Source organism: Microtus pennsylvanicus, chromosome 1 (assembly GCF_037038515.1).
Source record: "Microtus pennsylvanicus isolate mMicPen1 chromosome 1, mMicPen1.hap1, whole genome shotgun sequence".
NCBI lineage: Eukaryota > Metazoa > Chordata > Mammalia > Rodentia > Cricetidae > Microtus > Microtus pennsylvanicus.
Window position 1 is genome coordinate 38,362,845 of NC_134579.1, and position 490,807 is coordinate 38,853,651.

Below are 490,807 nucleotides of genomic sequence, written 5' to 3' on the forward strand. Positions count from 1 at the left end.
CATCTCAATGAAGCACTCATTATAGCAGGCTAGGTCCCTCTTCTCCTCTTCAGCCCCTAAATTCTTGCTTATTACTAACATTATAAAAGGAGAAACTTTTACTTTATTAGTAAACCCACTCACAATGGTTTCATCTTTTAAAATTATGACCCCTCATTTCAATTTCCAGACCACCAAAAATGCCCATATTAAGAACTAAAAAGGATGTCTCAAATACTCACTCTTTACTATTTTTAGACATATGCCTATATTTTGTTTTCCATTCATAGAATAAAGAACACCACATTCCAGAATTTTTTTAAATGTGTACCGTGCAGAGGTTCAAAAGGAAACAAGTCACCAAATATGTATTATTACTGTTGATGTTGTGCCAATGTTTTGACTTCCACAGTTTCTGGGTTTCAAGGAGTTTGTGTTCTCCGTAACTGTGCCAGTTAGGAATGTTATCGTCTTTAAAAGAAAGAAAAGGAAAAATATACAAATTAAGACAAAACTGGTATTCAGTTATGCAAAGATATCATCAGAAGTGTCCCCACAAATAAGAATATTCCTGGTCTAGTCACAGAGATAGTAGGGAGTGGAGGGTCTCCTCTCTTCCTGAACAGTGTTCTAACTGACCAGACGAAATCCCAGTACCCACCTGAAACTCTGCAACAAGTCCAGCACAGACAATCAAATAAAAATGAAATTCTGACAGGATGTACAAATAAAAGGCCAATTAAATTAAAAACTCAATAAACTAATAAAATATAATGCAGAGGTAAATGAATTTTTTTTAAAAAAAGATGAAACCAAAAGAAAGTAACTCCAACTCCTTTTGTAAAATCTAATAGAAGCAAAACTAGGGTTTCATGGTATCTACCTTTTTTCCACAACCATTGGATTAATTAATTGATATAGTGCGTGCGCACACACACACACAAACTAAAATTATTCATTAAGGAAAGTCTAGGCTATAATTAAAATAATTCTCATATTTTAAGTAGAGTCCAAGACAGCACATAGCAAAACAGAGCTCTATGCCCTTTTTGCGTGGAAGATTCTGACCTTTTCGCTTTTGATGAACAGCAGCAGCAGCATCCCTGACCTACACTGCTGTACCCCCAGTGCACTGCCCCACAGGAGAATTCCCATGCAGAAAGTTATTGAAGAATCAGAAAAGGTCGTAAGTACTTCAGAAGACACTTGTTACAGAGAAGGTAAGATCTAGAGAAAGGTTCCAAGGCCTTAATAAAATTCTAGTAGTTTATTATGCTGTAATTTAGTCCGAAGTAAAAATGGCAGTCAGGATTAGGGTTGTAGCCCAGTGGTAGACAGCTTGCATAACATGTGCGGGGTCTTGGTTTTAACTCTAATTATCACAAAAGGGGGAGCAATACAATTTTCTTAATCAAATTAATAAACAGTACAGCACTTGGACGAGGGAAGAATTTACAGTGAGATTAGAATAGTTTCCTAAGTCATAAGGCAGATTGATCTGGCTCTCAAGTACGTCTGGCACAGTGGGGAGACTTTTCAGAGCACAGGCATCTATAGGGTGCCATTATAGTTCCTCAGCTGAAGAAGTACCATGTGACTCCAAGAAAAAGAGTTAAAAAACTAACGGTTTTGTCTGGGAGACTTCTGCCAAGCTGTGAAATTCAGAAAGGCGGTGCTCTTTGTTATGTGATGGTGGCATAGCCTCACCTTTGAGGATTCTGAGCCTTGAATACAGATGAAGTTTACTGCTTGGATGCATCCCCTTGTAGTGAACCTTAGGATGGTGGATTATAAACCTGTGCCAATGCCTAAAATCCAACCTGTGTGTCATTGAATGTTGCTTGACATCATAGGCAAGCGGTTTGCAGGGTATCCACAGACCAGATGTACGAAGTGTGCATGCATATCAATCACGACAGAAACCTTAAAGGGTGTGTGGCTAAGCATCTTCATATTATACTAATGGAAACTACTTTCAAACATGGTTAAAACTCTACTACCACATTCTCATGACCAAGGCAAGACCTGAGCCGCAGATTTTCTATCTTGTTATCGGGGGTTGTTTAAAGCCGGTGGGATCTTGAGGAGGTCATCTGTGGGATCTCCCATGTCAGTCAGCTCTCTTGTCTGAGCCAACAAGAAAATAGTGACTCATAAAATCCAGCAGCCTTGAGGAATAAATGAGAAGTGTGCTTTTCTTCTGTGCAGTAAATGCATTTCTGATCTTTGCAAATAAAAGCCTATCTTAAATACCTAGGAAAGCTGAAAGTTTAAGGGCCTTACTGACCAGATTCACATTTGTCAGTGCTTAGCACAGACATGATTGATAGAAAGCAAATTTCTGTACTTCAAATAGACAGACTTGTTTCCAGTAAAAAACACCTGTCTGCGATCCTAGCTTATACCAAAAATCTGCATTTTAAGCACTTAGGAGTGACAGGAGTTGTCGGAGTTTGAAATTCACCAAGGGAAATCTATGCACATAACTGAAAGTCAGCTATGTGAAAATACGGGCGTGGATATGCAGCTTTTACAGCTGCATTCCGTTGTTTTCCAACCAGAAATCCTGGAAAAGTAAAGGAGCTCATACATGTTGGAGGATGACTTAGCCGGGCTCCTCTGGCCCATGGAGTAGACACCCTTGCATTAAGCTTATGTAAGCACCATGTCCTGGTTGTGGCCCAGAGCAGTCTCACCTTTCCGCCTCCTTCTTGCAACTACACAGGGCACAATAATAGAGCTGGAGCAACCACTGTTTCCGCCACCTTGCTCAAGGCTCCATAGCTACAAAACACAGGTATGTTGTTTTCTCTCTAAGTGTGCAGTGTCTCAGGACACATGGCTACACATAGGTATATATTCGTCTGTAAAGTTACAGTAAATAACCAGTATTCAAGAAAAATAAAACCCTAGCAACTCTTCAAAAAGTCTTCAGTGACTCTGTATGGTCTACAAAGCAGATTAAACAAATGATGTAACATTTAAGGCCTTCCACCCACTGATCTCATCACCGCTTTACACTACTTAACCTCCTTGTTCTAGTACACAGCCCTGCTCCAAAATCCTGATAGCTAGTTCACTGTGTTCTGAATATGTATGCCTTTTTCAGATCGGAAGACACCACACACACACACACACACACAGACACACACACACACACTTGTATGGAAAGCAATACTATTCAATGCCTTCTATCCATGCTACTTGCTAAGGCTCAGCTAAATGCTGCCCTGTCCTTGCAGTCTCTACTACTCCGTTGCCAGGACTGCATGCTTTTACCTCTCTCTGTGACAACAAATCCACACTCCCATTTTCTTTTGCTTTAAATACCTCACACTCCCAGATATCCATCCCTAAGGTGTGTTTGTATGTATGTATATGATTAATCATAAATTATCCTCACACACAACACGTTGGAAAAGATTTACATTCACCAAGGACTTGCAGATATGGTAATCATGTGTAGCTGTTGGTACGTCCACACACAATAGCCTGTTGCTGTTAGATCCTTTTTCTTTCACCAAGGGTCCCATTTCAAGCCTCAGTCCCTTTGGAGAGATTCTAGGAAAAGCACTCTGTGAGTCTGCCCCGAAATCCATTCCTGGATTCACAACTTGTTGTCCGCATCTGCTACTGAATCAGATTCGGGCAAGTGCGAACTGGAGAAATGAACTAATGGTTGGCACCATCCAAACAAAATGAAAAGAGCGCCTCTGCTCTGTTGGCTGGATATTCAGGTTCAACATAATGGGGTAACGGCAGAAAGGGGGGAAGGAAACTCCAGTCTGCAGCTGTATAGCACCTTATGTGCTCCTCTTGTGGTCCCCCCACCACCTTCCTTCTCACAACTACGCGATGGAACTGGAATGTGTGAGGGGCATTAAAGGATTATTTTCTATAATCCTCTGAGAATATTTGCTAACTCATTTTACCACCCAGACCCTCTTCTAGTCCTTTTCTTGCTTTGCTTTGTTTTGTTTTCTCAGAATACATTTTCTTACGATGTTAAAGACTCTTAAGAAGTGACGCCATGCCTCTAAAATCATATTTGGTTTCATGGCTCAGCCCCCAGAACAGATAATATCGTCTCAATCCCAGTTCTGGTAACAAAGGTTATTTGCTTCATAGACTTTACTAAAAAGATTTGAACACAGCCTTAAAAGATACAAAATTTATGGAGAAAAACTGAATTAAAAAAAGTAAAAAGAGGTAACAAACACCAAACGCACAAACGAGTTTGTGTGAAAGTTTTAGCTTTTTCATTCTTCATTAATTCATCAAATGCACAACTACTGGTCATTGTCCTTACAGCCGTGCTCATTAGAATAATTTATTCAGTTAATCCGGGTGACATTTATCGAGCATTTATGTTTTGCCATCTAGTAAACCAGTAAGTATAGCTTGTTGCACCCAAAGAGTTTTCTGAATAAAACTGAATAGAAAGTCCAGGAACAAAAAAAAATCATAAATTTTGAGGCAAGGAAGCAGTACGACAAACTTGATGAATATATCTGATTAAATATCTGATTCGATGTCAAATTTGCATCTTGATGAGAATTAAATGTGTTTCCATTTCGTGTATCCTTGATCGTCCTCTTTCTCTGAATCACATCAGATTCTAGTTGTTGACTTCCAAGTGTAACCAGTTGGGTTGAGCTTGGAATTCTTACCAAGGGAATCATCTGTTGAGGCTTTGAGCTCTCCAGGCAGACAGATGGGAGTACTGTTAAAAAAAAAAAAAAAAAAAAAACTAAGTCCAGTGTAAACTTAGCACACGTGGCGGCAGGTAATATTATTATCCCAATGGCACGCACCGGTTTTTTCTTAATAGATTCTTTGAAAATTCTTTCTTACACTATGGACCTTAGCTAGGCCGGTGGCTCTTAATGGAAAGACGATTTTTGCCCCCACAGAATCATATGGTTAAGTCCTAAGGCATTTTTATTTTGTTTTGTTTACACACCTGGGGGAAGGAGACTGCAGGCCAGGTGAGCGGTCCAGCAGCTTCCTGTGAGAAGAGGCTGAGGGAACTTAGTGCCCAACACTCTGTAATTTGCTGGAAAGGTCCCCAGGACCACAAGTCCTAAGCTCCCCGCGCTGCGCGTTGAGGAGCGCAGGAGTTTGTAAACACCATAGCTGGGGCTCGACCTGTTGCTAGCTTAAGCTCACTAGACAGTGAGAGAGAAAACAGCACCGCAAGGAACAGACCCTTCCCCTGGAAATCCGGGTGAACACTGGTCTCATATATGTGTGCGGGTTCTCCCAGGCTATCCATCTGAGTACTCATATCAACATCTCTAAGTCTAAAGTTCTTATTTAAGACGCTTTGATTCCTTTCGTGGCAAAAAAAAAAAAAAAAAAAAAAAAAAAAAAAAAAAAAATCGAACTTGGGCTGGGAAGTGAGTCACCGCTCAGCAGCGAAAGGACCTTGTTTTTCTTTCTCTGAATATATTTCTTAATAACTTCAGCATGACCCTTCGCACTTGCTGGTTAAATCCTCTTAATGCTTACAACAAGCGGAGAAACAGCTATGACACCGTTTTTCAATGGCTAGCTACGGAGAGTTTTTTAAATACTGAAAATAACCAGAGGACAGCAAGCCCTGGCATCTATGTTACATAAGCAGATGTTGAAGAAACGGGCTGGTGCGGAGCTGTCTCTGCAGATGGACCTCACAGCTGCGCCAGTCTCGGGAGCGGCCTGGATGCAGCACACTTAGAAGAACTTTCTGTGGAAGGAGCCTGGCAGGAGTGAGGAGGGGTGGGCCGGGCTGCAGCAGCCAGCTCCCAGGAGCAGGGCGCCTGGGGCTCCCGGGGCCCATCCCCTCCCACCGCTGTCTGGGCGCAGCCTGCACGTCGAGTCCTCACCACCACCACCCCCATCTTCGTCGCTCTGCCTCGCTTTGGAAGGAACCCTTCAGTTCTCCTTGGCCCGTTACTTGGCTTTTCGATCACAGGGAAAACACCTTAATTAGTGACAGTCGCTCACGGTTTCCCTCCCTGCCAAAAATATCACGCAAAACTGGAAAACAATCTAGTACCTGTCCCATCTTTCAGAATCAGATCCCCATCTCTCTTCTCCTCTACCGCTACTTGGCTCCCAGTTCCCAAAATCCATTCATTTCCTCCCCAACCTTCTGTAGTCTCTGCCTTTCTTTACTTTTTTTTTCCCACCTCTGTTTCCACTCCTGTCTCCGCCCTCCCACGTCCCTGACTCTCCCCACTCCGGCAAGCTCCGGTCTCTACCCTCTCTGCCCCTCCCCAGACAAGTGTCCGACTCCACGGGGGCAGCCGGCCCGCCGCCGGCCGCCGGGCTCAATCTCTGCCCACCTACTGTGAGGAGCAGCTCCGCCCACCTGTCCATAAAAGCCAAGTGCAAGTTACCCGCAGAGCGCAGAGGATCAGAGCCCTTCCTCGGTCCTCTCCGTGGGAGCCCGAATCCCTGTCTCCCAGATCTTAGGAGCTCAAGGTAAGATAACCTTTCTAGGAGCAGCTGACCTACAGGAGGTTGCTGCCCGGAGTGAGTCGCTTCTGGTCAACAGGCTGAGAGCTGATTCATAAGGATGCTGGGATGAACAGTGAGTTTCTTAACTAGTAACTGGTTTGAAAACAAACTTCTGTTTGAACAGTAAAATGAAAATTCCTTTTTGGCAGAAACAACAGCCTTTCTATTACAAAAATCTTTTCTTTTTTTAAGTCACCCTCCCCTGCCTCCCTGGTCTGTCTGACTGTTGCTGAGGTTAAATGTATCTCTGTAAGGTGTTATGCTTGTGGTTTTGATGGCAAATATTTCACATATCAGTAGAGGCAGGGAAAACCGTCCCGTTGTCAAAAACGCACTTTAAAGGAGCACAATTAGTTTTCTAAAAATAGCACAGCCAAAAGGTCTGCTGACGATTTTGCGGGGTTTTCCAAACCCCCAAGACAGCTTCCGTGGGTCCTTTAAGAAGTATCTTTTCAGGTTTAACTGCTTGGAAAAAATGATGTGAACCGGTGCCCTTTGCCTGGGGACAGTAATCAGGTGGCTGGTAGATAGGAAAGAACAAATCCCAGTTTACAAGCTGGGGCAGGAGGAGCCAATGCAGGGCTACCTTTCCAGAACATCCCCAAAGGAGACATGCGTGGAGACGAAGGAAGCACAGGAGAGAACTCCGTGACAGCTATACACACCTAAAACATAAAGTGTTTCAATATGCTTCTCAGAGAAGCATGCAAGCCAGATTACACCGTTCTTCCTGGGCAACAGACTGATGTATAGAGGGACCCGCCAGGAAGACGTCAGATGGAGCTTTTCATCCTTCCCATTCCCTCTGCTCTCCTGTAGCAAATGAAAATCTGCCTGGTTAGTGACTGACTCCCCCAGAGCTCTCCAGCAGGGAGAAGACCTTGGGTGTATGGGTGGGTGGGTGGCAGAGGTGATGGGTGGGTGGGTGGGGATTGATCTGTTCTTCTTCCAGAGTGCCCTGCACCTGTGAGAGGAAAAAAGAAACGAGACAGTGACTTCTGTAAGAACTTGGGCCATGAAGTTTGCCACCATACTCTGTGGGTTTTGTGGGATGAAATACTGTCACGTGGAGAAAAGCCCTCTTCAAGGGTTCCATCTGGGGAACTGCCGAAGGCTGCACTTGGAGGAGACAAGCCTGGGCTGCCAGTCAGGAAACCAACCCACTATTTCAGCCCTTAAGGTTCTTAAAGGGAGAGAACTGTTTACACTTTCATGCCTGTTCGTTGTATGTTGTTTCACATGGAAAGGAAATTTCAGTACATATGTAAAACACCTCCCTATTAAAGAAACACAAGACTTGGGGTCTTTCTAAACATTCTCCTTAGCTTTCAGATATCAAAGGAAATAACAAAAATGATTTAAAAACTGTTTCAGATAGAAGGGCGTCAATACCACTCTTCCAGTGAAGTAGTTACATGTGGAGCATTCTGTCATGTTACAGGGTTTTTTTTTTCCAAGTGGAAAAATACTGCAGAGTGTATCCTTTAAGATAATGATATAAAATTACTCTTGGCCAAGATAATATGTGACCTGTGCATATTAAAATACCTTTATCTCTAGCCACAGTGCAATACACTTGCTTTATATCTAACATGAGCAATCAACCATGTCAAGACAAAGGTATGAGACAAAGCCAAACCAAGTATTTGGTACACTCAAGTTAATTCCTCCTTTAGGGTGCCCAGCACCATCAGGGTAAAAAGATATTCCTTTACTCCACTGCTCTCCCTCATCAAAGTTAACTGCTCTAAGGGGCAAACCCTTGGATGACAGACCTCTGTTAAAGCTGTATTTGAGGGCTTTAATTATTCTCTGAAGGTTTGCTTCTGCTCTCCCCTGACAGTCTGGGCAGACCAGTTAAGAACAAAAAAAAAAAAAAAAAAAAAAAAAAAAAAAAAACAGTTCAACAGTAACTGCCTTCCCTGTGTGCTGTGAGGTTTGACCCCCTTAACTAAGTAGTAAGAGCATCTTGGACTGTTCATGCTGTAAACCTCCCAGGGGGCATCAACAGTCAAAAGGAGTCTTTCCATAGGGTACGTACTGAGTACAACGGCACATTACCTATTATGACTTTAGAAAAATCAGTGGCGAGATATTATTTAGCTATCCTAATATCACCCCTTCTGCACAGAAAGTCAAAGGACAACCCAAGCCTCTTCTTCCTGTGTGTGGTCATACCCAGCCCACGTCACTGCAGCAGGCTACTGATAACTCCCTAAAAGTAAACAAGAGGGGGTGTTCATCCATCAGAGACACCCAAAGTGTGCCCTTCAGATTCTGAATGCCTGCCCCACTTGGAGAAATGCACGTTTTAGATTTCTTTTCCTATTTATGAATAAATAAAGTAGCTGCATGATCAGAAGGCATATGTTACTTTATTTTTATTTATAAAGAAAAGAATAAAGGTCGGGAAAGTAAAATCAACCAAAACTGAGAGGGAAGCTGCGAGAATCATTAGACATTCACTAAGAGAAGAGAATGGTCCCCATCTGCTTTCAAACACGACCTCTTATTTATGCAGAATTATGGAGGCTGAAGAAGAGCAGAAGCGTCTGCTCTTGAGCTTCTCTTTGAATTTCTTTCCTAGTCGGTAAGAGCACTGCCACTCAGAATGTAAGAAGATCTCTACTACCTTCCTCCTGAGTCTTCCTTCTCCTCCAGAAGACAGCAGCGTGGCTCTAAAACCTGAAGTGACTTCAGGTGTACCCACTTCAGACTCACAGGGATTTTGCCAGTTCTATTTTTTTCAAGCTGTATTGTGCATATGAAACACCACGTTTTCATCTTATGTTGGGGGCACCTTCAAAACCTGAAGGCGACAGTGTTAAGTGAATGTTTTCAAGTTAGGGGTATCAATTACTCCTCTTTAGTACGGCAGCTTAAAGAATGACGAAGACTTCCAGTCTCTGCTTCTCCAAGTGACTCTGGAGAAACATATCTTAGTATGTCCTTCCACGTCCCCTTGTGTACATAATTTAAAGAAAGTACAGACCGATCCTGAGGTTTGGGAGCAGCCTTACAAAATGAACTGTTCTGTTGAGTAGAGTAGAAGATGGGAAGAGTTAAGAGGACAGTGAATGTCTCTGGAATGTAGAGAATCTTCCTCTTAGCATTGTGCTAATGGGTATCTTTTGATACGTAAGGCGTCTAGTTGCGGGGGGCTCGTGGTGGGGGGGTAGGGAGGCTGCTCACAGGTCGTTATCAAATACTAAGGACATAATCATATTCATCATCATAATGAAATTAATAAACTATCTTAAGATTTTCGAATTAACTGCAGTTTGCACCCCACAGTCCTAAAGCAGAGCTTTGCTGGTCCCCTTCCCTTTGTGGAGAGATGAAGATGACTGAAAGGTAGGGGAGTTAGCCACACTTCAGTACCAAGAGGGAACCTTTGGGTCAGAGGCTGCAGCGTGGCTTCAGTAACTCTGTCGTCTAAGGGCGGAGGCCCTGTATGAAAAATGAAAGGGGTCCCTGGAGTCTGGAATATCTCCAGTCTGGAAGCCCTGTGTACCCCAGTCCAGGAAGCCGTTGATGCTGCATCAGATCAAACTGAAGTAAGTAAAACAAACCCACTCCCCCAAACTAATCACAGTGTCATCACCTAAAATACTATCCAATACCGCTAGCTCAATTGGCAGGAGCCCCCCCACCCCTGTGAAGCCACTTGAGGAGCTTTTATAAGACACTTGCTTCCCCTGTTCTTCCTGGAAAACGCAGCCAGCCTCCTGCTGCAGCTATAGTCAACCATCCCTGGCTGCCACTGGCATTGCTTCTCCCATAGAAGGGGTGTCCTGCACCGTTACAGAGGATGGCATTCATTCTTGGGGTTTTTCTCATTGCTGCAAGTCTCCTCATACTTCTTTTAAACAGACTATAAATGTTGACTCCATCAAGTCAGAAAGTTTTATAGTTTTCTAAACTTTAACTTATATGCATGGATGAAAAGTCATCAAGAATTACTTTGGGCCTCCAGCAAATTACTTGAGGTGAGTTTTGGGGAACTTTTATTTTTCCAGTAAGTTCAAACTTCTGGAAGGTTAGTAAAGAACTCAGACAATACAAATAAAATTCCTGGAAGGGACTTTGAGCCTAATTTCAACTAAAAGTTCATGTTAGAGATGGAAAAGGTCAGAAACATTGATGTCATTCACAAGGACACCAGATGAGTATAGCAAGCTGGGGCACAAAGGGACAAAACTCCCTAGCCAGTTCTATATCTTGAATAACTGGTGCTTCTTCCCGCTCAACGGGAATCTGGGGTGTCCCTAACTGTTCTGAGTAGCCTGTAAGAACTTAGCATGGGGCTCTCAGTTGGGGGGAAGTTTAGGATACAGCTATAGCTCTACTAAAGAATGTGTCTAAGAGATATGAAATGACCCGCACAAACATCTTTGAGATTACTGATTATTAACATCACAGGAAACTTCATTGCCATTTTCCATGGCAGAATCTGAAATATACTAGCTGGTTGGTAATTCTGTGTTGAGTTTGGGAGTAAGTGAATAGGGGAAAAAAGTTAAACAGAAAATATTCATTACTTTCAGCTCCTATGAAAGACCCGTATGTAGTCTTAGGGACATAGAAGTACTCAAATTCCGAATGTATCAAGCTTAGGGTTTCCTCTTATCTTATGGAATGTATGATCTCATAACCTCATAACCTCATGGATGGCTGGTAAATCACCTTGTCTGAAGAACTGGGTAATTTTTCCTACTTTTACCTGTGCTCTAGAATTATATTTCTGTAACATGCTTAAAAGTTAGTTTCAATATTTACATGGAAAAAGAACACTGAGTAATTATTTGCAATAATACTTATTTGAAATAATATTCTTTATACTGTTCCCTCCCAAAAGACAATGTGTTATCCGTTGATTCTGTCCTTCCCCAGTTCTTTAAGGAGAGGAAAGGCAAATGCACACAACAACCAATCAGAGAAACGGTGGATCCACAGTGACAGGAGGGTACAGGCCTGAGGTGTGTGGAGACAGAAGGAAGAAATCCAGGAGCCAAGAGTGTAGTGAGAGAAAGGCACAGCCCCAAGCGTTCACACTTGTGGTGTGGAAGAGGGGGAAGCTCCAGAGCAGTTTGGAGAACTGAACTACAGATATCTGTGGCTGTCTGTCCAGTCCCTCTGGAGATGAACTGTCTATACTAGTATTCTTTAGGTATAGTGTCATTTGAGGTCTGGGCACACAGAGAAGACTTAGAAGCCTTTAAACTCTTGCTTACCTTTTCCTTCAACTGGGGAAAGAGCCTGGTTTGACCTCACTTTAGACTTAACACTGACCCAGGGTAGTAACTTAATGGGTGTCAAGGCATCAAAATTTTCTCTGCTGAGATAATACAATTATTAGTAACGCATAAAGTTACCCCACCAAACAATACTATGAAGATAGAAAAGAACATTCTTATGTCACTTACTAGAAACACTTCACACTGAATCAGTGGACAGATATTACTCCACTTGCCTCTTCAGTTAACTCTGAGCATGCCTGCCAACTGTTTGCCTGCCTTTGACACAGCAATTATCTTCTGAAACTGATTTATTGTATGTTAAAAAATCTACGCGGTCAAAGTTTAAACATTGTACAAACATTCCTTTAAGTCTTTTCTGAAGAGTGCCTCTCCTGCGCACCCCATTGATGTGTTGGCACAGGGTATTTAGGCATTGGGTCATTGAAGTGCAGAGACTACGATTAATCATGTCGTGGGCTCTAACTAAATAGGCCTGGGTGTGGGTGTCCGCTTTTGGCTTCTCCAGGCAATAGCATGTATCCAATTTGTTGAGGAGCTTCTCCGGTCCCTTCTGTTAATTAGATAAAACAGCTGTTTTTTGTGAAAATGTGTGTCAGTGAATAATTGAGCTAATTATTGCTGGTTTATGCGGAGCTTTTCCTCCCTGACCACAGAGGGGTTAAGTCTCACTGCCTTCGGTTCTCTGAGATGACCTCAAATCTTCAAGAACTAAGCAAAGAACATGTGGATGGGATAGCTGAAACACATTTGCCAGCCACTATCCCTTTAATTTTCTATTCCTCCCATTAGCTTATACCCTCTAATAGTAAATCTAAATTTGCTTCATAAATTCAAAATGTCAACTGTACATTGCTATATTTTTATATACATAGCTATTTTGTGTTTGCCCAATCTTAAAGTCTAGAGTCATAATGCTAACAATATCAACCCAAATGTGTGGTTGCCTTTGGTTTTGGGGTTTTGGTTTGTGTTTGTTTGTTTGACCAGACATAAAATAAGGCCAAGAAGTTAAGAAAGAGGGACACTAGTGGAGCTAAGAATTTGTGACCAAAATTGTTGAGGTTGAAAGAGTGAGACAAGAAAATGGGTCTTCAGCAAAATACACTATTGTATCCTCAGCCCCTACTTTAAAAATGACAGACCCAGGGTCCTAGTTCCCTTTATTATAACCCTTCATGGCCCTATGAGTAGATGGGGGAGTTGCTTACCAGTAGGGGGAGCCAGTTTGCTGATTGTCTGGAAAAGACATCAGCGACCCGAGGGGATCTTAAGAGTTAAGATTTTTCTGAGCAGAGTTAAGAATCTGTTGTAACCAGTGGCTAGAATGTCCTTTGCATTGTTAGTTTTCTTTTCTCTCTCTCTTTTTTTTGAACCTAATTTAAGCCTCTAAGAATAAATCATTCACTTCTCAGCAATGCCAGAAATGTCCAGGCTTGCAGAAGTTTATTTGAAAGAAAACCAACACAGTCTTAGAAAATGTTCTTTCCAAGGCCACCACCAGCCAAGACTAAATCTAAATGCTCAATTCAGTAATAAACAAACGCCAGCAGCTGATGATCAATGAGAAACTGGCCGAGAGGGTAGGAAAGGTGCCATGACGAGGCCTACCCCTGCTGCAAGGGAGCTGGAAGAGAAAAGACAAAAAATAGGCTAGCCAAGCGTCTCCAACCAAGATAGCCCAGAAGCACTCCCCTCCTTCTGGATCTCCCCAGGGAGCAGCCAAGGTCTTGCCTAGACTGAAGTGAATGCCTTGTTGAACATTTCCACTGCACAGCTGTGGGGAGATGACTTGTTAAGACTTGAGATGCTTGCGTAATTCATAACCCTTTGGGGGATAGAGATCAATTAGGATGGGGGGGGGGGGGAATCCTTGGCACGCCAGGTAAAGGGTACTTGCTTTGTAAAACTTATGACATTTGCAGGAAAGCAAAATAATCCTCTCGCTAAGTGTGATGTCACCAGAGTTGAAGCTATGACAGTGGTATGTGTGTGACTCGAGAATTCACCTTCCCAGATAGTCTTCAGTATTTTAATCCCTAAACCACCTTGACTCCCTGGGGCCCAATGCAAACCACTTAACCATCTATGTGCTCTGGTTTATTTATCTTCATCTTACAATGTATTGTAAGTAGCAATGCTGCCAGACCATGGGTTGCCAGAGCTATTTATTCAGAATGCTGACTGGATGGCACACATAGCTCCTGGGAATGGCTTGTGACATTTATGGAGAGCCAGTCAACATAAGATAGACTTTCAAGTAGGTGTGTCTTCTTCCAAGATAGAGCAAGAGTATTTTTCTTTCTTAGAATGCAGAGGGAATTAGCAACTGTAACAGGAAGGCAGACAAGGCCAAGGGTAAGTGAAAAGAGAAAAATAATGACTAAGTTATAGTTTAAAGAGTTTTGAAAATTCTATATATTTACCAAGTGATGTTTAATCACCTGCCAAAGGGGACTTTCACAAGAACTGATTTTTAAAAATTGCATTTCTTTAGCCAGCGGTGGTGGTAATCACCTTTAATCCCAGAACTCTGGAAGCAGAAGCAGATAGATCCCTGTGAGTTTGAGGCCAGCCTAGTCTACAAGAGCTAGTTCCAGGACAGACTTGAAAACTACACAGAGAAACCCTGTCTCAAAAAAAAAAATAAAAATGATACTTTTTATGGGTGGGAATTAATAACTGTTGAAACAGAGAGACGGCTCAGAGAGTAAAAGCCCCTGGCACCATGCCCAAGTACCTGAGTTCAGTCTCCAAGACCCACATGGTGGAAAGAGAAAATGAACTTCCACAAATTGTCCTCTGACCTTTACATGCAGCCTATGACACACACACACACACACACACACACACACACACACACACACACACGACACAAAAGGAATTAAAATAAAATAAAAAATAACTAACATGTTATATAAAATTTGTATCTCTTCTTGTCCACACTTGCTAAAGTGAATTTTAAATAATTGCTACAAGGGACATAAAAGGGCATTTAATTAGTATTTGATCTTGAGTCTCTTCTACTTTAAAATAACTCTGGGGTTTTAGTATTCTATAGAAGAGTTTGACGACAGTTTGGCAATCACTTCCCACTTCATTATTTTAAGATCTGCTGCAATAAGGTGTTAGCAGTATTGCTTGTTATTGTGTAATATACGCTGAGTGGGTATTGCTTTAACAAGCCATGAGTAAGGAACCATGCCAGGATGCTAAATCTCTAGGGAAACAACACGATGAGATGCCTTGGTCTGGACATCAGTTCTTCATAGTAAAATAATCCCAACAGCAGAAATGGTACAGTTACCCATGCTCTCGGTTCTTCATAATAGAGCAATCTCAACAGCAGAAATGGTACAGTTACCCATGTTCTCAGTTCTTCATAATAGAGCAATCACAACAGCAGAAATGGTACAGTTATCAATGCTCTCGGTTCTTCATAATAGAGCAATCCCAACAGCAGAAAAGCTACAGTTATCCATGCTCTCGGTTCTTCATAATAGAGCAATCACAACAGCAGAAATGGTACAGTTACCCATGCTCTCAGTTCTTCATAATAGAGCAATCACAACAGCAGAAATGCTACCAGTTATCCATGCTCTCGGTTCTTCTATTAGAGCAATCCCAACAGCAGAAATGCTACAGTTATCCATGCTCTCGGTTCTTCATAATAGAGCAATCCCAACAGCAGAAATGCTACAGTTATCCATGCTCTCAGTTCTTCATAATAGAGCAATCACAACAACAGAAATGCTACCAGTTATCCATGCTCTCGGTTCTTCTATTAGAGCAATCCCAACAGCAGAAATGCTACAGTTATCCATGCTCTCGGTTCTTCATAATAGAGCAATCCCAACAGCAGAAATGGTACAGTTATCCATGCTCTCGGTTCTTCTATTAGAGCAATCCCAACAGCAGAAATGCTACAGTTATCCAATGCTCTCGGTTCTTCTATTAGAGCAATCCCAACAGCAGAAATGCTACAGTTATCCATGCTCTCGGTTCTTCTATTAGAGCAATCCCAACAGCAGAAATGGTACAGTTACCCATGCTCTCGGTTCTTCTATTAGAGCAATCCCAACAGCAGAAATGGTACAGTTACCCATGCTCTCGGTTCTTCTATTAGAGCAATCCCAACAGCAGAAATGCTACAGTTATCCATGCTCTCGGTTCTTCATAATAGAGCAATCACAACAGCAGAAATGCTACAGTTATCCATGCTCTCGGTTCTTCTATTAGAGCAATCCCAACAGCAGAAATGCTACAGTTATCCATGCTCTCGGTTCTTCATAATAGAGCAATCCCAACAGCAGAAATGCTACAGTTATCCATGCTCTCGGTTCTTCATAATAGAGCAATCACAACAGCAGAAATGCTACAGTTATCCATGCTCTCGGTTCTTCTATTAGAGCAATCCCAACAGCAGAAATGGTACAGTTACCCATGCTCTCGGTTCTTCTATTAGAGCAATCCCAACAGCAGAAATGGTACAGTTATCCATGCTCTCGGTTCTTCTATTAGAGCAATCCCAACAGCAGAAATGCTACAGTTATCCAATGCTCTCGGTTCTTCTATTAGAGCAATCCCAACAGCAGAAATGCTACAGTTATCCATGCTCTCGGTTCTTCTATTAGAGCAATCCCAACAGCAGAAATGGTACAGTTACCCATGCTCTCGGTTCTTCTATTAGAGCAATCCCAACAGCAGAAATGGTACAGTTACCCATGCTCTCGGTTCTTCTATTAGAGCAATCCCAACAGCAGAAATGCTACAGTTATCCATGCTCTCGGTTCTTCATAATAGAGCAATCACAACAGCAGAAATGCTACAGTTATCCATGCTCTCGGTTCTTCTATTAGAGCAATCACAACAGCAGAAATGCTACAGTTATCCATGCTCTCGGTTCTTCATAATAGAGCAATCCCAACAGCAGAAATGGTACAGTTATCCATGCTCTCGGTTCTTCATAATAGAGCAATCCCAACAGCAGAAATGCTACAGTTATTCACACTCTCGGGCTCTTGCACTCTTTTCCCCTCTCTGTCTCTCCCTCTTTTCCTTCCACCATCCCTCCCTCCTTCTCTAGTTCCCTGTATTGCTTTTATTCCTATCAAAACTAAAGTCCTGAATATATTGAAATTGTCTTTTCCTTCTCTTTGAATTTTCATGTCTCAGTATTTTGTTTCAGAGGCCTGGCCAATGGTGAGTGATGAACTTTATAACCAAGGCACTTAGATATTTTAGTTCATCAGTTTCTGAGCTGACAGTCTGTCTCATCTTTATCATCACTAGTCGTCTGAGATTAGGCAGATTTACTCTCATCATTTGCATTCATACTATCAATAGGGAACCAATTTCAACAATTCAAAGATACATGTTGATGTTCAAGTACAACTTACTATCTCTGGGACTACTGAGTTTATGTAAGACACTCGGACTTGCCACCTTGTAAACTTCTCTATTTCTCTTAGAGCGTTAGGAATTCCCTTGGCCCTCACAAAGTTAGCATATAGAGGCCAGTATACCCAAACATGGCAATTAAGCACCCTTTCATCAAGCAAATAAGTAACTCACAGTCATCCAAGAGAAAAGAAAGAGCAATCCCATCATTCACAGTTACCCGATTAGATGCTTTAAGGCCAGGTGTGGCAGTGCACACCTGAGTGTCCCAGCACTCAGGGGACAGAGGGTGGTGGATCTCTGAGTTCAAGGCCAGCCTGGTCTACAAAGCAAGTTCTAGATAGCTAGGGCTACACACACACACACAAAAAAACTCATCTCACAAAAAGGAAAAAGGAAGAAAGGAAAGAAGGAAGGAAGAAAGCAAGGAAGAAAGGAAAGAAGGAAGGAAGGAAAGAGAAAGGAAGGAAGGAAAAGAAAGAAAGAAAGAAAATAAGAAAATAAGAAAGAAAGAAAGAAAGAAAGAAAGAAAGAAAGAAAGAAAGAAAGAAAGAAAGAAAGAAAGAAACCCATGCTCTAAGTTATCTAGCAAAGGAGGCACTGGTCCTGTTACCTCTCTGTTCCTCATATCCCAACTTAATCAAGAAGAAAACAGAGCATCCACTCAATTAAGCAAAGCAATTTGCCTAGTGCCACACAGCTTGGAAACAGCAGAGTCAGTATGACCTTGTAGGTCCCACTGCAAAGCCTGTCCCTGAACTGTTTCTCCTTGTTGTTTCTAAAAATGTCCGATCCTCAAAGGGAGAGACAATCTCCTGCACCCTGGGACAGTGCCTCTGACTCATAAAGTGAGAGGATTCCAGTGGCCCTGTTCCTAGACACTGCTGACTGGCTCTGTTTCTTGTACAACACTGGGATTTTAATTTATTTTTCTTTTTTGTATTTTTTCTTCTCTAAAAACATGTTGCAATTCCAGAGCCAAAACGTAAGGGTTTTGTAATTAGAAAGGAAAAAGAGGAGGGGGGAGGAACTTATCATTTCTCCCTGGGGTAACTTTGGAGAGTTAAATTTTCTCCAGCAGTTCCCTCCATGTGATTGACTTCAGGTCATCTGTAGCCGTCATTCAGCACAGGAGAGTCTAACATGCCATTTCTAAGGCAATAGAAATTCATGAGATTATATGAGAAACAGACTGCAACAAAAGCACTTTCACATGTTCTGCCAACTTGAGTGTGTCCCCAGATCATTTTCCCTGGAGTTGCTTTTACTACAATCTGTAACCAGACGGTGCGAGTCAAGAGCATATAGATGACTCTCCATGCCGTTTGAGTCATCTAGAGAAGCAGCCACGATCGCTGGTCCTGCTGTTCAGCCTGTAGTTAGAGTGACACAGACAACAGGGTGCACCAAGCCTTCCTTTGTGATTCACAAGAGAAACATAGGGAGACATCCAGCATCTTAGATCTTTTCCAGGCCGCATTCTGATATACTGACCTTGTTTTTGTCTTTCACTCTCACTCTGGGATTGAAGTATTCTTTCACTTTATTGATTAGATTTATTTATACTGCCCTTCCAAGATTCAAGTCATGTCTTCACTCTGCAGACCAGACACGTCTGCATTCAGTCTACTCAGGTTGACCTATGTAGCTCCCCATGCTCTTTGGTACGTTGAGTGCAGCTTGGCACCAGGCTCATTATCACACGATAATGCTGATCCCCATTTATGCGTCTACCTCCTTGCAGAAGGATTCATGTCTAATTAATCTCTGCACCCTCTGTGCATTCCATGTGAGAGAACTTAGTAAATATAAGGGAAATAAAGAAACCAGAAAGGGGTAATAAAGTAAGCTGCACAGTAGATGACAAGACTCTAAGTGCACATTTTTCTACCCTTACAAATTCTTCTAAAAAGATGCAATTAGTATGAGTCTTTGAAACCATGATATAATCAATATAGGCAAGATTATTTGATATAATCACTATAGGCACGATGGAAACGGCTTCCATCCCACAAAGTCCTTGACAGTCAAGTCTGTCATCCTGTCCTTCCACCCAGTCCCTCACAAGTTTCTAGCAAGAATTTGAACTGAACCAGATGGTCTGAGTTTTTTTTAATATTTCTTTTAGTTTCCTTCGCTAAAAATGTAAAGCTCTCATTTTTTTTTTACCTGTCAACACAGTCATATGTCTTCATCTTATTAATTAAAGACTTTCTACATTTTTTGCTTACATTCATCTTTTCTGGTTCTAAACTGACGGTTACTGCAAATGTCAGTAACATGTTTCCCCAGCACAGTTTTGGCAGGGGCGTTTGACAGAATTTCCACAATGTTAGAAATCTGCATCTGAGCTGTCCAGTGTAATAGACACCACTCAGGTATGGAGAGCTACTACACAGTTGAAGTGAACCTAACATAATAGATGTGTTGAATTATTTTCTTTTATTCTTTACTTTGGTTAAGTTTTTGTCAACCTGACACAAACTAGAATTATCTGAGAAGAGGGATATCAGTTGAAAAAGCACTTCCATGGTATTAGCCTGCAGGAATGTCTGGAGGGCATTTTCTTGATTAGTGATTGAAGTAGGAGGGTCCAGACCACTGTGGGTGGTGTCACCCTTGGGCAGGTGGTCCTACAATATATAAATAGCAAACTGAGAAAACCAGGGGAAGTAAGCCAGTAAACGGTTTCTCCAGGGTCTCTGTTTCAGTTCCTGACCCCAGGTTCCTGTCCTGCTGCAATTCCAAGTTTGCCTTCCCTTGATGAATGATGACGGGGAATAGGTAAGCCAAATAAATGTTTTCCTTTTTTCCCAAGTTGCTTTTGGTCAGGGCGATTACCACAGCAAAAAAAGAGCAAATTAGAACAATGTCTCTAATTGTAAACTTAGTAGCCACTTGTGACTAGTGACTCCTGTGTGAAACAGCACAGAATAGTTCACTTCTCATGCCTTATGCCACGCAGTCTTTTGTAAGAATGAACACTATGGAAATAAAAGCTAAATAAGACATGCTTTTCTTCATTCCCAATGAATAATTGTGACGGCAGTAATCTTTATCAAATATGACTTGATTCCTGGGTGTGTCTATAACTCTCATCAAAAATTTCACCTCTGTAGTTTATCAAGGTTGTGTCTTGAACAAACAAAATGAGATGTGGAGTAATTTAAACTGAATGAAGACACACAATAACCCCTCCTAGCTTCATCTCCTTTTCCTTCATGGGAAAGGGTGGTTTTAATACCTACTGAGGTACTCAACTACTTCAGTCTTCAACATGACCCTTTCTGCAGAGAACAACTGATCCTGGGTGTCTGAAAGAAGGATAGCTAGCAGCGTCTTGCATTTCTTCACTCTCTGAGACCTCACTTTCTGAAGGAAAGTAGTTCTTTTTCATGGATTTTCCCAGAGCCAGCAGGGCAGAGGAGGTAGTGTGTCCATGGAATTTGGCAATGATGTGGCCCTGGCACTAACTGGCTCACTGAGGGCCCTTCAGGAATCCCTCGTGCCAACACACCAACCATGCAATACAAAGTCTGTGTTGGGCAAAGCCAAGAACAAACTGATCACGCTGTCTGGCTGCAGAAAAGAGTCTGACTTGTTAATGAGCCTTTCAGAAAATACCTCTAAATGAATCTCTAGTAGCAACAGTGTATAGAGGTGTTTAATGATATCAGATGCCAGCCACACTATATGTGACTCAGCAAAGATCAGGCAGGGACAAAAGAGCCACTGGATAAACCAAGCAATCAGCTGTATCTTCTCTAGTCAGAGCTCAGTTTATTTGGAGTGATTATAAAAACCTTCAATGAAAACTTTTCTAAAATAATAAAAGAAAAGAATTTATCCTGTTATTGTTAACCATCTGACATCACAAAATAATTATGGGTGTGCACTTTCCCCTGCCTTGCAAAATATTTATAAATTGTAGCATAAGCAAACTTTAGAGGCAATGTTAAAGATAGAAATAACATTTAACTTATAAACTTTTAATATCTAGCTATAAAATACTCACCATGTGCTTAATTCACATTTGAATACATATCAATAAAATTCTCATCTGCAAACAGGGGCCAGTGGCTAAAGAAAAGAATCTTTGATTTATTTGCTTCAGAACAAATGTGTTAGAGCTATTTTGTGTTTTACACTTATGAAATTAAATTTATTGCCAGTACATCAGCAAGAGTGTTAGTCAGGCCCTTAACCTGGGAACATTTAGATGTGAAGAAAATCAACAAATAGAAATGACAGTAATAGTTGGTCTTTGTAGAGAAACAATCGATGGCATGTGTTTTGTATCTAATTCTTCATTAGATTTGAGTGGAGAAGCATTTGCCTATTACACACGCTAGATAGAAGACCCTTAGAGAGATAAATCACTCCCCACCATTAGGGGAGTGTTGGAACTCAAGTAGTAGCCTCGCTCACCTCATCTCCAAAGTCTTCTTTCTACTGACCTGAACTGAGTCTTGACTATTTTATCTATGCTGCAGAGCACCCTAGAAGCACAGAAGACCAGCTGCAGTACAGGGAGGACCAGCTGCAGTGCAAGAAGGTCCAGCCGCAGTGCAGGGAAGATGAGCTGCTCTGCAGGGAGTGCCAACCACAGTGCAGGGAAGCAGAAAGTTCTTCAGGGGCTCTTTAAGGGTCAAAATTTCACAATCGCAAAAGTTTTTCCGAAAGCATGGATTTCTGGGTATAAAAGGGCAGACCTCTGATCCTAGCACTAAGGGGCCTAAGGTTAGAGAATCTCCAGCTAGAGATCATCCTAGGCTGCATAATGAAAATGTGGGGAGAGAAGAGATAAACAAGTAATGGCTCTGGAAGCTGTGAACCTCTCTACAATATTAACGCTTCCCATGCATAAACATGGGCAGCCTTTTCATTTTTATCTTCTTCATCAGTTTCTTTCAGAAAATGCTGTGGCATTTTTATTGCAGAAGACTCTCACTTCCTTATTTAATTCTAAGTATTTGGGGAAGTAGGTGCTTTTGTGAATGGGATTGTTTTTACTTTTTTTTTCTCAGCAAATTTGTTAATGTACTAAAGAAACTTATTGTTGGTTGTGGGAAGTTGAGGAAGTCCTGAGTGAATGTATATTGTTGACATGGGCACAGACACATCAAGGACCCAATGCCTCAGACCCATGGGAACAGCAAAGCCTTCTCCCTACAAGTTAGGCTAAGAATTAGCAAACCCTTCCTCTCACGTTGTGCAAACATTGTTAGTATGTGCAAGAAACTGCAGCTTTTTCCTCCCAAACATTTACAATGATTTACATATATGCAACCTGAGACTATTCCCCTACACAGACTTTCTTGCCAACTCCTCTTCCTGTGCTGTCTGTAATAAATTAACAGAAGTTTCTAGGTTGTTACCTAATAGAAGCCACTCCATCAGAAAATGCACAGGCACAGCCCACCTGATCCCAGCTCTTCCGTATCTTCATTCCTTTTATTCTCTTGCAGCCCTTCTAAGGTTTTCAGAACCCACACAGAAGAGGAAGCTACGATTGATATATAGAAAGTATATAGACTTTATTGTTGTTCTTGTATGTTGAATTTTAAATCTATTGTTTTAGTGAATTTGTTTAGTTGCAATAGTCCTCTGGTGAAGTCAGTATACGAAAGAGATATCTGCACATGCATCCCATTATCACAACACTACTCATAACAACTGAGATAGAAGATAAGCATGCCATAGGTATCTTGGTCCCTGTATTTATACACTTATATGGTAACATGCTTTTCCAAATCATATGCATAGTCATTACAGCATTAAATGTAAACTCCTATTTTGCTTGAATTTCATTTTTCTGCAGAAAAGTTTCTAACCTCTTTAGCACCATATATTGATTATCAAGAAATCATTTAATTCAGGCTCCCTCAAGAGAACCACACTAAGAACTCATTGCCTCAATAGGAAATTTGTAAGCTAAAATTAAATGTGTTTTAATTCCCAAAGAAAGTGGAAGGAGAGCTTTAAGAATTTCAAAAACTGCTCCTCAAGTTTGAACCCTCTGCTTGATTGACTAGGACTCCAATCTCAACATCATTTATTCCTTCAACGAATAGCTGTTGGGTACCTGTCACATGCTGAACCCATGCAGACACCATCAAAGTTTGATTTACCTGCACCCATTGCTTATAGCTGCGAGGGACAAGAGCTAATAAAATGCCACTTGGCAAATGAATGCACAAGGAATGTGAGAATGACTCTTAATTCTACAGTATATATTTAATAATAAAAAAATATCAAAATGCTCAGAAAACACAAGACAGTGGTCATTAGTATTTCTATTCATAATCAATCCCAGTAAGTCCTCACTAAGCCTATTCACCTTTCCTTGACCAATAATTCTAACAAGCATGCTTTACTGAGCTCAAAGACCAGAGTGGATCTGAAGAGCATTGGAAGAGGAAGAGGGCTGCAATGCAGATGAGCTGACAAAAAGACAGAACTGTGGAAGCCTAGTCATAAATCAATAGGGGGAAGAAGGGCTAGTGTAGTAATATGGAGCGGCGGCGGGGCTGCATCCCCAACACCCCAGCCGCCTGCTCGGCTAGCTTATGCCCCAAAATAATTACACGGACACTGTATTCTTTTAATCACTGCTTGGCTCATTTCTATCTAGCCTCTTCTCGGCTAACTCTCACACCTGGACTAGCCCATTTCTAATATTCTATGTAGCACATCTAGGTGCGCTTACCAGGAAGATTCTAGCCTATGTCCATCCTGGGTCAGAGCTTCATCGCATGTGTCTGCCTGGGAGCGGGGCATGGCGTCTCTCTTCTGAGGCGTCTGCTCCCGAGAGAAGAGCTGTGGAGTCTGACCTCACTTCCTCTTCCTCCCGGCATTCTGTTCTGTTTACTCCACCTACCTATGTCCTAACCAATAACATGGGCCAAGGCAGTTCCTTTATTAGCCAATGACCTTCCTCCATCAGGCTAGGGTAAGAAGTTCAAAAGCATAGTGGGATTCACTGTGGGGACAATTGTTTGTCTGACTCTAGGAAAACATCACTAATCACAGCTTGTATGAATTCGTTAATTCATTTTAAAATGAGGAAACTATGTATTTTAAATGCATAAAACAAGCATTTTGCATTCTTAAACATGTTAGCTATTAAGAAAATTTTAATTAGGCAAAATGTCTCATTTCCTAAAGAGTCTGGAAACTTGAAGCAACTCTATTGACTTCCCATAAACAAGTATGCGTAAAAATGACGTGAAATAGAACTTGTCTTACGCCACCAAATTTCACCTCCCTGGATTGTAGCATAAGAGATTATTAACTTTGTGTTTGTCCGTTTCCAGTAAAAGCATGATCAAAGGCTTTACCTGGAATTCAAAACCTTGAGTTCATGCTTCTTTTCATAAAATGCAGCTGAGACCATAGAAATTACCTCACTGTGGAGTGTCTCAACGTATCTGTTTGTATAATGAGAAAAACAAAAGCTGGTCTCACAGGAATCCCATGGACTTGGTTCCTATTTCAGAATTTGGAAATGCTTAGCATAAACTCCAATAATGGCCTAGTTTGGGGTTATTATTTTTTTAAGCAAACAGCCCTCAAGAAAAAGATGTAAAGGGAGTCTTTCTTTCCTTTGTTCCTTACAATCTTTCTTTTCCAAAAAACACAACAAAGAAACAAAGAGCCAAATACATTGACTCATGTCTTTTTCTAATAGTGTTGTGGTCAATTTGCTCCTGCATAAAGAAAGTACTTATAAAGCTTTGAACTCTGAGTTCTGGAAGGCCATGAGTGGAAAATGTCTTTAGCAAAGTCAGCCCAATGTGCATTCGAGAGTAAAGCCCACTTGGGCATCCTGGCCCTGCCGAAGTCCTTTTCTGTTGTCTGAGTTTTCTTGAGGAGGGGGAGTTTGAACTTTGCCTTTTAATGGAATTTTGAGTTGGTTTTCCTATATTTTTTTAAAAAGTCTTTACTCATTTAAAGTCATAAGATGGTCTCTCAGCTTGAACTTGCTTTTAGGACATATAGGGAAACCTGATAGGCTCTGTGCCTATAAATAACTGACTCCTTTTAGAGCTCAAGATACATGAGGTTCATTCATAAACTTGAATAGGAACTGAGAGTTTTCACTAGGAGATTTACAATCCTAAAATTAGGTAACAGGCCCAAGGTTAATAGGATGTGTTGTGGCTTTTGTAGAATGTTTCTTCTACAGAGTCTGTCACCACTTAGCATAGTGCATGTTGATATATCTAAGAGATACCAGACTTATCAAGGCTTTATTGTAGTTTCTTGGGTTTCACTTTAATGCTGAAAGCTATTGTCATTCTGAAAAAGGATAGTGTTAGTACATTCCCAAATATTTAGTATCATTCCTGATAAGACTATGTAGCTGTCTCGCCTTATGTTAAGGAATTTGTGTCAGTACTAAAATCTCATCACTGAAAGGTCTGAAAGAGATCTCAAGATGTCTTCTTCTCTCCCACAGAGGAAGAAGCACGCCAGTGCATTATTGCTGGACACACATCCAATCTGCAGTCCTTTCTGCCCTTCATTCTTTCCCTCCTGTTGCAGTGGCGCAGATTTCTCTTCCTAAGGTTTTGCTCTGATCAACTCTGACCCCTCACTAGCATCACCTTTTGAGACTTACTGATCCATAGGCCACATGCAGTGTACTTTCCCAGTATGGATCAGACTGTGATTCACTCTTGTTTCAGTGCTCTCTGAGACAGCTCACAATGCTAAGAATCTAAACTCTGTCTCTGGATATACAAGGCTTTCCACTGACAGCACCTGGTTGTCTTTTCAGCCCTATTCTTTCCCACACTACCTACTGTTACTAACCTAAATATTAGCGACAGTACTTTTTGTTTAGGTTTGTTTATTTACGTGTATGGGTGTTTTGTCTGCATAGATGTGTAAGTAGAGACTGATCGTTCATTCCTGGCCAGACTTGAAATAACCTCACAGAAACTGTATTAATTAAATCACTGCTTGGCCTATTAGCTCTAGCTTCTTATTGGCTAGCTCTTACATCTTAAATTAACCCATTTTTATTATTTTATAATTATACTACAAGGCTGGTGGCCTACCAACAAGGTTTTGACTGGCAGCTCTCCTCTTTCTCCTCTGGCGACTACATGGCGTCTCCCTGACTCTGCTTTCTTTCTCTCTCTATCTATTTGTGTGTATATATATATATATATATATATATATATATATTCTTTTTCAGCATGGCTATGTTCTGTTAAGCAGCTTCTTTATTAACCAATGGTATAGTGGGAAATCCCATATCACCTCTGCTTTTTTGTCTAAATAAAAAGGAAGGTTTTAACTTTAACATAGTAAAATTACATATAATAAAACAGGTTTCAAGCAAGAATTACAGTTACAATATTTATACTTTATCTTTTATTGTAAGTAAGGAAAACTATATTATTACTATCTATTCTTCACCTCCAGCAAAGACTCCAGAGGATATATTATTGCCTAAGTAAACAGGAAGTACATTGTAAGCAACTTCCAAAACTCTAGAATTGACAGAGACATCTCACTGCCTGGACAGTTGCCCAAAGTTCTTCTGTAATGTTGGGGCATCCATCTTCAACATACAGGCCCATAATATCTAGCAGACTTTCCCATGAAGCAGGAAATTTCAAAAACAGTTCTGCCTATATTGTCTGGCAGATTCTTTCATGAAGTAGGAACCCTGAAGGACCATCTTACTTTTAGGCAAGTTCAGTAGTCATTTTTCTATGAGTCCTGCATATCCAGTTCATATATCATACCATCAAGTAGCTCAGGCAAGAGCAGTTTCTTGCCCAAATGGTTAGCAAACTCCATAAGGAGCCTCTTCTATGCCCATCTTCCTCTTGAAAGAATTGGTGCTACCAGGAGATGTGTCTCATTGTCATGAAAAGTCCTAAGTTCTTAAACAACTTAAATACCATATTCTGTTAGTCTTTGAAAGGTTTGAAGATTATCTATCTAACTGAAATATGTCTTATATATCTATAAAACCTAACTAACTTGATTACAAGCTTGACTATCATAGATGACTATCTATTAACCTGTACTTCTTAATTATACATTACATTTTTAAATGAGCTGCACAAACACAATACCTTAATCAAGAGCAGAAATATACATAGAACAAAATTGACCTTAAATTTGTATCAATAAACCAAGATCTATACCAATGCAAATCTCTATATTATATCCCCCTTTAAATGTAAACAAACTTTTATAAGCAATCATTTAGGGAATTTAGACATAGTTCTCTTCATACTTCTCCCTGCTTTTCATTGGTAGAAGTTTTTTGGGGGGCATTTTTCACAGAGACCTTTCAAGGGGTCTTGGTACATCAAACAACACTACTCTAGAAGAAATGCACAGGTTCTCATCCTCTGTGGAAACAAAAGAATCTCTTTTCCAAAGCAACATATCCTTAGACCCAAATTTTGAAGTCAAGATACTTTTAACATATATATCTTGGTTTAGCCTAGCAGCCCATTCAATTAAATGTCTCTCTGTACTTAGTTTCTTCACAGTAAAAAAAATTGAATAAAAGTGCAATAATATACATAATCCAGAGTCTCTGTGAATTTTCTATATTTACATGGCTTATTTTTTAACTTCTTTAATCTATGATTGTCTGTGCTCTGTCTCCTTAAAGACTTTCTTTTATTTTCTAAAACCACTTACTTCCTTTTATATATCTATATTCTTTTTCCCCTCTCTTCCAAGCCTACGTATATTTTTAAATACACTATGTCTCATTTAGAGGTCTGAATCTGTCCTATTGCATATCTGAAATCCTTTTCTGACCAGGACCACTTCTTAAAATGTTAAGCAGTATGGCTAGGACCAAGGCTGCTTTTCCTTTTGTATCTGCCTAGTCCAATATGACAGAGGTCCATTCAGTGCTCGCTAATGTGAGTCAGGCTCACAGCCCCATTTCCATGCACACAGAAGGTTTATGTTGCCATTAAGCAAATTGTATCACTCTGTTCACAAACCCCATTTAAATGCTCTGCAGCCAGACCTCCCAAAAGAGTCAGAGCCATTTGTGTTGGCAAACCAGAAAGCCAGCTCCTAAAGAAGCTGCTCAGCCTTCCTTGCCACTGCTGAGTCAGGAAGACCTCTCTTAAAGGAGTCATGGAGCTCCTGCTCTCTGCCAGCATATAAAGCCCATCCCCCCCCCCCAAATACAAGCTACCAAGAAGCCATGATTAACTCTGGTCTTTTATGTCTAGAATTCCTTTCTGAACTTTCTCAGATTTTATGTGGATATAGTTAGTCCCACATTGGGTGCCAATTTGTAGGCGGAGACTGCTTGTTCGTTCCCAGCCACCAAGACTCAAAACCACACAGAAACTGTATTAATTAAATCACTTCTTGGCTTATTATCTCTTGCTTCTTATTGGCTAACCCTTACATCTTAAATTAACCCATTTTTATTATTTTATATTTTATCACAAGATTCATGGTGTACCAGTAAAGTTCTCAGGCATATGTCCCTTCAGTGGCTACATAGCATCTCCCTCACTCCACCTACTCTCTTTATATTTGTTTTCCGGCCTGGCTGTATTCTGTTAAGTCATTGGCCAAAAGCAGTTTCTTTATTAACCAATGGTATACAAAGGGGAATCCCACATCATGTATGTTTGTACAACGTGTACATATGTGGTGCCCTTGAACATCCTAGAACTACAGTTAAAGTCATAAGCAGCTGTGTGAATGATGGAAATTGAACCATGTCCTCTTGAAAAGCAGGCACTGCTCTTAACCACTTAGCCATCTCTCTAGACCCAATAGTTACAGTTCTTTTTGCAAGTGTCATAACTCATATTACTTAAGACATATATTCATGCTTTCTCTGTTATTTCTACCTAGAATATCCTACTTTCTCCTTGCCTCCCAGCTCTCAACAGCTTTGGCCCTTTACATAGAATTGGATGACTCTGCTGGGTACTCTTACATTGTCCACATTCCTTGTAACATCTGACACTGCCAGTGTTTCTGCCTGTTTGTCTACCCTCCTGGCCCATAGACTCCACTAGTTGAGTCCTGAAACCATGTATAGGTAAGGTGTACATGTGACTAAATAAAAGACTAAAAGAATGATACACAAACAAAATCAGAGAAAAATACAATAAAATAGCAGAAATAAAATAGAATCAGCAATCAACTAGGCATGTAGAAAAAGTGATTACTTGAAAGTGTGATAAACTGTATACATATATGAAAGCTGGGAACCTCAAAAAAAGAAAAAGGGGGCCCAGCACCATACCCCAACACTGATGAGGCAGAGACAGGAAGATCCCTGTAGCTTGCTGGCTGACAGTGGCACCAACTTGGTAAGCTTCAGTTTCCATGAGAGACCCTGCCTCAAATAATAAAGAAGATAGCAATTGAGAAAGATACCCAGTATCGACCTCTTCTTTCCTTAAATGGCATCCTGTCAGGCAAGAGCAATGAGAAAGGCAGCTAACACACTAGCACTACAGCAGTTTATGGTTGTTGGAAACTTGATTTCTGACTTTTTCTTAAGTTTGATTTTTAAGGTGTGTGTGTGTGTGTGTGTGTGTGTGTGTGTGTGTGTGTGTGTGTGTGTGATATGCAGCACATTCGTATATATGTAGGACAGAGGGGGTCCTGCTTTAGGGAGTTTTAAACAAATCAGACCAAGGAAGGATGGTAGTGGAAGCACGAGGCTACTAACTCACATCGTGTCTGATAAGGAAGCAGGAAGATAAAGGATTGTTTGCTTTCTCCTTTTTTCTTTTACTTTCTTTTTTAATGCAATCCCTAGTCCCAACCCATAATGAAAATAAACCTGATAGTCACAATCCTTAGCCAGCTTCTCTCATCCTCATCCTGGGGAGTTCCCTTAAAGTGTTTGAAATTTGGTCCAAGAACGAACTGCACCATGATTCTGTCCTTGAATTGATTGAACCTCAACCTTACAGTGGTTTGGTGGCCAGAAATCTATATTTTTTTAACAAGCATTCTCTGTAATTCTAGATGTTTTAAGTTCTAAGCCAGAAGTGAAACAAAATAGTCATTGATGAGGAAACAAGAATAAGGAGTAACTGATGGCAGTTAGTTAAACACAGTGAGACCATAGTCACTTATATGTGTATTTGGATACTCTATTAGGCTACTTTTCCCTGCTTCATCTGTGATGAGCTAATGACTAGCTGACTCATGGTTGACCTCTAGATGTTCCAACAAGAGTTGTGTATGAAGGGCCCAGCGCAGGGGTTCATGGAACTTTAGTCTCCCACTTACTCTCTCATTGTTGCCTTCCTCTTCCTGTTTGAGGCATGGCCCAATATAATTCATCTGTATGTTTTGTCTGGACAGATGAACACTCAATAAAACAATCCCTTGCCCAGGACCTGGACAAAGTGCTAATAATAATAACTATTAATTCACTGTAAATGATTACTCCTCTGAGAAAGACAAACATATTCCATTTAGTCCCATTGAGACTGTGGTTTTAAAGCCCCTTCCAATTTTACATTGTTGTCAGAGAAAAATAACTAGATATGGCTTACTGGCCAAAAAAATATCTAGAAAGTTCTATATGAGGAAGAGTGGTTCACTTCAAACCAATGTTTCCTGTTTTGATTATATGCCCCAAATAGTCTCATTTTTTCCTTTGGGTTTTACATATATTTTTGTCATTTATGGTCATGCCCACATTCTGTCATGCTTATAGTGAATCCAGAATAAACACTGAATTTCTGTGGCTCTCCTTATTTATAGCTTAAGATTATCCTTCACCTTCTTCCGAAGACCCTGCTCCATCACTGACCATTTGACGTCAGTACATTGCACCTTAAGTTCCTGATAAAATAGAACGTATGTGATGTGGGCAAGAAAAACAATACATCTTGACTTCCCCAAAGTAGTCCGCATCAAATTTTTTACATGTAATTGAAAACATATTTTTACAAGCAAATAGAGCCAATAAACTAAGAAAGCCATATGGAAGCAGCAAGTCCAACTTCTCTGGTTTTTAATAAACTGCAGCAGAGGACTGTAGAAACAGTAAGGCATTACGTTCCAACCCAGACTCAGGACAAGTCAGCGTGATGCCTTACAAGTGTACAGAGTTTCCAGCAAGGGAAAGAAGAGGAAATTCATGCATGCAGCGTGGTTTTGTATCCCTTTGCTATTATTGGTGTGAGAACCATGGCTGTTTGTACATAGGTGGTAGGGCTGAAAAAGGAAAAAAAAAATTACCCTTTCCTATTCTCATGTCAACATCTAAAACCATAATTGTCATCTGTAAATATTCTTCTTGGCAAAATCTTGATCTCAATTACAGCATCATTGTCTCCCAGAATTATTTGTCTCATCTATATAGTCACACAGCCTTTCTGGTCCCTGAACTTGGAAGTGTATGGTATCACAGTGATGTTCACAACGGGAATCATTCTAAACCCTGTGGTTGGATCCTTGACATATATTAAATTATTAATACTTACTGGCTTTTTTTATAACCTTGTTAGGTACAAACTAGAACTGACTTATTTATTTGATTTATAAAACTGCACAATTCATTAAAATAAACCACTTTATATAAAATGTTAGTTATAAAGCCATTAACAGAAATTAAATAATGGATTTTAACCCCAGGGATAAGAGTAGTATCAAATTACAAGTTATATGTTTTTTATCAAATGAACCCTTTTAAATTCTTAAAAAATATGAATTGACTGAAATTTATGTAATAGCTATATTAAACAAGCTCAGACTGTTTGGACACAGTGGCGATGCATGCAAATATTCTTTTTCAATTTCCATGTTAATTTTTAAAGTAGATCTCATTTATATGTTGATAAGAAAGTAAAGAGGGGGGAACAACCCTTGAGGTTTTAACTAACCAATGCAGAACCATTTAATGTACCTAATGGTATATGTGTCAGGGTAGATATAGGGCTACCTTGAAAACAATGAGGGCCACAATAGAGTGTTCCAGTTTTTTCCCAATACTTTCAGGCTATATTCTAAGCAGTAATATTTTATATTTTCCTCTAAATTAGAAAGTGTAACTTAATATAAGAGAGTAATTAGTACTGAACTTAAGTCCTGCAAGCCAGATGTGATTTTGTTCCTGGAAATGGCTCTGTGACTTAACCACACGAGCATCTGCATTTTTATCTCTAAATATTTCTTCAAATTTTAGGGATGTAATCTCTTGGTCTATGTTTATTCACATCTGGCTCTTATATGAATGTTGTATATCACAACAAACTTTGAGGCTAAAAATAAATGCAGATGCAGATCGTTGCTGTGATCTTTGTACTTGAAACCAGCACACCAATATTAACTGATTAGGTAACCAGGCCCCTTCTACTCAGTCTCTGCAAGGTGTTCATGGCACCCTCCACAAAGTCTGTGGAAAGGACAACTCTCCACTGCAAGCAGATATCCAAAGACTAATTTGAACCACAGAGGGTTAAGTTGTTTCTCTGGATCTTTGTCAATCATGAAAAAAATTATTAATACCCACTATGAGCTAAGATTGCTTCTCAGTTACATATATTTACCCCTCTTCTCTCAATGAGGTTTAGATTTTGCATAAGATGGATTAAAAAATATTTTAAAAATATGAGACATTTTGATAAAGACGTATAATTTCCATGGGTTCAGAGAAGTTAGCTCTCTGTATTAGAAGTTGTAATTCAGACTTTTAAGTAATAGCTTCACTATTTTTAAGATAGGTAATTCTGCCCTCTGGTTTTCCAAAATGCCTATTTTCAACTGTGTCTATAGCTGTCAGAATCAGGAAAGGAATAACCAAGCTCCCAAAGTTCACTAACACAAATGAAACAATGCCATTTCAGACTTGGATGTCTTCATACTCTAGGGAAGTGAATCTATCCACCAAGTGTAAACGAATACCAGATAAGAAAAATAAGGAACAAGACTGGTACTCTATCAGAGTTAACATCTACATTTGCCTGTCTGTCACATAGCCTTACCCACTTAAAGCCCCGGAAGCATGTGCTTGCTTTCTTCAGACACAGTGACAGCCTCTCCTGCCTTTGATGTTTGCCCTTAGTCTCCTCATAATTAGTACTTCCTGTACTGTCTCTCTTAACACTGGGCTACAAAGTTCAAGAAAGTAGAGCACTGTTTGTATTTTCTGGTAAGTTTTCTTTTTTCTTTTTTAAGGAACATTGCTCATTGTGGTGGCTACAATGTTTTGGATTTGTCATTCATTGCAATAAACTATAAATTTACCACATCCCTAACCAAAGCAAGCTAATGTCACTCTGACTTTTAAGTTATTTCCAAACAATATCCATTATCATTTTCCCCTCTAGCCGACTTCTGAAATTAAAAAGTTGAATTGTTAAGAAAGTATTGAAGATGCTAAATATAAATTTCCCACAAGAAATATAGACCAAGATCCCATTATTGAAACCAGGTTTTGGTTGTGAGTAGGGTTTGGAATTTTTTATGTAGACTGTTTTGTGAATTCTGCTCATGCATCTAAAAAATGAGTTTGCTTGCTGTTTCATGCCATCTTTGAGTCTATGACTTTCAGTTCTGTCTTGCTCCAGTGGTATCAATTCCTCTTCCACAATTTTCAGCAAATGGTGGGCACTCTACCAGAGTTCATTGATTTGGAAATGACAGGACACTAAACTCTGTTACTGTGCACATACTCACTATGCATAGCAACAACCTCAGGCCGGGGTCTGAGAAGAATTCTGCTGGGACCTGAGTGGAGTTTAAACCCACTGAATACAGTTTACAAATGGATTTTCCCACCACAAAAAAAGCAATACGATCAGATGGACTCCGGCATGCAACTGTCCTGTATTTTGTTGTTCATTGTTGACCTTTCCCCCTTTTGGTGTAAGCTCTCAGAAACAGATTTTGTTTTAGTTCCCTGCTTGCTGTATCCCTGGAATTTCTGACAATGCTAGGAGCAATGCAGTCCTTCCACTCTGATGCATTGGGCAAATGAATGTAACAAGATGTTCTTCTTCAATTACAGCTTTCACAATAGCTCTGTGGAATCATCTTTGACTGTCTTTTAATGGCATCTTGAGTAGATTCTATATTTTTCCGGTCACTTGCAGTGATCAGTTTAAAACTGAACCTCAGATGAACATCAAATCTCTCTCTCTTCACCTCAAGGTTGGATCTGTGCTCTGTTCCTTTGCCCCTTCTCTTATCTCTCGTGGATGCTGTACATAGCCCAGCTCTGTTTCTCAACCTCTTCTTTGTGGTCACCGAACTCCTTGAGTTTTATTAGGGAGGAAGAGGGAGTATTGCCTTGCTTAATCTGCTGTTCTTGAGTTGCTTTCACATTAACTGATGCATCTTATTTAGGAAATACCATCTGGCTATCAATATTCTGTATATGCCATTCCAGGTTCAATCTTCCCCTCTCATGGGACACATAACAAACTTTCATGAATTGTGTTGGGAGCGAGGATTGAAAGGGATCATCTCCATTGTCTGGCACACACTTTCTTAAAACAGAAACAGCATCCACCTGAGCTTTTCTCAGTTGCCATGTTCACTGCAGATCTTGTCCCCTCCTCGGAAGTCCACCACAGCCACCTTCTTTCAGGCCCATCTCATTCTCAAGAGAATTCATTCAGCCCCACACTACCTCGGAAATAAATAGGACTCTGATCTCCACACTCTTTTGTCTTCTAGGTATGGCCATTTTTCAGACTTTCAAGCCAAGGAGCAGGTGCAGGCTCTCCTTCTTGTAGGCAGTCTCAACATTTACCAGAGGAATTCTTGGAACTCTGATCTCTAGCTCCCAGACTCTCACTTGGCATTGGGAGGGAGTGTACCCACAATCTCACTTGTGAAGGAAGAGCATCTCACTATAATATCTGACTTCTCCTCAGGTGAAGGATATCAGTCCCCAAATCTCCCTCATTTTGTTGCCCTCTGCCAAGTATGTGTAGTAAGGAAAACACATGTTGGGCTTAGTTAAACAGCCTATTCTTTTAGGCCCTTTTAGTAGTCTGAATTAGCGTATGAAAGCAATCAGTAAGCCTCTTCAGATCTGCCACCTTTCTGTTCTCAGACTTCCTGGACTGTATCCACGTTGTGAAAGAAAATATCTCATCACTATTCTGCTGCTTGCACTTTCTCTCAAGGGCTAACAAAGAACCTTGTTCTGCAGACAGCGATGGGGACATTGAGTACTAGTGAGTCAAACTCTTGACACAGGATTAGTTACTACAGATGTTGGTCAGAAGTTCAGACTGCAATCTGAAAGACAGTAGAAGACGCTTGTGGCATCATGTTCTGACTTCTGAAGAGATCATTGAGATACAGACCCCTGTGCATTTTGACTCCTTCTGCATCCTTATGGGGTTGGTGCTGGCTAGTTTCCCAGGTGCTACAGCCATCAGAACTATCTATTCCTTCAAGTAGATACTCTATAAATTTCTTTAGAAGAGTATGTATTGCTTTCTATTAGCAGGAAGGACCTCTCTCTTCCACTCTCGTATTTTATCTTACAGTTACTTAATACTATGTAATGGATTTGACCTTGATCATTTCCCATTTCTTCCTCATAATGAGAAATAATAAGACAAAACATGCTTAAGAAGAAATACATAAATAGTCTATTGCAATACCACACGAAATCATTAATTCCCTTTCCAACTGCTGTTCTAGTGATTGTCTGTTTACATAGATTAAAATAGAAAGAAAGAAGAGTCAAGAGAGGGGCAGATGAGGGGCTCAAGATGATGCATTTTATTATGGCCTCTTCTTTTAAATAGCAAGCAGTGTCATCTGTGCTTGTTTCCTCTCCTCTTGGAGAAATAACACATGAGCAAGAGGGTGGGGAGGAAGGAAAGGTAGCTCCAACTCAGGAATACAATGATTTCATCAAGAATTATCTAATGCACTTAAGGAGATCTCTCCACTCCAAATGTGCTGGCCCGGAGAGGGAAGCATCTTGACCGCTGGTCTTTGAGACTGTGAATCATGACTTTTCAATCAGCTAGAAACGTTAGAAAAGATAACACAGAAAATTAAAAAAAAAAGATAGAAATGAATGAGAATGTGTAGACTTTCCCCCCCTACTTTGGCAAAGCTATTATAAATAGCATTTTTCAAAACTGTCTGGCTAAACCAAAACAAATGTTTCCTGTCAGCATGGAAAAAGAACTTCCTGCCTAAAACTGTGTTATCTGTATCTTAGTTCACTTAATTAAAAAGCTGTAAAATGTCGTGCTACATGTCATCAAATGCCCTTTTAAAACTGATTTCAGTACTTTATACATTCATTCCAACTTCTGTGTTCTTGCTGTTTAATCCTTCGGGGATATTTTTTTAAAGTACAGTCATTGTTTCTAAAATTCCTAACTCTTTTGCCCATCAGAATGAAAAGCTATGACAACATGGAAGTAATCTATTGTAGATCAAGCCATCTGCTGAATCACAGCGCGATCTTACACATGTCATTAATACCTACTCTGAAGGAGAAAAACTAGATAAAGAAACTTCTGGAGCCAAGTTAAACTAGATTGTGTCTAACCCTTTAGTTTTTCCCATAAACAAAAGCTCCTGAGACTCCGAACTTGAAGGAAATGATGAACACAGAATTGGTTGCAGCTGATTTCCATTCCATGCACCTAGTGGTCTTGCTTTGCTATCAGCTCATTCACAAACATTGATGAAGCCACTACCATACGCCAGACAGCGTCAGTTTCTGGGGATACAAAATCAAAGAGGGCAGGGCGTCAAGTCCAGGGAGGTTATCATCTGAAGTAAAGTGAAAAAAGAGATGTTAACAAACAAATTTCTGCATAACCAATGACTTAAAACAATACATATTTGTTATCAGGATTTAGTTCCCTGTGAACTCCAAGAATGAGGCCAGCAGGTTGTGCTTTGAGTTAACTGAAGGTCACCCTCACTTCCTTGCCACCTGGACCACTTCAACACTGCCTCTTTTATCCAATTGTGCAAGCTAATAAGGCAACCAAGTGAGTGTGCTAGCACGGGGGAGGCAGGGATAATTTAGGGCTGTATTAGAATTTCGTTAGTACAAAGTTTCATAAAACATGGTAAATGCTATAAAAACAGAAAGGTATAGGGAAGGGGGAGTTTAGGGGAACAAAGTAAGCAAAACTGAGAAGACTAGGGTACCATTTCAGCTTAATTTTAAGGTTGCAGATTTATCAAGTCAGTGATGGAGACAGAAGTTCATCCCAGGTAAGAGCAGGATCCATAATTGCATAGAAGCATTAAAAAGCACAGCATTGTTCATGTCTTTGTAGTTAAGGTAGAATGGTGCAACATCAGAAAATAGGTGAAAGATATATAGATTCGATATGGATATAAATATACACACACATGCAAACTGAAGGAAACAGTACTGTTTATTTTCAACAAATTTTCATTTTGAAGATTTTAAATGGGAAAAACTAGGACACAGAAGCAGTAAGATGTTTATAAGAAACATATAAGCACATGATAGATATTCAATAAGTGACTAACAAAAAAACTTTAAAGTAATAAAAATGAAATCCCACATCCATATTTCACACTAGAAACACAAGTTGTCTCTTCAATAACAAAAGAAGGGATTGTAAGTGTGAAAAGGCATTCACAGAGATGCTTTACAGCAAGAGCTTTCAAGACAGACCTGGTGGGAAAGAAATAGGCTGTTTACACACTATTTAAGTTTTTGCTGTGATTCCTTCTTTGAGGGGAATATTGGTGGGGAGAGGGGTGACAGACACACAGAGCAATCACCAGTATTTTAATTTAATTCTTTCTCTTCATTCTGGGGAAAACATGGGTTCTGAACTTGAACTCACCAAAGTCCTGTTCTAAGGCAGGAAACATAAAGTTCTTGAGTAGGCTTATGATTTTTTTTGTAATTGGCGAGGTAAAAATATATACATACACACATTCATGATAAATTACCTCTGGAATGAATAGACCATGATGTTTTTAACATAAATTATTAATGTATTTAGCATGGTTTGTAGCAAGAACACCCAAAAATCTACTTTTAGCCACATCCAGGTCATTGTATGAGCTCTAGTTTTTATTCACAGTAGCCACTTTGCACTTGGGTTTCCTGACTGAACTTTTGTGCACTTCAACGTCCCCTCTCAACACATCTAGCCTTGACCTGGTCCTGTCTCGCGCCCTCCCTTCTCATGCACGCTTCTTTGTCACAGTCCACATGATAGCAACACTGAAGATATGCACGGGAAACCTTGTTCACCGTTGGTGAGAAGGTCCATAAATCCCACTGTGATGGAAAACAGGATGGAGAATCATCAAAAAATGAAAAGTGTGATCTAGAGCCTATACGGAGGGAATTAAATAGATAGACGCCTGCACCCCAATATTCAGCTCAGCACGAGTCACAATGGCCAAGAGTCATACATTCAATCTTGAGAAAAAGAGCTAATTATCCAGATTACATCAAAGCTGCAAAAGGGAGGCAAAACAAAACACAGTGTTGTTGATTTTTAGCTATTCAATTTGATTCTCTTCTAAGGAACACAGGGACCTGGTAATTCTGAGGCACCAAGCTTAAAACCTATGAGAGCAAACACAATTAATCCAGACCTCTGAACCCTAACAGGCTCCCCATTGGCAAACAACACTAACTCACAGGGACTCTCTACAGTTTAGATACAGCTGAGCAATTAGCATCACCTGTGTTTTCAGACCAGCTACCTGGAAGACAGGTTAGAAAACCTGGCCTTGGTGTCATTATTCAAATGTTTTGTCTTTGGTTACATGGCAAATGCTTTTCTTATGCCTTATGTCTTGAGGTTTTTTTTTTTTCCTTTTTAGGGAATATATTTCTTAAATTCATATTTAATTCTGTTTCTTTAAAAGCTGTTTTTTTCAGTTTTCCCATTTTTCTTTTATTCTTTCTGTAGTCAGTGATGACTAAATATGCATAGTTTTAAATGTATTTTAGATAATTATACTATCAATAGTTTGCCTAATAAAATCATTCCTGTTCATATCAACTAACTCTCAAAGCAGTAGGTTTCTGCTCATGCTTTGTACTTAGGGTTGATGGTCTCATCTTGAAAGAGGATAGTTTCCATCTCTGTCCTTCTACTCCGTGATCCTCATCTCTAGCTTACTACTCCCTGATCCCCATCTGTATGTTTAATACTTCCTCATGTGTAGACATTCCTACAATATTGGTTTTCCATTTTCCTTTCCTGCAAAGCTACAAGACTTAATGGTTCTAGAAAGAAACTTCACTTTGAACCTGTATTTGAAGATTGCTTGGTTATGCAAATTCAGGTCACCCAAGTATCCAAGATTTGATGTTCTAATTTTTACAAGAGACCTTTGACCTTTAGCTCAAGGGATACTAGCTGTTTCACAGTACATTTCCAAGATGTATCTTAAGACTGCCTCTCACGTAGTCTGTTCCAGCGTCCTTCATGAATGACATAGACTATTTCCCAGTACATCTTGCTATGATGCAGAGCTCATGACATTCGCTTCTAAAACATGTATCCACGACAATACCCTTAGCCTGCTTGGCAGCAGTCACTGTACTCTAAAATCACTTCAGTTGTATTCCCTCTCTTAGTGATTTCCTTTTCTGGCTTCTCAACTCAGCTTTGTAGCTTGAACGAAAAATCATATTGTAGCTCTAAGTATTACTTAATCTGAGTTAGAAAGAATGCCTACCCCATCTGCTCAGTCAGCCAGTTCTTTCATAAATCATTTTAGAGCGAAGACACAATAACCTGATTATTCTACAGTTAGATGGTGTATTGAAAGAGTACCTTAGAAGTAAGAAATAGACTCACTTCTTAAGGCTATTAAAGTCAGTTTGTAAAGTGCTTACAGTACAAAGAGAGGGACCCGAGTTTAATCTCTAAAATCCGCATTCAATGACAATTTAAAAGATTGAATTTGGTAGTTCACACTTGTAATCCCAGCACCTAGGAGGGAGTAACAGACGGATCTCCTGGGGCTTGCTCGCCAGACAGTCTCAACTACTTTTTAAGTTACAGACCAGTGAAAGATCCTGTTTAAAAAACAACAACAAAAAATTAAGTGGACAGCCCCTGAGGCCACTCAGACTCTTGGCCCTCTGGCCTACACACACACACACACACACACATACACACACACACACACATACACACACACACACACGGAGGAAGGTGGGGACAGTGTGTAGTAGACTCAGTTCTTAAATTGTTAGTCATTCATTCTGGTGATGCTTCCAGTTTTGTGAACTAACACTTAAGAAACACTTCATAATGAGCAAAAGATTATAGACATAGGCATGGCAGTACTTCAGAGACAGACCAAAACCCTGTCCAAAAACATTAAAAAGTCAAAATCATAAATCTATCGATTATGACACCTGACTAATGAACAGGCAATGCAATTCAGTATTACCTATCTTAGCATCAAAATGAGAAAGTCTTGACTGTTCTTTTTTATTACAAGTCCTTGAATTTTTCCAGTCAAATAATGTTCTGAGTTATATTTCAGACTAAGATATTAAGGACATCATGCTCAAAATATATTGTAAGACTATCATCCATAAATTTTTAAATCATTATATTTGCCTTTATATTTTAAAATAATTTATTGCCTTTAGTGTCAATAAAATGAAACAGTAATACTGTTTACTATGCTAAGCAGTATTAGATCTTACCATTAATATGAAAGTAAAGTTTGAAGCAAATATTTTTAAGGGGAAAATTTTTGGGTTTTTTTACTCTTATTTTACTCTTCTGGCTTCCATTTACTCTGATTCTGAGCCAATTGTTGGTTTGGGGCTATTTCTTTTAAAACATCAGTTTATGTGCAATTATTTTTAAGAAGTAGCAGGGACTTTTATTAAGGTTTCAGACTCTGGAATTGGGATGTCTGGATTGGAGTCCAGCCTCTGTTACTGAATGTGTGACCATGGAAAAGCTTTTGAACTCCCATGGGCCTCAGTTTCCACATCTGGCCAGTAAGTCCTGCACTGTTGGTCACATCTTTTCCACAGAAGACTATGATACAAACTGAGTAAAACAATACAGAAAATACCTAAAATAGACCTCAATACGTTTTAGAAGCCACAGTTCATATTCCTATTCTGCTAGCCACAGATTTCTGTAGAACTTAGCCTAACGCCTTCACGGTTTTGTGGAAAACTCTGAAGTAACAGTTTTTCAAAGCAAAGAAAAGGAAGCATAACCTGACATAGTCATCTTCCATGACGGCTTGAATTTTGACTGAATGTATGATTTGAAGATAATGAACACACATAACTTTTTTCTTTTTCAATCAAGTATCTTTTGAGACTGTTCATAGATCCTAGGAATGGAGGAAATTGAGGCAAATTAAGAGCCCTTCAACTTTGTGGCCAGAGAAGGCTCTCACCTCCCTACCAGTCTTGTGGGCCAAGATCAACATGCTTGGCAAGGAATGTCTTGCTTACCCCACCCTATCAACTAGGAGGTAAAGGGTTTAGACTCTGGAATTGCTACTCCACCCAGCTTCTGTTCCATTTTTAATATACCTTTGTGATAAAGTGCATTGTATCCTTAAAAAAAAATTCTTGAAGGTGTGGCTGACAAGAACAATATCCTGCACCGCCTGAATGGAAGGCCCTCCAGTCCCAGGCTGTGACCCACCCTCTCTAACCTAACCCTTCAGCTCAGTCTCTACATTTTATTCAGAAAAAGCAACAACATCCACAAAACACACCACCTGGGAAAATGCCAGAAATTGTCCCTGGCAGACACCCAGGTATGTGAATGAGTTCACAATAGCCAGTCACAGAAAAAAAAATCAGAATATCTAACTAACAAACATGTTGCTGAAATTCTCCATCAAAAGCAATATTTGTGAGTTAGTTTACTTTATAAGTGCACTGGAAATTTGCTAGTTCGTGAATGTTGCCAAGAGTAGTTTACAAACAACTAAAATCATGTGTAAAGTAACTAAGACTTTTTAGCTTATCTGTGTTTCAGTTTAGAATTTAGGGGCCTGGCTTTCCTTAAAGGAAAATCCCCCTTTGTTGTCTAATAGTTATTGTTCAGTTTTCTTTCAGAGAATATTAAAGCTCTGTAGTGATTTCTACAGTCCCATCTAGCTCAAAACTCACTGGTCTGTCAAAGGCAGCCTACCAGTAGGCATGCTGTCTAGTTTAGCTGCCTCTACTCACTTGATAGTCTGTGTGAGCAGGTGCTTTTGTTCTTAGCATCTCCCGTGGCTCCAGTTGATGCTGCACAATGGAGTTGGTCCGACTTCTATAGGAGACATGACATAAAGAGCCACAATCATAGAAAAGGAGTATTTTGAAGTTTCCTTTGAGATAGTTTTTCCTATGGTCAATTTTTTCCTAATTTACTTTTGGTCATGTGAAAAATCTTTTAAAAGGTCAGGGATGCTTCTGAGAAGTTCATAGATTCAGACCAACTTCCTAGATGTTCCCCGGAATATAAAGCATTGACTATGATGTCTGTTCTCTGCTGTGAGAAGCACTGAGGCCATAAAATAACATAGTATGAACTGCACCTCATCTTCTACAGAAAGATGCCACAGGACTGGAGATGTATCTTAAGCTCTAAAGCACTCCCTAACATGTTGGTGGAAGGCATTTGTTTGTTTCCTGACGGCTCTGACTCGAAATAATCTCCCAGAAACTATATTATTTGCAATACTGTTTGGCCAACAGCTTAAGCATATTCCTGGCTAACTCTTTATATCCTAAACTAATCCATCTCCGTTAATTTGTGTATCGCCAAGTAGCTGTGGCTTAAGGGGTAAAATTCCATTGGGCTGTCTCCTGTGGAGCTTTTCCCTGACTCCGCCTACTCACTCCTCCTCTATCTGCTTAGAACTCCTGCCTTGCCCTATTCTGCTAAGCCACTGGCCAAAACAGATTTGGTCATTAACCAATAAAAGCAACACATAGACAGAAGGACTTCCCACACCACTAACATGCATGGATTCCATCTCCAGTACACCTGAACCAGACATGATGGAGCAAGTGAGGAAAGAGAGGTAGAAGTTAAAGATCATTTTTTTTTTTTGTTTGTTTGTTTTTTGGTTTTTTTTTTTTCGAGACAGGGTTTCTCTGTAGCTTTTGGTGCCTGTCCCGGAACTAGCTCTTGTAGACCAGGCTGGCCTCGAACTCCCAGAGATCTGCCTGCCTCTGCCTCCCGAGTGCTGGGATTAAAGGCGTGTGCCACCACTGCCTGGCCAAGATCATTCTTGATTACATAGTGAGTACAAGCCAAGCTCAGGATACCCAAAACCCTATTTAAAAGTTAATTAATTAATCAATTAATTACTTAAAACACAAGTGACTTCAAAAATTTTTTTTGATTATCTTGGTTTCCTGCCAGTGTCATTCAGCAGATTTGGAATGAGAGCAAAGATGCTCAATTTTATGGTAGAATTACTAGACCATACTGCTTAAAGTTGAGATGCCTGGATCCAGAGAAATCTAAGTTGGTAACATTCCTATCATCCCTACTGAACATCACACTCCTCACCTAAGGAGTACATATACCCACGAATTCATTCTGGAAATTTTTCTATACTTAAGGCAGCTTAAAGGTGACATTTCAAACATTAAAATAGTCATTGTGGGTCTCCACTCACCAAATTACAAACTAGAAATACAATTATCAATAGTATTTTGACCCCATCTGTGACTGAATACATACCTGCATGTTACTGCAAGCATGTGAAGTCAGTGAGACATAAAAAAGCCATGATTCATACAATAGGATTTCATGCTGTCATGAATGAATGAAGCAGACCATTTGCAATGTCTTAGAAAGACTCAAAGAACTGTTCGTAATAAGCATTATTATCCATTGTGGGACTTGTGACATTATAAAATGTCAGCTAACATTAAAAAATCATCACAGTATAAAAGAGTTTATGCCAATAAAAATACTTGATGCGACATGAGTATCAAACTGACACAGACAGAAAGAGAAACGCGTGAGTACTTTATATTAGTAAAGAAATTAGACCTATTTTTGTAAACTTTCCTGCAAAGAGAATTCTATATCCAGATAGCCGTATTAATAAAGTACTGAAGATTTTAAAAATACCAATATTATGCAAATGTTCAAGAGAATAGAAATAAGAGACAGAAACCCCTTCCCTAGAGCTTATCAACTCCGCCTAATCACAATGTCAAAATTTAGCAAGGCTATTACAAAAGTTACAGTAAAGTTTCTAGTCAGAAAAGACAAGAATGAAAATGGTTTAAGAATCACAAAGGAGGGGCTAGAGAGATGTATTTGTGCTTAAGAGGACTGGCTGCTCTTGCAGGGGCCCTCAGTTCAGTTCCTAGCACCCATATCAGTGGACTCACAGCCACCTACAACTCCAGATCCAGAGGACCCACCTCCCTCTTCCAGCATCCGTAGCTCTCTGTGTGCACATATCCACACCTAGAAACCCGTATACACATAAATAAACAAAACCTTTATTTTATTCACATCCTGTAAGCTCAATACTTACAACTCTGAGGCAGGAGGATCACCAGAACTTTCAGACCAGCCAGGGCTATGTAAAAAGACCCTGGCAAAAATAAATAAATAAAAAGGAAGGAAGAAAAAAGGAAGGAAGGACTATTTCAAAAATTATGAAGATTAAATAGGACTAAGCTTTAAATAGATACAGATCTAAGCAAATATAATTCACTTTTTCTTAAAGGTAGGATCTCACTATTGTTTGGATGGCCCAGAACTGGCTATGTAGATCAAGGTGGGCTGCCTTTACCTCCTGAGTGCTAGGATTAAACACTCATTCACAGCCCGTACTCGCTTTTAACAATTGTGTTCTTTAAAATGTATCCAAGTCTTCCTTCTTCATCATATGAGTAATGGCAAAATATTACAGCCATTTGAAAAGTTGACAGCAATACTCTGCTAACATTGACTAGGAAAGGACTTCAGGAAACTTTCCTTGGAAACCTTTGAGTTTCTGTCTTAGACGGCAAGTATAAAATGAGAATAAATTAACATATGATAATTTCAAGGCCTCTTATATAATCTTTCATGAAACCAAGATAGCTTCATTACACAGAGTATCTTGTAGTATGTCAAATAAAATTTTACAAGGTGCTTAGGAAAGCAATTTCAGAGAAACCATAAACTTCTGAATACCATCTTAGGCAAGGGTTAGAGTTCTCAAATACTGTCTTAGGTTGTGATGAATACGCTCGACCCCAAGGCCAACTGCAAATCTCTCTTGATTCCTCCAGACTTTCCATACAGCTCTGCACTCAGAACAGTTCCAGATTTCTATGGGAAGGCTCCACAAGACAAAAGGGCTAGGATTTGGCCATGTACACGCAGACCACAAATGAATTACCCAGAGTATGTTGGCAGAAGGACTTGAGCACAAGGACATGGGAAAATCTCCACAAGTTGCCAATGGTTTGTGAGAAAAGAGAAGTTAAAAAAATCTTCCTAGCATAATTCACATAGACAACATGTGCACATTCCAGTCAATCCACTGCACAGACATGATCTCATTGGTCTCCCCAACATCCCTACAAGGAAATGAGGGGGACAAGTAGTACTCCACCCTTCAGGACAAAGCCCCATCCTTCACTCCCACATGTGGCTCTGAGTGGGTGGAAGACATTTAAACAGGGGAACAAATTACCATATCCCTTGCTTCTGACCCCTCAGTATGTGGGTGAGCAAGTTTGCTTTTCTCTGCTTGAGGTTGCCACACAATCCCCAAAACAAGTTGTCTGAAATGTTGGGGGCTGAATCACTGGCCAGTGATAATTCTTTAACAACAGCTGGTTTGTTTCTCAGCCATGACCTGGCCAAGGACTTGGATACATTACAGCATGTCATGAAAGTGTCTGGAATGATATATTCCTCCCTGGTGTAGGGTAGACGTAGAAAGGAAAGGCAGTTGTGAGTATGGAAGTGGAGGCATCTGCACCTTTTCCTTCGACTAAAGGGAAAGTCCAAGACTAGTCAGGCAGCTCATTGGCCATGCAGAGGTTCTACCAAAGGGTAAAAGCAGGTATCAACTTGTCTGGTTTTATTTTGTTTTATAAAGCAGCATTGCTTCCTAAGGCATGTTTTATTTCTTTCTAATGTGTACTATTTCTCTCTCTCTCTCTCTCTCTCTCTCTCTCTCTCTCTCTCTCTCTCATCACTTTGTTTGGTTTGTTCTTTTTCAAGACAGAGGTTCTCTGTGTAGCTATCACTATCCTGGAACTTGCTTTGAAGACCAGGTTGGCCTTGAACTCATGGAGATCCACCTGCCTCTGCCTCCAGAATGCTGGTATTGCAGATAGACACCACGTTGTATGAGGCTACTTGTTTGTTTCTGGGCTGCCCAGACTCCAAAAATAACCACACAGAAACGGTATTAATTAAATCACTGCTTGGCCCATTAGCTCTAGCTTCTTAATGGCTAACTCGTACACATTAATTTAACCTATCTCCATTATCTGTGTATCGCCACATGACTGTGGCTTACCCAGTAAAGTTTGGGAGTCTGTCTTTGGCAGGGCAACATGGCTTCTCACTGACTTTGCCTTCTTTCTCCCAGCATTCAATTTAGTTTTTCCTACTTACTGAAGTTCTGCCTGTGCAGGCCTGAGACAGTTTCTTTATTAACCAATGGTGTTCACAACATACAGAGGGCAATCCCACATCACCTCCCTTTTTTCTTTAAATAAAAAGAAAGGTTTTAACTTTAACATAGTAAAATTACATATAACAGTTATCAAAAATTACAGTTACAATATTTATATCTATTTTATCTTTTGTCATAACTAAAGAAAACTATATTTATATATTCTTCAACTCCATCAAAAACTCCAGAAAGACATAATATTACCTAAGTAAACAGGAAGTGCATTGTAAGCAACTTCTAAAAGTCTAGAATTGACAGAGACATCTCACTGTCTGGACAGTCACCCAGAGTTCCCTACTAATGAGGCATCCATCTTCAGCCTGCAGGCCCATAGTTTCTTGCCCAAATGGCTATCAAACTCCATAAGGAGCCTCTTCAATGCCCATCCTCCTCCTCATGTAGATAGGTGCACCAGGAACATATGTGTCTTGTGTTATGAAAAGTCCTAAGTTATTAAAAACATTTTAAATCCATATTCTGTAGTCTTTGAAAGGTTTGAAGAGTGCCTATCCATCTGAAATACATCTCTGTACATCTAGAAAACCTAACATGACTATAAGCTTAACTATTATAGATGATTATCTATTAACTTATATTTCTTAATTATACATTACATTTCTAAATTAGCTAGACAAACACAATACCTTAATCAAGATCAGAAATACATATATACAGTATAGCAAAATTGACCTTAAGTTTGTATCAATAAACCAAGATCCATACCAATGCAAATCTCCATAGCACACTACCACCAACAAGTTTAATGTGTACTATTTTAAAAAGAAATCTGAGCTAGGTATGATGGTACATGCCTGGAATCCCAGCACTTTGGAGGTGAAGACAGTTCAAGATCATCTTCAGCTACAATTAGTCTGAGACTAGTGTTGGGGGAATTCATTCAGCTTTTATGGGTACCAGACCATTAGGGTATGGTCTGAGGTACTACATATGGGCTGATAAGCACAGACAGGAAGTGAACTCACTCTCTTGAGTGGTGGTAGGCATTCTGTTCGCAGCTTCCACTATCCACAGAGCAGAGGACCACAGCTCTCTCTTCTTGTTGTGAGTTTTTCCCCAAATAAATATTTGTTATTCTTTATTCCAGGCTCTCGTGAACTTCCTTAATTATGCCTATAGGCTAGCCTGGGCAATATAGGACCCTGTTGCAAAATAATAAAATAAATAAGAAGTAAGTCTGGGGCAGAACAGATAGTTCAAATTATCTATCAAAACAGTATCTAGACTATTAAGGAAAGGTTATGAGAAAGGAGAGCAGTATAATCAGAATGAATTAAATAGGAATTTCCTTTCGGAGGCACAAGACAATTTATTCAAACACAATCTCTTTAGGACTTACTTGATTACCTTATACTTCAAAATATGGTGGTGAATACCTTTAATCCTAGCACTCAGGAGGCAGAGGCCAGAGGATCTCTGTGAGTTCAAGGCCATCCTGGTCTGGTCTACAGAGCTAGTTCCAAGACAGCTAGAGCTATTACACAGAGAAACCCTGTCTCAAAAAATCTTTCTCCTGTTAGAATTAAAAGTGTATGATATAAGAAGGGACAAAAATATTATTGTCCATATAAATGTTGACACACATCCTCACATTCCCGTGCGGCTACCCACTGTGGACAGAGCCCCAGCGCCTTCTGGGACAGTCATCTGACATCACCATCATGTACGCGCTAATAATACATTATTTCACTAAGGTTTCCAGAGGCTGAGAAAAAATAGAAGAATAGGATTATTTCTTTTTGAGCCAAACTTGCAATTTTCTAAATCCAGTATGTGCCTGAAGACAGTCATTTGATAATTGTCAGAACCCTGGAAGGTCAATTTATGAATATGAAACAATATTTTCCCCTGACTGTTCTTTACTGTGTTTAATCCAGGTGGTAGTTGCACACAGGAGAAATGGCATTTATATAAAGTCACGAAAAGGGCAAGCAGAGAACAGCAACCTGCCTACGACTGTCTTGTTGCTATTTGCTCTCTATAATCCCCAGGAAATGGAAGACTTCTCTCTGTCCAGTAAGTGTGGAAAGTATCCTAGGACAGTCTGTCACTGCTGAGTGCACACACCAGACTCCAAGCTGCTGTGATCAGCAACAGGAAAGACAACTCTCCAGAGTAACTAATGCCTTTGAAATGGGGGTCAGGGCACTCACTCTTCCATGGGCTTTGTGTAGGACCTTACATAAGTCACCCTCAACCTTTTCTATCAAGTGTAAGAAAGAAGGTATTTCCACTGCTCTTTCCAGAATATTCTTCTCTGTTTGCAAATTAGTTTGTAATGGTATGAAAGTGTTTGATCTGTCTCTCACAAGGTACTGGTGAAGTCAGAGTCTCGATTTAGAATAAAGCAAAATGGCAAAACATCTACAAGATTTATTACTGTGGCGAAATGATACATGAATATGGTTTGTGATGTATTTTGAATGTCAACAGGATTTTCCATTCCTGGATGACTTCATTAGCAATTCTTACCTCACCCATCCCTTGTTGAAATATTCCAGTACCTCTAGAATTGTAGGCCCTAATTTTTTTCACCCATGAAAAAAAATCTCTTATATTTGCCCTCTGTGAAATTTCACACCAGTAGTAGCCAAGTTCCCTAGAATCCTTGGTCTCGGATGGAAGTAGCCAAGGGAGAAAATTAAAAATAAAAATAAAAGATTTGTGCGAAAGAAAACAAAGTTTAGAGGAGGTAAGAAGACTTGCCGACAGGACAGCGTATTTAGTCTAGAAACCCAAACTTTGAAGTGTGGCTTTAATAAAAGTCCTCAGGAATATGAAACACCAGCTGTTCTTTATTTCCTCCAAAGATGAAAACTCAGAGGAAACCGTCCTCAATTAAAACAGCAGGTGGCAATTTGGTTTCAACCCAAAAATGAATTTTCTGGTTGAGTCCCAAGGCACCATGGAAGACGCTCACTACCTCCATACCCAAGGGTACAGAAGGCTTGCAGCAGCTATGGGGCCAGCATCTGATCATGTTTATGAAAGGCTCATATTCAGGCCTGTCTTCTGCATATTACATTCATATCTCTTCTCATCTTTGCAGCAACTCTGTGAGGGACGTGTTACTATTATTCTCATTTTAGATGATATTAATAAGGTGAAAAGAATGACAAAAGCCAGGTGAGCTCGGTTCTACAACCAGCTCCCCCACCACCACCACCACACACTGCTTTCCTGTATTAGTTAGTTCTAGTTGCTGATGTAGAAGGGAAACTTTGGATTTGACCTTCAAGTGTAAGATTTTTATTCAAAGAGATACAATCGAAGGTTGTCCATCTTCACCAACTCTGAAATTACTGAAAACAGCTTCAGTGACTTTGAGATGGAAGTAGAGCGCAGATTGTGGAAGAGTGTGCTCTAAGTGGCCTTGGGCTGCCCACTCAGCCTCTCGGATATTACCTGTTCAGAAGTATTCTTGGAATATTTACTTATATCAGAGTTTGAATGGTAAATGAAACCTGGAAAACAAAAAAATTAATAGCTTCCTCCCGGAATTTCTGTGCTTAGCACTCATTGACCATGAGTTTTCTTGCCACTTTTCCATGTGTACAGGACTTTTGGGTGCAGAAGAAAGGCTCTGCTTCAAGACTTATGGTCCTAGGAAGAAGAGAGAATTGCTATCTTCTATGCAAATAGCGTTTTTTTCTAAAAGCCCAGAGAGAGAAATCACAAGGGTCATCATGTGTCTTCTTTTTCTTACACTCGAAATTTTTCCATACCTCAGCTATGTGCTTATCATGCTTCAGTTGTTCTTTCTTCTCTATCAGACATGAAATATCAGAAGACACTGTCTATCCTTTGCTCCTTTCTGCTCTTACTAAAGCTGCCCCGTACTAGGGCCTGACATGCAGGACCCTTTGATAATATATTTGAAGAATGAATGAATGAAATTTCTTTATTGGAAAAAAAGAATAAAATCACACAATTTACTGTGGAACTTATTTCAGATATTAAGACTGAAATTTCACTGTGTTCTGTATGCCTTCAAGCCTGTCATGAAGCAGACCAGTGTGCCATTAGACTGTATTTACAGCATTAATTTATACTGCATTCAATCACTATATAGCAAGTATATTCTGGGGGTCTGGGACAGTACTAGATACTTCTTATATATTTTCTATAGCACTAAAACATAATCTGAAGAAGACAATGGTTATAATTCTCAGTCTAAATATGTAGACCTGGGATCTGGCTACCAAAATCATCAGCATTTAGGATAAAATATATCGTCCTGTTGGTCTCTCTGAAGTTGGGTGCTAGAATGCTATTGAGTTGTTTAAAATGTGTAAGCCTGAAAGCTGTGGGTAGACAGACCAGAGGGATAAGGCATCTCTGAATCAGCGGTCACTATTCACCAACCTCTGCTTATCACTTGCTGCAGGCTAGCTGTACGTCTTTGTCCTACTGAAATGGGACAGGAGCCTACTTTTCCCAGCATCTTTTGGAAATTGTCAGTCTTTATTTTAATGATAGAATCCCCTCTTGAGGTAGGATTTCATGTTTTCTTTTTACTGTCTGAATTTGGCACCTCGCGGACTCATTTTCTGAACGGAATAGTGCTTCCATTACCTAACTGCAAAACCTTGCCAAGTTGTAAGAAGGCGCTGGTAGGGGAGGCAGTGCAAGAACTCCAGGAGACCTCAGAGTCTTACTCTTTGGAGAAATGGAAAGATTTTTGGACTGGATTAGTATAGCTGTATTGTCATTCTACTTGCTGGTGAAAATGCAGCCGAATGGAGAGAATAAAGGGCATTTGCTTTGCTGCCCACGCCCTCCAGTAATAACTATACCACTCACAAAGAAAGCCTTTCTCAGAATTTTGCAAAGCTTGCATTTATAATATTCTTAGTGTACCACTTTAGTGAGTCACTAAATAAATGATGTGTCCCAAAGAATATTTTATAGACCAAAAATTCAAGGAGATGCTGTTGAGGTTAAAAGGAGTTTCTAATTTTAAGAAAAATTTCGATATTCTCTCATGTCTTATAAATCTTAAAGAGGAAATATATATACATATATATATCAATAAGTCTGCCCTAATTACATTTATTTAGTTTTATTTTAAAATATTTATCAGATAGGGGAGATGGCTTAGGAGTTAGAAACGCTAGCTGCTCTTCCAGAGAACCCAGGTTTGATTCACAGCTGTCTGTAACCCCGGTTCCAAGGGATCTACTGTCTTCCTCTGGCCTCTACAGACACAAGGGACACATGTGCACAGACAAGCACACAAAAATCCGTTCAGAGTACACACCCAGCTATTAACGCCCCCCCCCCCCATATACACACGCATATACACATCGATCTTGGATTTTTTTTAAAAAATGTAGCTGGACATGGTTTGTTTGTTTTTTGTTTTTAAAGAGTATTTTGTGGCACTAGTTCCTTAAAATACATGTGCTGGGGAGACAGGTCTGTCTAGATTACAGAAAATTTTAGGTTTTCAAATGTTTACTACTAGCTTTGTTAAGCACCTGGAGTCATTTGGTTAATCACTTCCTTGGACCCCTGATGGACTAAAACGATATCAGATAGGGGTGAAAACTAGCATAAAAGACAAGATAGAAATTCTCTCAGCTGGCTGCAATGTGGTTTGCCTCGGCTTTCACTTCGCTTTGGGAAGTCATTAACTTTTCACTTTAACTCATAATGCCCAGCAGAATGTGAACCTGGATAAAAAAAAAAAAAACAATCTTTCCCAAGACTGCTAATACTTGAAGAACACAAATGGACAGCTCCTTCAAATCTGTGGTGTCGGCAAACAGGCTATTTCTCCTAGAGAACGCTTCCTTTCTATCCAATACATAATAATCCTTCAAGGGGATTCTACGTGGAGAGGAAGACCATGAGTTGAAAATTAGCTAATTTGTCAAATTTAATTTAAAAGAAATTACTACTTACGGTTAAAGATGAAATTGGGCAGATGAATTAGTATGATTAAAATGCTAGGCCTAGAATCCTTGCTAAGACAGATGAAGACACACACACACACACACACAATTATGGAAGAGAGTTTTCACATTCAAAAGAAGGAAAGATTTTGTAGGTGACCTTACCATTGAAGAGTTAGTCATAATGGGAAGAATGCCCCTAGAGAGTACATTACTCAATTATGTGAGCTTTGGGAAAATAATTTCATCCTTCTTGGCTACAATCTCATTTGCCATGGAAAGGCTAAAGGTAATAACATCTAGCAGCTTGCTAGGCAAGTGGGCCATTTACCAACAATGGCGTCAGTCCTGCCTGGGATCGCATTGCTCAACTGAGACCTCCTCTCTATCTTTGTGTAATTCTCCACCGAGCTAGAACATCAATTCTAACCACGTTCCCAGCACCTCAAGTCACTGACCTACATCTGTTACCACCAGCCAATCTTTGGTACCTTATTCTAAGGGTACAAAGAGCATTAAGAAATTTTAATTTAAAAAATTAACTTTTGATAAGGAATCTGTGGCCCAGAAAAATAAGGTGAGTTCTTTAAAGCCTCATAGCTAAGTAGGAACAGGACCCAGATGTCATTGTTAGTTTTCTTGAGTGTTTGATTTCAAACTAATGTTACCAAAGTTGTGGAATAAGTTTGCCAAGTATTAATGTTACAACAAATAAATAACAATGCTTTTCTTTTCATAGAAAAGAAAACTCTTTTTCTAAGTTTAAAAATGCCTAATACAATATAATATAAAATGTGTAATATAACATAATAATGAAATTATCTTGTTCCTGGAGGTGTTTAGAGAAGAGTTGTGTTACCTAATGTCTCATTCCTCTTGTAGGCAATAGGAAAGCCTCTGCACACAGACCCAAGGCTTGCTGCCCTCTCCACTACCTCTCAGCAGGACCCCCAACCGTGTCCTCTAGGGTGGCTTTAATAAAAATGGCCTCCAGGGACTCGGGGAGTAGCATGATTGGCAGCATGGCCTTATTGCAGGAAGTTTAACACAGGGAATGGGCTTTGAGGTATCTCAATCTCTACCTGCTGCCTGCTGATCCAGACATAGAACTCTCAGCTATTCCTCCACCACCATGTCTGCTGTATACCATCATGCTTTTTGCCATGACAATCATGGACTAAACCTCTGAACTTTCAGCCAGCCCCAATCACATGTTTCCTTATAAAGGTTGCTGAAGTCATGGTGTCTCTTCACAGCAACAGAAATCCTAAGTAAGACACCCTCCCCTATACACAAAGCACGACCACAGTATATGTAATCCAATTATAAATAAACAAAAACCACATGAGGACAAAAAACCCATGGCACTACCATGCTACATTTTAATTCACAGCCCTGCTAGAAACCTCTGTGACTGAACGAAAAAAAAAAATAGAACAGTGAATGATTAGGGAAATAATATCATGACCACATTTAAACCTCCTACATTCACAATATTGTCTGTTTTCCAGGTATCTCTTTTTATGGCAATCTTTCCTTTTCCATTTTGTTCTTATTCCTCTTTAGAATTTTGTCATATAACCCAATCAAAAGAAACTATTACCAGAGTTAGAAAGCGCAGCACAACCATTCCCACCAACGACTGAGCGTAATGGACTTTGCTTAGCAAGACACATGAATATTTCGATTTTTTCATCGCTATTTACATTTTGCCTAGAAAAAAGTCAGAGTGCTTTACTTAAAAAAAACCAATAGTGTCATGATACCCCATTGATTCTTTAAAAATAATATTCACCTCTCTTGTAGTATTTAATGTGATTAGCATCAGGGATCTGCTAAATGTAGTGTGCTTAATCATAATGAGATTCTATTACAGTGCTATTTAGTAGAAACTCAGGGCCACGTGTATACACTATACACTTTCTGGTAAAAAGTAGCATATAAAATTAATTTTACTAATACATTTTATTTAACCTAATATGTTGAAAATATTATTTAATAGGCATCCAAAAGAAATTTTTCTGAGATATTTTATATTAGTTACAGTAATCTTCACAAGACATTTTAATCTTAAGACATTAGCAAGGAAACTGGTTAGGATTTAGAGAAGTACTACACGTTTTTTATACTATTATAAAAGCCATTGTCTGTTATGAAACTTATATGAGTCTTAAGATAATTGAATTTCCATGGTCTCTTGTTTTTGTATGAATAAATCTCAATAGAAAACCAAAATAATTTTCTCATCAGTAATTACTCATTCTGTGACTAAGATTTGCATTCAGTGGTAGAGGTCAAGTATCTCTGTAAAATATTAAGATAATTAAAAATGAAAAGACCCACAAAATGTTCTTGCCCTCTGTCTCTTTCCTCACTGTCCCCTACCAGAATTTGTTTCTGTCACAGGATCACCCGAATTCATAATTATTGATATCTTTGTTGGTTTCTTTTCCTGTGTATTCTACAGAATATAAACCAGAGCCAAAGGTTCTTTCCTCTATATCCAAAATTTCTACAACCTTACCCAACACTCAGAAATCACTGAATATTTGTAGAAAACAATATCAGACAAGGTAGGAATCCAGGGAATGTACCATTATAACAGAGACTAAAAGCAGAATCATTCAGGATTCTGACTTCTAGATCTCAAAGTCATGGCCAAAGTGTCAAAACTGGGAGTAGTATCATGGAATTCATCTGATACATTGAGCATAACAGATGAGATCTGTTTTGTAAGACTTTACCAGTCTCTCTTCCAGACACATTTTTTTTCTGGAGATTTTACAATGGAAAAAAGTATAATATGCAATAATTAATGTATTTATTAAATTCAAGATCCTATAAAACTACACAAAAATTTAAAATAACACCCAAAATATCCAAGTGTCTTTCTGAACTATGAAATATTTCCTGCTGGCTATGTAAGACATTAAAGGGGCAGTGTATGAAGAAATATTTGGCACAATTACTGCTATTAAACTATGGATTTATGATTCAGAGTTAAATTAGTCATATTAGAAAGTTGAAAGATAAATTACTAAATTTATTTCAAATCCTGGCATTCCCCTAAGAAGCAGGAAACTGAGATAAAAACATGTTTATGTAATTACCCGGATGTGCTTTAGCAATGGAGAAAAGGTTTGAGGATCTTCCAGCACCTAGGGGAATCCCTAGCTTGAGAAGTACAGAATTCCAAAACTGAGAATTATAAATTCTCACTGATGAAGCATAATGAAAATCTTTAGATACATAAGATTGCTTACATCTGAAAGCAATTCTATCTGCGAAGGATTGTATATGCATGTGTGGGCACTTCATCCCTCATTAGTATGCCTCTTCACACAAAACTGGTTCTTTCCTTGCTGATAGCAAGTACTTTCTTTATAAACTACAACTGCAAACATTCTTGTAAAAGAAATAGCAAAACTGATATCAGAAAAAAGAGCTAGAATAAGCAATCAAGTCACGGTTCAAAAATAAATTTAGTAAGCTTGTCACTAGGCCACTTGGTTACGAAGAAAGATAAAAGGGCAGGAAGCTGCCACTCCACACTGGCAGAGCTTACAACCTAGTTGGAGGAAGAAAATATATATAATTTCTTTTTTAAAAAGATACAATAAGAGCCTAGCATGTATCTCAGTAGTCCAATATTTGCCTACTATATATGAGGCCCCAAAATAGATCCATAGCACTGGAGAAAAAAACGTACACAAATGGCCCCTAATCTATGTTTCCATCTTATTTTCACTTTGCGTGTTTATTAAAGCACGTTTATTGACTATGATGATGTGCCTCTGCTACTAATGTACATTCATAGAAACAGATACAACTTTCTGTACACCCTTTCCTACTGGTTATATGCTATTGTGCTTCCAGCTCTTAAAAAACAAAGTAACAATAGAGTTACTTGACCCACAAAATTCAGTTTCACATAGAATCCCCAGGTAATTCTAACACAAAGCCAGGTTTTAGAACTGCAAGTTTATTTGTTCATTTAGTAAATTTATAGTTCCCCTGTTATGGGTTAAAGAGGCCTTAGAGGGACCAACTTTCATCATTTCTATAGGCAATCTGTGTTTTCCATTCACAACTGCTGATTTATGTCATTGGGAACTCTTCACAGTAGCAAATAAAGAATCCTTTGTATTATTTCTTTCTTTGGATTTTCATGTGCTTTCTCTTGAACTAAAGGGCAGCATCAGAGTTCTCAAGAAGAGCCTGCAAACCACTTGATTTTATTTATCCTGTCTTTCATTGTAGTTGAATTATTTGCACACACTTATATGAGAATCTTGGTTTTCAGGAATTCCAATTAAGCAAATTACAAATAGCAACATTCTTACCTTTTTCTTAAGTAGCTAGCAAATAAATCTATCATTGTCCTGGGGTGATGGTAAGATTTGAGAGGGAGGTTCATACTACAGCATTTTATTAAGACCTCAAGAGAGAAATCTATCACAGTACTGGTTGAGAGAAATACAATACAAGGAAGATCATTTGATACATATAAGTCTGCACAAGAAGAATGTGATATATGTTCCTAAAATGATAATATGTCCTAAGTTCATTTATTCATAATAAATAAGGAGACTTGATTCCTATGTGGGGAATCATAAACCCTGACCCCAATTATGATCCTTTGTGGAGGGACATAATGAACATAGTCAAGGTTGAATAAAACTTTCTTTATTCAATTCATTTAATTTTGTCATTTTGCCAATTTAGAAAAAATAAGATGATAAATAGTGCTTGTTTTGAAATGTCAAAAATCATCTGCTCAGCTTGCTTTGTATCTTTGTACCATCTTACATTCTACCTTCAGAAATACCTTGGGCATTTTCAGAAAACATCCAAATTGTCTCTAACCATAAATACATTGATCTAAGGACTATGTAAATAAATTACTGTTGACCTGGGAAAACGTGTAGTCTCTATATACACTTTGGAAAAAGAAAGAACAAAATAGGCTTGACCTCCCCATAACCCCACCTCACCCACCTCCAAAAATCTACACATTTGTGTCTGTCTGTACCTGCCCTCCTCGGCACTAGAAAATCAGTGACAGTGTGAACTCTTGACAGTTGGAAAGGTTCTTCATCTCCAGGTCAAGCCTTTTATTTTCCTAACATAATCTTACTCGGAAAAGCAGGGGGTGCTTCTCGATGAGAATTATTCTCCTTTGCAGGGTAGATTCTTTTTCCTCTTTGTCTCCTTAACTAGAATCCAACTAAGACAAACTGAAAGTCTAGAGTCATTTTCTGAAACAGGACATCCGTACCTGAGGAAAATGAGAGGAAAACTGCCCAATCCTGAGTAGCATTCCAGCCTTAGAATTACAGACTTTCAAATAAGTTTTCACTGATTGATGAGCATAGTGAACAATTCTGATTTCTTGGCTGGTTAGAACTTCTAGCATAGATTCCATAGCATAAAGAGGGGAATCCCACATCAGAAGACAGGCCACAGATAGGGCCTTTCCTTCCATGGCAAGCATGATCAATTATTCTCTCTCATTCTCCCCTTCCTTTCCTCCATCTCTTTCTTTCTTCCTCCCTCACTCTCTCATTGTTCTCTTTCTCTTAGTCTCACCTTCTCCCCTATCTCAAGCCCATTATTGGCACAAAGGGTATCTTCTGTACTCCAAAGAAAAGGGTGGTAACACAGCAATTGCTAGAGAGGATCGCCACGCCTTTACTCCTTGGATGGTGGATTTTAAGTCTGAAGAAACTACCTGCTCTATATTAATGTGGACACTGGAGAGCTTCAAGCCTATGCAAGCTGACCATGGTCACTTTGTCTTTGCCTGTAAGTCTCAATCATTCATTGAGGAGCACGCTGTCTTCCTGACAGGTGTGGCAGCTGTGCTCAGGAAGAGGCCACTGGGCTGTCCACTGCTTTAAATTTGGTTTCTAATCTATTGAAGAGGGGGTTAGACATGGAAAGGAATCTACATGATCAAGCCCAGGAATTACCCAACCTAGGGCATTTTCAGAGAAGTGACATAGTTAAAAGTCTTTATCTGCATGTAGATGATCAATAAAATAACAGTTAACATTAATTGTGTACTCACTGTATACGGCACTGCTCTAAGACTTGATGTTCCATATTTTTAAATCTTTTCAATAACTCTCAGATAGATATTTCTGTTTTATGTATGTGGTAACAGAAAAGTCAAATTACTACTGTCCAAATAACAAGGCTTATAAGCGGCAAAGTTGGGATTTAGACCCTAAAATTCCCACCCCAGAGTTCCTCACTCTACTGTGAGTACCAATACCCACTTGCTTTAGCCTTTACACTTCCACACCCCTCTCAGGCACCGCCATTTGTAACTTCCCTTTTCTTCCATTTGGCCTGACTTGTCTTCTAATAAAAAAAAAGGGAAAGTTAAAAAGAAAAATCTCCGAGGGTTATTTGTATGCCCCTACATCACTTATACTCTCTTCTCAAAGACATGCCATTTAATGTGGTGAGCAGACATCTGAGGATACACTGGGCAAGCCCAATCCTAGAACTGGAAACTGAAGAAGATGCCAGATGCTTCGAGACAGTCTGTGGTCAGAGTCATAGCTCAGGAAGAGTGTCTCTCCCCAATTCCCCATTTTGCCTTCATTACTGAGTCTCAATTCCCTTTTGCCCACATCAAAAGCCAAGATGCTCACTTCTCCACTTGGCCCATTGACTTGCCCTGCCAGAAAACACCAGCCTGAATTACTCTGATGATAAAACCTTCCGCCTGAGCCTAGAGCCCACTTCCTTAGCCCTTCTTTGATCTCTTTAGAATTTTTCTTTTTCGGAAAAACCATACTGGCAAGCACACGAAACTCTTTCTACATACTTGGGATTTTACAGTGGCTTTTTTGGAACTCTCTTGGATTTTACATGTCAGTCGATCTCGCCTGGACAAAACCCCACAAGGACCTGCTGACACCTCACGGCACAATTTCACAAAATGTTCTAGGAAAAGATAATTTTCTAATTATAACACCAAATTCTGCTTATGAAGGCATTTTCCGACCACTCCATCTCCAGCGGTGGAGTAGTCTGAGGGTGAAATTAGACCCAGGGCACATAGTTTCTTTTCCTTTCTCTCTGTCTAATTCGTTCTTTTCTTTCTTTTGGGGGGTATTAGAAATGTTGCCTAGAAAAATAAACTTTGCTGTACAAATGCCCATAGAGAGTGCACTCCCAAAGAAACGTTATTTTTCTCCCATTCACACCTAAAAGCAATGGTCCAGGCCCATCTTCTGCCTGTTGGATCAGGACCCCAAAGGAACACAACCTGCCGATTTTACCCCCTTGGTCCTTTCTACTCTTTCTGCCCCTCAGCCCTCAGATCTTAGTTGATAGTTACTTTCAGATTAGCTTTTCGTAAAATACTCTCAAATAGGGAACAAAATAGTGCTTATTAGAGCCAGGGAAATATGACAGGATATGCAGAAAGGATAGCTGATGGGTGTCTGAGTGTAGCTGGATAAGGGTGAATTCACAGAAACTTCGAAACAGCTAGTAGAGGTGATCTTGAGTATTCCTAACATAAAGAAATGATTTACTTCTCAGATGATAGCTATATTAGTCACCCTGATCTATTCACTATCCTCTGTTTACATAAATTGAAACATTACACTGTACCCCATAAATATGAACAATTAGTGTGTGCCAATTAGAATGTTATATATATATATATGTATATATATATATATATTGCATATTTGGTGTGTACATACATAATGTATGATAGTATTGTATGTCCCTTCTCTGATTCACTATATCAATGTTACCCAGCTGTGGCCTGTGGATTCTCAATATCCAGGAACCAGAGGTGAGAGTTTGAAGAAATACCTAGACGCTTCCTGTGTACAGAAAGTTTAAGCACCTGTGCTCGATAAAGAGTTCAATGTCGTATTCCACCCTCCTTTGGCTCTTCCCATCCTTTCATGACACTAATGATTCACCTGTTGAATGTCTACATAACTTCAGTCAGAACAAGGACATCACTCTCTAGCTTAAATAGGTACTAATAAGTATCTACTCACCCAAACAGAAGGAAATATTTAAGAGCCATTTTTTCTCTTAAGGAATCCTCAGTACAGGAATTAGTCTAATTTCACCTTTAAGAGAAAACCCGCAATAAAGCACATTTATATTAAGAATTTAACTTTTAAAATTATAGCCATAACTTGGGCTGGGGAGAAGACTCAGTGGTTAGAGAACTGACCACACAAGCATCAGGACAAGAGTTCAAATCCCCAGAATCCACGTAAGTCCTTGGGTGGCAACCTGCCTGCAGTTTCAGCCTCCAAGGGTGAAGAAAAGGCTCTCAAGAACAAACTGCCTAACAAAACCAGCCACTCTGATGAGCTCTTGGTTGATTTCGAGACCCTGCCTCAATGAATCAAGTACGAATGCAATGGAGAATGATTCCCAGCATCAGTCTTGGGCTTCCACTTCCACTTGCACACACATGCATGTGTACCTAGACAAGTGGTTCCTTCCTGATGCTATGACCTTTAATACAGTTCCTCATGTTGTAGTGACCCCAACCATAAAATTATTTTCATTGCTACTTTATAACTGTAATTTTGCTACTGTTATGAATCATAATGAAACATAACCTGTGTTTTTGATAGTCTTAGGTGACCCCTGTGAAAGAATTGTTCAACACCCCAAAGGGGTCATGTTCCAAGGTTGAGAACTGCTGACATACATACATGGCAACCACACATGTGTGTCAACATACATGAAAAACATCTATATAGGTACATGCCACCTTACATATCAAAATGGAAAAAGAAAGCTAAATACAGAGTTTCACTTTCTAAAAAGCTATATCTAAAAAAAGCTCATGTATCTGATCATATAGCTCTTATGGTCACTCCATCTGAGCTGCACTGTTACTAGTAATGTTCTGAACAGCAGAAGAAGCATTGCCAATGACTGAAGATAAGTTTTATTCTTGCTTCTTAAAGATTTTCTTTCTTAAAGAAGGTTTAAAGCACAAAAGACTTTTCATACAAAATCTAAAGAATAAGGAAATGTTTTTAAAAAAAAACACAAGAAAGTTCCATTTAACTCTACAGGCTGCTCCCTCTTCTGCAGTGTGAGGAGATGAGCAGGTCATATTTCAGGATAATATGTCTATTTTAAAGATGAGCATCTACTTGTTAAAATGTCATTTTGCTTTGTATTTTGCAATGAACGTGCATGTGTGTTTCTACGTGCACACATATTTAATTCACTGAAAAAAAAAGTTTTGAAACAAACACAAAACTCTGGGTTCTCTGCTAAACTAGAAGATGACTTGGGAATCCCTGAACTAGTGGTAACACTAAGGTTGTCATCAGTAGAACTGGGAGATTTCCCAGATTCCAGACTGGGCTTCTCACCAAATATTCTCTCTCCTCACTCCACCCACATGACAAGTGGCACATGAGGAGAAGCAGTGGGCAGGCTGTGACTGAGTGAAAGTCACAGCAAGTGAATGCACTAATTCTGTCCCCATTAGCCACCAATACAAGCATTAAAATGCAGAAATAATAAAAATATCTTCAAGTTAAAGATAGTTATGTCTGAATAAAAGGGACATTATTAAAATAAATTTCCAGTGTCCTGTAAACAAAATTCAAAGTAACACTGAATATACAGAAGCTAAGGAAATTCAAGCAGACCTTTACAAATGTAACCCTCTTGGGCAGTCACTGTCGGTAGACACGGTCAGTCTGATGATGCTGTGTGCAGGATTGCTAACGTTGGCCCAAAAGATGAGAGCCTGCTGCTTTTCTTATCATCATCAAGATTTTTACTCCTATCTTATGAGTGAGACAATAGATAGCTGTCAACATCCATACTAACTCTGAGATAAACTTAACATTGATAACCAGGCTATATATGAGTCCAGGACTTCTGCTTCTGCACTGACAGAAATCTGGTAACTCTTAAGTGTTGAGTCATAATTTCTTGATGAATTAGACAAATGTGAGGTAGAAGAAAAAAATCTTATTTTCATGATGTAATTGCTGGCCCCACTTCAGGGCATTACCTACAAAGGAGAAAGTTACCATCTTAACTTTCTGTAAATATCAACAGACAAGTCTGTCCTCAGACAGATAATTGCAAGGCTTTCGAGAATATTCTTCCATTTGCCAATCTAGCTGCCGGGTTGTTTGCTTGCTTTCCTTATTCTCTTACAAATGAAGTTATTTACTTTTTTGATTAAGAAGGAGACAGTTTGAAAGCCTAGGAAAGGAAATAACTCACCAGAGGGGGAAAATAGTAAGATAGTGATTTCCCAGTTAAGGAGAAAGAGAGACAGAGAGAGAGAGAGAGAGAGAGAGAGAGAGAGAGAGAGAGAGAGAGAGAGAGTTGTACTGTAGTCTAAACTGCAAAGCAAGTGGGTCACTTTGGTAGAAACAACTCCCAGATTCACCATATGATTAACTGTTTTGTTTTCAGCCTTCTAAAAACACTCCTCTCTTCTCTTCTCAGGGCCTTTTCCCTTCACCCTGACTCCCTTTCTATTTAAAAAAAAAAAAAAACTCCTGGGATTCTTTGCACATCTGCAAAATCAATGTCAGTTCCAGGTTGCTTATTCCTGTATTGAACCAGTCTGACCAGTCTGACATCCAGTCCCAGAAGAGAAAGCCAATCCTCACCAGACAAACAAATGGAGGTGACCTAATACCTAGGAGACTCTGGCAGAGAAATAGCAAAGGAAAAGGTTGCCAGCCTGTCTGGTCCTCAGACCATGAACAAATGCAACCACATAAGAGCTCAGTGATAAACTGATAGAATTGTGAAAAAAAAATCAGGTGAATTTAACTTTCAGAGTACCAGGAAACGCTCTAGGATAGAGAGAATCATAGGATAGAACTAAGTAGTAAGAGTCTTATTTTGCTAATTTTTTTGGAGGGGGGGTAGTCATCAAAGTTGGAATAATATTTTCCAGCTGTCCATTTCCCTAATTATGATTTATGTCTCCCAACCAGGGTTAGTGGGGAAAATGGCATTTTGATGTTATCAATAAATAGAAGCAATGCTTCTGGTCTGTGACTTTCTTTCCACTAGTAAAAATACTTGGGCCTTTCAGGGTTTTGTTGACCTCTATTAAATTCAGGTAAACTTGGAAGTGAACAAAGCAGAAAACCTGTTCTTGTTGGAAGCGGATAAAGTCATACTTTGGAATAAGATTTTTAAAGGTTAGGAGAAAATGCATTTAGAGCCATTTGTGTGGAAGAAACCACAATCAGATCTTACTGTCCCCACCAAGGCTATGAAGAATTGTTTGTGACTGTTAAAATAGTTTTTTTTCTTTGATGGAGAGAGAAAAAGTCCGAATAATTCCTGGAAACCCTACCTCCAAGATGGCATTCTTGCGAATTGAGGATAAAGGCATCAGCTACATATGGAGTACATTTCCCTGTTTAACATTGATTTGTTTAAAATTGAGGGGAAAACCACTTGGCAAAACACACTGGCCAAGGCAATGGCAGAAGTCATTCCAGTTTATCCTGATTCCTCCCCACGGTTCAGCCCTCAGCTGACTGGACCGGACATCCGGACCAAGACTGTGAGTCCTGAGTCCTGAATTGAAAACCAACCAGTCGGGGGTACCTAAAGAATGCCACTTTCTTTTGGCATGTGTACCCCAGCATTGGCTTTTGTCTCCTATCTTCAGAGAGGACCTAAGGAGAAACATTTAGCAGCTTCCTAGAAACAAGACAGATGTTTCTAAGCGCCTCATCAGCGGTTGGTTTTTGAAGGATCCCATAGCCTTCATGAGAGTTCACAGAAGGGAATCTAGGCATAGAGCTTTCCAAAAGTGACCCGCTCCTCTGGTTGGCTAGATTACCCTTGGCTTTAACTGCCAAAGATCCCAAGTCCCTGAATGGCCTCAGCTTGGTGCTAATAATGACAGTGATCACTCAGATAGGATCATATAGATGTAGCTGTTGCTCAAATGAAGAGAAAACAGAAACTGGGGGAAACTTGTCCTACCTGATGCAGAAGACACGAACAAGAACTCTGATAATAGCAGGTCACGCTGTGTAATTGTTGCTCTGGAATCTGAGGCCCTGCTCAGCCAGGGCTTCACATAGGCATTAGTTACACACATTGGAAACTACAATATCGAGCTGTAACAAGATAAGACAGGAAATACTGGCTTTGGCTCACAGTTTCAGAAGGTTTAACCCGTCATGGCAGGAAGATACGGTAAAGCAGTCCTTCCATCCCTGCAGCAGTGTGTAATGGAGGTTATTCACCCCATGGTGAGCCAGGAAGCAGAGACACCAGAACCGAAGGCCAGGCTATAACCTACAAAAGCTTACCTCTCTCTGTCAATGAGACACCACCTCCCTTAAGGCCCCAGTCTCCTGAAATAGTGTCACCGCAGAGAAGACAGGCATTCGAAGTCTGAGCCTGTGGATGTCACTGCCATATTCAAATCATAACAACAAACATGCCAGTTAATTCTGATTACAGTCCTGAAAGTTCCCTATTATTGTCCCCATTTCAGAGATGAGGAGAGTAAATAACAGAGAAGTTCAATGATATGCCCAAGTACATACAGGTGGTTATAACAGAGCTAGAATAAACATCAGGGAATTGATTGGACTTAAACAAGAACAACCCCGCCTCCATCCAGAACTAGTAAGGTGAGCATCCAAACTGCCTAGGCTCCCACAAAGCCAGTACGTGCAGTAAGATCAAAAACCCATTGCCATTGTTCTTGAGTTCTCAGTAGTCCTCATTGTCCACTATGTTCAGCAAGTCCAGTTTTATCCCAGGCTTTTTCAGATCCAGGCCAGCTGGCCTTGGTGAGTTCCCAATAGAACATCCCCATTGTCTCAGTGTGTGGGTGCACCCCTCGCGGTCCTGAGTTCCATGTTCGTGCTCTCTCTCCTTCTGCTCCTGATTTGGACCTTGAGATTTCTGTCCGGTGCTCCAATTTGGGTCTCTGTCTCCTTTCATCGCCTGATGAAGGTTAATATTCAGGAGGATGCCTATATGTTTTTCTTTGGGTTCTCCTTATTTAGCTTCTCTAGAATCACTAATTATAGGCCCAATGTCCTTTATTTATGGCTAGAAACCAAATATGAGTGAGTACATCCCATGTTCCTCTTTTTGGGTCTGGCTTACCTCACTCAGGATAGTGTTTTCTATTTCCATCCATTTGCAAGCAAAATTCAAGAAGTCCTTGTTTTTTACTGCCGAGTAGTACTCTAATATGTATATATTCCATACTTTCTTCATCCATTCTTCCATTGAAGGGCATCTAGGTTGCTTCCAGGTTCTGGCTATTACGAACAATGCTGCTATGAACATAGTTGAGCATATACTTTTGTTGTATGATAGGACATCTCTTGGGTATATTACCAAGAGTGGTATTGCTGGGTCCAGGAGTAGGTGGGTGGTCCTTGGACTTCCCACAGGGCATGGAACCCTGATTGCTCTTTGGACTGATGAGGGAGGGGGACTTGATGGGGGGTGGAATGGGAGGCGGTGGCGGGGAAGAGACAGAAATCTTTAATTAATAAATAAATAAATAAATAAATAAATAAATAAATAAATAAACAACCCCGCCTTCCTATTAAATACTTCTCACTCCCCATAGCTTCTTTAACTTTTAAGATGCAACTAGACTAGGGTATATTTCTTCTCTTCCTGCTGCTCCGGGACCTTACGAGATGCCAGGTGCTTCTTCAAGAAATAGACCAAGGAAGAGAGAAACCAGTAAAGCAAATGCTTGTTAAATGCCAATTGGTTTAGCACCTCCTAAAACAGGATCCATGAGCTTCTACGGAATAAAGTTATAAAGTCTTCTAGCAAGGTTACTTGAAACCTCCAGCAATAGGCTCCGCAGTGCTTTCAGCCATTGATCCTAGGCCACTGGGCAGCCTTTTGTGAGCTAAGCACCCTGCCAGATGGCTGCTATGAGCTCCGTTAAATCCCCTCTCAAGGACCACTGGTATTGTTTGAATAAAGTTGCCTCTGTTACTATTACTTTACTTACCATTTAAGAGTATTACAAACCCTGGGAAGAAAATACATTTTAAAAACATTTAGCAGTGTTCTATTAAATAAATATAATCATACAACATGTCCCAGACTGGCCACAAGGATTAATCTTATTAAGGAAAATTGTTCTTATGTAACCTGGTTTGCTATATAAAAAACAGAATCCTGGAAACTTGTGACTTTGATGAGAGGAGAGGTGCAGAAGAAGGCAGCCTGGTCCTATGTTCAGGGAAAAAGCTAAAATAGGCTAACCATAGATGTACTGAGACAACAAAGCCAGTCTTTCCCATTATAAACAGGGGCCTCTGATATCTTTCCCTAGGCATGTCTAAAACATATGTGTTTATGATCAATGTATCTGAGACTATCACCACACAATTGTGATTAGAAAACAGCTCTTTTCCTTCCATCTTTCTTTTCTTTCTGCTTTTTTTATCTACACCATCTGTTTTTGACTCAATACTCCTTTGACTTTCTAAACCTTGACCCACCTCGATTTCAATACACAGTATTCTATTTCCCCCAAGGGTGCCCTTTGCTATGGAAGGAAAGCAAAATCATTTGAACCAGGTGGCCAGGAGGAGGAAGACATTTCTAAAGTCCATCCCTTGAGGAAACGAATGACTCATTTAGGTGTCTAGTGTTTCCTAAAATTTCAACAGAAGTAATGAAGAAATAGGATAGGAGGAATGGACCTTTGCTTTGGAGCCTTACAGTAAGTTTAAACACATTCTGCACCTCCAAGCCACCTGTGAGTGACTCCTTTTGCATTCCTTTTGCATTCTTTGGCAATAATCCTAGAAATATGTTTCTAGCCACCTCTCCATCATTCAACTTTCCACCTATTCTTCATCCTACCCAAGACGGACTGTAAAGTTCAGCAAAGAAAAGAGCAGGCAAAGCCTTTTCTCTTAAGGAACTCGTGAGTCGCACGGGACAGAAATCTCAAGGTCCAAATCAGGAGCAGAAGGAGACGGAGCACGAGCAAGGAACCAAGGAACTCAGGACCGCGAGGGGTGCACCCACACACTGAGACAATGGGGATGTTCTATCGGGAACTCACCAAGGCCAGCTGGCCTGGGTCTGAAAAAGCATGGGATAAATCCGGACTGGCTGAATATAGAGGACAATGAGGAATACTGAGAACTCAAGAACAATCGCAGAGGGTTTTTGATCCTACTGCACGTACTGGCTTTGGGGGAGCCTAGGCAGTTTGGATGCTCACCTTAGGAGACCTGGATAGAGGTGGGCAGTCCTTGGGCTTCCCACAGGTCAGGGAACCCTGATTGCTCTTCGAGCAGATTAGGGAGGGTGACTTGATCGGGGGAGGGGGAGGGAAATGGGAGGCGGTTGCGGGGAGGAGGCAGAAATCCTTAATAAATAAATAAAAAATAAAAAATAAAAAATAAAAAAAAAAAAATAAAACCAAACCAGATGCTGAAAAAAAAAAAAAAAAAAAAAAAAAAAAAAAAAAAAAAAAAAAGGAACTCGTGAGTCTACCAGAAAATCGCATGATAAATAGGAAAACAGACTATAGCTTGGAGAGGAAGTAGCAGCCACTTTACATGGGGGAAGGCAGGGATGCTTTCTAAGGGAACAACAGCTTAGCTAACACCAGAAAAGGCTACATTTAAATGAATATGATTCCAAGCCTAAGAAATTGTAGATGGGAAGACCTTAGAGGCCTCAACTGGCATGATATGTCTCCAGATCAGCAAGAAGGCACTGTTTTTCTAGAACAAGCTCAGAGCAGTCAGGTGTCAGTTGGATATGGAGGTTCCCAGAGAACTTTCTAAACCAAGGGAATTAGTTTTATCTAAGTGCATTAGAAAACCATGGAAAGATTTGAGGGGAGAGGAGGGACATGATCTGACTCATAATTGCAATGAATCATGTGGCTTCTGGGGAGAGAACAAGAATGCAAACAGGAAAAATGCTTAAGAGACTGATGTGGTAAACAAATGAGAGTTGTGGTGACCGGCCCTAACCATGGAGTCCACCAGAGGTGCATTTATTAGTGAGATAATTGATAGAGTTGACAGACCTCGTGGTTGATTAAGTTATGAGGAATGGGTGAGGGTGCAACCTAGTCTGACTTCAGTAAGCAATACTGCCAATTCTTCAGAGTGGCTCTTTGTGGATGAGCCTAAACCAGATGAGCAGAGCGAGTGCTCTTTTTAGTCCATATTTTCTTGAAATATAAGGGAGTACTTATGCTTCTTTATTTGTCATCAGAGCTCAGCTTTTCAATGTACCTTTCTTGTGCATGTACCTCAGGACAAGCAAAACATCAGTTGGAGCCAGAGCTACATAAACTCATAGCAATGAGAAATAATTTTCCCTGGGATGTACAAAAATGAGACAAGAAGCAAAATCTTGCCTTTTTATTTTTCATTCCTCTCAATGAAATGAGAAATTTAATTGAGCCATTAGTACATGAGAACACAAAAAGCAGGATTAGAGCAGTGACCTGAAACGTCTCATCTTAAAATCAACCTCAAGGCTAGTGGACTCTTGAATATTTTATCTTTGGAAAGTCTGTTATAGTTTCATATTTTATGGAGTCTGTAATAGGCTTGGGTCTTATGCTTTAACTCTCAGACTACCGCCATTAGTATCATACGTATTATACTGATATGATTCTTTGCAGCTTACAGTGTAAGAATTTGCAGTCAGCAGACCACTTACTATGGCAACATCTATTGGCGTCCTAGTTAAAGCAGGTCATGCCACATCTCAGTTTATCATACTCTGTCACACACAGGTTGGTAAATATAGGTGCAAAACAACATAAAATGAAATGTATGCTTGATTGGTGCATGAACATAGAGACTTCTTGGGCATTATAATTTTACACTGGTGAAGAATCCTCTTCTATAGCTTGTGAAAACTCTTCTATGAGGAACATCTTGAACAAGATCCCAGAGAGTTACACTGGAAAACATCACTTCTAAAACAAAGTCTGTCTGAATGATTAGACGCAATTGGCAAACTAACTAACCATCTAAAGATAATACATGGTCTCATCTGCCCACCCTCACTAGAAATTTTACATGCATGCCCTAAACTCCTTTACAGAAAAGACCTTAATAAACGATTAGCATTTCAACAATAATGCTCTGTGCAATCACTGCTGAGTCAAGTAGACTCCAGACTGAAAATGTAGCAGGTGGCCTGTCTGTAGACCAGATGGCTTGCAATAGTCCCAGAAGGTCTATTAGTAAGTGGCAGAAGGTGCAACTGTAGTCAATCATTCGCATTTCTTTGCATGACATTTGAACCTAGGAAAAGATGTATTTTCCTAACCTCCTGGAGCTGAATGCTTGACCTCAGAGATCCCTGTGTGCTCCTTTTTTGTCTCAGGCCTCATGACTACAAATGCTATTATTAGTCATAAGACTACTCAGGGCCTTTTAAATTCCAGTCATGCTATTTGGCTCTCTGACCTAAGCCTAACAGGAAATTCAAAATCCTAATTATTTCCAACAGGTCTAATTCCTTAGCATTGACTTTGAGTTTTCCCACCTCTGTATGCAACCAGAAGCTATGGTACATGTTAATGAGGTTGTGCTGTAAAACTCTTCCCAAACAGGAGCGTTTTTCCCAGAGGAAAGTGCATAAGTTTGTGTACTGTCTACCTGGGAGCTGAATCGCAATTTGTCATTGGTAGACTAAGTGATCTTAGGGAAGCTATCACATCTGTTTAGTGTAATAAATAGAAAATGGTGCTTATGAACTAGAAAGGGACCCCAGTGACAAAAAATGGGCTGTAGGGAGAAAGACAATAAATAAAAATGGAAAGAGAGATAATGGGAAATGGGGGAAAAGGTGGAAGGCAGGGAGTTACGGGGAGAGGGAGAGAATCAACCAATGTGGAATATTCATGAAAACCCTATGGAAACTTGTTGTTTTTTTTTTCTCCTTTTCTCAATAAAAAAGAAAAGAAAAGAAAACCCTATGTGGAAATCTATTGCCTTGTAAGCTAATTCAAAAAGTAAGTCTTAATTAAAAAGGAAATATTTGTCCAAAACAGTGTACAAATGATACACTTCACAAATAAAATTCAGCACTTAGCAAGTGTCAAATATCTTTATAGACACCATTCATCTATATTCATCTCTATAAAAGGAGGAACTAACTAAACATCACTTGCCATTTCTAACTATGCTCACTGGGTCCTCCAAGTTGACACTTGCTTTAAGCTAGATCAGTGTTGGCACTCATTTGTGAATGTCTACATTGTTAATCTTCATTGTTAGAATGGTAATCATAATCATCTATTGTTCTCACAACTAGGCCTGTCTTTAACAGTTTTGGTAACACAGACATCTTACAGGTATACAAAGATCACTGAGAGGACCTCTGTAATAGAAGGACCTGGCCGCCTCCCACCCAGCTAGCTTAACCCCCCAAATAACCATACAGAAATTGTATTAATTTAAACTCTGCCTGGCCCATTATCTCTCGCCTCTTATTGGCTAACTCTCACATCTTGATTTAATCCATTTCCATTAATGTGTATCACCATTTGGCTGTGGCTTACTGTCATGAGTCTAACTAGTGTCTGTCTCAGGCAGGAGAATCATGGCGTCTCTCTGTCTCTGCTTTCTTCCTCCCAGAATTCTGTTCTGTCTTCCCCACCTACCTGAGTTCTGCACTATCAACTAGGCCAAGGCCATTTCTTTAATAACCAAAGAAAGCAACACAAATACAGAAGGGCCTCCTACACCAGACCTCCAGACCTCCAGTTAAGTCTGCTGAGTTATAGAATCTCTTTCATTTTTCTCTTACATTTATTTATCTATTTATTTTGTGTCTGGGTGGGGCACATGTCACAGTGTAGATGCCTTGGTGCATGTGTGGAAGTCAAGGGGCAACAAGTGGGAACCAGTTCTCACTTTCTACTTTGTGGATATTAAGGATGGGATTTAGCTGAAAGCCCCTTCACTCACTGAGCCATCTCATTGACCCTTTCCCATTTTCCAGACACCATATTATTACTAAACTAGCAGATACTTCTCTGCCAAAATCATAGCAAAGGAAGCAAGTGAATTGAGTGTAGTTTTACTGAGTTCTGAGTTCTAATACTCAATGACACATAGGAAATTTTCAGGAAGAGGAAGATACAAGAAAGGTATAGACTCTTAGGTTTTGTGTTTCACATGTTGGTTTTATTAGTTCCATACACTGTATTCTCATGAATAGTTTCCTTATATGACTCTCTGCTAACTTGAAAATTTCTTTAAAGTGATAAAGTTATGTAAGGAGTGTAATGACACATAGGTCTTCAATAGGAAGCTTGTATGATATACATATATCATACAAGCTGACATCACCAAGTTAGTGAGGCAACCTAAATTAAAGCAGTCTTTTCTACCTCTCTGAGCCATGGATGAATGAGCTGCTTCTTTGGTTAGTGAGAGAGCAGGAAAAACGAAAGAACTAGTCATGTGTCCAAAACCTAGGGTCTAGCACCAAACTGTCACTAAGAAGAGGCAATTGCGGTGTTTGGAATCAAAATAGATGGGAAAGAGGAACCTTTAGATCAAGAACTTTGAAGGACAGTAAAGCTTCTGACAAACAAAAACTAACAGAAGTTCTCTGTAAGGAATTACTTAGTCCCCAATCTCCCTTTTTTGGAACTTCTTGGTTTCTTGGTGATTATAGACTATGTATAAGAATAAGAAGAGCAGGTTAGTCTTCCTAGGAAAGAGTCACCATTGACTATCTAATACCAAATGGTACTGGCTAAACACATAGAAGCAACACTTAATGAACTCAACAGGTCGTATTAAGCTTGTGAGGTGTGTGTGTGTGTGTGTGTGTGTGTGTGTGTGTGTGTGCGTGTGTGTATGTGTGTGTGTAATAATAAGGAAAAAGAAGCCAGGAAGTTTGAAGAGGAGGGGAAAATAAGAAAGGGGTTGGAGTGAGGAGGGAGAAATGATGTAGCTGTATTTTAATTAAAATAAAGTTTAAAATACATAGTTTTTAAAAAGGAGAATGAGAAGAGAGCAAAAATAAGACTGAACAGAAGAGGACTCTTGAAGAAAAGAAAGGGCTTTAGGGATGAAAGGAATGGCAGAGAGCATTCCCGAGCCATTCAGAACATAGGGAGTCACACAGCGATAACACGAGCATGCCATCTCCCTTGCTCACCACCAGCTCCAGTACAGCTGGCTTAGTGCCACGTGGCATGGCTATTGGTCAAAAATTCTGAGCTGCTCAGATACATGGGAGTATGAGCTATGTAGCATAAGATAGAACAAACTGTCAGGACAGGGGTCAACCAGAGAGTCCGGAACACCTGCTTTGTGCTCAGGTCCCTCAGAGCCACCAAAGAAGTCTGAAGGTCAAGGCTGAGAGAGAGGAGGAGAAAGGCATGGAGATCCTTATAGGAAACAAACAGAAATGGCTTAAAACTGAGGTCATTTTGTTAAGGCAAAATAAATAGACTTCTGATAACCTTAGCACAGGTGAAAAGACACGTAACTCTGCAACCAACATTCATTCTGCTTTCTTATCTGGAGTACGACTGAATTCAGACTTCCATTACTTAATTAGCTATTAGGTTTGTAACATTTTCTTCAAGTCAAACAGAAGATAGCTTTAAGGAATGGTGTGTCTTCTAGAGAAAGGGCAGGACAGGCCACACTGCTAAGGGAAAGGTGTCCCTATCATACCCAGCTACCTTCACACAAAACCTCTAAGAATATTATAGCAGAAAGTTTTCTAGGAGGGAGTGATAAGCTTTAAAGGGGAAGGAGGAGAAAAATGACACTTACTGGATCATCACAGAAGAGCAAGATCAACCCTCCAAAAAACTCACATCCACTGACTGCTTTCAAAGCCCTACTTTTGACAATTGTTTTGGTGTTATATTTGTTTTAATTCTATAGTATTTAAGTTTGGGGAATAAAGGGAAATCTGGGTGTTAGCATAGTCTCAAAAGATTCATTTTTTTAAGTTCACTGGGCATGCAAGGGAAGAAATACAACCGTGTGGACAGAAGAGGTTCGTAGTTGCAGTTTTGCAGACTGCTTTCCTCCTTGCCTAAAAGCTACTTGATCTTAAAAGACAAAAGCAAAAACACCTCAGTGACTTTGCAAAAATATTCAGGCAATAATTTACTGGAAAAAAAATATGTAATATGTGGAAAAACCAATGATAAATATATGTATTGTATGACCAAAAGTACTGAGAGAAATTATATTAAAAGTATTTAAATATTCAATAGAGAAATTCAAGTTGTAATTCTGAGGTTGTTGCTAGAGAAATCAGTAATAAAATGACACCAAGAACAAAAATAATGACTATTAAGGGACAATAATTTCTCTTTGGACCAAAAGAACACTCGGACTATATCCATAGAACAGTTGAGTACTAAAGATGGTTATTACTATACAATTATTTGATCCATCATTTCATTTCAAAGGTAAAAAAAAATTTCATTCTCCCACCATGATGTTTAGAGATAAATTAAACAAACTGTTAAGAGCAAGTCAGTGGCCATCCAGGTCTTGAGGTCATCTTCCCAGGTTCGAGGAAACATAAATTCTGGAGCTCTTTAGTTTTCATATGACCTAATCAATTCAAACCTGGCAGGTATTAGAGAAATGGAATATACTGACATGCCAATGTTTGTAGAATAATCCTCACTAAATCAACAATGAAATGACAATTCTAAGAGCTCTTCAACAAGTTTCTAATAGAAATAAAAAAAATACAGAGAACAAAGTTGGGAAGAGAAAAGAAAGATTATAAATAGACGTGAAATAGAAGTCCTGTATGTCTGAGGACAGGCCCGGGTGTGTGTTTCAGTTGTCTGTAGGGAAATGACTAGGTAGGGGGTGGGAGCAATGCCTGGTGTCCTCTCTGATGAAGAAAAGAGAGGAAATTAATTTAAATTACAAATAAAGGAATTTAAGTGAGATGGAAAGATTTTTCCCTGGCACCAAAGGCTTTATAAACCTTGGAAAAGATTCCGGGGAGGTTTTCAAGTTCCTATCTGGATGTATTTACAATAAGAAAGATACCCATCAGCCTTGGGTGGCTGGAGCAGAGACGCAGGAATTTGCTCTCAGCTGAGCTTGGTAGGTGCAGTTCCATTTCTGTGAAGCCCAGTGCAGGCCCCAGAATGGCGAGTGGCATGGCTCCTGAGAACAACCCAAAGTAATCATTTCCTTGGAAAATCAATTGGCATCTGCTCGTTGGTTATAAGTGGAATGTACAATTATAATACATTCTGGTTTTTATTTTCTTTTTAGCCTGGTTTCCAGTGGAAAGAAAGGAGGCTTATAAAATCTCTCTGGCAGGCTGTACACTGCTTAATACATTTTCATTTTCCTTCTGCAGGCTGGTTACAACCAAATCTTTTAGAAAATAGTGGAGACCAAAGTAACAGTACATGAACCCTTCCAGTGCAGAGTGGGAAATACCCTTTTCCTCTTGCTCCAGAGGGAAGCTTCTTTCCTTCCTCATCAGTCTCTCCTTCCTTATCTTCAAAACAAACTACATGAAGTTTTTCACAGAGTGAGAATTTCACTTGCTTCAGTTGCAGCTGAGAACAGCACCGGTTCTAGCACTTTGTAGCAAATCCTCTAATTGATTCTGTTTCTCTGTTTACACAGCTGTCCCTCCGTTTGCCCATTGTTTTCACTCTATCAATTGTTTGGTTTTTATTGCGAGCTCCTAGAGGCAAGGTGTGGAGCCTGTTTCATTTACTTTATACAACACCGTGCACACATGTGCAGGTGGGACCGTTTGGCAACAATGGTGCCTGGTATGATTGAAAGTTAAAAAAAAAAATACTGAGCATTGATTGATCAAAGCAGTAAAGAATGGACTCAGAGAGAGGAGTCTTTGTAATCTCCTGATTCACCTATGTGTAGGAGAATAAACAAAGTATAATTGCTGTTGGGGATTGAATAGTGTGAGCAAGCAACTGAAAAGGCTAATAAATGGGGGTTGGAAATTGAAAATAACAAAACAAACAAGATAGTATTTATTTAGGCGTTTGCCCCCAAGCATAAACTTCCCATCTTTTGTGTGTAAGTCCCATCTTGTTGGGGTTCTCAGTTTAGAACACTGGTGGTCACTTGGGGCTCTTGCAACTAGTGCCCCCACAAAAGACTGTAAGTTCACAGCATCCTGGTTGCCTTATGTCGTTGGTTTTAACCCATGGAAAGCTCAAGTCATTTTTACTAGAATTAGTATTTCCACCTTCCCACCCATCCTTGTAAAAATACCCTTCAATCTTCCCTTTATCTCTCAGTGGTCCTCACTCACCCAGAAAGACAGGGGTGAGTCACTCCACTTTGCTTGTTGGGTTAAAAATTCCATTTTTCCTTAGGGATCTTCAAAGTTGTGTTTTTGAAAGAACAGAATGACTAACAGAAATCTATCCCCTCAGGGTAAGCATAAGAAATGACATTTCACTTAATCTAAGAAATATTTTCTAGGCACCAGCTAAGAGCCATTCACTGCGTTCTGGGGAGAATGAAAGGAATCTTAGCTTCTGTCTTTAAAATGTAGATGAGCAAGGGCTAGAGAGATAGTTCTTTGATGAAAAGTGCACCCTGTTCTTCCAGAGGACCAGAGTTCTGCCTCCAGCGTCCACTCTGGGGAACTCACAACCACCTATAAATTCAGGTGTAGGGAAAACTGATGCCTTGAACCTCCATGAATACCTGTGTTGATATGCATAACCCATATATAGACACACTCACACATACACTACATACTCATATAAGCACACACAGAGAGATACACAGATGTATATACATACATATTCATAATTAAAATACTAAAAGGTTAATCTTTAAAATGAGTGTGTATACATTATTTAAAGATTATATTAAGTGATAAAAATGTATAACTTAATAAAAACACTAAAAATAAAAGTGTTGCCATATTGTGGGAGTGTGATGAAGACTAAATCAAATATAAAGCATACCTAGTAGACAGAGCCTAGATATAAGACACCCTAATAAATAACAGCTCTCACTAGTATTGCTTGCTACAACTTCATTTATAACTACTTTGTAGAAAATATTTTTAAAAGCAAATTTTACCTTAGGTAATAGGCAATTTAATTTCATTGTTAGGGGATGAAGAATTATCACATTCAAATAATAATAATAATAAAATTATCATCTAGAACACTGAAGTCAGTATGACCACACCAAAATTGGACCTCAACCACGCTTTGATGTCTGGAGTCTGGTTCTCATCCTGTTCTTGCTGGGATATTTCAAAGTCTTGGTCCCTTCCCAAGATCATAGAAAATCTTTTTCTCTCTCCCTCCTCTCCCAATTCATGGTTATTTCACAGAACAGTAACAAAATAAATTTGAAGTTTTTCATGTGTTTTGAAGGTACAAAAGTCAATTAAACCGGAATATGCCAACCTTTAACTTTTGAAAACAAATTGCTTAATAGATTATTGTAGGTAAGATATTTACATTTAATTAATTGATTACCAAATCAGTCATTGTCTAGACATTGTTAACTGGTCATAATGGAAATAATGAGATGACTTAAAGCAAAAATGTTAAAATACAGCTAGCTTAAGCCTAAAAATTTATGTATTTTTATATTTTGGTTCAGCTTAAGATTTGTTATATATTGTCAAATATTTACATCCGTAAAAGAAGACTTTATATCTTATTCCCTTTAACTATTTACAATTAAAAAGACATAACCTTTGTTTACTTTACAGTGTTATTTGGATGGCTTCTCGCCAGCCTGAACCACCATTATATTCTTAACATTGTAGCCTATCTGAAGAGTTATTTCATTGTCTGCTTTTCTAAGAAAGTGTGTGCCTTTCTTATTTCCTAAGTAAAGATGGCATGCCCCCGGGAAATAACACATGTTGCAAAAAGTGATTGACAGACGCACCAACAGTAAAAATATCTCAGGGAGACTTTCTGTCAAATATCAACACTTGAATTATAGTGAAGGTCATTTCAGATTCCAACCATGGAAGTACCTCTCCTGTAGCCTTCCAAACTAAAGTCACCATTTCTCAAGTACATTTGCATTTTTAATAATTGATTCCACATTCCTATTGTCCCCATTTCAAAGTACTATAATCCAATCATGTCATATATACCTTAGAGATGCAAGTATTTTCCGTTTTTCCCAGATCAATCAGTGTTGGCCCCTTTGAACCTTATTACTGGAGTCATGAGACCATTGATGTGTTTTATAAGAAAGAGGAAATGAATGTCTCACTAATCATGCTTAAAAGAAAGCCAGCGATTTAGCAATCTAGATTCTTGGTAGTGGCTTAATATAACCCTAGAATGTCTTCCTTTCTTCTATTTATCAAGATTCAGTTGTTAATTAAGATTTGATCCTGTTCCAGTAGAAAGGAATTTCATAATATATAGCCTCGAGTTTCTGTTAATTAAAATGATAATGGGCTCTCTCCGCTTCTAAACTTTATATCAGTCATGGACTAAATCAATAGACTTTTCTATAGGAAAGAAAGACTGGCTTCCAGTAGCTTCAAGGTGCCTAACTCAATTTTTTTCCTAAGTTCATCCATTTCTCAACAACTCAAATGTGCAGTTGCAATACTGTTTCGTAGCAGTATTAAGCAGTGGACACTGTTTTTGCTCTTGATGCCACTATGCATCAGTAAGGTGATATTTGGTATCCCTTGCAAAAGTTGAGATTTAGTACCTGAATGATGTTGATCGGATAAGACTGGGCAGTTTTGTTTTACTGATTCCTGGTTTGCCAAATTTTTCCTTCATTGCTGTGCAAAAAAAAAAAAAAATAGAATCTTTCATCTCCCTGTCTCTATTCATTTGTGGCACAGTTGTAGGATTAATTGAGAGTAGGCAGATAACACAATTAGCAAGGAACCGGCCCAAAGGGCACAATTATGTATCCCCTCTTTCTTCAGAAGCCATAAGAATATCATCAGCCTGCTTTATGCTGGAAATTCAAGTCTGGTTAGGAGAGGCTGTGTTGATATATGTATTGAAACCTATGTCTAGATGTCTGAGAAAATATTATATGCTTCCTGAAATGTTATGGCACAACTATAAATAGCAATTTAGAATAGCAATACACATTATACTCAATGGTTTTATAGAAGTAAATCTCAGTACTATAGAATCTTATGATCATAGATCATCCCTGGTTAGTGAAGCCCAACCCACAAGGCTCTTGTATCACACAATGAGTGGTACCACAGGGAACAGTTCTCATTACACTTACCAAATGCAGTAAATATACCACCTTATTCTAGATGTTTGAATTAAGCCTGTCTCAAAAAACAAAATAATAAAATTAAAACAAAACAAGATTGATTTCAACGCTTATAATGATAAAAGAAAGTCTTTTTACTAAGACTTCTCCTTATCCAGTAAATAACCACATGTTCAACAGCAATCAAATATTGGTGAGAGATAAACATTCTTCATTTCAAAGCAAAGAGCCTTGCTGAATGGTGATACAGTTTCAAAAGTATGTGATCTGACGAGGGAGCTCTCATCATACTCCTGAAAAAATTTTACGCTGCTGTGATTTTGTTTGTGGGTTTTTCTTTTCTTCCAAATAGAAGGAATGTACTTAACTCTAATCAGAACCATCAAAGTCTTTTAAAATACCCATAAAGTTTAAAATTTCTGGCTTAAAAAGAAAATAAAGTGTTTAAAATCTCAAGTACTGGTTTTCTTTCCCTGTTGAGTTCTGTGTTTCAGAATTGCAAGATGTGTTTATTTATAAGGGGTCTAACAAGTATTTAAAACACTGAACCATGTGCCAGGCCCAGTTCTAGTTACAAGAAGATGTTTTTGTCTAAAGGAAACAAGTTTACTGCCCCCCAGGTAGGGAACTAGAGGTTGGTGTGCTGGTACCTGCCGGTAGTTCTTTGAGAGGCAGAGGCAGGAGGTGTAGGGGTTCAAGGTCCTCCTCAGCTACTTAATGAGGTTGAGGCTAGCCTGAGCTATCTGAAACCCTGTCAAGGAAAGGAGAAAGAGAATGTGATTGGGAGGGGGAAGGAAAGGAAAGTTACTGGAAGAGAAGAGAAGTTCATGTGAAAACAGACTTTAAGTGAATATGATGCTCAAAGAAGGAAGTTCTAAGGCTAGTGTAGAATTAAAGCAAGGTTAGAGATGCATGAGTGGTTTATTTTAGTGCAGAGCAAGAAGGTCCTTTGGGAGGGAGTGATGTTCACACTGAGATTGAAATGAGTGGTCTTGGGGAAAGGATTCCTGGGTGAGGAGCGGAAGGAAGGCTGAACTGAGCTGACAGTGAAAGGAAGGCTGAACTGAGCTGACAGTGAAAGACTGATGTAAAGCTTCTGTGTGTGGTCTGAAGGTGACCAGACATACTCGTCAGATGCCCACGTTCCAAAGGACCACAGCCTAGCACAGGGGACAGCCTCTTGTTCTTTCATAAACCAGCTTCAGAAGTTAGCGAGTGTAGGGGCACACTCTCCAATGAGAGTATCTGTTATGAAGAGCAGTGAAGTTCTGAAACCCGGCTTCAGTGGGAAGGATCTCACATGCTCTGTGAATCGTCTGAATGGGGGAGATGGACGAAGTGTGCTTATCTGCTGGAGTTGTGTCAGCACTGAAAGAAAATTTACACAAATCACAGCCCACCATGACCTTTTTGACAACTAACTAAGAACAACTTCTAATTCAGCTGTATGCAAATGAGTTGGAAAATGCATGACTTTTCTTAAAGGAGACTGCTTTCTCACAAACTGACTTCCTATGTAGGAAATGCCACGGCAAAGGGTCTCTATCAGCAAGAATGGAACTCATGAGAACTTAGTGCATGGTGATGAAAACTAATAAAGACAAAAGGTGCATGATCTATTTGTACAAATTCATACATGTGTGTCTTTAACTAATGTGTTAAGAAAGGAGAAGTGTTTCTGGGTTCTGATTTCAGAAATTTCAGGCCATGAGCTCTTTCTTAACTTTGTTGCTTTGAGCTTCTAGTGGTACATTATTGCGGCAGTGAGTGGAAGAGGAGGCTTGCTCACCTTGTGATAGCCAAAAAAACAAAGGAGAAATGTCAGGGTACCAATGTTTGTTTCCTCAAGGGCATTTTCCCAGGGAACTACATCCTCCTACTAGGCCACACCTCTCAAATGTTCCACTGTCTCCCAGTGACCACATGGACTAAACAGTCATTTAATATATGGGCCTCTGAAGAGATTCCAGATCTAAACTATAGTAACCTATTTATAAAAGTATACATAGAGTTGTTTAAATAAAAGTAAAACACACGCTTGCTCACTCTCTTCATATCAATACATAAGAATCTCTATTGTGTCTTGAATGTGCACTAAAATTTTCTGTTTATACATTTCTACTATATAATTTCTCATATAATAAGTTGTATATACTATCAAATTCTCATGTGATAGAAAGATATAGTTGGTAATAATTACCTTCTTACTTTGCATACAAAGGAGTAAAAGCATGCTCATTTTTCTACTTCAGAAGCTGTTCTGGAAATAAAGGAAATCCTGTGACTAGACAGGCCCCAGGCCCGCGGTGCTACAACAAGAGGAAAACAGGAATACTCATCCTCCGTTCCCCTGGCCAGCCAAGTCTAAATGTAAGTTTGAAGAGGGAGGAAGGCACCAGCCACGGGTTGGCCCACAGGTGAAGCAGAGGCTTGTTGCCATGGAGTTCCTAAACAATTAGGCAGATAGGTACCCAGCCTTTCTGCAAGAGTTATTGTCCTGTCTCCCATACTATCTACACCGCTGAAAAAGACTTGAGACTATCACTAACATCAAGCTTAAAAAATAAACTCACAGTAACATGCAGAGTACAAGTCTAGCTGATTTGTAAGTCCGGGCATGTTGAAGTAGAGTCTCAGAATAATCATTTCCATAGGACCATAGTTGGTATCCAAGTGTTCGCCAGATGTTAGCAGCTAGATTGTACAGGGAAAAATTGCTAACTTAAGCTTCTTTTCATGATTCAGCAAAGGATTTTAGGTAATAAAAGATCTGGAGATTTGTAAAATAAATAATTCCAGTGCAAATGGGAAAATTAAAATAATCTTATCATCTCTCAGACATGTCTATATGTGTTTTTCTACCATTATCATGTTTCTCTTAATTGGGCCCATTTTTTTCCAGCTGATATTTTATAGTTTGGAATTATGAGTTATAATGAAGAAATTATTCATTTCAGATGACTGAAGTGATATGGACTGAATTTTCCCAAGGACAATCTAGGATGTTTGAAGCACCGCATGACAGAACAAATGTGGTTTTGTTCACATGAGACATATAATATATCCACAGTGAAAAGGAATACCAGCGTGGCAGAGTCTTTTATTCTTTAAGTGATGTCTCCGTAGAAGCAACAAGTATAAAGTACATCATTAGCTTTTGAACTTTGATGGAGAAAAAAGGCCAAAACATAGCATCCATTCCTGACAAGTAGACGTTATCCCAGAGTAGCCACACCGCCCTATGCTTATTCCCGCGGCCTGGTTTTAAGTGTGACTTTTGGACTCACGGCTTGCAAGTTCCTAATATATAGCAGCACAATGACTTTTTTACAGTGTAGCTTTAGTTTATCATTGAAAGGCTGATATGTTAAGATTCTTCGGGTTCTTTGTGCTCTTGTGCTGGAGACTCGCTTGAACAAAAAGACACATCCGGCACAGCATCCCACCACACATCACGACCTGTCTCAATATGAATCCATTCAGAACACCTGGAGGAATGCAGACAATTTACTGATCTTACTAAGATATTACATTGTTAATATAGATACTGCCAACTATTTGGACTGGGTTTCATCAAAATCAGACGTTCTCCAAATAAAATACTCACAATGCAAAGTCATTGAATAAAATATACATGTTTGTTTTAGCAATAGATTGATTATAGGATTCAAGGTGATGGAGGTTGTTGGAGAAACCAGTGGGCAGAGGCATGGTATGGGTTGTATCCACTCTTGGGGAACGCTATGAGCTAAATTCCAGAGAAACTCTGTCGATGTTACAACCAGCTACAAACTCAGCTTCTGGATTTCTTGTGACAAATTCTTGCTGCCAGGGACATGGATAGGCTCACCCAGTAAAAAAATTACAATAATAATGTTCAGCTATATCATAAAAAATGCAGAAGGTGATTATTACAGGGCAAAGGAGGGGAACTGCTTGGGAAGTTGTGGTAGAAAGATCAAAAATACATTTTATTAGACTTTTAAAAAATTAAGTTCTTTGTTTTTAAACTAAGGTGCAAATGCAGTAAAATGTAAAAGTGACTCAATGAGCTATTTGAGTCAAGAGCAGTGGTTAGGCGAGTCGGAATAAAAATCACCGCTACTCAATATGGCAAGTTAAGGCATGACTGAAGCTTTAATCACCGGTTTTCTAATGAAAATAACCATCTGAAAGTCATTTGAAAGAGTTCTGATTGAGAGAAAAATAAAGAACTTTTGAGTATACATCTTTTTCCTTGTCAAAATGAATTGTCAAAATGAATTTCACATAGAACTAAAAGTCTAAGTGTTTTTTCAATGTCTTTTTAAATTCTGCAAAGATGTCCATTTTACACAATAGAAAAAAAATGACCAAAATGCATAAATAATATGAACATTATGACAGGCATGCAGACCATTATATACCTCTGGGGCTTCCAAAATTACACAAGGGAACTTTCTAATTTTTTCCTTAATTTTAAAATTTTTTTAAAATTTATTTTACTTAACAACTATAGTTTCCCCTCCCTTCCCTCCTCCACCTTCCCCCGCCTTTCCTCAACCTACTCCCATCTACTTGTCAGAAAGGGTAAGGAGTCAACAAAGCCTGGCATATTCAGTCGAGGCAGGATCGATCCCCCATCCTGCATCAAGGCTGCACCAAGGCATCCCACTATACGCATGGGCTTCAAAGAGCCAGCTCATGAACCAGGGATAGATCCTGGCCCCACTCCCAGGGGTCCCACAAACAGACCAGGCTGCAAAGCTGTTACCTAAATGCAGAGGGCCTGGTTTGCTCCCCAGCTAGAGGGCTAGAGTTTGTGAGCTCTCACAAGTTCGGGTCAGCAGGGTTTCCCAATTAAGCAGAATTGTTTTTCTGATCAGTTTTTATCTTCTAAAGCACAGATTACCTATGCATGTACCACAGACATCTGGGTACACGTATTCCACACTTTCTATAATGAAATGGCGTATATGTGAGTGATTTAAAAAAAAGGAAAAGAAACAAACTTCTTTTGACAATTAAATATCTAGCATGCCTTACACACAGTAAGCACCAGATAATCTGGGTTGGGCCTACAAATTCCCACTTTCTGTTTATCATTACTGTGCCTCTTGGAGCTACACTGTAAGTGGTGTTGTGTCACACATAAGTATTAATGAAGTACATCTGTAACCAAAAATATCCACGGAAAACTTGCTGAATTGATCCATATCTGACTTATTAATCAAGTCCCGTACAGAAGGACTTTCTTGTGGTTGTGCTGTTTTAGAGATAAATGGAGTTGAGAAGCTATAGTTTAATTCAAAAGTCGTTTGAAACTTTGAAGAACATGGGGTTTTATGTTATATGACATCAGTAAAGTTCAGTCCTTGATGACTATAATTCTAGATATATATATAAGGATATAAATATCCTTACATATACTTTTACTGCAAAACATTATGCAAGTAGCTGTTCAATATGGAATTTACTTCTTAATGTCACCCTTCTCTTTCCTCAATCCTTTAAATACAAGATTTTTTTGGGAAAAAAAACACCATTTTTAAACTAGTTTGGCATGAACAGCCTTTAGCTGAAGCAGATGGCTGGAAATCAGAGGCCTCAGATACTATCCTTCATTCTCCACCAGTTTGGAATGTGGCCTTGGGCAAATCATGAGAGCAAAATCTACAATAAAAGAAGCAATAATGCCTTGCATGTGCATGGCATTTTATGGTTTAACAGCACACTTTCACATACAATATCATATTTAATCTTACCCCCAGCCTCCTGAGAGAAATATAGTAGTATTATAAAATTTTCCATTATAAAGAACAGGGATTTGAGACTCGGGGAAACTAAATCACTTGTTCATAGTCATAGCGATAGCAAGTATCAGAGCACAGACAGTTTTAGATGCAGGGCTAGTCTCTGTCATCCCTCTAACCCACATCATCACTCTCTGGTGTCTCCCAATATAATAAACTTAGATATTAAGACATACTCTCAATAGAAGATATATCATGCTTCCTAGAGCAAGATAAAAAAAAAAGAATGCATGCTGAAATTATATTTGTCCTATCCTGAGTTGAATGAAATAGCATAGATTTAATTAATGTGTTAATGTGCATAACTCGGTATGAGTAAGTTAGCCTGTCTCTTTACATCTTTACAGCTTTTATCACAGCTACCAAGATATGTAGGTGTGTATATGATTCACATGCTTCTGTGGGGTAGTGCTACACCAGAAAATTCCAGTGCTCAACGCCTGCAGTATGATTTCATGCCACTGGGCTTGTGTATGCACTTGCCTTGATGTGACTTAAACAAATTTCCCAAGATGCTATCAGAGCATAGGTGTATTAACGTCAAAGAGTCAGCCTTACTTGTATACCTTCTGTATGCAGGGGAAAGATGGGGCTTCACTCCTGGATGCTTCAAAATGCTCATCTATGACAAGGGGTTCATTTTAAACTTTCTTCATGCATGAAAAGCTTAGGAACTAAAATTCCACAGGAAAATCATAAATTATATTTATAGTTCTGTATCACTGCTTATTTTAAAAAGTTTTCTTCCATAAATACTATGAGTAAAAAAGATATCTGTTACACTAGTAAAGGTGAAGCTAAATAATAATTATTTGTTAAATTTGTTACCTGTAAATTTTGTCCTGTTTACTATAACCCCGAAAGTAACAGCTCTTTTGGAAAATCTAACTGAAAAATCTTCAAGGAAGAATATAATTCCAAACACTAACAGCTAACATCTACCTGTCATTTACTATATGGGCTCAAGTCTTACCCTAAAAGCTAGACTAAGATTGACTCATTTAATTTCCTTAGAGGTTTGAAAATCAGCAAGAGGAAACAGAAACCAAACTCTTCGTTATTATTGCTTCTTCAGTTCTAACTGAAGTCAGTGCAGCTAAGCAAGACAACATCCGGTTATTTGGGATTCACTCAATATTACTGATTTCAGCTCCATCAGCATTTGGGTCAGAGAAAGTCGTAAACACTATGGGGACATTGACCGGAAAGATTGTCCTCAAAGAATGCACCAGCTTGTACGCATGTGAAGAGCATACATTTACAAACAAGAGTTAGAAAAGAGAGAGTCATTCTCCTAGTTAGGCTTTCTATCCTGTGAAGAGACACCATGACCATGTCAACTCCTATAAAGGAAAAACACATTCAATTAGAGTGGCTTACATTTTTCAGAGGTTTAGTCCATTGTCAACATGGTAATCGTGGTGTGACATGCTGACACACAGCAGACATGGTGCTAGAGAAAGAGCTGAGATTCTTACATCTTAACCCATTGCAGCATGAAGTGGTCTAGTTTACTGGGCATGGCTTGAGCATATATGAGACCTCAAAGCCTGCCTTCACAGTAGCACACTTCCTCCCATAAGGCCACACCTACTCCAATAAGGCCACACCTCCTAATAGTGCCATTTCCTTTGAGGGACATTTTCTTTCAAACCACTGCAGTTTTCCATCACATTCTAAAGATCATCTGTGTATTATTTAAAAAAAATCATTTTAGACCTCATTCCCCAAAGCAGTAGCCTTGTGTATAAAAAAAAAAAAAGTTCTCACTAAAAAAAAAAGAGTGAACTTCTGGAAGTTTGACTTCTTATTTGGAGAGAAAAATATAAATACTTTCTAGAACAAATGAATCCAAAGAATGGCACATGCACACACACACAGAACAGTCACCAATCAAATCACAATTTCTAGTCATTCACAAAATAAGAGACTGAAAGTATGTGTATAATTTTTAAAGAATTCCAAGTAGAATGTTCTTAATGCCTACCCAGAATCAAATCAGAAAGAAAACTGTTACCAATAGCCAGCTCTGGGTGACAGAATTCCAGATACTTCTACATCCTTATTTAAATATTTATGCAAAATTTTCAAAGTGACCACATATTGCTCGTGTGTGTGTGTGTGTGTGTGTGTGTGTGTGTATGTGTGGTGTGTGTAAATTTGTTGCAATTGATTCCAAAACTGATGTGAACTAGAAAGACAACTATCCCTGGTATGGGAAGTAGTTATTAAATATAATTTTGTTATCAATCACAAATGTACCAAAAATAATAATAATGATTTATAGATTATTCTTTCTTGATCATAGTTTCTTTCTCATTTAGAACAAAGCACCCTGTAGACTATTCAAGCACCAAAGACTAAAAAAAGTTTTTAAAAAAATTTTCTAGATACTCTTGAGGTAGCAGGACACTTTCAGACACAAACATACGTTTAAAGATTAAAGTTGTAGTGTATATGTAAAGCAGCCATGGCCACGGTAGTTCTCAAAAGCACAGGCAGCTGCTGTGAGCTGCACTTCTTTTACCTTTCAACAAGTGGGCCATGAACCACTAATGCAGCCTGTTAGAATTTGCCTTTGTGTTACCCAGGAAGACATGCAAAAGGCCGTGTGTAAATAAGCCACGTAACTGCCGTTTTGAGGTAAAATAGGGTCTCGCTGAAACTAACAGATAAACTACAGAACTGTTTTGAGGATCCTACATCAACTCATAGAGGCCTATCTGGTCCAATACATTCTTTTATTAATTCAACACTAAAATTTTGCTACAGTGAAAACTCAGAAATTAGTATTCTGTGCCATTTATTTGTTACCTCATAAGTACACAGATCCTCAAGGCTGTCTTCTCAATTATTCTATCCAATACAAATATTTTATAGATCAAAACCTACATTATAGAAAAATAATTTTCTCATGAAAAAGTTAAATAGCTAAAAAAAATAAAAACAGAATCTAAGTAATCCTTGACCATCTGCACTTACTAGGAAGGACCATGCACAGTATTTTGAATTCTGCCAAACTTTTCAGAACAATTTGAATTTCCAGTTTAGTAGTTGGCACTTCTGACCAGGGAAGATAAGACGCAAAGGTTGACTGTGAAAAATCACATTCTCAGTAAGTGCTTATAAAATAGAAACAAAAATGTAATAAAGCCGTGGTTTCAGAGCAGCTAGTCACTCATGACTCAGCTTCCTCTTCCTAGTGACTCAAGTCTTTACCATGGACCCTCTTTGCCACATTCCTCTCACAATTCTCCTATTATCATGATAACCCGGCCACGTCCAACATTCCAGATAAATGAAGAATAACCGGACACTTAGTCCTTGAGCTGAAATAAAGAAAGAGAAACAAAAACCTTCTAATTTTATACACTTATGAAAAATGCACTTGTGATAAGATTGCCTAATGGTCATCCCTGAAAACATATACAAACAAGTAACACTAAACATAGAGAAGGTCATATGTATATATTTGGCATATGTGTGTGAAAATATATTATTGTGAAAATATTTTCACATGTATATGTGAGACATCATTGTTTTTACCTAATGCATAATACATACAAACATAGATATATGTTTATATAGAGATAAAGAAAGGAAGAAAGAAAGAAAGAAAGAAAGAAAGAAAGAAAGAAAGAAAGAAATAGATGTACATACATAGATATCTATGTATGTATTATTATGGATTATGCAATGGACAAATGGGAAGGGGAAAATGTAAATATAACCTCAAAAAACATTTTAAAAAGTAAAAAAGAAAGTATTGTAGTCCTATTGTGTTAAGACACTTGCTCCAAAAAGAAGAACCCTTCCAACTTTCTCAGATTCACTTCCACATTCCTACTAAAACCCAGACTCATGGCCAACTACTAGTCTACTGCTATCACTGCCCTGAGGTTACTTACTAATTGAATAGCCCCGAAAAAAGCTATTTTGCAGAGATGTTACTAAGGAAGGCATTTTTTTCATTTTTAATTTAGTGGAAAGTACTATAGAAACATTGTTTATTGGTGACTAGTATCTAACTAGTAAGAGTTGCTGACCCATACAGATAGTAGTTATAAGTTGCCACTGAACTGAGTGAGAAGGAATTGTACTGGCTTAGAAAGGTCCTACTTGCATAAGATAAAATAGGACTAAAGCATGCATTTTACTTTGATAAAAAAAAATCAAAACGGGGAGACAGATTATATTAAGAATGTATTCACCTTTCTCTACAAATGTATACTTACTTCACATTACAGAGAATGTTCTAGAAGAAGCAAATATTAAATCTATTTTAAGTGCAATGTCCCTCTCAGAAATGGAAACAGAAACACCGACTTTCCAGGAAAATATTGCAATGTGTGCATGTCTATTATCATCTGTAATGCAAGGCTGAGAGTGGATGTGTGCAAAGTTGATAACAGCTATAAAATGACCCGTGCCGTGTTCATATGAACAGGCGATGAGTGTCAGCGATGGCTAATAGACATAGTACTGCTGCTTAAAACTTATTGACTACATTCTCCCTTTGAACAAACCTTGCTATTCCCCAGTTTCATGACTGTGGCCATATACATGCTGATGGCTTGTTCTAAAAGCAGTTCTTCTCCATTATCTGGTGATCTACTTCCTCATCTGGTGAGCATCAGCCACATCCAGAGTTTAGCTCGAAAGTTTCCACCTTTGCCTTTCTTCCCTAATCTCTAGTGGCATCCACCTGTCTTCCAAGACTCTCTGCATGTAAGTTTTTTACATATAGCTTTTTTATTTGATTTTCTCTTCCTCCACTACATGGATGCATCCACACTTCAGGAAATGCTTCATACAAGTTGTCTCACACACACACATACACACACACGCACACACACACAAATAGAAATATATATTGAAATCAATAAACTCTTGCATAAATAATGCATGCATGAGTTTTTTCAATTAGGACACATGTGTAAGTGTATAGCCTCAGTTTGGAGGAGGAGGAGGGTGGTAAAATGCATTGTTGAAAAAGCTGGGATATTCAACATAAATAAATTCTGACTCTACCACATCTAATGCTGGGGATTGCCATTATTTTCAGTACATCCTTTTACATTTTACAAGAGTCATAACTTGGCAATGGTTTCATTTAAGGCGAAACGTAAGTGGGGAAGGAATGTGCTCTGATGAATCTGCCAGGGCCAACATTTATATTATTTGAAAGGTTGTTATCTCAGTGGTTCACAAACTTGAGCAGGCACAGGAATCACCTGAGACGCTTGTTAAAACACTGACTTCCTGATTGCCAGACCTAAGAAGGCCAGGAACTTGCATTTTGAATATATAACCAGGCAATGCTAGCGAGTGAACATACTTTAAGATCACTGAAGATCTTCTTAGCCCAGGATTTTGACTATAGTAACCTCATCTAAAAACACTCCTGATATGCATATTTACAATATGATCTTGGCAAGGGAACCCTGGCTCAGTATAGCTGCGCTTAGAAGGACTAGCACCCATAAAGGAGTGCCGAGAACACCTACAGAAGGCAAGCTTTGCTGGCTGTAATTTTGTTTAAGGCTCATGGAGTAAGAAGGAACAGCTTGAGTCTAAAGCTCCCGAGCACAGGAAACGCTGTTGCCAAGGTCAGACCCATTGAGGTCAACCATCTGCTGCTAGTTTTATGAATCACAATTGCCATCTAGTGACGCCTTTGAATAACTACATTGGAAGGTGATGAAATGATTTCGAAATAGCTTCTTCCTATCTTCCTGTCTGTCTGTTTGTCTGTCTTTTTTCTTCCTTTCTTTCTTCTTTCTTCTTTTTCTTAATTCTTTTGACAAAAGTATGTTTAAGATAAGTATAAAAATAAACTTTAATATGCTTGATCATATCTGCATTTGTACCGAAGTACTGAAAAATGAATACACGCCTAATATTTACTGTGTTGAGACCCTCTATGCTTTATATATACTCAATTATTCATAGCAACTCAGTGAGATACAGTTTTTTCTCCATTGTAGAGACAGAAGACAACTACAAATGTAAAAACTATCATCTACCTAGCAAATGGATTTTGCCAGAGATTGGACTGGACCAAGGCAGTTGCTAAGAAATACACTAGGCAGTCTCTCATAACAGCAACATATAAAACCGATTTAAGTGTCCGCTGTGGGAGAGCAGGGTGATTTATTCTGATGATGCATTTCTGAAAAAGAAATTTAAAAAATGAAAACTGTGCTCTCATCTCTCTCTCTCTCTCTCTCTCTCTCTCTCTCTCTCTCTCCCTCTCTCTCTCTCTCACACACACACACAAACTGTGTGAAGTAACAGATATATTATTTAGCTAGATTCAACTATTTTACAATCCAAATCATAATATTGTAGATGATAAGTACACATAATTTTGTGCATCTTTTTAAATTAGTTCCTTTATTAACTTAAAAAAAAAACACAGCTGATGAAACAGTCTCTATAAAGAGTCCCCAAACGTAGGTGAGCAAAGGCGATGCTTTCTGAATTTTCCCAATGACATCATCTCACGTGCAGTAATTACAGAAATATTCCTACTCACAGGCAGCCCAGCTGAAGAAAAGGGGGAACACTGAGATGGAATCAGACTTGGAATCAGTTTCAGCTCTCTTTAGTCGGGTTATCCAAGGAATGTGGCCACAAGAACAAACAGTACTGCCACTGACGCTGTCTTAGTTAGGCTTCGCTGTGATGAAACACCGTGACCAAAAGCGGTTGCGGGGGAGGGGGGGCATTATTTGGTGTATGCTTCTTCATTACTGTTCATCACTGAAGGAAGTCAGAACAGCGACTTGGGAAGGGCAGGAATCTGGAAGCAAGAGCTGGTGCAGAGGCCATGGATGGGTGCTGCGTATGAGCTTGCTCTGTGTGGATTACTCAGTCTGCTTTATTATAGAATACTGGACCACCAGCCAGGGGTGGCACCGCCCTTCAATCACTATCTAAAACAATGACCTACAGGCTTGTCTGTTTACAGGCTGACCTTCTGGAGGCATTTTCTCAGTTGAGATTCCCTCCTCTCAGATTGCTTATTTTAAGTTGACATAAAACACAGTAACTGCATTGATTTTGCTCAGACACAGCTATTTCTCTCTATAACCATCCAGGCTTTCCTGGAACTCACTTTGTAGACCGGGTATACCACTTGGACCTGGTATTCATATGGCACTCAGCAAAGCATTGAATGAATGAAGAAAGCTTCAAGTTTGGCTAAGTTGAGTGGGATGTGGGGGAGGGGGAGGACAGAAGCTTTTCTCTCTAGGTGAGGGGGCGCTTGTGTAGAGCATCCTTCCTCTCTGGTGTAACCCTTAAGCTTATTGCAGGATGTAATTCAGTGACAGTGAGCCTTACAGATTGCCTTGGGTTCCCCCAGGTTCTTATGTGATCTACATTCATCACCCATCTTTGTCCTTAGAGCTGACACTGTCAGCCTAAAGGGTTTTGCTTTAAAAGAAAAAAAAAATGAATGGCTGGCAGACCGACAGCCCTAAAAGTTGCCTTTTTCTGACCACTTCCTCAATCAACCTATGCTATAAGATCTGTGTCTATGATTCTAAATTGCCTTAAACTCACATGAGTTCTTTCACGCTCTCATCCGCATGGTCAGTGCTGGCCTCTTTCCATTGCTCTCATTGCATTTGTTCACATAGTTATCAATAAAAACTAATAAAGAGAGAAGACTGGGACAGGCAAAAGAAAATGGATGGATACATGTGTTCCCAGACTAAGCCCCTTTTAGGAAGGTATTTTTATAGCAAAACAGAAGTCTCACACTTTTGAAGCATAGACACCAATCTGGATTTTAAAGTCTGTTTTCATTCAGCCCCAGGAATCAGTATGAATCTCTCCTTATATCCAAGTTTCTTTTGAGATCCTTGGATATAAGACTTTTTAAATGCCTACGAGTCATTACAAAGTGAGAAAATGAATAGATACATTAAATGGGAAAGGAGAGATAACAAAATAAGCCGTATCCATCTCCCCTCTTGAGGAAATCATGTTTTAAATAGGTATAAGGGGGAATTTTACTTAGCCTGATGTACTTACAAGTAGAATGTCTTCCAGGATACAAGAGCCTTTGGCAAACTTTGGTTGGCACTTATACATAAAAGGTAAAAAACCTTTTTGTTCTTTGGCGGGTCTTAAAAGGGCACTGAAGAGCATCAGACAGACCTTCCAAATTATAGACAGCCAAAAGTGGGATGATCCAAAACCACAGCTTCCCTGGTCAGATCAAAACCCAGTGAAGTTATACCCTGAGCATTTTGGAGTGGTAACTGTGGAGTGTAGCTCCATAGCACACCATGGCTTCACAAAGTAAACTGAGCTCATCAGATGTGTTGATGTGTTCCTTGCACTGGAGACAATTATTCTTGATGTCATGGAAAGTGCTGAATCAGAAGCAATTATAGTTCAGACATAAACTATTAGCAATGCGGGTTTCAAGAATCAGCTGCAGCAAGTCTGTGCAAAATGTATGTTTCTGACCTTTCCTCTATGGTTGCCCAAGTAGGTTCCATGGGAACAGATTGGCAAGGAGAAAGGCCAGTGAGTAAGAAACCAATGGTCTGTAAACCACACATGGGGAAGCCTTGTTTGGGAGTATGTCACTTGAGCTTCTGGAAGTCAATCTCTATAATTCCCTGCACCTGCCAGGAGACTTGAATTTGGAAGATACTATGAATATATTTAGTGCAGGAAAGGCAGTTCACATTTTATAGATTCCAGGCAGGGATTGATCTACATATTCTACACATATTAATCTATTCAGAATCCCCAGTGGTGGGCACTGTGCCTGTACACTGTCCAGGAAATAGTCTATGGCTACTGTCTTTTGTCCACCACCTCCTCGGGAAGACCCCCTTGTTTGCTACCTATTGGAATTTATCAGAGTCTCACTCTCATCCCACATGCTCCTTCCTCTCCCTTTCATCACTCGCCTCTGTCTAAAATGACCTTATTAGGCACATTGCCTGATCCCTCCACACAAACAGGACTCTGTGCAAACAGGAATCTCATCTGTCCCTGTAGGGAAGCACAGTGCCTGACTCATATGAAACACTGAGGAAATAGTTGTTAAAGAAATGCACAGAAAATGCAAAGGAAATAAGTTGTATTTGCCAAATGCTTTCCTAAAACTTCCAAAGTAGAAAGTTCAGGAACAAATTCTAACCCCCAAATGCTCTCATCTACCCTTTCCCATTTACAGCATGAGAAGCAAGGATGGGGGATCATGAGAAACAAGGCTGGGGGTGGGGGTAACAATTAAAATGGAAAGCCTGTGGCTTTAGTACTTTGCTTGATAATGAACTCTGAAGGTATCAGACAGATCCACGTTCAGACATATGTAAAAGACACATGCTGAGATCAAAGGTAAGTAATTTGCAGACTGACCAAATGCTTTTATTAGCTAATAGTGGCTCTGCTTCACTAGTTCAAAAGCTGCATCTATGTGGTTCTAAAAGAGAAAATTAAGTCAATGAAGCTCAGGACAACTGTTTTTAAAAGTAGGAGGAATGATAGGCCAATTTGCTCAAAACGGTGAGTGTGTCAGGATCTCTGACTGTGTTGCTGGGTGCCAACAAAGTCATCATCAGGACCCAAACTGGCTGTAGCCTCTAGAGACAGGATGTTTAATTATAAATGAGTTTTTAATGAGCTTCTCACGTAGTATGGCTCAAAACCTTGGCTCCTTTGAGAGGCCCCACTCGTTAGTTGAGGTCATGTCTATGCTCACCAATCCCCCGTGGAGAAATATCGCCCTTTTTCTTTGCTACACTTATGGTACTGAGCCTCAAGCAAATGAGGACAGCTGAATGAAACTTTTTGTTCCAAGCAACTTTTACCACTTCCACTAAAATACCAGAAAGTGAATGTTGTCGGTGATGTTACCAGATAGAAATATTCAAATATCAACTAGAAGCTTTTCAAAGCCCAACTGTCTTCCTCGCTTTATTTTGAGAGTGTCTTTTTGCAGTAGCCATGCATAGAGTTGGCTAGAGCCAAGTTGGCTTCATTAGTTTTCCCACATCGTGTGCAGAGGTCATGGAAAAATCTTTCCATTTTGGAAGGATTGCTGGTCTCCAATCACATTCATTTCAGTCATTAAAACCTAGTATGAAACTGGGAAGTACCAAGACAGATGAGGGGAGAGATAGATGAAAGGCACAGATAGTGAGTAATCTCTTACTCCAGAGGGCGAGAAATCTTTTCTTTGCAAAGACCTCCTCTTAGGACTAATTTTGCTGCTTTCCTCCCATTAAGAAATGTTTAGTCAAAATATTTGAAAGATAGGAATTTGTTTTCATTTTTAAGATTTCCAAGTACAATCTAGTCTAGAACAAAGATAATTTCTGCATCCACCGCTCAAGCCCTCTGAAAACCATCTGGATAAACTCAAAGCCAAATTTAGCACATTTTGTTTTCTCTTTTGTGAGCAAAACATGATTTGGTTTCTACATTTCTCTAAGATCTATGCATAGAGCTGAAGTTCTCTGTCATTTCCTTATCAGAAGCAACAGGAAAAATTCCAGAAATGAAGAGTCACAGAGATTTATTGCCTCCCTTCCCAGCCTGACACTTGGCTCAGCATGAAGGAGCAATGGCCAGGAAGAAGTCCTCTGCTAAAGTATGAAGGGAACTGGATGTTTGTGAAGTCCAGGCTTGGGAGTGACACAAAAGGAGGCTTGGGCTTTTACACAGCCAGCAAATCCTGGTTTGTTTGAAGTCGGATCAATTGATTTCTTAAACATTTCAAATAAGCAAACTTCTGCAGGAAATGGGAGCCAGATGCATTTTTCACTCAGGAGTTCCTTGGAGGAGAGGTATAAAATAGTCACACAACAGCTCCTCAGTTCATGTTGGCTCCCCTTGCACTCCAGAGCTAGACCTGCATGTTGCGAATGTTAGCGATGGGGATGGATGGAATAAGAAGAGGCTTTCTTGTTCAAAGAAAAGACCAGTAGTAGGTTTCTGATATAGGACTACTTTGTAAATGCTACAATTGACTTGAAAAGAGCTCACCCTGAGGAAAAGCAGCAGCAGCAAAGCTGGCACTGTGTCTGCAGTTTTATAAAGCCTCAGAGACAGGCTGTTGCAGCTCCCACTGTACACCTAGATACACTGAGGCTCCGTAAGAATCTCGGATTTACCAAAAGGCCACAAGGATTATAAACAGAGAGACTGAGGTACACTTATCAAAGGAGATCTTGCTCAAATACCAAAGTGTACTCAGATCGGAGAAATTAGTCTAGGGTTCTGAGACCAATGCAGTGGGAACACAGCTACTCCCATATCTTTGATCAAACATTGATCCTCTTTAGGGAAGTTGTGGCCTACTGTGGCTTCTACATGGAACCATGTAGGGGAAAGGCACTTCCTTGCTAAAGTCACCAAACAAGAGCTCAGCTTTGCCACCTCAGGAAGCAAGAACAGCCTCCACACAACATTCTTCCCAAGAACCATGAGGGCAGAATGAAGGTTCTCCATCTCCATTGTTATCTGCTTTGAGGCAGTCAAACAAAAGAAAAATGAAAACGAACAACTTGTCACACTTAACTGATGTCTTAACACTTTGTTTTGGTCCATGTGACTTTTACAGAAAATTAAATATCCTTGGTTTCACAAATGCTTCCAGAAGCCCCCAGTTTTCCTGGAATTTTTATTAAGAATTTCAGATATTCCAGCAATCATTTTTGAGACACCACAACTTTGGCTGACAGAGAATAGACACATACCATGTTCAGAACAATTGACCTCTAGGGATTTCCCTCTGCTTTCTTCTAGGCTTTTCTTCTCATGAAACTATCCCATTATTGGTTTTGATTTATTCGTATGATCATATTTCCTTTCCCAGAAATATAATTTTCAAGATAATGGAAAAAGTAAAAACGGTAACAGGTAGTCATTCTCATACTATGCTACTTCTCTGTTCTTGAATTTCAGAAGATGCTCTGTTTCTTCAGCACTTCTGTATTGGCAAAGAAAACCATGGGCATTTTAACATGGGGTGTGTGTGTGTGTGTGTGTGTGTACACTACTTATGTCCTTGTTAAGGTAATATTTGTGATGCACTGGGAAAGAGTTCAAAGGAAAGTCCACATGCCATACATCTTGATATTTAAAACTTACTGAGCCAACAAACCATTAAATAACATGTTCTATATCTCTACCTTGGAAAATAAATATGCTTTCATAAAAACCTGGAAGGCTAAATTTAAATTTAAATTTCTTGAATTCCCTACAACAATGCATCAAAGTATAGAGATTCAGGGAGAACAACCTGGCCCTGGTTCTCTTTCTCCTGCCTTCAGTTCTACCAGAGACCATAACAGATTTCCAAGTAATGTTCCAGGTATCCAGAGCATATTCAAGAAAGATACAAGCTCTGCATAGCATAATCTCTTGACTTCTTACACAAGTAAAGCTGGGGCAAACAGAGCTGGAGGAAATTATCTGTGTGTTCACACTATTTGTGTGGTACCTGGGGATGATTTCCCAACTGGAAGAGCTTAGTGAGAATTAGCCTGTTCACTACACACCACTCACCCTTGTACAGAGCCTTGAAATGTATCTCAAAATATCTAAAACGAGAGGCCCAAGAGCCAGGGCTTCATGTAAAGCAAGGTATCTCTACCTCAACTGCACTTAGGATTATTCAGTTTGCAATTTGAATTACAAGACCAGCCACCTGATTGCCTGTTCCAGAGGACTAAAGCTAATAAAGAAGCATAGCCCATGAGATAATCCCAAAGAGACACTAATCACAGTGAATCACTCTCTGACGTAGAAATAAGTTTAAAGAGAGTAAATACACACATATAGATTTCATTGCTATCAATTTCTATAGAATATAAACCAAATGTTAGACAGTGACATAGTCTCTGGGAAATGGTAAGCAGGGGTGAGTGCTTTGGGTTTGTGTTTGTTCCAAGTGAGGTTTCCCCTGCCTGTCTAAATGTCTACCTGCTGCATCACTATGGCAATAATGATTGCCATTGCATTGATCTTACTCTCTGGGAAATTCCATGGTTAGCATTTCACAAATAATTTCTCCTTATATCCTAGGATCTAAATGTTATTTTTACAGAGAAGGAATATGAGATAAATATATCCTTCTTTTTAAAACAAACCTTGACTGAAATAACATTGAATAATAAGGATTCCCAATTCCAAACTGGTAGGTGAACCCAGAGACTGTGACTCTGGAGTCTTTGTACCCAACAATCTGTTTTTCTGCTTCTTGAAATGACCCAAGACCTCACTCAGCTACTTGCTCACCCTCTGCACTCTGCTATGCTCCATAAGTGGACATGAATTTGGCCATGGTAGTGGGGGGTTGACCTAGACAAGACATGTCTGTGGCTGGCCTAATATGTTCTGCTTTCTTTGGGATTAGCAGTCTCCTCCTTCTTAGTCCCAGTGGCAATCACCTGCCAGTAGCCTAAGAAAGCACAGCAGCCTCAAGTTCTCTGAACACCTAGTTGGATTTTCTTAAAGGGATCTTTGTGAATGAGAATTTTTGAATCTATGGTTTGTAAATCACTACATATCTGGCCTTATTTAGCCTTTTTTTCTAATTTCTCAGAAAGGTTCCTTGCATATAAAAGGTATTTCTAAATGAATGAAGTTATACCATATTCGTCAATAACTTAGTTTTAATCTGGCAGCTTAATTTGAATATAAAGAACAGAATGTCGTATAGAAAAGCTCCAAATTCAAATATTATATGTGATACAAATATGAAAAACACTATCTACACACACACGGGAAGAGAGAGAGAGAGATGTTTATTGAGAAGATAAATTCTAGTAATTGTACCTAGAACCTGAAAACAGATTTCATGAGCTCAAATTCTAGTCCTTTTATTTACTGATTTGAGAATGTTGTACATGCATTTAAATACACTATATTTGTCCCTTTAGGGTGTTTAATGTGTTATTTAAGCCCTCTATACCCATCTCTTCACAGGAAATTGGGACGTAGGAATCATGTACACAGAGGCACTTTTCTGAGGGTTAAATTAGTTCATCAGTTTAAGTGATTACAGGACTCAATCAATAGTAAAAGCTTTCTAGGATGTCTGGAAAACATTACATCTTCCATAAATGTTTGCTATAAGCATAAATATGGTATTTTTCAATGTAGAAATGTTTGTGTCTCCTAAGATATAGAGTAACATTATTATCTCTTTATGATTTGAGGGGAGGAATAGTTCAAGACGGGGTTTTTCTGTGTACCTCTGTACACCAGCCTGGCCTTGAACTAAGAGATCCACCTGACTCTGCCTCCTGAATGCTGGGATTAAAGGCATGCGCCAACATGCCTAGCTCTCTTTATGATTATCAAGAAAATAGGTGGGCTGGAGAAATGGCTCAGCCGTTAAAGGCTAAGCTCAAAACCAAAAATATAAGAGAATAGCTAATAATAATAGTTAACCACATACAACCAGTACCAACAGAATACATTATATACATGTTAACACCAGGTGGGGAATGCAAAAACCTACAGCTTGAAAATCAAACTCAGAGACACAGTCTTAGCTATTGATGCATTAATTCTTCTCTCTTTCCAACAGCTTATCTGTGGGAATAATGGAAAACAGAGATGTAAATCTTAGCACTAGTCGGCAACAATTGCTGAAATTCACACCAGTAGAAAGAGGAAAAAAAACCCGTAATCCCTAGCCAGCACCCCCATCCAGCAAGTAATGCAATGAGAAGTCACAAATATCCATTTTCTGTTTCAACTCTTCACAGCGAAGCTAGATGAAATTACAGTAGGACCACCAAGATGTTTCAAAGCATACATACCTGTTTAACTTCTTTTGGAGCCCAAATTCCTTCCTTTGTGTTCTTACCTTTTGCTTCCAGGTAAAGCCTGAAGCACTTACTATATTGCACCTGGTTGACTGTTGACTTCATTGGCACAAGGTATTTTCTCAACACAGTTAGCCTAAGTCAGAAGTGAGATGGCCAGGGTTCTGTTTAGTAGTTTCTTTAACTTCTGGTCATAGCTACACTTTTGACCCAGCGAGTGCCTAGGAGTGTTAACATTTTGTAATTCCCTCCTATTTCTTTTCTGTGTTTTCCATCTCAAATCTTAATCCTCCGCTCTAATGTAGGAGATTTCTCTTCTGATACCTACACAAATGGATTGAAACATTACCATTTTTATTTCAAGGAAGTGTTTGAAACATCAAATCCAAAGCATATCCTAGTACCACAGGAAACTTCTTTCTGAAGCCAGTGTGTATTTATATCAGATGTTAATTTAACAAATCCAGGAGATAAGGACTTTTTATGGATGATTTTGTTATAGACTTGCATAAGATACCAAAATTTGTTGATTAAAACGTATATAATATTCCTTTGAACTGGAAGCATAATGGTAAGAATTCAAAAAAATAATATGTGTTGTAATAATTGTCCTTCATTGAGTTTCTACTAGTCAGTAGAAAACTATCCAACATTTGTTACCAAATATGATCCCTGTAAGGATTATTATTCCCATACTCTAAGAGTACACAAGCAGTAAGAAGCAGTCAGGATCTAAGTCCAGGAGGTCTTGAGTTCAATTCCTCTCACATTGTAGGTCACACTTGACCCTGGGTCACTGTAAGACACTTAGGAAGGAAGAATTGAGACTGCATCAGCTCAACAAATTCATGCAGTTAGGACTAGGAAGCAAATTATCCCTAAATCACTGGGGGAAGGGATGTCAAGGTTTCTATCTCATTGTAGAATTCTTTAACCTTATCTCATTTGCTCCTGGTGTTTCCTTTGAAAAAAAAGAAAAATAATAATCCTCAGAGTGAAATATGTCACTTTTATAGTTAGTGTTTGCTCTGCTGACTGAGCTTCCTTTACAAGCTCAGTGCACTGAGAGCTAGCCTATGTCCTCCCGGAAAGAAGCCCCTTTGATGCCGTGGTGCTGCTGCATAGCCCTGAGGTGCGCTAACTCCTTAGGAGTCCTTGCATATCTCTGCATTCTCCCTCAGCAGCAAAGCGTATACCATGTAAAGAGCACATGTACCTGGACATGCAGAGCCAGTTCCCGGAAAGCCAAGGCTATGCAGAGAAACCCTGTCTTGAAAAGATTTTAAAGTATACGTGTAAACTGTAAATAATACCATGAATTCTTTTAAAACATGCTGCCTCCTGATAGTTAAATTATACATACCACTGTCCACCTTTTCCCCAAATGGTTTAATCCCACAGCCCAGGAAGAATTTGCTCCCAACAGACCTCCTTTACCTACAGCAATCTCTACCTCTGACTGCTGAGGACCTTACCCACTTTGCCACCATTTATTAATCCTAGAGCTCCTCGGACATGAGGTTTTCATTTACTATTTCACTTTGGCACAGAAATATTTTTCAGTTTCTCCAGTCAAAAGCTTGGAAAAGAACACAGGAAATGTAGCCAGGAGAACTCTACAACAATATTTTTTAAACCTTCATATGTCCAGATTTAAAAATACATACATCTATCTTTTCTACAGGAACAGCAATAACTCTAAGATGACAAAATTTTTATTAATGTTCTTTGTAACAGCTGGTAGGCCCAACATGTTTCTGGATTAGGAAGGAAAGAGAGAAAGCTCAAATACCTCCCGTCTGCCCAGGGTGACCTGGCTCAGTCCTGGAGAGGACGGGGAGTGTTCCTTTCATGAAGTCACATTTTATTAGCGGGAACCTTTTGTTCCGACCCAAACAGATTTCAGCCCATCATCACCGCTTCATTTGATTATCAAACCATCAGTCAACATGTGAGTCATCTGACTACTGCGCTTCTGAACCACAATAGCAGAGTATAGTGCTGCATCCTTAATGTGGTGAGAGGCCAGGCAGATTCTCCAACATACGGGAGATGGGAGTCACATAATGCTACTGATAATCATAAATCATATTTATCGAAAGAGGGAAAGGGAAAACAGCACTAGAAAAATTATCTCAAACTAATTATCTCAAACCTGGAAAAAGATGTTGTCCCTTTTCCCCTTCATTTCTTACAAACTGTATGTGACAAAGACTGTGTATTTTTGTGGGCAGTAATATGTAAGTATGATTGAAGAAGGTACGGTCTAATGGTAATAAACAAAGAGGGAGTTGGCAAGACAGAATTGTTTAGATTCTTCGTGACCTTTGGGTATAGGTCATGACACTTCTAAAATAAGGGACTTTGTGACTTCCATTGAGGATAAGCAGGTACAATTTATTTGTGCCCATTTCAGTGGAGAAAAGCAGCAGACGGCCAAAAAGTGGCCTTCCTGGTTCTAAGATTTCCTTAGTTTCCTTCAGTTTGAAATATTCGTCATACCATGGTATGATAATTCAGAGCAGTGGATAAGACTTCTGTTCAATGTCAAAATGGCAGAGCCCTTAATGTTTTTAAATTGTATTCATTTATTAATTTCCCGGGGGAGGGGCATGTTGCCATCTCCTAACTGTGAAAGTCAGAAGACAACTTACAGGAGCCAGTTCTCCCCATTCACTGTGTGCGTCTTAGAGATTACACTCAGGTCCTCAAGCTTCGTGGTAGGTTCCTGCTGAGCCATGTTACAGATCCATGAAGCCTGTTTATAAAGGGATTCATTACCCCTAATTGAAAACCCATTTGGTCACTTACCAATATGTACTCAACAAACTGCTATCTCCCAAAGTGTGCTCTGAGGAATACAGAAGCCAAATATAGACATGGAACGTGATGTGTGTTACCCACTTAATAGTAGAGGTAAAAAAACAGAGAGACCAGAAAAAGATGTGTTTCTGCCTAAAAGTAAACACATGTGTGTGTAAACACTCAAAATATACATTCTCATACCCAAGAAACAAGGAGTACCATCTATATACAATCCATTAAATCAGTCATGTCTCACATTATGATCAAACACAGTGCTTGGGAAATAAACAGTAAATAAGGCAAAACGAATCTCCTCTCTCTATGGGCTCATAGACACTGTGGGGAAGAGGAACAATGAGGAAATTAATACACAGGGTGACATCAACTGTAACAAAATGCTGTGAATGAACTGAATGGATCTGATCAGTGCATTAGCCAGGATGATCAGGAAAGGCTTCTCACTGAGGATGGCATTTGGCTGGAATCCTACCATGAAAAGGCATTATCCCCTCGCTAGACCCTATTCTCACAAAAAGAACAACACAACCAAATGATGAATTCAGTGAACAAAGTAACTGGGTCTTGGACCAAGGAAAAGGAGCAACAACACGAGACATACACCAACCAAGATGCAGATAAGTAAGCTATGGAAAGGAATTCTGTTGGTTTTATAAAACAAAACAAACAACACTCAAAAAAAAAAGTAAAGAAGCTATCAGAAAGTTTTTGGCAGAACATTATTATGTTATTTGATTGGTGTAAATGATAAAAATACTTGCATAATCACACTTCCACAAAATCAGTCGTAAAGGACATTTGTGCTTTAAAGATTTGCTTATGCATTTTATGTATATGGTGCTTGGTCTGCATGCGCACCAGAAGGAGACATCTGGTCCCATCACAAACAGTTGAAACCTGCCATGTGAGTGCTGGGAACTGAACTCAGAAAAAGCAGTCACTGCTCTAAACCACTGATACCTCATAACGTACCAATTTTCAAATAATTATGTAAAATACACCATTTTTAACCAGAAGTATTGTTTCAGCACTAGGTTACATGCGATGATTCGAAGTCATTGTAAGATTTTTTTCAGTCATTTGGTGACCCATCCTTACTCAAGTGACATGAAAGACAACTTTAGCAAATGCTGACCAAGAAGATGTTGAGCAGAGCCAACTTGAAAGCACATTTCAGATTGGTACTCCTCACGTCTGGTGTGCTTTCCACCAGCAGGTGTGTTTCAGCAGGAACCTTTCTAGAATATCAAGCTGGATTTGTGATCTGTGCTCATTTCATTCTACATAGCTAAGAATAAGTTGGCCTCTTCCGTTCCACTCATGAAAATCTAGCAGATTAACTGTGAAGATGCCCAGGAATCAAAAATATCGTACTTGACAGGTGTTCAGAGAATCTTAGCTCACTCTTTCTGTTGGTTCAAGGGAACCACATGGTATCATCCAAGAATATTAACAAGCCACTTCCCTCTGAGTTCTTCCAGTTGATCTTCACTCTTCGGCCTCCCATCACACGCTTCTTCTTGCATATGTGGAATACTACTAAAAGACGAGTGTTTTACCCAATAATATCATTATCAGTCGTGAGTACCTTCCAGGTTTTCTTAAGGCAGAGGAGAGATTTGAGAAATCGAAATAAGGGTTTAAAATACTGTGTCCATAAATAACTTGGAAAATGTCCAGCCAATGGAATATGGTTCAGCGCCAAAAGCAAACAAGCTGTCAAGCCATGAAAAGACATGGAGGAAGCTTACATAAGGCACGCTGCCAGTAATGAAGCTGGTATGAAAATCCTCCCTACTATGAGCTTCTGTAAACCTTTAAAACATGATTTGGTGGTTACAGGGGCTGAGTGGAGATGAATGATCAGGCAGGGTATTAAGGATTCTTAAAGGAGTGGAACTATGCCGGGTGATACTGGAATAGCAGGTGTGCATCAGTATCCCTTGCCCAAACTGCTGAAGGTACAATACCAAGAGAGGTTCCTGTTGTTATCAGGGATTTAGGGTGCTGTGCCTGTGTAGGTTCACCATGTGTAACAAGTGTACCACTCTGGTACAGGATGTTGATGATGGACAGGTTTGGAGAAAGGAAGGATGTTCAGGAACTCTACTCTTTCCCCTCAATTTTGCTGTGAGTTTTAAAATGATCTACTAATTTCAAAAGTTAAATAACACACAAAAAAAGAATAAAACAAAATTCAATTGTTATATAATAAGGAGGGAGGCAGGTGGCCCTTCACACCCCTGATAACATCATGTGGGTACCCCAACTCCACAGTGGGTGTTGACCTGAGATTTCTTTAGCACATATGAGGGGACTCAGTGAGCAATCTTGGAAAGCACTGGCTATGTTTCATGAATAAGACACAAGATAAATTTAAATCCTATCATAATTTCTATTCATATAGATTCTTATTTGGGGTATTTTGGCGAAGGAAGAAACTAGAGCATTGACTCAGGCAATAAAAACTCTTGCCACTCTTCCTGAGGACCCATGCCCAGTTGCTAACACCCACACTGAGCAGCTCACAACCACTGTAACTCCAGCCCCTGGGGATTAGGTAGCAGCTGCATACATGTGGCACACACAGAGGCATACATATTTAAAAGTAAATAAATGTCAACAGAAACTGTTGTAATATGAGTTCTTTGATTTTCATTTAGTATTTTTCACATAGTATATATTTTACCTGCTTAATCTAAAAGCCCCTTTAACATGTGCTGAAAATAGCTACTTCTGTACTCAATCAGGACTAAAAAACAAGCCACAGTTGTACCTATTTGTCTCTGTGTCAAATGTCTGCATTGATAACTGTAGGTAGAAGGGGAGAAATGACAGACCTGATGATAAACTACAGATAGGTGCATACTTTTCAAATTTTTACAAAAAAATCTTCATCATAGCTATTGTATTAGTCGGGGTTCTCTAGAGGAACAGAACTAATTGAATGAATCTATATAAAAATAGAGGATTTATTAGATTGACTTACAGACTGTGGTCCAGATAGTCCAACAATGGCTGTCTACCAACAGAAGGTCCAAGAATCCAGTAGTTGTTCAGTTTGCAAGACTTGATGTCTCAGCTGGTCTTCAGGATATACTGGTATCCTGAGGAAGTAGACTCCAGTGCCAGCAAAGGAATGGACTTTCCAGAAGTGAGAGACAGCAGGCCAAAGAGCAAGCTTCCGTCTATGTCTTTCATGTAGGCCGCCAGCAGAATGTGCAGCCCAGATTAAAGTGGATCTTTCTACCTCAAGAGATCGAGATTAAAAATGAGGCTCCCCATTTCAAATAATTGAATTAAGAAAAAAATCCCTCATAGGCGCACCCAGAGACTGGGGTTTTATTTAATTTCAGATGTAGTCAACAAACCAAGAAGAACCATCACATTTACAAACCATTTGACATTAGAAGTTAGAACAAGTAATAGGAGAATTTGTTATAATATATTATGATTCTTTTAAAATCCAGAATATCAACATACGCCAGAAATGTATAAGTTTGGTAACTCCTCCACTTCTTATAGTTCTTATGACTAACTTATTATTTTATTGTTTCCATGTACTTCTGTATAAGGCCAAATATTCATGCAGATTTTTCAAATGTTCCTTATGCTTGCTGCGCAGTGTCTTCTATTTACATTCCTTGCAAGTCTTGTCCGATAGGTCTTGAAATAAGTTTGTTTTCTGTGGATACACATCAAGGACTGGACGGTAGAAGAAGCCCAATCACATGCTGGGAGGTGGAGGGAAGCCAACATGAGACTGTAAAACTGCTGGCAGTTACTGTCTTACTGAGTTGGCCAGCCTGATACACAGGACCAAGAGCTGAATGTTTCCCTGTTACTAACTCATGGAGTTAGAACTGACTTAGGGGAGGAATCTGAGTGGTAGGGTCCTCAGCCAGGCAGCCCTGCTCTGTGAGTGGTTTCTGGACAGGACTTTATTCTCTACTCACTGTGTCTCCAGCACCTGCTTGGCACTTGCTGGGTACTGAACTGCATTGAATGGACAAATCAGTTGATTAATTACTGCCGGGCCCTTTTCTCTCATCCTTTGTTGAGAACTTGACTCTCTTAAATAGAATGTTGGATGGTGCTGGAGATTGTTACACAAACAATGCCAAAGGGCCAAAAGGTGTCTATTAGGAGAAATTTATCGAGAGGGAGGCAGTAGCGAATGTGAGGGTCCTGGCTGTCCTTGGCACATTCCAGACTAAGAATACACACAATGATCTGCCAGGCCTGGAAGTCAGGCTCCAGGAGAGGGTGCTTGTCCCTTGGACTGTGAGGCATTTAAAGTGCTAATTGAAGAAGTGTCAGCTCTCTCCCCGCCACACACACCCACACACATCCCCCCCCACACACACATGTGATCAGAGACTAAAATAAAACGGCAGCATGATGTGGAAGAACCTAGGTTTTGGCCTTCTCCTGGCCACTCATCCAGTGTAGCTGAGGAGAGAATCAGATTTGTTCCTGCCTAGGAGACAGCTTTGCAATTCTAGCTACGTGATGTGACCAAGGTGTCAGTATTTACTCCATATATATGCATGTTTGGGAAACAGTGGCCCCTGCCATAGGAGAATGGGAAAGAAGGCAGCCAGGCAGCCAAAGCTTCTCATCTTATGCACAAACCTAGAGGACAACCAGTCTCCACAGAGCATTGCTGGAGGTTGACTCTACTCCTATGATGCTCTCTACAGGAATATAGGAATCCCTCTAGAATACGACCACACTTACCTGTTAGTGGTAATGCAATAGCTACATATTACTCTTCCCATCATGACCAGCCATTCACTCCATGGCTCGGCTTCCTGCCTCCCTCTCATGTCTCTGTTTTCCCCAAGGTGCTTGTTACCTTGAACCTTCGCATTACTCTCTACCCAGTACCAGTCAAGACAGCCCATTCGAGTGTCTCAATATTCCTGTGCCCCTGACCTTTTCTCAATCATGGGTCAGCTAATTAGCACAATTGTAAAGCTGCGTTAACTTTCCTAGGTTCTGGAAATTTAGTTGAAATTTCAAGTACAAAGCAGACCAATGGAGAAGGATTTTGGCTTGAGGCAGTGGTGTCTGCTTTTTAGCACCACCTTAACCTTCCGCCCTTGACATGTCTCCTTGCTTACCGGAAGTCTGCCACAAGGAGAGAAAATAATTTTAACTCAGGTGTCCCATGATGCCCTTAGTAAAGTATTCTGGCACAGAGTCCAAGTGTTCTGGTGAGATTATGAATACCAAATGGGCATCAGATCTCTATCTGGTCAAGAGCAAGGCAATCAGAGATGGTGACTGGAAAGACAAATTAAAGAGGAAACAAGAGAGAAAGAGGGAACACGCTGCCTGAGAAGGAACAGAGGTGGCACTGGCTTCTTTGCATGTTTTTCAAGCATGTCTGTCTTTGTCTGGATATCCACTGAGGCAGAAGCAGTATCCCAGTTGATCTTGACTCTTCTTCAGTTCCTCTCATAGTGGCACAAAGCAATTATTGAAAGAAACTAAAACGGTATGTAGCAAGGCATTCATCTTCCAATTCTTAGAACTTGGAGGATGAGAGAGAGGTACTAAACTCTAAACAACATTCTGTCTCAATAAGGGGATAGATTAAATGTAAGATTCAAATGAATTATTAGCCGGGCGGTGGTGGTGCACGTCCTTTAATCCCAGCACTCGGGAGGCAGAGGCAGGAGGATCTCTGTGAGTTCGAGACCAGCCTGGTCTACAGAGTGGGTTCCAGGACAGGCTCCAAAGCTGCAGAGAAACCCTGTCTTGAAAAACCAAAAAAAAAAAGATTCAAATGAATTATTAAAATACAGTACATAGTCAGACTCTGCAGGACTGGAATGGGATCATGACAACAGAGCCTTAATCTGTTTGCTATTGGATGGAGAACAAGATGGCATTCATCTCCTGTGCAATCCAGGCACACTTTCTGGTATTTACAGGAATACAAGCAAAGCTCACACAGGCTGGGTCTCCTTGTAATGTAAATACTTTTCCAACAGAGAAAAAAATGACGAAAAGATGGTGAGTTTGCCTTCTGACAATATTTCCCAGACATTTTTTCAGTGTTAACGAAGCTCTCTTAGAGTGTAACTGTTTCTGAGGGACGGCAATTTTAAAGCAGAGGGAAGGAAAATTTCAATAAGAACCAAGCTGCCCCAACTCTCCTTTTATTTTTAAACAGCACCATCAAAGGGCAGCTAACGGAAACATACTTAAGTGGCATTAATTCATCCCTAAGAGGGCTCTCCAAGAGTTTTATTGCTACATAAGGGAAAGCCATAAACCAGCAGGAGGAGAAAGCAAAGAAAATAAGTTTGAGGAGTCGCCCTGAGAAGGTGGGTAGGTGGCCAGTAATGTATCCTTGGCTGGTTTCCACACAAAGAGACAGAAATTCATGGCAAAGAGGCGGACCACAAACAACCACGGTGAAAAACATAGAGCTTTGCAAAATGTTGTTGAACACTACAGAGGACCAGGAAACAACAGTGTCTGTTCACCTGCTCCTCAGTCCATGGGATTCATTCTCAACTCTCCACCTACTGCCTGACCCTTTTCGCTACTGAGCACAGCTAACAGGGAGCAATGATAAGAAAAGGGCCATGAGTCTTTGGATCTGCAAGCACATTAGGGATCACTTAGTCCACCACTCAGGGTTTTATACACAGAGATGGCTTGTCAGGAATTACTTTTGTGAAGAACTTCAAAGATTATTACTTGATATATGAGAGTCTTAACTTAAAATCAGATTGGAGACTTAGAAATCTGCCTCCTTGATACTATAATTTAGCTAAAGGCAAATCTGTGACCTTTATCATAAAGAGAATCTTATAAAGATCTCATAAATTAATGAATTGTTACAAATCTCATTTATTCTAAGACCAGCTAGTGCTTCTCTGTTCATTATAAAGTTTACAAAACCAAAAGTAGCACTCTCCATTAACATCTAAAGAAAATGGCTATTGTGTAGCGTTTTCCATTCTTATGATCAGAATACAAAATTAGCGGCATAAGGATAAAAATAGTATGCACAAAGAAGAGCATTATCAATACAAGATTAGTGGCTATGCTGGTCTCTTAGCCAACACGTACCCGAGATCTAACTTTGCCTTTAGATTAGGCAAGGGACAAGATGAAAATGAGACCGTTCATATATTCATTTGAAAGAATGTATCAGTGTACTTTATGTACAACTATGAACTAAATATAAAGAGACTGCACAAAGAGAAGGTTCTGCCTTATACTTTTGGCCAACTGAATGACTTAATGTCAAGTGTACCTCTCCTTAATCACTAGCTTCTAGAGCTCTTGAATAAAAATTTATTTTTCAGCCAGGCAGTGGTGGCACATGCCTTTAATCCCAGCACTCAAGAGGCAGAGGCAAGAGGATCTCCGTGAGTTCAAGGCCAGAGTGGTCTACAGCGCTAGTTCCAGGACAGTCAGGGCTACACAGAGAAACCCTGTCTCAAAAAAAATTATTTTTCAAAATAAATCATAGGTTATATCAATTTGGAGGAAATCAATGTTTTGCACCTAGACAAATGTTCATGACTAATATGGCTCCATACTTATCTAGTACTTTGGATTTGAAGTTGTTAATTTGTTGCACTATAAAAGAATGTACATAAAAGGTGATACCTGTCAGATTGAATTTATCAGATTCAAAACTCAATGTTTTTTGAAATAATCAGACATCTAAAGGTGGGGAGTATAGTTTTCAGGCACAACTCGAAATATGAAATCAGTATAGCAATATTTATATTACTGAAGTCCCAAAGCACAGAAAGATCAAGCTAGGAAGAACAATGAACTGATGGCTGTTGAGGGCTAGAAGCTCATATTTGTGAGGTTTACTTCCCTCAGCAACAAAAATACATCTCTAGATCCTGAAGCCACTTTCAGGGTTATCACCACAGAAACGTCTGCCTGATCTTTATAACAGGTCAGGAGCAAAGTGAATAAAAGAAATATTATCATTCATATTCTTCAAAAAAGACTGCAACAAAACATGGTAGAATATATGTTCAAGATTCTCCCGCCCTCCTCTTCCTTTTCTTCCTCTTTCTCAATCTTCTTATTTCCTCCTATGCCTTTTCTTCTTTATTTGACTAACAACTAGGACAGTTTAGTGCTGAGAACTTGATCTAAGCACGTTCCTAGGGTTAATTCCCTGAATCTACCGAAAACCTCTTAAGATAGGAGCTAGGCCCTTCTGTCATCATCCCCAAACCATCAAGAATTCAAGGTCACACAACCAGCACCATAAAAAAGGATAAATAAGGACTTCATTTAGGTAGTTTAGCTTAAAGTTACTGCTCTTACCCACCAATCCATACTTCAGCTCTTTAACAGTTCAGAACATCACATAAGTGTTTTTGCTTGGTTTGGATGAAGAGATGAGTTCCACTTCTCTCTTCCTGATGACAATCCCCACTTACCCTTCTGTTCTTAGTTCTGATGCCTCTACTTCAAGGACTTTGAGCCTGACCAGTCCAGACCAACTTCATTCTGCTTATCTAAATATATATATACAAGATGAATATCTTGTTTTTAGCTGTTGATCATAAACTTTTTGGGTGTATATTATTATTTAATTTTCATATATGTTTGTTTATTAATACTGTACGTTAACATTTGTTAAGATAGCATGAAATTGGTAATTAAATTAACCCACTGGCAGTGGCAAGAAACAAAGCCAGAAGTTTAAAGTTTTAGAAAACAAAGGCATGGTATATGAAATACCAGAAACAATATTTTATAATGAGAGATGTTAGAGACACCTGGTAGAGAGACCTTGCTCCTACCAGATAATGTTCAAATGAGCCAAATTTTTAATTTTCAAGTTTCACAGCATGAACAGACTTCTAGCTTCCCTCCACAAACTGGAAGAGCTGCCCAAATGAAGGGAACATTCCCGTGAATGGGGAGGTAGTGGGCAGTTCAGAATGGGAAAGTTGTGCCTACCACATTCACCACAGACCAGCACCTCCACTACTCCCTCCAGGCACGGGGCTTCCATCTGATCTAATTCATTTCCTTTGATGTATAATTTAGTAAAAGACAGTCTTCAAATGCATATAAGGACATCATCACAGAGCTCAGAGAAACCTACCCATTGAGTCTTTCATCTATTCCAGCATCCTATTGACAATGGTGTCCTTAGAAATCACACTTGACAAAGCATTTTTGCAATGGCATTGGGTACACTTCTGTAAACTTACTTATGCCATGTAATGAGTTCTACTCATAAAGACATCCTTGTATGCTCCCAGCCTGCATAACTCATGAATCCTCCCAATCTGGCATATTTACATAATTCTCCATCCTTTCTCCACTTCCATTTTCTCTAAAGAATGCTCCCTGGATTAACTGAAAAACCTTATGATTTTTCTCCCAGACAGAACATCCATCTCTCTCTCCCTCAAAATAAATCCCACCCTTTAAATAAATGGAGCTTGCAATACCAAGATAGCTGTGGTTTGGTTGCACTATGTACTTTGCCTGCGTTCAAAGGGCAGGATGTTACCACGCAGGCTAATTATCTAGATGGAGCTGTGGTTACAAAGTGGAAGATTTTAGAGACTGCCCTTTCTGTGGTTGACAATTTATCATAATTTGATGTTTTAGGCTTAGTCCCAGATTGAGGACTAAATTATTTAAAATTTAAACTCTTTGTTGAGAACAGTAAATGTGGAATGATTTCTGATGCTTTTGAACCATGCAACAGAGAAAAAAACAAACATATTTCCACTGACCAAGAAACTTGATTTTCTTTAATTCTTTGATAATTAAGAAAGCTTCAGTATTAACTATTGTAACTTTCGAAAGACTAGTATACTGACCAAAAATGAGTTCTGTGTGTAGCGGTGAGTAAGGGGTAGGAGGAGTCCATTTTGGAAGAAGGTGATTACTTTTATTTTCTAAGAGCTGTTGAGTTGATTTAATATTTTGTTCATATAGGATAAGAATTTTAGGGATTTTGTTTTATTATCAAGTCATTCATTGTTATAGGATTCAAATAAATAAAATACCAAACACTGAAGTCCTCAAAGCAATTGTCCCAAGAGGTGGAAAGAAAACCAACACTGAGTATGGCCTCTAAGTTCTTCTCTTAATGCACAGAACACTTACACCACACGCAGAGATTCAGTTAATAAACATGATAGTATACAGAAAATGAATTAAGTTCAAATTTGTTCCTTGATTTAGGGTATTTTTTGTTTCACAGTTTCTCATTAAAATGCCATAGGGAATAATCTACTGACATAACGCTTGTTCATTAAAAGAGAACGCCAACAGGGCTTGATCTTCTCAATATACATCAACAGATCATGCAATGAATGGGCTGACAGAGTGGAGCAGATCATGCAGTGGGCTGACAGAGTGGAGCAGATCATGCAGTGGGCTGACAGAGTGGAGCAGATCATGCAATGAATGGGCTGACAGAGTGGAGCAGATCATGCAATGAATGGGCTGACAGAGTGGAGCAGATCATGCAATGCCTGACAGAGTGGAGCAGATCATGCAATGAATGGGCTGACAGAGTGGAGCAGATCATGCAATGGGCTGACAGAGTGGAGCAGATCATGCAGTGGGCTGACAGAGTGGAGCAGATCATGCAATGCCTGACAGAGTGGAGCAGATCATGCAGTGGGCTGACAGAGTGGAGCAGATCATGCAGTGGGCTGACAGAGTGGAGCAGATCATGCAATGCCTGACAGAGTGGAGCAGATCATGCAGTGGGCTGACAGAGTGGAGCAGATCATGCAATGGGCTGACAGAGTGGAGCAGACCATGCAGTGGGCTGACAGAGTGGAGCAGATCATGCAATGAATGGGCTGACAGAGTGGAGCAGATCATGCAATGAATGGGCTGACAGAGTGGAGCAGATCATGCAGTGGGCTGACAGAGTGGAGCAGATCATGCAGTGGGCTGACAGAGTGGAGCAGATCATGCAATGAATGGGCTGACAGAGTGGAGCAGATCATGCAATGAATGGGCTGACAGAGTGGAGCAGATCATGCAATGCCTGACAGAGTGGAGCAGATCATGCAATGAATGGGCTGACAGAGTGGAGCAGATCATGCAATGGGCTGACAGAGTGGAGCAGATCATGCAGTGGGCTGACAGAGTGGAGCAGATCATGCAATGCCTGACAGAGTGGAGCAGATCATGCAGTGGGCTGACAGAGTGGAGCAGATCATGCAGTGGGCTGACAGAGTGGAGCAGATCATGCAATGCCTGACAGAGTGGAGCAGATCATGCAATGGGCTGACAGAGTGGAGCAGATCATGCAGTGGGCTGACAGAGTGGAGCAGATCATGCAGTGGGCTGACAGAGTGGAGCAGATCATGCAATGGGCTGACAGAGTGGAGCAGATCATGCAGTGGGCTGACAGAGTGGAGCAGATCATGCAATGGGCTGACAGAGTGGAGCAGATCATGCAATGAATGGGCTGACAGAGTGGAGCAGATCATGCAATGAATGGGCTGACAGAGTGGAGCAGATCATGCAATGAATGGGCTGACAGAGTGGAGCAGATCATGCAGTGGGCTGACAGAGTGGAGCAGATCATGCAATGGGCTGACAGAGTGGAGCAGACCATGCAGTGGGCTGACAGAGTGGAGCAGATCATGCAATGGGCTGACAGAGTGGAGCAGATCATGCAGTGGGCTGACAGAGTGGAGCAGATCATGCAATGGGCTGACAGAGTGGAGCAGACCATGCAGTGGGCTGACAGAGTGGAGCAGATCATGCAATGGGCTGACAGAGTGGAGCAGATCATGCAATGAATGGGCTGACAGAGTGGAGCAGATCATGCAGTGGGCTGACAGAGTGGAGCAGATCATGCAGTGGGCTGACAGAGTGGAGCAGATCATGCAGTGGGCTGACAGAGTGGAGCAGATCATGCAGTGGGCTGACAGAGTGGAGCAGATCATGCAATGAATGGGCTGACAGAGTGGAGCAGATCATGCAGTGGGCTGACAGAGTGGAGCAGATCATGCAGTGGGCTGACAGAGTGGAGCAGATCATGCAGTGGGCTGACAGAGTGGAGCAGATCATGCAGTGGGCTGACAGAGTGGAGCAGATCATGCAGTGGGCTGACAGAGTGGAGCAGATCATGCAATGGGCTGACAGAGTGGAGCAGATCATGCAATGAATGGGCTGACAGAGTGGAGCAGATCATGCAATGAATGGGCTGACAGAGTGGAGCAGATCATGCAATGAATGGGCTGACAGAGTGGAGCAGATCATGCAATGAATGGGCTGACAGAGTGGAGCAGATCATGCAGTGGGCTGACAAAGTGGAGCAGATCATGCAATGCCTGACAGAGTGGAGCAGATCATGCAATGGGCTGACAGAGTGGAGCAGACCATGCAGTGGGCTGACAGAGTGGAGCAGATCATGCAATGGGCTGACAGAGTGGAGCAGATCATGCAGTGGGCTGACAAAGTGGAGCAGATCATGCAATGAATGGGCTGACAGAGTGGAGCAGATCATGCAATGAATGGGCTGACAGAGTGGAGCAGATCATGCAATGAATGGGCTGACAGAGTGGAGCAGATCATGCAATGAATGGGCTGACAGAGTGGAGCAGATCATGCAGTGGGCTGACAAAGTGGAGCAGATCATGCAATGGGCTGACAGAGTGGAGCAGACCATGCAGTGGGCTGACAGAGTGGAGCAGATCATGCAATGGGCTGACAGAGTGGAGCAGATCATGCAATGCCTGACAGAGTGGAGCAGACCATGCAGTGGGCTGACAGAGTGGAGCAGATCATGCAATGAATGGGCTGACAGAGTGGAGCAGATCATGCAGTGGGCTGACAGAGTGGAGCAGATCATGCAGTGGGCTGACAGAGTGGAGCAGATCATGCAATGAATGGGCTGACAGAGTGGAGCAGATCATGCAATGAATGGGCTGACAGAGTGGAGCAGATCATGCAATGCCTGACAGAGTGGAGCAGACCATGCAGTGGGCTGACAGAGTGGAGCAGATCATGCAATGGGCTGACAGAGTGGAGCAGATCATGCAATGCCTAACAGAACAGAACACAAGGAATGGCATTTCATGTGGTCACTGTCTTCAGAAATCACACATACACACACACACACACACACACACACACACACACACACAAGCCTGTGAAGGGTTTACCTCCTGTCAACTGGAACCTGAGCCCACTGTACTTAATAGTTGAGATTTCTCAGTTTTCAAAAGTCTTGTCCAATTTTCTAGTAGTAAGAAACACCATGAAGTCATGTGAGTTTCATCTAACCCCTCAACCTTTGCAGGAAACCCCCATGCCCCAATGGAACACTCAGAAGGCCAGCTGGATTACAAAAGAGGAGAAAAGAGAAGCTGAGGTCCAACATTTGGTCTTCCCTACCCCTGTCTCCCACACTTCAATGCCACCCTAGGGCTCACTGGTTCTTAAAGCTCTGATTTAGGTGAAAGTCATTCAGAAACCGAGTCTGCTTTTGTCTTTCTGCAGAATATGATTTTAACTTTAGCCTAAAATGTCTAATTTTTATCATCTTACTTTATTAAGTAAATTCATGCTATCTATAAATGAGCACTTCAACCACAACTTCCCTGCACTGATAGACTGGCAATAACTTTTCATGGGAAGCCTTGTATTCATGTGAGTGCAGGAATCCAAACCTGGGTCTACTGAAAGACCAAATTTTAATGAATGAACTGTATCTCCAGGCCATTCATTTGTCACTCTTGCTTCAGAAGGCATAGTTAATATTTATTGAATGACTCTGCAAGAATTTTAATGTCACACATTATAGGAAGACATCACTCACAGACATATTTTTGAATGGACAGGGTCTCACTATGTAGCCCTGGCTTATCTAGAACTTGCTATTTAGACCAAGCTGATCTTACACTCACAGAGATCAGCCTGCCTCTGCCTCTGCCTCCTGAATGCTGGGATTAAATATCATATCTGGCCTTTACAGCCACTTTGTAAAGAATTCTCAACAACCTCCACATTTGTGTTCAATCTTTGAATCCTCCTTAAGGCATATTAAGTTTATTCCTGAATTATGTTTCCTATTTTGGGACCTTCCTTTGATTTCTCATCTGATGCTGCTATCTTTTTGAAAAATTTTATAAAGAGGTTTTATAAATTCTATCCCTAACTCTAAGACAGGAGGTTGAAAAGTCATTGGAAGTATGAGATACATCTAGCTTTCCAACATCAAAAACCTTAATCATCTCAACTCAGAAGTCCATTTGCTTATGAATGTGTAGATTTTCTTCACATTCTCAGTTACTAGAAAACATCAGACATACAAAAAACCTTGAATTCTACTAACCAACATCCTCATTCTGCAAGTAAAGGAAATGATGCTCAGGCAGGATGGGTGGCTTAGTCAGAGCTACAGCTTTGGCTGAAAACAATGATGCTTTCATTCACAGGAAGGGAAGAATCCCACTTTAGAATGTTCTCTTTCAAGGGTTCTCTCCAGTGTTTTGTAAGTTGTTTTGCAGCTGACAATATTCCACTTAAGGAAACAAAGGGAGTTAATTACAGGCTTCAAATATGTGAGCTATTATTTGAAGAAAAATATTCTCCAGATGTTTCCCACCTCCTTTGAGAATGGAAAAGAGGAAATGAGCGTAAGGTCCAGCAGAAGAGATTCCAATTAGATATTAGGGACTCTGTGAAGTACTGTAATTGGTCACTCAGAAATTGTGCAATCTCCTCCAGAGAGCTGTTGGAATGTGGTGCTTGTACATTCATTTCATGGGGTTATGTGTGTGGCAAAGCCTGATGAACTTCTCTAGTCCAGCATGTCCACGAGGTCACACTCTGCCGGTAGCCAGCAGGTGAGGTGCCTGGATGCTCTTAATTATAATGGAACTGAGGTTGTGAGTGAAACATACACCTCAAGCTTAGTTTTCATCAGTCCTGACATATGGAGATGGGCAGATGAACTGAAATCATTAAACATTTGTTGAGTGATCTAGCCCAATTTATCCATTGGCTTGATTGGCCAGTATCTGATGGGCTTATTTATTTGGATTCTGTTACCAGGTTCAGCATATTCACCTCACAAGTGGCTTCGTGACATCATGAATAACTAGTCCTAAGAACAGAGAGCACCAAATTCAGTTCAAGATCTTGTTTTCATAGTTTCAACCAACAAGAAGGCTTAATTGTTTGGAGGGCAGAATTGAATGAAAAAGTGAGTGTGTAGTTAGAGGAATCTGTACCTCAAAAATGAAATGGAGATGTGGTGCTCCTAGAACCAACAGGAGTTTTAAATTTCTACCTTGAACTATAACATGATATGTATATATCTGTTATAGTTCAATTCATATTATATATTAAATATTATATATTAAATATATATATTTGAATTTCAGAAAAACAATCAATCATGTAAGTACAGGATGGGGAGATAGCAATTAAAAGAATTAGCCTTAATAGTTTTACAGGTCCTGGCATGGTGACGAATGCCTATAAAACCACCATTTGGGAGGTAGGAGGTTAAGGTAGTAAGATTAGGGGTTCAAAGTCATCCACAGCAAGTTAGAAGCCAGTCTAGACTACATAATACTTTATCTTAAAAAATAGATAAAATAATGTATACCTAATTAATTAGCTATGAAATGATTAATAATTAGTATTCAAAGTGATTATAACTTTAATGTTTACCCTCTCTACTCCCCAGCCATTCTCAAGTTTCAGTTTTGTCATATATAAGCAATACTTTTGTCCAGAGACAATCTGGGCACAGTACTGAATGTATAGCACATGTATATCCATGCATAACACATCCCCACAAAAGGATTCCACTTTCAGATTTCAAAGTATGGAAGAGAAAAGAGGTTACTTACAAATATATTCTGGAAGAAACACCTGAGGTGATTAGTTTGCCTTCACTGCCACTGCACCAGGGAATATGTTTCACTGAGTTGCCATGGCAGCAATGAATGCTACATAGTTAACTTGCTCTGGATTCCCTGGAAGGACAAATATGTTTCCCTTTATTGTCTACAGTTTCTCCTCTCTTCCCTTAGAACCCACTCAGCAACTCAGTTCCCAGTAAAGTGGGTTCTTACAGAGCATGCTCCCAGTGAAGGAAGATCATGCCTCTCCCTCTCTGTTTCCTCTATAGCCATCACATCATCCTTACGTGTTGTGCCTGCTCCATGCATAATCCTCAAAGTGTTCAAAATACAATTCTCATGTACAGGTTAAACAAAAGTCAAAACTGTATTTAATGTGGTGACAAAGTCAATGTAAAATAAAGTTTAAAACCTTAATTTTTGAAAATCAACACGTAAAAAGAATATTGAGCTGGGTGGCAGTGGTGTACACCTTTAATCCCATCACTCAGGAGGCAGAGACAGGCAGATAGCTGTGAGTTCAAGACCAGCCTGGCCTACACAGAGAGTTCCAGGACATGCTCCAAAACCACAGAGGAACCCTGTCTCAAAAAAACAAAAAAAAGAATATTAATATTATACTAAATTAGATCAAAACTGGTTAATAGTATGACAAAAAGAACCTCATAATCCCAAAGTGCTAATCAATATCAATTACGGAGTAATTTATATCTGTAATACTAATCTATCTTACAACAAAATTCAGATCTCCGGTTAACCATGGAGTGGGCAAAGGATGGTCCCATAACCTTTTATTTTTTCCCTTTTATTGAAAATAGATTCTTTTCTCATATAGTATATTCTGATTGCACTTTCCCTGATCTCTTTTCTCCTCCCAGTTCCTCCCCACCTCCACTCCCATCCAGAGCCATTCCTTTTCTGTCATTAGAACAGAACAAGCTTCTAAGTGATAACATCCCAACATAACAGAAATAAAATATAACAAGGTAAAACAAAAGTCACCACATCAAAATTAGATAAGACAAACCAACAGAAGAAAGGAAGCTCAAGAGAAGACCAAAAATCCCTTGACCCACCTTGCTGTCCGGCTCACAAAATATGCTGCGGCAAGGTGGCACAAAGCTTGTGGCAGCAACCAACCAACATCGAATTTGATGTAAGGTCCATTCTACAAGATGGAACTCATCCCCAATATTGCTTGCATGACCAAGAACCAGAGACTAGATATCCCAGAGACCTGGCGTAAGACCAAATACTATTAGTCTTTAAAATAAAGAAAGTAGCAATAAAATGACTCCTCATGATATTCTCCTTTACTCAATATATCGGTGTCTTATTCAGTCATCATAAGAGAAGCTTTCTCCTGGAGTAGATGGAAACAAATACAGAATCCCACAGACAGATATTACACGGAGAAGGAGAGACCTTGGAACACACAGCTCTAAATGGCATATCTCCACCAAATTCCTACCCTCAGAACTCAGGGAACCCCCAAAGAAGAGTCGGCAGAAAGAGTGTAAGAGTCAGAGGGGATGGGGGACACCAAGAGAGCAAGGCCCTCACTGAGCAAAGGTCATGTGAACTCAGAGACGGAATTAACAAGCACAGGACCAGGTCCTCTGCATATATATTACAGCTGTCAATTTAGTACTTTTATGGGACTCCTGAGTGGGGCGCTGACTTAGTCAGGGTTGCTATTGCTGTGAAGAGACAGCATGATCATGACAACTCAAAAAAAAAAAAAAAACCTTTAATTACGGTGGAGGCTGACAGCTTCAGAGTTTAGTCCATTACCATCATGGCGGGAGCATGGCAGCTAGGAGTACGGCAGCATGTAAGCAGACGTAGTGCTGGAGATTTCTGTTTTGTTCAAAAGGCAACAGGAAGTTGTAGGGATAAGTCCCACCCCTTAGGGGGCGTGTTCGCCTCGGGCTAATGTCTGCCTATAAATTTGGCGAGCGTGCTCCAAGCTGTCTCTTCTACTTTCCTGGTCTCCGCAGGAACGGTGGTTCTGTAAGTCTATTTCTACATTAAAACTATATATATTTTTACAAACTGTCTGCATTCATTTACGCCGCTAAAGGAAGTGACCTGTCTCACTGAAAGTGGCTTTAGCATATATGAAACCTCAAAGCCCACCTCCACAGCGACACACTTCCTCCCAACAAAGCTACACCTCCTAATAGTCCCACTCCCTGTGATCTTATAGGGACCAATTACATTTAAACTACCAAAGTCTCTGGTTCTTGTGACCTTTTAACTAAGAACATTTTCACATGTCTTCTGGCCTTGTAATCAATTTCAGGATTTCTTAAGCCCCTCACCCCTTCACACACATGTAAACTCATCTTGCTACAGGAACACTGCCATATATGACTTTTTTTTTTTTGAGATAGAATTTCTCTGTGTAGCCCTGGCTGCCCTGGAACTCACTCTGTAGACCAAGCTGGCCTCACACTCAGAGATCTGTCTGCCTCTGTTCCCAAGTGCTGGGATTAAAGGTGTGAGCCTTAAGTATTTCTTACAAATTATTCATACAATTACAATTTTTTTAAAGTAACAAAGTTGAGTGACAATAGGTTGCTTCATGAGTGTTCCCATCATCGTTAATATCCGAACAGAAAATATTAATGCTTTAGGTTAACAACCATTGTAAGGACTATTTTAAGCAAAGGCTGAGATTTAATGAAATATTTTGAAAGTCCTTATCCATCTCAAGAGCTTTGATTATGAGGAACTGTCAATAAGCACCAAGAAACACCCTAAAAATCACAGTTTCTTTTTCTCCAGAAGGTTAGTAAATTGGCTAATGGATCAAAAATTATAAAGTTGGTTACAATTACATTTAAGTTTTGGTGAAACTTGTAGTAGGATGAGGCAAATAATGGAAGGCTAAAAAGGCCTAAAACTGAACTAAAAATTGAATTTGTCCAGAGGAAGATAGGTGCTATGAACTGATTTACCCATCTCAAAAATCTATGTTGAAATCTTAATCCCTGGTACCCCAGACTATGACTTTATTTAGAGATTAGCTCTTTAAAGGGTAAATTAAATTAAAATGAGGTCATTATGATGACTGCAAAACAAAACACACATGAAAAAGAGCACGTAAGGTCATACAATGAAGATTCCCATATACATCCCAGAGAAGCCCTCAACAGGGCCTCACCCCAACAGTGCATTTGGATGTCTATGCCTCCTTAATTGTACAAGAATAAATTTCTGTTAGTTACCTACTCTTCATTATGGTACCTGTAGCACAATGATACAGAAGATTTAAAATCTGAGGGATTAAAAAACAATAATAGTAATACCTAATGGAAAAAAGAACAAAATAAAGATGTCACTCTGTAGAGGACAGACAACGATGAGGGTGTACTTTTGAAACAATAAAACACTCACAGCTATGTTCTAATAAATAGGTGTGTCCCTCTTCTCCCATTTGGCCTCTTTTGAGGCATTATTTTAAAATAAACAAAGGACTGAAGAGACGCCTCAGTGGTTAAGAGCATTTGTTCTTACAGAGGACCCAGGTTTGGTTCCCAGCATCCACATGGCTGCTCACAACTGTCTATAACTCTAGTTCCAGGGGTTTTGAAAACCTAGCCTCTGTGGACACCAGGCATACATTTAGTATACATGCATGCATGCAGGCAAAATAGTCACACATTAATATAAAAATAAATAAATATTTTTTAAAAATCTCAATATTCAAATCTTCACTCATAATTTACTTCCCATTGATGTCTTCAACTACTGTCCTTCCCAGCTTTCCCGCTTCAAGTCATCCTTGAGTGCTTACTCCAGTGCTATACAGTTTGTGCTTGTGACCAAATTCCCACGTCATTATCCTAACCTACAGTATGATGCTGGAAGATGTATGAGAAATGATAAGGTCACAAGAGCAAAAACCTTCAGAATGTGATTGGTGTCCTTGGGAAAGAGCCAAAACAAATCTCTGTTCTCCCCCGACATGGCAAGAAAGTCAGAAGATTGACTGCTGTGAACCAGGAAGCAGTCCTCCCCAGACACCTGTCATCCGGCATCTTGATCTTGGACCTTGCAGCCTCCAGACCTCTGAGCTCTGTTTTGTACAACACCCAATCTGATGTACTGAGTCATGGAGGCTTTGATGAAGAAATGACAGCCTACTGCATATTTGTGAGACAAAACTGAGTAAACAGAGACTCCTGATTGGCTTTCTTTACGGCACTTGTATCCAATATTCAAACTTATTTTAACTTATCACCTGCCAATACTAGAAATCGAGTTAAATAAAATAAAACTCCATCATTTTACTAGGCCATTGTATCTTCTGTCCTTCCCCTCCAAAAATTAAACCTATAGTTCAATAACTAATTGTATCTAATGGATTAATTGCCCAGGAAAATGCAACCAAGAAATGTAGGCAGAATTTTCTGTCTTGCCAGCAGCTCCCCAAATAACCACATAAAGAGTTTCAATTTTTATTATAAATGCTTCGCTGATCGCTTAGCTTGTTTTTAGCTAGCTCTTATAACTTAAATTAATCCATTTCTATTCATCTATATCTACCTCGAGACTTGTTTACCTCATGGATGTACTTCCCGTCCTGCTCACTCTATGTCTCACACACCCTCCTCTCACTCTGCCCTTCTTCACCCTAGCATTCTCTCTGCCCTAAAAATCCTAGGCAGGATTATTATATTATTATAAAATTTTACTAACAATAAGAGAAACATGTCTTCATGGTGTACAAAAGGATTATTCCATGCTTTCCCCTTTTTGTCTAATTAAGAAGGAAGGTTTTAATGTTAACATAGTAAAATTATATACAACAAAACCGGTTATCAAGTAAGAATTACAGTTACAATATCAGTCACAGTATCCAGACCGTTTGTATTTGGCAATATAGAGAAAATACTCCATCAGTTGTTCTCTCCTGAGAACAGAGTTTCGTACTTAATTTACTTTCTACCATGATTAGGGAGAATTGTAACTGTCTAGTCTTCAACCTCATCAAAGACCTGAGAAAGACATAATAATACCTGAATAAACAGGAAGTACAGAGCAAGTGATTTCCAAATTTAAGAGATGACAGAAGCAGCTGGCTACCTGGACAGTCACCCTAGGTTCTTCTATAACATTGGGGCATCCAACTTTGGTCTATAGGCCTAGTAATCTGACAGACATTTTTGAGAAGCAGGGGATTTTGAAGAACTTGTCCTACATTGTCCTGGCAAAGTTTGGCAGTCACCTATTTTTGCTCCTGCTGGTCTAGTTTGGACAGTATACAGTTAACAAAGAGATAATTTTCTTTTAAGATACACAGAGAAGCAATTCTGGGAAATATTGGGAGAATATTCTGCCTCGTTCCCCTTTCTTCAAGGGATAAATCTAAGGCTCTTGAAAAAGCCCATATCAGAACAAGAAGCCCTAGAAGACTGGCAGATAAGAGGGGTTTGTCCCCATCACACCATAAACACACATAAACAAGACTAAGTTAGATACAAAGCTAAAATTGAAGGTTAAATACGTAAATACTGTTTGGTACAGCAATGCCAAATCTCATGAGGATAAATGTACAAAAGGTATGCTTAGATCTTCTAAAATAATACCTATCATGGTAGTATTATGTGTGCATTACAGGTCACACGAGAAAACTACAAGGAATATCCAGGAGGCTATTCAAAGTGATGAGGATTGGCAAATCTGACACCAGAATGAATTACAGCCTTGGTTCAACTATTCTTTTTTTGTCATATTTGAACATATTTTAATGGCTATCATTGCTTTATTCACATTAGGTTTATCGTTATTGCAGTTAACCTCTCATTTATTTTGGTTGGTGTCCTCCTTTGAAAGTCTTTGGCATTCCAGTTGGTTTTGATTGGTCTTTTTTGTTGTGCTGCATTAGTAATAACTTAATTTAAACAGTGATTTCAGCTTACAAAGAACTGATATTATTATTCACAGCAACTCTGAGAAAGAGGCAGAGATTGAAATTTTTGTGTCATACGTGAGGAAACTGAGACTCAGTGAAGATAAGGGATTGCTCAAGTATTAAGTATGGAGAATTGCAGAGCTGAAAGTCAAACAGGTTTTTTTGAGTCCCAGAGTATATGTCTCAAAGGGAATGAGAGCCTTCACTTAGTTCACCTAGCCGGCAAAGATGCAATGTCTACCCCATTAGATATTCTTATTTTCATGTATGCACAATTACACACACACACATACACATCAATCATAAAAGAATAAATAGCAAAAAAATTAGCAAAGAAAACTCACAGCATTGTGCTTTCCATTCTTAGAAAAAAAAGAGAGGCAAGGAAACCCACCACCATCACTTCCAAGCAGGGGTTCTCAGCTACTTCTTCCCTGTAGGTGTTTGTATATGGCAGCAAATCTGGTGTTCCTTGAGTTATATGAAAGAACCACTATACTACGTTGACCACCAAAACCATCTTCAGGGACCAGAAGGAAATTAGTAAGGATAAGTCTGGCGATAAATTCTAACCAAGGCCCTTCCATAAATATTCAAGTTAAAACTGAGCATGTAGTGATATGGGGCGGCGGCGGGGCTGCGTCCCCAACACCCCAGCCGCCTGCCCGGCTAGCTTATTCCCCGAAATAATTACACAGACACTGTATTCTTTTAAACACTGCTTGGCTCATTTCTACCTAGCCTCTTCTAGGCTAACTCTCGCACCTGGACTAGCCCATTTCTTATCATCTGTATAGCACCGGTCTTACCCGGAAGATTCTAGGTCGGAGCTTCATCGCGTGTGTCTGCCCAGGAGCGGGGCATGGCGTCTCTCTCTGAGGCGGCTGCTCCCGAGAGGAGAGATGTCGAGTCTGAGCTCACTTCCTCTTCCTCCCCGCGTTCTGTTCTGTTTACTCCTCCCATCTATCCTCTAACCAATGAGGAACAAGCAGTTTCTTTTAATTTAACCAATGACCTTCCTCCATCATGAGCAGAGTTTACTTAAATAAAAAACCAGAGAAATGATAGAAGGCTGACTGGATGAGATGGTTTGAGAGAAAGGCCAAGCCTCTGAGAGGACCTGGTAGAAGGAAACTCAGTCCTGCTGAGTACCTTGTCTTTTAAGCATTATTTTGCCTTCTAGTTTTCCAGCATTTCCCAAGTGCATCCCAGTTTAAAGATTATTTAAGTGTAAACTAGCACATCAGCCAAACTGCTGAAAAGGTGATGGCAAGCATGCGAGTCCATTACTAAGGTTCAATAATGGAGTTCATTCACCCTGAAGGGTAGAATTACATTCTAATGAAGTCCTAGCATCTATGTTATAAGGGATTGCCATATATTTCTGGTGTGAATTAACATGTTCAGCTTTCTAATGAGTACCTAAAGACACTGAATATTAAAATCAGGCAGAATTTCAAATAAAACTGAGACCTATTTTTTAACAAGTGAAAATCTGGAAGGGCTTTACTTAGCAACTAATATCTAGACAAAAAAATAAGGTTGAAGTACCCGTCTCAGTGGGTGAAAACAGTAGGGTGTAGAGTATGCTGGATTTGAGTTTTAGAGAAATTATTTATGTTGCGTTGAATATTTGTAAACTAACTCTGGAAAAAAAAACATGGAAGAGCAATGAGAAAATAGGGGATTTAAAAACTAAAGTTGATGCAAAATTTATTCTTTTCCCAATGTGCATTGCTACTCCTTAAAGGTATGCACCTCTGTCATCATTCCCAGTGTAGCTCCCTGAGGCCAGGACTCAGTGATTATATTATATCCAACCTTGTATTTCTCAGATGGGCCTAGCACTGTTTCTGATAGGAATTTACTAAATTATGGTGTACTTTTTTTTTTACAGCAGATGTTCTTTTAAACCTAAAATAATTTAATATTAATAAAAATAAGCCAGTACTCATTTTATGGTTCTTTCCAAATGGCTTCTAATAACCACTTAATCATTTAGAGGGGCAGAAGATAACAATAATATCTAACTCCTCTCACCAGTCCATGTCTTAGTCAGACATTAAAATAAACAGTTCTTCCTTGCAACTGTGCTGATTATATCATGGAGAATGCTTTATAAATCATTTTAATGACTCATGTACTTCATTTGTTCCCTGAAGGAAAGAAATGATTAATTTGTATATTTAGAAAAATGAGAAAGCAATGAATTTTCTGATAGGGATTCACATTAAATATTTTCTTAGTTCTGGTTTTTGATTTTTGTTTTGTTTCGTTTTTGTCTTCTTTTGCTTTATTAACTAATCCTTCTGTATTCTGTTCAGATACCTGGCATCACCCTTGAATTGGATGGCACAAATTCAATGCCGAAGCCGAACATCATAATCTAGAATTAAGTTAGGTAGATAGTTAATTGCAAAGAAAAACTCCCATGGAAACAGAAGTTAAATTAGTTGTACACACGTCTTTTTGAGATGTTCCAGGACATAGTTACATTAACAATGATTGTGATGCTCTTGCTCCTTCTCATTCTCCAGTGTTATGAGACTCTCTATTTTGCAATTAGTCTTTTAATAAGGCATAGAGTACAACACCAACTCAAGACCAGTACAGGTTCCTCAGTGGTGGGAGAGAGGACACTACACAGACTTCCAAGTGTGCTGTGCCTGCCCCCTCATGTCCATTAGTGCACATGGCATGTCCCTGGGCTGTTTGGTCTCCGCCCTAGGGTGTTACCACATACAAGTCTCCTCAATCTGGTCTTTATAAGCAGATAAGCTCCCATTTATATTTATTCTATTAACTGTTGACTTGCAAAGAGCACCATTAAATAGAAACAGTTTGTTCTTGTGAATAGTCAGACATCGCCCTCTGTCTTATTTATACAACTAATTTGCCTTGTAAACTTCCTTTCTTTCATAAAACTTCAAAGATAAACTTTAATGGACGCTGGCTCCAGCTAACCAAATTCTGAACGAATCACTTCATAGTATTTAAATCGAAGCAAGAAGTACATAATTACGGCAGTGATTTTTAAAACGACTGTCTGGCACTATCAAATGGAATGTCCTTTTTCTGTAGTTTTTGGTGTTGTTTTTATACTTATTGTACCTTCATATTTACATGTATTTATGACACCTCAAGGCATCCAGGAAAGCATCTAGCAGATGAGCAATCTCTGCTCCTGTCATAGACCAGACATTTTTAACTGTTTGCAGTTAGAAACCCATTTCTGTCCTATTGAGCAAGGCTAGAAATATCTGAGTCAAAGTGTTAAAGAGATAAAACCCAATTTTTCTCTCTTATAAATTTAAGGATGGATGTAGCTCCTCCATGGTCAGCCAGTGCTCAAGTTTGTTGCTCTACAATCCCCAATACATAGATTTTTATGACATAGTCCCAAGGGCTCTGGTTCATTTCCAGGCAATAAATATATTAGCAATCCAGCCAGCAAGGAGGAAGAGAGGGAGGAGCATTCTCACTGCTTCCAAGGAGCCTTCTAGAAAGCAGCAGTAGCATCTATTAAAATTATATTCAATTGGCAAAAATTGGCAAAATCATCACAACTATCTGGATGTCTTTATTCTGAGTTTCTCTATTCCACACTAAAAGCTGGGTTTTCTGACATTATGGGGGAAATTGCAGAATTGGTGTTTGGAGACGCTAGCAATCTCTAGACTACATTCCACTAATTGCCTTCATTTGACTGACCTGACTCTTCTGGCATTTGTTCTCATTCTAATTAAAAGCTAGCATCTTCATTTCATCATCCTTCCTCTTATAAAGCTCTGGCAATGAAGACTGTGGATTTGCCCACTTTCTGTAATCTCTTGTCTCTAAGCCGATAGCAGTCTCTTGGCCTGCAGGTCCTCACTGTGTCGGTGTGTTCCTTTTTCTGCAGGTGATGGCTGTGCCACCCAGGCCTCAACAGCTGCTGGGAGTGCTGCTCACCATCTCACTGAGCTCCGTCAGGCTCGCTCAGGCTGGTGCCTACTATGGAATCAAGCCGCTGCCACCTCAAATTCCTCCTCAGATACCACCGCAAATTCCACAATACCAGCCCCTGGGCCAGCAAGTACCTCACATGCCTTTGGGCAAAGATGGCCTTTCCATGGGCAAGGAGATGCCTCACATGCAGTATGGCAAAGAGTACCCACACCTACCCCAATATATGAAGGAAATCCAACCTGTGCCAAGAATGGGCAAGGAGGTGTTACCAAAGAAAGGCAAAGGTAACATCATATTACACTGTTTCAAAATAGCAGTGCTACAGACTCCTAAACTATAAAAGCTGAGAGGGAAAAATATAATTCAGGGACTTTTATTTTTAAATATGTTATTGCTGTGAATCACATGCAGTTCTTGCAAAGTTCAAATTTAAAGAAAGATACAGGGAAAGGGCCTTTAGGTCAGGTTATGCAATTCCAAGTGGTCAAACATGAAATCATATACATACAAGCAACACTAAATAGACTCAGCAGGTTTTACTTATATATTTATGCACTATACACACACACACACACACACACACACAGCCATAAGTAAAGGAAAAGAAGCCTTGAGTTTGAGAGGGATGGGGAGCACATGGAAGGGGCTAGAGGAAAGAATGGAAAGGGGAAATGATGTAATCATATTTTAATTTAAAAATAAAAATTATTACAGGGGTTTGATCTTCATCATTAATAAAAAGTTAAAGTTATAACTTATATTTGGTTTTAATATTTTAGCTAACATCAGACTGAACAAAGCATATTTAACCAGAGTCTATCCTTAAATATATTATTAATTTATTTAAACAGTCACCAGCTCTCTAGTGAGCACTTGGCTGGGGCTTAGACTCTGAGCAGACGCAGGGAGTTCAAGGAGCAGAAGGATAAAACTACGGGGTTAAAGAAGAGTAACAAGTCACTCTTCCAAGTCAAGAAAACAATATTTTGGGGAACTTATACAAAATAAAACTCAAATGAAAGCATTTCACAAACAGGTGCTACACATAAGAGTTTTCAGTACTGCTCCAAAGTACACAAGTCCGTCACTAAGCCATTAGGAAGCTAAAATGCACAGAAAAATTTCCCATCACTTCCTAGGACTATGTATTAGGTCTATTACACCTACAAAGTACTCCTTGCTGTGAGATGCTCATAGCATGTGTGGGGGAAATGGGAACCATAGAGTAGCAATCACCATGAAGGATGTGGAGGACATGAAGAAGCCTAGCTGCCTAGAACCCAGAAATCAGAGGAAATTACTCGTTCACTCCCCTGGTCTTTAAAATAAGATTGTTGGGAGAATCAGAGGCGTAAGGCAAGTGGTGCTGAGTCAGCACTAAAGCATCGAGGGGTTTTGTGTGACTGCAGCTGTCAGTCATTCCAGATGCTCAGGCAGAGGGGAATGTGCTCCAGGCCCTGTGCTAAATAAACATCAGGGATCCCAGAGCAATAAGATGTGATACTTCAGGGTGCTGGCCTATGCCTGTAGTCCGGAGGCTGTGGCAGAAGGACCACAAACGCAAGGCCACCCTGGGCTCCACACATGTAGTGTTAATATATATTAGGAGGTTCTCAGATTTTCCCTTGACTACAGTTTGTTTACTAGTGTGTGTTAATGTAAGTATTCCTCATATTTTTACTCTCCAGGAGCTTGTATACCTTTTAGGGAGTCATCTAGGTGAGAGGTTCTTAACATGGGGGTCAATAACCCCCTTGGGTGTATAGCAACCCTTTCACATGGGTTATCTAAGATCATCGGAACATGCAGATATTTACATTACAATTCGTAACAGTAGCAAAAACAGTTATGAAATAGCATTTTACAGATGGGGAACTGTATTAAAAGGTTGCAGTATTAGGAAGTTTGAGAGAGGCCTGTTCCAGGTCCTTTTCCCCCCTCCCTCTTGCATGGCCTGCCTGGCTTCTGGTGCGTCTTGTATCTATTCAGATGATTACTCCTACCTGGGAAGAATATGGCTTCTAAGATTCTCTTTTGTTTCCTGGCAGTAGTTCTGCAGATAGCACAATGATCAGGCTTACAGGCTAAAAGAAGACTTTAAAAGCACATATTTCATGTCTCCATTCCCCCACTTCTCCCAGGAGCATGGAATATCCAGAGCTGTTTGTCTGCAAAGCACAGCATACTCTCACATGTGCTTTGTATTTCAGTAGCAAGGTATGAGGGCTGCCCCATGTATTCTCTAGAATGCAGCTGTGTTATTCTGGCTATGGCCGTAGGAAGTCAGTGATGCTGACAGCTTAAGTAACCTAGTCAAAACCTCATGCCCAGGCCAGAAAGAGAAACAAGATGTCCTCTTTCTAAATCAAGCTTCTCTCCTAGTCTGAACTGAATGCTCATTAAACCTAAACTTCTAAGAGAAGCAATTTCTTCAAAATCGTATATTTGAGGTTTGAGAAACCTTATACCATGTCAAAGACACTAAGCAAATCCATTGGGTCTTGAAGATAGATGTGGAGAGATGTTGTCAAACCACACACGAAATAAAAAGCTTTCCTTTTTCCTGGGTCCATGGCAGAGTGATTTTCATCACCATATTTCAGCACATAAGGAAACATCATTTAGCCCTGCATTATTAAATTAAAAAAATAATACAAGCCAGCTGGGCACAGATAGACAAGCACCGTGGGTCTGACTAACATGTAGTATTATATCAATGCACAGAAGCAGAGACAAGAATGTTGGTGGTTCCTATAGCAGATGCTAAGAGGTATTAGGAGTTGAGAAGAGGAATGGATGGAGAAGACAATGGTCAAGAGATACAAAGCCTCAGGCAGGCAGGAAAAATATGATTTTGATTTTTATTTATTTTTAGTTTTATTACCAAATGTGGTAAATATATTTATTTAAAATTAATAAAAACTTCAAATGTTGTACCCACAAAAATAAGTATGTAAGGTGATAGAAATGCTGATTAGATGGTTTAATTATTCCACATTTGATTCATAAATTGTATACTTTGAAACCCATAAACACACCATGTAACTTGTCAATTTATAATGAAATCTCTCAATTGATAAGACAGTCATGGAAAAATACAATATAATTTCAAGTAGAACAGTTTAAAAAAATAAAAACAGAGTATGACTCCAGCATTCTCTAAAATACACACAAATGTGTGCCTTAAACAAATGAGCTGAAAATACCCTACCTCTGCCATGTGGGCTCAATGGCAATGAGTTGTTGTTGTTGGTCCTTTCATTACATAACTCGAACCTTCCCAAATTCTGTATGAATACACTATGGTGTCTTCAACTTTTGCACGTGGAAAATTTTTGTTTGATTATTTTTCAGCTTTTAAAATTTAACCAGTGCTGATACAAGCATCTGAATATAAGAGTTTCCCCCAACAACTCAGACACATCGCAGAACCTGGCAGCTTAAATTTTCCTTAAAATCCTGGTATCATACAGGAGAAGGCTTGGGAAGATGAGCATATTATCTCTAGCCTTCCCTTTTGATACATAACAGGCAAATGTGTCCAAATTAAGTGACTACTATTACTTCCTTCAAATAAGGGATAACCATTCTCCCTGCTTCTTTCTCTGCTTTTCCAGGAGAAATACCTTTAGCCAGTTTGCGAGGAGAACAAGGTCCCCGTGGAGAACCTGGACCAAGAGGACCACCTGGGCCACCAGGTTTGCCAGGTCATGGAATGCCTGGAATCAAAGGAAAACCAGGGCCACAGGGATATCCAGGAATTGGAAAGCCGGGTATGCCTGGGATGCCTGGAAAGCCAGGAGCCATGGGAATGCCTGGAGCCAAAGGTGAAATTGGACCCAAAGGGGAAGTCGGGCCTATGGGAATCCCAGGACCACAAGGACCTCCAGGACCTCATGGACTTCCTGGCATCGGGAAACCGGGTGGGCCAGGGTTACCAGGGCAACCAGGAGCAAAAGGTGAAAGAGGGCCCAAAGGACCACCCGGACCTCCGGGTCTTCAGGGTCCCAAAGGAGAGAAGGGCTTCGGGATGCCAGGCTTGCCGGGTCTGAAGGGTCCTCCAGGTATGCATGGCCCTCCTGGCCCAGTTGGGCTGCCAGGAGTCGGAAAACCAGGAGTAACAGGCTTTCCTGGACCCCAGGGTCCCCTGGGGAAGCCAGGCCCTCCAGGGGAACCTGGACCACAAGGTCTTATTGGTGTGCCAGGAGTTCAAGGACCTCCCGGGATGCCTGGAGTTGGAAAACCGGGCCAGGATGGAATCCCTGGCCAGCCAGGATTTCCAGGTGGTAAAGGGGAGCAAGGACTGCCAGGGTTGCCTGGACCCCCAGGCCTCCCAGGGGTTGGAAAGCCAGGCTTCCCAGGACCCAAAGGGGACCGGGGCATCGGGGGTGTTCCTGGGGCTCTTGGACCAAGAGGGGAAAAAGGACCAGCAGGTGCTCCTGGAGTGGGAGGTCCTCCTGGAGAACCAGGCCTACCTGGAATGCCAGGGCCCATGGGCCCACCAGGTGCTATTGGTTTCCCTGGGCCCAAAGGAGAAGGTGGGGTGGCAGGACCACAGGGTCCACCAGGTCCTAAGGGTGAGCCAGGCCTCCAAGGCTTCCCTGGGAAGCCAGGTTTTCTTGGTGAAGTAGGTCCCCCTGGCATGAGGGGTTTGCCTGGTCCTATTGGACCCAAGGGGGAAGCTGGTCACAAAGGGTTGCCAGGGCTTCCTGGAGTTCCGGGGCTGCTTGGACCCAAGGGAGAACCAGGCATACCCGGGGATCAGGGTCTACAGGGACCCCCAGGCATTCCAGGGATTGTAGGACCTAGTGGCCCTATTGGACCACCTGGGATTCCGGGCCCCAAAGGAGAACCAGGCCTCCCAGGCCCCCCTGGATTTCCCGGTGTAGGGAAGCCAGGAGTGGCAGGCCTTCACGGTCCCCCGGGGAAACCTGGTGCCCTTGGGCCTCAGGGCCAGCCTGGTCTTCCTGGGCCCCCAGGCCCTCCAGGGCCCCCAGGACCCCCAGCTGTGATGCCCCCTACACCACCGCCCCAGGGAGAATACCTGCCAGACATGGGACTAGGAATTGATGGAGTGAAACCTCCGCATGCCTATGCGGGCAAGAAGGGCAAGAACGGTGGGCCAGCCTATGAGATGCCTGCGTTTACTGCAGAGCTGACTGCCCCTTTCCCACCGGTGGGGGCCCCAGTAAAGTTTGACAAGCTGCTCTACAACGGCAGACAGAACTACAACCCGCAGACGGGCATCTTCACCTGTGAAGTCCCGGGTGTCTACTACTTTGCTTACCATGTTCACTGCAAGGGAGGCAACGTGTGGGTTGCGCTCTTCAAGAACAACGAACCCGTGATGTACACTTACGACGAGTACAAGAAGGGCTTTCTGGACCAGGCTTCTGGGAGTGCAGTCCTGCTCCTCCGGCCCGGAGACCGGGTGTTCCTCCAGATGCCCTCAGAACAGGCGGCCGGACTGTACGCCGGGCAATATGTCCACTCCTCCTTTTCAGGATATTTATTGTATCCCATGTAAAAAAGAAAAAGAAAGAAAAAGAGAGATTTAATAGAAGAAAAGAAAATGACACATCAAAAAATCCAATTATAAACAATGCTTCAAAACACTTAAATAGTTGGAAAGTTGTTTTTAAGTGAAAATTTAGGCCATCATGTACAAATAAAAACTAAGATGCATGTTTAATACTGTGCACAGCAGATTGTAACAGAATGATGGGACAGATTTATGGATCAAGTACAGACATGTGTGTTGTGCCCACTGGACTCACATTAGCTGTTGCACGTTATATGATGGTTTCATAGCCTGCTTATTCAAATCAGTCAAAATATGTCAGTCTGGATGATCATAGCTAATGAAAGTCACTCCTTCCTTGTGCTCCCTTGAAAAAGTATTTTTGAATATGCCTTGAGAGGTTCCCGGTGACAGTTACATACAGTATTTATTTGCATAATTTCCTCTCTATTTGTGCAGATGTTTTGCTGTGGGATGTTGGAGAGTTGTTCTGTAGTGCCAAGACCATGGTAATCTCTAGTCCAAAGGCGATTTCTCCATGTCAGAGGCTGTGCGTTTAGCTGCGGGACTACTTAGTCAGAACTGTGTGTTTGTGGTCTCCCCAGAGGAGCAGGTGTGCCGACGGCCCATTGCATATTTGCTCAGCACTCTCTTTGTCGAGCACTGGGCGAGAGTCTAGTGTGTGATATAGGGCAGAGTGCACAGGGTTCGTAATTTAGCTCAGAGACGTTAATGCATTAGCTCACCTAAAGAGCTTCAGTTTGGCATTTTTCTGGAACCCAATTTTCTTTTTCTTTTCTTTTTTCTTCTTCTTCCTTCCTGTAATTTATACTATAGCCTAAACAATATAAACAGATTTTTTTAAAAGTCTTCCTCAAATAACTTTGCCACTTTGTGAACTTTTATTATTAAAAGCAACGATCAGTTATGTTTACATGCGTTTAAAAAATCCCCCTAATTTGCCCATACAACCAATGGTAGTAAGGTTTCCATTTGTCCATACATGTTTTAGTAGCTGTGTTTTTTCCCAGTAACTATGAATTTTAAAAATATGATTTATATTATGAGGTTCCAAAGTCAATTGCCAAAATCCAAGCCATTTTTTTTAATTTGGGAAAAAACGTTCAGAATTATATGTGAAAATAATTAATTTTAAAAGAGTAATTAAAAGATTTGATATTTAATAGCAGATGTGTTGTTTCCAGCTATAGTAACTAAAATTGTAGGGAAATGACCGTTTCTTTAACATCAGCCTTTGGAAGAGGTGGCTGGAATGTCACAAAGCTTGGGGAGCCCATGCCTATGACGTCACCACACACTCAGCACCACAGCCGAAACAGGTTTGAAAGGAGAAAGAAATGTTTCAGAGTCTCACTAAGGCACATACTAGATTCTTTGGGCACTGCTCCAAACACAAGCAGTTGAAAGTTTCCTCTTCATTTGCTGTTAGTTATTTAGGGAAATAACGTGGGGCTGCAACAATGATCTAATCTCCTCTCTTAGGAATTTAAGAGTCAGGAATTGAAGAGATAGACATAGATTGGAAAAGACACAAATAAATACAGTATAAAACATGAGCTATTCCAAATCCGAATTATTTTACCACCACAAATTTTCTTATCCTGGCTTAATATTCGTCTTTTCCTTTTTATGATACACAGGCTCCATTTTTCTCAAATTTTAAGACAAATGAGTTCATTAGCACAAGGTTTCTCATTCACCGTTCATTGTACAAAGCACTTTCTCATCCGAAAGGAGTCCTACCTAGCCTTCACGTGCAAAGTAAGCAGCATTTCTGTGGATAGCTGTCCTTTGGGTTGCTCCTGAGGACACTGGCTTGTAGTGAGTGATTAGAAGTCACAAGGGTCCCTGGGATCTCTGTTAAATGCTACATTAAAATGATTTGAAGGACAGATGGGCCAGCCGCATCATAAAGTTGCTCTTATCTGTACATGTATGGTATTTTAGTCTCCACAAAGAAAGGTAGAAATTATCTCTTAAGTTAAACCAAATTTCACTTTTTGAGATATTTTCCAACTTATTTATTGGTTGTTACTCAATTGCCTATATGTGTGTGTGTGCATGTGTGTGTGTGTGTGTGTGTGCATGTGTGTGTTATCATATATCAGGCATATGCTTCTAAACTTTTAAATGGAGGAGGAGCAAAATCTATGCCGGATACTGTATATTCTACCATGGTGCTAATATCAGAGCTAAATGATACTCCATTTAATTTAAAGAAGAGTTTTAAGTGATTATCTGTGTCCCCGCGTTTCCCTTTGGAGTGCTGTGCGTCATGTTAACACATTAGTGTGAAAGCAGGTGAAACAACTGTATGTTCTACAGCCTAGGGACACTAATGATCCCTATGGAATTCAAAACTAACTAGAGCTTTTCCAGGTGAAATGGACCAAACTGGCATTGTTCTTATTTAAACACAGAGTTTTAAAGCGGTATGACATCCCATGGGGGAAAAGAATGTCGGTAGAGGATAATTGTCCTCGGATATTTTACAAAAACAAAGAGTGATGAAAAAATTGGTAACTTGTTTGGGTTTCCATGAATCGATCTGAGACTTAATGGCCAATCAATTTTGTATTTAAATTTTTGTACTGATTTGAAAAACAGATCATTAAATATCTTTAAAAGTATGTTTCTTGTCTTGTTTATATTGCTCGACTAACACTATAGGAACCTAAAATGGTTTTGAATCACCCCGGTAGTAATGAGCCACTGAACTAGGACCTAAGAATAACCATAGTTTAAACAGGACACTTAACTCCTCTTCAGTGTCACGGTTCTGTATATAAGCAGTCCAGGGCTCCTCTGTAGTCTTTACTTCACACTCTTTCTGCGTTCTTGTTTTTCCACCCAAGTGTGTTGGTCTTCTTCTGCTTTGGTGAAATATAGTTGACCTTAGCAAGCACATGCCAACTGGTGGGAGGGCAGAAAAATCAGGAAGAAAGAGATGTTAGTTTATTCTTAAAAACAAAACAAAACAAAAAAAACCCCAACCTAGCAATTTAGATCCCTCCCTCCATAGCCATTGCCATGAATTTAGTCGCATCATAACAAGCTGAGAGACAGTGTGAGACATTATCAGTTCAGGAGCTCTGTTCAGAAGGGTGAAAGAAGAACAGACATTAACACTGCGTTGTCGCACCCACCCACCATCACAGAAGAAAAGAACTTTGATCTGTTCCCTCATGAGAAAGCAATCTTCAAACATTCAATTTGCCCTATTGCCAGTACCTTGAGGGAAAATAGTGGCGAGTGGATTTTCTAGGCAGAAACACATGCATTTCAATAACATAAAGGAATTATAAGCAGCAATAGCTAGAAAAGCATAATTTTGTGATGACTTAAGTTCTAGGTAATCATAATATTATATCTAGACTATGATAAAGGGATTGTTCAGATCATTCAAGGAACAAGTATGTACTAGCAGTCCAAGTGGCTAACTTGTTTGAACTGTCTTACCAGAAGATCAAGATCACTTCTATCCTCACAAAGCTCAGTTTGTTCTATTTCATTCCACAACCAAAGACGCTATCATTATATGGCCTGTGGTCAGAGCCAGGATCTCAGTTGCTGGCCTGAGATAAGGGCTCATACTGAAAAAAAAAAAAAACTTTATCCCAAAGCAAACCAATAATACAGATCAGAAAGAAATACACCATCAATATTGACAATGGGTCACATGCTTGAGAAGGAACTCAAGGCCTTGGTTATTGTTTGAGGCAGCCTTTGATGGAGTTCAAATGGAGGGGATTATTTATTAAAAGGGTGCAGCACCAGCAGCTCTCTATTCTGATGGATAGATTAGTCACATAATTGTTTTTCTGATGTAAATGTACCTTCCCATAATGCCTTAGTTAGGGTTTCTGTTGCTGTGAGAAAACACCATGACCAAAAAGCAAGTTGGTGAGGACAGGGTTTATTTGGCTTATACTTCCAGATCACTATTCATCATCAAAGTAAGTCAGGACAGGAACTTGAAATGTGGAGGCAGGAGCTGATTCATAGTCCATGGAGGGGCGCTGCTTACTGGCTTGCTCCTTAAGACTTGTCTAACTTGTATAGAACCCAGAACCACCAGCCCAGGGATAGTACCACCCACAGTGGGCTGAGTTTTTCCCTATCAATCACTAATTAGGAAAATGCTCCCCAGACTGACCTACAGGCCTGGTCTTATGAAGATTTCTTTTGTTTGTTTGGTTTGGTTTGGTTTTTGAGACAAGGTTTCTCTGTGTAGCCCTGGCAGCCCTGGAACACGCTCTGTAGAACAGGCTGGGTTTGATCTTAGAGATTCACCTACCTCTGCCTCCTGAGTGCTGCTGGAATTAAAGGCCATGGAGGCATTTCTTTATTGAGGTTCCTTCCTCTCAGATGACTTTAGCTTGTGTCAAATTGATGTAAAACTATCCAGCACACACAATGCATCTGATTTCAATCACATGTATACCCAAGTATGCAAAGATATGTGATGGGAAATAGGGGATTCTCCCTAAAGCTTTACTTGAGGACACAGTTCTGTCTTGGTGTGTGTGCATACAAAACGAGTTCAGGCTAGATCTGATCTTCCAATCTTTAGACTTGAAAACACTGAACTTACATTTGAATAGGAACTAAGCTTGATCGTTATTAGTAGAACAAAAAATTATCACATTGTTCATAGAAGGGTATATGTGTAGCTAGATGTGGGTGAAGGTCCAAGGTTGATAGGTACAGTGTGTAGAGCACATGCACATAAAGGAGCTAGGTTTCCAAGTGCATTATTAGAAGGGAAGGTGTGCATAACCCAAACCAAGCAGTCTCACTTGGCTAAACTATCCCATATGATTGGTGCCTCCATTCCCTCAAAAGGAAGTTGTCTCCCCTAACTTATTACGGGATCTGAAGGTAGAAGCTTAGTCTTTTCAAACTGCTTCATGCCGAGTTGAGGGAAGAATGAATCTCCCAAAAAAATGCTTAGGGAGGGAGGTAGTTCCCAAATGGATCTGAGGCCAGAACAAATAGTTTCCCTTCTAGCTCTAGGGCAGTGGTTCTCAACCTTCCTAATGTTGAGACCCTTTAAAATAGTTCCTTACATTGTGGTGACCCCGACAGTAAAATTTTCATTACTACTTTATAACTGTAATTTTGCTACAGTTATAAACCATAATGTAAATATCTGATATGTTGACTGGTCTTAGGTGATCCCTGTGAAAGAGTCATTTGAATCCCAGGTTGAGAACTACTGCTCTAACATGTCAAGATTATAAAGATCACTGTGGAATCAAACCCAATTTCAGATCCTTTTGGGGGGTGTGATTTTTTTTTAATGTAGAATTTGGATTGAGGAGGCTCAAAGGTATGGCAAAAGGCATACCCTCACCTCTTTTGATAGGGAAAAAATTGTGTGTGTCAGGGAGGGGTATGTGGCTATGTGTATCTGTTGGTTTGTCTGTGGGCCCTAAGCTTAGAAAAAGAAGGAAACTGAGATGAGGGAAATGCCTGACAAGACCAAAGTATCAAAAGATGAGTGAAATAAATGGGTGTGATAACAAAGAAAAGGGGCTGGAGAGATGGTTCAGTGGTTAAGAGCACTGGTTACTCTTGCATAGAACTGGATTCAATTCCCAGCACCCACATGGACAGCTCACAACCATCAGTAACTCCAGTTCTATGGGATCTGATACCCTCCTCTGGTTTCCATAGGCACCAGGCAGGCATACAGTGCATATACATACATGCAGGCAAATCACTCATATTCATAAATCTAAAATTAAAATATTTATATTATATATATATTTAAAAATAACTGAAGAAAAGTTAAGTGGTATAAGTCTTGAATATAGGGCACAAATATTTCTATTTCATCTGATGTGAAATAAGATATTGTATACTATTAAGTAAAAAAGTGGTATAAAAATAAGTATTTCAGAAAAATCATGTTGACAGTTTTTTAAAACAACACTGAAGAAGGAAAGAAACAAGTAATAAGACCAATTTTAAAAAGGAGAACAGCAGTCATGCAAAAAGGAAATGACATGTCATGCTGAACAGTCCTGAAGGAGCCTAGGTATAAAGAGGAAGAGTAATTGTCAGGGGTTCATTTCAAGGCCATTGAACTCTTCTTCTAGGTACCAGGAATAGAGACTATATTAGTCAGTGTTCTCTAGAGTAACAGAACTTATGTGGGGTTTGTTGGAATGAGTTACAGCCTGCAGTCCTGCTAATCCAACAAAGGGAAAGTCCAAAAATCCAGTAGTTGTTCAGTCCATGAGGTTGGATGTTTCAGCTGTCCTCAGTATATGCTGGAGCCCTAAAGAAGTCCAATGCCAATGGAGCAGCGGCTGTGTTAGCCAGGCAAGGGCAAGCAGGCAGAGAAAAAAACTTCCTTCTTCTATATACTTATATAGATTTCCATCAGGAGCTATGACCCAGATTAAAGGTGTGTCTTCCTGTCTCAAGATCCGGATTAAAGGTGTGTGTCTTCCCACCGGATTAGAAGTAGCTTCATCCACTTCAAAAAGATCTCACACAGGTTCCGCTCACTTTCTTCTACAGCTCAGGATCCCGGTCTAGGGAACGGTGCTGAGAGATGAGGAGTTAGGCAGCCTCTCTGGTAGGCAGACAGACAAAGAGAGGTGCCAAGACCAAGTCATAATGGAGAATTTCCAGGATGGCCAGTTTCTTCCTTATCCTCCTGACAAAAGCCTGGTGGTTAAAACAGAAGCCTTGAAGCTTTGCTTTGCTTTGTTTCATTTTGTTCTTCCCTCCTGTCCGCAGGCCCCCTGCTGATGGACTGGCCCAAAGGGTTTAAGGCAGATCAGAACATGTTACATCACAGTTGTGGGCCAATCAAAACTCCCATCTTTCTTCAAAATGACCAACTCTAAATTATGGGAGAAAAATTCTTCAAAGACTTTAAAAACCTTAGCCGTCAAGAACAGACAGGATTTCTCGGCTTCATAAATTCCCCCTCTGCTTTGCAGAGGGTCTTTCCTTCTGTGTGTCTTCTACACTGTACCTCCTCCCTCACAATCAACACCTTTCTCAACTGCTTATGCTGTCTGTAATGTTTGATTTCTCCCCTGCTAACTGCTTCACTGGAGATTTTTCCTGCCTTAGGAAACAAGCTGACCAAGAACCCTAGGATGTCCCCCACAGTGGAATTGAATTACCATCTCAATGAACTTAATCAGCATAATGTCACACATGCATGGCAAGAAGCCCATCTTCCAGGTTATTCCAGATCTCATCAAGTTGACAACGGAGACTACCGCAATTCAACTTCTCAATTTTCCCTTGAAAACCTTTTTCTCTAAGTCTTCTGGTGGACTGAAGGTAGGTCAGTCTTTTTAGACCTTAAAACATAAGCACATCACTTTAAGCATTAATCTTCTATCTTTTGTCTCCAAACTCCCATTTGTATTTCGTAATGCAGAATAAAATCCAGCTTTGGAGTCTCCATAGCTGTTAACAATGGTACAGTTTAAAAGTCCAAAGTCAAAAAAGAAAATAAATAAAAGTCTATTTCATTTAAGACTCAAGGCAACCTAACTGTGAAACAACAAACAAACAAAAAAGCTTAGTTACATATTTCCAACATAGAATGGCAGAGAATAAATACTCCCTTTCCAAAGTGGAAAATTTGGGATATAACAAGATCAAAATCCATCAGGACAAATTGCTGTAGCTCCGTGTCCAGTGTCTGGGCCTCACAATGAGACGGCTGTTCTCCAAAAAGATTCAGGTGGTTCCACACTACCAACTCTGCCACCCAGAGTGCACACAGCCTCTCTCTTGGGCAGTTCCTCTCCATGTCTGCACCTTTCATTAACGTACATCTCTGATATCCTGAAGGCTTCATTGCAACTGAGACTTTGCCTTACAGCTCCACCCGGTGGCCTCTTGGGGCCTCTTGGCTGAGAATTTGACCCTGCTACACCTTACCTTGGTACAGGGCTCCACAACCCCCTAAACCTTACATCTTACACACTTACAAAATTAGTATCACATGTAGTCTGCCCCCCTTGGGCCACGACTGTATCAGCTTCTGTGTGCTGACCCCAGGGAAGCACTTTCATGTCTTAGAGGATCCAGGGAACCCCTTGAACTCAATTTGGGTCTTCACAAAATGGAGTGAGTCTCCTATGGGTTCCTTTAGGACTCTCTTCCTATTGCCCCAGTGTAGTACAGAAGGATTCCCTTCAGTAGTGTTGATTTCTTCACAATTATAGGCACTTGCTCAGTACCAAGCTGAATGTTTGCCTGTCCTGAGTTTTCCACTAGTCTGTATTTCCACTGTATATATTTCTGAGCATTCTTCTCTTTCAAGCTCTTACCAGAATGATCCATTAAGTTCTATTTTCATTCAAAGGCTTTTCTAGCTGAAAGTTTCAAGCTCTTTCACATTCTTCCTGCAAACTGTTTCCAAAGGCTAAAGAACCAAAATAAATGACCAGGTTTATCATAGCAATGACCCCATTTCCTGCTACCATTTTTCTTAGTTACATGTCTATTACTGTGAGAAAAATATGCTGGCAAAACCTATTCAAGAAAGGATACACTAATTCTGGCTCATGGTTGCAGTACAAGTTTAATCATTGTGGGAAAAATCAAGCAGTAGCTTGAGGCTGCTAGTGATGTTGCATACAGTTACGAAGCAAGGAGTGATAAAAACGATAAATGCCTTGGTTCAATTCTTTTCTTCATTTTATGCAGTCCAGGATCCCATCCAAGACATGGTGTCATCTACTATGGGAAAACCTCCCCATCTCATTTTACCTAATCCCCAGAGGTTTGGGAATTTCGTGTCATGCACCCTATCACACTCACTTTCCATTTCTCCCAGGCCCACCCTCCTACCCTTGTACCACCACCCCACAAACAGAGCAAACAAGTCCAGTTTGTGTTGCTCTTATTCTCATTGGAGCATTGTCACACTCCCAATGGCCTGCTCCTTAAAGACAACGGAGTCCCTCGCAACCTCCCTTCCAGAAGCCATTAACTGTGAGGAGATGCAGTTCAGCATCTTTATCACGGTTTTTAAGGACTCTCTTCAATGTTCTTGGTGGCTGGCATGAGAGTTTACCACAGAAGACGTCAAGGTTTTCCATTCTCACTTATGAGTCTGCAGTCTTTAATACCACTGCCAAAAATGCTTCCTTGCCCATTGCAGCCAGTGGCAAGCATGGATCATGGGCATCAACACGGCCTCTGGAGGCAGCATGTATCTCAGACATCAACTTGGCCTGCAGTGGTGGTGGTGTATGTCTTTAATCTCAGCACTTGGGAGGCAGAGCTAGGTGGGTCTTTGTGAGCTCAAGGCCAGCCTACTTACTGAGTTTCAAAATAGTCAGAGCTATGTAGAGAGACCCTGTCACAAAAAAACACACAAAAAACTTCATTTAACTTAATCAAGATAAGCGCCCACAAGCATGTCCTGAGGCCCATCTGCCAGATGATTCTGGGGCTCATCATATTGGCAACTATCTTAGTTAGGGTTTCTTTTGCTGTAAAGAAACACCATGACCATGCAACTTTTATAAAGGAAAACATTTAGTTGGGGTGTCAGCTTACAGTTTCAGAGGTGTAGCCATTATCATCATGGTGGGGAGCATGACAGCATGCAGGCAAACATGGTGCTGAAGGAGCTGCTACACGTTCATATGCAGGCAACAGGAAGTAGACTGAATGTCACACTGAGGGACACTTGAGCAAAAGAGACCTCAAAGCCCACCTCCACAGTGACACATTTCCTCCAACAAGACGGTACATACTCCAATAAGGTCATACTTCCTAATAGTGACACTCCTTTTAAGGGTCATTTTCTTTCAAACAACCACAAACTGAGATTAACAGTCACAGAGGGCTTAAATAACAAGGAAAATGTTTTCTCATTCTTGGAAGAGGAGCATTATTTGGATTGGTTTCCCTCATGGATTTTCTTTTTGGCTTGCAATAGTCATTATTTCCTAGTACCTTCAAATAGTCTTATTAAGGACACTAGTCATCCTGAGTCATAGTATACCCTTGTGATTTTATTTTAATCTAATGGTCAATTTAAAAGACTCTATTTCCAAAAACAATCATACTCTGCAGAATTAGGAGTTAGGGTACAACATGCATTTTGGGTGACAGTCTAGACCAGGGGTTCTCAACCTTCTTAACTATGTGACCCTTTAATATAGTTCTTTATATTATGGTGACTCCCAACCATAAAATTATTTCCATTTCTTCTTCATAGCTATAATAGTGTTATGGATCATAATGTACACATCTGATATGCAGGCTGGCCATTAGTGACCCTTATGAAATGGTCATTTGACTTGCAAAGGGGTCATGATCCACAGGTTGAGAACCAGTGATCTAGAGCATAGCATCAGGGGATGCATCTACTTCAGATGTATCTTTGGTGGGAAGATGACAGGTAGAATCATGAGTCTGGGAGAGATCTACTGGCCTCTTCTAACAAAAAGGTAGAGGAAAGACTAACTTAAAATTATTAGTACCATTTATAAATGAATATAAATTACAAAAATGCTTTAAAATTTGATCCTTTTATTGAAGATCCAGTAAAGGTATGTATCATTACAATCAATGAGGAATTACAATGAATTTAAACACACAAAGCAAGTAGAATCAAACCAGTCATATTTGCCACGTTTGCAAGTTTTCCCTTAAATGGCCTGTGACTCTTAAAATGCAAATACTCATGCTCACTCCATATCATGAAGAATTAAGTTACCTTATCAAGCACCCTTTTTTGTTTAGCAGAGTTGAAAGGGATTCATGATATTTTCTTTAATTTTTAGAATCAATTCATATGTCAAAATACAAAACACATTTTATTCTCAAGCAAGATTTTTATTATTTCAAGAGACTATTAATACATTATTATTAATTATTATTATTATTATAAAAAGCATTGTTAATTCCTAGGACACTTGCAGTAAAATTTAAATTAAGATCAGCACATCATCCCGTTTTACTGTGTCATTCAGAAGCTCTTCTGATACTCAAAGAAAAGTGTATCTTATCAAAAATTTCCTATGAGACATCTAGAACTTTTCCAGAAATTCTGTTTTCCTTTGATATCATACTTAATGTAAGAATAGATATTTTATTTGAATCAAAAGTGCTCCCAATTAAAGTTTACGAATCCCATAGGGTTGAATATTTCATGTGCTTTGTTAAAAGCAAGACCTAAATATTGATTTTGTATTGGGCATTGCTACATTGGTTGTCATCTGACAAGTGAGTGTCTGGCTGGAGTTTTCACAAGAGGTAAAAGAAATAAATAAAGCTGATGGAATTCATACCAGTATTGACTTTTGAGCTAGCAATCACATTGCCCCCTTCCCCTAAAACACTGATGGTTCATCTTCTCTGACAAATAAGAGATTAACTCAGAATTAGGAGGGCTCTGGGGTCAGCAGGTCAGGGAACAAATCTCAGGTCTTCTATTTACTACACCTTGACCCAATAAAAAACTTTCTAAACTTCAAATTTTCTATGGCTAATTAGTGGGGTGTGGTAGAGACAATGAATATCCTTACCTGGGCATCCGCTAAGGAGCAAAAACTGCTTAAAGGGTCTTTAGGTATTAACTCAGCCAATCAGGGATTCTCCTGGAGAAACTCAGCTTTACGATCTGGTTTGTGCAGCCAAGGCTCTGCTGTGGTCCTATCTATCTGTCTGCTTAAAGTATATCCAGCCCCAGGCTACAGTCCATACCTAGTCAGTTTCTCTCCAGCTCCTTACAGCACTCAGTGTACAGGATAGGACAATAACTCCCTGGCAATTCTCACCAGCCCAGTCTAGCCTAAGCAGTGAAGAACAGGTGGTATGGTTGGCAGCCACTCCTGGATACTTTTACATGAAGAATTTTGTAGGTCTCACTTACTTTTTTAAAAGAAAAAAGAAAAAATATTTTCTATGCATCTCCCATCTTTATTTTCCAATATTCTTCTGTTGGGCAATTAGACATACAGCAGTCATCTCGGAAGCCATTCAGTATGAACCCCTTCCTCGTGATCAGCGTGAACCCCCACCTCCCATTTATCATAAGAAATAGAGACAGTATTAGGGCTTTGTTGAGGCCCATTGAGGGAAAGCTACTTCCTCCTAATTGAAAGAATAAGCTCTAAGTCCTATTTTGTTTCTTGTCCTTGGGGTAGACATAACACCCTGATCCGTGCCTAAGATTTGAACTTTGCAGCTATTGCCCCTCACTTAAAAAATTTATCCACGTGGGCATTTCCTTTCGTGTGTGCTACACGATTCAACTGCCACCTGGGCCCAGATACAGCTCTTGGAATTGGTTCACCACAATATCTACTCCATCTACGAGCTGCTGGAGTGTGTGCAGGCGCCAGTCCTGCAGAATCAGATCCAGGAGTATGTCATCAGCATGTAAATGAAAACCTGAGGAATGACTAGGACCGAATATGGTGGCAGCTGCTGGCACCTGTCATAGTACCACAGAATAGCTACAAGAAACCTGAGAAACCCATGAAGGCTCTGAGTGGAAGACGAGGAGGCAGTGGCCGAGGAGTGTGCTTGGCCAAACATCTCCCTCTGGTGGCCAGAAAGGAGAATAGCAGTTAAACAAATAGGCTATGGGCAAGGTCGTTTTGTTTTTTGCCTCCACACACTATCTCTTAATCACTTTTTGAGAGTCAAGATTTCAGAGGACATAGGTTTCTTGACTCTGCTCCATGACTAGCATTGCAGACTGAGGTCAATAAACACCTAGAACACAGAATTACCTAGAATTATCTATATCTTTTTATGTCTTGTAGATACTGCTAGTAAGAACCTAAGATAAACAGTGGAACAAACTACCTGCATGTTCTTTCCATGTGGTTCTCTCTGCGCGCTTCTGTGGTTTTGTCACAGCATGACACCTTGGATCCATGTGGATATCCTGTGCTGGTTTGAATGCAAATGTCCCCCCCATAGACTCATAGGGGGTGGCATTTTTGGAGGTGTAACTTTGTCGGAGTAGGTATGGCCTTGTTGGAAGAAGTGTGGCCACAGGGTGGGCAGACTTTGAGATTTCAAGGCCAGGCCCAGCAGCTCACTCTCTCTTCCTGCTGCCTCAGGATCCAGATATAGAACTCTAAGTTTCTTCTCCAGCACCCTGTGTGTTTGCATGCCAGCACACTCCCTGCAAAGATGATGGTAGACTAAACCTCTGAACTGTAAGCCAGCCCCAATTAAATACTTTCCTTTATAAGAGACGCAGGGGTCATGGTGTCTCTTCACAGTAACGAAACCTTACCTAACACACATTCTAAAGGAACAAGATGGAAATGCTTAGAATTTCAGAGTTCTAGCCTCAGACCTCACAGATCACTTCCAATGTGTTCTATTGGTTGGAGTGATAATGTTCCATCCTGGTTCAAGGAAAGGGAACATAGGCAGCACTAGCTGGTGGAAGGCATGTCAAGAAAGGCATGCACGTGGTACGGAGAGTTTCTGGTTCAGAGAGAGGCTCTGTCTTCAGCAACGGGATGGAAAGAGGACGATATCAAATGTTCTACTCTGACATCCACAGGTGCACACACGGGAGCACACCTGCACACTCATGTGAATGTACCGCACCCACACAAACAACGGGATGGAAAGAGGACGATATCAGATGTTCTACTCTGTCATCCACAGGTGCACACACGGGAGCACACCTGCACACTCATGTGAATGTACCGCACCCACACAAACAACGGGATGGAAAGAGGACGATATCAGATGTTCTACTCTGTCATCCACAGGTGCACACACGGGAGCACACCTGCACACTCATGTGAACGTACCGCACCCACACAAACAACGGGATGGAAAGAGGAAGATATCAGATGTTCTACTCTGCCATCCACAGGTGCACACACGGGAGCACACCTGCACACTCATGTGAATGTACCGCACCCACACAAACAACGGGATGGAAAGAGGACGATATCAGATGTTCTACTCTGCCATCCACAGGTGCACACACGGGAGCACACCTGCACACTCATGTGAATGTACCGCACCCACACAAACAACGGGATGGAAAGAGGACGATATCAGATGTTCTACTCTGTCATCCACAGGTGCACACACGGGAGCACACCTGCACACTCATGTGAACGTACCGCACCCACACAAACAACGGGATGGAAAGAGGAAGATATCAGATGTTCTACTCTGCCATCCACAGGTGCACACACGGGAGCACACCTGCACACTCATGTGAATGTACCGCACCCACACAAACAACGGGATGGAAAGAGGACGATATCAGATGTTCTACTCTGTCATCCACAGGTGCACACACGGGAGCACACCTGCACACTCCTGTGAATGTACCGCACCCACACAAACAACGGGATGGAAAGAGGAAGATATCAGATGTTCTACTCTGCCATCCACAGGTGCACACACGGGAGCACACCTGCACACTCATGTGAATGTACCGCACCCACACAAACAAACACATACGCAGACACATCACCTACAACACAACACCCCCTCCCACATACACGCAGAGATTTATAGAGTGTTTAATGGACAGAAGATAGTGCTAGAGAAAAGAGTGATGGCAACATTCTAGGGCTAGTAATGGAGGGGTCATTCCGCCCCTAAGTGTAAAAGGACTGAGGCAGTAAATGTTTACCAGTGCTCAAAATCATGAGGACAGAGGCATTGAACTGGAGTCACAGATGTCATGAAAGGGACGAGGGTCGGCAAGCAGATGCTTCTCCCTCTGCTTCATGTTAGTGCTGAGCTGAGAGTAAAAGCCTCAATTTAGTCCTGTTGGTATTAAACTGATAGAATAGATGTTACACTTGAAATCAGCCAAAGGCCAAGGAGAGGCAGAGTCAGTGGTCATCTTTCTCTCGCCTCTTACCAGTGTATCCGATTTGCAAAACCCAAATCTGACGCTAGGTCTCAGAGGATATTTATAGCATCCTTTTAGAGCATAAAGGTAGAGAACGACAAAATAAAACATCAAATCCAGCAATGTGTTTTGCTCTTCAGACTGATTAAAACGCACAGTGCCCAGAGAGTACATAGGACATGCTGTTAGTTTCTTACTACTTTTATTGTCTCCATGGTGCAAACACTTCAGGACTACACTACCAAGGTCCAGGACTTTGCTGAAGTTTATTAATTGTGTTTACACAGTCGAGGAGCCCATGCTCTAATAAGCCCCTGTCATTGTATTTATGATCTGTGTCCTAGCTCAGGTTAATATTGCTTGTTGGGAACACAAAGGTCTGTAGCATGATTAACAAAAACCCAGAGGCCAGGCGGTGGTGGCGCACGCCTTTAATCCCAGCACTCGGGAGGCAGAGGTAGGTGGATCTCTGTGAGTTCGAGGCCAGCCTAGTCTACAGAGCTAGTTCCAGGACAGGCTTCAAAGCTACAGAGAAACCTTGTCTCAAAAAAAAAAAAAAAAGAAAAGAAAAATAACCTTTAGCCGGTTGTGGTGGCGCACGCCGGTAGGATTTGCTGAAGGAGGCAGAGGCAGGAGGATCACGAGTTCGAGGCCAGTCTGGGCTACACATAAAAAAAAAACCCAGAGACAGATATTAGGGTTCAACCAAAAAAGCAAAACAGCCAGCCACTGATTCTTGCCTTTACCTAAATCCAAAATGGCAATACTGCCTCCAGGAATCTCAGAATGAGACTGTGTCTGAGAGCTGTCTCCTCCCATCTTATATTCCCCTCTAGGGCTGAGATTAAAGGCGGACACCACTACCCAGTTTCTAAGGCAAACTAGTGTGGCTACTGGGATTAAAGGTGTGTCTCAGCAGTGCCTGGTCTGTAAGGCTACCTGTGGGGCTGTTTTACTCTCTGATCTTCAGGCAAGCTTTATTTATTAAAATACAGATGAAATATTACTACAAAGGTACTTGGACCCACAGATATCTGGGGAAATAAGGAATGTTAACCATGCAGGGATGCCTCCTCAATGGGAGAGATAAAATAAATACCCCCATTCCACTGAGAAAGCTGAGAGTGGGTACTGTTAACGACCTGGTTGGTGCCCTTTCTGCTATCTGTGGAGGCAGACATCATTCGCCTTTGGCTACAGAGGCGCACCTCACTCGAACTCCCCAGGAAGATTATCCCAGACTCTCCCTCCCTAGACAGTATCTTTAGCTCCCAGAGTTAATAGAACCTGTCCTTAGGGAAGATGTCACACATATTTTATGTACTGCTGACTTCTATGCTATATTGGTCAGAGACCACATTGGATCCTAGACCTTTTAGCTATAGAATCCACCCACACTCATGGTCACAAGTACATTGCAAAGGAGTTTCTAAGTGCTCACACTTTAAACTTTGTTGTGGACTTGGAGCTGGAATGATTGCTGCCTGGACATTTTCCCCAAAGTGTACTGCTTCAATATGCCCACAATGAATTGCCTACCATTAGACTCCCTGAAGGCTGATCCAGATTAACAAGGTCAATCTGAAGTGAGTTTTCATTCTCACCTCTTCCTGGGTGGGGGGTGGGGCTGTTTCCCAGCCTGAACACCTGCAGGGTCCCCCTAATTGCTGGGATGAACTACCATGACAAAGCAACTTGAGGAGAGGGTTTATTTGGTTTATGCTTCCATGGGATTGTCCACCATTAAAGGAAGACAGGAGAGGAATTCAAAGAGGGCAGGAACCTGAAAGCAGGAACTAATGCAGAGGCCATAGAGAGGTGCTGCTTACTGACTTAGTACTCATGGTTTGCTCAACCAGCTTTCTTACAGAACCCAGGACAGGGATGGCATCACCCACAATGAGTTGGGCCCTCTCCCATCAATCACCAATTAAGAAAATGCTCTCAAGGCTTGTCTACGGCCCAATCTTATAGAGCACTTTTCTCAATCACGGTTTCCTCCTATCAGATGTCTATAGCTTGTGTCAAGCACAGCACACCATCCTCAAACAGTACCAACCCTTTATTCTTTCACATCATGGCATTCATAGGAAATCTTGACATTTGTACATCAGTAAAATGAAGACCGAGGAAAGGCTATTTCAACCTGTGATAATTGGACAAGAGGCCCTGCAAGTTCCAGAGACTAAGGGAATCACTGTCTTACTCCTCCTACACGGGAAGCTCGGCTCAAATCTGTTATCTGTTCTGAACATCAACACAGCTTCCCCCAAACATTCTATCATGTTCTTCAACTGTAATAGTAATGTTCACATTTCTCTGTACAGCACCGAAGATGTAGGCTCAGAACTGGGGAGTTCTCAGGGCTTGTCTAGTTTATTCTCTTTGTGTTATGAACTCAAGTCCACTAAGGTTAGATGGCTTATCCAGAACACTCCATTTATCCACCAAGGAACTGAGGGTTTTTTTTTTTATCATACCCACATTGGCCTACTGACATACAAGCTAAAGTTGTAATAGTTTAATGGTGGAAGGTAACCTTGGTGGTAGGAAGGAGCCAAGGGGCACTACAAAGCCACACCTTGCAATAGGGCTCACCTGGCAGGTTTATTGGGGGAGGGGTGCAGAGGCAGCGTTTGAGCTACAGCGGGAGGGCTAGAAAGAGAGGAACTGGGCGAGCAGGGCTTTTTATAAGAATATAGCGAACGAGCATTGGGAGAGTGCTCTACTCAGTGGCGACAGTGGGCACAACGTTACATCTTGACTGCTGCTTTTGAAGGTCCTGCTAGGTCCCCGAGGACAGGCCCGTGTAAATGCCAAAATGTCAACAAAAGTTTAATTGTCTCCTTTTCTGTGAAGGCTGCAAGTTCAAACCACTGGGAAGTGAATGTCTCATACCTAAACCCTAACAATATTTATTCAAATGCGATACAGAAAGAGGGGAACCAGGTAAAGCCCCAGCACTTGTTTCCGCATTAGCTTCCCTGTGTTGCTGAGGTGATCAAGTACTGGGTCCGGGGGTTTTAGGACAGGCTAACTTATAAACCCAGATATCACTTTACCGATAACAAAACAGTTAAAAGGTAGATACAAAGTAGATTGGTTACTCAATATAGTCTGTAATCTTTTTCTATATAGGGAGAGACAGTAAATACATGAAGAATGGATGTGTAGATTGTCTGCGTGCTCTCCCTCTCCGTCTCTTCTCTACACAGCCCCGGCAGTCTTACAATTTACTGCGCAGACCAGGCTGGTCTTGAACTCAAGAGACCAGCGGGCCTCTGACTCCAGTGCGCTGGAATTACCACGCCCAGTTCCAAATTCTGATCTTGTTCCCAGAGCGACAGTAGTCACTGGGACACACAGACCCCCCCCCCCCCCCCAGTCCTTGAAGGAGCATATCAAAACCTGATTTTAAATACAGAAGCAGTATAATGTTTTGGGGCTCTAGGGCATTCGCGCCCTTCCTGATCAATTACCTTTCCTTTTCTTAAGTTGTAGGAAAAAAAGCAGCGTCCAGATGTACTTTCAGCGCTAGAAACTCTCAAGTTTCTCTTTCAGGGCAAACTGTACAAGCGCAGGAGCGACAGAACACAGACAACCTAATGAAAACACACCCACGTGCTCGGGTCTTCTCCCGCGGCGAGAGTTCTTTGAAATTTAGCAGAGAAAAAAAATTCCTTAGCATCAGTTCTTACACTTTCGACACAGTCTTTTCCGCCATAATTCAAAACAAAACCCTTAAACATATTTTCAAAAACTATCAAAACAGATGATAAACTTCTGGCTCTGTGTCTTGGCTAGTTTCTATCATTTGGGGAATTTACTCTGTGAGTCTAGACCGATCTTGAGCACGCGAACCTGTGTGGAAACGGCGGCACCCCCGGCTTCCGCAGCTGGAGGGCGTGGTGCATGTGACGTCATCACCACTGGGCGCAGGCGACGGCGTTCTGTGGCTCTCCGCGTGCGGTGTCGCTGTCGCCGGCTCTGAGGCAGAGCGGATCGCAGCAGCCGGCTTGTTTCAGCTGGTTGTCAGCTCGCGTCGGGTCCCGCGGAGATGGCAGACGATCTGGGAGACTTGTGGTGGGAGAACCAGCCGGCCGCCGCCAGCAGCCCAGGTACCCGCTCGCCCGCCCGCCTCCCACGTTGCTCCGCGCCAGGTCCTCGCTTCAGCCCCCTGGCCGCGCGTGGCAGTCGCCGTGGTCCGCCCGGAGGAGGGGCGCGGAGCTGAGGGAGCACCCGGCACCCCTGGGATAAGGGAGGGAGAGCCTGTCCTACGTGAAACTAGAGGGACCCAGTGTGGAGGGGTCCCTTCCCAAGCTCTCACTTTCATTTACTTGTCTTTTTCCTTGAAACTACGTAAAATGTTTTTGTACAAAGAGGCAGTGTGGCGTAGGGGTCATCAGTAATTCCTGAACTAGGTTCAGGCAGTGGAATTCAAATCAGATTCTCCGCTGTCACTGACAACACATTGCCTCTGTAGAAAGAGTAATGCTAACGTCTTTTCAAAAATTGTTATGAAGATGATTTAAAGCTGTACAGCTCAGTACAATGCTTGCTGCATAGTATATGCCCACAATATTAGTATAATGTGTTCTTTATAACATGTAGTTTGAGGCAACAGGGGACTTAAATAAAGGTCATCTTTTTGAACTCTGCTGTTTTACAAATAAGGAATGTGACCTAAAGATACTCATTAGCAAATTCACTTAGCTAGTTGGTGTCAGAAACAAAACTATTTTCCAAAGCGTTTAATTAACACGGCTCTAACAATTTTTCTTACCCTTCTGGAAGCAGTAGGCATTTTATTTCAAAGTCAAGTCGTATTAAATAACAAGGCCCCAGAGTGGCTTTGAATATAAGGTTTAGCATGCAGTGATTCCTGTTTTGGTTGCTGTCTCAGGTCACCCTCCAAGGTTACAAGGTCTGCCTCTCTGTATTTTGAGGATAACATCAAAGTTAGATATCCATTTGCCTTGACCTCAGAACCATCACATGATAAACACTGGTGGGGTTGACAAGTTGAGGAGATTTCTCAGGGTGAAACTGAAAGTTAGAGCATGGATTCTGTGATTGAAGAGAAAAAGCCACGTCAGTCCAGTGGAGTATGGGAGTCTGGATCCCAGGTTTGAGACTGGACTGAAGATGTAGAATAGCAGGCACCAAAGTACAGTGAGAAGCAAACCGGAAAGTAAAGTTGAATAAAAATAGCTTGTTCGTAGGAATGCACAGCACTGTCCCTACACCTTTTGAAGAGTGTTTTTCCCGTGATTCTGCAGCACGTTTTGAGTCTTTGGTGCCACCTCTCACCATATACATCACGAGAAAATGAAAATGGTAATGTTCAGAAATATCAGGAGTCAGTGGGCAGTAATGCCGCTTTTCATTTGTTCCCTGGCAGTGCTGAAGCATGTATATGGTGGTTCTGTTGAACTTGCCTATATTGGGTTTCATGGTTTAAGTTGATGAGGACGACTGACCAGGTCTCTCTTACTGTGTGCTAAATCCTTTCCATTTCCTTCCTTCCCTTTTTGAGATGGAGCTTTCCTTATGTAGTCCATACTAGCCTTAAACTCTTTTTTTTTTTCGACACAGGGTTTCTCTGTAGCTTTGGTGCCTGTCCCCGGAACTAGCTCTTGTAGACCAGGCTGGCCTCAAACTCACAGAGATCCACCCGCCTCTGCTTCCCGAGTGCTGGGATTAAAGGCGTGTGCCACCACCGCCCAGCCCCTAGCCTTAAACTCTTAATTCTCCTGTCTCAGCCTACTTGTTATGTCATGTATTGTTGTGGTGGCTTTATGAATGCTAGCTGATTGTTTGATCTCCTCAAGTCTGCCAAGAAGTAGTTACTGTCTTCCTTATTTTATGCTTGACGAAACAGAAGTACTGAGATGCGAAATGATTAGCGTGGGACTCTTGTTGAGTGAGGTAGCTCTTGTTCATATTCAGATGATCTGAAATCAGTCTTTGCACTTATATTTTTTGTGGTAATAATTCTTATGATCAAAGGTAAGAATCTCTAAGTAAACAATCCGTTACTGATTTTTAAAGATTTTAAAATTTGTATGCATTATGCATATTGTTATCGAACTGTGTCTATTGACTCCTCTGTCTGATTTCATTCAGACTGTTTTGCCTGTATACCTTGAGAAACATCTTTTTGTCAGTAATGGAGATGTAATCCCCATAGGTGATTTATACTCAAATCTCAAACAGCTCGATGGCTTCTGAAGAATTTGTTATTTTATATGAATGCCAAGTGTAAGTGATGTAAATCTGCCTTGTCTCCACACTTCCATATTTCAGTTCCCACAACCCATCAGTTTCACAAAAGCTTTTGTGATGTGTTGTTCCCTTAATGGTCCTACATCTCCAGGTCCTGTTGTGTCTCCTTCCAGAAGTTACCCCAAATCTTTCTTTGCATTTTCCCCATTGACGTATATACTGTTGCTCTAATTTGTATTAGCCCACTGTGGTAAGTTCAAAATAGAGAGACTCCAGCGCCGTTATTTGTCCCTCAGCTACCAGAGAAGTCAGATCAGAAAACCGGGTAAAGCCCCAAAAGCGTTCTCAGCCACAGTAAATCTCATTGCCATGGCTAGTTTTTCACTGCTGACAGTGGCTCAGCAACACTGGCCATCACTTTATTGCCCAACAGACTCCATTCCTTTTGTCTCAGGCCCTTGAGGTGGCTGTACCACGCTGCCCTCCAATTTTAGTGACTAGCTCTTAACGTAGGAAGTCAGTTCAGATGTCACCTCCCTGAGAAGCAGCTCCTGTTTAGCCTAGATCAGCGCTGTGGGTGCTCTTCTGATTGGCAGGTCCTTTAGTACTGTCTGCTGTTTGTCTTGTTAAATCACTGTCTCCTGGCACTGGAAGGTAGCTCCATGTGAGCCCAACTTGGCTTTCCCCCATCCTTTATAGCCATATCTTACCTAAAGACCTTACGCTGCCGAAGATGCTCAATTACATGGAAGACTTGCCAAAATCCTGTGCCCTACAATAGTGTCTTAACTATCCTTCATTAAATTTGTTTTACTATTTTTTAAGCCAGGATTTTACTATGTAGCCCAGATTGCTGGCCTGAAATTTCCCCGCCTTGGCCTCTTGAGTGCTAGGGTTAGAAGTACTCACTTCCCTGCTCACCTGGATGTAGTGTTATAAATTGCGGAAAGGGGACAATAAATAGACTCCTGCTTCGTAAATGAGACTATAATTTATGGAGAGGACAGTCTCTGTAACCTAGAGTGAACGGAGTGATTCTTGGTTAGTGATTGCTGACAAGAGCATTGTGGGTATTCTTCAAACTATGTTGCTTTATTGATGCAAAATTTCTTCTGGAATGATTTGGTGGGGGAACACAGGATCTCTGAATAGCTAAGGTTGCTTGTCTTCTTATTTACCTTTTTTTCTTCCCAAAGTTAGACTTTTACAGTATAATTCAATGTGTAGGTATCGTACATATTGTGAAACATTGTCTGAGCTATGCGATCAGGTTGGGGACGTTTCGTGTAGATGTTGGCATCACTCATAGAGAACCAGCTTCAGAGCACGATGTTTTCAGGGTTATTTATTGATGTCAGCTCTACAAATAACACAACAGAATGAATGTTTGAGGGCACAATTCAGGATGCATTTTTAAACACAAGAGGAAGTAAAGAAAAAGAGACTACATTTTCAGTCATGTTCTGTCCTTGAAAACTGCTAGATGGACAGTCAAACAGCCTGGGAGACTTTATAGAATCTGCACAGTTCTCACAAACACTGAACTGAGTGATTCTTGACAACAGCTTATGAAAGTTTGAAAGTACAGATGTGCAAATCTTTCTCCAAATCATACATACATACATTTCCTGATACAATTTTGCTAGGAATCCATGAGTTTCATAAAAAATACCCTTCATAAATGTAGAAGGCCTTTCATTTCCTCTTTTGTGTTTAACAATGATACATAACATTATTCAGTACTACAAATCCTTAGAGGTTTTGTATTGGTTTTGACTTTGTTTTGAGAAAGGTTCTCACTATCTAGCCCAGGTTGGCCTTGAACTGGAAATCCCACTGCTTTGAACTAGCCTTTGTTGCTCTAGCTTGTCCATTGCTGGTATTATAGCATGTGCCACTCTGCCCTGCCTTTGACCTGTTCTTGATCTAATGATCTGCCATTGAATACATAGATGGTATGCAGTTTTCTAAACGTTTCGTGAATATCTTGAAATGTAATTTTCTCATTTTCACCAACTTTCATAGAATGCTATATTGAATTCTTGAATTGCAAGTGTTACTTTGAGAAATTAGATTAGGGTAGAGTGGTTAAGTGTTCTGTTCCTGGGTTTCTTGCTAAAGTAGTTCGGACTAGCCCTGTGGTTAGCTAACTTTTTTTTTGTATGTATTTGTCTACGTAGTAGGAATCTACTACAAATGCTAAGTTTTTACAGATCCAATCATCATTTTTAAACTACTCAGCCTTGATGTTTTAGTGTAAGAGTAGACAATATGAAAACAAATGAGTGTAACTGTGTTCTAATAAAACTTCATAAGCAATGAAATTTGAGTATTATGTAAATTTCTTGTCATAAAATAGTCTTGTTTTGATTTCTTTCAGCATATCACAGTTATTCTTAGCCTGCCTGTCAAATGCGGTGAGATAATAGAATTTTAGCCTACACAGCTTGAATATGTTGCTTTCATCCTAGGGTATTATATATTCTCTGGAAGGAATTTAAATTATATCCCAGACAAAACTGGGTTTTACTAGTTACCCTAGGATTCAGTCCACAGTTCTGTTAGATACTAGACCAGTTACATTCTGATTAAAAGTATTCATGATTTCAAAAAGTGAGACTAGTAACCCAGAGATCACCAAAGAAGAGTAAACAAAGGACAAGTAGGACTCTTGGCATAAAGCTGGCATATTTTTTTAAGGAGTTTCGTTATTTTTATTCACTTGGATTTTTATCTGTTTTTAAAAATATAATCACACTCTAAAATTATAGGACATTCTCTTTCTGGGATTTCACAAATTCTGACAATCTCACATATGTACATGGTGTGTTGTGTCTGTTTTCACCCTTGTTACCTCTCAGTCCCTTTCACTCCTGTTAAACCCATTCTTCCTAGGGAGCCCCCCCCCACTTCCATGTATGATAGCTTCTCTTAGGTACTTTTAATCCCCCCCCCTTCATAATGGGCACATTTCTTTTGCAGGGTTATGCTGGGGTGACAGGATTCTTTATTTCACTTGCTTTATATGTCAAACACTATGTTGTAGAAATTCAAGTCATATTCAGTTCTTAGTTGCATTGCATATTATGTCTTAGATACTGCTTGGAGTAAGCCTGTGTTGTGATTGGTAATTCTTTGGTTAAAATGGAACATTTTGTGATACTTTTGTCTTAATGAGAGTACTTGATTACCATTTCAAGGTGGATTACTGCTGATGATCATAGAAATGTCCATAATTATTTTAGATTTTTTTCTTTTTGCTACTTTGAACAGTATCTTGCATTATTTTTTTTTCCTTACTCATGAATTTATGTCATCTAGACATAAAGCGTACTTGAGAAAGTCCCAGCAGGGGGAGAAAACAAGGTTAAAACCTTCAGTATACAAACAACATTTTATGTTTCTTTTTGAGATATAACTTTCCTGGACACTTTGTTTTTCTGAGACTGTTGATAGTATATATTATTTTTCCTGTTGAAATTTTCAATTTTATTTTATTCTTATATGTGTGGGTGTTTTGCCTTCGTGTATGTTTGCTCACCGTGTGTGCAGTGTCCATGGTGGCCAGAAAGTTGTGTCAGAATTCCCTACCAGAGCCTCAGCATTTTTTTTTTTTTTGGAGACACTATAACAGCTCAGGCTGTCCTCACACTCATGATCCTTCTCTCTCTCTCTCTCTCTCTCTCTCTCTCTCTCTCTCTCTCTCTCTCTCTCTCTCTCTGTCTCTCTCTCTCTTTTTTTTTTGATTTTTCGAGACAGGGTTTCTCCATAGCTTTTGGTTCCTGTCCTGGAACTAGCTCTTGTAGATCAGGCTGGCCTCGAACTCACAGAGATCCGCCTGCCTCTGCCTCCCAGTGCTGGGATTAAAGGCGTGCGCCACCACCGCCCGGCTATGATCCTTTCTCTTCTGCCTCCTGATTCTGCTCCAGAGCGGTAGGAGTATGAGATGGTACCCAGGCATAACTATTTTCCCATCCCTATCATACTTCACTGCTGTCTCTTAAGCCTCGTTTCTCACTTGTGTCTTGTGTGAATGGCCTTTCTCTAGCTCATTCCTCATCTTGAATTTACTTGAGTTGTATTAAACGCCTGTCTTTTCTCAGCATGCTGCTGTGTACACTATGTGTGTCTTGCTTTTGGCGTCAGAATTTCCTGATCTTCATTCATAGGCTCTTTTCTATTCACTTACGGCTTGCTTTTAACTTGGACTTCTCTTTCTGTCTTGTAACTCATTATCCTCCCCACAGTCTTCCTCTACCACTTGCTTGATGCTGTACACCATTTCTCTTGAGCTTGCATAGCTCAGTGCTGCCCAACTCCCTCCTTTTCCTCCTCCTATTCCTTCCTCTCTTTCCCCCATCTCTCTCTTCATTAAATGGCCCCTGGGTGTATGCATTGAAATAGGTTGGCCATGTGAGTACGGGAATGGCAGTTCCTTGGCTTCTGCTCTGGGGCTCATTGTAGAAAGCTAGCTGACGTGTAATCCTCGGTCAGGAGGATTTCTTCCAGGCCCATGCCTCCAGTGTTCCCTGATGGGTCATAGAAATCAGTGGCACCCCCAGGCCCTGAGGTTTTGTGAAGGCATGAAATCTGTTTAGTCAAAAATGCCTCATCTTAGAAATGTCATGGTGCCCGTGTCCACACTGAACCTGAATTACTCCTTTCTCTTGATTCAGTGACACGGTCTTGAATGAGATTTTTTTTTTGAAAAAGCAAAAATCCATTTGGAAATTGGTCATGCACTGCTTCTTTGAGCATGCCCTTTAGCAGGTCCATCAACCTGTGAGCCGTAGGTCAGTTGGCTTCTTCACCATTTCTTGGAGAGATGGCCATTCCTCTCTGGCCTTCAGTAATTGTAGCTTCCCAGATGCTTCTGGAGATGAATCTTCCTAGACAGTACATAGGTATGACTTACCTTTTCCCTTCTATGTGGAGGAATGTGTTAGCAGTGACAGTTCTTATGATGTGTAATTTCTCACAGCCATTTTGGTGACTAGGCTTAGCCATAGGTCCCAGGGCTATTTTGCAGGAAAGTCTACTGATGCCTGTAGATTTGGGTTTGGGGATCCTTGTTGGAATTTTCTGCTTGCATACTCCTTTGATCTTGAATCAAACAACAGCAGCAACAACAAAGATAAAAGGTAGTTATTATATGATTTATATGATTGGAAGAAAATTGTCATTTTTCAAGGCATGTAGTTAGTTTGGAGGTTTGACTCTGAAAGCACACGGTTCTGGGAATCTATTTCCTAAAATATTTGATGGGAAAATATTTTAGGAAAATGTTTCTGCAAACTCCTTTTGTATATGTGCTTTAATTATAGTGGTGAACACAGAGGGAGACCAGTTCTTGCTGATCATTGTTGGGGGAAATAAACAAGAGAAGTGTCCCAAACTATTGTCAGAGAGCTATGAGATCTCCAGAGGACATTTCTTGTTCACTGCATCTGAGATCTTCAGGAGGAAAGCAGCATTTGACTGGGCCCTCAAGGAACTGCTGTAGGCTATGAGATGAGGGAATGCTGTTGTTAATGTTCTTTCTTGATTCAGGAAAACATCCAACCCAGTTTAGAAATGGAGTGTTTCAAATTAGGTTGCATATGAGAGGCGGGATGGGAATGTAGATTGCTGCCACATAGAGAAAACGCCTCATTCATCATAGGGACATGTTGGAAGAGAGTGGCTTGAAGTGGGAGATGGGACACATTGCCGAGTAGAGTTGTCTACTGTTTGCTATTGGTGGAGGCCGAATGTGAAAAGAGTCACATAACCTGAGTGATCACACAGTAGGTTAGCAGAGTTAAATAGATTGCTAAGAACTATTAGATTTTAACTTTTTAAAGGGAAAAAATGCTTCCTTAAAGAATGAGAATATTTAAGAGTACTTGCTGGCACTCAGGAGGCAGAGGCTGGTGGATCTCTGTGAGTTCAAGGCCAGCCTGTGTATCAAGTACTATGTGACTTAGTCATTTTTTTGGCGACCTTTTCTAGGAGAAACTAAAATAAAGGTAAAGGTAGTTGTTTTAGCATTAATTAGAATGAAAAAAATGTATATAGACAACTTTTTTTTTCTTTTGGTTTTCTGAGATAGAGTTTCTCTGTGTAACAGTTTTGGCTGGCCTGGAACTAGCTCTTGTAGACCAGGCTGGCCTCAAACTCACTGAGATCAGCCTGCCTCTGACTCCCAAGTGCTGGGATTAAAGGCAAGCAGCACCACCGCCCAACTAGAAAACAATTCTTAATAATATGAGGGTATGGTATGAATTAATGTATGATTATATAAAAACACTGTGCTGTTATTGCATAGCGATGCTTTTGAAGTTACAGGGAAATGCTTCCACAGAAATGTTAAGAAACTGAATTTAAAAATTAAAACATGCATATTAAATACTTATATATGATATAAGAGAAAGAACTACAGATTGACTGTCCCTGGGGATCAGAAGTATTTTGAATGTCTGAACTTTGGGGGCTTATTTACATATCTACAATGAGATCCACATCTAAACACAGAAGCCATTGTTTCAGTTGTACATTACTCTGTACATAGAACGGCTGTAGCTTTATACACTATTTTTACTGAAACAGTGTTTTAACCACAACATGTCATGTGAGGTCAGATGCTCATGACACTGTAATGACACTGGAAAGTTAGGTTTATAGCATGTTCAATTCCAAATTAGGGGTACTCAGCCTGTAGATGAATAGGAGTCTATGATATTAGTGGTCTGCTGAGGTTAGTGGTATTGTAAGTGTTCTTTGTTAGCCTCAACATTTTCTACAAGATCATACAATTAAGAGATGCTATAGTAAACTGTCAAGAGATGAAAAATGAAAATTCTCAGTGATGAGGGCATTTCTGTGAATATCATCTACATCATTGAACCACAAACAACAAAAGCTACAGTTGAAACCCGTTTCACCCTTTCCAGAAGAGGTTTTTGTGATGCCCTTAACTTTTTCAAGAATTATAGGACTTTTCCAATTTAGTGTTGAAAGTTCGTGATGTGGGCCTATTTAAACCTTTGTGTGGGTGTGTGGGAAGCCACGCTTTTAATAAAATCTCAAGGGTGATTGGCTCTGATATACGTGGTCAGCTTACCATACTTAGAGAACCTCTGCTGAGGCTGAGGCTCTTTTAGATGGAAACCTTTTCTTTCACAGTGAACTCTCACCTGCAAGGTAGGGAAAATTTGGCACTATGAAGTTTTAGCGCTGCTTGACAGTGGTTCACTTGGTAGGATGTTTGTGGTTGAAGTACCTGGCCTACCCAGATGCTATGTCAGAGCTGAAGATGCTTGTCTGGGAGTTGGGTCAGGGCAGGTGTGTTTTATGAACACCACAGGCCTCTGTCCCCACCTGACAGCCAGCGCAGTAGTGGTGGAGCTTATAAGCAACACTGCTAAGGTAACTTGAAGAGAATTGCCTGAGGTGTTGAGAATTCACAGGCTCCAAAGTTCACAAGTTGGGCTTTAGTTTCACCACACACTTTTTACCTCTAGGTGGCAGCAAAGACTAATTATTTTTTAGGACAGCCTTGACTGCCATTCCCCCCAATTGTGTTGGGCAGAGGATAAGGGAATGATGCTGGTTTTCCTTCCTTCCTTCCTTCCTTCCTTCCTTCCTTCCTTCCTTCCTTCCTTCCTTCCTTCCTTCCTTCCTTCCTTCCTTCCTCCCTCCCTCCCTCCCTCCCTCCCTCCCTCCCTCTCTCTCTTTCTTTCTTTCTTTCTTTCCCCCCTCTCTCCCTCCCTCCCTCCTTCCCTTCCTTCCTTTCCTTTTTTCCAAGTATGAAATTCATACTTGGACTCGTTTCTGTAAATGAAGTACGGAGCTATAAAATGTGTCATCTCTTGGATCATTTTTATAGAATGTTATGTTAAAAAGCTCCAAGAAAGTTTCTTTCTAAATTTGGAGTGCATATTGCAAGAGAGACTCTTGCTTTGTGGCTCTTTTAAGACCACACAGTGACTGTTCTACTCAAAAGCTCCTGGGCTCCGTCAGAAAGCACATGTCTGGGAGGGGATTAAGCAAGTTGGAAAGTTCATTCATAGGAGAAAAATGGTTTTGTTTTCATTTTTTTAAATTTATTTTATCTTTAGTTAACCTGAAGGGTGCTGCTATTCGGAACAGAAAACAAGTGTGAAGAATGATGGGTTCACGGAACAAAAGCCCTATCTAGAAAACAATAGGGGGAAAAAGTGTATTTGTGAGGTAAATTCATTAAGTTCTCAGAGTTTTACCTTGTTTTGTCCATTGGTTTCTAAAAAGAAACTCAGCATTCTCTAGGACTCTGTTTGCCACAGGTCACTTAGATGGCAATGAGAATCTCCATGACCAAAAGAAGTGCAGGTGCTTGTGACGTTTTCAGTTTTGATCAGTCTAAGCCTCTAGCCACCTTCCTTATGAATCATGTGTTGTTTTCTGTCATCACAGAAAACAAGCCTCAGAAGACACAGCAGAGCATTGGACGATGAGGGAGCTAGCACATTCTGCATAGACAGCTGCAATCGGGATGTTTCTTTTTCTCACAAGGAAATTAGTGTTTACATGCTTTGGACATTTTGGTGATGTATTAGCATCATATTGTTTGAGAAGGCAGTGTTTTTTCAGTAGCAGGCTTGGTTCCAGAACTGCAAAAGGCCCTTAATCATGCCCTTTGCTCTAGATACTGAGGAGACTTCTAAAGACTTCAGCTCTGACTTGTCCTTGAGAAGTGGGAGGTGAATTCAGAGCTTCCTGACTCCTTTGCGACCCAGCTGTGGTATGCTTGGTCAAGGTTGTGTTTTTCAAGGTGACAGTTTTTTGTTGTTGTTTTAAGTTTCTTTTCATTTAATTGTGTTTAATACCCAAATGGGTGTGCAGTGCTGAAGAGATCCTGATAGATGTAGTGATGAAAGAGGAAATGCTGAGCCAGGAAACAGCCCCTTGAAATAGGACTACTTTCATTTCTTTTGTCTTTTTTATTGTTTGGCAAATCACCACTAATTTGTGGGTGGGAGGGAACAGTGGAAATAACAGATAATAAATCTGGCAAATAGCCCAAATTTTCATATGTTGCTTTGCTTTCTTATCTTTTGATTTTTCTCAGAACTTTTCCATTATTTAATGAAACATTACTCCTTACAGTTTTAGTTTTATATGGCAAGAGGCCCTTCACAGGGAGACATTATAGCTTCATTTTCTCATTCCCACTGGCCTCCCGTGAAAGGACACTTGGTTCTAACTTACTGCCTGTCCCAGCACTATGCTGTATTGGAGACTGTCCACTTTCTGAGTGAGGATTCAAGTGTACCTTTGTTCTCTAATGTAATGCACGTTTTGGTTGTACCTAGTCCCTCACGATTTCTTTTTGTTGTAATTACATGTAGGTACAAGGGTTATTCCAAGAATAAACGTTGAAATATAGTTTTCAAACCACTCCTAACCCAAATGCTCACATTTTGTGTAAACATAACACTGCATCTAGAAATGACGGTAAAAAGATACACTAACCTGAACAGCTGTCTTCATTGCTTATGCTGTTAGTCATTTACTTCCTTCTTTGGTCTCTGCTTTATTCTTTCTTTATTTCTCTTAAATTTTATTTTATTTTTGTTTGAGACAGAATTTCACTGTTGTAGCTCGGATTGGCCTGGAAATTAGTATGTAGATGGGGATGTTTTCAAATTCACAGAGATCCCCCTACCTCTGTTGCCCAAATTCTGGGATTAAGGTATTCCATCACCAACTTCTTTTTTTTTTTTTTTTGTTGGGTTTGCTGAGGCTAGAGAAATTCTAGACCTGAGGAATTCTAGATGATTCTGCACAAACTGGGCAATAACTGTGTGTTGTGGAAACATGGATGTGTTTGAGAAAGCGAAAGCTGTTTCTTGCATTTGAGGTTACATTATAGGAGAGGTACCCTATGGCAGGGCAAAAATAAATGCTGTGCTGAAGCTACAGTGTTTTAGAAGAGTTCCTGGAAATCCACAGGCAGACTGGAAATTAGCGGGCGGTATATCAAAGACTAGAAAGAGAATATGAGGAGCAAAGAAAGTCCAGTCCTGGAAACAGGTGCAGGCTAAGAAGGCCAGACTGTCTGAAGGAAGAGAGATAGCACCATTATCCTGAGAGTGAAGAGTGTGGTGAGTATCAGAGGAAGAGGAAGTGCACAAGGAGGCCAGCCCTGGTAGGAGTTTGGAGCAGCCATTTTCTGGGTGTTGATGTAAGTGTTGTTATTTGATGCAAGGCCAGGCAATTGCAGTGACCTGAAATCTGGGGTGAAAATTAATTTAGAAAGATGAGGGTTATATATAGTCCAAATATGCTAAAGTACCACCTGTGCTGAGGTCTGGATTAAGGAGCTGGTAGCACAGATAGGAAATATGGTAGGCAGAGAAGGAAATAGGGAGAATAGCAAACTGGATAGGGAGCCCTGGGAAGAGAGGTTTCCAGGTCGTCAGCCTGGATGATGAGGAAGAAGCAGGACAAAAAGCCTTAAGGGGGGCAGTGTAAGTGGTGTGTCTGTGTGTGTGTAACTGTTTAGTAGCATTGAAATTTTGGAGATGTTAATAGAGAACCCTGGTAGAGAAAAAAAAATCATCATTTGTTGTCTAGGCAGAATACTACTTCTGCATCCCTTTCATAGAATTAGAAATGAATTTTTAAGAGGCCTTTCTTATGTCTGAATCTTTCTACAAGGCTACAAAACTTTATTGAGAATGAACTAGTACTGAGAAAACCTCCTTTGAAAAAAAAAGCATTTCTTCCAATTACATGATTGGCCTGCAGGAAAGGAAATCCTGCCCTCTTTGCCAGTGACCTTTCTGGCCACCTTAGCCATTGTGTCTGGACAAGCAGACAGATTACATAAACTTGCACTCTGGAGAGATTTGCCACTTCTTGGCACTAAAGTGTGCAGTAATGACAGGATATCCCCCTCTGTGCAGATTTCCTTCCTCATTGGCAGTCTGAGAAGATTTGGAATGTGGCCATAGTTGATAGGTTTCACCAAAAAAAAAAAAAGAAAGAAAGAATAAAAGAAAAAAGAAAGATACAAAAACAAATCTCACTGGTAATCATTCATTGTTTTTCCTACTGTTTTCATTGCTTTCTTTGAAGCTAAAATCAGAAATCACAGAAGCAGTCAAAATTTTTCAAATTCTCTGTAATGGATCTTATTATTATTATAATCAGAGAAGAATATATATGCAATATGGGCTGCTTATGAATGTTACTCTGCGAAATGTCCTCAGTGTGATTGCAGATGACTTTCTCCCTTACTCTCTAAAGGAGAAGCCTGTTGTGGCTCTGTTAACAGTTTTTAGTTAACTTCTCTTCGGATTAAAGCCCACTAGTGTGTTTGGTTTTAGATGATACAAGCAATTGCTACAATATATTTGGGCAAAATGTCATCAAAAGTCAAAACAGAAAAAGAAGTAGCTTGTTCTTTTCTCTGCTTCCCCCTTTTTAAAAAGAGAGGAAACAAGCCCACCAATAGGAAGGGATTCTTGAGGAATATTTTGAGTTGTTTAGAGGGTGATTGTATTGAATTTTTTTGTTTGTTTTGTTTTTCAAGACAGAGTTTCTCTGTAGCTTTGGAGCCTGTCCTGGAACTAGCTCTTGTAGACCAGGCTGGTCTCGAACTCACAGAAATCCACCTGCCTCTGCCTCCTAAGTGCTGGGATTAAAGGTGTGCGCCATCGCCCCCCCCCCCCCCCCCCGTGGTTGTATTGAAAAGGGCTTTATATGCTTTTAATTGTTATGAGGGAACACATGGGAGGGCAATTTGAAGACTTTGATTTGAAGTGGCAGTTTTGATATGGATACCTTCTTTGCTTATATTTATTATAACCCTGAATTAGAAACAGAATTTAACACTGATCAAATTGAATCCTAACATTTCCCCTGACTGGAAAAGTGGACAGTTTTTTTTTTCTTATGGGAGCATCAGTTTTTCCTTAATAAGATTATATTGCTTAAAAAGTAATTTCCTAATTTATGGCATACAAACTAGGAAAAATTTCTAGGCTTTTGAAAAGTCAGGGTCCTTATTTAGTGTAGATTATGTTAATGATTCTTGTCTTTATGAACTAGACTGTGAACCCTGATGGACATTCCCAAAGGAAGTAATTATCTGGACTATTGAGACAGTCATTATCTTCTAAATTTCAGTGTTCTTGGTTGTAATGCTTCTCTCGGATCATAGTCACTCACTTCTGATGCTTTTTTGTTTGTCCCCATTGAAGATTATATAATTTAGTTATGTAATAATTATATTAGCTATATAATTGTATCACATAATGAGTTGATGATTATATTAATTCTCCACACACATTAATGGCCCATCCAAAGCCCATTCTTCATGCTTGGTGCTTGTGTGTTTTACTTGCAGAATCATGTGTTAGGGGAGAGTGGACTCTGTCTGTAGCCCTGGTTTGCTCTGAGAACTATCTCTTGATGATGAGAACATGAAAGGTTATTTGGGTCTTTGCTTGCTTCATAGAAAATGTAGTCCTTCCCACACCTGTCATTGTGTGGGTCTTGGCCTTTTCACATTTAGGATCTATTGACCTAACAGTAGCTATAGAATTCAGAAAATGTTGGAGGGAAAACTAAGTCACTATTGGCTGTAGTGATCGTGGATGTTTATGAGAAGTGAGCTTTGGGCTAGATCTCTCTGGGTAGGTTCTGTTTCACTTGCTCAGAAATGTGACTGTTTAATCCATATAGAACAGTGGCGGGTGAGCCCTTCCTGGGTTCAAGAGTGCTCTGAGCATTGTTGGTTGAATGGCATATATCTGCGGCCGAACAGAGAGGTAGGTACTGTTAGGCAACTTGTCTTATCACCGTAGGCAGTACACTGGTGTTTCTATTGCTTCACCCTGCACTGAAGTAGTTTCTCGCGTTGCCATGAAAAGAGAATAGGACGATGAGAGAGGCCTGTCTTCCACAGGTCAGCTTTCTAATAGAAAACCTCGAAAGTCTGTTTTAATTTATCTCTAAAATTGACAGAATATCCCTCCTTTTAAGAGTTATTTTAAAATGAAATTTTTTATAAAGGACTCATTTTCTCTCACCCACTCTCATCCCCCTCCCCATTACGTGGCTCTAATAACCAGAAGCCCTTTAAGACCACTTCCTGTCTCTGTGTTCAAAGTCCTTTATAATCTGACTGGCCTGTTCCCTTACTTAACCTTATCCCAGCCCCAGCCATCTCAGCTTGCACACTTTCTCCTCTCCTGCCTGCTCCATATCTCTGCCATGTGGGCATCTCCTAGAACCATTCTTCTGTCTTCGTATCCTAGGCCATCTCACTGGTCCCTGTTCTTACCTCACCTGTTCCTCAGATCTAGTCCTGAAGTCCTAGCCTTCTACAACCTGCAGTCCTAATGTTTATACAGTTCCTTCTTTGGAGCTGTTGCTACTGCAGAACTGGCTTATAGAGTTCTTTCATCTCTCTGATGTAATGGTTTTCAGCAAGGGGGTAGAACATCTGGAAATACTTCTTGTTTCTTCTGGAGAGATGCTATGTGGCATCTAATGAATAAAAGCCAGAGGGTCCTAAACATCCTATGATGGTAAAGAATACCCCCTGCCATTGCCCTCAACAGAGAATTATCAGACCCATCCTGTCATTAATACTGAGGCTGTATAATCCTCCATTTGGTGGGGTTAGGGCTTATATGATGAATAGACTCTTAGAGAAGGAACACAAATGGTAAGAAGCCATCTACTAGTTTTGGTATGTGCCAATGAAAGTCTGTTTTCTGAAGGAAAATAAAGTTGTCAGGTAGAGCCACTCGTGATTTTAGAGTCAATCTCTTTTTTTCACAGAAGTTAAATGACTTGTCCAAGACCCTTACAACTAATTGAAAAAGGCATGAGACAGAATTTGACCTTAGTCCCGTGCAGTCCTTCATCTCCAGTTTATTGGTAGCAGTGTATCGTTTTCTATTGTAAATGTTTGTGACACCCAGTGATTGTTATTTCCTCACTAAGTTGTCAAAGGAAGAGTCTGATCCTTATAATACCCAGTGTTGACTGGGAGGCACACAGTATGTTCATTTGTCGTGATCAGTGGATCGATCACTTGTGTTCATGTGGTGCTTTGAGGAAAAGGTGCCACTGCTAAGACTTTGAATGTTACTGAGTCACTTGAGTAACTTTTCTGTTAGTAAACCCACCTGCAGCTATCCAGAGAACACAGAAGAATTTGTGGGTCTTTAAAGTCTAAGCTTAAACATGAGTGACCTATATGAAAAATAAAACAAGCTGGGTTTGATACCATATGCCAGTAACCACAGCACTTAAGAGTGAAAGCAAGAAGATCAGTTCAAGGTCATCTTCGGCTATTAATACAGAGTGTCAGTTTTAGGTTAGACATGAAACCCTTTCTTAAACAAACAGCCTGCATCACTATGCCTAGCTTATCTCTGATGACTCCTCAAAGGATAATCATACAGAATCACTTGGCTAAGAAATCTTCCTTCCTTCACTTTCCAGTTTGACTAATAGTTTTAACAGAAGTGTTAAAATGAGGCTGTAGTTAAGGGGATTTCCCTGAAGTGGCTGACAAATGCGAGGGTTAGTCAAGAGTGCATCTCACGACAGTTTCTTAAGTGTAAAGCCCGTTGTTCTGAGGAGATGCGGACAGACTTGTTAATGCTGCCACATGAACAGTGTTAATTCATTATCAAATTATTAAAATACTCAGAGGTGTTAGCCCCTTATCTCAGTGGATTCTAAGGATTCTTTAGGTGCCTTTCAGGATGCTTGCTTCTGATGTACTGGATCATACAGAAGTACTTTAGTTCTCAGGGTCCCTCAGTGAGAAAGGAAAGGGCTTGGTGTTTAAATAAAAATCAATTTAACAGGATTTCAGTTTTGTGAACTTTATTAGCAAGGCACTAGTCTTTCTTGTGTTTGCTTCACTGGGTCCTAAGGTAAATGTAGTGCTTTGTTTTGGTTCTTCAGAGTGCACTCTTAAGTGTGTATGGGCCCAAGAAGTGCTATAGAGATACATTGGGGATCTGGGATTTGAGAAAGAGACAGAGCTTGTTGGTGTCAGACCCTTCTGCCCAAGTTCACTTAAAGATTCAGGAATTGATACTTTGCTAGTTATGAAACTGGGAATATTTCTACCTAATAAAATAGTTGCTTTTATTGAGCTTTCCTTTCTAATAAAAAGAAAACCTGGAGAATAAAGCCTGCTTTCTATTTTAGCCTCTAGAGGGCAAAATAGTCTCGTTTCCTGGAACAGGTGTAAAATAAGAGTGGAGGGAATACTTGCCAGTAGCAATACAAAAATTTCTATAGCTGTGAAATTCCAACTTCAGACTGCAAACCAAGCAGAGGATTTGTTAGAAGTAGCTTAGATGTACTTCCTTCTAGAGATCCTGGTTTGATAGCACTGGGGGAACTTAGTGTTGGCATAAGGGGAATCACATATGGATGTCTTGGTTTAACTTATTTACACATGGATCATAAGACTGCTTGCTGTGGTTGGAAAGTAGTACGGTGGCAGAATGCTTGTCTTGAATTTAGGAGGCCCTGGGTTTAATAGCCAATACCACCAAAAGAAAAAAAATGTGGTTTTCCCAATTATATTTTCTCTTGCCATTTCTTCTTTGGATGTCATGACCATGTACCTCATGTCTACAGCCATGGCGCTGTAAAAGAGAATTATGGGGACCTTCCAAGTAGAATTCCTATAGTCCTGATATCATTTTGCACAGGCATAGGCTAAGCATCCCTAATTTGAAAACTTGAAATCTGAAGTGCTCCAAAACACAAATCCCTTGAGCACTTACATAACACTCCAAGTGAAAAACTTCATGCTATACAACTTAACTTTGTGTATAAAATTATCTTAAAATACTGTATAAAATCTTTAGGTTAAATATCTATGTGTATGAAACATAAAAGAATCTCATGTTTTGACTTTGGTTCCATCTCCAAGATATCTTATGTGTGTTTTGAATATTCTTAGGGAAAAAAATCAAATAAAAAAATCTGAAACACTTCTAAACATTTCTGATGGTTTTACGCCCTGTATAGGAATCCTATTATATATGTAAAGATGCATTCCTTATAATGTGATGTCCTTCTAGCAAAGATGCTAATGTTATTTTGAGTTTTTGTTGTTGTTGTTTGTTTTTTGAGGCAGGGTTTCTACTAGTTCTTGTAGACCAGGCTGGCCTCGAACTCACAGAGATCCGCCTGCCTCTGCCTCCTGAGTGTTAAAATTAAAGGTGTGCACCACTACTGTCCAGCTTCGTAATGTTATTTTTACCCATAAAGAACAGTGGCAGCATTTGGGAAAGGTTCTGCCTTTGCTTGCTTTTGTTTCATTGGATTTTTTGTTTGTTTGATTGATTGAGACAATGTCTTGCTATGCAGCCCTAGCTGTCCTGGAACCCCTGCCTCAGTCTCCTGAGTGCTGGCGTGGTCTCACCAGTCGACTCTGTATTTAGCTTGCCATTACTTGCCCCTGATCCTACAACAAAAACTACTAGCTAAGACTCCTATGGATTTTAAATGGAAAAAAGAACTTGCTGAACTACTGAAATATGTGGCAGAATTCTGCAGTTCAAAAAGATAATGAAATAATGGGACTTTGAGTAAGATGAAATTTGGTTTTGAAGCAGGGACTCAGACCAATGAAAGAAAGTAGGAGCTTCTCAGATAGATATATGTAAACCTTGGGGCTGAGGAGACCACGCAGTTATGAGCACTGCCCATATCCACACAGAGACACAGGTACACACAACATTAAGAAAATGATCATCAAAATCAAAAAGAACAATCTTTAGTCAGCCCCTCATGGGACAGTGCATCCCTCTTCTCCACATATTTCATATGAAGCTTTTCCAGCATCACTTCCTTTAATCTCCTGGGTTTGGGGGCATGTCTAAGTAAATGAATGAAAGAAAATTATGTAATCTCACTTCTAAACTCGGTCTTCCTCTCTCCTTTTGCACACAAATGTATGTCTATCACAGATACATACAGTGTTTAAGAAACTTAAAATTAAAGCCAAGGATTCATTTTATCTATCTATCAATCTATCAATCAATCTATCTATCTATCTATCTATCTATCTATCTATCTATCTATCTATCTATCATGTTATAGAATCCTTTAACTTTAGATAGCAGGTAGTGACATTTCTAATAAACTGCATTTGGTTTACTAAGAGAAGCTACCAAAGTTAGTTTTGATGTGTTAGTTATTTCACCCTCCTAAAAGAGAGAATCTTAGAGTTTCTGCAAATTTGTAGTCAACGATTAACCAGGAGGCCTGTTTATAGTTGAGATCAGCAACAGATGATAAAATGATCATTTGCGCATTGTAATCGTAGAGCACATAGGGCTTTTGTTATCGCAAAGAATTGCTGTGGATCACATAAAAATTTTTTTAAAAAAAAGGAATCCTTGTGTCTGGTTGGGCTGATGGCCATCTAGAACTTCCAAACTCTTACTATTACAGTATGCCAAGAGTGGTTCCCCCTCCCCGGATTGCTTGGGTCGTTCACATGGATGATGAGAAGAACCCCCTGTTGGTCCTCTCTGTGTCCTTCCCCAGTGCTTTGAAAATAAGTGTTCTGTCTATGCCTTTATGTAACAAAACCAGAAAGACTGTTCTTGAATTCTTCCTAGTTTCTGTTTATAATCTGTGTTTAGTTGATTGATACCCTTCAGAGATCACATGTGCCTCTCTGGTTTAGTGGCTATCCAAGGAGCTCTTGTAGCTCTCTTTACATTGTCTTCTTTGAGGACTGCAGTGATCTGTGTAGTTTCTTTTAGAGTTCTAGCCCAGCTTGACTTAAAAATAGCTTTGAAAACAGTGAGACCATCATGTATTTTGTAATACAGTTGGGTCTCTGCCGATTCCCAAGACAAATGTGTTTAAACAGAAGCTTTCTCATTCATCATCAGCCTCAGCTTTCATCCACATTTACTTAATGATGATGCAAGCCCACAGCCGTGATGTTGCAGTCCATCACCATGGAAGTGTTTCTGTCAACAGCTCCTTGCTTTGCAAAATAAAATTGATTTTACAGGGGAAAGGAAGCTACCTTTTACTTTTGAAAGATCTTCTCAGTGTGCCTGAATGTCTAGATGAACTTCATTTAAAATCAGGAACTGGCAATAAAATTGAGTACACTAAATTAACAGTTAAGAGTGTGGAAAGTAAATGGAAAGAGGAAAGTGCTGATTAGCTGCTTTGAAGTCATCCTTTTAGAATGTCACTTGGGAACTAGGTTTGTAATTTAAAATGTTCCTTTAAAGACTATATTCTCCGCTCAGAGATGTGGAGCATTCTCAAGGGCTACTAGGAGTTAGGTGTCACAGTGTCTATTGGGGGCCATGTAAGAGGTCCAACAGGCAGCATTAGAACTCCTGGAACATGACTTGATGTTTGGCAAAGACACACTCGAGTGAGCCTTGGAGAGGCAACGCCTCAAGGACTGTATGTCCTGAGGACCTCATGCTGTTATTGAGCATAGCTCTGATTGTTGCCTTTCTGGTCACCACATCCCTCATAATCTGTGGGTTGTATGAAAGCTGATTTCAGGGGGGTTTATTGCCCCTCACTGGGCAGTGTTACAGGTACTTAAAATAATAGTGATTGACTTTTTCCAAGCTTTGTAATGATTCTACCACCACCCTTAAAAAGAATTTACACATGTAGAATTGTTAGTAGGTTAGGTTAAGATGTTATTGTTAATGGCTTTGAGTTAGAAAATCTTGGGGAACAGTTTAAAGTTTAGAAAGGCACATAGTTGAGTGAGGGACTCAGAGGTCAAAAAATAAGAATAATGATAGCCTGGCCATCGTTGTCTAACATATCTTTCTTGCTAGAATGGATTGGTAATCAAAGGTGATGAATAATTCCTTGTACCCATTTCTGCCTTCAGCTTCCTGATATAAAAACTGATAATAAGTGGGTATGTATGTACCTTGAGTATTTAAAGTAGAACTAACTGGTGGTTTTTCATATATAAAAGTTTAGATTTCTTTTAAGATTTTTCTTTATAAGATTATCTTTTGAGATAAATAATAAAGTGATCCTTTCTTTGCTAAATGCAGTCTGCCAGCAAAAGAACTAGCTGAGAAAAATACCTTGCTTGCTTATACTTTGTTAATCTATAACAAGTTGCTTGGACATAAATGTATGTGAATTCTTGGTACAATTGGTTTTTCATGTGAAATATGTAAAATATTTAATCATGTAAGGGATATGGAAATCATGCTTTTTTAACTTGTATTTGTTGTAATCATTGACTTAAAAAATAGTATGTATCCACATTGTAATTTTTATACTACTTGAAAGATTTTGCTGGGGTATATAAACCGTAAAGAAAAAAGTAAAGTTAGTTAGAAGGAAGACATGAAGAGAGACAGAAGGGAAACATCTGAGTAGAAGAACAGAACAGAAAAAAATAGAGCAGAACAAACAACAGAATAATAAAATGAAGAACGAAACTTTGGCCCTTAGAAAAATCCTCGTGTATCTGTTTGTCTGTCCAGTAGTCACCTGCTCTGCGTCTCCTCTTCATTTCCTCTAACCTGCTGAAGGCTTGCCATTCATCAGCACTCAGGTGGGATCCTAACATGTTTGAGATGTATGTGTGTGTTTCCCTCTTTTGCCAGCCCCAGGGAGTTAAGTTTTGCCCCATTTGCTGCCCCCAGAGAGTTAAGTTTTACTCCCTCAGATAGAAAAGCCAATTTGAGTGATTAGTTCACTGACTCCATGAACTAATCGTCAACTAATCCTTGAACTGACCCCCTCAGTCCCCAGGCTGCTGAAGGCTGGTCCTCAGAGCAGTCATAGTCTGGGAGGCTTGGCTAAGTTTCTTCACGTACGCTAGGAATGGCATAACACCCACAGAAGAAATCACAGTATCACATGGCCTCTGCTGCCATGCAGCATGATTATTTTTTAAAAGGTCTTAAAACTTGTGCTCCTAACTATCTGCAGCTTTTATTTGCTTCTTGAGAGGATTTTCAGAAATATAAATTGTATGTTTCTGATTGTAGCCTTACTCACAAGCAGGGTAGGGCAGCACCCACATGAAGTAATCCAAACTGTTTTGGGAACCAAATAACACAGAGCAAGAATGACACTTTTGTTTTGAAGCAGAGTGCTCAGAAGTTTATGTCATAGTGGCTGACTCCAGATTTAGATGTAATATATGCTTTATGGGAATTACAGTCTGTTGGAGAAATGTAGTCAATCCTTGATAGTCAAGGTAACCTTGTATTTCCAAGTGTGCTTTCTGGCTTCCTGTCACATTCCCAAGCTTTTAACATTAGCTTATATATGTACTCACTAATAACAAATTATTTAATATTACTTTATCCTGGTATCTGTAAACATTTACTGACTTCCTAATAGCCCTCCGTTGAGCACCAGGAATATTAAGATACATTTCAAGAATGGCATTAAGCTTGCCATAATTATTTTGGTTCATTTTAAGTCGTGGAGATAAAATTTTTATTTATTTGAACCACTCTCGCCTTCTCTAATATGTGACAAGAACTATATATTGACAAATATGTTCTGCTTGTTTTTTTAAAGGAGAATTAATGGGCATTATAAGCAGAAAATAAAATGATGTCGTACATGCAGATATATAACAAAATGATCAAATGGAAATTCAGCAAGCAATGACAAAAGTAACAAACTATTTACTGTTTTATCATGTTAAGTAATTCACCAAGACAAGTTGCAGTCAAATTAAAGTGAGTTATGGAAAATGAAATACATAAAGATGTATTTATACAAGTGCAGACTAAATATTTTCCATACAGGTATGTAAATGAAAAGATATACAGTAAGTGCACACTCCACTCGGTTACTATGCAGGCAACACGTAGTTAGTTCCAGCTACTCTTGTATATAGTCCATGCACAAGTCTTCCCAAAGTACATGTTTAGTCATTCTTTTGGGGAATTTGGAGGGACGATTAAAAAGGGACTGAGTTCCTTGCAAGAGTATCAGTATGAACTAGATGAGGGTGAGGGTGGTCAGTTATATATATTACTTACTGTAATTTGTGATTGTCGAGGAAGAGGTGTGGCTGTTGGTGTAATAGTAATACTGCTGGTGACTTTATTGGTTGTTTTGTTTAGTGCCCCATTAGTTAAGCCTTGAGTTCTGTTATCCTGCAGGGGCGCTGAGGGGCTGGCAGGTCTCACGGGGCTGGCGACAGCTTGCATGTAAGGACTTCCTAAGTGAATGTGGATTTTATTATCCTCAGTAGTTATCACACTTGAACTGTTACTGTTTGAACGTTGAAACTGCCATGATGACTGCCGGTCTGGGGAGACTCTGAAAATTGCGTGCTTGGCAGTGATTTCTATTGGCTCTGGGGAGCGACCCTGCTCAGGAGAACTAGCCGAACCAGCCATAGCCAAAACCTGAATAGGTGACATTGTCCTTTCCGGAGTTACAGAACCACAGGACTCTGGGGTCTGTGCTCTGGCAAAGGTTGCCATGGTAACTGGGGGCATAGTTTGCTCCAAGTTCACAAGACTTTCTGTAGAGGTTTTGGACTTCACTGGTGATATGGAGGCATTTTGGAGAATGGTGATCCTTTGCTTTGGGGTGCCACAGTTTGGTATCACTGCTGTGCTGGTGTACGAGTGAGGACTCTCTGTGGTTGGACTTGTGATTTCAAGAGTGGCTGTATTTTGGGCATGGTCTGGAGTTACCTTTATGTGAAGAGGCTGCCCAGGAGTGTGACTTAGGACTAGATCTCCAGGTTGCACAAAGTTACCATTGGACTTAGTTTGTATTTTTCCATTCTGGGGGTGGCCCTCCTTGGATTTCATCCAAGGAATCCATAGTTTCCTGTTCATAGGAAGGGGAGTAGATGGATTGCATTTGAAGGACAGCACAGATTCCTCATTAGGGTCCTCATCTTGGTCCTCACTCTCCTCATATAACTGACCATTGATGACTGCTCGTTCTAGAGGGATGAGGCTCTTGTAGTCTGGTGGCTCATTGTCTACTACTTCTGTTTGAACTTCTTTAGAAAATACTTGAGGGTCAGAGATTCTTCTTCCATTGAGATTAGGTCGGAGGCTCTTATTAAAATGCCGATACCTTTCTAACTCTTTAGTAAGGGTTTCAATCTCTCTTCCTAAATCTCTGTTCCTGTTTTCCTGTTGATTTAGTTTCTTTTGCAGGACTGAGTAGTCTCCCTGGAGGTGACATATTAGGTCCTCTGTTGCTATGTACTCGTGCATTTTCTCTTTTAATGCATCCACTTCTCTTGACAGATGGCCTGACTTCGCCTCTTCTTCTTGGAGCCTCTTGAAAAGCCATTGCTCATGGCTGGATTCTGTCTTTTCTGCTAACTTGTACTTGGCAAGTTCCATTTTAACATGTTCCAGCTCTTCAGACAGAAATTGAGCCTTGTCCCTCTCGTTAGCATACTTCCGTTCTAAGGTCTCGTACTCATCTTCTGTTTTCATGAGGTCATCTTCAATGGCTTTCATATCCTTTAGCTTCAGCTTCAGCCTTTCCACTTCTTGAGAGAGCTCTTTAATCTTATTGTTTTCTTGGTGTAATGCTGTTGTGTACTTACTGGAGTCTTGATTTAATTTGTTTTTTACAAAATCTTTCTCAATTGCTTCCAGTGATTGAAGCCTGTTTTTTAATATATTCACTTTGGACAATAGATCATGTCCTTTTTCTTCTTCTGCTTTGAGTTTATTTCTGAGATCATCTCTCTCCTTGGTTACACTGCACATCTTCTCTTCCGCATCAGTTTTGGACTTGAGCGCCCTTTTAGTTTCCTCAGTTAACTTCTCGGTCACTGTTGTCACTTTACTTTGCTCTGCCTGGAGCTGGGAGGCAGTGGTTTGTAACTTATCTTCAGTTTGCTTTAATTTTTCGCTCATTGTTTTCCGTTCATCTACAAGCATTACAGTTAATGTTTTCAGTTTAGTTAAATCATCCTTTAGGGTGAATTCTGTCTTTTCCAGCCGACTTTCAATGGCTTCTAGCTCTTTGATCCTGGTGTTTAAACTCTCCAGTTCTTCAGCCAGCTGCTTTGTGGTCATCTTTTCTTTTTCTAAATTGCATTTCAGAGAGTAGCATTCTTGTTTGCTTTTGTCTAAAGCATCTTCTAATTTTTCCAGAGCCGTAATCCTTTTACTAAGTTTTTCAACCTCTAGTTTGAAGTCTTTACTCTGTGCCGCCTCTTTCTCAAGCCTCTTATTGAGATCTCTGCACTGCTCCTCCATTTTTATGAGCTCCTCATCTTTCCCCTCCATATCCAGCACACGCTTCCTGAGTTCATCCACTTCAGCCATAATGCCAGTGTTTCCATATTCTCCCTTGTTGATCTTTTCTTTTATATCTTGCAGCTCCTCTTCGGCTTTTCTTAAAGACCTATTGGTCTCTTCTAACTCATCAATTTGTCGGCTGAGCGCCGCCAGCTTTTGTCGGAGTTGGTGATTTTGACTGTCCTCGTTGGTGAGCTTCGCCATAATTTTGTCTTGGTTCTGGTGAAATGCTGCGGTCTGTGTTTGCAGTTCTTTTTCTAGGCTGGTTGCTTTCTGCTCTTCTTCCTGAGCTCTGGCTTCAGCAAGGGCTAGTTTAGCATGTGTTTCCTTTGCCCTTGTGGTCAGGTCTTGGATTGTCTGTCTTTGAAGGGCAAGCTGAGCTGTAAGTCTTTGTTGTTCATCCACCACCATCAAAGCAAAAGACTTCAGCTTGGTCAGCTCTTCTTTCAGAGCCTTGATCCTCTTCTCCTTTTCTTGCACCTTCCTCTCCTGGGACTCAGTTTCTTGATCAATTAGCTTCTTTAATCTGAAATGTACAAGAGCACATGAAGTTAGTGCTTTAGTAATTCTTCAGCTGTTATTAATTTAAAATAACTGTATCAGTTCATAGATAACATCCAGAGAAGTTTCTGAATTCGATGAGGAAGGAGAATCTTTATTTTAAAGAAAAAATTGATACCCTGCCCCCTCCTTTAAAATTTGATTAGCATTGAAGTTCACTGGAAGCCTTAGAAGAGGACAGACTATAATGTTTGTTTTAAACTGTATGTGTAACATAATCAGTAACCTGAAGGCTGTAAAGATGGATACAGACTTGAGATTTCAGTTCGACTTGGTTTTAAAACTACACCTGCCCACACCAGCTAATTAGCCTACATAGTTCTTCCTCGTATTATCTTAGGGGCTTCTTGTGAAAGTGAGGCAATTCATCTAACATTATTGCCGTCCTGGCATTTGGTAAACATTTGATAAATGTTGCCATGGTGCTTTTTAAATTACTAATTCTTGTCCTGTATCAAGTGGCTTGCTTGAGCTATTGTGTATGTGATATATTACTAGTTACTGTTTAACGCCTTGGTTATTAGTTAAGATAGCATTTCATTCAGTTTGTCTAGAAGTTATAACAGCACAGATGGATCTCTTTGTGTATTCAAACTTTGGTTTGCACTAATAAGATAGCATCTTTGGAACCACTTCACTTGTGCCTTTATCTGCCTACTCATTTAAGAGGGGGAACTAAGAGTCAATGGAGTTAAGGTTTGGAGCGCCATAATATAGGGAAGAACAAGGAGTTTGACAGCAAAGAGCTTGGTGATAAAAATCCAGGGCTAGGAATGGAGGGACTGTTAGCAGGAACATAGTAAATCCCTCTTAAATGACTATTTCAACATACTATTTTTTCTTTATTTAAAATTATCCTTCATAACAGGAGGATATTTTACATGCAGAATAAAAGGTCTGTTCCATGCACTTGGTTACCTCTGTAAAGAAGGTACAGTTTTAAACTTGTGAGTCTCTTAATTATACTGGGAACGGGCTAATTATAGAGGATGTAATTGCAGCTCTGCAGCACTGTGCAGAAACTAACAGAATGGAGTCCCTGAGAAGGACTCGGCTTGCTTCAGAATGTAAATATGTGCTTTCTAATCAATCTTGTAGAGTTCATAATGTGTTGATAAACCTGTTATCATCTATCCGTCTAATTATGTATTGTTGAGTTGGGGTCTCCCTGTGCACCCAAGGCTGGCTTCTAACTTGTCCTCTTGAGGCTGGATTTGAACATGTGGTCCTTTTTTCCTCCTTTTGGATTATAGTATTCCACCATGCCTGGCATAATAAATCTTTTTCTATTTGTTAGTTAATTAACCAATCTGTTGTCTCTTATCCTTGCACCAGAACACTTAAAATTAAGAGTCTGAGAGAACATTTTTTAAAGAAACAAATTTGGGACAGTCTGGGGAATAAAGTCTTCTTTATGAGATCCTAATCTGTTCTCTCTGTAATTATACCACACAGGAAGGGAAAACCCCATAGTGTAAGAGTTATTAAACTTTTGGAGGACAGACTCTCCTTTTAGTTTGTCCTGTTTTGAGGACTTGACAAAAGGCTGCCATGTAAAGTTCAGAAGCTACTGGGCAGGGAGCTGGGGCGGGGCAGGGCTGCTGGTGACCTCATCTGTGGTGTTGGCCAGAGGCTTCCTGACTCTTGCCTTTCCTCACTCCCTGCTTGAGACACCTGGGAGCTGAGAAGAGAAACATGGCACTTTCTTCCTGGTGGTTGTAGAGTTTTGCAACCCAGTGGAGGGACCTGGGGTAAAACCGATGTGCTAATGAGACAGAAGAGCTTTTTCCTCATACCTCAGCTTTCAGTTCTCACTTGATGGTGGGAACAAGTCATTGCTGAAGCTCAGTGCTTCCTTTAGTGGAGAGCAACTTCATATAAACTCCTGAGGCTTTCTTCTTAGATTTTTAAATAAGAGCATGTGCTGTCCCCTTTTCCTGAGAAGGGGGTAGGTTTTCTTAGAATATAAGAAAGGGAAGATTTTTTTTTTTTAAAATAGGAGAGCCATAAAATGGAATAACTGAATTCTGCCACTATAGTAACAAGCAAAACAGTATTGGAAAACTTTGAGTTGTTTTATTTTGCTCAGTGTTTTCAGCATGATACGTGTCATGCTCTTGTTCCTTTTTTATTTTTTACTTTTTCTTTTAATTGTTTTTATTGAGCTATATATTTTTCCTGCTTCCCTCCCTTCCTTTCCTGGTTTTATAAACTGGCTGACATCACCATCTCTCTAAGCTCCACCTCCAAAGTAAGCATATAAAAGCGATGACTGTAGTGCATTTGCTCCAACCTGAGGTCATATACACCTAGTGACAGTATCCTCCCTGCAGACGTAGGCCTGTTTTTTACACCACTGCTCTTCCCATTTTAATGTGCATTTGAATCACCTGGAAATCTTGTTAAAGGACAGATTCTAATTCTGTGGGTCTGGAGTGAACCTCACAATTTTTTTTTTTTTATAACTAGCTTCCAGATGACTGTAGTCTCCTGGCCTTGGACTTTATTATGTAATGTCAGATTTCTCATAGTGGTGGGAGACTTGTATCAGGAAGGTCAGGAGACCCAGAACCTGTGATGTCTCCCCAGGAGAACTGCAGACCACATCCTGGGACTGATCCAGACCCACTATATCTATCAGTGAAACTCTTGAATTGGAAACTGTGGAGCTGAAGGAAAGATGTCACTTGCCCTTGTTTGTGAACAAATACATGTGTTATGTTTACATACATACATAATACAGACAGTGATTTTAACCTATTTGTTCTTTTAGCACCCACATTTTTTAAAAATTCAAGTTTTAAACAGTTACAGAAGTACTCCCTGCCATTAAATATACAAGTTCCCATTTACAAACTAGACAGTCAGATCATTCCTTGGTAGACAGTCTGATTTCTAAAATATGGCTGTGGAGGAATTTCTCCTGAGCTGTCCCCATTGTCCTCAGATGAGGATAAACTCTGCTGTCTATCCAGGGGCTGTTTCTTAAGCTGATCCTGCTCCTGTGCTCTCTTGGGACTTTCTATAGCAAGTTCTAGTAGCCTGGGAAAGTTCCCTTGGTAGGAGTTTGCCAAGCAAGAAGGCTATGTTGAAAGGATTGTTGGAAAGAGAGGGCTCACTGGGCATAGCATTTATCAGACAGATGAGATTTGGAGAGTATAGATAGGAAATGTGAATGCAGGCATTGATTTCCTTTAAGCTCCCCATGCCGCTCTGCACAGTTTGTGTACCTTGGGGGCACATGTACCTCCATTTGAAGACTACTTACTGTCTTAGAGTACTCATGTTCATGCTCAAATACTGACATTACAGGATTACAGGAACATTCACTGAATCCTGTCCAATAAAAACAGGTTGTGGAAGCTGATTTTTATGGACACAAATGTGAGGTAATTAAACCCAAAACCCAAACTGGCTTAAAGCAATGTCTTATTACAGCTTTTCTTTAGGGTTTCTTTTATGGCTCAAAATTGTTTTAACTTACTGTGGTTTATCACTATTATTATGTGCAATGCCAGTTACTTGCTTTTTCAAAAATATCACATCTGTCATCTTGAGTGTTTTTTGGTACCAACCATAATGCTGGCTTTTCAATATAAATTATATATTCAGAAGGTCCTTTCATTTTTTTATTTATACACACATATGTCAACTGGCATCAACCAATATTTTATCTCCTCAGTGAGACATAGTTAATAATATGCACATCCAAAACAGATGGTGCCCATCTAAATGCTGTATAGCCAATCATACCCATAGAATTTATATTATGGTTCTTACCATGTTTGGTTTTGTATTATTTATGTACATCATAATCAACCCCACTAAAATATTAACTTCTTAAGAATAGAACATGAATGTAAAGGAGTCATTTGTGTTTTCTACAGTGGTTACTGAGAAGCCCTGTGACAGGAATTAAACGAGTGGGTTTCTTTGTGATGAACAGATAAAATAGTGAACAAATATGCCATCCTGCGGAGAATACCTCAGTCTTGTCCTACACAGTTTTGTTCATTTGTAAAGATGATTTTTTTAGTTTAACATGAATGTGGTTTTAGGTATTTAAGAAAATGTGGTATAAGTTAGTTTTCCCCTCAGTGTTTTCTAAATACATTATTGTCTATTTCATAATTATGGAACCTCTAAAAAAAACCAAGACTGCTAGAACCATTTCTTTCTTCTTTCTTCAAATTCTTTCGCCACAGCTCTAGTTAGTTGGTTAAGAGAGGTTTAAATGGTCACATTACTAGCTCATCATGCTCCTTTATTTCAACTCTGCAAAGAAGTGGTTCTTTACTTTCCCTCCCAACTAAGAGCTCTGATGCGTTCTACTTGCATATCTTCCTGTTTTCAGCCAGCTGGCCCACACAGATCAGCTTAGAGTGATTGTCAAGCAATAGTAAAAGGTCCATCCTCACGAATGGCACTGTGCGGGCACTGTGCGACATCTGCTCCTAGAGGAGCCAAAGGGAAAGTAGCCAAGAGCTTCCGTCACTTCAGTCCCTGCACCTGTCCTTTAAAGAGGCAGACCCTCCACTGCGTTAGGATGTGGATCTTGAATTTAACAGCTGAAATATGGCAATACTTAATTCACAAGAAAGCCTTATAGACAGGGCTGAAATGAGGTGAACAGGGGAAAGGAATCTGTTCAAAGAGTTCGTAGAGAGGCTAGTGAGCCAGCTCAGACCGTATAGGTAGGTACTTGAGTTTGCTCTCTGGGTCCCACAGAGAGGAGAGAACCAATCCCCAAAGTTGTCCTTACCTCCACTCATGTTCACACCCTCTTCCCCATCTAGGTAAACTAACACGTTTGTAGACTCAACAAGTAACTCTAACACTGTTAACACAGACCCTAGAACAACAGTTTCAGTGTTTTAGCTCTTAGCATCCTTTCACTCTTTAGCTTTTTGAGGATCCCAAACTTTCAGTTGTGTGGATTTTATCTGAATTTACTGTATTATTAAAATTAGGGCCTCTGTGTGGTAGGACAGACCTGTAATCCCTAGTACTTGGATAGTGGAGGCAGGGCATTAGGAGTTTATGTTTTTTATTGGGGGGGCCTACATAACATAAAGAGCATTTTTTATTGGAAAAAATAACCTAGAAACAAACAAAAAAAATAAGAGGAATTGCATAGCCCTATACGGGCTGCTCTGAAAACAGTGGATCCTAGGACTGTCTACACATTCCATTAACTGTGGTATTGCATAGCCCTATACGGGCTGCTCTGAAAACAGTGGATCCTAGGACTGTCTACACATTCCATTAACTGTGGTATTGCATAGCCCTATACGGGCTGCTCTGAAAACAGTGGATCCTAGGACTGTCTACACATTCCATTAACTCTGGTAGCCATGGCATCATCACAGGTCATGTAGCAGCTGGAAAACTTGTACATTTTTGAGAGAACGGGCAAACGGGTGTTTATGAAGACATGGGTGGCCTTGCTGATCTCTTGTAGGGACTGTACCATGATAGGGTACCATGTACCATGATAGGGTACCATGTACCATGATAGGGTACCATGTACCATGATTGCTGTAGAGGACGTGCAGGGGACATGTGATGGCAAACGCTTTCTCCAGAAAGGCTTAAGGTTTGTGCTGTCACCCTGTTCTCCGTGCTGTTTCTTATCAGCCCTTGCTGCATCAGGATAGGGTCCCTCGTTTGCTTTGATGATTTCATCATTAATGTATCCGTTTGTGTGCTGCCCATCACAAGAGATAGGTTCTCTGCCTTCAAGTTTGTTCTTCCCTGCTCTTTGAAGTATCTACATATTGTTAATGTTTTGCTTGAAACCACTCTTTGAATTGAGGGCATTAAAACCGCTGAGTTTGCAGTTGGCTAGCTTGGAAGGTATTTTTGTTTTTGTTTTGTTTGTTTGTTGTTGTTGTTTTTTCCCCTTGAGACAGGTTCTTGCTCTGTAGTCTAGGCTGGTTTTGAAGTTGCTTCCCGAGTTCTGGGAATAAGAACGTGTACCACTAAATGGGCGCATGTTGTCTGCTGTTTAAAATGAATTCATCGACAGTGCGTTCAGCTGACATTCATTAGTTCATTTCAGGCCTTTATAAGTACAGTGAGCCTTTGCTATATGTAAGACAATGTACTTGGCATTTGCTAGTTTACCTTTTTTCTTAAAAACCAACATACTTGCCCAGCCTGATCTGGTTTTATAATTGTGTAGTATCTTATCAATGACCAAACAGCTTGATGAGTACAGATCTATTTAGTCTTAGGAAAATAATCTAATGTGTGTGTTCTTATATTCTTATCACTCCAGAGGCTAGTTCAGTACTTTCACCGATGTGGCATGATGATCCATCAGAATACTGCACACATCACAGCTTTTTGTTTGTTTGTTTGTTTGTTGTTTTGAGACAAGGTTTTTCTGTGTAGTCCTGGCTGACCTGGAACCCCCTCTGTAGACCAGGCTGGCCTCAAACTCACAAGAATCTGTCTGCCTCTGCCTTCAGGTGCTGGGATTAAAGATGTACACCACTACTGACCTGCCTTTATTAATTTTTATATGTGCTTTCCTGGCTGTAGATTTTGATACTTTGGTTGTGTTACATCCCATTTTATCTTTTAGTAGTAGTTGTTTAATATGTTGTTTTAATTATAACATTGCACTGATAACAAGTTCTAGCAATTTGAAGAGTGATACATGGAATTTGTTGGAAAGCTTCCTCCTTTTCAGATAGTTACTATAATTTATGTTTCCTGATGTGCTCCTTGCTTATTCAATGGGACTTTTCACTATTTAGTCAAATTTTTAGGAGCATTCATAAAAATACTTATGGCCAGTCATATTCTATATATGCTGCTTCCTTTTATTTATCTTACAAGTCAAAGGGTTTTTTTTCTCTTTTAATTACAGTTACAGCATACCATAGCCATAGTGTAATGCTCAATTCATTTGACTTGGTCAGCAAGATCTAGAACAGTCAGACTTGGTTTTGTTTTGTTTTGTTGCATTTGCTAGCCAAGTATGAGTGTACATCTGTCTCTGCTTTATGTCTTTGTTACCAAGGATCCTGTCATCATTGTTGAGATCATTTAGAGATACCATAAATGGGTCCAGATTTAGCAAGCTGGATCACTATTTTCCTTCACTGTGAAAGAAGAATTAGAACATGAAGTGAAGGAGAGGAGGTCAGAGGTATATATGACAAAGTGAGTTAGGACTTATAATTTGGACACTCTTATTTAGTTCCACAGTAGTCAGGGAAAGTGAAGTAAAAAAGAGCCTGGGAAATTACATCTGATATGGAAGATTCTGGGAAGACCAATGAGCAAGAGCTGGCATAGGTCCAATCCTGCTGTCTTACTTTTGAGGAAAGAACAAAGTAATGGGCTTATGGCCCCTTGAAGTAAAACCGCTGAAAGGTCAGCTTACAGGATCAATAAAGACTAAGATCCCAGAGCTGGTGAGGAGAAGGCAGACACTACAAAGAGAACATTTCATCTTGAAACCAAAGGAGGGTGCAATCTGGGCTAGCAAAGATACCTCCCTCAACCTCCACACCAGGTGGCCATTTTGGAAACCTTGGGCTGGGCCTGGGAGAGGAAATGGGAACAAGGACAGAAAAAACCTTACTGAGTTTATCAGCATGAGCCTGAATTTTGTGTCCTTTGCTTCTGTGCTATATAGTATGGGAAACTTTCTAGTTAGAACATTTAGGGTAATGAGTATTTGCTTAGTAACACTGATGTGAGCCTGTATGTAGCTCTGTAGTGGAGCATTTGTCTACCATGCCAGTGGTAATAGGTTCGAATCTCAGCACTGCAATAAGAACAGATATATAAAAGAAAAGATTTTAAAGTGCCACAAGTCTCGTGCCCTGCCCATCTTTCAATTCAAAATTTTCATACTAAGAAATTCCCAGATTCTCTTTTTGATGTTTATGTGTATGGCAGTAACAAGAGGGAACTTAGAAACACAAGAACAAAAGACAAAAACAAAACAAAACAACAACAACGAAAGCATATACTACTGAGCCTGTATGGAGAACCTCCTCACCTATTTTTGGGAAGGGGACAGGCTCACCTCTGCTCACTCCCCTCTGAATTGTGGCTCTTAGCTATTTGGAAAAGATCCCTCAGATCAATGCTTTTCCTTTTTCCAGACTTTACGTTATTGATTGATACCATGCAATCTGCCTTTCCAAGTAAGTAGGGTTTTCAGTCCTTGTCAGACTAAGTTTCAGAACTTTCTAGGATCGCTTGGCTCCTTCACAGCTGTGACAGGGCTGCGCTGTCCCTTCAGGGAGAAGCATTCATGAAGTTACTTGGCATGTGAAGCTCTGGATTATCAACTAGTGTGTGTGTGTGTTTCTCATGGTGCTGTGCAGCCAGCAGAGCTCTAAGTGTTGCTGAGAGTGATCTTCAGGTTCCTAAGACTGACTGCTCGTCTTCCTTGGCACTCCCTGCTCTTTCTGAGCTTCACTTTTCACCTCAGTGACCTATATTTTGGTCTTTCATATTTGCTTTCTTTTACTTAGGGCTAGTGTCCTTTTTTCTACCTGTTCCCCACTGTCCTTAGTAGATGGCAATAAGCAATGCAGGAACCCGAGTAACAGGTAGTCTGTGCTCTGGACAGCCCTGCAGCATAATGGGCAAGAGGGAGAAAACCAGCCTGAAAAATTCAAATCCAACAGTTGGGTTTTCAGAATTGAATCCTGGCTTCCTACTTCTAATATAACTTAAGCAAGCAGTTTAGTTGCTGCTTTCACTTATAGGGTAGCGACAATACTATAGCTTCCCTTGTAGTTGGGGATGTCCTGAAAATTAAGTAAAACTACAGTTCACAAAAAATTCCTTACTGCCTGGCACAACCAATGTCTTATTATTAGTCAGATATTAGTCAGATAGGAGTATTAAGAGAGTAGAATTTAAATGTTCTTATCAAGAAAATTTCGTAAATGGGTGGTTATCCACAGTGTACAGATGAAAATACCATGTTATAGAGAATAAGCATTTTTTCTCTTTTCAATTGAAAAAACAGTCTTAAAATAAGTGAATGAGTACTTTTACAGTAGGGTGTGTGTGTGTGTGTTACATATATAGAGAGCTCCTCAGTCCTGGGCTGGCAGGAGGTAGAAAGCACCTAGAACAGAAGAGTACAGAATCGGTCTGTTTGACCTACTTGAGGTTGCTCTGTGCTCATTGTTAGCCATCCCTGTTGCCATTTTAGGACAGGGTTTGCCTAAGTTCAGCTTTGGCTCTATTGTCATTTTGGGTGGAGTAAGTACTGTGGGGCTCTCCTGTATGATAGCAGCATCTGTGGTCTGTACCCACTAATGAGAAATGTTTGTAACATTAAAGGTGTCCGAGCACTGGTTATGGGATAGATAGAGAACTGTTGTCTGCTTAAGAATTGCCATCTTGTGTGAGTTAATTTGTGGGGAAACTTCTGTTCTTGTAGTAGTTACCTCTGGCATCCATAACTCTTCTTTATCCACTACTCAGTTGTATTTGAGGTCAGCTATTAGTTTTCATTTCTTTTTTTCTTTTTTTGTTCACAGATCTACTCCCCAGTTCTCCCTTCCCAGAAGAAAAGGAATGTGCCATTTCCAGTGCACTGCCAGTGTACCAAATGGATGTCGCTAGCTGCCCTTCCCAAAGCCTGTCTGCTTGAGTCATACTTGCTCTTCCTTCCTTGAATGTGAATGTGCACGTTCTCTGCTGGGTTCACAACTCAGACTTGATCTGTATGAGCACTCAAAGGTGGCAGGGTGGGCCAACTGACTTAGGACAAACCCGAAAGAACTCCCCCCACCCCCGTAAATATTTGATAAGTTTTGTTTCTTGATTTAAAAAGGAATTAAGAGCACTAAGGATATTTATGTTTTGTGATCTGTTCATAAAAACAAAACAAGCAAACAAAACCCCAAATTTGGGAGGATGAAACTTGCTTTGCCATCCAGCCCGCTTTCCTGATGGAAAGATATGATGATATTTTTCCCCCAAGAAATGGGTTACTTAAGGCTTTTATATTGGGAGATTTTTGACAGGGTTTCCCCCAAATAGCTCAAACTGTCCTTGAACTTGTCACCTTCCCCTCACAGTCTCCAAGTGTCTGTATCACCATCAGAGGTTCATATTATCCCATAATTGAATTTGTAGTTGATTTTACATACTTCTAATTGCTTGAGCAGTATGGATTTCAGTCTTCTTTACAGATGAGTATTCATGGATATTGAATACTAATATTTGATATTTATCTCAATATGTGTACATTAAAAGTTGGAATTTCACTTTATCTTTTTTTTTCCAAACAGGAGCTACTGGAGCTAATATCTTATTGTATCTTCAAGACTAGAGTGTCTAGAAATAAACAAGCAAATATAAATGAAATTTTCTCATTTTCTCTGACACAAACACACACACAATAGCTACTTAAACAATCCTTTTTCTGTTTTTTTCTTTTTCTGTCATACATCATTTCTTGGGGATTTCCATTACATCACTGTCCTCAAGCAGGTGCAGAAAAAGTCAGTAGAAATTAATCTGGTTATGAAATAAGTCTTCACAACTTTCATGGTAAAATTTGTAAGACTTTTAAAGAGAAAATAATGGGTAAAGTTATGGATTTACAGACTTTTTCCCTTTCGAAAGTTTTCACTATGAAGATAAATCCTAACAGTGGAAATACTTGATTTACAACAGCACTTTGCTGTAGAGTCATACCACTGCAATATACAGCGTTTTGGTAGCCTTGGAACTGGACTCCAGTTCCAACTGATGTGTGGCACCGACACAGAAGGATACAGATAGATGGAAGGTCTTTCATGGACTACCTGGTTTTACTTAATTCTTACCGCAACTATGATAGATAAGCACTAGTGTGTTTATTATTTTTATAGGATGGGGAGGAATTTAGAGCACTTAACTTATGAAATAGCACAAATAACCAGGTCACAATAAGAATATATTAGGAACAAAACCTGTGTTTCACACACCCCCACGCCCACCCCCACTTAACCATGTCACATGTAAGAGAATGTGCCAGCTAACCCCACCAATGTAGATGGACCTTTAGACGAGTTTGCTCTTCCTCCCATCTGACCTGCTGGTCTCCCTTTGACTCATTCTGCTTCATTCACACTAGGAGTTTTGTTTGTTCATTTGCTTTTTGCTGTTCTTCAAACTCAACAGCCTGTGTGCCTTGATTTTGGGTTTCTCCTTATGAGACTGGATTCCCACCTTAACTAGTCCTATTTACCGTACCATCTATTGCTTATTTATTTGATTATTCCTTAGAATATAAAATTCATGGCTAGAGAGATGGCTTAGTGGTTAAGTGCTCAGACTGCTCTTTCAGAGGACCCACGTTGATTTCCCAGCGCACATCTAGTGGCTTGCCTGGAGTTATCTGTAACTCCAGATCCGGGGATCTGACACCCTCTTCTGATCTCTGGGGGCGCAAGGTATGCATGTGGTACACAATATACATGCAGGCAAGACACTCACATGCATAAAATAAAACTGAAAATAGAATATAAACTTTAGAGGTAGAGGGGTGTGTGTGTGTCTCCCCATGCATACACATTTTATTTCATAATTGGCCAATCATTGGTGTCTCTTATAGTCATTGTTTTATTTCTACCTTGTAAACAGTGCATGGTGTTCAGTGAATATTTGAACAAATACCTATTCTACTTTTATAGGTACTAGGGAGTTAGGGATAAGTTTAAGTCCCTCTCTACAGTGTGGAAATAATAGAAATGGTTGAGCATTTGTTTTGTACATTATACCATGCTATACCTGGAAACACAAATGTGGAATCATTGTTTTTATTTTATAAATGAGAGCTCCAATCGTGCCACAAGGACATGTGCTCAACTATGTTCATAGCAGAGTTGTTTGTCATAGCCAGAACCTGGAAACACCCTAAATACCCCTCAAACGAAGAATGGATAAGGAAAATGTGGTACATTTACACAGTGGAGTACTACACAGCAGAAAAAAATGACATCTCGAAATTTGCAGGCAAATGGATGGATCTAGAAAACATCATATTGAGTGAGGTAACCGAGACCTAGAAAGACAAATATATGTACTCACTCATAAGTGACTTTAAGACATAAAGCAAAGAAAACCATCCTACAATTCACAATCTCAGAGAACCTAGACAACAATGAGGACCCAAAGAGAGACATACATGGATCTAATCTACCTGGGAAGTAGTAGATTAGAGAAAGACAAGATCTGAGTAAATTGGGAGCATGGGGACCATGGGAAAGAATAGAAGGGGAGGAGAGAGGAAAGGCGGAGAGCAGAGAAAAATATATAGCTCAATAAAATCAATCAATGAATAAAAATATGAAAAAAATTGAGAGCTCACTCAGGCTCAGAGAAGTTAAGTAATTTGTTAGAGGTCCAGCTTGTAATTCATGGAACCAGAATGCCAGTATAATTGATGCTCTAACTGGTATTCTCATCACTAAGACAAATGTGTATATATATCACATTTATCTTGTGCACCATCCTCACTGTGAATCTGTGTGCTAGAATAATTGGTTTGTCACAGACGGAAAGTCACTACTACTAGACATCTATTTCCTATAGGTTCATTCATGGCTACTTTTAGCCCTGGTCATAAGACATTAACCAATATTCTCTTCATTTTTGTAATGATATAGCAAGTTTAGTCATTCAGCATAAATTTGTAATTATTTTTGAATGGCTTTAAAAATTGTCACTTTGCCAATAATAACACCTCACAGTCCCTAGAGGATGTGAATATGTCATAAATACCATTTCCATAGAACATTTTAAGGGCTTAAAGTTCTCGGAAAGTATTTTTAACAGACAGCGTTTTCTCAGACAGATTTGAAGGGCATGATAACTGTATGCCCTTGGAAATGTTTGTATTTTAGCTTGCTCATAATATTTATATGTGCTTCTCTTATTTAAAAATTATATATTTAGATGTTCTTTTGTATCTCAGACTGAGGAAGTAGAAATGGATTTTATAGAAAACTATTCTGAAATTAGGTGTTAAAAAATTTTTAAAAATCTCATTGAGTTCACATCCTGCTTTTTCTCCTTTTTTTAAAAGCTTTCTAGACCTTGTTATTTTCTTTCAGATACTGCAAGTATGTATGTGGTTGACTTTGTTTCTTTTAAAAGGTTTCCTTTTTTAAAAAAAAAGAGAAAGGAAGAAAGTTGTAAGGAGTATATTCTTTTCCAGATGTTTTTGAGCACACCTCTAAAACCATAACCCCCAATATTTTTAAGCTTCTTTCCCTCTCTTTCTCCCTCCCTCCTTCTTCCTCCCTCCCTCCCTCCTTCCCTCCCTTCCTCCCTCCCCACTTCATTCCTCCCTCCCTCTTTTCTTCCCTTTCTCCCTCACTTTTTCCCACCCTCTCTTCTTCCCTTCTTCATTCCCTCCTTCCCTTCCTCTTTTACTCTCCCTTTCTTCTTGGTCCCACCTTCCTCTCTTCCTAGTCTCTCATTTTTCATTTCTCTTTCTAAAGGCTTTTGGTTTTCTTACATGGATTTATTGGAGTTAAAACACCCAAGCAAGGAACAGTCATACCAGAGTGGATGAATTTACTAGTTTTCACCTCCTCTGTAGCCTGGCTTTCCATACAGAGGCAGTGGCTAACATGGTATGCTTGGGAAACCAAACATTTCCAAACTTGTTTGAGGGAAACTCAAACTTCAGAAATTTTAAAACCACAACAACAGAGGCTTATGATTTACTGTGACTACTGAAATCACACAGTTTGGCATAGAAACTGGGTAGATAAGAATACCAAGTGTGTAAAATGGGTAACATTTTAATTCGTAGAGTGAACTTGGGTTTTTTGTTTGTTTGTTTGTTTGTTTTGGGGGGGTTGTTTAATTCTTCATTTTAACTGTAATAAATTAGGGAAATGGGAACATATAATAGATTTAATAGTATTTAGAGGATAGAGTAGTGGCAAGGACAGGTTGTTACTCTGCAGCCTGTTTTCTTCTTAAACAGATTACAGACCACAGCGGGTGTCCTCCATCCACCACTTTACCACTTTTCTTAGTTGGTTTGTGACTTTGGAAAGCTGGAGTTTGAGGCCATATGTAAATTCTAGTTACAGACAGGCAGGAAAGATTTGTGTTTTGTTGTTGTTGTTTTTGTTGCTTTGTTTATCTTTTCTAAAATGTATTGGAACACAGATGACCGTTGTCATGTGGTCTTTATTTGGTATGTCCTTTTGCATTCATTTTAAAATGAAGACTTTTGTCATCAGAGCCTTAGTTTCTCCTTGACCAAATGTCCAGAGCAGTTAGGTTCATTTTAATTTTCTGCCTTTTCTGAGCCTGCAAAACACCCAAATATTTATCAGGCTGCAGTCTAAACTCATGCTCATGACATGAATGTGTGCTGCACCTTAGGCCTTTCTATCAAGATGTCATCCAGGAATAGTTCTCCAGCACATATGACAACAGCTCAAAGCCAACTTCTCTCGGGTGAGTCTTCCTTTGTGTTTTTCCCTCAGCAAAATGTTAGCCATTTTAGTTATGGCTGTCTCTGTAAGGAATGGTCTATATATGGCCAAATTAAAGAGAAATTTCTAAATGTATTTTATCTGTTTGCTGTATGAATACCCATCCCTAAAATTATAGTTTGCATCAGTTTTGAATTTTAAGAGTAGGAAAACTATTTTATGTTTTTATTAGTTAAAAAGCTACAAAAAAAATGAAAACCAGAGTTTGTAAGCAGTTGAAAAAGCAATTTTATCAAGCCATGTTTCCAATAGGCAGGAAATGTTGGGCAGAATCTTCTGACTTACTGCTGCGGGGCCTTCTCTCACCTGCCTCCCACCTCCCCAGAAGCAGGAAGAAAACAGTATGGTTTCATGACTAAGCTCTAGAAAGCTTTGGACAGTCTTCAAACCTCGGTTCCACAAGACGAAAGCCTCCAGCAACTTCAGAGTTTTTTTTCCCCTTCCTTTCCTGTTTAATGTTGTACACAAGTTAATATGTCAAGAGGTCATATGGCTCATCAAGCCTTAACTGTATAGAATACCTTACTTGGACTTTCATGACATTCCAGCTTTTGTTTCTTTCTATAAAAAGTATTTGTTGTAATCAAAGTTACAGGTGTAGTTAACAGCAAAGAAGTAAATCTTCATGTTCTGACATTTAAAATGTCATGCTAAACTGAAAATACATGGGACCGAGAAATTAACACTTAAGGGAGAGGCACCTAGACTGTAAATTGTCCTAAGAGAAAATATAAGTGCCTGTGCCTAGGATCTGACCAGAGGCCTTTAGCTCAAGTTCTCACTTGTGTGCCCATGAAGTGTGGTGGTGAAGCTTCCAGGATTAATCAGGTTCCAGGGTAGTTTTGAAGCCTTTTGTTGCCCACTCTCTTCCATACTTTAACAGTTTAGTAACCTGGGCCTTATTACAAGTGACAAACACGGTTAGGAAAGCTGTGGGTTTTTTCATGGGGAAAGATTGCTTTCCAGCAGGGGAATCAGGGAGTTTTTCAGAGTGGTTGAACTTAGGTCAGAAACATAGATTTCTCCAGTAAGCTGAGTTTTCCTTTTATTGCTGGGTGTCAGAGAACCTGAGCTCTTCTGGACAGCACCCTACAGTGCATTTCCTGGGACCCAGGGCAACGCCTGCATCTCAGTCTGGTGGAAGCTCATAGTAAGCCCTGCTAAGTAGAGAACATGATTCTTGTAGGACAATAGGCATAACTCAGTGCTAGAGAGCATCTCCTGAACCTGTTCTGGGTTATCCCAGCTGCTCCCTCACCACACATAATCCCTTCACCTTAAACACTGAAATCTTTTAAGTCGTTTTCCTGTCCATGGAAGTCTAGGTTGTTGTGAAGGCCAATTAATGGGTTAACTAATTGTGGAGTGTGTGTGCGTGCAGGCGTGGACCTTGTTTTAAACGTTTATTTTTAAATTTTACTTTAGGCTCTTTTCAATAGTGAATATTCCGGGAATAAACCCAACATCATTGGAGGGTTCTATTCAGAAGTCCGTTGATGTTTGCCTTTCTGTGAACAGTTCTTTTCAGTTTTCTAAGCCTGGCTTACTTCTATTCTAGTCTTGACAGCCCTTAAGTTTATGGCGTCTCTTCAGTATTGCCTTGTACTGCTTCCTAATTTGTTTAATATATTGTTTGCTCTTAAAGGATTGATACTTCTATACCCTTCATTTACGTTTGAACTCTATATACACAAGAAGCATTTTCTTGGACTATAACCCTCTTGGGATAAGTGGACTAAAAGTCTCAGAATTACCTCTTCTTATTAGAGCACAAGAAACAGTTTTATTGCTCTTATTCTTATTACTTCTCCCTTTACTGTGAAGTGTGAGACACTTGGAGGAAAAGTTAGATGAAACTGGTCAGAAAGCCTTATTGTTGTTACCCTTGATTCTTTGTATGTATGTTCTATCTAGTGTGTTTAATGAGACTGTAAGGAGAGTCTTCCAGGGTATAATGTGTGGAGAGGTGAATGGAACCACCAATTTTTTTGACAAAGTTGTCACCTCTGTTGGATAGGTGACATACTGTGACGAATTCTATTTAGTAGGTCCCCATATAAACATGTATATGTGTTTATATTTGTATAATATATACACAGCTATTTATATATTTATCTATTAGCATGTAATATATAAGCATGCGTTTATAAAATAATTTATTATATATTAAAATGTTTTTTATAATTTTATAATGCCTCCCATCTCCCTTGAGGAGGATGATGTGCTACTTCAAACATGATGGGTTGAGTATTTATAATGATTCTATTTTTCTAAGGTAATCTTCCCTTTAGCCAAATGCATCCATTTCCTACAAATGCCCAGATGATCCACTCTCTTGCTCTTTCCAGTTAGCAGACTATCAGGCTGAGGCTAAGTGACTGATACAGCATTTCTTCATTCCTCTGAGTTCAGCAAAAACCAGGACATTTCCCTTGTGCTCCTGGGTCTAGCAGTTCCTTTCTTCAAGTTTAACAGTTGCAGACACTCAGTCCAACTGCAATGGATATTGTACATTCCTCTTATTATTTGCTCAAGAGATTGTTTTTGTTTTGATTCGCATTAAAAAATTTTAAAGCAAGGGGGAAAATGTGGTTCACCTTTAAACTTTTGTTCCCAGACTAGTGGGCCATGGGACACAATAAATCAGGCAGTTTTGCTTCTGTCAAAGCAGCCTATCTGGAAGGACTGCTCTTAACCCTGAGGCTGCTCTGTAAATGATTTGGAGCTCGTGCAGGGCTAATGTCCTTATGTTAGGCTGACCCGGAGTTTCTTCAGCTGATCTATTTGTAATGACAAGATCAATACCTTGAATTTTTATATAATTTTCGACTTGGTCAGAGATCCTATAGGAATTGTTGCCCACTATTCAGTCTTTCCCCAAATACTGAGATAGTTGGGGTAGAGGACATTGTCCCTTTTATGAGGTTTGGGGAAAACAAGGGTACAAGAGGCTGTCCCAGTGAATGAATGGCAGAGCCTTTTATTCTTACTCTTTAGTTTCACCATTGAGACAGTACTATTTGTCCGTGCCAGTAGTGTCACTAACAAGCAGCTTAGCAAAGAGCTAAGTTCTGTTCTTTAATTTGTTGGTGGGTAGGAGGCAGTTGAGGTAGAATCTCTGCCAGGCTGGCCTTGAACTGGTTCTTCAACAAGAATGTCCTTGGATTTCTGACTCTCCTTACTGCCTTCCAAGTATTTGGATTAAAAGTATGCACCTACCTCACAAAACAAAACCACACACATTCTCACATTGCTTAATTTTTTAAACAGCTAATCTCTGTGATGAAGTGTTTGACTTAGGATATTGAAAAGTGGAGATGGAACCAAGGAGCACTGAACCCTATGTGTAAGAGGCACTGATGATCCTACTCTTTGCCATCAGTTCAAAGCTAGGCAGTGCGGTGAACTTCCTTGCTGTACCGACCAGCCAGTCTATCTTATTCTTAGCATAGTTTGCTTGCTGTTGCTGAAACCAGATATAAGACCTACGCTGGAGTCAAAGTTGGCAAGGAAGTTGCCTAACTTTGGTATTAGAAAAATACTTCTCATGGAAATTTAGATATAGAAAGTACACATAGAAACTTTGGAGTCAAAGTCCAAAGGAAAAATAGTCTGCTCTTTTCCAGTTACTAGGAGTTATTTGACCTCATGTCTGCATCTTCCAGGCCCTCAGCCGAGACATGAGATTAGAAATTCAGAGGAATCCATACTTCATTAAAGACAAAACCACTCTACTATGCTGTGCTCTTTCATGCCCTATGGCAATTCACCTGGTTCTCTTTCACCACTTTCAATCTCATTATTTTGGGGGAAGGAGTTAAAGGAGATATGGAAAGATGGGCTGAGCGCTATGTAGCATTTGACTTCGTCTGTGTACACAATAGACCTGGGACACTAAGTTCAAAGCAGATTCACTGCCTGGACTTGATCTGACTCTCATTTGGTTTTTGGCCTTTTTATTTGTAAGTCAGTTCTCTGGTTAATTCAAATAGTAACAAAGATATGTTTGGGTCTTGTGATGAAAATGTAGAAGGGCCCATGCTCAGTCCATCATTGGCAGAGTACACTTTCCTTTCAAATCAGAAGCTTCTCGGTTGTAGATCGTTTATTCATACATGTATTTAATGTCCTTGTCCAAATGACACACCTACTAACAACAGCTAGATACTTTCCTAGATGCCTGGGAGAAAACTGTTCTAAAAGTGATACTGACATAATTTATAATCCCATATACAGACAATAAACTAGTTAATGTATGATATAATGTAGAAATGCATGGTATGTGGGTAAAGGAAGCAAGATATCACCAGTGGCAAACAGCCTTCAAAGGCGACTTTCCTGAATTTTATGGTCAGAGTATTTTGATAGTATTGTCTGATTTTCAACAGAGGGTTTCTTGATAGCTTAGGAGGTTGGTGGAGTAGAAAAGTGTTTGGTACTAACAGTCTCCCACAGTGTTAAAATGTCAGCAAACACTCTTTGCACAGCACCTCTCACGTTCAAATAAAGAGTGGGCTTTGCCATCCAAATGACCTGATGAAGTCGTATTGACTTCATCTCACTCCTTTCCCTTTGCTTTCTTGTTACTAATTAATGAAAACATACCCACCTATTTTGTTAATGAGTTTTATGTCTAAATTACCACATACAGTACCAAGGTTACTTCTGAGCTCTGTTTGTCTTTTGAGGACCAATTAAAGGAGAAACCAATAGTGGGCTACAGTCCAAGAGTGGAGGAGTCCTGGCTCTGCCTGAGTTGCTCAGCATTGCTGGTGCCGATCACACTGGATATCAGTGTCTTCTCCACTGTCAGCCATCTGGATCTGATGACCACTGCCACTTGCAGCTGTGAAGTTGTGCTGACATTCTTTGCTGTGTTAGCTGGCAGTGTGCATATACACACTCTTGAGGTATCCCATTGTCCGTTTAGAACTCACTAAGGTCTGTCTTAAATGCATATCTGTGAGTTGAATGTTGATATTCTACTGTAATATATTCTGTCTCTTGCTGATAACTGGCCTTTGGACTAGAATAAGTAATTACAAATAGAAACAAGAAATGGGGAATGTGTGCCTGCACCTCTGTGTCCCAGTAATCACTTACCCATCTCTTCCTCATACCTCCCTACTCCTGTCTTGTGCAAACATTCCTTAACTTTGTCATCATAAAAGAACTGTATTCTTAAGACTTAGACTTATTTGGGAACCAGTTGAGCTTAGGAGTGTGAGGATGGTTAGACTAGAGAAAGAACACTGCTAATGTGTTCTTTACTGTTCTTGAACTCAGAATGACAACTGCTGCAACCCTATCTTAATGTGCTGAAACTTTTCACACAATCATGAAGAGGAGGTTTTGTCTCAAGGCTAAAAAGGAGTTTGCTTGGCAAGCCCCTTCAGCTTTTTTGCCCAGGTTTCCCAGTCAGAGGCACCGCTAATGCAGATTAATGAGGGAAAGAGAATCTCAACTCTTGTTTCTTAATGAAAAAGATGGTTGTGGAAGTGTTTACCTCAATGTTGGAGATGATCTACCAGTAATCACTTAAGCTCATACAAATGTCACACATATTTTACTAATAGTCTTTGAAGCATACATCAAACTTAAATGATTAGGTTGGTGGCTCAGAAATACTGCGGTGATGGCAGAAGCAGCCATAGGAATGTTGCTTTGAGCATTTGTGGTGATGGCTGCAGATGCAACCTCTTTAAAGATTATTTAAACAAAATTCACAGAAACTAAGCAGTAATTGAAAGTGAAGCAAAATTTTTAGCCCACCACAAATGAGATGAACTTAACTTGAAATTAATGATATGCCCAAGAGGTGTAAGGAATGTTAGATTTTTCAAAGCTAATGATTGGCTATATGAACAATAGATGATACCTATCAGGCCCTGAGGGAGGCTGAGACCAATATTGCTTTCTATTCTGATTAGTACTCCACAATATGTAATCTCTTTCTGCTCCATCCTCCTTTTTGCTTTAAATAAAGAGGATGTGTGTGTGTGTGTGTGTGTGTAAATCTACATAAAATTAGTGAAAATTTATTCTTCCCCAATTCTCAATTTTTAGACTTCAAAATCTGTTTATTACCAGAGGTACTTTTTTTTTTGAGGGACCAGAACAGAATTTTAAAATGAAATCCATAGTGTGTGTGTGTGTGTGTGTGTGTGTGTGTGTGTGTGCTGGATTTCCCATCAACTGTTGCAAGAAGACTGGAAAATGAAGACAAATACTTGATTCATGCTTTCACGTTAGCCATTACCACAGTCTATCAACAGCATTAGGAAAATACAACAGAAATTCAGTGATTAGCAGTTAAAGTTAACTGCCATAATAGGGGAAATGAACTTACTAAGCCTAAGACTGCAGTGTGCTTTATTTGAAGATTGTCCTAACAACTGAGAAGTGCTCACCTAGACAGCCCACTTTGAGATAGTATATCCATGATAAATTTGGTTTAACTTTCAGTTGCAAAAGAGGTCTTAGTAAGTTCTTTAAAGCATGCTTAAAAGTATGTCTGAAGAAATGTAATATTAAAAAATATGTTATTGAAATGTTTTAAAAATTGGGTGTTTCTGTACTTAGAGGCAGACTTAGATAGAGGTTATGATTTTCAACAGTTGAGCTATAGATTATGTTACAGATGGTACTTGAGTTAAGCTGAAACAATAATTAGTTTCTGTTTCACTCCTCTACTACTTTAGAAAATGCAAAATACCCTTTTCCCAGACAGGAATCTTTCAGCTTCCAGTCACTGTCTATACAAACAAACAAAACCCTCCTATCTTGCGTTATGTTCTGAACATCTTCACAGTGAGCTGGCACTGGCCCCTCTCTTCATGGTGAGAGACTTCCCTGGGATGAAATCATAGTTTGGAGAGATCTTACGTCTTAGTACTAACTTGCAGTTTACTTAGCCTATCTTCAGAACTGATAACATGTACTTTTTCTTTAGAAAAACCAGCCTTTTACTTCTTCAAATAAAATTAACACAAAACAAAAAACCTCACAGGCAGCAAAAATAGTAGGTGTGTTATGTACTTTTAAAATTCAACCACAAGAATAACTAAAAACGTTTCTCAATTTTTGTTCACATTAAAAACACTGGTTCAATTTAAAATCTCATAACTAACTTTCCCCCCTCACTGACAAATACAAATAAAATATACATTTGTACCTCAAAATGGTTGTTCATTTCTGTTAAACATTCGAACAGTAGTTTCTATGGTCTTTCCAATGCCAACAGTAGTAAAGCATTTTCAGCCTTTAGAAAGAGGCCATGGACCCTGAGCTCGTAATTATGCAGACTTGAAAAACAGGCTATTTAAAAGGGGAAATGATTCTTTCGGTTCCTAAAGTTTTGTTTTACACTGTGTTCAGATCAGATAAAGGTGGAGAAGTCATTTCCTATCTCCTCTTCTAGTGTGCTAAACTTAACATTTTAAACATTCCACTGCTGATCTTTATTTTGAAAGGTAAAGTAAAATATGTAGCTTTCATCATCTGCCAAATGTTCATTTCTACTGTAAGCCTTCATTAACAGCAATGGACTTTTCAGATTTACGTGTAATCATGGTTAAAGTGCCAGTGATTAAAATTATTTTGCAGATGCTACTTTCAAAATTAGGTTTTAAAATATATATTATCTAGAACATTAATCTACAGAGGATAAATAGCTTCATCTCTTAAATGCAGATTGTCCTCCACAAAGTAGAGTTGAAGTAGAAAGAGCTAGAAACGAACAACTTCCTGGTATATGTAGATTGACATGCATTTGAGCCAGAGTAGTAAAAGATTTTTTTTGTGTCATCAAAAAGTTATTTTAACGGTTAGTTTTATCCTAATTCCAACTGTATTTCCGTTTTAAAATTATTTTTTATATTAAGATTTCTAAGGAAAAAGCTGGCGCTAACAAATCCAATCCCATGTGGCAGGATTTCGCACTCTGCTCTTCTCAGAGCTGAAAAAGTTGAAGTCCTGAGGAGGTAAGACACTGGAGTAGAGCTGTTACAATGGAAGTCCCCCAGCCCTTTAGACTCCTCAGTACCGGTAGCCACTTGGGAAATCCATGAAATCCATACCCCTTAGCCCCCAGCTAAATTGAAGTCGCAAGTCTTCTCCAGGCCGCCAAGAACTTTGAAGTTCTTGAGTTGGAAAGGGGCTTAAAGCTGGCAGTCACTGAGTGCGCTCTGCGAAACCTGCCTGCCGCTCTGCAGCTGCGCCGGTGCTGAGCGCGACGCGCACACTTGCCCCTGGTCCGAGGGCGGTGGCTATGCGGGAGCCGAAGCAGAGACTCTTTCGGGCTTACCTGAGCTGCGGGCGCCGGGCCGGGCCGGGCGGGGCGGCGAGCCGGGTCGCGGTTGCGCTGCGAGCGGCTGTGCGCGCTCCGGGAGCCTCCCGAACAATGCGAGCGGGCCGCCGAGCGCGCCCGGCCTAGGGGCGTTACGTCACCGCTCAGCCTTATAAGGCGCGCAGAGGCATGTGCGGCCGGCCGGGCGGCGGGGCCGTGACAGCCCAGACCCTCAGCCCAGATCCTCCAGTCTCACAGACACCGGTGGTGTTTGCAAGGTCGATCCCTGGGTCTCCTTGCGGGTATGGGCGGCGAGCCTTACCTGCGCCCTCCTACGAGGCTGCCCTAGCCTTGGGGGTCAAGGTCGACCCTCATCCTCATCCTGGGTCTAACTACTAAAGTTGCTGATTAAAATTCTTGTGTAAACTTTTGTAAATACATTTTTTTACACTTGTTGTTGAGTTTCTGGGGGAGGCAGGAGAAGAAAAAGAGGTTTTTGGACATACAGACTTCAAACCTCTTTTCTCTTTGTAGAGAGTAGGGGTCCTCAGAGGATAGTGTTTTATTTCCTGATGATGTAACTACAAAACAATTCTTCAAGTGATGGGAAGGCCAGATGAAATCTTATTTTCCTGTGTGTTTACTGAAAGAACCTCCTTTTTGCTCATTTTTGCGTGCCTGTGTTTTAACGAAAACAGTTAAAACTAATCAGAAGTGTTGGCAGGGAAAATATTTTTAAAGAAATTAAATGTTTTGTGCTGTACTTGCAGGGCAATGATAAAAATAGAATTCAGAACCATTTTAATCTGTTCTCCTACCGACCAAATAAGACAAAAACTTAAAGACACAAGAAGGAAAACATTGGCCAAATATGACTGGATTAAATCTTCTACTCACTAATGTGGGACAGATTTCCTTGTATAGAAATCTTCCTCCTTGTAACTGAGCGCTGACCTCCTAATTACCTTGAACATCAGTAAGAGAAGTTCTACCCCAAATCTATGAATCTGAAAAATAAATTAGAGATGTGGAGGCTTCAGATGAGTAGTTTTAGTAGCTTGAGTTTATTTTAAACCCCTTTTAAAATCACATTAAAATAGTATTGCTTCCTAGTATGGTGTACATGTCCGTAGAGTTATTGTTCCCATCTGTTTGTCAAGCAGGAATAATGAAAATGATGGGCTTATTTCTTTTGGCCGGAGGGGGCTGGCGGAGCGGACCCAACTACTTGAGAGAGGATGGTTGCAGAGTATTGAGGTAGTGTTGTTGGGAGCATGGCCCCAAGTAAGCATGGTCTCACTGGAAAAGTGAGTCTCTTACTTTTTAGACAGCTAATGAAAGACAAGTGAATGAACATACCCTTCATCTGAATTTATTAGAATTTAATACTTGCTTTGAAGTATTGTCTTGATACGTTAGATATTGTTTTTTTAGTTTTGCTGCTTTTCTGTGTTTGATAAGTACATCATGATCTTTTTAGTTGCTGTAAGTGCCTCTACTTATTAAATATACCCATTGAGACAGTTGATGCTTTTTCTATTTTAAGTGAGATAAAGTGACTGATGAAAGTCGCATGAAACATGGACTCACAGCATCAAATACTTTTATCCGGAAGTGAGCAGTTCATGGCTCACTGTGCTTTTTTTCCTTTTAATGAAAAATTTCCTAAGATTTGATACTGCCACCTATTTCCTCTCGACAATTTTGCACTCATACTTCCCATTCATTTTCATTCTTTGACTTCCCATATCCCCTGTGAAGTTATTCCTCTTTCTCTATAACTCTGTTCTTGCAGTTTCCTAAGCAAGACAAAAGAGAAGTAAGGCTTATATGCCTCACTTGGTGCCCTATTGCTCTTTGAGGCACTGCCCTCTGGCCACTGTGATGCAGCTTTCCAACTAAGGTCATGGTATGTAAGCAGTTTCTTCAGTAACCAATAGTAACCCTTGTTTACCGCTCTTTTATATCATGCCAGTGGTCATCCTTTGAGTTTTATGTGCATAGCATCATTTAATCTTTCCACACATTTTGAGATAGAATTATCGATACTTTTCAGATGAAGAAACAGACTGGGGTCTCTTGACCAAGGCCGCACAGTAATGGAAGTTATGATGCAAGGACTTAAGCAATATTTGACATAATCTTGGACTTAATTCTTCAGAGGCTTGCTCAGTGGTGTCTGTCATTGGCAGAGGACTACTGTGATTTACTTGAGATATTTACAACTGTTTTCTACAGACATATGATGAACTAGGAAAGCAAGACTCGGTGTCATTGCACATTTCACGGCAGTGTTCCCCAGCTGTTCAGTAACTAACCCGATGGGTGTCATTCACATTGGAGACATGGATTTATATATGCACCAGGACAGTTTTATAGGTGGTGGCAGCAACAGGACATGCTCTAATAAAGTTAGAGCACCAGGGTGATAACGTACAGGTCTTTATTGGACACAACCACCACCAGAGCTGTGTCTGCAAATTCCGGCCAGCCATTTGTGGTGCCTCATTGGCTCTCAGGAGCTGCTGAGTAGATTTTCACTTCTTTCCCTCTTCCTAGGATATTTCATCTTGAACTGTAGTTTTTGTTTCTTTCTTACATATACTCATTCTGAAAATAGTTGAGTTAGGATTACTGCACTTTAAAATTGGCTGAGAAAAAAATTACTTTCTTGTCTAGTTCTGGCCAGTTATCCTATGCTTCTTCTCTTCATCCTATAAATAGCAAAACAACAAATTAAGATAAGCCCCTTTTCTACAATTAGTCATCTGCCTTTGTGATCTAAATAGGCAGTTGGTTAAGGTGTCATTTAGCAAAGGAACAGAAGAGCTTTCTTGCAGAGTTAATTACTTTCTAATATGAGAAAAGAGGTTTTTAGATAAAAAAGCTGAAGACCAGGAAGGCCTAACTAAATTTAAACATAGAAGACTACTTTTTTTCCTTCTCTCTCTCTCTCTCTCTTTTCTGAGACAGTCTTACGTAGCCCAGTCTCAAACTTGCTGTGTAGCTGAGAATGATTGGCTGATCGATCCCATGCCTCTCCCTGCCTAGGATTACATATGCACCACTTTGCTTATGCCTCTGCATGCTAGGCAAGCACTTCACCACCTGAGCTAACTACCAGCCTAAAACATACTTCCTATATAATCAGGAGTAGTTGTCCATGGCTTAATTTCATGTGGTTCAAGCTGATAAGGTTATTATGAAGATTACAGCAACCATATCATTAATAAAGTCAGTCATTACTAGCCATAAGCACAATCTCATTTTTAATACAATTATTGTGTGCCGTTAAACATATCAAGCCAATTATTCTTTGTGAGGGGGCAGGTCTTATTTCTTAGATAATATTTCTCCTTGTCTGTTTTTTTGTCATCAAATATGTGCTAGAGAACAGTGATAAACTGAACTTTCTTCAGTTACCCAGTGATGATTCTTTATCCTAAATGGGTTAGTATACCTTGCTACCTATGAGCTCTGTTTCAACCTATTAGGTAGTAGCCATATCTCTGGGTATGATGTGTTTCCTTTTTCCCCCTGACATAATACAGGGGAAAACACTAACCTCTCTTAACCATGACTTTGCTAGCATTAAGTGGAAACAACCCTGAAGCCATAAAGGTTTTACTACAGTACATTGTGTACTTCTGATATTTTATCATTATTTCTTGTTGTTAATCTCTTGCTATACCTAACTTATGAATTAAAATTTATCAGAGATATATGTGCATAAGAAAAACACTTTTGCGGAGTTCAGTATTACTGTCCTTAACTTCAGGCACACACAGAACATCTTAGAACTTAATTCCCAAAGATAAGGAAGGATGATTGTTAGGAAAAAAGGAAAGCAGTAAACTTCATGGTGTACTTGGTCCAGATTTGTAACCTGAACAGAGTAAGGACAGTCTTGAATGACTCAGGGAGGCAAAGCTCTGTAGCCTTGTAAAGGTTTAAAAGAAAATGGCTCCCGAAGCCATTTTTAGGAGGTGTGGCCTTGTTGGAGTAGGCGTGGTCTTGTTAGAAGTGTGTCACTGTGGGGTTGGGCTTTGTGGTCTCATATACTCAATTACCAACCAGTGCTTCGGACCACTTTCTGTTGCCTGTCAGTCAAGATGTAAGAATAAGAATGCTCAGCTTCTTCTCTAGCACCACATCTGCCTGCATGCTGCCTTGTTTCTCACCATGATGATAATGGAGTGAACCTCTGAACTGTAAACTGCCACCATGATTAACTCTTTTCCTTTCTAAGAGTTGCCATGGTCATGGTGTCTCTTCACAGCAGTAGAAGCCCTAATACACCCTCCGTTGTTTTTGGTTAAAGTTGGATTGCCAGCAGTACAGTCCTCAGTGCTAATGTATTCTCAAAAAAGTGAAGAAATTTTACATATAATTCTACCAGATGAATATTGCCAGTTGGTTAATAATTCAGTCACTTCATATTGTGGTGTGTGTGTGTGTTTGTGTATGAGAGAGATGTGTCTTTCTAAATTTATACATTTTAATCATGTTGGTTGCTTTTCTGTAGACACTGAGTCATTTTAAAGCATGCATTTACATATTCTTGATAGAATGGTCACAAAACCAGCTGCTTCCTGCTGTCCCTCAACATTGCAAGGCCTTGTTCATCACTGAGTGAAGGAAGGACTTGTGTGGAACAGGGATCTCTTGTTCTTTTTTCCCATGTAATTCTATGAGATGGATGCCGCATTCCCATGAGCAGGCCTGCCAAGTAGGTGAGCAGAGTGGCTTGGAGAGAATGAATAGGCATAAACACGATGTCACCATTGCATGGGAAGCAGGAAAAGCCTGCTATTTAGGTCCAGTCCATTTGCTTATTTATTCTGACAAACATTTTGTGTTTCCTTGGCAACTAATAATAGTTTTGAGAAATTGTTGGACTCACAAGTATTACTGTAGGAGTAAAAAACCCTCGAATCTCAGAAATTATAGACGGAAAAGACCCATTAGTCTTCTTGTCTCTTGCCAGTACAGACTGTCCTTAGAATTTTATCTAGTCTTATTTTTTAAAGGAACTTTGTCAAATAGATTATATTCCATGCTTTAAGGAATGTGCTTTTAAAGAAACTAGTTTGACTTGGCTTTTCATGTAGATGGAGAATTTGTTATCTAAGGAGAAAGAAAAGCCCTTTTCTTAGACCCAGTTTGTACTTAATAATAAACTTTTAAATAGGTAACTTTGTAAGAGCCAGAAAATATCAGCATCACTTTGATCTCTGTAGTTTTTCTACTATCTATTCAATGAAGGATCTATTTAAAAATATAGTACAGTGCCGGGCAATGGTGGCACACACCTTTAATCCCAGCACTCAGGAGGCAGAGGCAGGGAGCTCTCTGGTCCTGAAGGATACATTTTAATATCACCCTAAATATTTGAAAGTAGAATTCATGATTGCATCACAGCTAGTTTCTCCTGAGTAGAATAAACATTAGGAAGTCAACTTATTTACTTATTTACTCATTTTATTTCATGTGTTCAGAGTTTGCCTCCAACAGGGCCATACCTCCCAAGAGTGCCACTCCATTTGGGGCAATTTTCTTAGAAACCACCACAGAGGGCTAAAGAGCTTTGCCTCCCTAAACCATTTAAGTCTGTCCCTACTCGGTTTGGTGCCCATGAAGGTAGACAAGGACATCATGCCCTGGAGCTGTAGTTACAAATGATTATGAAATACCCCATAGGTGCTGGGAATTGAACCCAGGTCCTCTGCAAGGTCAACTGCTCTTAACAGGTGATATCTCCAGCCCCAAGTCAGAATGTTTAAAAACAAGATTCAATAATTCTTATTAGACAAGAATTTGCCCCCAAACAGGAAACTGATATTGGTTTCATTTTACAAGGTTAGTGTTAGTGCTTGGGAGCCCAGCAGGAAGTCGGGTGTAGGGCTGTACTTCTGAAAACCCAGGAGGAAGTCATGTATAGAACTGTACTTCTACAGTTTCATTTTACAAGGTTAGTGTTAGTGCTTGGGAGCCCAGCAAGAGTCGGGTGTAGGGCTGTACTTCTGAAGTCCAGCAAGAGTCGGGTGTAGGGCTGTACTTCTGAAGTCCAGCAGGAGTCGGGTGTAGAACTGTACTTCTGAAGTCCAGCAGGAGTCGGGTGTAGAACTGTACTTCTGAAGTCCAGCAAGAGTCGGGTGTAGGGCTGTACTTCTGAAGTCCAGCAGGAGTCGGGTGTAGAACTGTACTTCTGAAGTCCAGCAAGAGTCGGGTGTAGAACTGTACTTCTGAAGTCCAGCAGGAGTCGGGTGTAGAACTGTACTTCTGAAGTCCAGCAGGAGTCGGGTGTAGAACTGTACTTCTGAAGTCCAGCAGGAGTCATGTATTGAACTGTACTTCTGAAGTCCAGCAGGAGTCGGGTGTAGAACTGTACTTCTGAAGTCCAGCAAGAGTCGGGTGTAGAACTGTACTTCTGAAGTCCAGCAGGAGTCGGGTGTAGAACTGTACTTCTGAAGTCCAGCAGGAGTCGGGTGTAGAACTGTACTTCTGAAGTCCAGCAGGAGTCATGTATTGAACTGTACTTCTGAAGTCCAGCAGGAGTCGGGTGTAGAACTGTACTTCTGAAGTCCAGCAAGAGTCGGGTGTAGAACTGTACTTCTGAAGTCCAGCAAGAGTCGGGTGTAGGGCTGTACTTCTGAAGTCCAGCAGGAGTCGGGTGTAGAACTGTACTTCTGAAGTCCAGCAAGAGTCGGGTGTAGAACTGTACTTCTGAAGTCCAGCAGGAGTCGGGTGTAGAACTGTACTTCTGAAGTCCAGCAGGAGTCATGTATTGAACTGTACTTCTGAAGTCCAGCAGGAGTCGGGTGTAGAACTGTACTTCTGAAGTCCCAGCACTAGAGAGGTTGTAGGAGGACTGAGTCCAAGGCCAGGTTGAGTTACCTATGAACACCCTATGACCAAAACAACTCAAAGCACAGGCAAACAAAACATCCAGACAGTAACCATGCTGTCTGTCTGGAGGCTGTCGGCCTAGTGTGTAAGCAGGTGCTTTCTAGGAAGCTGTTTATGCCCACTTTTGCAAGTCTCAGTGCTTCCCATGTGCCTTCATGAACTTCTTATGGTCATCAGTGGCATTCTCATTAGTGGGATTCTTTCAGTTAGGAAGGGGCCAATCAGGAACTCTCATCTCTGTCCCCACCTGTTGTTTCTTTATATGGATGTCATGCATTCTGTGATGATTTAAATAAGAATAACCTTGATATGCTCATGTATTTAAATGCTTAGTTACCAGAAAGTGGCGCTATTTGAGAAGGATTAGGAGGCGTGGCCTTATTGGAAGAAGTATGTTACCGAGGTTTCAGACAACACCCCTTGACTTTTATGGCTGCTTTCTACCTTTCAGTTCACTTTGTCTTCTGTCAATGTAGGTAAGTAAACAACTTCCTTTTGGTTAATAGTTGGTCAGTTCATCCTGTTTTGTTGACCCTTTACTTTCAACTTTATACTTTGTGTTTTAGTAAATCTCATAGTTAGGAAGTAATGTTGATAGAATTGTTTTACTCCAATTTGCATCCTTTGTCTCTAGCAGTGGCATTTAGTCTCCATTTGCAGTAATTGTTGACATATTTGGATTACCTTTTTATTTTTATTTTTGTGTGAGTGTGCACATGTGTATTTGGCCACATGTATGTGTATGCCCTACAAACCTGAAAACTCCCTGGAGCTGGAGTTATAGGCAGTGGGTGCTGGGAGTTCTACTTGGGTCCTTTGGAAGAACAGCCAGAATTTTTGTTTGTTTATATTTTTTTGAGACAAGATTTCGCTGTACATCTCTGACTGGCTGGAAACTTGTTTTGTAGACCAGCCTTCTACTCACAGATATCTGCCTGCCTTTGGCCACCCCCACCCCCAGTTGAAGATGTGTGCCACCACACCTGGTGACCTAGCTCTGTGAAGAGCAGAGCTATCTCTTCAGCCTCCCTACCTACTTTGGAAGTTACGTGTTGTGTTCCTGTTGTTAGGGATCATTTACCTGTAAGTTCTTCCTCTCATCTTAAATCCTAGTATCTCAGGATTCCCAATGTTTTAATCCTTTCTGGAGTTCTGTTTGTGTTTGTTTGTTTTTAAGCTGTGATGACACACTCCAAATTTTTTGTTGGAAGCTCTGGTTGTTCATAGTTTCTGTTACAGTTTTAGTAGATGGTGGCTTAGATGCTCCAGTGTATTTATAATTGCTTGCTTATATTATCCTTATATTTCAGTTTTTCATCTGGGATCAATTTCCATCATTCTTTTGAAGCTTTTAAAGTGGAAGTCTGTTCTTCATACGTTCTGTTTTTATTTATTTGAATTTGTTTCACCTCTGCTCTTAAGATTTTTCCATGTATAGGCTCTTGGCTGACACTGGTTTTCTGTTAGCTCATAGACAATATTATTCCTCTCTGGCTTAAGGTATTGTCTATTGAATAGTCTATCATCTTTCTAATTGCCATTCCTTTATTTCTTTGGTTGTCTTTATGATCTAACTTTTATCTTTGATAATCTAGTTTTAGTGTGCTGTGCATAAGCACAAATTTATTTTGTCTTTCCTAGTTTCCATTGATATTTCACTGACTCTGAAGATTGGTGTCTTCAGTTCTAGAAAATTCTCAGCCAATATTAACTTTTCAAACCTGGCTTCTGAGCAGTGCTTACTCATTTCTGCTTGGAAACATACTTAGATTAGACACATGTTAAGCTTTCTTTTTCTGTCTTCACATGCGTTTTCTGCTCTTCCATCTGTCCTGTCTGTTTGGCTTTTCAGACTGTACTCTGTGGAGCTCCATCAGAGGACATTGGTCATATGGTAGTATAACTGTAAGTCCTTCAGATTCGTCTTGTTCACTAGTTCCACTGCTTGATTGACAGTTATTATATACCTTGTTTCCAAAGGTTTCTCTTTCACCCCTACAATGGCCACTTTTAGATGTCTCCTGTCTAAGCAGGTGCTATTAATCCCCGTGCTTTTCTTTTAACCAATGAAACACAGTTCTTATGCTACCTGGCAGTTTGTGTCTAAGGACTTAGTAGATCTAATTCTATTTCTTTTAATTACAATTATTGTGTGTTAAGTTCTGGTGTGTTTCTGATTTTTATATGAGCTCATATATTGAGAACTTTATATTTTGGGATTCTTTGAACATTGTGTTGAAAGTAACACCTTCCAGAAAGAGTTGCTACTGATTTGTAGCTTGGGATATTTCCAGCCCCAAAGTTCTGTTAAAAACTTAAGCACATACTATTGTTGTTTTGTTTGTTTTTGTTTTGTCTACTTTCTGGTTTAGTTTTGGACCACCCAAATAAATATGAGTGTGGCTACAGATTCTCATGTGGGCTACCCTCTTCATCTTCCTCACGGGGTTAGTACTTTCCTATTGCTAATGTCGGCTTGTAAGGAAAGCAGTTTCAATCCCCTGCAGTTGGTTTTGTTTCTAAATTAGCCTAACTTGGACAGTGGAGCTCTTGGAAGTCCCAGCCTCTTGTAGGATTAGGGAGACCATAAAATTTATCAAACTTTGCCTTTGTTACCTGTGACACCATGAAGTCAAAATTTAAGTTCATTCGGTTTAAAAACTGCTGCCAAAGAGGAAGCCACATTTGGTGTTTTGTCGGCCTGGCCAGGTTGTCCTGTCACTCTGTTGATGTAATTTAAATATTGCTTTGCATTTTAAGGTGTGTCTGTGGGATGTGTGTGTGCCTGAGGATACGCAGTCTATTTCACTGTCAGCATGGATATTAGAGTCCTATAATCTAATATTGAAAAATCAGTCGGAAAACTATGTAAGAAACACAAGATTAGTATGCTAAAACCTTTTATATGGCCATAATGTACTGGACTTCAGGTTAACTTCTCAAGGGTTTGCATCTCAGCATTTTCACTTTGATTGACCCAGCTGCCAAATCACATAGCTTTGTCTCAGATATAAATAAGCCCAATGAATAGAATAGCATCTGTGTTTTGATGTTTATCAAAGATAGATGAGTTGGGAGACACTGGATAGCTTCCCCTGGGCTTTATAGCTAGCCGTCATGAGTAGTATGTGGTGGCAGTCTCATTCTGTGTATTCTGGAGGGAGTTTCTCATGTGATTGATACTTCCTGCAGGAAGCCAGTTTGAACTGGGCAACTTTTCACAGAGCCCTAGATTATTAGACAAGTGTCTGATTTTGTGTAAAGTATAATTTATTCAACATGGCTTCCTATCTTTGGAGAGTTATAGGCTTTGGCAACTTGAACTCACTTCCCTCTACTGCATACTAGCCTAAAAATAGTTTACCGGATTCTTCAGTGGTCCAGAATGTAAGTATCCTAACAAATGGCAGAGGCAAGTATGCCTCAAGTCACAACAGATTAACTGGTCTCCTAGTAGCTTAAACAATGATGAAATATATCACAATCTATTATCATGCCCCACCCCACCACTACACACACACACACACACACCAAAAAAAAAAGTAAATAAATGTGGGAGAAAGGAAATGAACTCAGGCTCCAGGCTTGGCATGTTGCCTCTGGTTCTCTTGTTCTTATGACTCTGGCCCACCCTCTGGATGGTCTTATTGTTTCACTGGTGCTGAAATTTCCTCTGCAATTCCAAGAATCTCATCCAATAAAAAAAAGTATCCATTTCTTGTTATCACCATAGTCAAGAAGCTACCTTTATCTCATATTATCTAGAACTGCCAGAAGATAGGAGAGTAACGTGACTGATCTGTAGGTCAATCATATTTTATCCTCAACCTGACTGCGTAATGGCCATGTTTGTATGAGTTCTGTAGGCCTAAAGTCATTCTAAATTCTCTTTTGCATAAGCTCGAAGTGTTATATTGCTCTGTCATTTTTCTTGTAAAGAGTTTGGAGACCCTGTTGATGCTGACCACAAAGAGAGCTAAATTAGAGATGATGGGATTATGACTCATAGAGACAAGTATCAGCGCCTTGCTTGGGTGAAGAGCCAACGATGCTCCATGTCTGTTCCTTTGAGGAGTCCTGGACACTGAGACTTTTTGGACATTCCTTATTTGTGTTCAGTGAATGTGCCTAACATCTCCAGTGGCAAATTTAGCATCTGGACATTGTTTAACCGTCAGCTGAAAAGCATTGCTCACTTTATATAGAATTTCAGATCTAAGACTAACTAAATTTTACCTAATTATGGTAGATCACTGAGAATTATGTTGTTTAATCCTGTGGTGGCACGTGCCTTTAATCCTAGTACTCTGGAGGCAGAGGTAGATGGATCTCTGAGTTCAAGGCCAGCTTGATCTATAGTGAGTGAGTTCAGCCAGGGATGTATAGAGAAACCCTATCTTGAAAAAACAAACAATCAAAAGTTGCTTGTTTGATAAAAAGCATATAGCTAATTCTTCTATTGTACATATACATGTCTTCTCAAAAGGGTTTCCATTTGCTTTCATCTCCACAACCACTTTTTGTCTATAGCTGATTTGTTTTCATATAGAAGTAGTTCTATGGTGATTGAGGATGATTTCTATTTGGTAGAATCCTCTTTCTAAAATCTATACATTTTACTGCTCACCCTGACACTGTGAAGCTAGAAGCAAGTTCAATTCCTTCTTTGCTGAGTTCAGAGCTGTTTCTATTAACTGTTCTACAATTTTCCTCGTATTGAAGCGAGGCATTCTTTTTAAGCATGTTCAGTGGAGATCAATTTTGGGTGAAGAAAAGCCTGTTATCCTAGAGCCAGCATGTAGCAGGCATTAGCAAACTGGGTTCTGCCCATCTCTACTACACTATTTACCTACTGTTATAACCTACTTTCTTTTGCTATCTGCTAGAAATTAAGACAGATCCCTAATTTAAGAATCTTACAACTGAAAGTTGCATAAACAAAATAGATTGGGTTCATACTAATCCAGTTACTCACTGCATGTAAATCATTGGATGTATTGTTTGTGCCGAGGAAGCATCTGAGAAAGTGCACAAGAGAGTGGCCCTGTGCTCCAGAGTGCGCTGTCTGTTTGGATGCGGGGTGTGCTCCTGCTGCTGGCAGCTGTGGACAAGAGTTCTGGGACCTGGTGTGCTCTTCCCTCCTTTCCAGTGATGACTGCTACTTCCTTTTTTCCTTTTTCTTATCATTTAATGTTCTTAAAGGTCAGGGGTTTTCCCCATCTCTTTTTCTCATGGAAGAAACATAACAGTAATACTGAAGTTAGTTTCCCTTTAGATTTTTCGGGCAGTTTGCTGTTTTATAGCAAGCAGGGAAGTAAATAATCTTCCAAACTTAGGAAATTCCCAGTTTTGCAAAAAGACCATCTGAATGGTTCATTTTTAAGATATTACTCCATGAAAGCAGCATTGTTAAAAGAATGGAGTTGTTTCTCACTCTAGTAGAAGAAGGCATACTAATCCCACATTGAAACTGAAACCCTGTGTTTAGGTAACTGATAGTATGATGATTTTGCAGCATAATAATAGCACAGTTCAAGAGATTTATATGTATTGTGACTATTACAACATGCACTGGAGGACAATATGCTTGAAAATGTATAGGTTTTAAGCTATATTGCATCAACTAACTTTTTGTAGACCAGCTGAGAGCCCACATGCTGTATAAAATATGATATTTATTAGCGACTGTGTTCTACATCCCAACTTTGGATTCCAGGTGAATACCTCCCTGTTATTTCCATGGCAGCCCCAGGCCAGCTAGGCCTGCTTAAAATTAAGTAGCTCTGGAAGTAATCTTGCTCTCCAGGTGTCATCTTTGAGTGGACTTTGAGTGGGTTTTTTATATAGAAAGAACATTCACAAATCAGGTGTTCATAACCCAGAGAATGTATGTGTAAATATTTTTCATGGCCAACATGGTGAAACTTTACTGTGTCTTCATTTTTGCTACCCCAGGCAAAAGCATCAAATCTTTTCAACAACTAGCAGTCCCCAATGCTCATATTGGAAAAGCTGCAGGTGCCCTCCATTAAGGGATGATACAGGCTCCGTGCTTGTCAATCGGCAGGACTATTTTGTTTGTTTAGTGCAATATCCCTTTACTTTGCATTGTACTATCTGTGGACTCTTGAGGCACTGTATTTGATTTTTGCTAATGAACAAGGCCTAATGTTTTGACTGACAGTCTTTTCTGTCAGTGCAAATTACAAGTAGTTTCTACTGCTCATCATTTAAGGTTTGTTGTTGCTGTTGTATGACAATATAGCAATGTCGTTGTTTCCTGTCTCATACTGGTTTCAGTAAGTCAAAATAATACAATTAATATTTATTTCTTAGTACTTTAGATGCAGTACTAGATTTGCATATTTTGTCTCCTTAAATCCATTCTTCTTTAGTGGAAAACCCCTTCCTTTTACCTAAACTCTGTCATATTTTTTTCGTATTTTTTTTTCCTTCTGCAGCCTGAGCCCATGAAATAGGTGCCTCCTTAAGACTGAGTTAACGTTAGGTAAACTCTTGCAGTGACCACTAGAAAAGAAACTGAGGCTGGTGAAAGTTGGACAAAAGTCCCTTCACCTACTTTAATCAAGGTCTGAGTTTAGATCTGGTCCTTTTGTAGAAGGCTTACTTCTGGCAGGAGGAGCCATTTGCTTTTTCATGGAGTTGCTGTGGTTCCATATTCTAAAGCATGAGTCACGGATGTTTTTATGATTACACATCCCTCCTAGCATATGAGGAATAAACTTTAGAGGAAGGGAAGTTAAGAGAAAACAGAAGTGTGAATAACTGCTAATGGTGCTGTCTGTGGCTCCGTTCCGTCTGCCATTTCATCATACATAAAGAGTGGGTCAGAGATTCCTTTCCTGGCAGTAAGTAGCAACATATGTTTGAAACAGCGAATGGAAAGTGTACAGGAAGATGGCAGGCACATGGCAACAGGAAGGCCAGGGAAACTTTGTTGCCCTGATGTTAGCCACCTAATTGCTATGCCTTTCGCAGAGGTTCTGTTTTCCTTTTAAGAGACTGCATGCCCCATTAGTATAGCATTTCTGTGTGTGAAATGTGTATTTTCTAGTTGGAGTGGAGGTAGCTCCTTCAACTTCATGAATGGCAGTCACTTTAAACCTTAAGCATCATACAGAGTCCTTGAGTAAAAAGTTCCCAAAGGATAGAACCCAGTCAGGGATGTTTTCTTTGTTTTCACACATTTCAGAAGTCAGGACTCAGTTCTGTAGCCAGCCTACTGACAACTTAGTGTGGCCACAAGCTACACACACACACAGACACTGAGAGAGAGAGAGAGAGAGAGAGAGAGAGAGAGAGAGAGAGAGAGAGAGAGAGAGAGAGAGAGAGAGAGAGAGAGAGAGACTAAGATAGAAAAAATAAAAAGGTTATTTAATGATGCACGAAACTGGTGGGTAATTAGTCCTTCCAGTATTAGTGGATTTAAAGTTCATTGATGATGGACCCTTACCCCTCCTAATCAGCAGCCTGTAAAACAGGAACTGAAACTGAAAAACTTGGTTACCCGTCAGAAAAATGGGATCTAGGTCCTGGCCCTGGGTGGAGACATGACATTCTAAATTATCTAAAAGCATATAATGTACTGACTAGCCTGCGACTTTCAGTAAAGAATAAGGAGATAACATTGTTCACTGTCTTATACATCAATCCAAATGGGCCTTTAATCACGTGACTGGACAACCTCTCAGTAAAGCTGTCTGTTCTTTTTATGTGACCATCATATAAAATACCAATTTAGGGTCCAAAAATGAAGAAGAGAGTCACACGCCCTTGTTCAGTTGTCATCTAGCTGCTTTGCTGCGGCCACAGCAGAGTTGACAGCTGCACTATTGAAACCATCCTACCTGGGCTGTTCTTTGGTTCTGGTAACGAATACATTTAGTAGTACATAGCCATAAATCAATATAATCCAAAACAAAACAACCAACAACTTACAGTCTAGCTTTATATATTGAAATGAATTTATATTTACCTGACATCAAAATTTGAATTATCTGTTCTATTTCTTTTTTAGAACTGAGTAGTCTGTATTTTCTGTATTTCTTGATACTGTTGCCAAAAAAAAAAGGGAATAATTTCTTGTGGTATACTGATGTGTAACTTAGTGTAGTTTAGGGAAAATTTTGCCCAGTGAAAGCAAAAGACTGTTTTAAGACTCCCAGATTCTGAACTGGGTTCTTTAGCTTCTCATTTCTTTGTCATACTACGTCCCCAACCCCAAAGTGGGTTATTAGAGTTTTAGAGATCTCTGCTAAGAGACCTCATTACAGAGGACCTTCTATCGTGCGTAAAAGTTGAACAAATACTCATGAATGTCTAGTACTCATGCATAAATTCAGCTCTTTGTGCTTTTGATCACCATGACTAATTAAAATCATACTATATTTGCTTTGTTTTAAAGTGACTTGGATGGTCATATAAGAATTTCAGAAAGGAATGGGGAGATGACAAATGTAAACGTGATGACCGGTGTTTGGATGCCTAGCTGGGCAAGGTGGTGTGTGTCTAACTCTGTCTGGTGGGATGGGGACAGTGGGCTTTGGGTTCAGTGAGGGACCCTGTCTTGTAAAAGGAGATAGACAGTGACTGAGGAAGACACTTAACTTCCAGCCTCCACGTGCAAGCACACACCACGAGGAACATTCACAGACAGTGAAGTTAAAAGACACTGTTCGTGAACACCGAGCCTGAAGTTCTCATAGAAATTTAATAATTATTAACACTAATGCAAATCAGATTTCTTTCCCAATTTTATGCCAACTAAGAAGGCCTGAGCCTACATACTAAAAAAGGTGTGTACTCCTTTTTTCAAGACAGCTATAGTGAATATGCTTTTGATTATATTTGATAGGGATTTTTATGTGTTCATTTCTTTAGAGGCTGAAACTGAGAAGTCTTTTCATTTCATCTAAAAATATCTTTTAAAAGAAAATAATGTCTGATGTTTGTTAATATTTATTTACATCAACTTTATTTTAAACAGAACATTTGGTTATAGTTTCAAAAGCTCATGTTTGATTTCCTGTATCACATGATTATATGGGAAGGGCGTTTTGGTCATTTTGTAACACATACTTTTATCTTAATAAGCGTTATTAATGCACTAGACTTAAAAGTAAAAGTTGCGCCTTTTAAAATCATTGGAAATAGTCCCCCTAAAACTTTTGCAGCGTTTTCCATGAATTAAATTGATTACACAATTAAAATGATCAAAAGCTATTGCATGTACAGATTTTGTGTTTGTAAAATCTGACTAGTAGCTGTGATTATTGTCATTTTCTCTAGAATTTCCCTCACTTCTCTTGTATTCTTCTACAGACTTTTTTTTTTTAAGTCAAAGCATGAGGATTCCTCCATGAAATATAACTTGAGGACAGGCATTTAGACTCCCTCCCACTCTTGATTGTGAGTCCACTACAGTCCACCTCCCAGAAACCAAGTTGACTACTCAGATTGTGGGCAGAGACATCTTAAGTTCTCTGTATCTGCCATTCGTAAACTAAGGCCACTGGGGAGTACTGTCCTTACAGAAAAACCCATTGAATTAAGTGAGGTATATAGCATGTAGCTGCCTGCACAAACGCATGAGTAGCGTACATGTTCAACTAGCTGGCTAGCGTGAGTCTCTTCCTCAGCTGTTGTCTGTGGTGATCCAGTTGTGCTGGAGCTATGAAACTCTGTACTGCAAAGTCGGAATCAACTTACTAGAATTTTAGACTGAAACAAGTAGAAAAGCACAGGAACGCTTTTTTTTTTTTTTTTACAAAAGTTAGGCAACACGTATATGATGATGTTTCACGCATGTATAAGTGCTCAGAAAGTATGTATAGAATGAATAGGTTAAATATGTTGTAAATGTCTTAAAATTCTAGAAATCAAGACATTTCAAGTGTCTTTAGTTTAGGACAGTACATTCAACTCATTTTAGTAAGGTATGAATAATAAAGATGGTGATGAGGAGGATGTTAGCAAGTAACATACCTGGTCTTATTGTGTGTAAAACACTATTCTTAACCCTTTATATTCATGTAGATTAATTCTTTGGGTATAGCAATCCTGAAAAGTACTTTTATTATTCTCATTTAATCAGTTAAGAGACTTCAAGAAACTAAGTCTCTGAGTACTTATAAACAACCAATCACCAGGTTCATACCCTTGAATTTGGCTTTTAACTATTAATTTATCCCTGTACATGAAAATGTCGTTTTCAAAGAGCTTAGTCAAACCCTTTCTCCCATCTTTCAACTCTTATCAGACTTTGATAAAGCGCCATTCTTGCCCAACTTACCTATCCTTGCGCTTCCATATGTAAAGTCTAAAACACCAATACAGACTTCGCTCTATGATAGAATCACCTAGAGAACTGTCATTAGTACTGATGATTAAGTCTCAAGATTCTCCCTTGGTTGCTGTACCTGGGACTTCTCTGGTGGTTCTAGTATACAGAGAAGTTTTAAAATCACTGGTCCAGAGGGTTAATTAAGATTTACCAAAGGTTTGACTATATACTGTCTAGTAACATCTTGTAAAACATAAAACACTCCAGGAAACTGCAGCATTGCTTTAGGGACTGTGCGTCAAATGATTATTAAAATTTTCCCAAATGTGGTATGGAGAAAAACAAAACGGCTCCTAGTTAGAGAAAGATAGTGTTTTCCTTTGGGGCTACATTTTGCTGCTTCGGTGAAAAGAGTAGCCCGATTTTACTAAATTGTTTAGGAAAATCGGTATTTATTTCAAATGTTTAGGTTCTCTTTCTCAGAAGACTAATGCCAAATCCTCAAAAATGTGGTGACAAGCAATGACTCATTTCAGCTCAGGTCAAAACAATGTGCCTTTGTGATTTCCTGTCCCTGGAGAAGCTATTAAACACCGAGCAAAATGCCTCAGAATGAACCTGATTGAGTGTTTTAAATTATGTATTTTTGCTTGGCTATTAGCCAGGTGCTCATAGGGAAATCTCGCTGTACATCAGGACCTGTGATTTGAGCAGACAATAATATGACACCATAAAGAGCGGACGGCACAGTGCAGGGTTCTGAAGCCAGTAGTCAACAATATCTCAGGTTCTTTGTAGAAACAATTTATGGAACTGCTTTTTTTTGAGTTTTCCTTTGTTAACCTCTGGACAGGATGTGCCTATTGAATTTTCTTTGCATTATCTTGTTGATAAGTAGCACAGATTCCAGCAAGGATAAGAACAAGCGCAAGCACACACTTCAACACACATACACACGCGATTTGGGTTTGTTTCTGTGTAAGGAGCAGCACAAACGTTGTTCCTAGTGGAGCTCGGCATGATGTTGCACAGGTATGCAGAAGGTATTGCTGATATAATACCAAAGTGACTTTTCACTAATTTCCTAAGCACTGCATGCCAGCACTACACTAGTTCTATAAGAGGCCTTTTGCTCTCCTTGTTTTTTCAAGACAGGGTTTCTCTGTGTAATGCTGGCTGTCCTGGAACTTACTCTGTAAACCAGACTGCCCTCAACCTCGAACTCAGAGACCCGCCTGCCTCTGCTTTCCGAGTGCTGGGATTGAAGGCGTGTGTCACCACCTTCCTGCTTATTAAACATTTTAAAGATATATTCATCAGTATACATGACTCTTTTTCAAGTCCCAAGACTTTTTAGTACTGCGCAGCAGCATGTTCTTTGAGTGTTCCTAAATTTGGTCTCATTATCCTCGGCACAGTTTATACCATACTCATCATATGAGAAAAAGTAGAGACTCTGTAGATAGCTTTGAATTGAATAGACATGCATACTCAATTGCTCATTTTTCCTTTTTTAAAAAGAATCAGTTCAACAAGAGGTCATGGGAACAGTAGTGAAAATGAGATAAGCAGTAGGTAATTCTATGGAGTGTTGTTAGGTTTCCATTCCTTATGAAGCTATTCTGATACATAAGTGTATGTACTTGTCAGCTATTCTCAGATGGAGAATAGTGTGTAAGGTAGTCGCATGAATATACCCCAAAACTCATTTTGTTGCAGGGGAGAAATGTTGGACTCCATTTCTTTGTCAGCAAGAGACTGGATAACTGAAAGGGTTAACAAGTCAACAAAGTTCTTGTCTGGAAGAGAGTCACACTAAATGCAACACAATAGGTCACTTTCTTACAAAAGTTTTAACAGAGTTTGGAGTTTTCACACGTGTAAGCAGAATGAAATAGGGTGATTCCCATGTGAAGATAGTTTAAGCGTTGGAAAACCTGGAGGTGGAAATGGGTATGCTTAAAATCTCTTCAGATTAGAAGCATTGTGGTAGGAGAAGCAAAGTCTAGAATCGGATGGCTACTAGTTGTATAGTTCTTTGTGTTTCCATTTCCTCATCTATGAAGGAAGTACTTTTCCTCACAGACCCTTATCATCTTATGATTGGGGTCATAAACAAATAACCGCCCACACTGCTGGGTTCAGTTCTCCTCCCTGCCCGTGTTTAGCTGATTCCCTAAGCAGCTTATGCATTTTCTCAGGCATTAGTTTCTCTATCCATAAAACTTTGCTAATAAACATACCTATTACATATGGTTATTGTGAAAAAAATTTAAATTGTAAGCTGCCTCCTCCCTCCGACCTCTCCTCTCTTTCTCTCTGTGCGCACATGCAAATGTAAATCTGAACAGGTTTGTGCAGTTTTAAAGTATTAGTCACATTGGTTTGGTAGGCTAAAAAATAAAGTTTAGAAGAATTGTAATTGGATGATGACTGGGTGTATAATTTCAGGCATCTTCTTAAGTTCCTATGTAAAACATCCTTTGTAGATCCATGATGGAAGACCCTGCGTATTTTGGAGTAGTGACTAGACCCCACAAAGGGAATTCTTACTTTAAAAACAAAATAAAACAAACAAAAACAACAACAAAAATAGGATGTTTCATACAAAAATACTGTACAAACACTTGAAAGAAAGATGAAGTTAAGATCCCTGGTGCTTTATTTACTTGTACTAATTTGTCACAAATGAATAAATCTTCATTTAGTAATAGAAAAATATGGCCTTAAGTAACAGAAAACAAGCCCAAGCTAATTGAATTAAGCAACATCCTTGGGCAGGAAAAGTAACTTGAGATATGCATCTTGTTTTCCTAAGCAAATACTCTTATTTCAAAATCTAACTGGGCCTTAATTTGCTTACCTGCTTTGAGTTGCCCGGCTTTCAGACCAGCACTTATATTCCTGGCAGCAGAGAGTGGCAAATGTTTTTGTTATTATCGCTCTTAATGATAAGTACGTGGTTTTTATTCTCGCTGTAAACAAAGTTCTGCGGGGGCAGTAGACCATACTGTTTCATCATTAGAATGTGCTTGCTTTGTTATTTTCACCGTTTGTATTTTGGTTCCTAATTTTTTTTTTTTTTTTTTTTTGAGTGAAAGCTCATGATTTTATTGTCTTCATAACAAGGTCAGCTTAGAACTGGATCACTTGGCCCTTTCTCTTCTTATCACCACCCAGTTCAAAGTGCTTGCATCTCTTAATAGCCAGCATCCTCTTAGATCTGCAGTTGGGCTCCCACATTCCAGTCTCAGCACAATCTTCTTTGTAGTTTTCTTCGCCTTTTTGCAGAAAATAGGCTTAGTCTGCCCACCATAGCCACTCTGTTTCCTGTCATAATGCCGCTTTCCCTGGGCATACAAAGAATCTTTGCCCTTCTTGTACTGGGTCACTTTGTGGGGTTGGTGCTTGCCACATTTCTTGCAGGATGTCCGGCGGGTCTTAGGAACGTTCACCATGTTGGCGGGTGCGATATCGGCACAGAAAGAAAGAGGGAAGGCCCTTTTGGTTCCTAATCTTAGATTGATTTTTTTTAGTGGGGAGAGAAAAACATTGTTTTCCAATCTAGTATTTGTAACTATATTTGCTAGTTTTACATACATAGTAAGTTTGTTGTTTGTTTGTTTTTTGTTTTTTCTGTTGTTTTTGCTTTGGTTTTTTTTTGTTTGTTTTGGTTTTGGTTTTGTTTTTTCTCTACAAGACAGTATTTTAGGCACTGGAGGCTTTGAATGACAAGATTTAAATAGGAATTTTAATATTCCATTAATATAAATAGAAGAACCTTCCAAATATTAATCTTTGTTAGCTGGCTATCTTCCTATTCCAAACCTAGGCCCAGGCCACAAATTTCTTTGATATTTTAAATTTTCATTTGTGATCATTTGTTAATTTTTAGTCAACCTCAGGTTCATGCCTATCTCAAATTCCCTTCACTGTAGTGACCACCTACTGGTCTTCTCCAGGACTTGACTCTACTTGTCATGTCTAGTTCCCACATCCCAGTCTGAGCGTCTTCAATCTCACTTGTCACTTCCCCTCCAATTTCACTACTTCCCTGAGTGACCAACCCGTTTTCCTTTGCAAATCCCCGGCAAGTTCTTGAAAGAGCGGTGCTATTCATGGTCATCATGTCCACATCCTCGCCAGCCTCTGGAAGGAAGTCTGGGCTCACCGCTTTCCACCCAGATGAAATTGTTCGCTGCAGTGTGGTAGGTGAGTGACTTCATTATCACATCTAGCAGGTTCTCTTTGACATCCTCTGCCCTTTCTGTACCTTTTACACAGCTGACTACCTGTTGAATCCTTAAGATATTTTTTCTTTTGGCTTCCAAGATGCTGGCCTGTCTCATAGAGCAATTCTTTCCTAACACCTAAACACTGGTCTCTTCAGACGCTCTCATAAAATATTCTTTGCTAACTTCATAGACACTGGCCTCTTTAAATTCTGTGTCTAAGAGATTCTTTTCTGGTTTCTTCTACTCTGAATATAGGCTCCTGCCACCAGCACAACCCATTCATCTGTTCTCTATCCCACTACCCACTTCATGACCTCCTCCATACTCTTAAAGCTTTCCCGTTTTTTGCTCGAGCTCTCAAATGTTTATCATTAGCCTTTGCTTGCCTATGTTCTATCTCACCCTTGTGTGCGCATACTCTGGGAGGCCTCTCTGGTTCCTCGACCAAACACTCCAAAATAAGCTCATCAGCCCCTGCATATCTTCCAGCCATGTCAGCAATACTCCAGACTGTGGAGTCCAGCTATTCTCTCTGCCCCAGTTTTAGAATATGTGGTGTAGCCTCTTTCTTTTTGCACCTTCCAGTTTCTATCCATTTCCCTTTTTGGAAGTAACCGCCATTTTGACCTCTGTTACCTTAGATTATTTCTGTCTGTTTTGGATAGAACATTTTGACCTCTGTTACCTTAGATTATTTCTGTCTGTTTTGGATAGAGCATGGGTGGACTCATAGTAATGGAATGATGTGTCTATAAATAGGATTTACAGTCTCTAGGAATGTATGCAAGTTCTGCCTGTTCTACTTCCTCTTAACATTTAGTAATGTCTTTTTTGAGACAGGGTCTCATTCTTTAGATCATGCTGACCTAGAATTTACTAGCCCAGGCTAGCCTGATAATCTTGGCAACTGAGCCTCCTGAGTGTTTGGATTATAGTGTGAGCCACAACACCTAGATGGTAGTGTCCTTTTGATTTAGTCTTTCTGGTAGGGATGAAGAGGGCTTGGGTTTTGTTTTGTTTTATGGTGGTTTGAATGGGGTTCAGTTTTTCTTTTTCCAGTGCTCAAGTGGGACCTAGAGCTTTGTTCATGCAAAGCAAGTACTCTTAATATTGCGGAGCTATTACCATCAACCCTTGCTTTACTATTGATGCATATTTCCTTGAGAATTAACAATGTTGAACTCGCTCTTCACAACCTTATTGAATATCCTCTTTCATAAGGCATCTCTTCAAGTATTTTTCTTTTTCATATTGAGTTACCAGTCTTGTTATTATTGTTATTGTTTTATGATGTTGTTTACATATTCTAAGTCTTTGTTAGTTGGATATTTTCAAATAGATATCATCTCTCAATTTTTGGTTTATCTTTTATCCTGTTAGTTTTGCATTTTATTAAACAGAATTTACTAATTTTGATGAAGTCCATTTTTAATCTTATAATTGATAGTTTTGTGCCCTTTTCAAGAAATAGTATCCTTCAAATTTATGAATATAAAATTGAAATACAGGGCTGGAGACAGAGTTCAGTAGGACAGGGTTTGCTGTCAGTTAGTAACATGAGTTCAGTCCTTGGCCCCACATGGTGGAAAGAGGGAACGGATGAGTTGTCCTGGATCCATTACACACTACACTGTAGCCTTCATCCTCCATCCCCAAATCTCACCTCCACCAAACTAAATAAGCACATTGTAATAAAACTTGAGATACAGAACGTTGCAGATGTACTAAGATCACAGCAGACTTAGTTACACTTAAACTTCATCTGTTTGTGTTCTCCTACCCTCAGCCAGACGCTTCTAGCTTTTCCTACGCTGTGAAGCTGTTATGTGAATTTGGTTTACATCAGTGAGGTGTAAAGAGAGATGATAATCTCTAACTTGAAGGCAAGATGCTTTTTGTGTACTTTGCCCTTTCCCCTCATTTTCCATATCCCAACCTTAAAATCATTTCTCTCTTTTTATTTATTCTTTCAAATGTAATTCATTGTGATTACAGTTTCCCCTCCCTATACTTCCTCCACCCTCCCCATCCCAGATCTACTCCTCTTGTTCCCCTTCAGAAATGAACAGGCCTCCCAGGAATATGGACCAAACACAGCATAACAAGATGCAATAAGACTAGGCACAGACCCTCAAATCACGGCTGAATGAGGCCACCTGATAGGAGAAAAGGATCCCATGAGTAGGTAAAGGAGTCAGGGACACCCCAAATCCCACTATTCGGAGTCCCACAAAAACACCAAGCTAACAACCATAACATGTAAATATCATTTCTCTTACCCTAACAACAACAAAATAATTCCCAGGCACCAGTTACCAGTTAGTTTATACTGTAAGTGTCCTTCAACTCCGGTCTGTTGTTTTTGCTCGCATTACATTGTATTAGTACCTTTGTGCTGCTGAACTGCATCTTAGCTGCCTGCTGCTTTCTCGGTCTCACAGCAGCTTGTTGTTCTTTGACCACTGTGCCATTGCAGCCATTGATTCCACTGCTTTTCCTAGACTCAAGCCAAAGTGTACTCTGCAATGTTTCCGGAGTTTGGTTACACTTTTTGCCCTAATCTCCTTCCTTTATATCATTGGGCTTACCTATAATGCTTTCTGTTTCCCATGCTCTTGTTTTCTGTCTATTTGAACTGTGCCTGTCTTTCAAGAAGCAGCTGATATGCTACCTTTCCACAGGCCATTCCTGGTTCTGTAATCAATGATGACATCATTTTCCATTACCCAGATGCTTTCCTGCCTTTCAGGATCTAATGTGGATCTAGTACATTGCATGTGGAAGGCACTCAATAAATATTTTGAAATAAATGGACAAATGAACTACATACTTGAATTTTTCAGAAGCTGAAAAATTGATTTTTCTAATTGAATTTTCAATATTTATATTGAATATTAATATCTGGTCCTGCAATGAACATGGCCAGGGATTTAAGCTCAGACTACACTGGTTCCCATGCCTTCTGTCTGAGTATAATTCTGACTCAACACTTCTCACACAGAAGATTTGCTCTGTTGTATCGTGTCCATCTTCCATAGCATGGCTCCTGCAGTCATGTGTCTTGATCCTAGCTGCTGACATAGATGACCGTGTCCTCATTTGACCCCGCGGTAACATGACCTTCTTGACTATTACATAGTGAAGAAGAGGTTTGTGTGGAACAAGAGAATCTGCTTCTATTCCAGGCAGATGATTTGACTTAGACCACTATTTGACAACTGGCTTCCCTTGTGTTCTCTTGGCATCTTGAAAGAACATGTGAACCATATTTGAAATGCCACTGTGCTGACACCTTTGACCACCACAATCAGGAACCTACTTTATCATGTTTAGGAACTGGCCCAGAAATCTGCATTTCTCAGTATCTCTCCTGGCAAATAATGGTGATCACCTAGGTTGGGGCACCACGGCAGAGAAGGGTTAAATCTACCTAGATTTAGGAATTGGACCTTCGGCCTACTTTCCTGCACAGTGGCTACTAGTGTGACCTTGGGCAAGTTACTAATGGTCTTCAGAATGTCTAAGCGTACAATAATAGCACCCATTCAGAGGGTTATGGTGGAGACTAAATGAGGTAACTCATCTCAGACCCTGGGAGTGTTTGCAGCTAACTGTAACGGTTGCCTTTACAGCTGTTAGAGCCAGTTGTCCAGTTCTTTGTAAGGGGTCTTTGTGTGGTTTTTATATAGAATATACAAAATAGAACCTAATGCCCCTATAACAAACAAAAATAAATCCCGTTCTTTTTTTTTCCCTCAAGATGAGATTTTACTGTGTTGTCAGTATGAGTGAACCTTCTGCCTCATCTTAGGAGTGCTAAGAGTACAGGCAAGAGCTGTCACGTGCATGTGAACCTTTGGTCTTCCTGCCTCCTCTTTCCTAAGTGCTTAGATTAGAGACATAAATTACATGCAGTGCTGGGCATGGTGCCTAGGGCAAAGCAAGCATGCTATCAATTGAGCTGTATCCGAGTCCTTAGTTAAAGTCCTTTGTGAGGTACTCTGCACCTCTTTTTTCACTACACCGTTGCAGAGAACTGTTTGCCTGCGGAACTTAGGAAGCCAGTGCTGTAAGGCAGCATTTCCAGAACAAGATGGTGGTTAAAGTGCCTGGAAGCAGGGACTTCAAGCTGTGGATGTGAAAATACTGAGCATCTTCTCGTGGTATTACTCCCTCGCCTGACTCAGTAGCAGACACAGAAGGAAGAGAGGTGTTTTGAGCCAGGCTTCATTATGATGGTGAAACCGATAAAATAAATCTTAGTTTATATTAGTGTGTGTGCATGTGTATGTGCACACTCATGGGATTGTGTACACTGTGAAGGCCTGAATTGGAACCGTTGGCAGGAAGTAGGGTAGAGGCAGGGAAAGGTGCCAGTATCAAAAAGTTTAGGGCCAGTCAATTGTTCCCTAATTATTTCCTAAGCATTTGCTCCCAAGGGTGGTAATAGTAAATAATAAAATCTAAGTTTGGAGAAGAAATGTGAGCCTGGATCAAGGTTTCTTTTAGGTGAAGCAAACATTCTCAAGGGCAAGAGATATCACAGTAGATATATTGGAAGAGTCTTCTTTGTACAAAGAAGTAATAATATTGCCAACGGTGGGCTGTTAGAGGAATCTTTTTACATCTTGGCCCATGTTGTCATTCATCTGATAGGTTAAAAAGCCCCCCACATTGCAAGTTTTAGTTAGCTTCTGTAACTCACAGTTGCTATCAGGTCAGTTAATTTAGATAACTTTGGCATGTGCTTTTACCACATTTTTATTGCATTTGCATTCAACTGCCTATTGAATTCTCAGGTTGCCTGCAAAGTAGGTGATGAGAGCCTTGGTCTGCAACCCCTTTCCTGTTCTTTCACTGGAGTGAACCCCTCAGACTCAGAGTTCATTTATCATTGTCAGCCAGAGCTGTCGTCATCCAGCCAGAGTGAATGAGAAGCTTTAGTTCTCTGGGCAAGAAGTCTGTCCTGAGCCAAGATTTTAATTAGGAATAAGGCTGATTAGTTAATAGTTAAAGGCTTCAGTTTCAGATCAACTTACATTAATTGCTCTTTATATTATTAAATAGTCTTAACTCTCCAGAATCCATGAAGTTTTTAATAGAGTTTGTTTATATATAATTTCTGTTATTTAACTCAGATGAACTTAAATCTAGTCTAAAAACCTGTATGGATTTCAAAGCTCACAGAGGATTAAAAGCTATAAATACTCAAATAACTTCATCCAGTGAGCATGTTTACCTAAATGTGTCATCAAACTTCTCAGTTTTCTGGTTAGAAAACCGGTTTGGAATAGCCTGACTCACTGTGGACTGATAGAATGCAAATACACTCAGAATTCTCTCAGCAAACCTAATGCAGAAACAGAGTTCTGTGAGCTCTTAGAGGTGAGTGCCCAAACAGTTCCCTTAACAGTCCCAGAGAAGTGTGAGGCTAGAGAGCAGAGCGCAAGAAACCTGCCCTGTTCGCAGGTGGAACTCATGTCACTCCTCCCTCGAGTCGTCCAATAAACTTGGAGTCCAACTCAAAAGATGGCCAAAGACAGGATAATATATCTAAGTGAGGTTAGCTGAGTTGCTCTTTCTGAGGATGGGGATACAGACTGGAATGCCCTCTGGCAGAGCTCGGACACATTTAAAATAAATAGATGCCCCTGTCCCTTTTGCTTTTTCATTAGGTTATATTTCATTGCCATTTGCTCACATGTTGCTGTAATTAGCTAATTTTAGGCCAGGCAAAAAGGATTAGGTAGCATATTACAACAGCTCCCTTTTTATGATTTTGGATAAAATGAGATTTAATTTTCCATTTGCTGCAGCCAAATGGAAATGTATTTCTCCAGTCTCATTTTGCTATAAAGTCATTATCAGGAAGTGGTACAGTAATGGGATGGCAGACTTGCAATCCGCTTTTAAAGAGCTCTGCTTATAATGGTGTTCTGGTTGTTAGTCTTCTTGCTATTGTTTCTATTCTTAGATTCCCTCCAACTTTGGCTTTAGACACTTAAAATGCATTTTTTTCTATATACTGTGAATGCTCTGACAAATTGGGGTGTCAGGATGAGACTTTTTTGCATGGTTTGAGTTCAGAATAAAGGAGAAAATCAGGTTTGTGGCACACAACCTAACGTGTTGCTATCCACAGATTGTCTTTCTTACTTCCTTTGTATCTGTGGGTATAATTTCTGCCAGTTAAATGCCTTCAAGCTAGTTGCTGCCTATCAGGAAGTTTTTATACCCACTCCTACAGAACTGATCATTCCTCTAAATCAGCAATTCTCAACCTGCGGGTCATGACTGAGGCTGGGCCGACCCTTTCACAGTGGTCACTTAAGACCATCTGCGTATCAGATATGTATATTATGATTCAAGCAGTAGCAAAATTCCAGTTATGAGGTAGCAACACAACAGTTTTATGGATGGAGTCACCACAGCATGAGGGACTGTGTTAAGGGTTAAGAACAACTGCTCTAAAGTCTTCAGAATTTATCAACATGCTCTTTCTTCTCCTCTCCCTCCCCTGCTCTCCCTCCTTCTTCCCTTCCCTCCCCTTCATTTCCTCTTTCCACTTCTCTTTTCCTTCCCCTCTCCTTCCTTCTTCCCTCCTTCCCTCCCTCCCTCTCTTTCTTCCTTCCTTCTTTCCTTCCCTTGTATACTAGGCTGATCTTGAGCTCACTGTATAGCCAAGGATGACCCTACACTTCTGATCCTCCTGCTACCTCGCAAGTGCTAAAATTTCAGTTTTGTGCCATGGTGTCCAGTTTATGTGGTGCCAGCGGATTGAACCTAGGACCTCACACATGCTGGACAGGCATTCTACCAACTGAGCTACTCTCCCAGCCCAGTAAGGGTTCTTTTACAATACACATTCACAGAACTATTAACACATAAAATGTTAGCAATAATTCTGTTGTTCTGTGTATTCTGCAAAATATTCAGATTTCCATTCCCCCCTTCTCTCCCTACCCAAGTGTCCTCAAATCATGATTCAAATGAAGCAGATGTAGTGTAAACATGCCTATAATCCTAACACTCAGGCAACATCTCAAGTCAAGACCAATGCATAATATGCCCTTGTCAGAAAAACATAAAACAATTTAAATAGTTCATGCACTAAACTTTGTTGGGATCTCTAAGTCTATTTAACATGTTACCTCTCTTATTCCTTGTTTTGTTAATGATACAAGGTTGTCATATAGAATTCTCACTATGTTGATTGTACCCCTGTGATCCCATTCTGTCATGACTATCAAACTCTTCAGGCAGTGAGATTTTGGCAATTTTATATTTATATATGTTCAAATTGGAATAACTTTGATGTTTCTACATTGATCAGGGTAGAAAAGTCTCTTTTCTATGTTTTTCCTTTACTTGAATATATTCTTATGTTTATTAGGGGACAGAATGCCTTGACTATCATATTTGCCAAAATGTAAGGTATAATATGCAAAACAGAATTAGACGTTCCTTATTTTTAATTAAAGAACACAGAAAGCACATTTCACCCTCATAAATTCTGATTGTGTTCCTTCTGGAGCTGTTACTGCTTGTCAGGCATTTCAGTTATATTCATGGTGTTTGGGAAATTCATGAAAGTAAACAATTGTATGTACATGATAAATAATGAGAAAACACACGGAAGGGAGCCGGCAGTAGAAATGGGGTTAAATACGTTCACCAAGGATTGTCTCCTCTTGAAGATGTACTATAAGCTTTTGGTTTCTCTCCTTGATTTTAGTAGTTGAAGCAGGACCCAGAACAGGACAGACAATTTATGCACATTAGTTGGGAGCTTAGCCTGTGCTCATTTTCTTCATTACATTTCCATGTGTGTTATCCATGCCAACTGAATGATGAGAGGAGGAATTTGGTGAAATGGTCCTTAAATCTCATACTATGAAACAAAGCAGACTTGTTAGAAACATGTAAGGCCAGTAGTGAGTGTTGTTTATTATTGCAAATACGTCACATTCTAGGAAATGTGAACTAGGAGCATGAATTTGGCCTTAATGGCTTGATGTGGAATTTGTAAATAGAGGAGAGCTTCAACCTTTCAGAGAAGCATCAGCAGAGGTGACATTCAAGAAGACTGCTGACATTATGTCTAAAAACTGTATTTGGTGGAGAATGCAGGTGAAAATACACTGAAATCATATTGGCAAGATCAAAATACTCCTTAGAGAAATGTTATTATCTTTTAGTGATATTTTTTTGATGAAGTACTAGGGCTTTTCCTTCATAAATAATTCTTCAAAACTCATAGCCCAAGTCAGTAGGAGAGTCTGATTCATCTCACTGACATTCACTTTAAGCAAGCTTTCACATCATATGTTTAAATGAGGTCATAGTCAAGATTATTCCCAGATAAATTTATAAAGCATACACTGAGAGACTCTCCATTATTGTTGTTAGTATAAATGTCTACAGCTGGCCTTTTAGCTGTGTGTTTCAAACTCCTTAAATAAAAGAGTTTTATAACTTTGGCCCAGTAATCTATAGCTAAGAATTAATCCTAAAGCAACAATTAGGAGTTAGCATAAATTAATTGGAGTGAGGCTATCATAATATTCTTTATAATAAAGGAAAGAGGAAGGAATCTAAATGCTTACAAAGGGTGCTCTGTTAAATTGTAATATATCTACATGCTATAGTTAAGAACTTAGGACTATGTTCTTGATATTTTTGTTAGTGAAAAATTATAGGACACAAAAAGTATATAACTGGAGTGGCTTTTTTAATTTTGTTTCTGTGGCTTTTTTAATTTTGGTGGTTGCTGTTATGTTATATATAACTTCGGAGTCTCCTTTTGGGGTTATCCTATCCTGTAGTTCCTTAATAAAGTGCCCATCTGCCCCATCTGTCTCACACTTATTCTGCTCTTCTCATTACAACTGATTGTCTTATATTCTGTTCTCCCACAACCATGCTAATTGAAAGGGCTAACCTAGGAGACGAGGTGAGTGGAAAACCATATAAAAAAATTAACCAGAAACACAAAGATTGCCTGTCCTCTCTCATGTGGATCTGAGCTAATACTGTTTACATGGACGTAGGGAGTAGGAACGGGTGCAGCCTGTAAAACTAGACAGACTGGGACAGGACGTAAAAGGTGTTGAGGAAGGGGGACGCACGAACGTCGAGGGAGGTGAGTGAAATGATACGGAGTGGGTCGGGAGAGAGAAGTGAAAGAAGGGCCAACAGACGGTTTGCTGAGAATGCCACAGTGAGACCTAATATTGTATATGGCAATTAAATTTCTTAATTAAACTTATGTTAATGTTTTAATGCTTTAAAATGTACATGAGAAGACCTATGAAGTAAATCAGAAGTAAGTCCACTTTTCTTAGAGTGGGAATGTGTGATGTTGTGCGGTTCAGTTCAGGAGAGAGGATGCAATAGTGTGTGGAGTCTTGACTGGTGATAGGCCAGGGTGGAGACCTGGGGTCTTTTGCACTTAAAGCTATCACCCTAGGTGAGTGACTTTTGTACATGTGACAGGCTGTGTGCTTCTCAGTACCACCACACTGAACATTTCTGCTCATGTAGAATGACTTCCCCCAACGGTACCTAATTGGTGTGAGGTTTAAACCAGAGGTCACTGAGCACTGTTCTACTTCAGCTCATTGTTCCGTCCTTTTAGGTTATTAGACAGTGTCAAAGGACCTCTATGCTGAAGTGCAGCTGTGACTCTGCCTCCTCTGTATCCCATTTTCATCTGTCTCTCACTCCTCGTTGCTGCTGCTTACATCTGTGTCTGTCTTGAACAGCATTTTCCTTGATGGTTCTCATTCACATCCTCAGAGCCAAACCAAAGATCTAATTAAATTCCTGACAATCTTCAGAATTCCCCATGGCATGGCCCAAAATGTAAACAAAGCACTCTGAAGACAGACAGCTGTAAAGAATGTAATTCTGTTGCTTAATTGTATGTGTCCACTTGATTGGACCATAGGATGCAGATTACTGGCTAAGCGATATTTTGGACTGTGTCCTATTTATCGAATAAGTTATGTTTGAAGAAGGAGACTGAGTAGAGTATCTGCCCCTCCCCAGTGTTGGTGGGCATCACCAACCTTTTAAAGGCCAGAACAGAACAGAAAGTCAGGAGAAAGGTGAATGACGAACCATCAGCCTGCACTGAGCTGTGTCACTCTTGGATTATAGTACTTCAGACATAGCCTGGAATTTGGACAGCTGCTCTCAGGTTTTCAAATTGCATTGCTGCTTTTCCTGGCCCAACAGTTTGCAGATGGGAGACCATGCAACTGTATAGTATTTATAATTATGTAGGCCAACATATTGCAATAAATGTCTTTCTGGGTGCATAATATGTATCTATATGTAATGGGTGCTTAATATGTATCTATATGTAATGTCCCCTTTTGTCTGGAAAATGCTTCCTAATTCAGTGGCAGTCTCTATTATTATACTCCCTGTGTAGGTTGTAACTTAGTTATTACAATGAAATCCATGTATTTTTTTCCATTTAAGTAAGTTCAAGAACAATTTTATTGGAATTTCAGAGAAAACCAACAGGGAAAGCAAGCTGAAAATCTTAGCAGCTGCCAAGAAGAGGGAGATTGAAAAGAGGAATGAGCTAGACATGTCTTTAAGTTAGGGTCCCAGAAGGCAGGCAGGTGTGGCAGAAGTGGGTAGTGAGCTTCAAAGTATCCTGGAAAGGATGCTTTAGGCAGCAGATGAAGAAAAGAGAACAGGAAGAAGGAAAAAGACAACATATTACACTTTTATGAGTAAACAGCTTTATCAGGTACTTTCTTTACACTTTCATCAGAAAACAACTGCCTGACAGAGGCTCCCTACGCAGCAGCTCCGGAGAGCCACATTATCTATTTATTTATTTGTTTGCTTTTTTGTTTATTTATTGGTTTCTCGAGACAGGGTTTCTCTAACTTTAAAGCCTGTCTGGGAGCTCACTTCGTAGACCAGGCTGGCCTCAAACTCACAGAGATCAGCCTCTCTGCCTTCCTGGTGTTAGGACTAAAGGTGCATACCACTACCACCCAGCCCACTTTTCTTTTAACTGGAAACAGGGTCTTAAAGAGATACCTTGTTCAAGGTCAGATAGTGCATTAGACTGGACACCTTTCTCCAAACCTCAGCTCTCCTGCCCCGAGTTTCTGCTGTTAACTCAGCTATCTTGGGCCTTCTGTAAGGCCTGCCTGTGCATTGATACTACTCATCACTGCCAGTCCTTCCAATCCTGATAGCTTGATATGTTTGTATTCACATCTCAAGGGTTAATATACTCCTGGGACAGTTTACTTGCAAGTTACAGATTCAGGACACAGTTCAATTCCAACATACAACCTTGATTTCTATGTCTGAGTCTGTAATTTTCATTGTGCGCTGCTTTACTACTCTTCTTCATCTTTGTATTTTACGGCCTGAATGGAAGGGAACCTTGGTACATTCAGTCTTTAGATTCCTCCTTTACAGGGCTGTTAAGCAAGAAACTGTGAGCCAGTCAGTAGATATATTTACCAGTACTGATGTATTTTCTGAATTTAGTGCTTTGCTGGCTATAGAATAGTCAACAGTTCTTAAATTCCTCTTTGCCTGAACCTTCATAATTCTGCAACTTTAGTTTCTATACCATAAAATTAGCAGGTGAGTTCTTCCTGAATTACCCATAAATTATTTTATGACTGTCTTGCATTTTCAACTGTATTGTGGTTAGGTTGTCATTGTCTTCTGGATCTCCTGTAATACCAAGTCCAAGGTTTGGGTACATAGTAACGATAATTCTAGAGAGAGTAGCATTGAGTATATTGTTAGGAGATCTGTGATGTGGGATTCCCCTCTGTATGCTGTGGGATTCCCCTCTGTATGCTGTGAAGAGGGAGATCCCACATCAGACCTGACTCCAGCTCTGGCTATGTATTTATTCAATAACAAGATTTTTGGACTTCTTATTTGGAACTTAGTAGCCCCCCCTCTTTTTCAGTTCAAAAATCAGAAGGTTGATCTATCTTCATCATAGGTCTGTTCTAGCTCAAATTGTAAGATTCTGAGATTTCTGTACCTTTTGTTATTTACCTGACTACTAGTGCTTTAATTGTAGCGGCACTATCATGATTAGAAAGGTTATAAATGTCCCAGATTTGCAGATGGTATTAGGTTTAGTTTGGAACAGTGAAGTACACTGAAATCTAGATGACCTTTAAGAATGGAAATACTGATTTGCAATTGGAAGTTAACAGTAGAGGCATCCTCACTCTTACCAGCATCAGTGACTGACTGACGTGGCCCAAGTTCTCACATCTTTAAGCTCCTAGTTCATCATTGGACCACACTGTGTTGGTTAGGTTTTCTTTTAGACTGCTTCTTAACATCCCTAGTCTTTTGAATGGGCTAAATTTGCTAATCATTATACAGCCAATTTTACATTTAAAATCATTTGTGAAGTTTAGCTTAGCTTCCTGGGAAGGAAGAACAATCAAATAGCATCAGTGCTGCATACAAACTCTGACCTCTCTAATTATGTGGCATGTATAAAAACCGCTGATTGTGCAGTGACATGGATATGGTTTTGTGGTGTCTGTTAAAAGCTCAGCTGTGATGTAGACTCTTAAATGCGTATTTGGTGTTCATGAAGTAATTCCATCTCTGCATCCCTGCATAGCTCCTCTGCTAGGTATCAAGTGGGGTGTATGAAGAGAAGATTGATTACACAGTTCTGTATAGAGTACATTACCAAAATATGTATTTATGGTAGGTCTCCATTTTGTTCTGACAAATAACTGGATATCCACGACAAAGGTCAAGTGGAGAGCTGTCATTCACTTTACTACTTGCTGGACATAGTCTAGAGAATATGTAATACAAATAACTCCTTCCCAGAAAACTGAAAGGAAATGATTGCATTTGTATGCAATTTAGTCTACAACAATAGTTGAGTGTGCATGAAATTTAAGACTGCTGGCTTTCCAAATATTACTTTTAAAAAGTGAAATTTTAAAGCATTGTATCAGGGTGTTTTGTTTTGTGGGATATTGGAAAAGCTGACATTTAAGACAAAAGATGTTAAAAATCCTAACGGTCATAGTTTTGAGACATAAAATTCTCTGATGAGCTTGTTGATTTCTCTTGAATAGTTTGCCATGTTATTTTACTATATGGTGACTTTCTTCTGTATATTGAAATGTCTTATATGCCACACAATTTCAAATCTACTGTAGTGTCTGCCTTTTACAGTAATGAGGAGATGAAGCTCTCCCTCAACTCCATGAGTCTCTTTTATAGGATTGTCTTGTGGCCAGTATACAGTTATATGTTTTTAATGAACCAGTGAGTGACGGATAAGCCACAGTAGTAAGCTGAGAGCCTAGGTACTTAACTCAGTTAAGTAAAAATTTAGATATTGATATATTCATTATTGTTGTGTTTCAAGAGATTATATCCAAAGCCTCCAGAGAGTTTTGATGTTTTTGGAGAGGAGTTGAAAGTTATCTAATGACAGTAGGATCAAATAGGACTCAATATTTCCATCATCTTGCCTGAAGCAAGTCTACAATAATAGGAATAAAGTTTCTTCTTGTCAAAGGAAGGGGTAAAAGTGGTTTGTTATTCACTAAAACCTAACAGCTAAGGAGTAGAGTGTGATTAAATCACCAACCTTGGAATGTAGACCCCTGATGACCTTCCTCCATGAATGTAGACCCCTGTTGACCTTCCTCCATGAATGTAGACCCTGTTGACCTTCCTCCATGAATGTAGACCCCTGTTGACCTTCCTCTAGGAGTCAGGATGCCAAAGTCAGTCATTGGCTAGGACAGGAATAGGAAGTCAATATTCTTGTGATGCCTTCCTGGTATTGCTCCTAAGAAGCTAATGCAAGTTTCTAGTCTGTAAAGTTGAATTATCACCGCTAAATGACTTGGCCGAAATACTCAGAAAAGTAATTTAGGGCTTTAGAAACATGTAGGGTTGAAACCACACTTTTATGTAATTGCCGTAACAATATTTGCTTCCTGCCTTAGCTCTTTCAGAGGCATCAATACAGTAATAGATGTGGTTTGCTTTAGTCAGAGAGTGAACGTCTTTTCAAGAAGACTCTTTTACTCCTTTACATACCCCCCCCCCCCCATTTACACTAAAGAAAAATTCTGCAGGCCTTTTTTTTTAAGTATTCACTTATGGGAAATTTTTATAAAATTACACTGACTGAAAGTGATTTTTGTTTGGCTTTCTTGTGAAGTCATCCAGAAAGGCCAAAAATTACTGGCATTGCTTTTGTGTAAAACTTTTCACATAGACTCCATTTGTAATTCAGCCAAGTATATATAACTCAGGTCATCAGTGACACACATACTCACTCAACAGAACTGGTCACTAAGCAAAAAGCTGTCATGAAACATGGTGTGATAAGGTAGTGTGGACCCATCAAACTATGCAGATTACAGCTAGGGAATCTTTATGTTAACAAGCATGATTTTCAGGACTGATCCCTGACCCCTCCCACCCTCAAGTGGGGAAGCCAATTGCTTACTGATTATGACAGCGACATCACTTGGCAAACATTTTGGCCTGAACTCAATGTGTGACATCAGGCTCCTTTAGGCTTTTTCACATAAAATGAATTCTCCAAAGAAAACACAAAGCCTGAACCTTCATTTGAAATCCATTATAGTATCCTCTAAGGGCTCATTAATTACCTCAGTAATATCTTACTTAATTTTTTTCTGTGCAGATATTAACTAATACTTAAATGCTAAACCCTCACAATGTTTTTTATTTTCAGACTTTTAAGTCAGATAATCTTTTGTAGCTGTACTCACCCAACCCCCTTTTAAGTGGGGTTTATATCTTTTGTTTCACTGTAGTTTGCAAGTCCACAAGTTTTCAAGTGACTTACATCACCTTGTGGAAGTAAACAATACTCTTTGTTCCTCTAAGGAAAGTTAGTCTTGCTTTGTGAAGGGGTGACTGTCACCACAGTTTAAAGAGTTCAGTGATGGCATGTTGCCTTTACATGCCACTTGAAATGAGACACTGATGTTTCATTTTCTCTTTTGTAATCAAGTGCTGTGTGTGCTTACCTGAAACCCTAGAGTTTCTCCCACTGGAGTTTCCCCCTTTTTCTGTTAGGTGGTGTTCACTCAGAAATCTCATGTTCATGGCCTTAAAGTAGGTAGGTATCAGTCATGCCACAACAGGCTTACAGCCTCCTTGCATCAGCCTGGAGCAATTGTTGAGGGGGAATGTACCAACAGTTCCAAGAGACAGGAAATGGATGTGCAGACAAGGTAAAGGAAGAAGTTTCAGTGTGTTATGTGAGGAGAAGGTAAGTTTGATATTCTCACACCCAGATCGTCCCATTTGGAAACTTTTCCTTGACAAATGGAAACAAATGAATCCTCACTTATCTGTTACACTGGCTAAGCAGCAATCTAATTTAGTCCCCATTCCCACTTCTTTGCAGTGCCTGTTCAGTTTGATTATCCTTTAAGACTTTGCATCCTGTAAGACAAACACTATCCACTGAACTTCTTTAGCTCTTGTGTGACCTGTAGAAATGCCATCATTAGCAGACTGACTCCAAGGTATACACTTGACTCTTTCTTTCCCTCTAGCCTGTGCCCTCTTTTCACTGGTCTTTTCTTTGCATTTCTGAGCTATTCCTCTTTGCTTTCTGAATTAAGCAACCATATCCATCTGCCTCCCAGGGTTACAGTGTTACTGTGGATGGCCTCCCAGCCTTGCTCCAGAAGATGAGCGATGGGAACATGAGAACCATGCCCCATTCGTTAGCCTTTCACATTCTCAGCCAGAATCTCTGTCATCTTGCCGTAGTATGTGGTCAGCCCCTGGAAGGGGACAGCCTGCACCTCTTTGTTCTCTGACCATGGTCAGTGAGTGTTCACGATAAGGAGAGATGAAAGAAAGTGTCGGTTAGTAGGTTAATGCCAAGACAGTATGGCAGCCAAATGAGGCCACCAGTGCCAAACCACAGGGGTTCAAAATAATACTTAATATCATTGTCTCATTGACTAAGAAATCGTATATTTATAATGTCTGAGTTGAATCTTCGCTTGGCGCCAAATATCTTGAACTTTTAAAATCTGTTCTTGCAAATATCTCCGAGTTCATGAGGTTCAAATTTGCTAGGACATCTCTCACCTTTGTCCCCATTTCTCATGTATAAAATAAACCTCCTAGAGGGGGGATAGAATGGGTATAAGGACAGGTATTCTTAAGTGAATGTTGACCATGAAATTATCTGAAAAGAAATGAGACTTCACCATTAGTGGAGACATTGATAGAACTTTAGCTTTCTAGCTAACATACTAACTGGAAATCTATTGGCCCAGTTTGGTGGTGTAAGCACTCAGGAGGCTGAGGCAGGTTTGGTTCACTGTCAAAGTCAGTCTGCACAACACAACAAGACTGTGTCTCAAAAACAATACAAAACAAAACAAATACTTGAATAAAGCAGTTGAGATTGCTAGTGTTTTGAAAATTTGAGCTCACAGATCATGTTCCTGCATTATTCTGATTGTTAGACTTTAGTGTCAACAGTGTGACTCTTGCACATGTAGAAATTGATTTCGCAGACAGTGTCGTGCGGAGTGGTCCGATTGCCCTTTTGTATAGTGGGGATGTCCACACTGTTGATGCTGATGCAGAGTAGGTCAAAGTTGAACAAGTTACCAGCCTTGTGTATGTTAATAAAAGATTTGTCAACCAAACTACTTTTGAGAACATACTTCTCAAATACTGGTTCACACCTGGAACAACTATTCTCATCCATTGTTCAAAGCTTTGTACTGGCTTCTCCCCATGTCTTAGTGATATGGCCCTTTAAGCTCTTCTGGTGTCTTCCATGTCACAAGATCTAGTGCATTCCCATGTTTTTTGTTCTGTTTTGATTTCTTGTTTGCTTGTTTTCTGATTGACTGCCCACTCATTTTTGTTTGTTTGCTTTGTTCACATTTTTCCTTAGTTTCATGAACTTTCTCTTCTTTCTGGTTTTTCCATCCTTGGGCTGCTTTTCATTTTGTTGTTGGTTTGGTTTGGTTTGGTTTTTGGTTTTTGTTTGTTTTCTCTTTTCTTGGCTTTCTTTACTAAGTTCCCAGAAAACAGATAAGCACTGATTCTAGGGTTCCATTGTCAACATTTTTTCTCCTGATGACTCCTGCACACACAGCTTTAACTGTTACCCATTGCAAATTCGCACATAAACCCATACATACTTTTTAGACCTGTATTTCTGCCATAGGTAAAATTCATACATATGTTTTTCTTCTAGATTTTGGAAGTCACCAAAATCTGTGTCCTGTTTCCATATTCACAGCTTGGTGCATAGCCAGAATGCCAGCTAAATAACTGCTATGAGCAGTGCGCATCTCTTCAGTCTCAACAGTTGCTATGTGGACTCCCCATCATAAATATTTCCTGTTTACACCCTCATCTCCCTTATCTGGGCAGTTGCCTCCAAAGCAGGTTTCCTGCCTCCAGTCATCAGCTCTTGCAGTCTTTCCTCCATGCTGCTTTTATTGTTCTTTAAGAACGCATACCTGCTGACCTCACTTTCCTTCTCACAGTTCTCTTATTGCCTCAGTCGTGCAGACACTGCGTGCTCTGAGTGTTTATATGGGCGCCTGACTCTCCTTTTCTCGTCCTGCCCTTGCAGCCTCTTCTGTGGCTATGGTTGGCTTCCCTCAGGACCCAAGACATTTCTTCCACACCACTTGCTCCTACACATATTTCTCCTCTTATGGACAATTTCTCCTAGTCTTTTATGCAGTTTTCTTAGAGGACTGGGAATTCAATATTTATATTTCCATAATTATTATTGAACTGTATTGACAATGCCTTTAGATATGTGTTTCCCTCACATTGGACCGTAAGGTCTTTGAGACCAGAATGTGTTTCATTTTAACCCTTGTAGTACTTCTAGACCATAGTAACATGTAATACCAAAGCAGAAGGGTCATTGTTTCGTCCAGTGCAGCTCTTACCTTTCACACTCCTGTTCCAACAAGTTTATGAATTCATCGCTCCTCTCCATATATTCTTTATGTTTTTTCTTCTCTTCCTCCATCTCCATTATGGTTTGCCTGTGAGACTTTTCTACCATTAAAAGTTGTTCCAGAATTCGTCTGTGAGAGTCTTTATGCTTTTCTATGACTTTATCCAACTACAAAAAAAAATGCATTTATTGCCTGTTAATTACAAATTACTCAGAATACTTCCATTAAATGCAAGATATAACTGATAAAATACTGTTTTTTGCTTTGTTTTATCATATAAGTTTAAAAATATTGTGGCTCATTATGAATTTAATGCCAACTACCATTTTATAATATTTTAGGCACATCTTAAAAGACAAACAATTAACTAAAAATCCAAGCCACAAGCTAACTAAGTTATTTGGTGGGGGGAAGCAGAACTAAGAAGTTTTTTAGAACCCAGTGAACTCCGTCTGACTTCTAAATTCTCACCTCGGCTGTTCAGGTTTCTTGTGCAGGTTTGTGATTACAATTTGTCACCTTTTAAAAGGAGTTGGTTATATTATTCTTGATGATTTTTAATAAACTTGGTCTGTCATTTTGTGAACACTGAAACATATAAATTGTGTTGCCTGCCTGCAGAGGCATTGCTAACTAATATCTAGTTTCTGAGAAGGTGGTCTTTTTTTTTTCTAAAAGAACATTTTAAACCACTTTATAGACATCTGAAATTTTCATCTTAGTGCCATGGAGAAACCAGGAGAGATTTGATATTTGAACTGTTAGTGTTTTATTTTCAGTAAGAAGATGAGATAAATGCATGGAAAGCTGGGAACAGTGTAAGTGTTTGTATCAGTAACTACTAAAGGTGATCAGAGTGGCAGGCCTCTCTCAACTAGCTTTGGAGATGAAAACAGCAATACTTGTGAGCTCTTTCAGGGGCCAGCAGAAGTAGTACTGCCAAAGCATTATTTACTGTAGAGAAGAGCTAAGTAAGCTGCTTTTAGAATTTAAGAATCAAATAATGAGAAGATTAACCTATTAATATTACAGTGCTGTAGGGAAAACATTCAATTAAATTTGATCCTTGAATTACATAAATAAATATCTAAAAGTAGCTTGCTAAATGCAAAAGAATAAAATAAAAATGTATCTGTCCTTACACAACTGCTGGATGTGTGCTTTAACTTTAGCCACCCAGCATCCATACAATATAGGTTTAGATGAAAGTCTTTAGATTATACAACACCATGTACAGTGAATATATACTATGAAAATTTTCTTTTAAAAGAAAAGCAGTCATATAATAGATCATCATCTAGCTTGTAATGAATTAAAATAAAAACTTTATTCACTCTAAAGACAAGATATAGATGCATGAAGTTTTGCTTTCTAGTGTGTTTGTTCCATCTCGTCTAATGATTAGTGGTTTCTTCATCAGAGACTTGAGAGGAAGGCTTTAAAGAGTTACTGCCATGATTTGTTACATAGTCTGTTGACACTTCAGTGGTCTCTCCTCTAGTTCTTCCCATTCTTTCCTTATGACTGATAGTGCCAACTTTCACCAATGGGAATACGCAGGCTCTGTTCCAGTATTCTCAACTTGTGGGTTGCAACCCCTTTGGGGGTCAACTAGCAAGTATTTATATTACAATTCATAACAGTTGTAAAACTGTAGTTATGAAGTAGTAACAAAACTAATTTTTATGGTTGGAGGTCACCACAATATGAGGAACTGTATTAAAGGGTCACGGCATTAGGAAAGTTGAGAACCAAGACTCTAGTCATAGTCAACTGTATCCTCTGTCACAACGATCCTGTTTTCATTTTGCTATCCATTTTTCCCAGCCAGCTTTGAGCCACATTAGTTTCAGGCAGGTCTTAGAACACACACTGATACTAGATTGCTAAGACCTAGGAGCCCTTTTCTCCTTCCCCCCCAAAACTTCTCTGTTCCCCACTCACTGCTTTACAGAACTGTTTGCTTCCCATATCAAAGCCCAATTCACATTCCATCACTCTAGAAGGATGGTTTGAATTTCCTATATGTTATCCAGTGCAATCCCCAGACAGCTTGTATTCTCAGAAGAGCAATAATGGAAAAGCTGTTGCATAACAACCTCTTAGAGAAGATGCTCCCTGCAAGAGTCTTGTTGATTCTGGAGATGCTTTGGCTTGTATTTGAAGTCTTATTTCATGACTTAATTATTTGGTATGCCTTTTAGAAGACATGCCAGTGGTTTTTGCTTCAGTCTCTTCTCACTCCTGACAGATCATACAATGAACCGTACACATCCTGAGTGGTGGGACACATGGGAGTTTGGCAAAGTCACTTTCTAGTTCATACTCCATATTCTTCATTTATAAGGTAAATGGATGGACTTAATGATTTCTGGGATCAAGTCTGGTGCCTTAATTTTTACAAGGGACAAGTATTTAAGTGTCTCTTCTTTCATTTGCATGCCAAGGTCTTATGCTTTCACTCATGTATCACCTAGGACTGTTGTGAGACACTGTATCATGATGTGCTGAAGGATTATCAGAAGCTACCCCTTTCTCTGATCTATCCTTCCTTGTAGTTTGCCGGATAGGAAACAGCAATACTTGTTAGCCATTTCTGTGGACACCAGGATAGGAAATTTAAGAAATAGCTTTCTAATGTTTACCGTACAGTGATAACTTCCAGTTAATCAGCCTGACTCCTGCCCCATACAATCAAAACCCTTCTGATAATTTAATGATATAGTTTCACAATATAATCTTCATTATTGCTGGAGATAGAATTTGACTATGTTCCATCTGATTAATCCCAACTCATCCTTTGGATCTTGACTTCTTGGTTCCTTTTGCATTCTTCCTCCCTTTTATCCCACCTCATAGTAATCTGTGCTGTAGTTGCTTCTTAGCTCTTATGTCATCTGGCCTCTCTTAGATAGTATGCATCCTGGAAGAAGGACTCGTGATGATCTTTATACATTAGCTTTTCAGTACGTGTTAATTAAGTGAATGAGTGCAGTGAAATGTAGAAGGTAAATTCTGTAAAATCTTTTTAAATCGTCTTAAGACCCTGGTGCTGAAGTATCTTTGACGCGCTAAATGTTAAATTTTCTGTGATGACTTTAAAAAGAACTGTTAATACATTAAGCATACTCCAGTATCTTTACAAATCAACCTCTAATGTAGAACTCCAAATTCTAAAGAAGCACAAAGTTTCAAAGTTTATGCAAAGAGTTCTGGTCCTTTCCTCCCTCCTTTCCATACTCTACCCCCAAACCAGTCCTATCTTGTAGGGGAAGCCCAGCCCAATGGGGGGCATGTTCGCCTCGGGCTAATGTTTACGTATAAATCTGGGCGGGGCGGGTGTGGGGGGTCCTCCATCGCTGGATCCCTGGTGTTGTAAGCTAGCCCTTCATTAAAATTTGCTGTTTCATATTAAGCTAGCCTGGTTATTATGCCGCATACACTATCTTTTCTCTGGCTCACTGCCCCCCCCCCCCGCATACTCCATTCTCCATTCTCCTTCAGTGTTCCTCCCATGTTCTCTAGCAAAGGGAAGTGTTCTTGTAATGTATTTTTTCCTTCATGTGCAAAGAATGTTGCATTTGTAAAGCAAGAAGACAGTAGAACACCAGGCAGTGGTGGTAAAAAAAAAAAAAAAAAAAACCTTTAATCCCAGCACTGGGAAGGGTGAGGCAGGCAGATCTCTATGAGTTCAAGGCAGTCTGGTCTACAGAGCGAGTAGCAGGACAGGCTCCAAAACTACAGAGAGAAACTGTGCCTCAAAAAACCAGAGAGAGACAGAGACAGAGAAGGAATAACATTCAGGGACATTGCCATTTGATGAGTTCTGTTCAGGATATTTGCACGAGCCATCAATTTGCATCGCACCTCATGTAGCTGGTGTGTTTGTCAAACCTAGCGGAAGCATGTAGGGAGCCAGGATAGTGTTAACACTGTTGACGCGCATGCAGGCTCAGTTCCTTTTGTTTAAAATTTGGATTAAAGCATAAATCAACAGACTTTGGGTGGTCTCATCCTCATCACTTAGAGAAGTACATTCACATGACCAAACTACTTCAGAATTTGGCAAGGCGGTATTCTTCTCTCATGATATTCCCAAGACAAGAATAGCAAGAACACTAGAGCTCAATCTTGAACTAGATTGCCAGAGAAGTGGGGGTGGGGTCTAAAACTTGCTTTTATTCTCTCAGCCTTAACTCAGGTTCTCAGTTGTTTACTTTTATAAAAATGAAAATTGTGGAAGTTTCCACTCAGGTTTCTGAGGGAAACAAAAGAGTAAGAAAGGATGCCAGGGCTTTAGGAATTTCAACATAGAAAAAGGAGCAAGAAGCACTTCATCTCTGGGTAAGGGTGGCCATGTATGGGCTGCTTACCCTTGCCACTACAGGATGCTGTGGGCAGTAGAAAGGTCTTTGTTGTCAGTAGATGTTTGAAGGACAGATGCCATCATTTTAAAACTCAATCTCTTGGGCAGTTTAGGCCGTTTCTTTTTATTTAATGCTTGAACTTTCTATGACATAATACCTTAGTGTTGAATACCTTGATGATTGAACTCGATAATTTTTATTATAGTCTGGATAGACTTTAAGCCCCCAAAGAAATACATATCCTTGCAGGATTCATATGTATGTGTATTATTCCAATTTATGTTTCAGTCCTGATAGTGAGAAATGAACCAAGTGCATCTCAGCCGTCATTCATCTTTCTCCCCCATTGACCTTACAGTGTTCATCTTTTTGGGTGGGTTTGAAAAGCATTAGGAAATGGCATTGTGAGCTGAAAGGGAATGCACATCACCACTACTTGCTAAGGCCCAGTCTCCTGCCTGGCAGGCGTGCTTCTGCCATCTAAGTGCCCATGCCTACTGTGGTACCTACCTCATTCATTGGTTTCTCATAGATGTCCTCCTGCCAGGGGGCAGATTTTGCTTGAAAGGCATCTCTCTGGAGAGCCTCCAACACCTTCTTTGGCGTGACAAACCCATATTGAGCTTCCAGCAAAGCCAAGTCCATTTTTTCAGCCCTTAAAATGCCTATGACTTCATCTCGAGCCTGGAAGAACAAATAGTATTGCAGAAAGATTACTTATCTGCCCCAGAACTCAGAGCATAGTCTCTTGTGATAATTGGTGATATTTCTTATTCTCTTTCAAATATAAGTGAACCATATTTTATTATAGTAATCTTTGGGGAAGGAAACAGAACTATGTCCCTTCATCCTTTTTACTAAACACCACTTACACATTATCAGTATTTTACAAAATGATCACTGTACTACATTGGGGGAAGGTTTCGTTGGTCTCTAATGGAAGATAAGATACCCCTCAGAGGACTGTATTTTGAGCTTTTAGAAGTTAGGAAGTAAAATTCGTCTTATGTATAGCAGCTGTTTTTAGGTTTTTATATAAATAAAATGATTAATAAAGCCGAGGAGCCAGTTTACATGGAATGTGGAATGCTTATTGTTATTTAAACCAATCCAGAAGTCTTCTGGCCCGATTGTTGAGATATGCCTGTGAGCTAAGGCTCCCAAGCCGCATGAGCAGAGGTTGTGACCTTTCACAGCATTCATGCCAACTATATGTCATAATGGCAACCCGTTTTTAGATGTGATTGATTGTAATTGTGTTTTGAGTTGGTAGAAGAGAATTCTGTTTGTGTAGTAAATGTTTTGCTTTTGGGTATACACAAGTGTGAACCACAGCTATTGATTTCTTTAGCAGCAAGCACACCAAATTCATAAGCCGGCTTCCCCTTAGATCAAGGAAGGACTGGCCCCAACCCAGCTGACCTGCAGTTCTCCCTCCAGAATACTGAGTAGAAATAGTAAGTCATCTCTTGAGAGGTCTTCTGCTTGGTGGCCTTTGCCAGTGTGTGACTTCTCTGGCGTAGGGTGTGGAAGGACCCCATCTGTCTCACTAGAGGGGTCTTTTTCTTGTTCTCTGTGCTTCATGTCCTGGAGAGTAGGGAATTTGCTATGTCTTGGGAAATGCTTTGGGGCTGAGCCCTCAGTGTTGCTGCTTCTGGAACGCATTCTTCAAGGACTGGAAGAAGAGAAGACAATTTGTAATCTTACTAGAAGTAGAGTTTTATAAGTACCAATTACTGCTCTAACAACTCCACACTCTTGTTATATTTGACTTGATCTTTCTAATATGTAAACAGAGAAGGGTATTACCAGATTCATAAATCACCGTCTTATTTACACTTCTCTTTTTAAAGTCAACATTTTAAAAGCTTGTTCTGCTGTGATTAAAGCCACTTATGTCCATGGGTAAACAGCCTGTGTTTGTACTTCTTCCACCACACATTCCACTACAAGAACCTAGGTCATACCTCCAACTGTGGCCGAGTGCTCACTTACAAGGAGGCATACTTAACCTAATTGTAAAAGGATGAACTTGCTAATGATTTGTCTTTAGTTTACATTATTTCCTTTTGAAGTTGTTGGTTGTTGTTTTTTTATGTATGTTTTTGCCTTCTTAACTTCTTAGCTTTGGCACATTAAGATAGGAACACCGAATGTCTGCTAGAGAATACTTTTGGTTACTTTGTTTTTAAGGCAGAGTTTAGTACTAAAAACATTCAGGCCATTCCTTGACTGTATTCCTCATAGTCTACCAGAAGTGTCATTGAGCTAAGTCACAGCTTCTATTTGCACTCCCATCTGTAAAGTAGAGGCACCAGTGCAGAGCAGTTGACTCCATGGACTCCAAGGACCGCATGGACTCCATCTCTGAGGATACAGCTAGCCAGATTAATTGACAAAAAAAAAAAAAAAAAAAAAAAAAAAAAAAAAAAAAAAAAAAAAAAAAAAAAAAAAAAAAACCTCTTTCACCTTTGAAACAGGTTCTGAGCAGTCTCAAGCTTATAGTGGACTCCAGTAACTCACAGGAAGATACATTTTTGATTTTGGTTTTGTTAAGGCAATATCTTCACTATATATAGAACTCATTATGTAGACCAGGCTGTCCTCAAACTTGTGACAATCCTCCTGCCTCTGCCTCCTGAATCCTGGGATTACAGGTACATGCTACCATGTCTAGGTAAATTTTTCTCTCTCTGCTCCTCATCACTAAATCACTGGTACTTACTTTCTGTACACAATAATAGCCTTTAAAATATAAGTGGGGGTGATGATATGATGTGGGATTCCCCTCTGTATGCTGTGAATATTATTAGTTAATAAAAGAACTGCTTTGGGCATATAGCAGAGCTATAGGGTAACAGAGCTAGGTGGGGAAAACTAAACTGAATGCTGGAAGAAAGGAGGAGGAGTTTAGAGAAGCCATGTAACCCCGATTAATAGAAATGGGTTAAATTAATATGTAAGAATTAGTCAATAAGAAGCTAGAGCTAATGGGCCAAGCAGTGATTTAATTAATACAGTTTCTGTATGATTATTTCAGGGCTGAGCAGTCAGGAACCAGCAAGCAGCCTCCCTCCTACAGTGGTACACACAAGCATACAAGTTAACTATTACCATGTACTTGTCAAACACATACTTGTCAAACTTTGCTAAGTAACTGTGAAATAAGAGATAAAATTTTATTATAGATGTAGTTAAACCCACTGTGTATCTCCTCCAGTGCTTACCTTCTTCCCTGCTGCTACAGAAGAAAGTGGTCATCATCTTGAACTTGATGTGTAACATTCCTATATGTATATTTTTATACTTAAAAAAAAATGTGTGCATGTTGCTGAAAAATAGTATTTCTTTGCATGTTTTTAGCTGAGGCAAGTAGCATGTTGATAGGTTTCTGAGACTTGCTTTTTTTATCCCGTATTATTAAAATTCATCTTTGTTTCTTGTTTTGTAGTTTCTATATTTTGCTTTCCGTATAGTATTTTATTGTGTGACTAGTACACCATTTATTCACCAATTTTTCTCTTGATAGATTTTTAAAATAGTTTAATTCTCTTTACCCATGCAAAACAAACACACACTATTAGGAATGTGCCACTCTAAATTTTCTTGCTAATATTTTTCCTAATTATGTGCATTTTTAGAGATATTTTCTAAGGCACAAGAGTGGAATATGTGAAGTATGTGTGTCTGAAATATCACTAGAGATGGTTACTCCTCTAAATGGAGCTTTTACATGCTGCCTCAAGACTCGTGACGACACTGTGAAGGAGAGAATAGTGTCTTCATTGTGTAATGAAGAAACGGAAGCACATGTAGTCACTGAGCCTACATTCATAAAAATGATGCCCAAATGCCAGTGTGCTGTATTGCTTAAGACAAGTTTAGACAACCTGTCTTTAAAAAAAATTCTGTTGCCTGGCTACAGAGAATAACTAATTCTAAGCGCAGTATTGATATAGAGTGATCTGTAGCAACAGCTGTCACTGACTCCTCCCTAAGTAGTCAGGGACCGTTAGTTTATTTGAGAAAAGTAAAAGGACAGAGAAAGGTGTGTGTGTGTGTGTGTCTGTGTGTATTAACTTACAAATAACTAATATAATTTTGTTACTTTGTTACTTGGGCTGGCTCCAAATACCTGGCTGCAGCTATCCTCTGTCTCAGCTTCTGTACTTACTGCAATTAAACAATATCAGGTAGAAATTATGAGTGGAAGATACAACTGGAAAATTCTACTCCAGGTATACTAATTTAGTTGTAAATGGTGTTCATGCACTAGTAAGTTAACATATATATTATGTGCCTTATGAAAATGTATTTAAAGTAAAAGGGGGGAAGATAAATGTAAATTACATTTCTAATTACTGTTCTCCAGTCATTATATTTTCTTGAACACCTCAAGGATGCCCTTGCTCTGCAATATAGGAATAATGGAAAGTTATTACATAAATAAGATATAGTCAAACTAAGTCAATACTGTTCTTGACTTACATTTGCACATGAAGGACAAGGTCATCTTGTGCCTTTCACATAATGTTTTTATTTTATCTTACAATGTTTATATTGGGGGGAGTTGCTGAGGATGGTGCCAGTTAATTTACCTCTGAGCTGCACCAAAACCCTGACATGATTAATGGCAGTTCATGTATCCTAGGATGTACCTTGCCTGATGCTCCCTTCAGTATGAATTTTCAACAGGGTGATTTGCTTCTTGTTCTTTGTGGCCTTCTGTCTCAGGTGTATATTATTGTTCTAAACTATTCTAAAATTAAGATAGTAGCCACAGTGACTCAAAATTCTGTGGTTTATTCCATAGCTTAGTCGATCTTGCATCCCCTTTGGGTATGGTTTGTCTAAAATGCAATCTCTTAACATCCATTTAGCTTTAGGCTATTTGGTTTCCTGGGTTGTCAGCCAGATTGCGTCAATCTCTGACCTCATCCTCTAGTAGGTTAGACCCAAATGCACTGCAACATTCTGAGACTAAAACTCTCTCAAGCTCTTGTTTTGTGGGTAGATACACATCACAAGGCCAGCCCCAGATGCAAGAGTGGGAAAACGGATTCCCCTTGTAGAAGGGGAGAGATACAGCCTCGAAGAAGAATTGAAGCCATTGGGGAAAGGCCACCATACCTATACAATAAAAAAAAATCTAATTTAAAAGTGATAAAATATATTTACTTCTTTAGTTGTGTTTTTCTAAAAGAATTTCTGTGACGTATTTATTCTTATGCCCTTTGATTACATACTCCTATAGGGAACAATTGCTTTCAAATAAGAATCACCTTGTATTCTATTATTAAATTGATAAGTATTCCTCTTCCTTCATCATATTTCCTAAAGTATGCCTTCCAGTACAGCAGGATAACATAACTTCTTTCAGCAGGGAACTTGCTAGGCATTGCTCATAAGCAGTGCCCTTTGTTTCTTAGGCTGCCCAAGCTAAAGCTGAGGACGGAAGGGGCTCTGTATATCTTCTATGTTTGCTTCTCTCCCCTCACTCTTAAGTGGCTTAGCTGAAATCTTCCCCGGGGAAAGCCCGGTGACAATTTGTAAATGGAAAAACAAACACACAAACGACTCCAAACTTTTAATAGGGTCTTTGTTGTTCTTTTCAACATGATTGTAGCCTTTTGTTTTTGTTTTGAACTACCAGTTCTCTTTGGGAACTAAGGTGAGTAGCTCTGCTGGTGATTAGTGAAGCAGTGCTCACACTGAAAACAGATCTAGTCTGCATAGGTGCCTGCTCTACTGAGTGTGTGTGTCTCTACATGTTTACAGTGCTGGAGTTTCCTTCCCCCATCTGCCAACAACCACAACTTGATCAGTAATGAGAAGTAATTATCGAGAGAGAGAAAACAAAGGCATGAATTTCATGATACTCATGCATTGTGTTATCAGTGACTTCATTGTTTCTCTTGGCAGTTTTTTTTTAATACATCTGTGCATGGCCCAGGGATACAAAGTGAGGGAAGAAAATTTTATTTACAGTGGTGGTTTAGGATTTTTTAGTACCACTTTGCAAGAGAGACGTGGAGGGGAGAGAGAGAGAATAACTGCTTCTTTTTTTTTTTTTCCTTTTTTAATAATAAATGTCAAGTAATGGTGTTGTGCTGCTTTGGTAAAGCAGTAGTGGTACACTCCCTTAACTATGTGTCATATGATTGTGCCCTTTGAGTGCATAGACTGAGAATCAGGAAACTTGACTTCCGGTTCCAGTTCTTCCTTTAATTACTGCTTACAAGAGAATTTGGGGCTATGTTGGCCCTACAGGATCATTGAGGATGAGATGAGGACCAGGGGTTGTTCCCTTTGACGTCTACACTGTTTCTTACTCAGTAATGGATCGCCTGACAGCAGCGTTGGGGCCTAAGACTAGATGAGCTCTGAAGTCTTGGGGCTTCCCGCATGAAAGTTTTGTAATTCTCTGTTGTCTTGTATCTATGGATACAAATACCATGTAATTGGCAATGAAAAGTAGATTGTATTTTGTTTTCCCAAGTAGTGACCTCGGTCTGTTTTTCTTTGGTTTAAGCTAGTTGAAATCGTGGTGGATTTTGGTAAGAATGTGTCAAAGTGAGAGAAGGACTACAGAGAATTTACAGGCTTTTTTATTTTTTCATAATTTAGTAATAGGGAACAGGCAAATGTAAATAGAAACTTATTCAGCTAACCTTCTCTTCCTAATATGTATACCCTAATCAAGTCCTTACCCATAAAGATCACTTTTTAAAATCACTTTTTATTAATTTTGTTTATCAAAATTGTTTATTGTACATAATTGGATAGTTATTCAGAACTTTGTTAAATAGTAGTGTATGGTTAATTTTATGTGTGAATTCTGGAAGAAATGTGATGAGAATATTTTATTTGTGTAAAGTAATTTGGAGAAGGCTCAAAAACCAGTTTAAGTTTTTTTCATTTAATATAATATTAAGGTAACTAGTCAAAAGTACTTTGACTGGAAGAAAATAATGCTAGCAGTGATAACTGACATTTATTCAATATTTAACATATACAATCTGACTCTAAATGGTCTTCTGTAATTAACTTTCTTAATCTTTACAAAGCTATCTATTTCTTCTGTCTCCATTTTGCAGGGGAGAAAAATGAATATTGGAATTGTTAAATAACTCACCAAAGTTCATACTTCTAAAAGGATCAAAATTGAGTTTTTATTTGGTCATCTATGTACAACACCCCTAAAACACCACACTGTAGCTACTTAGAAGTTACCAAAGGGTAAAAGAAAGTAGTAAAAGAACATCCTGGTTCGACATTGATAAGTGTCCATGGTGCCACCCCATTTGTTAAATCCCGAGGACCTTGAATTATACATAACTCCAAGTAACATAAATCTACATGCTTTTTTGGCTTTGTAGTAACTGGTCTACTCAGTAAGATTATTTCCCTTCTGTATATTATACATGTCCAGAATCATATCTGAATGCACAGTTATTCTTAAATATCAGTTTTCCTTCTTGACCACCTTGCTAACATTTTGGAATGGGAGAAACATGCCTCAGTACATAATACGAGGTTTGTAGAATTTGGTAGCTCTGGGCTTAAACCCTAGCTCTAGTCCAAGATGACTCTGACAGTGGTCCTTAGCCTTCCTAATGCTGTGACCCTTTAAAACAGTTCTTCATGTTTGTGACCCCCAACCATAAAATTACTTCGTTGCTACTTCATATCTATAATATTGATATTGTTACAAATTGTAATGTAAAAATATCTGATGTAGGACCCCAAAGGGGTTGCAATCCACAAGTTAAGAACCACTGCTCTATGGCCTTGGATCTGAGTCATTCTTTCCATGTGAAATGAAGATAATGGTGCCTGCTAGTGAATTTATGGGGCACTCTGTGAGCACAAGGCTCCTATTGTTCATGCCGGTGTCCCCGTATTTAGAGGAGTTGGACCTCGGTGGGGTTTACTGAATGACTGAATCATGCAGATCTTTCTCAGCAAAGCTAGTTGGGTGAGAGCGGTAGTAAAGGTGATTCATCTGTAAACCACTGACTGCAAGTGTATAAGGAGACTCTAGAATCTACCGAAGCGAGTATAGCCATCCTACATGCCAGACACTGATTTAAGTGTGTCCTATGTGTTATCTTACATATGCTTAAAAGATTTTAGCAAAAATGAAATGATAAACAGCACAGGAAAAGGCTTGACAAAGACAAAGTGAAGTTGTAAACCCATAAGTCCTCAAAGACGAAAAGTGCCTACGAAAAGTTAAATGTGCATTTGTGTACATACATGGTGATGTGCCAGCTGGGCATGTGGCATTAGACCTCAAGGCAAACTAGCAATCTCCTTTTTATTTCACTGAATGTAGAAAACGTTTGATATCACTTCCCCTAATCATGAACTAACTCTCCTCCCACATATATAAATGAGCTGACTGTCCATCGCACTTTTTATTTGATCATCATTAACTTCATTTTGAGGTATGTCATATTTTATTAATACTATATTCTTTAAGCTCAAACATGTAAGAAATTTTAAGTGTGAATTGTTTATTTTGGTTACTAGACAACTAGACAACATCATACAGAGAAATTCTATGCTACCTTGAGGATACTCATTGCTGGGAATGACCCAAAGGTTTAAGTTTGAAGGTGTTTAAAAGCTCATCTTTTGATGATTTTTATTATTAGCTTGTCTGATAGCTTTTCATTTTCCACCTTTCTCTTTATTGAATCATTAGTCTAAAACTTAGTTCCCTCAAAGGGAAATGGACAGAGCTATAGTAAGATACAGGGTTCTCAGCAAAACTGTTTAGGTTTTTAATATCATCTGTCTTATGGTAAATGTGATTCATGTAAGCATTATGAAAACGATTTCTATAAATAGATATTAACAGTGCTAAGTCATAGAACACCAAGGTCATGCTTGCATGGCCAGATTAGGGGAAAAATTCTGTTAGGATTTTATTTGGTCTTTCAAAAAAGTATATTTTTAAAATGTTTCCTTTTATTACCCTGGTCACCAGCATTTGGAGACTCTAAACTCAGCCAGCTCTACTAAACCTGTCTGACAGCCACAAAGACAAATTGAAAATCAGATAACCTAATTTAGCATTTGGCTCTCTTTATCTTTTTCTTCCATTTTCAATTAAAAGAAAGTCACCAACACGTTCCCCTACTGGTATTTTTTTCCTTGTAGGGCAGGGACACAATTTCAGAGAAGGGGATGGAAAATGGAGCCTATGGTTCACATCCATTTCCAGGCTCTAAGAGAAAACATCATCGACTCAAATGTGAAGCAGTCTGATCTTATGTGCCCCACAGTACCAGGAAGTCAGGTCTTGCATTACTACCTGCTCAGTTGTCAAAGTCAGAAAAGGCCGTCCCTTGTTAGTAGATGCAGCCCAGTTCCCAGTAACTTCAGGTCATATACCTAGTTCTTTCTCAGAGCAAAAGCAAGCAAAGCCACTTCTGTTGTCATAGTGTAGTCTTTAATGGGAAGGATATTCTCTATTCTAGAAGACAGTTTTTCAACCTATTCCTTGCACTATCAAGTTTCAGACACTGTCACCCAGCATAAACACATTATGATTATGCCCTTTAGACCCAGTCACTGTTCATTTAGACCCACCCACTCTATTTCTAAAGAAATATATGGAGTTGAACACAGTTTCCCAGATCTGAAACATCAATACAGCAACAGGATATTGATGGTATGTTTGTAGGGAAGATTTCAGATGTCAGCTCTCAATTGGAATTTTACTTATCGATCCCAAAATTTCTTAAGGGGCTTCAATGAGGACTATTCTAGGTTAGCCTATCAAGTATCTATTTATAAATATCTTTCGTGTATACATTGATAGAATAAGAAGATATCTATTCATCCTATTTTCAATGAGGAATTATAGATTTAAGATGCGTAAATAACTTTAGTCAACAAACACTTGGCCAGTTGTGAAAGCCTTGGCGCTCTCATTCCCGCATCACACACACACAGTCTTTTTTTCCTTTCTCCTTCCTTATGTTAGACCCTTTGACATTCACGTTCTCTGTTTAATTTGGAAGTGTGCTCTTTGGTTCTTATCTACCAACTGCTGCAGTCCCAGAAGCAACTAGGCTGTAGATACAGAATAAATAGCCTGCTGATGAGGTCTAATGGGGCAAACTTACATCATGGCTTTTCTTAGCTCTGTGTTATGGAGAAAGGACAAAAAAGAATATAAAAATCTCTTGAGTATAAATAGTTGATTTATCCAAGTTTTCCATTACAAATCAGCGGCTCTTTTCTCATTTAAGGTTGAAACAGGGCTAAGAATGGTTTCCAGATCCTAGTGGAATAGAGAAGAAAAAGAAAATTGTTTTGTTGTAATCCAACTTAGCTTTAAATGCCATGCTCCCAGGCCTAAATCAGGGCTCTTTAAAAATCACAGAATTCTTTTAAGTTTCAAACTGCATCACGTACATATTTTACCCGCTCTGATTTTCTTAGAAGTGAGGTGGTATCAAGCCAGTCGCTTAACCTCCCTATCCTCTTTGAATTTTTGTCTAGTCAGGTCTAATATGTCCAGTCTCTACTTTTGTAACTAAGGCCCAGTGAAGTTAATGGATGTGCTGTGGTCACACCCAAAGCCAGAGCCAGCACATGGGACTCCTGACCATAGCTGTGTTGCTGTTTCTATTAAATTGTTCCTTTTTCATACCCAATCTGTATTTCCAGCTCTAGAAAGATACAAATCCTAAAACAATAAAAATATGCTTTTGAGAGTACTCAGAGTCTCCCTCAAAGAACTGAGTTTCTCAACTGTCTTCCTTGTTCTTTTGATACACGCTGGGTGTATTCTCATTTAGGTCAGTCCAATGTAACATATATATAGGGTGAACGGACCTAGGCAACATCAGTAATTCCCATCTAGAGATTTTACATGACAACATAATGCCTTACCTTTATTTTTATTTTAATCTAAGGCAATTTGGCTACACAAGAACAGTATGTATTGCAGAGAAACTATCATAACCCATAATGCTGCTGGCCAGATGAGCTCTTGGAGCCACTGGCTGCCTCTTGCCCCATATCTCTGGTGCACCACGTTATTATCCTGTAACTGGGAAGAAAACTGAAGGACTCCTTCCTTCTCAGGCATGCATTTTCTTCTTCTTAGTGGATAAGTAGAAAAGTAGCTTTGCCAGATTTCTCTTTTGTATCAGATAGTGTAATTGATAGTTTCTGTGCTTTGTGTCTTTTAAAGCATTTATTACACATAGATTTATTATTCCCCTCTGGCAAGTGCAAAGATTAAAAAACTGAGGTGTTGAGAAACTTACAGCTTGGTAGAAATGTAGGTTCATGATTGAATACAAAATTCTAGGAAACAACAAATAATCCTCAGTATAGAAGGTAAGTGCTTTGTGAGTGTTTGAAAAGGAAGAACTAACTCTTCCAGGGAGCTTAGTGAAGTCACTTAGGAGGTAGGCTGGTTCTTGACGGGTGGGATGAGTTTCCAGGCGAAATGTACAGGAAAAAGGTGGCTCAAGAACATGTACGGGAAATACCGTCTTCCCAATGATTAAAGCAAAGGTAGTGATTAGTGATGAAAGATAAGGATAGAATGGTAACACATAGGAGAGATAAAGTTTCCTATTATTGGCCAGCTTATAATAAAGAAGATGCAACAATCAGTGCTCAGCAATCACTGGGAAAATTAAATGGAATGAATCTCAGTGCTTATATTCTACATTTTATAGTCTGTAAAAGTCATGTTTTCTATTTTGTAAGTGTTCCATTTGAAAAATATTTGTGAGTGTGTGTGTGAGAGAGAGTGTGCACACGCGCGTGTGTCCTGTACCTTTCATTGCTTTTAAAGACTACCAAATATAAGTAAGGCAGTAAGTAACCACATGGTATACAACAGAGGAAAGAGTTAAGTTGTGGCACCAGCTTAGCTAAGTTATAATCATGCACTCTTTGGTACCTACTGGTCCAATTTAGGGCAAATTACTTCATTTTTGAGGGCTTAGTTTCTTAACTACAGTAGTAAAAAAGTTAGAGACCATAAAGACCTTGGGTATGTGGTGTTGTGCCCTGAAACCCAGTACATGGCAGGAACTCACAGCATCCTGCTGGAAATGACTTAAGAAACAACTTTATCCCCTTTTCACTGGCCAAAACTCTAAAACTGTCGTAAACACACTAACAGCCTGTTTATTTAGAGCAGTGTGCTTACCTATGCTCTGATGGTCAATGACATACAAGGCACACAAAACTTCTGTCTTCAGGTGCCATGTGAGAGCACTTTACTTGCATTTCATTGGAATGAAAACCCTATAATTTCATGTTATGATTAATCTATGCCTTAATATGGGTTCTAAGAACCTAAAATTTATGAGTTTAGGTCAGTCTGCCCCAAGCCATAGAGACAATAAATGGCAAAGCAGGAACTCTTACTGGCTTCAGATCTCATCCAGTCTCTACAAACCTTTTATGTTGCATGAATTCTTTCTCAATAGAATTAATGGCCTGTGTCAAGTTAGGACAGATACCTTCTCAACCAGAATGTTACAGCTCTGTGTCAGCAAAATTGAGGCGGCCCGTCCTGTTTTGTGAAACACTTGCATCTTGAAGTGGTGAGAGATTAAAATACAGTGTGATTTGCATTCAAACCCCTTTGTTCAGCTATCCTAGGCAGTAGAAAGGGAGTTGTTTCAAGATCAGGAGATCTGTATAAGTAAACAATCACACAGGTACACCAAGGAAAATACAAGCAGCCGGGTGAACACAGTAAGGTGCTGTGGTTCCAGCTAGACCCCAAGAGTTTGGGTCTTCAAAGTAATGTAAGTGTTGCTTTATGTCCTCTTTGAGGATATATACCAAGATGGGAACTGGCCTTTGCTAGTACTGACTCGAGCAGAAGAGAGATTTCCATGAGTTGGTCACTGAGGGGACTGTTGACCAGAGCTGCTTCTCAGATATTCTGAAGTCTGTGGATTCTAGCAGGTCCTCTGAGGCTGTGATAGGTCAAGTTTGAGGTTTCTCCCTGTCCACTGTGTGTGGTTCCATGTAGCCCTTTGTTAGAAAGCATTCAGGGCCGCCAAGAGTATGTGTTGACCAGTGGGGTGGCTGCTGCTAGGAGCTGTAAGTAAATAAATGGATGTCAGACGTTTACAATTAGGAGGGGAAACAAAGAATAATTCCCCTCCCCTGAGCATCTTGCCTTGGATGTTTGGGGTAATGATCATGAAGCCTTTACACACAGACTAAACTAAGCTCTTTGTATGATTTGCAAGGTGGAGAGCTTGCCAAGCCAATTTCAGCATGCAAAACACAGACAATTATTCTCTTGGCATTTAGAGGCTGCCCCTGTTTTTACTGGGGGAGGGAGTGGGTGGCTGGTTGATAGAGGAAGGCTTTATGAGGAAAGACAAGTCTACTTCACCCCGTGTTCATTTTGAAAGAAGCTTCTTCCACTACTTTCTAGTCTCCCATGTCCCTTCCTGTCACACTCAAGCCCTCATCACAGAAGCAACAGGAGAAGGCCTCAGGCCCAGAAGTGCCACACTCTGTTGAGGTTCACAGTGTGTCGCTAACTCATGACTGTTCCCACATCTTCCTGTTCAGTAGCTCTTGTACAGTTATCTCTTTTGTGGATGTACGGATTCAGATGGTTGGTGAATATGTTTCTAGTGGTAACCAACGAAAGGGCAGAATCCTTGATTATGACCTGGGTACATTGTATACCATAAACTTCATGATAATGGTTCACAGCCACTGTTCCCAGATCTGTGCAGTCCTTCAGAGTTTCCAGAGGACCCATTAACCAAAAGTATGTGAGAAAACAAAGGATGCTGACTGAGTCTTAGCCTACGAAGAAACTTCCCTCCCCTCTCAAAAAAAAAATGGCGACTCTCTTCCATAACTAAGTGCAGAACTATCCTTTTGATTTCAGTCCTTTGGTACTAGCTGAAAGGTAAGTTGTGTAGCCTGACTTTGTTCTCCTGGGGGAACCAAGATTGCAGGATGTTCAGAGAGTCTGGTTTTATCCCATGCTTTTTCAGTCCCAGTCCAGCTGGCCTTGGTGAGCTCCCATTAGATCAGCCCCACCGTCTCAGTGGGTGGGTGCGCCCCTCGTGGTCCTGACTTCCTTGCTCATGTTCTCCCTCCTTCTGCTCCTCATTTGGACCTTGGGAGCTCAGTCCAGTGCTCCAATGAGGCCTTATCAGTTGACAGAAAAACAAACAAACGTGGGCTCCTTCCTTCCCAGAGATCTAATAGGGCTGTAGTTTAGAGTACTTAATACTTTCCTCAAGAGGTGCAAAGAAATACATTAAACTTATTTTATAACTTCTTAAGCAAAAAGGAATAATAGCTAAAAGGTTGTTGGAGTTGTACAATCAACATTTGCATTGGTTCTTTTAGCCTTCCAAGACTAAAGTTTAACTTTTATTTTGTACTTACTTCTAAGTTCTGAGAACTAGAGTAAGAATTATTTCTTATGCAGGAAATTTTTTTCTTTTGATGTTGCTTATATTTCCTTAAAACCAGATATAATGACTAACATAGACATTCTTAGTCAAAGAGATGTGTGTGTCTGTGTGTGTGTCTAAAGGGAGGAGTTCAGGCTGAGCTTTGTTAATTATTTAAAATTTATAAGTATTCTCATTTACATTGTCATTTTCTATAATAAGCCTTAATTCCATAGTTACAATATAGGTATATTTTTGCTTTTGTGTCTTTCCTAACTCATACAAGAAGACTGAAGCTAAGGTCATTTTAAGGTGTTCTTTGATCTGGTTAGGTTAGAAAACAAAAGTTGGCAAAGTTTACCAGGTACAAAGAGCCGTCTACAGATAAGTAATCCCTGACGAGATAAGACTTAATTCCCATTTATATCTATATCTTCTCTTGCCATCTCTGCCTTAGATATGAACTAGTAGTCAGGGAACCTATAAGTAAGTCAATGTGCAAGAACAGTTCCTCGTCCTCTTATTTAAATTTGTTAACAAAATAATTGTTTATTCTAATAGGGTAGGAGTTAATCGTATGTATGACCTAGGGCCAACTTGGAAGCAGATAGTAAGAATATATACATTTGGCAGGGGCTGTAAAAACTCATGGGCCACAGTCTCCTGTGGATACAGTTTTGGTGTTGACTTAGTGAGAGACATAGAAATCAGCTTTTAGTTGAGATCTCATAGTTTCTGATCACAAAACATGAGCCCTAAATTGAATGTGGGTAGTTGTTATTTGAACTTTAACTAGATGCCTGAAGTGTTTCTATAATGAGAAAATTACAGTATTATGCTGTAGAATTCAAACATTTTTCTCAACTGTTCTTCACCAACCCCTTTTGTCTGCTCAAGTCTAAGAAACAAAAGAATTTTCTGGCTAATTCTGCCGCCAGTCCAGAAATGTCCAACTGTTAGAAAGAGCGTCAAAAATGCAGTATCGTGGGAGTCCGTTCTTGGTTAGCTCAGCCGTGGTGGGATGGAAGCCGTGTGGAGCAGAACACTTACATTCAGCTTGTTAAGCTTTCACATGAGGAAACGCTCTGCTAGTTCTTCCAGACATGGAACACAAGCGCGAGGGAATTGGGGTTTCTCTTCCTGACATGGATTTCCATGATCTGTGGTTTAGTAGCTTTGAATGAGTAAGTGAAAAAGAAAAAGGCAGAAATACCTATGCTTTCTATTATTAAATTGCTTGTGAATACTCCTAAAAGGAAATAAAAGAAAAATGCCCATTTTAGCTTTTATTTGAATTGGTTGAGGGAATTTCTTATTCTTATGTTTTGGTTGTTTTTCTGGTACATAGTAGAAAAAGAATGCTATAAAATGTGTCCCTAAAAATGGGCAACAGAATATAGCTTTGAAAGAAATCCAGAATAATATGTGATTGATTTACGTTTTGTCACAAACTGGGTGGCCTACAGAAGTGAATTTTCCTTTTGAAGTGGCAGAAGTTATTTTTGTTTGTTTTAGTAACCACTCTGGTGGAGCTGTTTTTAAGGTAATCTACACTTCCCTGCATAACTTAGTGGTCAACTGTTACTTGATTTGTTGAATCATTAAATGATTTTCATATTTTTTTCATAATGTACTTTTCTATTTTGCTTTCTGCTTCCTCTATCGGTCCTTTATCTGTTCCTCTCACTTCCCAGTCTCAGGTTTAGCTGCTAAGCTGCTGTGTGCACTGTGGCTCCAGGCAGGAGTTCGGAAGGAACTGTCTGATGGACAGCGAGTGGGCTCTGGTGCACCCTATGTCTCCACTGAACTGATGTGAAAACTGTGTCTCAGAAAGGTGGTCATTGATCTGTTTCCTGACACGGTAGACCACTCTGCTTTTAGTTGGAACTCTAAAAGAACTAAATGAACTCTAATCATCCCTTTCTAATAGTACTTAATTAGTATCTTCGTAGAGGAGGCGCCTATTCTGCCATTGTACGGGCTTATCTTGTTGAGCCTATGGGGTGCAGGTGTGAGCTTTCATATTATATAGGTGAAGAAACTAAAGGTCAGAGAGCAAAGTACATGCCCAAAATTAGAGATAACAAGGAACTGAGCTAGATTCTGAGCTCAAGCAAACTAACTACACAGCCCAGGCAGGTCTCCTAGTACTCCATGCTGCCAGTAAAATGAGAATGCAGACTTGTGCTAGACATACTTTGGTCCAATAGCTCATATAATAATCCAGTCTTCCCAGGAGAGACTATCATAATTGTTCTGATTTTACACACAGACACATGATAACAGGTCACATAAGAATGATCACATGCCTGTTAATGGTAAAATCAGAGAAATATTTGGTTGGCTCTCAACTTTTCTAAGCCTTCATTTCCTCATCATAAGATAAAGACAATAATAGTGCCAATCTTCTAGGATTAGTATAAGTACACAATGAAATAATCCTTAGAACATAGCACTATGTCTGGTGCATAGTGAACAGTCAGTAAATGCTAGCTATTATCTCTTCACCCCCAAACAGTAAAGTTGCTCTAAGGAAGAATATCCAGTTGGTGCCCTGCCATCCATTTAACTCTTAAAAGATTGCTATATTAACGCTAAACAAAATGGTATCTTCTCTCACTTGAAACAATTTGTTCAAGTGCTGGGCCATTTGTCCTGCATCACCCAGGTGGTTACATAAGTGGTTTTGAGTCCCCTTCAACTCTGTGGCTGGGTTATTCTTGCTGTGGAGTTTTGGTTTTTTTGTTAGGAAATGTTAAGGCAGAGCTCAGCCCTCTCTACAGTAATGAAGTGGTGTGCTCACACAGGAAGGAACAAAGCCCACTTGGAAAGCTCAGTGAGAACTGATTTTCAGAGTTGTCAATGACAAGGATACAAACAATGAAGCCTTGGGAGTATCAGTGTTCATGACTAGATAAGATGCCCACAAAAGCTCTAAATAATAGAAGCAAAGCAAGACAATTGTTTTTTGTTGCAAGGGCATATTGAAGAAAATATTTTTCTTCTGCTTACTGCTAGGGGACCAAAGAATGCAAATAATTATTAAACTGGAACATAGTGGCATGAGTTCACTCAAGAAGGCAATTACACAGAGTAAGTCCCAGTCTTGCTGGAGTGAGAGGGTGACAGCCACCGCCAGCCTTACCTCTCACAGAAGACAGAAAGGTTTGGTTTAGATCATTTGCCCTGCAGGGCTGTTAGCTTTGTGTGACTTGTGAACTGGTCATCATCATTGGTGGTCAGGATCCTGCCGTTTCCTTGTGTGGAACTGCTAAGCTTCACATAGAATACAGTACACTTCCCCATCGTTTTGAGCCAGAGAGTAGTAAACAGCATTTCTAATAGGCTGTCTCTGTTCTCGGAGATTACAGATAAATACCCTTCCACAATTCCCCCTCCAGAAAACATCCTATTCTTCCCTGCTTAAATGTATGTCCCTTTTCTTCCATGTATCTGCTATAGATCTGCAGCATGGCACTTACTACCTTGTGTTATGTTCCCGAGTCAATCCTGGAAATCTTGGCTAGTGCTTCGAGGTACCAGGCACTTCAGTGTTGCTCAGCAAATGTTTGTTAACTAGCTTCCTTGCTTGCTTGGTGGTTTGACTGACTTAAAGAACATGACTACCCCTTGGGAGAGGGTTGAAGGGGAGGGGAGAGGCAGGGAGGGGAGCAGAGAAAAATGCAGAGCTCAATAAAAATCAATTTAAAGAAAAATGAAAAAGAAAGAACATGACTACCATATGGTCCAGATATACCACCTATGACTGTATACCCAAAAAGTCTTAAGTCATCAAATAATATAAATACTTTACATCCATGTTTTCTAAGGCACTGTTCATAATAAACTACGGTTTTTATGTTACAGAATCAGCCTTTGATGTCTGCCAGATGAATAGATAATTTGTATATAAACACAATGGGCTTTTACACAGCCATAAAGAAAAATGAATTAAGTCATTTGCAGAAAAATGAGCCAAACTAGAGATTATCATATTAAGTGAAATAAGCCAGATGCAGAAAGACAGTGTGGAATGTGGAATGTGGTGTGTGTGTGTGTGTGTGTGTGTGTGTGTGTGTGTGTTTTTGCTTGCGTGTGTGCCCCCCCCCGGAAAGAAGTGATCAGGGGAGAAGAGTAGAAAAGAGCATAATGGGGTGTATATGACCAAAGTACATGGCACATATGTATCCATGAAAATGTCATAATAAAACCCGCTATTTCTACAATAAATATATACCAACATTAAAGACAAATTGATTTTAAAGGACATGTTTTTAAGCATGCAGCTCTAAATGAACCCGTATTACAATAAGTTTTATTTATTCCTCATTGTCTGTTTGTCTTGCTTCTCTTACCCTCCCTTCCATTTTCCCCATGCCCACTCTGTCCCTTGAAAAACAGCCATTCATCTCTGGTAACACCCACCCGTCTGCCCCACTTCAGCTTCTCTTTCCTTCTTTACACACCGGTTTCCTCCTCAGTCATAGAACATTACTCCTGTTGGTTTTCTGGTCTGCCCTACTGTTTAACCCTTGGGACCCTGGGCACGTCCTCTGGATATTACCTCAAGAACTGTAGGGTTTTTTTTTTCCTACTGCTGACTCTTTGTTTTAGCATCCTAATGTGCTCACCTGCCTCTAACCTGTAAAGAAATCTGCATTCACATAGTCCTAATTGATGACATTCATCTCCTGAGTTCTGGGTCCTTTCATATAGTCCAGCTTCGTCCTTCGTTATTTCTAAATCTAGGAACTTCTTCATAGTTACCATATTTCTGTGCAGACTGAAGCAGAATGCAGTAATGGTATTTTTTCCCTACCTGACAAGGCTGTGACGCCTGGTTACATTTTGTACCACCTCTTCCCTTTGATATGTTTCATTCTGTGGGAATAAAAATACTAGTCTTTCATTATAAACCTCTTTTTTAGCTAGCTCACAACAAAATATAAAGCAGAGGAATAACTTGAAAGCATTGATCAGCCTTCTGATTCAATAGAGAAATTTTTATATAGGCAAAGGGTCAACCAGTGAAAATGTAAAAAATTAATAAAAGTAGTGAACGAAGCACATGCATTATATTGCAAGGCAGTGTCTGCTGGGGAGTTTGTGTTTCTACACACCCTGAACACTAGTCTAGTGGAAGAACAGCCAACAAAACCAAGCTTCAGAGCCAGAACCTTCTTGTGTTTCACAAAAGTATGATTATTTTTGAAAAGCTAACCATAACTTACATATTTAAATGTATACACAAGCACACATGATAGACATATATCATATATACGATCTTTATTACTTCTGTATGATTTTACTGTCAGAACATATGTAAGGCACAAAACATGATTTTAATCACTTCTTCAGTGCTATATGTGATTGGGATTCCTGCCCTCTTGGACTCCTATGAACCTCCACAGTGGTCCAGCCCTCAAACTAGAAACTAAGCACCACCCATAGTCAGGGTGCTTGCCACTCTCTCTTTTCCAAACTGTCTTGTCTGCCCTCTTCAACTTGTTTGTGCCAGTATCCCAGGTGTCTGGATTTATCCTTTCTATATTACTTAAAAAAGAAAAAGAGGAAAAAGGTAGAATGGAGTTTAATTAGAATTCAGGCAGGAAAATAAATAAATAGTAAGAGAAGCGGGGAATATCCAGCCATCTGGTGTCAGTTTCTACTACTCTGTTCTGAGTATGAAGATGAATGAAGATAGAGAACGAAGCCTTAAACCCTGAAGAATCCACTCCGTAGGCAATGTGCTACTGAGGCCCCCAGGAACTCCTTGCACACACTCAGTCCTACCTTTTGGGAACTTGCAGCATGGCTAGCCAACCAGAAGTTTGCCATGTTAATGGGCCACAGAAACATCGGAAAGTTTCAGAGGGAAATGGCCTACAGTTAGTATGGTTAGATAGTATTTCAAAAACCATCTCAATGAAGTCGGATTTGAATGCTGGTATTCATACAGGGGAAGAAAAGTTGAGGCATCTGTGTGTAGTGTGTGTCATAGCGGCATGAACCGGCTGGCCTACTGAATAAATTAGAGTAGATCATGGAGTCATCAAGTAAATTCAAGAGGTGTGGAATGAGGAGGGAGCTTAACAGACAACAGAATGACCTGGAGACAAAGCCACGCTGAGGCTTGTGGTGGAGTTTTGATTTTATGCTTAAGCAGTGGAAGCTAGTATGTTTGTAACCAAATTATCTGTATAACAAGAAAGCATAAGATCTCATTATTAATTTTTGTAAGTAAGAACAGCCAGTTGGGCTGGAGAGAGAACTCATCAGGCAAAGCACAAGTGCTGCGTGGGGGCCCAACTTTGGATCCCAGCACCCATCTTAAGGGTCTGGAGAGGTGGCTCAGTGACTGAGATCATTTGCAGCTCTTTCATAGGGCACTGGTGGAGTTCCCAGCCTCAGTTTAGGTGGCTCATCATTGCCTGGAACTCCAGCTCAAGGGGATCTACTTCCTTTTTCTGGCCTCAAGCATTCATACATGTGTGTTCGTGTGCACGCGCGCGCGCGCACACACACACACACACACGATTATATATATATATATAAAAATGTGGTGTATTGTCTCATTGTACCTGTAACCAGAGCATTGTACAGAGCAGAGACAAGCTTGCTGGCCACAAGTCTAGTTCCAGGTTCAGTGCAATCTCATCTTAAGAGACTAAAGTAGAGAATAGAATAGAGTGGTAAAACCAGAAAACATGATGTCTTCCTCTGGTCTCTACATATGATTACACAGGTACATGCATGCTCAGACACATGCATACTCAAACAGAACACACACGTATTTCACAGAGACACACTACACACACAAAATAAACTAGCTGGTTATCGTGCCATGATAAATAGTTATTTTGTATTTTTTTTCAAAACAGAATTTCTTTGTGTATCTCTTACTGTCCTAGAACTCACTCTATAGTCCAGGCTGGCCTTAAATTCAGAAAGCCACCTGCTTCTGTCTTTTAAGTTCTGGGATTAAAAGCATGTGCCACCACACCCAGCTCTTCTGTATTTTTAAATCATGTGATTTACTGAGATAGGTTATAAGTCTAACAGAAGTGTATAGGATATTTGAAACTCCTAAGTAATATCATTGTATAAATGTTCAAATAGTTCTATGTCCCCTTTAAACTTTTAAATACACAATGAAGAGGAATTGAGTCATTTCATTTTTATCTAGGTTCAATTCATTTTATTGGCTTCATCATGAATTTAGTAATCTCTAAATCAAAATGTTCTACTACTTAGACATAGAAGGAGAAATATTAGCTACAACAAAGGAATGCTCTAACACATAAGGCAAGAGCAACCTCCTTATCATATTAACACCCAGGGTGTCTGGAATGGCTGTATAGAGAACAATTAAAGGAAATTACTCATGTAATTCAAAAAAAAAAACTACCCAACAAGGAGTCTATGGTTGTGGTCTTCTGTAGCCCCGGGCACACTCAATATGGTGAGGATAAGACTAGAACCAGTCATGAGAACAGAGGAGATAGCAGTGTGGGCTACCGCTATCACACAGGAAGAAGCAGATGTGAGTATGCCTAGGTATTTCCTTGGCCTCTCTTTTCTCGACTCCCTCCTTCCTTCATAATTGTCTACAATGTATATAGTCTAATAGAATAAATATTCTGTGATGCAATAATTACTAGGCTCTACCATGACCCAGGTTAAGTTCATTTGCAGTATTGAAAAAAAAATGTAGCAACTCAACTTGCAGGATGCCAAAGGGCAGTTTTGTTTTGTTTTTTGTTTGATAGTTTTTCCCTCCTATCTATGACAAAATTAGTATAGCTTTTGTTCTGCCCAGCTAATCCACTTTGCACACCTGGCTTTAATTCCTCTCCTCTTGACAACTGGTATGAGGTTGATGTCTAAGGATTTCCATTTTACAGAAGTGGAAACTAAGGTTCCAAAAATCTCTGGCAGGACTTGAATGTAATCTAAATACCACAACTCCCACCCAATAGTTTTCCACTGCTGCTCCTTGTAGGAGCCAGCCATGATAAGCTAAATGGAAACAGACCACTCAAAGGAAGTTCTTTACTTTCAACCATTATCACCTACCAGAGTAGGACCCAGTCTGGGAGACCTGAGTCTCAGTAGTTTACCCTGAAGCAACACCCCATTGCAGGAAGAGCCGCAAACTGCTATTACCTGAGCACCACCCAAGAACAGACCATCCAAAAGGAAATGCCTAAAGTTCCAACTGTTGTAGATAGGATCACCTGCCAGCACACTCACCAGGACACCCCTTGACAAATGTCAGCCAATCAGTGGTCCTGAACCTTAGAAACCCCTCACCCCCACCTTTACTACTATAAAAAAACCAACTGTAACTGAGCTTGGGGCTCTCCGTTTATTCCAGTACATTGGACATGCCGAGAGACCGAGTTTGCAAACACTCCTCAGTTGGAGAGGTCAAAGGAGCTATCCCGATTCTAACCTTTCAGGGTGCAGTGTTCCTGAACAGAACTTTGAAAATCCCAGTTGCCACCCCAGGTTGCAGGGTGAAGCAGGAGCATCTCCTCCCTCCTCTCCAGACCTTGCAAATCTTCGAAGCACTGTCTAGCCCCTGCTGCTCCCCCTCCCCCAATTTGACATGCTTTCTTAAAGCTTGCTGACCCTCTCCATAAAGAGTCAGCAGAGTTCTGGGCTGGAGGAGGACCACTTTCACTACAAGGCTATTTATTGTTCATGCTTTCTTTTGGATGATGTGGACTTTGTTATTCCTCTTATGTTTACTTCTGTCTGAATCTCTGTCAATTTATGTGCCCTTGGCTCTAAACCACAGTTTGTATATTTTCTTGTTGTTAATATTTTTAATTGGTGTTTTTAAAGTAAATGTACTCTGTGTTTGGCAGGCCAACAAAGTGGAATAACAAAAGAGTTTTCAAAAGTAACCATATAAGGTGAAAAGTCCCTTCTTGTGTGGGTGCATGGATGCATGTGTACAGACCTCAGGTTTTATCAGGCATGATGTTCGTTAATATTTATTATAACAGTTTACAGTGTAGCCCCTTGAGCCCCTCTGGGTTGTGCACAGCCTCAATGACGTAACTGTGGAAAATTCAATAAATCTAAAGTTGAAACTACTTCTAATGGGAAGTTTCTTTATAGTTGTAAAGTTAAATTGCCTCCTCCAGGATGAGAGAAGTGACTCAAAGCCCCAACTGACCTTAATATGCTGGGGGGCGGGGGGTATGCTGTCCACTGCACTGAAAAGTTGTGTTTTATGTGACTATTTTCTTTTTGCTATATTTTATTTTAAATACTCTGTGTATTCCTTTCTAAAATTTAGTGAGGTGGCAGGCCTATATATGTATTAAATTATAACCCTTGATATTCTTTTTGATGTACCCAGAATTACTGTTTTCCTACATGAATAAGCAATTGCATGAAAATAATTTAGATTTAATTTGTCATAGATTCTAAACAATGCAAAGAGCCTAGACATCACACAGTTCATGTTTGTCAGCCACTCTGTAAATCCCTTCAGTGACTTGTGGCTGAATATAAGCCAAAAAATCTCATGCTCTGTATTTAGGAAGTTGTTTGTTATATTGTTTTGAAAGGAACTCCTAGAACCTACAGCTTGACTGTCGTCCTCTTTCTGAAGCTTCATATAATAAAATATTCTTTCCCTTCCATGATATTAGTTGGTATTTAAAGATAATGTCATTATCTTACCTTTCATCTTTATTGGGGAAAATCTGTTTTCACAAGACAGTTTATTTGTATTCCTGGTTTGTGTGTGTTAGATGCAGCTAGACACGAAATACTGAGGACAAAGAGCCTTGGCTTTTGGTATTGGGAACCTTCTTTCTCATAATAATAGAGTGCTGAGGGCCATAGTCGGGTCACCAGAATTAGCACTGGGGTTGAGAGTACAGAGGAAATGTTCCTTGGAGGCAAATTTTGAAAGGTGTTGTGAATGGCCCACGGGATCTAGATAAATGAAGGGAAGGTGGTACTGTGTTAGAGGGCTGGAGATGAAGATTACATGGTGAGTTTGAAGAAGCAAGGGTGGTGCAGTTTGGTAATGACACTAAATGGGAGTTTGGGAGGGGAGAGAAAGGTGCAGAAGTGCTGGGACTGAAAGTCGAGCCGATGGGTGTGGAGATGAGATCAGACAGGAGGAAGAGTAGAGAATAATGGGATGTCCTGATCAGTTGGATAGTCATTGTTCTCTTGATTACACAATAACTTTGGGCAGCATAAAAGGTTCTGTATGAGGTCATTTAGGTTTGGAAATATTCTGAATACTGTGTTTTGTTATTAGAGCATAAATGTGTTCAGTCATGGGAGTTAGGTAGATATGGGTAATTCAGCAGCCTGGAGATTTCAGAGAAGGAAGAGAAAAATATACCGCTAAACATTATTATGACCATGGCAAGGTTTTGGGTGTCTTCTACATTCAAGATGGTGATGAGGAAGAGAAGGAGGAAAAATATCTATAACATGAAAGGTCTGGCCATATTATATGAAGAATTTAAGGCTCAAATTAACTCTATGAATTAACTATTAATTCTGAAATATAGAGATTTTAAATAACTTACCAGAGATTAGAAAGGTAAGTGCAGAAATAGAAATAGGCCCTAAAAGCAAATATGGAAAGTTTGGGATTCCTGCTTGGTGCTTATATTCCCAGTTACATATAGGTGGAGGACTGTCCCGCATAGACACAGCAAGTATCTGTGGACACAACAGTGTAGCTACATAGAGGTCATCACTTCCTTGGTAGCTTTCAGGATCTGACCTGGGTTTTCATAGCACTTATGGCTGCCTGCTGTCTCACTTGCTTTTTCTGGTCCCCGCCATGTCAAAGAGGGTTTATCATGCAAACACATGCCCAAGTGTGAGCAAGAACAGAGACTGCAGAGTGGGTGAGGCATTTAAATTCTATTTCATAGGAAAATTGAAGCACTTTCCCTTGCCTTTGATGGTTTCTAAATATGCATCAGTTAATGGTGTGATTAAAATATATCATGAAGAAAATGTTCAGTAGGCTTCACACTGGTTGATCCTAAGTAACGTTCAGTGTGAAGATGATTCATAAATTTACATGGTTGTAATAATCTTCAGGCTCATATTTAAATATTTGAACATGGTATGTATTTTATTTTGTGATTAGCTAAAACCAAGTTAAAGACTGGTTCTGTACTACACCTTTATACTGCACATGCAGATGTTTAGAATCATCTTCAATCCTTCCAAACTATTACAGTTTAATTGTATTATTCTTATTTATTAACATTTATGTTCTTTGCCTAAAGTGGTAATGTATGCTTTAATCTCAGCACGCAGAAGGCAGGCAGAGGAAGAAGCACTCTGAATTCAAAACCAGCCTGGTCTATATAGTGAATTTAAGGCCAGTCAGAACTTCAAAGTATGATCCTGGCTCAAATAATAATAATAACAATAATAATAAAATGATAATTATCTGCTTGAATGATCTTATATGTAACTGGCCTGCAGGAACCTTTGGAATATAGACAGTATCTGTGTCTATTCCTGTTCCTTCCACAGTGCAAGCACAGTGGTATTCTTTGGTACTCAGAGATACAGGAATTCAAGATAAATAGGCCCTTCAAGAAGATTATACCAACATACTTCCATCCCAGTGGAGCATAGGGGTGAGGGATAGGCTAGAAAGCTGAGCCAGAGTCCAAATCTCCCTCCATCTTCTCTCGCATAATAACAAGCTGACATAGCTTACTGAGTCAATTTCTTGTGCTGATCTGCGCTGTGTGTTGGGTGTTTTTGAGTCAGTGTTTCACAAGCTGTGCCTCCCAGCATGGTTCACAGAGTGGTGATGATTATTTGGAACAGCAGGCTAAAAGGAGACTTTGGAAGGATAGCTCCTCTAAAAGCAACACTCCTTGGGCCATTGATGGGCACAGGCCCAGCCAGGTTGCCCATGATCGTATCTTCACACAGCTATCTACTGGAAAACGCTTTTCTAAGTTATTTTGTGTCGATGGGCACCAGGTATATAATGCACAGACACACTAACTCTTTAGACCTGCAGAGAAGGTCCTATAGAAACTGCTGTTCTTCAGTATGTTCTCAGTGTTCTTGTGAGGTATCAAGTATTTAAAATTCTCCCATGTCTGTAAATTATGATAAATATGTTCTTAAATAAATGTATTTTAAACAATCACTGGGAAGATTATATTACTCCAGAAGACTATGTTTTAAACCGTGTCCTAACAAGAAGAGGATGTGTTTGAATTGTGAAACAACAGACCTAAGAGTCAGGTATTTTTCTTCAGTGACTAAGTAGTTCATGACCTTCTTTCTCATCTTTTGTTTATGAAGGAGTTTTACAGTTTTGTTTTTTAATCAAGTGCAAAAGGTTAGAATATATTTTTATCAATAGTGGCCACTGCATGTATTTCCTGCCCAGGAGGTGATGGAATGAATGTTTTTCTGGTATAGTTCATTCTTTGGAGGCAGCATTATTTCTCAAGTCGTGACAGATTTTCCAGCTATTTAGAAGAAACATAAATGTTTACGCTCTGATTTATTGTGAATATATTTCTGCATTTGTTTGTGTTTTAACAGAGGAGATGATATTTACAGAGATTTCTGTCTTAATAATCTCTTTAAACGATATAAGTAATATACACAATTTGTAGGTGAATAACTCCTCAGAGGAGTTTGTTTCTTGATTCTGGAGAAGGTTGCAGGCTTCTATGTAGACTGTGTAGGCTGGGTTTGAGAGGCTGAAATGCTGGGAGTTGAAAAGGTCAACTCTAGGCAGATTGCCGAGAATAAAGCAACCTCATCGACCAGTGAGTGGCCTTTCCTTCCCAAACCTCCCCTCCACCTGTTCTTCAACTCATTGATCATAAGAGATTGAAGCATGAAGAGATGATTTAGCTGTGACAGCATCTTAAATCAAATTGTAGCTGGTAACTGTAGCCCCGTTGGTTGATTCTAACACTAAGAGTTTGTGATCCATAAACCCAGTCTGTTAGACTTCACTACTGTCAGACATCTTTTTAGTGGGAAGCAGTGCAAGTTCTGGAGACTGAGAAACTGGCACAGCCATCTTGGACATAAGTGTTTCTGACCCTAGTCCAGAGCAGGTGGGGCAAGGACACTGCACTGGAAAGAGCAACTTTTTTGATGACTGCAGGTCAGGATTACCACCTGGCCTCGGCATGCCTAGAGTATGAATCCAGCGCAGTGTTGCAGTTGAAGCTTTACTAGCTCATGACCATTCGTTCAGTTTGGGGGACTTCATCAGCTAATCTTTAAACACAGTTATCATCAACATTCAGTTACTTTAACTCACAATCAAATAAATTGTTTTGAAAACAAAGATACTATAAGTACACAACTCCTCGTTTCCTAACTATTTTACTAGATTTTGTGTTCACCCTTGCTCTTGAGATTATTAACATCTCTGCTCTTCCCAGCTCTATGTTTGTTGATATCATGCTGGTAGCTTTAAATCAACCATTTTAGAAATATTTGCACCATGCAGATAGACAAACTTCCAATCAGAGTGTATGTTTTTCTCTGCGAGCCAACTGTTACTCATTCCCCAGCAAAATGCTAGATATGATGATTGTCTGCCAGCCAATGGGAAGGAAGGATGTGGTCTTTGTGACAGTGCAATGCAGTCAGTTGGCCTAGGTCCAAATATTCCCTCTAGACTTACTGCCTACCTGGACTAGTGTTTCAAAAGGTGAAACACGGGCTAATAACTCTCCAGATATCTTTCCCTCGGCTTATCCTTCATGAGTATCTACCATCAATTAAGTTGTTATCTTAATGAAATAAGATCACTTGTACTTCTCTTCAGTTTTTTTTTAACGCCCAGTGTATAACTAGTTTGTACTCAAACATTAAATAAATGATGTGGGGTTTCCCTGCCTTAGAATGTAAACATGTGAGTGCTCATGAATAGTAACTGAAGACGTTGCTACACCTCTTCTTTAATGCAGGAAACAAAACTTGTTTTGTTGTTTTGTTTTCCCACAAAGGAACATTTTACTCTCCCTTCCTTTTCTTTCTCCTCTTTCTCTTACCTTCTCTTCATGTTCTCGTTCTCTTCCCCTCCTATTGTTCTTAAACTAAAGCCTGAAGTATTGTGGCTGATTGTGACTTCTCTGTGTGCATGAGTAATTCAGTCTAGCAGATTTCTGTTCTTCCTAAATGGTTGTTGTTACATAGGGCCCCACCAAAACAGTTTGGAAACTTAGAATTGTCCTTATAAAAGTCATGTTTCAGATGTGCAAAGCTATGTGGAGAGCTCTCTCTCTCTGGAGTTCTAAGGGCCTCTGTGTAAGACCTGCCTTCAGGGAACGACTTCATTAGAGCCTGGACACCGTGATTCAGTGTACCTGAATTAACTCGAGCTGATAGGCCTCTGTGCTGCCTTGACTGAGATCCCTAAAGGAAGTGGGTGGAGTGTTCCTGGTGGAACCTGGATACTTCCCCAGGTACTACAAGTGGGGTGGCCACTTAGTGACTCTTTCGTTCTTTACAGCTCCCCATTGGGAAGACAATCATGAGAGGAAGGAAAGAGGGTTGTGCAAGAGTAGTCCAGAAAAGAATGAATAAAGTTCTTAGGCTTTTCCTACTCTGAGAGTGACTTTTTGAAAAGCTTGGATTAGGTTTGGCAAGGGATGTAAGCACTGAAATCTTGGAATACGTTCTTGGCTCTTACTATCATCTCTGACTTAGAGCAAATCAGCTGACTTCTCTGCCTGTAAAATAATACTCCCTCTGACATTAATACTTACCTCATGAGGTTATCTACAGGATAATGCTGTGTTTACGTCATCTCGTTCACAGAGAGCTCAATGCACTTTTTATGCGTTGAGAGTGAAGTTTCTTCTCAGTGGTGAACACGAGAACTGACTCTTGAGAATTGTACTTAAGCCACGAAAGCCTGACTCAAATGTATGGCAGGAGAAAATGTTAGACATAGCGATCTAGAGGGGTAAGTGAGTTTCCACTCTACGTCCCATTCTTTTTCCTTCCTTTTGATTTAAGGAAATCTGGCAAGTTCTTACACCTGCATGGGAGATTCCACCTATGCAATCAGCTTGATCTCCTGTGATGCATCCAAAATGGAGAACAGTCAAGGCATCTTTTGACTACACTCCTTGTTAACCGGGTAGCAGCTGAAAGACATCTGGGAAATCTTGATTCTTAACACTAGAACCACACTAGATAAAGAATCCCAACCCCATAAGACATAACATGGGGATGTTTTCTGTGTACTGTATTTCTTTATACCCAATACCCAGTGCTTATTATGTGTGCGATTTTAAGGAAAACGGAAAATAAAAGTTAATTTGTCCAACAAAGTTAGCCTAGGATTAGCAAGGAGATGGAGCAGACTTTACGAGTGTGGCTGTGAGTGTGGCTGTTCTCAGGTGACCTCAAGAACATTACAGAACTGTAGATGTGCTACTGGGAAAATAACATATCTGGTTGGCCCACCCCAGTGTTATCCATCTACCAAGCAGTTTGTTCACCTCTAGAGAGACATCATCTCAGTCCCGGGGATCTAGACAGGACTACATCCAAACTGATGGTTTCAGCATATTAATGCAGTGATGAAGGGTGCAGAACCTTGCTAGGAAATACAGGGAAGGTTTTCTGTAGGACGAAACTTCTAAAATCTAAAAATTGAAATAAATGTGGAAAGGAATTTCAAGCTAAGAGATTAGTATGTCATAAGCCCCAGTGTTTTGACTACTGTAAGGAATACAGAAAGTGGTTTTATCATAGTCTAAACTATAACTGGGGAAAGTGGTAGAAGCAGAATTTAAAGGGCCTGTCTTGCTATCATTCCCTGCTGAGTCCTATGAAGTGGATCTGGAATTCATAGGGTTAAATGAACTGAATGAATGATGTGTTTGGTTTAAGTTCATCTAAGTCCTTGTGAATATGAAGTAGGGAATAGGAGAGATCTGGGCTAGGAATATAAATTTGGATTTTATTCCCTATAACTAGCATTTGAAATTAGTGGCAGTAAAACTGGATAAGGGGACTGTATAGAATATGCAATACACCAAAGCCGAAACCCTCAAGAGCATATACAGGAGGGGTAATCAGAGAACTTATCAGAGAATGTGCGAGTTCAGCAGAGAAATAAGGAGTTCTTCGGTGTTCTCATGTAGGAAGGTACAGTGCAAGGATCAGGACAGGCATGGGGTTGGGACTTCATACAGAATAAGTAGGAAGGATACCTTGATAAGATCTCTCTTTTCTGCCGATTAATTTAAAAGAGAACAGTGATGGTTTCCAGGCTCAATAAGCAAAGAAATAATAACTAATTTAATAACTTATTAGATGGGTTTTTGGACTTAGAACAGGAGTAAGTAAGCCATTAGAAGTTGAAGATTTAGGAATTAAATGGGATAATTGGAGCACAGTTCTGGGAGAAGTGAAAGAGGATTGAGGCCATTTCAGATCGGGCCTTTTACTTGAAGGACACATTGTTTTCCAAACTGGAAGGAAGCACATGAGATCAGTCCAGACTTATGCATAAAGGAGAGTCAAAGAATGTTAAGATAATATTCGTGTTCATTCAACTGAAAAATCATGCCATTGGTGGGAAAGGTGCGACTTGCAGTTTGGAATGTTGCTGAGAGAAGTTAGAGCAAGTTTAGCGACAGCAGAAGGCTGGGCAGAGCAGCTGGTGCTAGGCAGAGGGCTGCCGATTTCTAGTGGCCCCAGTCTGGAAGCTAACTCTTTTTCTTACCAGTCATTCACAACATCATGTTTACCAAAATATAGAATATGTATTTTTATATTTATCTCGGAGTTTTATTAAATTATTCAGGAAAAAGGACTAGAGTAGAGTATGCTGTCATAGATAGTGAAGCAGGGAGGCCAGAAAAGGAGTCAAGGGGCTGTCATTTTTTTTCTGCCATTAAAGAGCATAAGTTGTGAGAGCGAAGGCATGAGAAGACTTGAAGGACCTGATAATGGTCAACCTTGGATGCTGATAGGAAGCAACCCCACTTGACCAGTCCAGGGCATGACCTTGGATATGGGTAATCAAGAAGTTGAAAAGGGTGGGAATTTATAGTCGATTGTGTGGGTCACCTACATATTACTACAGTTACCTCAGATAGTAAGAGGACAAAAACCATGCTTTCATAACCATAAATAAATGTAGAGAAATTTGGTTAGTGAGAGGACTTCCCTGAGAAAAGGTACCCAAGCAATTCAGAATTCAAAACCATGCTCTTGCCCCTAATAAAGATGTTAGGGACTAATGGCTTATATTTCAGCGTTCCTGAGAATGAATAATTTGCTGTTCTGAGAGAATGCTATGTGTTATCATGTAAATTATTTTAAGTATTGGATTAAATCGTATGAGTTTGTTGATACCTGACCTATAAAGATGGTAATTTCCCATGGTTTCCCAAGGTCATCTTATGGAGTATCAGGTCTTTCCATTTGTGATTTTAGAAGTTACAGTTGCTGATTGGATGAGGAATGCCCCTTCATCCCTCACTACCTTTCAGACCTTGAGGTATAAGGTAAGTGAGCCTGAACTCCTTTTGAATGTGTCATTAATTGAAGTAAATACTGCAAGGGAAGTAAACATGATTTTCAAGTCAGCCTTCTTTTAAACAGCTTTTTAAAATTATTTATCTTTATTATTGTTTCTGTGTGTGTTTCTCTGTGTGTGTGTGTGTGTGTGTGTGTGTGTGTGTGTGTTTCTGTGTGTGACATGTGGGAGCTCAGACATCATAGCACACATGTGAAGATCAGAGAACAACATTAAAGAGTTATATCTCTCCTTCCACCTTTACATGGGTTTCAGGGATCGAACTTGGGTCATCAGACTTGTACACCAAGCACTTTTACCCACTAAGCCATCTCACTGCCATCTAGTCCGTCCTGAAGTCTCATTTTACGTGCTCTGTGCTCCCATATCCCTGTCTAGATTTGTTCTTCACTCTCCAATGTCTTCCGCTTGATTGCAGAGTATCCTTTTCCTTGTTTGCTCAGCTGAAACCAACAATTTCCTCACAGTTTTCTAGGAGGCAGATATGGTAGCGAATGCTTGCTTATCTGAATAATTAGACATACAATGTCTCAGAGATTTAAAGAGCAACAGATGCTGTTCATTCACTCAGGAAATGACAAGGTGTTCTGTATTTGGAATGTGAATCAAGATAAGGGCAGAGGTAAAGAGTATTTCAATAAAGGGGAACACGGGAGTTTCTATGAGTGAATGAATGAATGAATGATTATATTAGGGCCTCAGGATTTAGGTCACCTAAAGGCTACCTATATTACTCTTTTTGGGGGCCTTGACACATATAGTCATGATGATAAGGGGTATATTCAGTAAATGGATAAAATAGTTAAATATCTGTAATATAATCGGTCTAAGCAGAAAATAAATTAGTGGGATTACTACTGCAAAGACTCTGGTTGTGACAGGAACAGTATAGTAATACAGAGACAAAAAAGTATAGTCTTACGCAGTGTGCAGGCAAAGGTACAGTTGAAACAAGTCTTTTCAAGGTCTCAGTGATTTGATAATGAATAGGAAGGTGATGTTGTTTCTGGTTCTGACCCTACGGGTACTCTAATTTTGTTCATTTGCAAAGTTGGTTTAGATCTCAGGGATTTGCATGAGGAAAATTAATGCCATGGTAGGATTACTCAGCTGCAAATTCATCAGGAAGCCCAAGTATACCATAAGCCATGAGAAGCCCATGACCTGCAGCAGCATCAGAAATTGCCCAGTCTGAGTAAGCACTGGTAATCCATTTTATTCCTTTCCATTAGTTATTAAAATAATAACGGATTGGCAATGTAGCCTGTTTCTACCTCTAGTGCTGTCTGCTGCTGAACACAGCTGTTCCCAGTCATTCTTTCCAGTGTAAATAATGGTTCGTGTTTCCATGGGCTGTCGCGAGATCTTTCTGTACTTGTAAAATAAGCCCATGTCACCACCCTGTTGGGAAAGATTGAAGGTATGGGAGAAGCCAAGGAACTGTATGAGAAAGCCAGACTTCACCCACCCTAAGATATGTTTTCTACTCCTGAAGACATTTCAATTGACTGGGTGTTGATGATGTGAACTTCCATGGGTGTGAGCAAGAAAATTCTTTCTTGTATCTGTCTTCTTGCAGGCCTTGTACTTTGGGGCTCTTCTTTCATGTTTGATGTAAATAATGACCTCCTTTGTTGTGAGACAGTGTTACAAGACACTGAGTACTTCAGTAAAGTGCATCTTTTGATCTTAATGCCCTTGACAATAAATGCTAAAGCCAGAAACTAGCTGAAGAATTTGGGCTAGAAGCCACTGAAAGCCTCCTTTTATCTATTCATGAGATCAGGTGCACAACTACAGGAGAAATGAGTGGGGTGACAGTTATTAAGAAAGATGAAGAACCAAGTGGCCACTTGAATAGTAAGGGTTTTGTTCTCTTCCTTCTCCTGTGATCCTGTAAGGAATTGGCAAATGTTTTAAAATTCTTTTTATGTTGGTTTGGAAGCACAATTTTAAATGGATTCAGGTTAGCAGGTGAATACCGGGGGGGAGCTGTCTTTTTTCAAAACCTTGATTTTCCTGCATCCCATGTGGAATATTATTAGTTAAGTCACAATTCCATATTCATATAAAATAAACAATTAAAATATTTGAAAATTCTGGGATTTTTTTCGTGCTTATTTTGAAAGTCTAAGGTATACTGCTAGGGTTTTGTTGAAAAATATCTAATGTCTCCTTTATTATTTAAAACTTGTCAGCCTTCCCCCTTCAGAACTTAGAGTCCATGTCTGTCTCCAGTAATAAATAGCCTGGAGACAGAGACGGGGAAACTCCTCTAAAATAGTAGATGTACTTCATCCTGAGTGAAAAGCTGCGTTCACACTTAAATTCCTGTTAAAGTACATTGTTAGAGTTTGGAGCAGAGGAATCATGTCACATATTCTATTTGTGTAGACCAATGTTGGGGTGGCAATGGGAAGGCTGATTTAAATTAGTGTATCTTGATTGATAACGTATAACTGACAACTTTTAAAAGTCATGAACAAGAAGTCCTTGTTTTTTACTGCTGAGTAGTACTCTAATATGTATATATTCCATACTTTCTTCACCCATTCTTCCATTGAAGGGCATCTAGATTGTTTCCAGGTTCTAGCTATTACAAACAATGCTGCTATGAACATAGTTGAGCATATACTTTTGTTGTATGATAGGGCATGTCTTGGGTATATTCCCAAGAGTGGTATTGCTGGGTCCAGGGGTAGGTTGATCCCGAATTTCCTGAGAAACCGCCACACTGCTTTCCGAAGTGGTTGCACAAGTTTGCATTCCCACAGCAATGGGTGAGTGTACCCCTTTCTCCACAACCTCTCCAGCAAAGGCTATCATTGGTGTTTTTTATTTTAGCCATTCTGACAGGTATGAGATGGTATCTTAAAGTTGTCTTGATTTGCATTTCCCTGATCGCTAAGGAAGTTGAGCATGACCTTAAGTGTCTTTTGGCCATTTGAACTTCTTCTGTTGAGAATTCTCTGTTCAGCTCAGTGCCCCATTTTATAATTGGGTTGATTAGCCTTTTACGGTCTAGTTTCTTGAGTTCTTTATATATTTTGGAGATCAGGCAGGGTTGGTGAAGATCTTCTCCCAGTCAGTGGGTTGCCTTTTTGTCTTAGTGACAGTGTCCTTTACTTTACAGAAGCTTCTCAGTCTCAGGAGGTCCCATTTATCCAATGAGGCCCTTAATGTCTGTGCTGCTGGGGTTATACGTAGGAAGTGGTCGCCTGTGCCCATGTGTTGTAGAGTACTTCCCACTTTCTCTTCTATCAGGTTCAGTGTGTTCAAACTGATATTGAGGTCTTTAATCCATTTGGACTTGAGTTTTGTGCATGGTGATAGATATGGATCTATTTTCACGCAAATGGATGGAAATAGAAAACACTATCCCTGAGGTAAGCCAGACCCAAAAAGAAGAACATGGGATATACTCACTCATATTTGGTTTCTAGCCATAAATAAAGGACATTGAGCCTATAATTAGTGATCCTAGAGAAGCTAAATAAGAAGGAGAACCCAAAGAAAAACATATAGGCATCCTCCTGAATATTAACCTTCATCAGGCGATGAAAGGAGACAGAGACAGAAACCCACATTGGAGAACCAGACTGAAATCTCAAGGTCCAAATCAGGAGCAGATGGAGAGAGAGCACGAGCAAGGAACTCAGGACCGCGAGGGGTGCACCCACACACTGAGACAATGGGGATGTTCTATCGGGAACTCACCAAGGCCAGCTGGCCTGGGTCTGAAAAGGCCTGGGATAAAGCCAGACTAGCTGAACATAGCGGACAATGAGGACTACTGAGAACTCAAGAACAATGGCAATGGGTTTTTGTTCCTACGGCACATACTGGCTTTGTGGGAGCCTAGGCAGTTTGGATGCTCACCTTACTAGACCTGGATGGAGGTGGGTGGTCCTTGGACTTCCCACAGTTCAGGGAACCCTGATTGCTCTTTGGGCTGATGAGGGAGAGGGACTTGATTGGGGGAGGGGGAGGGAAATGGGAGGCGACGACGGGGAAGAGACAGAAATCTTTAATAAATAAATAAATTTAAAAAAAAGTCATGAACAGTTTTCTATTTCATTTTACCCCAGTGCTTCCATAGTGTACAGTTCACAGATAGCTGACGGGTTGCTGTGATGAGAAGGGAACCTAAGACTAGGTACCTGCCCTTCCCAAGTTAAGACCAGCAGACTTCTCTGAGAATATGTTTTAGAGACAGACTAACTGAACTTCATTAATAGCCTTCAGTTTGAAAATTGAGCTCACACCTACTTTCTTGTAAGTATTGGACAATGTGATTATTTCCATTGGATACAATAGAAGGGACAATTTATCACTGAAGGCCTTGTCACTTGTATCTTAGCCGAGCTGGGGGCCAATATATACAGTTTGTGCTTTTACATACCAGTTGATTGATTGTGGTTTGAACCTGCAGTTTTTAGGACTCATACAGAGGGTATTTCTTTAAAACTTTAGTAAAGCCAATTTTCACCTTTTTGACTTTGAAGCTCTTCTTACCAGGTCAAACAGATTGGAAAGAATTTTAAAATCCAGATTTATAGGGGAAAGCTTATTATTTCATGACACAACTAAAGCTCATTTGTTCAGTTTTATTCAACCGAAGGTAGTATTTTAGCTCTTGGGAGATGAAATAATATGTGTGGGTGAGCCTTTCAGCTTTCTCCTGCCCACCCCTTGGCATGAACTCGGATGCTGGCTACACCCAGATGGATTCATCTCTACGACTTCTTAACTCTGTAAACATGGGTGTGTTGTTGGTCTTTCGGGATTGTAGAACCAGAAAATAATACTACACTAATAGCCATGCTCAGGCAAGTCCATGAGATAAGAAAAGCAATAAATAATTGCAATCAATAGTACTGTGTTTACCAGTGGTGCAGGCACTGTGTTGAAACGTTAGCTGGTTTAGAAGCCCAGTAAAGAACCTTATTCACAGCAGACGTTGAAGGATGGCAACTTTCTACTCTTCTTCACCCGCACTACCAGATTTCAAGTGAAGAGAATTTCTCTCTTCAACAAATCCATAATCAACTCTTGCTTCTCGAACTATTCTAAATCTGTAAATGCTACAGTGACCAAGAGAAAGTCCAAAGTGCCATACATGCTAGAACAGGAATTGGCAAGTAAAAGTCAATTATATGATACTTCATCTGATAATAAATGCTATGGAGAAAAATGTAGACTATGAAATACATACACATATATGGGTTAGTATGTGTCTGTATACATGTGCACATGTACACGCATGAGTCCATTCACATACTCATTGTATACTCATTCCCAGATCCTACCAAAAACATATTCTCACTCTTATATGTAAGGAGCTTCAGAAAGTTGAGACAGATCAACACCGTAATCTTTGCTGTCTTTGGGATAGCAAGCAAACAGTAACTCAGTGTCTGACTTAATATGTCTAAAGTCCTACAGCTGTCTGTGTGTTGTTACTAGTCTACTTAAGGAGAGCAACAGGAAACTGCTCTAGGTAAACTTGTTCCTGCTTGTCAATAAATAAGCATAAAGAAAGTGCTCATTATAGAATTCTACGCCTTTAGACGGTCAGTGAACTATTTTTTTTTTCATGACTTCAAGATTTTTTTGGTTATATAGACTTTAGCAAGTTTTGGTGTGTAATGTTTTTATTTTTGCAAGGTTTTTATTTTAAATTATTAAACCATGTTCAAATCAAATAGACCTCATGAACATAGAAACAGTAACCCAATGGGGCAATTGTGCAATTGTGCCAAAGTTCAACCAAGGCTTATGCTCTGCCTGAATTGCAATAATTAGCATTCAAGTCAGTGGGTTTTCTGTAAGAACTTTGAAGATCGCATTTTGTTATCTTATGGCTTACATAATTTTTATCAAAATGTTTGCAATAATTTTATCTTGTTTCTGGTTAATGTCCCCTCTCTCTCTTGACTACTTTCACGATTTCCTCTTCAATTTATTTCAGTAGTTTGAATATGATGTGAATGTGTTACGGATTCTGTTCATGGTGAACTAGCTCTACTCTTTAGAATATGTTGACCGCTGTTGTTCCTTCTGTCCTGTTTGCTCTCCTGTTCAGCAGTCTTTTTTGGTGTCCCACTCTCCCCTCCATCTTTCACATAGGCCCCTGATGAAGTGCATGGAGAAGGGTCTGAGTTGACTTGAATTCCCCTTGTCATATCAGCTCTCAAGAGTTGGACTCTTATTCTCTCTTACTAAGCCCTTAAAGAAACGACAAAGTTTTCCTTAACTGCTAGTAGCACCTGCGTCTTTCTCTATGCAGTGCCTTCAGGTCACAGATTTCCTTGGATTTCAGTCTGTTTGCTTTTGTGCCTGCTCGGTAGGCCCTAGACAAGTCACATTGTTATCGCACTGAGCCGATTCTCCATCTTAGAGTCAATGTGGCTCTAGCTTTGTGTGAAGTAAGCAGAATCGGAATTTTACTCCAGTGCTTCTTTTTCGTCTTCTTGCAGATAAGATTAGGAGTTCTGCAAGCTGGGATTCAAATTATTTTACAGCTATTTCAACTGTTTAAGACTGTAGTAAAAATTTAAGTCACGATATCCTGTTTATATACCAAGTGTACTTATGATTATTATTATTATTATTTTATGAAAACAGATTTTTTGCTAACATTGATTCCCTTGAAATTATACATCTGTTTAAATGATGGTGATACATTTTTAGAAGTCAAATTTATCTTCAATTAGATATTTATTGGGATTCTACATAATGTATGATTTTCAAGAACCAACTATTTCAAAATATGCTCTCAAACCAGCCCAAATAAGCAATTTAATTTTCACTGATCTGGTGGAAGTGATAGCAATAATGATAATGCTTAATATGCTTTCTGTACATTTTACATACATATATATGAATGTAATCTTTGAGGTAGCAATTGTTATCCGCTCTGGTAATGAGGAATGGAGGAATGGTGTAAACTTAGCCAGGATTCCAACTGGTCTCAGAATATGGATTATTTCCCACTAACTGGACTACATGAGCAATGGAATGCTGTACTGGAAGTCTCTTTCACTCTGAAATTTGACTTCTGTTTCCTGTTCTCTCTGTGTCTCCCTTCGTCCAGCCCTCACCTTTTCTCTTTCTTTCCCCTCTCCCCCACCTCTCTTTCTGTCTCACACGTATTCAGTAATTCTCTCTTGCTATTCTTCCGTTTATTCATGTGAAGATTCAGTGGGGAATTTGCTAATTGTCCTTGAAGACTCAATGAGACCTCGTAAACTTAAGTATTTCAGTAGTCTTTTTAGGGTCAAAAAGGCCAAGCACGGATGGCCTTGTTTCTGCCCTTGTTTTCTTTTCTGAGTACATTAAAGATACCACATAGGTCTGACTATATTCCACTACCTCCAGTTACTACCATTAACAGTTCTGTTTATTCTTCTTTGATGGATTTCTACTGAATAGTCAGTGTGCCAGAGGCCCTGGAGTAGCAAGCCTGGGATGTCAGGTAGGAGAACGGGCTCCTTTTCCCACAGGTGCTCTTGGTCCAGTTCGCAGTTGGTAGAGCTCCCAGACAAGGTGTTAGGTCTGCTGTGCTGTGCAGCGAGTCACTGAGTGATAGCACTCTATGGTGTCTTCCTCGTGATGTTCATAGTTTAGAGTGGTGATCGTTTTTAGAGTGAAGATACTAAGTAATGTGTTTCTATTGCTTTTTAAGTAAAAGAGATTTTCCTAAAGACCCTCTCACTGAATCATATAAAATCCAAGGTGACTAGAATTTGGAAAGACTTTAAAATTGTGGTTTTTAAATTTTTGCTGTCCTACTTTTATTCAGACACCAAAGATTGGGTAATTTATGAAGCAAGAAGGTTTATTTTGGCTAAATATTGTGGAAACCAAAGAACATGGTGCCAGTGTTGGCTTCTGGTGGTGGCTTCAGGCTGCCTCTTATCTTTATGGCAAGCATGAAATTGAAGTAATTATAAGAAAAATTACATATTCAAGATAAGCAAAAGGCTGTCCTGGGTTCACATTGTAGCCATCCAATCTCACTGTAACCCAGGCTGAAAGAAACTCCATGAATACTTTAAAGTGGTTGGATCTCTCGTGTTCCCAATGCCTCTTAAAGACCCCATCCCCAATAGTGCTACATTGGGAGTCATATTTCCTCATGAACTGGGGTGTGGAAAAATCATATCCAAATACAGCATGGTTGGATTTTATTTTTGTTAAACATGTAGAAGAGAAAGGTGAGAAAGCCATGGTATGTATATAATACTACTGTGTGTATTTGTTCACTAGCTTCCTACGTCTTCATTCAGACAGCTAGACAAAAACATCACAGAATGTTTTTTTATTGACTCTTTCTAGAAAGCTATATTTACATGAAACATTTTCCCATTTACAATACAATTTATTATAATCTTGAGACACTTTGGGATTAGATGGCATGTTATGGATGTAATAAAATATCATGAGCAAGGCAAATTATATAAGAAGTGCATTATTTTAGCATTTGGTTCTATTAAATGTAAGAGCCCATCATGTTGAGGAAGTGTGGCAGCCAGCAAGCGACAGACATGGCTGCAGGAGCAGGAAGCAGAGAGCTGAAGCAAAGAGGGAACACTGGAAGCAGTGAAAGACCTTTACTCCCAAAGCCTGCTGCTGGTGACTTCCTCCAGCAAGGGTGCTGCTTATGCCTCTTAAACGTCCCCAGACTGGGGACCACATGTTCAAATGCGCAAGAACAGGAGGATATTTCTAATTTAAAGAACTGTAGACGGTATAAAAGCTGATAGGCACATCCAGAAGTCACGTCTTTCAAGGGCTGGCCTCATGTAGAATCGGCAGCATAAGCTCAGGCTTTCTACACGAAGGTGTTTTCCACTGCTAATGTGACAGCTTGTTTTCTTTCTATGAAATATGATTTTTGGGGTGTATTTTTCATGGGAATATCTTGCTATAGTTACTCCTTTCAAATAATGATAGGAAAACCGATTTATGTTGTGTAACTCTGTTCATAGATGAAAAAATTAAAGGCTTCTTTCTATAGCAGTGTAGTTTGTTACTGTAAACAATAGAGTGTGTGAAGCAAGTCAGAAATGCTGGCACTAAGTACTTCACCTGAGTTGGTTTTCAATTAACAGTTAAGAGGATCTCCCCTTCTGGTAGGCTTTTCCTCATCATAGTCTTCTCGTTACATGAGAACATTAATGACTTAACCTGAGTGAAAGAGACCAGTAGGAAGCTGTCATAATGACCTGATCAGGGAGTCCAGAACCTGGACCTACACAGTTAAAATCAAATGTCTACTATAAGTTCTACATTTTAGATCATTGAATGTTGTGACTCGCTGCTGTTTCTTGTCCCCTGGCCAGAACAGCAGTGACATTGAGGAATGCAGCACGTTGGCCCTCATGGTTCATGGTTCCATAGCAAGAGTTAGAAGTCTGGGGAACAGGCAAGCAGCATGGTGTGGAACAAAGGCCTGCAGCGCAGTGGCACTGACACCTCATCATGGAGCAGCAAGGAACCAGTAATGGTAGTTAGACACAAAATAATATCAGTGACTTTGTGTTTTAGAAAACAAAGCAGCAGAGTGGGGGGACCTGGGAGTATACAGAGAGCCCAGGCAGGGGGGAAAGATGATGCAGGGGTTCAGCAAAGGTGAGGGCCTGTGAACGGTCACAGTGGAGTCACAGGGTTTATGTAGATTGGGTATAAGGGGCGCTAAGGAAGTTAGGAATATGTTTGACTTGTTTCATGGGATTTTTCTTTCTTGAAGAAATAAAATTCTTTGATTAATCCATGAAATGAATTTAAACAAGAAGATGGTTGATTTTCAGCGTATAGACTCTAAGCCAAGTAGCACAAATATCTTAATCAAATTTATCAAGTTTATTAAAAACCTGGGGGTTTTATTAGGGAAAATGATAGACAATGAACTTTTTTGGTCAGCACTGTTGGGCCGATCCTTCATAGACTAGATGAATTAGTGTCATGGCCTAATGCCTGCTATTCTCTTAGAGACATGGATGGGGAGGAAAAGAAATCCATTCTTATTACTCAGCTGTCAGTTCAAAGCAAAAAAGATGCATATAGACATCATAATCCCCTAAGAAAAAAATATAATAAAAATAGAAAGAGGCCAAAATTTCCATGTATAAATTATTATACCAGCTGGTCCTCCTTAAGATTAATAAAGCTATGTTGAAGTTCTTTATAATTCCACCTAAAGTCTTTTTACGTTAAACAAGAAATAGACATTTCAAAAGAAAACATTTTATGACTTACCTCTGGAAAATATTATACATTCTTAATAATAGTAAAGAATTTAGAATTTATAGACTGAAAAACAGTCTATAAAAATAAAATATCATCTTCAATAGTTCCCTCATGGAAACAGAATTAAAATCTCAGATCCAATCATCTCTAGGAAACCCCTCAGAATTTTAGAAGATAGAGCTGGGGGACGGCTTAGGGACATTAGCACTTGTTGTACAAGCATGGGTGCCTGAGTGTGAAGCCCCTGTAGCCATGTAAAGCCAGGCAGGGCAGTGCCCACCTATAGCCTCTCACTAGGGTAAAGACTGGAGATGTCCGGAGCTCACTGACCATCCAGGCTTAGCAAACCAGTGAGCTCCAGGGTCAGTGAGAGACCCTATTTCATAACAGTGAGGTACAGAACCATAATAGAAAGTGCCTAACATTCTCCTGTGTCCTCTGCATTCACACTCCCCATGCACACACCATCACACACACACACACATTAATTAAAATAAAGTATAAATAAATAAAAATAAATGATAAAAACCACTTAAAATTCCATTATTCTCTGATTATTAGCATCTTTAAGGGAATATAAAAAAGATGCAAAGCTTGATATGTGACTCAAAAGATATTAACCAATTTTATCAGAGGGAAAAGACTTTCATGATGCAATATATGTTCACTCTCCTAATGGGGTAGGTTTTCTGCGGTAACTAAATTTTGAGAGAATTAACCAGTATTGGCACCTCATGATTCATATGTGGAAATAGTGTGCCCTCCTTTTCCCCTTAAAGCTCAGGCTCACGAGATATAAAACCTTTTAATGAGAAGTCCACTTGAAATTGTTATGTTTATAAAAGAAAAGTATTAAACCTGTCATTACAGGCATGTTAAACATCACCTCTCTATGCCAATACAAAAAGCATTAATTGAAATATTTTAGCTTTCTCTGCTTGCAGCCAACATTCATGAAACAATGATGTTATTCACAGCGGTGCTCTGATGTTGTGGGAATATAATGAGGAACGAGATGTAGGCTCTCCTTGCCCAGCAAGAAAGCACAGTTTAGTTGGGCAACAAGTTCACAAGTAGCTATAAGGTCGAATTTGTCCAGTGCCCTCTCAAATGAGATGCGACGTAATATGAAGAGAGAGAGGTAAAATGCATTTGTGGCTGAGGAACCAGGCACATTAGTCTGAAGGAGAGGATATTTAGTTGAGTCTTAAAGGTTGAGTAGAAATTGTTAAAGCAACAAGGATTACTTAGAAACTGGAAAATGAGGGCTCTGTCCTTAAACAAAGAGAATCCTAATTCAGCTGAACCATTTAGAGCAGTGAGTCATAGCGAGACTCACAGTACCATAGAGTTCTCTTTGAGGCCATTGGGGTTTGTTGGGCATCCAGCAAGTCTAACTACATTTGACAGTGTGGGAGCTGGTGTCCGGTTGTCTGGGTCTGTTAGTCCTAACTATGACTTTGGACAAGTCACCTAAACTCTTTCTTTCTTTTGTGTTCATCTATTATCATCTCTGAAGCCTTGCATCAGATATCTTAAAATTCATAATTTTCCAGTTCTTATAAATATAGATAAACTCATTAATATCTGAAAGTGTGCCTTATAAAAATGCATTTATATTTATATAGTAAACCATATAAGACTCTATGAGAAGTGAGATTAAAAAAAAACATGTACCCCTATATGCTTTCAGCCTGGAGTTTGTACAAATAAGTTTATAACGCACTCCTGAAAAATTAGTAATTTCCAGTGCACTTTACATTTCTGATCTGTGGATTAAGGATGCACGTTAAGTCCATTAGGATCGCACCATTCATGTGACATTATCCAGAGAATAAACTCAGACAGTCTGCATTTCATACTGACTGGCTCTTCATAAGTCCTTCTTTTCCTCTTTCTGCATTCTTATTAGTTCCAAATGTGACTTGCTTAAGAACAGTCAATGCAATTGAGTGACAGTTCCAAGGAGCAGAACAGCCTAGGAGCCACCCAGCTGGGTCTCCTTTTCTTTTTTTTTTTTTTCTCCTTTTCTTACACTGAACTAGGTTCAATGCTGGCTCCATGCTGTGCTTCCAGGACATCTGGGAGCCATTCAACCAAGGGAAACATAATGAAGATGTGAATGGAGAATCAGAGAATGAAAAGGTATTGGGCTTACCAGTAAGATAGGAGTAAGCCTAAGGTTTTAGGAGTAAATGGCTCTCACTCACACCTGTGTGTTCCCTATCTCCAGCATGGTCAGAACATTGCCATCACCTCTGTTCCTGAGGCTGACAGGCACACTGTGCTGGAGGGTGGTACCCATGGTACTTCGGTTACACACCCTGATTCTTCTGTACTCTTAACCATGCTGCCCGTGCCTTGCTTTGGTCTCTTCTAGCAGAATAGTATATAATCTTAGTCCTCAGGGCTAAGCTCACACGTCACATCAACTATTGAGGATGGTTAGGACCCACCCTCAGGTTTCTCTGTACGCTTAGCTGCCACAGCCTTTAGCACACTGCTGAAGTACCTTGTCTGTATGTGTTGTCTCCCCATATGATATTCCGTATCACATGCCTATTTACTTTTCTGCAGCTAAAACAGAAGAAATGCCAGTGTGTATCCACACAAGCAGGTGTGTAAATACAGTAAACATACATGAAAGGACATTTTTTTTAAAGTTTAGTCCTTTTCGATGGTTAAGTAGAGTTTTGATTTCTTTAAATCTCATGTAATTGGAAGTTTAAGGAACTAAAGTAATGCAGTCAAATGATACATGTTTGATATGTGTACATATATACATGTGTGTGTAAGTGTAGAGACAGGGTTTCTCTGACTTTCCTGGAATTCATTCCAGGCAGGCCACAAACGCAGAGATCCACCTTCCTCCACCTCCCGAGTGTTGAGATTAAAGGCATGCACCATCTCTGCCTGACTTGTATATTTTTTAATAATGTATATGTTTACATGTTTCTATATCTTTATACCATAGCTTTTCTTAGGCCTGCCATACTTATCCATTGCTCATCACACATTTTAGTAAGTAGCTGTGTAATTAAGAATGAAGTACACAGTTCATTCAGCTAATTTTCAAAGGTGTTTGAGTCACTGAAATGTTTAATCATGGAAGTGCCCTGACCACCATTCATTTTTGAACTCAGTAAATACCATATGCAGTATTTCACAGAATGATCCTTCTTCATTTTTCAAAACCATGCTTCTAAAATTTGATGACAATTGAACAACCCCGTGAAATAGTTATTTATGCAGCAAATGAAAATAAATAAATTCCTGTATTGTAGGCTTGCCACTGAAGACAGCTGCGGTGAGCATGTGTTTTAGTCTGTTACATCAAAGTAATACAAGCTTTGCAGGAGCTGGTGGCCTTGAAGTTCCCACTGCGCTTTAGTCCCTACTCCGTGAACTTGAGGAAGTCAATTTTCTAACTGTCAGGAATGGTAAATACAGCGATATACCTACCAAAAAGCCCTTTTTTTTTCTTCTTTTCTGGTTTTCTGAGACAGGGTTTCTCTGTAGCTTTGGAGCCTGTCCTGGAGCTAGCTCTTGTAGACCAGGCTGGCCTCGAACTCACAGAGATCCGCCTGCCTCTGCCTCCTGAGTGCTGAGATTAAAGGCGTGAGCCACCACTGCCCGGCCAAAATGCCTCTTCTAAGTGGCTTTTACAGCTTTTATCTACCTTGCCTCTCCCATAGTTTGAGAACTTTCTAGGGAGAGTCCTCCCTAAAGAGATTCCTAGCACTGATGCAGAGGAACTGAAACCTATGTTTCGAGATCCTCCACTTTCCTCTGTTCTCATCAGTATTCCTTCCCTATGACTCAACTGTCATTACCAAGGAAAAAGACAAAAGCTAAGAAGTGGGACAATTTCAAAATACAGAATAACTTGCCAAAGCAAGTAAGAAGGTAGATTTGATCAGGAAACAAGCTGGAAGAAGGCCAAGAGAGAATATCATATTCTATATGATATGTATCAGTTATCTGAAATATTTTTGTCTTGCTTGTTAATATCTTAATTTTTGTGATATGATTAGCATGGGTGTGTGTTTGTGTGGGTGGGTGTCTGTAGTATATGTATATGTTTGTAATGATGTGTGTATGTTTGTGTAGTGTGTGTATAGTGTTGTGTGTCTCCTTTTATGTGTATCTGATGTGTGTGTGTTTGTATAGTGTGTCTATGTGTGTAGTGTATGTCTGTGTGTAGTGTGTGTGTGTTTGTAATGTGTGTAGTGTGTCTCTCTATGTTTTTGTGGTGTGTGTGTGTGTGAATTTGTATAGAAAGTTAAGGATAAGAGAATATCAAATGCTCAAGTACAGAAATTGACCCATATTTCCCTAAATTGACTTACTCAAATTTTAGTTTTGCTTCTTCATTTATTTTAGTAAAGTTAGAATTTGATTGTTTGAAAGCCAAAGTTGTATTCTTTACTAGTAGCAATTAATTTATTTATTGTGAAGAATGACATGTCATAGCAAATTAAAGGTTTTATTTTGTCTTCTCCACTTGTGATCTGGAGCCAGAAATGAAAACCACATGATATGTTTTAGAATTAAACCATTTATTACTGATAGATAATGACAGACTAGAAACAGGAGGCACCGGTCAGTCTGCATTAGCTCATGAGCCCTGAATCACTTTTTAAGATCCCCAAAGACCTTTGCAATTCTGTCACTTGCCTTAACTCTCTGGTAAGTTTCTGATGTGGTCAGATGTCCTCTGCCTCTCGTCACTGAAAGCCTCTGCACACTATCTAGCGGCTTCTGTACTTAAAGGATATTTGCCAAAAATTTCCTGCTTCATGTACTTCTTAGAAAGAATGAACATATTTACGAAAACTTGTAAGTTATCTCTGGCCTTCCACTTAAGCCACCAAGGGCAAGAGGATCCTAGGAAGTAAAAGAGAAAGATTTACATAAGAGGAATAGAAGAATCTACTGTTTTAGTTTACTCCCAATTCTTTCTGATTGAGAAGTTAAGTGCATGATAAAATCAAGGTCCACATTCAGCTAATGTTGAAAATTATGCTTGTTGCAAAATACCAGTCGCAGAGTAGAGTATAGATGAGGGTTCAGAACAGTCCTATAATTCAAAGCACACATGGAATGATGCATTAGGATACAGGTGCCGTTTTTTTAAGAGAGTTATTTTTAACAAACAGATGACTGCAGTCACCAAACAAACTGATGGTATTGTTTCTTAAAAAGAAAAGGCTTGATGGGAACAAGATAACTCTTATTAAACATAAATATTTAAAAATTTGCACAAAAGGACATAAGAAGTGTGGCTCATATAATTAGATGTATGATCAGCATTTCTGTTTTTTTTTTTTTTTGTAAGACTCAAGATTATCAAAAATCAAGGTAACTGAAAGAGAGAAAATTGAGTAACAAATTGTCCTAAGTGCTAATAGTTTGCTTTTAAGGCACTTGGTGCCTAGTAAGGTAATATCTGGAAAAGGTAAGCTATCCAAACCACATTCATAAAATTAAAGTCTGAGCTGGGCGTGGTGGTGCTTGCCTTTAATTCCAGTGCTTAGGTGGCAGCCCAGAGGTGGAGCTATGTGAGTTCAAGGCCAACCAGGTCTATATAGTGAGTTCCAGGACTTTGAGGGCTACACAATGAGACCCCATCTCAATAAACAAACAAACAAACAAACAGCAAGGGCTACATAATGAGAACCCATCTCAGTAAATAAATAAGTAAACAAACCAAGACAAACAACAACAACAAAAATTAAAGTCTGAAATGTCTCTTCAGTCTTCTGAGTTTTCTTATAATTATCACAAAATGAATTTTGCCCTAAACGGATTTTCAAGCCAGTGTGACTTGCCTACCACAATGCTTTGACACTAGTAGGTCATTAGATGCAATCTATACATGAATTTAACCAATGACAGCAAGTGCATTTATAGGTGAATTAATTGTTGTGAGATGTTTAAATTTTATTGCATATTTTTAACTGACAAGTAGAAAGCTTTTAAGATTTTTGTTTCAATAAAAATTCTATGCCCGGGATGTTGACATTATTAGGTCTAAAGACAGCCTTCATCAGCAGAAGGTTAGCAGATGCTACATCTCAGGATCAGGTCTTTACTTTTTGCTTTTCTGTTTCCTTTTTGTAGTGTATTCCTGTGTGTGGTTTGTTTGCTTATTTTAATTTGGTTTTGGTTTGGTTTAGTTTGATTTGTTTGTTTGTTTTAGGCAGGTTTCCCTTATAGTCCCGCTGGTCCTGGAACTACTGTGCATACAGGCTGCCTTGTGTGTATTTCACGCGGGTTTGGTTTGTTTGCTTGTTTTGATTTGGTTTGCTTTTTGTTTATTTGTTTGTTTTTTGTTATTTTTTCTTTTGAGACAGGTTTCCCTGTATAGTTCTGACTGTTCTGGAACTCACTTTGTGATTGGGCTACCTTGAATTCAGAGAGACCTGTCTTTGCCTCCTGAGTGCTGAGATTAAAGGCATGGGTCACCACTGCCTGGCTATTGTTTGATTTGTTTTTTAATGATAGTTGCTAAATTAACTTTATGGCCCTCCATTTCCATGGCCATAAAAGCATATCATTGTACAATTCAAAAAACTTATTTTATACATGTTTATTGGCTTTGTATAGGTTTAAAACTGAAGATATATCCCTATGGTAGAGTATTTTTAATAAAGGGTTTTGTGAGCTTGGAGTTTTTGTTTCTTCGGGGTTTTTTCTTTGGTTTTTTGTTTGTTTGTTTGTTTGTTTGATTGATTGATTGATTTTGTTTTCCAAGACAGGGTTTCTCTGTAGCTTAGGAGCCTGTCCTGGAACTAGACCAGCTTGGCCTCGAATTCATAGAGATCCGCCCGCCTCTGCCTCCCGAGAGCTGGGATTAAAGGCGTGTGCCGTTTTTGTTTTTGTTTTTTCTTAAAGTTCGTGGAGAAAGAAAAAGAATAGGGTAATAGCTACATCGGTATATTTATAATGAGAAGAGTTGCAATGTCCCTATGTTAGTTGAGAGACACAGAGAAATGATGACTAAATGAGGAGGCGTGCCCCCAGCTCAAGTGGTGGGAGAACTGAGGAGGCATGCTCCAGCTCAAGTGGTGGGAGAACTGAGGAGGCATGCTCCAGCTCAAGTGGTGGGAGAACTGAGGAGGCATGCTCCAGCTCAATCAAGTGCTGGGAGAATGAGTCTTTCTCTTATTGGCCTTATGTTATAAATTCTTAGAGAGAATGCACTTGCTCCTCCTAACACATTCAGCATCATCTGGAGATGTTTTGGGGTTGTTCCACTTTCACTTGGGAGATTTGAAGTATCCAGTCAATAGAAGCCAGTGATATAAGGAAACACCCTACTCTGCACAGGACATCCCTCTACAATAAATATCAAATCATTCAAATCATCCATAATGTTATAGTAAGAGAACTTGACATAGCTGGAATGTCAAGAAGTATTGGAAGGATAACCAGGTATAGTGGCACACATCTGTAATCCTAGCAGTCAGGACATTGAGCAGGTAGATTCTGAGTTCGAGTCCAGCTGGACTATATAGCTAGACTATCTCAAAAATTCAAAGTAGGAAAAAATAATATTGGGTGTATACAAATAGTTAGGTGTAAGAGGTGATCTGAGCTTGATCTGACTAAAATAGAAATAGCCACATGTTTTCCAAGACTAAAACTCTGTTGCCAAAGTGAACCAAAATTAAAAATTACTTTAGCACAGTCCTGAGGTCTGAGTTATTTTCTCCGTGAATGAATGTAATAAAAGTATTTTGAAATTCCATTTGAAATTACATGCACATGTCTAGCAAGCAAAAAATGCTTTTGTGAACTTAAAAATAACACTGTAGTGGTAAACATTTCATTAACTTGATCTGGAAAAAACACAGTAAACAGTTTATACCAGATTTTCCAGTCTGTCTGCCTATTGGGCTCTTAAAAGATGGTGAGAATTGTGTTCTTCCGGCCATTATTTCTGTTTCTGAGGAACAGCTCTATTTTCTTAATCAAATCAAAGTTTGAAAGGAAATATGGGGCATAAGAATGCAAGGATGAGCTGTAATTTCATTGCTTGTAGAGACATGCTTCAGAAGAATCTTATTTCAGAAGAGTCTTGTTATCATCGTGTGTCAACAACTGTTTTTTTTTTATAAAAGCATAACTAAAAACTAAAAGAATTATGATAATCTAAACCAGTCTTTACAAAAGCGTCTGGAATTCATCATCATTTTTTCTCGTAAGAGAGGTGTTTTAGCCGTGCTTCTGAAGCCCTACTACACAGATGTATTTGGATTGACAATTTAGTGGTACAAACAACAGCAAAAGGACCTCTTTCTACTTGCTTCCTCCAAATCACAGAGAGGCAGAATTTCTGGAAGGGCTGTTTGAGTTGTAGAAAGGCCAACAGGGCCTGCTGATCCAGGGATCACTTTTTCCATATTGTCATTTTGGTCCGCAGTCTGCTTCATTCTCCTGGCTACTTCCTTCTACCTGTTTCTATTCAAATTTGTTCTAGAATTCTAAACAACTGGGAACTCCCTGTGTTTCCTGATCCTTTATATAATTATTAGAAATGGGCTGCAGTTGCGTTGGCCCCTTTAAGGGGGCATGGTTTTTATTCGTGGACCAAAATAGGAAAAAGTAGTGATTTTTTGCAACAGATTTTTCAGTCTGTTAGTTAAGAGTAAAACCAACAGTTGTTGGTAATTAGTTTATAGAGCACTTTCATATATGGTATCTGCCTTATTTGGACCTAACAACAACTGAATGGAATAAGTATCATTATTCTCTTGGAGGGAGTGGAGCAACATAACCGTGGCTGGCCTCAAACTCACAGAGATCTACTTGCCTCCTAAGTGCTGGGGTTAAAGACAAGCACCACCATGGCCATCCCAAAGGTGTATTTCATGGGTGTGCGCACACATGTGTTCCTTGTAGGCGGATATATATGCAGGTGTGTGTGTGTGTGTGTGTGTGTGTGTGTGTAAGTCACAGGACTTTTAAGTGTCATTCTCTCAGAACTCACGACTGTTTTTAGAAATAGGGTTCCTGATTAGCTTAGGCTAGGCTGTCTGGCCAGTAAGACCCAAGGATCCACCTACCTCCTTCACCGGTGCTGGGATTATACATATACACCACATAAACAGCTATTATTTAAAACTCTGGGTATCAAACTCAAGACCTCATGCATTCAATGGAAGCATTATATCAACTGAGCTGTCCCCTAAACCAGCAAAGGCTGTAGAATGTTCCGCGAGTGCCCATGAAGTTTTAGCAATGATAACTTTAATTGAAGAAATAGTTTCATTGTTTGAAGATATATGAAGTAATTTCATCTTTTGTAATCAAAATGAGTCCATGTCACGATTAAAGTGAACTGTTACTCTATTACTCTGATGGCTCTACTCTTGGCTACACACAGAAATACTTCAAAATGACTTCATAGATGTCCATCCCAGATTGCCAGGAGTTCTCGGGTAGCTGGAGAAGAGACAGCCGGATAACATTGCGGCTTCCACTGGGGAGAACAGCTCAGTTGTCCTTACTGTCGCCTCCTGAAGAGTGAACAGCAGAAACTTGCTGCTAGTTTAGAACTTTGTCCAGAGCTATGAAAGTAGAGCTTGTTTGTGAAGAAGTAAAGGAAGGAATAACATGTGGTGGTGGTCCTGATTCCCCCAACACCACACACTTGGCAGTACAACTTGTTTCTCACCCTCTCAATATGCAAACCTTTGGTAAAGTATAAGGCAAAATATCCTGTGTTGTCTAAAGTATCCATGTTTAAAATACAAACTCACTCTTTCCATATCCATGGTCATCATGAAGTTGAGTAAGATTTTTGAGAAGAATTATTCCAGGTGTTTGCTATACAATAGAGTTAAAAACCAGTTAGTCTTAGCTAAAAGTTCAGAGTATTGAAAAATGATGTAATGTAAGCTGGCTACCTCTCAATATTTAAAAAAAAATTATGCCAAGGAGTGGTAGTGCACACCTTTAATCCTTCAGAATTAATCTGCACTTGGAAGACAGAGGCACATCTGCCTCTGAGATCTCTGAGAGTTTGAGGCCACCCTGGTCTATAGGGTAAGTTCCAGGAGAGTCAAGGCTAAACACATAAGCCCTGTCTTGAAAAACAACATCAAAAATCAAAAAATAAAAATAATCACTTTGTTCCTGAAAACAATACCTCTTTATACAAGAAAAGGAATCCTAGGTATCCCGATTGCAGATCTGAAAATAATATTTTCTAGCTCTTAGATGGTCTACAATCCATTCTGCATAGATGTCTGTCCTCATGCACGTCTTCATTTTGGAGGCAGCACCTTCTGTGGATGGAGGAAGTCCATGCTGTGTATACATACCTAAGAACATACAGTTTTGGAATAGCCATTTTGCAAACACAGTTAGCTAGAGAAGTGGAGTCTGTTAGTTGTACCAGTGTCCCAGGAGAAGTGTGCAGCCTGCTTGCCGTCTCTGGAACTTAGTTGTCCCATAGTTTTCTTAGGCTCTAGTCATTCTGCTTTTCCTCTTTTTAATCTCCTAGCTACCTTTTGAGTGCAAAGCTCACTGATACTTCTTTGATCTATTTAAAGAAAGATAAAATGTAAAACTGTTAGTGTTTCTTACAACCATGTGGTACCTACCCTATCTCTAAAGAGATAAGATCTCCTCCTACCTAGGGCACTCAGTTGTAATCTACACTCAATTCTGTGATCTGTTGATGTGCCCTAGAACAGACCCCTTACTGGCCCTTTTACCTCTGTGTTTCCAGCCATCCCTTTCTGCCCTTCATTTCCTTCCCTTCAGCCTAAAGATAAGACTCTTCTGTTTTAGCTATGGTAGGAGTGAGACGGTGCCTTAACTCCTTTCCACCTCCTTCCAACCGGTTCCTCCTGTTGTACCTCCTGTCCTTGCGTTCCAGAGTATCTGCTCCCTGTCCACCTCCCATTCATCATGGGTTTGTTCTCAGCTCCCAGATCTCCTGCATCAGCACAGAGGGCATCCTCATAATCACACCCACAGACACTTCTCAGCATTCATTCGTCTTCCTTAGCTTTTCAGTAACGTTTACATCGGGAGCCACTTCATCGGTACTGAAATAATTTCTCCCGTGGGCTTCTCTGACCCCATTTCTGCCTCTTTTGCCTTATTCATTGAGTGGGGTTTTACCCCTTCTCTACTTCCCATCACTGCCTCATCTTTGTCCACTCCTTAAAGGCACATGAGGAGTTCCTAGGCCTTTTATTCCCAGGCCTTTTGGCTCTTCATTTGTCCCTTGATGATTTTGTTCATCCTTGGCCTCCACTGCAGCGGGTGGGAGCCAACTCCTAAGAAGCAGTGTTGCACAACTCTTTCCTGCTCTCTGCTGTGCCTGTCATAGAAAGCTTACAATCAGCCAAGGTAAGAATATCGAGAGCCTCCAAATCACCAAAAGCCACAGGTCAGGGCTTCGGTCATACAGCCAGGTTAGCAACAGAACACACTGGCCCCATCAGGGGATGGCCGCCAGTTTCTGACACTGTCTCACGCTATCTGAGCACCAGACGTTGTTTCCAGCTGGTTTCTAGCCAGCTCATCTTGAACACTCAACTGCTGAATGGAATTCATTGTCTTCTGAAGCGGCCCTGTCCCGCACTAGTGGCCCCATTTCCCTCCTGTTAATACTCCTCTCTCTCACCTCCCGGTGCACCTAACTAACTGACAGGTGTGTATCTTCACCTTATTTCATAAAGATTTGTGTTAGTTCAGGAAGATGCATGATGGAGCACCGCAGAGTAAATCCTTCACAGTGAGAGTAAAATGGTGCAGAAAGAATGAGCACCAGAAGAGCAGATGAATCCAGAAGTGACATGGGCGTACAAAACGCATGTCGTGGAGAACCACCAGCCAGCCACATGTTGCCGGTTAATTCAACATCCGGAATTACTTTGAATTCATCTTTGCCAGAAAATGCAGTAGCCCAGCCTTCCTCCCCTTCAAATACATTTCTATCTCATATTAACTTTCCGCTAGGCTTCTAAAGAAGTGATGCTCACAAGGCCCTATCACAACATCCTCTCCCCAACATTGAAATTTCCTGTCACTCTCCAGTGCTCTTGAAAGAAAGTTCGAGCAAATACCCAGAAACAACCTCCTACATGCAGGTTTTTTTTGGGGGGGGGGGGGGTTGTTTGTTTGTTTGTTTGTTTTTGCCTATCCTTCAAGACTCAACATTGATACCGCTATTCTCTGAAGTCATCCTTGGCTCCCATAGGTGCTTCTTCTCTATATCCATAATATGATTAAGTGTCTAATTATTGAATATCAATGGCATCAATTCTGTTTGTACTGAAGATTACCTTTGAAAATGTAATCCTTTTTAAAGCATTTCTGTTTGAGAAAACATGCTTAAGAAATTACGCAAAGTACGGTAATTCCAGCTACTCAAGAGAGCAAGGCAGGAAGATGCCAAGTTTCAGGCTAGCTTCCTGTCTCGTGCAAACAAATAAATAAGTAGGGTTGAGTAGAGCTCTTCTGCCTAGCCTATATGATACCCTGAGTCAGTCCCTAATGCCTTACAGAGAGGGAGAGAGGGAGGTGGGGAGGAGGAAAGAAGGATAAGCATACTATTCTTCACCCTAGAAGAAAGTACTAAGCACAAAAGCAGTGGATAGAAGAAAGGGAACCCTGTATCTTGGATAGCACATATTACTGTGACTTCAGTATTTACTAGCATTGCTTTCCCACTACAGTGGGAGACATGCACATTCTCTGGAGGTGTACAGAAGGTGTGCAATAGTATCTGTAGGATGGCTGGAAGAAAGTTCTAACAACTGCCCAAAACTATATAGAAGTTTCTTCTGTTATTTTATTTAGATTTGAGTGGGGAGATATGACCAAGAGAACATATACCTTTAGTTTTTATAAGCCAAGTCCCTACCCTGAAAATTGCTTCTTGTGGTTCAGAGAATGAATCTATTGGCCTTCAAGGAAGAACTCAGGGCCTAGCCTGTTCAATCAGCCCTTTGCTAAATACATAAAAGAAGCCTGCCACTTGATGGTTCGTTTGCTTTACAGTTTGCCAGAGGCTCAAGCAAAAGGTCCTAATTAAAAGATCTGTGTTTCTTCTATGCTCTCTTGCTCAATAGTAAGGAGAGAATCCCCAGGGCTTCCTCCCATCCCCACGCAGTGAATCCAGTTAATCTTCTACATTAAAACAAAACATGCACACCACACTACAAATTTATAGTTGAGTTTCGCACATAGTCTGGTTCTCTCTACCCTCTGAGGCCCTCTATCCATGTGGATATAAAAACGCCTGTCAGCCTCTCTAGTGGTTCTCAGTCCTGCCGAAATATGAAGTGTTGTGGGGAAGGAGGAAGATACTGGCCTGCAAGGAGTCCAAGCGTGCGTATTGTTTGAAAGTGTCCCCAGGGATCAGAATGTGTAATCAGGAGTGAAGACACTGTCCTAGAGTCAACAGTATTCATTGCACTCCGCCTCGGTTTGCCTCACATTCCCTTCTTAGCCTTCCAACTCTCCTCTTCAACTCCCAGTGTTTCCCAGTGCCCTTGCTTTTAGAAGGATTACAGTTGACCAGAGCCACGTCCGAGCACTGAAAACATGTGCCGTTGTTTTCTTCCTTATTATCTATCTATCCCTCTTGCTGGATTAGGAACATGGGCACTGTCTGCTGGCACTACCGCTGAGTCGGTGTCAGATGTGCACCTAGGAGTATGTGTCTGCCAGTCTGAGTCGGGGGAGTCAAAAAAGCAGAAGGAGCAGTCAGCAAGTTTGAAGGAAAAGTCAGATTGACAACAAAAGAGTCACAGAATGCCTTTTAAGAGTGATTCAAGCTAAAAAGTACTTACAATCACTATGTCAAAAACTGCCTACTCTTACTACTTTACAAAAAGATAAAATTCACAAAATGACATATGTTTGTAAAAAAAATTTGGTGTTGTTAAAAGTGAAATTTCTTTGGTGCTTGTGATTTGAAGTATTTTATACAGTGTACAGAATTAATATATAAGTTGGGGCCATTTCAAATATAATATTTAGTAATTGTGTTCTCTATAGATATGGTACCAAAGCCTGTAGTTTATCCTATAGCAAAACATGGTCAGAGCAGTGAAGGGATTTACTGGGAACTATATTTTCCTAGACAACCTGATTTCTGAGTGTTAACTCTTTTAATGCACTTACTCATTGAATTATCCCATATTTCATATTCATTCTCTTTTATCCCAAATGAGATCTGATTGTGTCTAATTTTAATGATATTACTTATTACAGATGTTCAATCTCTAAATTGGGGTCTATAATATAATTAAGGGTAATAAATTTGGTGGTAGCTGTGATAGCCTTTCACTACCAGAGTTCAGCCTGAGACGTATCCAGCGGTTATCAGGCTATAGCCAATACTCCACATGGTTTTTCTAAACAAGTATTAAAGGAACACAACCGTATCTATGCATTGTCTGTAGCTCCTCAGGTGCTATAATGGCAGGGGTGAGGCATTGTGACAGAAGCCATATAGCCACAAAATCTAAAACCCTTACTGTTGGGCCTTTGACCTTTGGTTTAGTTATCAGAAGAATGATACTGTCAGTAGTCAGAACAAAGCACCCCAGCTCTGTATGTGAGAAAGAGATCTGGGATTTTGTCAGTAACACTACATGTCTGATTGCTCTCAACAGAAAGAGACTCAGCAAGACCATGGTAGAGAATGGGGCCGGGAGAGTAGGAAGGCATGTTTCGTCTCGTTGGGTCCTGTCCTCCTGTCAGACAAGTCATACCTTCTCCCTTTCTATTCTGTCCCCTCCTAAGAGGAACAGTGCTTGCTGTAAATGTGGCCAAGATTTTCAGAATACCTATACGTTGGAGCCTTTAAATTTAAACCAGTCTGCCCTGCCTTTGCTGCCAAACTTCATAAATCATTCATCTGAACAATTAAAGGCTGGGCACCTGTTGAATGCTGGCCCAGGTGCAGGAGGTTAACCCCATCCTCCCAGCTGCTTGCCGTGAAAGGTAGGGGACCCCACACCATGCCAGCTGTGAAGCAAACAACATGAGGCATTTGGTTCTCCACTAGGTTGTATTTAACCCCAGTCCCATGTTATTTAGGGAACACCCCTCTCTGGAGATTCCACTGCAGCTCCTCCAGGGATAGGGGTGTGAAAGGTGGAAAACATTATGACAGAGGCTTGCTAGAGCTGACTCCCTTCTCCTAGTTTCTGAGGAGTTTTCCTTCTCTTGAGCGTGGTCTGTATGATCACAAGCTGCCAGACCGTGGGTGTGTCGTATAAAGGCTGACTCTGAATTCGCTTTAGAGTTGGGATTTGAATATCTCCTTTGATTTGAATGTTGCTACACACTCTACTAAACTCAGACTGGGATAAAATTAGGCTAAACATCAAGTGACCTACATAATTGAGAGGAAACAAATTGATTCTGTGTCTGGCTTGTTCAACTGACTGTTCATCTGCCCACTCTATGGGTGTAATTAGCCTGAATTTTTAATAACAAAATTGCAAAGCCAAGAGGGACCTTGAAAAACATCTAATTGTACTGATGTGGAAACGACCCACAGACCCGGAGTAACTTGTCCATGGTGATGAAGTTTATTCCTTTAGGCCTTCAGACCAAACAATTTGATCTGTAGTTAGGCATCCCACATGTAAGGCTGCCCCTGTAAAGCATTATTTAAACAAAAGGCAATACCAGAAACTTCAGTTTGGGTTCACATTGCTTTCTTTGATGAGCCTGTATGTGTTCTGAGACTCTGAGGCTTTCAGCAAATCAGACATACTTGCTGGATTGCATCAGAGTCCAGGGGGACATGATCGATGCATAAAGGGCAGAGGAGGGATGACGTAATGGCTCGTGTGCCTTTACCTGAGAATTATCTCTGGCTGTGCATTGCTAGGGTCTGTGTGACTCACGCACTGAGGTGCTGCCATCCCTGTTAGTCAGCAGGATAGGCTCACACTTACCTCACCCTATGTTTCTCGGCTTTTCTTGCCAAATCTGATTAGCAGCACTTTTGTCTTAAGCTCATGTTTATGAAGCATAAGTGCACTTTGCACCAGTGACCACGCTGACTCAGTCAAAGCAACTTGATGTTTACATCAACTCGGATCAGGAAATACTTGCAGAGCGCCTACTCAGTGTCCCGCGTCAGTATTTTCTCACACCACTCTTTGTCTTCAGGCATCAGTTCGACAAACCCATTCCAAAGTAAATTTGAAGCAAATACCACTGTGAGCCATAATTATGGCAGATGCTTTCAAATGCCTTTTTGCTTTTAGCCACAAGCCAACAATGTGGAACAATTACTACCTGTACCATTTGAGGGGTGAGAACACTGACCCTGCTCTCTTGGATAATGTGTGTCTGCACTGAGATTGAAATCCTGCTTTTTGGCATCAAGTACAGTACTTTTTCCATGGCATCACCTGTTTCTAATACATGTACTCCAGAAACTTTGTCCAGTTTTCTTGAGGTTAAATTCATACTTTATTTATGATCTTCATATTTGATATACTGTCTATCTCTGTCTTTATCCTTGGTGTTCTAGAAGTCAAGAAAACAGAAATACGTTTATTTATTGAACAGTAATCATGAAGTTCTACAGTGGAGTTGTGCCGTAATGCACTAATATGCTTGTATTTAAATATGCCCGCTTAGCACATAAATGTAAAAAGAGCTAGACTGAAAATGTGTGCATACAGAGAAGTCTCCTTAGTTATACTCAATGGGCTGTCCTGGGGACCAAATCTAATATATATAAAAGAAATATATATATTCCCCCTCAGTCCTTGTCTATTCCCAGGTGCCTCTCTCCGATAAGCATCTTGTTTTACCCAATGTGGTGTCTTTTTGTGCAACAAGTGTCTTAAGCACAAGACAACTATTCCATGTTTTTAATCCAACCAAAGACATGTTATCTATGCCAAAACCTGAGGGGAAATCCATCTGTTCCTGGCCTTCTAAGAAACAGCACATTGTCTTTCTGCAGGAGTCCTCCCTGACAATAGTGGAAGGGTTTGTTTCCTTTAAGTAGTCTCTAAAATTTCTAGCCTCCAAATAAAAGTCACCCCTTTTTGAATTAGATTGCTTATAATCTAACAAAAAAATTTAATTAATGTGTTCTTAAATTTTCTTGGGCCTAAGAGTGTATGTTGGTGACTGAATATATCTTCTATTTTATCTGGATTAAGCCAAGTTGTACGGAAATTAATAATGAACAGACCAAATATCAGTGTCCCCATAAGAGAACTGTTAGACCAACTAGGATAGCATAAGCCTGTAATTACAGCATTTGGGAGGCGAAGGTGAGAAGATTAGGAGTTCAGGGCTAGCCTTGGCTACCTATTACTTTGAGGACAGCTTGAGCTAGATAAGACCCAGTCTTCACCGACAGTGAAAACTGTGTTACCACTGGAAGCAATGGAGAAATGCCAACAGAAAGAAAAGAGGAAACTGCGGTGGACGTCAGTCCATCAGAGAGGTGGAAAGAGAGGACTAAGGAAGCTGCTTCAGGGCCAAGAGATGGCTGAGTTAGGAGAAGCTTTTGCCACCAAGACTGATGGCATAAAGTCAATCCCAGGATGCATGTGGAAGGATAGAACAAATGCCTGCAAGTTGTCTTTTGACCTCCACATGTGTTGTATGTTCATAGAAGTGTGTGCACACACACACAAAGTATAAAAGATTTAAACAAATTTTTCTGGGTGACCTTTTGAAAAATGAAAGTATGTCATTATAAAAATATGTTATTTATAACATAATCTAGGAATATTTGTTTTAGTGAATATTTATACATTTATGAAATACTTAAATTTTCATCTGACTACAAAACACATACAAATGTTAACAGTAATAAGCACTTGAGTGTGGGGAAAGGAAGTTGTCACAGGCAGAAAGGTTTTGTGTTTCTCCTGTCCTAAGAGGAAGAGCTTCAGGCTGTGCTTTTGTTCCACTTCCCTGCAGTCTGCCATTGATTCCTACCACAGTCCCTTTGCCCCAGTCCAGCCCCAGTCCAGCAGGGTCCCGTTCATGCCTACCTCCAATGCCCGTATTGCAGTCAAGAACCAGAGTGGACAGTGGTAGGAAATACACAAAGAAGCCAGCAGGAAGTAGAGGTTTTTGGGTTTTTTTTTCTTTTTTAAGGAAAAGGGAAACAAATTCTAAGACACCCTACAGCTTGGGCCAGAAGGCCTGTTCTAGCTAGCATTTGCTGGAGCTCTGCAGCTGTGCAGCCTGGGATGCACAAGGCAGTCTGTTTCCGGCCTCTTCGAAGACAACCACAGAAAGTTAATGTTCCCTCTAGCCCTCCCTCACCTGATAATCGGCTCTTATTTTATGTTGCTTTGGTTTGTTTCCTTTGGTAAGTCATTTCCTAAACAATTTTCCAACTTCTTCATGACTGGAGGAGGTACATGCTCCTTTTGAGAATCTTTGCCAACACCCACTTTTCCTCATGTCCAGTACCCCATAATTTCCATAACTGCTGCCCACACATGGCTGTGAGGTTTTGAGTCTTATCTTTCAGCCTTTTCTATGAGGTGATCATCTGTAATTTTCTGCTCCAAGGCTCCTTTAAAAGAAACATACAAAGAAAGTATCTCGTCTCAATAGCCATGAAGGTCATCATTCAAATCCCAGAAGTTTTTGTTTTGCCTCTTCTATTGTGTATTATTAAAGCTCAGCTCTGGAATGATGAGAATCTAGCTTGTTTATTTTACATCTGTTCTTCCCGTAAGAAAATTTCAACTAGGGTTACACTGGGTCCTAGAATTTTCTATGTAAGTTGAAGAAACTAAAGCTAAGAGCAAATGTTCCTGATGATGTTTTGAATCAGATAAGCAAATTAATAGTTGCAGCATGTCAGCCAAAGTAAACAAGCTTCCTGATGGATAGGATCCTGCATTGTGTTGAGCTCTTTGATGGCTTCACCAGCCAGAGCTCCTTTAATTGAACTCTATTTATTGTACATTGTAGAGGACATAAAATATCTCATTTTAAAATAAATGTCTTGTTTATGCACACTTCATTCACTGTGATTATGTTCCTCTTCATAATTCTTTGAGCATTTACCTGCTTGTTTAGGGCTATGGCTGTTATTTTGTACATCAGGCTGGCAACAGTTTGTGGTGTGCCGGCTGTGTTTCTCTGTCCTTGGATCTCATTAGCCTTCAGTAGATGTTAGAAATTGGAAAGGAAGTCAGTCACCTGATTATTCTTGGCTCTGAAGGCTCTTCTTACTTTCCTATTTCCTTTGTATGACAATGAGAGCCCGTGATTTGAGTCTCTTCTATCTATTCTTTTCATCTTTTACTCATTGTGCTGAAAATACATTACGGACTTGAACTTTCCATTTAACCATGGGACGGTGTAGAGCAAGGCCTTAGTGACAAATACACAAAACTGATTTGCAGCAGATCATTTTGTGTCAAGAATGGAATTTAGCAACCTGTGCTTGAACATCCCCCACCATAATGTAAAGGGAGGAAGGAAGGAAAGAGATCATTAAAAAGATCTATTGAGGGTGGAGAAAGGACTCAACAATTAGAGTGTTTACTTCTGCAGAGGACCTAGGTTTGATTCCATCACTCACATAGCATCTCACAATCATCTGTACCTCCAGGTCTAGGGAATCTAGCTCCTCCTCTGACCTCTGAAGGCTCCTGTATGCACAAAATATACATGAATACAACACACATAAAATCAAGTAATTTTTAATCTATTATGCAATAAAAAAGACCATCAGGGAAAAAAATCCATTCTCAGTTGGGTGACTGGCACAGAGCTGCCTAAAACTGATTTTACTATAATCACAATTCAAGGCCATATTCAAAGTGAGTTTGTTTCTTATTTACTTTTTAGTACAGCATTTAGTTCCAGCTCCTCTTGGTTGGGTGGACAGCCTACCAGGGAGTGTGGTTATATACCAGAGGTCACACTGTTTTAAAAAACTGACTATGGCGTTCCCTATAGCTAGCAAATGCTCCTCAACTAAGGATGGAACTACAGACCATCTTCCCCACCCTTGGGATTAGTCTATTTGAGACTGCACAGGACCTATGCGTGCTGTTATAATTTTTTATAAGTTCATATGTGTTTCTGCCCTGTAATGTTTAGTAAACACTATTACCTTAAACTCATCCATCACTTGTGGCTCTTACAGCCACTTCATCCCTTCTGAAAAGATGCCTGAACCTTGAAAGGAGGGATGAATATCAATACCCCATTTAATGTCAAGCATGCCAAAGTGTCTTATTCTCTGCATGTTGACAAGTCTTTGTGTTAATCAGTATCTACTATAAGAAGAAGTTTGTCTGATGAAGGTTGAGAGATACACTGATCTATGGGTGTAACGAAAATAATGGTATGGATTTTTTTTATTATTTTGATGCTGTGCCCATTTGGTAGAATAATAATATTAAATTCTCTCCTATAGTCCATAAATTATCTTGCCTTGGGGCCATGGCCTCTGTAACAGTGCTAATGTATATGGGTTCCATTTCATGGAGCCAGCCTTAAGTCAGTGAGTGGTTGGCTGTTCCCTAACATCTGTGCCATTATACACCAGTGAGCATATCTTGCCAGGCAGATCATTATTGTATGCTGTAGTTTATGGCCATGTAAGATCAATGATTACGTTCTGCCCCAGAACATGCCTAGAACTTTCTAGCAATGTGAAAGCTAGTCAGTAGAGATAAATTATCCAGGTCACTACCCACTTGATTTCTTCATGTTTATGACTCAAATACAGGGTGTCTTCAGCAATAGGATCTTCTTAATCTCAAGTTCTAGAAGGTATCCAAGAGGAAAGTGGCAATAGCCTGTGATGTTTGGTGATCTACTTGATCTGCATGACCCCAGTGGCCAACAACTCAAAAAGAAGTAAGAACCTTTTGTGTCCAGTTTGTGCTCCGCATGTACTTTTAGGAGTGATCTACCTACCAGGCACTTTGCTCTTAAAGAAAATCTGCTCTTTCTCACCTAGAAGCCATCAGCTGTCCATAGTTCTTCCTTGCGGGGGAGGGGCATCCCATGAGTCCTTTCGCCACTCTGTGCTAGAGTGCTGACTGGCTTGCTCTTGTGCAGGTCCTGTGCAGACAAGCACAGCTGCTGTGCATTCGTGAGAGCAGTGGTCTGACCATGTCCAGAAGACACTGGTTAACTCCAGTCCTCCTCAGCCTTGCTCTTAACAATCTTTTTGTCCTCTCTTTCCCAATGAACCCTGAGCCTTGTGGGTGTGGGGAAGGTATATTTATAGCTGAATATTCCACTAACACTTATTCTCTGCAATTTAAGTCAGTTTCTGCATTAACCACCACCCACTAAACACACACACACACAAAAACTTCTCTGATGATATTTGTGAGCTGTACTCATCTGTGAGTACAGACGCATGAATTTGGAGGGCAGTGTCATAGTACGTTCATAGTAGCAGAGGCCTGTGAGCACCTCAACCATGAGTTCCTGCCCATATTTTCAGTACCATACATCTGTTTTCTCTTGTGGACTGGGGCTTAAATCTGTCCGAATGCTACTGGTAACCCTGTAACACTCATGCCACCATCGCACCCATGGCCATATCTTGCCACACTGATTATAGCTCACGGTGTTCACAACTGAATAAGACTGTTGATGATCCCTTCGTTCCCCAATTCCAGCCTGCATAGCTTTCGGTACTATCAAAGCTAGCCATCTAAGTACTTTTGGAGGCTGTAGTGTTTAGGGGAGAATGGACCTTGTTGCTTTGACTGCTGTTATTAAGATATAGGACTGATGGTGGCATTGGGAGAGAGAGCTGAGCACTGAGAGAGTAGATATCTGTTGGTGTCTGTTTCACACAGCATAGCATCTGCTTATTAGTTTTCTAGCTAGTTCCTAATTGTCTTGGGATATGGGAAACTGAGAATTCCCTTGAGATTATGTTAGATTAGGTTCATTTCCTTAGCACAACTTTGCCTGGGACCTATATGCAGGGTGTGGCCCTCTTCTCCATTGGCATAACATTTTCCACCTTCCTGATATTTGTACTAACATAATTACGATAAATTGCTGCTGTTTTTGGAGATAATCTCTGTTCTCACATCTGGGTTTCAGGTTTTGAGTAAGGCTGCTGAAGCAGAGCAGGGTAAGTAGCCTTTCCATAATATCAGGGTCATTCCTGATAAAGGTGTTCCTCCTCCTTCCCCATTTAGATCCCCTGCCAGCAATAGCACAGGCTTGAGCCAATGCCAAATGTTTTAATACTGTATGGCCTTACTTGATAAACCCTGTGCATGGCAAAGTGGGAAAAAAAGGCAAAGTTTCCCAAACTAAAATTTTCCAAGCTTTCTCTCTGTGATTTAGGCAGTGCACCCTCCGTCTAAGTATTACCATGTGTTTGCTGTAGTCACCGGTAGCCTGCGATTCTCATTCCCCAGTGCTCCTAGAGATTAGAAATGACAGGAAGTGCGGGTCAAGTTAAGATGGAAATCTGCTCCTGCTGCACAGCGTTTTGGGTTTTGACAAAAAGGACAATGGGAAAGATGGAACAACTGAGATTAATACTGTGTTCTTCCCAAATAATACTGAGTTATTATGGTCTCCTAGTCGGCATCATTCAGTGTTGGACTTCATTGTTCCACTAATGTTTTGCATGTGTCCACCAGACTTACTTTCCCTACTGTTAGAAACTCCCAACTAGAATTGTTGTCTTTCTCTGGCCCTTGTATTTCACGTGGAGAGCTAGCATGATGAGGCCAATAAATAGTTGTTGGGTATCTGCGTGGTTAAAGCCAAACCATTGCATATCCCTTGGCAAGAAGGAGACAGTGTGATAATAACCACATGTTCAAGCGGTTCCCTACCATGTAGCACCTACAAGTGTAGAAAAGATATTTTTCTCTATTTCAAATTTCATGTGGAATATACTATTAGCCTCAACATCTGCCAAACCTTTGCTGTAATTACTAGTGGATAACAAAAATTCAAGAATAAACTTAGCACATTGAAAAGAGAAATAAGAGATCGTTGGCTTTTAAAGATTAGTTTATCCTGAGTGAGAACACAAATTCATTTTAGGTGATTGAACTGGGTGAAACTGGTTTCAACTTGACATTGGAAGTCTTGGCTCTATCCGGGAGGTGGTGGTACACAACCCTTAATCCCAGTATTGGGCGGGGGCTGGGGGAGAGTGAAGGGGCAGAAATAGGTGGATGTCTGTAAGTTAGAGGCCATCCTGGTCTACAGAGCAAGTTCCCTGACAGCCAAGACTGTTACATAGAGATACTTTGTTTTGGAAAGCCAAGAAAAGAAAAAAAAGAAGAAGATGCTTTGGCTCTTATTTTAAAACAAATTAATTTAAGACAAATTAATAAATAATTATCAAATTTACAGTATTTCCAAGAATATAAGGCCTATCTTGAGTTCAATGTATTCTTCTGTTGTTCTGAAACAAGTTGTAAGAAACTATAAATTATTCCTGAGGGGTTTGAACTCAGTAATGAACACTAATGACAGCGGTGAAGCAAAATGAGATCACCTGCCCTGGTGAGCAGCCTGAGCAGGGAAAGACCTTAATGGACCGTGAAGACTGGAGGGCTGGGTGATGTGGGTCACAGCCCGAAGAACATAGGCAAGCACAGTACAGGGGAACCTTTCATCACCTCCATGACATTGAACGTTCTCTGTCCATAGAGCAGGCACTTAGTTTCCCCAGGTTGTTAATCTGGCACCTTTCATGAACATCACTGTTCACTCTGGGATATAAAAAAGGAAATAGCAAAAACGTGTAAGTGTTAAGGGGAAAGAAAACCAACAGAGGAAATTACCGTAGCACTTGGTGTACTGGCACCTTTCCCCTGAGTAAAAAGTATATATATTCACATTGTCAAACAAGACTCCAAATCCATTTGAAAACCAAGTAAGATGAAAATAAAAGGCTCCTCCCTCTTCGTTTGGCCTTGTGTTCACCATCTCTGACCTAAAGGAATCGGTGTTTTCTGGCCTGGAATGGTGTATCCCTTTTGCATTGCCCATCAGTTGTTAGCATGTCTGCCGTGTCGTAGTATACTGAGTGTTAAGCATAATAACAGGTCCTCATTTTTTTTTCTATCTCTTATCTTTAGGTAAGTCTTCTGATTGGATGGATTCATATGATGGAATTTGCCACTTGGTAAAGTATTACTTTTTTCACATGATGTCCACTGTCACTTTTGTGGTTTCTCAGTCTGGTTTTTCATATGTTACATAGTAATGCACTCTGCCTAAGTAGGCAGTAACAGTAACAAAAGAGCGAGGAGGCTGTGGGGAATAAGGAAAGATCTGACACTACGTGCATTTGCTATGAAAACCTGCTTCTGAAAGAAACATGTTTATAGCTACTTCAACTTTGTGTTTTTGAAGTTCAGGAAGTAGAAGAGTTCTTATATTTAGGAATGATTGAATTTCCTTCTGAGACTTGTACCAAATTTAGAGTTGTGATTTCTGCTGGTGTTTGATAAAAATCTGACATTCCTTAGATTCCTCAATGTTGCTGCCATGTTACATGAAACATTGTGCCTCTCATGGAATATAATTTGGATCATGGCTTATCTTTAAAAATGTATCCACTTAAAGCACAACCTTTTCTGGACAGAGGAAATGAGTGTTTGGAGGCAGTGTTGGCTATGTTCAGAGCTAGAGGTGAACCTGTGCACCTGAGCCGCATGGTGGGATGTGTGAGCAGAACAATCCCCTTTCCCAGCTCGTTCTCCATCTCTCAGTGATAAGAAGGATGTCTGTATTTGGTACAATTCCTGAAAAATTGGTAGATCCTGAATCCTAGCCACACTTTTCTTTCTGGTTTTGTGCTCTTTTTCTAGGATCATACATAAGCAAAACCTGAAGTTCTTCTTCCTAGTACCACACCTTTCCAAAGTATTTCTTGGCATGATTTTGCATGACTTATGTTTTCTTTTAGATGCTAATTTGATAAGGTTTTATGACTCAAAGTACCCAGTTGGCCAGTTGGTGCTTCATTCCTCCGCTCTTCTCCATTATTGTCTTCTGAATTATTTTCTTGTTTCTTGCTTGTTTTGTTGATGTTGTTTTTTTTTTCAAGACAGGGTTTCTCAGTGTAGTCCTGACTGCCCTGGAACTCACTCTGTAGACCACGCTGGCCTCAAAATCAAAGATCCTCCTGCCTCTGCCTACCAAGTGCTGGGATTAAAGGTGTGTGCCTCATCATCGCCCACTGTGTTCTGAATTTCTAAATCTACAATGTCCGGTAGTTTGTAATTGTAAATCATTCAAGACTGTGGGATATTGCCATATATTATTGCTGACTCTGACTGAGTAAATAACACAGTCCTTAAGCATATATGTTAGATTGACTTCGATGTTCACCTTAAAACACTAGTGCAACGGTTCTCAACCTTCCTTAAACTTCTTAAACTTCCCTTTGACAAAGTTCCTCCTGTGCTGACACCCCGAACCATAAATTATTTTCATTACGACTTCATAACTGTAAGTTTGCTGCTGTTATGACTTGTAATGTAAATATCTGATATGCAGATGGTCTTAGGCAACCCCTGTAAATGAGTCATTCCACACCCTCCCTAAGAGATCACGACCTACAAGTCGAGAACCACTGACTTAGACACAGGAAATTCTCTACTCAGTATGGGCTCTGCACCAAAAGTTCAGGAGCATAAAACATAAGGACCATTTTTTCTCGAAGCACTGTTGTCACTGTATGTGACAGTTACTACCTCTAATTTCAGTATTTGAAAAGGCTGAGGCAAGAAGATTGTCAGTGAGTTTGAGGCCAGCCTGGGTACATAAGGAGTTATAAGTCAGCGTGTACTAGAATGAGATGTAGTCAAAAGCAAAAAGTACTGCGCATTTGGTAAAATGCACGGATGGACGGGTGAGGGGATGGATAATATAAACACAAGTGTAACTTGAAATGGAGAGTGTCTATATTTATCCCTAATTTTGTTTGGCAACCTGTGATCTGAAGTGATGCATTTCTCATATCAAGATGAAGATCATGTCTATGTCGACTAGCAGGTAGATTGCTTTTAAGAACCCCTGTGAGGGCATGTATATGGGAAGTCAAGGGTGAATAATTTCCTTTAACTCAAATATTCAAAAACCAATTCATATGGCATGTTGGTTGATTATGTACATGGATATCTTCACCTACCTTTTAGGATATAAAGACAGAAATACCTAAAAATTCTTTTTTTCATAGCTTTAAGACAGGACAGAAACTGGCAGAATTGATGATTTTTAGCTGACCAAAAAGCCTTCTAGATAAGACCTATACAAATTTTTCAATGTTTTCCCTCATATTCCTTCCTGAGAATTTAATTTCTCATTGATATCATTAGAAACCCAAACCAAACAAGCATTTTTTGTATTTTCTAAGAAATGATCATCTAAAGACCCTCCCATCTATCTAAGATACTGGTGGAATCAGGAACCCTTTAAGGAATACAGGCTTCTTAGGAAAGGAGTAAAAATCTTCCTTGATATTGGGAAGCCTGGGAGGAGGAGGATGCTTCATCAGGAACTCCACTGAACGAAAGAGAGCTCAAAGCCCATCCCCACAGTGACGTGCTTCCTCCAACAAGGTCTTTGAGGTCCCTCTCTTAGATACTAATGACCCTTTATTAGGCATGTGTTTGATTCACAAACATTTTCTTTCCTTCTGTAGGACATCTCTCTATTTTATTATTTTCTTTTCTGTGTGGATAAACTATCATCGATGCAATATCTTCTGCTTAGAATATGTTAAAAAAATCACTTCATCCCATGCTTCTATCTAATACTTTTATAGTTTCTCTCATGTCTCCATCTAATCCTTTTATAGTTCCTAGTCTTTGATGCATTTTGTGATGAGGATCCAGTTTCGTTCTTCTGTTAGTAGATAACCAGTTTTCCCAGTGTCATTTTAAAAAAAAAAAGACTGGCACTTACCCCCTTTTTGCTCCTGTCCCATTGATCAAAGATTAGTAAATCATAAATGTATAGATTGGGGGCTCTCTTATTTTCATTGGTCTTTATGTTTGTTTTTTATCCCAGTATCATGAATTTTTGATGCTATATTGTGTATCTTAAAGTCTGTAGCATGATGCGCCCAATTTTGTTCTTTTTATTCAAGATTGTTTTGGTTATTTGGAGATTTGTAGTTCCATATAAGTTTTAGAGTTTTTCTTTTGTATAAAAGTATTGTTAAAGTTTTAATGTGCATTAAATTAAATCTATAAGTAGCTTCATGTAGAATTATATTTTAACAGTAATAACTATTTATATCTACAAATTGTGTTCATTGTCTTTCTATTTTATTGGTAGAATTTTCCTTTGAGATAAGGTCTCATGTAGTCTAGGCTGGCCTCCCACTTTCCATGTAGCTGAGAGTGATTGGCCTTAAATGCTGGAATGCACCATGATGCTCGGGATTTGCAGTGCTGGACCTCAAACCCAGGGCTTTATCCCTGTATGATAGAAAAGCACCCTACGAACTGAGCTACATATCCAGCCTTATAGAAGAATATTTTTAACTCCTTTGAAACTGAAGGTATTACTTAGTGGTAGAGTATTTACCATGTGTGAAACCCTAATTTTGATCCTTAGAATCCAAAAAATACTTTTTTAAAATTTTATTTTATCAGTAATTCTGGCAATGCTTGAAACTATATGCTAAGGTTATTGAAGCAAAAGTTGCTCTGGCTAATATATAATTACAATAGAGAAACTTGTCTTAAACTCTTAGTGCCTTGGGGTCATCTTCTGTTTGCTTTTGTTGAATTGAAAGCCCCATGATACTAGGGACTATGTCTTCTTGTGCACATGTTTATACATATAGCACCTGTCACACTGCCTGATACAAAGAAGGCACCCTGTGAATATGTGACGAATGGAGTTGGTAAACATACTATAATCTAAATCCTTTATGATTATTGTTTGCAATAATGAGGTGATATATACATTTAGAGAGAGAGAGCCTTTCAAACTATGCTATCTCTGTTAATTTGCAATAAATGACTTCTTTATACCTGATTCCAGACTTAGAATTCCTTGTACCCATTTATCCTTCCCTGGTAATACTTACATCTAGGCAAGACAACCAGGTACACTTTAGAAATAGATTGATGACGAGAATAACAGAAGTAAAGTATAACAGACTGATAAAGTTCCCTTTTTCATTTAAGGCTTTTATTTGAAACAGGCCATAGTGTCCTTGAATAGTGCTTTACAAAACACTCCACTTTCTATTACTCTATGACTTCCTCCCAATACATTTTTTTAAATTATTTTTGGAAAAGGTACTTACATCTATCTCTTTTATCTCCTAAGACAGGATATTACTATATTCTTAACCGGAGTGGCCTCAAACTTTCAGTGATCCTCCCACCCCTGCGTCCTAGGTATTGAGGTTTCAGGTGTAAGCCTCCTTATCTTTTTAATATTTTCATCTAACCCCAGGCTTTTCTGTAGCCTATTCTTCGTCTAATTACCTTCATCCTGAAATCTTTCCTACTTCCTACCACGTTTCTTGGCCTCAGTAAGTGATCAGCAATCACCGTCCTGAAGATCAGTGTAGGGCTTTCTCGAGTGCACTCCATTTCAGTACCCGTGGCTGAAGCCTGGTGTGAAGGTGTTCGGGGCTGTCATTCAGTAAAGAAAAACAAGTTGTGATTGTTGAGGAGTTGTAAAACAGAAATAATAGGTTTTTCCCTACATGTTGTTCCTGAGTATCCGAAATGAGACAGGTAAGAGTGAGAAGTGCAGCCAGAAATGAGCTGGGTCTGTAGTGCATGCCCTTGGGAGGTGAGGCAGAAAGAGCAAGAGTTTAAGATCGCCTTTGGCTACTAATCCTGGATGCCATCAGATTCTGTCTCAAAAACTGAAAATTGAAAGAAAAAAGCGAGAGGGGAGAGAAAGGAAGGGAGTAAAGAAAAGAAAAGGCAAACCTATTGTGCTGCTGCCAGTGTTCCACCATGTGTTCTGTGAGTCACCGTTCCCGTGAGACGCTCTACGGAAGTCAGGCAAACGTAGGAAAAATAGCATTTAGTGCTCTTTCAGGTTCATAGTGTAGGTTGAATAGCTTGGCTTTGCTGAGCCAGTCCATGTGAACACACTTTGGAGAAAATAAGAGCTATAAAGATGCTTTTAGAACAGTGGTTGTCAACCTGTGGGTCACAACCCCTTTGGGGATGGAACACATTTTCACAGGGGCTGTCTAACGCCATAGAAAACACAGATATTACACATTACAATCCATAGCAATAGTAAAATTACAGTTATGAAGTAGCAACAAAATAACTTTATGGTTGGGTCACCACAACACCACAACATGAGGAACTGTTTTTAAGGGTCTCAGCATTAGGAAGGTTGAGAATCAAAGCTTCAGAGGCTCCTAGTTTACTTATTCTGCTGTTTTTAATCCTTTTTTTCATTTTCTCTTCCTAGATTCTCTATATAATTAAGAATTCCTAACTAAGGCCTTCATTTTCTTCACCTTAAATATATGACCTAAAAATTTCTCTCACTAGAAATCAATACTTCCAAATATTTGTTCCATTCTATGGCTCTGATTATCGGTTGAGCTAGAAGTGGATTGAACAATAGAGAGAAGTCCAACTTGGTGAACCCATTGTTCAGAGCAGAAAGAATTGTTTGAAATGTTTAGATCAGCTAAGAAGCTAGATTGTAGATTTAGCTCCTCCCAACAATCATGCTATTCTTATTTAGTCTGAAATCATCCAGCACATCCTCCAAACTTCCTCTGCCCCCTTAATCCTTTCTCATATCTACCATGCCAGATACGGTGAAAATGACCATAGTACCCAAAGCATGGTCATAAATTCATGATGTTCATTTTTATTGATCTAATTTAAAATTTGCAAAGGTACATAAATGTGGTCTTTTTATTAGCTCATCACAAAGACTGCTTTGTTAGGGGATAACAGGCTCTCGGTTTTCTTAAAGCCAGTGTGCTCACTGTTTCAAGCCCAGACCTCTAACCACAGTACAGAATTTCCCAGCTATTTCACACAACATTGGAGGATGCCTTTTTTCTGACGTCGCTGCTTTTCAGGGCATCAGACAAAACTTGAGTTGAAAGTTCCTGGTAACACACTGGTCCTTGCCATTGAAGTTTATTCCGTATAGTTGGGAGTCATAAGAAACTCAAATTTCTGTGATTTCAGTTCATTCTGTCCCCCTTGCTCATGATTATTTACCAAGTTGACATCTTTGCGTTTTTACTCCAAAACCAGGCTTAGGATGCCAGTATTAAGAATTCTAGAGAAGAGGAGTCCTGCTCTGAATTTCAGAATTGCCTTATAGGAGCAAAAGCTTCTATAACTTCTATAACATTTTATTTTACATAGGCATGTCTGAAAGAACAAAGACAGGAGATTAGTTACCTAGTTAGTTAGGACTCCGAGGCAAGGTCTACATCATGACCTCAGTTTAGAAGACTATTCTTACTACATAAAGCAGGGCCTTGAACAAGTCAGTGATTTTTATATTGAACATGTCGATTACAGAATAGACTTAAAGATCTAAATTGAATATCAGGGAGTCCCTCTGTGATTAATGAAGAAATTATAAATTAGTAAAAACAGTGATTTGCGCCGGGCGGTGGTGGCGCACGCCTTTAATCCCAGCACTCGGGAGGCAGAGGCAGGCGGATCTCTGTGAGTTCGAGGCCAGCCTGGTCTACAAGAGCTAGTTCCAGGACAGGAACCAAAAGCTACAGAGAAACCCTGTCTCGAAAAATCAAAAAAAAAAAAAACAGTGATTTGCATGTTAAAGAAGAAATCTAATACTCTATAGAACTTTGTCCATCTATGTATCTATGTATGTATGTATATATTTGCCTTTGTTTCTCTGAAACAAGATCTTTCTGAGTATCCCTGACTGATCTGTGTAGACCAGACTGACTTTGTATTCACAGAGACCTGCATCTGTTTCCCAAGCACTGGGAAAGGTGTGTGCCGTCATGCTAGTCCAGCCTATCTATCTGTCTGTCCATCCGTCCATCCATCCATCCCTTTATTTATTCATCCATCCATCTAGCCATTCATCCATCCATCTATCTATCTATCCCTGTCTATCTGTCTGTCTGTCCATCCATCCGTCATCTATATATCTACCTATCCATCCATCTACACATCCATCCACTACCTGTATCAGAGGAAAACCTCCTGGTTTTTCTACCCTCTACCTTGTTTGAGGCTGGATCTCTCATGTTTGCCCCTGTGCTATGCCCTTCTGGCTAGCTGGACCATAATTTTCTAGGACAGTCTCCTGTAGGAATGCTGGGATTATAGATACGTGCCACCATATCCATATTTGCATAAATAATTCATATAATAAAAATTCACATCATCAGGCTTGCATAACAAGCACTTTTAGCCACTGAGCTTCCCAAACTTTGTGCTTCCTAATGGAGGTGGAAAAATGAATAGCCTAGATGGTTGATCCTGTTGCTTCCGGCTTGGGCTAGAGAGCCAAGGAAGGGTCAGAGGAATGAGAAGAGAGGAGTAAACTGGGACAGACACAGACATCAAAATCAGTATATTCAGGTACAATAGCAGCAGATCACAGAAGATCACAGCATGGTGCTGTCTGGAGGAGAAGAAACAGTTTCCATTGGTATCCCGCCACAGGCAGCCTCAGCAGGGCCAGTGCCAATCTCGTGTCAGTCCTGGGGATACCTGGCCTATGCATTCATCCTAGTTCCTCTGACTCTACCTGGATGTGTGATGTGGCATGGCACTGCTGTGAAAGGGCCCGCCCCTTCAACAGTTTCACATTCCACTACAGACCCAGCTTGAGTGTGACTTTGGAAGAGTAGGTAGCACATTTATCTCATTTTGATTATCCCAGAGGCCTTCAGCTTTCACTATTGTTGTGTGAGTCTTAGCTTCCCAAGTGCTCCCAGAGGGTCAGAGACACTCAGAAACAACCCAGGGACCAAAGAAAAGGAGTCAGTTCTTCCTGCCTCAGCTGGGGTATGTACAAAATGTGAAGATCTTTTTCTTCAGCAGTCAGCATCTGCTTCCTCGTTAGTTCTGCTGGTTATTTCTGCAGCCAGCTTATCATTTACAAACATAAGTGAATGAATGAAAACAACAGGGCTTAGTATTAGACCGGAGGCAGAGAATACTTTAGGCTTTTGGACTGACGTTCTTCTCTAAGATGAGACTTTGTATTACTCCGTATCTGGCTGAAGATCTGGCAGTAGGTGCACCATAGCCATTGCAGAGACCACATAGTATTGCTGTGTAGATTTGTAAGGGGCAATTTTGCATCTTGTTGTAGCTGCAAGAAGTTTTAGGTGTTTTAACTTTCCTTGAGTTTTAGGTATTTTAACAATCTAAGAAAAGAGCATGGTGGGAAGAAAGGAATTGGTAAAAAGATGGCTCCCCCGAGGATGGCCAGGTCACAGTGAAAATGGAGTATGTGCTACTTTCTGGCCCAGGCCAGGTGATTGGGTGTGGATGTCATGTATGTCCCCAGTGCAGTGGTAATTCTCTCTTTAGCCACGACAGAGTATTGTTCTTTGTTTTCCTATAGTGCTTGTCAAAATGCTATGACAACTGGCTGGTTTTATGCAAACACAGCCTGGTTCTCTAGAGACAGTGTGTCTGAAAGTCAAACATGGATGGCAGCCATTGGCACGCAGAGGAGTCAGAAACCACAGATTGTTTTCTCGTTGGATGAACAGCTTAAAGCAACGTAAAGTTAATTGAAGAATTCCTTGAAAGTGAAGTCAGACTAAAGAAACACTCTGAGTCTATAATTTAGTAAATGGGAAAGATCTGTAAGTGGTAGGAAGACTAAAAGTTTGGGGGTAAAAAAGAACATTTTTGTAAATAGATCTGGCTTGCGTTATTGCCTAGGCTGTTTTAATTATTTGCTCTAATAATGTAGATCTGCAGAAGAATCTCTAATTAGGTAAGGCTTGATTTATGGAGTTGGCCTCATATAAACCATGATGTCATAGTGTGCTGCAGAAAATTACAGGCCTGGTCTCGCCATTGAAAACTATTATTTTTCCCTAGATCTACTCCTGTTCTGTGTGACTTACCCTCAAAAAAACCAAAGTTTTCTTTGCTCTTCACAGTGGAGCCATCCCAGGTAAATTTCAACATGTATTGTTACTTTTTGAGTAATTTCATCATACTTTTTATGACAAGAAAGGATCAGGCCAAAACCTCCGACCAATTAAAGCAATCTCCACTTGGTGAGAATTAGATGAAGACCAGTGTGCTCTCTACAAAAGTGAACTTGTACTCCCCTTGGCTGACACACTGGCAAGGACATGCCAGCCTATCAAAAGCATCTGTCTCTCTGTCCCTCCCTCCTACAGCCTTAAACCCATTCTCCACGGTACACACGCGCACACACATGCATGTGCACACACACATGCACACACTTCCTGGAAAGCGGTTTCAACGTTCCTGTTACCTGCTTTGTTTGGTTTTAAATAAGAACAAGGGCCTCGATGAAGTTCTGCCATAGGGATTGTCATTCTCCTCTCGGTGTGCTTGTATCTTTGCGGTAGCACCAGGCCTTTTCTCTCATTATAGGTCTGCTAATCACAATTTCCTAACAAAATTTTTCTTCCATTAATTATACCTTAATGATTGTATTTTCTATGGTTTCTTATAAGTCGTGTTGCATTTTTGCACTTGTGGAACAAGATTATAGCTTGAATGCCCTTGGACTCTTTATTTAGAAGCACTTTTCCTGCCTTTCACAATTGTCTAATCTACACTGATCGCTTTTTCTTCTCTTTGCACACTCTTTAATGCATTTGTCATACAGAACATCTTTTAAATAATTCTGCTAACAAGTCCAGTAGGGACATGCAGGTTCAGAAACAAGCACAGCTCTGGGCAACTGGGAAAAATGCATGGGCACACTGAAGAGTTAACCCTCTAACTTGGTGTGGACCTGTTCCTAGGTTTAGTAGCATTGGACTGGATAAAATAAAGGTCCATTTGGGAAGCTTCGGAATCTATACTGTCCCCGCTGCCTTCATTATCCAGATGGCATTTAGGGGTGGTTACATGGCTGTTCAGATCAACACTGGTCAGTGGCCAGGATGGATATGCCGACTGCCACACTAAGATTTTGCCGGCGCTCCATTAGAGGACCGACGTGCTGACCGCTGGCTGGAAGTGGAAATGCAAGCTTGAGAGATCGCCATCCGTCTTGATGATTATCTAACCCCTGACTTTAATACAATAGGAATCCCTTTTGCAATTTAGTTTGCTTTCCAAGGCTTATTATTCATGATCAGATGTGGTATAAAGTTAGTAAATGAACATTTAATATATTTTAAATCCTTTTCTCACATTATACTATCCTATTTTTTCTATTATGGTTATTAATTTCTTACTATGACTAAGTTTTCACATATTTTTATCTTAGTTTGCTACTCTATTGCAATGATAAAACACTGACCAAAAACAAGTTAGGGAGGAAGGGGTTTATGTAACTTAAAGCTTCATTGTTTAGTGAAACTAGGAGGCAAGAACTTGAGCAGATATCATGGAGGAATTACACTTCCTGGCTTGCTCCATGACTTGCTCAGCTTTTTTTTATACAACTCAGGCCCCCCGTGCCCAGCAGTGGCACTCCCCGCTGTGGACTGAGCCCTCTCCTGTCGATGATTAATCAAGAAAATACCCCACAGGACAGTCTGATGGAGGCAATCCTCAACTGAGGTTTCCTCCTCCCAGGTTACTCAAGTTGACAAAAACCGACCAGTACATGCGTGCTCTTGTCAGTGGAGCGCGTGCCCCTTATCATCTGCAGTCTTCACAGACCAGACGAACACCTTAGAACACGTGCCCCATTCGTAACAGCGAGCTACCATACCAGATAACACACTCGAAGTCACTTCTGATGTCAGAGTTCACCCTTGCCATATAGACTTGTCCCTCTTGTCTGCAAATGAGCACCCATGTGGAGGGACTGCCCTTGCCTCTCAGGGCTCATTCTCCTTGCCCATTCGCAGCTCCACACTGCCCCAGGCTACTTTTGTTAATGTAAAGCCACTTTCAAACCAGCATAGCCCTCTGAGGCAGAGGGGCGATGACATTTAAATTCATTTAGTCACTTTCAGAAATCAAAACTGCTAACTTTTCTGATACCACAGTGGGCAGATTGATTTCTTAGATCACTTCCCTTACTCTCGTCTCCCCAGTGCTTCCCTCTGTTCTTTTTCTACAGGTAAAACTTTCTGTTAAACTTTCCTACCGTGAGTGAGAGAGTTTGCAGTGGGGACCTTGAACGCCAGCTGTGCGCAGGAGTCACATGGGTAGAGGACTTTTTATCACCCAGAAGGTCTGGTATGAGACTAGGAACAAGGACAGCTGAAGACTAAGGACCTGTCCCTGTCCAAAAGGGCTAAAAGGGCTAGTGGCTTCTTAGCTCCTAATCATTTTTGTCATGTAAAAAAAGTACAGTTATGTAGTTGACAAGATCTTGCACTCTTTTGAGAGAAACCAGAAGTCTAGATTATGACATTAAACTCCCTGATTTCACATGTTGGCAACCTCTTTCTTCCACTTGCTTTAATCTCTTTAATCCAGAAGCCTTGAAGTTGTTCTTGACTTCTTTCTTCCTTTCAAAACACACATCAAATCCGTCAGGAAATTCTGTTGGATCTACCCTCAGAATATATTAAGAATTTGACCACTCACTGGGGTCTTCACTGTGCTGGTGTGTAGTCAACCCGCCACTACCTCTCGCCAGGTCTACTGTCTCTAGGCACAGAAGATTGCCTTTTCAGAATCCAAGGATCTGTTGAAAATGCATCAGATCATGTTGCCCACGCTCACAACTCTCTAGGCTCTCCCAGTCTCAAGTAGCCTGAAAGCCAAAGGCCTCCTGGTGAAACCTGAAGCCCTTTGGCCTCGTCCCTGCAGCTCCAGTGGCCTCCTGCCTGTTTCTCCAGTACACCAGTTCATTCCCTTCTCTTGACCTCTGCCATTGCTCTTCCTTCTTTTCCAGGTATCACCATGGCCTTTTGACCCTTCGCCCTTTATTCAGAAGTCGTCTTCTCAGCAAGGCCTGCCTTGGATGGTCTAGGCTTCTGTCAGAAACATCCATTCATACAACTCTCCACTCTCCTCTTCTTTTTCATAATCCAATATGCGACAGGTTTTCTTCTTTGTTTTCCGCCTTCCACATTAGCATGCGGATTGCACAAGGACCAGGACTTGAATAGTCTGAGTTTGCCCACTGTTGTATTCTTAGTATCTAAACCTATGCCTCATTTTTACATACTTAATAAATATTTTTAAGGGAATGAATGGATTTAAAAACTACCTATTCATAGTGCTTGGCCAAGCCAAAACTCTCCAATGGACCAAACCTAGCCTATCCCCCTCTTTGTGCTTGTTTCAGCATCAGAGCAGGTACTTCTGGTGGCATCTTGTAGCTTGAGGACAGACTGTATTTGACCTCATTTATTCCTGCCCTGTTCTAGAAGTCACAGAAGAGCGCTTCCATTGCATTAGTTCATGTGGAGTCCACTCTCCCTCTGCTAGACTGCAAGTCCTGCCTGTTGTTCAGTTCACCGACATTGCTTTTCCCAATGGATTTATGTTTAGAATGTGGCAAGTGTGAGCTGATGACGGATGGCTCAGTGAGTGGAGATGCACAACTAAGCCCAATGATCTAATCCCAATCCCCTTAGCTCAAAGGGGATATGGAAAATGTATATGAATTACTTCAGCCATCCAAATAAACTTGTAAATCTCCAAAGGCTGGAAGTAATTGAAGAATTTGATCTGCTCTCTACAACACAGGGAGATGAGAGGAAGAAGAGTACAAGGAATGGACACTCAGGTGAAAGAATCTTGATGAAGTGGAAGACAGAGTGAGACTGGAGGGAGGAGTGAGCGCTTAGGAAAGACATTGAAGGCAAGGCAGGGTGGAACCTACAGGGCAGGGCAAGGAAGCTGGCGAGAGCTTTAAAGGCTGATGCAGGCTGCATGGGAAGTGCTCTGTGCAGATTATTGCAATTATTTTTCGCATCACTCAGTTGCATTATATGATGCTATCCTCCTTTACAGACAGGTAAACTGATATTCTGGAGTTAGGAATCAGCCTAAAGCCGTAGAGTTAACCCAAGTCACCATTTCAGCCTTGCTCTTAGCCAATAGGCTTTCCTTCTTTCCCTATTCATCCAGTATATTGTTAGGCTATTCACATTGAACATCTACCAACTTTCTGTTGTGTTCCAGGTGAAGACAATAGCTGTTTGGGCTTTCTGTTAATATTTGCTTTCTATTAATAGTTATAATTTTTTATCATAGTGATAGAGTAAGGTCATAGAATAAATCTTAGCAAGTACCAGTACCTTACTACTGACTTTAGGTTGTTTTTTTGTTTTGTTTTGTTTTGTTTTTTGAGACAGGATTTCTTTGTGTAATAGTTCTGGCTGTCATGAAACTAGCTCTTATAGACCAGGCTGGCCTCAAACTCACATAGATCCACCTACCCCCACCTGGCTGATCTTTCTAGACACTCCCACCTTCAGATCCTCTCTGTGTGTGTGTGTGTGTATCTAATTAGTGTCGCCTGCTGGAATGCTGACTGGCCTTATTGTATTGATCTTGTGCAGGTCTCCTGGAAGTAACCATATAATTAAGGAATGTTTTGTTAAATTTTTAAATATTTTTAAATATTGTACATTTACCCAGGAACTTATTTATCCAGGAATTATTCATAGATAATTTTACATTGTAAATTATAAAAATATAAGATAAAGTGATGGTATAGAGTTCCTTTACAAGTGCTTATGGTAATGTCTGTGGTTAGAAAATAATCTTGATTCTTGTGCACTGATAACAGTATAATGACAGCTGGTGTTCATATTTCCTTAACAAAACTGAGGAAGGTGACACTTGTGATAACAACATTCAGGAAGCTACAATAGGTTGATGACAAGCTCAATACCAGCCTGGGCTACGTAGCTATCATACCAATGGATAGGGTCAAAAGTCATTACTGTGAACTCTAAATATAATGGTTATTTTTGTATTTTATTTTATCCTTTTACATGTAGCTATAACACAATGGATAGTGTTATATCGGGCTTCCAGTGTCTCTCTCTCTCACACACACACACACACAAACACATGCATACAATCATACGCACACACAGAATACCTTTTCACCAAAGTATATCATAAATATATCCCTTGATATTTTATTAGTAGATCAGTTATTTTTTTAGCAGTTATTACAGCTCTTAGACTCAATTCTTTTTGTTAATGAAAATGGGGGCTTATTTGGCTCAAAGAAAAAATTTTTATTTCATTTTTACAATAAAAGATAAATCAAGTGCCTTAGGATGAAACCTTAGATTGATAATACATTTGCAAAGTTTATGAAATATTAAAGTTTGACTAGAAATACATTTGCCAAGTGATATTGTCTTTATAATCATAAGTAAGTTTTTCTTTTCTGGACATAAAGTGATTGTGCCCATCCTGTTTCTATCTTGTTCTGGTTGTTTTATGACAACTTATATGAACCTCAGTAAAGGAACTGCTTCCTTCCCGTCGGCCTGTAGGCGTTTTCTCAGTTAGTGATTGGTGTGGGAGGACTCAGACACCCGGACAGGTGGTCTCGGGTTGTATAAGACAGCAAACCAAGGAAGCTGTAGCGAGCAAGCCAGGGAGCAGCACTCCTCCTTGGTCTCCGCTTCACTATCTGCCTCCATCTTCTGGCTTGAGCTCCTGCTGCAGCTTCCCTTAGTCATGGACTGTGACTGCTAAGCACATAAACCCTTTCCTCCTCCAGGTTGTTGTCCGTCATGGAGTTATAGGAGCCAGAGAACCTCTCACTGTCCGGTCTTTGAGTCTGGGATCATTGTTTTATGCTATAATTTAGACGGTATTTCCCTGGACATCAGCATTGTTAAACTATGTACTGAAATGACATATTCATGAAAGGGAATTTCCAGAAACTAAATAATTCAGTGTCATTTGCCATAAGTGCCCCATTCTCCAGGAGAGACCAGAATGAATTATTCATTGTAATCATTATATGGTCACATTACAGTTCTATCTCCATAGGTTTAGAACAGGGGGTTTTAGTTTTTAAATTGGTCAACTGGGAAGGTTTTGAGAAATCCAGTGCCACTCCTTTGTTAGATCTTGGGTCGACGAGAAAGGGAGGGTGAAGGAGGGCATAGTGATGAGATTTCTCATCTCTATCACAAGGATCCTGTTAGTAAATACAAGACTCCTTTTTCCAAAGGTGGAGGAAGTTGAGAACGCAGCAAGGGAGAAGCCATGTTCTAGGAAAGTCCAGAGTTAACATAAAAACTTTGTGTCTAAAAACAACTTGAGACACACACCTATTGGTTTCTATACCACTTCTCTTTTTATTGTCTTGTTCTACTTCCAGCATCTAGCTAATATTTCCTTTCCAAGCTGAGGGGCTAGAGCAGCCGAGCAGAGAGAAAGGGAAAGAAATGTTGCTGCAGGAATTTGCTTCACCTCCACAGCAAGACCTTTTATGGAGTATCAGTTAGTAAGCCTTCCAGGGTTTGCTAGCCCTAGATCATTGTGATAACCACCAAACGTCATTGCTGTAACAGCCACAGACAAGATATAAGTGAACGAGCGTGGCTATGCTTGCATAAAGCTCTATTTGTTGCCACAGAAAGTTAGTTTTATTTTTCAAGAGTTACAACGTATTTTCTAAATTTTCAACATTTTACAAAAGTAAAAGTCATTCTCACAGTTAACTCTTCAGATTCAGGGCACATTTGGCCTACTGGACATTACTTGCTAACCCTTGCCACACGGAGCTAAATGATGAAATGTGTAGAAAACTGTAGCTGTTAATAACTGAAATGTAGATGATTCGAATGTGCTAAGGGAAAGTCCTGGTGGGCAGGTAGACACAAGGAGAAGACAGGTGCCCTCACCTTCATTCTGCTGTAAATAGTCTTGGTTAGGCCTCTGTCAAATTCCAGCTTGGTTGCTTTGATTTACTCTCATAAGATTTATGAAAAGCAGGTTTTAGCTGGCCTTAAAGAAGAAAAGCAGAACCGAGGAGAGGATGTATGACTTACAGCTTGCTGTGAGCTATGCAGATCCGGAGGCTGTTTTATTAGGAATGGCAGCTGGTGGTCTGTATTATCAGTGAATCTCCAGGAAGTCTGCTGGAGATGCAGAGGAGCCTGCTAGCCATATCCCCCACTACCACAGTCAACTTCAAGTTACTGTTAAGCTTCTACAGAAAAGGTCTCCTGCCCTACAGAGAATCTCTGAAGATCTTATAAAAGCTATAATGTTAAACTTTGAATTTACAGGTTATTTGTAACTTTAAAGCATGAAGAAGATTACAACAAATAGTATATATTATTCACAGGCAGGTGAATGCAGATGTCTTGGCTTTGTAGGGTAACTTTACCTATGATAATTATACAGATGGCAGAGGGTAGCTACCTGTAACAGAGGGACCTTAGTGGATGTGGCATTAATGACAACTTCTCGTTCTTTTGATTATCTCCCCTCTTCTACCACATAAAAGTCATTATCTAATACCCCACTCCATCCCCTGCAATGATCTTGCTAGGTAGGTCTTACTCTACCCCAGAAAATAAAACTGCAGTTCCATCACATAGCCCCAGAAGATCAGGTCCAAATGCAAATCCATACCCACCTATCATGAAAATTCACTCCCTTCCACGGAACCATGACCATAGATGAGAAAGAAAAAGGCTAATTGGAAAAGCTGACTCCGTTATCTTACTGGCCAACATTGCTTTATCGATATTAATTTTACTATGTAATGATTCCACAGTAATAGAACGATTTTAGCTGTTAAAACTTCAGAGAAAATCAAACCAGTTGTGCCTTTTAACATTTGTGGTTTATGTGTCCATTCACTGCCCCCAGTTTCTCAGCAGCCTGCAACCTTGAACTATTCACTGTCTGAACTTGCCCTCAAAGAATTCATCCTCCTGCCTTCCCCCTATCAAGTGGCAGCCAATGAAAAACGCACTAGCTTGGCAGCTGCTGGCCTGGAAGGCTTCCACCGAATCCCTCAGTCCCAGATCCCTTTGAAAATCGCAGCTCTCAGAGCTTGTGTTATCTTCTTGAAGCTGGTGACTAATGTTTGCAACATTGTAAAACCCCCGCAGCAAACACCGTCTGCACGTCTGGGAGCCCTTAGCTTGGACTCCGTAACTTGCCTATATCAGGACACTTCCTGCTCAGCAACTGCTCTGCCTCCGGTTCTTTCCCAGTAACCAGAGACCAGGTGTGAAGATGGGCGTTTTGAGGATTACAAAAAATTAGGACTGAATAGATTCCATAGAGATTTCCACAGAATGCCTCTCAGAGGCCAGAACTGACCTCAGCCAAACCCAGAACTGCCTTATGACTAGGATAAACTCAGCCTGGTTTCTGCTTCTCTAATGGTACCCTTTTTAGGATTTATTTTTAGGACTTATGATTTAGAAGACAGGAATCCAATATGCCTCTTTCAAGAAATCATTTTATTTTCTCTAAGTGAAATGTGGAAGTATGGTGGGAAGGGCTGTTTTCTGTATGGTCGGTGGCAAAATCCAGGTTTGAGGTTTTTGGGTTTTTTTGTTTTTTGTGGGTTTTTTTGCCAGCCTCTTTTATGTAAAGCATGTTACTTAATCCGTGTTTGTTTGAAAACACAATACAACCAGTCTCACAGTATGAATATTTGACTGGAGAAGCATGGTTGCTATTATTACCTACTTACATTAATGACCCATTATTACATATAAGAAAAAAGGAACTTTCTTCATCAGCATCCACTGAAATTGGTAGACACAGGACCCCATGAAGAGAGAATTTCCTGATCAGTATCACAGCACTGGTTTTTCTCATAATCCCCCAAATATATTCAGTAACTCAGAGGAAGTGAAAAATACCATGGAAAGCTGCAGGCAGGAGACAAGTATGTGCTAATGCACCTCTTACTGTCTGGAGAAAATGTGTTCTCAGGGCAGACATAATGGCTTATTGGCTCCGTGTTTATTTACAGTGTGCAGGCTGCTTGCTGTTAGTGTTCTTCCTCTGCCCAGTGTACATGGAAAGAATCCACCACATTTTCTCACCTACTTAAACAGGGAATGCACCTTTAGAGTTAACTTTGGGTTAGAGGTTGCCATGTAAGTGAATAACCCCAAAAATTACTTCCTGTTTCCTGAATAAAAGAAGAAATTATTTGTGGCCTCGGCTCCCATCTGAACTGACTGCTTTGGGTCACTTATGCATGTTTCCTTATCAGTAAAACGGAGCAGACACATATTTTAAAAATTCGACAGAAAATGTCTACTATTTAGGTATGACAGCAAGCTCAGGCTTGTGGTGCAGAAACACTTATAATTAATTCAACTTAGACTTTCTTAAAATAACACTGATAAAGAATACCAGTGTCAGCTTTCACGGTGTGTGTGTGTTGGGTAGGGATGGCTCTTATAAGGTTTTCATTAGAGCAGTGCATACATACAAATGTGTTTCCTTAGCATGGTTTTCCCCAGAGCAGGGTGTTTGGTTCTGCAGTTTTAGCTTTTCGGTTTGAACATCTTGACTAATAGTCACAAGAAAACCATCGTCACGTCGTCATCAAAGAGCTGGGTGAGTGCCCTCCAGAGAGCGCAGAGGCCATTGTTGTACTTTGTTTACATATGTTGACTGATATCACAGATCCATACTCATGCCTAGAGTCTGTTTAGTCAATTCAGGTTCTTGTTTTCTAGGGTGAATAGACCAGTTTCTCTAATAGTTAAAGCTGTGGATGTTTTCAAGTCCCTTGGGCCAAAGGCACTAAAACAATGCACTCCAGAAGGCAGTGGTTGCATCTTGCTTCCTTCTAGCCTTCCAAATTGGCATGTGAGTATCTTTTCGCAGTCTGCCCGTGGAGCTTCACATCCCAAAGGCCCTGTCATTTGGCCTGATGTCAAATGGGGAGCAAAATATTTTTCAGGGTTAGAAGAAGGTGTATATAGAAATATATTTTATGACAGCTTATTAAAACATGAAATATTCCCTAGATATTTCTGCTCTGAGGGCCTGCTAACTTATAACCATAAGCATATATAATATCGATAGCTGGACTGCTAAGTCTCATTTTCTATACCAGGGTCTAGGGCTTATTACAGAAATGGCTGACTAATGAAGGGCTAATGAAGGAAAAAGCAGATGAGCTTGGAACATCTTTTCATGCCAGGATGTTAGGAAGTTTCCTGGGAATAGCTTTAGAATAAAAAAAAACCTGCCAGTGACTTCTTCACCAAGTGATCTTGTCCCTGGCAGTGGCATCTGGATGAACTGAGTCATGTGCACCTTGACGTTATGGATTGAGAAAGATGTCTCATTAATTAATTTAGTATTAGAATTTAGACAATTGCCAAACAAAAGTACTTCAGAAATACCATGACTTTAAAATGCAATCCTGGCCCAGTTTCTGTTGCTATAAGAAAATACATGAGGCTGAGTAATTCATAAAGCAAAGACATTCGTTTAACTTCCAGTTCTGGAGGCTGTAAGTCAAAGGCAAGCCAGGACCTCATGCTGTGTCGTAACAGGGCAGAGACAGACAAGGAAACTGTGGAATACAGAGGAAAGAGAGGGCAGGCTGGCTTACCACAGCATCCCATTCTGATGGGAACTAATCACAGCCCTAGAGAATTAACCCACTCTAGAAAGAAGACATTACTCCCTCTTTAGAACCTGCTGGCCAGGCAGAGGTGGCGCACATCTTTAATCCCAACACTCGGGAGGCAGCTACTGGAGGATCTCTGTGAGTTTGAGGCTAGGTTGGTTTACAAAGCAAGTTCCAGGGCAGCCGGGCCTGTCTCACAAAACCAAAAACAAAAAGAGCATGACTGCCTCGGTCCCATAGCACCTCATCCTTGCCCATGAGCACCAACTTCCCAGCATGCCTCAGCCTCTCTCATGAACACCAGCTTCCTAACACGTGAGCTCCTGGTGATGACAAACCAGGAAGTGATCCTCTATGCTCTTCGTAAACAAAGGCACATAATCTCTCGACTCACTCAAATGGCTTAAATGTGTATGTGTAGCTGTTGAAAGAAACTAAAATGCAAGAGTCGTATATTTTTAATGATTTAGCAAGTGTAGATAAAGTCAGTGAAGTTAGTACCCTCCCTTCAACTTTGAAGCTTGAAGTTATTTTTCAGCTATTAAAAATAGACTAAAACAGCAAACACACATTTAAAGTTATCTTCACTGTAAAGCCAACTCAGCAGAAATATGAAAAGCATCCCTAGGCAAAATTAGAGAATAGGTCATATTTCCTCAGCAAAGAGACTACAGACATCCTTTAACAGCCTTCATGTTCAAATTACAAAACGTATAAATGTGTCATAAAGTTTCCCTGTTGCTCATATATCGCCTAGACACACCTGTGTAAGTTCTGTGTCCATCTGTCTAAAGATGTGCCTGCGTACATGTGTGTGTTTGTGTGCGTGTGTTTCAGAGTCTATGCTGATGCCGATGACAGCGTGTCAGCTGAGCAGTGTCTCAGCCACAGGAAGTCGGCTTTAGTCAGCTCCCTCTGCCCATCTGGCTCTCAATCATTGGGTTTTCCTTTGTCTCTTTTCCTCTCCATGAAAGTATAACTTGTGTGGGAATATAAAGAATAATGGAGTGATGAATCCCTGATATTGAGACTATCCAAAAAATATTGTCTTACTAATGACAAAGAAGAATAAACCATGCTATTATACAAAAGCTAGCTAGCCAGATCCTTTTTTTGCCCCCCCCACCACCACCATTGTTTTGCTCTCCAATGAGAATTGGAGTTGGAAGTAGAAATAGGAAAAAGTCATCTCCCAAATGTGACTTCTTACTGCTTACTTTAATAGACATTCTATGTAATATCAAGGCTGGTTAAATAAACAAGGTATATCCAAGTGTAATCAGACAGGAAATCGCTTTATGTATTGTCATAAAAAGATCCTTTAGGTATAAAACATACTGTCTGTACTTTTTCTGCAATTTTGATATTATAAGGAGGAAAATAAATGCTTATTTGCCTTACATGTATTGTGCTGGCTAGTTTCATGTCAGCTTGATACAAGATAGTCATCTGAGAGGAAAACCTCGATTGAGAAAATATCTCCATAAGATAGGGCTGTAGGCAGACATATAGGGCATTTTCTAAATTAGTGATTGATGGGGAAAGGATCACTCTAGGATGGTGGTCCTGAATTCTTTAAGGAAGCAGGCTGAGCAAACCACGGGGAGCAAATCAGTAAGCAGCATCCCTCCATGGCCTCGGCCTCAGCTCCTGCCTCCGGTTTCCTGGCCTGTTCTGACTTCCTTTGCTGAGGAACTGTGAGTGAAATAAACCCTTTCTTCCCCACGGTGCTTTTGGTCATCGTGTTTCATCACAGTAATAATAACCCTAGCTAAAACATATGCCAGATAGCTCTGAAAAGAGACACACTGCCTACGGATATTCGAAATTAGTATTTGGTGTTGAGACATTTTCCTTTTGTTTTTGCCTTATAAGACAGAGTTGAACACTGTAACTCACAACAGTCCTCATGCCTCTGCATTTCAGAAGAAAAATTATTACTTTCATCATAAATAGATGTTATAAATATCTATAAATTTAGTGCTCATAACAAATGAGATATACTGAAAACTTTTAAATGTGTGGCAGGGACTTACTAAATTACACAAGCTGGCCTTGACCTTGCAGTCCTTTGCTTCAGCCTTCAAGTGACTGGAATACAGTTCTGTGACAGGCATGGCTTTCAGTGGTGTTTAATTCTATGGAAATTACTGTCCTAAGATAATAACCCATCAAACACAGAGATAACCCCACTTCTTTCCATGTGCTGCTGAAAAACATCACACATTCCATCTAATTCAGTTAGTGTTGTTGACTTATTAACTTGGCTTAAAAAAAAATGACCAACTTCCTTCTCCAAGTGCTTTTGACAGCATAGGGGAGGGGGATAGTTAATGAATGCATGATTGCTCTGTTATCAGAACGTTACAGTGCTAAAGGTAAAGGGATGATTTTAGTGGGCTCTACTACAAGAGCAGTTTGGATTAAGATGTCATGGGAAATAGAAAAATTAAACATATTCCAAGTTAAATAGTATGAAATTCAGTCTTGCTGTAATGTGGACTATCAGAAGTATCGCACGAAGGCCTTAGGTATCCGATAGACTATAGTAGAATGTCTTTCCTATGGTTGACAGTCTTCATATATTATAGCCAGGTTGTTCTTGAGCCAAGATCTCAGACCTTCCTGTAAATAGGACTTTAAACAACACATGGTAATTTTCTTCCCCTGATAGTTTTCATGGTAGTTAGCAACTTTGTCTGTCCACATGCTTTTTAGAGTAGGAAAACAGAATCCCTCCAGACTGTCCAAATGTTTCCTTTTCTTACTGCTCCTCACCAGACTCGACAAGAGATTCAAATCTAAGATAGTCTCTGGCTATAAAATTAAGAGAAACCTCTGCATCTTATTTGCATATTTCATCTTTCTCCTGTTTAACTTCCTCTTTGAACAGAACCATTAATTGTTCAGATAAGCATTGTTTACTCAGCCTATACACAGTGACTGAAAGTGTTCTCTCCTCAGAATCATTTGTGTATTTCTGTTAACAGCAGTTCATTTTCATGGAGTAGAGTACACACCATTGCTTCTTTGGGGATAGTTTAGGTAGCATTGAGAAATACCTGCATGGTTTACTAGCAGCCTGAGTAAGTAGTGACTTGTTGGGACTTCTCTGCATCCGCCCTTTCCCCGTCCTTTCTCCAACACATCCAGATGAATAATATACTAAATCCTCCCTTGCATGTGCATTTGACAGCCCTGGGCACTGTCTGGGTTAACAGTACACAAATAAGCCGTCACTGTTTGCATGATACACCCCATTTGGGTATCTGGCTGGGCTGGATAGTATGTGCTCTACGTGGGGGTTGTGGCATCTATAAGAAGATGGTGCCGGCAGCCGTGTGGGACTCTGCCCATCACAGTCAGGTTTAGTATTTTCTTGGCTTGTAGGACTGTTGTGCTACAGAGAGACAGACTTTGGATTAGTGCCTAAAGTGTTGTCTCCTCATGTCTGAGATATACACTCGAAGAAATGTCTTTTTTGCCTTGGGAAAGGAAAGACGTAAGAGTTTTAAAAAGACAAAGACAGTGTTCATAAGCACTTCATTCATCTGCTGTGGCTTCTGAAACCGTTTCTCCATGGCCAGTCCCAAGTGTCCAAATTATAAAGCAGACTCTGTGTGACCTGTTAGGTTTTCCTTAGACAGTGGAATATGATCACACAAGACTGATTGCCAAAGTTTTGTTTCAGCTCAGATGTGGCTAAATGCAAGAAATCACTTCCTGACACCTTTTCCCTCTGACTGCCCCACCCTAAAAATCACCATTTTGAAGCAAGTCCTGGGATCTACAAAATGTTCTGCCTATGTTCCAAGTTAATTTCGAGAGTGACTTTTTATGGCTAGTTTACAATCCTTAGAACAGCAGAGTTATGATGGAAACGCTGTGACATCCTAAGCTGTAACAAACGAGCTGTTCTTGAAGATAAATGTAACTTTGTGTCTGGGAACCTAAATATTTCCTTTCCAGATGATTTAGTGTATCTTTGTTCCTGTCCAACCTAAGCCTTTTCTTTTTGTGCATCCCTTCATCTCTAAGTTTTCTTTTGTGTAGCCCTTTTATATCAGTGTTTTGTGATGTTACAAAAAGCAAAAAGTGTGAGGTCAAATTTTCCATTACATAACTCAGCAGGAATGCCAGGGAACTTGGCCAAACTAAAGCTACAAAAAATAGAAATTACAGGAAAGATGATTCATTAGTCAACAATTGCCTTCCCAAGAAAATAGAATTAGTTATATGTAGTTGATTTGGGGAAGGATATCAGTTCACACAGACAGATGGGAGAAGGGAGTAGGGGACAGTATTTTATGACTGAATAGCATGGTTTTAAACTCTGTAATATTTGAAAATGCAACATCAGAGGAAAGAAAGCTCACTCTGCCTTGATTTCTCTCAGCATCTCCCTACCCTTTTCACTACATGTTGTCACTATCTATGATTTGATTTTATGCTAGAGAGACTCAGCCTGGGTAAGAGGAGCTATGGCTTCTCTTCCTCCTTTCCTCTATTGTCTGAGCTGGCTCTCTCCTTCCAGTTCACAGTAGGGCTTCCTCTTCCCCTTTGATTTCTTTGATCAGAAGGTCAAAATCACTGTCCTTTCAAATATCGTAAGATTACTAGAAATCCTGGAACTTATTTTTATTACATATTCAAGGTCCAAAATTATGGCGTCAGGTGGTAGAAAATTTAGCATGGAAGTTAAGGAAATCCCACAGACTCCTGACAGTCTTAGAAACAGAACATTGTGATCCTAGCACTCAGTGCTATAAATGCCTACTTATGGTGAATCTTCTTTAAAAGAACAAAATTCTAGTAAGAAAGCCAGCCAGTAGCAATACCCAGTAATAGATATGATGACTCTATTGTCTGACACTCCATTAACCATCCAGTAAGACCATGATCGTAATTAAATATTAGCCTATATCTCCAGCTATTGCCAGATCCATGTGCACCTCTGGCTCACCAAAGAATGAAAATCTATGGAAATTGGCAATTTGTGTGTGGTTTAGACACTGTTAGCTGGATCACATAATTAAGCATTCCTAACCATGCTGGATGATACTAAATTTACTGAAGAATTTTATTTCCTTTTATGGAGAACATGAAAATATCAAAACCTGTTTGTTTTTCTGTTTTGCCAAATAGTTGATAACCCAGTTTTATTACCATTTCATCCACACAAAGGGATTGCCGCATGAGAAATAGCCTTTTAAAGTTACTTGTACTTGGATGTTTCTTGTGCAAAGCTGAAGCAGGTCAAGGAAAGGAATGTACTGATAATGAGAAACCGAGCCAGAGTCCCCGGGACTGGAGAACTGGGACGAGTGGGACAAGTCTACAGTCATCGCGGAAGAATGTGAAGTCTTGTGCTTCAGTAGCGAAAGACCTCTCTGAGAGAGCAGCGCACGGGGACAAGGAGCAGCATAACCTGCGTGAGTCATGGCCTCTGTGCTTCTGTCCCCACAGCGTGGCCTGAAGATCAGTGACAGAGCACCCAGCAGAGGATGCTGTACTGTAATGATGGAAGTGAGTTCCAGGCTCTCAAACTGAGAATTACTCTTCCCCATCCTCACAGCTCAGAGAAACATCTCTTCAAGCATTTTCGTTAGTTTGTTCTTTCCTCTGCACCCTTTCACCCCATCACACATATACACACACATGCACAAATGTACACACACCACACACACGCCATACCACACACAGCAAACATACACGCATACACCCACATCTCTCTCTTTCTCTCCCTCTCTCTCCACACACATAGGCACAAACACACACATGAACACACTACACTGCATACACCACACACACATACACCTACATCATACACATATATAACGAACGGACTTTTATAGAGTAAACTGTACACTGTTTTCTTCCCTTGTTTTGCCTTTTTAAAAATCTCTCTGTTCATGTTTCTAGTTAGCTTAAATAAAGATTTTTATTATAAGAGTTTTATGTCAGAAACCCAGCTCTAGGAATTCCAGTGGACCAGGTACTGCCAACTAGCTCAAATATGCCAATTAATGAGATGAAAGTATTGAAGGCAAAGGGAGATATTTAACCAATATAGGTATAGTAAGAAGGCAGAGGACCAGCTTCCTTAACCCTGCCTTCCACGGGTACTGGCATTAACCTCTAGGTTATATAGGAAGACTGAAGTAGTAGAGGGTAAGAAGCATGCACAGAGAATGGTCGAAGTCAGACTGAGGTAAGAGAGAGCACTGACCAGAAGCTGTAAGAAATACCCTGTTGCTGAATTAACCTCTAGTAAGTAATTAATTAGCCTCTAGTAAGCCAAAAGCTGTTAATGCAACTATCAGATCTGTTGCTCCTAGAAATCTAAAATGATCCCAGGAGAATCATGCAAATTAAGGGCCATGGTTGCCAGGGGAGGGAAATGCTCTGAGTTTCTCTGCAGGCCCAAGTCAAGAGTTGTTGCATTTTTGCAAAAACAGCTTCTAAGTCCTTCTTGCAATTTATTTGCTTAATTCCTGAATCTCAATTTGTTCAGGCTTATTGCTGCTCAGCAAACTCTAAGTTCTCCTTTCTCTTATTCACAGCCCTTCTCCACTGGACTATCGATACAGGCCCGTAGATTCTGGTTATGTCACGTGTGGCAGAAGAGACTGATTCCCTGGCCTTCTTATCATTTCCAGCCAGTCTCCACTCCTTTTATCCATCTAACTCTCCAACCATGTTGGTGAATAAGGACTTTGAAACTTCAAAATTTTACATCCCTAAAGCTTATGGAGAACCCTTTTGCTTTAAAAGATACTAAAAAGTAACATGTTTGGGGTGGGGAGACCTGTCTGGGCCTGGTGATGCATGTCTTTAATACTAGCACTCCAGAGGCAGGAGGATCTCTATGAGTGCAAGGATATCCTGGTCTACATAGCAAGCTCCTAGAGAGCCAGGACTACATACAGAGACCTTGTCTCAAAAAACCAAAAGAGAGGGCTGGAGAGATGGCTCAGTGGTTAGGAGCACTGTCTGCTCTTCCAGAGGTCCTGGGTTCAATTCCCAGCAACCACATGGTGGCTTCAAACCGTCTGTAATGAGATCTGACGCCCTCCTCTGGTATACATGGAGACAGAAAGTTGTATACATAATAAATAAATAAATATATCTAAAAAAAAAAACCAAAAGAGAAATCAAACTAAAATTTTTGCTCAAATCCTGTGACTTGAAGCAAATTTCTTTTGTTTAATGATGTGAGAAGTACCGACTGAGTACTTCACGTGTGCTAGGCACTGTGCTAAGCATAATGGATACAGTATAAACTTTGTCTTTGCCCTCATCAGATCTGTATTCAGTTGGGTAACTCATAGAGACACAACCTTTAATAGGAGTTATGTAAGTATTTTTATATATATGTGTGTGTGTGTGTGTGTGAGTCAGAAAGAAGAAATGGGAGAAAGTTGAGTTAGAGGCAGAAAAAGCTACTCTGTAGTAGTTGAGCTAAGGTTCCCACGATGGGCAGGTGCTAGCCAAGCAAAGAGGATAAGGGCCTCATGATTGTAGAACAGCCTGTTCTAAAACACTAATGCAGGGGAGAAGCTGGAGCCCTGCAGTGGGAGGAAGGTAGAAAGATAGCATCAGATCTAGCAAGGCACTTTAGGGACCAGCAAGAATTCTGATCTTTCCTAATGGCAAAGATTATCCATTTAAATTACACACACATACACACGAGGCACACACACACAAAAGTCTCTGGTTTTCACTGTGTTGTCCAGGATGGGATCTTAGTTACAGACTCAAGTGATTCTCCCACGCATGCTTTCAGAGTAGCTGGAGTCTAGGCTACATTCTGTATGGAGTGAGCTACCATAAGAACCGAAAGATATTTGGAATGGGGTTGGGTAGCACGATGTGATCATAGCAGTGCTTTAAAATGACTCTCATTGTATCTCATCAAGTGGGATGATCCGAGACAAGTTCAAGGGAAGAACTGACAGCGCTTGCTTTCTCTCTGGATCTGTAGCGTTGCAGAGTAGGAGGCATCTCTTAGGACTTCCAGTCTTCTAGAATGAAGTTCTGTCTCCTGCAGGGAGAATTTGCTTCTCAGCAGATAAGCAGTGGTCCCACGTTCAGTTTGTTGATTTATGCAAGTGGAGATGTCATAAAGTCATCGTGAAGAGAGATCCTTAGCTCAGAATATATGTCTAGGTTGGGACCTAAGTTGGGTAGCAGCTTACAGATATGTAAATGTGAACATGGATGAGCTTAGGAAAAGATCCTGGCTCCAAGAGGAAGGTCAGAATTCCGTCAGCCCTCTGTAGCCACAATGGTAAGCGTGGAAATAGTGTTATCTGTATGTTAAACAGGTTGTGGAGTCTTAACAAAATACAGCCTATTATCCAGCTAGTAATAAGTGTTTGTTATATAGTAATTATCACAGCATTTAACAAAGTCTTAGAGCCTCGTTCTGTGGGATAAGATGGCATTGGTTAACAGGGATGGAGTTCTAGTAATGAGTGTGTGAAAGATTGAACACGTGTCTGTAAGAACTGAGATAAAGGCGCTGGCTTTCAGTATATCCATATATACAGTTTTTCCCTAATTTTCATTTTCTGCTTGCAAACAACCTTCTATTATTCTCCTACTGAAAAATCTGGCGTTTTCATTTTCTGCAGATGAATCATTGGATCTCTGCATGCCTTGTGAGGCTGGGTGACCAGGTCTGTGGGTTTCTCACTGCTGCTGCAGTGGCTGATTGATTTGCTAAGAAATATCTGGGTGTTCTTTTGTAACATTCGCCTTAGGAAGGCAAAGCCTTTCCATTTGCAGACAGCAGCTTTGTTGTGAATGTGGGGCGACCACAGAGCTGTAACACACTACACATGTCGGCACGACTGTCTGGGCCTCTTGGCATTACTAATGATGGTAATGATCCCACTCGGTGCAGGCAGACCCTCCCTGCAGCTGGTGTCCTTTCTGCCTAGGGATGAGGTCATACGGGTGGGGGAGGAGGTGGAGCTGGAGAGGATGAGAGAAGAGAAGGGGAAGTTGTTCCTGTCTGCATTCTTGGTGGAAAATGGAAACATACTTGCCATATGCTTGCTTTGTTAATTTTTTAAGGAAGGGGAATTAAAAGACAAGGGAATAGTAAAAGATTGTGGGAAGGCGACAGATTGGCTCTTCCCTCGTCCCCCGAGGCTGCACAGCTGTCAGTATTCACCACCACTGCCCAGGAATCTTCTAGGACACTGGCAACCCTGTAAGTCCAATCTCGCAGATATGTGAAACTGCTCAGAGCAGGAAATGCCAGCTGATTAGATGCCAGTAACTACTGTACAATTGCAGATTGTGATTCTAGGCAGTATACGCCTTGTTCTGCTCCAGGTGTGCTTAAACCTGGGATGTTCGGGATTCTCTTCCCTTGACTGTGAAGTTAAAGGTATCTGATCATGCTTCATCTCTATCAAAGTTGTCAGTGAAAACCAATAAGCTCCTTTTCTGTGGTTCACTAGCAGTCCAGCTGGTGCGCCGCGGTATCATTTCTAGAGCTTGCAATGCCCTGTAAGTTCTCAGCTTGGCATGTTGTATTAAGTAGTTGATGGAATTGCGCAGGGAGAGAAGGCTTAGGACCGAAGGGGAAACACTCTGGCCTGTGCGGGATCAGGCCTTCAGTCAGACACTTGCCCATCTCTATTTGGGGCCAGCCGCGACCAGCTGGAAGATGGCACTCAAGCTTTGCAGAAATCTTCCGAATGCCCCACATGGAAAAGAGGGCTGGTTCACTTTTGTGTGCTCAGTGCTTCATCCAGGTTACCTCACTCAGGGAGGGGTGAATGGGTAAGGAGCCAGTTTACCTATTTTCCACATTGTTAAAAAAAATATTTATTTATTTATTATGTATACAATATTCTGTCTGTGTGTATCCCTGCAGGCCAAAAGAGGGCACCAGACCCCATTACAGATGGTTGCGAGCCACCATGTGGTTGCTGGGAATTGAACTCAGGACCTTTGGAAGAGCAGGCAATGCTCTTAACCACTGAGCCATCTCTCCAGCCCTTCCACATTGTTAATAGCTGCAGCAAGTGAATGTGGGGGCCACACCCCTAAGTGCTAGAGAAGGGGGCTGTTGTTAAGTGATCATCCATAATACTGACTCCTGGCTTGATTTTTCAGATTGTACTGTAAATAATACTGTCCCCAAGTTGCAAAAGTCCTAAACCTTACCCCCAATTTTTTTAGGCCTTAGTTTGGGCATTTTTGTTGTTTTGTCTTGTTAGCAGTAGGATGGGAATAATGATCCGTTCTCTGCCACCTCCTAGGATCATGTGTAGGATTAAATCCTAAATTTATATATTTAATAACATATTAAATATATTTAATAGGGCTGGAGAGATGGCTCAGTGGTTAAGAGCATTGCCTGCTCTTCCAAAGGTCCTGAGTTCAATTCCCAGCAACCACATGGTGGCTCACAACCATCTGTAATGGGGTCTGGTGCCCTCTTCTGGCCTTCAGGCATACACACAGAATATTGTATACATAATAAATAAATAAATATTTAAAAAAAATATATATTTAATAATAAATTCATAGGTGGTAAGGGGTCATTGGGAATTCTATGTGTTTGTTTTTAAAAAAAATAAAATGAATTTGTCAAAGAAGGTAATGAGACAGCATTTATTAGTGTGGTTGTTAACCCATCTTTACCGCTTATCCACCTTTAATGCCAGCCCTTAGGAAGCAGAGCCAGGAAGATCTCTGTAAACTCAAGGCCATTCTGGTCCACACACTGAGACCCTGTCTCATATCAAAGCAAAACGACTAGTGGGGACTCCCCTCTCTCCTTGTGTAAAGCTTTGATAACATGAATTCCAATTTTGCATGTTAAAATATCTAAGTTACGAGGCATTCCTTTAAAATACCCTTATCGTTAGTAACTCCTAAAAACAGCAAGTTTAATACTGAAAGATTGACCACAAACAAAACCCTAGTGTTCTGTATGTAAACACTCTCCCCGTGGTTTGTACCTCTCTACACAGTGATTCAAGTGCAGGTGTCCCCTGGGACAGTGCCCCCCACTGAAAGAACCTGGAGTTCCTCCACCACTGTCCAGTGACCCTTACCAAATCTCCCACCTCTCAGAATTTGGGCATCTTTGTTTTCTAAGGATCAGAGCCTTTGAGGGTTTTGCTTTGGGGCGGGGGGGGGGGGGGGGGGGAAGGGATTCCCTGCTCTTCCCAGAAGGCATTTGTAAAAAAGGAGGGCATATATTTTGGCTGATAAAATGACAGAGCAGGGTGTTTGTTTCCATTTTTTGCATAGAGGTAGATCTTCTACATAATACCCCACTAAAGAACACTAGGCCATAGCTTAAGAGAATGAAGGAGTCACAGTTAATAATAAAAGAATGTCTGGAGCCAAAGTGGTGTTAAATATATGGATCAACTAGCCACATCCAGTTCTACTTTTCTGCTTTTCTTTTTTAGCCTGTCTCACAAATGTAAGGTCCCAGCCCTCATAACCTAAGTCTATAGTTCATAGAATGGGACTGTCTGGACCACACCACACACCTTCCATTGTCTGTTTACCTTGAAACTGAGCTATGACTTTAACTGGCCGGTTCACCTCTTTATCCCCAGAGTCCCCTCCTTTCTGGGCTCAGCAAGTAGTCTGTGGCAGCTGCCTTCAGCATTTGTTCAAGGTGGGTGGGGGAAAAGAGGGAATAGATAGAAGGGCTGCAAAGCCAGCCCTTCCCTGCAGCTGGAGCTAACCAGAGCAAGCTGCAGACACAAACAGCTCGGTCCAATTCAGTCAGTGGCCACCCTGGAGCCGTATGTGTGGGTGCAAAGTTACTGTGACACATTCCTCGTGGGGTGGGAGGGAAGAAGCTGTGCATGATGGTGGAAATGCCAGATGGTTCTCAAACCACTCTTGGAGGCTGTCACTTAGAGAGGAAAACAAAACACAAAGCTGAACTCCTTTCTTCTGGCCACCTCAGGTGCGGGAAACAGCAGGTGCAGGTGCTGTTCCCCTGCCCACGGACAAGCCTGCATTCCAGAATTGTTTAGCTCTGGGCTTTTCTCTTACTTATATTTATCTTAAGCTTCCTAAATTGTATTTTATTCTTTAAAGGAAATCTGGTGTGCAGAATTTTGTAAAGCTTGACATGATGGCCTAGAGAGGGCTAATTGTTTAAATATGGGCTTGGACAATTGTTGAAAAGTGCTTTTGTTTATATCATGGAATGTAAGTTACCACATACACAATAGTCTATTTTCAAACCTAAATTGATTTCATCTTAAAGGGATTAGTGGAACATCACAAAAAGAATATTAATTTTTGTAGGGGTTTATGTGGTGTATGTGTTTATGTATGTGGGGGGGTATGAACACACATGTGTGTGGGTGGAGGCAAGAGGTCAACATCTTGCGTCTTCCTTAATTCAATTCTACCTTATTTTATGGGACAGGATCTGTCACTGGCCCTGGAAGTGACTGACGGAGCTAAAGTGACGGCTGGTGAACTCCAGGGAGCCATTTATCCTTCCACGTCTCCCCTCACCATGCCTCATGAGCTGAAATTACAGACATACACCTCAGCACCTGGACTTGTTGTGTGTATGTGGGTTCTGGGGTCCAAAACTCAAGCCCTCGTGCTTGCTTGTCAAGCCCTTTACTGATCCAGTCATCTCTTTAGCCCAAACATTAATTCTTTATGTCAGAACCAAAGTTGATGTCTAAACTCGGCTGGGCAGAACTGGGGAGCTTTGCCTCCGGCTTGACTATCTCTCTTGCTCTGTTTCACCTTTCCTTTTCACTTAGTGTTGGAAGCTGCGCCTCTGGGAGTACAGGGCTCCTCAGCATTGAGGAAGAGGAGCACATTGCGACCGTGCTAGCCTATAACTGTTCTCTTCACTGATTTCATGCCTCTTCCGGGATGGAGAGAGCCCTGACTTTACCATGAAGCTCAGAACTTATAGAAAGGAATAGTGTTAATTTGGAGAGGATGTTGGTTTTTTCATTGTTTTTTTTTAATTACTCAGTGTTACAGGGAGGATTTAAAAAGTATCAAAATATCATATTTTTAGGAGGGACTTTTCCTTTTACTAATTGTTCCCTCATTCCTAAGACAAATGCAGTACAGTACGACAGTTAATACTTGAGGTAGTCAGGGTGTTTGAAATTTGGAGCCAGAAGTGATAATAGAGGATAGAAATACATACTGTCTATCCTATTATGCCATTATGTGTAATGGCAGCTTAGCTTTAAGCTCTTTGGTGTCTTAAGCCAAAAAGAAAATAATTTCTAAATCACCAGACTCACCTAGCAGAATACATTTATTAAAACCATTTGTCCATTCATCTGCCAACATTTTTTAAGATTTATGTGCCGTGCTCAGTATGAAAATATATAACAATCTTGAAGTTGATATTAAATATGGTTCAATGCTAAAATTGGACAGTAACCTAATTATGAGAAGATTTAAATTAAATCAAACGTTTTAATGGTTTCCGTTGTTTTTAGCGTGTGTGTGTGTGTGCATGCATGTGTGCGTTGTTGTGTTTGCAGGTATGTTTGTGTGTATGTTGGAGACTCAAGGTTGACATCAGGTGTCTTCTTTGCTCTCTTTCCACTTTATATATTGAGGCAGCCCGAACCCAGAGCTCCCCAGCTTGGCTAGTCTAGGTAACTAGCTGGCTCCAGGATCTCGGTCTCTGCCTCCCAAGCATTGCTCTTCCAGGTGGGTACCACACCCGTCCAGCATTTACACAGATGCTGCTTCTCCGCACTGTGCTCCTCATACTCATATTTTACCCACTGTGCCATCTCCCCAGCCCCCGGATTTTACCTTTATAAGAAATCTGTAAATGTCCTCAGATCTTATATATTGCTTTTGAAGCACAGAGTAGCTCCTCAAATTGAGCCTTTACAGTCAGAATTTGGGCAAAAGATAGCTTTGTAATGCCTTCTACCAACCTTGTCTTCACATGTTTTTGGTAGCACAGGCTCTTACCAGTTATCTCCCCACCCTCCATAGAGAAAATACAGACAAGTGATATCGATTCATGTTCTTTTTTTGTTTGTTTATGTGGTTATTGTTTGTTTGAGCTATACTCTCACAGTGTGGCCTAGCCTGTTGCGAATATTATGTAGCCCAGGTTGACCTCAAACTAATAGCAGTCCTATTGTGATATAAATCTACTTTTAAATCGCATGAATATATTTATTATGAAGATAGGTTAGGGAGGTTAACAAAACTCTTTTCATAAATTAGAAATGTGAATGAATGACAATCTCCCTAGCACTTAATTCTCCCACATTTTGTTGTAATTTCTTATAAATTCATTTTGGTACCTCAATATACATCTAGACTAAACTCTTTTAGCAGTTTGAAGGAGAAATGGTTTATATTATATTCTGAAATAATTAGAATTCAAAATGAATAATAAGTGCTAAGAACCCCTATTCCCAAAATATGTATAATGTGTTAAACATTACTAATATATCATTTAATATAATGTGCCTTATATTCATATTTGTTTTCTTAAGTTGTGGTATAATTATTTTACATATTGCTACTAAGAAACACAAAATATTTAAGAACCACATACAAGGCACCATTTGTCCTTAAATAATAGGTACTATTACCATGAAACATCTTTCATGTCTTAGAATTTATTTAGAATACTAATGGCCATTACTTGTGACCTGCCCAAGACTTCGTGAGATGTTCTAGTAATTAGAAGTCAAGTTCAGGATCTTCTTGGCATGTATGTAAGTAAGATGCAAGCATGTTATGATAACAGTAGTATGTTCTGTTGGGGTTTTGCATGAGAAGACATGCTCAGTCCAAAAAATAATAATAAACTGACGTAGGGACAAGATGGCTCGTCAGATAAAGGCACTTGCTGCCAAGCCAGAAGACCTCCCAGAACCCGAACGGTGAGAGGAGAGAGTAACTGTGAAAGCTGTGCTCTGACCTCCACACGTGTGCCATGGCATGCACATACACACCACGGAAGTGGAATTTAAATTTTTTAAAAGGCAGATTCAAAGCAATACCACTCCTAGTAAATAACATGTTTGTGAGGGATTCACATCTGTGCACCAGAATTACAAAGGTAACTTTTGTGCCAGGATCTTTGTAGTAATGGTAGTTGTGTGTTGGATGTGGTTCCTAGAACCGCATCCCACTGGAGGTGAGTCTTATACACTGTATGCTGTCATTGAGGTTGTATTTACTGAAGTGAGTCTACTAAAGACTTGTCTGTCTTCTTGGGCTGCAAACAGAAATGGGAGCCTGTTACAGAAAAGTGAGTCTCAGTCTTGAATGTACAAAGCCTACATCAAGTTATTGACAATGAAAATCCTTGACTAAATTAATGCTATGTTTCTCTACCCAACATTTTATGTTAGAATTTAGGGGCAGGCACCTAGCCCCACAAATTCATACCTAATCTTGTTTTTTAGATATGTGAAGATCTTAATTATTTTGTGCTTTTTTTTTCTAGTTCTACTCAAATACAAAGAAACTAAGTTAGACACTAGCTAGGGGTAGGAAGGCTGATATATGGAAAAACTATAATGTATGACTGAAATTTAGTTCGACTCTGAGATAAATGCTTACGGTAGACTACCCTGCATCTGGTTACCTACCAGTCAATATTGCTTGTTTTAGTCCATTTTGTGATCTAACAGAATACTGCAATCTACAAAGAAGGGTGCTGGTGTCCTCCTCTGTAACCAACCGCATTATTCAGTTGAGGGGGCGGAGTTCTTTCTGAACCTAGAACTAATAAGTTTGCCTGGGCTAGCAGGCACAAGTTGCAGCAATTTCCCTGTCTCTGTCCTCACGCCGCACACAGGTTACAGGTGTGTCCAAGTCCACACCCAGCTTGCCACATGGGTTTGGGGATCCAAACTCAGGTGAAAGTTTGCCAAAAGCACAAGCTCTGAAGCACATGTTCAGACCATAGTACTTCTCACTCCAGTCTCTCCTGAAACACAGTAATCATGACTTGATAAAGCTGTGCTTCCTGGGCCTTTATGAATTGTACCCTACAGATTGCATCAGTCTCATCTGTGATTGTAAGTCAGTGCATGATCCACCCTAGCATGCCTCCAGCCCATGAGTGGCAGGAGAAGCCGGCCTCCTGGAGCTTCACCAGTGCGCTGCTCTGGCTTACAGTTCTAAAGGCCAGAATTTGAAGTCAGAGTGTCAGCAAGGCTGTACCTCCACCAGAGGCCCTAAAACGCTTGCTTGGCTTTCGTAGCTCCTGGCGGCTGCCAGCAGTCCTCGGTGTCACTTAGTTGGAGTAGTGTAGCTCTGCCCTGACTGTTCATTCACTGTGTGTCTGTGTGACAAGTTCCGTCATCTTGTAAGGACACAAGTCACCGGATTGGGGCCCACCATAATCCAGTACTGCTTTCGCTGAATCAGATCTACCATGATCCTATTTCCAAATAAAGTCACGTTCACAGATCCCTAGTGCATAAATGTAAAACAGAGTAGACAACCTGATACACGAGTGTTGTATTTATCTAGTCTCAAGCAAAGCACCCTTGAGCTTCGCTTCCCATCCATTTGGCATGCTGAGCATTTATTTTCACTGCTGATGTCTTTCTTACCTGCAAAGCTTTCCAAAGCCTCAGCAACCCTAACTAATCAGTTTTGTGGTCACTGCCGTAGCACTTGCTAAGCGTGTTACATTTCATAAACTTGCCCCCGGGTCCAGATTTTTGTTCTCTAGCATTAATATGCTACTTCCTACTAGAAGCAAAGTAAATTACATCCAAGTGTTTTCAGGCATTGATTCTGGCCCACACTTAACTTCTCAAATCCTGTACTTTGTTCTGTACATCTGGATGTTAGGCTTACGTCAGTATGTGCCGCATTTTCCCCAGAGCCACAGTTCTGAAGAGCCACATTATCTCAGATTCTCTGTCCACTTGAGCCTCTCTAGGATGCCGAAGGCTGGCCAGGAATCAGACATGGACACTTTCTAGATCATGCCTGTTGATTTTGAACTCTTCTTTAACTAAAGTTGTGATCGAAGAGACATGAGTAACTAACTCAGGTACCATGTTCATCCTGTCCCAGATGTGATTTTTCTGGCTTGCACAATGACTATTTTAAAAGGAAATGGACTGTTTGCTAATAATAGAAGAATTCACAAAGAAATGATCTGACTTTTCACAAAACTAGAAGATCTACAATATAGGAGTCATATTTCTTCATTGGCTGGAACTGCAGAATAGCTATTTAATCAGACAGAGCCATATATTCTTGCCTGTGTGTGGTTCCCTATTCACATGTCCCACCTGGACCAGGATTTAGGAAATTTAACTGAATGTTCTCACTGATGTGGTGTACTCAGGGGCGTGGTGGGGGGGTGGGAGCACATTAAACATACTCAGGCAACTGAAGGGAAAACCACTGGTTTCTTCCTTGTTGTAGAAAGTTATTTTAAGGTGTGTTACTTTTGTTTATGCTGTGTTTGTTTAACTCTATGATACTGTGTTTCTTTGCCTGTTTAAAACACCTGATGGTTTAATAAAGAGTTGCTTGCGGCAGGAGCAAGGAAGGGTAGGCAGCACCGGCAGGCAGAGAGTGTATACAGAAGGAGAGGATAGGGGAGGAACGAGAGACGAGAGGAGGACACCAGGGCCAACCAGCTATACCATAGCCGTGGAGAAAGAAGTAAGGTATGCAAAAATAGAGAAAGATAAAAGCCCAGAGGCAAAAGGTAGATGGGATAGTTTAAGAGAAGACAAGCTGGCCAGAAATAAGCCAAGCTAAGGCCAGACATTCATAACTAAGAATAAGCCTCCATGTGTGGTTTATTTGGGAGCTGGGTGGTAGGCCTCCCAAAAAAGAGTAAAACTTCACACGGCACTTCCTCTCGGCTTTCCACTGCCTTTTGGTGATTTCCACCAACACCTTCAAGCTCAACAATGAAATGCACACTTTGATCACACTGCCTGGATTCCCCTTGCTCCCTTTCTCTGTAACGCCTCTGCTGCTACACACAAGAACTAAATTGTTCTGATGTGAGGGGCAGATTCTAATTTAGCCCCACGAGGCTCTGTTGAGCTCGGTTTCATTGTTACAGGACAAGCCTTTCCAGATGATCACTGTTGTTTGCTAGCTGGCCGCAGCTAGTCCTGCCTCTATTGTCCTTTCTTGTTTCCATGTTCTGCCTTACCCCTTGGCTTATAGGATTTTGACGTCAGGCTAGAACTATCTTTATAGGAAGTTCATGACTCGGATTCTTACCAACATCCTTGTGGTATTGCCACTCAGAGGGTCTCTGATCAGCCCAGCCCTGATTCAGAGTCTCTTTGATCCTGTCCTGTTCTGATCATTTCCTATAGTACCCAAAGGCTTTCGGTAGAGGTCTCAAGCCCTGACCTCAGCATCCCAAATAATGCCTCTAGAATTCTTTCCCTAGAATCCTTTGCATCCTCAAACACTTCCTTGGCTCTCCCTATCCACTATAGCATTGGCAGAGTCAGTCCATCCTACCGACAATCATATTCACTGTTTGACCTGCATGGCCACATGCTCTACAAGGCATGTAGACATTCTCCAGTGTGTACAATCTGTTGATAGCACACCAGGCAGGCAGTAAGAGCTTTCTTTAAGGAACGATGACTTGTCTTTAGGTGCAAGCTCTTCCAGTCTTGCCAAATTAGTTTAAGATACTCATTACGTCATCAAGGAGAGAAGCCGATAAAAGCTCAGACCTGTCAGGCTGTGGAACTGACTTATAAATTGGAATAAACAGAGTAGCTGCAGTTTCTCCAAATTTTGAAATATTACATGTTCTTTGGTAACACTAAAGTGTATCCTGTGTTCTGCATCTTGTTAAAATTCTCATGATGTGTCCTTGTAAGACTGCTGGCCTGCAGGCAGGGAACGTGTTGTTGGTTATCTGTTACCAGTTAGTTCAGCTGGTTGAAATCCAAGGGTTGGGGATCAGGCTCCCCATGAGACAGCTGGCTTTGTGCACAGCAGCCCCTGCCTGCCCCACTGTCTCGTAAATGAGCACACTTCATCAGGGAGCCATAGTTGAGAGCATGCCTCAACATAGCTCATCCTTTCTACTCCAGTCAATCTGACCTTATTCTTTTCATGGGGTCTCTGGCCTCATCCTTGTTTAAAATGACCATTAGCAAGCATAGTGTGAGCCAACTATTCCATGTTCCTCAAATATCCTGATGACCTTTCACTCACCTGGCCATCTTTTGAATCTTTATAAACATTGTGAAAACTCTGGCTCCAAAGTGCAGTGCTAAGTGAGTATATTCTCTCATTCATGTGTCAGAGTCCAGATAGCATGTAATTTATACTTCCCTTTTGCAAAGAAATTGGCTGAGGGAGTTGCTTGACTTCCTTTATTGTCTGATTGGCAAAACAGAACTGCTCTCCATATCTTGTCAGACCCAGGACTCGATGCTGTTACCCAGTGTACCCAGCTGTCTCTCCCACGGCTCAGAGCAGGACACTAAGCAGAGCTGGAGATTTCAGAGACTGTGATAAGACTCTGCTTAGGGAGTGAAACTGCCCAGTTCCAGACGCTTATATGGGTACGGTTTTAGGCTGTAATTCTTTGAAATGAAAAGTGAAGTCACCTCCGCAAGTAGGCGGAGACAATTTGCCAAGTAAGGCAGATGTTTATTCTGGGATGTTTCTGCAGACTTCCCATTATTGACCTCCTATCCTTCCTGACAGTTTAGAGTGGTATACCCCAAATCCCAAACTGCTTAGCATTGGTTCCTCCGGCTTCAGATCAATACAGATTCCCAAAACAGGTTGGGAAGTCTCCCTCTATACTCTCTTCTCCTCTGAATTCCCAAGCACCTTGCCACCATCTCCATTCGTTTTTGTCCCTGTCAGTCTCAGCAGAACTGCCAGGAAAATTGCAGAGACTTTTCAGTAGAAGGCTGAAGCTGTAAAATGTCTTCCCTAAGAGCTCAAACCTTAAAAAAAAAAAGTGCCTTTCTCTTGAGTCTTGGTGTCATCTGAAGCAATGAGGATGAAGCCCAGGGTCCTGTGCAAGCTTAGAGGGGCAGTGTACCACTGAAGTAAATCATCCGGCCATTCCCTGTTTGGAGAATGAGCTTGACTACGTGGCTTAACCCGGCCTTGAACTCAGTGATCTCCTGAGTGCTGAAATTGCAGGCATGCCCTAACATTCCTGGGGTTCTCTGAAGTTAAAGTGTAGTTCTTAGGTCATGTATTTGTCATTCGGGGGTGCTATTCTTCCTGCCGTCTGACCTAACTCACACTTTAGTGCCTTGTTCAGCTGAGACAGCAGCAAGGCATTTGGTACAAATTCATGGAGGGCCCTGAGCGACATTCCTGTCATTGTCTTCGAGATTCTGTAGAGAGATAGGAAGGGAAGGCTGCTTTAGGGTAATTTCTCTGTTGCCTAGTCAGTACTGCAAAGTATAGCCTGAAACTTTGCTTCCTTGCTGGGTGAAATACACCTGGGAGTGGATGACCTCATGAGACAATCTGGATCCGGTCCCTGTCTTCAGGGAAGCTTTTAAAATGCTAGGCCTCTTCTAATTTCCTCTAAAAGCGATTTAAAGATCATCGCCCTATGAACTAATAGAACAAGGTCTTCATCCCTTTAAAGGAAGTGAAAAGCCCTTGTCATTTGTACCCATTGGCTTCCTTTCAGCCTCTTGTCTCTGATCCTCTCTGATCCATCACTTCTCACAACCGTTTCTTTGCTTTTGGACTTTGAGGGCAGAGCTTTTTTCTCACCTGATATGTAAATAACACATGGCTGGACTCTGGGAAAATGAGGACAAAAGCTTTGTCCTCTTTAGGTGTGGGATGTCCTTCAGAGAACCAGAGCTCTGGAAGTGCACAGGAAGAGGAGGGCCCCAGCACAGGGGAGCTCAGTGCTGGGCCCACAGTGTCACAACAAATCAGAACCCCAGATTCTGTGTGTGTGGAGGGAGGGCATGCTAGCAACTAATTCCAATTCTTCGAATACATTGTGTGGGCCCAGCAAAACATGGATATGTGCAGAATCCAACCAGTGAACCTCCAGTTTACAAAATATGTTGTGGCTAGTGAGGTAAGTCAGACGTGTATGAAATCATTCATTTAAAATGCGGCCCGCATGACAGAGCCTCAATGTGTGGCATCGGAGGTTTCCAAAGGAGAAGTTCAGAGAAAGAAGGAGGGCTAATGTGCTCCAGCCATGTGACCTCAGCCATGTTCCATGTGGCAATGGTGTATCCTTAAGGAAAGGCAGCACAGCGGACACTGAGCTGGGTTAAATGGCTCTTTCCTTCTTAACTACACACTCCATGTTGACTTTCCTTCTACCTACGTACTGTTGGCTTTAAAGCCAGCTCGCCCTAGGACGCCACTTGTGCTGCTTGCTAACAACTCACCCCTACTGCTTCCTCTCATTTTCCTCTTCTCCCTCCAGTAGGATTTTTCTCTTTATAGAAAGTGTAAAGTTGGCTCCACTCTTAGTGGAGCAGTGAGTGCTCTTGGCCAAGCATGAAGGATTTGAATGCATTATTACTATGTGTTTGATGACTGTGCTGTTAATGGTAGGATAGTCGTTATCATCTTAGGAATCATCAGCCTGTATCTGAATCGGGTGTTGCTCAGATTCAAAGTATGGCAATCTTGCTTTCTTGGTGTAAAGTCCTCTTTTCTCTCTCTCTCTTTTTTTCCTTTTCTTTTTTCAAAACATGGTTTCTCTGTATAACAGCCCTGCCTGTCCTGGAACTCCTTTTATAGACCAGGCTGGCCTCAAACTAACAGAAATCCACCTACCTCTGCCTCCCAAGCACTGGGATTAAAGGCGTGCATGACCATTGCCTGGCTTTTTTCTTTTAAAAAGAAATTCTGCCCAATATTAGAGACTTAAAAGCTTCTGCCCCACGGTGTACAATTATTAACCATTATTCAGATCAGGACACGCATTTCTCCAGAGTCATCAGTAAGGGTCACCTTAATTGGGAAACTTGGTTTCTCATCAAATTTTTTTCCGTGGTAACCTTGTTGTTTTGTTTGCTACAGTTTGCAAGGTTAGGAGGAGAAAAGAAGTCATTAGCATAAACTTCACCAAAACTCTGGCCTTGGGGCAGAGTAGAAAACTAATTTTGAAAACACTACATTCTGTAAAATGGGTCACTTCACAACGATGGCCTGGTGGGTTCTGTTGTTTGCGAAGGTGTAAGTCTAACCAAATGTGAAAATCGTGCCACATGTCCCCGCAGACAGCCAGTACTGAGTCTTCACACTAAGGGTGAAAAAAATGCTTCTAAATTCTCTCAAGCCTCAGCTTCAGCTTCTAGAAGCAGCAGAGGGGGCATTGTTTTGTTTTGTTTTCATTGTGTCTTTTCCCTGAAACCCCAGAAACAACGGAGATTTTTGAAAGTGAGTCTGAGGTCTGCTCTTTAAACCTTCAAGGGCTCTTTCCTTTTAAGGCTGCTGAGCTGTCTTCTGGAAATGTATTTGGGGTTTAATGGATTGGGAAGGAGGAGGATGTATCAAAGTAAACATTTCATGAGTCTCTGCTTTGCAGTTTAACTTACTAAACAGACAGAAACCTCTGGGTATTTCCTGTGTATCTTAAAGGACCAATTTGTCACCAACTCCCAGCTTCCACTGGCTTTTTCCAGCTTCCCTTCCCGGCAACTTAGCACACACACACGCTTCACGCTGCTGCCACTGCCGCTGCTCCTTTTCACAAAAAAAAAAAAATTAGAAAATGCTCCTCAGGTGTGGACTGGTGGTGCTTGCCAGCACCGTGATGGATTAAATGTGCTGGAGCTTGCTGACTTCGTTTATGGCAGAGCTGGTTTTCATTCTTTAAGTTTTAATAACTACAACCCAGTATTAGATTCAAAGAACCTACTTGAGGTCCTCTTGATTCTCCGTGGGCTCGAAGGGCCTGGAATGAAGGAAGGGAGCCACTGATCAAAGACTTGGAAAATACTTGCAGTCCAAATGGCACTTATGAATTCCATTTGGTGCTCGTCTTCAGCGTCACAGTCATTGAGGGCAGACTACGAGTCATACTCATGCATAAGAATGCTTCTAGTATGTTCCATGCTGACTCTACCACATATGACTCATTTAACCAGAAAGCTAATTTTTGAAGAAATTCTGCTGAATTTTCACATAGTAAATAGTTTGGAAGTAAAAGGTTTGAATCAAAAACAATGAACCTAAATAAACAAACAAATAGAATCCTGATACTGCCTGTGCACATAAATCTACAGATAAATGTTATACACACACACACAAGCCATGTGCAGAGCAGAGTCCTGTGCTATATATTATGTATTATAAAGCCTAACAGAAAACTTCTTTTTGGCTTTAATATGGGTCTAATAACATCAAGAATGACGAGAATGAACGAATATACTATAGGGGCATATAGACAGTAATGTGATGGAGATACACACTGAACAGTTAGTATAATATTGTACTGGCAGCTGACTGTGATACAGCCTTATTGCTGTTCAGACTGTGACCTGGTGCTGTGTGTATCAGCACCAAAGATGCAGATGTTTCAGGCCATCCATTACCTACTGAATCTGAATCTCTGGGGTGGGAATGGCTCACACATCAGCATGAGCCATTCTATTAAACTGCTGGATTTCGCCCCTGTAACTTGAAAACAAATACTCAGAAGTACTTTAACCACCACAGAGAGTACGAAGAACATACATAACTTTTACTTTTAAAGAAATTCTTGCCTATTTCAACATAGCTGCATTCTAACTGGTTCTTTTGATACTAGGGGCTGGCAGAGCTGTCGTGATCTTTCTGTGGTGCATACACAGAGCTCAAAATGGCCTTCTACAGCTTTTTTGGAGTCAGTCACTCATTTATGAAGTCAGTTACAGAAAATTTAGTATGTTTCAAGTAGCAATTACATGTTTTTCTCCCTCCAGGGGTCTCAGGTGCAAATTCATATAGAACTACAGTGTTGTGTTTATGTGGCCAGTCATTTGCCATGTGGTGAGCTTAGAAACAGACTAAGTACATGTTTCGGTGATGTTGAGGGTAGTGGTGATTAAAGGAAGGATAATGTGAAGGCTGTCCCCTAAGGACCCGGGGTCCCTGTGAACCTCTGAAATCCCGGGGCACAGTGTGAAGACTGTTCCCTAAGCACCCGGGGTCCCTGTGAACCTCTGAGATCCTGGAGCACAGTGTGAAGACTGTGTTCACAGGCCTTCCGACCTTGTTTACTCCAAGGATGAATGTTCTGCTTCCAGACAATGCTTTCTTTCCTCGGAGAAACATCTGAAAATATGTGCCCCACAGGTGCACTTTATGTGCTGAAGAACAAGCATGGGATCTGATTAACCCTCTCAGGACCACTGAGATACACTCACAAAGAATACAAGAATACAAGAGCTTTGCAACCATAGTTCTGCCTATGTTTCCAAATCTCATCTATGAAATGAGAACATTTTCTATGGTCGCAACTTGACCCAAACTAGGGGATCCTTATTCAAACAGAATGAACTGGGCCATTGCTCCCTCTTTTCATCACTTCTCAGCAATTCTGCAAGTTGCCAGGTTATCATGGGCTTGTTGTTTTTCTGTTGCTGTCCTAAAGCATGGTGACCAAAGGCATCTTAAGACATGGCAGCAAGAACAGATAGAGCATAGCGGCCAGAGCAGGAAGCTGAGGGCTCATCTTCAAAGCACGATCATGAAGCAGAGAAAGCACTAGGAAATGGTACTAGCCTTTTAGTCCCCAGTGATGCACTTTCCCCACAATGCCACTCCCAAACCTCCTGGAGCGCTGAGGGGAGGATACCAAACCAGCTGGGGACCAGGTATTCAAATGCCTAGGAATCAGTCAAGCCAGCACAGCCGCCACTGACCCTGGAACTCATCCCTGTCTGTGGTCATCCTCTTGGTTATCTTCACTCCTATATAGTCAGTAAAATAACAAAACCAAAACATTTAGGAACCGCGCATGGTGCTGTGTGCCTACAGTCCCGGTTTCCTGGAGCTTGAGCCAGGAGGATGGCATAGGCTGAAGAACTAACAAGGAGAGTCACCGCCTTACCTTCCTTACCTTCTAAATATTCTAAATAGAGATCTGGTCACTCGGGAAGCTGCCTTTCTGCTCTACAAACCCAGTTAATGTTAGCAAGTACCCACATGATTCTAGCTCATCGGGTATTTTCGACTTACAGCTTTTTCTCTCAACACAGAAAAATGAATGTATTATGTTAGAGCTTAAGTTAACATTCCTTTGAATCTAGATTAATTTCTTCTCTTCTTCACTTTCGGAGAAAGGAACATAGTATTTTATGGCAGTCTGGATGTTTACCATGTTGAGGCTGAGTGATTAATGTTTTCCTGAAAAGGCTTAGTTATGAGAATAGAATGGAATTAATTTCTTCTGAAAGGGTTACTTGTGGATGTCTTGCAGACAGACTGTCGTCTGGCGGCCATGATTCAGATGAGCCAGCTGTGGGAAAGGACATGCGATTAACCATGAGAATACACACCATGTGCTTGGCTGCAGGGCACTTGTTACCTGTCTGGAAGCTCAAATGACATGCTCATGGCTGGACTGTGGGTAGAACAACAACAAAGATAAACAAGCACGCCAGCAGAGAGAACACTGTCAGAGTTCGTGAATTAAAAATATAAAGCCACTGTCTCTGTGGATTCATAGGTATCAGTCCAAGCAAAGTTCAGCTTGTTCTCACCCTCATGCAGCAGGTGGCGCTGTGAAATAGAGGGATATGATAGATCTGGGACCAGTTTGTTCTACAAATCCAGTCCTGATATTAGCAAGTATCCTCATGATTTTGACCATGTATTAGTTGCGCACTTGAAAGTCTCCTTAAAAGTCCAGCATCTCCACATTTTTGTTGAGTTTAGATTCTCATCTTCTGTAAGGCGGCTGCTCCCTTTACGATTGTCAGTGTTAGGAACTCACACAGAGCCATTAGCTGAGTGCTCTTAGCATTAGCGGAAGCAACGATGTCCTTCAGAAGGGTGCAGCTGAGTTTCCGCACCTGGCTGTTAGAATAGAGCCTTTCTTCCATCCGGGGAGAAAGCCGCAGTTCTCCTGATCCAGGTGTAGACCTTTTTACCCCCTCTGCTTGGGAAAGAATCTATTAACTTCTTGAGTGAATTATCTTGTTTGTGCAACACTCTTACCCAAGCCAGCCATCTGCTGCCTACTCTAGTCTGGACAAGCAGGTGGATAAAGGAAGGAAAGGGATCACCCATTGCGTGTGTCAGATCTTTCTTTTTAGTGAGACAGTTTACCCTTCTTCAGTGTGTGTGTGTGTGTGTGTGTGTGTGTGTGTGCTTGCATTGACATAGCAGCCAATTGGAACAGTGGCATAGTCAAGAAGCTACTGGCTCCTTGAGACTGCAGTCTCCTGGGGTACCAGACAAGTTTATACTCCTAAGAATGTTCACTGCTGCTTCTCAGACATTAATAGTTTCCTGGCACTGCCTCTCAGGAAATGTCGTCATGGTCTGGAGGAACCAATAAAAATACATCTAACCTGTTTTGACAGATCTCATTTCTGCAAGAAATTTCAGATTTTGGGGTGGGGGATAGAATAGAGAGCTAGTCCGTTTAGAAGAGTGTACTCAGAAATAGCAGGTTCGCTCTACGAGAGTGAGGACCAACTGCCCTGGGCCTGAGAGAACATGTAAGGCTGCCCAGGTCATTTTGACAAACTGATGAGGCAGTTTATATCTGCTGTACAGTGGAAGTGTGAGCATGCTCTCTCTGCTCTCACTCACTCCCTCCCCGTCACAATTAAAGCACACTTGAGTGCTCTTTTGATCCTCAGACAGAAAACTCATGCATTAAAATTAACAGCATTTGGTTAGTCTATAGAAGAGAGGCCTTGATTTGGGTAATCATTGCCAAATGGCCAGTACTAAATCCTCTGGGCTCACCTTTGTTAGGGCGGAGCATGAGCCTGACCCTCATTAATGTGAGAAACATTGACTGTTGCCTGTAGAATAATCACTGGGATTCAATTTGTGAAGGAAAAGATTCATTTGCTTCTCCCTTAAAAGTTTTGGGGAACCTTTGTCAACATAAGACTGAAAGAGTGTGAAGAATTCAGCTGATAGAAACAGCGGTGGTACAGTTACGGTCTCTTCTCATTGGAAGTACTCTTTCTTCATCGTGCTAGAGCTGGGTTTGCACGCTCTGCTCTTTCTTGGGACTAGAGTTGAAATACCGCGGCCTTCATCCATGTCAGTTAAGTTTCTGCCTCATATACCACAATGCAACATAGATGTTAACTTAGAGAATGCAGGCCTCCGCAGCACTGTCGGTAACTGAACAGATGGTGTCTCTCTGTATGGTTTTCCTTTTTAAACACCTATATAGTTTCTTCTTTTGTTTCTGTTTTGCCTTTAGTCAAAGTTCTTTTTTATAAAAGGAGATGTTTGTTTGAGGGTTTTTCTTGTGGGTGATGATATTTTGTCATTTTTATTTTGCTTTTCTGAAACAGGATCTTGAGTAGCCTAGACTGTCCTACAACTGATGATGTAGCCAGGAATGTCCTTGAACTTCTTCTAATCTACTGGGATCACAGGCCTATGCCACCACTTCTGGTGTGTCCTCATTTTGTAAAAGAATGTGCTCTTTTCCTTAGACTTGCATCTCCAGACTTCCAGTTTTTAGCTTCTCTCTCGTTCCAAACTCTCCACTTACGCTGGAGAGAGCGAATGCAGTACTTTATTATGATTTTCTCTTGACCCATCCATAAACACTCTGCTTTTCTCCAGCTGTCTGGGCATGATGGGGCAATGTGCCAGCTGAGCAGAGAGTAAAGGACATAGAGCCTGCCCTCCTGTTCCCTGCAGGACTGCCTAGGCGACAGTCAGTTCCCTGCCATCAGCCTCTCCCTCCTGCCATGGCTGGGCCCCTCTGAGAGGGAAGGAGGAACAGTGGGTACTGTTTCCTCCCTGCAAGCCTGCCTAGGTTGCTAAGCATTCACTAAAACACACCAGAAAGAAGGAAAAAGGGCATCCAGAAAAGGCAAAGGCACAAAGTTTCTATACTAACGATGTTCTGGAGTCCAGGGTGGAAGCCAGGCTCCTGATCGGTCTTTTTAGTCCGTGTTTAATCCTTCGTTTCACAGGACTCTGCTTTAGTCCAGACTTTTCCTCTCACGTGGTCCTTGTCCAGTGTTCCCTCCTTATTTCCACTCCCTGCTGCTCTTCATGTTTTGGTGTCTTCCTCTCACCTGCCTGCGGTTCTTGGCTTCCTCCCTGAGAGCTTACGACTTGAGGGGAGTAGGACTCAGAGGAAAGGGGCCCCCAGCTGCATCACTTCCCCACCGTGAACCAGTGACTCTAGTGCTGCACACCCTCTAGAAGGCTTTGCTATGTATGATAATCCAAGTTTTGTCATTTGATATCTTGATCCATAGACCAAAACCAAATATGACACCTTCTACCAACAGAGGTTCATAGGGCCATTGGTCCCTGTGACCAGCTAGTGAGCACAGTGTCGTCTTTATAGTCTTGGAACCGTTACCACAGGTGAGCAAGTGTGAGCGTTGTACTGATTATGCTTTAGAACTGGGCACTAAAGTCGTCTTTATACTTTGTGAGGAAGAAGCATCATGATGGAAGACGTGTGTAGTAAATCAGAGTCGCTTATGTCTTGGCAGTCAGAAATCATAGAAATGACACACCCCAGTGACCAGCTTCCTCCAAGCAGGCCCATCTGCCAGTGTTTCATCCATAAACTGACTAGAGGATTAATCCACTGATAGATGGAGTTACACCCTTAATGACCCAGTGACCTCTCAAGAATCCTCTCAGCTGGCAACCAAGTCCCTACTACATAATGTTCAAGGTGCATTTTTAGATTTAAACTGTAGCAAACTCCCTAGCCTGCCTAGTCTAACTGGTCACTGAAAATTGAAGCAGAATATGTGAACATTAAGGAAAAATAATAATAATAAATAAAATAAAAAAAATAATGCTGACACATGTGTGAATAGCACTTCCAAAAGGGTTTTTAGATCTATGTAATTTGCATATCTTAAGTCATAATAGAGTCAAAATATAGTTAATGTATATGTTCAGAACTAGAAATTACCCTGTTTCTCTTCTATCTGCCTACTACTCATTATGAACCTTCCATGGAACAAGAAACAACTGCTGGGCCTGGAATCTGCAGGTATGCAGTCCCAACTGCCAACAAGGCCTCCTGGCCAACTTCGAGAGACACTGCCTCAAAATCAAAAGTGGGTTCGTCGGGTAAGGGCACATACCACAAGGCTGCCAACCTCAGTTTGATACCTGAACCCATATAGTATACAAAGAAAATAGTTTTTCTCTGATCTCCACACATCTTCTGTGGTGTGCAGAGGGACACACACAGAGAAATAAACAAACATTTTAAACGGAAAATAAAAGCAGCCTGGGATATAGGTCAGAAGTAGAGCACTGTGTGACCTGAGCCTTGGTGCGGTGGGAGCAAAGCTGCACTGCAGAGGCTGCTCATTCACCATTCGCTGGATTAAGATAGCAAAATGAAGCCAATGTGTGCATTTAAATACAAATGTGGTAGCTTCTGTCTGTAGCTCCCTTAATGTTGGAGTAGAGGAGCTTTGGGGAGTAAGGGTAGAGGGGCCTTTGTGGGCTTGGTGTAAGAAAAAGGAAATCTGGAGGTCTTTTTCCTTCAGATTCTCAGCTGCAACCTGAATCAGGAACTCTGGCCTGTGCAGAGAGGGGATCCTGTAAGTACCTCCATTGGTGTGTTTTGTCAGCCTTTCTCAAGGGCTGGAAAGGTTCTTTGCTAAGTACCCAACTAGTGTTCTTGCTACTGTGACGGCCAGGGCTCACATTCCAGCAAAGAACAGGATGCATAACAGTCCTCAAGACTTCCCATTTGATCTTCTGTGGGTCTTGGCACAAGAGGTCTTTCAGAACCTCCCTCCTCTTTAAAGCTTGTCTCCTTTCCCATTAATACCCTAGAGTTCAGCTTTCATTATTAACTAGCTCTCTGCCCTTTGCTTGCACACCAGTGTTCTCACACATAGAGGACGTAATGGTTTTCCTGTTTCTGCTCAGGGGGACATTCTGCACCCTGGTGCCCCATCTACTTTTTCAGTCTTGCATGCATAAAAGCAAGTCATCTTCCACCGTTAACTGCAGTAAAGGTTTGGAGAGGCTTTTTTCCCTTCCTTACCCTCCTCCACAACTGGAAAATATGAGGCAGATCCTGTTTATGTGTGTGTAACCTCCAAAGGGGCTGATATGCTGTTGTCGTTAAAGATCCAGAGCTGTTTTCCCGGCAGCAGCATGTAGAGCCCTAAATCTGAAGGCCCCCCTGGGCCCTGCAGGCAGACAGGAGGCCTGTGTAGCTTTCCCAGGGCTGCTCCAGACAGGCAAAGCTTGCTTCCTAGCCTCCTCACTGCACTCTGGGGATGACAAGATCTGAGTTGTGACTTTATTAAATATTCTTAAAATCTGTTTTCCAAATGTAACCTAAACGCATATGTATACCACCTTTCTTCCACTGTTTGTTCTATGGATCTCTTATCAGGGTTCAGAAATCCTTTTACAAAGTCATTCTATAGCCAATGTTTGGAAAGTTGTATAAAAAGAAAAAAAAAGAGACCTTTTTTTTCCCCTTAAAATAAGTGCAAACTGTACTTTGAAATGTATATGTGATTTGTTTAAGTTTAGTTTCTAATCTTTTTAAATCTTGATTCCTATGCCAAATAATTTTATTTTTCTTTTATAAAATAACTTTTTATAAAGTTTTGTTTATAACCTCTGTATCTCTCATGATTTATTTCATTGGTTTTTATTGGTTTCTCTTTGTTTAGTTTGCCTTGGGGACAAGCCCAGATTCCCCTAACAGGGATATTAGTTGATAGAAACCATTGAAACCAGAAATGGACAGCCTGAAGCACTCCCTAGCCAGTATTTGTTAGAAGAGGCAACATTAATGCAACATGGTTACTTAACAAATAGCAGACTTCCAGTAAAGTGTGTGTGTGTGTGTGTGTGTGAACTAGAGGTCTATGTTGGGTTGATCCCTTGATCCCTACACACCTTATCCTTTGAGGCAGGGTCTCTCACTGAACCTGGCACTCACTGATTAGCTGGACCAGCTGTCCAAGGTGCTTTGAGGACACTGTCTTGGTCTTGCCTTTCCCGTTGCTAGTGTTACAGAGCGATGCCACCATGCTCTCTCCACTCCTGACAAACTCCGCCCCTCGCACGTGCACTGCAGCCCTTTACTGGCTGAACCATTCCCACAGACCCAAAGTCTCTCTCTTCAGTTCTGGGGTTGTATTTAGGTTTTTAAATTCTTTTAAATAATACTTTAAAGTATTTAGAACTTTTAAATGTTTTATTTCTTTAGAAGCTTCATAATACCTCTTCCTGATAGTTAAGTGCTGAAGAAGACATGTCAGAGCCTGTTATAAAGGTGACACAATTGTAAAGCCATCTGACAACTAAAGGGAAGGAAGAGAAGAGATTTGACAACTCCTTGAGAATGCCAGCTGGCCAGCCATTCTCACGTTGTTGAAACTGGAAGTCTGGGAGAGAAAACTGAGAGATTTAGTTAGAGTTTAGTGCTGGCTCACAGGTGAGTGGCACTTAAGGATAGAGGCACTAGGGAACAGGCCTGAGAACCGGAATTCAATTTCCAGAACTCATCAGCTGGCCAGGGTGAATCCTCTCCCAAGAATTGTCCTCTGACCTCCACACATGTGCTGTGGTGTGCATACACCTCACATGTACACATATGTTATACACACAGAGAGACAGAGAGACAGAGAGATTTGACATTTGGAGGAGTCCATTTCCTGCTATCCTTGTATGATACTCCAGAGATTTCCATCTACCTGTCTCCTGATCACCGCCATCAAGATGGCCAACTCCAACTTATTCCTAAGTGAAGCATAGCATTTCCTCTGTGGGCAAGGCCCATAGGATGAAGCCAGACTTGTTCATTAGTCTGAGCTTACTTGTAGGGCCAGGTACTTTTAGAGTGATTTTTTTCTTCTTCTTCTTCTTCTCAATATATATATTTGGCAGGGAGAGTGGAGTGCCCTGAATGGCCTTTCAGTGTGCATGGCTATTACGTCATTCTGTCCAGGGGCTACTTACTCATTCTGTGCTCCTGCTCCTGGCTGATCTGAGTTTTTCCTTTGACTTCCTACTCCTGCGTTTTTTTAATTTCTTACCTCCTTACTACGCATGAATTGAGTGAAGCGGTGTCTAGAATATGAAATAAGTTATTAGGAAACAATCTCAATGATAGTAACTCTTCTATGAAGGTAATTTATAGACTTAGAGAATTGCAAACTATTAGGGACAGAGTCGTGGCCCTGTTAGTGTCTGACCTTGGGCTGATCAGCCTTGCACGCTGTAAAGAGGGGTATCTGAATTGTCAGCCTCTTGGAAATCTTCATTTCTACTCAGCTCTCCAGGCTGTTCTGGGATGGAGGCCTTCCGACCTCACTGTGAAGGCAGAGTGCTGTGCTGTCTCTTAGATCCCTCCTGTGGAAAACTCTGTGATCCTAGGCCTCTTTCAACCACATGGCTTGTGCAGAGCCAGTGCTTCCTGGAAGGGCACATTTCTGCCGTATGAATGACTAGGGAGGATATCTGTTAGTCATCCTGCCTGGACAACCCTGAAACTGTAACCAGTCATTTCGATCAGAGATAAATACCAGGTTTATCTGAGCTGTTTGTTTTAACTCACTGTGCTTCTCTTCCTCTGTACCTCTGATTTCCCTGTTCCGATTTCTCAAGTGCTTTGCATCTTTCTGAAAGAAGCTATTCTGCCAAAGCAGAAACTCAGAGGTCCCCTCCCCTTTTTAATACACAGACACCAACATTAGCGTCCTCTGAGGGCTTCTGATGAGCAGCCAGTGTCAGTTTTGTGCTTTGCCGTTTTTCTCTTCCATTACAAAGTATTGTCTAATTTATGAGGTTGCAGTAGTCCTCCGCTTGCTTTTGACATGCTTTCGAGGTTTCTCCCACCCACTGGCTGTCAGTCTAATTAATGAGTTGTATTTTCCTAGACACTTGTACTTTATCAGGTTTTGCCAAACTGAACTCCGTGTACTTTACTATCCATTTTTATGAACTCCATGGACCCACTAATACTGTTTGGCTTCACGTCTTTCTCTCCTACCAGCTGCACATTTAGTGTCGTCTGAGATACTTGTTAATAGAATGTTCACTCACGTGTTCATGCTGTTAGTAAAGCTGTTTACTAAGCCCTTTCAACGTATGCTGGACATAGCTAGGCTACTCGGTGTTTCATGGCTTTATTATAGATCCTTGCTCATCACTATACCCAGTATGGTGAAGGATACAACAAAGGTTACTTTTCAAGTTATAATTTACATAGGAAATGCCTCTTCCCAGAAGATACTTTAATGTTCCACCTGAGAAATAAAAACTCATTTAGTTGGCCTTTGCGTACTAGGCTGGTCAGGGTACACTTACATAAGCTTGTTTGCAGATTCGCCTTAGGTTTCCCAAGGTCGCAGACAGCTGTGTTTTGAATTTGTGTCCTTTGAAAGAATAGGTGCTTGGATAGCGCTTGCTTGGCAGCAAGACCTTAGGAAAATAAGAAATTCCCATGTGTTGGTACTTTTGAGTTCATAGCACACACCCTAAGTAAGTTCCCAAGCCGTAATGCATGGTAGTTTATCTTTGTAATCTGTGAAACAGAAATGCTGATGCCTCACTTGAATCTCTTAGGACAACAGCCAAATGCAAAAACAGAAGATGTCAACAAGGTGTTTTGGGTTTTGTTTTTTTTAAGGTGTTTAATGGTACATAGCTGGGTGCAACCGGCCAGGAGCTTATAGAACTAGTCAAGGAAATAAGTTTTGAGCTATAGGGAATTCACACAAATGAAGAAAAATAACATGAAAGGTAGAGGAATTGCAAGACTGGCTTCATTTCTAAGGCAATTCCTTAGAATGTGAATAACGCAGTAAGATGAATTCATGAAAAGTTACCGCTGAGGTTAGGAAAACCCAGTTCCTAAACCTCAGTTGTAGAGTCTTTATTTAGACTCTAAAATAGAATGCCACTACTGTGATGGCCTACCAGAAGGGTGTTCCTTTAGCCAACAGTATTAGGGTATTCTGTCTAATACGGAATTGAGATTTGTTTTAAGATGCTATGTTTTATATGCTGATTTAATAACCATCTTATCTCTGTATATTAGATACAAGAAAAAAAAAGAAAAAAGATGCCGGGCGGTGGTGGCGCACGCCTTTAATCCCAGCACTCGGGAGGCAGAGGCAGGCAGATCTCTGTGTGTTTGAGGCCAGCCTGGTCTAAAAGAGCTAGTTCCAGGATAGGAACCAAAAAGCTATGGAGAAACCCTGTCTCGAAAATCAAAAAAAAAAAAAAGATACAAGCATAATATTGGGGATGTAAATACTTAGTCTCACTCCCCAACTGAAAAAAGAAGAAAGTAAATTACTTCTCAGTTTCCAAATATATCAGAAAATAATGAGTCTTATTGAAGTGTGAGTATCTGGATTACGGGAAGAAGTTGAAGCAGTATGAGGTCCTCATCCAACCTGGTTGCACAGCCTTGGAATACCCAGTCATTACAGTCATGCAGGAAAGCAAGAGAGAGAAAATTCAGAAAATGAGAACAGTGCAAGACTCTTGGAGTTCTTAATCCACTCCCACGAGGAAAGACCTTAATCCATTTATAAAGTCTTTCCCCCATAATCCAGATACCCTCCCCTCATTCCCACTCTGACAATGAGGAATTAGGATTCCAATGCATGCACTAAAGCCATGGCATATGGACAAAACAATCTATGTCAAAGGTTCCCTCCGAGAAGAGGGGCTTGGGGAAGCTAGATCAAGAATTTACAATGTGGGAAATTAAGCTCACCACAAAAGTAGCTGTCCCAACGCTGAGTCTTTATGGGCCCCTTTAACTTTTATCCCTGCTGAAGTAGGCTGGCTGTTGTTCTTTAAGCCCGCGCATGCTGACTTAGGGGAAAGGAGTGTTGGGAAAGTGTTGCTCTGACTTTCCCTGAGTCCTTTTATAGAGGGTTTCTCAAACTTTACTGACCATGAAAATCACCCAAGGAATGTCCATGTGCTGATGCCTTAGAGTCATGATGGGCATTTCCAGTTACATGGTGTGAAATTTTTATGGTTTGGATCTGAAATGGACCCTGAAGACCCATGGGTCAAAGACTAGGTTGCCAGCCGCCTAGCTTTTGAAAAGTGATTGGATCATGAGTGCTGACCTCAATGAATTAGTTTATAGATGGCGTCATAATTCGAGACCATGAGTGGTAGAAATGAGTAGGTAGGGCCTCATTTGAGAAAGTCAGTCCTTACGGGGCATTCCTTGGAAGAGTGGAGTTTTGCCCTCTCCCTCCCTCTCTCTACTTCCCGCTGTCTGTCAATAACCAGGTCCGCTGTGCTCTTGAGACATAATGCTCTGCCTCACTCGGGACACAGAAATGTGGCCAAGTGACTATGAAGTGAAACCTCTGGAACATTGTGCCAAAAGTCTTTCTGCCTGTAATTGTTTTGTTGTTGTTGTTGTTGTTCCTCAAGTATCTTGTCACACCAACAAAGTGACTAACACAGAGGTGAAGCCCAAAATCTGAATTTAATCCCCGGGATGATGGAGACATAAGTGATTTGTGGTCCACATTCTGAGGGCTCTAGCTTCAGTCTCCAAACAGTCCCAGAAAGGCTGATAGTGAGGAGAATTATAGAGTTGGTGTCTTTTCCTCTCCTCCCATTAGCAAAGGGAAGTTGAGGTGGCAGGAAAGAGGATGTAAGTTAATTAAAAAATTCAAAGTTATATAGTTTCTTGGCCAGTAAGAGGGTTGTGGTGTTTTGTTGTTGTTGTTTGTGGTCCTTGTTAGGGAGGCATGCTGCCATTTATCACCCCTCAGCCTTCAGTAGACTTGCACTGGAACCGGAAGGCTTGTTCCAATCTGGAATGTTTGACCAGCCAGTTATCACCCAGATAAGGACAATAGCAGCTAGGTGAAAGAGTGGCAGCCAGCTTGCCCAACACAAACTCACTGTAACCCTCTTAGTGGCCAAGAAATCAAATACACTTGAATGATTTAATTGATTGCTTTCATATCGAATGAGTTCTCTATGTCATATTCACTGCTGTTCTACAGAGCACCTTGTGTTCAGTTTATATCCTTGAAAACCTAACCACATTCTTCGAAATAGCACAGTCATGGGAAGGTTTGAGTAATGTTACATTCTCAACAGTAGGCTTGTAGCGGAACCAGGTAGCTTGGGGGTTACAGCCTTCTCTGTTTGTATCTGAGGTCTTGTGGCTAGCCTCCTTAAAGCCTGAGTGCTTTGTTTTTATTAGACTGACAAACGAAAGTTTTCCAGGAAGTGAGTCTCTTACGTACATTAAACAAGTAAATAATAATGATCACAGGGAGAGTTAAGGTGTCTTACTATATTACAGTGTGTCTATTATTTTTATAATTAAATCTTTTCTTAGTTATTTTAGTACAGAGTTTTTCTACTATTGACATTTGTTCTGAACGAGGCTTAGTTACAGGACTACCCTGTGTTGTAGCATGTTTAGCAAGATACCAGCCTCTGGTAAATGTCATTTTGCTGGCACTAAGTGTCTCCAGACACTACCCCATACAGAGTTGCCTGAAACAGTGTCACCCCTTGCTGAGAAACACTTGTTTGGGAGAGTGAGGAATAGCATACTTAAACATCAGGCTGCCTGACTAACTACACCAGTTTTCTAGGACAGGTCCTCCCCACCATCTAGACGGTGTGTCTAGTTCTGAAGTACTGAGAGACACTCTTAGGAGTGTGGAATCTCTCTGCCCTGGAATTGCAAAGGGTAAGCATATAAAGAATGCTGTGTAGGAGTCACAGGCTGGGATCTGCTCTTTACACATGTGGACCCAAAATATGCATATTAAAAAGGAAATGATAAATACTCATAACTCAGAGGCAAGTATTTACAAATAGGGTATAGCAAAAAGTTACACAAACTCCTCTCTGCAGCAGGAGGGGACAAAGTTTTGTTATTATGGATGAGGACACTCATTCTCCTTCCACCGTGTGTTTTGGGTTGCTGGTTAGAAGATGGCTTTTCCATCCATCAGTGAGAAGCAATGCATTTCCAGGACTCTCATAGAGATGATGGCCCCTGGCATTGGCATCTGAGCCAGCCAGCTTTCAGGCCATAAATAGCAGCCTGGCATTCCTAATTCTGGTCAGAAGACTGCTACTCCCAGAAAGACATGCACAGGGCAGCCAGATTTGGCTCAGATTCAAGGTCCAATCAATTTTCTTTCAGAACCTTTATAGTCACCCCACAAACCTACCCATTTTTATACCCTGGCTTAAATTTATTGTTACAAGTTTCTGTTTCTGTGAGGTCCATAAATGTCACGAAATCTGCTTGTCAGCATGGTAGTCAGTCATACCCTTGTTGACTTAAGGAACCGCCATGGTTGAAGAGATATAATTCACCCCTCCGGCTTTATTTTGTGAGAATGACCTATTGTACATTCCACAATCTGTAGAATTAGCTTGCCTGTGGTTTTGAAAGAATAAATTGAGAACTCCTGCTTTTGTGGTTTTATTTAATGTTTGGAAAAGTTCAAGTTTAATCTGGTAATTTGGAATGTATACATTTGACTGACTGGCTATATTTATGAAATTATAATTCTTTAGCAGCAATTTCAAACTCTAAAAAATTATGTGTGGGTTTTATTGTTCAGGGTCAGGCATGTTGGCAGTCAGTACCTGACAGTGTCAAGGAAAGAATTTTTATACAACCCCTCAGGATGTTTAACATAAGACTCCCCAGAATAGTTGACATAAGAATTAACCAAGTAGTTTTTCTTTATCTCAGCTGTGCTTAAATGATTGAATCTGTAGCTACCTTTTTCTCCCTTAACCCTTGACCAACTAGTTTAAATAAGCAGTTGTTACTTTATATTTTCTTAAAGTATATTGCCTGGAAAAGAGCTTCAGCACCTCCTGGGAGCTTGTTAAAAATAATTCCAGGCCTCAACCCCAGGTCTACTGAACCACTGTTGCTATGGTATAGGGAAGGGCTCAGTATTAGAATGCTTGCCAAACATGTGCAAGGTTCCAGGTTCAGTTCCAACCATGAATGAAGGGTAGGCAAACAAACACAGCAGTTTTTGCTTGAATAAACTCACCAGGTTTATTCCATGCACACTAAGATTTGAGAGGCATTTGTTTAAGTCGTCATAACTTCCTATTAACCCTAATTCTATTGGAAGGACCTGTTTTTTTCTAAGAAGTAAAGATGGTTTGGTTAAAATCATACTTTACCTCTTGAAATAAGAGATCTTGGGGTTGGGGAGATGAGTCAGTAGCTAAAGTGCCTGCCACACAAGTGTAAGGACCTGAGTTCATATTCCCAGCACCCCTCCCCAAAGCCAACCTCAGTGACACACGCCTGTACTTCCGGCTCTGGAGAGAGTAGTGGGATAGAGGATCCCTGTACCTCACTAGCTAGCACTCTGAGCAAATGGACTGTCCTCAAGTTCATTAAGAGATTCTGTATTCAGCAGTCAGTTGTAGAGACATCAGGAAGACACCAAATGTGGACTTCTAGCTTCCACATGCATGTGTATTGAAGTATGCACATACATGAGCACGTACCACAGGCACACACGATAAGGAGTCTACATTTTCTGACATATTTTTTAAAATGCTGGAGTAGGCAGTCTTAGCTGAGTTGGAACTGAAATACAGAGACTTCACTGAGGCTGAGCTCCTTTGGGTGACTTCTTCCTTTCATACAACAATGCAATGCATGTATCAAAGCTGACTGCTTGTCTCAGGCCAATGAAAAGAGCTCAGTTCTAAAAGGAAGTGCTGGCCCATGACATTCACCTTGTCTGCTACGTGGACAGGCTTCTACAGTCTGCACTCCAACCTGGTTGACTAGAAACACCATGTTATTGTTTCGCGTACATGGATTAGTTTCAACCCCAGCCTTCTGAACTTACCTATAGGATATAGTGTTCCTTTGTTTTTTTTTTATAATACCTTTAAGAGAACATAGGTGTTCATAATCTGAGGTCAGCCATCAAAGTTAATCTGTGCCTAAATATGAATTCTTTTTTTTAATTTTTTATTATGTATACAATGTTCTGTCTGTGTGTATGCCTGTAGGCCAGAAGAGGGCACCAGACCTCATTACAGATGGTTGTGAGCCACCATGTGGTTGCTGGGAATTGAACTCAGGACCTTTGGAAGAGCAGGCAATGCTCTTAACCTCTGAGCATCAGGGCTCCTTGTTCAATTGCAGTGAATGAATAAAACGTTTTAAAGACTTGCTTGAAAGGAGCAATCACTAAAATGAAAGACATTATGAGAAGAACCTTATGGTGGCCTTGTCTCTTCAGGGGAATTGTGTGTGTGTGTGTGTGTGTGTGTGTGTGTGTGTGTGTGTGTGTGTGTGTGTGTGGTATTTGGTCATAAATAACAACTTAGAAGAATTACCATTTATAACACAAGCACATATGGATGATATATACATTTATATAAGTGGACCTTGATTTTCCCCCACTATCAGATGAAAATAATATTTATAAATCATGGTTTTCAGCTGGTTCATAGTATTATCTGAGAATGCCTACCTGAAATCTGTCCCAGCCTAGCATAAAGTTTTGATCTAGAATGTCCCCCAAAGCCTATGTGTTAAAAGCCTGATCTCAAGCCTGTGGTGGTATTGGGAAGTAGTAGGATATCTGAGATGTAGGGAATAGTGGATGGAAGTTAAGAAACGAGGAGTCAATCACTCTCTCTCTCTGTCTCTCTCTCTTTCCCCCTTCCCTCCCTCCCTCCTTCCCTCTCCCTCTCCCTCCCTGCTCCCTTGATATCATGAAACAAGCAACTTCTTCACACTCCCCTCTGAAACATTCTACCTCGTCACGGACTTAAGGTGGTGAGTCCAATTGACCTAGACTGAAGCCTCTGAAACTGAGCAAATAACCTTCCCGCCTTATCAGTTGTGACAGGTGATTCACTATAGACATTTTCAGTGATAGGAAATTGACTAACACACTAGCAGGTATATAATGACTGCTATTTAGAAGACCACCCCTTTTCCAATATTTTTATTTTTAATTATGTAAATAAATGTGTCAGTATGGATTTTGTGCACATGAGTGCAGTGCCCATAGAGACCAGAAGATGGAGTCAGATCCTCCACAGCTGGAGTTAGAGACAGTGTGAGCCACCTAACGTAGGTGCTGGGAACCAACTTGTGCCCCTGCAAGAGTGGTACACACCCTTAACTGCTAAGCCCTCTCTCCCGCCCCTTTTAAAAGAGGAAACCCAAGAATGTTTCATAATGCCTCTGTATTCCATTTCAGTCTCTTTATCTTTAGATTGTCTGTCAGGGTTTAGAATTGCAACACATTTTCAAATATGTAAAGTTCCTGAACTACACCATAGCCTCAGCCCAAGCTATGACATAGTCTCACAGAGAGGAAGCACACATCGGCTGAAAGAGTCACTTGGGGTAGAATTGTCTTGGAAGTGTTTAAGTTGATTCCCCACATGGCCAGAGCTGATTACCTCAAGTTTGCCTGGAAGAAGCATTACTGGTTTAGAGCAGCTTATTATACTACATAGCTTCATTACGGAGTAATGGAAATATGTCACACCAGGATGGCTGATAGCCTGGGCATCTTACCTCCTGGAGGAATTCATTTCTTACTGTTTTCTCATTTAGGGAGAAGTGGTTTGTTACGATAGTGGTCTTGTAATTCATGTTACCCATTTGAGGAATATGCTTTTTATATGTACATTAATTTTCCAAAAACTGGATGTGAACCTTCAGGGTTTTTTTTTTTCTCTTTTGAGAAACAGAAACAAAATTGTTGTCCTTCCTTCTTCACTTGTTACCAGGAATCTGCAGTGGCTCCCTTTCATGTGTCCTCCGACCACAGCCCTGAGAGGAGGGCAGGTGTCCTCAAACAGGCTTTCCGGCTGCCGTAAGGGAACTGGGCATGTTCCCGCCAGTGTTTCTGAAATGCCCCTCAACCACCTCAGTGTTCTGCTGTGTCTGCATGTCTCCTGAGAACAGCTGTGCGTGCTGATGACTCCTTCCTAGTGACCAAACAAAGAAGTTACATATGTGTTCTATTCGCCACCATTTCACCGGCGACTTCCCCAAGAGGAAAGAAGGCAGTTATGTTATCATGAAGAGCGATGCATCCCCAAGTTGGATTTTAATGGATAACTTAGCTCCAGGTTAGATTCTTTGGCACAAAGGTCACCGTTTTTAATATAACAGGTCACCAGTTTGGTCACTAGGGGAGTTAATCAAATAGCTGCTATAGTTCAAAAGTACATCTGCATTTGAATAAAATATGATTCGTGTTAGAAAGCTAAACTTGACATGTTTCCCCCCAGGTAATAAAATGGCTTTTAATGAAATAAACGTGTGCCTCTCCACAGAAAACATGCATGAAGAACACCACACGGTTACGTTTTATTCCTGGCAATGGTAGGAAACTTTTGACCTGCCACAGGCTGCGTCTCTTTTCATCATTCTTGGGTAATTATCAACTGTTATTGATTAGCAGAACAACTTCCTTATCATCAGTGCCGCAAACGAACGGGACAGAAGAGTCCTAAACCTAGCTCTGTTTGTCTGGAGTCAGCAGTCTTGGTTATACTATTTCAAGCATTACTACCATGACATACCTCTGGCTCAGCTTCTCGCTCTGTACACTTGTTCTAGTTCTGCCTACTGCAGGAACAGGGCCCCTCGCACCTGAACTGTAAGCGGCACAACTCCTAGTTGAGACAGACAGTACTTATAGCCAAAGGATATTGATGACTCAGTGGACTGATGTCCAGAATATGAAGCCTACTTCTGTGGATCATCTAGTCAGGAGCCTCTTAACTTGTTAGCAAATGTATCTGGAGAGCCGGAAGCCACAACTGATCCATTTCCTTGTAGTTCAAAACATTAGAAGCAGTAGAACTTTGATGTAACTACTGCTATAACAAAATACAGAAAGTTTTCCTGGCCTCACAAAGATCCTTCATACTGACTGTTTTAGTCACTGTATCTTCCCACTTTCAAACCTTAGCGACCATTAGGCTACCTCCTCTTCCTTTGGGCCTCCTTTCCTGGTTGTAATATGAAGAGAATCAACATTTTAGTCTTACTGGAGACACTTCCAAATAGCTGTGCCCACCAATAGAATTAATTCCTTAAGGAGACTGCATAATATTCCATCATCTACATGCACCGTATTTTGCTTCTCTGCTCACCAGAGGGTCAATGTTAGGTGCTACCTATTTTAGGGCATTAGCAATCAAGGCACTTTGGCTGTTCAAGTACAGGTTTTAAGAGAACATAATTTTCGGAGTGCTCCTCTGAGGGTGGAATCAGTGAGCTTTATTGGAAATGGGTGTCTAACATTTTGTGAGGAACTCTGTTTTCTGCTTTGCACTGTGCTGCCTTCCTGTCAACAGAATAAGAATTCCCGTTCCTCTTGCCCTCACCAGCAGCTAGCACTGTCTAAGGTATTTGACTGGGGAGAAGGGTAGCTTATTTGTGCCATTGGTTGGCTCAGTTTTGACTTGTTCCTTATTCTTTTTAGTACTAGTATCTCATGGTTTTAGTAGGAATTTTTATTTTGGTGAAGTCTGGTTTATTTTTTAAAGATTGTATGGCTTGTACTTTGGCATCACTAAGCAATTGTTGCCAACCCTCCAAGGTCACCATGCTTTTCTCCTGGGTTTTCAACTAGAAAGTTTTGACGTTAGTACTGGTGTACGATTTTAAGTGAAATTTGGTAGCTTGTTGATGGAAGAGGCAACAAAAAGGAGAGGTTCTCATTATGTGGTGTTTCCTAGTCATTGCTTAAGCGAACGGCTGTGTTGGATGTGGTGTTCCCTGATCATCTTAAGCGAACGGCTATATAGGATATATGTGTTCAAAGCTTGATGTGATATCCAAAGGTAGTTTTATAAGTGAAATTAATGTGAGTTAACTTTGGACATTATTGAATAAGAATAGCTTCATCTTCCCCAAATTAAAAATCATTCAGTGTAACAGTGTCTTATTTCCAAAACTGCATGTGATAAAGCATAGTTAATTCATATGCAGACAGGCTTTTTGAAGATTTTATTTTAGGTGTGTGGGTGTTTGCCTCCATGTACATCTACATGTAGATGCAGGTATCATCTCATGCCCAGATGAGAGGACACCAATTCCCCTGGAACTGTAGTTGCAGATGGTTGTGACCTTCCATGCAGGTACTAAGGATAGAACCCCAGTCCTCTGGAAGAGCAGCCAGTGCTCTTAACTGCTGAGACATCTTCTTATCCTCAAGTTTCTGGTTGTACAATACATTTCTAAACACAAATCATTCCCTTATAGGTATCCACGTTTGTGGAGGATAGTGTGTGCAGTGATTTCAGAACTGGAGACAGAACCAGTGTACTTGGTGTTTTACATCTCGGCCTCTTATGCTTCCTCTCTTTTGTGTTCTGAAATCCACTCATTTCCCTGCCTGCCACTCTCATTAATCACACTTTCTTTCTCCTGACCTCAAAAAGTCTTTAGGTCTTTTTACCCTGGAATTTTTCTCTCTTCTTCCATCTGCCTGCCCCCATTTTTACTTTAGCGCACTACAATATGGGGATGGATTTCGTTCTTCTAGGCTGTATTTGTTAAGTGAGATATTTTGTTTTCCTTTGCTAATATAAATATTAACTTTTGTGGCCTTCTGATTTAGACCAAGACCATGTTATCGTGCATTAATCAATCATGATTTGAATACCCTCCAAGAAAGTAGCCTTTAATGAGATAAAGATGTTGTTTCTTTTTCATACAGCACCAACCAGCAGCATCACTGGAGATCCTCTATGCATCTGTCCTTGGGGATAAAGCGTCCCTGATAAAGCACTGTTAGAGCTAATATGAGGTGTCCTGACGTAGATACTTCTCGGTATATTCTAATGGTCTTTGTTTCCTTTGTCTTAAAGAATCACTTACTGATTGCTTACTGGCTAACAGACTTTGTTTACTCTACAGGACTGATTTTATTAAGTAGGGTTCAGTTGCATTTTCTCAATACTACAGTTTACATATTCACAAACTAAAGAGCCCAAGGAGATTCGGTTGCTTTTTCCAGTTTTTTAGGTAGCATACAAAACATTAGCTATGATATCAAACAAAGAAGTTTTCCATTCTTTCTCACTTAATAATACTTGCTAATATTTTCTTTTCACTAACTTAGTAGAAGAGATGATTGACTTAATTATAAGCCTTAAAAAAATTCATGGAGATGAAGACAAGACGCTCTTACTTTGTTTACTTCACGTGAAGTCAAACAAAAAGGATAGGTAGGAGAAACATTTCTAAAATAATCTCTCTTGCTTATGTTTAAAGCTGTGGAATTAGCCATTTCTGGCTATAGCTTTCTTTAGTATTTGGTATCTGTATAATGCTACTGATGCATAGTGCTTGAGGGGAAGGTGCCAGTCTATGGAAGTAGTATGCATGAATTCTTTTAAATATGTGTAGTGTTTGAATTCGTTGTTCCAAAATGATCTGGAAGAGAAGATATCCTGTGACTCAGCAAGATTTAGACCACTGGTTTCACAAGTGCTGGGGATGGAACCTAGGACCCTGCACCTTCTGGGCAACCATCCACTCTACTAAGCTAAACACAACCTCAGGTCCAAGGACAAACTTTTGAAGTGCCATGTTGTAGCAGAAACAACTGGGTTCTAGTCTTCGCGTTGGCATTTAGCGTTAGCAGACCGTGAAAAACAAGTCACCTCGTCCTTCACTTTATTCCAAGGATGTTGACAGAGGTTTCTATTCTGCCCAGTCCCCCAGCCATTCAGTCCCAAAGAAACACACAGAGATCTACAGTAATTATAAGCTGGTTGGCCTATTAGCTCGGACTTCTTATTAACTCTTACATCTTAAGTTAACCCATAATTCTTGTCTGTGTTAGCCACGTGGCTTGGTACCTTTTATCAGTGAAGCATTCTCATCTTGCTCTTCTGGGACTGGGTGATGACTACAGACTGAGCCTTTCCTTTTCCCAGCATTCTCCTATTCTGGTCACTCCATCTATGTTTCCTACCTGGCTACTGGCCAATCAGCATTTATTAAACTAAGACAAGTGACTAATTTTTACAGGGTACAAGACTATTGTCCCACAGTACCTGGACTGTGGAGTATAGGAATTATATTTAAGTAATCTTCCAAGTGCCTTCCAGCTCTGAACAAACTTGGAGGGGAATACAAGTTATTCTTTGGTACTCCAGCCAGCTCCTCTCTTGGTCTGGCTGCATACAGCCAGTTACTCTTATAGGTTCTCAGTGTTTGCTACCCATTCTTCATGGCTGCCTGTTTGAGCCTCATCTTTCTGTACAATGCTTGCTCCAAGGCAGTCGCTCCCTGGAAATACTCCATGAGTGCCACTTCCAGCAAGACCCCAGGTCTCTCTGTCCACATGGACCCACATGCAGCTGTTTGCTATTGGTTCTCCCCCAAGAACCAAATTTAATTGTCCTGCTCTTCGAAGTCTTTAAGATAGTCCAGGGAACATTAGCTCACTGAAATAATTGAAAACACCTTGCAGAAGAGGGCAGCTGGGGATGCGAGACTCGAATTCAGTCAGGCTGATCAGGGGTTTCTAGCGAAGAAGTTATTCATCTACCTTGTAACATTTTCCAGTAAATTTACACAAAGCAGTTCTGGAGGCATAGAGTTGGAAGCATGACAGGGCTGTGGACAAGTGTGGCTTGCCTAGGACCTCCTGATGGTAGATTGGTTTCCCCACCCCAGCCTCCTCCATCCTTAACACACACAGACGCAGACACAAACACACACACACACACACACACACACACACACACACACACACACACCACAAACACACATGAGCTCTTTCTCTGCTGTGCCAGTCTCTGGCTCTCTAAGGCCACACAGACCATCTTGTTTCACATTCTCTCAGTTATTTCCCTTTGACCTTAGGGCAAGTCTGAACAGGAGCTATGTCAGAAGGGAAGAACATACTGTATAAGGAGCCTATTCAAACACTAAGGGAGCCTGTTCAGTGAAGCTGCAAGAGTTCGCACTCTGCTACTTTCCTGGAGGTCTTTATGAGTGTGCCAGTGGTGACAGGTGCCCCCCAGAGCCGTTTGCCTCCAAATCAAGCAGAGCTCCCTTGCTTCCTTCATTCCACATGAGCTCTGATATATTTTAGGAGAACTTGAACTCAGCGCAGAGATTAAGCATGTGTAAAGTGACTTGTACTTATAAGTAATGTTAACTCAAGATCATTTGGGAAATATTACTATTAGAACTCTATCTTTAAGGAGCATATGAGTGGGTATGTATGTGTCTACTTCCTCCCATGTCGTAGTACTTGTCTTGTTACTCTGGCAAGCTGTTTGACAAAAGTAACTGATGGACACAGGCTTATTTTGGTTCAGAGCTGAAGACACAGCCAGTCTTAGGGGAAGTTGTAGAACCAGGAACTAGAGGCAGCACCATCAATCAGGAAGCAGCGTGCTGTGAATGTTTGTGCTGAGCTAGCCTTTTCTTTTTATACAGTCCAAACCCCCGCTAAAGGTACCACCCACATTTAAGGTGGGTCACAATTGTCGTACTCAGGAAGATCTCTCTTCATAGTGATTCTAAATCCCACCAGATAGACCAGGAAGATGAACCATCACACCCTCCAAAGCCGAGTACTTTAATGAAAGATCTCTTTGGAGAGCCTGTAGGTTCTCTTGTTCTGTAAAGGGAAAAGCAGCGTGAAAGCAGTGTAGCAAAGGAAGACTTTGCTTTAAAGATACTGTTTACCTTTCAAACAGTAAGCATTGGAAGTTACTCTGCCTCTGGGAATACACCCATGGTCTAACAGAAATGCCCAACATACATTAAAAACATCCGAGCTCCTTGGTTTTCCAGGAACTTGCATTCGAACTTAAGATAGCATCTGAAATTCCTGTTTCTGCCATTTCTGGAAGGAAATAAAAACAATACTAGAAACTAATTATTTCCTACTAGTACCATTAGGCATAAGTAACTTGTTTTTCTAGGCATTTTCCTTAGGAGAGAATCGTTTGCTTGGGTGATGTGGGTTCTTTTGCTCTGATCCCATGTTAGACTTGAGCGAAAACATGCATGGAGGTGAAGAGCTGAGGTTGTGGGGCCAAGTCCCCCCATTAGAATCATGATTTTTTTCAACTCTGTGTTCTAGACTTTTCCGTACCTTATCATTTTTTCCACATCTGAAAAATGAATATGAAGATAGTAACATCTTTCTCATGGTTATAATGATTAAGTGCTTTTCAAAAAAACTTTACTCCCAAAAGCACATGGAAAAACTGACTAATTTCAGAACACTTTAAAGTTAGATTAAAGCTTTTCATCTTACATTTTAAAATGTATTTTCATTATTAGGAAGTAGAACACAGTAAGTGTTCTATAACATGTCTATGTAAAAATTGCTTGTGGCTGAAATAACTCCTATTCTGCCCAAAGATGTCCTGATTAACACAGCATGGAAAAAGAGAAGCATGAAGGTTAAGAAGGAAAGACAGCTTGCTTGCTGTAAAAGCACTTCACGCACTAGCCCTTGATTGCTTAAAAATCTTTGGCATCATCTCCGGACACCCTGAAACCAGCAGCACTTCTACCTGTAACATGTCTTGAATTCCAGAAAATCTACATACCCTAAGACAGTGATGTACAAGACATATTAAGATATATATTTTAATATTTGTTTCATAAAATAATTTAATATTTAATAGATAAACTATTAATATTTTATAGATAAAATAATAGGTGAAAAAATAATGTGAATGTAGGTAGGTTCTTGGGCAGTTAAAATAGAAGTTGAAGTCTGAAGAATGACTTCACAACATCTGTTATGTGCTCATCTTAAAAAACATCGGCATGCTGATATGCACATCCTGGTTTAAAGGTCATAGCAAGGAAATTATGTGTTGAAATATGTTAATTCAAAGATACAGAAAGCATTGAGCAAAAAGCAACCTGTTATTATTATAGCTTTGCAATTCATAAATAATTATGCATATCATTTCAAGTTCTTTCTTGTCTTTACTATCTCTCTGCATTTGCTGTCCTTTAGAATCAGTGAAAGATCAGGAGAATATTTTAGCTTTGTAGAAGAAACCGTGGTCTCATCATTGGACTGAATAAGTTCAGATATAACTGCTGAGACTTTCCTCCTCTTTGCACGTTCATGTTTATTGTTCTTGCAATTACGACAGAAAGGTACTAGGACCAAAAGAGATGCCTATCAACAGATGGGTTAGTGATGAAAATGTGGTACATGTACAAAGCAGAATGCCACTCAGCCTTAAAGAAGATGAAGGGTGGGAAAACAGAGGAATTTGGAAAGTATAATGATAAAGAGGTAGCACAACCTCAGAAAGGAAAATGACACATTCTGCATCATATACAGACTCTAGTCTATGTACATAGGTGTGCACGTGCGTGCAATACAGCATTTTGAAGGAAAGAGCCAAGAAACGGAACAAGGCGGCAGGAAACACAAATGTAGGTGGAAGGAGTCAGTCCTAACAGTTTACGGAGTTTTATCTTTGCTTTTGTTTGTTTTGTTTTGTTTTTGTCTTGCTTTGCCAGATAAGTGAGTTCAACTCTATATGGTTGAAATAGCAAGAGCATTTTTAAAAAGTGATTGAAAAAAATCGGAATTCCCTACAAGTCATTATCACATATAATATTGGAATCTTACCATGAAAACCAACCATTGGCTAGAGCAGCAGGTGTCAACCTGTGGGTCAGAATGACCCTTTCACAGGGGTCGCCTAAGACCATTGGAAAACACAGATATTTACATTATAGTTTATAACAGTAGCAAAATTATAACTATGATGTAGCAATGAAAATACTTTTCTGGTTGGGGATCACCACAGCATGAGGTGTTAAAGGCTCGCAGCATTAAAAGGTTGAAAACCGAGGACTATTGTCTCTTTTAGAAATGACTTCCTTAAACTGGGAAAACATTGTAAAGGTCACAGATGATAAGAAAGACTATAAACTGCCTGCAATTAGGTAGTTTAAGATCTAACTCAAATTCCACGGAGAGCTGTGCTGGATTCCTCTCAAAGAGGATGTAAGAGTCAGTCATTCAGGACAGGCCATTTACCTTCACAAGCTAAAGAAGTTTTCGACGTGTCTGGCACTTTATCTGTTCAAGGCTTATTATTTGAAGAACTAAGATTTGGTTTCTGAGTTTTTCAGGTATTTCTTTGAGAGAGGGAACATACATGCTACTGCACACATGTAGACGTCTGTAGACAACCCACAGGAGTCAGTTCTCTCCTAGAATGGCAGGAACATCCCTGTGAGCCTCTCTAATGAAAAGACCTCTAAGGTGATCCAACTGCCACCTTCAGGAAGTCACTCAGTTTTTCTAAGCCTTGTTTTCATATTACACAGAAAAAAAAGTAATGATGTTTCTACCTGCCTAAGGTGATATTCAAGTAAAATAATGAGTAGGGAGGAGCATTTGAGCTCAGAACACTTGCCAGGTTGTTCATTCCATAAACCCTTACATAAATGTCTACATTTTATCAGATGCTGCCCTAACAGTAAGGATAAAGTTAGATAAGATTGTTTCTAGCTGTGGACACATAGTTTACCAAAAGGAGACAGACATGTGAACTACTTAAATGCAATGAGATATATTAAGAGTACAAAGGTAGAACCTTCCCAGTATGGCTAGCTGTATGACTGGGTTGTTGACGCAGAGTGAACAAAAGACTTGGATTCAAGAAATTCAGATACTGTGGTGTTATGAATAACATCCATGTTCCGGTTGAGCCTCCTCCCAACAGGAGGGAACTAGGGAAGGAAAGATGGGGTCGTGCTGCCAAAGTCCTTCTGAAGTCATGAATAGGAGTTAATAGGTGTCAAAATTGGGTAGTCCAGTGGGGCATGGGCAGATGGCCCAGCCCTTGAGAGAGTTCAGATAGTTGACATGTTCATGTAAAGGAGGCAACACAGTGGGCTGGAAGAATTCTATCAGCTCAGGATTGAACATGGACTCCATGACCCTGGGGCAAGCCTGTTTAAGAGGCTGAAAGTTTGTATGTCCTTGGGGATGGTTGGCCAGGAAATGGAACAGGAGTTGCGAGGCTTCTAAGAAGGGTAGCGTGAGGATTCGATAATAACAATATAGGTCATTTTAGATATCTTATCAAAAGACTATGTGGAGTTATCAGTCGTCTGAACTGTACAGGCTGTAAAGCCATAATATGTAATTATGATATATAATACATAATGAGACTGCTCATTATTTCAGGTCACACAGGAAGTTCATATTAAATCATTGATCCCAGAGCAGCCTAGCTGCAGAGCTGTGTTTTTCAGTGTACTGTATGCTTCCAGAGAGATCCGGAGAGCACCTGAGGGAAGTATGAGAAAACAGGGACAAATGCAGTTAGGAGGAGAGTATAGGAGACGGGGGGGGGGGGGGGGGGGAACTACTCACATACGCGTGGTTGAGAATGTCCAGACTATAAAAACCAAGATTGTTGACCTGTGGTGGAGGCCAAAGCCTGTCAAGGTTAATAAGTGCTTTGTTGTAGGCTCAGGTGTAACCTCTGTGGAGAGGGCATTTTGATACCAGTCTGAGACAGTTCTCCCCATTAGCAAAGAAATGAGCTTTCCCTGACTCTTCATTCCTGGCAGTGATCATCTGAGGCTCACTCACATCGGTGCCTGTTAGGTCCAAAACATGTAGAGAAGAGAAGGAAGTATGGATGGTGCTGGCCTCCAATCTGAGCGTAGGGTTGAGAGCATGTCAGACTAGGCAGGGCCCTAGGAGACCTTGCGAGCTGGATGAAGAATACACCATGGATCAGCATTTCCTGGTCATGGGTTCCAGTCTGTCTCCTTCCTCCTTGCCAGCCAACCCAGTGCCCTGCTTCCTTTCACAAAGGCGGGCATTTTCAGTGCTCCATGTGAAGAAGCAGCCCCCACTGCCCAGCAGCAAGAAGCCCACTAAGGGCACAGGCCAGGACCAGAGCTCTGGAAGGAAACATTGCTATTTGACAAGAGGAGATGTTCCACTATACAGCAAGGTAAAAGTGGCCTCAGGTCAGAAGCAGCAGCGGGTGACCAGCTAACGAGAAGCTCATTTCACAGCCTCCATCTCACCGAGTACGCCCACTGGGATTCGTGATTGTGGAGGAAATAAACACATCCTTTGGAATAACATGCATGCAGTCTGACCCATTCTCTCACAGGCCCAGAGTGGTGGGTGGATAAACAAATGCTCTCAGAAACAGCGTAATACGTGGAGAAAAGTGGAAGAAGTCTTAAAAGCCTTCATTTGCAGCTGGGTGTGGTGTCATGCCTGTAGTCCCAACATTCATGAAACTGGGCCAGGAGACCAGTGAATTCAAAGCCATTCCAAGCTACATTCTTGAGGCCTTACCTTAAAGGAAGGAAGGGAGGGAGGAAGGAAAGAGTGAGCAAATCTCCCATTTGCATAACATGCTCACAGAAGAAGCCTGAGTGAGTGTGTGTGTGTGTGTGTGTGTGTGTGTGTGTGTGTGTGTGTGTGTGATGGTACTGGATATTGAACCCAGGGTCTTCCATATATTATGCTAACATTCTACCACTTAGCTCTACCCTTAGCCCCTTTATATTTTGAGACAAGGTCTCACTACCTGTTACCCAGACAGGACTCAGAATGTCAGTCCTCTGCCTCTGCCTCCAGAAGTGCCTATGAGTGCAGGGATGTACTTCCAGTTCCTGCTTCTCCTTCCCTTGAATCAAGCCAGAATTTTTCTATACCTCTCCTGTAATCTAATTAATATTCTATATTATTTTATCATTTTAATTAGAAAAATTCCTGTCTTGGTTTGTGTTCAGTCACTTCTCAATGCTTGCATGAACAATGTACCCATGGACACTAATTCTCCTCAGTTCTTAAGGTTTCTTCCCAGCTGCTAAAGATGCAGTTTGCAAATCCAGTTTTTTCCTTTGGCGACTATCACATACAATTGCTTTTTAAGTACATTTGTATTTTTTCAACATCCAAAGCTTTTTTTTTAATAACAGTAAGATCCAGAGTTAGTTTTTGTAGCTGAGCCTGGCCCTTCTGCCTCTGGCATGTTCAACCTTCTGGTCCGTGGAGCGGACATAGGGTTTGATATGGCTGTGTGGGATTCCTGGAGCCTTGTCAAAATGCCAGCACAACCTCTCAGCCCTTGTGAGGTCCAGACAGGAGCATAGTGCCACGGCCCTTGGGAGACTCCAAGGCCAGTTGGTCAAAGGTGAGGATCTTACCCACAGCCTTGAAGATGCAACTTCAGGCCCGGCCGCTTACCCGCAGTGCACACGCCTTCAGCTTGGGCACTTCAGGAATCCTCACATCATCTGTGACTGTCCCCACAACCACAGCTGTCTTGTTTTCTTGGCCAGGAAGCTTCATCTTTGGATCATCCGGGACAGGGACAGAGGTGGCCAGTTAGTATGACTCATGAATAATCATTTCAGCACAACCCGATTGAATGTGGAGTTGGTTCGCCTGGCCAGAAACCTGTACAGCTTGACTAGCAGCCACAGGTAGGTTTTCTGGCTCTTGGGCTCCTTGTGCCGAACTGTTCGGTCCTTGTTGTGGCAAATGTCAGCAACCATGATAGTGCCTCCTGCTTGGCCAGGTCCAGGAAGTATATATTTGTATTTTATTACACTTCTGTGAGACAAGAGGCAGGGGTGCACATCACAGTAGCCTGTGGAGGGCAGAGGACAACTCTTGGGAATTGGTTCTCCTTCCACCATGTGTGTCCCAGAGATCAGACTCGAGTAAGTAATCAGGTCTGGAGACAAGAACCTTTACCCCAGCCATTTACTTGGCCCCTAGGGTATATATTGTTTAAAGTGTTTTGTAATGTTTCAAGTGTGTAAGGAAGGGTGTGGGAAGATTCTTCTGTTTAGGAATGTCCCTAAGTCTTCCTCCAGCCAAGCTCTGCTAGGGCGGAACCTGTTGGCAAGAGCAGTTCAAAGGAAAAAGCAATGTCCTACCCTCTGTTCTGCAGCCTACAGGTGCTAGTGGAGGAAGAAAACGTGTGTGGTGAAGGCATGAGGTGCTCGCCGCCATAAAGAAAAGGCGTGGACCAACTGACAGGGTGTAGCCTTCTGGAACAACCCTCCTCAGATTTTATAGATTCTGTGCACTCTGTCACCCAGGCCAGGTGTGCTTAAAGGGAAGCTCATGACCTGAAGTCTCAACACATAGACAGAGTCATTGGGCCCTTCTGGAGGGGGGGCTCATTTGACCAAGGGGAGGGTAACAGGATTAGGGAACAGTTGAAATGGCCAGAATTTAGATCCCTAAGATTGGGGCAGAGCAGTTTGCTGGACAAAGCCAGTCCATTCTAAAGACTTTTGTTGCTCCTCTGAAGAGTGCCACACACAAACTAGTCTCAGCTGTTCTGCTGTTAAATGTGAGAATGAATGGATGACTGACGATTTACATTCTTGAGAGGTTTATTCCGCGTGCGTGCGTGCATGCGTGTGTGTGATAATCTGATTTGTTCTCCTATGTAAGTTGGATTTGCCAATTTCATAGATAACACCAACCATTCTTACCTTTGAGTAAGAAGGAATGGGCAGGATAGGACTTAAGTTGGAATGGGTAAATGGACATTTGCACGTCTAGGTAGGAAACCCTAGAATGGTGACTTCAGGGCCTGTTATAAACCACCCCTGGGGAAGTTCAGACAGGAACACACTTGGGTTTAGCATAACTAGCCTCCTGCAATAAGCATTCTTGTTGCATTAAGATGATCCCACAGAAAAGTCTATACCCTCTACAGTGTTGGCAGCATTAACCATGAACCAGCTGATCTTCACGAGGCAGCCTTTATTACTAATGAGAACCACAAGCCTGCTTCTGCCACACTGCCCAACAGCTTATTTAATCCCCCACCCCTGCAAGCCAAGAGGTTTTCAATTTAGTTGAAGCATCTATTTATACCCCTAATTTCCCTATGGGACCAGAGGCCATGTCACCAAACTGGGTAGCTTCTCACTTCCCTGCACTAAAGCTGGTCTCTATGGGGTTCCTGCCACAGTCGTGGTGCAGCTGAGGGCCATGGAACATTTCCCTCAGGCAAAGCACTGGGATGCCTGGCTGGAGGTTCCTTTGCTGGACAGCTGTCACTGACCTCTGCCTGAAGCAAGAAACAGAGCCAGGATGGCACAGCTTTGGTCACATTCAGCCAGTTAACTGCATCAATTGTCTTTATTTGTTTATTCAAGAACTCTGAGCTGCCTTTTTTAACAAGAAATTTGAACCACATTTTGTTTGAGATACTCCAGAGAGATGTAGCAATGCGGTTACCATTTTATAAACTTTTAAATGAAACCATTAGCAGCACACAACTTTGTTTAAAGAACAAGAGCTTGGAGAACAGACCTGTCTCCAAGACCCGGAAGACAGTGAGCAAGGCAGAGGAGGATCCTGTGCGGAGCCAGCAGCCAAAGCTCGCTTTGCATGGCCGGGAACTCAGTGTCAGTGTGACAGCCTCTTCCCATTTTGCAGGAGTTGGTGGATTTGGCCCTGCTGCTCTCATGATTCACACCAATGTTTCTACCTCTGTTGTTTCTTCTCTCTGCCACAGCCAAACCTCACCAATGCTTCCTTCTAGCCTTTCTGCTAACATGTTAGCCGACCTTTGTTTTTCTTTCTCCCCACAACTCCATTTACGTTTAGAGCGTTCTCCATTCGCAAGTTGTTTTCCTTACAGTAGTTAGTTGGAGCATTCTCTTCTCAGTGACTTAGAAAAAGTTCCATAAACATTCCTGTAAAAGATTTAGAGATTTATACCCTCATCAATTTTCTAGACTATTGGCAAACATTGTTTGGTAGACAGTATGGTTCTCACCAGGGAGTGTGGTTGAAATCATCTACACAGTGACGCATCTAGTTCCCAGTCATGCAAAACAATAAGACGTAAAGAATTTAAACTAAGAGCTTTTTGACATGTATTTTGGAAAAGTCAGTTATCTTCCCAGAAATCCATTCTTTTGGAGTACATAGATTTCATATCTAACAGTTTCATAGTTTTCAGGGAAGATTGTGGCTAAAATGTTGACTAATTCTAGGGCAAAGGGACATTCAGGCTTAATAGTCATGTACCGGGGGAGTTAAAGGACTGGGAGATTACCGAGATTTAGCCTAAAGCACAGCAGTTCTCTTATACCCTTAAGCAGCCCTGACATGGTATTTCCTGGAGATTAATGACAGTCTGAGTTAATGGACTGAAGGAGGGCCATTAATCCCTGCACAAAGGTAGTTCTGAAAGTAGCAATGAGAAACAACTGGTAGGTCAAGGGCACTGGATCCCAGGAGATGTCTCAGGAGATTACTTACTTTCAGAAGCCATCCTTACCATGGTCTCGCCCTTCTCTACAGGGCATGCCTCAGCCTCGGGTTCTCGCCATCCTGGCATGCAAGCACTGTTTTGTAAGTAGTTTGTAACCTTTGTTTTCATCAGACAGAACTTTTTAATCAATAAACTACTTCATCCCACTGAGAACTCAGCAATGTTATCATCTTATAAGTTACTCTTCACATATAGCTTTTACCATCATAAACATGGTGGATAGAGCTATGCTTGGGAGTCCAGAAACCAAGGCAAACAGGATTATATTAAAGAGTTAAATGTGCTGTGCATAAGATACCCAGGAAAATCTGGAATGTAAATGCATGGGTGGAGTTGAGGGAGCAAACACAGACACCACATTGATCAACCAAAAGAGCTTGCCCATCCAAAGGATACAGTGACTACTCAGTCCTGTCAGGAACTGTTATAAGCAAAGACTACAAGCTTCCAAACAGCGAATTACATAATTGAAGATAAAGAATGGCAGGCCAATTTCCATGTCTTTCTCCAGACCAGCCTAGGCTTGACTAAAGTATACTAGCCAGGTTTGTTAATCTCGGGATTAGGCAAGGTATAGTATTACCTCCCAACAAGAAAGTCTCAGATAATAGAAAAGCATGGAAACTGGAAGTGCGTGTGTGGTGTGTGTGTGTGTGTGTGTGTGTGTGTATGTGTGTGTGTATCAGAGGCTTCACCAAGAAACTCTTTGGGGTCTTTAGAACATTTGAAAGTTGCAACTTTTCTCTTAGTTGGAAAATGCTCTGCCTTCATGAATGTGTCTTATCTCTAAGCGTAAGCGTGCGCCCTTGGTAAGGGTTCATCTGCCTTCATGCACGTACCTCATGTGTAATCATGCATCCTTGGTAAGGGTTTGCCTGCCTTCATACATGCGCCTCACATGTAAGCGTGCATCCTTAGTAAGAGTTCACCTGCCTTCATGCATGTGCCTTATGTGTAATCGTGAGTCTTTGGTAAGGGTTCGCCTGCCTTCATGCATGGGCTCGTGTGTAAGCGAGCGACCTTGGTAAGGGTTTTCGGGATCCAGAAGCTTGCTCCCTTATCTGGGAGAGATGTTGCTCACCTTCCCGCTTTGCATGTCAGCTTCCCTGTGAGTCCAGAAAACGCCTTAAACTCCATCCAGTGCATTAAGTTATTCTGCTAATTCTGACCTAAGACTCTGATCCTTGCAGTATGCTTTCGTATATTTGGAACAATTAAGATACCAAAAGTTATTTTGCTGCTTAAAAAAATAATAACTCTGCTGACTAATAAGACAACAGACCTATGCTAAGGTAAGCTAAGAAAAGATGTTTTCTGGTCAGTTAAGTGAAAAGCACAAATACAGAAGTTCCATTAAAACAGTGACTGGAGGGTGGGAAAGATGGATCAGAGATTAAACATTCACTGCTCTAGCAGCAGATCCAGATTCAATACCCAGCACCCACATGCAGGCTCACAGCCACCTATAACTCCAGTTCCAAGGGATCTGACACCCTCTTCTGACTTAACATATATGCACACACGTACACACACACAAATGGAGGCTGGCTTCTTGCCACTAACATCCCTGATCTAACTCTAAAAGCTTTCTTCCTTACAGATTTGGAGACTGCCAGAGAGAGAGATGTTTAGCTACCTGTTCAAATGGGTGGTGCTACTATTTTAGCACTGCAAGGGCAGGTGAAGTTCTTCACACGCTTCCCTGCTATTAAAAAAACCTTATTCCCACCACCAGCTACAACACTTTGGGAGAGCAGACCCTGAACCTTGCCTGGGCAGCTCAATAGAACCAACCCTGAAGTTGTGAGTATGGGAGAATTGTCCCCATTACTCATCTGTAATGTAGTGACATATCTGGGGAAAGATGCCCTCTCCCCACCAGCCTCTGAGGCCCTGAGGTCATAAGAGTGGGAGAGCTGCCCTGTGACTGACCTGGGCAACACCATAGAGCCAACCACACTGGTGGATATGCTGTTCCTGAAGGGGTAGGTGTGGGAAAACAGACCCCAAGGACATGATAGTGGGGGAACAGGCCCCACCCCTTGCTCAGTGCCTCACGGGGTGAACAAGCCAGAGCAGGGCAGGAGAGCTCATCCTGGTAGTGAGGACAAGGGAGAGCTGGAGGGCTGACCCACCCTGCACCTACCAAGGCCAGAAGCAGGGCTGTGAGTTGGCCCATCCCATCATCCACCCCATCTGAGGTCTGCTGGAGCATGTAAAGGAGACAGTCCTGCAGACCCAAAGTGGCGGGAACTCCACAACACAGGGCAACAGCAGCGTAGCCAAGAGGAGTTCCAGTGAGGGACCAGCATTGATAGTGTAGCAGAAACCAGAGGATGCGAACCAGACCAATGACTCCTTGCAATGATCACTTGCAAGTAAAGATACCTGGGTAAAACGGTTTTACTGCGTAACTCAGTGTGTCACACCACAGCTTCCATGATAAGAGTGATTTTTCTATTTTTTTTCTTTTTTTTCTCTTAAATTTTATTTAATTTTATTTGGGAGTAGAGGGTGGATATGAATGGATGGGGAAATGAACGGGATGGAGATGCATGATGTGAAAGACACAAAGACTAAATAAAAAAGAAAGTTTTAAAAATCTTGTTTTCTATGTAGTTGACTGGGGTGAACCTGGTTGGACTTCTCAACTGAAACTGCCTTGAGGAAATGAACTATCCATATGTAGGTGGGACATAACCAAATTATGTGCCAAAATAATTAGATTATTTAGCTCATGATTGCAGCTTTAGGATTCCATCTGGGGAAATGGAAATGACTGAGCACATATGCATTTGAGTTGAAGTTCTCCTTTCGTAGGCACTCTGGCCTCTTTTGACACTGTGTTGCTCACTTCGCTGCCTTTGAGAGCAGCAGCCCCACTATGATTTGAACTGGTGCTTCTCGTCCTCGTGTTTGGCAGGTACTTAATGCATCCGTACAGCCGTTCTGAAACCCGATCCGCTCATTAGAGACGGGGTAGTAAAGCTTGCTACCTTGTGTGTACAAATGCTGTCTTTCCAAATTAGAAAAGAACTAAATAAACCCTGTGGAGGTGCCTTGTTCTAAAGGGCGTAATTCAATGCCCCACTGCCGACATTCTTCTGAGGTAGATTACATAAATAACCACTGCTGGACGAAGTCCTTTCACATTCTCGAATGATTTGAACACATTTGAAAGTTTTATTGTCTACTCAGAATCCTCTGGGTTGTGAGGCTTAAATTATCTTTTTTTTTTTTTGAGTATTGGAGCATCCATTATACAATTTACATTTTAGGACAGAAGCAAGAGAATGATATTGAGAAAGAAAATTATGTGCATGAGGCCAGAGATTATCAAAGGAAAGAAAATGGTATTTCTGCTCTTTAACATCAGTCAAGGAAATTGCTGGTTTGTTTTTAATAGCTGACTTCCTGGGGATTTTCTTAGTGACCAATACATGAAGTTTGGCTTCCTAAACTCATCCCTCTTGGCAGGTGCGTAGAGTCTGGAGCCATGGTTCATACGTTACGGTCCAAAGAAAGCACCATTCGCATGTACTTCACTTACCACCCAGGGCTTCTCCAGTTGCTTCAGGAAGTCGAAGTTTTTGTGTGTGCATATGTTTTATGGTTTATAATATTTATCAACTTCTCAGAAGGGCCTCATATACCACATTTTCAAGACTGGATTACTTAGACCCAGCCTATAGCATGATGATAGTTTCCTGTGCTTAGCAACGGTGGTGATGACAGCACCTGGTCATTAAGGACTTTTATGTCATTACATGTGCTCACTACTTCTCAGTTCCCCTTTATTGCCCTCAACAAAGGCAGGTTTAGTCATTATCCCCATTTTATAGTTCAGAAAACTGAAGACTTTGAGGTTAAGTGGGTGCTAAAGACCAAATGGAACTGAAATGAGAATCCAGAGTGCCGTCTGGGAGAACCCATGCTCCGGGCATGATGCAGTGTGCTGATGAACTCATCTGATTAGGTTCATTCTGACTTTGATTTTATGTGATATTCATGTATTCAACTCAAACAGTCCTTTCTCTGTTCTAATGTTTGGGCATGGTTCCATATCTACATGCTAGTATGTTACAATTCCAACATCAACATCAGATTGTAGGGTCCAGAATACTGTTTGGCACATCATTTGTTTGCAATACATGTAGGAGGCAAAGGAACAAGCATATGCCCTTTCCAGGCTTGGCATGGCCTGCTTTTGTGATATCCCTACACTAGGTACAGTGTGTGGCATTAGTGGCAGCAACATTGGTGGCTTTTGATCTTTAGAGATTAGACATGCAATAGTGAGTGTCTAACAAGTAAAATCAGATCAAATTCCTTTGTAACTGTTGTCTGGAAGCCAGCGGCTTTGGCCAATCTCTCTACAGGAAAGCAGCTTTGTGAAGAAAAATCTTTGCATAGCTAATTGCCCTGTGCCTTTTTCATTGGACAGTGCTGTCTTAACAGTCAGTATTACACAAAAGATGTTTAAAGATGAATGTCCAGGGATTCTAAAGGCGGATCAATTTTACTATCTTAAAAACAAGCACACACCTATTCCCCTTCAAATAAATAAACAACTCCAAGTGGTCCATACCAACAGCACTTGCCCTCCCTCACTTTCGGAATCCATATACAATCTTATGTCCTTACCTCTCACCGAAGAAAATGCCTTTTAGCAATAGGGAAATTTTGCTATTATAAAAGCATAGTTAGGAAGAAATACTCACTACAAAGTGTGGATTTTCTTTGGACTCACGCCTAAATGTGGCTCATCTTACAGAGGCTGACTCTGCTGTCCACACAGATCGTTTTGGCCAAATATGCAGACTATCCATTGGTCTCTGTTTTTTTTTCTCCAATACTTGTGAGGCTGTTAACATATCTTAATATACTATCACAATGTATCATTCAGGCCACTAATATCGTTTAGTGCAACCATTATCATCATTAAGACCATTAATATTCAATGTAATTGATGTCAGCTAGGCTGAGAGCATCACTTAGGAGCTTTTACAGCAGTTTGACATTACTACAGGATCTTAACTTGTGATCCTGATTTGGAATAATTTTTTTTGTTACAGTCAGTGATGCATTGACTACAACACAATTTTTGCTCTATGCCACAGGTGGGTGGAAAGCACAGGTATAATGTTCTTTTCAAATGCTAATTTACAAAGAAGTTGTCTCAAAATGTAGACTTGGTTCTAGGATGGAGCCTGAGATTCTGCATTTGAAACATACTGTTGAGTGATACCTACACCCCTCATCTGCTAAGAAATTTGAGCAGTGGAAAACCAGAGGACAGTCTTGAACACTTGACATAAGCATTGTCTTCCTGTAGTTGCTTTAAGCATATATCTGGCTTTAGTAAACATTTACATGAAAGGCAGCAAGAGAACGTCTCTACATACATGGAGCCCTAGTTTGGGTTATTGTCAGGGAGAAGCGGGGCCTGCCATCATACCGCTTACCAAGTTTCATTAGCAGCTCCTAGACCTCCAGTGCGAGGAACAGGGAAGCTCAGTAAATAGACAGTTTACCAAATTCCACCCACGTGTCTCCCTGAACTAGAAGACTGCTTGTATTCGGTGTTACAGCACGCCCCGTTTTCTCATGAATGAGTCCTTTACAAAAATAACCTCTGCGCCTTCGTCGTGTCTTATTATCGCTCTTCTTTCAGAGGGTCTCACTCTGGGATTTCCCGACACAGTCCCACCTCCTAGGAAACTCTTCGGTCCTAGATGTGCCTCCCCCATTGATCACCCTACCTCCTTTCTTTTCTCAAGTTGGACCCAAGCACCAGGTTCCAGCACACCTTTTTGTTCAGTCTCCTAAGTAACACAAATGTGTCTTTGAACTGATGGAACAGACACTCTGACTTGGGTGCAGGCCCATACAGGACACCTGAATTTTAGAAGTTGCAGAACTGGGCTTAAGACATTTTTGAAAGGCTTTGCTATGGCTTGCCTTCCCTTCCCTTGCCTTGCCTTGCTTTGCCTCTTTTCTTTGCACTCTGTACCTAAAGGGAATGAATTCACAGAGGATAAACTGTCTCCATCTGTAAAAGTTCAAATACTGAATCACAGTTCAGTATTGTCACACAGCCTTATTTGTCCTTATGGCGTCCTCAGTAGTCATATGCCATGCATGAGAAATAGAATGTAGGCTGTATTAATGGGCAGTAGCACAAATATTTATACACTATACTAATTCAAGTCAAAGTTTATAGAATTTGTAGAATGTTTACATAAATTATATATATTATATATTTTTATAAAAAGTTTATAGAATTTTATCTATCCTATAATATTATAACTAAAACCCATTCAAGCAAAAATTATTATATAAATGACCGATACTTTAAAGCAAATCCTAAATAATCTTAATTAGATTTAAAGAAGTGTTTCGATCTTATGTTTGTTTAATTTGAGTTAATCTCACTACATTACTCAGGATGGCTTGGAACTCATGACCCTCCAAGCCTCCAGAAGTCCCATCTTTATATTGCACGCTTCTCACACAACATTAGTTATTTATGCCTTAGTTGTAAGAAAATAGGATATATTTTTTTTTACATTTTGAACTATTAACTGCACCTGCTTAGGATCTAAACACAAAGTGGAAAACATAAGGCTTAACCCCACATGCTCCCTGATCAAATGCAAAGTTTCTTAAAATAGCTGCATGTGGATAGCGATATGAGGAACAGCTGGTGTCACTGGTGTCCCCGGGCCCAACCTGCCAGGCTCATACTGCCGCCAGGCTCTGCTCTGTTTCTTGCCCTTTCTGGGCCAGCTGCAGCAGCTTGGAGGAGAAGCCCAGAAGCAGCTTCACTTTATCCATTTGCTATGCTCTCCTGATTCCAGTTTTATAGCCATGACACCCCTAAATCCATCTTGATGATCTAGGATTCCATTCCAACCCATAAACTGGAGAGAAATTCATCAAAACATCTCCAAAATTATAGCAAACTGTAAATAAGAGTACAAAAAAAAAAGAAAAGAAAGAGAAGAAAAGAAACCCGGGAGATGAGGTCTTGTGGTTTTCCTTGGTCACAGCTAACAGCTAGCGCTGGCTCATTGTGGTGCCGTGCACTCATTTGTGTGTGTCAGCAGCTGTGGTAGTGTGTCTGAAGGTGTTTCCTTCTGCGGCAGAGAGGTTTCACTGTGGAAGGCAGATCAGCTCTGAATGTAGACAGCACACCATCTCCTGAACTCCAATCCAAGACGGAACATAAAATAAAGGAGGTACCCGGGTGAGCAGGAGCGGCCATCTCTGCTGCCTGACCTCAGGGGCAGCGTGACCAGCCACCTCCCATCCCCGTGCCTTCTCACCACAATGGACTGATTCCTTCTTAAACTGGGGGCCAAAATAAATCCCTTCCCTTAGACTTCTTCTGTTGGGTATTTTGTGACAATCAGGAACGTAACTAACAGAGCGGCAGGAGCGGCAGGTCACCCGAGAGACCCACATTCACTTCCTGACTGCTTTGTGCAGCTGTACCCGCTGCGGTGTAGTCTACGCACTTAGCACCGTCTCGTGGACAGGATTTGTTGCTTCTCCACAAGGACCCATCTGTCTTTCCCAGAAGCAGGATCTAGAATAAGGGAGTCTGATCTACTGTGTCAGGGTTTTATATTGCTAGACTGGAGGTAGTAACCACCACTTTAAATTCTATTTGCTTTTTCATGTAACTGAAACTAACATTCTCTGTTATCATTGTCCCAATCAGTGACAGGGTTTTTTTTTCCAATTCTGAAAGATACGATAGCATTTCTTAACTCTTATCAAAATATGTTTTATTCTATACTGTAGTAGAAGAGGTAAGGTGAGAGTTAGCCACCCTAGTTACCCAGCATCTACACACACACACACTCACACACACACACACACACAAACAAAACAAAACAGTACCCTCTTTAGGAAGGAAGCAGAACTCTCAACTAAAGAGCCAGGGGACATTCTGGTCTCAGGAAGATGGGGACATGAAAGGTGATGTTGTAAGAGGTGCCGAATATCTCCCTGTTGCTTTGGTTTCCAGTGTACCAATGCCATCCTCAGCCAGTAGGTACCTGCAGGGTATGATACTCATGTGGAAAGTTTAGAGTTTTCTATTAATCTTCCACTTAAAAACTTACTTTGAAGGTCTATATCAGACAAAAGAATGATGGGACTAGCCCCTTGAATATCTAAATCCAAGTCTGTGATGTGCTGAGCAAGAAATGATAATATCTACTTCCTATATTGCATAGGATCAAATCGCTCATATGTGAGTTCTATGAACAAAATCAAACATTCTGTAAGTGTGATGCCATAACGTTTCCATAACCGGGGGGGGGGGGGGGGCAGCACAGTAGTGCGGTGTGGGCACAATGATCCACTCTCACACCAGCATAAACATCTTGAGCATCTTCACTAGGAAACCCTGTTGTCTAAGAAGTTATAGTACAAATTTGGCTCTAAAGTGTTCCTTAAGCACATCCTGTCTGACCCAGTTCTGAGAAAGCAGACATTATCAGTAAGTGAGCATTCTGTCTAGCATCTGTTGTGTTCATGATCTTCTAGTATTCGTGCAAAATGTGTATTCCAGCTTGATTATTTGATGCCGGGATGGTTTCTGGAATCGTTTCCTTATCTTATAGATACTGAATAACATTTTCAGAAAAGGTAAACATTTCTGGTTCTTTTAATCAGAAATGAAGTCAAAAATACTTAATCATGGTAAACAATATGCACAGTATACTAGTATTTAAATCTCTAGTGAATTCTTTCTACAAAGGTGGTCACAGCATTTGTTTCATTGACTACTGAAGCCTTAATAATCCTCATGGGGCCTAGGACAAAAGCATTCCAAATAGTGGATGGATGGATGGACAACTGAGGCTACAAACTCTTTACTATGAAATGTTATCCCTGACATTAATAAAACAGCATTATTCTTTGTTCAGTGTGAACAGTTACTAAATGCTTATAATCACTAATTCTAGACTACAAAAATAAACATTTTAAAACATTTTAGTGCATCATGCTATGCAAAGCATCCTTGATAATGAAAGTTTGTTTTAGACTAAGATAAAGTATAATATGAACTCTGTTCTGAAGGAAAGAATAAAAGGCTCATTTATTTGGGGATTTTCCCATCCTTGGACCTGCCCAACTCTTGGCAAGTTGCGCTCTCAGTCTCTCCAAATACATTGTCATTTTGAAGCCACGATAAAATATATCTAGTTACAGTGCTTCTGCCTGAGGCTAGTACTTGACTGAAATTCTAGTTGAGTGAGTTTAGAAAGAGACAATTATACATGAACTTTGGTAGATGCTAAGCTCTAAGAATAAATAACTGTCCTTTTCTCCCTAACCAGTGCTTCTCTTTGCCCCAGCATTTTTTTCAGTGGTTTTGCTTTGGCTATAATCAGAACCCAAACCTCGCATCATTTTGGGAAATTGCACAGGAAAGTCTCCTCAGAGGAGATCTGTGTTAATTACACTACATACTTGTTTTATTATTTGTTTTTGAGAAAATGGAAATAGCATGTTAAAATTATTGATGCTTCTGGAATATGTCGGTATTAAAAACTATCATGTTGCTGGAGCTAAGCATGAGGAATGTCTCATAAGTGACAACTGATAACTACAGAAAGAACTAGTTACTTGGAATATTTGTTTCTAAGGGGTTGACAGATAGGACTGTGTCATCATAAGAAAGGCATTTTATCTGCAGCAATAGGAGCATTGCCTTAAGTACACTACACCATATTCTCCCCTGTGCAGATCTCATATACCATGGAACATGTGGTGTAGTTTGGCAGTATTTCCATTGTACCTGTTCTGATGTTTCCTGACACTTTTTAAAAGATGTGATCATTTGGTTACTATGAAAGGAGAATGCATAAATAACACTCAAGCATCTTAAAATGAGCATAGGCCTCTGTTAAATGAGCTTCTAGTCTATATACGAAATTTCCTAGCCGTCCAACACCTTACATAATGCTCCCATTGAGCACACTGAGCATAGCTGCCACCGTGTTTTCTGCAGCAGTCTGGAGTCACTTCTTTACACTGACGTGCAATGTGCCTGTGGATACCCAGTCAGGCTCGGTGTAGTGAGCTGCAGTACAAGGTCATACTAAGTATTACTTGAGATCTTTGAAAACTTCCAAAACCCACTCTGTTCTCTGGCCCCCAGTCAAGTCCTGACACCGCAGGAATAAATGTGAATACAGTAACAAGAACGCATCCTGGTCATCATCTGGAGATGCCATCTCTAGTCATCATCTCTTCTGTCATCTCATGAAAGGGGGATTCCTTCTGACCTAAAAACTCAAGGATGCTCCTCCGTTTTCATCACACAGTGATCCTGAAACTGTATGTCGGTCATTGGTATTTACAAAATCTGACTACTAACAAGAAAAGCCATGCACTCAAACCTCTCTTCTTACTTTCGACCGCCTATCTTACTCTCAAGAGGACAATAACTTCACATTTCCTTTTAATTGTCTTTCATTGCCTACAGTGTAACAAAACCCTGTCATAATAGAACCTCTATTTTGCAATAGGCCTTACCTATTTTAGACTGAGAGGCATCCTCCATAAAATCTGAATCATACCTGAGACTTCCTCCCTCCCCTTGCATAATTTCTCAGGGATCTTACTTCTGGAGAGCATTTGAGGGTTCCCAGCTGGTGGATAACGCAGAAACATCCCAACTCCCAGGTTGAGAAACCAGGACAAGGACACTTTGCTTACCGTGCAGGTGCCTGTGCTTGGTCAGGCCTGGCGGATCTCTCTTCCGATCCCTGTCAAAATCCAGTAGTGGAACCCGAGCACCCAGCAACGTTTTCTTTTCTTTTTGGGCACCCTCTTATGAGCTTCAAAGTTACTGAGAATTTGCAACGAGGGACCAGGTACAGTTCTGCAAAAGGGGTGCAGCAGAGAGCCCAGCACCGACTGGGCCCAAACACTAAATATAATTCTCTTTCCTTGTTGGGCAATGTCCTTCATACTCTGAAGACAGGCGACCTTGCCGAAATGTTTACCCCACAGCTTTGCCAGCCTCCGCTGAAGAAAGGGTCTAGCCAATCTGCAAGCTTAGGCGACCCTCTGCTCACAGAGGACAAGCAGAGGCAGGTACAGGCTCTCTAAGCGTGTCTGCGTGTTCCGCTGTTTGTGTATTTGCATGCCTGTGCCCAGCAGCTGCTCTCCAGATTAGAGGACACCGCTCGTTGGCAGGCCTCTCTGAAACCTCCTCTTGGGTCATTGCAGATTCGTGTGCACATCCTAGGTGAGGGGAGAAACTGCTAGCCACAGCCTGTCCTCTCCTCTGCCATGTTGCTGCCTCAATCCGTCTGATCCGTCAACAGCAGTGCAGGCATACTAGCCGCAGACACCCAGACAGACATTAGGTTGCCCCTCATTTTGTATCCTGCAGCTTTGTTGGATACTTGAGTAATAACGCTGTGACCCCTTATTTGACAGCCATATCCCCAGGCACTGTATGCAGCCACTCGCTATTATTAATGCTGTGTTATTCTTTAATTTGAATGCCTGCCCATTCTGTTTAGTGTTATAGAAGACAGGCGGACAAATTGCTAAGGAAACTCAGCAGCAACACCCAACACACAAAAGTATAATAGATTTTTATTGTTATATATTATTCAGATGTTACTGGAACTTTATTTTTAGAGTTCTAAAATTAAAAGGCTCGATTTAATTTTCTCCAGGTGGTATCACTTTTTCGGGGAACTAGGAAGAAGGGCATGTTCATTTATTTGACAAATACTCATTATAGTACCAATTAGATATCAGATCTGTTACCTCACATGCCTGCTAGCTGCCTGAAATCCAGCTTGTGCGTGATCTTATTTAATCCTCATGGCATCATTTTAAATGAGCCTAATTTCTAATGCTCAAATGAGAAAGCCAAAGTCAACAATCATTAAGTAACTGCCTGTGTCTTACAGATGATAGATACTACCCTGGGAATTCAAAACTGGATGTTGAGTCTCTCTAGAAAACCATATTCTTTGGGGTTTTTTTAGGGGTGTGTGTGTGTGTGTGTGTGTGTGTGTTGTATTGTGGTATGTGTGAGTATGTATATATGGTATGTGGAGGTGGTGTGGAGGGAGGTGGGATGTATGGTGTGTGTGTGTGTGTGTGTGTGTGTGTGCAGGTCAGAGGACACCTTGTGAGAAACCATTTCTCCTGCCATGTAGATTTGAAGGATCAAATTCAATGCCTTTACTCCCTGAGCCATGTCGCCAACCCTGTTCTCTTTATTTTTAATTAATAGCACTGAAATAAATTCAGACTTACAGAAAGTATATATATATATATATATACTAATTCTCTAATTTTTTAACATTTTATATTTGCATCTTACATCGCCAACTCTGTGTGTTTTACATAAATATACATAGATATATATTGTTTTCTGAATTGATTTCTATTCCTCAGTGTGATTAACTTGAAAGACAAGTATACACTTTTATATGATCACAGTATAATGACCAAAATCAATAAATTAGCATTGATTTTTTTTTTCTAATCCATTAATCCCACCCAAGTCGTCACAAAAGCCATAATGATATACTTTACATTTTTTTTGTTATGGGATGTATTTAATTATGTCTAATTCAAATTGAGATGACTATAATTGTGAAATGTCTCTTGAATTTCAAATTAGCAGAAAATATAAAATATCTCAATAAGTTTTATATTTGTATGTTGAAGTTATAAAACTTTGACATATTAGATTAAATAGAGTACCTTTTTTAATCCAAAAGGCAGATAGAATCCAAGTATTCCCTAGGTGGCTAGGTAAGTAAAATGTCATAGACACATACAATGCAGAATTACTCCGGCTCACTAAAGGAGAGTCCAGCCCAGGCTATACCTTATTTGCAGTGAAGTAAGCTAGGTCCTAATCCACAAATGCTGTTAGGGTGGTCCTTCTGTGAGTTATCTAGAATTTTCAGACACACAGAAACAGAACGTAAAATGGCGTGACTAAAGCAAGAAGTGGGGAGTGGTGTTTCCTGAGAGCAGAGTCTGTTCCAGATGATCACAGAGTCCTGGAGATGCATAGTGATGATGCTCACACATGCTCGTGCATGCAAAACAGGCTCAGCAGTGAGTCTCCCTGTAGAGAGCTTCAGAAAGATGCCTTTTTCCCTGAACTTGGAATCAGGCTCCACACATGTGAGCCGCCTGTGTTACCAGTCACTGTTCATGGGTCTTTGTTCCTCCTTCCACCTGTGTAGTACCAGCTGAGCCTCTTCGTATACCTCCTCAAATGTGGCAATTAATCCTAATCCTCATCTCAGGTTCAAACTTGGAACTGGTATGAGTCCATTAATTCTGTTTCAAAACTTGAGACCAAGGACAGGTACTCCAAGCCCTACCCTGTAGCCTCCTTATCACAGTCGCTGCTGAAAATGAGCATTTGCACAGGGCTAATTCACGACTGTCTGAAGGGATGGGGCACTCACATGTACTCAGCAGAACAGAAGGTGTGCTTCCACCTACTCACAGTGACCAGTCAAGGAGAAAGTATCTCTAGTCTTAAGGTGACTTCTTCGTTAATTCTCTGTGCTTGTCCCCTTTTCTGCGGTAGTTTTGCTCTGAAAATGATGATATCTTAGTTCCATTTAGCACTGATACTTTTCAAGTCTGTGAATCGGTGATTTAAAATGACTCATGAAAACCCCCCTCTGCTTCTTTTGCTAGACTTGTACAAGTGATCTTTACTACAAAGGTCTAGAGCTGGTTCTGGTACAGTGAGTTTTAAATTAGTATTTCATCCATTTTTTTTCCTATCTGTGAATTGTGGGAAATGGGTTCTTGGTAGACTTAGATCACAGTACACTGGAAACAGTTTCTGTACCCTAATGCTTAATTTCTCTCAGTTCTTATCCTAGATCTTATCTTTCCCATCGTTCCCTCTTCATTCCAGGGTAATTAATTGTTCCCCCAAAGCCTTACTCATATTTCCTCAGTTCCAAGGTAATGCAATCGCCAGCATTGTTGTCTTTACCAAACTGAGAGGAGGGGTTCTGGAGAACATGCTGCGCCTTCCCGGCCCCCAGCAGTCAGTGCAAAGGAATGAATGATGGAGCATCACAGAGTGCATCAGTGGGTAAACAGATGATGGAGTGCCAACTCCAGGGTAGAAAGCTTTGGGTCGTTTCTCAGGACAAGGCATGTGACCCAGGGGCGTAGCATTTGTCCACTATGTACCAGGGTCTGGGTTCCATCCCTAGCACTGATAAAAGGTGATTGAATAGTATCTCAGTGACCTAAGAAATTGGGAATAAAGATTATACCATTTTAAACTTTTCTAGCAGACAGTTTATTACCAGCAAGTTGCAGATTTAAATTTCATTTATGACCCTCTTATTGTTCTGTAAGAGTAGGATCAAAGACAGATGTGAACGTGAAGGTGTGGCTAAGCCACACAGTATCAGAGTATCACCAAAAAAAAAAAACAAGTCTGCTAAAACAAGCGAGTCTCTGGTCCTTCGGGATGTACGTGAGATAGTGCTTTGAAATGATAACTATCTTAGGCTTTGCATCTTTGTAGTGTGGAAAATGATAGTAGCAGGCTAAGTTCTTGTTTTCTATGTTCTGTTTGTTTGGCTAGTTTTTGTTTAGGTTTGGGGGATTGTTTTTTGTTTTTGTTTGTTATCAGAGCGAGATGTGTACTTGACCTCTGAAAATTGTTTTTGCCAATAACCTGCACTCTCAGGTTTCCAGGGGCAATTTCATCATTTACTTCTAGAATGCCAAGATGCCAGGTGGCTGCTGCTTCAGCTCTGAGACATTCCTCAAGTGGCCTATTTTGGTGTCATTATGCAATGCTTTTCTCTTGACATAGCTGTCATCCCTCCATGGCCTTCCAATGGGCCTTGGTTCTTTGAAAACTAGGGGGAAGTGGGGTGGGAAGAGACAATTCCAGAAACTGTTCAGAGTGAACCAGCATCTGAATACAAAAGTACGTGAGTTGTCTTTCTTTTCTCTTGGCCTTTTAAAATGTTACCTCTTGCTAATCTTATTTTTCTTCTTAATTACACATATTTAAAGAGTTGAGCCAGCTGAAATTTTTCAGATTTTCAGACCAAACGTTGCTTTAGTAGTTTGAATGTAATTGGCCTCCATAAGCTATATAGGAAGGTATTGTAGTAAGAGCGGCGGGGCTGCGTCCCCGGCACCCGGCCGCCCCCACGGCTAGCTTTACCCGAAATAATTACACGGAAACCGTATTCTTTTAAACACCGCTTGGCCCATTTCTATCTAGCCTCTTCTAGGCTAGCTCTCGCACCTGGACTAGCCCATTTCTAATAATGTGCTGTAGCCCACGAGCTGGCTTACCAGGAATGATCTTAACCTGCATCTGTCTGGATTGGGAGAATCATGGCGACTCTCTGACTCAGCTTCTTTCTCCCAGCCTTCCATTCTGTTTTCTCCACCCACCTAAGGGTGGGCCTATCAAATGGGCCTAGCAAGAGTTAGCTGAGAAAAGGCTAGATATAATGGGCCAAGCAGTGTTTAAAAGAATACAGTCTCCGTGTAATTATTTCGCGTAAAGCTAGCCGTGCAGGCGGCCGGGTGCGGGGACGCAGCCCAGCCGCTCTTATTTCAACAGTACTGAAGGCTTAGAGGCCAAACCCCTGACGAAACAAGGAGTGGGTGAGACTGTCCCAAGCAGCAAGACCAGTGACATTCCATACAAGTGGGATTTTTCAACACCACGAGGGGACTCTGGGCTGGGAGTGATAATAGCTTTACTCCAGGTAGTCTGAACTGTGGCCTGATTCCAAGCAGCCACTGAAATCACATACACTGAGGTAATCAAGGAGAGCATCTCATGCTAAGGACTGAGCACATCAGCAGGTTACTGGAGAAAAGCTGCTTTTCATCAATACAAGTCCTCGTGGCTCATTCTAGAGACCCTCCAGTGAACACTGAAATGATTCTAGACCTGGTGGCTGGGTTCCTGGTAACCTGCCAGGTTTGGTTTCACTGGGCCCAAACCAGAATCTTATGTTTTAGCCACTGGGCAGGATTGCGAGGCAGACCTGGCATCAGGGTACCACAGAGCTTACAGGCAGCTGCACGAGATGGCAAACCAAGGCAGAGCCAAATGACAGAACAAGGATGTTTCCATAGTGCGACCTCACAAGACTGAGGAGTCCATTGTGCTCCCTATTCTTGGTATTCTGGTGCTGGACTCTAAGGTTCTTTATAATTTTCTCCAAGTTCAGGAACACCAAGCCACACACATAATAGCAACTTTGCTTTCAACCACAAACGTCTTTGAGTAAGAAAGCACTGCCCCATCTCCATTCAGAATGTATTGTATGCCAAACCTGGCCTTTTGAATCAGTCCTTTTGAAATGCTCTAATTGTAGCCATGCGTTAGGTCTCCATTCTCTGAGCGTCACAAGTGAGTCAGGGTGGTCCTAGTTAAAATGATCCAAGAACAAACTCTCAGAGAAATGCAAGGTTTACAGTAATATAATAGTATTCATGGTAGTCAAAACAACAAAAAGATGTTCTTTGTCTTCTAACTTTATTATTTGCAGTTATATTCATCATCTATTCAATGGTTATTTATTGTGTTTAGACTCTGTCCTAAACAGTAAAAATATGTTTTAAGTAGACAGTATCTATCCTTGCCATTTTAGAATTTGAAATCTGTAAAAGGAATGAAATAAAGTAACTGGGCTGTGAACTGTAGCTCAGTTGGTAGAGTGCTTGTTTAACAAGCAAGAGGCCTTGGGGTAAACCTTGAATGACTTATAAACTGGGTGTGGTGGTATACTCTAATCCCAGCATTCAAGAGAAGGATCAGAAGTTCAAGATCATCCTCAGCAACATAGCCAGTTCAAGACCAGATGGGGCTACCAGAGACTGTCTCAAAAAATAACAAGTAACCAGTTATCAGATGATTAGTGGTAGTACTATGATAAAAGAGAAAGTCAAGGATGGGACATGAGTGCTTCAGTTGCCTGGGACCTTTCCAAGGAAGGAAGGTTTATTAGACTAGTGTTATATAAAAGCTAAGAAGGGAGATCCTTCCAGGCAGAACTGTAAGGCTCTGAGGTAACAAAGGAGGGTAATGGGACTGAAAGACATTAGGGCACAGATCAGAAAGTAGTAATTGGAAAGAATAAATGGAAGACAAGTCATGGGAGCCTGTAGCTCCTGGTAGCATTGAGAACCTCACTGTTGTACAAAGTAGTACACAAAGTGAAACAATTGCTCAGCCAAACAATTGTTTTTTCAAAAAGTGCATCAAGACCCAACCCAGCTGGCAAGCCCTGAGACTGTGGGTGCTTTTGTTAATTAGTCTAAGGCAGGTCGGGGCTGAGTCTTTCCCCACACTGGCTAGGGTCCTATCTCACAGTCTTTTGCCATTGACTAGTTTTTAAAAGAATCAGCACAAAGGAAATGAAAGAGCAGTACATACAGGGTAATGGGATTATAACATTTGAATAAAAGCTTTATAAGATAGGAGAGATAAAAGTCTGCCAAGGTGAGTGTATTTATCAGGATTCTCTAGAGGTACTGAACTTACAGAATGGAGGGGGGGGGGAGGTTAGAGTGGCTTCTGTGCTGTGGCCCAGCTAGACCAATGATGGTTGTCTATCAACAGAAAGTCAAAAAACTTCGTAGTAAAGTCCATGAGCCTGGATATCTCAGCTGGTCTTGATTATACACCAGAATCCCAAACGGGTAGACTCTAATGTCAGCAAAGGAATGGATTTGCCAGAGAGAGTAAGGGCAATCAGGCCAAGAGCAAAAGCTTCCCTCTCCCATGTCCTTTAACACCAGAAGGTGTGGCCCAGATTAAAGGTGGATCTCCCACCTCAAAAGAGCCAGATTAAAAGTGAGTCTTCCCACTTCAAATTATTTAAGAAAAATCCCTCCCAGGTGTACCCAGCTGCTTGTGTTTTTAGTTCATTCCAGATGTAGTCAAGTTGACAATCAAGAATAGTTATCATAAGTCCACACCTTGACAATCTGACACAGAATCCTATCTCTTTATGTCATGCTTAATTTCCAATGAAAACAATAACCAGGTGAAAGTTACTCCTAACATGATATAACTATCCCACATGCAATCCCATTATATAGTTAAACAGGTCATAATACACAGTGCAGTGCAACTCTCCTTTGTACAACTGCAAATGCATTGTAAATTTTAGAATAGGTGGCAATGTCCCTTGAGGCACTTTTTTTGATATCTTAGAACTTAAATATGATAGCCACTGGTATTAATTGATATTACATTATGTGATTAAAAATTCAGGAATGAAAACACAATCTTTGTAAATACATTCTTAACAAAGTATGGAAGAAACACTCTTATCAATTCTAATCCTCAGATCTATAATTGGTCACGTGGCCTTAGCTGGTATTTATAACCTTCCTCTACTGCCCCTTTCCTGATCTTTCGGCACATTCCTCCGCAGGTCTTGGCTCTTTTCCTGGAGGAGTGAGCCATATCTTCTTTCCTGAAGGGCCTGTATTCTTTGTCATCCTGCCTGGATTAGATGTAGTTTCCATTGACATTAATCACAGGACATGGTAGCACCCAGAGGTGCCCCAAAGGATCTCCTGCACTCCAGACATAATCCGTATCTCCATTGTGGAGAAGCAATCCAATTTCCCTTCATAATCTGGATCAATCACCCTCCTAACACTACTATTCCTGTCTTAACCTATTAGCTTAAGGACATCAGAAGCTCAAAGTGGCCAAGAGGAAGTCTGAGCTTCCAGTTCAATGGAATGTTTGTTGAGGCTCCTGGCAGGAGTGTTCCCCTTCTGGAACCAAACTTCTAGACCAGCAGAACTTAAGGTTACAGGAACAGGAAGCAAAAATTTTCCTAGTGGGTTACTAGGAGTGATAGTGAGTACAATTATTGCCTTTTTCACTCCTTGATTCCTGGACCTGTGGATCCTAACTGCAGGAGAAACAGTATAATATACTAGATGCTGATTTAAAGCATATACAACCTTCTGGAGAACCCAGTTCCACCCCTCCAGACTGCTGCCAGCTGTTGCTGTGTCTTCAAAGGGCATTCAATCTTTCTATCATGCAACCTGCTTCAGGATGGTTGGGACCACGGTAAGGTGGTGGATTCCTTGATTGTGGGCCCACTGTCACACTTAATTGGCTGTGAAGTGAGTTCCTTGAACAGAAGCGATACTGTGTGGAATACCATCATGATAGATAAGGCTTTCTATAAGCCCACAGATGCTGGGTTTGGCAGAAGCATTATGTGCAGGAAAGGGTTGTTTGAGACTGAGTCTCATGTATCCCAGACTGGCCTCAAGTTCATTGAGTAGCACACATGGACTAACTCTCAGCTCTCCTTTCTCTTCTTCCGGCTCCCAAGTGCTGGGAGTACCTGATGCCTGGGAATGCATCTCCATTGGTGAGAGCGCTTACTCTACAGGTGCGCTGCCTTTCCTTAAACACCCAAGCCTTTTCTGGCCATGCTTCCTGTCAGCACTGCCTCTAGTGCCCTAGCCATTCGAGTGGGAACCTAGTCTCAATATTTCTTATGAGAATCCGCTTGCAGGTCAATTAAGTCCTTGCCAACTCCCCGCTGTTCTTCAGCATTGTTCCTGGCATTTAGAAGGCATTTGGTAAGCGTTAATGTGATTGTACATGGATTCCCCATGTTCTGAGAAGAAAGAGAGAACTGGAGAGGCCAATGGCATCCTCCTTCCCTTCCTCTCTGGAGAGGCGCTATGTCAGTGGGTTATGACTCTTAAGAGTACTGTATTTCCAGTCGGGTGGACACACTCCCACCACTCCCTGCTAGAGCAAAAGGTGATGTGTACATGCAAAAACTTTAAGAGCATCTGGTTAGAATTTTATGTGGCTGAAACATTGCAATTTTTTTCATGTTTCAATTACACAAATATGACTAAAAGTGTGCTTTGGAGATTTTCCAAAATAAAAGCTGCAAGGTGAGAGAAATCTCAGCCCCAACAATAAAATTAGAACTTGGAATGAAAACTGATGTCTCAACTGTCTTAACTCTGTCACCAACACTGTGATGAGATTTGATCGCATGTGACAAGTCTGATTTCTGGCCATTAAGTTGTACAGTTCAGCTTCAGGCATCACTGGTCCCCTTCTTTTTCTCTGAAGTGAGTAAGTTGGGGGATAGAAATGAAAATGGTAGAGAATGCCTGGGAAACGCAGGCGTTTCCAGTGACCTCCAGGTCACTACTGCTGACCTTGACCTCAGCAGCTTCATGATGTAACACCGCAACAGACCAGTCATAGAATGGGTCTCTTCCCACAGAACCCACCTCTCCACGTTGTTGTGCAAGTGCCAGTAGAAACAATAGCAGGGGATACACCTCCAGGTGGCAAGGGGCCACCTAGGACCTGAGCAGGAAGGGAGAGAACAGCACCTCCGAGGTAGTGGACAAACAGCCCTGGGGGCGGTGTCTGCCGTGGAGCAGCTGTCCGGTGGTGGTCCTCCTGTATCCTTCTTCCTGCCGCTGATGCTTTAGAATGCTCAGATGTGTGAGTCTCGAGCAGTCAGGTGGTGGTCCTCCTGTATCCTTCTTCCTGCCGCTGATGCTTTAGAATGCTCAGATGTGTGAGTCTCGAGCTGTCAGGTGGTGGTCCTCCTGTATCCTTCTTCCTGCCGCTGATGCTTTAGAATGCTCAGATGTGTGAGTCTCGAGCAGTCAGGTGGTGGTCCTCCTGTATCCTTCTTCCTGCCACTGATGCTTTAGAATGCTCAGATGTGTGAGTCTCGAGCTGTCAGGCTCTCACTTCGTGTTGTCCTAACCCATTCCCCACATGTATAGCTGCCCCTGTTGGTAGTACTTGGCATTCTTTCCGCAGCTCCCCTCTGGCATTGCCACCCATTCTTAGTGTTTCTCTGAACCTTGAAGTCTTTAGGAGTCCAAAATACATAAAGCTGGCCTGTTCAAACCACCCCACTAACCCCTTCCTCTTTCCTGTAAGGAGACTGCTTTGTAGACGTCTCAGTCTCGGTGCTTCTTACACTAGCACATAAGCCAAATGATTTCTTCAGTGACTTACCAAAGAGCTGTGGTCCGAGGTGTCTTTGTTTTGCTGGGAAGGGGAGAGTGTGACACGGATGTCATTTCAGCTAGGAGCTTGTTAGGCATGTCTATTTGTAAAAGGAAAGAGCTGCCATTTATCTGGCCGTCTCCTTCCTTCCTTCCTTCTGCCCCAGCCCACCCTTAGAAGTCATGGCTGAGTGTCTCTCAATGAAATAAGTGTTTAATGGGTTGACTAATTAGCAGCAGAATTATGGTTGGCCTGTTACCTGACTCTAATCGCTGACTTCAGAATTAATTTCATATGACATAGCTCCTTAGATGTGTGCTGCCTTCAAACTTTCCACTGGTCTCTCCTTTTAGCCTGGTTGCCTTTTCTATTTTTGTACTTGCCGTGTCGGTGAGTCAGGTGGCCCCAGACTCTTCCTGTGGATGAAAGGGGCATCCTGACTTGGATGTATGTTCAACATAGTAAATTATAAAAAGGAAAAACTCTCTGTCTGTTTTTTGGCATGGAAGTTGGGGGAAACTGGAGGGGTGAATGAGAAGGTATAAAGTAGCCAATGTAAATAAACTCTAGCCCTGGGGCTTGATGTACAACTCCAAAAGCGGTGCTGGGGAATGCTTCTTTATGTTAAAAGCAATCACCACGTGGAGCCTATGATGTAAAAGGTCATGCTAACCTTTTCCGCTAAGTTCTAATCACCAAGTTAAAATAACTGAAAAGTAAGGCAAAATGTTCCTGGAAGATTTATTTGCGCCTGTGCTGCAGTCTGCGGAGAGAGGCCTTGCACCCATCTCCTGAAGCCTTGGAACCACTTCAGTAGCTAGTGAGGTCATCGCTGAAGTCTCACCTGCTTTCCTTCCCAGAGATGGTGGTGCCACCTGACTTAGGAGATGGCGAACTAGTTTATGTTCTCTAAAATGTGACAATATGTGTTCTCCTGTGTACTAAAACAACGGTGAAAAACCAAACTCGCCTTTGTATACCCGCCCCCCCCCCCCCCCCCAGCTGCTAGTCCGAGGAAGGGGCCGTGCTTTACAACTTGAGCCGAAGTGGCTGTGATCTCTAGTAAGGAAATCTACTTCTATGGATTCTGTTGCTTCATTGCCTTTGCTGTGAACTGTGGCTCTTGTTGGCAGAAAAGGAAAAAGAAAGTTGGGCAGAGGGTGAGAGGGTGAACCTCAAAAAGAAAATAGTCATCAGGCCTGTAGATCTAGCAGCCTTGGCTCCTTACTGTGAAACGCTGACTTTCGGCTTTTTTGTGGGACTCAAACTTGCTTTTAAATCGGGAACATGACTGTATCAATTTTAGAACCACGTTTGTCTCTGTTGTGATTTTCTTCAAGCTCTTACCAATAGCATACTTCCATGGCCAAGGCTTGGACCTGACCTCATCTTTCCGTCCAGTAGAAAGGACTCGCCTCCAAAGTTGCTCGGAGCTCCCCAGAGTGCAGTCGGCTGCTGCCCATGACAGAAAACCATGGGAGCCCAAGGTTCCTTTGCGAACGCTTGCTCTGCCTGCCGAGGCTGGGCCGTGCCCCGAGCCCTCCAAGCCTAAGTTCTGGGTGGGGTAGCCCTCCTCGTCCATGCCCACGCATCTCTTCAGGAGACTTCTTCCAAATGAGACTTACTGCTTTCTGGATGCCTTTCCAGACCCCACGCCCCACCTAATGTGAGCTCTGTTGCCTCCCTTGCCCTCTACTGCTGCCTGCTCACGCGCTGTGTTTCCATAAGACTTACCTTCGAGGAAAATGCTTCACTGGTTCTTATGGTTATTTCCTTAAGAACCCAAAAGAAACTCCAATTTATCTTAAAAACATGATAGAGAGGCTTTCTTTTTTTCCCACTTAAGCATCATTCCGAATTCTGTGCTATAAGAAATAAGCCAAGACATGTGAGGTCTTATTTTGATTGAGATATCATTTACATGTAATAAGTTTGCTAGCCAAACAGATTTGACCAAAGCTGCATTTCTTCACACCCCATCGTTCTTAACAGTTTCCTATGATCCTTCCCAGTCCATCCCACCCTGTCCTTCCACCCCGAAGTCACCTGTCATCAGAGGTTAATGCTGCCTACTGTACTTGCCTACAAATCCCATCATACAGGACACCCTTCATTTCTGCTGCTTGCACTGGGCAGTGTTTTCAGATCCAGGCAATGTTGCTCCACCTGGCAGCAGTTCTTCCATTGCTGTCGTTTTTCATCATGTGAAGATGCCCTTGTTGACATCTCCTACCTACACTGTATGTTTTCATGTTTAAATCATCACACAGTAAAGTACCTTTCCTTCTGCATACACACAGTTCCTACGGCTTAGATGACTCTTAGTGCTTCGTTTTAGTCACCCAGACTCCTGCCAGGCTATGTCCATTCTCCATCACAGTGGTCTCGCAGCACTGTTTGCACACCCCCGTCTTTCCCACTTCAGTGACAGTTTCTCAGAGTAAGAACCAAATCTTATTTATCTCGCTACCTTGAGATACAGCAGGTGCCATGTATGTAACAGGTGCGCATTAAATATCTGAGGGATGAATGAATTCGTATCCCTATGACCACAATGAATGCTTTCATCGTAAGTCATAGGAAGGAGATCGGAAATACAGAGTTGAACAAAACCAACATTAACTTTAATATTTTAAAGAAAGAATTAGATCATTTTCCCCAAATTATGATTGTATGCTTTTAAGGAATGCTAAAGAATGCTGGCTGCTAACTATCACTTGAGAGAATATGGTGGATCATACAAAATGCATAATCTTTTCAATTCAGCAATGCTTAGTTAAGTTTAAACATGAAATTTTAATGGAAATTTTAAACCTGCTTCTTTGTCTTTTACCTGTTTCTAAGTGTATTCTAGCAGTCTAAAATTGTCCCATGGAGTCTTAATGTATTTTACAGATAATTTTAATATTGTAAAAATCCCTTCTACTACACCAAGAAAGTCAATATTCATGCTGCTACTGTTGACAGGGGCCTTGGTTTCTTTACTTCTGTCTAGAACGGCATCATCTTCACCTGAAATTTGTTTAACTAAAGACATTATTACTGTAAGCGATACTTGGTTCTTATAGCTGGTGTCTTCCCTTGAGTATGTATGGTTCTCTTTGGTTTCCACCTTATTCTTTCATTCTCTTTCTCCAGTGTATGTTAGTGTTTCCTTTCCCATTAATCACAGCACTGAAGTGACTGTGTATCCTTCTTATCCTCTTAATTTCACCCACCAGGATATTATCTCTTACAAACCAAGCCTTTTGCCAGCTCCATGTCACATTTCTCTAAGCAAATAAATTTCCTCCGTGTGCTCAGGGTATACCCTTGAGCCCCATAGCCTATTCCCCTTTTAGAACAGAAATGGGGAAACAGCTGTTTCTTGGTTCCTATACAGTGTGTCCTGTTTTATAGATCACACTGGACAGCTCTATTTTGAAGTCTTCAGTATTACTTGGTCTTAAATTGTGGGTTTCCTGGACTTGAATTCTCCACATTTGGGAAATAACGATTAATTCTACAAGCAGTTTCAATGACTCTGCAGGCCACAAGGTCTTCCCTGTAGTTAGTTTTGGTGGCTACTGAAGAGCTCAGATGGACATAATGCCTTCTTCATATACCACACACACTTTAACCACTCACTCTTATTATGGGGTTAGTTCTTGGCATGTTTCAGCAAATGTTGATGGAAAATACCTGCCAGATTCTATGCTGTTACTTGTATAATATGCGAATATATGAATGCCCTGCCCCAGCCCACAGTCCAGGGAAGACAGCTATACTGTGCTGAGTATTCTAATTCACAGTTTCTTGACGAGGTTGTGACAGATGAGCAAAGGTTAAAAAATCCTACCCATGTAAAAATGCACATGACTATTAAAACAAGAAAGATGCTGAACCTTGCCTGTAATCAAATTAAAATGTCTTGTCATGTCTTTCTGGTCGGTAGTGTAAAGAATATAATGCATACTGTTTGCTGGCTTATGATAACACAGGTAATATTTTGCAATGTTAATCACTTATAAGTTGACTCAAATCTTCTAGAAATTAGATATTAAGACCTTCTTTTTAAAAATTCTTGTACAGTGTCGTTTCCCTTCTAAAAGTCTTCTGGGAGCATACATATCAGGAACTAAATGTAGTGGCACTATCCTGAGCAGAAACACACATGATTGTAACTTTCTACAGTATCGAAAGTTATGGGCTAACAATAATTTCACAAGCTGTATCAGTTTCTTCTGTCACAATTTGTTGGTAGTCCTGATTTCCCTCAGGAGCTGACCTTTGGGGAAACACAGGTTCCTTATTTTGATCATACCTACTAACATTGAACTCTTAGATCATAATTCGCTGCTATCTCTCTCTCTCTCTCTCTCTCTCTCTCTCTCTCTCTCTCTCTCTCTCTCTCTCTCTCTCTCTGTAACTCTCTCTGTAACTTTTAGGTCACAGTTCTCTCTCTCTCTCTCTCTCTCTCTCTCTCTCTCTCTCTCTCTGTGTGTGTGTGTGTGTGTGTGTGTGTGTGCATGCACGTTACTGAATGGCTACAAGAGGCCACAGCAGAGTTCATGGAATTTCCCAAAGGCCTTCTTGAAGAAAGCTGATAGAGATGAAAAGAGGATTTCCACAGAGTTGCATAAAAAATCTTTATTAGTCTACAGAGTCAAGCCATGTGGTCAGAGTTGAGCTGCCTAGGCAAAGTGCAAACCTGTGGAGGATGTAGAAACAAAGTACAGAACAACTATCAAATAGTCAGATGAGGACACAGGCTGTTCGAATAGGCCATTTCAGCAGTGGGGCTTCAAAATGAGCCTGAAGCCCACCAGAGAGTATAGAGTTCTCAACTGTCTGTCCCCTGCCTCTGTTTCTCACTCAAATTCGAGTTTAGCGTGGCTTGTAAAATAGAGTATCTCAGGGCAGTGTACAGCTTTTAAAAAGACACCATGTATCACAATATGAAATAACTTAGAGCTCAGGGTAGGCTGATCTCATCACACAGTCCCAGAACTTGGGAGACTGAAGCAGGAGGATCATGAGTTCAAGGCCATCCTAATAACATAAGAGGACCCTTCCTACAAAACAATAAAACTATTTAATGGCATAGGAAAATGTTTATATATAATATTAAAGGCTAAAGTGTTTATATTTAGAAAATAATTCTAGGTATATAAAATTGAGTGTGCACATGTGAAAACACACATGTATATACACAGAGCAAGAGCCAAATGTGGAAATGAATGCATCAAATTATAATTTTCTTTTATGATCATCTTTTATGTCATCTTTTTACAGTGGGACCAAATTTTTGTTTCTTTTAAATTTTCCTTATTTTTGTAATATGTGTAATATATTATATTCTTCAAATATATATTTTTATTTTATGTTCATTGATGTTTTTGCCTGCTTGTATGTCTCTGTGAGAGTATCAGAAACCCTGGAACTAGAGTTACAGATAGGTGTGAGCTACCTTGTGTGTGCTGGGAATTGAACTTAAATTCTCTAGAAGAGCATCCAGTGCTCTTAACTGCTGAGCAATTTCTCCAACCATGTTATTGTATGAGGAAAAGAGGTAAACAATGTTTTTTAAAATTTTGCCAAGTGGTGTTTTTTATTTATAAATTCTTTATAGTTAATTGTCAAAAAAAGAACCCCTCTATCTAACTTGACTGACAAGTGGATTTGATTATAGACCCTCTTATATATTCCATTAGGCTATTCAATGTTGCTTTATCCCATGTCATCATCATCAAGGATCTGAGGTTCTGGAACCTTCTAAATATAAACCCTCTTAGCATGAACTTGACAGTGAGTTGATAGCCTGACGTCCTTAGGCCAGCTTAGCAGTAGGAAGGAAACTCTCAGGACAAAACCGTGAAGCACATTGTCCTGGGCCCTAAGAAAGGTCTTTCCTGTGGGCAGCTTGAGTACTTATGGACTTTCAAGACACATCAAGGGTATGCAGTAAGTAATCAGCAGGCAGCTGAAGTCTCTGTGAGGGCCAAAGGCAATCCTAACAAAGCTGTGCCTTCCACTGTATTCTGTCTCTTCCTGAAGATAACACATTGTAGCCCTGGGTTAAGAGGCTAAGTGCAGACTCAGGTGTCTCTCTCAGGAAATTGCTGTCCAGGAAATATGCCATAGCTTGCACACCCGCATGAAGAGCCCCAGTCACCTGTCTTCTTTAGGATGTGACCCTTTCCTCCAGTGCTTCAACACATGAAGAGCCCCAGTCACCTGTCTTCTTTAGGATGTGACCCTTTCCTCCAGTGCTTCAACACATGAAGAGCCCCAGTCACCTGTCTTCTTTAGGATGTGACCCTTTCCTCCAGTGCTTCAACATTCTGCCTCACTCTGGAAATTTTGATGTGTCTAGGGTGTATACCTTCCAAGAGAACTTACCATAAACCAAAAGAGAATCGTAATTCACAGCAGTATGACTTCATCAGTCTACAAATGAGAAAGCTGTAGCATAAAGTAAGTGATTTGCCCAAAATCATAAAAGTTGGAACTAAAAACCCTAGCCTCCTAGCGTTGTCCCTTCTCTCCGCTGTACTGACACCTCTTAAAACAGCCACCCCGAGCGCCGTTCTGTGAGCCGTTAGAAAGTGTCCTGCAGAGACCAGGGAGAGGGCGCAGTCAGCACAGCACGTACAATGCAGGCTTGAGAGCCTGAGCTAGATCCCCCACACCCATGTAAAAGGCCGGATGTGGTGACGTAAGGGGAATGGTGGCATCTGTCTGTAATCTAGAGCTGGGAGCTCTCGACGGAGACAAGAGTTCACGGGCTTCCTAGCACAGCCTACTCAGTGATGTTAGTTTCAACAGGAGACCCTGTCTCCAAAAGATAGACAGATAAACAACACCCAAGGTGTGCGCACACACATGAAACTGTAGCACACAATAAATTTAGGGGGCATTTTTCAGAGCTATTTATTAGGGATCATATAACATATGAGGATGTTCTCATCTCCGTTCCTTCACTTATGCAGTAGTAACGCACGCTAACATGCAAATAGATCCCTGTGGGACACAGATGCTAACTGGACAGGTGATGAGGTAACGCAGCACTACCCGCTGAAACACAGCTTAGGGAAAAGGTACTGACAAAGGTCTGAACTCGGTGGTTTGGGGCTTTGGGAAAGAGGAGCTGCCTGCTACACGCAGCACCTTCCACCTCGGTTAGATGTGTGCTTGTTAAAAGTGACATACATGGTCATGCTGAGCTGTGCTCAAATCCCGTAGGCAGTCATACCAACAGAAAGGAGCTTAATTTACTCTCCAACTTAATGGGGCAATTTGCATGACGGGCAGACCTTTGAATCCATACTGCCCGGGTCTAAGGCCTGGCACTCTTCTCATCTACCTTGCCTCAGTTTCCACCTCTGTAAAATGGGCGGTAATCACAGTAGCCCCGCCTCTTAAGATTCACACGAGGGTTGAATTAATTTACTTAAAGCATTTAGAAGTGTTTTATATAAAAGCAAGAGTTATATAAGCATTGCCACTGTTACTGCTTTCTAGTCTAGGAATGGAGAGTTTATACAGTGCTTCCAGATGCACCAATATATTTCCCAGGAAACTGTGCAGACATACCAAGGCACAGAATACTACTGCTGCCATTCACTGCCTGTTCACTTAGTTCACAGATATTTCAGGATAAAGCGGACTAGAAAGGAACGTGAACGTGCAGCACTGAAGTGGGATCCCTGTCACTCAAACCAACTTAGCTTTTCTTCTTTAGGCTGAAAAGGAAGCAGGTGGGGCAGGGAACAGGACTTTATTACAGGACAGAAAGAAGGCAGAAGGAAAACTGTCCCCTGATTCCTGTATGACCTATTTCTAATGCTTGTCACAAAGGTAGCAGAAGTCCTGAGGCATTGAAGGCTCTTCGCCTGCCACTGAGGCCATGAGAATTCGCAGGTGACGCGTGTTCATGAGAGTTCACAGGTGAAGTGAGGACCATGTGACCCTAGCATAGGCTAGTGGTTTGCAAGGAGCTTTTTCTGTACATTTTGCATAAAGAAAGACACTGAGGGAGCTGGAGAGATGGCTCAGTGGCTCAGAGCTCTTGCTGCTCTTGCAGAAGACCCGAGCTCACATCCCAGCACCGACATCAAGTGTTGCCTCACAAACGGTACGTATAGTTCCAGGGGAGCCAACTGGCTCTTACGGGCTCCACAGGCACCTGCACACATGTGCACATACCGATAAGTTAGCACACACATACATAGAAAATAAATACATATCTATCTATCTACTTATTTATTTAAGAAAGAATCCCTCTATGTAGCCCTGGCTGTCTTGGAACTCTTTATGTAGTCCAGGCTGGCCTTGAACTCATAGAGAGCCTATCTGCCTCTGCCTCCCAAAGACATGTGCTACAACTCCAGAGTTCAGCTTTAATTTTTTAAAAGAAATATATAAAGGATTACAAGACTAGACCAGTCAGCCTTTTTAGATAATAACCAAGATTTAACTCAACTGACTTAAAAATGGCAGGAGAAACATTAGCATTTAAGCATCTCGGACTTTCTTCAGCCAAGTTCTCTCTGAGGTGCTTTTTTTTGGTGTGAACCCTCTACTGCTCTCAGAATGTCAGGACCAAGAGAGCAATTTCATCTCATGTGTTGCCATCCTGCTCCAAATGTTTGGCCTTAAAGTTTCCTGTGGGAACATGCAGCATATTTTGTAAGCAAAACTCTGAATCTGTTCCTAGGAACATCCCAGACTGAAAATAGAACCATTATTGAAACATGGATGGAATTGTGGCTGTTGCTATTAGAAATGACAAAATAAGTGGGGGAAAGGAATTGCCCCCACTCCACATTCTGAATTGCCCCAAGTTCAAAAGACCAAAAAAATCTTGGTGTTACAGAGTACCGGCTCAGGCCTTTGTCCCAGAACATTTCCTCTGTCAGATCCTTTGGAAGAAGGGACCCTAAGGAGCCCAAGAGATAAAGAAGGTAGATCTTGCCCAGTTCCTTGCTGTTTATAGAGACTATGAAGACAAAGGAGAAAATGTAAGAGACAGTGGGGTGGGGCACAGAATGGCATAAGCTATTCCAGCATGAAGCCTTCAGAAGACTTTGGGGGCTCCAATATCCTGATGTGTAAACCCTCAACCAGCATGGTACGACTGGAGACCAGCCTGCTCTCTTGAACAGCCCTGTCACATGTTCTGGCATGGCAGACTTGGGCATGAATTTGTGGCCCTGCCGCTACCTCCTCCACTGTGTCTCCCTTCCCCCATGTCTTCCTCCCTGGTTTTCTTTTTCCTTGAAAGCTGGGGCTGCATACTACAGAACAGCCCTAAGACCATCTTAGTTCTGCCTCCAGAAGGTCTTTTCTAACTTACAGGAAGAGATAAAATGCTGGCGGAAGTTAAGAGATATCAAAGTTAAAAGATACTTTATTTCCTGAATAGCCTGAGCGAGGTGCACTTACAGGTAAAATGATTCTCTGTTGAGGTGGCCTAAGTGACCATAAAGCCAGTGTATCTGTATTAACTGTCCTATGGGTGTACAGAAGCCATTAAAACATGCATAACCTCTCAGTGAAACTGAGTGCCTCTTCTTCCCCAGCATGACTGCTCACTGCCTTGTCCTCCGCTCCCCTCACTGTCCTGCAGGCTGAAGTGTGGGAACGTGTGCTTGCTTAGTGGTGCTGGTGGGAGTCTCTTAATGAGCTGGGAACATGGTTCCTGAGGAGAGTTCTGAGCCTTGGTTCTCCTGGCCAAGTAAAACAATCCAGCTCCAAGGGATGAGTAATTGCAGGGAAACTCTTTAGAGCGTTCAAGGCTCTATATGCAGCATTACTTTTCAGTTTATATGATGTAGCTTTCCCAGGGAACCGCCAGGCACTGTTACCACTCCCCAGGTGAAAGACAGTCAGAACATAGTTGTAAGGGAACAATTCAGTAGGAAGCCGTTAAAAGTTCCTGACCTGTCATGTGCCACTATATCTAGGATTATATGCAATTAAAAAAAATGTTAGAATTGTTGTTTAAAATTGATGAAAATGAAGTAAGGATATGTTCGTGTGTGTGTGTGTGTGTGTGTGTGTGTGTGTGTGTGTGTGTGTGACTAAAAGATAAGTGTTCAGAACCAGAAAAGTTCTAAAATAACCCAAGTTTGCCAGCACCCAGGAGACTAATGGAAGGGCCTCTCAATGTAGTTCAGTAGTGACGAGCAGTTGTTGCTCTTGCAAAGGACCTGGGTTCTGTTTCTAGCACCCACGTGGCAGCTCGAAACCATGTGTAAACTCCAGTTCCAGAGGATCTGGTGCCCTCTCCTGATCTCCAAGGGCACCGGACATGCACATTAAGCACATTCATACATGCAAGCAAAAATTCATACACAATAAATAAATATATATAGAGAGAGAGTCAGAGAGACCCTAAGGCAAAGAGATTGTGAGTGTGAGACCATCCTGGGATGTAGAACAAGACCCTGATGTAGTAATTGGAAGCGGCGGCGGGGCTGTGTCCCCAACACCCCAGCCGCCTGCCCGGCTAGCTCAGTCGGTAGAGCATGAGACTCTTAATCTCAGGGTTGTGGGTTCGAGCCCCACGTTGGGCGCCATTTGTAGTAATAAGGGCGGCGGTGGGGCTGCGTCCCCAACACCCCAGCCGCCTGCTCGGCTAGCTTATGCCCCGAAATAATTACACAGACACTGTATTCATTTAATCACTGCTTGGCCCTTTAGCTCTGGCCCTTACTGGCTAATTCTGATATACCGATCAACCCATCTCTAATAATCTGTGAGTACCGGTCTTACCGGGAAGATTCTAGCCTAAGTCCATCCTGGGTCGGAGCTGGGGCATGGCGTCTCTCTGAGGCGTCTGCTCCAGAGAGGAGAGCTGTGGAGTCTGAGCTCACTTCCTCTTCCCAGCGTTTTGTTCTGTTTACTCCTCCCACCTATCTTCTAACCAATGAAATGGGCCAAGGCAGTTCCTTTATTAGCCAATGACCTTCCTCCATCACCCTGACTCAAACAAACAAAAATCAAAACAAGTTTATCTACTGTCATATATAGGTGCCCTATCAAACAATTAGAAACTATGCTATACAAACAACCTGGAAACCTCTTTTTATTTTTAACTTACATGCAGTAAGTCAGTGTTGGCAAACTGAGACCCGTGGCCAAGTCCAGGTAAAATGTTATTGTAGAATTTATCAGGACGCAACTACTTGCACTCATTCTACTTTGTCTAAGACTCCTTATGCACAGTAGCAGATTTGAGCAACACCAACAGCGGCCGTAAGTGCTGTGCTCACTAGTTTTTATATCAATGACAATGCCTCCATTAGCTTGCCCTGTGGAGAAATCTGTGGGGCATTTTCCTGGTTAATGTTGATGTGGGAAGACCCCTCTCACTGTGTGTGGTGTTACCCTGGGCATGTGGTCTTGAGTCGTATAAGAGAACAAGCTGGGAAAGCCATGGGAGCAAGTCAGTAATCAGTGTCCCTCCATGGCCTCTCCTTTAGTTCCTGCCATAGGTTCCTGCCATGAGCTCCTGCCCTGACTTCCCTTCTTGATGAACTACAGCTAGAAACTGAAATAATCCCTTGCCTCCCAAGTTGCTTTTGATCATAGTGTTTTTATCACGGTGATAAGAAACCCATCCAGCCCAACTGCTCTGCAGCCAATCACCTACTCTCTGGATGGTTGTTTACCCAAAGTTTCCAGATTCCTGTGCAAGACACTAACTACAGAAAGTAAGTTATGATAAGTATATGGAGTTTATTAGAGTGACTTACAGGCTGTGGTCCAACTAGTTCAACAATCGCTGCCTACCAACAAAAAGTCCAAGAATCCAGTTCCACCCATCAGCCTGGATATCTCAGCTGGCCTTCAGCGTATGCCAGAATACCGAAGAAGTACACTCTAATGCCAGTGAAGGAATGAACTTGCCAGCGAGAGCAAGTAGGCAAAGAACAAAAGCTTCCATCTTCCATGCCCTTATATAGTCTGCCACCAGAAGGTGTGGCCCAAATTAAAGGTTCTTCCCACCTCAAAAAGATCCGAATTAAAAGTGTGTCTTCCACAAATGATTTAATTAAGAAATCCCTTACAGGTGTACCCAACTGCTTGGCATTTAGTTAATTTCAGATGTAGTCAAGTTGACAAAGAAGAGCAGGGATCACAGTAAGAATGGGTTGTGATTTAAATAACATTCTTTCACTAAGTTTTAAAGACCAGTTGACTGTATAATTCCATTGTAACATCCCTCTCAAGGCCTCAGTGCTGGGAAGTTGGACTTTAGATATTTATAGAGATAAAGGCGAACACTGAGAGAAAACTGAGCAACCTTCTGTTTGTAATTGATACTGTTGCTATGGTTCGGGAAAGGACGTTGTCCTTGCCTCCTCTTTTGGAAAACTTCAACCAATCCCTTCTGGCTATGTGGTTTTTTAAATAGTCCTCCGGGAGTTGGAGAAATGCAGCCCTGTTTCCGTGCCTCTCCTTCACAGGCTGAATGACCCACTGGGACTGAGTGGGACAGGCCTGGCGTCACCTCACTTCCCAGCAGCCCTGAAGACTGGCTAGCTTGGACTGCTATGCTTTTCTTGCACAGTTCTCTTAATGGAAATCACAGAACTACCTTCCTTACTTCAGAGGAGCAGTTTCCTCTTTTGGAACCAAAAAATATCAGTAAGGAAACAGCTAATGTGTTCAAGACACAGTGACGAGATGATCTCATTTTATATTAAGGGTTTCAAAAGATGAAATAATTTTTGGAACAAGAAGTAACTGAGATTTGGAGTATTTGATTAACAAGATAGTTTAAATATTTCTCATAGGCAGAAAGTCTTCTAAATAATTACCTATTTTCAACTATATTAGCCAAATATAAACTATATTTTGCAGATAGCAAATTCAAGGAAATAGAGGACTATAGAGTTCAAAACTCTTCCTCCCCTATTTCTATGTAGGACACTCTTTTCATCTTAATGTTACTGGGAGGCAGAGGCAGGCGCATCACTGTGAGTTCAAGGCCAGCTTGGTCTACAAAGTGGGTTCCAGGACAGCCAGGGTTGTTACACAGAAAACCCGGCCTTAAGTAGAAAACTGTTTTCATAAGGACTGGGGTCTGAGAGATGGCTCAGTTGTAATTTACTGCTCTTGCAGATGACATGGTTCAGTTCCCAGCGCCACATGGCAGCTCCTACTATCATAACTCCAGTTTCAGGATATCTACCCTTTTTCTGACCTCCTTGGACACCAGACATGCACATGGGGCACATGTATACGTGCATACAAAAAAAAACCTTCACATACATTAAATAATTCTTTAAAAATATAAATAGGGGATGTTTCTAATTCCAAACTAAGCTTAAGCTGAATACTTTGGACACTCATGCATATTCTCAGAAAGCGTGTGGTTCAGGTAGAGAAGAAACCTAGTATGTATTTGATACCATCACATGCCATGAGGCAAATAAGATTGTGTGCTAATCTACAAGTTACCGTCTAGAAAGCATTCTGTAAGATGTGCAGAGACAGAAAATGGAAAAAGGCTGTGGAGTCAACTAAGGCTTCACTGAAGGGTCTCAGATGAAGATAGCATAGGAGACAAGGAAAGTGAGATTCTAGTGATACGATCCAATATAAGAATTTTTATATGAACAATGGGCTTTAGTTCCTGGATTTCCCTGGATTTTTTTGTAAGATAACCAAATCATATGACCTGCAAATGGGTGTAGTTTGTGTCTTTTTCCAATGTATGTGTTTATTTCCTTTTCTTGCCATATTGCCTTTGTTGAGCAAATCTGAGGTTTTAACATCCTTGCCCTGTTGACTCATAATACACTGTTAAGTCTGTAATTATTAAGGACAATGTTCACTGAGCATTGTTATACATACTCATATCTACTTCAGTCCTTTAATCAGTTGATATTTTGGAGTTTGAGATATGGCTCAGAGGTTAAGAATACTCATTGCTCTTGAGAAGATCCAAGTTTGGTTTCCAGTACCCTCATGGCAGCTAGCAACCACCTTACAAATTTTGATCAGATGCTGTTGCTTGCTTGTGCTCCTCAATTCTGTATCTTAGCTAATTTAACCATTCTCTCAATTTTCAAAAATTACTATAAACACTTGCACTAAATTGTGGGTTTTTCTGTCTCTGCTTTCCTACGTGTCAGGCTTTGCTTCCACCTGCTTTGTAGCTCCATGATTTGGTACACACATATTTTAGATTACTGTATCTTCTTAAAAGATTTACTCTCTCTTGCCGGTCAGCGGTGGTGCACAACTTTAATCTGAGCAGTGGGGCGGCAGAGGCAGGCAGATCTCTGTGAGTTCGAGGCCAGCCTGGTCTACAGAGTGAGTTCCTGGGCATCCAGAGAGAATCCAAGGACTTCCAGTGCTACACAGAGAAACTCTGTCTCCAAAAACCAAGAGAGACAGAGCTAGAGAGGGAAGAGAGTTTCACCTTATTTCTTCTCTCACCTCGTTCTCTGGTCAATTCTGTTGTTGTGCTGCTATGCTTTCTCATTAGTTATTTTTCTTGTGTTTTTTCTTTCTTTTCTTTTTTCCTTTTTGTCAATTTGACAAAAACTGGAGTCATCTTGGAAGAGGGAACTTCAGTTTCAATCAGTGCCAATCAGATTAGTGGTTGATGTGGGAGCGGGGAGGACCCAGCCCGCTGTGGGCAGTGCCACCCCTGGAAGGTACAAGAAAGCAGGCGGAGCAGACCAGTAAGCACTGTTCCTTCATGGCCTCTTGTTCAGTTTTTGATTCCGGTTTCAGCCTTGAATTCCTGCCCTGAATTCCCTCAGTGGTAGATTGTGAGTTGTAAGCTGGGGCCGGGGGGACTTTCCTCCGAGTTGGTTTTGGTCAGAAACCTAACCAGGACAGCTGTCCACTCTGATACCTGTGCAACCACTGTAGCTTTCCTTTTCGCCAGTGTTTGCTGTTCTGTCTTCTGTCCCTTTGAGCTTTCCTATATCGTTATATTAGCTTTGTTTCTTACAACTAATATATTGTTAGGTCACATTTTCTAATCCATTCTATTAGTCTTTGTCTTTGAGTTGGTATGTTTACACCCTTTTTAAAGATTTATTTTCTTTATTTATTTATGTGTGTGTGCACATGTGTGACAGTGCTCGTGGAGGCTAGAAGATGGCATCAGATCCCCTGGAGCCAGAGTAACAGATGGCATCACTGAACATGGCTGCCGGAGCTGCAAGAACAAGTGCTCATACTAGCTGAGCCTTCTCTCCAGCCCCCACATCCTTTCTTTGTAATATAATCAAGTGTTGGGGTTTAAGTCTGCTGGGGTCTTTTCCCATCTACTTTCTGTAATTTACACTTGCTTTCGTTTTCCTATCTTCCTATGGGAAGACACATTCCTATGAATGTGTTTGATGACCTCCCTTCATTTTATCTTTATCTTATTGTTTATCTGTATATGCTCTTTAGAGGCTGCTTTAGACCTCACTATTGCTCAGGAGTATGGAAGGTTCAGCTCTACTCTGTATCCCAACTTTAAGATATATAAATAAATAGGAAGGCCAGGACTCACCACTAGACTCCTTCAGTATCAACCCAGTGGGATGGGAAAGACAACTTTCTTACAATAGGGGAATTTAAAATTTAAGGCTCCCAAGGTGTTCCCTGTTAGTGCTGCAGAAATGGTGAGGAGCAAACCCATCTTCCATCTCCCTCCTGGATAGTCTCTGAAAACACCCTTGGGATAGGAGGAGAAGAATCGAAGGCATCCTTATAGCCCACCTAGGTTAGAGTCTAGGCCTTTGGTGATAGGGGTGGTGTCTTAGTAATGGTTTCTATTGCTATGAAGAGACACTATGACCATGTCAACTCTTATAAAAGAAAGCATTTAATTGGGGCTGGCTTACAGGTTCAGAGGTTTAGTCCATTACCGTCATGGTAGAAAACATGGTGTCATGCAGACAGACATGGTGCTGAAGAAGGACCTGATAGTTCTACATCTTAATCCATAGGGAGCATAAGGAGAGTCACAGTAGGCCTAGCTTGAGCATATAAGATCTCGAAGCTGGTCTCCACAGTGACACACTTCCTCCAACAAGTGGAGTGTCACTCCCGATAAGCCAAGCATTAAATATGACTCCATGGTGCCATTCCTATTCAAACCGCCACAGATAGGGACACCATTTTTCTGTAGTGTTTAGCTTGGATGAAATAGTGATTGTATAAAACTTTTCATTCCTTCTAGGCTTAGCCTCTAGAAAGTAGGGGCTAGTTGTACTGATCAAGTGCACACAGCCTTCTAGGCTTAGCCTCTAGGAAGTAGGGGCTAGTTGTACTGATCAAGTGCACACAATCTTCTAGGCTTAGCCTCTAGGAAGTAGGGGCTAGTTGTACTGAATAAGTGCACACAGCCCCAGAGCCTAATTTCAAAGTTTAAGCCCCAATTTCTAGATGTTGCACTATTGCATCCTTTTGTCTTGAGTTTGGTTTAGTTTGATTTGGTTTGGTTTGGTTTGGTTTAAGTGCTTTTTGGGAATAAGGTCTCTCTATGTAGTCCTGGCTATCTTGAGTTCTCTGTGTAGTGTAGACCAGGCCGGCCTTGAACTCATAAATATCCTTCTTCCCCCACCTTCTAAATGCTGTGATTAAATGCACGCACACCACACCCCTGGTTGGACCATTTCTTAATCAAACTATAAGGGCATTTCAGACCCAAACTGTAACATAATTAAACATTCCCTACAGTTAGGTGATCTTTTGTGTTTCAGATTATAAACAAGACTGGTATCTGAATGCTCAAATCAGTCTCCAATTTAAGTAAGTTTTGTTAACATCACCTTCTAGAGAAAGGATGGAGAGATTAAGCCTCTAAATCTCTCAGTAGAGTGTGGGAGGGGCACACTTTAACTGTTGAACTTTGTGTCTCCTTTCAGAACCATCAGGTGGTGAGGAAGGAGGAGACACAGAGCTGATGCAGCAGGACACAGCTTCAGTTCCTGAACCACCAGAGGAAACCAAACAGACCAAACAGGTAATAGTTACTGTGAGCATCACAGCTATTGGCCTGGAAGTCGGTCTATAACCACACTGTATAGTCACTGTGAGCATCACAGCTATTGGCCTAGAAGTCGGTCTATAACCACACTGTATAGTCTGTGAGCATCACAGCTATTGACTTGGAAGTTGGTCTGTAACCACGCTGTATAGTCACTGTGAGCATCACAGCTATTGGCCTAGAAGTCGGTCTATAACCACACTGTATAGTCTGTGAGCATCACAGCTATTGGCCTGGAAGTCGGTCTATAGCCACACTGTATAGTCACTGTGAGCATCACAGCTATTGGCCTAGAAGTCGGTCTATAACCACACTGTATAGTCTGTGAGCATCACAGCTATTGGCCTGGAAGTCGGTCTATAGACACACTGTATAGTCTGTGAGCATCACAGCTATTGACTTGGAAGTTGGTCTGTAACCACACTGTATAGTCACTGTGAGCATCACAGCTATTGGCCTGGAAGTCGGTCTATAGCCACACTGTATAGTCTGTGAGCATCACAGCTATTGACTTGGAAGTTGGTCTGTAACCACGCTGTATAGTCACTGTGAGCATCACAGCTATTGGCCTGGAAGTCGGTCTATAGCCACACTGTATAGTCTGTGAGCATCACAGCTATTGACTTGGAAGTTGGTCTGTAACCACGCTGTATAGTCACTGTGAGCATCACAGCTATTGGCCTGGAAGTCGGTCTATAGCCACACTGTATAGTCTGTGAGCATCACAGCTACTGACTTGGAAGTTGGTCTGTAACCACGCTGATCAGTCTATAGCCACACTACAGCATTTCTTGACTCTGACATCAGCTGTTGTGAGAATAGGGGAAGCTTTTGCTTTCTTTGCCCATCAAAAGGCCATGTTCTCCTAACTGTAAACCAGGAGGCATGGTTTCCCAGATTTTTGTTTTTATATATTGTTCTAGAAAAATGTATTGCATGGTCTGGAGAGATGCGTCTGTGGAATCAGCACTCCTGTCGCTGTCACTTCTCCGTGGGTGCCCATACATAACATTATATTGGGTGAGATCTTTGATGTGGCTTCAACTGTTGCTCACTTATATGGAAATGCTTGTAAAAGGCCTGTGACGGTATCCATACAAGAGGCTATTTGAATCCTTCACAGACGATGGGTATAGGTCATGTATAATCGATGCACCAGTCTTTTATGGGGAAGTTGACTTGTGTATGGGTCCTATCATGGCCTCCATCCACAAGGCCGCAGTCAAGAATAGGCCTCACAAGACAGTACACAGGGTGTCATGCCAGAGGCTTTAGCTATTTTCCATCTGTGGTGATTTGAATAAGCTCATTTATTTGAAGAGAGAGCAAGAAAGCCAGCATGGGCCAAGAGACCAGTGTAGCCAAGATAGCTGGGTTGTATAGATAGATAGACAGACAGACAGACAGTCAGACAGATAGGGATAAATAGATGGATATAGATATATAGGGATCAGGCTGGGGAAAGGGAATTGAAGCCCAGCCCCTGGAAAGGAGAGGTTTAGGGGAGGGAGCGGAGTGAGGAATGCTGGGAGGAGCCCCAGGCTGCACTTTTCCCTTTGCCTTCTTTCTCCATCCCTACCGTTAAAATCCCCATACTTTAGGAGTAGTCATGTCCTCCTTTTTTCATTTCCTTTTTTCATTCACTGACCCCGTGGCTGTCTTCCTGCCTCAGCCTCCTGAGTGTTGAGATTATAGGCCTCGGTCCAATGCGCGCGCTTTACGGGCTCTGCTAATTACATCCAGGCATTGGCCTTGGAAAGGAGAGCTCAATGCTTCCTTGTTCTGTAATTAGATGCTCATGGCCATCTGGCTTCTCCTGTGACATATTAGCGGCCTTGGCCCAGTTTCTTATTGGCATGTACCAATATAAAATGGACATGAATCTAAATCCACAAGACAGCTTAACTTTCTAAGTAAGAAAGACAATATCTTTATTTTCTTAAACTGCAGGGCAATTGGTCTTCACAGGCTTTTTGTTGAAACTGTAAAGAAGCTAAGGATGAAAGATTCCCATGTTATTTTAATCTACCCTACTGCCTGGAACAATGTGTAAACAGTGCTGGTGCTGGCCCAGTATCTTAAAGAACTTACGGACCATTGTATCCCTCTTTGATTGAGGCCATAGGCATTTTTAATCTGCAGGTTTTGTTGTTGTTGTTTGAGACAGGGTCTCACTATGTAACTATGGCTGTCCTGAAACTCAATGTATAGACCAGGCTGGTCTCAAACTCACAGAGATCCACCTGCCTCTGCTTCTCCTTCTGGGATTAAAGGTGTACGCCACCACGCCTGGCTTTAATCTGCTCACTTTCTTAAAAATGTTCATCTCCGATCGTTTTGAACAGTGTCGTAGAGAAAAGGCAGCTGCCGATGACTGGTTAAACAGACATCCTCGGCTGCCGATGACTGACGGTTAAACAGACACCCTCGGCTGCCGATGACTGACGGTTAAACAGACACCCTCTACTTGGACTCAGCACAGGAAACATTTTATTAGTAGCTTATGATTAATATCTGTGGAACCTGCACATTTCATTTTATAAATCAAGGTTTCAGTCCAAATTTCCTGCTTTACTACCTTAAAGAACGAAACTCAGCTTAAAAACAGTATGAAACTGTATGGGGTCCTTGTGGTTCAAGGCCACTGGCAAATCAATCGCCCTTGGTGCTACAGTGTGGAGCCTGTTTTCAGTCCGTTAAAAGAACATTTATTCTGTGGTCATTTCTAAATGACTACATGGGTCCAGCTGGTTGGCACAGCTGGTTTGTAAAAACGTAAGTAAATACATCCTACCTTGGATTTTCTCTGCTTTTTGAAAAGGGGGAAGGAGTGGGTGCTATAAAGAACGGCACTTGGAAGTGCAGCCTTCTGCACAGGCAACTCCTGGAAAACTTTGGTTGCTCTGGTCATTGGCCGCCTTGCCACATCCTCATTTTAAGCACATCTATTTCTGCCAGCGTCTTACAAACCAGCCCCTGGCTTCCATCTCTAATAATCTGCACACATCAAGCACGTATATACACTCACTCACTCACACATTTTGATCGCTGTTCAAAGATTTTTCCAGTCTTACGTCATCTGTGCTTTCTCAAATTCTGTCAGCTCAGCTCTGCATCACAGCTCCAGTGGGTCTTCCAGCATCGCTATGGAATGTGACCAAGGTACTCAGAGGAGTTTGTGCACGACGGAAAAAGCTTCGGGACTCATAGCAGTCAGTGACACTTCATCCTGCAAAGATGAAAGTTTTCTCATTTATATTTTATTACAGCCTACAGAATGTTTCTTGAGGAAACCAAAGGAAACAAAAGAGGAAGCCCGGAAGACCAAGAAGTGGAAAAAGGTACCAGCAACAGTTTGTCACAGTGGTCTGGACACATGTGACTTTCATGACATTTTTATATATCATACTTATGTGAAGTTATTTTGGCCCCCAACTAAGAGATCCAGAAATTGTAAGAGTCAGTGAGATCTGTTAACTTTCTTATGGTCTCCAGGAAGAAATTTTCTTTGGGGAACTAAAATTAAACTTTTCTGACTCCCATTTCACTCCTGTGAGAGACCAATGGCATTCTTGCCTGCTGGGTTTTCACTGTGGCATTATACACAGGTTCTAATCTAGAAGGACCCAGAGCTTCTCCTATACCCGCTGCCCCACTTTTATCCAAGAAAATCCATTCCCCTTTTCCTATTCACTCCAGCTTCAAGCCTTTACACTAATGTAAAAACAAAATGAAAACAGGTAGAGGAAGGCACTGCCAGGTATTTCTAACTCTAATTGAGCCATAATTGAAGGCAGCTGCTTCCCCTCCTCTTAAATACTGTGTCTCTGTGCAGAGAAGGGCCGTTGCTAAATACTGTGTCTCTGTGCAGAGAAGGGCATTGCTCCCATGCAGACATTTTACAGAGCAGCCCTAGCATGAGAGCATCTCCCACACTGAGAGCAGTGGTGCAGTTCTCCGCAGCCAGTCAGAGTCTGCTGCTGAAGTCAGCTGAGGAGAGAAAAAAGGGTCCAACCTCATCCGCTGTTTAACAGCAAGCATTCAGAAAGAAGTATGCAGACGTGTGTTTTCTTTCCTTGCAAATGCCCAAATAGAAAGGCAGAACTTGCCAAATTGGCTGAGGTCTGGCACGCCCTTAAAGAAATGCCTTAAGTGCACTTTGATAATTGAGTCACACAGCCTTGAGGAATGGAGTGTTAGGTTCCAGAGGTTCAAGGTCAGAACTCTTGCTAGTTTAGCTTGGCAGAGGTCATGTCCACGGTGACAACATTAGGTTGATACCTTTGATGGGACCTTGAGTAGTTCTGACACTGGGAGTGGGGGAGTCTGGGTCTTCGGAGAAGCATTACAAAGAAATAAGGGAAGTTTATTGACAAAAATAGACAATCGTGCTTCCATATATTACAGCATTTAATAAAAGGAGTATAAATATGTATATTGTGTAAATAAACATTTTACAAAAGAGTCTACATCAAAAGAGAGAAAGTATCTTCTGTTCCATCTGTTCTATTGTGTTTCATGGGGCCTTGGGATTGCCTCCTAAATCAGGACAATCAGCATCAAGTCCTTTTCAGTGAGCGCCTGTGCTCAGCTTCGTCTGTAGAAATCCATCGGAGGCTCATCACCTAAAAGCCAGATTGTACAAGAAGTGCTCAAAATTCTGCTCTTTCAGGAGTGCAGGGTATTTAGGAGTAAAAGAGAAGTTTGCATAGCTTCTAGACTTTTAACAGAAAAATACCCTACTGCTGAGCTGAATGCAAAGTTTTCACTTCCAAAAGCTACAGACCAGACATTGCAAGGAGGCCTTTCGATCCTTTCTTCATGTTTCAAACATTCACTATGTCTAAGAAGTATGCAATAAACTTTCCCACTCAGCTACCGCCAAAAGATAGGTGCCAGAGACACGAACCTATGCCACATGCCATTCTAAAATCTAATGCTCTGGTTTTTTTTTTCCTTCTCTTTTTTTAGAGGAAAATTTCTGATATTCTTGCAAAATCAGAGCCCAAACCAGGTACCCCTGGGGACCTTCAGAAGCTTATCAAGGACCATTACAGCGGCAGTCGTTCCGTAGTTGAACTAGAAGAGCTCAACCTACCAGGTGTGGCCCTTGTCAGTTGTCCTAAGGATGGGGAACAGACAGGGTCATTTCTTCTCTACTGTTTTATAGGAATCTCCACTGGTGGGAATTTATACATTTTCCTTGCTCTTAAACCTCTTCCCTCCATGTAATACTTTTTAACTGTTAGTTATTTATTTGGGATTCTTAAAAAAAAATGGTTTTTGCTAAATTGAATACTAAAGTTTGTGAATGTACTTTATCTTTTACTGGAAAGATTAATTGCTCAGTATACAATTTTAGCAGACTCTTGAAGGAATAAATGTCTCTAATGAAGATAGATATTAAACTCACGTAAGGACACTTCAGACATTTAAAAGTCTTGGTGTGAAACTTTGTTGACCTTTCTTTATAAATAAGAACAAGCCTTAGGAAGCTTGTTAAGCTGGGCTCTGAATCCCAGAACTCAGGAACCTGAGGCAGATGGATCACAGCAAGTCAGAGTCCAGCTTGAGCTATAGAATAAACACCCTATCTCCAAAAAATTAACAAGATTTTGTAATAAGCATTTTAGTTGTATTGTTGTGGTGGTCATGATTTCAGTTTTGGAGTAGGATTCTGGTTGTACCCAAGACTCTTTCAAGCCAACTCACCAAACCTGGTAATAGAATTCTGCATTTCACAGAAGCCACTATGGTCTAAGGCCCCATGCCTTATTTAAAATTTCAAAGATATGCAAAACTACAGTCCCTACTCTGAGCTTTTAGATTGTGGTACATCTGTAAGACTCCTGGGCAAGGCTAGGAGAAACCAGATGTTATCCTGAAAGCAAACCATAAGGCACTTTGGCACCACTGCCCCAGATAAGCTATTTCTAGGCTACTGAAAACAACTCCTGCTACTTGGGGAAGAAGTCAACAGTAGCTGACTTTCCGTTACAGCTCTACGCGTGCTAGAAGCTTGAGAAGCTGAGGAACAGCCTGTTCCCTGCATAGTTATCATTCTTGTGCACTATTTTTTTAAATGCTCATTGGGATTAGCAGCAGGAGTGCCCCTGTGTGTTCTTTTCCAAGACAATTGCCCTTGAGGGACCTGGAGGCTTGCACTTGCGTGCAAACTGTCTCTGGAACCTTGCTCAAGTGTGAGACTGTGTCCTGACTGCTCCTGCTGTCACAACTCCTCACTCAAGCTGAGGCTGCTGTCTAGTTTTTAGTGTGACTCAGTTTCTTCTTCTAGTTTTCCTTAGCACGTAACTTGTGCCCTGAAGGATTTGTGAAGAACATCCTGATAGTCTATGACCTCAGAGAATATCATAAACCTTGATTCTCTGCAGAATTGTTGAGAGCTAATGTTTATAAGGAACCCTTGGGATTCATCCAAGTTACATAATAAGTTTGTATTATATTATTGTTTTTATTAAAGCCCCATAACATAACTGTGTAAGATCACAGATTTAAGGATTTTTTTTTTTCTTTAGGAGGGAGAAAGTATGTTGGAAACCGCCAGAAAGAGCAGGCTTTAGTACCAGCTAATAGATGACCTTTTTAAGACATAGTCAGTTAAGGCATTATTAGAAGCTTTCCTAGAAAAGACCCTAGTCACCACACCGTGACCAAGAACAGCCTCCAGGGGTAGTAACTGTGCTACCTGGAGAGATAAAAGATGCCATTTTGTTATTAGGAACAGGTTAAAGAAGGAATGTAAATAATAGAGTATTGTTTCTAATCAGTTGGTCAAGTGTCTGACTGGATTTTAATCTGAGGTTGTTTGTGTCTGAAGGGCAGGAACATGTCCTCTTAATTACCACTAATTGTGCTGTACACAGCTAACATCTTACACGTGGGAACTTAATTAGGGATTTCCAGACCAGAGAACACTGGGAGCTAATGAGCCTCTGCTGTCTCTTGAGAGCTGGTTTGGTTTAGATCAGTGACCCTAAGTGCCTTTAGTCTAGCTGCAAGCAACTCACCGAGGAGTCTCCTCAAAAGAAACACGAGTCACCCTCAGGGACTTAGCCAAGTAGAGGCCATTCACTGTTCACCTCGTCTGGAAAGACCATCAGAGACTCCCTGCCTCTACTGAGGCAACAGCTTAGAAAGTGTTATGTATTATATGTATTATTAAATTAAATCAAACTTAATTCAGTAATAATTCACCCCCTAACACCCTTATGTTTGCACAGAAACTCTTCCTATAGAAGGAATTGAGTTGATAACCATAATGTTACATAAGCTGTGACTGTCACTCTCAGCAGTGGTCCTGTTTATTCTGATATGTCAGGTTGTATTTTATAGCTAGGCTGAATTGTTGCCTTTTGATACATTATTCCCATTCTTTCCAAATCTATGCTTTATTTCCTTTCCTCATAAATATTTACTCTAGACAGTTGCTACATCTTTTTATGCATGCACTTTATATGCCATTTGGATATATATATCTTTATTTTTATCTAAATTACATTCGCAGAGCCTCTCATTCTGTTTCTTCGCATCACGCTATTCTCAGATATGCCAGATGTGGCTTTGTGTACATCTAAGTCACTTCTCTGAGCTGCTCCATTGTGTTCCAGCCCTTTCATCTGTCACAAAGCACTCGCCCCTTTTCCCAGATGTGGACACCTGTAGGGCTTCCCACATCTCAAGGTCATAAATTTTGCCAAAATTAGTCTTTTTGTGTATCCCTTTATAAGGCACAAAAATTACCTTTATTTACCCAGAAAATAAATCAGAGAAGCACAGAGTATCTTATCTTAATATTACGACTTTCCAAACAAGTTTATCCTTCATTTGGTAACTGTTACGCCAGCCCACATTCTCCGTAGCTCTTCCTATCTTGTGTCTTCTCGTCTTTGCCATTCTGCTGACTGCTCCCTCGCTGCTGCGTCCATAACTAACGGATTCGAGGTTTCTCACAAATTTCCCAGCCACTTCACCTTGCCTTTGCCTCATTCATAGATTGCAAGTGTAAAGATGCTTCCTCTGTCTGTAAACAATGTGCAGAGCCTTTACTTCACTACTCTAGAGCGTTAAAAATTCCTACCCCAGGGACGAGCCCAGGTTATCCAGTACAGAGTGGTCATCTCCATAAATACGCAAACAACAAAAATATACTCAACAGGTTACATTATATATGTGTGTTTAGCACTAAAAATAGAAAAAGATGGTATCAATTTAAGAGTGGAGAGCATGGAAGGGCCTGGAGGGAGGAAACATGGGGAAGCTGGAGGACGAAGGGAGTGGGAGAGGGACAAGGGCTATAAATACATTTTAAGTAAAAATGTAAAACTAGAAATAATTTTTTTTTTTTTTTTGGTTTTTCGAGACAGGGTTTCTCTGTGGTTTTGGTTCCTGTCCTGGAACTAGCTCTTGTAGACCAGGCTGGTCTCGAACTCACAGAGATCCGCCTGCCTCTGCCTCCCAAGTGCTGGGATTAAAGGCGTGCGCCACCACCGCCCGGCGAAATAAAATATTTTAAATTCAAAAAATAAAGTCTATTATTGCTACTGCTGTTATTTTAAATAACACTAAATAATGACCCTCCAAGTCACTCACGTTTTATAACTCATTGCGGGGAGGAGGCAGAAATCCTTAATAAATAAATAAATTTAAAAAAAAGAATATTGTATACATAATAAATCAATAAATATTTAAAAAAAGAAAAAAATATAACAACACACACACACACAAAAAGAATTCATCATTCAGCCGGGCGGTGGTGGCACACGCCTTTAATCCCAGCACTCGGAAAGCAGAGGCAGGCGGATCTCTGTGAGTTCGAGACCAGCCTGGTCTACAAGAGCTAGTTCCAGGACAGGCTCCAAAACCACAGAGAAACCCTGTCTCGAAAAACCAAAAAAAAAAAAAAAAAAAGAATTCATCATTCATATTAATCTGTTTTGATTGTGTGCTTGCAAAGTTCTCAGCAAAGCATGTTTCTCGTATTTCTAGACTCCTGTTTCCTTAAGGCCAATGATTTGACTCACAGTCTCTCTTCATATCTAAAAGAAAGTAAGTAAAATCTGATGTTTTAAAAATTATTTCCCAGGTCATTATTCCACAAAAAAAAAAAAAACAGTTTTGAAGTCGGGTTTGTCAGTACAGCCATAATCCCAGCATGCTCAGGAGACTAAAGCAGGAAGAGCAACGCTTATTCAATGCTAGCCTGGGCTATCAAGGGAAACTCAAAACCCAAAATAAATAAGTAAGGTTAGTCTCTCTAAATTAAACCTATACATTGCAATTTTATTTAATGTGGTATAGATAGATAGATAGGTAGATAGATAGATAGATAGATAGATAGATAGATAGATAGATAGATCACCACATTTAAAATTATGAGTTTCTAGCTTAAGTGGAGAGGTATTTGTGGTTCCATCTGTTTTTCTCAGTTATATTATATGGGCTCAGTAATAAACTCATTATTCCCCTGCCTCAGCTTCTCACATGCTGAGATTGTAGGCCACATTGTGATGCTTGTTAATTGATGTGTTGTTTTAATGTCTAAATGTATTTCCATTTTGCTCTGGCTTCGGGAGTTTGGGTGCAGCCCCCATTTGGGTTTATAATGTATTAGATGTTAGTCTAGGGCTCCGGAAAGTAATGTCCTAGTCCAGAGCCTCCAGTCTTCTTGAACTTGACCTTCTTACCTGAAAGATCAAGAAACTGAGCCATGTGATTTTTAATAGCTAGAAGAACATCTGTTTACATGTTCAGAATTCAGACCTCGCTATTACAGCCAATCTGATTTGATATTTTAGTTTGTATTGTGTATAACCAGAAAAAAACTAGATTATTTATAACAAAATATCATTTACTTGTTTCCAGCAATAATGTGACTTACATAGAGCGATTTGACATTCTTCTTTCAGCCTTTTAGTGGTACAATGATACCAAATTTGTGCTTATTAAACATTTCTCAGAATATAACTTTACAAATATAAATCTGGATTATAGTAGGAATAATATCCTGGCATGAAAACTTTAAAATATTGAAATTCTAAGCCTATTTAATAAGCATAATAATAAATAATGAGTTTGAAGTATTATTTATTGTCAGTTCATTCTAGGTTATGTTGGATGTCTCTTTAAAATTTCACTTGGGCTGGGTGTGGTGAACCAAGTGTCTAGCCCCAGGCAGGTGGATGTCTATGAGTTCCAGACCAGCTAGTGTTATGCAGTGAGATCCTGTCTTTAAACAAACATAAGGCTAAGCTAAACTAAAATCTAACAAGACTGAATCAGAGTTACCCTATTGGTCAACAGTGTCTTCAGGCTTTAAACATAAAGTTTAATCTGCTGTCTGAAATAGCAGAAAATGTAATAACAGTCAGTGCTTGCTTTATTTTCTTAAGCACTTAGAAATAAATAATTGGAGAATATCCAGTGTTAGCAGCACTGTTTTGCTGTCTTTGGAATCGTTTTCGTGATCTGTCTTTCAGTCTGTCCTAAGTGGGTAAAGCTTCGGAAAACGCACAACGAGAAGAAGTCAGTCCTGATGCTGATCATCTGCAGCTCTGCCGTCCGAGCCCTGGAGCTCATCAGGTCAGTGTCGGCAGCTGGGGCCTCCGGGTGTTTCCTCATAGATGCCAGCGTGTATATTCTGTGTGCCATGAGTAACACTGGGTCCCTGCCCTACGGGATGTACGCCCTGTTGGAAAAGCTGACAGTAAGCAAGTAGATGTGCGTGACAATATCCTAAAGAGTGGTGCATTGTAGAGGGAAAACGCACGGAAATGAGAGGGACAGAATGACGGCATTGGAGCAGAGACTCAAACCCAGTGACCTGAGATCCGAGGGAGATCTCCCGTGTGCGGCAGTGAGCCCTGACGTGGAGTGCTGTGAGTCATTTTAAAGGTGCATTTACACCACTGTGTAGAAAAACACATTGTTCAGGGCAAGGGTAAAAGCACCAAGACCACACTAGCAAAAACAGCCAGCAAATGGAAGGGGTGATCTGACTCAAACTAGAAGCAAGGAAAGGCAGAATACCAGGCAACAAACTTTCTAACCTATGTAAAGAAAACATCAGGGGATGGAAAAGTGAGCACCATACTCTTGAGAAAGGAGACGCGGTGTTGTAAATATGCCTGTTCTACTTAGGAGCAGCTACAATTTTCACTGGTTTCCAAGTAAAACTCCAAGCAAATTTTTTAACTAGATAAACTAATTTTTAACTTTTACAAAATTATACAGCTAAAAATGGCAAAAAAAAAAAAAAAAGGTTCTTCAAGGCCACTGAGAAAAGGTGCGCTCTCACTTTCAGAGCGCAATACGTGTGTCATAAACTCAGCAGTTCAGAGCCTCTGGGACTGTCACGTGCAGGACAGGCAGAAGTGGGCCAGAACTGAAAGGGAAGAAGCAGACCCAAATGCGTGTGAAAATGTAGGGCCCAGAAAAGGTGACAGAGACAGCAGAGGAAGCTAGATTGTTCAACAGTTGTGTCCAACAACTGAGTAGCCATCTGTAATGATTAAGTTCATGTCTCACTCCTTCTGTGAAGATAAATTCCAAACAGACCAAAAATTTATATTAAAGATAAGTTGACACTTTATTAAGAGCTTTCATAGGCATTTCCATTCGCTGCTTTTTTGCAGAATAAACAGAAAGAATCTTCCAGTGGATCTGTGTAACATTCAGAGAACAAAGAACAGACAGAGTAGGGTGGCATTTACAGGGAAAAGCCCTGTCTGGGAACCAGCCTTTGACAGGAGACAAAACAAAGGAAGTCTGTGTCTTGAAACAGGAGCTTTGTCAAGTACCCTAAGGTGCAAGTGTATGGACTCGATGGCGATTTAACACCTGTTTTTCTAGATGAACTAATCTAATCATGATTTTAGAAAAGTAGTTGTTAAACTTTACTGTCCCTTCCAATTCTGCTTTCTCCACCTCTGCACACACATTAAATCATGCCCCACACCCTCCAGCAAAGCGAAATGCTCCTTTCAACTACGTCTGCTCCTAACATAATTGATCCTCAGTACTCCTGTTTACCTGGGTATCCATCTGTACCTGTTGGCCCTGAAATCAGCGCATTCACACCAGCCTTTCTGAGTTTTAGACAGGACTACAGAACCCAGTGCAAGACGACATGCTAATGGCAAAGAAGCAAAGAAGCTGGCCTACATGTGACCTCTCTAAAACAAGTTGTCATGTTGACTCGAGCTTTTACTGTACATAAATTCCTTTCTGAGGGACATAAAAGCACTGTGTTGTCACACTGCATTTACCAACTGTCCCCAGATATATTATGATCCATTTCAAGTTTAATGAATTACAAAGTGTGATCTGAGCAGGCTCGAGGACCAATGTTTAATAATCCTGTTGTAAGGACATCTGTTCTCTTGACAGCCATAGTCCTGTTGTTTTCCTTATTAACCCTGCAAGGGAGAATGTCTATGTGTAATTAAGACTCACTTGTAATAGAAATTAGATCACATGTTTCACTGTTTATCTTCCTCCTGGTCAATAGTATTTCTCAAACCATAATGACATAAAGGAAAGTAATACCCCATCTTAAGTATAACTCTAAATCTTAACTAAAAACTTACTTGTTCATTATACCCACTTTAACTCAAAACAGAATTTTAGGTGATATGCAGAAATACACCAAATGAGAAACAGATGGTTAAAAAGAAAACAATAAACATCAGAAAATCAGATGAAGCCAGTTGGAACTGGTGTTCATGATCTCTTCCATAAAGCCTTGTTAAGTTATAGAGGTGGACCCAACTTCTGTGGATAGGATGTGTTTGGAAATGTCAGTCACAGACACATAGCATTCTGTGAGTTCAAATAAAATAATGCGCAGATGGTGTAACCTGGCTCTTCATAGAGCAGCTGTAGAATGTGAGGGCCTACTGTCAGAACGGTCCTTCTAAAGCCTTCCCTCTGAGGTACCAAGCAGGGCAGCCTTGACTCAGAACTGATCATCTCAGTTCATGTAAACAGATCCAAACTGTTGAGCACCTAGAACTGAAAGGACGACCTCACCTACTTACCAGGTGTTATAGTCACTAAATAGATCCAAATTGTTGAATACCTAAAACAATGAGTGTACCACCTCAGTGTGTACCAGATGACAGCGACTCAAGGACGAGTCTACCCAGTAGCATTTTGGCCCTAGAAAATTTAAATGAAACTGAGCAGATTGTTGCATGCGAGCAATCCCAGCATCTGAGAATGCAGCAATGGGAGGATTGCAAATTTGAGGACAGCCCGCATGACAAGTTCAAGGACAGTGTCAGGTATATGGCAAAACTCTATTTAGTATGAAAGGGAGGGAGGGACGGAGGGAGGGACGGAGGGAGAGAGAGATTGATTCATTACATTGCACATATAAAAACCTAGATGCTTGACTACTCCAAAAGTAAAGACTTAACACTGGCTTTGTAATCTCTCATCTTAGTAATTGGATAAATAACCGACCTTTTCGAGGACGCGTGGTCTCTGGTTGCCCTCAGTCCTCACAGCTGCCACCTAAAGACTCGTTTCTCTCACGCATGCGTCCCACTTGCTCTCATGGATCAAGATCCACAGTCCGGTGTCTCTTTTCCTTCCTGCCTTCTCCCCTCCCTTCCTTCTCTCCTTTAGGCTGGAATATTTTCATGTATGAAATTTCACAGAGAAGTTCAGTCTACAAAATAGAAATTAGGGGCTGTTCTGACCTCCTCCCTGGTGCACTCATCCTGTGGTTCCGTCTGGACACCCCAACAGACTTTCAGATGCCTGGGCTTTCCCGATCACAGGCTGACATCACTGCTCTGAGATGTCCCCTTGTAATCAGAATTTCAGATACATGTGTTTGAATCATCATAGAAACCATAGTGTCTGGCCTTGTGTTTAACTCAGAAGGACACCCAGATATGTACCTGAGCAAAAGGCTTTCCCCATTTCTGGGTTTGTTTTTTTTTTTCTTTTTTGAGATAGTATCTTGTTCTGTTACCTAGACTGGTCTCAAACTCACCACAGTCCTCCTGCCTCAGCCTCTTGAGTGATTTCACGCACCACTGTGCCTGAAAGCCTACTCCAGTTTCACTGCAGAGACGGACTGCCTGATGATCAGCCTGTGTGTAGATATAAACATAACTGTGCACATTTAGAACAGTCTTTTGAATGATAAACTATAATTTCTAAATAGTGAGTTCTTAAATGAGTAAATTGTCATAATCTATTCAATACATTAGTTAATTAATTCATCTATTCCTTTTCATTAGGTCATTGACAGCATTCAAAGGAGATGCCAAAGTTATGAAATTATTTGCAAAACACATAAAGGTAAGCAGGCGCCTGTAGTTCTGCTAAGAGATGCAAGTGGTCCCTAACAGCATCGCAAGGCCTCAGCATTTCCGTTCAGCCTCTCTAATCTCCCTAGAAATCGCTTCCTTTTGATCTGCTCCTTTTAAAATCTAACAACTGTGCCGACTTTCTCTGCGCTCCGTGCCTCTCCACGGTCACCTTGGCCCCCTGCAGTCACTGCCTTGCTTCTGCTCTTGAATAGAAGCTCAGGTCTGAGTCCCAGTTCTTTGGGCATTGGCCAGTTTTATATATAAATAAATGGTTCAGGACAAGAGTGGTCTTATTTGCTTTTTTATTTTATTTATATAGAGATACAATGCTCTAACGTGGCCTGGGGTTACACCTTGTTAATGATTCTGCCTTCTCCTTCTCTTTCATCTTGGAAAGGTCCAGGAGCAAGTAAACTTGCTGGAGAAGCGTGTGATACACCTGGGTGTGGGGACTCCTGGGAGAATCAAACAGCTTGTTAAACAAGGTATGAAGTGAGAATTCTGTTAATAGCTACACATTTACCTTGCCCCCATGTGAGTCTAAGGAAGCACATTTGAGGTGCTTTTTTACAAAAAGAAAAACAGTCCTCTGTGTAAATCACCCAGTGGGAAGTCAACTTGACCTTTGATTTCAGAAGCCAGCCGGTTTGAACAGTGCTGTGGATATGACAAGGACTGTGGCCCACTGAAATTCATTTGCCCCACTAAACACATTGAAATTCCAGTGGCTCTGAGCATCCGAATGGATCCACAAAGGCTCCACCCATTAGCAATACTTGGAATTGGTAGAGGATGCTATACTGAACACTCCCTTCTCAGGAGGCTGAGGCTTGGCACTCAGAGACTTCCACTCTAGTTAGATGGGATAAATGTAATATACTTGAATGGAAATACCATTTCTATAGTTGATACAGAGGTAGGTAGTCCTGAATATTCCTCCCAAGTACTTTTCCCTTTTCGTGCTTTGCAGAGTAAGTTTTCCAGGATTCTTGGTGGGTTTTAATAGTTTGCAAACTTCCTTGAGCCAAAAGCCTAAAAACCTTCTGTTTTTGACTAGACCTTTAGGTTTGCGGGGTGGTGTGTTTTTACGGTGTTGGAAATTGGATCTAGCGCCATACGCATGCTAGGCAAATGCTCTACCACTGAACTGTATCGCCAGTACTCTTTTTACTTTGTACTTGAAGAGGAAGTCTCACTAAGCTGCCTAGGCCGGCCTTGATCTTGGGGTCTTTGTTAACCCCCATCACAGACCTGAGCTGGGAGGCTGGTTCAGATTTATTGATTTCATTCTTCATTTTCAAATCGCTTAATATAGTAATGTGACTTTGTCTTCTGGATCTATTCCTGAATTATTTTGTATATGTCAGAGCAACACCTTCAGCAATATTGTGACTCAGGAAGGATCCTCGCCAGGTAACAATACCCACAGCTAATTAAACCCACTGACTACAGGGTTCTGTGCAGATGGCAAAGAATTAAGACACCGAAGTCCCTGATAGAGACAGGAGACAAACATTTTTTGAATTCCTTCTTGTATTGGTGTTGTGCTGGACATCCTTGTATGTGCTTTCTAACTGGTACCCATAGCTTTCTTACTGGCTAGGACTTTTGTGAGAGAAAGCATAGCCTCAGAAAAGATGGGTGACCCCACCCCCACCCCGTGGTCTCAGACCAGGCCTCCTTAGTTCCAGAGCCTTCCCCCTCCCCCAGGAGTTCCTTGATACTGGGGTGTTCATCTTGTGGACATAGAAAGCAGGTGTTAGGTACCAAGTCCTTCTAAGAGACACCGATTTGAGGCAATTGTTTGGGCATTGGGAGAGGCCAGGGAGAGATTTTTAAGTTGGTCCTTGCCACCCCCACAGCTCTCTTCTCAAGGTTCAGCTGGCCCCTTCTGGGACCCATGACTTTTTCTTTGTTACCCGATCCCCCACCACCTACAAACAGGGCTCTTTTAGGTTTAAAATAGAAACAGCGAGGCAGGGAGGGAGACAGACAGAAAGAAGCTGTCCAAACTGTTTATTAGATTTCTACAGAGCTGGGGAAACTCTATATGACAGCCTGTTTCATATGGAAAAATAATGTTGGGCTGTTGATGTTTTATGTGATATTAATGAAAACTTTTACTTCTGAATCTAATTGGATGAATAGTTAAAATGTTAGCCGTGGTGTTAGATTACATGGAAGGTGTTTATGAAAATAGCCCACCACCCTGGGAGCTGAGGTTCTGCCAGAACTAGAGCGGTGTCACATAGGTCACTCTATCTTAACACAGTGCAGATCCGTTCACTGTCTGAGGAGAGTTTCCAGACGTGAGCGCCATCCCATAGCACTGCGATCTGTGGAACCAGCTCCAGAGATTTCGCAACTAAGGAAATGTTCTGACTCTGGGCCTGTGAGGAAAGCAGAAGGCACAGGGGAGCAGGGGAGACGGCTAAGCGGTTAACAGTGCTTACCACCAAGCCTGAGGTCTTGAGTTTGATTCCTGGACATGTGGTGGAAGGGAGGCCCAATGCCTCAAAGTTGTCCCCTGACCTCCTTTCTCTCACTTTGGCATGCAGGCCTACGCAGATACACACATGCATGTGCTAAGTAAATGTTTGTTGGTTTGTTTGTTTGTTTTTAGGTTTTTGAGACAGGGTTTCTCTGTAGCTTTAGAGCCTGTCCTGGAACTAGTTCTTGTAATAGACCAGGCTAGCCTTTGAACTCACAGAGATTCGCCTGCCTCTGCCTCCCAAGTGTTGGGATTAAAGGCGTGTGCCACCACCGCCCAGCAGAGATAATTTCTAGTTAATTGTGAGTATACTGCCTTCCAGTTTTTATACAAGTATATGTCTTTATAAAACAGAGATTATATAACATTCCATATGGTTACAATGTATTTGTTTTATATGTGTATATAGGGAGAGACTTTATGTTATAAATATAATATATATACCTCATTTATAATACATATATTTATACCTTTAGAGGATTTTCCTTCTTAGGAAATTGATTTACTTCTCATTTGAAATATATATGTATTACATTGTTCGTCTGCAATACTTCTAGTATAGAATACTTGGATTTTATTCAGTTTTTAAAAATTATGTATTAAACAGTGATCATCATTGGAAGTAGCGTTAAGCTTCTGGAAGTTTTTTTTAACTGGGACATCACAGAAAGCTCGCTCTTTTGTCAGTGCATGTTTGAAAGCTCTGGGTAAAGGTGGTTCCATTCAAGAGGGGGCTTCAGGGCTGGAGAGATGGCTCAGTGGTTAAGAGCATTGCCTGCTTTTCCAAAGGTCCTGAGTTCAAGAGGGGGCTTCTCTGCTTGCGTTCTGCAACACTGAGTCTCTTTAACATCTCTTTTTTCCCTGTTTCCTATGATACTTCCAGTGAGAGTGTTGCAAATACAAGATAGATAGTGTAAGAGGCATGGAAAGTGTCTGGGGCAGAGGGAAGACTGAGCAGGGATAGGCTGCGGGGAGTAGCTGCATGGGGGGGGGGGGGGGGGGCTCCGGTACTGTTTGCAAGCATAGCGGGCAAGACCTTGGAACAACTGCAAGAGCTGGGTTTGTGCCCACCTTTTAGGACCTGAGGACCAAACAATTCTGGGTCTCCTCCAGTCCTCATGTGCGATAATTCTAGGTAAACCGGGCAACGGAGTGGGTGCAATCTATACATGATTGATTCGCCAGTCTCATCGGGTAGCCCTGTCAGCATCCTTCCCCCGCACCTCCTCAGAATCAGGCAGGCTCCAGTGCTCTCAACCCTTCTGAAGGCCAATGTCTCCTGTTTACAGGAAAGAGCTTCTCAAATCCTGTCAGAAAGGCGACCCCAGCCTCTGGCCTTCACAGACAGAGGGCTGAACACCTGAGTCTCCCGTGTCGCTCCTCTGTCCTCAGAAGCAGTGATAAAGCTGCCTGTGTCAGAGTGCGGCATGTGTTTCCCATCAAGCAAGCGTCAGTGTGCAGAGGTTCATTGCTGGGGGAGAGGCCCGCCAGTGAGGCAACCAGGAGGATGAAAACCATTTTAATAGGCTTACGTCGTGAGGTCTTTACTACCACGACTCTCGCTGTGTCTTTCAGATGGCCTTAATTTGAACCCCTTAAAGTTTCTGGTTTTTGACTGGAACTGGAGAGATCAGAAGCTAAGGAGAATGATGGACATTCCCGAGGTAATGTGTAATCAGCTGTTGTCTTTAATCTTTTTTTTTCCCAATTTGAACTTGAGTTCAAACCCAATAATAAAGTCTTTGGCTTGAGGAGCCAGCACATTCTAGCTTTGGAAATAATTTCTGTCTTTAACGCTGAGGTAACTATTATAGAGCCATCCCATCCGCTTACACATAACTGTATCCTTTCCATGTGTAATATACAGTCTGCTTGGTCGCCCACTAAATGACCATGGCCCCTGCCCCACTAGGACATCTGTACTTCAAAGAAGCTAGACAATCTGGAGGACTTGCCCTTTTCCTGTGCCTCTCATCACAAGCACACTCATCTCTGCCAAAGACGGGGAGGAGGGGCTGCCTCATGGTTGGCTTCTTCACATCCCCACAAAACCTACTTATATAATTTACAAAGATGTTTTCATTTTGTGTGGAGGGTTTCTGCGTCTCAGTGGATTCAAACAGAACGACTGGATGCCTTTGTGGGCACCGCACACACAGCTCACTGTATATTTATGAAAAATAGTTCATTGCCCTCATAATGTAGAAATTTCATTTTGCCACCCACCATGTTATCATGGAACAATTTCTCAATCTAATCTGATATTGTGGAGAGGGGGTCATATAATAATAAATAAGGCTGTCAATCACCTACCAGGACTAAATCATGCCAGTAACTGAAGCTTGGGGTTAATTTGCCACATAAAACTACTTCCCCAAACTGAACCGAGTTCATTATAATTACTGGCAAGCTGTATTAGCCACCAGTTCAAGTTAAAATCCATTGAGATGTACACGCATATACATAGAGGGGTGCACTCTGCCTCCATGAAGAACCTTTTTTACTAGTTTCAGCCACGAGGCCAGATTCGATGGTTTGTGATGTGGTGTTAAATCTGAGGAATCCACCGTACAGGGGCAGGAACTTGTCATCATAGGTAGTTTTATTACATTCATGCCATTAACAATTATCACAAGGCGGTCAATCCTTTATTGGATCCTTGCGTGAAAATCTGGGTTACCTAAAGCACTTTGGAGTCTCTGGACATTTCTGTGGCATTTTCTTTTGGATGGATGCGAACATAAAGGCTTATGATGAAATTTTTAATGAAACTGATGTTTTTCATAGTCCTCTTCCTTTACTTGTGTGACTCTCACCTCTGGATCAAACATGGGCAGAACCTTCCCTATCTAATCCTGACCATAACAACTATACGAACACCTGGAATCCTAGGTGTGGACTTGGTTCACTCTGATCCTGGCCATAAGAGCTGTATGAACACCTGGCACCTTAGTTGTGAACTTCACTCTCTCATTCTGGCCATAGCAGCTTTATGAACACCTGGGACCCCAGGTGTGGACTTTGCCCTCTCTCATTCTGGCCATAGCATCTGTATGAACACCTGGGATCCCAGGTGTGGACTTTGCTCACCAAGACTACTTTTGTGTCATGCTAATGTTTCTATTGTTTTTTTTTCTCTCATTTAGATAAAAAAGGAAGTGTTTGAGCTTCTAGAAGTGGGAGTGTTGGACCTATGCAAGTCAGAGTCCTTGAAGCTGGGCCTTTTCTAACCCTGGGTCCTGAGGAAGTGTCCAGTTGCCAGCAGGCTGCAAGTGATGCTAGCTACAGTGATGTAGCTGTGTTAGTCCTGGTCACTGCAAACGCTTCATGGGGATTCTTGGACACCTATGCCATGAACCTGTCCTTCAGCTCATGGCTCATACAATAAAGAAGCTCTGCCTTGCATATGCTGCCTTTGTTGAGCAGACTGAGTTTTTCTTCCTCCTCTCCTTTGACTGTGTGTGGGATGAGGCCCCCTTCCTTCATTTCTGATTGGTCAGATCAGACAGAAACGTGAGCTACTAGACTCACAACACTTGTCAGGCAGGTTAGCTAGAAGGGATCCCGTCATGGAGAGACAGGTGCCTGCTTGGCCTTTGTCATAGCTTGAAAGGAAGCTGGATGTACTGCATCTTGTTATTTGTTGTCTCTTTTCATAGCTCTCTGCCTGTCAGGTGCCCTCTGCCTCCTACACTCCCTCTCTTTGAAGCATGGTCTCGGCACACAGTGCATCCCACAAAGCTAGCAAGAGCAAGGATACCTAGGACAGGCAGATGATAAATACAGCAGTTTTGACTTTCTAATTTGAAATAATTTCCAGTAGGCACAATTTTTGCAGAAATAATGTAGGTAATTCACATGTCTCCTTCCCCAGGTTCTCCCAGTGTTACCATCTAATAATATACCCAATGCACAGGTACCAAAACTGACAAGCCAACATCAGCACAGTGCAGTTAAACTGGAAACGTTATTGTGATGTCACAAGTCTTTCCTCTGATGGCCCCTGGAGGATCCTGCTGTTCTTGTTCTTCCTCATGGTGACAGCCGTCACTCTCCGCTTCTCTTATGACCTCACGGGATGAGTGCTCATCATTCTGTTTGTGAGCTTTCCTAAATTCCGATTTTCTCTATTATGACGTGAAGTCTTGTGGGTTTTGGTCAGAACCACAGTGGTAGTGTGTCCATCTCTCTGTGTCGGATCAGAGGATGCATAAAGTCATTGTGTCTTAGTTCCCATGACATCAGCCTTGAACACCTGGTGAACGTGCCATCTCCACTTTCCTCCATGGCAGAAAGATGTACCATTTTCCCCTTTGTAGTCAGTATCTGTCTCAGAAGAGATGCTTTAAAAATCTGTAAGTGCTTTGTCTTCAAGGCACCCAGTAATTTTTAGTAGCCAAGATCATGACTGCAGTATCTTCTCTATTCCTGCATTCTTTTGATCTTCATTGGAATCCTGTGAAAAAGAGCTTTCCTTTTTCTTAGTTTCTTTGTTCAGTTATTTTTTTACATCAATGAGGACACGTGAATATTTTATTCTATGGGTTATAATACATTACTATTTTATTTTATTGATCATTTTTTAGTTGTTTTGTTTTGTTTCAAGACAGGGTTTCCCTGTGTAGTTCTTACTGCCCTGGAACTTGCTCTGTAGACCGTGCTAGCCCCAAACTCAGAGATCACCTGCTTCTTCCTTTTTAGTGCTGTGTTCAAAGGCATGTGCCACCATACCTGACTACTGATCGAATTCCATTTTGTTGGAGGCTTAGGTGTTAGGAGCGCTGGTTTTTCTTCCAGAGACCCAGGTTCAATTCCCACCATCCACAAGGCAGCTCACAACTGTCTGTGACTCCAGTTCCAGGAGACCTGACACCTCCATGCTAATGTACTTAAAGTAAAGCTCAACGTTAAGAAAAAATTCTATTTTGTTACTCATATAATTATGCGCTCTGTTCCAAGCACGGTGTACACAAGTCAATATATAGTCCGTTTCATCATTGAAACAGTCCTAAAAGAAAAATATTGTCCACATTTTAATTCATTTTTTGTTTGTTATTTTGAGACAAACTCTCAATGTGTATCCCTTGGCTGTCCTGGCATTCACCATGTAGACCAGGCTAGCTTAAAATCTCACATAGGTCTGCCAGCCTCTACTTCTCAAGTGCTGGAATTGATGCATGCCTCACTATGCCCAGTTCTTGTTCATATTTTACAGACAATAAAACTTGAGTCCCACAAAGAACGTGCACGGTTCAAATAATAGAAATGGAAGTCAGGCCCAGGACTCAGAGTCAGGAAATCAAGCTGTCTTTTTGGAAACTCGAGCATACAGCAAACAGATGATAAAGGAAAATAGATGCCATTGCAGATAAATTTCACATTGAAGTTATTCTAGCTCCCTGGGTGGCACATCACAATCCAGCAAAGCACACACTCCTGCACTCTAGTGAGCACACCTGGGCACCTCAGGCTGCCACGCCAGCGTTCAGAGAAGACAGGTGTGCATTCCATCTTCAGTGATCCTGGTCGGAGCTCAGCTAAGGAAAAAGAAAGGAAAGCCACACTACACATGAAATTCTGTTCAAACTATTTGAAATTATGTTATGTCGAACCAAACCCTGTTGCTTTTATCCTTTTAACCCTAACAAGTGAGATTTCCCTATCCGGTGGTAAATAAAATGGATCACATAGCTTCCTAATCCAGGCCTGTTACTGTTTGTCAAGCGACATCTTAGATAATCTAGAAAAACGCATAGTGAGCATAATTTCCTATGAAGACATTGCAGTCTAAGTCTGTCAGAATTTAGAACAATCCACCAAGTTGCCCTTAAAGCTGAGACTATTGGGAATATTGGAAGTGTCCACCCCGTACACATAACCCTGCCCTGACTTTACACATATTTACTATATTTGCATCCCTGCAAGTAATAGGAAAAGACAATTAGATGCAAGTCAGTCCAGATTTGTAAAGTGTGTGCTATTACCCTGAAGGTGTGAACTGCGGTCCTACAAACATTAGCCACCATCACTGCCTTACCCAGAACAGCTGTTATGACTGTTGACATTCCTGCATAGAACAGAAATTTGAGAGTCATTCGACCTTCAGCTAAGATTCCAGCTGCTGCTTTCTGCAGCCTACTGCCATCCACATGTAGTTCTGCCCCAACTGCATGTGGTTTTACGAGTTACTAAAACATAGCCGGTAGACCATGTAATGAAGAATAGACTCCACCTATGCAGTGATGACAGCGTTATCATCCATGCTGGGATGAGAATAAAGCAATGGAGCTGTTGGGGGGTCAGTACCCCCATCTTCCTGCAAGTACATGCAATAAGATCATTGATTGAATGAAGTACACTGCATTGGAATCATTACTTTGGTCTGTCTTTGGTTCCGTCTCCAGTGACTAGACACATGTTTGCATCTCCTCCTAAAAAGTGTATGTATATGCCGGAAGATTGCATCATGGTTAAAGAAAAAGAAAGGCAAGGTTTAAGAAAATCCTTCTCCAGGCTTTCTAATGAGACCACCACACAACAAGCTACTGGCAAATAGGTATCAGTTCAGAACAGTACTTAGACAGGCAATTTTCCCCACTTAGGGTACACTTGCTTGGTTTTTTTTTCCTACGAGACAGGGTCTCACTAGCCTTGACTGGCTTGGAACTCCTATGCTGGCCAGGCTGGACTCGAACTCAGAGGTCCTCCTGCCTCTGCCTCTCAAGTGCTGGGTGAAAAGTATATGTCACCACTGCTCAACTTCAGAGTACATTTGCAATGCCTAAAATTATGTTTAGCTGCATGCTGGAGTAGGAGGCTACTATTGGCATCCAGTCGGAGGTGTGACAGACACTTAGCTGGTGTAAGTCAGGGGTGCAGCTAAATATTCTGTGCCACACAACAGCTATCCAATTGTCAAAAGTGTTGTAGTTGAGGAAAGTTGATTATTAAAAAGCAAGCAAATGAAATGTACTTACAAGTCTAAGTTATATTATTTAGAACTCGGTTTAAGTTAAGGCCCACTCCATGAGATGGATCCATATTCGAAACTGCTAAGCTGATCAAGAACCTGAGGTCACTTATGGGCCCTAGGAAAAACCTACAACTCTTATTCTGCTAGAGGGGCAGCAATAAAATCACTCCTAATAACATAATGCCCATCGATCAGTGCCTCTTACTCAACCCTTATCAGAGAAGATTCTTCTTGCAGCAGATGATAAAAAAGACCCACAGCTGGTCAATTGTCAGAGAGTTAGAGACTGGAGCACTTGGTCCTAAGTGAGATGTCATCATCAAACCCCTCCCCTCGAGGCTCAGGGATCTATTTATGTGGTAGAAGAGGCAAAAAGATTGTAAGAGCCAGAGGTGATGGATGACTTCAAGGAAGCAGCGTCTTCTCAACACAACAGGAATGAAACACTTATTCACAGAGCCTGTGACAACAGGCACGAGACTGGAGCCATGTTCAAACCACACAGGATGCCAGCACTTAGGAGAGGACTGAACACAAAATCCCACCCCTGGTCAAGAAGCTCTTCGCAATTGATACCTGCTGAAAAAAGAAAATCCGTTTTCTCCCGTGGAATGGCCTGGGTATAGCAACCACAGTCCACGACAGACCCCTGACTAGGAATAGTTGGCCAATAGAAAACAGAGTCTAAAGTTTGGGAGATTTGTTTTGTTTTGTTGTTATTGTTTTTGTGGGCTTTTTCTTTTCATTTTGTTTTGCTTGAGTTATTTTTTGCCTTATTAGATTTTTGTGGATTTTTGGTTTTCGACAGGGAATATGAGGTTGAATAGTGGTGGGGAGGAATTGGAAAGAGTGTGATCAAAATATATTGTGAGAAAATTTTAATAAAAACTAAAAGATTAAAGGTTTAGAGAAAGGAGCAAATATAAAAAGGTGGTTATAATGCACATCTGGTTATCTCTCTTAAGAATGCTGCCCCAGAAATACTTGCACTTACTGACTATGGTTATAGACTTTAATATGTCTACTTGGTGGAGCCACATGGTGCCAGAGAGTTGGTGAGGCATTGTTCTGGGGGGTTGGCTATGATAAGAGTAACATTTAAATCATTTGACTTAATTAAATCAGATTGCTCTCCATTACATGAGTGAGATTCATCCCTTCCATTTAAGGCCAGATGTGAATACTGAGTCCCCCCACCCCCAAGTAACAGAATTCTAACTGAAAAACTGGCTCTTGCTAAGGTGACACCAGTCTGTTGGTCTTCAGGACTCTACTGGACACTGACCGGACTGCAGATTTAGGACTGAGCCTCTATTATTGTGTGAGACAATTCTTTATAATATATACTTATGTGTCTATGGATTTGATTTTCTGGACAGGCATGTTTAACACACTACCTGTGAAGCTTCTTTAAGTCTGTCATCTTGTTTTATAAAAATTAATGAATACTGTTCTTAATGGTTATAGAAATAACCCTTTTATTTAACTTAGTTGTTTCAAAATTGGAGTAGGACCTTAAGTCACAAATGTGCCTGATGTCTTGTGGGACAGTTTTATACATACAAATCTAACCTGTTCTCTGTGGCTGTCCTTTAAACCCAAACCCTTAGCCATGTTCACTTAGCAATACAACGGGTAGATGCTAACTGTGTCCTCTGACATCTCACACACACTGGAGGGTGACAGCAGCCGTCCGTCTAGCTGTCACTTGCAGGGCAGAGTCAAGCGGCATGCTGAAAACTTCCTGTGCATAATTTGCTGTTTGTTTGTTTGGCAAGTATAAAGATTGATTCTGAATTGGAAACCTACTGTATATATTTGCATTTCCTTGATATTCTTTTAAATCAGGTTCATTTGTCATTGCGTTCATTGACACATCATGGCTTCTCTGTCTACTTTAGAAAATTCCAAGTCTGTGTCTTCTCTGGCAGTTTGTTAAAGGAATGATTATAAATTGTTAATGACCAAAGTAGAAAACCCTCAAACCAGAGCTAATACTGTATTGCAAGGCTGAATATTTGATAATGTTTCACTAACCTCTAATGAGTAGATTTGAGAGAGGCTAAATGGAGACTTTTTCTTTCAAGATTTTCATTTTATATGTATGAATATTTTGCCTGAATCATGTGCACAAGTATTTTGTCTGTGCTTGAGTTATGAGTATTTTGTCTGTGTGCCATGAGCATGCAGTACCTGAGGAGACCAGAAGAGGGTCCCCTGGGTCTGGGCTTAAAGACACTTGGGAACTACCATATGGGTGCTTGGAATCAAGCCTGGGTCCTCAGAAGAGCAACCAGTTTAACCACTGAGCCATCGCTCCAGCCCCAGAAGGAAATGTAATCTACATTTTCTGCCTGGGTCTTTCTTATTTATAAAAAGCAGAAAGAAAGCGACTGACAAGCACATTGCTTCTCCTTTCTGTATCATCACAGCATAGCAAAACTGCTGTGATCTCAGAATATTTTTCCAACTTAGTTCTTAATCGTGTTAGCCATATTTGGGGGAAAGCTGATAGCCTGGCTTCAGTTGTATAAATCACCAAAGATTTACACAACAGACCTCAGAAATAGCCCATAACTTCTGAGCATGAGCAGTTGTTTTTTACAGACGTTGAGGAGAGCTCTCTTGGGCATGGCATTTAACACAAGAGGCTTTCCAATTTGAAATAAAGTGCACCCAGCAGGGACTGGCGAGAGCTGTGCACTGCAGGTAGCGGGTCTGCTTAGAGAACAAGACAGGAAGCAAACATGACGTCACAAATTCATGTCATTCTTCATATAGCATTAGCATGTGATATTACTACAAGCATGACTGTTCTAAATGTCACAAAAGTATGTCAGTCACTTACAGGACCAAAATGGAGCCGATGCCCCAGTATGACCTGTCCAGACTGCCGGAAAACACAGCCCTAAAGCAGCAGACGTTGCCTGCCCACCAGCTAAAATTATCTGCCTCGGTGGTCCTCTCTATCTTTTTTGCCACAGGAGGGTTCTGCCTCTGTATGGGCATCATCCTTCTACTGTCTGCAAAGAGCACCAGGGAAATTGAGGTTTGTCATGTCTCACATGTTTAATTTCCAAAGCTTTTCGGTTTGGGATTATAGATGGGAGCAGTCACTTTGAGAACACAGCCCCTCAATAGGAAGCTAGATATGACCAGACCCACCCAACTTTGTGCTGGGAGGAGGCAGATGGGGAAAGAGCCCTTAGCGTTGACTTCATTCATTCTCGCTGTCACACTGGTCACCTCCAGCCACACGTCTGTACAAGATCCCGCCCAAGTCAGGTGATCTTAGAGAAGTGAGCAAGCAAGAAACAGGTAGAAGGAGAGCGGCGAGCTCAAAAGCCTGCCAGACCCCAATAGTCCGTATGTTAATGAGCCCAGAAGCAAAAATAGAGATCTTGGGTTTTTTAAAAAGCATGTGAGCTTTTAAATGTTATTCTTGTATAGTTAATACGCCATGGTTGCAACAGTTTACTGTGCACAGTGCACTATTTTAGTATACATTTACGATTATATACTGAGCAAATCAAGGGAATCGCGATTTCCTCTCCTTTCTTCTAGATCTCCATGAAATCTCTAGAAAGCTGACCGGTAGACATACTGCTGTGCTGTGGAGCATAGGATCCCTCTTTCTGTTTTGGTTCACCCCATTCCACTCTGTCCCCCCTCCCACTGCCCTTCCTGGTCTCTGACTAAGTAGCTCTTCCCCCTGCATGTGAACTGTCGAAGCTTCCGTCCACCCGTGAGAGCAGGCAACAGTTGTTCTGAGGTCCTTCATATCCATTCATTTTGCTGCACATGATACGATTTTGACTTTGTGATCAAACAATATTCCATTGTGATATACTCCATTCATCTGTTACTGGACAATGAGATCAATTCCATAATCCTATGAATAGGACTCCAAAAATGCGGGAACATGGGTATCTTTTTAACGTGCTAATTTCATTGTCTTTAACTATATCCTCAATGAGAGGAATAATCACTCTCTTCACAGGTCACTCCTCTCAGATTCTATAAATAGCAGACTACAGTCTTTGCTCCATTTTTATTTGTAGGCTTACAGGCTCACTGGACACTGAATTGCAAGATACCGTCATTATCAGCAGATAGTGGGATACGTATTTCTCACTAAAATTCTTAGCGGTAGAAGGCATCAGAGATGCCTGTATGGTCATGAAACACTTCTTCTAACCCTATGTTTCCGTAACTCGGAGTGGAATTGTGAAATAAAGTGCATTCTAGTGTGACATCACTGATAGATAGACTGTTACAGAAAGTTTACTGATGATCAAAACTTAGGGTCCTGGAGATCAAATATTATAATCCCCGTGTCAAAAGAGGAGTTGACCACACTGGAGCCCCATGCCACTTAGTGTGGTTCCGTGTGCTGTCTGTGCTTGCTCTTGCCTGGCATACCGTCCTGTTCTTTATGAAGTGAAGCACAGTCCCACGACCAGAAAAGTAGCCATTCGAGCCATGCCACGTGTGCAGAAAATGGTGACTTAGAGCATTGGTGGCGTTTACATATTCACACTTGACTTTTCTCTCACAAAGAGCCTATATTTCTTCTTCCCTGTTAGTTCTCTCTCCAAAAGAATCCTGCGTCCTACTGGCACCTTAGCAAAGGAAAAGACACTCTTCTTGTTTCTCTGAGCTTCTACTCTCCCAGAATCCTCTTCATCATAGCCAGGGAAGCAGAAGCTGCCCACGGGATTAGGGAACACACAGCCCCTGGGCCCCATCTCTGAGCCTCCCTTCGCAATCTCTCCAAGCTCCATCCTCCCAGAACTGAGGCTGAGTGCCTTGCCAAAGCACACAGGAGTCACTCACTAGGGACACTTGACTCTTCTTTAAAAGAGAATTTATTATATAATTTTTCCACAGAATTTAACATTGAAAAAGCAGAACACACCTTCTCAGGCTGAGAATTATTCCACATACATTAATAATCTTATTGGGAAATAATGTCTTCCTGCTTGGTCACTTTTAGTAACTTCCTCAGGGTTTCATGTGAAATAATTAATATGGATATTTTCCATACAATAAAATGGAAAATAGTGAGTTCCCTGTAAAGGCGATTAGACTTGGGCTGTAAGCACAGTTTCACGAGTCACTGGCTGAGCCCTTCCCAGCGACACATCCCCCCACCCCGTGACTGAGAAGGAAGCTGCCTCATCCCCACTGATCAAATAAGTATGCAACAGAAACGGGGAGTCCCAGCCAGTGGCAAAATGACTCCTGGTGACCAAAGGGAAGACTGTAAGAAGGCCTCCTCCCAAGCACCCCAGAAAAGAACACCCACACAGCAGGCTGTCCTCCAGCCATAAGAACTGAAGACTCCGGATAAGGCGTGGGTATTGAATTTTAAGATGTGGATTCATATGACCTTTCCATGAACTGTTGTGTTTTCCTGCCTGCCAGATTAATTACACAAACACATGTGCACACTGTGCTCAGCTACGGGAAAACAGCTCTAACTTTGACAAAGAGTGCACCTGCTCTGTCCCCTTCTACCTGATGGAGAAAATGGAGGTGAGTTCAGTGCACCGCGTGCTGGTGCCCCGCCACTTCTTCCTGCCTGCTGGTCTTGCGCTCTCCAGCAGATGGTTTCCAAAACCTGAAAACTATGGAAAGGGAGCACAGTAGAAATGGTGAATCTTGACTCACTGACCCTGCAACCCCAGAATGCCCTTTTGTGTCGTTATTATTTCCTGTTTGTAGACCTTGAGATTCTTTATTAAGATTTAATTTATTTATTTTACAACCCTACCGCAGTTTTTCCTCCCTCCTCTCCTCCCATTCCTCCCCCCACCTCTCCTCTATCTGCCCACCCCCATCCACTCCTCTGTTTCTGTTCAGAAAGAGGCAGGCCTCCCATAGGTATCAACAAAGCATGGCATATCAAGCTGTTATAAGATTAAGCACCTCTCCTTTTATTTAGGCTGGGCAAGGCAATCCAGTATGAGGGACAGGTTCCCAAGAGCAGCCAAAGGGACAGCCCTTGCTCCCATTGTTAGGAGTCCCACAAACAGACCAAGCTACACAACTGTCACATATATAGAGAGGACCTAAGTCGGTCCCATGCAGGCTCCCTGATTGTTGGTTCAGTGAGTTCCTATGAGCCCAGGTTAGTTGATTCTGTGGGTTTTCTTATGATATCCTTGGCCCCTCTAGTCCTTTCTCCCTCTCTTCAGCGGGATTCCCAGGACCCAGCCTAAGGTTTGACTTGGCTCTCTGTATCTGTTTCCATCAGTTGCTGCATGAGGCTCTCCTGACAGCTGGGGTAGTCACCAATCTGATCCCAGGAGATGGCCAGTTCAGGCTATGTGTCCACTATTGCTAGGAGTCTTAGCTGGGACTTGGAGGTTTGTGGGAGTTTCCCTTGCATCGGGTTCTACCTGTCCCAAAAAAGCCTGCCCTCGACCTCAAGATTCTAAACTTTCCAACATGGCTTGTATGATCAGTCACATGGGTTCTATTATAAATATCTGTGTGGACAGGGCTATAGAATGTATTACATTTAACACCTCATGCTACGTGAAATTGTTAATGGACCGAGAAGTTACGTGACTTGGCCGAGGTCACACATTAAATTAGTGTCAAGAGTTTTACCTGGCAGACTTCTTGGATTCTCCTACCCCAAGTCATCTTATAAAGGCAGTTGCTCAATCCCAAAAGAGGCTTTCAGTCTGGCTCACTGGCAGTGTGTGGAATGCCAAGACATACAAAGATGAACCCCTGCTGTTGGCGGATTCAGCTCTCATGTTCATACAGGTCCTAGGGAGATTTGGTGAAGAAACTTCCCAGAGCAGAAGGCAGCGAGGAGAGCTGTCCATTGCGACCTTTAGGAAAGGGAGGGAAGGGAAAGGGGAGGGGAGGGGACAGTGCATGGAGTTTCAAGAGATGATAAGGACCTAGGTTTGGGACCAGCTGAATGAGCTGTAAGCCCGAAGGTGGGGTGCTCGGTGAGGAGAATGAGAGAAAACTAGCCTGTACCTGGATTTCTATGTGTAGTGGCATTCTGAAGGACAAGAGGGACCAGGCCTGGGGGGAGGGCACTGAGAGGAAGGGGTGCTGAATCTAGGGTACAGAATAGACATTTGAAATATCTTTGTGAAGTAGAATAAAATACATTTTTCATTTAAGTCATGCCTGTTAGGCAAAACCACAGAGGTCTAAAAATCTCTCTTCTGCTCTCCCTGCCAAATGGGCAGCTGAGTGGTGACTTCCAGGGGATCTTATGAGCCAGTTACTAAGGTAGGCTCTCCCCAGAAGAGAAGCCTCCAGGCACATCAGCTTCCTGAAGTCTTAAGAAACACTGCGGCCTGCCCCTGCGGCCTTCCTTGTTCTAGTCCTTGCCCTCTCCTAGCGCCTAAGTTGGTCCCTACTTCTGAATTCTCTTCTCTTTCTTTCCTTCTTGAAGGCTCAAAATTTTTAAATTTTGAAGGACAAAAAAAATCCCCAAAAGAAAACCTAGTATCAATTCTCACCTCTCTGCATGACTGTGGGGGAAAACACCTACCTTGCTGCTAAGTTAATGACATTCACAAGGAACTTCTAGTCCCCTGGCTCCTGCGTGCCCAGCATGTGCTTCACCTGCCCGTGGATGCTCAGTTCACCTGCCCCGTGGATGCTCAGTTCACCTGCCCCTTGTATGCTCAGTTCACCTGACCCATGTATGCTCAGTTCACCTGCCCCGTGGATGCTCAGTTCACCTGCCCCGTGGATGCTCAGTTCACCTGCCCCGTGGATGCTCAGTTCACCTGCCCCTTGTATGCTCAGTTCACCTGCCCCTTGTATGCTCAGTTCACCTGCCCCGTGGATGCTCAGTTCACCTGCCCCGTGGATGCTCAGTTCACCTGCCCCGTGGATGCTCAGTTCACCTGCCCCGTGTATGCTCAGTTCACCTGCCCCGTGTATGCTCAGTTCACCTGCCCCGTGGATGCTCAGTTCACCTGCCCCGTGTATGCTCAGTTCACCTGCCCCGTGTATGCTCAGTTCACCTGCCCCTTGTATGCTCAGTTCACCTGCCCCTTGTATGCTCAGTTCACCTGCCCCGTGGATGCTCAGTTCACCTGCCCCGTGGATGCTCAGTTCACCTGCCCCGTGTATGCTCAGTTCACCTGCCCCGTGTATGCTCAGTTCACCTGCCCCTTGTATGCTCAGTTCACCTGCCCCGTGTATGCTCAGTTCACCTGCCCCGTGGATGCTCAGTTCACCTGCCCCTTGTATGCTCAGTTCACCTGCCCCGTGGATGCTCAGTTCACCTGCCCCGTGGATGCTCAGTTCACCTGCCCCGTGGATGCTCAGTTCACCTGCCCCGTGGATGCTCAGTTCACCTGCCCCGTGGATGCTCAGTTCACCTGCCCCGTGGATGCTCAGTTCACCTGCCCCGTGGATGCTCAGTTCACCTGCCCCGTGGATGCTCAGTTCACCTGCCCCGTGGATGCTCAGTTCACCTGCCCCGTGGATGCTCAGTTCACCTGCCCCGTGGATGCTCAGTGACTCCAGTTCTAAGTTACATCACCTGGATTTACTTTGAAACTGTATCCATGGCTTTGGGTGCTTAAATCAATGCACCACTCAAAAGGTTCGGTATATGTTTGTCCTCCCCTAAAGAAGCATTGAGACAGCTTCTGAAATGGAAGATAGAATGGTGACCACCAAATGGCTGTGTGCAGCTTCAGCTTGGGGCAAAGACAAGTCCTGGGGCCATCTCACTGAGCAATACATGCAAACCCACAGTCAACCCCACCAGTCAGCACCTCCTTCAAGTCGCTCCCTGGCAACTATCCCACAAACTCAGAACCATGTTCCATACAAGGAGGTTCATACAAGGTTGTTCAAGTCCCCACTGAAATGCTCAGTGTGCCGGCCCTCATCCCTCCCAAAACATGCTCACTACTCCCTCTTGTCCACCCAGCTGCTCCTAGACTGCCATTTAGTACAATGAGACAGCACCACGGAGGTCCCTAACCTAAGCAGCAGCTGCTGGGGCTACGCCTGCTGTCCACAATGCCATAATATAAATACACTGCAGGAGCTCATCTCCAGCAACATCTTAACACATAGCCTGTTCTTCCAGCACAAGGCCCTTAACTGTTGACTGCTGTCCCACTCCAGAGCACCAGCAAATCCTGGATGAGCAGCAGCTTCCTCTTAACCCGATCACACCCCTCCACTCTTCCTGGGAAAATCGCTGGAATGTTGTTGAATATTAATTACTCAAACCACTTCAGCTGCTCGGGAAAGCTTACATCAGACCAGTTGAAGTTCCAGATTGATCGGGGACCCCCAAAAGAAACTTGTGTTTCATCAACGAAAAATGTCTAGATATTGAAATCTTGTAAATAGTATTTTAAAATTTTAGAGCATGATATGCCAAGCATTTTTCCTAGTATTGCCACAAAGAGACAAATTTCATAAATCTGCATTTATGCCTTGAAAATACACAGCCTAGGGCTGGGCATGGTGGTACACGCCTTTAATCCCAGGGCTCCAGAGGTACCTTATTTGCTTCTTATTTCTCTTCCATGCAGGGTAATGTTTATATGTACTACAAATTGTATGGTTTCTATCAGAATCTCTATCGATATATTCTATCAAGAAGCAATAGTCAACTGTTGGGCAAGGATATTTGGGTAAGGCTCAGTCCCATTTGGTATAATACTCTCTTCTTTTTAACAAGGGGTTATTTCAGTCTAAGAGACAGGAGTGGGGCAGGGCTCAGCATCTAGATTTTTGAAGATAGAAATGTTTGCTTCATTCTTTGAGTGAAGCGGCTGAGCATTTTAGGTAAATACTTTTGGGAGAGGGCACTGGGCCTCTTTAAAGCAGTTAGTGTGAATGCTAGCCAACTAACTATTCTTTGCGCATTTGCGAAGACCGTGATCTCTGTTTGGTTCACTTGTTGACCAAGTTTGTCTGCCTTTCTATAACCAAGGTCCTTGATCTAGCCTACTTAAAGGAAACTTGCTTGAATAAAAGCCTTTGGTTCAACTAAGTACAAAAGCCTGAGTCTAACCTAGGCTTCCAAGTTTTTATTTTCAGTAGTTCCTATGTTAGTGAGAGAAGCTAGGTGGATTGTTTTCCAGTCTGACAGTCTATGAAGTGATAACCTAGCAGTTCCCTGTGAGGTCATCTAGCTATGGAATCTGACCTGAATACTCCTCTGAATATGGTAACTTTACCAAAAGGATTTTTAAAAGTGGTCCCATGTAGACTGAATGTGATACTCAGCATAGGAAGGTAAAAATCCTTCCCGCAAATAGTTTTGGCGTGCTCTGTATTGTTAAAAAGGATAGGGGGCTGGAGAGATGGCTCAGTGGTTAAGAGCATTGCCTGCTCTTCCAAAGGTCCTGAGTTCAATTCCCAGCAACCACATGGTGGCTTACAACCATCTGTAAAGAGGTCTGGTGCCCTCTTCTGGCCTGCAGACATGCACACAGACAAAATATTGTATACATAATAAATTAATAAATATTTTTAAAAAAAGGATATAAAACACCTAGACATCCGTATGTACGTATGTCTCCAAAGGCTGGACGTTTTCTAGTCTAAGTGAGCCAGAAACCCTGAGGAAAACAGGTAGCAGCCGTCCATAGTCTTTACCCATGCCCGCGCACTAATGAGAGTTGATGCTCATTGCCAGAGTTCTCTCCTGCAATGGTCTGAGAGTTTGCCAAGAGCACTTCTCACTGACACATCATCTCACACACAGGATGTTACGAACTGCGCCCCGTTCCAGGTGTCCCACAACAGCACTCCCATCATTCCCTGCGGTGCAATTGCCAACAGCATATTCAATGGTAGGTGACTTTTTTCCTGCCTCTTTCATAAGGGTATAGCCACCTCCACACTCAAGATGTTACCCGGGCAGCTGAGTGGCTCGTTTTATTTGCTTGCTCAATGCCAAGTATTTATCCAGGATAAGCTAGAACACTGATGTCTGGAGTTTCATTTGTAAATAACTTCTCCCTCGCCAGCAATCTGAAGGAACAGTCAGAGAACACAAAATAGACGGGGCCAAAGAATATTTTTCAATAATTGGCTCAGTGTTGGTAAAGGAAAAACTGATCTCATGATTCAGCATCCATGGCATGTAGGCGTGTTGAGTGTCTGCAACAAAACCTAATTTGTTTTTCATCTGTGTCTGGGTCTGCATTTTGAAAGGTGGCAAAATGGCTACCTAACATCTTTACTGTAATTTTAAATTTCCTTTCAGATACCATAACTCTTTCATATCACCTTAATTCGTCTATACATATAGAAGTCCCGATGCTAAAGAGTGGGCTTGCGTGGTGGACAGATAAGTATATCAAATTTCGGAACCCAAGAACCAGTGATCTTGCTAGTGCATTTGCAGGTAAGATCCAGACAGTTGCTCCATAGCCTTACTCGCGCCCCCACCCCGTTTTTGGAGACAGGGTCCCTCTCCTTAGCCTTGGCTGTTCTCAGCTCACTGTGCACACCAGGCTCCTGTAGAACTCAGAGATCTGCCTGCCTCTCCTCCAGAGTGCTGAGGTTAAAGGCGTGAGCTGCCTGCCGTGCCTGGTTCCCTGTCTGTGTGTGTGTGTGTGTGTGCATGTGTGTGTGCATGTGTGTGTGCATGTGTGTGTGTGTGTGCATGTGTGTGTGTGTGCATGTGTGTGTGTGTGTGCATGTGTGTGTGTGTGTGCATGTGTGTGTGTGTGTGTGCATGTGCGCGTGCGTGCTAGGTTAAAGGCGTGCGCTGCCGTGCCTGGTTCCCTGTGTGTTCGTGTGTGTGTGCGTGTGTGTGTGTGTGTGTGTGTGTGTGTGTGCGCGCGCGTGCTAGGTTAAAGGCGTGTGCTGCCTGCCGTGCCTGGTTCCCTGTGTGTGTGTGTGTGTGTGTGTGTGTGTGTGTGTGTGTGCGCGTGCTCGCTCGCATGCGCACACACGTGCATGCAGGGAGATATTTTTTATTATTTAATTCCTGTTGCTCTAACTTTCCCCATCCTGGACGCATTTCCTCATTGTTTACCTACTTCAACTGTGAAATAATTGGTCCTCTATTTTGTCAAATAATTGTTTTGTTCTAATTAACCATTAAGACATACTGTGGAGGGGTGAGAAAGGGATTCTCTTTCCAGGCCTTGGCCGTCCTGGAACTCGCTCTGAAAACCAGACTGGCCTTGAACTCAGAGATCTGTCTCCTTCTGCCTCAAGGCATGAACTGCCATGCCCAACTTCAACTGGATACATTTTTGAGAATAAAAGTAACTATCTACTTATTTTAATAAATCGACATAGTATTGACAGACCTATCAAACAATTCTACTCAAATCTACTCTAAATTTTTTAAATCTACTTTCAACAATGCTGGTTTTTCAAAAATTAAAATATATAAATGCTTATGAAACGTCTTTTGAAATATTTGCTTTAATAATTATCAAACATTAAAAGAGAATACCATAGAATAATTTTCCTGAATACCCATTTGCATGCTTAATAGGTTTCTTAACCATCTGTGTTATGACATTATTTTAATTATTTCAAAACATTGTCTGAAACTTTAAAAAATGAAATCTGTAGTTAATCAGTTTGAGCTTGTCAGCACCTTTAAATGAGTCTTCTCTCTTTCTCAAGAGTCTGAGTAAATACCATCTCCATAGTAGTAGTCAGTTTTGTTAAACGGAGTAGTGTCTTAGTGAGGGTTTCTGTTGCTGGGGTACAGGGTTAGTTAGGCTTACACTCCAGCACTGCTGTTTGTCTCTGAGGAAGGGCAGCACAGGAACCTGAACAGGGCAGGATCCTGCAGTCAGGAGCTGATGTGGAGGGCCTGGAGGGGAGCTGCTTACTGGCTGGCTTCCCATGGCTTGCTCAGCCCACTTTGTACAGAACCCAGGACTAGCAACCCAGGGATGGCAGTGCCCACCTTGGACGGGGCCCTCCGCCATTGATGAATAAAAGAACAAATGCCTTACAGCTGGACCTCATGGCGGCACTTCCTCAGCTGCGGCTCCTTCCTCGCTGATGACTGGCTTGTGTCAAATTGACAGGCAAAACCAGATGGTACAGAGGAGAATGGCAATTTTTATTTCATTTTAGTCAATATGCTAGTATTTTAATCCAAGGATTTTCATAGGCAATTTTTTTGCTTCACAGTTTTTTCTATTTTTGATTTTTTTTAATGTGTCGTGAAGTCTAGATGCTACAGTATGAATCCTGGACTTTCTCAATATCACTTTATTCTAGCACAAAAAAATCCTAACCCAAAGTGACAGTGCTACCAATAGTCAACATAATCCGAGGCCTAATAATAAAGTTTAAAAATTAAATGTTCTTTTGAACTACCATGGTGTAATATGTCCAGTCGTTCCTCTGCTGTCACCTGAATAAACTTTAATCTTTGTTTGGAAGCTTAGTTTTCCAGAAGTATTGCTCACAAAGTCACCCCAACCTAACATTTGTGATGTTATCTAGTTTGCATACTTTTAAAAAGTTCAATTATCTTGCACAAAGTGTACCCGAAGTTAAAGGGCTTATTAAAGAAAAGCTGGGGACCACTGTAGAACACAGCATGAGCTGTTGGTGTGCACCAGCCTCCCTCAAAGCTCCAGGCACTCCAGACTTCTCTCTCCTGACATGCGTGCTGAAACACGTAGCTACCTGTCACGAGTGTCAGTAAGGATTTTGCAATTTTTTTTTTGCCAGTATAGAAAAAAATACTTGTTCGTGTGGCTGAAACTCTCTATAAGTAATGTGCTGTATCGTTAATGGGCACTATTGTGATTTATGCCTACACCGTACGAGTTTAAGGACATTTCCTCTCTGTTGCTTTCTCTACTAACAGAGAATTAGTTTCACTCTGGGGTTCTGCTCCACCAAATTTTCACTTCTTTTATTACTACAAAAGCAAACAATTTAAAGTTGATCATTGGAGTTCTCAACTGAGTTTATAGCAACATCTCTAATAAATGCCAGATTTTTATCTTCGTGATTGACTTTCTAAAAGCACTGCTTTGATTCCGTGAGGAATTAAACCCAAGGGTTTATTATTGCCTGAGTTTTCCTGTCTGAAGACATTCCCATAAAACTAGCTTTATTTAACTGTTCACAGTTCTCCTGTGCTGAAGTCAACACATTAAGACCTTTCTTTGGCTATGAAGAAAAGTTTTTAAGTCAAAACCTAGGGACTAGAGAGAGAGCTTACTAAGTAAAGTGCCCGCTGCAGCTATGAGGACCTGAGTTCAGATCCCAGGTGCCCACGTAAAAAGCTGGGTGTGGTCGTGCATGCTTGTGACCCTCATGATGGGGCAGGGAATGGGGGAAGCAGGTGGATCCCTGAAGCCCATAGGCAGCCAGTATAGCCCACTGGTGTACTCTAGGCTCCCGAGTCACCCTATCTCAAAAAGCTATTCAGGATGACACCCAGCGTTTATTATAAGCATACACATGCTCATATGCAAATGCATGCTCATGTACACACTTTCATACACACTCACATATACTCACACACATACATACACACACACACCCCGAAACTAGGCTAGGTATACTGCCCATCCCAGGACTCAGGAATATGGAAAAGGACTTTGTATCAAAAACTATATAAACAATCACAACAATAAAATGAAAATAAAAGTAAACCCATTTATTATTATTTGGAAACGGGGTCTCATAGTCTCACTCTGGCTGGCCTTGGACTCACAGAGTCACTGCTCCTGCCTGCTGAGTACTAAAGGTGTGCCACCCCGCCCAGTTCCATTTAACCTTAATGAAGCCATGCTCCCAGAGAGACATAGAAATGGACCTTCTGTAGGAATGAAACCAGTGTCTGGACACAGTCCTTACTCACAAACTTTCAAATAAGTTCAGATGGTCTTCTGATTTGCATTACTTTTGTTTCACATGGCCGTTAACGTCATCTGTGGTTGCCATGTGAACTAATGTCAACCAAACTGAGTCATTGTCAGCAACATTACAAAAATGCTCTTAATTTTACATTAAACATGCATTCCAGTTTTTAGCTCTTCACAGCTAAACAAAAGGAAACAATCAAGAAATGTTATTATTGGATGGGTGGATGGATGGATGGATGGATGGATGGATGGATGGATGGATGGATGGATGGGCGGGCGGGCGGACGGACGGACGGGCAGACGGACGAATGGATGGAAACAAATGACCCAAGTTAACTTGGAGAATGAAGGAAGTTAACATCTCGGACCAAAGTATGCATCTGACATCATCCAGATATATGGAAATCGGTGGGATTGGAAGGTGATAGGGAGGACTTGAAACATATATTCTGGGGCTGGAGAGATGGCTCAGTGTTTACAAACCCAGGTTCAATTCCCAGCACCCACATGGCAGCTGTCTGTAACTGTAGTTCCAGGGCTTCTGACACCTCACACAGGCACACATGCATCCGTGAGCATAAAATAAAAATAAATTTAAAAAATTGATTTAAAAAACAGACAGACCTGCATTTCTTTTTTATAAAATTGCAAACTGCTTTTTAACATGAAAATTTAATATTGAATTTAGTCATGCCATTTAGCCTTATTACTACTATCTTTTTCTTTGCCTATCCAAAAGAATTAAAATGGGAAAAATAAATAGATACACAAAATAAGATAAATTTAAAAAAAAACAGAAACAAACCTGCATTTCTATTTTTTGGTTTTGTTGTTGTTGTTGCTTTGTTTTGGGTTTTTGAGACAGGTTTCTCTGTAGCTTTGGAGCCTGTCCTGGAACTAGCTCTGTAGACCAAACTGGCCTCGAACTCACAGAGATCTGCCTGCCTCTGTCTCTCGAGTGCTGGGATTATAGGTGTGTGACACCGCACCTATCCAAGAGGATTTGTATTTACCTATTGAGTCTCCTATCGGTAGAGGGACTGGTCTTAGAGTAGTAAATGTCCCTCGCACGGTTTACTGTGCTTGATTAGCTATCCAAAATTCAACGTGGAGTCTACCAGCTTTTGGCAGATTGAAAGACTCTTTGACCCTTTCATCAAGCATTAGCTGATAATTGGATAACTGTCGTGTTCCAGGTTCTGGAATAAATGCTAGTGGACATGTGAGTGTGATTCTGTCTTCAAGCATGCTCTGTAGAGTGGGGATAGCAATGCTCTCAGCAGGAAATGGAAGTCTGAGAGTGGGGGCAGTCAATGCCTGCGTCTCCAGGACTCACACTGGCCTGGGGTTCAAACATGTAGCTGTGCTCCCATGGGGTGAGGGTGAGCATGGGGGGGGGGCAGGGAATGAGTGTGTTACGATGCAGGTGGGGAAGTCAGAAGACACCTTTGGAGAGCTGGTTCTGATCTCCCACTGTGTGGCTTCCAGGGATTGAACTGGGTCTTCAGTCTTGGAAGCACTCACCCTTAGCACTGAGCCATCCTACTGACCCTGATAATATCTGTTATTAACCCTGCAAGATTATTATACACTCTTCCTTAGAATGTTTAAAACAGTATAATTAAGGATTGCTTATTAAACTGCCAAATTTCTATTGCCCTTCCATTGCGAATGCAGTTCTTTGTTTAAGGAAAGCTAAATAGAGCCCTGACCTTTCTCTACCGCGTTTCTCATGTCCCCAACCCCACAGGAAGTGCGAAGCCTCCGCACTGGGCCCGACCTATCTATGAGCTAGATACGGAGGACCCAGGAAACAATGGCTTCGTCAATGAGGACTTCATTGTGTGGATGCGGACCGCCGCCTTTCCCACATTCAAAAAACTGTACCGCCGGCTCAGCCGCGTGCACTACTTTGTGGATGGCTTACCTGCCGGCAACTACACTTTCCACATATCCTACAGTATCCTTCTGTGTGTGTACCACTGAAAAACAGACGGGAGATGCTAGCTCCTCAAGCACGTGGGGCGGGGGTCCTCTATCTCGGGACTGACGTGTCAAGAAAAACCGTGCACATTGTGTTTATATTATTGCAGTTTAGAACCCTCCCCCAAAATAGAGACCCCCAAAAGTGGCTGCATGTATTGACATACTAGTTTTAAAGGAGTGCCCATTATGGAAGAACAGCTGAAGGTTACTTTAGCCAAGTTTGTTTGCAAGGGTTGCCCTGTGATGGTAAAGATATTCCTCTCTCTCTCTCTCTCTCTCTCTCTCTCTCTCTCTCTCTCTCTCTCTCTCTCCCTCCGTCCCTCCCTCCCTCCCCCATCCCTCTTTTCCTTCCTTCCTTTTTCTTCTTTTTGTGATAGGGTCTCATCATGTAGCTCCGGCTGTCCTGGAACTCACTATGTAAACCAGGTTGATCTCAAATGCACAGAGATCCTCCTGCTGCAGCCTCCCAAGTGCTAAGATTAAAGGCATTTGTCCCGAAACCTAGCTAAAAGTATTTATTCTAGTGTCAGTGGGCATTTTTCATCCTTCTCTGTGTTGTTAGATGAGAGTGGACGGTCAGCATGACCTTCTTGCGCTTGCTGATTTTGAAGTCTCTGAAGCCAAAATAATACACCGAAGTGGCAAATTTGGGGGTGATATGTCCTCTGCCTCTTCAACTATCATAACATCATCATATAACTGTGTCTAAAGTGTGTATGTGACTTCTTTTACATTTATTTATTTCATTTTACATTCCAACCACAGTTCTCCCTCCCACCCCTCTTTCCGTGTTCCTCACCTCCCTGCCAGCACACCCCCCATCTACTCCTCTCAACTAAGGGCTCCCGTGGGGAGTCAACAAAGTCTGGAACATTAAATTGGGCCAGGGCCAAGTCCCTCCGCCCACATTAAGGCTGAGTATAGCATCCCCACATAAAGAATGGGCTCCAACTTTTTAAGGAACAACAAGTGGGCAGGAGCAATCCCAGGTATGGATAGACAGGGAAAGAGTACTTTTGTCCCCAAGGAAGATGGATAAGGGGCAGATGCAGACATCTAAACCAGCGAGGGGAAACACTCCACATAGAGTGGGATGAGATGGAGAATACGCAGTACATCTGGAAGGTAGAGAAGAATCACAGACACTGGCACTGACCATAGATCTTTTAGACAAAAGTGTGTCAGAGCAGGGAGCTCGCGTCTCCCCGACCTCTGTACCTGACCCAGCCTACCTCCGCACTAGATAAAGACCAGCCAGTAAGCAATGGCTTCCTCAATGAAGACGTCACTGTGTGGATGTGGACAGCTTGATGCCGTCCGTGCCAGGAACGCTGTGAGCTCTGCACTGCAGATGTGTGTTCTTCCTGCCTTAGGTACACAGCCTGCCAGTGGGAGCTGATGTCTTAGTAACAGGCAGACGGGCCGAGTTAGGAGACTTTTGTTCTAATAATGGATTATGACTTTTCCCTCCTAACTGAAAAATACAAATGTGAACCTGCTTTTAAAAAACAATGAAGTTTTAGCTGTAAAATGTAACCAAATCTTTTTAAGTAGTTGTATATCACATATAATTTATGCTAACTGTGGTCTTGGGGTCAGGCATGCACCCAGCTTTGAAACACCCACCCAGTTAGGCATCTACACTCTTACATACAGCATGCCAGGGTTGCTGACTGGGATTGGTCTAGAAGTCACCCTGCAGGCCAGACCTTCTCCACACTGCATTGGCTACTTCCATAGTCTAACTCCCAGGGAGGCTCAAGGAGAAATTCTTTTTTTCTTTTTCAAGGTCAGGGATCAGACCCAGGACCTTGGGCACACTATGCAAATGCTCCTCCACCGAGCTACGTGCCTAGTCCCGGGATGGAAAAGCCAGGGCACAGTGTGAAGTGCAGGTATCCACGTGTGGCCCTGTGCCCTTCTCCAGGATTTCCTCCTTCTCCTGGGGCAGGTGATGCTCCTCTGGGAGAGCCCTGCTCGTGTGGCATCTCTGCCTTGTCCACCTTCTGTTTTCCTTTGGAGTAGTTGCTTTAAAACAGAGATTGAATGTTGCCTTCTGAGTGTCTCTCAAGTTGAATCTCCTGATTCCACAAGAAATGCAGAAGAAAACACAAGATCGAGATGCTACCTTCACCCCTTGCTGTAATTTAGGTTGGGAGTGAGGAAAGGAGACCAAGGGAGATGTTGTTCTTCCTCTCCAGACGAGCTCTCCCCGCTGACAGCTAACAGCCACACCTGAATGACGATCTTTGTATGGTCCATACACAACTTCAACCCTGAATGTGAGCCCTCTTCTTCACCACCCGTGTGGCCTGGCTGAAGTCTGGACTGGGGCAGCGCCTGCTGCCCGAGGGGGAAACAAGGTCCCGTAGCTGAGACCAGGACTCTCCCTTCAAATGACCTGGAAGAAACGCAGGTGGGAAGATGAGGTAAGGTAGCACCAAGGACCAGGTGACAATGAGGAATTCCAGTATTAAAAAAAGAAACAGAGGACTTGTCCCTAACACGCTGGCTTGTGCCTTTAAATAGCACGTTGCCAAGAGATTGAAACCTTCTAAGAGCTTTGCTGGGAAATGCCTCTGTCCTCTGCGTTGCTATGAGAAGGCTTTGTTTGTTTATTAGTTTCGTTTACAAAAGGCACCAGATGTTTAAAACCCTCAGGCCACATGCATCATGAGGATGACATCATTAAAATGCTACATAGTAAACCCACTTCAAACACTTTCTCACCAGCAGCAGGGACACTGCCTTTGCAAAACGCTAACAAGTCTGCCACCTTTAGAGTTCTCACCAAAAATGTTCCACTGTTCATGCTGGCGTTTTCTTTGTTGTTGTTTTATCCGTGGAAAGAATTCGTGCTTTAGCCTCTCTGGAGTCTTCCGGTTTAATAGAACTTTCAGCTTGCTGTGAACACTCTCTATTCTATTCTTTCTGCCGCCTTGGTGTCATCAAAGGGAGTTAGATACCTGTTCCTTATCTGACTGCTGACAAATCATTCAGATCAATATACTCTGCATCCCCTGTCTTCTCTAGCTATGTGGAGGGGAACCTTGCTTTGACTAGTTTTATTCTAGCAAGATAAAGTACTAATTGGCTGTATTGAAACATGTGAAATTGAATAATTAACCGTTCTGTGTCTCCAAAAAGATCAATTTCCTGTAACCTAATCTAGTGTATTTGTGTATGCCATGGGACAGGAGATAAATACTGAGTCCTTAACAGATCTTCTTAGATTTTCCGGTTACCGTGTTCAGAGGAAAAAAATCTGTTGTTCTTTCCACCCTGACGTGGATCGGAGGAGGTAGCCTTTTCCTGGGGCTTACTTACACAGTGACAGGGTTATTGACATTGTTGGCCTCTTTTGCCATCCTGGCAATTCACCAGATGCTGAAAAAGAATAAAAAAGATTTCCTGTAGGAGTGAAGTCGAGCTTTGAAAAGAAGACTAGCAGAAGACAAGAAGGACAATGAAGTAATGAAGTGAAGACCTCTGGCAAAGCCTGGGCTATTTCGGAGTCATCTCAACAAGGGGTTACTGGATTGACTAAATCCAATATCATCTCAACTACATGAATAAACAAAGAGATTCCCAGAGTGGGGTGAAGAGAAGGACTAAGGAGGAGGAGAAGAAGAAGAAAAAATGTGTGCCGTAAAATGTTCTTGGAATGAAAACAATAAATGATTTTTAAGCTCGAGACCAAGTGTTAAGAATTTGAAGTTCCTATACTTGAGAGTGGGTGAGTTCCCTAGGGGCCCGCCATTAAAACAAGAGCAAGCAAGCCGAAACTGAGTCCTCTGGCTAGCCAGATAGACTCAGTCTTCTGGTCAGAGGAATTTATAAATTTTTCAAAGACCGACCAGTTGTTGAGTCGAGCAGCACGTTTTCCTGCTAAGACTGAGCAATGCTTAGCTACATCCTTGGTATCCAAAGTACATACACCGAAAGGAAAGTTTCTTTAATGCTACCCAAGATAAAAGCATTAAGAGTGACTGATTCTTTAAACTATGTTAAGACACAAAGCATTCTAGTACTAATATTAAAATGACACTATCCAGAATATATAAACGATGACTGGCCTCGAACTCACTGTCTGCCCAGGCTGGCCTTTGACTCATAATCCCCCTGCCTCAGTAGCCCTAGTGCTAAGATTATAAGTATATGCCACTGTACTACTTACGCTAATTGTCACCTTACTGTGATAAAGTAACTAACAAGAAGCAATTTCAAAATTGGGCCTGAGGCTGTTGATGGTGGTGCGTGCATTTAATCCCAGCAGTTGGGAGGCAGAGTCCGGTGGATCCCTGTGAGTTCAAGGCCAGCCTGGTCTTCAGAGCAAATTCTTGGACAGCCAGGCTACACAGAGAATCCCTGTCCTGAAAAACCAAAACTAAGTAAATGAGTAAGTAAATAAATAAAAATAGAAGCCAGGCCTGATGGTGCAAGGCTTTATAGTCCCAGCACTCAGGAAGCAGAGGCAGATGGTTCTCTGTGAGTTCAAGGCCAGCCTGGTCAGAAAAGAAAGGAAAAAGAAAAAGATGAAGAAGCAGCAGCAACTGAAGAGAGGAGGAGTTTGTGTGGGTTTTCAGTTCCAGAGGCTACAGTCTGCCACGTCGGGGAAGGTATGGCTGTAGGAGCAGGAGGCAGCTGGCCACACTGCATCAAGAGTCAGAAATCAGAGAGAGAGATGGATGCTGGTGCTCGACTGGCCTCCCCTCCTGTGTATTCCAGGACGCCAGCACATAGGATGGTGCTGCCCGTGTGTGTTTTGCGTCTCGCACCTCAGTTTAAAGTCGACAGTCCTTCACAGGCATTCCCAGACACTTGTCTCGTATGTGATTCTAGGTCAGTATTAACCATCATGCCAGGCTCAACACTGATGTTTGCTGCTGAAATTCTATCCATAAATGGAAAAGAATTTGAGATTTTTAAGCTCAGAGTAAGCCGCAGCTTGCAACAGTGGCAGTGGAAAATCAATACACCAGGGTTTAGTGGTGCTACAGTCATCTCTGCAATTGTCTATGGTGCTTGGGTGACCTGCCCAGAACAGAGCAAAAGGAAGTCACACCCTAACCTCTGATCCTTAGTCCCACAGCCCTCCTTTACAGTGCTAGTTAGGAGAGGAATGCAACTGTTGGATCTCAAACTTATAAGGATATAAGGTAGAAAGATGCCGTATCAGTCAGGGATCGGTCGGTAAGACAGAAAGATCTCTCTCTCTCTCTCTCTCTCTCTCTCTCTCTCTCTCTCTCTCTCTCTCTGTGTGTGTGTGTGTGTGTGTGTGTGTGTGTGTGTGTGTGTGTGTGTGTGTGTATGTGTGTGTGTGTGTGTGATTGGTAGATAAACATTTCTTTTTTACATTTGGCTTGTGTGATTGTTGCGACTCTACATTCTACTAGATGAGTCCTGCTCAAGAAAAGACTTGCCATTAAAAGTCCAAGCGTATTCTGGCAGGAAGTGTTAGGCTGTGGGTGGACTCTTGAGTTTGCTGAGTGCTCCCTCTTGACGAGAGTCCAGCCTTTTCTAGTCAGGGCTCCACATATTACGTAGGACAGTCAGTCTGCTTTATGAGGAGTCCACTGAGGAAATTCTCATCAGAAACATCCAGAATAATCCACCAGCTATCTTGGAATTCCATGGCTTGGTCAAGTTGGCATCAAATTAACCATTACAGACCCAAGGAAGACACCTGTGTTCAACAAGTAGTTAAGCACCTTCCCAAAGAAAGCACCCTTGATTCCACTCTGAGACAGAGCTGGCTTATGGCGAGAACCTATACAGAAACACAAGCTGTGTCCATGAGAAACTAATTCGAGAAGAACAAATGGCCATTTGTGTCCTTTTCTCCAAAGCCAGTGCACACGAAGCAATTTGCCCCCTCGGGACTTTCACCCTGGTGGAGTCTGGAAGTCCTCCTGGTTCACCATCAACCACCAATAGTGGGAAACTGGAATGACCTGGTTTTCTTTATCACCCATCCCATGTCCCTAGCCCCCACCCCTACCATATGACACTTTTCTTTCTCCCGTGTCCCTAGCCCCTGCCCCTACCATATGACACTTTTCTTTCTCCCGTGTCCCTAACCCCCACCCGTACCGTATGACACTCTTCTTTCTGCATATTTCTAAACTCTTCACCTATGTGCGCCAGGATCTCAGTGAATGGGCTTGCATGTCTTATGCCCAAATGATCCTCCTGCCTCTGCCTTCTGAGTGTTCTGGGCACAGGTGTATGCCATGGTGCCCGACTTATCCTTACATGGGAAGAGTTTGGTGAAAGCTGGGGGAAAGTGTGTCACTCTAGTCTGGCCCCAACCCTGACAACTATGTGGAGAGGGGGGGAAAGGTGTGTTCGAGATGAAGAGAAAAAGCAAAATGAAAAGTCAGTTTGTCCGCGTGCGTGTCTGGGTGTGTGTGAGCACGTAAGAGCCTGCGAGGAAGCGCTTGGGACTGTTGGGAAACCCAGACCTTTAAGGCGCGTCCATTAGGGTGCATATTTTAAATGCAGGGGTGGAGGCACTGGGAGCGGAATTACATAGGACGGAGTTACGAGTGAATAACATCGTAGAGTTGGGCTGAGGCTACAGCTGAGTGGCTGCTGGTGAGGCTACAGGCTGAGGTGGCCTGCCCAGGGCAGAGCTATAAGAAATTGAAATTCGATATAAGCTACTGAAATGAAGCCCACCGACTTCAGATTCTCCCGTTTTATCCACAATCCTCCATCACACTGCTGATTAGGAAAGACACAAATACAGTGGTTAGACCTCAACTTCATCGTCTGCAGATTGATCCTGTATCAGCACGCACAGGCCTTGAGTTCACTCCCCAGCACCTCGTAACCCCCGTGTGTATGTATGCCTGCAATCCTCAGGAGGTAAAGCAGACAATCCTGAGTTCAAGCTTATTATCAGCTGCACAGTGAATTTGAGGTCAGTCTGGGATACATGATAGCCTGTGATGACGGTCATAGTGGTTGATGATGGTGGTGGGGACGCAGAGTTGACCGTTATTCAAAGTTTAGTTACTAGACCTTTACCGTGTGTGGCAAGCCCACAATGCTGGGTGCACCAAAGGGAGCCAGCTCCCCCCTCTGTGAAGGGACTTATCTTACATCCAACTCCACCTGTGTCCCCCCACAGTTTCAAAATGAGAGCATCTTTTTCTTTATTATTATTACACACACGTGTATGCACAAATATTTAAATACAGCCTGCTGTATCCAGAATTGTTTGTGGGCATATGGTTTCAGGGCTGATTACTTTGGATTGGGTAACCAGTTAGGGAGGGCTCACCCCTGGGAGAGGCTAGCTTTCTGTCCACACAGTCATTCGGTGCCTGCAGTTCTTTATCTGAGGTGGGACCCTGTGAGAGTTTCTCCATTCCTCATTAATATTATGTCAACACCATGGTTGATCACGACCCCCCCCCCCCGACTCATCTAGGTTTTCCCTTAAGCTATGGATTAAGGAAATGTCCCACCACAACAGCGCCAGGCTTCCAACTCCTTCCACCTTCCAGAACACCTAAGCCAGAACACCCGCCGACTTTGACAAAGCATCATTGCCCAGTCAGCATCCCAGCCACCCCAACGAAACCCGTCTAAAGAAGGCTGGGGTTTTCATCTGCTGTGTCACTTAGTACCGGTTTTATTGGTGCAATATTCATAATAGGAAGCAAGCTTCAAACAGCTGCTGGTGGTTTTGCTTTGCGATGTGTCCAGCAATTCCACAGCACCATGGCCTGTGGTTATCAACATTTTTTTGTCTCTGAATATCCATAACTAGTTGTACCACAAAGCAGATCATTGCTGGCTTCTCCACAGGAAAGCCCATTTCCAGTCCTCGGAGCCAAGGGAGCCTCTCAAAGGTTCAACCCAGAGTCTGTCTCACCAGGGCTGGCTCACAGTTCCATTGCTAACTCAGCTTTCGTTTGCCAAATGTCTTTTAGGTTTCTCTGAAGTCTTCATTAAGTGGATTCCTAAAAACCTATGTTGTTTGTTGGTTTGTTTGTTAATCTAGTAACAGGTCAATGTTTCGGTGAGACTTCATTTTCTGGTAAGGTTTTTTTAAAAAAATCCTCATTCTTTCTCTCCTAAAAATGATTATCTGGCCTTGCAGTGGTGGCGCAAGCCTTTAATCCCAGCACTCAGGAGGAAGAGGCAGGCAGAGCTCTGTGAGTTTGAGGCCAGCCTGGTCTACAGAGCGAGTTACAGGACAGATTTCAAAGCTACGGAAAAACTCTATCTTGAAGGGGAAAAAAAAAAGATTATCTGGTAAAATGATTAGGAAAGAAGGTGGTGAAATAAAGAGATTTGGATTATGGTGACTCCGAGAGCAGCAGGGGCAGTTCATTTAGAAGCAGAGAACCTGGCCACACAGAGGAAAGGCGTCCATTCTCACCACTCTGTCCTGTGGTCTCCACTGGATGGATGACTCAGAACCATTCTGACAAATGCAGGAAGTCTTCCAAATCCAGAGAGTGTAATGTTGCCTAGCAATGGCTCTCCCGTGCATGCGTGTGGAATTGTGCCCTGCTTCCTTCTGCTTTCCTTCCTCTCACCACGGTTGGGATGGAAAAACTGAAGTCATTACTCTGATGACAAGAAGCGTCTTGTGGGGCACAGCTGCAGCAGGGACAAACGAGGGTGGCCTCTCAACCCTCAAGCTTTTCCCTGCAGGCTAACACTGGGAAATCACTCTTGATTTGTTTGTTTTATTTATAAATATTCTTAGCTCGTGTTCATAATCAACATCTGTTGACAAGGCATTAAAAATGTATTTTCCAATCTAAGGCTGGCAGTTAGTTCTCTTGAGAAGTCATGGCGTTTCCAAACGGTCTTTGAAAATGGGTGCTACAGAAACCTACCAGGAAGGAGGAGGTAAGGGTGATGAGCAGGGTGATCGTTTGTAGAGGGGGAGCAATTGGATTTCCATGCTTCTTCTAAAGGGTAAAAGAAAGTGAGGGAACACTGAAGGGGACTGAGGGAGAAACGGAACAGAAAGCTGGGAAGGCCCAAGCTCATTCTATGTGAAGTGTAGTTAGAAGTGCCTTGGAGCCGCTGTCTCAGGGACGGTTTCCTCGCCCTCTTCCCTCCTGCTAGAGCTCGCCTTGAAGTACAATAGACATTGCAACACTCGGGACACGCTTTACCAAGTGGTGCATTCTATGGGAAGTCTGTTGGGTCAGTTTAGAAAACCGCCTTTCTCTAAGGCGGAAGGTGGAAAGGGAAGACAAGAGGGAGAAGGAGGAGGAAGAGCAAGAGGAAGGAGCACATGTAAGAACTCCCTTGTAGAGACTGGGGAGATGGCTCAATGGGAAAGAGAGCTTACTGTGCAGACAAAGGACCTGGATTTGAATCCCAGAACCTGTATAAAAGCCAGGCACGGCTATGTGTGCTTGAATCCCAGGGTTGTGGGGAGAGGGAAACGGAAAGACCCTGGGATCTCAGTGACCCTGTGTAGAAATGAGCTTCAAGTTCAGTAAGAGACCCTGTCTAAAAGAATAAGGTGGAGAGTAACAGAGGAAGACAATGTCATATGTGCACACACTACATGACACACACACAGGCATGCACACACACACACACACACACAGGCATGCACACACACACACACACACACAGGCATGCACACACACACACACACAGGCATGCACACACACACACACACACAGGCATGCACACACACACACACACACACAAACACATCTATAGATGTCCCCTGCTTTGTACGTATGAACGCAATTGTATAACAATGCCATGTCTGGAGCTGCTTCAACCATCTTGCAAGCAAGAGGTAAGCAATTTAAGATGCTGATGTTTTCATATTGAGGATAGAGAAATGGAGAATAGAAAGAGCTGGGCTCTTCACAGCATTATGGAGACCACTGATTCAGCCCTATAGAGAGAAACAAATCCCCTACGTCAGATACTTTCAGGTGGCTGTTCCATTCACTTGTAGCCAAAAGCATTCTAAAGAATACACTATGATTATTTCATTTTACTCTCCTAAATGGGTTTCATCAAATAGGCCAGAAAATTAATCCCCTAGTTATTGCAGGAGAAATAAAAACATAGTTATTCTATAAGATATCCAAAATAAACTTTTTGGCATTTCTAATATTTCTTCCTTCCTCGATGATCTTCATGTGTTGATAATAAATATTATGGCCCATAAAATGATTGTGTATCCCAGATGGCGGCTTCACTTGCTGTTACCATGTCTTGCAGCCCAGGAGCTAAATCTGATCATAATTCCCAACAACTAACCTTATAATTTGGCCAACACCCTTTCCCAACAGAAGATGGAGATCCATATGAATTCAGAGGCTGGCGTCCTGAACCCAGTGGAACGCATTACGCCTATGGCCACCCACCATGATAATGACACTAACGCTAGTTTGCACCTAGTGTGATCCTGCTCAAAATGGTTCCTAGTGAAGTCATCAGTCACCTGGAAATTCTCAAAGAAGCAATAGTGGAGTTGAAGATAGAGAGGGATAGCGATAGAATTACTCTAATAGCAATTGTGGTAGAGTTTACTTTGATCTATGCATGTGTTGATTATATATCAAAAATTAAATTTTACTACAAGATAATTTTTAGAAACAAAAATAAATTTATTCCATTAAAAATGGCTCATAGGCAATGGTCAGCGTTCATTCATCCACGCTGATGTGATTTCCCCTCCAATTCCCATTCATAAAGAAAGCTGCCATTAGCTATCACTTAAACTTAGGAAAATGTGGCAAATGGGGGAAGGAAAATATGCTAATTCTGATTACGGCACAAATAACTTCCATCTCAGAACCAAATACAAATGGCAATAAGTAAACAATATTTTTAAAAAGTCAATGGAATGACTCCTAATGATCTTCTGCTACACTCACAGATTGGTGCCTAGCCCAACTGTCAGAGAGGCTGCATAGAGCAACTCACAGAAACAAATGCAGAGACCCACAGCCAAACATTAGGCGGAGCATGGGGAATCCTGCAGAAAACAGGGAGGAAAGATTATAGGACCCAGTGGTATCATGGACACCACAAAAAAACCCACAGAACCAACTAACCTGGGCTTGTAGGAGCTCACAGAGACTGAAGCAACAACCAGGGAGCTGACCCTCTTCATAGGTACACAGGACTGACCTAGGCCCTCTGCATAGATATTACAGTTGTGTAACTTGTTCTTCGTGTGAGACTCCTAGCAGTGAGAGCGGGGGTGTCTCTGTTGCCTGATTTGGGGAGCCATCCCTCTTGCCAGATTGCCTTATCCAACCTTGGTGGAGGAGGGGGTTCCTGGTCTCACTGCAGCTTGATATAACATGTCTGGCTCATATCCATGGGATACCTGCCTGTATCTGAACAGAAACAACAAAGGAAGAGTGGATGGGTTTGGGGGGAGTTTGGAAGAGGAGAGGGAGAAAAAGCTTTGGTTAGGATATAAAGATAAACAAACAAAAACCAGAGGTCTCACGCTCCTGATTTCAGATTACTACAAAGCTATGGTACTGAAATCTGTGCGGTACTGGCATGAAGACAACAGACCATCAACTCGACTATAGAACACACAAAGTCTCACATATGTAATCAAAAGACACACAGACCATCAACTCGATTATAGAACACATAAATTCTCATGTAGATGATCAGAAGACTTGCAACAAAAGGCAAAACTATTTTGTAATGGAAAAAGTCATTTCAAGCGAAGGTGTTGGGGAAGCTATGTTTGCACAAAAACTCCTCTGCCATCTGTAAGTGATACGGCCTTGAACAAATTATGTGTCACAGTCAGTTTCAAAGGAAAGCACAGTAAGTGTGTGGCGGTTAGTACGACCAACTTGACAGGGTCTAGTATAACCTAGGAGACAAACCTTGGTGCATGCTCATGAGGGATTAACATTGAGGTTAGCCATGCCTGTGAGGGCTCGCTTAGGTTCACTAAGGAAGAAAAGGGCTGCCCACAGAGGTGGCAATATTCTCCGGACTGTATAAAATGCAGAAAGTGAGCTGAGCACAGCATTCTCTGCCTCCTGCCTATGGATGCTACGTGACCAACTCCTGTTGCAGTGACTCCCCACCCTGGCGGACTATGCCCTTGAACTGTGAGGCTAAATAAACTCTTTACATCCTCAGGTGCTACACCAGGTATTTTATCACAGCCACAGGAAAACAAGGATACCAGGAAATTTGAAGCAAATAGATGAAACCAGAAAAAAAAAATCATCCTGAGTGAGGTAACCCAGACCAAGAATGACAAACATGGTATGTACTCACTCCTAAGTGGATATTAGCTGTAAAATAAAGGCTAACTGTGCTACAATCCATGGACCCAGAGAGACCAAGAAACAAGGAAGGCTCATGGTGGGATGCCTGGATCTCCCTAGGAAGGGGAAATAGAAGAGACTCCGTGAATTGACTGGGTAGGTGGGGATGGGAACATGAACGATCAGGTTGGTGGGGAGTACTGAAAGAGACTACTGGGAAGAGGAAACATTTCGGGATCAGGTAAAAACCTGCCACAATGGAATCTACAAGGATAACTCCAGCTAAGACTCCTAACAATAGCAGATACATAGCCTGAACTGGCCTTCTCCTGTGACTCGATTGGTGCCTCGCCCAGTTGTCATCAGAGAGGCTTCATCCAGCAACTGACGGAAACAGATGCAGACCTACAGCCAAGCATGAGGCAGAGTTCGGAATCCTGCCGAAGAGGGAGAGAAAGAATTGTAGGAGCCAGAGGGGTCAAGGACACCACAAGAAAACTCACAGAACCAACTAACCTGGGTACATAGGGGCTCACAGAGACTGAACCGACAACAGGGAGTCTTCTTGGGACTGACCTAGGCACTCTGCATATACAGTACAGTTGTGTAGCTTGGTCCCCTTGGGAGACTCCTAACAGTGGGAACAGGTGTCTTCGCCTACTCTCTTACTGGCTTTTGGGACCCCACTCCTCATACTGGGATGCTTTGCCCAGCTTTAATACAAGAGGAGGTACTTACTTTTACTGCAATTTGATATGCCATGTTTTGAGGGTATTCACTGGAGACCTGTCCTTTACTAAACAGAAATGGGGGATTGGGGAGTGGGAACAAAACGGGGTAGGGGAGGATAGGAGGGAGGGGAAATTGCAGCCAGGAAGTGAGCAAAGTGCCAGGATAATCTCCCACCTCTTCCCCTTTACCGCTCCCGCACCCCCAGTTCACCCAGGAGATCTCGTCTAATTCCCCTTCCCAGGGTGATCCATGTGTCCTTAGGGTCTTCCTTGTTACCCAGCTTCTCTGGAGCTGTGGGTTGTAGTCTGGTTATCCTTTGCTTTACAACTAATCTCCACTTATGAGTGAGTACATACCGTGTTTGACTTTCTGGGTCTGGGTTACCTCACTCAGGATGTTGTTTTTTTTTTCTAGCGGTATCCATTTGCCTGCAAATTTCATGATGCCATTGCGTTTCTAGCTGAGTAATACTCCATTGTGTGATGTACCGCGTTTTATCAGTTCTTCAGCTGAGGGGCGAGAACAAGATGGTTGAGGGGGAGAGGGATGGAGTGGGAGAGTAATGAAAGAGAGATCTTAATAGAGAGAGCCACTATGGGGTTAGGGAGAAACCTGGTGCTAGGGAAACTGCCAAGAATCCACAAGGATGACTCCAGTTAAGACTGTCGCTTGGTCCTCCCCCAACTTAATGTGCTAGAGACTGTTGGCTCCCAATGGGAACCCTTACCCATTGGGAGGAGGGGATGGGGAGTGGCCTGGGAGGGAGACAAGGAAGGGTGGGAGAAAGGGTAGGAGGGAGAACTGTGGTTGGAATGTAAAATGAAATGTTTTTAAAAATATTTATTTATTATGTATAGAATATTCCATCTGTGTGTATGCCTGCAGGCCAGAAGAGGGCACCAGACCCCATTACAGATGGTTGTGAGCCACTACGTGGTTGCTGGAAATCAAACTCAGGACCTTTGGAAGAGCAGGCAATGCTCTTAACCACTGAGCCATCTCTCCAGCCCTGTAAAATGAAATTTTTAAAAAATGTCAGGATAAAGGACAGCTAAGATGGCCCCAACATATACTACAGTTATCACCTGGGTGTTCTCTGTGACATTTTAAAAACAATATTGCTTATAAGTTGCAAAATATCTATACACTTAAGTTAAGAAGTGATGAGAAAGCAAGATTGCAAAGATGTATTTGTGTGTACATACCCGTGGCGGTAGTCAGAAAGTAGAAGCAGCCGAGTGTCCGTGGTTGGTAGAGAGGTAACAGAATGAGGACCACAAACAATGGGATGCTGAATCCAGTCTTTGAGATGGAAATTCCAAAACAGGAATGAGCGTTGAGGACACGGTAACAACCTTCATAAGTGAGTTAGAAAAACACTGTAAGATTTCACTAACAAGAGATAGCTAGAATAATCCAGTTCACTGAGACAGAATGGTGGCTATCATGGGTGTGGTGGAGAGAAAAATGGGGAATTATTACTAACAGGCCGGGGGAGACACTCGTATGCTGCTTCACACTTGTGGAGGTAAGAAGAAACTTGTGGGAGGTGACTTGCAGGGGGATTAGCTTCTTACAACATGTAGGTTCGAAGTTCGGGACATGAGTCATTAGGCGTGGTGACAATCCCCATTATTTCCTGAGCCACTCTCCAGTACCCAAAATTGAATTTCTAATCATGCATTAAAACAAAATGCAATCACACACACACACACACACACACACACACACACACACACCCTCAGGATTGACATACTTGCAATTTGGAAGAGAGGCTACCAAAAGTCATTTCTGAGTAGATAATTGTTCATGTGCTAAGTATTTTCACAAGCCAAATACCAGTCAGAGATCCAGTGGCAGCGCTGGGGAGATGACTCAACGGGTACAGTGCCTGCTGTACATGGGGACCCAAATCTGGATCCCAGCACTTACATAAAACTCAGGTATAGCAGCACATGCATGTAACCCCAGGGCAAAGACGAGCAGAATCCCAAAGGCTCTATGACCAGTTTAGTCAAAATGATGAGCTCCGACTTCAGTGAGAGAGACTCTGTCTCAAAACAGTACGGTAGAGAGTGACAGGGGCAGACATTTCAACAAGTACAATCATGGGTCAATACATCTCTGTGCACATGGAAATGCATCGGTCCAGCACGCACACACGCGCATACACACATGCGCACACACGCACACGCGCACACACGCACACATGCACACACACATTCACACACACACACACGCACACACGCGCACGCACACACATGCACACACACATTCACACACGGGGAGAGAGAATGAGAGTGGTGAGGAGTGTAGCTCTCAGCTGTACTTTGTAACTTGCTTAGGCGGCATGCTCTTTTTTTTTTTTTTTTTTTTTTGTGAGATGCCTGTCTTGCTAGTTTCATTGGACATTAACAGTCCCCATACCAGCAGTCTCCTTAATTAGGTTTCCTTGGGTTCACTGAGACAGTCCTGTTCTTTAAGTGCTTAGAACATTTTGTTGGCCACAGCTGTGTCTCTATCTCACCAGACAGGGCTCTGTGAAGGATTCTCTGTAGATAACTTTCAGCACAAGGATTTCATTCTCCTGAGAACACGCTCGGGTGTCCATATGGCTCTTAAGAAGACACTGGCCTCTTTGAAACCAGAGCTGGAAGGTCCGGTGAACTGGGGGTGACTCGTGCCTGCACAAATTCTTTTCAACTCTGGTTCTCAGAAAGGCTAAATGAAAAGAGTCGTTGGAAGATTCAAAATAGAATCTGTCACATTCCGATCTGGTGAGATAATGCGTGGTCTTGCCGAGGCATTAAAAGGGAAGACAGATAATCTGGGGTTCTGCTTAATGTGATTTATTAGCTTCTAAAGCCTCAAAGGCTATAAAAATAATTCGGATCTAAGAATTTATTGATGTATGTATCTACCCTGTTGGACTCTGTTAAATTGAAAATAACAGTTAAATCCTGGGATTTGGGCGAGTGCTGAGGAAGGCCTTCCTTCCAGCCAGTGCGAAGCAGAGTCTGCTTTTAAAGGTTGTTGTCTCTCCACTCCTTTGTCTAAGAAGTAGAGCGGCATCACCAGGAGCATTCAGAGGGCCCACAGCTTCCTACAGCCTCCTCTGGTACACCCCAGTGAAAATTTCCTGTAAGAATTGAGGTCATTTTTTGACCTCTAGAATTCTCAATGTGTTTTCTTCAAGGCAGCTGCCTTCTTCTGAGCCTCTTATAAATTAGCTGTGTATTTTCTGGGATCAACCACATCCTCAGAAAACGGACTGCAGCTCATCCAAGAAACCTGACCCCCGTCTTTTCCTCTCCACAGACAGCTGTGTGGAGAGCAATAACTTACACAGAGGCTCCTCTGTGGCCCCAAATTTGGACATGTTTTTGCTCGAATATTCACTGGCTTCAGCAATTTGGCAAACATAGGAAAGGACTCCTAATTCCATGGGGTCAAATACCGACCCCAAACTAAAACTGAAAAATTAACCGACTCAAGGAAAGGACTTTGTAATAAACTCAATGTCCTGAGCTCACCGACATGGCGGCACCCCCTCGTCTCCTCACTCATTCCCCTTGTGTGGCTCTTTAATCATGCCTCTTCAAGGATTTGATAAGAATTCCCTGTCAGTAGCCCAAGTTCAAGACTCCAGGGAACACTGAAAAGTCCTGCCCTGCCTCCCAGTACACGTGAAACGTAAGGACAAATGGGACGTAAAGGACAAGGTGTGTACGGAGGGCAGCTTCAGAACAATAGCACCTAGCCTGCAGTCTAGGGACTGGAGAGATGGCTCGGCAGTTAAGTGCATTGGCTGTTCTTTTAGAGGACCCTGGTTCCACTTACGGCACCCACCTGGTGGGCTCCCAACTGTCTGCAACTCCAGTCCTCGGGGTCCCATGCTCTCTTCTGGTGTCTGTAGGTACCAGGCACACACATGGTGCACGGATGCATATCCAGACAAAAATACCCACACAAATAAAAGAAATAAATAAAAACAGATTCCAGACTAAAGACGAAGAGAGTACTGATTATGCTAATTTAGGGCGATAAAGGTATCGAAGTTATGATTATGCTTTTGTTTTTTACTTGAGACTAGTGTATTTACGGGGGAAATCACGATGTCTAAACTTTGCTTTAAAAAAATCTAGTAGAAAAGTCAGTGAGATGGCTCAGTGAGTCAAGACACTGCTGCCGAGACTGAGGGCAATCCCCAGGTCCTATGTGACCCTCAGCTGCGTGCCCATGCACACATACCAAAATAAATAACGTAATTTTAAAATTCCAGCATAAAAATAAATAACGGTAAAATGACGGATGATTTAAAATTGGTATGGTGTTGATACCAGAAAATGTAATCAAATCAGGACGACTTTGTTCCTGGTGTAAATAAGGCTTTAATGAGACATGCTGTCAGGTGGCCTTTGCTACTCAGATTTACATGAACTTCTTAGTGAGGCACACAGACGTTTCAGAAGAGAGTGGGTGTGAGAGCATGTCTGTGATCCCAGCACTCTGGAGGCCGTGGGACAGGAATTCCTGTGAGTTCAGTCAGCTGTGTGGCAGGGCCAGTTCCATCCTTGCCTAGGTTATGGTGGAAGTCTGCTTCAAAACCAACCAACCAACCACCCGCCAACCAACCAACCAACCAACCAACCAACCAACCAACCAACCAACCACAACACACAAAAGGAAAGAAATCAGTCTGCTGCCAGGCATGCAAAACAAAGATCAGATGAGCAGAAGAAGGTAACATTAAAATGACAGACAATTGAATCCAAGCTAGTGACACTTTCTTGATATATATATTGAGAGAGAGAGAGAGAGAGAGAGAGAGAGAGAGGAGAAGGAAGTCACGCACAGTCAAGAAGGGAGGGCGACAGGTGACTTGGATGGCTTTGGTCAATGAAGAACGTATCATCTTCAGGACAGTAGATGTTCTGACTCAGTAGAGCAGGGCTGAATTCCCGAGATGAACTAGAGTTGGAAAGAGCTCCGCTGGGAACTTCAGATGTCTGGACAAACAAACACTGAAGAACAAGGCTTGGAACAAGAGCCATGTCAAGCTGACCCTGCCTAGCGGCAGGCAACTCATCACACGAAGGGATAAGTGGCTTTCTCTAGCCAAATGGACCTAAAGAATGCTGTTGGCACAGGCGCTCTCTCGAAAGTTCCTGATGAGTGGCACGCAACTGGGGGAGCTTGGTGAGTGCCAAAACAATGTGCTTTTATGTCGCACACACAAAGTTACAAATGTGAACTAGATGGGCTATCCAAGTACGTTGGTGGCTAAGGCAAGGAGATTGCAAATTTGAGGCCAGCCTAAACTACATAGTAAGTCCTCGACCAAAAAACAAAAACCAAAGAACAAGAAAATAAACGTTACTCAGTCATAGCAATAATTTCTATTCAACATTTAAAACTTTCAGATGGAAAAAGAAGACTATGAAAGGTGGGCATAATTAATAAAATGATCTTGTAAAATGCTGCAGGCAATCACAGACCCCAAAGTTCTTAATAAAAACAGTTTCCCTGAACCTGTATTATTTCCCAGTTATCCCTGGTAAGTTGCTGGGTCTTTTATGAAACTGAAGCCTGGCAGTCAAACGTGCTCTAACTGCTCCCCACTGGAGTTACACGAGTGCCACCTAGTGTCACTTATTAGAACTGCAAGGGACCACACTATAGGAAACTGAAGCTTTGGGAGCAAAGGCTATTTAAATAAAGCCACAGTGGAGTCTGATTTGTCACCAACCTAGACCTAGGGATCAATTGTCCTGATCCAGATTCCCCTCAACTGGTAAAACGTTCAAGACTTTGGAAATCAGAGTTCCTAACAGTCGGGCCGTGAGGAAAAAGAAAGCCGGAATCTCCCAGAGCTTCAGGATCCCCCCATGCCTTAGCATACTGAAATAACATTTGCATGCACTTAGTCTTTGAGTCACATGAGTGACAGAGAAGGGAATCTGTCTGGGTCCCCATAGGCATGGTGTCTGCTCCTGTTTATGACAACTGTCCCGAAACCAGCTGCACATGTAATCAAATTAGCCCCGCTGTCAGCTGCTCCGAATTCCGTACTCAGAGGCACCTTTAGCCGTGGACTTTCTAGAGCTTCCTGTCTCCAACCTCTGTAAAAAGATGTAGCTCTGACACCATCTGGAGGCCGGCTGTAAGGAACGGTCCAACAGAACCAGCTAAGTGCTCTCCAGTCTTCCAGAGAGAGGTGCAGCTTCAGGATGCCTTCTGCCAGCGCTTCTCCATATGGTCTACACGTTAGAAACGGCTCGAGGAAGCTTTACAATGCACTTGGGTAGTGGGTGTTTTCCCGTTGTTTCAGCTCCCTCCGTTATTCAGATGAACATGGAATGAAAAGGAATTAACGAGCTACAGATGAGTTCAAGGTTCGCATACAGCACATGAACAAAACATTTACAAAGAACCACAAATAAACTTAAAAGGCAAAGAAATAAAGCCAGGTGTGGCACACGCCTTTAACCATAGCACTCAGGAGCCAGGGGCACGTACCTCTGTGAGTTCGAAGCCAGATTGGTCTACTGAGTGAGTTCCAGGACAGTAGGGGCTATCAGTAAAATCCTGTCTCAAAAACCGAAAACACGTGGTCCTACCAAGGCTGAAGTCTGAGACCCATGTTGCCCCCAAAGGCCACATGGAAGCTGGGGGTTGGGGCCACAACCTGTGGCCTTGTTGGTGTCTGGGGGCCACACCGCCACCGCAGCCATCCTGATCTGAGAGGCCAGTGCTTCTACCTGGAGCCAGGATGTTATCTGGCCTGAGCTGCTGCCGTGGTCCATGGTCCAGCTACAACTGGGATCTGTATTGATGTCATGGCCCGTATCACCTCAGGGGGCCAGAGGAACCATATGTGAGGAAATCAAAGGGCCATGCTGAGCCGCCTGCCCTCCTTTGGCCCTGGAAAAGCTGGATGCTGCCTCTCGCTGTACACTGCAACAAGAGAGCTGGCCTGGACCCTCACAGGAGAATTGTCCCCACGCTCCCACTCCACTGGAGAGATATGCCCCCGCCCCTCACCACAGGGTGTAGGGGAAATGGATCCACCCCTCGCCTGAGAAGGGGTAGGCACATTGGCCCGGACTGACCAACTCAGCTCCCATCCAGGCCCACAGCTGGGCCTTGGGTTGGTTGGCCCACCCTAACATCTGCCCCATCTACGTCCTGCTGGAGCTTGTGTAGAGACTAGTCCTGTGGAACCATACCTACCTACGGGATCTCTACAACAACTCGGGATAGCCGCAGGATCTCTCAGAAGAGTTTTGTGAGGATTCAGTGTCGATGGTGTGTGTGTGTGTGCCAGAAACCAGGGGCCTTGAAGCAGATCCATTGCAATAAACACTTGCTAGAAAAGCTGACTGAAGCGAAGGATATTACTCTACTACGTGACACACCACTCCCAGCGACACCAGGACCAATTAATAGGTGTTGGAGAGTTGGGAAAAGTGGAGAAGCAAAGAGGTTTTTCGTTTGGTTGGTTGGTTGGCTGTTTTTGGAAAAAAGTGAGGTTGTACTGGATATGTAATTTTAGAACTTGTTTTCTTGACTTTTTTTATATATTAAAAACATCTTTCCATATCAGCGTGCACAACTCTAACTTATTTTGTTTTAGGGACAACCTAGCATTTCATTGGCTAGAGGAAACATTCAGTGATGGACAGTTAGATCCACCAATTATATTGTTTGTTTGTTTTTCCATTGCGAGTCAAGCACCAGCATCTTTGTACAGATTCTCGCCTAATTATGCAAATATTCCAAATAGTCCATGAGATAAATTGTTAGGATAGAGCACTTCAGGAGCATGTTTCTAAAGTTTTGAGAATATTTCCAAATTTCTATTCCCAAAAGGTCAACCAAGTCATGCCATTTTCTGTCCCTTGGCTGGCTACATTTTATCCCACAGGAATGAGTAGAACCAGAGGTTTTCAGGATTTAGGTCTTGGGAAAGTATTCATGATCTGACCTACACAGTCTGATTGCGATTGTCTCGTGTTCCATTTCTACCACGCCTCCATCTGAACCGAATCTCTTGGGGACCATGAACTGGGCCACCCTGCTGTCCCTCTCTGATGTCTCATAATTAATTGGGTACTATGTCTTTCATAATCTCGCTCTATTTACACTTCTCACTTTCTTTCTGCTCGGTGGCAGTATTCCTAATTTAGGAGCTTAATTTAAAAAAAAAAGTGTATGTGTTTGTGTGTCCCAGGATATGTGTGTGCCTGAGTGTGCATGCGTGACATGTGTGGAGGCTGGAAGAGGCATCATAGCCACTGGAACTTGAGTTTCAGACACTCGTGAGCCACCACTGGGTGCTGGAAATTGAAGCCAGGTCCTGTGGATAAGCAGCCAGTGCTCTTAAATGCCGAGCCATCTCTCCAGCCCCGTAGTTTAGGGTCTTATCATTTCCTACCCCACCTCTGTGTCTCCGTTGACTTCCACATTCAACCTAACATGAACTCAACCCACATTTGTAAAAAAATCTCCTTTAGGTTATGTGGTTCCATCTTATTTCGGACCTTAGTCATTCTCCATTCTATACCAAATCCTGACTGAGCTGCATCTTCCCATCCCCCCTCTACAGGAATGTTTCTTTCCAAGTAGGATGGACTTCTATCCCTCACATCAGAATACCTAGCACTTAGGGGCACTTGAGCATGGCATTCAGTATCTAAAGTTCTGCTGTAGGAATTCCTACATCCAGTAGCCTTGAAGTTACCCGCCCACTTGGGCGTGCCCTCATACTATTTATGCCGAGGTAAAGCACGCACCCGGCCTCTTTTCTGGCTGCAGGATTCTACTGCTGTTCCCCATTCCACCAGCAGTTTGTGATCTGTGAGTCTACTCCTAAATTAAAAAAACCCTCTATTATACTCAATTCTGAGTTAGTGTCAGATTTCTTTTAAGCGTCCTTCTTCAAAGTCCCTTCCCCCAGCTTTGGCTATCTGAATGCTGTTTACAAGCAGGCATAAAGATGTCTGGTAAGGAGAAAATGTTAGGGTTACAGGTTAATTAGGGCCTTATAGGACACTGGAAAGACTATGATTGGGAAAAATTTAATCATAGTGTTATATACAAATAGAGGCTTGAACTCAGCTGATAGACTGTCATTAAACATACAAATACATTTAATAATAATATTGTTGTGGCAAAAGAATTTCTTTTTTTCCTTTTTTATCTTTCCTTCCTTTCTTTTTTTTTGGAAACGGTTTCTCTGTGTAGCTCTGACTGTCCTGGCTTTGTGAACCAGGCTGGCCTCAGACTCAGAGAGACCCACCTGTCTCTGCCTCCCAGGTGCTGGGATTAAAGGCATATATCACTGCCTGGTGAAATTATTTTTCTTGAGGTTAAAAAATATGGCACCAGATTTTGCCTTTGCCAGTAAGGATTTCATTATGCAGAAACAAGTCAGCTGGGCTTCTGAGAAATTCTTCTTACTTGTTTGGACTAAAGGACTCTGAACTCATGCCCTTGCTTTCTCATTATTTGAATGTCTTCATTTGCTTCTCTCATTTAATACACACATGACCATCAGTTTTATTTCTAATGAGATTCCTCTTTAGCCATGAAGAAAGGACTCCGCTCCTTTATTTACTTGAAGCTGGGCTGCATATTCAGCCATTGCTGTTATAGGGTTGTTGACAAGATTGCATGAGGTAGCCGTGCTTTGAACAACATGCAGCATGCAGTAACTGCTCTGCAAGTGTTCATAGTAATGCATCTTACGTCCCTTCATTCATACAGCAGATTATAATTATGTATCAGACACTATACTAGGCTTTGGCAATGCAAAGACAAACTAGTCTCAGGAGGTCATGTGTATGTATCTCATGTGTATACATCTCAAATATAACCACATACTAAGCATAAAATTGATAAATAAAAGGATCAATGTATGTTAAGGAATGGTGGTAGCAAATGCAGCAGCTGCTCGGCCCAGGGAGAGGGGTAACCAAGGAAACGCTGCTCACGTCATACAGTTAGGAGCAGTTAATTGAGTGAGGGCAGTAAGCAGACTGCCACATGGCAGAAGGTTGGGGCTGCAGCAAACAGGAAGTCATGGTGTACCAGGGCACATCTGGGCGTTTGATGCACTGTGGCTGATGTGAAGGCTTAAAGGGAAGATGGGCCTTTAATCCCAGCACTCGGGAGGCGGGGGCAGGCGGACGTCTGTGAGTTCAAGGCCAACCTGGTCTGCAGAGAGAGTTTCAGGACAGACTCCAAAGCTACACAGAGAAACCCTGTCTCAAAAGAAAAGAAAAGAAAAGGAAAGAAAAGAAAAGAAAAGGAAAGAAAAGAAAAGAAAAGAAAAGAAAAGAAAAGATGGGAAAATACTTGAGTCAGAGTGCGTGCAAGAGCGTTGTTACCGGTGGTGTGTAATGTAGAGAATGCCGTGCCATAAAAGGATTTTAAGTTAACTGTCATTCTAGAAAATGTGCAGCAGGAGCACAAATTCAAACATGTCCATTGGACCAAGAAAGTAACAATGTGCAGCCTGGGGTCTGCTCTAAGATGATGGGGGGATGTTAGGAGAGGAATACGGAAAACTGTGTGGAGAGGTTCAGGTGGTAGAAAACAACACAATAAAAACCGCTGTGGGAACTGATGCTGAGGGCTGAATGCTTCCAACCCTAGAGTAGAGGCTGTGCTAACTGCACAGATTGTGGGGGAGGACGGAGACGCACTAAGGAATTCGTATACACCATGGTGAGGAACAGTAAGAACAAAAGCAGCATGGGTGAATAAGAAAGACGCCAACATACTAAACACTTCCGGGGCAGAAATTCATAGACCCTAATGATTTATGGGAAGGAGAAGGAAGGAAGTCAGAACAATGCCTAAGCCTCTGGCTCACAAACCGACATACAATGCAAACTCCTCAACACGGTGGACAAGACAGGACGCGCTCAGGTAAGCAGACAATGGACTCCGTTTTAGAAATGTTAGCTCAGAATATCTGCGAGTCACATAAGTGCAACCATCAAACAGATGGATCAAGAGCTCGGAAGGAAAGCACAATTGGAAATACAAAAATACAAGGGCTATCAGCGTACAGGAGAGCATAACAGCAGAAAATTATTTGTTGATTATCAGAAATAAACCAAGAACAACTTTATTAAGATGAAGTATTTTTTAAAGATTTATTTGTGTTACGTGTTTAAGTATCTTGCGTGTGTGCACGCATGTGTGCCCTGTGGGTTCCTGGTCCCTGAGGAGGTCAGAAATGGAAGTGGATCCTCTGGAACCCAGTTCCTCATGGCTGTGTGCTACTGTGTGGGTGCTGAGAACCAAACCCAGGTCCTCTGCGAGAGCAACAAGCACTCTTTCTCAGGGCCCAAAGAAACCTGAACAAGGCTCACTGAGAACCTGTGGCTTCTCCCAGCCCTTCCACCCAGCCCACCACCCTAACCATATCCAGGCCGTAGGCTGGGCTTCTCTTCCCACCACCCAGCTTCTCGTTCCTATATAAACCTGCCATTTCATCCATATGCTTTCTGGGTCCTCTTGCCCTCTCTCCTGCCCCACCCCACCCTCCACCCCAGCCATAGCCTGGTTCAGTCTGGACCCTTCCATTTGCCTCTGGCTGAACTCTCCCTCATTATCTACAATACAATTCTCCTCAACCATACCTTGTAGCGGTCAGCAGCCATGGCCTCAATTTCATTCACTCTTAACCTCTGAGACATTGCTCCAGTCCAGAGAAGAAATTCTTTGTGCAAACCAGAGGTGTCCAACCATTTGGCATTTTAACATGATGCTGTTATAGACAAATGTGTTAGACCACATCCAGTACAAGGTTTTGCCTCTGTGGTCATTTTCATATTCATGATGTCTTAGGATTTTCTTTAAATTCTATATTCCTTTCAAGTAAACTTGGATTGTAGATTACAAACAAACATTTGTAGAAATTAGGGTATACACCTTATTTTTAAAGTACATGTCATATAATTCCCTTTAACTACTTTGGTTATTGATTGATAACTTTCTTATTTTGAAGGGCATACACCTAAAAAATAGGGTTCTGGGGTGAATGAAGACATCCTTGAATGCATACATATAAACAACACTGCCATCTTCTAAAGGACACCATTTACAAATGGTGTGTCCGTAGAGGTCTTAACTCACAAAAGCAAGAATTCACCTCTGAGAAACTTGTCTAGTTTCTCTTAAAAATGCTGTTTACTACCCCTGTTTCTAACCAGGAGTGACTCCACCCCAGGAAGAAAAGCTTTTGCTTGGAATATTTGGGAAGACACTTGGAATGTGGAAAGAGTAAAACGGGTTCCCACATTAAGCACCCCAAACTCAAGAAGGGACAGTCTCTTTCCCCATGCTTCCTTTGGGCTCATCTATACAGCCCACTAAAGTGTCGACGTGAGTGAGAAGCGTCAACTACTGGAAACCCAGTGGAGAAGCGGCACTGCTTGCAGCGAGCTGCTTCAACAGCTGCTTGCTGAACACCTCTAAACTGATTAAAAACAGACGCTGAAATTGTCGCCAACTATCTACTTCTCCTCTGTGAACAGGAATTAACTTGTTTTTGTTCATCATTAAATTAAATGTTAAGCTTCAAAAGCTTAACTAGTCTCGGAAAGTGAACCCTTGATGGGACTTCAAGGTTACAAATACTTGAAATTCTTTTGATAATTGTGAAAAAAGTTGTCCTTATTAGAT

At 41.0% G+C, this 490,807-nt stretch overlaps 4 protein-coding genes and 2 pseudogenes across 11 annotated transcripts; 3 read left to right on the top strand and 3 right to left on the bottom strand.

Moving 5' to 3' along the window:
- Nucleotides 1–5,600: 5,600 nt before the first annotated feature.
- Col8a1 (collagen type VIII alpha 1 chain) lies at nt 5,601–133,637 on the top strand. Its single transcript, XM_075961831.1, has 4 exons — nt 5,601–6,447; nt 81,168–81,285; nt 128,040–128,370; nt 131,704–133,637. Exons 3-4 carry the CDS (start codon nt 128,043–128,045, stop codon nt 133,611–133,613), a joined length of 2,238 nt encoding a protein of 745 aa, XP_075817946.1. The 5' UTR covers nt 5,601–6,447; nt 81,168–81,285; nt 128,040–128,042; the 3' UTR covers nt 133,614–133,637.
- Nucleotides 133,638–152,401: 18,764 nt separating this feature from the next.
- Nucleotides 152,402–444,737, top strand: Cmss1 (cms1 ribosomal small subunit homolog). Of its 6 annotated transcripts, XM_075961911.1 has the most exons (12): nt 152,462–152,600; nt 188,075–188,214; nt 311,457–311,503; nt 424,378–424,475; nt 427,769–427,840; nt 429,471–429,600; nt 433,506–433,565; nt 434,996–435,098; nt 438,770–438,830; nt 439,239–439,326; nt 442,908–442,996; nt 444,479–444,737. In XM_075961911.1, the coding sequence occupies exons 4-12, from the start codon at nt 424,416–424,418 to the stop codon at nt 444,560–444,562; spliced, it is 747 nt and encodes a 248-aa protein (XP_075818026.1). In that variant the 5' UTR covers nt 152,462–152,600; nt 188,075–188,214; nt 311,457–311,503; nt 424,378–424,415; the 3' UTR covers nt 444,563–444,737. The 6 variants fall into 6 exon arrangements, with proteins under 6 accessions (XP_075818001.1, XP_075818026.1, XP_075818018.1 ...); XM_075961903.1 differs by lacking the exons at nt 188,075–188,214; nt 311,457–311,503 and adding an exon at nt 336,481–336,540 and having other exon boundaries at nt 152,496–152,600; XM_075961886.1 differs by lacking the exons at nt 188,075–188,214; nt 311,457–311,503 and having other exon boundaries at nt 152,402–152,600.
- Filip1l (filamin A interacting protein 1 like) lies at nt 156,055–397,617 on the bottom strand. 3 transcript variants are annotated; one of them, XM_075961843.1, is made up of 6 exons: nt 397,186–397,617; nt 246,559–246,811; nt 245,647–245,820; nt 240,758–240,936; nt 175,743–178,515; nt 156,055–159,810 (listed from the first exon to the last, which is right to left on the bottom strand). In XM_075961843.1, the coding sequence occupies exons 2-6, from the start codon at nt 246,799–246,801 to the stop codon at nt 159,619–159,621; spliced, it is 3,561 nt and encodes a 1,186-aa protein (XP_075817958.1). In that variant the 5' UTR covers nt 246,802–246,811; nt 397,186–397,617; the 3' UTR covers nt 156,055–159,618. The 3 variants fall into 3 exon arrangements, with proteins under 3 accessions (XP_075817958.1, XP_075817969.1, XP_075817977.1); XM_075961854.1 differs by lacking the exon at nt 397,186–397,617 and adding an exon at nt 255,276–255,353; XM_075961862.1 differs by lacking the exons at nt 240,758–240,936; nt 245,647–245,820; nt 246,559–246,811; nt 397,186–397,617 and adding an exon at nt 201,351–201,462.
- On the bottom strand, nt 221,628–222,039 carry LOC142839112 (large ribosomal subunit protein eL42-like; annotated as a pseudogene).
- On the bottom strand, nt 383,126–383,692 carry LOC142843872 (large ribosomal subunit protein eL18 pseudogene; annotated as a pseudogene).
- A 6,425-nt stretch (nt 444,738–451,162) lies between the features above and the next one.
- On the top strand, nt 451,163–468,759 carry LOC142839117 (cell cycle control protein 50C-like). The gene is made up of 7 exons (XM_075955004.1): nt 451,163–451,354; nt 453,733–453,843; nt 457,851–457,952; nt 459,032–459,119; nt 459,536–459,676; nt 464,884–465,093; nt 468,352–468,759. The coding sequence occupies exons 1-7, from the start codon at nt 451,163–451,165 to the stop codon at nt 468,534–468,536; spliced, it is 1,029 nt and encodes a 342-aa protein (XP_075811119.1). The 3' UTR covers nt 468,537–468,759.
- Nucleotides 468,760–490,807: the final 22,048 nt, after the last annotated feature.

Coding starts and splice junctions, on each gene's coding strand:
- Col8a1 (XM_075961831.1), top strand. CDS start 128,043: ATGGCTGTGCCACCCAGGCCTCAACAGCTGCTGGGAGTGCTGCTCACC. Junction 128,371..131,703: donor GTTACCAAAGAAAGGCAAAG/GTAACATCATAT, acceptor CTGCTTTTCCAG/GAGAAATACCTTTAGCCAGT.
- Cmss1 (XM_075961886.1), top strand. CDS start 152,540: ATGGCAGACGATCTGGGAGACTTGTGGTGGGAGAACCAGCCGGCCGCC. Junction 424,476..427,768: donor AAACCAAACAGACCAAACAG/GTAATAGTTACT, acceptor ATTTTATTACAG/CCTACAGAATGTTTCTTGAG. Junction 439,327..442,907: donor CAAACAGCTTGTTAAACAAG/GTATGAAGTGAG, acceptor TGTGTCTTTCAG/ATGGCCTTAATTTGAACCCC.
- Filip1l (XM_075961843.1), bottom strand. CDS start 246,801: ATGCGTTCCAGAAGCAGCAACACTGAGGGCTCAGCCCCAAAGCATTTC. Junction 178,516..240,757: donor TTGGAACAGGAGTGTGAAAG/GTAAGAGCTGCA, acceptor TGTACATTTCAG/ATTAAAGAAGCTAATTGATC. Junction 159,811..175,742: donor CTCGACAATCACAAATTACA/GTAAGTAATATA, acceptor GTTTGATTCAAG/ATCAAAGGAGTATGCAAGCA.
- LOC142839117 (XM_075955004.1), top strand. CDS start 451,163: ATGGAGCCGATGCCCCAGTATGACCTGTCCAGACTGCCGGAAAACACA. Junction 457,953..459,031: donor TGTTGGGCAAGGATATTTGG/GTAAGGCTCAGT, acceptor TCTCACACACAG/GATGTTACGAACTGCGCCCC. Junction 459,120..459,535: donor TGCCAACAGCATATTCAATG/GTAGGTGACTTT, acceptor ATTTCCTTTCAG/ATACCATAACTCTTTCATAT.